The 465,611-nt window shown below is 42.9% G+C and overlaps 9 protein-coding genes and 2 long non-coding RNA genes across 22 annotated transcripts; 3 read left to right on the forward strand and 8 right to left on the reverse strand.

The window, feature by feature from the left end:
• Nucleotides 1–2,307: 2,307 nt before the first annotated feature.
• Nucleotides 2,308–25,740, reverse strand: LOC308586155 (uncharacterized protein). Its single transcript, XM_081192431.1, has 10 exons — nucleotides 25,620–25,740; nucleotides 25,104–25,294; nucleotides 22,616–22,726; nucleotides 20,915–20,992; nucleotides 18,788–19,163; nucleotides 17,101–17,122; nucleotides 11,556–11,655; nucleotides 10,791–10,874; nucleotides 4,475–4,552; nucleotides 2,308–3,943 (listed from the first exon to the last, which is right to left on the reverse strand). The coding sequence occupies exons 2-10, from the start codon at nucleotides 25,282–25,284 to the stop codon at nucleotides 3,567–3,569; spliced, it is 1,407 nt and encodes a 468-aa protein (XP_081048557.1). The 5' UTR covers nucleotides 25,285–25,294; nucleotides 25,620–25,740; the 3' UTR covers nucleotides 2,308–3,566.
• LOC308585616 lies at nucleotides 15,008–18,787 on the forward strand. The gene is made up of 3 exons (XR_014007541.1): nucleotides 15,008–15,472; nucleotides 15,638–15,768; nucleotides 16,013–18,787. It is a non-coding gene; the product is annotated as an uncharacterized lncRNA (long non-coding RNA).
• A 9,670-nt stretch (nucleotides 25,741–35,410) lies between the features above and the next one.
• On the reverse strand, nucleotides 35,411–41,128 carry LOC308586173 (mannose-binding protein-like). The gene is made up of 4 exons (XM_081192465.1): nucleotides 40,559–41,128; nucleotides 39,119–39,226; nucleotides 37,315–37,398; nucleotides 35,411–36,436 (listed from the first exon to the last, which is right to left on the reverse strand). The coding sequence occupies exons 1-4, from the start codon at nucleotides 40,722–40,724 to the stop codon at nucleotides 36,063–36,065; spliced, it is 732 nt and encodes a 243-aa protein (XP_081048591.1). The 5' UTR covers nucleotides 40,725–41,128; the 3' UTR covers nucleotides 35,411–36,062.
• A 4,718-nt stretch (nucleotides 41,129–45,846) lies between these two features.
• On the reverse strand, nucleotides 45,847–53,979 carry LOC308584661 (pulmonary surfactant-associated protein D-like). 2 transcript variants are annotated; one of them, XM_081189526.1, is made up of 5 exons: nucleotides 53,756–53,979; nucleotides 51,363–51,493; nucleotides 49,742–49,858; nucleotides 47,570–47,653; nucleotides 45,847–47,030 (listed from the first exon to the last, which is right to left on the reverse strand). In XM_081189526.1, exons 1-5 carry the CDS (start codon nucleotides 53,779–53,781, stop codon nucleotides 46,657–46,659), a joined length of 732 nt encoding a protein of 243 aa, XP_081045652.1. In that variant the 5' UTR covers nucleotides 53,782–53,979; the 3' UTR covers nucleotides 45,847–46,656. The 2 variants fall into 2 exon arrangements, with proteins under 2 accessions (XP_081045652.1, XP_081045651.1); XM_081189525.1 differs by having other exon boundaries at nucleotides 51,363–51,544; nucleotides 53,756–53,977.
• Nucleotides 53,980–60,234: 6,255 nt separating this feature from the next.
• Nucleotides 60,235–69,002, reverse strand: LOC308585579 (pulmonary surfactant-associated protein D-like). 2 transcript variants are annotated; one of them, XM_081191347.1, is made up of 5 exons: nucleotides 68,862–69,001; nucleotides 63,164–63,381; nucleotides 62,145–62,234; nucleotides 60,878–60,961; nucleotides 60,235–60,665 (listed from the first exon to the last, which is right to left on the reverse strand). In XM_081191347.1, exons 2-5 carry the CDS (start codon nucleotides 63,363–63,365, stop codon nucleotides 60,286–60,288), a joined length of 756 nt encoding a protein of 251 aa, XP_081047473.1. In that variant the 5' UTR covers nucleotides 63,366–63,381; nucleotides 68,862–69,001; the 3' UTR covers nucleotides 60,235–60,285. The 2 variants fall into 2 exon arrangements, with proteins under 2 accessions (XP_081047473.1, XP_081047474.1); XM_081191348.1 differs by lacking the exon at nucleotides 62,145–62,234 and having other exon boundaries at nucleotides 68,862–69,002.
• On the forward strand, nucleotides 63,575–168,756 carry LOC308585621. Its single transcript, XR_014007546.1, has 3 exons — nucleotides 63,575–65,418; nucleotides 133,789–134,007; nucleotides 168,691–168,756. It is a non-coding gene; the product is annotated as an uncharacterized lncRNA (long non-coding RNA).
• On the reverse strand, nucleotides 69,251–77,806 carry LOC308585582 (pulmonary surfactant-associated protein D-like). Its single transcript, XM_081191351.1, has 5 exons — nucleotides 77,756–77,806; nucleotides 76,671–76,829; nucleotides 75,533–75,640; nucleotides 73,464–73,547; nucleotides 69,251–70,968 (listed from the first exon to the last, which is right to left on the reverse strand). The coding sequence occupies exons 2-5, from the start codon at nucleotides 76,825–76,827 to the stop codon at nucleotides 70,592–70,594; spliced, it is 726 nt and encodes a 241-aa protein (XP_081047477.1). The 5' UTR covers nucleotides 76,828–76,829; nucleotides 77,756–77,806; the 3' UTR covers nucleotides 69,251–70,591.
• On the reverse strand, nucleotides 82,177–98,360 carry LOC308586095 (uncharacterized protein). Of its 2 annotated transcripts, none has more exons than XM_081192370.1 (8): nucleotides 98,101–98,360; nucleotides 95,080–95,291; nucleotides 93,273–93,389; nucleotides 92,657–92,764; nucleotides 90,840–90,956; nucleotides 85,037–85,153; nucleotides 84,123–84,206; nucleotides 82,177–83,147 (listed from the first exon to the last, which is right to left on the reverse strand). In XM_081192370.1, the coding sequence occupies exons 2-8, from the start codon at nucleotides 95,273–95,275 to the stop codon at nucleotides 82,771–82,773; spliced, it is 1,116 nt and encodes a 371-aa protein (XP_081048496.1). In that variant the 5' UTR covers nucleotides 95,276–95,291; nucleotides 98,101–98,360; the 3' UTR covers nucleotides 82,177–82,770. The 2 variants fall into 2 exon arrangements, with proteins under 2 accessions (XP_081048496.1, XP_081048495.1); XM_081192369.1 differs by having other exon boundaries at nucleotides 98,097–98,155.
• LOC308586063 (phospholipase A2 inhibitor alpha-like protein) lies at nucleotides 107,100–112,026 on the reverse strand. The gene is made up of 4 exons (XM_081192319.1): nucleotides 111,890–112,026; nucleotides 109,608–109,707; nucleotides 108,778–108,861; nucleotides 107,100–107,656 (listed from the first exon to the last, which is right to left on the reverse strand). Exons 2-4 carry the CDS (start codon nucleotides 109,693–109,695, stop codon nucleotides 107,316–107,318), a joined length of 513 nt encoding a protein of 170 aa, XP_081048445.1. The 5' UTR covers nucleotides 109,696–109,707; nucleotides 111,890–112,026; the 3' UTR covers nucleotides 107,100–107,315.
• A 25,521-nt stretch (nucleotides 168,757–194,277) lies between the features above and the next one.
• On the reverse strand, nucleotides 194,278–303,561 carry LOC308585585 (uncharacterized protein). Of its 5 annotated transcripts, none has more exons than XM_081191357.1 (6): nucleotides 303,457–303,561; nucleotides 277,207–277,249; nucleotides 225,487–225,573; nucleotides 203,746–203,854; nucleotides 201,755–201,848; nucleotides 194,278–197,442 (listed from the first exon to the last, which is right to left on the reverse strand). In XM_081191357.1, the coding sequence occupies exons 1-5, from the start codon at nucleotides 303,523–303,525 to the stop codon at nucleotides 201,827–201,829; spliced, it is 330 nt and encodes a 109-aa protein (XP_081047483.1). In that variant the 5' UTR covers nucleotides 303,526–303,561; the 3' UTR covers nucleotides 194,278–197,442; nucleotides 201,755–201,826. The 5 variants fall into 5 exon arrangements, with proteins under 5 accessions (XP_081047483.1, XP_081047481.1, XP_081047484.1 ...); XM_081191355.1 differs by having other exon boundaries at nucleotides 194,278–197,475; XM_081191356.1 differs by lacking the exon at nucleotides 194,278–197,442 and adding an exon at nucleotides 198,452–198,561.
• RASGEF1A (RasGEF domain family member 1A) lies at nucleotides 239,178–463,313 on the forward strand. Of its 5 annotated transcripts, none has more exons than XM_081191332.1 (13): nucleotides 239,178–239,347; nucleotides 423,614–423,793; nucleotides 436,306–436,434; nucleotides 442,047–442,184; nucleotides 446,403–446,624; nucleotides 447,393–447,467; nucleotides 449,729–449,821; nucleotides 452,628–452,730; nucleotides 454,022–454,101; nucleotides 455,616–455,807; nucleotides 456,740–456,863; nucleotides 457,749–457,821; nucleotides 458,895–463,313. In XM_081191332.1, exons 2-13 carry the CDS (start codon nucleotides 423,620–423,622, stop codon nucleotides 458,917–458,919), a joined length of 1,428 nt encoding a protein of 475 aa, XP_081047458.1. In that variant the 5' UTR covers nucleotides 239,178–239,347; nucleotides 423,614–423,619; the 3' UTR covers nucleotides 458,920–463,313. The 5 variants fall into 5 exon arrangements, with proteins under 5 accessions (XP_081047458.1, XP_081047455.1, XP_081047457.1 ...); XM_081191329.1 differs by lacking the exon at nucleotides 239,178–239,347 and adding an exon at nucleotides 371,156–371,264; XM_081191331.1 differs by lacking the exon at nucleotides 239,178–239,347 and adding an exon at nucleotides 395,751–396,011.
• Nucleotides 463,314–465,611: the final 2,298 nt, after the last annotated feature.

A 465,611-nucleotide genomic window follows, 5' to 3' on the forward strand; every position in this document is an offset into this window, starting at 1 on the left:
GAGCCAATTACTTTTCAGGAGCTGTAAAGACAACTGCTGAATTTGCTGGACTTTGCCTGTGATTCGGTTTCAGATTTCTAACTGAAAATTGCACGCATCTTTAGCGTTGCCAACTTTCCAGCTGATTACTGTTTTATTGATTTCCAGTATTACAAAAGGAGGGAGATACAAAAACAAAATCCCAATTTACTCCCCTACTCCCTCTGGCACGGATCAGTCTATTTAAGCTTGCCAAAGTCCAGTCTATAACTGCATCTTGAAATGTAGACATTTAGCTGGTGATCATGTTTATTATTGTGTTGGGAAAAGCTTCGCCTGTACACCATACTGCTCCTAAGGGTATGAGAGCAAGCACTAGTCGTTCAGTTAATCTGTATATTAATTTGGCTGATGTAGAAATTCAATCTATTCGCTGCTTTGAGGGACATCTTTAGGAGAAAAAAAGGCTAAGGAGCAAACCCTACACAAATTTGGAGTCCCTAAGATGGTTGGATGGTGCTTTGCATGCCTCCTTCTGGCAACTCCTGCAGCCAAGCTGGTGCCAAACGTATTGCTCTGTTTTCCTTTGGACCACATCAGTGAGGCCAAGAGTGGGGTCTTCTTGTCTGCGCAGCCGAGGACCTCCATACATACTGCCCAGGCTTGTACCCCGGGGAAGTCACTTCAGTGCAGCTAACGCAGCAAAAACAATGCAGGGGGCAGCAGTTATAAGTTGCCAGTCTCTACAGCCACAGCAGGCGCTGTGATTCTCCAGGAGTTTGGCTTCACCCCCAGTGTGGCCATGTCTTTGGAGGAGCCCACATAAAAGCGCTCCCCACCCTGCTGCTGTCATACCTAATGGGCTCTTTGGTAATCCTAGGATTTGACGGGATACTTTTATATGTGTGAAAGTAGTTTTCCACATAGTTCTAAAGGACTTAACTGCCTGATAAGCCTGCTTCAGATGGAATTCCTAGAATGAGGCAGGGAGGGAAGGAAAACCTCCTTTGTAGGGTTGTTATCGTCTGACTCAGAGGAGGTGCCTATGTATTTAAGATTCTAGTTCTGTTACAAAGATGCACTGCACCAACCCCTGCCGTATTATAATAAACAATAATAGACGTTTTTGAATAGTATCATTAATAGTCAACCTGCCTAAATTATCCTCCCATCTGTCACCCTTACCGGATGGTTACGGTATTATGTCTATGAAGCAAAAAAACCCCCACCCTTCCACATTTCCTAATTTAGCAATGTAGTGGCTAACGCTGTGAGAAATAAGCTAGGAAGATGATGATGAACCGTTTATACCCCGCCTGACTAGGTTGCCCAAGCCCTCTGGGTCGCTTCCATCGTATATAAAAACTCAATAAAACTATACAGGGCTGCTTTCAGATGTCCTCTAAAAGGAATGGTTTTGATAACATATATGGACACGACATCCTATTTTTAACATTTGTAATGTGTTATTAAAATGCAGCATAGCAACCAGCAGCAGGGAAACAGTATTTTGACGGGGAAAAACCTAAAGTAAACAAGTTTTAATTAACGAGTATGTGACATTTTAGAACGACATATCTAATATTCTTCTAATAATGTTAAACAGGTCAGTGTAGATCTAGCCTTGGAAGGTCTGTAAGAGGCTGGTTGTCTTCTTGGCCTTTGCAGGAATCAATTTCCTTGGTGCCCATTCTTAGTTACATAGAATGTAAAACAATTTTGTAGAGGCAAGAAAAGGGGGGATATATGCACAGCGTTGCCAAAATTAATAATCTGAATATCTATGCAAATACCAACACAGGTGCCAGCGTGTCCAGCCGGGGAAGTGTGCTATTCAATAACACAGCAACTACCTTGAACAAACAGTTGTAAATCCCAGGCTGAGTAAACAATTCAGGCATCAACAAAATGGAAGGGGAAGGATGATTTATGTGCCACGAAATTAAAGCAGTATTGAATCACCCATAACAGAAATGCTTTGCCCTGGCACAGACTGAACCGGTGGAAAACACCTGCTATTTGGCTTGTAGAGAAACAAATGATATTAAGATAATGTTTTCCATCACGTCCTCTTTCCCCTCACCTTGACTCACCTGTAGCTCCGATGTATTACCTTTGAAGCGCGCTTCTACCCTGCAAAGCTGTTTCACTATTTTTAAAATGTTCATTTTGAAGTAGGTTTGCCAACTGAACAAAAATATATATAGTCAGGCTTGTGCTTTTAGCAGGCATGAACTTCATGGACCCTGCAAAGCATTGCGGGGACAGGCAGAGTCCCCCCAACCCAGGCAACCCCCGAGTGGAATAATGACTCAAGACAACATGCTATGGGATTAAAATTGCCCACAACTTTATTAAGTTTCAGATGTAGGGAGGCCTTGGCTCAGGCATTGGGCGTTTATCCTTCCCAGTCCCCAGCCGGGGATCTGGGAGACATCAGGGTTATCCAGAATGTGTGGGGATTGGGCTGGCTCTGGAGAACATATGTTCAAGCAGAGAGCCTGCCCCCTGTTTCGCCGTCGTCGCAGGGGAGAGCAATGACAACCTCTCGGTGTGTGGCCAATGCCTCCCCTCAAGACCCCTTTAATGGGGAACCCTAGGATCACTCCCTCAAGGGGGGCGTGGATCACTGCTTCACGCCTCCCCCCATTTAGGAAGTTAGACTAAAGGATTCCGCCCAAGGCCTGAAACTGCCAAAGTTGTGACATTTTGCTACAGGAAAGGCAAAACCTGCCAATGCAGGAAAATTCCTTTCCGGCCCTTCAACAGCGACCATGACACAGCAGTGCCTGCATACCTGTGGAGAAGAGGTTAACCTGAAAAAGAAGGCTTAACTGAGGGAGGGCAGGGTGGGAGAAGCTCTGGAGCCAAGTGATGCTTCACAGGTAAGATTCACCTTCCATTGTGTGGGCAGGGTGGTCCCTCCCCCTACCTGGCTGATCCCCTGGCAACGCCTCCCCAGGCGGGATTGGGCGATTGGCTGAGGTAGGCGGAGACCTCCAGGTATCCAGCCTGGGGAGGATGAAGCCAGTCCGAACTACCAGGAGCCGCACTGGGATCCGGGGGGCTGCAGGCGACCACGCAAAAGGCACCCCCCATTTGATGTGGGGAGTGGTCATTGCCACCATTTTTATAATGTTCATTTTGAAGTAGGTTTGCGAATTGAACAAAAAAGGAACCTCACCCCAGCATTAGCATCTGCTCAGCCCAGCTCAGATCTCCCCCTACATACTCTGTGGACACACATTTATGTCTTAGTCAGATTTCCCCCCTCAGTAACGACATTAGCAACAAATTCTAATTCTTAACTGATCATCCTATTTATTATCACGTTTTCAGTCATGTCTCAGACATTCCAATTCCTCATCTAAACAAAACTGACATTGACCCAGTTAGTTTAGCTCATCCTTTGCACTCAGAAAACATAAATGAAAGCAATGCATTGTGCTTTTATTGATTTCCCTTTCTGAACACAGAAAAATCACAACTTATCAAGTTACATATCTGATTAGTTGCTATAACCCACAATTACATAGAACCTAAAAAGAACACCCAACACCCTTTATTAAGATATCTGACAGTTCAGTTTAAAACTCACAGACGGTGAGGCGGTACACATCGCACCGTTTATCATTCCAGGTGCCATCACTGTACATTTCAACACATTTTTCTGCCCCTTTCCCTGTGGGCTCATTTTCATACCAGTTTGTATAATTCAGGGACTCCCCGTTCAGGTACTGAAATTCCCCAGGAACATGCCCCTCAGTAATGCCCAGGTAAACATATGTGTTAAAGGATTTAACAAAGCTCATAATAGCATCATTTTCCTTCTTGTTCGTCGGAGAAGCAATGGTGCCATGGGCTGCTTTGCAGATTCTTACTGAATTGTTAAAATCAGCCGTTTTTTCAGTGCTGGCAAACACTTTACTGCCAACTGTTACAATCTTTCCACTCAAAGCCAAGGCTGAAAAACAAAATGGAAGACCCGATTAGTCCTATTAGATGACAGGAGTGATCCAGTAGCAAATCACACTGTGCATGTTGAAGTTAACTCTTTATTACCAAGAACAGGATCTGCACTGGCTTGGTGGAGAGTCTGGTTTAACTGATTCTCAGTAGGTCTTGCCCCATGCATCAGTTCCTAAGACTAAAGATTCCTACCTCCCAAAGCTGTCTTTCTCTCCAGAGTCCACCCCACCCTCCCAGCAATCAGAGACTGCATCTGCGTGCTTGTCTTTGCTCCTCCTGCTTCATGTCTCTTCTGGTTCTGGGAGACCAGGGGGAGAGGAGTTGGTTGCAGCAAGAGGAGACGATGCCCATGACTGTTCACCAGCCTGACTCATCTTTGCCTCTTGGCCTCCCTCCTCCCATTCTCCTGCTTCAGTTTCTGCCTCTCATTCTGGACTCCCCTCTGCCACAGACTCTCCCAGTTCACTAAGCCCTGTCCCCCCTCACCTTATGGAAGGAAGCAATGATATAAATAAAAAAAAGGTACCTCTTTCTATTATGGTGATTCTGTATTTGATTTCCTTAAGGTCATCTTGCAGTTTAGGATCCTCCGATGCAGACAGACCTGTGAACAAAAGTGACAATTATTAATTTATTTTGTTTTATTGTATGGTACTTTGAAATTCACAAGACGAGATAACAGTTTTTCTTAACAGCTGCCTTGAATAGGAATGGATTATATAAAAGTGGTGTTAAAACATTAAAAAAAAGTGCACCAAGCATATTGGTTTTGTTTTTCATCTGAAATAAATGCATTTTGTTGCAGTAAATGGACTTGTGATATATTTGTTATCCAGATTATGAACTGGTGAGAAATGTTTCTTATACATTGGAAAGAAAATGCTGTTTTTGTCTGACTATTTATTCAGGCAGCATTCCTATGCATGTTTACCTAGGAGTAAGCCCTAATATACTGGAATTTACAGTTCTGAGTAAACATGCCTAGTTTGCACTTGCCAATAAAACCCAGGAGTTTTCAGACTACACACCTAGTACCTTTATCAGATCTTTTTAACACCAATGATGACAGAGGAGCTTCTTTAAAAGACAGATTGCCCAACATAACTGTGATGTGTATTGCAGAGGGTTCTAGTATGGACTGCTGCATTCATTCACTTAATGTGGGGCCACATAGAGACCTCAGAAGTCTGCTGCATGCCTTGCACACTCTGTGTAAGATGTCTGTCCTAGGATGTTCTCCAGAATCATTGTGTGAGCACATCTTTGTTGTTGTTGGCATCCGACTGTCTCAGGAGACAATGGAAGAGTGTGTCTTCAGGGGCAAAGTCTAATAATTGGAGAGTTACAGCGCCTGCTGTGGCTGTAGAGTCTGATAGGGGAGAGATATGTTTTATTGCTGGTGGGTCAAATGAAGGCGTCCATTTTTGCTGCTACTGGTACACTATGGCGTTTCTTAACTCTCTGTGCTCCACCCAGAATATATACTAATTTTGTATTCAAGGGCTGGGTTAGGGCAGCTATGGCAGCCAAAGCAGGGTTACAGAGAACCAAGAGGGAATAATCAGTATATCTGGGTGTATCCCAAAGTTTGCAGATGTAGAAAAAATATATTTGTGTGTGTGGGGGGATGCCTGAGAGGTAACCCAGCCCCATAGCCTGATGTGGACTGAGCATGCTCAGTGGGCACAGAATGCCTCATGGCTCATGGATGGGGGGAACTGGGGAGTGGGGGGTTGGTGGGAGGGAATATCCTGAAATAAGGCATGGCTGACATTGCATACTGAACATAGAATCATAGAATTGTCGAGGTGGAAGGGACCACAATGGTCATCTAGTCCAACCCTGCAATGTAGGAATCTTTTGTCCAACGTGGGGCTTGAACCCACAGCCCCGAGTTTTGGAGTCTCATTCTCTAGCGACTGAGGAGCATTCTACACTGCACCATCATCACTGATGATATTGATGATAATATCAGTATCAACTTGTTCTCTGCAAATCCTCAGGGGTTCCTGAGAAGACAAATCAATCTGGAAAAAGAGGATTCCTTGGTGGATAGTTTGAAAACTATTCTTCTTCTCTATCAGTTTACTGATAAAGAGGAAGCCTGGAGGGAATAGCAGCTGGCTGATGGACTGAGATTTTAAAACCAAAGAAGTGTTGTGTCTGGAGTGTTGACCTGATTCGGGCAGAAAAATTCATTTTGTTCAATTATTGTCAGCTTTGAACCCTGAATATTCTTGCGGAACAATTTTTGCAGAATGACTTTTGCAAGAGGATAGTTTTAAAGCTTATGCTTCCCTCTAGTGGCCTGGCTATATATTATCGAGTCCAGTGGGAATTTGATGCTGAGAATATGCATTTGCACAGAACTAACGAACAGAGCTGGAATTACTTTTCTAGTTCACCAGGATTCTTGCGGGGCAATGAAAAGAATAATTAATATTTGGTGCTTTTAGACTGATTGATGACCTTGTGTTTCACAGCAGGTTTATGGTTTCGCATTTTTTATGGCCTTATTCATTGGGATTATATGTGCTTTCCCCCTGTAACTTTCCCATAAACTCATTTAGCTTGGCTGTGATTCTCAAACTCTCTCTGGAAACATTCGTTACATTTTCAGAGCACTAAACAGCTGAGCTGGAGGAGGTGACGGTGCCCGTCAGCCCTGCTCGCTCCCTGCTGGTGAGGAACACCCCAAGTCAGCCCTGAAACAAGCATTTTGGGGCAGGGAATGTAGCAACAGACCCAATCTGGGCATCTTCCCTGCTCCTTCCGCCCTGGTTGATGGCTGTGGATGTGGCGGTGCCTATGCCACTCCCTTAAGCCCTGCCACTTCCAGCCAGAGGTTTGGACCATAGCCTAAGGAACATTGTGTAGCTTAAGTGCGCTGAAGCCAAGGGCAATTAAAAATTATAATTTTATAAACATCAACAGTACTGAAAGGAGATGAAAGATTAAGGAGTGCATCCACCAGAAGGTGAGAAAATGGGGAGCGGGTTTTGTGCGTGCATAAAATAACAAATGAATAAAAGTGAAGGGGGGGGGGGAACCACAAGTCAGTTCACACTAGGCCACAGTTTAGTGCTATGTTTGCAAGCTAGAAGAAGCACAAGTATTTATTTTATTTAATTTTATCAAATTTATATGCCACCCTACACTCACGGGTCTCATGTTCCTTGCTCTTTTATCTTTCCATGTGGCTGGGAGAAAGACTTCTGCAGCACTTAGGGCAGGGGTCAGCAAGGTTTATCTTGCCTGGGCCAGATTGGTCCCGCAGAGATCCCTCCATGGGCTGGATCGCACACGGGATTTTCGGCGTCTGCGTACACGCAATTTTTGACCCCACAGAAGCGAGTCCCTGTGCCGCACTGCGTCGTTTAGCGTAGCATGAGAGCAGGAGGCTCAGTTTGGGGGCAGCTTGTGGGCTGGTCAAACAACCTCCGCAGGCCGTTTTTGGCCCATGGGCCTTAGGTTGCTGACCCCTGACTTAGGCTGTATACAAAGCCACATATTTAAAGCACCCACCCACCCACCCACCCACCCAGGTACAGTGCTTTTTTTCTAAAAAAATGTTTAGGGGTACTCTCATTTTCCTACCTATATTGAAATACTGCCCCTCAATGAGGCCAAACTTAGATTCACGAAATGTTTTGGGGTGTTCGTACCCCTGCATCCCCCCAGAAAAATGCACTGCCCAGGTATCCTGGGAATGGTAGTTTGTTAAGAGTGCTTTGAGTTGTAGCTCTGTGAGGGCCAAACAACATTTCCCAGGGTCCTTTAGGGAGGGGAGATGTGCTTTGAATGTCCAGCAGCTGCCTCAGCAATTTGTAAAGTAAAGCACGTGATGTCTCCCCCTTGGAATTGATGATCTCATAATAATGTGCTGCTGGTCTGTGCCCACCTTATTATTGAGACTGATCACCTATCACTGGATTTAGTTAAGGGGCAAAGTGCTTAGTGAAAACCAGAGAAGGTGGCCATCCCCACTAGGCATGGGGTTTGATGTTCTGTCATTTCATCATTTTATTCTAACTCAGACTCAGTCGGCTGTGGTTTGCATTTTGTTAAATTTGTACGATCTTGGCCTGACCTGGTGTTTTGCGAAAATAACATTATTGTTTCCAGCTCTCCTGACAGTGTTGTGAGCGTTGCTTATGTAATGGGTATCGCTATTTACTGTACTGCTTCTGTTATTCATTGCCCATCAACAAGTAACCAGGTGGATGCCCCAGGAGTATTGTGATTTGTTTGTCTTGCAGTGTCCCATTGATTCTGACATACCTCTTTCTATATTTTTGGAATCTAATGGGGTTTGTGTTTGCAACTGAACAAAACACTTTGTTTTACTATTTGCCAGTTTTAAAGTTTGCTCAGTCTTCAATTGTGTTGTTGTGCCCTGTCTATGTAGTTTTACTTTAAGCCACGGGTCAGCAAACTTCTTAAGCAGGGGGCCAGTCCACTGTCCCTCAGACCTTGTGGGGGGCAGGACTATATTTTGAGGGGGGAAATGAATGAATTCCTTTGCCCCGCAAATAACCCAGAGACGCATTTTAAATACAGTGGTGCCTCGCAAGACAAAATTAATTCGTTCCGCGAGTCTCTTCGTCTTGCGGTTTTTTTGTCTTGCGAAGCATGGCTATTAGCGGCTTAGCGGCTATTAGCGGCTTAGTGGCTTAGCGGCTATTAACGGCTTAGCGGCTTAGCGGCTATTAACGGCTTAGCGGCTTAGCGGCTATTAATGGCTTAGCGGCTTTAAGAAAAAGGAAACAAACTTGCAAGAACTCGCAAGACGTTTCGTCTTGCGAAGCAAGCCCATAGGGAAATTCATCTTGCAGAACGACTCAAAAAACGGAAAACTCTTTCGTCTTGCGCGTTTTTCGTCTTGCGAGGCATTCGTCTTGCAAGGTACCACTGTAAAAGGACACATTCTACTCATGTAAAAACACCAGGCAGGCCCCACAAATAACCCAGAGACGCATTTTAAATAAAAGGTCACATTCTACTCATGTAAAAACACCAGGCAGGCCCCACAAATAACCCAGAGACGCATTTTAAATAAAAAGGACACATTCTACTCATGTAAAAACACGCTGATTCACAGACCGTCCACAGGCTGGATTTAGAAGGCGATTGGGCTGGATCCAGCCCCTGGGTCTTAGTTTGCCTACCCATGCTTTAAGCCTTGTAGTGCTGTGCTCTCTTCTCCCGTACTTATAATGCGTCCTTATCGTAACTTCATATTGTGACTGTGAACTATGCTGGATGCAACACCCAGTGTAGTAATTTACAGTATAGGCCATATTTGTGCTTCCATCCACTGCCATCTCTCCTCCAGGCTCCTCTGTCTGGTTATGATACTTTTGTTCCTCGGGGCATTAATGTCTAAGCAATTATGATTTTGCAGATTAGCGAGCCATTTCATTGGTGGGATTACCTCAGCTACTTCTGGGAGATGATCAGAGAACCATTATTTCTTTAAACACACACACACACACAAATTCCTTTATGTACTAGTGCCAGTGGTTTTTTAAGGAGGTACTCAGGGGTACTCAGTACCTGCACCTCTTTTGTTGTAGTAAAGTGTGTCACTTACTGTAACAACTTCATGGTTTTTCTAGGAAAAAAGCACAGACTAGTACTATTAAGCTTTACTACCTTACCCCCTCATCCCAATCATATAATATATGCAGAGAGACAGAATATTAATATGAATATTAATGGCTACCATCAAACCTCAATAACACAGAGTTCAATGGAATATACATTTCATCACATCCGCTCGGACAGTAACTCCAAACACCAAACAGAGCACCATTAGCATAATAGCCAGGGTTCAAAATCATTGTCGTTAAATTCATGATTATTATTATTTTTAAAAATCTAGTACCATAAAATATTGTTAGCACTTGCATGAAACCTGAGTGGCTTGGACAATTGGCAAAGAAGAGAAGAGTTTGGATTTGATATCACACTTAATCACTACCCTAAGGAGTCTCAAAGCGGCTAACATTCTCCTTTTCCTTCCTCCCCCACAACAAACACTCTGTGAGGTGAGTGGGGCTGAGAGACTTCAGAGAAGTGTGACTGGCCCAAGGTCACCCAGCAGCTGCATGTGGAGGAGCGGAGACGCGAACCCGGTTCCCCAGATTACGAGACTACCACTCTTAACCACTATACCACACTGGCAAAGAGTGAACATGGCAAAACTCGCATTCAAGTTCAATTACTGTGAAATTTTCCAACATCTCTAATCTCAACCTTAGACAAGCACAAAGATCCGAATCAGACTTTTGCCTCCATGCACATAGCAAATTAATTTTTATTTTCTTTCAGTTGTATCCTGCCTTTATTCCACCATCACTGAAACCATTGTGGCATCCATGAGGTTGCCAAGTGGTCACCCATCCAAGCAGTGAGCAGACCTTGGCCTGCTTAGCTTCAGCAAGGTGGCAGCTCCAAGTATCTCCAAGCCTTATCCTAGGACTGGAAGAAGCACATGCTAGGGAGAGTAGGACTATGTCTGTTGGCTCCACCCCGATTCCATACAGCTCGTCACTTCCACTCCAACATCCGAGCATTTAGTGTGACCTCTGAAAAAGGGAGCCTACAAACATAAATTTGTGTGACTAGGATTTCCAGTCATACGAGAGACCAGGTGCGTACAGTTTGTAGGTTTATCTTTTTAGACGTTGCACTAAATGTGCATATGTTGTGGAAGGAGCTGGTAGGACATATGATGCAAGAGGCACACAGTTCCTTGTTCAACCTCCACGCATGTAAAATCTACCTGAAGGCAAACACTTGGACTAAAATGCTATTTTAAAGATGATACCCATAGTCACCTGGTATCCCATGATCTCCCTTCTCGCCTTGTCTGCCCTTTAACCCTTGTGGTCCAGGGTGTCCAGGAGGACCTGGAGGACCTGCTGAAGTGAAAAATAGAAGGATGAAAACCTGGCACACACGTTAAAGACCGTCTGCATTCATTTCACATTCATCTTTAGAACTACTTAAACGTTCCCCACAAATTAGAACTGACCAAAATGCAACAAAGAAGGAATTCTCTTTTGAGGGGTTTCAAACATTTGCATTACAAGCACAGCACCTTATAGGTGGTCTGCAGAAACACACTAGAATCTTATCCCTCTGTATAATGTCAATTGCCTTTTAGTTAAAAAGAAAGTTTGTACATTTTGGAGAAATGCTGGGAAAGGATAAGCAGGTTACTTGTCTGTAGTATTTGGTTTGGCTCCACATCCATAACAGATGTGGATTAGTTTGTCCTGTAGGCAAACTCTAACTACAAGAATAGGATGTAGAAGCAATCTAGGGAAGCTGTTACCAGGGGAGCAGGGAGGGAATCCCAAAAAGCACAGGTCCAAATGGTACAGCTTTCCACATGGTCCAGATTCATGTGTCTTTTGATATGACCATGTAATCAATCAGTAACCTTCCAGTTTTACTCCATATAAAGCATGCATTTGGATTTTAAGAATGTGGAAATCATTTTCTCTTGAACATATTCCTGTTAAATTCAGTTGTGAAACGCAGACACTTCACATCCTCCTGCTCACATCTCCTAGGCCCTTGATTATATCCAAGCTTACCTATAAGTTGTGGACATGTTTCCTGAGCATCACTGGTTACAAGCAGAGCAGCCACTGCCACGAGGATATGAACCAACTGGGATGAAGGCATCCTTTTCAATCAGCTAAATGAAGTGGGGTGGGGGTGGGGAGAGAGATTTATCAGGTGTAGGTGCATCACAATAATTTTATTCTGTTATTTCCTTTTTCACCGTTTTGCTTCTGGATAGTGTGAATTGGGTAGGTTTGCCTTTAAACTGAATTGTATTTCCCCCCATCCCTAGTTACAACAATATAAAATGACAATATTAAAATCAATGGAAAAAAATTACAATCAAAAGAATAACATGGAACCATATCTATCTCTATCTATCTATCTATCTATCTATCTATCGATCTATCTATATCTATCATCTATCTATCTATCATCTATCATCTATCTATCTATCTATCTATCTATCTATCTATCATCTATCATCTATCATCTATCATCTATCTATCTATATCTATCTATCTATCTATCTATCTATCTATCTATCTATCTATCTATCTATATCTCTATCTCTATCTATCTATCATCTATCTATCTATCTATCTATCTATCTATCTATCTATCTATCTATCTATCTATATCATCTATCTATCTATCTATCTATCTTTCTATCTATCTATCTATCTATCTATCTATCTATCTATCTCTCTCTCTCTCTATCTATCTATCTATCTATCTATCATCTATCTATCTATCTATCTATCTATCTATCTATCTATCTATCATCTATCTATCTATCTATCTATCTATCTATCTATCTATCTCTATCATCTATCTATCTATCTATTATCTATCTATCTATCTATCTATCTATCTATCTATCTATCTATCTATCATCTATCTATTATCTATCTATCTATCTATCTATCTATCTATCTATCTATCTATCTATCTATCTATCTCTATCTATCTATCTATCTATCATCTATCTATCTATCTATCTATCTATCTATCTATCTATCTATCTTTTTATCTATCTATTTATCTATCTATGGCCAGGGAAGCTAAACAATGATGATGCTAGTCACAACTTTGTATTGTATTACTTTAGTGCCTTGAGAAGCCGGCCCAGCTTTGCTTGCTCCCACCCTTCATCTCCGACTCATTCTATTGAGTGTTATTGGCTGCTAGGTGGCATGGAGTTCGTAAAAGGCAAACCTAGCCACTGCCCCCAATGGAGTATGCACTTGTTATATGCTTTTGGTTCTGCTCATCTTTGTAAAATTTACATTAATAAACTAACTTCCTTGTGAGAATATGGTGGCACAACTCAGAAGTAAGTGCCCGTAAGGATCCATTTATTATGGTATTTTTCTTGAAGATGAACTGATGCCCTTCTCGCCTGCAGCTGTCTTCTTTATATAGGATTTCTCTACTGATGGTTGTTATGACGCTCTTAGAGCTTTTAAAAACATTATATATAAATGCTTTCAAAAATAAATAGATATTCTCAATAAAATTTGATTGGAATGAATTGAAAGAAGAGGGAAAATCTAAAAGAGCACTCTAATTTTATTCATCTTTACCCAGAAGTAAATTTAACTGAGTCCAATGACCTTACTCCAAAGTAAGCATGCAACCTGAGAAATGTTAATGCTACACTAACAACACAATCCACATATATAAGAAATTTCATGAAGTTAAATGGGGCTTATATAGGATTTCAGCCTAAAACAGAGCAGTATGACTTACCTTCTTCTTCCAACACCGAGTACTGCAGAAGCGCTAAAAGGGTCCATTTATAGTATGTGTTATTTGATATATATGTTCATGTTAGATAGCGGTTGGCTTAACTTGATTTATCCCCCTCCATTTTATTTGCATAGTTGCTTCATTACATAAAAGACGGAATGGTCAACAGCCCATATTGATTCCCTAACTTTTTGAAATAAGATCTAATATAATGAGCAGGACAATGAACCTTTGAAAAATATTTCTGCTGAGGATTGTTTGCAAAATATAGGGTTTCCATACAACTTAATATAATTAATAAATAATGATATATCCAGTGCTATTTTCGGAGAGGGGGGAGGACAAATCATGACATAGTGCACATAAGCTACAAGCTGTTCTCAGTAGATCTCTATAAAAACACACAACCTTTGTATATATTATTTCCCCACATGATGTAGAATCTACACCTATGAAAAGGTTTTTAGTAATCTGACACACCTGACCTAGAACATTCAACACAGGGAGACATACAGCTCCTCTAGGTCAAACACTCTGTTTTCCATCTTGACATTCAGACAATGTCAACCAATAACCCACCACCGTTATGTTCTTCTCTGGAATTAAGGGGTATTATACTATGTCCAACCGGGTTTTAGTTCAGACATGGAACAGACCTCGCCCCTAGACACACACACAAGCCATAACAAAAAAACTGACTTGGGAGATTTGCCACTCTTCCCAGTCAAAAACAAAAAAAGTGTGTGTATAGAATCATAGAATCATAGAATCATAGAATCATAGAGTTGGAAGAGACCACAAGGGCCATCGAGTCCAACCCCCTGCCAAGCAGGAAACACCATCAGAGCACTCCTGACATATGGATGTCAAGCCTATGCTTAAAGACCTCCAAAGTAGGAGACTCCACCACACTCCTTGGCAGCAAATTCCACTGTCGAACAGCTCTTACTGTCAGGAAGTTCTTCCTAATGTTTAGGTGGAATCTTCTTTCTTGTAGTTTGGATCCATTGCTCCGTGTCCGCTTCTCTGGAGCAGCAGAAAACAACCTTTCTCCCTCCTCTATGTGACATCCTTTTATATATTTGAACATGGCTATCATATCACCCCTTAACCTCCTCTTCTCCAGGCTAAACATGCCCAGCTCCCTTAGCCGTTCCTCATAAGGCATCGTTTCCAGGCCTTTGACCATTTTGGTTGCCCTCCTCTGGACACGTTCCAGTTTGTCAGTGTCCTTCTTGAATTGTGGTGCCCAGAACTGGACACAGTACTCCAGGTGAGGTCTGGATTACAGTAAGATTACAGAAACAGAAACATTTACAGTGGTACCTCGGGTTAAGTACTGAATTCGTTCCGGAGGTCCGTTCTTAACCTGAAACTGTTCTTAACCAGAAGCACCACTTTAGCTAATGGGGCCTCCTGCTGCCGCCACGCCACCGGAACCCAATTTCTGTTCTTATCCTGAAGCAAAGTTCTTAACCTGAAGCACTATTTCTGGGTTATCAGTGTGTGTAACCTGAAGCGTATGTAACCTGAAGCGTATGTAACCCGAGGTACCACTGTATATGAAGACCTTTTATCATATGTTACCATTATCTGAAGGGAAGGTTCTTCCCTGTTTTCTGACTATGGCTGGGTAAGACCGGATGCACGAGAGAAAGAGCCAGCTCTGTGGCTGCATGCAGAAACAACAGTGGTACCTTGGGTTACAGACGCTTCAGGTTACAGACACTTCAGGTTACAGACTCCGCTAACCCAGAAATAGTACCTCGGATTAAGAACTTTGCTTCAGGATGAGAACAGAAATCATGCGGCGGCAGCGCAGCAGCAGCGGGAGGCCCCATTAGCTAAAGTGGTACCTCAGGTTAAGAACAGTTTCAGGTTAAGAACGGACCTCCAGAACAAATTAAGTTCTTAACCCGAGGTACCACTGTATGGGATTTTCTTCCAATGGATGCCCAATTGACTCTCTCTCTGCCTGTCTTCTGCCATCTTTGCATTTAAAGCAAGCTTTGAGTTTACCTGCTTTGAAATGGTAGGTGTTGATCCTATAGATTTTAGTGGTTTTAAATGACTAAGACAATCTCTAGCCATCTTTTAAATTGCTTTGTTAAGACAATGTACCTATATTTCAAATATTGATGTGAGCTGCTGCTTATAGATAGTGCCACCACAGCCTCCCACCATATAAGGAACAGTGGGATACAAATGTTGTTCACACACACACACACACACACACACACACACACACACACACACTAACGCAAGCAAAAATATTTGTTATTTTAGGGCAGAGGGAAGGGGCTGCACCTCTCTTCTGAAATACTGCTTGATATAGTATTTTATGACCCCAGCATTTTAGATTATAAGAACTTACTATTGCTTTAAGAAACACTGGGAACCCCCAGAGAAAGCAAAACAGCAACTGCCCCAAAGGATCAAAGAGTCAAAGCACAATCTTTGCATGTTTACTCAGGGGTAAGTTACAGATAGGTAGCCGTGTTGGTCTGCCATAGTCAAAATAAAAAATAAAAATAAAATAAAATCCTTCCAGTAGCACCTTAAAGACCAACTAAGTTAGTTCTTGGTATGAGCTTTCGTGTGCATGCACACTTCTGTGTATCTGAAGAAGCGTGCATGCACACGAAAGCTCATACCAAGAACTAACTTAGTTGGTCTTTAAGGTGCTACTGGAAGGATTTTTTTTATTTTGTACTCAGGGGTAAGTTTCACTGAGTTCAGTGGCACTTGTGTCCAAAGACAGGATCCCACTGTGAGACTAAGACAGGACTCTGCTATGAGGTGGCTCAAAGCACAAGAGCCATCTTTGTGCGCCCTGGGGGCAGATGATTTGTATTAACAATTTTTCAGCCAAAATGGTAAAGATCGACAACAGAACCAAGTTCAATGTCCGCATTCAGGCTGCGGAATAAGCCAGCACTGGATGAGCAGTTCAGTGTGGTCATGGACCAAGCAACCATGACAAAGCCACAAAAGCAGACTGAGAAAAGCAATGAACCCCATCCCTACTCCCAGGTAAACCGTATATAGGATTGCAGCCTCCACTTCTCAGCCTGTATCTGTTGGGATCTAGTTTCAGAAACAATTTTAGATTACTCAATTGAGTCATATGTGGCTAGGCAGAAAGCCCTCATATATAAGTTCTCCAAGTACAGAGCTCTCTGTATTGAGGCACCTTGTAAACAAAGCTCTGCTCTCTCTGCAGTGTGGAATTAAGCCTTTTACAAATAATGTCTCATAATAGAATTCCTCTCATTAAAAGCAACACTACTTGGACAAGTTCCCAAGCACTCTTCAATGCAGCGAACATCCTGTTTCTCAAACATTCCACTGGAAATTATTCCTCTCGGCAAATACTGTTTACCGATTATACATGTAATATTTAATTAGCTTTTTCTAATGCGCAGACTTTGGAGGAGAGTTGGCTCAGTTTTGTGGGTGGAAACAGCAGGCGTGCTCTCTCTCCTCCATCATATGTTCACTATTCATGTGTTCACTGAGTAGGGTCATGGGAGTCATGCATGCAGGAATTGTGATGCCCTTTAAAACCTCTGGCTGCCCACCTATGTCTCTGTTGTTCCTGAAGAGCCAAAAGGTCACTAATGCCCTGTTTACACGTCACCTAGAGTGGTTATGGTTAACACATCTCCATAGCTGCTGCAACAGAACTCCAGGTAGGTGCACAGGGCTTTTTCTCAACCGGAACTCTCCAGAACACTCCATAACTCCGTTCCAGCATCTCTCAGGTGGTCACTATTGCCATTCTAAGAGAACAAGGGAGGCGTTCATCATGAGTTTGGGCACCTCTTCTTCTAGTAAAATAGCACTGCAGGTACAGCAATAACATATCTTCAGCACAACTATTTACAATTGCTGAGACAGATGTATAGAACACTTCATTTTTTTAATCCAAATTTTCCTGTCAATTTTTGTCTGTCTGTCTTCCTTCCGTCCTTCCTCTCTTTCTCCGAAAGATGAAATGGAAACTTTCTGGCCTGTAAAAGGCTCCTTAAAAAAGAAAGTAAAAAAGAAAGCAGCATATCTTCCCAAGGTAACGGGAAATCAAAATCTATTGCTGTTTTAGTTCGATACTAAAACAAGTGTCCCTGAAGAAATACTGAACTCAGATTGCTGGCTATGCAAGAAATATCCTGGTAGCATAAGCTGCTGCTTTGACTTTGCCAGGCAAGAATTCACATCAGCTCTTGGGGGTGTTCTTCCCTTGGTCTGTTTTTTTAATTTTAATTTTGAGTTGAAATAGTGTAAATAGAAAAAAAAGGAGACTCATAATCATCATCAAAAGCACAGCATTATTTGATATATCAGGATGCAACATTCAACATTCTGAAGGAGCGAGCCCTTCAACATTTGCAGGCTGTTTAAAGGTTGTGCAGTGTAGTATAGTAGTCTCATCCTTGCTACTTCAATACATTTTATTAATGATTGACAGGCAAGTCCTCCAAGTACACCCTTCCTTCAGGCTAAGCTGTCCATTAACTGGCCATTGTAAACATAATGAAATAACATATTGGGTCACACATCTGCTGTTATCAGCTGCTGCTCTAGACACTCATATGCGCAAGTGCTAAAGAAGTGTGTTTAAACCCCTGTTCCCAATAGGCTCAGGGCTGGTTTAATCCAAATAGCAGAATCACAGGAAAACAAGCTTTTCCTGGACTGCACCATTTCAGAATATTGGGGGTGGGGAGTCACATGACTGCTGCCCTTGTCCTTCCTCGCAATGGTGTAAGGTACTATTTCCTGATTGAGGGCTATTGTGACTGGAATTGGGAATCACTGTCATCACTCTCATAGTAGAATCAGAAAATTGTAGAGTTGGAAAGGACACTGAGCATCATCTAGTCCAACCCCCTGCAATGCAGGAAGCTCAACAAATGGTACCCCATTCAATTTGAAACCATACTGGACCCTGCTTAGCTTTGCAAATGTGATAGCAGTTTTATCCCTGCACCACTAGGATATTGACTAACTGAGAAGCATCAGAATCGCACATGAGGAGAATTGTGGTTCATGTTCCATTATTCATTTGTCTAGTTGGGATAAATATACCACATCTTATACTTACTAAATACCAATTAGATGTTTTATGAAATACTAGGAAATTATGCTGAGATCTATTTATTTGTGACTGATGGTGGAATATTGCCAGCTACACCTGTGCCTTGAAAGCCAAAAATCCATGCAAAAATCACGAAAGACAACACATAACTTCACACGCATTTTCAATATATTTGAATATGCATTTGAACATCAATGATTCTGCTTTGCTTTAGATCTAACAGATAAATCTTAAAAAAAGAAAATCTTTGTAAATGTTCCTAAGCATGGAAATCCTAATTTTCTTGATTCTATGTGGCAGATGTGGGTAAAAAAAATATAAAAATCTGATTTGTATCTGCAGAACCACAATTCCCAGAAGCCAAGGCTGTTTTGTTGGTTTAGGATTGTAATGTAGGTGGAGGAATCTGACTAGAATTCACAGACAGCGAGACGATACTGGTTGCATTTTTTGTCATTCCAGGATCCATCCGTTTGCATCTCAACACAGTTTTCAGCTCCCTTGCCATTTGGTTCATATCGACGCCAGTTTGTATAATTGACAGCCATTCCATCTAAATATTCAAATTCTCTCGGAATAGGGCTCTCCTTAATTCCCAGGTAGGCATATTGGTTTTTCTCTTTCACAATTTCCAAAATAGCATCATTCTCCTTTTCATTCATGGGTTTGGCAACAGAACCCCCAGAATTCTGGCATGTTTGAAGTATGGTTTCGAAATCAACTACCTTTGCATTGGTGGCAAATATTTTATCTCCTGCTTTGTTTATCATTCCTTTGAGAAGAAGCACTGCAACAGAGAAGAAAAATCATGGTGATCCATTTTGTACTATATGGCAACAAAAAATGATGCATGCAAGCCACTGCTACATTTTATAGCACCAAGTGAAGAACATGCAGGTATAAACTAGGAATGGGTGAATCAATCTTTCTCCAGGCCATATTACTTTTTTGTGTGTTGTCTCAATCTCACATCATCCACATTACTGTGCATTTCAATTTTTTCTAAAAAACATATAAATGCACAAAATGTGCATTTAAATACATTTTAAAATCTATATTTAAAAATGCTTTCTTTCTCTAAATGCAAATTGAGGGAGGATGTCCTGAAGCCCCGTAGAAACCACCAGATCTCCCTTTGTAAAGATGGACAGAGCTCCAACCTCAAAGAGCGAGGTTCGATGTCCGATTCCTCATTTCTGCTACTGCAGAAACTCCCATGGCCCTTACTCTATGAACATCAGAGCACCAATATCAATAGAGCCAGAAGGGGCCCAAAAGAAGACTTGGATCTGAGGAACCAAATGCTTTCTCAGTCGCCTGACTCGCCCCCAAACCAGAAAGAAAGCTACACCAACCCAGGCAATGGTGTTGCGACGGGGTGGGTGGGGGGCAGGGGGAGGGACTTGGAGAAGGGAGAAGAAGTGCAAGATCACTCCTGGCTCAGTGAGAGCCCAATTGGCATTGAATGATCAACCCCCTTCAGTGCTCCACCCCTCCCCAGTGACTTAAGTTTGCAGCCTAGATGTATTTTAACTCAAAATGGACATTAAAAACAAACAAACTGATTTTTGTATGATTATTTTTGAGCCAAATACTGTGTTGACATATTATGGAAGTGCAAAAGCAGATGGGCAGCTAGGTTTTAATCTGCATGTTAATCCGAAAAGTGTGGCTCAGGCCACTTCCTAAAACCAGCTCTCATATTATTGCAGGAGTTTTTTTGAGGGGGGGGTATAACAATCTTCAGCTTTAACAACAACAACAACAATTTGGCTGGGTTCCCCCATCTGGCTGGGTTTCCCCAGCCACTCTGGGCGACTTCCAACAAAAGATTAAAAGTACATTAAAACATCAGTCATTAAAAACTTCCCTAAACAGGGCTGCCTTCAGATGTCTTCTAAACGTCAGATAGTTGTTTATTTCTTTGACATCTGATGGGAAGGTGTTCCACAGAGTGGGCGCCACTACCGAGAAAGCCCTCTGCCTAGTTCCCTGTAACTTTGCTTCTCGCAGGGAGGGAACCACCAGAAGGCCCTCAGCGCTGGATCTCAGTGACCAGGCTGAACGAATGGAGTGGAGATGCTCCTTCAGGTATACTGGGCCGAGGCCATTTAGGGCTTTAAAGCTCAGCACCAACACTTTCAATTGTGCTCAGAAACGTACTGGGAGCCAATGTAGGTTTTTCAAGACTGGTGTTATGTTAAATTTTGATTGGTGATAGGCAATAGAATTTCTCTCTCCCTACCCCTTGCCAAGATAGTTTGAAAGAGGGATTGCTCCTTCTGGTGTGGACGCACACCTTATGTTCACATTTGGTAAACAGGGTAGGGGTTGTTTGTTTGTTTGTTCTTTTAGAGGCAGCAGAGAGAAAAAATAAATGTGTGAATGCAATAGGGAAGTGAGCTTCTCTCAAACCACTTTTAACTCTCTTGAAGCTGTCGCTTGAAGTTACACAAAAGAAAATAAGTCAGGATCTCCCGTGTGATTCTTAACATTGGTTTTCAGCAGTATTAGGAAGGGTAAAAACAAAGAGATTACCTCCTTCAAGCCTCAATATTTTTTGATTCAGACTTCTGAGGACTTCCTGTACTTCTGGATCAAGGGAAGCAGGACGGCCTGTCAATTAAAATAAGAGGAAAAAACTGAGCTGAGCTGTGCTTCATTGGCTACAGCAAATCCAGTGTTCTTGCTGTAAATCATTTTTGAAGGACATGTGTTTCCTTTTCAGCGAGGAATAATTCAGCCCATTTGTTGATCTTATCAATGACCACCGAAAAATCCCTTCTGGAGTAAGATTTATTCCTAGCATATCAAAGACAGAAATCTCCCTTTCACCATTTAGTTTTAAGCTAGAGAATAAAAACCTATAAAACGGTTAATGCATTTTATTTTGTCCAATGATAGGTGAGTCAATGAGTTGAACACAAATGGGAGTGTAATATCTGTAGCAGGTATCCTGCATGAATTCTAATCCACTTTCAAAGTCATTGATTCTGAACAAGCCTAATCTAATTGTGGTGCATCCTCATTTTTTCCCCTTTCTTTTAAGTCCTAAATTAGCTGCCTATTGATAATATATACATGAGGGTGGAGCTAACTCAATCAAAAGTAATTCCAAGCAAAGCATGAACCTTTCAAAAGGACGTTGGGGTAAATCTTATACAGTGGTACCTCAGGTTAATTCGTTCTGGAGGTCAGTTCTTAACCTGAAACTGTTCTTAACCTGAAGCACCACTTTAGCTAATGGGGCCTCCTGCTGCCACTGCTGCCAAATCGCTGGAGCACGATTTCTGTTCTCATCCTGAAGCAAAGTTCTTAACCCAAGGTACTATTTCTGGGTTAGCAGAGTCTGTAACCTGAAGCGTATGTAACCTGAGGTACCACCGTATGATCAATCAAACAGTTTGGTATCATTTTGAAAATCAGTCTCTGAAGCATGATGCATAAGGCATATGCTTAACTTCAAGAGACATTGTACCAAAGTGTAATTGACAAATTAATCTGTGTCTGTGCAGTGAGCCAGATATTTCACCAACAGATTGAAAGCCCTTGTCCGCACTGTGTTTACTTGATCTTGTAGCTGTCCTAGGCACAGACCAGTCTTTGTAGAAGGCCAAACAGGGATGAAGAGGCTTAGTCCCTTACCTTTATAATAGCATGGATTGTGTTTTATTATGCTTGGGGTATTCATTTATCTGAGTCGATTCAACATTAGCTTTGAGGCAATTAGGGATGGTTTCAATTTTGGTTCCTTTCAGTTTCTGATTTTTCCATACTCAATTTCAGTTCTGCACATTTTTTACATCAGTTTGTAATTTATTTATCGTTTTAAAAAAAATCCTCACGAAAATTCACCAGGATTTTGGTGCAAATTTAGCCTAAGATACGTATTTTGTCTGTATATGGATTGCCTAATATACACATCTTTGTGAAGCAATGTCGAATATAATGTATATTTGCAAGCATATTCATGAATATATACATCTTTATATACACTTTTCCCTAGTATATGCTTTTTGTACACAGTACATTACTTGGCTAGACTTATATTACAAAATTCGGGGAAGAGTGAATGTCAAAAGATGACTGTGTTTCAGTTCACAGCTGTAATGTGAAATGGATCAAATTTATTCCTTATCCCCAAAGGTAATTAATAATAGTATCGCCTAAGTGTACAGGGAAGCTTGTCACAACAGTTTTCCTGGCTATTATATTATAGGTTATGCAATTCCTTTTTACCTTCTGGGCCTCTCTCTCCCTTTTCTCCTTGTTCACCTCTTGGCCCTGGTGGACCAGGAAGTCCATCTCTTCCAGTAGCACCTGGCAGACCATTAGGAGGGCCCATTGGACCTAGAAGGAAACACAAGAACAAAGATATACAAGGCACTCCTCAATGGTACACTATAGAAGTGGAGACTAAAGAATAATTTCAAGGCTGCAGGTGCCCTTCAAGGAAGCAGATTGCATTACACTCTGCGTAACTCGATACCATAGTCCAATCTCCTTGGAATGATGACTCAGAAACCAAAATCTTACTATAGTATCTCTTGTCCCTGAAGACATAAAAACCTTATTTCATGGGCAATGAAATATGATGACACATCAGCTAACCTTTTTAGTGTGTGCACACAAATCACTGAATACCTCTTAGCTGCTCACTGAATATTTTGATCACATAAAAAAGGAACAATTTAGTTATTCTTTCTTTCCCAAAGTATTTTTTTTGAAAGATTCAGGAAATCATCCTTCCAGTACAAAAGTAGAACCAAACTAAGAAATCTCCTTTCTTGAATGCATTGCCTGATAATTCACATAGTTAACATTTTTTATTTGCTTGATAAATCGATTTACCCAATCCAATTTTATTTGTGACCAAGCATAAGGAGAGACATGAAGACAGTCTTCAAATATCGGAAGGGCTACCACACAGAAGATGGGGTAGGCTTATTCTCTGTCCTAAAGCATTAGGAGAAATGAAATACTAGGAGGCACTTCCAAATGGCAGTGCAACAATCTGCCTTGGGATGTAGTGGGTCTTCTTCACTGAATGTATTTGAGCAGAGAGTGCTGGACAGCCATTGGTCAGAGATGTTGTAGTTGTGTCCTGCAAACCTCTGGTGAGTCAGTTTTCAATTCTTTTTGGTGGGTCACAAGTTATGCAGACCTAATCTGAACATTACTAGAGACCAGTGGGACCATAGTTTCTTGAAAACACAATGACTTTAGTTTTCTTGTAATTCACAGCCAGCTGTTCTCTTTGGCAGTATCCTGAGAATGCCCTCATCAATCTTTTTAGGCCCACTTTATGTGGAAAGGAGCTCTCATGATCAAATTGATGAATGTGTGTGTGTGTTTAGAATCATAGAATCATAGAGTTGGAATAGACCACAAGGGCCATCGAGTCCAACCCCTTGCCAAGCAGGAAACACCATCAGAGCACTCCTGACATATGGTTGTCAAGCCTCTGCTTAAAGACCTCCGAAGAAGGAGACTCCACCACACTCCTTGGCAGCAAATTCCACTGTCGAACAGCTCTTACTGTCAGGAAGTTCTTCCTAATGTTTAGGTGGAATCTTCTTTCTTGTAGTTTGGATCCATTGCTCCGTGTCCACTTCTCTGGAGCAGCAGAAAACAACCTTTCTCCCTCCTCTATATGACATTCTTTTATATATTTGAACATGGCTATCATATCACCCCTTAACCTCCTCTTCTCCAGGCTAAACATGCCCAGCTCCCTTAGCCGTTCCTCATAAGGCATCGTTTCCAGGCCTTTGCCCATTTGGGTTGCCCTCCTCTGGACACATTCCAGTTTGTCAGTGTCCTTCTTGAACTGTGGTGCCCAGAACTGGACACAGTACTCCAGGTGAGGTCTGACCAGAGCAGAATGCAGTGGCACTATTACTTCCCTTGATCTAGATGCTATACTCCTATTGATGCAGCCCAGAATTGCATTGGCTTTTTTAGCTGCCGCGTCACACTGTTGGCTCATGTCAAGTTTGTGGTCAACCAAGACTCCTAGATCCTTTTCACATGTACTGCTCTCAAGCCAGGTGTCACCCATCTTGTATTTGTGCCTCTCATTTTTTTGCCGAAGTGCAATACTTTACATTTCTCCCTGTTAAAGTTCATCTTGTTTGTTTTGGCCCAGTTCTCTAATCTGTCAAGGTCGTTTTGAAGTGTGATCCTGTCCTCTGGGGTGTTAGCCACCCCCCCCCAGTTTCGTGTCATCTGCAAATTTGATCAGGATGCCCTTGAGTCCATCATCCAAGTCGTTGATAAAGATGTTGAATAAGACCGGGCCCAAGACAGAACCCTGTGGCACCCCACTAGTCACTCTTCTCCAGGATGAAGAGGAACCATTGATGAGCTCCCTTTGGGTTCGGTCAGTCAGCCAGTTACAAATCCACTGAGTGGTAGCATAGTCAAGACCACATTTTACCAGCTTCTTTACAAGAATATCATGGGGCACCTTGTTTGTGGGATCCTTAATGGTCCCTGATCCCCACCCCAGTTTTACCCAAATCATGTTCCCTCCCCATAGCTCTCTGAAAACTGTAATTAAGGGGGATATCACAAAAGATAAAGGAGCTGGGCCTTTTTTGACACTCCGTTATTTGAACACTGATATGAATTGGTCTACAATCAGGTGTCTGTAAGATGCAATACTAGTTCATTATCAGCAATTTTTAATACTAGGCTTTGTATTATAATAACAACAAGTTGATACCTGGTGGTCCCGGGTCGCCTTTCATCCCATCACGCCCATCTCTCCCAGGGACCCCACTTGACCCCGGAGTCCCCGGGATGCCTGGAACTCCTGCACATTTTTCTCCTGCCTGTCCAAGACACGGAATAGTAAAAACGGTGACTACTACTGCCGCATGAAGGAACTGGGACAAGACTTTCATTTCTGACCAGCTGTAAAAAAAGAGAGCATACATTTAAAATAGCACAGCATTTCTCTCAGAATGAGCTCAGTCATATTATTCATTAAAAAATAGTGAAAGCCATTAGTTCTAAACTGTGAAACTTCAAATGTTAAATAATTTTTGTTTCGGTCATTCGAGGTGTCCCCCCCCCCCCACTGCTCATCTCGAACAAAGACAGACGAAGGTCAATATTACAAAAGAAAATAATGATGATACAAGATGTTGCGATTAAATATTTCCAAATGATGATGATGATGATGAAGGTGTTTCAGCCGGTAATCTTGACCGCTAAATGTTAACTGAAGTCAACTTACCCTTGTGTTTCACCTGGATAGGAAAGAAGGTTTCAGACCATGCAATTTATACAGTGCAGCTGCACAGCTGGCTTCATACTCAAGTAGAAATTTGATATACACTTGTGGACGTAGATGGAAGTTTGGTAAGGGTGGGTTTGAAGGAGTCCTTGTTTTATTAATGCACTCCATTTGCTTGGTAAATACTTCAGATATTATGAAGGACAAAGTGATGACATTTCCCTTGAAAACAGGAGTGGGAAACATCTAAAGATTTGTTTAGCAAAACGTGGAGGAAAATCTGCAGGAATAAAGAGGATGATTCCAAAGAACCAAAACCTCAATAAAAAGATATAAAGATTTACGCATTGAGGGAGGGTGAATGCCATTCAAAAAATTGAAGGACTTACATGAAACTCAATCCCTTTACAGTTAACACATCATGCTTTTCATCCTTTGGAACTATTTTCCTGCAACACACTGCAGGAACATGGAGTGAAGGACCCTGTCCTGACATTCCACAGGGGAGGTAACCTTAACATAAGGGTTTGTCAAACATATAGAAGAGATTCCACAAAAGAGATTCCAAAGAACTATCTCCTTATTCAAAGGATACAAGCGGTTTAAAAGAGACAAGAGAAGAAAGTTAAAGTTTCATTGACAAATTAGAAATTAACAACTCACTGGGTCTAGGTGGAGTCCACCAAAAACATTTTATGGAACTCAAATGCGAAATTTCCAATCATCTAACAAAAATATGGAACATATCCCTCATGCTGGCCTTTGTACCTGAGGACTTGAAAGTGGCCAATGTACTGATTTAAAAAGGGAGGAAGGGGAGAGCCAGGAAATTTCAGGCCATTTAGCTTAATATCAGTTCTAGGTAAATTGGTGGAAAATATTATTAGAGATAAAATTATCAATCATATAGAAGAACAAGTCCCGCTGATAAGAAATCAGCATGGCTTCTGCAAAGGTTCCCCTTGCCTCGCTAAAGGTTGAGATTGTCAGCAAGTGTACAGATAACAATGATCCAGATGTTTTTCAGAACATGAATTTTCAGAAAGCTTTTAACATGGTTTCCCCCCAAAAGCTATTGAGTAAATGTGATAGCTATGGGATAAAAGAAAGGGTCCCCTTATGGCTGACAAATGGTTGAAAATAAATGGACGGATGTCACAGTGAGCTAGCTCCTTCAAGGATCTTTCCTGGGATTAATGCTTTTTTAATTGTTCATTAATGACCTAGAGTTGGGGTGAGCAATGAGGTGGCCAGTTTTGCCCCTCTCCCCACCTGCCATTTACCTTGTATGGAAAGCTTGGTAGTAAAATGCAACCAATTTTAACAGATATTTGGAGACTGTTGGCATTTACTGACTACCTTGGGAAGTAGGCTTTGGTGGTCACCTAATTCACTTTGGGTGACTTTGGAGAAATCTTGCACCACCTTGGGCAAAATCTGAATTGCCCCAGAGCAATACTCTTTGATTCTGACTTCCTCTTGCCTACTAGTTATTTATTTGAAATATTTAGTGTAAGCAATCTCAAGGTGGCCTTTGGTCTGATCTGGTAGGGCAGCGGTTCTCAACCTGTGGGTGGGTCCCCAGATGTTGTTGGACTACAACTCCCATCATCCCTGAGCTCTGGCCTTGCTAGCTAGGGGTGATGGGAGTTGTAGTTCAACAACATCTGGGGACCCACAGGTTGAGAAAGGCTGCGGTAGGGATCTTATGAAACACTTTAGCAGCTCCCATAATGCTCCATTCAGAAATAAATCGGGCCATTTGTGGTCCTCAGGAAAACTGGGTTAACATGATGGTTATGGGAATCCAAAGGGGTCAGTTTTGTACTGACTTCTGTATCTACACATCTTTTCCTGTGCTAATTAGTGTAACCATGTGCCACAAAGGGCAATTAACATTTAAAAATGTCTCACATAGGGAGGAGACATAAAGTTCAAGTGTGCCATCAGTTTTCTGGGAAACAATACTCTCAACTTGAGTGTGAACAAAAAGGACACAGTGTTCACTGTGTACTGCTCTTGATGATTCAAGCAGAAAGAGGACACTGCTGGCTGACCTTTAGCTATTGAGGCTGTCGAAGCTCACGTTCTCCTAGCAGAGAAGGTTGAATGGAACGCAGAAAATGCATTTATATCTCAGAATCCTCCCCTGCTGTGTTCTTCTGAAACCACTTTGTGAGTTGCAAAATGGGAATATATTTATAAAAGGGAAGAGAGCAGCAGAAGAAACTCAAGTGTCCTTGTTAGATGTACTCATGCGTCCCAAGACCATAGAAGAGCCAAACAGTTAGAAACAAATAAAAACCTGCTTTGTACACAACATGGGAAAGATCTTGAGATGCAGCTACATCTCATTCTTATTTCTCTCAACAAACAGTGAAAGCAGAATCACCTCTCTGGAGAGATGGAGCTGCTCTGGAAGCAGCCACACTGCTGTTCAGTTCAAGCTACATGTTCCTCTTCCACAATGCTGTTTCATGGATAGCGCTAACTGGCTGGGTCCTGTGATACTATGATATCTCCTTTTGCCTCTGAATCCCTGGAATGTGAACTGCTGATAAAATGCTGGGCATTCTCATCAGCTGTGGCAGAAGCAGATTTAGGGCAGTGAGAGTGATGCAGCCACACTGGGCATACAGCTGAGGAGGGCACTTTCTCAAAGCCCAGTAAGTGCTTGGCTTGCCCGAAGGAGGCATGAGAGCTCTGACAGGTTCCTAGAGTCCTCTTGTCTCCTTCCCCAAACTGGGAAAACACTTACCAGGTTTGGGGGAGGAGGGCTCTAGGACCCTGCCAGAGCCTGAATCTTCCTTCCCAAATCCCAGTTTGAGCCAGGCAGAGGGCTAGGGTGGGGTCTTTCTGAGAGAAGGGAAAGCATAGCCTTCACACTAGATAACTACCCAAGGTGAAGTCTGAACATTTTCTAGATGTCCTGTTGTTTGCTTCAGCAGGGGGTGAGGGCAAGCTCTGTGAACCCCTTTCTTTTCTGCAGCACAGCTGACCCACTCCATGGGTGAATAGGGAATACTCTGTAGATGAGATATCCATGTTAAAATAAATATCATTCTGCTCTACCTGTTCATGTAACAAAAAAATCTAAAAGATACATATAATACCAATATGTTAAATAAGATATCCTTTTCCATTTAACAATGGTGCTCAATTTCTTCACTATGCCTTTTCTTCCATCATCAGATCATTTTTGAATAATAATCCATCTTTTTGACTATTTGGCTATTATTAGTTGCCTTGTTCTAACGCCTGGGGGTCCCTATAATGGATATGTTCTTGCAGTCTGTGTAATTCATAATTCTGCCTTCCAGGCTTTAATATAATCTGCTAATTGAAAGAAAGTTTTTCACAGAAGAAGGATATTAGTCCATTGGTGCAAACCAGCTTTGTTTTTAGGCTTGTTTTTTATGGATGAGAATTTTTAGGAACTTTGATAAGGTGGATGGTTTTAGATAGAGTCATCCCCTCTATTTCCAAAGTTCAGAGGATGGTCCTGATGTACCCAGAGGGCACCATACACGCTGCCTGAGGGAGATATTAGCAGGCTCAGAGTACTCAATGGTCACTGAAGTGCAGAAAATATTTAGGGGGGAAACCCGTAAACGGCGGGGGGGGGGCAACTCTCAAAACAGCCCACTTAGAGACCTGAGCATGCCAATTGATTGCTGTTGGGGAAATGGAAGACTTTGGAGAGGAGAGATGTTGTACAGGCGTCTCCTCACTTATCTGGGTTACATTCCCAGGTACCATGTGGATATGTGAAATAGCGTAGTGAAGAACACCATCTAAAAAGCCTGTAAACACCCTCTAAACCTCTGGAAACCCTTGAAAAACCCTTTAAAAAACCCAATCAGCAGCACTTACCAGATTGGCATGAATGGTGGCAATGGTGGCTCTCAGTCTTCCTCATTGCTTGGGGACAGTGTGGAAACGACAAGGGGATGATGCAAAGGCTCATGGGATTGCAGTTGCAAAGGCTCCTGGGATTGCTAGCCATTTGGGTTTTGGTGCCATTTTTGCAGTTTTCCTGCTCTTTTGGGCTATTTTTGTGTGTGCACTTTATATTGATTTGTTTAATTATTTCATGGCACCATGTGTAGACAGTCGTGTGCGAGTCAAATGCATGTAAGTGGAGAGGTGCCTGTATTGTGAAAGAGGGTGTGGGCTGAATGACTCAAACACACAGACAGCGAAAAGGAGCATTCCACCCTGTAACATTATGTTTCAGGTCCTCCTTGTCCTGTCCAATAGCAGAGCAAACCGATCAGGTGCCTGGGGCGGCACGCGTGCCCTGCGCCCAGGGGTGGGGCCAGCTGCCTGCAGGGGCAGAGCCATCCGGGGCAGGATGCTCCACAGGGCCTCCGAGGAGTCTGACTGCCTCCTCCCACTCAGGCACCCTACAGTTGAGGGGGAGGCGGTGGGTGGACTGTTTGGGGCAGCATGGAGCCTGCTGGCATCCAAGCCACCTTGTCACTCCCAGGAAGGATGTGTGGCTCAGGCGCGCTGCAGGCCCTGCAGTGAGTGCTTCCCGGCATTTTGTCACTCCCCTCAGTGGTGACACCCAGGACGACCCGCCCCCACCGCCCCCCTTCCTCTGCCCCTGGTCCTGTCTCTGTGTCCCATATGCTTTTCAGGACTGATGCATTTGCTGTAAGACAGTGGTGGTTTTTGTTGTGCACTTTGTAAGTTTTAGATAGCATAAGCCTAGAAGAATGAATCTTTCCAATGGATATAGAGTGAGGGTACTATGGTGCTTGCCAAACATCAAATCTCATCTCATAAGCAGTGGGTTTTGCTGACTGGTGTTTAGGCAAGCAACTGTCTGTCAGCACATAAGAGGCCTATGACATACATCAAACAGGCGCCACCTCTCCAGGATCGCCGACTTGAGGAGCACTATGGCTCTAGCCCCACCTGGGTGTCTGGACAGAAGCACCTTTTCCTGGATTCTTTTAACAAAGAGCATAATACAGATTTGATGGATTGTTTGGGCAAATCCTTAAACCATACTGTGAGGATTATGGCAATTTCCCATTTCCTGGTTGTAACTAGCAATATAGAAAAAACGGCTTTTTGAATTTTCATAATCACTCAAGAAATGACAGCTCTTCAAGCTTGCCTATGGCTCTTTGCTCATCTTTATCTGAGTCACACACTGAAGCTCCTTACACACACACACACACACACACACACACACACACACACACAACCCTTTTGAAAAACTAACTAATCGGAACTCCTGCAAGAGTTCCATTAGCACCATATGAACAGGCTCAGATTAGTGCTAATACAACAAATGTATAATTAAATGCGAAATTAAATGACCAGCAGGGACTTTCCAGAAAGCCTAACAGCTTGGAAGAGTAAGCAACATCCAGCCTTTGTGTTATTTAAGTTGCATTTAAAGAAAAGAAAAGAACAAGAGCTGTTCGTTCAGGCAGCAAAGTGTTCAGTACACATCTGAGTCATGCTGATAGCATTTTCCGAGAAGTAGCACATCATGAAGCGAATCAGGTGCCCTCTATTATCCTCTCTCCGAGATGCTTTGGCACCTTCTGAAAAGAACAGCTTGCCAACAATGAGCAATTAGCAGTTTCGCCACTTTGATTATATTTCTCTTTATAAAGAAACCAGACAACTTACAGGAAGTTGCTGTAAGGCACCTGAAGTTTGATGTGCACCCCCCCCACCAGACACCTTTGCAGCACATGGTCCATGCTCATTATGTCGCTCGCCTTCTGGATTGCAAAATTCAGGAAGGTGATGTTTAGAAGGGAGGGGGCTGTGTGGGAGGCAGGCAAGAGTGGGTTTTTCTCAGGGTGTGAGGCAGAGGAAAGAGGGAAACTTCCAAGATGGGAGCTGGGGAGATTCACTTCTTTGTATGTGGACAGAAGATTACGGTATAATTAGAATAAAGGTGTGTGTGTGTGTGTGTGTGTGTGTGTGTGTTTTATTGTTTCTGTTGTCTTTCTCCTCTCTTTTCTTTATTCATTTGCCTTCCTCTCTTTTCTTTTGTTATTTCTCCTTCATTCTTTCTTTTTTATTTCATTTGTTCTAGATATAATTGTATTGTATTGTGAAAATTTTAATAAAAAAATTATGCGATGGATTGCAAAATTCACAAGAAAAGACAAAATTACGCTCACATGTTCCCCATGTGAGCTCTTCACTGGGGAAGCAACCTATGAAATGATATAATGCATTATAAAGTTTAATGACTGTGACGTTCTTTATATAAATGGAGCTTGCCATCAAAAACCATGAAAGCAAAAGCAAGCAAATAAAAACAAAACTGATTTAACAAGGAACAACAAAAGCAGGGTCACCGTGGGGGGGCGGCGGGAAGGCTAGTGAGGTTAATCACAACTACCCCAGGTCATCTGATCATATAGAGATCAGGCTTCTATCCCTTGCTAAATAGAGGAAATGAAGAGTGTGTGAACTTGAATGTGTGAACTTCGCCCTTCCCTGCCCAACGGGCAGGGATCAGCATGTACAGTATATCCATCTTAACAACGGTGAAATCCAGCCAATCAGTGCTTCTGGAAGTGACACAGGGTGCAGGATTAACCCCCCTCCCCAGCTTCCCCATCAAGCAACCTCTTTTTTCAGGGACTATGCTTACATAGCTATGGCTGCCTTGCAAACACTCTACTGCAGGGGTCAGCAAACTTTTTCAGCAGAGGGCCGGTCCACTGTCCCTTAGACCTTGTGGGGGGCCGGACTATATTTTGGAGAGAGAAAATGAATGAATTCCTATGCCCCACAAATAACCCAGAGATGCATTTTAAATAAAAGGACACATTCTACTCATGTAAAAACATGCTGATTCCTGGACCATCCGCGGGCTGGATTTAGAAGGCGGTTGGTCTGGATCTGGCCCCCAGGCCTTAGTTTGCCTACCCATGCTCTACTGGATCAGAGAATGTCCAGACTGTCCCCACAGAAAGAACATGGACATGGACACAAAGATGTTCTGCATAAGCATGCAATGTGTCCTTTAAAAATAAAGAAATAGTAGTTCACCATAATGTTGTTCAAATGTATTTATTTAGCACAGCTTGTCTTTAGACAGCTTTGTAGATGGCTGCCTGGAAGGATGCTGAAAACAACCCAGCCGCATGGACAATGCCTGAACGCATGAGTCTTTTCCTATACAATCAACTTCACTGCTCCCAGCACAGTGACAATTTTGTGAGAATCAATCAACCCTGGACCATTTGGTTGTGCCATTTATTTATTTTTTTAAAATAATTTTTTTTATTGCTTTTTTTCCAAGGTCAGAAAACATCGTCAACAACACAACCAAAGCGATTTTACAGAAAAAAGAAGAAATTATAAAAGAAAATTCACTTTTCCAGATCTATTTTCATAGTCAACTGGACTTCCCCAGATCTTCCATCCCCTGCTTTCTTTACAATAGGAATAAACAGCAAATTGATACCTTATTTTATGTGTTTTTGTGCTTTCATTTAGTTATATAATCTGTAATTTATACTTTTCAAAATCATAACTTAATTTCCATCATTTATAAATCTCAATGCTGAAGCATGTTTTTCCCAAGAACTTAGCAAATTCTCAACATTCATATAACTTATAATGTTTTTGTAGATAGTCCTTAAATTTTTTCCAATCCTCTTCCACTGCCTCTTCTCCCAGATCTCGGATTCTGCCGGTCATTTCGGCTAATTCCATATAGTCCATCAGCTGCGAATGCCACTCTTCCAGCGTGGGTAGCTCCTGTGCCTTCCAATGTTTAGCTATAAGAATTCTTGCTGCTGTAGTTGCATATAAAAAGAAAGTTCTATCTTTCTTTGACACTCTCTGGCCCACAATGCCCAGGAGGAAGGCCTCTGGTTTCTTATGAAAGGTGTACTTTGTAGATGGCTGCCTGGAAGGATGCTGAAAACAACCCAGCCGCATGGACAATGCCTGAACGCATGAGTCTTTTCCTATACAATCAACTTCACTGCTCCCAGCACAGTGACAATTTTGTGAGAATCAATCAACCCTGGACCATTTGGTTGTGCCATTTAAACATTCTCCCAAGCATGTAGGAGCTGCCCACATATAAAGATTTTCACACAGTGCTGGGAGTATGTTCAAGGGGCATTGAGTGTTAAGAGGAAATTGGCTTAATCTGAGCAGAAATATCTTCTCATGCTAATGTAGTAATAAAACAGGCTGATGAGGATTGGCCTACAGGGATTATGGGTAGATATGATTATGAGACAGAGGTATTGAAATAAATTGAAGATAGGACTTCCAATATTTCTAGAGCAGTCCACCAAAATGAATAGGGTTTGAATTCACACACTTACACATTTAAGTCAAACTGTGACAGGCTACAAATTACCCTACTTTGAATTTTCTCCTTGTTAACAATTCTTGAGTTAATCTGTTCTTTTAAGTTCTGTACAAGTTCCTTCATCACATTATTATGAATGCTGGACAAGTGGTGAGAGTTATGCAGGCCATACCTTTTGTCAGGCAAATTGTTTAGATGTTCAGTGAACATCTCTTTATGGGAACGAATTGTTGGAAGATTGTCCAAATTGTGAAACTCATTCACATTTGATCTAGGCAATTTCCATTCTAGACAATTCCAGAACTGAGATGGGGAAACGACTCATCTGCCCCTCCAGCTGAAGGAGGGACCAAATTAGATTTGCTTATGAAGAGAACTATAGGAATGATTTTTAAACAGAGAGTGAGAGATGCAGAGAGGAGCCAGGAGCTGCAAGCTGAAAGACCTCTTTGGTTTATAGGTATTCCACCCCCCTCAGTTTGATGTGAGGCAGTGGATTTGCTAAAGACTTACTTTACAATGTTTTTCTCGGCCTTTGCTCTACTTGTATATTTGTTAATAGCCTCTAAATGCCAAATGTGTCTAAGGTTCCCCATTCCTGTGAAAAACCAACCACTTTGGTGCCAAACCTGGGCAACATGCATACTAGAGAGATATAATCCTTCCCCCAAATTGAGAAAATGTGCCAATCTCAAAGGAATTCTGTAGAGAATGCCTGTAGGGATTTTCTACTCTAGGACCCACTAAATTAGTTTCAGACTTGGATTTGCTAAAATCAAATTGAACTATAGAGTCCTACATAGCTTGAGACCTCTTTCATATATACCTAAGCCCCTCGAACATATATGGAGGCCCACCTCTATGTGACCTTTCTGTCTGAACTACAGGAGATGGCCAAAAGGGAGTGAGAGGGTTGTTGCCTAGGGAGGCTTGCCTGCTAGGTATGCTGATTTCCTTGTGATCTGAGCCTTAAAAAACCATCACCTGAAATATGTCAGTCTCTGCTTTTATGGTGGTTGTGTTTTGCCCTATGAGATTTGTTCTGGTTCTCAGTATGATTAATGCAGGTGACAGTGGGCATAATTTCATTTACTCTTGGTTCTGATTTTGGGTTGCTTTGTTCTATTGACTTTAGTGTTGTGCTGGCATACACAGACCTCCCCTCCCTCATTTAATCCCAACAGCCTTGTGAGGTAGGCTAGGGCTGAGAAGGCAGTAACTGGCCCAGGGTCACCCGGTGAGCTTCATGCCCAAGTGGGGATTTGAACCCTGGTCTCCCAGGCCCTAGTCCAGTACTCTAACCACTGCACCACACTGGCTCATCTCTTTTAATACCTAACTCATGTTGCAAGAATCTAGAATCAACCAGAGTCCTCTGCAGCATGTACTCTCAGTGTACCTGTACTTAGAAATCAATTAATATACATTTCACACACTGCATGTAGCACTCTAGACACAAGTATACTCTTGCTACTCCTAAAACATATGGACTGTTTTACTTATTCATCACATGGCTGCAATTACACCAGAACAGAATCTAGTACATGAAAGAGATTCATGAAAAACACAGCTTTAAATTTGTGAAAACGACAACAATAAAACAGAAGGGCAGATCTCCAGCCTTTGCAGGTGCACATCTAGGCATAGATGAGGCATGTTGATGAGGTTAAATGGTTTTCCACAATTAATAACATATTTGAATATTCTGCAAATTAGACTAATAGGGTTCATGGGTGGTGGTTTTGCATATGGCACTCTTAAGCCTAAAATGGCACATCCGTCATTGAGATTGGCAGACTGACAGGAGTCCCCTTCCCCAGATCGAAAGTGGTGCAAAAGAAGCATTGTTGCCCTCTCTATCATTCGGCTAAATATGTTTTGCAGCTTTTTGTAACATTTCAAGAAGCTGAAAAAGCCTTTTGACCAAAGATTACTGTGGCACAAAAGCTGTGTGTGCAGAGCAGCAGAAAATAATCCTTCTGTCATGCTACTTTTAGCTATCTTAAAAACCACCTCTCTCTCCACCTCAAACTTAAAAACTGCAAATTTGCTGTGCCATTAAGTTAATAACTGTGAGCACAGGCACCCACAGGGTTAAGCCTCTTTTGGGGGTGGGGGTGGAGAAGTTACAGTTCACAAACAGTCAGTGTTTTCCGTTCACAATCCAAATCGTTCCACTGTCCATCCTCAACTATTGTAACACAGTCCTCTTTATTACCATAGTTATTGGGCTCTCCTTGTTTCCAATTTGTGTAACTTAGGGGTGCCCCATTCACATACACGAATCTCCCTTCAGTTTGGATATCGTTGATACCGAGAAAAACAATCTTCGAATTCCTCTTTACTATTTCCGCCAAGGCTGCATTTTCTGCTGCGTTCTTCGGGGTGGCAAGAGCTGCACCTCCATTTTCACACAGTCTTTTTCCATTGGAGTAAGTTACTTCTTGACCAGTTGAAACAAAAAATTTCTCTCCGACTTTCACCTGCTGCAACATCACAACTAGACAGAGAGAGAAAAGCACAGCATAGTGAGAAGCACATGAGAAATAATTGTGGGCAACCTGAATAGTAACTGTTCCACACTTACCCACTACTACCAATTTGAATGGTAGACAGTTGACTATATGCTTCCCAATGAAATAAATGGGATATAAAGGCAATTCATTCTGGATAAGCCGTGCCCTTTATAAACCTCCCCCAACTTGCTGCCCCCCAGATGTTTTGGACTGCAGCCACAACTCCCATCAGCCCCAGGTAGCATGGCCTGTTGCTAAGGATGATGGGAGTTGTAGTCCAACAACATTTGGAAAGTTCCAGGCTGAAGGAGGCTGCTCTTTAGGTTCATCAATATCCAACACACTGAGGAAAATCTGTCATTTTCCTCCACACCCCACCCACAATAATCAGGGCTTTGAGTCCCATTGTCCCACCTCAAAAGCAAAACAGATTAGCACCCGCTCAACCCAAATTTTGTTTTTTCACACATACAGAATGTTGAACAAGCTGATTAATAAAGGATCGATTTTGTTGGTTGTAAAATCTGCATGGGATGACATGATCACCTCACTTTTAGCGTGTAGAGCATAACCTGGCTCTAAGTAATATAAAGAGATGAGACGATAGTAGAAAGTTTGCAACATATGAGCTATTGACAACACAGACTGACTCCTTTATATGGGCAAATCTTAGTTAGGCCCATCTGTACTATACATTGAAAGTTGTATCATACCATTTAAACAGTTAGGGCTTCTCCCAAAGAGTCCATGCATACCTCACTATTAGCTTGTTGTTTTTGCACTCGCACTCACACTCACAACACAAGCAACCATTTAAAAACAAATATAAGAACAAGCATTGAGAATGCATATTCCATCTTACTCTTTTTATACTTGGTAAGGTCAGCTTGAAGAGTTTGGATTTTCTTTTCCAAAGCAGTTAATTGTTGTTGAGTAGAAGTAATGGCTAAGGTGAGAAAATGAAGATATGGTTCATATGGTTAAGCACAAATGATTTATATTGGAAAGTTGCCACCCAGACCCTTAACAATTCCTGACTCTGTACTACCTGCTGTCCTTTGTCACCCGTGTATCAGTTATTTTTATATGGCATTTATATCCTGCCTTTCTTCCATAATATAGCTGAAGGCATTGAGGGTCCCAGGTGCCCTAGTCAGGGACTGACTAGATCCAGTCCTACTTAGCTTCAGCCAATGTTCCTGCATTATGTGCCTTCAGCCCATTCCTTGGGGCATAAATGCTCACATTCACAAACACAGAAGCCCTCCTGCCTAAAAGAGAGATGCAAAATATAGTGAAGTAAGAAGAGAGATAGGGACCGCTTGTTCACTGGGGGCAGAAGCAAGAAGCATCAGGCATGCACTTGCCAAACTGGTGTTCTCATGATGTTTTGGACTACAACTATCAGCGCTGGTTGTGGCTGATAGGAATTGTAGTCCAGCACATCTGGATGGTGCTAGGCAGATGAAGGCTGAACTACAGGAAAGGAGGGTTTTTGTTTTTTTTTTTTTTAAACTAATGTTTAATCTAATTATAGGACCAGCTCAGTAGCAGATTAAGCTGCATAGAGAGGTCTGTGACTTTCTTGGAAGCATTTCTCTTGGGCTCCTGTTGTGGTCCCAAAACAGTGATGGCCAAACTTGGCCCTCCAGCTGTTTTGGGACTGCAACTCCCATCACCCCTAGCTAACAGGACCAGTGGACCAGGGATGATTGGAATTGTAGTCCCAAAACAGCTGGAGGGCCAAGTTTGGCCATCACAGTCCTAAAGGATCTACACTGGTTTCTGGTATGTTTCCAAGCACAATTCAAAGTGTTGGTGCTGACTTTTAAAGCCCGAAACGGCCTTGGCCCTGTATACCTGAAGGAGCGTCTCCACCCCCATAGTTCAGCCTGGACACTGAGGTCCTCCTCCAAGGGTCTTCTGCTGGTTCCCTCACTGCAAGAAGCGCAGTTACAGGGAACCAGGCAGAGGGCCTTCTTGGTAGTGTTGCCCTCCCTGTGGAATGCCCTCCCACCAGATATCAAGGAGATAACTATACAACTTTTAGAAGACATCTGAAGGCAGCCCTGTATCGGGAAGTTTTTAATGTTTCATGTTTTATTATGTTTCCATATGTGCTGGATGCTGGTTGGGCTAGGGTATAAATAATAACATTATTATTAATACTTATTATTCCTGATTTACAGTAGATTATCCATGAAGTACTTTCAGATTTCTGTGGTTCAGTTTATACATCCAGCAGGCTCAATGTGCTTGCTCTATGTGGGTCTGCTGCAGCCAGGTTTATGCTGTGATGGTATGAAGACATCATTGTATGAATTGCCCCTCCACATTAGTTTATCCACAAGCCACTCCTGTTTAAATGATGATGGCATCTTTAAAAGGTGCCACTTGAATAATAGGGAACAGGATGGCTCTGAATGCCCTAACCCCATTGTGACACTGGTTGACATAAATTATTATTATGCATCCTGTGCATAATAATGGCTTGGGGACCACAGGATGCATTTTGGCCCTGATATTCTAAGTAAAGCTTTCACAGAATAATAATTATCATGCAAACCATTCACTGGCATTCACAAAGAAGCAGTTATGTTGGTCTTGAAGTGTCCATTCATGTCTTCCTGAAAGCAAAATTAAGCACCAGAAAGTTGATTTCTTACCTGCCATTTCTCCCTTTTGTCCTTTCTGGCCTGGGGGCCCTGCAATTCCAGGCAATCCAGGAGGCCCTGCCTTCCCAGGAAAACCTTGTTGGCCCCTCACTTGGACTCCTTGTGTTTGAGAAAAAGAAACAGCTTTTGGATACTATTCCCCCGTAACTAACAGCCAACAAGGAAAAAAAGGTCACTTTAAATAATACACATTCACACTCCTGATGGCAGCCTTCATGAAAGATGTTTCTAGCGCTCACCTTGTACTCAGCTGATAATTGTGATTCTGTTCTGATGCCACTGCAAATCATCACAATTGTTTATTATCCTCCTGGTTCCTATATATTTACTCTGCTCACTCTGTTCCCTGACTCCCCACCAGCTCTGCCTAGATTTGCTTTGCTCCACAATCTCTCTTCCACTACACAGTGCATACATGCACTCAGCACATAAATACAGACCAGGCATATCTCCTTTTCCTGCCTCCTCTGTCTCTCTCGCACATTTCACATATACACAGCTTCACATACAATTATACCTTCTGCCTCTCTCCCTTCCCCAGACAATGCGCTCTCCCCCCCCAAGTGCATCACTCCCCCCATCACATAGATCCTTCTCTCTCTTCCCAAGAGGATCTCTGCACTACAAATCCGCCTTCAAGCTGTCTGAGAAGCTCAGTGTGTAAATAGGTTTAGAACTGGTTGCTCCAAGCTCAGACCGCATGGCTCTTACAAGCCTTTCTTATACTAATAATGTAGGAACTTTCACTAGTGTAGTTAATCCAAGTTTTATTGCCTGTGTGTTCCGACTGATGTATGGAAAGCACATGAACCCAACCTTTGGAGAGTTTGCAAGTAAGCCACTTTTAACTCACCAAGCATGTGGTCTTTTCTATGTTAAGGGAAGAGAGGAGTTTTGGAACTCACAAGGGGATATTTCAAAGGTCTAACAGCCTATATTTACATGCTTTACTTTCCTGCATATGTTGCGATTTAAAATATCTGCTAGGGTTTGCTCAACAAAGAGTATCAGCCCCAAACTGGGATCTTGGCATCCAGGAACCCTCCCTTTTTAGACCTATTTTTCCCTTGCCACCAACAGGGACAAGGAAAGCTATTTAGTCACTTCTCTCTTCCATCTCCAATGCTCAAAGAAAAGAGCTTGGAAAAGTGCTATGAAGTACCCAGCCACCACTCAAAGCAAAAACATCCAGGGCTTGCTTTTCAGAATCATGGAGACAGTCTGCACCCTGTCCCCATGCCTTTTGGGACCTTGGAAAACAGTATGACGTCAATGTAAGCAAATAGAGGAAGGGGGGGGGGAGAGAAGGGTTAAATGCATAGCAATGTGTAACCACCCTGCCAAGTCACACACATACATGAGAAACCCAGCTGAGATATAGATGAGCTATCATAAGGTGCCAAAGATTACCATGTAACTATATGGAGATACCTTGGTCTCCCTTCTCTCCTTTGGGACCATCTCTCCCATCTCTTCCCGGTAAACCGGGGATTCCTGGGTTGCCACATGCCATTACTGTGCAAGTGTTTGTTTCAGAATCAGCGGCCAACGCCAGCGATGTTCCCAGCATCAGGGCGATGAAAATTCGAAGATACATTGCTGATACCTTAGACAGATAACCAGTTAAGAGGAAATTATTTTGAGATCTTTTAGAGGTTGCCTATGGCCACTCTGCTGTTCTTTCTCTGCCAGTGAGAGAGGACTCTGTCTTGGCCTCTTAAGATGAGACTCTCAGAAAGCCATCAGCCCACCTGTCAGTGTGCTTTGCGCCATTGAAGGACATTGGTCAATTTGAATTCTGAACAATTGTTACTTTACCCAAATGATCTTGGTGTTATAGCTGTGTGAGACAAATGCTGTTGGTTGGAGAATTCTAGGTTCTGCACAGAACTACAGTTCTGGTAAATGAGCCACTGTGGCTGCTTGAGGACCATAAAAAATTGTGTCCTGGGCTTTTCAGACTCATCTACCCATGTATTATCTGAGACAAAAGGGGCACATTGGTTGCCAGATGTGATTCTCCCCCCCCAGCTCTCCTACCCCCACTACTATAAATAGTATTTCAGATGTCATACTAAAACAGATGTGTCAAATAAGACAAGTTTATCTGATTAATTGTCTGCCTTTGAACCAATCCATTGCTTAATCAAATAAATTTAAATAAATGCCCATATTACCAACTCTTCATCGCCAACAAAATAAAGCCTGTTGCATATTGTAAGGAAGACATTTAATATTTTATTTGCATTCCCTGTCACAGGCAAACATCCAAAAAACCATGCCTCTAATTCAGTCCTACAAATTAAAGCAATTTAAAGTGGAATGGTAAATCAACTAACAGCACACTTCTAGATTTGTCTATTCAAAGATGAGTTCTATTGAATTCAAACTTTCTCACTCCCAGGTAAATGGGTTTAGGATTACATTTAGGCTTATTTTGAGATTGGGGAAACAGCAGATGGATTAAAATATTTTGTAGAACTGGAGGAGTTTAACAAGCAAAGTTTTCATCCAGCATTAATCTAAAGCAGCATTACTTACCAGTTCCTCATATGTTTCCTTGATCAAATGAAGCAGCTCAGCTGATTTGAAGAGAGATGAAGGCTAGCCAAGAAAGGGGAGGATTTCTGTTTTGCTTAGAATGGTGGGGGGGGGGGGAAATCAGTAGAAAAATCCCATAGATAAGTATGTTTTATTTTATCTCTGTGGATTGCAAAATTGTACTTTATACATCAGCACTTACTGGCACAACTGCATGAGGTGTTTCAGCATAACCTTTCCCCCCCAGTCAATTTACTGGAAAACAGGGACAAATTCTAGAATTTGCCCTTTCATATAATCACTGGAAGTGCTTCTTCCAGCAAATAGATCTACAGACATCTTATAGAACTGTGATACAGAAATCTGTTATATTATGAATTATAGAGATACAGAAATCTGAAATGCTTTGTACTTTTTGCAGCATTATCAGAAAGGTTGGGCTGTCAATCTATAACCATTTTTGAACCTTCTGATGAGTTTGTTCAGAGTAACCTTCCTTGTAAGCTCTCAGATAAGTAAGATAGGTGAAACCAAAGGGAAGTAAACACGTTTTTGTTAAAACCATCCAAGTTTCCCAAAAGTAATGATGATTAAATCCACATATGACCTCTCCATGCAGTTAAGCAGAGTTCCAGAATATCTGGAGAGGCCATAAAGCTCTTTGCAAAAGATTAAGCTAGCAGTAGCTTTAAAGCCAGTTGAAACTGAGGAAAAGAGGGTGGGTGGTGAACAGATATCTATCCTCGTTTCAACACTAGGCCCTGTTTCCGGTCACAGAGGATATTCCCTGTTCAGAAAGGCTGGATGTAGCTGATGCCATCCCAGCAGTTACACCAGAATCTAAATTGGAACCTGGGAAATATTTTTTCTTTCTTTCCACCCTGAGAAGTGTTTTGGAACCTAAGGCGAAAACACAAGAACAAAAAGAGCAAGTTCAGGTAGAGTGGATGGCCACACCTGAGAAAGAAGAAGGGTGGATCTACACTCATGGTTTATAATGTTAAGGAAGGGTTAAGAAATGGTTTTCATAACATAGATGGACACATTGTGTTCCGCTTTTAATGTTCATAATGTGTTATTAAAATGAGACACCAGAGGGCTCTGCAGAGCAACCAGGAACCAGCAATAGGGAAATGACGTTTTGACAGACAAAACAAGGTAAGAAACGCTTTTAATCTACAAGTCTGCCCTGTAACCTTTTAGAATGATATATCTAATATACCATTCTAAATTAGATATTATTAGATATTAGATATATCATTCTAATAAAGTTAAACATGTCCCTTGTAGATCCAAGCAAAGTAAAACAAATCCCATTATTCTTCATTGAGCAGGAACATCTTAGGATCAGGTACTGCCTGGAAGTAGGGTGGCTGTGGGTTCTAATTTACAGAGAACCACCCTTTATTGGAAAGGGTCCCCTTTTGGAAGGGTAGCCTGATTCAAGTATAAATCACCATAAGGATGGAGAGCAGGGACCCATGAACAGGTAGCATCACCCTGAGCAGCAGACTGACACAGCTCACCTGATCAGTCTTCCCCACAAGCCCACCATGGTGAGGTGTGCTCTGTTTATATCCAAATTATTGCAAGTTTTTTTTTGCAAATGTGTGTCATCTTTTGTACTCTTTTTTGATGACATGTACATGGCTACCCCAGCTGAGGGACTTTCATGAATATGGAGTATATCACAAAGTATATCACAGGGTAACAGATTAATAGAATTGCAGAGTTGGAAGGGACCATGATGGTTATCTCCTCCTGCAGTGCAGGAATCTTTTGCCCAGCATGAGGCTCAGACCCATGACCCTGAGATTAAGAGTCGCATGCACTACCGACTGAGCTAACTCAGAGTTTTCAGGTATAACTGCACTAACTGGCAATAATACAAAGGCTTCCTTCCCACTGGTAATAAATATTTTGTCTCCAACTTTATTTACCACTCCTGTCAAAGCGAAGGCAGCATAAGAGAAGAAAAGTAATGGTTTATACAGTCAGATGTAAGGATTATTCACACGCATGCCCATTAGGCAACAGAGGCTTGGACGCTGTCCCACAAAGCTCAGAATGTTTAGCAACAACCTTTTCTCCTTCTGTTTCAATATTCATGTTACATGATGGGCTACCATAGTCTCAACAGGGGTTTGGGCCTTGAGCTTCTCAAACAGCAGCTCTTCATAGCAAACCACCTTTGAAACCAAGAAGGCTTTCTAAGGTAGCTTGTGATGTTTGCAGAGAATCTGCTCAAGCTCTTTGGACCTTGGCCCATGTTTGTTAGTGACAAATATAATCCATTGCCATTGCCATGACACACATCACGTGGAAAGAAGTGGGGGGGGGGATAAAATAAATGCATGATAACCATTCTTACACATGCATGCATCAACTAGTCCATCTTGAGGTTCCAACTTCCAGAAATCTATTATTTTAATGACTGTTCCTTAATTCAAAACATGTTAGTTGCTCAAGAACATAGGGCAAGTTCCTTCTTTCAGAGACCTACCACTCCATTGTGTAGTATCGAGAAAATATCAGGTTCTGAAATGCACTTTAGATTTGAAGTTTCAGGTGGATCTAAGGCATTAATTTGTTTAATTGTAGAATTTAATCCTAGATGGGCCGTTGACCGGATCCAGCAACTCTTCTTGTGTTTTTGTTTGATCTGTCAGATGCTGGACATTGGAGAGGTTTTGTTTTGCTTCTGTTGTATATTTGTTAAACCTTGCAACTCAGAGAGAGGAAAAGACTGGCACTCTCAATGGAGTGTTTTTCTGAGGATGTCATGAGATGACAGAGATAACAAAGATGACCTTGAGATAACCTAGGGTTGTCCTTACCTGAAGTTGGCCTTACAGGGAACATGTGTTTGCTGATGAAAGTGCAATGCTCCTCAGCAAGATAGGGTGAGTATTTAGGGCTTTAACTTATAGTATTGTTCAGTCAGAGGGAAGATCTGAAAGACTGATACAGCTGACTGACTCATAATGTGACTCTGAAGGTGGCATCATAAAGTACCAGGGCTTTTTTTCCAGCCAAAACTTGCTAAAACTCAGTTCTGGTACCTCTCAGGTGGGCATTGTTGCCATTGTAAGAGAACAAAGTGAGTTCCTGGTGAGTTCTGCGAGATCTCTTTCTAGAAAAATAGCACTGTATAGAACCATGTTTGATTCGTTCATTATGGCTGCACTTTAGCTCTTACTCATCACTGGAGTAATTGTAGGAGAAGATGGTTCAGGCAAGAGGGATGACATGGGCTGCACCAGGCTGTATAGATTAGACAGGTGTGGAATGACTAATCTGTACTATATCCACATTTTAGAGCTGGCAATGTAACCCAGTGAACTATGCCTCCATTGACAAGATTACTTGCGAGTCTCCATATCTTGGCAACAGGTTCTTTTCACAATCATAGTACCCTCAGGGATCCAATATCCTTTTCCTTGCAAGGTCTGTGGTTTATAAAGACATCTCCATTGACCTAATGTCTGGTAATAATACAAAACATTTGGGATTACAGCTAGAAGGCAGTTTAAAAGCATGGATTTTTTCCTCTCTGCCTTATGCAGCATACTTTGACAATGCAAGCTATCACAGGAATACAAAGAAGGATAGATATTCTGCTATGCAAAAGTGGCCCACTTTTCCTAGGTTTTTCTGTATCCCCAAACTGGTGAGCAAGAAGGTCCTGCCTCTGATGGTCAGAAGTTTAGCAGGGCTGTTGGCCTGGTTGAAAGGAGACAACAAGAATCAGAAAATATTCCTCTATGCCACAGGAGCAGAAAGGATCCTAATTGCTAAAAACTGGAAAAAAGAAACTGTGTCAGCAAAAAAAGAATGGCAAGACAAACTGTTAGGGTATATTGAACTGGCTAGATTAACAGAGGCAATTAGAGATCACACTAGATAAGAGTTTCAAAAAGGATGGGGGAAATGCAGAGAATACTTCACAAAACAGTGCCCCAAAATACATACCTGGACTTGTTTCGATTAATGTCTGCAGGAGACTTTGTGGATATTTAAGTTATAATTAGAAAAATCTTAATAATTATTCATAAAGGAAACAGTTTATAAGATGCAAATAAGGAGGCCAGATACAGGATAAAGGAAGTCTTTTATTTCGTTGTTTGTATTGTATGTTATGCTCACTGTATGTTATGTTCACGTTTAAAGAGGGTGGATTGTGTATTGGGGGGTGGGGGGTTTATGTTATGTTGTAAATAAAATTCCAATAAAAATTATTAGAAAGAAAGAAAGAAAGAAAGAAAGAAAGAAAGAAAGAAAGAAAGACAACAAGAGATAGCTAGTTCTGGAACAACCCAACCTATGTCCGAGAAACAAATAGCACAAACCTGGAAGAAATGTCAGAGTCAGTAGCCTTATGGGATCAACTGGAAGTCTTTTGGCCTCTTGTGTTGGTAGCTACAATTACCGCTGAAAACCTGAAATGATGGTGTGTGTTGTTGCTCTGCAATTTCTTTCTTCAGCAAGCTCCTGTGCTGGTACAGAGAGCAACGTTCCTGAATCTGAATACTAGAATCACTGGTATGATTCCTTGAGCGCCTTATGAAGTTGCGCCATGGTCTGAGCTGGAGTAGCCTTTGTTATATGTTCTTGTGCAGGTGAGGAACAATTCCTTGAATTGGGCTATAGAGAAGAAAATGGCAGTTTTGCATTTTTGGGACTGGTTGAAAGGGCATGTGGGCGTTCCAGTGTAGTTTCCTTATTGTTACCATGGGGATGGATGTTGCCTGAATGTCTGTGTACTCATAGCATGTATTTTTTAGTCTTGGACATGCTTTACTAGAAATCACAAGCCTCACATTAAATTTGCCGTATTCTTTCTGCACACAGTCAGGTAAAGGAAAGTAGCATCTTGAATATCACTTGCGCAACTTACTGTTCAAGCTAGAGGGGTACTGAATTTTGAAAGAATTAGAACAAACTATTCCTTCACCTCACAAACATGGCCACCCCTGCACCTCCTGATTTTAGAATTCACAAATGACTAACCACTCAAGCGTGCAGCCTCTGTCATGCCATTTGCCATCTTGATGCATTTCTACACAGTCCTCGTTGCCAAGATTATTTGGTTCTCCTGGGGCCCAGTTAGAGTACCCAATGACGTCGCCATTCAGGTACTCAAACCTGCCTTCTGTCGCCATGTCATTGATCCCAAGGACTGCTCTTCTGTTATACCAGGTCACTATTTTTTGCAGGGCGCTGTTCTCTGCTGCATTCCTTGGGGAGGCAAGTGCGCCACCCATGCGCAAGCAGGTCTCACGCGCAGCATCATAATCACCTCTGGATCCATCTGTTTTGAATACCTTCTCACCAACCATCACGCCGTTGGGGGCAAGGAGAACTAGAAAGAGACAGGATTGCAAGGCTTTCAATCTAATACTGTAAAATGCCAGGTGCATTGATGGTACGGGCAGCATTTTATATTTCAGTGGAAGGAGAAAGGTTCTCAGTGTGGTTTAAAGCAGAGGAGAGGATGGGAGTAGTGGTTGCACAACGTATGGATGGCCATCGGCCACGGGTTCCCCATCACTTTTGTGAACTCAAATTGCATCAATAGTAAACTTGAGATGGCAAGAGCTGAGAAGACTCACTTTGTAGGTGAAGATTAAGGTATAATTATGATAGATATATAATTTTATTTTTTATTATGATTATGATAATTGATATTATTAATGTTCTTATCTATCTGGTTCCTCTTTTTCCCTTTAACTTTTCTTGTTCTTTTCTCTTTTAATTTTGTCTTTCTGATCCTATTTGTTCTAGGTATTATTTTACTGTATCGTGAAAACTTTAATAAAATATTTTTTTGGGGGGAAATAGTCAACTTGAAGCTATATCAGCCTATTTGAACAAAAGCAAGCAATAATTTCCCTTTCTTACCTTTTTGAGTTTTGGTGATGGCAGATTTCAAACCCTCCAACTCTGTTTCCAAGCCCCTTATTTGTGTTTTAAGGCTTTCCAGCTCTGAATGAGAAAATAGTTGCATTAGATTTCCTGATCAACTGCAAATTCCGGAAGTGAACTTTTTCAAAATATGTATGGATAACAATCTATGGCCAAGCTTTCATGTAGCTACAGAGCTGGCACAGAGTCCCTCATTTGAGAACAGTGCACCTACTGTAAAACTATAATGTGCCAAGTGGTCCTCAGTTGCTCATTCTTTTAGGTTATTCAAATATTTTTTTGCTGTACACAAAAAGCAGAATAAACTTCCTCCTCTTTAAAGAAGTTGAAGGGCGTTTGCCAACAGAAACAATAGCTATTCTGTTTTCCAATGTTCAGTATTTCTCTCCTGTTCTGCCTTCTGTAGGAAGGAAATGTAATACAAATAGTTTTTGAGCTCACTTATCTTGGCTGGTTCACTTGGAAATTTTTCTTCAGGTGCAAATTTTGTTAACTTCCTGGATGGCGAGTTGAACTAAATGCCCTCTTGTTTGGAGATGGAATTAAAATAACCTCATGTTAATAATTGCAAGTGACAGATTTGTGCGGCCAACTTTGGGAAGAGAAAGAGGTTTTTGTGGAGAGGCTATGCAAGTTTTTGCCTTGCAACAGGACAATAGTAGGTCCAGCTGAAGCCCTCTGGGGAAAGGGGAAGGGAGAGGACTCAGAAAAACTGCCAAGAGGTTTTCCTCTTAGGATTGGGACAGTGTCTGCTGTGGAGTTTCTTTTCTCCCAGAGCTCAGAAAGTGCTCCTGTCTAAGGACCAGTAGCCCTGTGTGTTGGCTCTTAAGATTGCACTAATAATAATAATAATAATAATAATAATAATAATAATAATAATAATAATAATTTATTTATACCTCACCCATCTGGCTGGGTTTCCCCAGCCACTCTGGGCGGCTTCCAACAGAATATTAAAATACAATAGTCTATTAAACATTAAAAGCTTCTCTAAACAGATGGCATCTAAAAGTCTGGTAGTTGTTGTTCTCTTTGACATCTGGTGGGAGGTCGTTCCACAGGGAAGGCGCCACTACCGAGAAAACCCTCTGCCTGGTTCCCTGTAACTTGGCTTCTCGCAGCGAGGGAACCGCCAGAAGGCCCTCGGCACTGGACCTCAGTGTCCGGGTAAAACGATAGGGGTGGTCAGTATTTGGATGTGGCTTCTCTTTTTGCACACACTGACATCACCACATCGGGGGAAGAAAGCTGACAACTGCCCTCCAGAACTCCTAAGTGAGAAATGTCCACATGTGCACACCAGATTAGTAGTAATCAGCCCCCCCCCCAGCTGGAACTTGCAGGAACTTGCAGGAACTCAGTTCCAACACCTCTCAGGTGAGTGCCATTGCCAATATAAGAGAACAAGGGAGGTGTTCATGGTGAGTTCTGACACTTCTTTTTCAAGAAAAATAGCAATGGTAGAAACCATACAGAGGCATTTTATTTTTTAGAGGAAGAGAGTTGATTCAGAAGGAGAGAGCATCTTTGTCCCTCATGGAGTTATGATTGGCCCAGAAACCAAAGGGATATATTTCTTCCTCACTTCTTGACTTTGAGAAGTGTCTGCGGACTTTTGGCCTAAACTTCAAGTCTTTGTATCACTTTTTTGCTAATCTCAATATGAGGCGGTTTTGAAATTCGATCCGCAATATACTTGCACATTGTAGAAGAAAACACTTTCTTCCAATCTATTTGATTGGAGCAATTGTAATTATGTTAATACTTTTCTTGCTGATTATGTGCCAGTTATGTGTTATACAGTGACACATTTCACTTTGACCAAATAAAAACATAAGGAGGTCAAAAATGCAATTGCTATTGGATGGACTACTAGCTCTCACCCTTGATTACCTCACTGGGTTATTCTGATAATAAATGAGCAAAATGGTGTCAATTGCTTTGTAGACTGAAAAAGAGCAGAATGAATTGTTGTCATCATCTTTGTCCTCCTGGTACTTTGTACATCGCGGGAAAAAAAGTTTAGCCCCCCCCCCTTTAGATTATAAATCTCTGGTAGGGCTCATATTATTTCTTATTTTTGTACAGTGCCTAGCTGTGTTGTTGCTGATGACAATAATAATAATAACTGACAACAACAGCTTTTACCTGGAAGATTACTGTTTCCACTTGATCCCTTTCCACCTATAGAGCCTTTATCTCCTTCTGAACCAGGAATGCCAGTTGGTCCTGCTGGACCCTGTAGTCCTTGGGGTATTGGTAATCCTATAAAGAAGACCCAAATCAGTTAACTGATATGCGACTTAAAAACAACAACAACTCTGTTTTATAGTGCCTATCATTTGAGGTTACGTAGACAGTACTCCATACTCTTTTGTCAGAACAGTCACCTTGTCTCCAATGAGATTTTACTTGAGAATTGTGCCTCAGAGTTCTTTGGCTCCTATACTATTGTCCGTTAGTTAAGTGCTGATACCATAGTCCTCCATATTCAGGCATTTATTAGTTCTATCTGTGGAAGGGCCACAGAGATGTAGGGAGCTGTGAAGCGGACCAGCCTCTTCCTGCTTTGCCAGTCTGATTGGCTCCAGTACCAGCCACCAAGAAAGCAGATTGGTGCAGTGTTCATAGATCACAGAAGAGTTGGAAGGGACCCTGAGGACCAACCCCCTGCAATGCGGGAATATGCAGCTGTCTCATATTGGGGATCAAACTTGCAAAGCTGGCGTTATCAGCACCATGCTCTAACCAATGGAGCAATCCATCAGTTGGGATAGCTACCAACTATCCAGCTATCCCTTGGCTTCCCCAGTCCAATATCAGAAGCCTGGTACCCTTTGCTAGCCTGAGCAAAGGACACTCGAGTGCACAGAACAGGGTGAGCGGCAGGACATGGGTAGGGCCTGGCAAGATGGACTGAGAAGACTGGTGGGTTGCATTTAATCAGTGGGCTGCAAGTCCCTCAATCCTTCTGTAGCATGTTAAACACCAGCTTGAGCACTGTGGCAGGAGCTTTTTGCTTATTTGATGTGCTAAATGCGTCTTTGTCTGATTTTAGTGCATGTGATGAAGTAGCCTGTGGTTTACCTAAATTACAGTAGCGCTAAACCACAGAGTCTAGGGCTTGATAATCAGAAGGTCGGCGGTTCGAATCCCCGCGGCAGTGTGAGTTCCCATTGCTTGGTCCCAGCTCCTGCCAACCTAGCAGTTTGAAAGCACATCAAAGTGCAAGTAGATAAATAGGTACCACTCTGGCGGGAAGGTAAATGGTGTTTCCATGTGCTGCTCTGGTTTACCAGAAGCAGCTTAGTCTTGCTGGCCACATGGCCCGGAAGCTGTACGCCGGCTCCCTCGGCCAATAAAGTGAGATGAGCGCCGCAACCCCAGAGTTGTCCGCGACTGGACCTAATGGTCAAGGATCCCTTTACCTTTATGTGTCTTTGTTTTATTTTAGTGCATGTGATGAAGTAGCCTGTGGTTTACCTAAATTACAGTAGTTAGATATTCTAGCCTTATGAAATACTATATTACCATAAAATAGTTCTTCCGGACATTGCTGCTATAAGGAACAGGAAGCTGCCCTGTCCCCCATTTCCTGTCACAGGGGCTTTGATCTATTGTCTTTAGCTAAAAAAAGAGCCCACACATACTTGCTCCAAGCTTGTATATGAGAACAGAGTGGATCAAGCTTATCTAGAAGTTATTTACCCCATATTTACCCCAAAGTGCACAAAAAGAGAGTGCACCCTCCCCACAAATGTTCTGGTACCTTGATCTCCCTCTTCTCCTTTTGGTCTGGTCTCAGCAGATGCACATATAACTAATGTACAAGCATTAGGAACCCATCCTGGCAGAAAAAGCCTTGGAGCAGAGCTGGTGGTTCTCTGCAGAGAGGCTCCCCTTACCAATGGAGAAAGTATTAGAAGTATCAGCATTGTCTGGATGTATGGTCTAAAGTGGGGACAGAAACAAGCACAACGTCATTAGAAAAGAAGACAACTTAAACTCTGGTCACATGCATACCATACACTGAAAGCACATTTCCAGCACATGGTTTCCCCCAAAGAATCCTGGAAACAGTAGACTGTCACCCACAGAGCAACAGTTCCCAACACTGTTAAGAAACTACGGTTCCCACAATTCTTTTTTAGAGACGTGTGCTCTAAATGTGCTTTAAATTTATGGTGTGGGTGTGACCTTTATCCTAATTAGCAGCTTCTGATTTTAAGAAGGAGATGGACAATATTTGACAGAGAATCGGAACAGATATGGATTTTCAGGATTGTGATTTCAGGTTCTGATCTGGAAAGACAAGGTTCAGCAAGCATTGCTTAATGCCCTGTTGAAAGGGGAGAACTAGGGGAAACTGGGACCTTACAAAAGAGCAAGTTGGTGACCCAAAGATTAGAACAAGAGCCCAAAGGTCCTTACGTGTGGCACAAACAGGAAGTACCGCAAAGAATTAATTCATTGCTGAGTCAGGCGAGGTGTGCAGTTTCAGCACCATAGTACACCAGCCTGTTGTGCCAGTCATGTTATAACTTGTGCCACCTGTTTTCTACAGCCTTTACATGGTAAGGTTTGGATAAAGAAAATAACATTCTAAGTATCTGTAATATGCATCGCTGCTTTCGTCAGCGATGCCCAAGTTTTGGATCCTGAAATCTCCCAATTGCATCCTTTGAGTTCTGTGTGTCAAAGCAAACAGGCTGTGATTCCCACCCCCCCACCCCCAGAGAAATCATGCTGTCCTACAAGAAACTATTATCACTAGCAATAAGGGTTTACTTCCTACCCCATTCTTGTCCCTGAGTGCTAGCATGGTCAGCTGCAAAAGAGGGCTGGGCTCCTGTAGTTTTAATAGTCGTGCAAAAGTGGGGATTTCAGCAAGTGTAAATTGCATGCCCCTATCAGCTATCAACAACCTCAGGTATGCAGATGACACAACCTTGATGGCAGAAAGTGAGGAGGAATTAAAGAACCTTTTAATGACGGTGAATGAGGAGAGTGCAAAATATGGTTTGAAGCTCAACATCAAAAAAATGAAGATCATGGCCACTGGTCCCATCACCTCCTGGCAAATAGAAGGGGAAGAAATGGAGGCAGTGAGAGATTTTACTTTCTTGGGCTCCATGATCACTGCAGATGGTGACAGCAACCACGAAATTAAAAGACGCCTGCTTCTTGGGAGAAAAGCAATGACAAACCTAGACAGCATCTTAAAAAGCAGAGACATCCCCTTGCCAACAAAGGTCCGTATAGTTAAAGCTATGGTTTTCCCAGTAGTGATGTATGGAAGTGAGAGCTGGACCATAAAGAAGGCTGATCGCCGAAGAATTGATGCTTTTGAATTATGGTGCTGGAGGAGACTCTTGAGAGTCCCATGGACTGCAAGAAGATCAAACCTCTCCATTCTGAAGGAAATCAGCCCTGAGTGCTCACTGGAAAGACAGATCCTGAAGCTGAGTCTCCAATACTTTGGCCACCTCATGAGAAGAGAAGACTCCCTGGAAAAGACCCTGATGTTGGGAAAGATGGAGGGCACAAGGAGAAGGGGACGACAGAGGACGAGATGGTTGGATAGTGTTCTCGAAGCTACCAGCATGAGTTTGACCAAACTGCGGGAGGCAGTGGAAGACAGGAGTGCCTGGCGTACTCTGGTCCATGGGGTCATGAAGAGTCGGACACGACTAAACGACTAAACAACAACATCAGCAACACAAAGGTGAGGAAGCCCTGTCATATGTTGCATCTGGCCACCCTACAGAATACAGATGTATACTTTCTCCAATCGAAGTGATTGGTTGTGATTCCTTCCTATGCAAAAAAGCCTAACTTCTGCATCTCGGGGAATTGCTGAAGTGATGGTGAAATGCTGCCCTATCTCAGGCCTGGCTGCAACTCCTATGCATGCTTGCATGGGACTAAGTTCCACTGAGCACAGTAGGACCCTCCTTGTACAGAAAGAGTACCAAGAAATATAGCACAGCCTCCTGGGGGCCCTGCAATATATGGTACCTGTTTCCACCTTCCCTTCACTCCCGTTATAATCACAAGCATTTTGCTAATCTATACAGTAATCAAATGCATTTAGAGTATTTCGGTCCAATAAGTCCCTGTTGATTTTAGCACACTGAAAGAATAATATACAATCATTTATACCTGTTAGGATTCTTTGTTTGGTCCATGTTTGGAGTTCATATCAATAGTCCAGTCCCTTTGTAATTTCCGTTTTGTTCCACAAAAGTCTTAGCAAGACTAATTTAGGAGGCATTCAGGATTCCATTTATAGACCAAGGGTTATGTAACAAGAGCTCATGTTTCTTATGCAAAGCATTTTAACCATAAATATTTTGCTTCACGATCGTCAAACTATCAAAGTAGGTCTGTTGCTTTCAAGTGGGACTTCTCAAGAGCATGGTTTCCGGGTTCCTGCTATAGACGCTGTTAATCCAAGAAAGCGAAACACAAAGGAAGTATTGTCCAGTGGTGGTAAAATACATGCAGAGAACAATGGAGCTTGCCACTTCAAAGTAAACAATTCAAAACAAATTGTTAACTCATTACTGAACAATTTACAGTACTTGTTAAGGAGCAATTACTTAAATCAATCCACTGGTGGTAGCAAGCACATAATATTTGTGGCTTGGTTTTCTGTCTTGGGGGTGCTCCACTAATGGGACTTATAGTCACTTATAGTGGGAGTGTCAGGCAGTAAGCAAGTATTGAGATGATGTATTCCGTGTGATTTCTAAAATTCTGAATTTTACAGTGGTTAAAGACCCAGGCTTGACCTTGTTATCATTATTTTGAGGAGCAAATAAATATATTTTATTTAAGTGATTAATTAAAATCCATTTCCTGGGAGCGGCCCAGATACTGATCACATTCTTATGGAGAAGAGATTGTTAACTGTGTAAAACTGGTATGATAGCATTTGCACTTGTAGGCAAACTAACACAACAGTGCTATAGTAGTCAGAGGTGACATTACCAAATATGGTTTTTATGATAACTGGTCTCCATTTCTTTCATTAATTCCTCGTCCAAAGAACCTAGACTACCTTCTGTTTACTGTACGTTTTGGACAGGTATGTTAGACCAAACATCTTGATATTCCAGATTTTCTTTGTTTAGACTGACTCTTTCTAAAGTTTAAAGGTTGTGCTAATTTTATAAGTATGTTGTCATAATCAATACTATATGCTTGGCTTTTGTAGATAACATTCTTTCAAAAGTTTGTCATGAGGATGCACAGTTCACATGTATTTCCTCTCTCCCAATGTGATCTTTGGAATGTTTTGATTATTTTATGCCATGCTTACTGTTTCCTAACATTTTGCACTTTTTGAAACAAAAAATTCAAGATCTCTAAGAGCTTTACTGTATAAAGTGAACAACTGTACCCCCTCCCCTTTCTAATATCATCTAAAATATGTGAATATGCACAATATGTACACTGTTAATCTATTCTCTTGTTTAAACTTACTCAAGTCTTTGGCTCCTTTTCATACAACTCATGCTTGTAGCTCTCTCTAATATTTCTCAATACCTACCATGGAACACAGAACTCCAATGAGGGACAATGCCAGGATGTTCAAGACTTGAAATCTGAAAATCCTTCAAAATGCTTTCTGAGGGTTGGAATTCCAAAAAGTGTGTGGGGGGGGGGGAGGGGGAATTGTTCCAAGGTTCAGAGTTCCAAAAATTCCTGAACACTTGTTCCAGGGATAAAAATTCCAAAAAAGGTATGACAGCTGGAATTCTGAAAAATGCTGAAAACATGTTTCAATTAATCTGAAAATGCTAAAAAAAAAAATAAAATGATCTGAGGGTTGGAATTCTGAAAATACCACAAAATGCCTTCTGAGAGTCAAAATTCCAAAAATTCATGGGAAAGTATTCTGCATGTAGCAATTCTGAAAATTTACTAAAGGTTTAAATTCATTGTGATCCGATAAAAGCTGGAAAATCTCTTTTCCCAATGCTGGCTAAGGGCATATATGTTCTCTTAAAAATCATTCATAAGCTGTTAAGCTGAAAAGTTGAAAGAGCAGAAAGAGGGTTGAGCGCCCAGAATATTATTATTATTTTGCGATCAATAAGAAATGCTGTTCTCTTCGTGTCTGTGTTGGGAAGTTCCCTGCTGTAACCATTGTTTGCTGTACAGTGGTACCTTGGGTTAAGAACTTAATTCATTCTGGAGGTCTATTCTCAACCTGAAGCTGCTCTTAACCTGAGGTACTATTTTAGCTAATGGGGCCTCCTGCTGTTGCTGCTGCACGATTTCTGTTCTCATCCTGAAGCAAAGCTCTTAACCCGAGGTGCTATTTCTGAGTTAGTGGAGTCTGTAACCTAAAGCATCTGTAACCTGAAGGGTCTGTAACCCAAGGTATCACTGTATTAGTTTATTATTGAACACCCACCTCCGAAAGTGAACTCCATGGGACTTTAGTGGATATTCTTTTCCTTATTTTCCCCCTTCACCCTGATTTGTATATGAATAGCTCTTGTAAAAGTAACAAACAAGGTGCCTTTATACAGGTGTGTTTCCTTCCAGAACCAACTGCCATGTCTTATTCCTTTCTTTAACCATTATTTGATTTTGTAAATTGATAATCTTATCCATGGCTACATTCTGGCTGGAGAATTGTTTATCATTATTTATACCCTGTGATATTGTACCGTTCTATGTGCCAAACTATTGGGGGGGGGGTAATTTATTTCTGCGGATTTTTCTATGCTTATTGGTTCCTCATTAATGCCCCTTTCCCATATCTTAAAAGGAAAACTGTTTCTATCATTTTGTTTTTAGGAAATAGAAGAGCCGAACATGTCCTACTCATGGTCCTCTGACTCTTTTCCTGGGAGTTACATGAATTTTCTTTTACACCTGCTAACTGAAAAGACTGATGTTCTTCAGTGGTTGCAACTTTCTGCTCCAAAGGGAAACAAGAAAGAAAAAGTTGCTTGTTGCTTCTTCCTAGTTGCCTCTTCTTCAACGTAAATGATATTCCTATCAATGGTTCATAATCATGCTCAGGTGTCTTCCAGGCCACATGAGGATGAAAAGGGAAAATATTGATATTGCTATGCATTATGCTTAAGTTGGATCATTGTGTTTGTCATAAAGTAACAACCCCTCTCAGATTAAGTGCATGTATATGATCTGATGGTTTGGTTGATATTTGCAGATTAATTTCCTTGAGTTGTGGGTTTAAATGTGTTCCCTACAAACACCAGAATCCCAGTCAGGGCTGTAGCCTGGGGGACATGGGGGGAGCGTAGCCCTGGGTGCATGATTCTGAGGCATGTGAAGCAGATGCCCAATGCAGAGACCCCCATTCTGCCTTGCCTGCCACCAGGGGTCTCTGGGCCCTGGAGCCCAGCCTGGCCTTGCCACCACAACCTTGGCCTCCTCGCTGAATGGCTGCCCGCCCAGTGTTAGGGTGATGCATCCACCAAGGGTTGTCTTGGCCGGCCAGGCTCCAGCTGTGTGGGCAGGCAAGCAGCGCAGTGCAGCCCTGTGAACACTCCATGTCCCGTGCCTAGCAGACAGCATCAGTGGCGAGGGCTGGGCTGGTGCCTAATATAATGCACATTTGTATGTTATTTTCCACTGACAAGCATTTCTATGGCCGCTTTACCTTAGTATATCCATTTTTGCACACATTACATGGCCAGAGAACGGCATTGTGAAAGTGCAGGCTTCAATGGGTGGCTTTCTTTTGGATCCTCTCACAGAAGGTAAAGGTAAAGGGACCCCTGATCATTAGGTCCAGTCGTGGCCGACTCTGTGGTTGCGGTGCTCATCTCGCTTTATTGGCCGAGGGAGATGGCATACAGCTTCCGGGTCATGTGGCCAGCATGACTAAGCCGCTTCTGGAGAACTAGAGCAGTGCACGGAAACGCTGTTTACCTTCCTGCCGGAGTGGTACCTATTTATCTACTTGCACTTTGATGCACTGCTAGGTTGGCAGGAGCAGGGACCGAGCAACGGGAGCTCACCCCGTCGGGGGGATTCAAACCGCCGACCTTCTGATCGGCAAGTGCTAGGCTCTGTGGTTTAACCCACAGCACCACCCGTGTCTCTCACAGAAGGTAGGTCCTGCTCAAACCTCAGTTAGAGGATTATTGCTGCTGAAGCAACATTTGAAACTCTGTCTTTGTGCACCCTTTAACCTGATCCCTGGGTAAAGCAGTGCCATATAATCTTGCAACTGTTGCCTTACCTCAGCCTAGTCCAGGGGTCTGCAACCTTTAAGACAAAAAGAGCCACTTGGACCCGTTTCCGAAAAAACAACAACTGGGAGCCGCAAAAACATTGCAACATTTAAAACAAATATAACCCTGCATATATTGTTTCTGGCCTTAATGCTATATATACAGGATCGTGCAGTCAGCTGTCAATCTCAAGAAAAAAGGACAAATTAATAGCTAATTAAAATATTTAATTTACAACCAGGTAACCAGGTTAATGGGACTTTTGCTCCTGAACCTCAGTGCTCAGTGTCTGCACATCAGGGCTGTAAGACGTCACCTTCATTTTCACACAGGCTTGCATGTGATCGGCGTTTGTTTTTAATATAGTTCATGTTGGAGAAGACCTGCTCACATACATATGTGGAAGAGACCACAAGGGCCATCGAGTCCAACCCCCTGCCAAGCAGGAAACACCATCAGAGCACTCCTGAGATATGGTTGTCAAGCCTCTGCTTAAAGACCTCCAAAGAAGGAGACTCCACCACACTCCTTGGCAGCAATTCACCAAACTTTCCCCTGCTTAAGTTTAAAAAGGGGCTTCAAGCAACTAAAAAGGGGCTTCAGGCAACTAACTCCACGTGGAATTCCACGCGACCGCGACTGCATAATCAATGGCACAAAATGCCAAAGAAAATTAACCAGGGCCCCAGTGAACCATAAATCATAATCAGTGCCTGATGTAAATAATAATTAATAATGAGGCATTCGTCATTATAAAAATACCGGGCGGCAGGCTGCTATCCGCAGCGTGGGGAGCCTTGCCGGGAAGTCCGGCAAGGCTCCCCACGCTGCGGATGTCCGCCGGGCGGCAGGCTGCTATCCGCAGCGTGGGGAGCCTTGCCGGGAAGTCCGGCAAGGCTCCCCACACTGCGGATGTCTGCCTGGTGAGGGGGGCGCTCTGCTTCAGGGCGCCCCGCCCGCCGAGCGGCAGGCTGCTATCCGCAGCGTGGGGAGCCTTGCCGGGAAGTCCGGCAAGGCTCCCCACGCTGCGGATGTCTGCCTGGCGAGGGGGGCGCTCTGCTTCAGGGCGCCCCGCCCGCCGGGCGGCAGGCTGCTCACCTCCGCCCCTTGCCTCCGCCCCTTGCCTCCTCCCCTCGCCACCACCCCGGAGCCGCAGCAAAGGCTTTAAAGAGCCGCATGCGGCTCTGGAGCCGCAGGTTGCCGACCCCCGGCCTAGTCCTTGCCCCAGCTCCCCAAGTTTTGCTGATTGCTGAAGCCTAGACCTCTACCAAGAACCACCCAATGAAATTGCTCAAAATGGAACAGTTTGCTTCTTTTGAGTGAAAAAGGATGGTCCCAAATCATATCAAGAGAGTGGCTGCTCAAGATTGTTTTAAAAGCAACGGAGCTGGGATAGCTCAGTCAGTAGGACACAAGACTCTTATTCTCAGGGTCTTGAGCTTGAGCCCCCCTTTGGGGGCTGCATTGCAAGGGGCTGGGCTAGATGACCTTTGTGGCCCCTTCCATTCTGCAATTCTATGAATAGATAAGGAGCAAGATGTGTGTCAGGTGGTGGAGAGGCATGTAATGATAATGAACTGGGACAGTAAAAACTGGTCAAATATGCCCGCATTTCATTAGCTAAACACATAGGTAAATGTTGTATCATTATCACTCTAAAACAGTAACTTCAAGATAAAATATAGTATGGAAAGTATAGAAACAGTAATGGAACAGCGTATTATTCCAAATGTAGCGAACCTACAAATTCAATGGAACAGTCCAATATACCGTCGTACCTTGGTTGTCAAATAGAATCCATTCTGGAAGTCTGTTCGACTTCCAAAAATGTTTGACAACCAAGGTGCGGCTTCTGATTGGCTGCAGGAAGCTCCTGCAGCCAATCGTAAGCTGCGTCAGATGTTTGGGTTCCAAAGAACGTTCGCAAACTGGAACAATTGCAGCGTTCGGGAGCAAAAATGTTTGAGTCACAAGGCGTTTGGGATCCAAGGTACGATTGTATTATTAGCTTCTTGGCTTCTATACTATCAGCAATCCTATTACTCATTGGAATTTGGTACACAATGTGCCTGAAGTTCTCTAGGTGATTCGGTCAATTAAACAGATTTTTGAATGATTTCTGTATATATGAATGAAAAGGTTCTAAAAATTAGTAAGAAATTATAAGATAGTATAATTAGTTTAATGTCAAGTTTTGTACAACAGGAAAATAGAAAAGGTAAAGGCATTGGGGGGTGGGGTGGGAAATCTTAGGTGTATAAATGTAGGAGTGTATGGTGAATTGTATTATATTTTGAACTGACATTGTTTTGTAATTTTTGTCTTTTCAAAAGACCATATATAATAATGTTATGTTACCAAGTAAATTCAATAAAAAATTAAAAGCAAAAATAAAAATAAAAATAAAAAATAAACAGATTTTTGAATTCTGCTTTAATATATCTATAAACACCCATAAAGACAGTCAGATCAAAATTCGCACATTATTAACCGAGCCACATTGCATGAGATGTCATTCCATTTGCCATCTGGATACAATTCTATGCAGTCCTCTTCCACCCCATTGGGTTCTTTTGGTGCCCAGTTTGAATATTCCATTGTTTCACCATTAAGATGCTTAAAGATGCCTTCTGTCTCCTGGTCATTCATTCCAAAAAATACTTTTCTTCCCGTTTTTGCAGAGAGTTTCAGTGCAGCGTTGTTTTCATTTTCATTCCTTGGAGAAGCAACCTGGCCACCAAAATGGTTACACGTCGCTTTTGAAGTCTCATAATCACCGTCATTGCCATTAGTCACAAATAGTTTCCCTCCTACTCTTGTGCTGTTTGAGAAAATGTAACCTAGAATGGCTAACAGACAATACAATCAAAATTAATTTTTTCAAATGTGCTTTTGTCATTAATAGCCCAAATTTAGGACCTGGGCCTGATCAATAAAGCAATTGCTGTACATTTAGTTGCTCAAATGAGTGGTTTGTTTGCATTAAGGACTGTGTAATGTCAGGATGATATTAATAGCAATCCGTACATCTTTCATCAAGGTACACAAACAACTAGCTTACCTTTCTGGGTTTTGCTTGCAGTCAGCTGCAAAGCCTTCAGCTCTCCTTGTAAATCACTAATTTGAGTTTTGAGCAGTTCAAGTTCTAAAAGGCAAAAGGACAGTATTATTCTTGTTCTGCTTGTGTTAAAGTATAAAAGATTACAAAAGAAGAACAAAGGAAGAATCTGCTTCAGAAGTGACAAATCTCAAATCCACCATTGACCGTCTCCCTGCCCCATTCAGTTTCTCATTGTCTTAATTCCTGAAAAGTGTTAAGTCTTTGCAGCAAAATCAGCAGTGTCTTGGCAGAACTCAAAGACTACCAAATATAATGTCGCATGCATTTTTGTGGTTCAGAAGAGCTCACCTCATCAGATGCATAAAGTTGATAGTGTACACAATGAACCATCCATCAAGGAACAAGGAAACTATTTTCCAGTTAAAACAAATCAGGTCAGGTCTGGTTCAGAGACTCCATCCACCTCCCTTACCTAACCATAGTGACATTGAGGCCAGAATAGAGATTCCATATCAGACGCTTGTTGGGATCTCCTTTTGCGTAGGATTGGTGGACTGGTTCACACTTTCAACAGCCCCAGATAAGTGACTCAGGAGTGCAGGGAATCACAACCAGACTCACATGGAAGCATAACTTGTGTAAAGTATTGGCCGCCCTGGAAGGCCACGTATGTGGTCATTATGGTGTATACAGTCATAGCAGGCTGAAAAAATGGCACCATACTTTCTTGCTCATGGAATCATAGAACTGTAAAGTTGGAAGAGACCACAAGAGTCATCTAGTCCAAACCCCTGCAATGCAGGAATCTTTTGTCCAAGGTGGGACTCAGCCCCACAACCCTCAGATTTAAGAGTCTCATGTTCTACAGACTGAGCTATCCCAGCTCATGTGTATGTGTATGAATTGGTAGTGTCACATGGGACTTTATATGAGACTGTTTGCTTCCATCAACTAGAATCTGCTTGAATCAATAAATGAAACATTTCTGTTGTTGATTGAAGTAGCAGTTCTAAAGAATCATGGGAGTACAAAGCCTCAGTTTAACCAGACTGATTTTGCAGCTGTAATCAATTTGCCATTTTAATTAAGACAGATATCTAAAGCAACTCTAGACTTTAATACACATTCTCTCCCATCGTTTGGAATGTTTTACTTTTTGTATGGAACCACAAAGTTTAGATTCTTATTAGCCTTGTGTATAAAACCCAGACAAATTTCAGTAAAATCTCTTGGCTTGTGTGTGTCTGCAGTTGTCCACATCCCTTACCTTTTCCTCCACAGTCACCTTTCTGACCACTTTCCCCTTTAAGGCCAGGAGGCCCTGCTTTTCCTGGGGGTCCCTGCATTCCTCGTAAACCTGCCATTTAATCCAATGGATAAACAGAAAAAGATGAACAAATGAGCAACATAATGCATGGGCGTTCTTGGGTTATAGTTAAACATATGACTACACCAACAAATGGTTATTTGAAAGGACATTCTGCGGGAAACTGGGGGTCTTCACTGTTGCCCAAGTGTGCTCTATGTTCCACCTCTTTGGAGGAGAGGGACCAGCAGTCTTTTCTAGTCGTGTTATTTGAGATCCCCTTTTTGTGGAGAACCACAGATGGAACATGGGGCCTCCTCCATGCCAGGTATGTGCTTTGATTTCCTCCTAATACTGAGAGAGCAACCAAGATGATCAAGGGTCTGGAAACCAAGCCTTATAAGGAACAATTGAGGGGATTGGGTCTGTTAGCCAGGGAAAGAGGAGCCACCTTCAAATATCTAAATATCTAATATCTAAAGGGCTGTCACATGGAAGATGGAGCAAGCTTGTTTTCTCCTGCTCTGGAGGGTAGAACTCAAACCAATGGCTTCAAGTTACAAGAAAGGAGATTCCGGCTAAACATCAGGAAGAGCTTTCTGACAGTAAGAGTTGTTCAACAGTAGAATGGAATCCCGAGGGAGGATGTGGTCTCTCCTTCATTGGATGGTAATCTGTCATTAAGATTACCACCTTAAGAGCGGCAAGCCACACCCCCTGAGCCAGCCGGTAGGCTGGCCAGGGTATGACACGGCAGAGGATTCCCCCTGTATGCGTGAGGCTGAGAGCCAGCCTCAGTGCGGGAGTTGGGGGCGGGAAGCCCGCAACCCCACCTCCTCCCTAGGGTCAGAAATGGCTTTAGTTGAGATCTTTGCATTGCAGGGAGTTGAATATACAGCCCTCAAGGTCCTTTCCAACTTTACAGTTCTATGATTTTATGACTACCATTGGATAACTCTTGGAAATTCCTTATGCTATACCTTGCTCTCCCTTTTCACCTTGAGGACCTTCCTTCCCATCTCTTCCTGGCAGTCCATTGCTCCCAGGGATGCCTGGCAATCCATTGCTTCCAGGAATAACCATGCAGGCTGGCACTTTCTCTTCACAGTTGCATTGCTCCGGATCTGACATTCTCACCGATGACGCTCCCAGCACAAGAATGCAGAGGACATGGCGTTGCATTTCTCGATGATGAGATCTAAGGCAAAGCACAGCAGCATTTGTATAGTTAGTTGAAGGCGACATCTCTGCCTGGGGCCATGCCAGATAGTACATCTGAGCTTACATAAAGCGAGATGAGCGCCACAACCCCAGAGTCGTTCACGACTGGACCTAATGGTCAGGGGCCCTTTTACCTTTACATGACTGAATCCTCTTCGCTACAGAGTTTTCTCTCACACACCAGGAATTTGTGTATAGGAATCTTTTTTCCCCAGGGGCAAATTCTATCACACACTTGCAGTCTAGTTTGGTTTGGTCTGACTCAGGTTTTGCCACCTCATAACTGGGCCATTGTTATCCTAAGCTAAAGTGGAAACAAGATCTTACAGCGGGGGGTCACAGGTTTCAAGTTCTGCAAGGCAAATACTTAAAACATAGATTAGGATCTTCAGATTTCTCAGGCTTATTTGCCACAGTTAGGGTCAAACTAGATGGCATGTTATCCAGTGCTTCATTGCTTGTATGAATGGTTTTTTAAAATAATAAATAGCAAGAGAAGGGTAAACCTGACTTCACCTGTGGTATAGGTTTCAATTCGTGCAAAGAACACATTGCTATTTACTCCCACTGCCCCACCCCAAATCAGAGTGAACATGAGGGGTTTTTTTGCGGGGGGGGGGGGAGTAGCAGAAATGTGGCAGCAGGTCCTAGCATGACCTACAATGCTCAGGGGACATTACTCCTCTTCAGGCAATTAGTGTCAAATGTGTGCAGGAGAAAGTGAGCCACTGGTCTTTCTCCATTGCCCTCCATTATTGGAAGACTGCAGTGGTCGAGCCTGCTCTCACACAGTATTGACATACTAGCAAGCCATTCAATGGCCGGGTACACACCATGTATCTAAAGCACATAACTTGCCCCAAAGACTCATGGGAACTGTAGTTTATTAAGGGGTGCTGGGAACTGTAGCTCTTTGAAGGTGAACTAAAGTTTCCAGGATTCTTTGGGTGAAATCATGTGCTTGAAAAGTCCACTGTGTATGCAGCCAATGCCTGTTAGCAGGAAGCACTCTCTGAACCCTGCTAGCAAGAAGTAAAACCTGCTTGCTCTTTCCATTGCAACAGCTTCATTACAGAGGTGGAGATGTATGTGCATAACAAACTAGGTCAGCGGTTGCAAAACCAGTTAATCATCAGTTTCATTCCTGGAAATGGTTTGGAGTGGTTTCCCCCACAAAATCGAAAGTTTGCTAGATGTTCACCATAGGCGAGGGCAATTGACCTGTGACCCTCCAGGAGTTGCTGGACTTCAGTTCCCATGCTCCCTGATCATTGGCTATGCTGTTTGGGGATGATGAGAGCTGGAGTCCAACTACCTGTGGACAGATGCCATGAACTGGCAGGACAACAGGGAGGAGGAAGGGGCTCCTGCTGAGGGGTGTAGCTGGGACTGGGACACATTGGGCAAGCAGGGGATGGAGAGGTTGGTGTAAGAAGGCCTTACAGGGTAATGGAGGATGACAAGGGGGTGAGGGTCAGTGCACAGGAACCAAACAGGAGGACCCATCACCAGAGCCAGAAGGGCCCCTGTTTTCATGAACTCAGCGAGCTCTGAGACGTTGGGAACAGTGGGAGATGTGCTCTAGGAGGCTGAGGCAGGCAAGGGCCCACAGCCCAGTTCCCAAGCTGGCCAGGTGGGCCTCGCTAGCTCTGGGAGAATGTGTGTGATTCCTCTGCTGGAGTAGGTTTAGAACAGGTGAGGGTCATATTGCTCATCAAGCCCAGGTGCTGCAATCAGTATGCAAGGCACCAAAGGTAAGCAGAACTGAGGTGCTTTGTCTGTTCAACTGCCCATGTTGAGGGACCTTGACTTGGATGCTCCTGGATTTCTACAGGACTGTGATTTGGGTTTGACTCTGGACTGTACCATGATTGCTGGACTTTAGACTTGGCTACTTGGATGGACCCTGAACCTCATTTCCTGACCCTCAGACTTTGGACTTCACTTCACTTCAGACTTTGGACTTCACCCTTGGACTTTGAGCTTTGGACGTGGCACAGTGACTTGCCGCCAGGTAGGCCAGGGGTTCAGGACACCCTACAGATGGCTGACTGCCCCTTTAGTATATGGTGGGGGGGCGGGATTTGAGAAGCACTGGTTTTAATTATTTTATCCCTGCACAAGAGTAAAAGAAATGGATACCTATGAGGACAACTCTAGCTATGTTACAATCATGGTGAGAGAGTCAAGCAGAAATCTTGATAGGTTTGAACCGATGGGATTATTAGGCAGATCACTCTAGTCTCTTTATTGCCCAATGTTTGACGTGACATTTATCCATGTGGGAAAGGTCGGCTAATCTGATGATACATGTGTGTTAAACTGCTCACCCTGTTCCTGTAAATAAGGAAATGGGTTTTTTTTAAGGCCACTGTGAAGTGGGTTGGAGTATGTGCTGGGAAATCAAGAGTTCTGACATCTGGCAATGCCAGCAGCTTAGTTGATTCAGATAAAATCAACATGAGAACAGAAGGTGTGTGACCCTTATGGGAAATCCATCTAGGGTGGCAAGCCAGATTTTGCCGAGTGTTTACCAATGGGGGCTTGTATAATAGCAATGCACTGTTAGTCCTCAGGATATAGCAACCAGATTATATGGCTTCAATTATGGCATGACATGGCTAATACCAACTGCTGGGCCTATTTATGTGTGAATTTAGCTACCTCAGGCTTCCTCAAACTCGGCCCTTCAGATGTTTTTGGCCTACAACTCCCATGATCCTTAACTAGCAGGACCAGGGGGAAGGGATGATGGGAATTGTAGTTTCAAAACATCTGTAGGACCGAGTTTGAGGAAGCCTGAGCTATCTCCAGGCTTTCATTTGAACAGGTGAAGTTTCAAACTGCATAGGGGAGAACAGGCACACAGCCTCTCCCTGCTACATCCCAGTTTATATCAGCATTCCCCCCTGAAATTTGGATCTCCAGCTGTTTTTGGGCTACAATTCCCATCATCCCTGACCACTAGTCTTGCTAGCTAGGGATGATGGGAGTTGTAGTCTAAAAAACAGCTGGAGACCCAAGTTTGGGAAACACTGGTTTATACTATTAGTAGCAAAATGGCTCCCATCATGCTAGTTGAGGTGGGGGCGAAGGGAGGGGTTCACACACTGTGGCATCCCCAGGGACCTTGCCTGTCCCTGTACAAAGTCACAATGCACCCTGCTGTGGGGTCTGTCAGGCCTGGACCATTCAGACTCAGGTGTGTCAGGCATCTACTTTCCATATTGTATGCCACATTTCCACAGTTCAAACCATGCTCAATGCGGCTTACAACATAAAAAAATCATAAATCTGCAACATAACAACAGTAGTCCTAGACAATGAATAAAGTTAAAAAGCACACAGCCAAACTAAACCATTTCCACATAAATCACAAGATCTAAAATAAAGATACAAACAAATTAACAGCAACAACCCACACCCCAACAAAAACAGTACCCAGCCCAAGAATCGGTTCAGCAGCCTCAGCTTCTGCAGCTGGAGTCAGTCCGAACTCCACCTTCCCAGGCCAGGTGGAAAAGGCCTACAAGGCAGGGAACAGATCTTCCAGGACTCACAGCCAAGTTGGTCTCTTCAGGACTTATTCTCATAACAGCCGTGCCCCCCCCCCATGCGGCAATTTCTTCTTCGCTATGGCAGGGATGGGAGACCTGAGGCCATCCAGATGTTGTTGGACTTCAACTCCCAGCCAGCATGGCCAATACTCAGGGATGATGAGAGTTGGGAGTTCAACAACGTTTGGATGGCAACCGGTTCCCCATCAAATGCATCCATAGACTCCATTGGGGTTGGGGTTAAAGATGCTCACTGTCCTTGTTGACCCCAGATGTTCAGTGCCAGGTTTGTTCCTATCTACATAGTGTAGTGCAGGCATAGGCAAACTGCCCTCCAGATGTTTTGGGACTACAACTCCCATCATTCCTAGCTAACAGGACTAGTGGTCAGGGATGATGGGAATTGTAGTCCCAAAACATCTGGAGGGCCGAGTTTGCCTATGCCTGGTGTAGTGCCACCCTTTCATATGAATGGCTTCATGCGGATCACTGGCCCAAGTCATACCATTGCCTAAAGTGGAGCCCATCCCAAGGGCCAGCACGTTTACAGATCTTGTTGCACCATTCAGACGCCAGTCCCATTTTCCCACTGCTCTCCCCCCACCCTCACCGACCCACCCCAAATTAAGGCTGCTTCCTTCATCCTGCTGAATGCCACTCCTGACACTGATTTTGGCTGCTTGGTCGTGCTGGGTTGTAAGGAAGCGGCTTTTCTAAGAACCGATTGCCAATTGACCCAAATCAGTCAGTGTTAATCCTGACTTGTTTGCTCTCTATATGTATAATGCGTTTGCAGAGCTGAAGCCAAGATGCTCAACTTCATTTTCCCACCCTCACTCTCATCCATCCAGCAGAGTTATTTATTTCTTGAAACATGATTGCTTTGTTCCTTGTTATTCCTTTATACCCATGCCAGGTATTGATGCAGACTTCCAGTGTCAAGTTTCAAAATCCTGCTGTAGCTTATTTTGTTGCCTGTTTGGGTGCATAACTCAGGAGTAGGGGTAATAAGCTTGGTCAAGCTGGATTTTGTAGGAGAGAAATAAAATGAAAACATGTCAGATTTAATCCTTGGGGGTACTGGTAGTTTTGGCAAGTTCAAACTTAGATACATGATATATTAGTCTGTATAAATAGGAGTGTATCTATACGAAAAGAAGTGTCCCGTATGTATTTAACTGTTTAAGAAAATTAGTAAGTGACCACTCACACCACCAGATAGCAAAATAAATAACTATTAGCCAATAGTTGGCAAATACTGCCCCCCCCATATTACAATCTATCTTGGACCTGGTCCTCACCAACTGATTGACAAAGTGGAAGTACTGGGAGCCATGGGAGGAAGTTTATAATGTCCTCTTGGGTTTTAGAATACAGAGACAAGGGAAGGTTGAGTGTAGTTGGACATGCAATCACAAATGACTTGAGGGAGGACATCCCAGTGGTGGGTACTACCACTGAGAAGACTCTTTTGTCACCATGCGATAACTGTCTGCTGGTCATGAAATGACCACTAGGGTCTCTTTGGAAGATCTTAAAGATTGGATTGTTCTGCACCAGGGTAGGTAAACTGTTGTAATACATGGGGTTCGTAGGTAGTCTCCCAACCTGGTGTTGATCAAACTCAGACCTGCTTAGCTGCATCATGTTCCCCCAGGCCATGCCCTGGGCTCAAAGTCTATGGCATGGCTCAAGGCCCCACTGTCCTTTCACCAGGGAATACGGCCAACCTTGAAATACGAACCTCTACTTTCCCTGCGATCCCTCTTTTAACTCTGCCAAAAGTGATTAAGATTTTGGCACAGCAGCAACACAGCAGATTAACAGGGTATTAACATTGCAGGTTAGTTTGTGAAAAGTCATGATTTATACAACAGTGAAGGAAAAATTACTAGCTTACCTTCTGCAGATCCACTCCGAGTACAACCTAGCAAAATCTGATTACCTCCTAGCTCCATATCACTTAAAAGTGGTTTACGGCCTGTTGGACCCACCCACTCTCTACCTTCTTGTGGGAATTGCATCTCCTGACCCTACCCCCATGTACAAAATATGTAGCAATGGCTCTCAGGTGAAGAAAAGTCCAGATGAAGCAAGAACTATCTGGGGAAACTGCCAATATATCATTGAAGTTGCTATTTGTCAAAGCAAATATTCCCCCCCCCCCCGTTTTTAAAGCACAGCATTACACAACAGTGTTGCAACATAATATGGCTTTGGCTGCTACTAAAAAGACAAGTTTCCCTTGAGGGAACGTTTGATTCAGAACTAAATCAAGCAAACCGAAGGTATTTCTGTATATCTTTTATTTTAATCTTGCACACTCTTTTGTTAACTTATACAGGGAAACCCGGTTGGAAAAGATGGGACTCGACAGCGCCATCTGGTGCCATAGTGTTATATCGCATATACAACGCATATAAAACACTTTTTTACCAATCTAGCTGAGTCCTTAGTTTGCAAGTTTTATTCTGCACCCACTACTTCAATTTTGGTAGAATTTGAGCACGAAGTTGGCAAAAGTCAACTTTCCCTGCATCTGAAGTAGTAAAATAGTTACCACTTCATGGGGTCATTTAAAAAAAAATTCATCCATCCTTTCTTTTTAAAAATCCATACAAGTAGAAAACGAGAACATTAGGGAGAAGGCAAAGTGGGTGGTACCTGCTTAGCACAGTTTTTGCAATATTGTGAGTCGCATTAGTGCAAATGTATAGATACATTTTTGCCAACTGGTAGTCTCAAGTGCCCCTATTTTCCAGGGACAGTCCCAGATTACAGAAGCTGTCCTGGTTTCTGATTTGATCCCAGAATATCCTACTTCTCTTTAGGAGTTCCCTATTTTCATTGGAGTAATGTTGAAAGGTATGTAGTCTTTGATGGTGTTGGGGAAGGATTTCTGTAACAGTGAACACAGTGACACCAGCTCTCCCAGTGCCAGGTTTTCTGCTACTGCCTGTGTGGCTATTTGTGCCACATATTTAAAGTAACAAAAATTAAATGAGAAGAAGCAGAGGTGCGCGGCTCTGCGCGTGTAGGACACTGTATTGTACACACCTGCATAAGTACACATTTGAAATATCCCTGGGGGAAATGCAAAAGAAAAATGTTGTTCCATAACAACTGGAACAATAATGAGGGGAAGTTGGTGAAGTACCTGAGATTTCAGAAAGTGAAAGACCAGGAAATGGTGGAAATCAATGCCTAAAATGGAGGAGGGACAGAAAGATTTCCCAACTGATTCTGCAGGTTAAGTCACTCCCAGTGTTCAGATGTCATAAATCAGGTTAGGAAAAACAATACTGGAATAAACAAGTGGAAATCACAGATGGAATGAGCAAGTGGAAATGCACGGGTTTGCTATTGCGTTGTGTGGCTTCAGAGTGAGCAAGATGGTACCGTAATGAGCAAACAGGCTAGTGTGGGTTGTGTCTCTTGAAATGCCTGAGTTGCGTAAAAAGAGGACTATTTCAAAATACAGACAGAGTGGAGGAGATGGTTTCTTGCTTTGTACAGGAACTGGGGGCCAGTGGATAGTCCCCATTCCCTAACAGGTTTCACACTGGATATTCCCAAATACGATCAGAGATCTTGCATATCTTCTGACTGGGCAGAAGTTGGCAGCCAAGATTAAAACTCGCACACTATTAACCGTCTTTCTGTGCAGGACTTGTCATTCCACTTGCCATCCTGAAATATTTCAATGCAGTCCTCCTTCCCGCCAGCATTGTTTGGCTCTTCGCTTGCCCAGTTGGTGTAATTGACTTCATTGCCGTCCAGGTGGGCAAACGTGCCTTCTGACTGCAAGTCGTTCATTCCCAGATAAGCTGCCTTGTTGTGACGAGCAACTATTTGCTGGATGGCTGCGTTCTCCGCAGAATACCTTGGAGAGGCAAGCAGACCACCGGCCTGGAAGCAGGTCGCTTTGGCTGCCTCAAAGCTGCCTTGGGAGCCGTCGGTTTTGAATAGCTTCTCACCAACACTTCGGCCGTTTGGGAATAAATGAGCTAGAGGAATAGAGACTCAGTTACAGCTGCATTAAGTTTTGGCTTTGTTGAATGGTACTTGATTTGTTATTCCTCCTCCTTGTAGTGCAAGGCAGTCTGGGAAGGTTGTACAAACGGAAGCTCTAGGTTGGGCTCTAGATTAAGCAAAAGATGCTATGATCCCTGATCCTTTTAAGAGGATATAGCAGGGATTGCACTTCGGGTCTTCTGTAATGAGAAGCAATGAGAAGGTATGGTCTGATCCCTTTACTGGAAAAGGATTAAAGACATCCTTCTTCCACACCAACTTGCATCTTGCAAGTTGAAAGAATCACAGAACTTGAAAATGTATTTTGAGCTTACATTTTAGCTAGCTAATGGGTGGCACTCTCTACCATGTTTGTTGATTCATGCTGATGCTTAGTTTATTAAGATGAAGTTTGGGTAGTGTCTTTTACTTTGAACCTTACGAGTTCACATTGATATTTAAGTAATCTTTAGTGTGGGGACTTATCAGAGTGCACTGTCTCTCTGCTGGTTTGAAATGCCCTTAGGAAATGTAAACCACTGTTGTTAGAACAGCTGCTAAACCTGCTGTGACTTTAAATATATAATTATGTACAAATATGAATGGGAATCAGGTTTGTCATAAATCATACAATTAATGCTTTGGTCATATAAAGCTTAGCAGTCTTCCCGTGTCTAATCCCCACGTCCAAAGTCAGAATCAGGTTTAACTCAAAGCTAGCAAATCAGAACTAACAACCTTATTAGCAATGTAAAGCCAACATAGTTACCATTTTACACAGTAGGGGCCCTCCCTCAGTTGGCAGTTCAACTTTCAAATAAAGTAAAGTAACACCACAGTGAAGAATTTGTTAGCAGCTGTGTGTTTGTTGTGGCATGACAGACAGTGCATTCAACTGTCCAAACCCACCTTCAGGGCTGTTTTAGATACAGTCAGTAGCAGGGCCGGCTTTACCGTAGGTTTGATGAGGCCCTAAGCTACTGAAGGTAATGGGACCTTTTATATGTTCAGCTCTCCTTTGTCAACAACAAATTGTCACTTTTTTGTGTTGAATATATGCTATATGGTAATTTATGGACCTAATAGATATCTAAAGCCATTTGTACATAACAAAATACCGTATTTTTCGCCCTATAGGATGCACCGGCCCATAGGACGCACCTAGTTTTCAGGGGGGGGGGGAATCAAGGGAAAAAAATGATTCCCCCCCCCCGCAGCTCTGGGAGCAGCGGACAGGCTGCACGCAGCCTGTGCGCTACTCCAAGACCTTCTCCCTGCTTTTGCGGGAGGTGGCAGAATTCCCCCACCTCCCGCAAAAGCCCACAGGAGCCCCACGTGACTCCTGCAGGCTTTTCGACCAGGAGGGAGAAGGGACTGAAACGGCCAGCCAGTCCTTTCTCCCTCCTCGGAGAAAAGCCCCCAAGAGCGGCGCGCTCTTTAAAGGGTGTGCGGCTCCTGCAGGCTTTTCTAGGAGGTGGGGGAATCCCCCCCCTCGTAGAAAAGCCAGCAGAAGCCACGGAGCCCCTTTAAAGAGCGCGCGGCTTTTGCCTGCTTTTGCGGGAGGTGGGGGAATTCCCCCATCTCCCGCAAAAGCCCAAAGGAGGGTTGGAGAGTAGCGGGAAGGCGTCGCGTGCCTTCCCGCTGCCCCCCATCCTCTGGGGCTGGCGATGGGGGAAGCGCTGCTTTCCCCACTGCCAGCCTCGAAGCCGGGTTGGAGAGTAGCGGCAAGGCGTCGCGCGCCTTCCTGCTACCCCCCATCCTCTGGTGCTGGCGATGGGGGAAGCACTGCTTTCCCCCACCGCCAGCCTCAAAGAGCAGACTCTCCTGGCTTCAGCGGAAGCAACGCGAAGCCTCCGGAGCACAGGCTTCGGAGGCTTCCCGTTGCTATCGCTGAAGCCAAGGAGTCTGCATTCGCCCCATAAGACGCACACACATTTCCCCTTCATTTTTGGAGGGGGAAAAGTGCGTCTTATAGGGCGAAAAATACGGTATGTATTTTATCAAAGTACTGTAATTGTTGAACTGAAACACAATTAAGAAGTTTATCTTACATTTTCGAAATGTACATCCAGTTTTTTTCTTTTAATTTTTGGGGGGACCCCCAAGAGAGTGTGGCCCTAAGCTAGAGCTTGTTTAGCTTATAGTTAAATCCGGCACTGAGTAGGATCAGCTGAGCTTCCTTCCTAACAAACTAATCTATACAGAAGGAGATTGTTTTGCCCTTTTGGTTGGGGAACCTTCAGACAGGCAACCCTGCCCTTGCCACTTGAAGTGGTATAGTCCTGAGAAAGCTTACAATCTGTTGATTTTATAAATTATCTCTCAGAGCTTTAACTCCAAGAGCCAGAGCAGCTGGATTTAGGCTGCATCATCATATTAAAATCAACATGTAGGTCCCTCTGCAGGACACTTGATAGATAACTTCATGCATTTCGCAGAAAATGATATCTGATATCCACATTCTCGCTAGTCCACTCCATTTTCTCACCATTTTGGTTCCTGAGCATAGCGTTTCTCAGAGCCTCCACTTGTTCTTTCAAACGGGCCACTTCAGATTCCAATTGCCGAAGTTCTAAATGATGTAACAATAAAGACAAAATTCTTAATATTGAGATGTAAAGCATATACTGAGAAAAGCATGACAATGAGAGGAACCACCTCTGTGATAAGCCACAAGTGCAACGTCAAAAACCTTTGGATTCTCCGCCTCTGCTTCTCAGTTTTTGAAAAAGTACTTTAATAAACACAGCAAGTAATGCAGTTCAGAAGTCAAAGCTGCTGATTTAAAAACAAGTCAGTGACCCCCAGTTGTCTAACGAAACTATTTTTGCCTAGAGTCAGCTGGGCAGGAGAAGAAATTGTTTGGTTCACATTTTCATGCAAGCCTACCTGATTAACATCTCCAAAAACCACACACTAACCAAAACTGGAATCCTATCAATCAGCTGTCCCAGAGCTGCTGATTGAGGCCACCTCCACTAAATAACTTGTTCTCAGTAGGATTCTGGTTTCTCTTTATTCTATTTATTTAGTAAACTTTTCCAAAAACAGTAATTGGAGTCAAAATTGAAGCAAAATGGGTACAATGGGTGAGTATGATCAGGCTTAAGTCAGCTCAATAAATAGATTCCAGTTTGTTTTTGTTTTTTTGTTTGTTTTTAAAAAGGACTATGGGAATGCAGTCCTGGCTGCTTTGTGCAAATGCTGCAAATCACCACCACCACCTATTAGGAACTTGGACCCACATATCTTGTTTGAGATGTGATTGTTCTCACCCTGATTGGGGGGCAGGTAAAGGATTTTGCCAATGTGGTTTCTCTAATAGCACTCTTATGGAAACATGATACTATATCAGGCATAGGCAAACTCGACCTTCCAGGTGTTTTGGGACTACAACTTCCATCACCCTTAGCAAACAGGACCAGTGGTCAAGGATGATGGGAATTGTAGTCCCAAAACATCTGGAGGGCCGAGTTTGCCTATGCCTGTACTATATCCACCAAGTATGCTGTTATAGGAATGACATAGATGGAGGCATTTAGGAAGACTTCCTAATAGGTGTAGGACGAACTGCATCAGCAACTGAGTACCTATAGAGAGGGGAGTCTTAAACTACTGACATTATTGTTGTATAATGAGCAAAAAAGCCAACCATTATTCCAAACTGACTGGCATAAAGCCTATTGTGAGCATTTCTTGGTGACACTTGGGGAAATACAGTGTGGTCAAGTCTTGGAGCCCCTGACCATGGGAATGCTCCTTTTATAGGTTTACAAAATGTGTACACTTAGAATTTTTTGAAACTGAAACAACTAGGTGACCCTGGTCTACCTAGGTCTTTGTACTGACAACCATCTTCTTTCAGTGACGGATGCTCTCTGTGGCGCAATGGGTCGGTGCGTCTGGCTGTTTACTGGGAAGGTTGGTGGTTTGAGTCCACTCAGGGATTGCTGTGGGCAGGATCCCTGTATTGCAGGGGGTTGGACTAGATGACCCTTGGGGTCCCTTCCATCTCTACAATTCTATTATGAGTTTATCAGATCAGGCTTTCCAGAGTCAGGTTTTTTGAAGAGTCATCAGGAAGTGGCATTTCCCCTTTTGGGTTGTTTTTGTTCTTTGGTCATTTGTTACTAGTTGGTTTAAATGTGCCCTCTTGTGGTATAATAGAGACATAACCAAAATAAATGTGCAGTTAGTTTAGAAGTGATGGATTTTCTCATCAGTTGTCACAGGGAAACGTCGCCACGAAGTGAGATCGTTCTCTGTAATTATTTGTCAGAATAAATGTGCTCCCTCACGGTGCAGATACAGCCACAGAAAAGGCAATGTTTGTTTGCTTTAGGTGAAATTATATCTTGATTTCAGGTGGCTGTAACTTTACTACTAACCTGGTGAAGGAAAGTGAAACCATTGAGATGATGCCTTGTACTTTGCAAATACTCTTACGTGAAAGCAGGTTGCATTCAGTGGTTGCCTCTTCAGTGCCCAGAATGATTTGTCCACCAGAGAAGAAAGATGGCAGATTAGTAGGTAGCTAATCTATGAATAGGCTCCTACCTCTTGCTCCATGGTCTCCCTTTGGTCCTCTTTCACCTACTAGACCCCGATCTCCTTTATCGCCTTGAGGCCCAGCTTTTCCTGGAGGTCCCTGAATTCCTTGAGGTCCTAGAAATCAAGGGATTAAATGAACAGCAAGAAACACGAGGAATAACAGGAAGGAAGGAAGAAATACGAATCCATGGTCAAGTTCTACAAGAACATCCGTTGCATGGACAAACATTTAGATTCCGATCAAACCTTGAGCGGCCGGCCCAATTCTGGTGGTGATGCGCTCATACTTCAGCATCAAATACAGAAATACTTGTTTTGAAAAGTTCTGACTAATGGCTAATGGCTTATTTTACACTGAGCCACGAAGCTCACCTCAGATTGCCTTATTGTAAGATTCGGCAGCCGTATCCCATCCCATCAGGGCTACCATTGATTCCCTAGATACCAAACCAAAACCAAGAGGGGTATCCCCAAAAAGTGACAATTAGGATAGCGTCACGGGTGGCAGAAATGACAGGGTCCGGTTTGGAGACACACACGCAGTGGTAGCATCCCAATGCTGGTCACTTCGCTCCCTCCTCAGAATGTTTCCCAGTCGCGGTCCCTCCCCTCTTGCTCCAATTCTAAGGTGACGTGGGAGAGTACAAACGCAGGCAGGCAATGATCTGGAATTTAAAATGGCCGACTGCGCTGCAGAGCTCCACCAGGCAATGGGCCTTTTAAAGCAGTGCTGCCTAGTTGGGCAGGGCAGGGGCCAATGTCCAGATGGCCAGCAAGTTTCTGCCCTGGCGAAGCAGCCGCTGGCTGGGCTGCCACGGTCTTCAACTTTGATGGGTATCTGCCCCCATTCCCAGGGCATAGGGGCTGGTCAGTGTGTGAGGTGGGGTAAAGAGGCTGGAGTGCAAGGGGCCACAAACATCACCCCCGGGAAGGCGATGAGCAGCCATTGCTGACCAAGGTCCTTACTACAAAACAGTCCTCTTTTTAGGATTGAAGTTGTTGAGCATTTTTTAGGATTTTACCCCAGGAAATAAATTGCCACAGGGGCCAGATTAAACTGACCGGCGGGCCAGATTAGGCCCCCAAAACAGACTTTGGACATGCCTGCACTAAGCCCACCCCTGACAAGTCTTTGTAACTTTACCTTGATCACCCTTCTCTCCTGGTGGACCCGGCAATCCATTGCTCCCAGGCATTCCAAGAATGAAAGGGCACGTGTTGTCCTTGCCTGCAGTGGGGATTGTGCTTTGTGAGAATGCCGCCGGCAAGATAAGGAAGCCAAAAGTCCAAAGGAATCCCATGCCTAGAAAGTTGATTTTAGAAGAATGCATGTATAGCCTTTTCAGCATGATCTATTGCCGTTTTTACAAAGAACAGTTCTAAAGTGATCCCAGTAAAACAGTTGTGTGAAATGATGATTCTGTTAGTCTTGAATGGAAAAAAATGTTATATGTAAGATATAATTTCAGGTACATTTGAGTCAATTGGCAAATGCACATAAAGAGTAGTAACTGAGCATATTTGAATAAAGGCTCAGGAAACGTGTATCAATAGCACCAACAGGAGGTTTTGTACACTGGATGCTCAACACGGCATAGCCTCCCTGTAAATTTTGCACACATGTTGCACAACATGGAGAGTTTCAACTAGGGATGGCCAATTCTGCATGTGTTCATTCATAAATCTGTTCCATCCCATTTCTACTTTAAGATGTGACTTTCTAAAAATGAGATCACACACACACACACAAACCATTTTTAAAATACTTCCTTCATCTCAACATATGTATTTGTAGTTGCACTTTATGCTAAAATACATGTTTTATAATCCATTGTGGTGAAAAAAATTAGCAAAACATATTATAAGAAATAAGTAATATTCCAAAATAACAATTACATAACAAATGCACCTGAACTATATAACCATGCACGATAACAGCAAATCTCAAGGGGGGGGGGGGCTAACTGGGGCTTTAACCCTTTGCCCCCAAATACGTTACCAGTTTGGATCCTCTCACAGCTGTCATTTGTACTGAAAGGAAAACCTATATTGGTGTGAACAGGAGCTTTTCTAGTGCAAACAGCAAGCACAAACCTCTGATTTGGATGGGGACCATAGCGGGCCCCTCTAAAAGGCTGAAGCCCCCCTAACCAGTTTGTGATCTGAAACCTTCCCTGAAATTATTTGGTTTAGGAAGCCATTCACATTTGTGAATAGTGTTTCACCTACCTACGTTCTGATTTGCAGCAGTCTGAAACAGTTTAAGATAGAAACCCCCTTGCTCTGCTTGCTGAGATTCTAAAGCAGCCCTTCTCAAACCTGGGTTGCCAGGTGTTCTGAAAGTGTAACTCCCATCCTCTCTGACCACTGGCCATGCCAACTAGGAATGATGGGAGTTGTAGTCCAGCAACATCTAGGGACCGACCCAAAGTTGAGAAGGGCTGTCCTAGAGGTTGCCCCAATACCTATAACTGAAGGTGCTGTGAACTGAACCTGTACTTATAACCTAATGTGCTTATATACAAAATTGGCTTTAAAATGTCGTAGGGAAAATGACAGTTGGGGGATCTTGAGGTAGGATTATGAAACTAATTGTGGTCAGAAAAACCTCAACCTTCTCTGAAAATGAAATTAGAAAATGAAAATAACAAGATATATAAATGGTGAGGGAGTGCATTGGTTCAAAACCATATTAAAAAGATGTTATAGGTTTTGTTAGCAGAGGGAAGATGGAGCAACAGCTGCCAGGAAGAACACTGCAAGATTTCTTCTCAGGCAAGTCATAGAAAACCCATCTTCAAATGAATTTATTATTATTTTTTGAAGAGGCACCCCTCCTGTGTGAGAGTTTTCTCAGGATAGGTTTAGTGGCCACAATTTTTATAAGTGCTTGTATTAATCATCCTTGAAGTTTAAAAGGTCTTGAAAAATATTTTAATCTAACCAATTAACCAACTAAGGCTGTACTCCTATACCAGTTACTTGGGAACAAACCCAATTGAATTGAATGAGGCTGAATTCTGAGTAGACCCGCATAGGGCTGCAGTGTAAATGTTGCAGCCCCAGTACACATGCAAATAATCTTTTCTGTAAAGTATTTAAAATCCTGCCTTTCATCCATATGAAGACAACGACGTGGAACAACAAGGAAAACAAATATATACCGTATTTTTCGCCCTATAGGACGCACCGGCCCATAGGATGCACCTAGATTTTTTTGGGGGGGGAATAAAGGGGGAAAAATTACCCCCCCCCCGTGCGGGGCTGGGGAAGCTCGGGCTTTGGCAGCTTTGGCATCGCTCTGGAAGCTTGCGGGGCTGGAGGAGGGGAAAGCCCTCCGCCAGCCTTCTAACCAAGTCGGGGGACAGCGGGAAAGGCGTGCTTCGCCTCCCGCTGTCCCCCGAGTTTGCGGGGCTGGCAACGGGGAGGAGCAGGCTTCTCCCCCCCGCCAGCCTTCTAGCCAAGTCGGGGGACAGCGGGAAAGACGCGCTGCGCATCTCCTGCTGTCCCCCGAGTTTGCGGGGCTGGCGACGGGGAGGAGCAGGCTTCTCCCCCCGCCAGCCTTCTAGCCAAGTCGGGGGACAGCAGGAAAGGCGCGCTGCGCCTCTCCCGCTGTCCCCCGAGTTTGCGGGGCTGGCGACGGGGCTCTCCTGAAGCCTGGAGAGCAAGAGGGGTCGGTGCGCACCGACCCCTCTCGCTCTCCAGGCTTCATCGAAAGCCTGCATTCGCCCCATAAGACGCACACACATTTCCCCTTCATTTTTGGAGGGGAAAAAGTGCGTCCTATAGGGCGAAAAATACGGTAGTAGCACTAGAATTTTCAAGCAGATTAAGGCTGCTAAAAACAATTCACGGTAGAGCAGGTTAAACAATCAAGACTAAAACCCTTGCAAATATATCTTATTTATCTATTTATCTATGCACACACACAGAGAGATTGTACTTTCATGTGGCATAGATATCTACTTCCTCCATGTGCTTTGTTTATTGGCAATCTTTTTGTGGCTGGAATCTGGCCGAAGCAAAATTACATGGGAGTTCTTTTAAAATGAAGAATGCTCTCTCTCTCTCTCTCTCTCTCTCTCTCTCTCTCTCTCTCTCGTGTACAGGTACAGAAAAGGTTCCTGTTTTCAGGATCACACTTACCTTCTTCAAGTGCAAATTTTGTTTCAATATTGGTGGCACCCCAGCGTCCTCTGTGTTTATCTCTCAAGTGAGAAGATTCTCTCTCTCTTTTCTTCTCCCACCCACTGTGTTTATCAGTTGAAATTCCATGGAGCAAAGTTCAAGTCCCCACCCACTCCAGACAACAGACAGTCTGGAGCTTCTACAATGTTAAGATAGGGTGGGTTTTGGGTCATCCCTCCCAAGTTGTTGACCTTTGAGAATACATTTTGCAGCGGCGTTTTGTTAAAAAAAATAACGTACGATTCACATGTCATTCCATAAATCAATAAGATGATTGCAGTAGTGTAGTGTAGCCTAGTGTAGACTTTGCAGTAGTGTAGTGTAGCCTAGTGTAGACCTCAACATTGAAAAAGAGACAAGTTCATAGATGAGCTGAACAGAGGCAGCAAGTGTGGAGGTGGGCTGGATCACATACAGTGGTACCTCAGGTTAAGTACTTAATTCATTCCGGAGGTCTGTTCTTAACGTGAAACTGTTCTTAACCTGAAGCACCACTTTAGCTAATGGGGCGTCCTGCTGCTGCCACCGCGCCACTGGAGCACGATTTCTGTTCTCATCCTGAAGCAAAGTTCTTAACCCGAGGTACTATTTCTGGGTTAGCGGAGTCTGTAACCTGAAGCGTATGTAACCTGAAGCGTATGTAACCTGAGGTACCACTGTATTGGTAGCCAGCATGATTCATGACCTGCTGTTCCTCAACCATTGTTTCATGTAGTTCTTTTGTTCCATTCACAGGAAAAACTAGTGTAGTAGTGTGCCAGTAAATATTGCCTCTGAGAGTGATGAGTGCCTTTCTCACATCAATGAACCCCCAAGCACCTTTTTAAAATGCAGTGTAAGAATGGGGCTTCAGAGGACTCATCTGAAGCTTGGCCATGTATTTTCATCCCCACCCACAGCACCATCCATGTTGTTCCCTGCCACGGGTCTTCATTTTGCTCTGAGTGCTTATGCTGGAGTGCCTCAGGAAGTGAGGCCCCCCGCTCTTGCCTTGAGGTGGACAAGTGACCTAATGGTCATCCCAGGGATTTGATCTAGAACCTTCTCTGGTGGCTTCCATCTGACACGGCAGGTTTTCCACTGCTTGGCACATCCCCGTGCTGCCAGATGATGGCTGTTGTCTCTCGCACTTCTGCCAAGCAATCTTCCACCCACCTCTCCTGTATGGAGGCTAGGCTTCGGGTGGGGGAAAATTCATTGGCTTTGTTGAAATTACTTGATTCATATTTGCTCCACTTCAGACAGCAGAATCTGACACAACTGGTCACCAAGCAGCTCCATGTTTTGATGGCATCCCTAGTGAAGGAGGTTTAAGAATTGAAAGCAAATTTCCAGAAAATCACTTGATGCACCTTTTGCTTGACTCTACCATTTCAGTCCATGTGAAGGGGGATAGCACATGATGCTCCCCAACTAAAAATGCTCTTTTGCAAAGACAACAGTAGAAGTTGCTGCAAAGCACACAGGTAGTGTAATTTATTTTGTTAAGAAGGAACCACCACCACCACTTTAGGAAAGGTGAATAAATCGTAAAAAAAAAAAAAGATGTCAGATTGGCCAGACTGCTAAACTAGAATAAATTTTGTTCAGTATTTGAACTACATTTCCAGTCAATATTTGTTTTGGAGAAGGGCAAGTTAGCTTATCTTAAAACACCATCTAGAAACACAGTGAGAGATGTTTGATTTACTGTGGTCAAGGCTGTACAGCTTTTGCCTTGCAATCATACATGTATACTAACGATGCCCTAATATCAGAAGATTGTTCATGTGTTCAGAAGAAGACCCAAGCGTGTATAGTATGTCTCATGTTACAGCCTATAGTTGCAAAATATTTTCTCAACTGAGGTCATTTCCAAGTTACCTACATATTGAGCATTCACCCTGATTTGTTTGCAGGGAGGTAAGATGATATCCTCTATTAACTAAGCAAAACCTGGTACACTACTACCCAAAATTTCCAACCCCAGCCATTGTCGTTTGGCTGAGTATGAACCATTAGCATAAATCCTTGTTATGTCCAATTCCACCCAGTTTATTTTTCATCAGCAGAAATATAACCAGCATGAATTATAGTGCAAGCGAGTCAGAAAGTGAAATCTATCTGGATGCAGAGAATCTTGTGCAAGTTTTGGGGGAAATGATGAACCATTGTGGAATTTAATATGTGTATGTCTTTCCAACGTTTGCCCAAATGTGCATCACACAATGGAATAGAAAGGCAGCATTGTTTACCACATTCTGGTGTACATCCTATTGGAAGCAATGGCGTAGCTGGTCAGTTTACATGTTTGGGTGTGAATACCAATGAGGATCTGATTTGCACAAGTGGTAGACCATGAGGCAGAACAGTGGAAAGCAGGTTCTGGCCAGCCCTCGTTAGTTAAATGATTCAGTACTTTCTAACCCATCTCTACCTCAGATAAATGCTCCTAGGAATGCTTACTCATATGATGAAAATACTTCTGTTTGCTCCAAGAAAATCTCTTTTAATAAACAGTTTTGAAAATATAAATATAAAAATATCCTGTGCATGTAAAAATCCCCCCACCCGCATCAAAAGCAATGCACCCCACTTAGAAAAAAACAAAACACCCACAAACCATTTTCAACTTCAGATTTACAAGAAAGACCTTACATTTCATTCTGAATGTGCGTCTTAAGCGGAAAACGGATCATGATTTATTAATATAAGCCCATCAATCTACATAGTACACAAGCAAGAAGAAAGGTCCTGCCCGAAGGGGCTTCCTTTCCCGCTCCTCTCCTCCCAGGCAAATCCCACAAAATGCCAAAAAGGATATTTTTTAAAAAAAAAATTAAAAGCAATTTGAAAGAAGCCCTCTCTGCAGAGCAGCAGCAGCAGTAGCAGTCCTTATAAAACCTGTCAGGTCCGCCCTGGCCCAATGGCTATGTTATGTGTGCACATATGTCAATAGACTAAAACAAAAAAGGATTAACAAAATAATGATTAATGTCTACAGATAAAAAGCAAACACAGTATTGAAGCTTGTGGCTGGGTCGAGCTTTTTTTTTTTTTTTTTTGGAGCAGATGGCCTAAAATTCACAGAGTATTAGCCTCTTTTCCCCGCAGGCCCGGTCGTTCCACTTTCCATTCACATAAACCTCTACACAGTTCTCCCTGCCCTTTTCGTTATTGGGTTCTCCCTGTAGCCAGTTGGAGTAAACAATGGCATCGCCATTCAGGTACCTAAATTTCCCCTCCGTCTGGATATCAGTTACCCCAAGAAAGACCGACTTGTTATGCTGGACAACTATCTGTTGGACGGCTGTGTTCTCCGCAGCATTTTTGGGGGCGGCCAGCTGGCCCCCGGCTTGCAGACACTTTTGCTTCAGGTCATCAAAGGTGCCTTCGTAGCCGCTGGTTACGAATACTTTGTTGCCGACAATTCGCCCTCCCGGGAATGCTGCAACTAAAACAAACAAAGGGAGTGGGCATCAGGTTGATAGTCAGCCACTGTGTTTTGCGAAGCCAATAAATGGATGGCAACCTCTGCTATTTGTAACCCATAGGAATCTTGGATTTGGATAATGCTTTTAGCAACAAGACGATTAATGGCATCCTATGTAGAAACCACAGAACTACGGCTTGCTGATCAGAAGGTCGGCGGTTCGAATCCCTGCGATGGGGTGAGCTCCCGTTGCTCGGTCCCTGCTCCTGCCCACCTAGCAGTTTGAAAGCACCTCCAATAGTGCAAGTAGATAAATAGGTACCGCTCCGACAGGAAGGTAAACGGCGTTTCCGTTCGCTGCTCTGGTTCACCAGAAGCGGCTTAGTCATGCTAGCCACATGACCCGGAAGCTATATGCCGGCTCCCTCGGCCAATAAAGCGAGATGAGCACCGCAACCCCAGAGTCGGCCACAACTGGACCTAATGGTCAGGGGACCCTTTACCTTTACCTTTATGTAGAATCAAGAGAACCCTCATAGCACCTTAGCTGTGGCCACAAAGGTGACAATTGAAAATTGATGGGGCACCTGGCTCTGGCCAGGCGACAGCACATTCAAAAGAACATTTTCTTCACCGAATTTTCAAAATGTTGCAATTATTTTGCAGGAAAGGAAAACGGATCTTTAAAAAGCGGGTTTGGATAACGCTGCAAAAGACTAGGGATAACCTACACAATTTATCCCAGTGCTTATTGAGCTTGTGCTGCAGTCATAATCTTGCAAAGACAATGTTGTTGCTGGTTCTCTAATGCTACAACAGGGGGATGATGCATGCATGTGCTGGAATCTAAGGGTTACGATGAACATCCCTGTGCTATCACATATAATGTGCCCATAGGACCTGTGTGTTGGTACTGGTTCTCTGTTAAGGGGCCAAACGGACCGAGAAAGATTGCAAAAGACTGTTCACAGTGTTTCTGTTACATGCAACATTTACCTTTTTGATATTTGGAGAAACTGGCTTGCAAGGCTCTTAGCTGCCCCTCTAGGTCACTGACTTGTTTTTTCATAAGGTTGACCTCTGAGAAATAATAAAATGATCATGATCTGCAAGATTTAGTACTGTAGTAATATGCGCTAAACAATATATTGCACACAGTATGGATGTGCAACATTTTGTTAAACCAAATGCCACCCCCGTCTCTCCAACTTCCACCCACCCAGGAACAGTATAAATTGCCAGGCAATCCAAATGGCACAACACAATAAACATGTTGTTGTCACAGTCAATCAATTGCTGCCATAATTAATACATTCATCATTCATTCATTAATTCTATGGGAATTTAAATAATATTATGCTATATTTGGTACATAATCTCAGTGTAGAATCAAATGGAAATGAATTTGTATATTAGTGAATATGGGTGGTGATCTCTTACTAGGTCTGTTTTGCTTGTGTGTTGGTGTATGCATGTGTGTCTTAATGGTATGAATTAATTATACGATTAATGGTTCAGTGCTATTAACGTCCATCAACGGTAAACGTTTGCCCTTTTTTGAAAGAAGCCTTTGTTTATACAGATACATGTATCCATCGCTTGATCCCTCTATCAGACCTTCCTGTTAAGGCCCAAACTAGAATACATATTCCCACCCCAACCCCCAGAATGATCTGGAATTAAATACACTCTCATTCGAGTTGTGTGATTTTTTAAAAAAAAGTTAGATCCACTCTGATTGTTCACTTAAACTTTCCCTCAATAATCAGAGTTACAAAATTCACTTGGATTGCACCAACTCTTCAACGCTAAAAAGGGCACAGCAAGTTAAAAGACCAGCATTAAAATTTCGCTCTGACACTTTTAATGCATCCCTTTTAACATCAACAACAAAAGGCTGCCCTCCTTACCTGAGAGACCGCTGTCACCCTTGGTCCCTTTGTCACCTACAGATCCTTTATCTCCTTTGGATCCAGGAGATCCTGGTTTCCCCACTGGCCCTTGGGGACCGGCCGCTCCTTGTAATCCTATGGAGATAATAATAATAATAATAATAATAATAATAATAATAATAATAATAATAATAATAAATAATAATAATAGTCACTCTGGGCAGCCTCCAGCACATATGAAAACATAATAAGATGTCTAACATCTTATTATTGATACAGGATTTTAAAAATAACCCCCCCCCCGTAGCAAGTTAGTTGGTAGGTGGCTTCTGTTTTCCTATGCATGTTAATATCTGATAAACAGCCATAGCCAATTAGTTTAAAAGGTTGTATGCAGGAGCAGTGTGAACAAATCACCCATCTTTTTTTTTCGTTAGCTGGAAAGGAGTGTCAGAGGTTGACATGGAGCAGAAGATGAGCAAGGGCTTGGCATTACACCTGGCACCCCTGGGGCAGTGCCCTTGGGCACTGGTAAGGTGAGTTACCATTTTAAATTTCCTACAGTGACACTGAAAGCTCTGGAGCCTTGTGGAGTATTAAAACAGCAGTCCCGGGGGGGGGGGAGTGAGTACAGACATTTTCAATGCTCAGTATGCCCTGGAGTGATGCCATATTCGGAGTATTGTGGGGAATTTAAAATGATAGTCTTTTCATTGCAGGTGGAGTTCCACTCACTTGGGAGGGCATTCAATCCCAGGGCAATTTGCTCCTCAAATTCAGAGCTGAATCTGGGGAGTGCCAGTTTCCTTTTTTTTTTTTTTAAAAAAAAGTCATCTAAGTTAGTGGTCAGCTAAAAATCCCTCAAACTAACTATGCACTACATCAAGAAGTTATTTCTGTTTTTGTTTTTTTTATAATGCATTTTTATTGAAGTTATACACAAAAAACAGATATATATGAAAATACAGAGAAAAAATTACAAAGAAAAAAAAAAGAGAAAAAAACACCACACATCCGAAAAAAGAAAGACACACAATCTGAACTTCCCTCCATCCTTTTGATAAGTATCAAATATCTCCTTCCATTATGTATTTGATTTTCAATCTATAGTCTTAAATTCACTCGCTGGTCGTATTGTTCTAACCCCGTCAATTCACTTTAAGCATTTATTCCAATATATTTCCAAAATTTACTCCAATTTTTCAGAAATTTCTGTTCATCCTGATCTCTTATTTTACCTGTTAGTTTGTCAAGCTCAGCATAGTTTACCATTCTAATCTGCCAGTCCTTTATGTTGGGGATGGTTTCCACTTTCCAATATTGTGCCAACATAATTCTCGCTGCTGTGGTGGCGTAGAGGAATATCGTCCTATCTTCCTTTTTAATTTCTTTATCCATCATTCCCAACAGGAAGGCTTCAGGCCTCTTGGGAAAGGTATACTTAAATATTTTTTTAAGTTCATTATAAATTAATTCCCAAAAGCCTTTCACCTTTTTACATGTCCACCATAAATGATATAGGTCACCCTCCACCTCGCCACATTTCCAGCATCTCTTATCCTTTAATCTATACATTTTGGCCAATTTCACAGGGGTGTGGTACCATCTATATAGCATCTTCCAGATATTTTCTCTCAATGCCATACATGCTGTGAACTTTATGTTACAATTCCAAACTTCTATCCACCTTTCAAAATCAATGTTATAACCAAAGTCAATTGCCCATTTAATCATTGCCTCCTTCACCTCCTCATCTTTTGTGTACCACTCTAGTAATATATCATAAATTCTGGACAGGGTTTTATTTTTGCCTTCTATTACTTCTATACTAAATTTTGATTTTTTATCATCAAAACCCGCCTTCCTCTTATCCTCTTTTAACAAATCATTCACCTGGTGGTATTGCAGCCAACCAGTGAATAAATTTTTTATTTCTTCATAAGGTCTGAGTTTGGGCCCTTGGTCAGTTTTTCTTAACATTTCTTCATAGGTGGCGTTTATCTCCTCCATATTTATTTTCTTAATCGTTAAGGCCTCTATTGGTGAAATCCACCATGGGGTCTTTCTTTCGAGGAGGTTTTTGTTCCTTTCCCATGCTTGATATAATGGTCCCCTAAAAATATGATCTAAGAAACTCTTGTGAACTTTCACTTTCCCATACCAAAGGTACGAATGCCATCCGTACCAATTATTAAAGCCTTCCAGGTCCAGTAGCTCTCTATTCTCCAGTTTTATCCAATCTTTTACCCAATATATACAAGCCGCTTCATAGTATAAACTTAGGTCCGGGAGAGAAAAACCCCCTCTTTCTTTTTTGTCTATCAAAATTTTCATTTTTATCCGTGGCCTTTTCCCCTGCCAAATATATTTTGCCAAGGCTCTCTGCCACTCTTTACATTGTTTTAGGCCTTTAAGTATGGGGATGGTTTGGAATAAAAATAACATTCTAGGCAGAATGTTCATTTTAACAACAGCTATCCTCCCCAAAAAGGAGAGTTTCATCCTCCCCCAAATTTCCATGTCTTTCTTTATACTCCTCCAGGTGGCATCGTAATTATCCTTGTATAAATTTATGTTCTTAGCTGTAACCCAGATCCCAAGATATTTCACTTTCTTAGCTACCGCAATTTTGGTCTTTCTTTCTAGATCTATCACTTCTTCCTTTGTTAAATTTTTAACTAACATTTTGGTTTTGTTTTTATTTACCTTAAGTCCTGCCACGGCTCCAAATTCGTCAATTTTTTGTAAAGCTTCTTTTACGCTGTTTTTTGGGTCTTCTAAGGTTAGTACAATGTCATCTGCGAAGGCCTTGATTTTGTATTCCCTCTTTCCTACCCTGACTCCTGTGACTTCTGTTGCCCCCCTCAGTCTCTCGTTTAGTATTTCTAATACTGTTATAAACAATAGAGGGGACAGGGGGCAGCCTTGTCTAGTTCCTTTATATATACTAAAATATTCTGTTGTGGTGTTGTTTATTACCAATTTTGCCTTCTGTTCCTTATATATAGCTTCTATGCCTTTTCTAAATTTCTCTCCCATTCCCATCATTTCCAAACTTTTCTTCAAGAAATCCCACGAGATGTTATCAAACGCTTTCTCAGCATCTATGAATACCAAGGCCGCTTGTCTATCTATACTCATATCCAAATATTCAATAATGTCTATCAAGTTCCTTACATTGTCCCTTAGTTGTCTCCCTGGGAGGAAGCCCGTTTGATCTTTATGTATTCTGTTGTTCAAAACCTTTTTTAGTCTTTCTGCCATTATATCTGCAAATAGCTTGTAATCATTATTTAGTAGTGAAATTGGCCTATAATTTTTCACTTCCAAAGTATCTGCCTCTTTTTTGGGAATCAAAGTAATATATGCTTCCTTCCAGGTATTCGGGATCCTTCCTTCCTTTAATATATTATTCATCACTTCGCCTAACACTGGGGATATTTGGTTACTTAGTGTTTTATAATATTTGGCTGAGAGCCCATCTGGGCCTGGCACTTTCCCGTTTTTCATCTTTTTAATCGCCTTCTTTATCTCTTCTTGGGTAATTTCCTGGTCTAATATCTCTTTTTCTTCTTTTGGGATTTGTTTTAGATGATGTTCTTGCAAAAACTGCTCTATTTCTTGTTTTGTTTCCTTTCCTCTTTTATATAAGTCCTTATAGTATTTTTGAAATATCTTCCTTATTTCTTTTGGCTCTTCCACAATCCTTTCTCCTTCCCTTATCTTACTAATCGTATTTTGTTTTCTTCTTTCTCTTATTTGCCACGCCAAATATTTGCCTATCTTGTTTGCGGATTCAAATGTCCTCTGGTTCATCATTTTAATTTTCCATTCTACCTCTTGATCAATTATTGTAGAAAGTTTAGCTTGTAATATCTTTATATTCTGTTTTGCGATCTCCTCACTGGGGTTGATGGTTAATTTTTTTTCATTTTCCATAATCTGTGTTAGGATCTGTTCCTTCTTTAACTCTTTTTCTTTTCTTACTTGGCTGTTTTTCTGTATTAAAAAGCCCCTCATAACTGCCTTTCCTGCGTCCCACACCGTCTCTATAGCAGTTTCCCCGTTTAGATTCCATTTAAAGTAATCTTCTATTGTCTCTATTGCCTTATTTACAATCTTCTGATCATTAAATAGAAATTCATTCATTCTCCATCTAGTTGTTTTAATATCCTTGCCTTTCAGCTCACTGTAAACCGCATTATGATCGGATATAATTCTTGGGAGAATTTCTGATTTAATTAAATTCTGGGTTAATTCCTTCGAGATCCAAATGCTATCTATTCGCCCCCAGCTCTGATTTGGGTTTGAGAAAAAAGTGTATTGTTTTGTAGTGGGGTTTTTGAGTCTCCATGCATCAATTAATCCCAGATTATTTACCATGTCAAAAAAAGATCGCGGTAATTTACCTTCCTTCTTTTCTTGTTTTTTTGTTAGCTTATCTAAATTTGGAGACACCACCCCATTAAAGTCACCCATTAAAATCATTTTTTGATCCATCCATTCCATCAATTTATCTCTTAATTCAGAATAGAAAGCAGATTTTTTATCGTTTGGAGCATATATTCCAACAACAATTATTTTTTCTCCCTGAAACACCATCTGAACAATGATTACTCTCCCTTGATCATCTTTATATAATAGTTGTGGCTCATATTTTTCCTTAATATATAGTACCACCCCTCTTTTCTTCACTCTATCTGATGTCACAAAGTCTGCTCCCAGTCTCTTATTACATAATAGTCTCTTATGCTTATTTATTATATGCGTCTCTTGGAGGCATATTAAGTCATAATTCTTTTTCAATAATACATGTGTAATCTGGTTCCTTTTGTTTTTATTGTTCAGTCCGTTCACATTCCAGTTTAGTATTTTTAACGTCATCTGTTCTGTAGTATAAGTTAACTTATCAAACCTATGCGCAATCTACTATTCTTTGTCTCCTTTCTCTAGTTCTTCTCCTTCTCCTTTTGAGCTCTCCTCTCTTTCTTCTTCTTCACTCCCCCCATTTTCTTCCCCCTGCTGGTTCCCCACCTCCTCCTCTCCCATCATTTTCCCCAGATCCTTCTCATATCTCCTTGCGAATTTTTGTAGTTCTGAGATGGTAGACAGTTTGAACTTTTTTTCTTTGAAATAGAATGAAATGCCTTCCGGAAACTCCCATCTGTACAGGATCCCATTTTTCTTCAATTGATTTGTTAATTTTTTATATGGGTCCCTCCTTCGAAGGAATCTCGAAGGAATCTCTTTATAAATAATAATTGGGTTTCCTCCAATATATAACCTTTTAACATAATTCTGTTTCAAAATTTCATTTCTTATCTCCAATGAATTATCAAGAAGTTATTTCTGTTGTCTCTTCGGAACCTTTCTCTCTCTCTCTTTTGATTTATTTATTTTTTACTAAATTTTACTAAATTTTCCATTTTAACAATTCAATCAAATCACATTAAATATTCCAAATTATAAAAATACATATCATATAGTCCAAATATTCTGCCAAATTATAAATTTTTATTGGGGCCTCCCATGCTTCAAGTTCGGTGGGGCTCTGATCATCTTATATCTCTACTGCCTTGAGTTTCCAACAGTTCCTTTAATTCTTCCTGTTGTTACCTTTCCTTCGTTCATGGCCTCTGAGTTGTTTCCACAGGCAAGTTGAAGTAAGCAATGATATGCTTCTGTGTGAAATTTGTCTGCCTATTGTTTGCTGTATATCCTCACACGCTGGTGTTTATGCCGAATTAATCCAACTCTTCGGAACCTTTCTCATGCCATCAGAATGTTTGTTCAGATGCACCTTTTCGTCCACATCACTTACCTCTTTCTCCTACATCTCCTTTCGCTCCCTTTTCGCCCACTGGGCCTCTATCGCCTTTGGGCCCAGCGACACCTGTGTCGCCTTTGGGACCTTGGGCTCCAGTAGCTCCTTTTGAACCTACAGCAATATTGAATGGGGAGGGGAGAATCAACAAAAATGGAAGGTACTTTGTAACGATCACAAATGCAAAAGTAGGTAAATAGTTTCAGCTCAGCCCTAGTTTGTCTGTCTGTCTGTTGTTGTTGTTGTTCCTATGCTGCCCTTCATCCAAAGATCACAGGGAAGTTTACAATATAAAAACACAAAAATACACACAATAGTAACAAAATACCGGCCCACCTATGCGGTTTAAAAGGTCATAGATCAGGCATAGGCAAACTCGGCCCTCCAGATGTTTTGGGACTACAACTCCCATCATCCCAAGCTAACAGGACCAGTGGGCAGGGATGATGGGAGTTGTAGTCCAAAACATCTGGAGAGCCGAGTTTGCCTATGCCTGTCATAGATGGTTTAATTAGCCAAAGGCTGGGAGAAGAGGAATGCTTTTGCCTAAACATATGTAACAAAGGTGCCAGGCGAGCCTCTCCACAAACAGGGAGCCTGGTCTCATGTTGTTGTCCTCTGGGCTTCTTGTAGAGGAGGCACATGAAGAAGGCCTCAGATGATGATTGTTCATATGGGAAGAGGCGGCCTACATCTTAGGTTGGACATTCTCACAGAAATGATAGCTCCAGTGTTTATATACTAACTTTGGTTTGTACTGAGGATATGATAGTCACAATTTTATTTCTAGGGGGTAGTCCTGTTAGTCTGATATACCAAAAAAAACAATGATGAGGCTATGGTACTGCAGAGCAGGGTTCCCTTCCAAAGTGAGCTACAACTTACACCATCCTTGCCATTGGTTTTGCTGAATGGGGCTGATGGGTTCCAACAACCTCCCATGTTGACTACCCCTGCCTTAGAAACTAGCAAATATATCATAGCACAAGCTTTTCTGGACTAGTGTCAGATGCATTTGATGAAGTGGCCTTTATCACCACATTTTATAACTTGCATGTTGCCAGAGCATGACTTCAGAAGCTGGCTGTCACAGATCATGATCTTTTTGTGACCTCAGCCTAACAATGGGAGTCAAGCTTGAGAGCTGTCAGCCTATGATGTATTTGCTTGTTCTTTCATTGGCATCCACGATGGATGTACAGTGGTACCTCGGGTTAAGAACTTAATTCGTTCTGGAGGTCTGTTCTGAAACTGTTCTTAACCTGAAGCACCACTTTAGCTAATGGGGTCTCCTGCTGCCGCTGTGCCGCCACTGCACGATTTCTGTTCTCATCCTGAAGCAAAGTTCTTAACCCGAGGTACTATTTCTGGGTCTGTAACCTGAAGCATATGTAACCTGAATCGTATGTAACCTGAGGTACCACTGTATATATAGAGGGAAACATCAGAGGTATGGGCATTTTATGGTTGCTTTCTCCACTCACATAGCATTTATAACTTGGAAACTGTACCATACTAAGTATCTGGACAACAGGGTGGATGTGAACATTTTCAGTGTATTCTTTTAAAATCTGTGACTCGGATAAAAAAAAAAGCTACTTAGGCATGCCTAAGGACTTGGACTGACATTTAGGTCTTTTTACTTCTTTTGTTGGATGGTAGGTCTCCAGGGATATCACAAATGGCTGTTTGAGAAGCAGAAGCCCCCAACCCCACTGGGTGTGCAGAAGTAGTTGTATGCTCCTTTGGATCCTGGCCACTGTGCTATATTGAACCCTCTAGCAGAAATCCAACTATTTAGCACTTAGGATTACCTGTTTCTCCCTTGACGCCTTTTTCACCTTGTGGGCCATTGTTGCCTTGTGCTCCAGAGGGGCCGATGCTTCCTGGAGGACCCTGCAAACCTCGGATTCCACGCGGTCCTACTCAAAAGAAAGAGGTTTTTTGAGCAGGCAGAGATATACACCAAAGGGGGAAGGTCTCTTGTGATGAGTTGCAGTGCATCAGGGGCTCCTGGGCCTTAGAACTGGGAACATAGAAATGTGCATGCCATTGTCCCAATCTGGTATGCCTTCAGAGTGGTGGAGGACGCTGTCCTAACACTAGTGTTGAAATAAGTTTCAACTGGAAGTCTGGTGAGGTTCTATACATGGACTGGGGTATGGGCACCATCTTGTCTTTCATCTCAGACAGCAAAATGTCTTGGGCCAGTCCTGTACTGGGAGCAAGGGAAGAGCACCTTGGTGGGTTTGTACTCTCGTCCAGGGAAAATGTTTGATGCCACCAATCGGCAGGATGGCCCTCTAACAAGACTTAGAGACGTGGATGTGGATAAAAATATTAAAAAAGAAGTTTGATTTCTTCTAATAATATCTAGCTTTTGTTGAATTCGATGCAATACCATTCCATTTAGTCAACAACACTCCTTACCCATTGATCCAGCATCTCCTTTGGGTCCTTGCTCTCCTTGGGTCCCCTTTTCTCCTTGTGGTCCAGCTGGTCCCATTTTTCCAGGAGGACCAAGAATTCCTCTTGGTCCTGCCAACCCTGGCATTAAGTGGAAAAAATGAAAAGTGGGGTTATCTTAATGATAAAGCTTACATATGTGAGGAATGCAATACATAATAACCCAAGGGAGAAGTTTATTGAGAGGTGGGCCTTGTTTTTATTTTTCTGGAATGACAGTGGAAATGTTGATATTTCCCCTTTTAACTTATGCACGATACTGTAGGGTCTTTGTTATGTTGTCCCTTTCTCCCTTCATATATCTTTCTTTCTTTCTTTCTTTCTTTCTTTCTTTCTTTCTTTCTTTCTTTCTTTCTTTCTCTGCATGGGAAGCAAACATGTTTGATGTACAGCTTAATGGTTTTGGCTATATATTGTTATAATATCATATTAAAATCTTTAAAAAGAGGCGGAAAGTGGTTTACTAAGTGGGTGAACAAGAGGCACTTGTGATGAACACAAGGCAGATAAATTACTGGCAAATCAGTTAAATGAAACAATCTCATGCCAGTTTCAGTTTAAAGATGCTAACACAAGAAGCAATGCATTGATTCCAGTCCTTGGTCATCATCATTGCTAAGTTAGCTAGGGTTGCCAAATTTCAAAAAGTGAAAATCCGGATGGAAAAGTTGTTGGCCATAGTTGCAAAACGACACTGCCGACATTGGTTGCCATATGTCTGCCTTGACATTTAGCTCATTTCCACCCAGACACTGCTTCTGACTGCAGTATTCCAGGTATGTCTGGGAGATTCTGGATGTATGGCAATCCTAAAGTTAGCCAAGGCAGCTACATTCAAGGTGGCTGTGGCTGTTGCCATACATCCACCAGATGACGTTCCCATCGCCTCCCTATATTTGCTTTCTCCTCTTCTGCCTTTTCCTTCTCTGTTTGACATCATGTCCCTCTTAATCCAGTGAGAGGAGGAGAAATGCAGAACATCATGCGGTCTTGCACTTCTATCCCTCACTGTTGATGGACGTACACCATAGTCTTTACAGTATCAATTTGAAAACTTAAGATTCATTTTTATATTGATGTCATGCAACTTTGCTTTTATGTTGTCTTGGTAGAATTTTTATGCTGTTTGCATGTCCAGGTGCCGTGACCCTGCCGCCCCTACCCAGTGGAGAAAAACCAGTCAAGACACATTCTTTTGAGTTGAATAAGAGCACTGCTTTATTGGTTGCAGATGTAAGAGGTTTGTCATAGGTTCTGGGTATATCCTATAACAACCAACCTGCCTGCTGGAAGTATCTTCTCCATGGGGTCTACCTTGAGGCAAGGAGGTCCTATGACTTACATCAAATAGGTACATCTCCACCAGAATCTCCACCTTGAAGGGTACTATGGCTCTAGCCCCCACCTGGGAATCTGGATAGAAGCATCTCCTCCAGGATCCTTTTAACAGGATACCCCTTTCCCTCAGAAGGGCAGCAAGAGGCTTACAACCTCCCCTCCAACCAAGACTAAGCCTTTTACCCTCAGGTGGTGGTTTAGGCATTGGCTAAGCCTAAGTCATGGTCAGAGAAGAGGTTGTCTTAGCATTGAAAACTAACTGATATTTATCACAAGGCAATGTAATTGGGGGTCATCATGAAGTTGCATCATAAGCCGCTTTTGCTTAAATTATGTGGGACTGCATGATTTCCTGTCTTTTTTTCCTCCAGTGTGTGAATCAAAAGCTGATCCTCAAAGAATGGGAGCTCTTAGGAAGTCACCTTTGCCATACCTTGTTCTCCCTTGTCTCCTTTTGGTCCTTGGACTCCATCTCTCCCCTTTATCCCTGGTAACCCTTTCTCAGCTGGTCCACATACAACCAGTGAGCAGGCATTCCGATCCAAGTTCTGTATAACTTGTGGTGAGCCCTGGAATGATGCTGGTGAAAATTGCGAAACCAACACAGAGAGCGTTAGAAGCACCAGCATTGTTCAGTGGTTTGACCTGGGGGGGGGGGGAATAAAAATTAAAGGAGAAAAGAATTAACCCAAACCCAACCGTACCAATTATAATGCCCTGCAATGAAATGAAGGCCGGCTATATGAACAAGGATTTAAAATATTGTGGGTAAAGTGTTGTTTAATAGATTGAAGTAGGGGATTATGCACCATTTCCAACACTCTTTTAATTTTATTTTGTTTCCTCATCTTTTGAACAGCTACACACAAGAAGAAAGTTTTTATGCAAGGTAGGAGAACCCATTGGCCATGCTGCCTTGGGCTGATGCAACTTGGAGCCCAAGAGCACCCAGAAGAGGCCTCATGCCTATCATAATAGCTAGCACCTATATTATTACTATTATTATTGTCACTAATAATAATAATATAACCAACCCTTTGCCAGCAGGTCCCAGGGTGCGCTTTAAATTCAGTATTATAAACAGGTTTTTTATAAAAAAATAAACAAATAAATATTTTGTGATACAAAACAAACAAACAAACAAGGAAAAGTACATATAGCGTCTCTGCTTTCAATTCATAGAGTTTTTTCATAGTTTGTTTACATTCAGTATGAGACTTTGGGGGGAAATAGAGGGAAGAGAGAGGGCTGTGGGGTGAGGAGCTTTTCATTCTTTTGCATAGTGTTTCTGCAGGGTTTTTGTGTCAGCGTCTCATGAGTAGGTCCTTTATTTATATAGTTATTTGTTTTTATTGGCATTGTGAGAGACTGGAGGGTCCAAGGTTTGGTTGGCTGCGTTTGGTTGGTTGCAGTGTGGTTTATTTGCGTGTTAGTGTGTGGGGTTTTTTGTTGTTGTGTCAGGTTAGTCATATTGGTTTGTAAGTTGTTGGGGAGGGGTTAGGTCAGTTAAAGCAAGTTACAATCTCAAGTATGGGGTGTGGGTGTCCTGAAACCACATATCTCAGGTGTCAGAGGGCAGGGTATAGAGACGTGTATTTAGCATTCAACAAAAACTGTATAGTGAAAGTTCGAGACACACCTCTTCACATAAGGCACATTTCAAGAGTGCCATACTAGATCCCATTTAGGAAAGAATAAGATTCTGCACTCTACTAGGGATGGGATTTTCTGCAAATTGCAGTGTCAAGCTTATCTGCATGGTTCCCCCCCCCCAAAAAAAAATATTCCACCCCTCCTACATCACTCCTTGATCTTGATGAGAAGTGGGCTATTTATTTATTTTTACTGGTTCTGCTAAAAATACAAATAAGACTCACACATATTAAATGCATTCTTATGCATATCATATTACACATGTATTATGTGCTATTCAGCCAAGTTTTACTTGAAGACTAAGTAGTGGAACTAAATTAGTCATGTTCCCTAATTTCAGCAGGTGTGCTCTGAGTAAAACTTGGTTAAATACCAATTGTTATTTGCATATACATTCCGTGTTTCCTAAAGTAGCTAGCACATAAAGAGATCCATAAAGGAATGCATGTAACTGTATTAAAAATATGCATGTAGTAATCTTTGTAATACATGCAGAAAGATAGCACAGTCGTACCTTGGATCCCAAACACCTTACGAGTCGAACGTTTTGGCTCCCAAACGCCGCAAACCTGGAACTGAGTGTTCCAATTTGTGAACGTTCTTTGGAACCTGAACGTCTGACGCGACTTCCATGGCTTCCGATTGGCTGCAGAAGCTTCCTGCAGCCAATCGGAAGCCGCAACTTGGTTGCCGAATGCTTTTGGAAGTCGAACGGACTTTGGGAACAGATTCTGTTCGACAACCAAGGTACGACTGTATATTGTACTATTCCATTGAATTTGTTTTACTTCTGAGGTACCTCTGTACTGCATAGGGTTAGCAGGCACTAACTAGGCTTTGGGAAGGAGGAGGGAGGACTCTAGGACCCTGTCAGGACCCTCACACCTCCTTCCTGAAGCAAGCGTTTACTAGGCTTTGGGAAGGAGGTAGGAAGGTGCCTTCCTGGCCCTGCACACTGTGTGGGGGAGTCGCCTCCAGTTCCAGGTTCCATCTCCAGCATCTTAAATCCTGGAAAGTTGTTGCAAGTCAGTGCAAACAATACTGAGCTAGATGGACTGATCTGATTCAATAGATGTTGCCCTCTGTAGCTGGAGATGCCCACAACTGAAGCTGGGATTTTCCCATACAAAGCATGGGCTATACCACTGATCTATGGCCCTTCCCCTATTATGCTTCAGCAGCATCTCTGGGCTAAATTGAGTTGATCGAAAACTTGAAACCAGAAGGTTATGAAGGGGATGCTGACACCAGGTGACTATATGCAAAGCAGTCAGTTCCCAGCTCTAACTAAGAGGGTATCTCAGCCAGTGGAACTTTTATCACCTGGGTAGGGCAAGCTGTACTTGGCCAAAATATCATTTTCCCTGCATAATTATAAAAGGAATAGAAATGCCTTCTTCCTTTGCAACGGAATGCCTCCTTCCGAACAATACATTCAAAAGGACAATTTGCCAACTGCATCTAAATCAGGGTGTTAAGCAAAATGGATCAAGATACTAACAAATTACATTGCTGTTGGACACAAAATCAACTCGTTGTTAAATCTGGAGCTAATTATTAGATAAGCGCAGGCAGATGTGAAAGGCTGATACGGAAAGCACTTAATAATCAAAGGATGGATTATCAATGAAGAGAGAGTTAAGGCAGCAGATCTAGCTCTGGTTGAAATTAATCAAATCCATGGAGCACAATGCAATCTGACCCGTTTGAACAAGGAACTGGCGGCAGTCTTCAATATCGCATGTATTTCAGTCGCATAGCCATCATTAAGGAAGGACAAATTTAAAATCTACTCACTCACTTTGACGTTTCTGGTGCTCTACAAAGGCCCGGACAGAAATCATCCGTTAGGAGTTCAGCTTTCCTTTTATAGGCTACGAGTTAAGTAACACAGGCTTTGGTTTCTCAATCATGTGACCTCACAGGAAACTTATAGCCAATTTATAACACTTCAGGAACTGTTGGCCTTTTTCAACATTGTGTAGCTGATAAGACATGCACAGAACAAAGGATGGGATTTCCCATGGCTTGCAAAATGTAAGGAATTTGTCTTTTGGAGCAAAAGGGCTGGGGGCTCAAATATGCATGAATGATATGCTAGAACATTTTTACTATGCAGATCATTGAGCAGCACGTCTTGCCAGTAACAGGACTCAATGGTCAGGGTTTCCCCAGATGTGGCTAATGACCCCACTGGAACCAAAGAACCATAAAATTGTAGAGTTGGAAGGGACTACGAGGGTCATCTGGTCCAACCCTCTGCAGTGCAGGAATCTTTTGCCCAAAGAATGATAGGGTAAGTGAAGGTTGAGTGGTTGACTCGTAGCTGAGTGTGTGAACAGACTCCATGGAAAAGCATTGCATTTGAGGCATTGCCCAGTGATATGAAAACTTGGAACTGGTTCAAGCATGTTCAAGCTTTGATGACTGCAGCATCAGAAAAGAACAAGTGTCATGTCCTGCTCCTAGAGTCTGGTTGGCTGGCTCCTTTGGGACGCAGGATGCTAGGCTAGAGAGGACGTTGGTCTGATCCAGCAAGTTTTATATATCCTCATGCTCTCAGAGCATAGGTAGCCTGTTGTGGACTGCAGCTCCCATCAGCCTCAGTCAGCATGGCCAATAGCCAGGTATGATGGGTGTAGCAGTGTAAAGCATCTAGAGGGCACCACGTTGACTACCCATCTTAGACCATGTGGCTATCTAGTTTGGCAACCCCAGATGCTCATGGGAGGCCCAGAAATGAGGCTTGAATGCAATAGTGCTCTCCTCATGTGAATGGACCATCATAGATGGTCTCATACACAACGTTGCTCATTGGAGTCAGGCCACATGTTAACCTGCCCATTAATAAGTGCTCTAAGATGTAAAGTGGCCTTATTCTAAACCTGACCATCCATCTGTTTTATGCTGTACTGTCTACCCTCAATGGCAATAGCTGATCCAGGTCTCAAGCAGAGTTTACTCCAGCTCTACTACAGTGGTACCTCTGGTAAGAACTTAATTTGTTCTGGAGGTCCGTTCTTAACCTGAAACTGTTCTTAACCTGAGGTCTCACTTTAGCTAATGGGGCCTCCCACTGCCGCCGTGCCGCTGCTGCACGATTTCTGTTCTCATCCTGAAGCAAAGTTCTTAACCTGAGGTACTATTTCTGGGTTAGTGGAGTCTGTAACCTGAATTGTCTGTAACCTGAGGTACCACCGTACTAGAAATTGTCTAACTCACCTTCCCCAATCTTGGGTCCCCAAATGTTCTCAGATTACAATTCCCATCATACCCAGCCAACTCAGCTAATAGTCAAGGATGGTGGAATGTGTGATCCAACAACTTTTGGGGACATCTTGGGGAAAGCATTTCTAACTATGTATGGTACCAGGGGTAGCTACCGTACTTATCTGTGAATAGCATCTACATCACCCTTGTGCTATGACTCCTCCTTGCCATTATGCACATGAAAGAGTGACCTTTTCTGTGGTGTTTGATCTATGATACCTCATTCAGACATGCAAATTGGCACTTTATGTAACATGCGATTGCCATGAACGACTTTTTAAAAAGCTGTTTCTCTTGCATCCAGTTGTGCAAGATTTTGGCTCACTCCCAACTCCTCCCCGTAAAAAGCATGGCATAGCTGAATAACCAGCTCCACCTTACCAAATTGTTGTGCAACATCATGTACTTTGGGGAGTGCTTAAGGAACTCCAAATATGTTATAATCACCCATGGGTAATCCTGCCAACGCCCCTTTGAAAGAGAGAAACACACGCGGTTTTTTCACACAAAGATTTTCTTCAACAACAGTATTTCACCAGGCATTCTAAAGCTGATCCATTTCCATAAGCTTTCTGACCCCTCCTCTCCCTGAGCTCTGAGTCTCCAGCTTTAAAAATCAGTGGTTAAAATGGTGCTTTCTGAAACAGCAGTATATTAAGTACCTGGCATGTGCTTATGCATTGTTTGCAAAATCCATAGCTTAGTACTCTGTATAGTACTTTTTCAGCACATTTCTGTCTCTTGCGAAAACGTTTCAGCAAAGTAAATAGAACCTCCTTAATCGCTCATTTCAACAGTCACAATAGTGCTTCGCCGAGCCCCAGGACCACCCTGTAATTTCCTGCCTGTGATTCCATACTTAAATCATGGCATTTGCTACCACGAGATGTGGTGACGGCCCCTAGCATGGATAGCTTTAAAAGGGGATTAGAAATAGTCCTGAAGGGTAAGGTTATCAATGGCTACTAGTATGCCTCTGCATAGCAGTTGCTGAGAATCATGAATGGGATGGGGATGAGTGGTTGAGCTTGGATAGCTCAGTTGGTTAGAGCACAGTGCTGATAAGGCCATGGTCGCAGGTTCAGTCCCCATATGGGACAGTTGCATATTTCTACATTGCAGGGGGCTGGACAAGATGACCCTCAGTGTCCCTTCCAACTCTACAGTTCTATGAATACATGAAATAAAAGTGAATTCATGTCCTGATTGAGCGCTTCCTGGAGCTATCGGATTGGCCACTGTGGGAACAGACTGCTAGATGGGGCCTTTGGTTTGATTCAGCAGCACCAAAGTGCCCCAGCTACTCTGCACAGCTTCCAACAAAATATTGCAAACACTTTAGAAAGTAATGCCAGCATTTTGAATGAGAATTTGTGTGTGTGTGTGAGAGAGAGAATGGACATTGCATTGCCAATGGTCCATCTAGTCCAGTATCCTGTTCCCACAGTGGCCACCCAGATGCCTGTGGGAAACCAGGGTGCAGAAGATGAACACAACAGCAATCTCCCCTCCCCTGGTTTCCAGCAACGATGGAGGCAGAGCCACAACCATTATAGCTACTCTCTATTGATAACCATCCTCTCCATAAATTTGTCTTTTGAAGCCATCCAAGTTTGTGGCCATCACTGCTGCTTGGGGGAGCATGTTCCATAGTTTGACTATGCACTGTAGGGAAAAGTACTTTCTTTTTTCTATCCTAAATCTCCCAACAGGAACAGCACCAGTCTAATACATCCTGGGAGGGAATTCCAAAGGGGAGATGCCACTGTCCGTACACTAAAGGCCTCTTGTCCAATTCTTTCCTCTTCTCCATGTTGAGCTGTTGAGGCATAAATTTCAATTGCATGTTATGTCTAGGCAAGCAGGCTAGTCAGAACTTTTGTGGGCGAGTAAGGTTTGGTTCGTTTGAGCCCTAGTCAGGGAAAATCTCAGGTAAGGTTTGAGTAGGGCCAGCATCTAAAAGGGATGAATGACATTCCATTATTGGGTGCACTATGAGCTCACATAACTATTAAACCTACCAGTAATCCAGGAAATGGTTTTACCACTAATACCACTTTTGCCAATAAGGTACTCTTTGTCTTCCACATGTCTTATATCTCTGGCTGACAATGACCTGCTGTGATGATGTTTTAATTTAAAAGTCGTTCTTGGCATATGGAACAAGTTCAAAGGAAAACAGTCTGAAACTGGAGGAACTCTCCAAGATAAAGGAATCGTTTGTGCAAATAAATCCATGTGGGCAAAGCCAGGGAGGGCGTTGTTATATAGGCACAAGCATTCCGCCCCTCCTGATCCAGTTGCAGAATTAGACAGCTATTATAGATATAATATGATGAAGAATGGCAACTGGTGTGTGCATCTGAGCAGGGGGGCAGGCAATGGAAGTAAGGAAATAAGGAGATAAGTATTTTATAATTACATGGTTTCATGCCTTCCTTGTTTACTTGAGTCTTTCCCCAACACTGTGTCAACAGAGTTTAATGGGCTTCACCAGTTCAAAACAACTGCTGTGCAGTAAGGATTATCCTTGTTATTTGTCTAGAAATTTTCAATCTCCTCTTCCCCCACTGATATTAATAGCTTTGCAGGGTGGGGGAAGTCCGGTCGTAGTATGAGGAAGGGCCTTGCCAGCACTGGCGCCAGCTGTCGGCATCCACAGGCAGCTGCTAAGACCTCCATACAAAAGCAGAACTCACTGTCACTGAGAGTATGGCATGTTGGGAGGCCAGGCATGTGAGCCACCATTTTAAGTTTCCCATAGTTCCCTGGACTGTTATGGTGGGTACTTTCAGGCAAGCACAAATGAGTGGGGGAGGATGCAGCTAACATTTCTTCCTCCCTCCCTCCCTCCCTTCTTACCTTGCACTTCTGGTACAAATTCTGACTCAATAACATTTCCCACTTGTACATTATTATTATTATTATTATTATTATTATTATTATTATTATTATTATTATTATTATTATTATTATTTTATTTATACCCCACCCTCCACAGCCAAGACCATGCTCAGGGCAGCTAACACCAGGTATAAAAACAATTGATTAAGATACAACTTAAAAACAAGATTAAAGTACAACATTAAAATGCAGCCTCATTTCAGTAGAAACTCAAATCAAAAACTTTTTGGGGATGAAAACGTCAAATCTTCACCAAGGCCAACTATCCAGACTGGTCCTACGTGGGCCAGAAAAAAGCCAGGGAAGTCCCCAAATAGGAGTTCCATCACAGAAGGAGAAAGGAGAAAGGAAAGAGGGGGAGGGGATCAAGTTGATTCCAAGCCAAAAGCTTGTGAACCCATAATGTGTCTTGAACCCGTGACAGGATGTCAGGTGGATCCAGCCAATGTGCCTTCAGCAGGGCCAGCCTAAGATGTTGTGCTACCCGAGGCAAAGAACAAAATAGCCTCTCCCAGAAACCAACTGGAATTTCAGTTGGGTTTTTTCTTCTTTTTCCAACGCTGGCAATGGGGGAATTCTTCATGGCACTTGAGGGCAGCAGTCTAGTTTAGGGGGTATAGGACTGGCAACGTTGGACACAGAACTCTGCCCTATATAATAGGGGGGCATGACTGGGAGGCTGTGGGTCATTGCCCACACCCCGCTGGCAATATCTGCCCCCTAAGGCAGTTTCTGCACTCTTCATAGTAATAGGCTGGCCCTGGTTATCACCTGGGTCTACCTAAAGGAGGAACTGTAGGGAGACCAGCCAAGGAAGCCTCCTTGTATTTAAAAAAACCCACTGGGATCCACCTTGCTTGCTATTCGGAGACGACCCTGCCATGCAGCAGATTGGCTTTGCCTTCCTGACAATCTTCATTCATCTCAGCCTGCCCTCAACTACATAGGATCTGCACAAAGTGCCTTAAACGCATGCAATGTCTTATATAAAGCATGTTATGATTGTCTCAATGCGTAGGCAGGAGAAATGATAAATTAAAAATAAATAAATCCTAACACAGACCTTCGTAGGGGGAGCATTCCCCCCCCCACATACCAACCTTTGCTATTGGTGGAGGCACAGTCTGCCTCTCTACAGCTGGCAGTGACACAATGTTCCTGAGAGAACAGAGCAGTTCTTCTCTGAGGAAATTAATACCTTTGCGAGATTTAGTGTTTGGAGAAAAGCACGGCTCAATTTACCTGCATGTGAATTAAATCAGAGAACCCCAACCAAACTGGAGATCCCATTGTACCATTATGGGGGAGCTTCCCAAATGCAAAAAGTGTGTGTGAGAGAAAGGAGGGTCTATTCTGTTTCTTTGACCTCAGGTTCAATTGACAGCACCTTCACAACATGAGTGGCATAAGGGTAACATAGTCAGGCCACCCAGCAGCAGGAACAGAGCAGTGTGTGTCTGTAGATGTGTAACGGTAAAGGGACCCCTGACTATTAGGTCCAGTCGTGGGCGACTCTGAGGTTGCGGCGCTCATCTTGCTTTATTGGCCAAGGGAGCCGGTGTACAGCTTCCGGGTCATGTGGCCAGCATGACTAAGCTGCTTCTGGTGAACCAGAGCAGCGCACGGAAACGCCGTTTACCTTCCTGCCGGAGTGGTACCTATTTATCTACTTGCACTTTTTGGTGTGCTTTTGAACTGCTAGGTTGGCAGGAGCTGGGACCGAGCAATGGGAGCTCACCCCGTCATGGGGTTTCGAACCGCTGACCTTCTGATCAGCAAGCCGTGGGCTCTGTGGTTTAGACTACAGCGCCACCCGCGTCCCCTGTAGATGTGTACAATTAGGTAACGCGGGTGGCGCTCAGGTAGCCCTCCCTCCCTCTGCCAATGAACACTTTCTGTAACACTGAAGGGGACCTTCCTACATGGATATATACTTCATGAAGATTTTCCTCTTCCAACTAGCCTTTCTGCGTTGCAGCTATTTTCCACTGTTTTTATTTTATTTTTTTACACTTTCCTGGTTTTATGGTTGTGACCTTTACATTTGTTTTATAATTGTATATTTGATTGTTGTAACCCACCCTGAGTCATTACAGTAAGCAGAGGTGACAGCTGCTTAGGGTCATTGAGGGCGCCCAGCTCAACATCCTGATATCGCATGTGCAATGTCACATGATGTTCCGGTGTTGCGCATGCAACATTGCGAAGAGCCGGGGCGGAACTGAATGGCCTCTGAACATTGAGGGGGCCCAGACTCGTAAAGAACAAAGCAAAAACAAAAGGGGGGGGGGAGAGAAAATGCTATGATGATAAGGATGGGTAAGAAATCCAGTAAGTAAGCAAATAGCAAATTACAGTGGTACCTCGGGTTAAGAACTTAATTCGTTCTGGAGCTCCGTTCTTATCCTGAAACTGTTCTTAACCTGAAACTGTTCTTAACCTGAGGTACCACTTTAGCTAATGGGGCCTCCCACTGCCACACAATTTCTGTTCTTAACCTGAAGCAAAGTTCTTAACCCAAGGTACTATTTCTGGGTTAGCGGAGTCTGTAACCTGAAGCGTCTGTAACCTGAAGTGTCTGTAACCCAAGGTACCACTGTAATAGTGTGTGCATGTACAGCTCTCTCTGTAGGATGTCAAGATGGGTGGGGTATAAATAAATAAGTTTTAATTTATTATTATTATTGCCCAGTCTTCCAATCGCCATGGAAGGAAGGGGCTGTACATGCACAGGTCCCCGTCAACCTGATGCTGCTTGCACATCATACGGAGGTGTGACTGGTACGTGCAGCAGCATTTAGCAAGTGGGGTTAGCCGCATGCCTTCTCAGAAACCTCTTCCCAATGCCAGAATGAACCACAAGACACTTCAATCCACCCCAGACCTGATTTTTGTTTTGGTTGAAACCAGTGCTATTTTTCACGGAACTCACCATGAACACCTCTCTCATTCTCTTAGAATGGCAATGGCGCCCACCTGGGAAGTGCCAGCTGAAGAAAAACAAAGCCCTGGTTGAAACCCTAACAATTGCTAAATCACATTCCTAAACCCCTTCACTTCTGCTCCTTCAAATCATTACCCCAAAGAAATGATGGTCTTTAAAATATTTTTCATTGTCCCATGGAGTTTTGAGCTGTGCTTCCCAGCTATTTGCTGAACATTGCAATTTGACAGTAAAACGGAGTGTTTTGTAAATCTTTATTTTTGCTATGAATAAATCAAGACTCGTTCAATACTTGCTTGAGCTGACAAGCAAACAAAGAGCCTCCTGGCAGTCACAGAGGCAATGGATTGAAAACTTTAATAATGTATATGGGAGAGTGTAAGAAAACAAACTTACACATTCCCTGGGGATGACTTTTTTCCCCTTTTCCTTTTACTGGATTCTGTCACTATCTCTTATTCAAAGATCTTAATTGGAAATAGGATGTGTTTCTTGCTATGTTGTACTCTGATTCAGAAAATGGTTGTAGGTGATTTTTCACACGCCGTAAGGTTTTCTCCATGGGAGATACCACTTCAAATAAGGTTAATAAAATAGCAAACAGCGTATTGCTTATATCTCCTTCAAACATGTCACAAAACTGAAAGGAGAGCAGTGCTTTGGGGTTTTCTTTTGGTTTGTTGGAAGTCTTTGTACTGAAATAAATATACATTCGTATCTTGGTTCTCGAACAGAATGCGTTCGGGAAGTCCGTTCGACTTCCGGAACTGTTCGAAACCAAGACACGGCTTCTGATTGGCTGCAGGAACAACCTGCAGCCAATCAGAAGCTGCGCCAGATGTTCGGCTTTCGAAAACACTCGCTTCCGGTTTTCGATTGTTCAGGATTCGAAACGTACGAGTTCCAAGGCGTTTTGCAACCAAGGTACGGCTGTAATTGGTAAGTAAGAAGCTGAAGCAAATGTTTTCCAAAGCTGATATGCAGTTCAAAAAATGGCATCATAGGAGCCAACTCCTAGGGGCTGAAGTCCCTTCACTCCCCCATAAAATATTTGAGTGGGCCAGACCCCCCCCAAAAAAAGTTGATATGCATTGCTACTCAAATGGAATGTGTGTGTTGTGTCATGTAATCAGTTATGTGGGGTGGGCCTTACCTGCCCCCCCCCATATTTTATCCAAGTTGGCACCCCTGAATGGCATGCTTGACACTCTTTAAGAAATTATTGTATACAACACACACAGCCTTTGGAGACAATGTTCAGAATAAGATGCAAATGTGCCTACTGATTAGTATGAGTTAGTTGCCTTTATATATTTTAATTGTACCTGCTTTGATTGTGTTTTCTTGGAGGAGTGGTTGGTAAATATAAAATGAACAAATGGGTGGTTGATGACACTTTGAAGCATGATGACTCTGGGAAAAATGACTAACTGATGCAATATGAATGCTGTTAAGTATATACGCTAAGGAAGTCTGGTTTTGCCCGGGAAAAGAAAGTGTGAGTTTCAAAAGATGTTTGCATTTTAGTTCATGTATTGTTTCAGAATGTGTGACTTAGGTAGGTAGGTTCACCTTGCTGGCCTGGCTTAACAGAAACTGGGGTGGGTAATATGGAGTAGGTTTATCTTTCCTAGGCATAAGCTTCATACATGACCGACAAAACACATATCAAGCGTACCAGAGAAGCTCAAGCAGTGCTTTTTATTTATTTATCACAATCATTTACTTCCCATCCTTCCTCCAAGAAGCTCAAGGAAGTATACATGGGGGCTTCCCAATGTTATCCTCATAAACACAGCAAGGTAGGTTAGGCTGAGAGTCACCCAGAGGGTGAGACTTTGAACCTAGGTCCTCCTTGTCCACCACTCTTTCCAATTAACACCACACTGATTCTGAATTTAGGGGATAAAGGAAAATTCACAAACAGTGAGGAGCTTCTCTTTGCATGATGTAGAGTGCCACTTTCCATCTTTGGCAGCTTTTGTACAGTTCTTACTTCCATCAGAGTTGCTTGGTTCCCCAAATGCCCAGTTTGTGTATGCGTCAAAATTGTGGCCCGTAACATAAGCTGATTTCTCATGCCTCTTCAACACACTCTGCAAAGCGTTGGTCTCAGCCTCCTTCTTCGGAGAAGGGACATGACCGCCAGCGGCGAGACAGGTGGCTCTGAGCGTTTCGAAGTCCCCTTCACCAAGATTTGTGGTGTATAACCTTTCACTGCCAGTTCCAAAACTGCGAGCTGGAAATACAGGAGACAATCATTCCAATAATTTCAAATGCTCTGCTGCTACAAGTTGGTTGATATAGACCCCAATATTCACGATGCACTATGGAGCAACTTAAGTGAAAGACCCAAGGAGCTTACGATCTGAGATCAGATGTGGAGGATGGCAATGCACCTTATTTAAAGAGTAGGAGGTTAAAAATTAAAACTTGTTGTTGTTTAGTCGTTTAGTCATGTCCGACTCTTCGTGACCCCATGGACCAGAGCACGCCAGGCACTTCTGTCTTCCACTGCCTCCCACCGTTTGGTCAAACTCAAAAATTAAAACTAGCAATGTTCTAATATGCTATGAGTCTATTTTCAGCAATTTGTAAACACGGAATCCTGTGTTACGTTGGAAATGAACAGGAACTCAGTAATGGCAGGCAAGATTGCTGAGGAAGCATTGGTTAAGCACTCAATCTGTAGTTGCAGGAGAGCTTTAGGGAGGACATTCTCACTTTGTGAAGAGCTATGCATTGAGCCACAGTCTAGGGATTGCCATTGGTGTCTCCTTCAGATGCAGTTTATTTTTAGTTATTAAATTTCTCCCATAATTCCTGACCATTGGCTACGCTGGCTGGGGCTGATGGGAGCCCTAGTCTATCAACACCTGGAGGGCACTATGTTGACAGTCTCTGGCCCATTCAAACCCGAGAGCATAACCCAGAATCTCTGGCAAGACACATACTTCCCAACATTTTCCCAATGAAATAGGGACATTCTAAGGAAAAGCGGAACATTCTGGAATCTAATCAGAAAGCTGAACGGCTTCTGTAAATCTGGGACTGTCCTGGAAAATAGGGACGTCTGGACACAATGTTTCTGCAGCATAGACATTGTACCTTGGGACACTTGTTTCCTCATCAAAGTGTGAAAATCACTAGCCAAGACCAGGAATTATTTTATCAACATTTCAATATTGTGATAACTCCCAAATCCTAAATACTTAAAAAAAAATATCTTAAAAAGCTGGCAGCAAACATAACATACTGAGTGTAATTCTAAAGTGGACCACTTAATGGAAATCCACATTGAAAAGAATCTAGGATTCTGGGAATGGTTTGAGGGAAATAACATACTTCCAGCTGTCTTACCTTTATGGACTGTATAGAAAGCATTGTCTAGTGCGTCCAATTTTATTTTCAAATGGTTCACAGTTTCTTCCAAACTGTGTACTCCTGAAAGGAAAAACAGTATCACTTTCACTGGGACTTAACTCTCCAAGACAAATATCCAGGAACATTTAATATTCCTTGGGCTTGCTATCTTTTCTTTCAAAGGATTTCTATCCATCTGAAGAAATCCCATTAGCTATTATGAATGCATTATACCTATTCTCTTTGGGTATGGCATTTACTTTTAAAACTCTGAATATACACTTTTCATTCTTCAATTGGATCCCCTAAGTTCAACATATGTCTAAAGAATATATGGATCTGGCTTATGCAAAACCAGACAATTGCCCCATTTCATGTGTTAGCTATGTTAACTGGCAATGGCTCTGGTCTAACTCTTATGAACAGTAAGTGCTAGTTAACCTTATTTCTGGATTGTCCCACTTTAGGTAAGGTCCCACACATCTGAGTGCTTATCCAAAAAGAAACATTCCTTGCACACAGAAAGCTATAAGGCAAGGCCCAGCCTTGATTTGCTGGCTTCTGTGTGCTGTGATTTGTTCATTTTTTTAATAGTAGATCAACACCTGAGTCCCATTCTACTGTTTCTGAGATGGTACAGTCCAAACACAGGTTAACCACCCCACCAGCAGCTTTTGAGAACTAGATCTCAGGCAGACGTCATTGCCATCTCTACTGCCTAAGATCCCTTTTTGATTGGAGATGTCAAGAACCAAAGTTTTTGCATCGAAAGCCTGTGTTGTACCCCTGAGCTATGTCTGATCCACGTGCTTATTATACGAACGTACTTTTGTTCAAGTCTTCGTCTGGGGTTGGATGTGAGCTGGTCAAAGATGTTCCCAGAAGAAGAACACTGAATGCTAGAAACAGACGCATCTTTCAGACTATCTGAAATATATAAAAAGAGAGAGAGAGAGAATGACAGACAGACAGTGAGAGTGTGAGCTGGTGTCCCTGATGACGTAAGGTGGCAGTAGCAGCCTACCAAGTTTCCATTTGATTATTGTCCTGTGTTCTTGACCTTGAATTTGGTCTGCAGCTACAGCTAGAGAGTATTATGCTGCTCCACAAATAGTATTTTTTGTTTTGTTTTAAAGGGTTTCTAAACGTCCATTCGTTCTCCAAACCTGTTGCAAAACACTTGCTGCTTCACTATAGTGTAGACCTGAAGGAACATCTCCACCTCCAACATCCAGCCTGGACACTGAGGTCCACTTCTGAGGCCCTTCTGGCGATTCCCTTACTGCAAGAAGTGAGGTTACAGGGAACCAGGCAGAGGGGCTTCTCGGTAGTGGTGCTCGCCCTGTGGAACGCCCTTCCCATCAGATAAACAACTATTTGACTTTTAGAAGACATCTGAAGGGAAATTTTTAATGGTTGATATATTATTGTGCTTTTAATATTTTGTTGCGAGCTGCCCAGAGTGGCTGGGGCAACCCAGTTACACAGGCAGTGTATAAATAACACAACAGTGATTAATAGAGATGAGTACAAATGCTTTTAGCCAGGCCTGGATGCTTAGCTGTGCTGACTAGGGCTAATAGTCAACTTTAGAGTCTAACTTTTAGTGTTCACATAATTTAAGCACAATCAATCCAAAGCTAAGCACTATTAAATCCTCACTGATCGCAACAGAAGCAAGCGAAGCACAAACTTACCCCTCCTTTGAAACCAATGGGATTAAATAGTGCTTGAATTTTGTGTAGTTGTGCTCTATGTGCTCCAAGGCCTTTTCTGCTTTTTAGTATCTCAGTGTTCAAAACATTGCTGTTTTGTCATATTTTTATATCTCTGTATGCTCTTTTTAAAAGTATGGGATGTTGCTGCTGCAGTTGGTAATAATAAAATGATGATTGTGATTTAAAAACACCACCACCACAAGTGTATCAAATCCATCTTTACCACTTTTGCAATCCAGACCTTCCATCAGAATGATGTGCCTGGGATTTGTTTTATGACATTTTATCTTCACAACAATCCAGAGATATGTAAATTGGCCTGAGAATTAGCAACTGGACTTAATATCATGCATTTCATGAGTGAGTGGAGACTTGAACCTAGGTCTTTCAAGTTTGTTCACTACAGTACTACCTTGTTGCTGTAGAACATACCACTGGTGTATAGTATTTGCCAATGTTCCCTTTGTAGCAGACACTATTTTTAAGAACGTTCAACAGCATTAAATAGTATCTTACTGCATTCAATAGATCACATCCAAGGGTAATTAATATTTGACAGCTGACAGCTTGCAAGGTTAAATATTGGAAGACTGCCCAACATCAAAACAATCAAGAGATGTCAACAACACTAAAAATGCAATCCTCTGCACACTTACTTGGAGGAAACCCCACTGAACACAATGGACTTACTTCCAGGCAGTGTACAAAAAGGATGAGTCTGCAAAGCATGCAAATTTCTAATTCAAAATGTACAAGCCAAACCTGGAAAACTATTCACATTGTGATTATTTGTATTAATCTGTCCAACATGGCAGAAACAATGACAGTGCAGACATAATACTTAATGATGGTTAGCAATAATTATCGTTTGCTGCCTTAAACTTGGTTTAACCAGATACATTATGAAAATAGGGGGTTAACTTATCAGGCTGAGCCCCCCCCCCCACTCTCTAAGGTTGTGTATAAGGATACATCAGGAAGACCAGCTTGGCTCCTTAGAAGGAGAGTTTGGAGAGGTAAGAAAAGTTACATAACCACGGTTTGCTCAGTGCATCTATAACACTTGAACATATAATAGTTTGCAACCTGTCTTCAAACCATAGTTGCACAGCCTGGTTTGAATGCATAGTACGTACCCAAACCATGGTTTGCAAGGCGTCTTCAATCTATTAGTGTATGTAGGACCAGTCAAACTAAAAATAATAGGTGCCGTTTCACAGGGCACTAAATAAAATAGATACTACATAAATCATGCACTCTACCTCATTCATAAAACTGAGCAATTCCTTACTGAAAGGAAATTTCAGCTAGGATGCTTATTAGAAACCTACAATTCCTGATCAAAACAGCAGAAAAACGAAAATACCATAAGATTACAATTCCCAACTTACTCTGAGATATCTGATGCTCTGGATGGAGGTTCACTGAGAATAATGTTTCCATCACACAGCGGTCATTTTATATTTAAAATAACCTGCTGATTGAGCAATGTGGGGGCTGAGCAAACTGATTGCTCAAAGGAGGTCCTTCTGGTAAATTACAGTTTTTTGTTTAAGAACAGTTTGGTCTTTCAAAATCAACGAGCATTGCAAAAATCTCCTGAAAGCCAAAGACACAAAAGCACGAGGAAACAAATGTGAATTTACCTGAAGATTTCTCAATGCAGTGCAATGCAGTGCAATGTAGGCTTTTTTTTATTGGCACAGAAGCAGAACCCATCTCAGAGACAATAAATCCAGAGTTACACAATCTGGGTGGCAGACTAATGCCATTGGGACAGACAGACAGGAGTTGCTCTGAAAATGTGTCTAGGGCAGACTTCTCCAATCTGCGGTCTTCCAGGTGTTTTGGAATATTTCTCCCACCATCCCCAACTATTGGCTATCCAAGCTGAGGCTGATGGGAGCTGCCCCCCAAAACATTTGTAGGGTGCCTGGTTGAGGAAGGCTAATCTACAGCATCTGGTAGTTTCAGAGCAGTGCTTATTCTGAATGGTCTGGTTCCAACGTAACACTAAACCATGGTTGAAGTTAATCACAGTTAATAAACCATAGTTAAAGCTGAGGTGCCTGACAAATGATCACTTGAAGCTTGGGTTTATCATGTCACAAAACAGTTAAAAGCACCAGTGAAATAGCTGATTATTCAGAGCACTTTGATTCCCCCCACCCACCTATTTTCATTTGAAGTGATAAAATCCGGATTTCTACAAAATGCTAAACCAAGGTTTAGAAAACAAGTCCAAATCTTGGTTAATGAGTGAGCTGAAACCACAGTCAAACTGTTGGGGTGGGTTCATGCATAATGTTAAACCTTTGTTTCCTAAACTATGGCTTAGTGTTATGTGTGAAATGGGCCAGTGAGGTGTTTAACCAATCAGAGCCTTAAAGCAGACACAGCACTGCAGAGGGAAGAGAAATGCAAAGCTGTTCATTCAGTCCCATGTCTTTGAGGATGTGAATTGTTCCTTCTCCATCAGAATAGATTATCTGATGAGTGGGAAAGGGTATATAACTCCCCTCTTCAGTTGATCTTCATGGGTCAGCTGGTGGTGGGGGGAGGCTCTGTGCCTGTGTATGTTTGTATGTGTGGTGGTTCACTGGTTTGTGACCCTAAGTGAATTCAATCCTCAAGAAGCGCCTGAAGGTGCTTCTTGTGACGTGTGCCCTGTTCTTTTATCCCAAGAGAGACTGAAGCTCAGTGTTCTAGTAAACTGACCACAATAGTTTAACCCCCACTCACAATACATGGAAATCAAAATCAAATGTTTGGGGCCAGAATTAATCTGATTTTTAATTTAGAAGCTACAAGTTAAGCAGAAGGGCTTATTACAGAAGGGACTCCGGGCACCAGCATACTTTTCTTTTTTAAGGAACAGAATTGTGCAGTTGGAAGGGACCACAGGGGTCATCTAGTCCAACCCCTGCAATGTTCCATTCATTTTCCCAAGGCCTCAAGGTGAAATCTACCAAAATCAGCTGGACGTCCTTAGGATTTCCCTTCACACATTTGTGTAGTGGGCAGAGAGTGACAGGGGCATTGGTGTGTCCGTGTGCATGGAGATATTGTGGAGGGGACAACTGCACCCCATACAAACTTTGCACCCTCATGCGTTCTTTGGAGCACATAAACACAGTTAAGGCAAGGGTAACTTGCTCGTTATAAATCTAATCTGATTTATTCATTACCGTAGGCCAGCCTTGGGTCCCCAAATATTGTTGGACTACAACTCTCATTATCCCTGATCACTTGCTGGCTAGGGATGATGAGAGTTGTAGTCCAGCAACATCTGAGTACCCAAGAGTGAAAAAGGCTGCTTGAAGGAGCGTCTCCACCCCCATCATTCTGCCCGGACACTGAGGTCCAGCGCCGAGGGCCTTCTGGCGGTTCCCTCATTGCGAGAAGCAAAGCTACAGGGAACCAGGCAGAGGGCCTTCTCGGTAGTGGCGCCCGCCCTGTGGAACGCCCTCCCATCAGATGTCAAAGCGATAAATAACTACCTGACATTTAGAAGGCAGCCCTGTTCAGGGAAGTTTTTAATCTGTGATATTTTACTGTATTTTGGTTTCTATGGAAGCCGCCCAGAGTGGCTGGGGAAACCCAGCCAGATGGGCGGGGTACAAATAAATTATTAATTATTATTATTATTATTATTTAGGCTTTGAACTGAGCCAAGGAAGAGACATTACATAACATGGCTTACTTAAACATTTGTTTTAGTTAAAAGCTGAACGGCATGAACCAGGAAACTATTCACTAAGGATTAATGATTCTTCTTTTCTGGGAAAGGTAAAGGTCCCCCTTCCCGTACGGGCCAGTCTTGACAGACTCTAGGGTTGTGCGCTCATCTCACTCTATAGGCCAGGAGCCGGCGCTGTCCGCAGACACTTCCGGGTCACGTGGCCAGCGTGACATCGCTGCTCTGGCGAGCCAGCGCAGCACACGGAGCGCCGTTTACCTTCCCGCTATAAAGCGGTACCTATTTATCTACTTGCACTTTAAGGGTGCTTTCGAACTGCTAGGTGGGCAGGAGCTGGGACCGAAAGATGGGAGCTCACCCCGTCAAATACTTTACCAGACATTTGAGTTGTGTTTTTGGCTAGCAACATGGATAGTGTCATTATATAATTTAATCACTAGGTAGCACTTTACTTAGTGGTATCTGATATCCTATTGCTGTTCTGTGATGGAGAGATACAAACAAGTTCTCGTCTAGACTCCTGACTGGTGTGGCCTCTAAGTCTTCCATGAAAGTTGCTAAGAGATGACCGGCAAAGAGAGCCAATTTTGGTATCTAAAATTTATGTTCTACTTGATATTTATAGCAAGACCCGTCTCAACACACTATTCCCCGTCCTTTCTATAGAATTAATCTTCATAAAGAGCTGTTGTCCCACTGATTCTCACTATTCCATCAGGTTCCTAACATCCCCGTTACACCAGTGCTGTCTTTTAGTACTAAGCACCCCATTATCACATTCCCCCCCCCCAATTTCCTTTTACGTGCTTTTTTTTCTTTGATTCTTTGGTTTCATTAATCATGTCTTTTTCTATGCTCATTATAAAGTTCTACCTTGTTCCTTTTCAGATGACCTGAACTTTTGCTCTCTCTTCTTAAAAACGGTTTCCCCTCCCACTGTTCTCATGCTGGTAAGCAGTCCCTCCACATTAATATTCCTAGATGATGCAAGATGCTGAACAAAGTGGTGACTGTGTGTCCCCATAATGTCAACACAAATTGTGAAACACAGGGATTTTTTAAGTGTGTGTGTGTGTGTGTGCATGTGTTCTCACTTGGACTAGTCATGTACTTTCTGGCCCTACAAAGAATTTCAGCGAAAGAAGAAATGTCAGCAAAGCAACAAGAGACCTGCTTGTTCCACATCCAGGGTCAGTCTCTGCATGTGGATTACTGAAAGTGGAATAGAGTTTCTCCCAAAGGAACCTGATGTATGGGAAGATCACACCCATGGCTGAACCTTTTCAGAATTTGAACTGCAGTTATGCTCTGTGGGTAACAAACAGAGAATTAAAGCTTTTTATTTGAGAGCTATATACATACAGACCAGCACAAGACTGCAGCTTTCAATACTTGCTGCGGACCTGAGCTTCTGGGTTTTCAACTATTATTATACAGAGCATTGTGCATATGAATACCACGCAAGATTCTGGTCACCCCATCTCAAAAAGGTATCGCAGTGCTGAAAAAGGTGCCCAAAAAGACAGCAAAAATGATCCCTAAGAGGAAATGCCAAAGCAACTGGGGATTTTAAGTTTTGATTAGCAGGACAGGAGGGAAAGATTGCTGGAGGAATGATAAAAAGTTAATAAAATTATGCACTGGGGTGGGTGAAGAACTGTAAACCTCTCAGTCCAGCAACCACCCTGCTGCAAATCACCCCTTTCCCAGTCACCAGATCAATCATTTCATGAGCAGGGTGGGGCATAGCCCTCTCTTTAGCTAAACAACATATATCAGATGAGGGAGGGCTATGTGTCTGTGGGTGTACAGTTATATCTCGGGTTACAGATGCTTCAGGTTGCGCGTTTTTGGGTTGTGCACTGCGCCAAACCCGGAAGTACCGGAATGGGTTACTTTCGGGTTTCAGTGCTCGCGCATGCGCAGAAGCACCGAATCGCAACCCGCGCAGACATGGCACTGCGGGTTGCAAACGTGCCTCCCGCACGGATCACATTCGCAACCCGAGCGTCCACTGTATAAGTTTGGGGTAGCCACACCCACTGCTGTTATGCAGCCCCTGGAGGATTGAGCAAGGGTGAAAGGTCTGCAACTCTTGAGCTAAAACAGTAGCTCAGTCGGTAGGGCAAAAGACTCTTAATCTCAGGGTTGTGGGTTCAAGCCCCACATTTGGCAAAAAAATTATTGCATTGCAGGGGGTTGGATTGAATGAACCTCATGGTCCCTTCAAGCTTTAAAATTCTATGATTCAATAATGGCTAAGTAACATTGGAATGAAAATAAAATTCTAAATACAATCTCTCCTTGCAAGGGTAAGTGGTAGCTTTTGCCCACTCTCGTATAAATGAACTAAGATAGTTAGCAACAGACATATTTACGTGGATGCCATCCATTCATTTAATGCATCTATTTGATTAATCAATTACTAGGTTGCCAGACTTAATGTATAAGCACCAAAGAAGCCTTTTCAAAATGCACCTTATATTCAAAGCATACGTAATCCATGTGAACATTTAATACAATTAATTCCTTTGAATGCAGACAGCTGTTCAGTTTGCCTCTAATGCATAAAGCATTTCTCCGGTTAAATCAAATGTTGCTCTGTATCCTGGGTGGTGTTTGTGCCTATCAACTACTTACATTGCTTGTTGTCATTTGAGCGTCAAGCAATTATATTGAGACTGCCAGGAGTATTTGGTTACAGGTCTGTACCCCAAGATTGCAAAGAATGTTGAAGGTAGACCTCACCTGTGATTTTATTATAGGTGTACATCTAAGTTTTAAGTCTATCTAAAGTATGAATGCAACAAGCACATGCGCGCACACACACCCAGACCACATAGGTATGCTCATTGAGAAGTCAGAATTGGCTCTGACTTCTTTTCAAGTGAACATCTGACACTCAGCCAACCCGAGCTTGCTATTTTATATTGTGCAAAATGGCCGTTAAAGGAGAACATCTATAGACAAGGCAATTGACAGGAGTGCTTAATGTAGTTCCACCAGGCTAACTTGGCAAGATCACAGAAATTTCTTAGGACTGTCAGTTACAGGAAGGTTTTAACTCCACAACAAAGTAAATGAACCCTCTGTGCCGAGAACAATACTGTTCCTGGGAGATTTGAAAGCTATTCAAAATGTTTAAAGTTAATGTTCTTTTTGAAATGAAAAACCCCGTGAGAAGCCCCAGTCCACTGACAATCAAATTACTAATCTGAAGTCAGCACAAAAATATATGACAAATAGAACTAAAGCGAAGGGATTGAAATGAAAATAATCACTCTGCAAGGAACTAGGACCAGTACATACATTTACCCTGCCAGTTATTCACTTCATGGGTCAGAGGCATGTGTATCCACCCTTCTCCTGCACCACCACAATGTTTTCATTGATATAGCTCACCTGTGTGGGGCAATTAATAAAAGAATGAGCTGGATGTCTACATCCAGAAACAAAGGGCATGTTGTCTGAACCTGGGTTCGTGCTTCAGCTCTCTTCAAACAAACCAGGAGCTGTAACCAAGGTTTGCTCCATTTTAACACGTGCATGTTAACAGTTAGGTTAAACTGCGTTGGTTATCTCTTAGGGTGCTTGAGGCCTCCTTGTCCTTCAAAGTTGCTGAGCTTATCTCGAAATGGAGGAGTCAAAAGATGGCCTAAAGGTAAAGCTAAAGGGACCCCTGACCATTAGGTCCAGTCATGACCGACTCTGGGGTTGCAGTGCTCATCTCGCTTTATTGGCCGAGGGAGCCGGCGTACAGCTTCCAGGTCATGTGGCCAGCATGACTAAGCCGCTTCTGGCGAACCAGAGCAGCGCACGGAAATGCCGTTTACCTTACCGCCGGAGTGGTACCTATTTATCTACTTGCACTTTGACGTGCTTTCAAACTGCTAGGTTGGCAGGAGCTGGGATCGAGCAACGGGAGCTCACCCCGTTCGGGGATTCGAACCGCTGACGGGCATACAAGGATCTGCCCGCCACTGAACTTCAAAATGGCTAGAATACATCAATATTTTAGTCAGAATAAATATTTTTTTATGTGTGGACTGAGGTAGTAAAAAAGGAGTGGGGAGAAGAAAGCTCCTTTTCAGAAGCAGAATGATGGCCCACAATGATTCATGCAGATGTTGCAGATTGTATGTACGTACACTGCCTTTGTAGGAACAGAGGAACTGACATATCAAAAGCCCCCAAATAACGGGTGTTTCCTTTCAAATATTATCCTCTTTTAAAAGGAGCTTTATTTTTGTATCTCCCTAAGCTAGCATTTCCTCCTAGAATGGCACTGTGTATAAGTCAGAGTTTCTGCTGAAGTTTCTATAGTGATTATGTTCTTACTTAAGGATCCAAATGTTCTTGCCTAGAAAAAGACAGCATGCTGCCCTGGACAATACAGGCAGTGTTTAAGCACTTCAGTCCTGTTGATCTAACTGGTCTCAAATTTCAGCAGAGCCCCTGTGCAATGCCAAAATTCACTGCCCCTCTGCCTCCTGCACTCCATTCTACATCATACTTGCAATGTCCCCTGTGCTGAGTGCGATCAAACCAGTCACACTCCCCTAAATTTGCCTCTGTCTAAATGGATCAAAGGCTGCAGTCTCATGTTAACTTGCTTGGGAGTAAGTCATGAAGAATTCTGCAACACTTACTTAAGAGTCTTAGTAAGCAGGAAGGGTTTCTGGCTTAAATGAAATACTTTTTAAAGGATGTGGTCCTTTGAAAAAGATGCCGCCTCTTCTGCAATGGAAACACTGAACACTGATTTGATGTGTAAACTCCGTGGGGCAGAGACTTATCTTTTTCATATAACTCTGTTAAGTATCAAATAACTCCCTTCAGAGAACTGGATGAACAACTGTAGTCTTAGGATACTTCATGTGAAATGTCTGCCTAGATCGTGTTATCCGCTTAAAATTGACCCAAAGGCGATGCCCCTTTTTAAAATGGCCTACTTTGAAGGAAATGACTTATATAAAATACATTCATCAGAGAAGACAAGCAGAGATTATCACAAGGACTTGACATGGTCAGACACACAGATACCATGAAAACAGATTAAAAACAACCCACATAAATGTGCCTATGGCACAAGAACCATTTTACAGTAAAGCATAGGAAGGAGGAAAAGGCAACTCAAAATAACAATTTATTAAGCAAGGAGAAGAGAATCCTTTTGCAAGCATGGCTGAGTAATTCAGCTACTTATAGAACAGAACCTTTACTGAGACAGCATTTAAATAACTGTGTTTTCTGTATACTTCTCACTGCCACTGATGAAGAAAATGGGCAAAGGGGGAGGGAGTTACCTGAAAAGCTCATAATGTAGAACAGCTGCAATCCTTTGCTTCTGAAATAAATTTGACATTTTGTGCTGAGCAAGAGAGAGCAGAGCAAAAATTGCCATTCCAGTAATGTTGCAATTAGACAACAGGAAATTAATGGAACCACTAGGGGGCACTTTAAACCAAATATTTCATGGGATTTCATCTGTGGAGCACTTGTCTATTATCCATTTCTGTCACCTGGCTGAATCCGAATCCAGCTTCTATTGACAAGCTGATTGCACTTTCTTTGTTATCCCAACAGTGCTTTTTTAAGGCCTTGCTCTGCTATCAGTCCACATCTCTCAGCTAAATGCCTTCACCAAAAGCAATCTTTTCGAAACACAGGAAAATGGTTCCCTTAGCTAGCTAGTTAGCTTTATTAATTAATTTATTTTTGCTTGCTTGTGGGGGAAGTTAACTTAAAAGGAAAGGGAAGGTAGGGAAGGATTTTTGAAGGAGCAAAAAGAACCCTCCATGTCACCTTTGCTAAGTGAACAATGGAGTCTGAAGATTATATTCTAGAGAAGTGGTGGCTAAGAAAGATTATTTTTTTTTGAAAAAAAGGCAGGGGGAGCCCTCATCTTATTCCCTCTCTCTCTCCCTCTCTCTCTCTCTCTCTCTCTCTCTCTCTCTCTCTCTCTCTCACACACACACACACACACACACACACTTGAATAGATAGTCTCAGCCAAACAACCTCAGACTGCCCATGGACAGCCTGGTTTTACAGAAGCCATCTTGGTTTCTGATCTGATCCCAGAACGTCCCACTTTTCCTTAGGATGTTCCTATTTTCATCAGAGAAATGTTGGAGGGTATGGAACTATGCAACCCCCGAGCCAAGGACATAAGTAACTATACAACCTTTAGAAGACATCCAAAGGAAGCCCTGTACAGGAAAGTTTTTTAAATGTTTAATGTTTTATTATCTTTTTCTATATGTTGGGTGACACCCAGAGCCACCCAACTCATAAGCCATGCATTGTCTGGGGTAGTATAGTGTCCAAAGCTTCCATCCTAGATGGGAGTGAGAGCAAAGCTCTCAACCATTTTCCAGTGGCAAATCCATGTTACAATGGCGCATTGATGGTAGGGTGATGTTTTCAGCATCCGTTTTACCATGGGGACTGAGCCACTTTCCCAGTCATTGCAGTTTCCCAGCTAACCATCTTCCACCTCATTCCAGGCAGGGTGAACTTCTTGCACCACTCAAGAGGTCACCTCCTTGGGAAATCACAATAGTTAAACCTTTAATAATCCCACTTGCCAATCTGCCAGAGGTGGGTGGGTGAGTTTGACAAACCAGAAGGAAATGAAATGGAGTGTGGAATTATCCACCCATCCATCAAATTAACCAATGCTGGTCCATGCTTTGGCTCCGTTCTCAAAAAGAATGAAAAATGCAGACCTCAGAGCAGCCCACTTAATTACTTTCTTTAGAGCTCAGTCTTCCCTAACCATATTATTTACTTATTTGTCTATTTGAAAAATTTGTGCTGCCTTTTGGCCAAGGAGACCCTCCTCTCTACGACCGTGGCTGGCTGCGGCCTGGTCTCAAAGGGCTCTACTTATTCCCGCGCAGCCGTGGGTGGGTGGGATATCAGGTGCCACCCCTTCCCAGCTGTGCCAGACCTACAGGGATGGCCCAATCATCAGGTCCATCAGGCACGGGGGGTGGGTGGGTCAGAACCAGGCCTGCCCCTGCCATTTTTAACAGGGCAACATAATGTAAGCCACTTTCTTCATGGGATTTCCCACCCACCCAGTCTGTTAGGGCTCGCACAGTGAGGGAGCGGAAGAGTTTGTGTATGTGCCTTGTTATGATTCACTCAGTCGCCATATTTGGGGCCAGGGAGGAATTTTCTCCTGCAAGCAAACTGGCCAGTTTGCAAGTTTTCGTGATTTAACTTAACAAAATATATATAATAATAATAATAATAAATCAATTTTCATCATGGTAACTGTAGCTTTCAAAAGTGTTTCATTTTCATTTTATCAGGATGAGCCAAACGTAGCAGTATTTTAGTTGGACTTTGTCCCCAGTGAATTATTATTTCAAGAGGAACTAAGGAGTAATAAGACGCTACCTAAAATTCATGAGTGGCGAAGTGCTTTAAAATATAGATGAAGAAATATTAGAATGAAGTCAGCTGAAGAAACGCCAGCTGTTACCTACAGTCCCGTCAGCCTCAGTGCAAGGAGGACATGGCTTATTTCTCGCTGGCGCTGGGCAAGAAACAGGCAAGTTGCACATCTTCTTTCCTCAGCGTTAGTGATATATATTCTAGGTTATACCCTACTCATCATTCCAAACTTCTTGCTTCACACAACATCCACCCATTTCTTCCACTTGCCCTCCATCTTGCATATGATTTTTTCCCCCTGAGTCTTGAAGGTGGTATGAAAGATAGTTGTTGTCCATGGTGAGTATTCTCACTCCATTATTACCTCTGGGGAAATAGGTGTTGCAGGTTTGGGGGATATTTCAAAGCCTGTTTGACCAGAGACAGCAGTGTGACAAAAGCATATATGTACGTTTCCGAGCACAATTCAAAGTGTTGGTGCTGACCTTTAAAGCCCTAAACGGCCTCGGTCCAGTATATCTGAAGGAGCGTCTCCACCCCCATCGTTCTGCCCGGACACTGAGGTCCAGCGCTGAGGGCCTTCTGGCTGTTCCCTCACTGCGAGAGGCCAAGTTACAGGGAACCAGGCAGAGGGCCTTCTTGGTAGTGGCGCCCGCCCTGTGGAACGCCCTCCCAGCAGATGTCAAAGCGATAAACAACTACCTGACATGCAGAAGACATCTGAAGGCAGCCCTGTTCAGGGAAGTTTTTAATATGTGACATTTTAGTGTATTTTTCATCTTTGTTGGAAGCCGCCCAGAGTGGCTGGGGAAACCCAGCCAGATGGGCGGGGTACAAATAAATTATTATTATTATTATTATTATTATTATTATTATTATTATTATTATGTATGCAAAAAGGTAAAGGTACCCCTGACCGTCAGGTCCAGTCCATAGCTGTCAACTTACAGATTTGAAAATAAGGGACCAGCAGCCTCGAAAATAAGGGATCAGCAGCCAAAATAAGGGATTTTCCAAACACAGGTATGTTCAACTTCTGAGCCCCTCTGAGCCAAAGGCAGATAGCCCAGCCAGCAGCCAAATGAAGCCTCAAATGGTGGTTCCCACAGCGCAGCAACCCGGCAAAGGGGATGCATCAAGGAAAACCACTGTCACCTCTCCGCTGGGAAGCGCTGAGCAAAGGCGAGTCCCCAGGCAACACAGCCGATTTGATCAGCACAAGGCATGCAAGCTCCACCCCCCAGTCATTCTTAGACTCCTTATTGGGTGAGCAACGCTGCCAAGCAATACAGTTGGAGCCTCCCTCCTCCCTGGCTGGCAGGCAGGGAGGGAGAGGAGCTGTTTTCTTTGAAACCCGGGAAATTTAAGGGACATCATCAATAAGGGACAACAGCGGGACACAGCACTGGGATAAGGGACTTTCCCGCCAAATAAGGGACGGTTGACAGCTATGGTCCAGTCACAGATGACTCTGGGGTTGTGCGCTCATCTCGCTCTATAGGCCGAGGAAGCCGGCGTTTGTCCGTATACAGCTTCCGGGTCATGTGGCCAGCATGACTAAGCCGCTTCTGGCGAACCAGAGCAGTGCACGGAAACGCCGTTTATCTTCCTGCCGGTGGACATGCCCGAAGATTAAGGCTTTCTGGGAAATGATATATAATGAAATGAAAAAGGTACTTAAATGTACTTAAATGTACTTTCCTTAAAAAACCAGAGGCCTTCCTCTTGGGCATTGTCGGCCAATTGGTGTCAAAGAGGGATAGAACTTTTTTTTATGTATGCTACAACAGCAGCAAGAATACTTATCGCAAAGTATTGGAAGACACAAGATCTACCCACTCTGGAAGAATGGCAGATGAAAGTGATGGACTATATGACATTGGCTGAGATGACTGGCAAAATCCGTGATCAGGGAAAAGAGACGGCGGAAGAAGAATGGAAGAAATTTACCGTATTTTGCGCCCCATAAGACGCTCCGGCCCATAAGACGCACCTAGTTTTTTTGGGGGGAAATAAAGGGAAAAAATTATTTCCCCCCCAGGCGCGGGGCTGGGGCACCCCGAGCTTCCCCCGACCCCAGCCCCCAAACAGGCAGCTCTCTGCAAGCCGTGGGAGCCCAGCGGTGGTTCCCGCTGCTTGAGGAGAGATCCGCGAAGCCTGCACGTGCTGGGATCAGCGCTTGCAGGCTTCGGGATGCCTGCAACTCTCCCCAAGCAGTGGGAACGTTCCCGCTGCTTGGGGAGAGATCCGCGAAGCCTGCGCGTGCTGGGATCAGCGCGCGCAGGCTTCGGGATGCCTGCAACTCTCCCCAAGCAGTGGGAACGTTCCCGCTGCTTGGGGAGAGATCCGCGAAGCCTGCGCGTGCTGGGATCAGCGCGCGCAGGCTTCGGGATGCCTGCAACTCTCCCCAAGCAGTGGGAACGTCCCCGCTGCTTGGGGAGAGATCCGCGAAGCCTGCGCGTGCTGGGATCAGCGCTTGCAGGCTTCGGGATGCCTGCAACTCTCCCCAAGCAGTGGGAACGTTCCCGCTGCTTGGGGAGAGATCCGCGAAGCCTGCACGTGCTGGGATCAGCGCTTGCAGGCTTCGGGATGCCGGCAACTCTCCCCAAGCAGTGGGAACGTTCCCGCTGCTTGGGGAGAGATCCGCGAAGCCTGCACGTGCTGGGATCAGCGCTTGCAGGCTTCGGGATGCCTGCAACTCTCCCCAAGCAGTGGGAACGTTCCCGCTGCTTGGGGAGAGATCCGCGAAGCCTGCACGTGCTGGGATCAGCGCTTGCAGGCTTCGGGATGCCTGCAACTCTCCCCAAGCAGTGGGAACGTTCCCGCTGCTTGGGGAGAGATCCGCGAAGCCTGCACGTGCTGGGATCAGCGCTTGCAGGCTTCGGGATGCCGGCAACTCTCCCCAAGCAGTGGGAACGTTCCCGCTGCTTGGGGAGAGGTCCGCGAAGCCTGCACGTGCTGGGATCAGCGCTTGCAGGCTTCGGGATGCCGGCAACTCTCCCCAAGCAGTGGGAACGTTCCCGCTGCTTGAGGAGAGGTCCGCGAAGCCTGGAGAGCGAGAGGGGTCGGTGCGCACCTACCGCTCTCGCTCTCCAGGCTTCAGCGAAAGCCTGCATTCGCCCCATAAGACGCACCCACATTTCCCCTTCATTTTTGGAGGGGAAAAAGTGCGTCTTATAGGGCGAAAAATACGGTAAAACTTATCTTAAGGACTACTACAAACTTCAGGAATGCTAGAATGTTGAGGTTCTCAGAAAAAAAAAGGGTTACAGTGATATAAGATTAGATTAAAGAAAAGACTAAGACGATAGAGGTTGGAAAGAAAGATTTAGAAGTTGCTAAAAAAGTATGGACAATGGGATGCAGAAAGGGGGGGTATGGGGAAGTCCTGGAAAAGAGGTTTATGAAAAAATGTTATGAAATTATATGTGTTTGTATGTCTTTTTATGTGTTTGTTTGTCTTTAAAAAAATTTGTAAAACCAATAAAAAATTTTATAAAAAAAAAAAATCTTCCTGCCGGAGTGGTACCTATTTATCTACTTGCACTTTGACATGCTTTTGAACTGCTAGGTTGGCAGGAGCAGGGACCAAGCAACGGGACATCACCCCATCATGGGGATTTGGACCACCAACCTTCTGATCGGCAAGCCCTAGGCTCTGTGGTTTAGATTACAGCGCTACCTGCGCAACAGCGCCTTTATCACATAACTTTCAATGATGCTTTATACCACTCTCTTACACATTATTGTTTGTGAATTGTGTCAGTCAGAACAATTGCATGATAATGGCCCAGGAATGGAAGCTTCCTGGCTGTGTTCTGTGCTGTTTATAGAGGAATTTCTAATAGAAATTGTTACAGGAGGGGAGGGGAGCATGCTGGGTAAATGGCCTCCTAAAAAAACACAACACTCTTACAACACTTCCCTAAAGCCAACGGGCAATTTCCACAGTTAATCCATAATTACATTCATAGGTAATTATGATATGCTTAGGTAAACCTGCACAGTCAGTGCGCTGAAGTGGATAGATGCCGGACTGCAATAGGCGAAGTCTGGATTCAAACCCTCATTCAGCCATGAAGCTCCTGGGCTAGTCACTTCCTCCCACCTTAATCCTCCTTACTGGAGGGGGCATTGCCAGATGCTTAAAGGACACAGGGGGGATGCCCTTGCTTTCCAAGGAGTTGTGAGCAAAAAGACTTGGGTGAGGGAGGGGATCTGTCAAACGTGCTTGCAAGTGCTCGGTCTGAGAGGGAAATTGGCTTCTAACTCCTACTAAGAAGGCTGTAAGCATGGATGTGGAAAGGCTAGCTAGTGCTTAGAGCTTCCAGGTTTTAACAGGATGTGCTTCAGAACCTAATGAAAACGTAATGAAAATTCTAAATTCTATTTTTAAATGAAAAATAAAGAAATGGAGATACATATATGATAAACAAATTGTGTAACTTCTCAAAACGTTTCTCAAGAATACAACTGTATTCTCTAATCATTTGTTAATGAGCTATCTTAAAAGGATAAAAATACCCTCCCCCCCTCCCTGGAAAGGCAACCATTAAGCTATCAAAAACAGGAGAATCATACTCATATGGCTGTGCTTAGTGGTGCCAAACATGGACTGACAAGGCAAACCAGCTTTCCTTCCTGCCTTCCTTCCTTCTTTCCTTTACCCAATGTGGTACTTAAGTGGTAGAAAAACGCAACTGGCCAGACACAGCTGTATATCTCCTTCCGCAGGCAACTCCTTTAGTTAGATGAGCTTCCTCTTTGAAAGGACAGGCAAAAAAATAGAAACCAAGAAGCCAGGTGTTATGTGCCTTCTTTGCACAAGGGTTTCTATGCAGGAACCACTGGCATGATTGTTTAAACATGTGCTTTGTGTATATTGCTCACTGAGACAGCACTACCTGCATGTTCATTCGGAGAGGAGAGTATTCATGCTGAATCTGAACAGTTTAACTTGACAGGCTGCTATAAAATCAGCCACTGACAAAGGGTACAGACACTGCGGTTTGCTGACCCAAGTACGATGCCTTACATGGCATCAAGAGAAGATCTTTAGAACAGCATAAAACCCCAAGGACTGTTGACTTTTTAGCATAGCAATGTAAGTGTGGTGGGGGAACAATGTCCTTTCATAAAACTCTGAATTCTAAACAACAAATGTTTGGCCTGTGAGGCCGCAATGTTCCCTAGGAAGCAGCAGCCCCATGAATAAATATGGACAGGTATTAAAAATAAGACCATTAAAATAGCTCCCACTATTTATGATTTAGCATAACTTCTTTTCTGAGGCTATTGGCTCTTGCTTTGGTGTGTGTCCATGACAGCAGTCTGTATCTAATACGGGACTCAGACAAACTCAGAATATCTGTTCCCTCAGGGGAGTCAGTGCTGCAGCTTCACATTTCTAATATTGCAAAGAAAGCTCTGTGATTTTGAGGAGTGCAGCCCCATCACAGTCCCTAAATATCCATCATCAAGTTGAACTTGGAAATATGCAGGCTAGTATAGAACTCGGGCAGCTGCTATGCATATTTAGCTAAATCGTTGTTCTTAAATAGAGGCTGACATATATGACTAGGGGCCAGTTTATAAACTCAGTGGAATTCTTTATGGTTTTAATTGTTTATATTGTTGTGCACCATGGGGGGGGTTGAGAATCTTTGGATCTGAAAGGGGGAATATAAATTAAATCCACCAAACCGGTTTTTAACTTTTTCCAGGACTGGACCATCTCAAACTCCAAGGGGAGGAGAGCTACATATAGGGATGCTCCCATAGGAGTAAAACACTGCCAGATATTCTCCAACTTCAGTTTGGAGGGGGGGGAGTCATGATTTCTGTGAAACATTTTCTAAAAATAACTTTCTGCTGCTGCTACTTCTCAGCACTGTTTTATCCTGCCTGCTGTTTCTTCCTCCTTCTTGGATTAGTCACATGGATAATCCTAAACAATCAAGGAGAATATAGTAAATGGGAAGATAACACAACAGTACGGTTTCAAGTTTGGTTATGTAAGAACACCATCAAAGCCAGTGCTTCCTGAGATAGTCACATGACTGATCCCACTCAATCAAGGATCAAACAGTGAATTGATAACATCACAACAACACAAAGCCTATCAGGATTTGGCTACTACATGATGATATCACTAGAATACATTAAGACAATTGAATAGAAATAGAGCTCAATGGAAATGAATAGGCAGACAGTCTCTCAAAAGTGTCAAAAACAATAGAAAAATGTTCATTAAAATTGAGAAGACTTTAGCCTTAGATTTACTTGCATACATAACAGTACCACATCTGGGAGAAGGCTAAACTCTTTCTCTGACTTGCTATTGTTCCTTTGTAAAGGGAAACCCCCTTCCCCCAATTGGGAAGCACTGTTCAGGTTGAGCCTCTATCAAATATACACTTTTTACATAAACATACACATATCCATCTATAAAGCAAAGTACAGTGGTACCTCAGGTTACATACGCTTCAGGTTACATACGCTTCAGGTTACAGACTCCACTAACCCAGAAATAGTGCTTCAGGTTAAGAACTTTGCTTCAGGAGGTGAACAGAAATCTTGCTCCGGCAGCACGGCGGCAGCGGGAGGCCCCATTAGCTAAAGTGGTGCTTCAGGTTAAGAACAGTTTCAGGTTAAGAACAGACCTCTGGAACGAATTAACTTCTTAACCCGAGGTACCACTGTATAGGATCAGGCCTCCTTGGGCTATGTTTAGTAGCCGCTGTTATTAATATTTTGCATTTATAAAGCACAAATTATTTTTCAAAGCAATGCCAATGCACCCAGATTCAAATTTGGGAGTTTCAGTTTCACAGTTCCATCTCTGAGCCATTACGCCGCACCAACTCGCACTAGCTAAAATAGAGAAAAAGGTTCTAACTGTCCATATTTCAAACACTTTGCTGTCAGGCTCTACCCAGACATTTTGGTAAGGGAGAGTAAAGACTTCAATAGAGATGGCAAAATCCACAGCAAGATTCACCCTTGGATGTATTCATAATTAACCTTCCCCAAGCTTTGGGAGAAATGTCAAACATGGTGTCAGATGTTTGCTATTGGTCTAATTAGACCCATGCTTTCCCTCCAAGAAAGATGTAGTAAAAGATAAAGAAATGCCTGGAAGTGAAATTATGGAAGAGAATGGCTACAGTGAAGATTGAACGTGGTTGATGTAGAATTAGAATATCTAGGAAAGTAGGGGATTTTGATCTTCATGGCTCCTTTCAGAAATAAGCAACATGGACACAGCAATGCCTTTCTTTAGATATGTAATAAGCATCAAAAGTGGTGCTTTTGTGTGAGTGCCATTCCCATGTATGGTGATTATGGAACTTCCATCTCCATGGGGCAGAAAATGTGTGTGATTGAACAAAGGATTCCCTTGACAGCAATGCAGTTAAATGCTTCACTGGCCCAACACGCACATCTCTCCAATCATCTGTCACTCCAACAGTTTCAGTGGCATCAAGGGAATGCATCTCACAACCAGAGAGAAAAGGAAAAAAGCAATTCCACAGCATGTTACAACAATTGAAGGCTTGTTCACACAATCGGGGCCCTTCAGGCAGAAGGAGAGATTGTCCAGAGCTTTGTGGCTGGACGTCTCTGGCATGCTGATACCACCTAGCTCTATACAGTATTACCTTAACTAAGCAACCAGGACCAGTTGTCATGGTTCTGAATGGATGTCTGGAAGCTGCAGCCAATGTGGATGAGGGTGGATGAGAAATTGAAATGGAACCGAGAACGGAGAACAGAAGCAATATTGGTTGGAGCACAGATCTGGATGGATCAGATTACTATTTTGATCCATTTCAGTTTTGCATGTTATGTCCCATTTCCATATCGATTTGATGTTTTTAAAAATGGGGTTTTGCACACATTTTAACCAAAACCAAAATTTGCTTTTATATGCAAGCATTTACATGTGTATTTTGGTAAATTAAACACACACACACATACACGAAATATATCGACAAAATTCAGAGAAGAGTGAAAAATCAAGGGTAATTGGATTGTGATCCATGTAGTAGCCTGGGAAGCATGAATCTGGTCAGTTTTCTTAAAATTTTCTGACCAAATAGGTCCCCTGGCATCTCTACTGGATTGCATATATGTTACTGCATCTGGGGCACTTCTTGGGCATCCTTCTGGCATCCTGTTTTGTTGGATAACCAAGTGGCAGCATTAGCCAGGAATGCTTTTTATCAGCTTCATGTGATATGCTGGCTACCTCCCTCTGTTTCAGAGACATGGCCTTGCCACAAGGGGAGTGTGTTCCTGTTGGTTATCCTGGACTTCTCAATGGCTTCCGATAAAACTAACAACCAATATCCTTCTAAGCCACATATCACTCTTTTATAGCGATTCTGATTCTTCCTGATCGGTAGGTTTGAAGAAGTGCCATTGACAGACAGTGGCTCGTCCTTGTGACATTTGACTTACAGGGTTCTGCAGGGTTCCATGTTGTCCCCCCATGCTGTTTAAGCATCGACACCGGGGTGGGAAACCTCTGGCTTGGGTGAGGGGTGTGAAATGTCTCCACCTGACCCTTGGGAATATCCCCATTGCCACACTCTTCTTTGGCTCTGTTCCGCACCCTCCCCAAGTGCTTTGCCTTGACTGGAATGTGTCACTAAACCATGATAATGCCTTCCGTTAGCCTGGATGGAGCATGGGTATGTAGAAAACTCTGGCCTTTCCATAGCTGAAATGTAGCCTGCTGTGGAAAGGTAAGAGTCAAACCTATTGCTCCGCCTGCTTTTTGCTCTGGTCAAACCTATTGCTCCGCCTACTTTTTGCTCTGGTCTCATCCAGCATCAGCATCAGGCATCTGGCCCCTGGAAAGCTGCCCTCAGGCTGAAAAGGGACCCCAATCCCTGATCTGCATGAAACCGTTGGGATATGATGTCCAAAGCTTCAGGGGTACATCTATCAATGTAATCGCTGTATGTGCACACTCATGATAACTGATCTCTGTGACCGAGTCACACTGAAACCAACAGAAGAAATTAGGTGCAACTCAAATATCCCAAGGCTTTGGATTGGGCTTAGTCATGGCTGCTTTTAGCTGGATTGGGGTTGCTATGCAGTACCAGTCAGAAATATGGAAGGAAGTTCAGCGAAGGATAAGCAAAACAAATAAGCAAAACTTCTAGTGCTAGCCAACGCCAACATACAAATTTGTTTTAAAAGCTGAAGGTCAGATCTGTGATGGTTTAAAATAATAATTTCAGCAACCCAGGAAACTGGCTGACAATGGTCATCTACTGCGATTCAGCAAATGATAGTACAGAACCACGTTTTATATCCCCTAAAAGGTACTGGCTCCTTCAAAGATTATTGGATTCTGGCAACATCCCACCAGTGTGGAAATGGAATAATTGCTACTGGTTCCTTTTTGTTCTTTAAGAGCTTCATATTTGACACCTGCAGAGCCTCATATAAGATAGGAATTCTGTTGGGGGTGGCATTTTATGCCTTTTTACTTTCGCTACAAATTATATCATGGCCAGATGCAATTAAATGAGATCTTGCACCCTGGAACCACTTTTGGAGAGAAGAGGTTATTTATTCAGAAAGAAAATTAAACTTGGGCAATCACTTTTTAAGATCTCCCCCTGTTAGATTTTTTGTATCTGCATGAAAATGCAGAGATCCCTGGGGTCCAGTTTCTTCTCCTGCTTGAGCCAGGTGCAAGGTCATAATTCTGTGTTTGCCATCTCACAGTATGCCGGCATGGAAATGAATGAACGTGTCGGCACCTTCTCCCCAGGATCAATTATGATAACAAGCTTAATTTTCCCAGAGCTGCTGAGCATCTCAGAAAAGAAAGCTGGCCGCCATCGGCACCTACTGGTTTTCCCTACCAAGATAACGAGACTTAGGTTTGAGAGATTGCTTGGAAGTCCCTTGAACAAGCCAACATCTCCCCAACACTCTTTGAAAGTGCTGATGACTACAACTCCCAAAGAAAAAATATGTTAGGATCAAACTAGGCATGACGGCAACAGCCACACTTGTTTACATAGGTGTCTGTCTCATTCACGTGTAAAACAGAATAGTTGGATGTCACCCTAGAGCAAATGTTTTGAATAATTTATTTTATGTAACTGATGGACAGAAAATTGGAAGTCCTTTTTATTTTTTTGTCTTTCTCTCCCCTTTCCTTTCCTTTTTTCTTCTTTGGTGTCCTCTGCTCTGGGCTGTTACTGTGGCCCACAGGAAGGTGGTGGATAGTTGGTGGAAGAGCCCTGAAGTAAGGAAGTGAAGATCTCCCAGGGCGAAAGTCTGGGAGAAGGTGAGAACTGGGAGGGTCCACCACTTTCTGTAAATGAAGAGCTACCTTTGAGAGAGGAGCCTACATTTTCTTTTCTCTTCCTTTCTCTGTTTTTGTTTTTATTTAGTTTCTTTTCTTGTATTATGAAAAAGCTTTAATAAAATCTTATGGGGGAAAAGACATTTATCTGTGCCATTAAGCCCACAGAATATGCTGCCCAGAGCCTGTCTCTTCACTTCACACTTGTTTAATACCTGATTTCTTCAGTCTCCAAAACATTACAATAATGGATAGGACATTTGAAAACAAATTAATGGTGCCGTGTGCTCAGCTTCTCATACTTAGCGATGGAAAGATCTGTCAATTTTGGTTTCTCTCAGTTTCCCATTCTTCCTCTCTGAAGTTCAATTCACCACATTTTTGAAGTCCTCATGAAAGATTTCCCACATTTAAGTGCTCATTTCTCCCAACACACACATCTTTTGTATGTAACTTTGTCTAACATTAACACATATTTGTATGTTACGTTCACAATTATGTGCATTTCTGGGCACACTTCCCCCTAAATATTTTTGCACACAATTTTTCGCTAGAGAAGTGCACCACAAAATTCAGAGAAATGCAGAGAGAGCGCAGTTTCAGTTCACATATTGTTTGGGGAAGTGTGGATTACGTAGGTTGGCCTAAAAATACAACCTAACAAGTTTCTCCTCCATCCCAATACACCCTCCAAGGCAGGAGTGCCAACAAATAAAATATGGTGGAGGCCCAGGTAAGCCCCACCCCTCATAATCGATCGCATGATGCAGGGCACATACACCATTTGAATGGGAATACTCATCAACTTTGTGGGGGCCCAGCCCCCTCAAATGTTTTATTGTGGGGGTCTCAGCCCCCACAGCCCCTAGCAGTTTCCTCCTATGCTCCAAGGTGTTTTCCTCTAGCTAAATTCTTTACTACCACTTGGTTGCTTCATTGACTACCTCTGAGAAGTTGGTTGCTGCAAAGATAAGTTAGAACATCCTTTAATACCAATTTTCAAAGACCTGTCTGACTTCAGACTTAAGAGCCATTCCTTGGGTGGCTCTTTTCGGAAGGAACGTTCTAGGGTCTTTGGTGACTAACTCATAGGCAGCCTCTCCCTCTGTGGCACCCACACAAAGTGAGAAAAAGTCAGCTCAGCTCCGTCTATGGATCAGGATGCAGTGAGGTGTAAGAAAGGCCAGGCAAGGGTCAGGAGCAACCATTGTCTTACTGTCAGAACACTAATCACTCTCCCCCAACATCAATCTCCCATCCCTGGCAGCAGAGCAAATTCCAGCCAGTGAATAGAAAGTTAATTTTTCACATATCAGTAAATACCGACCAAACCCATCAGTTTCCAGGCAGTACTTGGGAGAGAATGAGAAAATGAAACATGGCTCTGTTTCCAGCAGATAAAAAAACTATATCTATACTATTCATTTATATTACACCGAATTTTTCCTGGGAAGTAATTGCTAGCAATAGGCACTTCAAGAGTGAAGCCAGTGGTAATATTTACGGCACAGAGCAAATATGCACAAGGTCTGGGTAAGCTGCAAAAACACATTAAAACATCCCATCTTTAAAAGAACAGATTATGGATTTGGAGCTCTCTTGTGAAATGATTCGTTATTTAAAAACAAGAGACAAAATTGAAAGAATGCGCTTCGTTCTCCAAGACAAAAATGAGGATGCAGGAAAGGGATCTCCTATTCCCAGATTTGTACATTGTCTGCTGTAGATTTTCTCTCTGCATAGAGCAGGAATGGGCAGTTGTCCCTCCTTACCATCTAGGAGAAAGTAATGTAAGACTCCAGCAGATATACCCTAATTTATTCTATTTTCACTCTTCTTCTTTTTAGGTGATGAATCATGTGGCAGTGCATTGAAAGCTCTGCGCAGAGGCCCTGCTTCAGATGTGCTTTAGGGTCTTTCAGAAGCCCATCCCTTTCCATCCCATGAAGAATTTTTCTCTGGTGGGAAACATATGAATTGAGGTCAACAACTGTGCTCACCAGCACACTCACAATGAGAATATATTATGACCTGGCAAGCGCACTGTGGTGAGGACAAAGTGACTGGTAAGGGCACATTTTTAACTTTGTTCTGAGTTTCTCACTGCTTCTGAGCACTTCCCAAACCCAGTATGACTGGCAAGAAGAGCTTTCGCCTCCCCCCCCCCAAAACAACATCAAAATATCTGCAAATCTGTAGGCAAAATCTGTATGAGAACTTTCAAGTCTAGGATGCAATTATTCACTTTGAAAGGCAACTGGTTCCATTGCCATTTGGAATGCGAATGCTTCAGACTTGTTTGTGTCTCTTGTCTTGACAGTAATGCTTTTGGTTGGTGTGGGATCTCAAAAGCTGTCGATTGTCAAACTCTACCACTGCATTGTTCGTGAGTCTTGGTGAACTCCCTTGGGAGGGGCTAGGGGTGCGGTTAAAGGGACGAAAAATTAGAGAGAGGTTTTCTGGTGTTCTCTGATGCTCTCTGAGATGAAGAAGAGGAGGAGTTTGGATTTGATATCCTGCTTTATCACTACCTGAAGGAGTCTTAAAGCAGCTAATATTCTCCTTTCCCTTCCTCCTCCACAACAAACACTCTTTGAGGTGAGTGGGGCTGAGAGACTTCAGAGAAGTGTGACTAGCCCAAGGTCACCCAGCAGCTGCATGTGGAGGAGAGGGGAAGCGAACCCGGTTCCCCAGATTACGAATCTACCGCTCCTAACCACTACACCACACTGGCTCTCATGTACTTTCCACTGCCTTATCATAATTCCACCTATTTGACAGATTTTGAAGCACATACCTTGTGTTAATCATAGTACAATTTGATCTTCACATTTTTTTTCTGCTGATATTTTATTGGTATAGATTAGTTTGAGAAATACAGCGGTACCTCAGGTTACATATGCTTCAGGTTACAGACTCCACTAACTCAGAAATAGTACCTCAGGTTAAGAACTTTGCTTCAGGATGAGAACAGAAATTGTGCTTCGGCGGCGCAGTGGGAGGCCCCATTAGCTAAAGTGGTGCTTCAGGTTAAGAACAGTTTCAGGTTAAGAACGGACCTCTGAAACGAATTAAGTGTTTAACCCGAGGTACCATTGTATTTGTTGGCTAGCTAAACATGGTTGCTTTTGTGATAATCATTCTCATTTATCAAAGCATGTTTTGAGTGTGATATGCTTAGGGAAATTTAGGATTTCCCTGGGAGTGACTCCCATTGAACTTAATGAGATTTACTTCTGTGTAGATCTGAGACATAGGAGGAGCATTCAGCCCTTTACTTGGTTGAATGTTGTCATTTTGTTAGCTACCAATTATAAGTGCAGTTCTAATCAGGTCTATCCAGAAGTTAGTCTTACTGAATTCAGTGTGCCTTACTCCCAAGCAAATGGGGCTAGAATTGTAGCCTTAGGCAATGTTTTGATTTATTTGGTGTATTTACATATTTGGCATATTCACATTTACAATTGTTGCAGAACTGACATTTTGATGTTTGGGTTTACAGACTCTGAACTGCTTTGAGCATAATTTATATAAAAAGAAAAAATAAATCGTTATGGACCCTCTAACAATTATTTTTGGAATATGTAAATACGTTATACCCCCTGGTGATAGGGGAAATAATTATTGATCTATTGACAGGGGCCTAATTATTTATCATGGGAACAAATATTCTGCGATATCTAAAGAATATTCCCCTCTAAATTTGCAAATAATAAACTAGAAGGTTTTTTTGCTGATGGGGTGTGGGGGCCTTGAATCAGTCTAGATGCATGTAAAAAAACAAAGTTTCACCATTTCCCCACCCCCAAAAAGAATAACTGTGATTGGAGTGCTCTGGATAAATGATTTACTTTGATTAAAACCTAGACCTGTTCATCAAAATGAAAGATTTTCCCTCACCTCTTCTGCCCTTTCTCACTCATGCTCAGAGCATTCTCTGGGACAGCTTAATCTGTTTTGCTTTTTAAAAGTGCAGTGTTTTGGGGGCACCCAAGTCCACAGAGTGACTCAGGACTTTTGAGACGCCTTTTAAATGATGCCATTTGACTTAGGAATGTGATAAACTTGCCTGAATTGTTCCCGCCTGACTCATAATTCGGAAAGCAACAGAGGTGATGCACAACCCCTAATAAATACATTCAGAATACATAAAGTGAAAAGGACTTGTCTATGGAACTGCCTACAGAGCATCAAAGTGCTGACAGAACAGATTGAACATTTCTGCTATAGATGATCCCGGGAGGGTAAAACTAATAAGAACCAAAGATAATCAAATTTAATTTTTAAAAGGAACAATAAAACAATACTTAATGTAATCGCCAAACCATAAAATCTGGATGCACTCACAAAATTAGCAACAATTTAGCAATTTTTTCCCCTTGCTAAATTGCAATGAGAGCATAAACTAGACTACGAGGAGGAGTTGCGGAATGGTTAGCTCCCCTATCAAAACCGATTCTTGTTTCAGTTTTTAAACTTGCATGCAAAATGTAGCTTGAGTTTAGACGACATGGTACAAATTTGATGCAATGAATTATGAATGGAACATCTATATAAAATGAACCAATTCCTTTGTGCTGTGCACAGAAGTGAAGGCCTGGTCCTTTCTCCATCATGACCTCTGTACGCCCTTTCCCACAGAACAACTTTGTGAGGTGCCTCTCTTCCCTCCTTTGTGAGGTCCCTCTCTTCCCTCAGACTGCAGGGAGATAGTGATCAGGGGCGTAGGAAAGGGGAGCAGTGGGGGCAGACCGCCCCGGGTGCCCTCACTGAGGGGGGTAACATTCGGCACGCCACCCGCCTGCGACTCCCAAGCTTACCCCAAGCTGTCGGGGTAAAGTGGAGAGGTGGGCCGCTTTGCCACCGTTCTGTACTCAAAATTATCAAAATACATTTAGAAGTGCGTATTGTGAGGAGAAAACAAAGTTCAGAAGTGCGTCAACTGAGAGAAAATTGTATTTAAATGTGAGTTTTCATGAAGATCAAAAACATGGCAGATCAATGCAGAATTTGGCGCAAGCAAAAGTGACCCAGACCTGAAATAGACAGATTCCCCCACTCGCAACACAATGTTTGCTTCTTCCACAAAGCCTTCAGATTTACCCCTCTGTTCTCAACCATAAGGACCCTGACCATTAGGTCCAGTCGTGACTGACTCTGGGGTTGCGGCAGTGGCGTAGCGTGGGGGGTGCAGGGGGGGCCGGCCGCACCGGGTGCAACATCTGGGGGTTAGGGTGCGCAAATCCACGGGTTAGGGGGCGCAAATCCACGGGTTAGGGGGCGCAAATCCATGGGTTAGGGGGCGCAAATTACTTGCCTTGCCCCGGGTGCTGACAACCCACGCTACGCCACTGGGTTGCAGCACTCATCTCGCTTTATTGGCCGAGGGAGCCAGCATACAGCTTCCAGGTCAAGTGACCAGCATGACTAAGCTGCTTCTGGCGAACCAGAGCAGCACACGGAAACACTGTTTACCTTCCCGCCGGAGTGGTACCTATTTATCTACTTGCACTTTGACGTGCTTTCGAACTGCTAGGTTGGCAGGAGTAGGGACCGAGCAACGGGAGCTCACCCCGTTGCAGGGATTCGAACCACGACCTTCTGATTGGCAAGTCCTAGGCTCTGTGGTTTAACCCACAGCACCACCCGCGTCCCTGTTCTCAACCATAATTAAGGTTAAATACATATAACTGCATTTGTTCACATTCAGACCCCATATTATCCAGTTCCCCCCTCCCCATTGCTCTCTTCGGATCTGTTACCCTTGCTTATCCTCGCCCATAGTCCCAGCTTAGACTGAAAGCACTGCACAACAGGGGCTTGTTCTTTGCTCATGTAACATTGCAAAGTGATAGATGGCCTATATAAATAAAAGAATAAGAATCATCATACACATTTGTATAATGCAGAGAAACTCTGCTCTTTAAATGCATGCACACTGTTTACAATTGATAATGCCACATGTTTATTGTGCCATTCAAATTCCAATAATTTTCATGCCTGAGCTTAAAAGTGAAATATGACAGCTCTGAAAGTCGCATGCCTCAGAAACTTCATGCTCAGATACTTCAGCATGATGCTTAAATGGTTAGATGTCTTGATGCAATAATTTTACGTTCCAAACCACAACGGGAGGAAACCAAGTCAGGCTTCATGTTTTTAGTCTCTTTAGCCAATATTGTTAACTGGGAATGACTCCACACTAGTAAACTACGCCGCAGTTGTATTCAGAAAGCGAATCGCTTTAAAATAAATAGATTTTAGAATGGAGACACATTGACTTGATGGATTCTAAAATAGAGAGAAGTTGAAGCAAAAGGTAAGCGAGAGGCAGATGTGAGAAATCACCAACCAGCCAGCATGCAAAAACTTGAAAGTCTCCTTTCTCTGTGTGATAGAGCCTCATAAATAAAAGCTACCAAGAAGTCTGCAAATTTAATTTTAATACCAAAATATGCTGGACAGCCTGCACCTGCCATTGCTTCACTTTCCCAGTGAAATATTAAATCAGATGCTTGATAAAATGCCAGAAGACCAGTGCTGTAATGAAAAGGAACACTTGTTAATATTACATCTGCCACTATACATTATATCACCTCGGCTAAACTATGGTGTTTTAGGATGACATTAGTAGCAGACTGATTTAATTTCAGTTTTAAAGGGGGAATATGCAATTTTAATTCCATTTACTTAGGCCAGTGCCAATTTCAACTTAGAAATGCCAGACAGAAAAGGAATGGACAAATGAGGTGGCATGATTGAATATTGATAAGTCAATTTTTAATTTATCAAGGTTATAGAGAGGTGCTGTGCTTGCACCGCATACCAATGAGGAGCCTCAAGAGCTGAGAATTGGCAATGTGTGTCACAAACTGTACTCCAGGGCTGACGGAATGACACCGTGCTGGTCGTAATATTAGTGCTGGAAACCTAGAATGGAACTGTTGAGTGCAGAATGTGAGGTAACTGCAACAGGCTCCATCCTCCAAAAATGGCACCCGTGCTGCATTCTACACCTCCATAACATGCAGAAAGACTTCTCTCATTGGCTCCTGACAATTGCTGGAAGTGTAAACAGGTAGCTGAATCTTTCTTTCATACATGGAGGACTTCTAAAAAAGCGAGGGCATTTTGGGAAATTATACCCGACAAGATAAAAAAAAAAAAGTTTAAAATGAGTATAACAAACGAACAAGCAAAACCCTGAAGTGTTTTTGTTAGGGATTACAGGGGCAGAAATCTCCCACTCCAAAACTGTTGAAGTTGTTCATGTATACAACAGCAGCAGCTAGAATTCTTTATGTGCAGAAATGGAAGGAAGACGTTCCCACCAAAGAAGAATGGATAAGTAAGATAATAAACTACCGTATGCAGAACTGGCAAAAATAACAGCAAAAGTAAAATAATCTAATGATGAGTGTTTTATGGAAGAATGAATGCCTTTTTCAGACTACTTAAAGAAATACTATAGTATGATGAACTCGTGAGCAGGATTTGAGCTATGAGCCATAGAAGTAATTAGATTATTATACTCTGGTTGTGATTTGATAGATAGAAGAAGGGGAGAAACAACAACTCCACGGAAAACGGGTTGGGAAGTTGACAAAAATAAGAAAAAAGACGTAACCGTGTTTTGATTATATATGCTAAAAATGTTGAAATTTAATAAAATATAATTGAAGAAAAAAGACTTCTCTCGATGGCTGATATGGAGCAGGGACACAGAGCAACACATATTTTGAAAGAGGAGGGGGAGAATGTAGCTCAGGGATGCTGTTTTCATCAGCAGCCCCATATCATACCAAACGGACATCCCTAAAAAATGGCACTGCTGCAGCCCAAGTTAAGCATTTGTAGATTACCACTGAGTTCAATGGAAAATACTGTGGAAGCTTGAACCTAACGAGTTAAGCTTTTCCCATGATGCTACACCATTCTGACGTCATTTTTAGAAGCTCGGGCGGAGCTTGGGCAAAGTTTGCCAGTCCCACTTCGAACTTTGTGGGGAAAAGACGTGGGCTTGGAATGGCTGCTAATAGCCCTGGAAAATCCTGAGAAATGTTGGAATAAATGCTGTATATAGACAAACCTGGACTCAGTGTGAGTTTGTCTGAATTCAAGCAACGTGACAGTTTTCACCGCTGTGCAAAACTCTGCTTAGCCGTGACGGAGAGCTCGGAGCAGAGCATGCGGCAGAAGAAGCGTGCCGGGCAAGGAAGAGCTAATTGAGGGCCATAAATCAATTAGCGGGGGTCACGGCTGATAAAATACGTCACAGGTTATGGGTCATCACCGCTTGTAAAACTGTCGAGCAGAGGCTTTGATCTGCGGTGTCGAGCAGAGGTGGAAGGCAAGCTGCAAGACGCAGAGAAGTGCCTATGTTGCTGAGAACAGCCAAGAGCTGAGGGCAGCTGAGGAATCGTTTCTCCGGACGGGTGCTGGATGAGCTGGTGATCTTGTGAGTACAGCTTGGGGGCCCCTTGGGAGAACGGAAGAGGATGGCAGGCTGCCAGGTCTTGGAGGACTGTGGGAGGCTCACTTTAAGAAGTTGGGCAACCTGGCTGCTGATCTAAAGTCTACTGTTCTGGGTGTCAGGAAGCCAGAGGCCGTTCAGCGCTCCAGGGTGTTTGTGAGGCTGGAGGCGGAAAGCAAGGGCCGGGAGATGGCTGCTACAGAACAGAAAGACAAAATGGCGCTGATCACCTACGTGAGAGCCGGTGCACAGCTGGGAAAGGCTGTGGGCCCCAGAGGGGGGGCAAAGGGACTATTGGCACTTGGAAATGTCCTGCTGTGTTTGCTGTGAAGCTTCAGCAGGAGGCCAGAGCCCTGGAGAAGGAATACAAAAGCCTAAAGATGGCTGGAGCCCCTGTCCCTGATGCTTTAGCCACAAGGAGTGCTGCTGAGCAGGTCGGGGGGGGGGGGGCGGAAAGTTCCAAAGGCAAGTTTGAAAAGTTTTCCACTGAACCTGCTGGGATGAAGCGGCAGTTCAGGGGGGGCGAGGCTGGTGGGAGGCGCCGTTCCGGAAGAAGGAAGGCCAAGCCAGCTGGGAGAAGCCCCAGGCAGTGTTTTTCCACTGGAGTTCAACGTCTGCGTGGCAGTTGCCCCCACCGGAGCAGAGAGACAAGACAGGATGTTTGTCAAGGTCAAACTGCTGAATTCTCATGGGAACCAGTCGGGTTTCCATGGCAACTGGTCTGGAAAAACAACCAGGCGTGAGACTAAGGCTGGTGAACGTGCCAGGTGCCAGCAAGAGACTCGTGGGACAAGGCCAGAGCAGAGTGTTGTTATTGGCTCTGCTGCTAATTGCAACTTGATTCCAGAGACATCTGCTGGGAAGCTGCGGAAATGCAGGGCTGTTTTGACAGGGATGACTGTTAGGTTCACAGACGGAACACAAAAATCAGTCTGTGGTATGGCTAACGTGTTTTTTCTCTCCTTCACAGGAGGAGCTAGAGATCTGCGTTGTGCCGGGACTGAATAGTTGTCAGTTATCTGTATCTGCTCTAACGAAGCAGGGGTTCAAAATGTGCTTTGAAAATGACACCAGTTCCATTTTCAGAGGGGGGCGACAACGGGTCAACATGCAGAGGGGGAACAACGTCTTTGTTCTGGAGTCACCTCTGGAGGGTTGTGGGAATGCTGGTAAAGCACAGGTGCAGTGTGCTAAGGCACAGGTGCAGTGTGCTAAGGTTCCCAGTCATGTGCAAAAGTTGCGCAGGTGCACAAAAGGGTGTAAAATCACACAATGTGGTGGGAGGTCCCAAGGGTGCAGGGCATGCAAAGGTGCAAAGGTGCTTGGTTTTCCCGGGTTTGGGAGGGTAACCAAAGAGCCCTTTGAGCTGGTTCTCACAGATCTGTCAGGACCCAAGAGGTCTGAGAGTCTGGGTGAGGCCAGGTATGTGCTGTCGCTGACAGGTGACCACAGCCAGGTTGGCTGGAGTTTCTCTCTCAAATCAGAGGGGGAGGTGACGCAACTGATCCAGGAATGGGTTGCGGGGGTGGAACGAAGGTTCTCCACCAGGGTGCAAGGGTTCAAGAGCGACCAAGGGTCACAGTTTACTGGGTCTGCTCTGGAGGAGTTTTTCAAGAAAAAGGGAATACGTCACCAGGTGACGGGTGCAAAGTCTCCTCAAGGGGAGGAGAGGGAGGCAGAGACTGATCCCGGTGACGGGGACAAGGTCCAGGGTCAGGGGTCAGGGCAGGTTTGGGCATCTCCAAGGGTTGTGAAAGGAGTGTCCAGGTGTGAGGCTTCATCTCCGGTAATGGAGAAAGCTCACGGAAGGATTGTCAAGTCAGAGGGGGAAACGTCTGACGGAGAAGACACAACTGCTGGCCCTAATGGGTCAGTAGGGTATCAGGTCACAGGTGCGTGGAAAAGTGTCGCACAGTGTGATTCTGGGAGTGTTGAAGGGGTTCAACGGGTTGTGAAAGGAGTGTCCAGGTGTGAGGCTTCATCTCCGGTAATGGAGAAAGCTCACGGAAGGATTGTCAAGTCAGAGGGGGAAACGTCTGACGGAGAAGACACAACTGCTGGCCCTAATGGGTCAGTAGGGTATCAGGTCACAGGTGCGTGGAAAAGTGTCGCACAGTGTGATTCTGGGAGTGTTGAAGGGGTTCAACGGGTGCCTGGGAAAGATGCTGGAAAAGAGCACAAGGCAAAGGGGAAGGTGTTGAACTCAAAAGGGTCTTGTCAGAAGGTGCAGCAAGGGGGGGTGTGGAAGCTTGAACCTAACGAGTTAAGCTTTTCCCATGATGCTACACCATTCTGACGTCATTTTTAGAAGCTCGGGCGGAGCTTGGGCAAAGTTTGCCAGTCCCACTTCGAACTTTGTGGGGAAAAGACGTGGGCTTGGAATGGCTGCTAATAGCCCTGGAAAATCCTGAGAAATGTTGGAATAAATGCTGTATATAGACAAACCTGGACTCAGTGTGAGTTTGTCTGAATTCAAGCAACGTGACAGTTTTCACCGCTGTGCAAAACTCTGCTTAGCCGTGACGGAGAGCTCGGAGCAGAGCATGCGGCAGAAGAAGCGTGCCGGGCAAGGAAGAGCTAATTGAGGGCCATAAATCAATTAGCGGGGGTCACGGCTGATAAAATACGTCACAAATACTACTATACATGCTTGAGTCTCCCATTGTTATCAATGGGGCAAAATGTGCTTAGCTGGCTGGCTGATTTCAGGAGAGCTTGCACAGGCAGCACTTCCCAGATAATTTATGCTAAAGTTTGCAATCTTTTATTATATTCCTTTAATCTCTCCAGTTTTGGAAGTCAGGCAATGTTTTGCCAAGTGGCAAATCTGGAGCACACAATTTTAAAAAGGGTTAATGTAGAAAGAAAAGTGCCAAAAGGTTTGTGGTTTTTGAAACGTCGTTGCTTCAAACCCCTTCATTAGAAGGCAGCTAAAAATATCTTTTGTATTTACCAAAAGGTGTTAATTGATTTGAATTGCCTGTTGCTGTTTTCATACCTCGTATTTATGCCTGCTTTTATGTTGTATTGTTTTCACTGTAATTGATTATTATTTTCCGCACGTATGCTGTCTTGAGCAATTTCCCATGGGAAAGGTGGCCTATAAATACTATGCAAATGCACAGAATCAAGTGCTATTGTTAACCAAACATTTAGTCATCGCACACACACATACACAAACCCCAACAGATTGTGCATCAACACTTTGCAGCTCATGATGCTGGATCTGTTTCAATTATTGTCACCTAGGGATGTGGACCAATTACTTGGGGAAGTGTGGCTGATCACCTGCCTTTTGACGCTGACCCATCTTAGCTTCTTAGAGCTTGCCAAATAGAATTGCTTGCATGGTTCCAGTGAGTGATTAATGCTTCCTTTGGAGGAGGAGCGTTGAAGTACAGTGGTGCCCCGCAAGACGAATGCCTCGCAAGACGGAAAACTCGCTAGAGTTTTCCGTTTTGGAGGTGCTTCGCAAAACGAATTTCCTATGGGCTTGCTTCGCAAGACGACAATGTCTTGTGAGTTCCTGTGGGTTTTTCCCCCTCCCCCTTTTTTCTAAGACGCTAAGCCGTTTATCAGCTGATCCGATCAGCCGATAAGCCGCTAAAAGCCGCTAATAGCGCTAATCCGCTAATCCGTCAATGGGCTTGCTTCGCAAGACGAAAAAACCGCTAGACGAAGAGAATCACAGAACGGATTCTTTTCGTCTTGCGAGGCACCACTGTAAGGGTAGGAAAATCTCAGCTAAGAAGCTCAAATCAATACTGTTGACTGCAGTGTCCTTCTGGAACGGCTCAGTGAGCTAGGGGTTGGAGCACTGTACTACAGTGGTTTGGGGTTTCTAAAGCAGATGGGGGGCTCCATAAGGAGAGAAGTCTCCCCACTTTGGGCAGTTGCCTTCCATTCATGGAGTGGGGTAGAGCTAGTGCACAGTGATACCTCGGGTTACAGACGCTTCAGGTTACAGACTCCGCTAACCCAGAAATAGTACCTCGGGTTAAGAACTTTGCTTCAGGATGAGAACAGAAATCGTGCTCCGGCGGCATGGAGGCAGCAGGAGGCCCCATTAGCTAAAGTGGTACCTCAGGTTAAGAACAGTTTCAAGTTAAGAACGGACCTCCAGAACAAATTAAGTTCTTAACCCGAGGTACCACTGAATTCATTCGCACAGGCCCATCTTGTCTGTTTTCAGACCCTGACATTAGAACACCTGACAAGGGCTATGAACTTTCTTCAGGGAAAAATCTCTCATAGTTTTAAAGCCAGCATCAAGGCAGTTGATCTGGGTTTTATTCAGCAATTTCCTCAAAAAGCTTGTTTGCCTTCCTCTGTTCTCATAGAAGCAGCGGGAGATCCTGCTAACACAGACTTTAAAAGTTTATTTTGGATGGATTATGGCTTTCCTTTTGAATATCCTATGAGGTGGGCTGATCAAGTTCCCTTCTCTAACAAAGCCTATCATTCTTTGTGATGGTCTCAAGGCTTTCACCTTAAAACCAGACAGATGGATGTTTGAGGAGCTGGCTTACAGAAAACAAACCCTCATGTAGTTGAAATTTCCATTTTTTCCATCTCTTGTCTATCCCATCACTATGACAGGAGACTGAGAGGAGATATGATAGGCATCTTCAAATATCTCAAAGGCTGTCACATGGAAGATGGAGCAAGTTTGTTTTCTCCTGCTCTGGAGGGTAGGACTGAAACCAATGGCTTCAAGTTACAAGAAAGGAGATTCCGACTAAACATCAGGAAAAACTTTCTGACAGTAAGAGCTGTTCAACAGTGGAACAGTCCCCCTTGGGAGGTTGTGAACTCTCACTCCTTGGAGGTTTTTTAAGCTCAACTGCTCCCTTTGACACACTGCCCCAGTAGGGTTTTTCGGATGTTCAATTAGGGTAGATGGAACATGCACAATGTGTGTTATGAACAGCCTCATTTGTTCCACAGATAGAAGAGAGACCTCTCTGCATGATCAGAAACCCTGCTTTATCATCTGTATCTGTAAGAGACACTCTTTGATCTTCAAACCACCAATTATAATTGGGAGGCAGAACCTGCCATTGCAATTCGACTTCCTTTGAATACTTTCTACCCTAGCTGAATATCTGAAAAGTCCCCAAATCTCTCTAATGATGGTCTCAGGCAGATCTGTGCTCAGCCACTTCAATCTATGGAACCTGAACATTTACAAGCACTTCATAATGTTGATTCTGCATGTGTCTTTCAGCCTTTCAGTGTGGCAGCACCTATACTTTGGAGCTCCCCACGTATTAACATTAGACAGATTTAATACACCTGCTAAAAAGCTTTCTTTTTATTTCAGCAAGCCATAATTTTGTTATGTATACTTAGTTTTTAAATCCCGCCGATTTTATCTGCATATTAGTGATAATCATCTTACTGTTTTATGTACGCTGCTTAGATGTCTTTTGAGTAAGCAGTTTATGAACCTTCTTAAATGAATAAAATAGACAGGCAGACACAATGTCATCTGCATATAGGCCATTTGTCTCAATGAGAAATAAGCTTTAAATCAGAGGTACAAGGAGATGTTCTTGGGAATAATCCAACTCAAAGTTAAGCACCTGTCCACAGGATACATTTAGGAGCATGCTTAACTCTTCTATTTAAACAAATAGAATGTAAACATGCTTATCTTGGACTTGATCAGGTTTCCTATATGTTGGATATGCACACTTAGGACTCAGGTCTACGGGGAAAAATGTATCATATTGATGCAGAAGCCAATGGTGGACGAAGAGGGGCCAAAGGATGCTCAGACGGATGCAACCCTATTGTCCAATTGCATGTTGACATTGTTTAGTTTGCTAAATATGCACATCAGGGCCCTGATAGGATAGACTATTGTGCCAAGAGTTTGGGAGGGCTATCTTAACTCAGCATAAATTCAGTGCATTAGATGAGCAGAAGGCTTGAATCTCTTAATGAGTTCAGTAACTAGGGAATGATACCAACTTAAAAGAAGTTATGAACCCAGTCCTTCTTCACTTCTTATTAATTGAAAACAAGACTTTTGAATCCTGAATTTATAATGAACAGCTTTTAATTTCCCCCAGACTTCATGCTTCTGAGAGCAAGGGCTTCACTTTGTACAGCTCCATGAAAATGGTCGGTGGGACTTAATGATGCATCCCCCTCTCTTGATAATAAAGATTGAGTCATGTGACCAGGATTACGTCTGATGCTATTAGGGCCTTTTTTGTGACAATTATTAATAATGCCATTAATGAGAAATTTGCCCCAGAGCATTTTATGGATGATAGGCAATGTATTCTGAACTATGCTCATCAGAATGGGTACTGAGAAAGAAATGAGAGCTTTGAACTACACAAAGGTTAGCAGCTAAAAACAATTATTTTGAGGGAATGTAATTGCCCGAAGAAATGCCCTCTTATATCCTGCAACTTACACCAGGATACATTAACATGTACATAGCAACTTCAGTGTTGGCGCTAACTAGAAATTCCTAGTCTATTCCACAAGCCACTTTAAACAACATAATGGAATTAAATTGGACTACACACTCACTAGTTTGAACACAGTGGGACTTACTTCCAGTGATATTTTTCTAGAAAAAGAGGTGCCAGAACTCACAACGAGCACCTCCCTCGTCCTCATATAATGGCAATGGAGCCCACATGAGAGGTACTGGAGCTGAGGTCTGGCAAGTTCAGCTGAAAAATGCCCTGCTTACTTCCAAACCATCATATGGGGTGAGCTGCACATTCTACTCCCTTTCCTGCTTTTCTCCATCTCACACACGCTCACGCATTCATTTATTTACACCATTATAGCCAAGGACTGTCTCAGTCACTACAAAATGTCTGATGGTGTAAAAAGGGCAACCAAAAGGCTGGCAATTGTTAGGGTTGGCAACTCCTGAAAAACAAAATTCTGCCATGTGGTCAGAACCCAGATCAGTCAAGGGGTGTTGCCCAGGAAGGTCAAGAGTGGGATATGAACATCAGGAGCCACAACTGAGCAGTAAAAAAGAATGCAACATGTGAACACACAGTTCAGTATTACATAGATTCTGTTCATGCATGGGATACAATTCTTGCTAACAAGACCCTTACCAATAACCAATACCATCTTCCACATATCAACCTAACACCATCCAGATTCCAGCTACAACAGAAGTACAAAACATTCACTCAAGCATGTGAGCCCACCCACAGACTGTCTGGAATAATAGGGAGCACAAATTAAGCATTAATTCTAAATTAAACATTCTGTAAATGCTTTACCCAAGACTGAGCGTCCTCAGCATGAAACAACACCAGTGAATCTATGGAGGCAACCTGAAAACTCAGGCCAAACTGATCAAGAAAAGGAGCAAACTTAGCTAAAGGTTAAGTCACAATGGACACAGGATCAATAAATTAAGCATCTAGAAAACATTTACCAGTAGTACACATACCACACCCTCATCTCCACCCCAAATATATACTCCACCTGGCTGCTACTGGTGGCTCCCTGCTATTGGTCACCCAGTACTGGGATCCCTAGCACATTGGGTTCAGGTTATCTGCTAAGCTATTGCTGCTATAGCAACCTCATTGTTGGCCCCGCCACTTTTAAATACTAACAGCTGCAGATGAATGTAACCACTCCTGCTTCCACCTCCACTCTCATCAACCCTGCAATCCAGCTGAAATGGTGTGTGTGCATTTACAAACAGAGCTGGGGGACACTTTCCCAGCTGCCCAGGGTGCAAAACACTTGCATGCACACAAAAAACCAAATGGTCTGGATCCAAACTAAGCAGCTCACGCTTCAGTCCTATTCTCCTGCTGCAGTAGCCAAGTAAATGTAAATGGCAAGTGCTTTTCAGACATGTTTTATAATCTGAGTTGGAGTATGATGAGTGGAAAAGAAATGACCCTGGCTTGCAATACAGGTGTGTATTAAAAGTGTGCCAGATTCATATTCTGAACCAGGCAACTGCAACACTTGGCAACATCACTGCTGCCTTTCCAAACTAGATCTGACTTCTCCCTTTCAGATGTCTCTCAGTTTGATAAGCGTGGTAGCTGAAATGTTCTTGAGCCTGATTGCTAAAAGTATGGGAAAGCAGAATACCCACCACACACGCACTGCATATAGGATATTTACTCTTGTATCAATGCTAAAGAAAGGAGTAACAAGTCTGGAGTTCAATTGCTAGGTTAAAAAAACAGACGGAAGCTGTCCATTTATTTCCTCCAAGATTTCCAGCTAGTATTTCTCCGTCAAAATCCCAGCCGTTGGGAAATGCTGGTATAAAATATCCCATTGCTCTGCCAGAAAATTAAATGACCCAACAAGACATGGTAGGTCTGAGGACAAGCTATTAAGAATGTGTACAGAAAAATCTAAAGTCTGCTCAAAACCAGCTTCTCTCTCCCTCACCCACCTGTTCCCCGCACGCCTCCAAACTCACATTTCATAGGGAGTAGTAGGGGGTTGTTCTTCTTTTCATCTTAATTCAGCCGATGCACTTTCTGGCTCCAAACGGGGGCCTTAAATGGATGTGTTGAATAGAACAGCAAGGCCATTTTGGCTGCATTCCCAGCCTGAGTAGAAACAGGTGATTCCACATCTCTCATGGGTCTCTCTAACTACCGCTCCAACTGACATGTCTCAAGCTTCTTGAAGGCCAATTGAGAATTTTCAGCCTCATTTCCCAAGAGCCAATGGGAGCACCACAGTAATTTACTAGATGACCCTCAAATGTGAATTCGTTCCAAATAAAACTTAAATGTGCCATAATTGGTATCCATGGGATGGCAGGAAAGTGCTGCACATTATACAGGATTTCTTATCTCTTTAAGTCAACCTGGCTGGTTTGCCTGGGGTCAGAAATGAAAGACACTTGCAAAAACGGGATTTTGAAATATCCCAAATATACCTAAGGCAACACCTTCCATTTTAGATAGCAAAACAATACACCACCTTATCTTGCCCAATTGCTTGCTTTTATACTTATTAGAAATTTCAGTGAGAAAATCAGCTAGAAGAAGATGGAAATTGTGGAAACTATGCATCAGGTCTAGAAGAGGTTTCAAAAGGCACCTAGGATGTTTGCTGATCCTAGGAGTTACAGGACGAAATTTTACTTTGTTGCAACAGGCAATCTGTCTTCTGTGAACTGCCCCTTTGAGAGAGAGAGAGAGAGAGAGAGAGAGAGAGAGAGAGAGAGAGAGAGAGAGAGATTTCTTTGGTGGAGGCAAACACATTGTCCGCTGCTTGTTCCTGCATCCCTTCACAGATAGACCCAACACACCTCACCTGTGTATGAACCGTGCCAAGGGAAAAAAAGCATGAGAAGATGTGACAGAAATGCATTGAAACAATTGTCTACCTGCTTAATTAGGGCTACAAAATATCAGCTCTACCAAAAAGGTTTAAAGGGCACTCACCTGAACATGCAAACGCTCAACCTACGGGTGCAGGCACACAAGCAAGCCCCACCCTGACTGTGCTCCTTGTGGCACACGCACACCCACCCACCAGACCGTCACATCCCTTTATTTCTGTGCCACCTTGGCACAAAAAAAATTATGTGCAAAGTACGTCACACAGGAAAGATGTGCAGGGGGCTTCCATGTGTTGACTTGAACGTGAAGAAAACAGTTCATGAGATGAGGGACTCTGTTTTATTCAGGGTCCTCAATCATATGGAGGGTTTTCCTCAAAATTCAAGCCAACATGAGTAGAAGACCCTCCCCCCTGCAGATCTTCCACACTCAACATGGAGATGTTTGAGCACCAAGCATGCAGCAGGCACAACAATGTTGGAGTGAGGCTTGAGTGTGCACCCTAGCCCATACCCCACAATTCAGGAATACCAAGTTTTTGTGTTCAGAAACACCTACTAATCTGGAAGATGTAAAGGCAGCCCCCCATTTATGCACGTTCAATATGCGTGCAACTGTGTACATGCGTATCACGCCGAACCTGAAAGTGACCCAGAAAGGTCATAAAGATGTCACTGAAATGTCACTAAAAGAATGGAATAGGGGAGGAGTGGGGTGTTTGCAGGCATTTTCAATGGGTTTCAATTATATGCAAATTCACCAACGCACACAGTGCCTCAGAACGTAACCCCCATGTAAACACAGGACTGCCTAAACTGCTGTAGAAAATAGTTCAAAAGTATTATTATTGTTGTTGTTGTTGTTGTTGTAGTAGTAGTAGTAGTAGTAGTAGTAGTAGTAGTTGTTGTTGTTGTTATTGTTATTATTATTATCATCATTATTATTTCACTCTACACCAGCAGGCCCCAACATGGGTTATAATGATTTAAAATTACGTATTAAAAATAGGTAAGACAAATCACAGTCAGGGGAAGAGGGTGAATCCTAAAAATACTCCTCTCAGGTGTCAAAGATCAGGAAAAAGAGGCAAGTCTTCAGCACTTGCCAAAAGCTATGTAGTGAAGGTTCCAGATGCACCTCTGTGCTGAGGGAATTCCACAATGTGGTGGAGCATGACTAGTGCTGGAGCTGTATGGTTAAAATGACATTCTTGGTCCTTGTTAGGGTAGGCATCCCTTAGGACTTTGCATGCCTTAATAAGCATCTTCAGTTGTGCTAGGATGACACAATGAGAAAATGCAGGATCTGTGCACTACAAGCTGTTCCTATTGGTGAAAAGCTGCCTTGTGGACTTGCAGGAGCTTCCAGGTTGTCTTCAAGGGTGCACAGGTAATGTATTATGTTATTCACATCTCAAATAAAAGTTTGGAATCTTCTCAATGTAAGGGTTAACAATGTGTCATTAGGAAACTGTCATATTACACTATTACTTATCGCAGCACATAAACCACTGACCTGTCACTACTGCTTAACCAGGCCGGCTCTCATGTCACATAGTATTACAGTATTTGAGCCAATTAAACCACTTGAGGGCTCCAGTGGCATTACCACTGCTGGTCTTTCCTTTTTATGTCCCTCGTCACTACAGATGTGGGAGCTCACCATGGTTTCCCGAAATTGCTCAGTAAAATGCACAAAAACTGTAAACAACGCTGACACCCTGCTGAGATGCATTTCAAATCAGACACTCAAACACACAACTATTTTACCACTATTTTCCCAGACAGGTTTTGCCACACACCTGCATCTGACATGAGACAATCTCCTTTCAACCTGCAAGAGTGATACACACAAACAAGTATCCCACCAGGGGTTGGATTTGGTGGCTTTCTGCACACACTTTCTGCCAATAAAGTACAAAAACAAAACAGCACAGCACAAATTTTGAGCCTCCTGAAACGTTTCCCTGAATTCACAAACAAAATGACAGCAATTATATTTTCATGCTGAAAGCAAAGAGATGCTGAAATAATAATGGGTGGAGAGAGAGAGAAAAATCTTTGCTTATGAGTCATCCTAGCACAATTCAGGCATTTGAGGAGCAGCAACAAGCAACTCAATTTCCTCAGTAATCTATATTTTTCTACTTGTAGAACATTAAGTTAATCATTTCCATATTAATGAATCCCACAGTGGAACATATCAAATAGAGGTAGCAGGTATTGTGGGTGGGTGGGCAGGAAGAGTGAGTGTGTTTGTGTGCATGACTGGAAAATATAAGAAATTGAAAATGGAGTTGAAGAGTGCTGTTTTGATTTACAGCTCCTCCTCATCCTGCCTGCTTGGTTGTTTGTTTACAGGTATTTAAACTGCAACCCAGCCAAACACTTGCACAAGCTCAGAATATGTATATTTTTAACCAGTAGCATTGGCTAAAAATGGTTGCTCTTTATAAAGATGAAGATCTAGGGAGAATTAATAACACACACACAAGAAATTGTGTTCTCACACTAGGCTACTCTGTGGCATTTTCTCTGCAGCAACCCCCTAAGTCAAATCACAAGGCCCTCCCCAAAAATTGCTGGGCTGGTGGAAAGTTAATATGGAAGGTTGCTGAAGAGTAAACTGATGGGAAACCCTAGATCAGGCATAGGCAAACTCGGCCCCCCCCCCCCAGATGTTTTGGGACTACAATCCCCATCATCCCTGACCACTGGTCCTGTTAGCTAGGGATGGTGGGAGTTGTAGTCCCAAAACAACTGGAGGGCCGAGTATGTTTATGCCTGCCCTAGATGCATGTAAACATCCATAGGGCCCAGCTTTAAAAGCTCAACTCACACAAAAAGCTCCATTGATTTGTTTTATCTAACAGCATTTGCATACAGCTTAACTGTAAATAAAACTTCTAAGCGGTTTACAAAGAATAGGTTGTATTCACTAAATATGTGAAGGGACACCCCAGTGCAATCAATTACATTGATATTAGGTGCCCATTAAATATATCCAGCAGCATTATGGAGGTTGCTTTGCTGTGGGTTTATTCCATGGAGGTATTTTAACATTTAAAGGTCCACCAGTATCTTCCCCCATGAAACACATACCCTACCAAGGAAATGACCCTTAAACACTGCATGGCTATGCATGTCTACGCAGAAGTAAGTCCCATTGAGTTCAGTGGGGTTTACTTCTAGGAAACAATGCACAGGATTGTAGCCAAAAGATTTACAAATGGTGCCATGGGATGAACTTTTGGGAAAGCAGCCCACACTGCACTGCTGTGCTACGTAAAAAGGCACTTAAAAACCCATATAGCTCACTCTAACATTAAAATCTCAAGCAGCAAAAGATTTCTTTGGAAAAGATAGTGTCACAGAGTTCATAATCTTGATGGGGAAAGTAGCAGAGATGTAATTTTAAAAATGTATCCAGAAAGAAAGCACAACGTGGCCAAGATATCTATTTCCCTTCCACGGCCTCGTGATTCATTCTACTCTATTATCCCATCATTTCCCTCTAGGGAAGGGCTGATATTGGAGTGGTAGAACACACAGTTTGCATGCAAATGGTCCCAGGTTCACTGCTAGGCATCCCCAAATAGGACTGGGAATGGTTTCGTTTTGAAATCCTGAAGAATCACTGTCAGGCAGGGACCCTTGAGTGTTGTTGGACAGAAACTCCCACCAGCCCTGGTCACTGGCTGTTCTGGAAGGGACTGTTGGGAACTGGACTCCAACAACACCTGGCAGGCAAAACATCCCCCATCACTGGCACAGAAAATACTAATTACAGATAGGTAGCCGTGTTGGTCTGCCATAGTCAAAATAAAAAATTCCTTCCAGTAGCACCTTAAAGACCAACTAAGTTAGTTCTTGGTATGAGCTTTCGTGTGCATGGTATCTGAAGAAGTGTGCATGCACACGAAAGCTCATACCAAGAACTAACTCAGTTGGTCTTTAAGGTGCTACTGGAAGGAAAATACTAAGTTTCTTTGGTCTGTCACAGTATGAGGCAGCTTTCTATGTTCTGCCAAAACAATACCCACAAACTCCACTGCAGGTTATCAGATAGCAGGAGCTTCTGAGTTCCAATGGTCCACAAGTCAGGACAGCAGAAGCAGCTCTTGAATGTAGAAAGAACCTACACCATAGGTGGTGAACCACAGGCCTGGGGGCCAAAGGCAGCCCTCTAGGTCTCTCTAGACCACATCCCTTCTCAAGCACCTTTGCCTGGCAGGAATGTGACACTGAACTGTCACAATGCCCCTGGCTTCCCCGGATGGAGAATGGAATGACAGTTGCGTGTAGAAACTTCAGTTCCACCAACTGGGTCTGGCCAGGCTGGCTATGCCCCGACTGACCTTGGATGAGGAGAACTCAAGAACCACTGAATCCAAACTCTCTTGTCCTGGTGGATTTGGGGTTTGCATTGCGCTGTTAGAATATAATGTACAATTAGTTGTTGTGCTAAATAAGAACTGAAAGGGGTTGGAAGCTTGGCTGAAAGCTAACTGCAAGGTTAGAAGCAGCTGAAGAGATCCAGCATATCAGTTCCCACATGCCTGGAACACCAAAAGGTTCCCCCATTTGCCAGATACTTAACATGCCTTAGGTAAGAGAGATATCTGTGGGACACAAAAGTTTTAGGTATTGGAATTCAAAACGAAAGAGAAGGTTTAGCATATGCTAAACATATTTCACACTAAAATGGCATTAAAAGGTGTGCATGGTGATTTTATATTATGTTGCACATTCTTTTATTTTTTTGAAATGGTGAAAAAGCCTCATTCTTTGAACTAATAAATAATTACGACAGCATTTATAATTTTACATGCATGTAGAACATTGATGGGATCATGCCTTAAAGCCTCCTCTCATTTCCTGTTAAATTTCTTAATCTGAATTTCTCTGAGATGAGAGGAATTTTTCCACCCAACAATTTCTACTTGTTCTACATGACTTTATTACCATTATTCTTGATAGCGGTTTCTTCCATTAAAAGAAGAGGGCATTTTAAGGCTTTTTAGAGAGACCTACAAAAAACCCTCATGCACACTACCTTTCTTAAAAGCACATTGATTTCTGAAGCCATGCACACTTACTTCACTGTGTCAGGGAGCCCACACTACTATGCACTTGTACAGGGAAGGTGTAAAACTCCCAATAGCCCCAGGCAGCATGACCAATGGTCAAGTGTGGTGAGAGTTATAGTCCAGAAACATATGGATGACCACAGGTTTTCCGTTCCTGCCTTAATAGCATCCTGATGAGATGCTATGCTATAGCTATGGTATACTATCTACAAAATTCCATAGGAGTTTCATAAAATAAAGATCACATCTCAAGCCTTCTGGGACATGATCTGTCCCCTAAGTTATCTGGCTATACATTCAGGATGTAAGTGTGAACCTTCTCATTTTGCCTTCATAACTGTGAAGAAATGAGAGGGAGCTCCTTCCCACATTCCCCTAAAGCCTTCACTATAAGGGGTGGGGTTGAAATGGACATCACGGTTACCCAGACTATTTGGTACAGCCCTTTCTCCAAAAGTGAAGGTTAAAGGTCTTCATTCTGCAGCAAGGGGTGTTGGTGTTGATCTTTAAAGCCCTAAACGGCCTTGGTCCAGTATACCTGAAGGAGCGTCTCCACCCCCATCGTTCTGCTCGGATGCTGAGGTCCAGCTCTGAGGGCCTTCTGGTGGTTCCATCACTATGAAAAGCAAAGCTATAGGGAACCAGGCAGAGGGCCTTCTCGGTAGTGGCGCCCGCCCTGTGGAACGCCCTTCCATCAGATGTCAAAGAGATAAACAACTACCTGACATTTAGAAGACATCTGAAGGCAGCCCTGTTCAGGGAAGTTTTTAATGTGTGACATTTTGATGTATTTTTTTTCTTTGTTGGAAGCCACCCAGAGTGGCTGGGATACAAATAATAAATTATTATTATTATTATTAGGGAAAGACGAGCTGAGGTTGTTAGGTATATGCAAGAGTTCAGTTAGCATCCAGCATTTGTCAGAACGTGCTGTCTCTTCTTGGGGAGCTGTCCAAGGTACTGAAGGTCCTTTCTCTCTCCCTCCTCCCCCTCCACTCTTGCTTCACTATCTGCAATCTTAAAGTGCATTCAAACTCCTTCGCTGCCCCAGCTATGTGCTTTATCCCTCTCCCTGACCTGCTTCCTTTATATTTCACCTGGGCTTACCTTAGCTAGGACTGGGCACTTTAAAGGTTTGCATGTTTGGATACTGTGACTAGCTGCCAGATGCTTTAGAATATTTATTTATTACATATGTAATGTGCTATACTCCCTAGATCCTCAGGGGAACATCATTCCTGATATTCAGGCATGAGTGCAGTTGTTTATATAGTCAAAACAGCATTACCCATGCACAAGCAGGTTTTTCCGAAGTACACAAAATATTTACAGAACAAAGGCAAGGGAACATCATATACAGCCCAATGAGCACTGAGCATGCTAAGTGACCACAAAATGCTGAGTGTATGTTGTGGGTGAGTGGAAAACCAGGTGAGAGGATTTGCTGTATTGGGGAGGAAGGGATGGTTGGCTGACTGAAACTTGGAAAAAGAGCGTTCCACGCTACAATAAATTTGTTGCTTGTTCCAGTTGTACAGTACCTGGGACTATTTGCTTTTCTCTTTCACAACAACCTGATGAAGATGATTAGGTTAGAAGAAAGTGACTGCCTCAAAGTCACTCAGTGGGCTCCATTTTTCTGAGTGGAGACAGTATCAAAAGTCTTCCAAATTCATTTTTTTGCTCTGTGCCACAGTGCCCTAGCCTGTTCAGATGTTCATCTGATAAGTATAGCTTATCTTCAGAGCTAGAAATACCAGGACCTTTCAAAGGATTTGCACTCAAGTTTTCAACCACCCAAAGTGGCAATTCAATTTTTCTGTAGTTGGGATTACTGTCATCTATTTCTAATAGTAATTAGAGTATGTTATCAGTTGAAAATACTCTCCTCTTAAACCTTGGTTTTACTACATCAAATAGCAATTAATTTGTATTACAATGGTTATCTGCTGATACCTACTCTTTTATTGTACTGTTGTTTTTTGCTGACAAGCTCTTCAAATAAATTCTTTCCATACTTCCTGACATTATTGGTGCCATGTGCCAAGTTACAATCTGTACTTACACTTTATCATTTGAATTTATGTGATGACTGCTTCATCTGTCATTAACAAGTGGCAACACAGAGACTCTCAAAATGTTCTTCATGGTTATGAATGGCAGCTGTGATTAACATTATTCTGCATTACTAATTTGGGCTCAAGTTCTTCTGCTTTGCCCAGAATGTCTTTGCAGTTCATATCTGTCTACTTCTTCATTTCTTAAACAAACATCTTATTAAATCTTCAGGAGAGTAAGGCAAATGCATATGTTAACAAACATTAAGGAATATTTGAAAACCAACACAGTTTGTATGTTTACTGATTAGCCTATTGGATTTTTAAAAACAAAACCTTAATCATATACAGCAAGCAGCTGTTGTTTAATAAGCACATTTAAGGAGCCATTCTGTACATGCACTCTTTTATTAAAAGCAAAATCTAAACCCTGTGTGAGAAATATTCAGTTCAAACACTGCCAGTGTTAGCTTTCATGGTACATTACTTCATTAACCACTGTGACAATATTCGTACTCTGTTTTAATGTCTCATGAGAACACAGCACAAAGTCTATAGAACACAGCAAGTGATGTGCTTCTGTGAGTCTATATTTGTAAATATGCACATAACATTCACTGGCTATATAAGGGATGGATCAGTATATTTCCATTCAGTGTCAATTTCACATGTTCATATTTCATTGCATCACATTTGTACATTAATCTGATTTTTTAAGAAATACATGTTCCATATGTGAGCAGAGTGCAAACAATGAGCTGCTACTGTGCAGCTCCACAATGAGAAAAAATGTATCTATTTAGCTATGGGGGGAACCCCTCCTTATTTAGTTTAAATGCTTTAGCATGAAGGTATGGGAAAAGTGTATTTTGAAATTGCCGTCACATAATTCTCATCAGGAACTATGACGTTTGGACATTAAAATATGGTTCCCTCTTCTGATTTCCACCACTCGAAACCAAGTCATCCAGGGCTCAAAGCCATTTGAACAAATGAGAGTTGAACAAATGAGATGTGACATATCTGAAAAATGAATTACAGTGGTACCTCAGGTTACATACGCTTCAGGTTACATACGCTTCAGGTTACACACTCCGCTAACCCAGAAATAGTGCTTCAGGTTAAGAACTTTGCTTCAGGATAAAAACAGAAATCGGGCTCTGGCGGTGCGGCAGCAGCAGGAGGCCCCATTAGCTAAAGTGGTGCTTCAGGTTAAGAACAGTTTCAGGTTAAGTACAGACCTCCGGAACGAATTAAGTACTTAACCTGAGGTACCACTGTAGTTAAAATTTGGGTGTATTTGAAGGTGTAACACTTTTTTTTTTGTTTCACTTACCAATCTGGAGATTTCACATAAGCTGCACATAACACCAAACATCACTGCAACTACTATTCAGATTCTATCATCTTGTGTTTGATATATGGCCACAACGCATCACATGATCCCACCTCTGAAGCCCTATTTTGAATGCATCTAGGACAAATTCAAGATGTGTAGGAAATAATCTGAAGAAGGATGAGTGCACACACACTCAACTCAAGTTCCAGTTACAAAATAGCTGTATCAGGCATGTTAGGACATAACCTACTCACTCTCCAAAGTAAATCAATTTATTTTCAAACACTCAGAACGTATCTATCTGTCTGTCTCTCTCTCTCCCCCGGCAATCTTCACCTTATGGGAAAGGTCACATAGAAAATCCAAGATTGCCTTAGCAGCAGAAGCGACTGAACAGCAATATATGGCCCAACTTTCTCATGTCATTTTATGCAAAAGAAGAACCGTGGAAGCTGTGCAGTTAAACAAAAACTCATGGATTTAAAAGTATTTTCCATATTGGCTCCACAAATCACTTCCAGCAGATCACTTGGATTTACTGGATTCAGGATTCAATAGCTTAAATCTATGTACACTGGCTTTATCAAATTGTGGTTTGTGGCCAGTGCAGACAAAAAAACAAAAACAAAACAACAGATCACAAACCAAACCTTTTGCTAAGGGAGTATAACTTTGAATTCTTCTCCACAAAATTCCCACACAAAGAAAACAAGTATGGCTAGGGAGAATACTATGGTTGAACCCTTTTCTGTGACATATGCATAATTGGATGAGTTTGATCACATGATTCCCCCACATACCTGCAGTAGTATAAAGACTCTCCTCCTGCAAGAGAGGGGAGTGGTTGTGGTCGGGAGCCGGACTCCGCCTCAAGCAGGGGGCGTTAGCCCCCTGCCTCCCACTCACCTGGCTGGCCTACGCCCATGGGCAGGCACCCAACCAGGTGCCTGCGAGGGGGCGTGTTTAGCAGCCCAAATTGCTGCGGCACCAGCCTTGTCGCCATGTTTGGCCCTCCCGACATCCTTATCCTTCAATTAGGGGGAAATGACCTTGTTAACAGAAGAAGTGCAGACTTGTCTTGGAACATAAAAAGAGATTTGGATGAGATTGCTGTCTTGTGTCCCAGAACAACGGTGTTCTGGTCCTCCTTCCTGAAGAGAATTGCTTGGCGCGGTGCGCAGAACTGTATGGCCATTGAAAAATCCAGGAAACTCTTAAATTGTGCAATCGCCTGTTGGGTGCGCTTTATGAATGGCCGAGTCATTTTTCACAACCATATCCGGATTGGCGATCAGGCCTTGTACCGGAATGATGGAGTTCATCTTTCAGACCAAGGGAATGACATTTGGTTAAATAGCATCAGCAGAAGCATCAGGGATTGGTTACAGCTGTGAGGGTATTGGCGGCGAGCCTTTTTGGGCTCGGGTGGCGGTTAGGCATTGGAATAATGTGTTGTGGTGTGTCGAAGGGCTAGGTGTGGCCATCGCCTATGCCTTCCATTTTTGGGTATTCCGTTAAAGGAATCTGGCGGTTGTGTATTCTGTCCGATGCCTGCTTGGCGGGAGGCCATAGCACAACCCTCGGTGACATCAGGGGAGAGCTTATAGTTGGATTAGCATCAACAGGCTCCACCTACTGGTGAATAAACCCCCCTGTTTTAGACTCACCCCTCTCTGAGGGGGTGGAGTCAGCTGACGTAATCCAATGCCTAAGCCAATACCTTTTCACTTGCTGTAATCAATAAAGTTGTGGCCTTTTCTTGCCCATTAACCTTATATCACGTGTCCTCGTGTTTTCATTCCACTACGCGGGGATCGGGTCCTCGAACCACAACCTAAGAACTATTTCCCCATATAAACTGATGCTTGAGTAGGCAACTGAAATCACAAGAGAACTCTCCCTTCTTAAGTTAAATCCTATTTGTCTCTGGATTTTAACTAAGGTCCATCACTACATACATGATGAACTGCCAGAATAGTAATAGCTTTTATCTGTTCATCTACTAAGTTTGAAGCAGCTCCTTTGAACTCTCCCCTTCTTTGGCTGGCTCAGCTACTGCTATCTATAAATATTTCAGCTCTCATCAAAAATACATCACTTCAACATTGCTCTTACACCTTTGCAGTGCTGCTCAAGACAAGCCAGATTCTGGTCCCAATCCCATTTAAGAGGCATAAATCCCCTGTATATTTCCAAGACCAATTGAAGTCAACATTAGATTATCCTGCTTTATTTTTCCATGGAACTTGTGCATCTAACTTTTTTGTGTTAAAGGTAAGAATGAGATACAATTCTTTTGAAATTGGAGAATTGCGTCTCCCCTCCCCCCCAATGGTCTGTGTGACAGTTAGATTTGAAATATGCAGAGCTCAGACTTCCCTTAGATACTGGTTGCCACCACCTACTGACTTGCAGAGAAGTCTCCCTTTGCCAACTAACACAAACCAGTCTGATTTCACGTGTTGGGTGAGATAAATATGCCTGCTAAACTACCCAAAACAGAAAATAGATTGTTAAACCTGAATTTAAGTAAGGGCCATAACATTCAGAACAGCCAGTGGTCCAATATACAAAGTCCTTAATCTAAAACAGGGATGTCCAACTCCCAAGAGACTGCGATCTACTCACAGTACAAAAAAACGGGCAGTGATAGTTGTTGAGCTTTTTTTGGGAGCCAGAGTTGATTGAAAAGGAATGAACTTCCTTTTCTTTCTTCTCTGATTCCTCTCAGTCTCTCTCTCTCCCCTCCCCTCCTCCAACTACTCATTCCTAACTGACGTTCTTCTCCCTGTCACTCACTCCCACTTCCATTCCAAGTCCTCTGCTGTCAATCACTCTTCCATTTACCCTTCTGTTACAAAAGGCTTCCATGGGGGGGGGATAATGTTGTTAGATGTTGGACCAATCACTCTATTTGAGTTTAACCCAGTTTTTCTCAATCTGCGGGTCCCCAGATGTTGTTGGACTACAACTCCCATCATTCCTAGCCAGTATGACCAGTGGTCAGGGATGATGGGAGTTGTAGTCCAACAACATCTAGGGACCCACAGGTTGAGAACTGCTGACACATAGGGGTGTTGTGAGGGGAGAAAACACACCTGACTAGTAGGATAGTTAAAATCTGAGCCCATGGAGGAAGGGTGGAATGGAAACAATTGTAAGCTGATTCTGTCCACCCGCCGCATGGCTTTTGTAAGTATTTTTATTGAAAATTTTAAACATAGAACACAATAAAAGCCAAACTTTCTATAAATCTGTTTTTAACAAACAACAACAAGAACTCACTCTTAAACCTATTCGTACATTATTTTTTGCCTTCACCCTTGTCGATTCCTTTTCTTAACTACTGTCTGTCAAGGTAAAGGAATTGCATCAATATTCCCATAGGATTTGATCCTCCATTAGCTGCAGTTCATGACCTTGAGCTCCTGGATTTGACAATAAGTTCAACTTGTCTGGTAGCATCTGTTCTTCTCTGCTGAATTGATTTTCCATCATTGAGGTCACTCTCTTCAGCACCCTTTCCCCTTAATATTATGTTTAATAAATGTCACCGCATGAAAACTTAGGGCTTGGCATTGCTGTGGGTTTACTGCTTCATATGCCTATTTGAGGTACATAACAGGATTGTTTGGGGAGGGGGGGAATTAGATAGGATAATTCAGCACACTAGATTTCTTCAAGACTTGTAGCACCCGGAGCCCAGCCCCAGTAGACTCCTATCTTCTCTGGCCAGCAGACTAATAGGAGAGAAAGGTCAGCAGGAGATGCACTATTTGCATTAATAGAGGTACTGCACCAGCTCAAGATTCTCATACACCCTACTGTAATTTCCTCGTTATTCACATGCCAAAATGGATGCAGAAGTATGGCAGCAAGTTTGAATCCCTAAATTAACCAAACCTTCAGCTCATTGGTTGTTGGGGGACAATTTTAATGTGGGCTTTTTTGAAGTGGTGTATTTCTGCAACAGGGAATGAAAACTAAAATATCATCAGGCCCCCTTTCCTGATGACATACTTAAACTGCCTCATACTGCCTTTGAGATATCAAAATGGCACCGGTATTGAAATCTTGGTAATATGCACATTTGTTTAAACTTTAACCCATTGATTGATTAGAAAAGAACTACTTGAGCAACTAAAAAACAAACAAACTTTGAATCAGTTGACAGGCCTATCAGTAACAGAGAACATTAACTTATTCCTTATGTCTTTATTATGTCTACAAAGGATTGTGCCAAAAATCACAGCCTCACTTTCTGTTCCTCGACATTTCTTATAAAAACTGCTTGTAAATTTACTTTGCCCTTGGTGATACCATCACATACCCATTTTGCAAGGCCACTAGTGCAGGAGGGATAAAAAAAAAAGCAGAAGGGTAGGAAATGGTGCCTAAGAATCAAGCCGAGGAAGCCATGATATCAAGCAGAATATTTACACACACACACAATTTAGGTTGGATGCAGAAAGATAAAGTGACACCTGGCTTGAGAGCAGTAGATGTGAAAAGTATCTAGGAGTCTTGGTTGACCACAAACCTGACATGACCCAACAGTGTGACGCGGCAGCTAAAAAAGCCAATGCAATTCTGGGCTGCATCAATAGGAGTATAGCATCTAGATCAAGGGAAGTAATAGTGCCACTGTATTCTGCTCTGGTCAGACCACACCTGGAGTACTGTGTCCAGTTCTGGGCACCACAGTTCAAGAAGGACACTGACAAACTGGAACGTGTCCAGAGGAGGGCAACCAAAATGGTCAAAGGCCTGGAAACGATGCCTTATGAGGAACGGCTAAGGGAGCTGGGCATGTTTAGCCTGGAGAAGAGGAGGTTAAGGGGTGATATGGTAGCCATGTTCAAATATATAAAAAGATGTCATATAGAGGAGGGAGAAAGGTTGTTTTCTGCTGCTCCAGAGAAGCGGACACAGAGCAATGGATCCAAACTACAAGAAAGAAGATTCCACCTAAACATTAGGAAGAACTTCCTGACAGTAAGAGCTGTTCGACAGTGGAATTTGCTGCCAAGGAGTGTGGTGGAGTCTCCTACTTTGGAGGTCTTTAAGCAGAGGCTTGACAACCATATGTCAGGAGTGCTCTGGTGGTGTTTCCTGCTTGGCAGGGGGTTGGACTCGATGGCCCTTGTGGTCTATTCCAACTCTATGATTCTATGAATGGAAGAAGTTCTCACAGTGACACTATTCTGCACCCAGTTGTAGAAGAGCTATCATAAGACTTTGTACACCACTGACTTACTACATGCATACATCCTGAGGTATCTCCTTTATCACACAAGGATCTTGTGCTAACTCAGGAAAAGCCCTTCCATGCATGGAAGGGGTCATCTAGATCCAAACCACTATTTGTAAAATCTACGTTCTCCCCTCCACCCCAGCCCAGGGTCAGGCCAAACAGTTTTTTACTTACAACTTTTGCAACAGTTCAAACAGCTCAAAGAAAACTTTCAGGAAAATGTTTACTCTGCTAAATTGTTAGGCCCTAGTCTCCAAAACCCAAACAAAACTGGAGAGTTTTTGTCTGAACTTGGATTAAAAAATAAATTAATTAGAGTGGCATTTCAAATCAATATGAATGACTGTGACAACAAACTCAGAGGGTGGAGGTAACCCTGCATGGCATTTATGCCACAGTAATGACTCTGAAGTAAAATAATGTGAATATTTCCATTGAATATTTGCATGAAATGGTGTGAATATTAAAAAAAACTAATAAAATACAGTACTAATTTACTGTGGAAGTCAGGTTCTAAGTGGATTAGCTAAGGCCACTAGCCTGTCTTCAAGCGCAGCAAGCAAATACAAATATAATGTTATTTTTTGTTCACTTTCAAAACCGAGTATAGATTAACTTCTAGAACACTCTACAGTGTTAAAAAAAGTTCTGTTAAATTATAACAGGCTGTTATAGAGTTCCAATGTACCTACTAAAAGTAGTTAAACATTATACAATACAATGGTAATTATTATTATTTTTTTAAAAAAATATTTATTATAAAATTATTTCCATTACATCCTTTGCTCTAGAATCTGCCTAGGCAGTCTCAAACCATGCCACACATTATTTTTTTGGAGAGTAATATTGCAAACAACAACACCTGAATGTGTGTAAACTACATAATTTCAGTTTATATGCCATCCTTCATCACACGTGACCTGGATCTGACACAAGTAATCCTAGTTCATGTAATCAGTCTGTTCACTTATCATGCAACTGAAAATATATGTAAAGGCAATGATTTAGCTAGATGGGGAAGAGCTAACATGACACCATCTAGATGTTATTCAACTCTGACCCCCAGCACCCCACTGCAACTAAACCAAGCACCCCCAACCTTCGGCTCTCCAGATGTTTTGGACTACAATTCCCATCATCCCTGACCATACTGGTCCAGTTAGGTAGGGATCATGGGAGTTGTAGGCCAAAACATCTGGAGGGCTGTAGGTTGGGGATGCCTGAACTAGATACTGAGTGACATGCCATGCGTGCATTTCCTAGTAGAAGGAGCTTCCCAGCCACACAGATGAGAAAGGAAAGTTTCCTTGTTCTAAAGGGGATGGTGAATGTAGCCTGACCCCAAAGGTGAAGCTATCATGGAGAAGGCAGCAGAGAAGGTGCTCAGCTAGGCCAGTGCTGGAACAAATGGGCTTGTAACCATGCCTACAGGATACTTGCAGAAACTCCTACACCTTTACATCTTCTTTGGAAAAGGTAGTATAGAGAGAGATACAAGAATATGCAGGAATTACGGGTAAAGTAAAAGAACCTTGGAAGGGGAAGGAGGGAAGTCATTGAATGTATGGGTATAATTAAAGATGTTAATGTGGAAACGTAAAACCTGAAAACTATTATGACAGATAACTCCTAGTCACAGACCCTCCAAGTGTCCCTGTTTACAGAAGCTATCCTGGTTTCTGATTTGATCCTGGAATGTCCTGCTTTCCCTTAGGATGTCTCTATTTTTATCGGAGAAATGTTGGAGGGTGTGAAGTTATCCAACCCACAAGTCATCTGAAGGCAGCCCTGTATACAGAACTTTTAAAATGCTTAATATTTTATTCTGTTTTATTGATGTTGGAAGCCGTCCAGAGTGGTTGGGGCAACCCAGTCAGATGGGAAGGGTATGAATAGTAAAATTGTTTTTAATGGAATATGAGGTCCCTATTTTTATTGGAGAAATGTTGGAGGGTATTCTAGTCACCCGTAACAGCCTCAGTTCACTTGCAAAGATTTCTGTGCACCAGAGCTTCCCATACTATCTCATACCTCTCAACTGCCCTGATACTGCTGGGACAGTCCCAGAATTGGTAAAGCCATGTAAGGTGTGAAACTGCCCTAAGCTATCGCCTGTAGTATTTTCAATGCCTGGATGAAATGATAATGTAGCATTCTGTTAAAAAAAGAGAAAATAAATCTAAAGTCTATAAACTGACTAAGTGATTATGAAAACCGAACCAGAGGGCTATATTTATTCTACGAATTAATTCATAATATTGGACACACCATAATTTTCAAGATTGCTACTAAGTCTGTAGCTGTTGCAGCCTCCGGGTCTGATGATTTTGCATTTTTATAAAGCACTGCATTCCCAGATGTACCAGGGGAAAAGTAGGAGGACTCAGAGGAGCACAGAACCACTGCAATACATCGGAGCATTTTTCAATGATTCATAATTTTCATTAATCGTAATTATGCTTTCCCTAGACTCAAAACTCTAGAGAGTTTGTCAGGCTTTGCTTCTAAGCCAGCTTCCTTTCTGTGGAGGAATGTTTAAGCCCTTCCTGGGGAACAAACAGATGGAAAAATTGTCATATAAAGAAAGCCCAGCAGGTGTTTGAGTAAAGCCTGTCATGTTAGCTCAGCGACAATAACTGGCGGGATACTGAGGGGAGCAGGACAATGCAAACCTGGAAAGAGACAGTAGTTTTCAGAGAGCTAAAAATTGACTACAAATCAGAACATAGCTTTCCTTCAGATTTAAAACTTCTATGAATATTGCAATGCAGTTCTTAGCTTTAAAATGTATTTTGAGATATAATACATTTAGAAATATTTTATTTTGCGGGAAAATGCTTTAGAGCACCCATATTTTCACGCACAATTTTTAAAAATTGCAGATAAATGCAACATGGTGTGGGACTGTTATGAACACATGTGAAATTATGAGAGATCTTCACTCAAAAGCATGCCTATTGAACAACTATGATTGGCAGAACAGTCACGCAATTATGTTTCCACAAAGATGGGCTGTTGAGCTCACCACCCCAGTATGCCCACTTTCTTCTTGTTCCCTTGCTTCCACGCCTTTTAACTATGACAGTCTTCACTATTTTCCTCAGTCTGAGAAGCGTTGTCTGAAATAGGACGGAGGTGAGGGGGGCAATTGGAGAAATAGCCAACGATGCTACAAATGGACTGTTTTCACCCCAGAGGAAAGCAGTACTAAGTGGGGAAAGGATGTTGGCAGGGCTATCTCAAGAGAAAGCCATTGCCTTCCCCTCTTTCTCAGCTTTCAGCCAGTACCTGTCCTATCTCCACTAGCAAAAGAATTGAGAAGGTGAAGGCAGACAAACAGATTCACAAAGATGTGGCACATTATTTAATATATTAACACACTTGGATGAAATGTGTTCAATGCAGATAAAAACAGCACTTCGTCTCTGGTTGTTATTCATTTCACTGAGATGCTGAACCTACTCTGCTCATTGTACCATCAAACCTAATCTCTGCACTGCCCTGCCTCCTTCCTTGTCTGCAGTATATTTACATAAACAACAAACTGTCATAAAATTTGATGGCTGCAAACAGGAGTAAAGATAAAGCACAAGAATTGCTTCACACCTTTGTCAGATGAGCCCAGAAAGGTCCCTCAAGGGGAGAGAGACTATTCCAAGACTCCACATAGCAGGTATATTGTAAAACAGGAAAAATATAAAAATATGCCCATGAACTACCCTTCACACAACACAAATCCGTGGAGGATGATGCCAACAGGGAGGCAAAACTAGAACATTCATTAGAACACCCGAACATGGCTATAATGGCAGCTATTTGACTACATGACAGAGAGAACTGGTGAAATTCCGGGGGAAACAACTTCTGTAGCTTTGTACATTTCTTCTGATCATGAATTAAGTCAGGAAGTGCCCCATACCATAAAATCTTTTGGGAAACTCTACTACATAGGAGGAAGAAACAAAATGCAACCAACTAAATTTAATTCCACAACTATGAAATCAGCACAGTGTTTTGAAAGCTGTTACCTACAGTTGCCACTTTCCATCCACAGGAGAGATGATGGAATAGGAAACTGTTTAGGTCCTGATACATATCCGCCGGCTGGCAAAATTAAGCCCATCCCTGCCTTCCATTCAATAACCCACTAGAAAATAATAGTAAACAGTAAAATTAATTGCGTGGCGAGTTGCGTAGCGAGTTCCTGCCCCCCACCAGGGAGAAATAAAGACGCAGGACACCAAGAATTAAGGTTAATTAGGCCACAACTTTATTGATTTCAGGAATGAGAGGTATTGGCTTAGGCATTGGTCCTATCGACTAGCCGGCTCCAGCCCGATTGCTGAAGACCGGCAAGGGTTAACACCATAAGGGGGAGTCCTGCTGAGGCACGTCAACTAGGAGCTCCCCCGGGTCACCGCTCGGGGGTGTGCCTTAGGCCCACACCTCCATAGGCTTCGGACAGGGCCACGCCTCCCCCGGAATTCTTTATTGGACTACCCATTGCTTTTGGGGGGAGGTGATGGTGTTTCCTCCCCCCCCCACATCCTCTTAACCCCTCCTTACCAATGCCTAACTGCCACTCGAGCAACCGCTCGCCGCCAATACCCTCATACCTGTAACCAATCCTTGTTCCCCCTTGCTATATCAGTCTGCCATATGTCATTTCCCGCATCCGAAAGATGCACGCCATCAAACCGGTAGAGGGCCTCATAGCTGAAACGTATCCCCGAGTGGTCCACCCAGGGCTGCCACTCTACACACCACAGCCCGATCCAAAGCTTTCCTCGCCCTATTTATGGCTATCGGGCACCGGCTATCTCTCCAAACCTGCCTCTCCATCAATGAGGCCCAAAGAATTGTGATGTCTGGGTAAGAGGCCACGCCCCCCCAGCCACCCGATTGGCTGGCTGGGCGGACGATGCGGCCGGGATTCCCTCGGTCTCACGGGGGCTAGTTCCAGCCCCTGCGCACGTGGGGTGGGCATGAAGCCCGCAACCCCACCTCCTTGACAGGTCTGGAAGTGGCTATATCAGCAAATAATAATTAAACAGTTTACACTCAACAAATTACAATAAATAATTACTAAACTAGAATAAAAAAATGGCAGATCACAAAACATTAAAAATATGTAAAAGGATCAAATTGAGAAACAAGGAAATACAATCTATAAAATTATTATTATTTTAATATCCCTGAACTCTTCTCTCTTCCCAGCTGCTTCTGTTGTTCTTGAAGTCATGGTCTGGGAAAAGCTCCTGGAGCTGGAGAGAGGCACAAGGTAGGTGGAAAAAGCCATTGCGAAGTCTCTCTCCCCTCACCTGTTGTTGTGCCTCATCTGAAAACTCCTGCTCTCAGCTCATCTTGGACCACTGCCTATGGGGAACCAGTGGCCCTCCAGATGCTTTTTGGACTGTAACTCCCATCATCCCTGACCACTAACCATGCTGTCTACAGCTGACAGCGGCTGGGGTTGATGGGAGTTGGTGTCCAATAACATCAACAGGGCCACACATTCTTCATCCCTAGCCTATGGCTTAATCTTGGCACTGTAATAAAATCCCACGGCCCATCAACACCTTATTGCCCAGAGCAAAACGCCAAATCAATGCATGCTTTCCCTTACATGACTGGCTATCACCTTTGATTTCTTTGGCACTTTCCCTGTTATCCAATTTTATAATGCTCGATCCATTCCCTCCCAATCAGCACGGCAAAATGTCATCAACGTTTAGGCATGCAAAACAAGCAAAACAAGTCTAACACACTTCCCTCCCTCTTTTTTGAACGAGAGGCGGGAGATGTTAAATTAATCTAAAATGGGAAACCAGTTCCCAAGAGGCCCACTGAACATCGTAGCCATAATGAGATCACTCACTGGGTGTTGTCTTTGGTTTAAAAATAAATACTGAGAAATAAAAACAAAGAAACAGCCCCAAGCTGCTATGCATATCCAACCGGTAAGAGAATTGTATGGTTAACATACAAATACATATTCAAAATTATCCAAATAAAGCAGTAATTGGTTCTAAAAATAGTCAGGTTCACTGGCTCTCATCAGACTTTTATTTTTATTTTTTTCAAAAAAATCAATACAATGTTTACTTTCTGAGTATGAGCCTGAAAATTATGATTGAGTTAACTGCAAGTTAATTTGGATTCCAAAGTTAGTAAAGCTAAAAACCACCAATTTAGTTTTACTTAGGCAAGAAAATACTTCCAATTATTGTTGTTGTGTGTGTCTTTTTCACGATTCTGCCCTCATTCTTTTAAAACAAAATTATCTACCTGAGCAAGCCCACAAGGGTAACACGTAGGGAAGATGTCTGAGCAAACTGAATAGCCCCTGCAACACAAGAGTAGGGAGGTTGGAGAATTTCACCAGAAATGCTAACACAAGCAGAAAGTGCAGCAATTCATACATTCATCAGAGATCAGGGACAGAAACCACACAGACAAATACAAGTGGTCCTAATCTGGTTGGGTTAGCCCCTGAGCTTGGCTGGGGACAAGAATGCATCACTACATCCGTTGAAAGCTGAGCTCCAAAATATAGCAGCCCCAAAACAGTAGTGAGTGGGGTTCAAAAGCAAAGCCAATGTGAAGCACGGGCAAAGCACAAGAAAGCAGTCCTGCCTGAGTCAAGTGGGATGCAAAGGCAGAAGCTGGCAGCTAGACAGACCTGTCAGAAGGCATTACAAAGGCAGGGAAATCAAATTGCAGGGGAAAGAGCTGAAAGTAATCTGTTGCTCCTGCAACCAGCAAATCTCAAAAGAAGGCTTATACAGCCTGGCAACTTGAGAACCACCCAAAATCATCTATAGGTGCTGAAGCCTGCTCACCAGGAACACTTTACTACTGAGAAGTGTGGGTACTGTCAAGGAGCCTTTTACTCACAAGTAGCACAAATATATAGAGCTTCCAGGGGAGTCATTCTTGGCCAACCAGCTGCCTGAGCTTGAGTCTTCCAAGAGTCTCCTGCTCCAGCTCAGACATGGGGCTCCTCTACCACACATCCTTCCTGGTGAGATCTCTCTCTCTGGACCTAGAGAACTTTTCAATCCATTGTGTAACTGGGGTACTCTATCTGTTCCCCCACATCTCGGGAGTCCAGGAAGTCTAGTTCCTCATCAGAGGATGAGCTGTCTAGGGTTGAATCAGGGCTCAGTATGACAGAGAGTACCCCTCAGTTAGTTCATGGTTCTTTCTCTGATGGACTTTCACAGACAGAGGACAATTATAGGCCAATCTTCTCACCTTCCCTTGCCATGTTTCCACACAATAAGGGATGTCCATTAATAGGGAGAGACCGATTCCGTACCATGCTGGTTTCAGTCAGCATTCTTTACTGACAGTGCAAGAAAAAGAAAGGGAAGCTTTGATCAGAGTAGGTGGTCTCTCAAGGCTTAAGTGCTTCTTGTGTATTCATGCCACAAACCTCTGCCGGTCAAAGGGGGCAAGGTTACAGGGTCACCAGGATGATTTTAGCCTCATTTGATTAAAGTGAGACCAGCTATAAATCCTGATTGAGTATATGGTATCATCATTATCCCCAACAAAACCACCAAGATGAGGTTGATATTCTCAAAGGAAAAACAACATATTACAGCCTCAGACCATCTCTCCCCCCCCCCATCCCTTCCTCTTTGTACTGATCTATGCAGCACAAACCTTTTATATGTAGCACAGCCCAATATAGAAGCTCAAGGCGCTAATGAGGAATTTGCTTTAATGCATTAGCCTTTGCTCTCTGGGGCTGCAATTTGAAATCCCAGCTGGATATTCAAATTCATGATGAGGATGCAGTTATTTCTGGAACTCTGACACAAGGACCTTGTTTTTAGCCGATAAGGAGAGAGGTTGCAAATCACACACGCATTGGAGATGGTAAAAATCCAATAGAGCTGCAATTATTATTTTCAGTGCTAAAGTCCACAGCAATCCTGTTTCCATTTTAATTTGTTTGTCAGTGTAGAAATAAATGTAGATATATCCCTCCTTTTATTAATGCCACAATATATTCGTAGCAACTGAAATGTGGCCCATTGTTCATACAGCACCAGAACCTGTGTGCAGAGGAAATCTGATATCCATTTAAGTGTAGGTTATGAATGCTGCTGCTCTCTGCTTTTAATTCCTTTCTTGGTTCCATATATATATAGTGAACAGCTCATCCTCCCATAAGAATTCCTGAGGTGCTTTGCTCGACAAATACGTTATGAAGCACCCTTCCCCGACCTGGTGCCCTTCATATGTTTTGGACTACAACTCCCATAAGTCTTAGCCAGCCAGGTCAATGGTCAGGGATGATAGGAATTATAATCCAAAACCTCTGGAAAACATCCTGTTAGGAAAGGCTGATATAAAGAGCCACTTTTGAGAGCCTGTGTGGCAAGTGGATGATACAGAACTTGGATTAACAAAGCCTTGTTTCAGGCTCCAGTCAGCCATGAAGCTCACTCAGTAATCTTGGGCCAACCTCAGCCTAGCTCACAGGTTTGTTGCGAGGATAAAATGAAATAATACCTATGAACACCACTATGAGCGCTAGATAAAGGAGGGAAAGGAAACAAGCAGTGCTTTTTTCTAAAAAAATATGTTTAGGGGTACTCTCATTTTCCTACTCATATTGAAATACTGCCCCTCAAGGAGTCCAAACTTAGATTCACAAAATGTTTAAGGGAAAAAAGCACTGGATACAAGCATAATACAGTCAGACCTCAGTTAGAATCATAGAATAGAATCATAGAATCATAGAGTTGGAAGAGACCACAAGGGCCATCGAGTCCAACCCCCTGCCAAGCAGGAAACACCATCAGAGCACTCCTGACATATGGTTGTCAAGCCTCTGCTTAAAGACCTCTGCTTAAAGTTGTTGAGGCGTGGCTTCCGATTGGCTACAGGAGCATCCTGCACTCAAGTGGAAGCCACGTTGGACATTCGGCTTCTGAAAAATGTTCAAAAAGCAGAACAGCTACTTCTGGGTTTTCAGCGTTTGGGAGCCGAAACGTTCCGAAACGGAGGCGTATAGGAACTAAAGTTTGACTGTATTTAAATACAGTATTTAAACCAATAACTTTTTTGTAAAGCACTTTGAGGGTTATTGTTTGTTTGTTTACAATCAAGCAGCGTACAAATGTTATGAAATAAATAATGAAAACAAAAACTCCAAAGTAAGGACACTGAGCACCACCAGTTGCAAACAGCAACAATATAAATGGAGGAAGCTACCTTATACTATCAGATTACTGATCCATCTATATACTATATACTGTATACTGTATACTGTATACTATATACTAGTGCATATACTAGTGCATGGGTAGGCAAACTAAGGCTCAAGGCTGGCCCAATCGCCTTCTAAATGTGGCCCACGGACGGTTGGAGAATCAGCATGTTTTTACATGAGTAGAATGTGTCCTTTTAGGTAAAATGCATCTCTGGGTTATTTGTGGGGCATAGAAATTCGTTCATTTTTTCTCTCCAAAATATAGTCCGGCCCCCCACAAGGTCTGAGGGACAGTGGACTGGCCCCCTGCTGAAAAAATTTGCTGACCCCTGCACTAGACCTGTGGTCTAGATTATCCCTGTTCATTGGTCATGCTGGCCAGGGCTGATGGGAGTTGGGTGTCCAGCAATATCTGGAGGGCTAGTGGTTCTCCATCCCAAGTCTCTACTGGCTGGCGATAGCTCTCCATATTTTCAGGGAGCGATACCTGGAGATGCTGGGGATTGAACCTGCCAAGCATGTGCTCTATCACTGCCACAGTCCTTCCCTTGGTCCAAATAGTTATGGCAGCATTCAAAGCAACCAGATGAAATCCACAGCAGCACTCCTTACACATGCATATATATATATATATATATATTAAAAAAAGTTTCTCCTATTCCAATGAGTCTCCTTATGGAAGCACATGGCAGTGAATGGGCCTTCTTAGTGAATGGGCCTGCTTAGGAGAAGCTCCCTGAACCTAATATAAACTGAGGTGTTGTGCTGAAAACACTTAGGTTTTGTGACAATTTCAGTTGGCTGTCTGTCCAGATGATGTTATTGGACGCTGTCACAATATGGACCCTGAGAACTAGACGAGAATTCATTAGGGAATGAAGAGATCCTTTCTATGCGCTGAGCAAGAGAGACCGAAGAGGCTCTGCGTTAATTAAGTTTCTTGGGGTTACTAGAAGGTTGGTCTTGTTAATCAGAGAATTGATTACCAACATGGTGCTCTCGCACCATCCCTTTTGTTCCACCTAATCCCTAATGGAATTGAGACATTGCTCTTGCCCTTTGCCGAGACATTAATTGAGTGACGTTCGGCAGCTAAGAGGTCAGATTTGCTATTTCCTCCTTGAGAAGATAAAACAACTGGACAGCAGCCCTTGCCCCTTTCCCCTCTTCACTACACTTAGCACCAAGTGTACATCTTGCCTGTTACAGGGCAGGATGAGAAATTAACTAACCCTTTGGCTTTGTTACAGCAGCACCAAGCAGGGGGAAGGAACTAGGCGCTCAAAGAAGTTACACCAATACTTTTGCTGCACAGAGATAGCAGAGTGCAAACTTTGGAGGTTCAGAAAAGGGCAGCTGTTATTATGCATAATCACAAGGCAAGTGTCTTGTCAGAGCCTTGTACAGAGGTGATAAATGATGTTAGCACAGAACTGAAAAATTGCCTTCTTAAAATACAGCGGTAACTAAGAAAATGAACTGATCCTAAACAGATTAGATCTGGAGGATAAAAACAACGCTAGTCTTCCAACGCATCACTCCAGTTTTAAATTAGCAGCTATGACACTACATAATGATCGGCCTCCAGTACGTGCCTGACTCTGAATATAGATTTAAAAACTATGTATCCCCAGATTGCCTATGAGTGGACAATTGCCGATATATTTACCATGTGATGAGCTGCTTGTCTATATCCATACTCTGTTATAGGAATGAAAAAGAATTTCCATTATTTTTATTTTTGGGCACAAAAATTGATTCTTCACTGCAGGAAAGTTCAGTGGGTTTTTTGGAAAATTTGTACATACAAATTGTGTATACAAATTGCCATTAATTGTGACCTGCTTCACAATTATCCAACTGTACAGAGTTGGGAAAGAAATGAAACTGTCCGGCATTGTATACGGTAGCCTTCATCTGAATGAGATACAGAGATTAGGATACCCTCCAACATTTCTCCAATGAAAATAGGGAGGTCCTACCCAGTGCTATTTTTCTAGAAAAAGAGGTTCTGGAAATCATCACAAATGCCTCCCTTGATCTCTTATAATGGCAATGGCGCCCACCTGAGAGGTTCCAGTATGGACTTCCATTGAGTTTCCGCTGAAAAAAATCCCTGGTCCTTCCATATCCTCCAACATTTCTATGATGAAAATAGAGACATCCTAAGGAAAAGTGGGGCATTCCAGGATCAAATCAGAAACTGGGATGGCTTCTGTAAATCCAGGACTGTCCCTGGAAGATAGGAACACTTGGAAGGTCTGGATTAGCAATAGCTGGTCACTATTCACAGAACTAAACTGGTCAGCCCTTGGAATGGGGAACTGAGCAAGAGACTAGCACCTTGAAGAACAGGAAGCTCATCAAGTGGGGATAAGGAATAGGACTGAATTGGATCTTAGGTTGATCCATCAAGACAGTACTTCTGCACTTATGATTAAATGATGTTCAGTATTTTCTCCTTCTCTCTCTCTCTCAAGAGGCATCTGTGGTGTTAAAAACAGGGGGGATTTTCTACTCTATACAAGAGCTTGACTATGAATAGCTTCCGATGTTCCATAAAAAGAATGCCGACTCTCAGCCCTGTGACTCACTCCTCCATTCGCAGGTGCAAATGGTTACCACGGTGACGAAGACTCTCTGCGTCCAGAGCTCCACATCACGTGTGATTCCTTGCCGACAAGTTGCTGTTCCACAAGTTAGGATTCCTTGTCACATGCCTCAAGGCAATTAACCCACCATGCACTCCCAAAGAGCTTGCGTCGAGAATCGTGAGCTTGCCACACTTAAACTTCCCTGACAGTTCTCCTAATGGGGGATGAGGAAGGCAGTCAGCAAGTGCCAATCCTGGCCTATTAAGGAAGCAATCTGAGGTCAGGCCTCCCATTTCCAAGCCAGAATAAGGAGCAGTGCAAGCTACTTTGTCCGGCGCTCATTAAAGAACACTCTAGGATTCTGGTGTCTTTAAAAAATAAAAGAAATTTATAGACGCATGCATTAGAACAGGGTGAACAAGAAGGCAGCCCAGAGGGCACGTCCAAACTTCTACAGCCCTCTTAAAGTATGTGGTGGGAAAGAGGCATTGCAGAGTCCCCATCCCTGGTCTTACAAGGACACTTTTGTGTATTGATGGCTACTAGCCAAGATGGCTATGATCTGTCTCCACAGTCAAAGGCAGCAATGCTTCTACCAGGGGCTGGAAGCCACAGGAGGGGAGAGGGCTCTTGTGGCTTAGGTCCTGCTTGCAGGATTCCTACAGTCACTTGGTTGGCCTCTGTGGGACCAGGTGGGCCATTGGACTGATCCAGCAGGCTGTTATGTTCTTGCCAGAAGCGCTGCAGCCACAGCCTAGCACTGTCACATGCAGTGTTCTGACCCAACTCAGGAAAAGCTGAGGGAGATTCCTTTTATATGAACCTCTACTTGCAGATAAATTACCTCATGCACCAGAGGGTATCCAGAAAAGACTCATTCAGATGTCCTACATGCCAGGAAACGAAATTCTTACAGATCTGTTGTCTAAGGTTGTTAACAGAGAACAGCTTAAGGTTTATGTACAGCGGTTGCAGTTGGATTGAAATACTGCGACACAGGTTACACGGAAAGGGGAAGGATGTTGGGATATTCCATTCCACCTTAAGGAACAGGCATGATTGTTGTGTGTCACATGTCTGTTTACACTCCAGCACAGTATGCTGGGAACTTCCGTTTGTGTATAGATTTTGTTTTTGCTGCTTTGCTTTGGACACGAAGGAGATCAGACATGTTTTCTTTTGTCCTGATGTATGCTGAATAAACTGCTTGTAAATATGCTCACACAGCCTTCTCCTGCCACTTCTGTTTGCGCAGCGTTTACTCTGCTGAGTAGCGTGCCCTAGCTTCTGAAGCTCGGGTCGCAGATTCATGCTGCACCAAGGACTGGAGTTCGCCTGGCACACCAGCCGGTGGGCTGGAGCCACTGGGGGCCTGCCAATTGCCCCCGTTTCCTTGGTTGCATACCAACACACAGTCCCTGCGATCGTTATCTAAGAGCCTTCTTTATGTGCCTCCTCCAGGAGAGGTCTGGAGGAAGGCAACACAGGGATGCACCTTTTTCTGTGGAATGGTCTCTCCACTTGTGGAATGTTTCCCCCAGGGAGGGTCGCCTGGTGCCTTCATTGCATATCTTTAGGTGCCAGGTGAAAAGGTCTCTCTTTAACCAGCCCTTTGACTGATTAACAGTCTACGCCCTTTAAAATGTGTTTGTGGGAGTGAGGCTATTGGTCTGTTCTCATTCTTGTCTTTATTATGTATTTTGTGTTCTCATTTTGTATTTTCATGTTGTGCGCCACCCTGTGATGTTCAGATGAGGGGCAGTATACTTTGGCCACCTCATGAGAAGAGATGACTCCCTGGAAAAGACCCTGATGCTGGGAAAGATGGAGGGCACAAGGAGAAGGGGACAACAGAGGACGAGATAGTTGGATAGTGTTCGCGAAGCTACAAACATGAGTTTCACCAAACTGCGGGAGGCAGTGGAAGACAGAAGTGCCTGGCTTGCTCTGGTCCATGGGGTCACGAAGAGTCAGACACGACTAAACGACTAAACAACAACAACATACAATTTAATAAGTAAAAAACCCAAAAAGTTATATATACCCTCTGTGAGTTTTTCTTTCCTCATCACTCACATGAAGGCCTGATGTCAGAGCTAGAGTGGGGTTATGTACAATCACATGGCCTTAGCGGAGGGCTTACAAAAGAATTTAGTTGGTCAACCACTTACGTGAGGGTTCGGTTCTTAGGGTCTGCATGCAAAAGCAAAAGCAAAGTCAGGAAACCCCAGAATTGCTTCCCCCCCGCTCCACGCTGTAAGGTTGCTTACCAGGTTTGGGGATGGTCACTTTGAGAGCCCTCCCATCACCATCCCAGAGCCTAGCAAGTATGGCGGCACTTTCCTTACTGACCTCTGGGATGCTCCCAGACCTCTCACCCCTCATTTCCTAAGGTTGGTAAACATGGTTGAGGGCTTCTTTCCAGCCTCTTGGAATGATACTCTGGGAAGTTTTGGGGAGACTATCCTGCAACCTTAGCAGAGCCTGGTAAGCAAAAAGGGAATAAATGAAATGTGAGGAATGGTGGGTTCCCTCTGATTTCCATTTATTTACTTATTTATCCCCACACTACCCATGTAAGGTTGTTATCACGTATGTAAAGTGAGCATGAGATGTGTGACCACCGTACATAAAAGGACTCCATGTAAACCAGAAGTCGGGAACCTGTGGCTCTACAGATGTTGTTGGACTTCTGTTTCTATCATCTGTAACCATTAGCCATGCTGGCTGTGGCTGATGGGAGTTGGAGTCCAACAACAGGTTCCTTTCCCCTGGCTCAGTTGGGTTAGGGGACTTCTCTGGGCTTGGTAGAAAAGGCTAGGCCAGTTGCCTTGAGCCTTCTAAAGCAGCCTTTGGAGCATCTGCAGATATCCTTCAAAGGACCAGGGTCAAAATTACATGGAGGGTGTTTGTCAGCACACAGAAAAACAGTGCTTTCCTGGTAATGGAAAACAGGACGGTTTCAGCTCAGCTCTCCTGCACACTTTGCAAACTACTTCAGGTGCATGGGGAAGAGAGTGGCACATGCCTAGTCTTCCATCACATGAATGAACTGGCGCACCAGGCCAGTCAGTAACTGAACCAGGCTACAGGATCCAATGAAGACCTCACATCTTCAGTTAAACACCTCTGAGAAGACAGTACAATGCACAGAGCACACTCATTAAAGCAGAATTCTCAAGTTCAAAGCATTTCAAATATAATTAAGATGCATTGTTATAATGAAAGTGCTTATAATAAGATGTGATGTTGCTGGGAGCTACGGAATTAAATCCTTCTATCGCAGAGAGAAAAGAAAAGATGTATAGCAAAAGCTGGAGAACCAAGGCAATTAATTAATTAAAAACAGAAGTCGACTTACAAGACAATTATGCCTGGGGGAACTCTCCCGTTTGCTGAAGCAATCTTTACCAACTTGTGTTTCTCAGAGGAGGGAGACAGAAAAGATTCATCTTGAAAAGTGTGTGTGTGTGTGTGTGTGTGTGTGTGTGTGTGTGTGAGAGAGAGAGAGAGAGAGAGAGAGAGAGAGAGAGAGAGAGAGAGAGAGAATATGGAAAGGTAATGAACAGAGCCTGAGCTTGCCTTTAAAAGTGACCTTTTTGCTATTCTGGTTTTTAAAAATCAAATAATTGTAATCAATATGAACATATACTTAAAATCCCAAAGCTGAGAAGACAGGTTCTGAAGGGCTGAATCAAATTGTAATATGAATGTTAACAACTAAAGATTTCAGGTTACAAAGAAACAGTCAATAAATGTATGGAATGCAGGTGAACAAGCTATCACTGCATCTGAACTGAGCTTCTGGAAAATTGTAGACTGCAGAACTTGGGAATTATAAAGCAAAGGTAGCAGTTGTCAAGGGTTTGCTAAGCTGCAAAATTTGCCCTTGGAGCTCATCAGAACTCGGCACTCTCTCACCAGCGTTACAGCAGAGGGGGACCCTGGGGTTTGATCTCAGTTCAGGGAGTGGCTGGTCAAGTCACAGCCAGCATGGACCTCTTCCAACCTGCAAAAAGTGAACCTCTAAGGGCTTTTTGTTTTCCTGCCACAACCCGTGTCCCTTTCCAGATGTACTTCACCACACATCTCCCAACCTTTTTGGGTACACAGGTGCATAGATTGCGCACTCACTGAATGTAACATGTAAACACCCCAATGACTCCATTAATTCAAAAGGTAATTGAGCAAAAAATTCCTTAATCAGGAAACATAGGAAATATTCACCATGAAGCTTCCAGTGCAGTAGTGCAACCAACTCTAGAGGAGCCCCAAGCAGAGTTCGCATATCATTGAAAGACATATACCTATAGAAATTATCAGAAGGATTCACTTTTTGACAACAGCTCCATGTTAGGGCCAGTCATGATTCATGCTGTTTTCTCTGTGCAGTCAGAGAAACAGGGAGTAAGTCAAAACAAACTCAGCAAGAATTACTTCTGAGAAAATATGCATAAGACGGTGCTATTAAAAAGTATGCATTCCCCAGTAGCACATAATAATATAGATAACAAAGAGAGAAACACACAATTTAAAGTCAGTGGCTTATGCAGTGCTGCTGTAAAGCCAGGATCACTGTCTTCATTCTGTATAAACAACATACTTCACAGAACATTTCGCTTCATCAAGATGTATATCCAAATTTAATCTCCCACACCCTGTTATTTCCAGTTTAGAATCTTCCCCCTTCAGAGTGGCTTCCTAGCTGACATTTTTTTTCTCCTGGATTATCCTTACATACCAATTTATTCTTTCCCAAAGGAACCATTTCCACATTTATCCTGATTAAACCTCATTCTATTGATTTTTTTCTTCACCCGTCTCTAGCTTCCCTAGAATCTGCTGAGTTTTATCTCTGCTTTTCTCAGAGTTAGATGTTTCACCTAAGCTGTGTGTCATCAGAAAATGTGAGCTGTGCAATCCCCATTTGTACAACTAGGTTAACAACAGTGAGCTCTGAAGCAGCCCATAGTTAGTCAGAGCCACAAATTTGTTAAGTCAAAATGGTTGCATTTTTGTCCCTCTAGGGCTGGTTCACACAAAGTGTTGCTCACCCAAGAGAGCAGGACCAGCTTTCCCCAGACACACATTCACACTGACCTCACCCCAAAGATCCCACAGGTCTGAGTGTCAAGTCTTCGGAGTCCCCAGTGACTTTAAAAGTCACCTCTGGTTCTTCACAAGATTCTTGTCTGTTCTTGTTCTTTTGGCACTCTCCTTCCCAGTGTGACCAACTCTCAACCTAGTTAATAGATATGGAGCCAACAGCACCAACAGCCACCTAAATGACTTGCTCTTTCCAAGCAGGAGCAGGTGAAAATCCCTGAAAGCAAGGCAAATCAGATTGACAAGCAAAATAATAATAATTATAATAATCCCGTTGGAAAGCAGAAAGCAGCCAGCATAGCCCACACTTTAACACAAGGGAAGAGAGAGCATTGGGTGCCTCAAAAGCCCCAAAGGGCCTGGTCAGGGTACCTGCTGGGGAGTTCTCCAAGTATGTAAACTCAGCAACTCAAGTTTGGCATGACAATGGTATTTCCGCCCAATGGAAAAAAACTTAACCCCCCCCCCCCCGAAGAATATGCTAGTGTTAAACATACGGGATTACTTTAGACAGCAAAATCCTTCCCCCAAATTTTACGATACCCATTCTGCAATTACTCAAGCCAAAGGACTGAAGTTTTGGTTTCATTTTTAATAGTTCAGGTTCACAAAGGTGTTGGACTTTATTCTGTGAAGAGTGAACTTTTCCCTTCTCTCTTAATACCCTTCAGCTATCCGAGACAAGCCTTTCACAATCTGGCACTGTCTCTTATGCCTTTCAACAGCAAAGCTACAAGAATTTTCAATTAAAATTGATCCCTTCTCCCTTCCGTCCCTCCTATCGCCTGCTATCTGTATGGGGTTTTTGCTTACAGGCAGAAAAGAGATATCGTAGCAGTTAATTGTAGCATCCGACTCTATTAAGACAGATTATAGACAATGGTAATTTACCCTGTTTTATTACTCCCAGCTGGGTTACCTGGCTTTGTTTTCCTTATCTATTCAGACATGTGCTTTGGAAGGTGAGGAAGAGCTTGACGTTCCAGAATTAACTAATATGACAACAGATCGATGTTGAGCAGAATAATTTCCCCTCTCTTCCCCATGAATCGCACATCCTTTTAGAAGAGCATAGAAAAGGTGCGGTTTCAGATCTTTTGTAAAGTAAATCACATATGAAAGTGATACTTGATTGCCCCAACTAGTAATTCAACATGTTGGTGCCAAGAGACAAGAATGGGCCAACTTTGGCAGGTGGGCAGAACCAACCACCTGCCAATCAACTGGCATAAAAGCATCACATTATTGACACCTGTCAAAGCTAAAAGATGGTTGCTGAAACCACCGATCAGCTGATTAGAAGTTACAGAAACCTCATTGGAAGATGAGCTTTCGGTGCTAAGCAGCTGATTGGCTGGGCTTGCACCTTCAAAGGGAGCAACTTTGTCAGCCAAACTGGAACCCACCTGGAAACTGCCATGATTAAGTTATTCACAGATACGAGTGCAAAGCAAAATTAAACGGCTGTATTTTCTTACATCCCAGGCATGGTGGTTCATTATCTGGTTGTCCCTGGCGGAATGAGATGTGTAGACAAGCTATGATAAATCAGTTACAGTTTGCTTGGCTGTGCCCAAAGAGATAGCCGAGGACTGAAAGATTGAGCCTTTCACAAAGGGAAGCAAAAGAAATACACCAGAGAGTGACAGCTGCAAAGAAAACACTGGAATCATCATAATGTGGATCCGCTTGGATTTTTGCCCCCAAGACAAGATGAGGAATTTGAAAATCACTCTGATATTTAATCCATCAAGCAGCAGCAGCAGCAACGACAGAAAGTGAAACAAACCAATTCCCTTCTTTCTGCTTCTCCCCAGCATCCAAGCAAAGACCTGACTTCCTCATCAGACCTTAATGGTGCAGAAATATCCCTGACGACAGCAGTCTGAGCAGCCCACTCTAATTTATTGTATTTAGGGCTATAAAACCATGTTTTACTGCCAAAGATAATTGTATCTGACACTTCCATCACATTAGCACACATTAGGCACCATGACCTTCGGATGATCATGAAAGCCCTAATTTAATAATTTAGGGATCATGCGGGGTCTTGGCAGGTCCAAAGGGGAAGGAAATGTGGCATGAAAAAGGATTCCATTTCACTTTGGGAAAGATTTGCCGATTGAATCTTTCAAGTGAACTGCTATCTAGCATGCATCAATTTGGTTCCGAGCACCAGGAGCAGCTAGTTTTGCACAGGGACTTCCCATGTCTCTGAATCGGACACCCCACATTCTTTCATGCACAGCTGCAACTAGGGACATTGCTATCACCAGAGAGCAGAGGGATTTACTCTTCTCCACACAGCCTGCCTCGGGCCCAACACCCGTGCAGTTAATTAAAATGCATCTTTGGAGATATTTTAACACACGGCAGAACAGATGAAAGCAATGCTGACTTGCTGACTTTCTTTTCTTTTTAAGATAGCACCAACACACTCATTAAACACTAGGCACAAGGCACTCCTGTAACAGAAATAACGTGTAAGTCACGTGCAATGAATGTGATTATTCGCTTACTCCTTTAGCACTGGTGAAGTTTAGGATTTGGGGACTCAATCAGTGCTCAGATGAGAGAAAATCATGATCCTCCCCTAAGTGACCACAAGCTTTCTATTGGAAGAATAGACTATAAGATAAAAATAATAATACACAAGTAAATATGTAGCAATCCACATGCAGGATGCATGCCATTTCCTACTTGTAATAATAATAATAATAATAATAATAATAATAATAATAATAATAATAATAATAATTTATTTATACCCTGCCCATCTGGCTGGATTTCCCCAGCCACTCTGTGCAGCTTCCAACAAAGTATTAAAATATAGTAGTCTGTTAAACATTAAAAGCTTCTCTAAAGAGGGCTGCCTTCAGATGTCTTTCCATGTCCAAACTTTCCAATATTTTTATTTAATTATATTTGTTAAATTTATATCCCACCATTCCTCCCAAATGAACTCAGGGCAGCAAACGCATTGGCATTAAAAGAATGTAGCAAAAAATAATAACAATTACATCTAAAACAGCTTAATATGGACTAAAGGACTCAAGTATTTTCATTGGGCAGATCTAAACAATGTGCTTTGGAATCTTTACCTGCCTTTATGTTAATGTCAAACCCTACAACATATTTATTTTCTTCCAGAGGTTTTCTAAATTCCTAATTGTCCACAAAAGGTGCCATGGTGACTTTTTGGAACGCAGTAAAGGAAAATTCCCATGCATGTAGTGGTGATGTAGCTTTGTGAGATGAGGGGCACATAGCAATAGAACATGCGGCTTTGCATTTATAAAACGACTTAGATTATGCCACTGGCATCTCCAGTCTAAATGATCTCAGGCAGAAAGACCCCTGTTTAAAGCCCCAGAGAGGCACTGTCAGCTAGCAGACAGCAGTGAGCTGGACCAATGATCTGACTCCGCACAGGAAGCTTCTTACGTCCCATTTCATTCCAAAGATACTATATCAACTGGCTCCGCAATATGTGATCTAATGAAGCACTAGGGAGTTTGTATCTCAAGAACCTATAAACGCTAACTGACTATAATATTATATGAAATCATAGCCCATTCAGTTAAAAGAAGGAAAAGGCTTCAGAAAGCATGGCATCCACCTATATTGCCAGAGTTTTCAAGAATAAGAATATTTCACTGAAGCTAACCAAGTGCACAAAAAGAATTTTGATGCTTCCCATGCAGTAACAATTCATTTGCTAAAATATGTATTTTAATATACACGCAAGAAAAAACCAATTATGTAAAGCCAAGCAACCTTAAACAAAATGATTCCTTTGTTATTTTACCTATAAAAAGCTATTTCATTTGTGTGTGCGCGGGCACAGACATGCAGGTATGAACACATGCAGACAGGTAACTACAGGGCAACACTAACACGTGAACTAGACACCGTAGAATTGAGACCAAAGCATCTTGTTGTGCGGCACAACATGGAAAGGTGAATTACTGACACCAAAACAAATTTTCCTACACGAACAATGAAGCAGCTCTAACCTCCAGGATGCAACAGGTAGGTGTCTCCCTGATGCTGGAAAAACAAATCTGGGTGGGAGAGGGAATGGAACAGAGAAGCTGTCAAAGGAGAGCAGGAAGTGGAGGATGGGGGGAGAAAGAGAGAGAGGGGGGGGGGACAATGGAGCATCTCATTGTCTTGATAGGTCATTTCCTGGATCAAAATAAAAAGCTATTTTTCAGTGTCTTCAGTGATGGAAATAAGAACTCTCCATAGAAACCAGTGGGGAAACTCAGGGTTTTCATGTAGCTAGGATTGAATACTAGTGTTTCTCACTCTGTGCACAAAACAGCCCATGAAGACTGAACATGTTCAATAGGAATTATCATCATCATCATATCATCATCACCACCATCATCATCCCAGTGTCCAGGCTGAATGATGGAGGTGGAGACGCTCCTTCAGGTATACAAGGCTGAACAGGATACTGACCAACTTTTACAGAGAGGATGGAATGGAAAGCCTGGTACCCTGAAGTGAAGCACTTCACACTGCAACATTTTGTTGCATGGCCCCATTTACAAACAGAAATGGTCATATAACATTGTGCCCAAGTAATAAATTGTAATATTCATGTGTAAACTGATACCAAATTCCTTTGTTTCAGTGTAATGTATATACTGATAAGTAAGACTGAAAATGATCAAGAGATAATAGGTTTCTTTTGTGATTCGAGGACCTGCCACCTGCTTGAGGATAAGAAAGACACATGGACAAGGTATATAAGGTTAATGGGCTAAAAAAGGCCACAACTTTTTTAGCATGTGAGAGGTATTAGCTTAGGCATTGGATAAACCACAGCAAGTGACTCCACCCCCTCAGGGAGGGGTGAGTCTATCAAGGGTTAGCCACCAGTGGGAGGAGCCTGTTGATGCAAATACAACTGAAAGCTCCCCCTGATATCACCGGGGGTCGTGCCATGGCCCTAGCCACCAGCAAGGGCATCGGACAGGATCCACGACTGCTGGATTCCTTTACCGGAATACCCATAAAGTGGAGGGGTAGGCGATGGCCACACCCTCCCCTCCAATACACAAACATATTCCAATGCCTAACTGCCAATACCCACAAAGTTGTGATGATTTGCTACGAGGTAGGCGAAAAACCAAGTGGCCGATACCAATTTGCCAGTTGGATAAAAATTCCTACCAGGCCCCTTGGACAACCAAGGCGACCAACCGGAGGTCCATAGCAATGTCAAGAACCAGGCAATGAACTAAAGGGAGGGTGGGTGGGTGATCAGAGGAAAACCAGGAGCACAATGAAAGGGAAGCACTGCCACGGCCGCATTTGAGTGGCTAAACCCCGCCCCCAAGCCTCCACCTGACTGGTTGGCTACCTGGGGGTGTGGCGTGGCAGCCAGGCCAGCTGGGCAGGGGCCTAAACGCCCCCTGCCAACACGGGAAACGGCTCCTGCTCACAACTCCTCCCCTCTGTAAGGATGAGAAGCTTTCTCCAATGACCATTCTGTTCTTCCCATGCAATAAAAGCTTTCTGTTGTGAGAACAGCAAAACAAACCTGACATGCTCCTGTGCTTAACTAGTAATAATTGCACTGCTAAATCCAAGTGATTTATGTTTAACTTCAAACATGAAATTGAAAAAGGTGCATGAAACAGGGAGGACAGAACCCAGTCTGGTTTCTGGTACTCCAAACCGCTGTTTGGCCTTGGAGCAAAATTTGAATTGAGTCGCTCTGTGTAAAAAGGATTGCTGCCACAAAAAAGCAGGAGGGGAAAAAACAGCTCTTCTACTCTGAGTCATTTATACGGTTGATATAAACTTTGATTTGTTTTCCCTCCTGCAATGGTCTAAGACAAGGTCCATTTTCTGAGTATTCTCAAATCAAGTAGCCTGGGCTTTCTCCCTCCCAGAATACATCAGCTGCTGGAAGGGGGAAAGTGAGAAGGAAAATTATAGCCTACTCCCCACCCCACCCCACCCTTGCAACAGAACTCTTTACTTTTAAAGGGGAAATTTCATCTATAATTTACACAACCCACCAAATAGAATAGCACCCTTCCTTGAAATGATTTTCATACGGTTCAGTGCCTTCTCTCCTTCTGCTGGGATAACTAGTCTTTAAAGTGCTGCCTGCTTGCCAAAGAATAAGAAACACAAACATGTGAGAAGCAGCTGTGTTTTCTGGAAACATCTGGAGGAACATCAAGCTGGTGACTTTGGGGCTTTCTTTGAAGGGGTAGCTATCCACACAAGCACTCGTTCTGCCATGTCATGAGACCAGTGTCATATGAGTACCACCATAGATGTTTCAGATGATATGATTGTCCCTCTGGGGCACTTTTTTCTCTAGCTGTCTCTCTGGTTCTACACACCGAGACACCACACTTATGAAGAATGCTCCTATATCAGCCTTCCCCAACCTGATCCCACCCACCCCTCAAGATTGTGAAGAGATGTATATGAATCTGAACTTATGACATGGTGTATCTCTGTAACTCATGGCATGTATAAGATTGACATAACTCTAATATGATAGGAGACCCTTTGTGATGATCCTAGAACTATTGAGAGCTATTGCCAAAGGAAAAACCCATGCTAAAAATACACAGCAATTCCACATAAGCAAACATTCCCATTTCAGGAAATTGAAGTTATCCTTAACACAAGTTTAGTTAATCCACTCACTAGCACAAGTCTTTCACCATTTTGTTCCTTGTGCTGTGCTGTAAGGGACCGACGCAAGGGCTGCACAGCTTCCCAGAGCCATTAGATTAGTTTTTTGAGAGCTTTGCATACTTCCCCAACAGTCCAAGAATTGGAAAACAATAGACAAAATTTCAAGGAGCCCATCTGAAGGTGATGTTCCCAAATATGAGAATCAAAACTGAAGGGACTGTTTCAGATCAGATCTACTTTACACCAGTGCACGCAGCACAAGAAGGCGGAACCAACTTCTCATCATTACCATATAAAGCACTTACAACCTGTCATTTTGGCCTGGCTAATAAGCTATTTTTCATTCCTGAGCATAATTGCTTTGGCAGAATTTCTTAGAAATCAGGCAATGACATTATTGTCAGCACTAACAGTTCTTCACAATGAAGCCTGTGAGCAAAGTATCCCCATTTAACCTGAAAGCTGGGACGTGATCCAAATCAATAAACTATGCTGCCGCCTTCATTTCTCTGCAAAGAAAAAAAAAAAGCCAAGGAAATTCAGCAGCATGTCCTGGATTATGCAAAAGATGTATATTAAAAAGAAACAAAAGAAAATAAAGTTGGAAAGAAGGGAACATCCATGCTGCACATTGAAATTTTGTGCTATGAAGATTTCTCCCCCCCCCCCGACCATCCACTATCAATTAATTATCCACCAAAAATTATCAAATGGGAGAGAAAAAAATCAGTGAAGCCCCCACAGGTTGGGGTGGATCTTTGTTACGGTTCTAGGAGTTATCTTGCTTTTAAGATGCTTGAGAAATGAATGTCTTTTCATTCTACATTGTATCTTTTTAAAGTATGGTTGTAATTTTTCCTGGATTTGATTGTTTTAGCTTTTTGTAAACTGCTTTGAGGGTTTCTTTTACAATCAAGTGGGGTATAAATTTTATGAATTAAAATAAAACAATACAAGCTATATCTTTGGTGGTATGCATTTTTCAAACTTCCTAGATGCCCATGCTCCCTGCAAACTGCAATATGTCCATGGCTGGTCTTTCCAAGAAAAGTGAGCTTCTTTTTAAGGTGAAAGGAAGACATTCCCTTAAAAACAAAATCAGCAAGCTCACCAATCTTGGTGCTTGCTAGCCAGTCCCCCTGGCTTCCCATGTTTCAATTAAAGGCCATTGTGAGCCTATCTTCCTATGGGGCCTTTTTAGATCAGGGAGTGAGGACAACCAGGAAGGCTGCAGAGTGCTGGGAAAATATTTAATGGTAATGAAATATTGACTACCTCACAACAAAAACCTGAACTATGCACCATAAAAAATGATAAAGGAAGTGTAATGTACCCAGGGCCGTCTTACCTATAGGCACTAGGGGTGCAGGGCACCCGGGCACTGGGCTCTCAGGGGCAGCAGGCCAAGAGTCTGGGGCCCGAGAGTTGAGTCGGGGAAGAGCCTGCCCATTGGTCGGAGCACCACAGCAGGCTCTTCTGCTGCGGGCGGCTCTGTGCCGTGAGTTTGGGGGTGATCGAGCCAGCGAGACACTGAGGTGGCTGGCCGGCTCCGCCCTCCTGCGTGCCTGGGACTGGGCAACCTGGGGGGGGGGCACTGGACGGATCTTTGCACCCTGGCACTGCATATGCTTAATACAGCCCTGAATGCACCCTTTGAATAAGACAGAATGGAAGCCCACTTTGTGGGAGAAGAAAGCATGAAATAACTTGGGGAACAGTTCTCAGTAGAGTACTACTGAAGTCATCAGTGTGCAGGCAGATCTGGGGTGAATAAAGATGATGATTTACCAAGAAATTACCATACTTACAATATAACACTGACAATAACAATGGTCTGTAATGATCTACATTGTCCTGTCCAGTTATGAACTGAATTGTACCACTGCCTATATTTCTGATTATGTGCAGAAGTGTGGTCAAATTTTCTTGTGTAAACATAATGTCTGTGTCTAGCAGATAACAAACTGCCTTTTCCAGTTCTTTTAATCTAAATGTTATTTAAAAATGCTAATTAAAATACAGGGTTCTTAGACTCCCATAATCACTGGGCATACACTATGCTGCCTGGAGCTGATGGAGGCTGGAATCTAGCAACTTCTCAAAGACATCACATTGGCTACCTCTATGCTCTGTTGTTAATATTATTAAATCCTATCTCCTGCAATGTAATTTATTTTTAAAATGTACCTCACCATATTTAAATAAGAACTCAATGCAGGTTGCATTAAATTATGAAAGGATGCATAAAAACAAATCCCTAAAGTGACTGGTTAAAATTGCAAAAAGAAAGAAAGGAAGAGGGGAAAAACCCAACCACCTGATCCCAGTAATATAAGTTGTAAGTTAAACTAACAGGTGCCCTCCCTGTCAGGAAAAAGCAGCAATGCAAAAGCCAGCTGCAGGTGGCTGGAATGCAAAACAGGATGTTGTTGTCTGGAACTGTACTGTTGGGAAAAAGGGGCAGTCTAATCTCTGTACTGAGCACCGGATGTTAGCTCAGAGTGTCATCTGACCTGTACTGGAAGTACAGGGGTGGAGTTGTGACTCTACTGCTGGAGTCTGGAGAGTGCAGTAACGTTTCTCTGTACTGCTGAAATGACAGGAATAAAAGACATGTAAATAGACTCCTGTCTGTCTCTTTCCCCTCCCTGGGGAATGCAGGGAGGAGGGAGGATGGTGTGTTCTTCTCATGTCTGAGGAGGATCGCCGATTTATGACCTTGCCTGGATCCTGCCGGGAGACGCAGATCGGAAGGTCAACAAGTATCTCAGTCGGTTGCCCGGGGAGGCCAGTTACCTCTGACTGCGAGCTGAGATACTGACACTCCCTTGGTGTGATTGTTGGGTTTGTGGTTGGCACAGGGTGAGAAGCCATCATAATGCGTTCAGTCCTCAATCCCAGTTGTATCTCCATAGCCACAAAGACACCAGGAGCTTCCAGCCATTTCTATCTGTCAAATATCAGATGGCTTGTGATACAATTCTATTATGCCCAAAATATTCAGTGCTCATCATTCTTTATTGCCTGGCTGCCCTATAAATCTAACAAGCACAACATGTAAAACCAATTTACAATACACATTGCAAGCCAAGTAATTGAATGTATACTTTGACAAGGTTGGCTTCTCTCTATTATAGCCAGATAATGGGACAAAACAGAGTCAAATATGGGCCACCATGAACCAAATGCCTCTTTTTAATGCAACAATAGCGTAACTTGCTATTAACATGCACAGTTCATGAGACCTCCTGAGATGCACTGTGAGGTATTATTGCTGTAGTATGCAAAGCTGGCCCAAATACCTACTATGTGAAGTTTCCTGGAAAATAGCCTCCATTTCCAAGTTATCCATTACTGACCTCAGAGTAATCGCCTTAATAAATGGATTTAATAGTTGCAATGTCCTGAGAATACTCAGTGGTAATGGAGCGGGATGAACAGGGAGGGTTCAACTATTGAGAGTGTATGATCACTTTTATCTTTTCATTGCAGTTTATTTTATGTCACTTTGAAAATATTTTACTTTGTGTTCCTCGTAAGTCACCTTGAGACCACAATGATACATGGCAACAAATTAATAATAATCAACCATCATAATTGACATGACATAAAGGTTTTGGTTTAAAACTATTGTCTCAATACTCCGAACTTCACAAATAGCTTACGGAATTGCCCGCAACTGACACTATATATATAATGAAGGAGCTTTTTATCTGTTGTCCTAAAAATGTTTTTAGTGTAGTTATATATTTCTGTAGATTTTTGTTCAGCACTTGGGTAGCAATTCATTGGTTTATCCATTTTCTTATAAATGCATAAATGTACCAAAGGAACACTCTTAATTATCCATCTGAGTACCACTTTGAGAACTTTTTGCTTTAACCCCTTCTCCGCATTCCAACTCCAATATGCTTCCATTTCTTACCATGTATTTTTATATTGTAAACATGCAAACAGGCCATGTTTTGGTTTTGATGACATATACTGCAAGCTATAGATCGTTGGTGGTATAGTGGTTAGCATAGCTGCCTTCCAAGCAGTTGACCCGGGAATCCGCGTTCTCCGAGGACAAGGACGAAGGTCCGAAGCATCACTGCAAAGCGAACAGCTCGGTCGGCGTCGGTGGCTCCAAGCGTGCACCCTACCATTTCTAGGGGGAGCCCCCACCCTGTGCCTGAGTGGAGACGCTGCAGAGACGGAAGAAAGAGACAGCAGCTGCATGGGGAAAAGGGTGCCCACCAAGGGAAAAGTAAGCTCCACTAATGAAAACAGCAGCAAACATTCTGCATGTACCTGAAATGCATTTTTATTGCTTTGTAAAGTCACTGCAAACTATTCTGCCTTTTATATGAGTTCTTGCTTGTGACAAAGTCACCTGCCTCAATTTAATGAGGCTAGAGAGAGAATTAGGGAGTCAATACCTTTAAGCTGAAAGAGATTTTGGCCTCATTTTTTTCAAGCTCTCTCACATCCTTGTTTGAATAACCAGGAGCTGAGGGCTTTTGGAAAAACTGCTATTGCATTTTCATCAACACAATATATGTATCTGCAAGAAATTAATCTGAACCATAGGGCCTTAAGTTGTTAGCTCAGTTCATAGTGGATGTCCACCATTCAACCAGACTCATTTCCTTCAGACATGTCTTTTGACAAAGCTTGCTGCATTCTCTTCACCGCACACACCAATTCTGTTCACAATGAGATACCTCCCCCCAAAGCAATATGCATATTTGAAGAGGAAAGTACAATATTTAATTATTCGGAATGTGAATAAGAGAATGATAATTAAATTATGACCTTCTATAGGACAAGGAATTTTCATATCACAAAGGAATTTGTGTTGCAACATGGTAATAAATCACATCTTTTGAGCTTTTTTGAATTACAATTGATAGAGTCTTTATGAACTCCCATACATCTTAGAGCTCGGTGATAAAACACTGCCAGTTGGCCAGGGTGGATATTTTATTAAGGGTTAGAGAATCCAAATGTTATAAAGCTGATTTGGATTTCTCATAAATATAATTAACTGGCTTTCCCCCTAAAGCATTTACTTGCAGAGCACTGTTGAGGGCAGCTTGTAACCCTGATAAAAAGCCCATTTACACCTTGACAGCAAACAAGGAGCTCTGGTTTTTAAACATGTAACTCTCTTAAGCCAAACAATCCTGTTTAACTTTCCTATTCCAAGAGATAACAAGTTATTATGAATGCAAACAGAAATGCAGGCGCAGCTTCCATTATGCAACGCTTGAGTTCTTTAGGACAATTTTGCCCAGTGTTGCATGCTCTGTAGCAACTAAAGCTACAAACCAGAAGAATGCATCCGCCTATAATGGTTTGCTCCACTCTACCTCCTACCCTTGCCATCTCCTTAACACAAGTAAAGAATTATAATGGCTTTTCTTAGGCAGCTGGTGTATCCATTATATTAACAGAAAAGTTTGTGGCATAAAGTTGTTTCCCCCCACTTAGATAAAGAGAGCTGAAAGGACCAAACACTCACTACGATACGATAATCTTTATAGTCATTGTTCTATACAGAACAACGAAATTGAAAATCTACATCAGACATTCAGAAAGCAACAAGCCTGCTATCCCAGCTATCCCAGCCTGGTTAGCCCCCTAAAAACTTTGATACCCCATAATTAAATACAATATACTTCCATAGAGACTACCTTACACTGCTTTTAAAACCAAAATCACATTTGAATAGAAACTGTTTCTCAGGTGGCTAGTCCTGGTCTTTATAATCCTGTACCTTCTTCCAGAAGGCAGAAGCTGAAAGAGATCATTTCCGGGGTGCGCACTATCCTGCACTATCTCTGCAGTTTTCTTATGGCACCTGGAAGCATAGATTTGATCCAAGGTGGGAAGAGTGCACCCAATTATTCTCTCTGCAATCTTTATTACCCTGGACAGCATTGTTTTTCCCCTGACTGTGCAGCTCCCAAACCACACACACAGAGTTAATACACTCTCAACAGTACAATGGTAAAATGCCATCAACAGGTCCTTTGAGAGATTATTTTTCTGGAGGATTCTCAGAAAAATATAACCTCTGCTGTGCTCTCTTCATCAGGTCTTTGCTGTTTTCTCCCTTGCAAAGTGATCAAAGAGAAATCCAAGGCTGTAGCAAGACACATATGGCAAAGATGGCAGAACTGTTAGGAAGAGTTTTCCAGAGATTGATCCAAATTCTCTTTTCCCTGCCCTGCCCTGCCTGTTAATGAAAACAGGATTCATTGCTCAAAAATATAGCATAAACTCAGGCATAAACACCACAAATTCTGGTAGACGGTGAATGTGTTAACCAATTCCTCACAGGCACCAAATATTGCTGCTGGGACATGGGTTCTGGTGTTCATGGGAGCACGCCACATGCAGGATGTTAGAGCTTCTCAATCGGGACATTAGCAAGTGCAAAACTGAATTGCAGTGACAATCCTCAATGTTCAGATGCATTCAATGTTTGGAAATAAAATGAGTCTTGCAACCAATATTCAGGACATTCATGAAATAAAACAGGCTCTGCCTTTTGGAAACCCTTCCCTAATCTTTGCTCAATAGGTCACTTCACTTTCATCTCGGTACTCTTGACATTTAAAGGTATATGATACAGAAAAGCCATGTCAGCATTAACTAATAATACTAGTATGTACTAGCCGATCAAAAGGTCAAAGTGCCACTTCTTGTTGCATTGCACAATTTAATATGGTGGAGTTATGAAGCTCCTTAAGATCAGATTATTACCTTCAGTTTCCTACAGCTTTTAAGGTTCACAGTAAACACAGGGCTCACCTTGATTGTGGCTTATGCTAAGAGCTTCCATACTTTCTTTCTTCATCATGAAAGGACATTCTGTTCACATTTAAAGGCAAATGTATCAAATTCCCACTTTCCAAAACAATATGAGAACCAAAACACAGCCATCCTTTGAAATTCGCAGTTATTCACATTTTGTGATGCAATCCTCCAACCAAACAATGTTTGCAAAAATGCATTTATTAGGGGAAAGGCTGCAATAAAAAATAACATACTAGTGAAAATAACATGCAGAAACACATCTTATTCTGAAAGATTGCTTTCACAAATGTGCACGAAGCAAAAACTACATCTGCATAAAAAATGTGTTTATTGGGATAAATTCATCTTGAAATGCTGATGAATTTTCATGAGGATTTTAAAAAAAAAGTAGATTGCAGTAGAAATGCAGAGAACTGAATTTGAGATTGGAAAGGTGAGAAACTGAGGCAACCAGAACTGGCAGGTTCTTCCCTCCCTTCATTTTCCAAATGGGGAGATATATGGGAGACCTTATCTACATTGCCCAGAGTTCACTGAAGGAAGGGTGGGATACAAATGTGACAAATTAAAAGGGACTATCAAATCACTGAGGGAGAATAAATTTCTTCCTTTGCCCCTCCTCTCCCCACACCCCTTCCCTCTCTTTGTCATGTTTCTAAGCAGCAGGTAATTGAGAAACTGCTTTCTCCATGATCTATGCTTTGCACTTCTCAGTTCAGTTGATCTCCACTATGGAGCCTAATGGGGTACATCACTTGGGCTGAGATAAGAAATGCAGGAAACCATTAGTGCAGTCTAAACCTACCGAGCTGAGCAAATATGTTTGCACACCATAGGATTTCTTCAAAGGCAGGATTCTCTGAGGAATCCTGATGTGGGGCAGTGCCAATGGTTGCCTCAATCTCACTCCCCTATTGGGTGGCATGGGGCCATTAAGGTCCCTGTTACATGAAATTATGACAAAGTACTGCAAGAGTTTGTGATAAAGCTGCTGGGATTTATAACTAAACTGGACTTGCACCTTTATGAGTTTGGATAGTGGAACTATTACTGTATTTATTTTAATTTTTTTGTACAATTTGGCAACATACTTCTGTTGCATACTTTAACTGCTGCATAAAAATTAAAAAAAAGAGTTTGAAAGTTACCCCTGAAGAACATTATATTTACCTGCAATAAATAAACACATTAATATATATATATTTTTTAGAAAAGTCAAGGTGACCAAACTAAATAGCAACCATTTTGTCAAACAGCTCTGAAACATCTAGCCAGACAGCTATTCCTACTCTTCCTTGTCGCTGGTGAGAACAGAGAAAGAGATTAAAGTGGGTCAGAAATTGTCAAATTCTCCTTCAGTGGCTCAATACTCATTCTGGAGTGAGGATGACCTCATGCTGTTGCTGGCTGTGACCCTAACCTCAGCTGGTAGAGAAAGAGGACACAGAAACATGGTACTTCAAAAGTTGAAAACAAAAAAGCATATATGAAGGGAGAGAAAGCTTTGTGCCATCAAAAGGTTTGACAGTGTTTCTTTGCTTCCTCCACAATTTCCCTTTGCCCGGTATATGAATGGTTGGACTTTTTCTCCCCTTGGGGCAAATCTAGCATTACAGATCTTGGTCAAAATTCCAAATATCATTCCATACTTAAAACTACAGTGTTTTCCTGTTCCCCATTTTTGTGTGAATTGTAAGACATTCAAGAGACAGCCTTTTACAGAACAGAGCACACCAGGGACTTAATACTGCCTTCTGTCATAAGATTCTTATACATTTCAAATGTAAAGGATGCTCAGACAGAAACAATGAACAAACACAACAGACATTCCAAAGCAACATCAATTCAGTGCCTGGAATATCCTAAGAGCCATTTATGTCAACAAGAAACCTCTTCACTAAATGTTATTTATTCTTCTCATCCTTCCTCCATGAGCTAAGGGGAAGTTAGCCCATTTTACCACCACAACAACCATTTTAGGTAACGGGCTAAAAACAGAGTGGAATGTGGCCCCCACATGCTTTTAAACCAGGCCCTCAGGACCCTCCCCAGGCTAAACCCCTCACTGGCCTTGCTCCACGCCCCACCCAAATGCTTCTTCCTGCCTGGAATGCATCCAGGGAAAGCCAGAACGGTGTAGTGGCTGGAATGCTGAACTAGGAGTGCTGGACTAAGTTCTCTAGAGGTGGATGGGAATGGCACTTTGCAGAGTTTTCTCTGATTTACATCCAGAACATTGTGATGGTTGCTGTTGTTACGTGCAGCAGCAAAAATAAAAAAGCCGTAGGGGAAACTTAAGAACTTGGGCTACTGAACCTGTGCAAATGGTGAGCTCCACCCCGAGAAATTGCTGCTGGAGAATTTACTCTCACTGGAGAAATTTGGCAAGATGGTCTCCTCAAATTCATCTGCTCACAATTACAGTGGAGAATTTTGAAAGGCCATTTGAAAGCTCAAAACACACCGCTCTGATGCAAAGCAACGAAGTAAAATAAGCGTTATAGTAAATGTATTTTGACAGTTCTGATTTCCCCCCTCTTTTTGGTGCAGCACCTTTTCTGAATATTGGGGGGAGGGGAAATCCCATCATCACCCTGCCACCCACTCAGAAGCTATTCAGGTTCTTTGCCTCCAGTGGTGCAGCATGGGTTGCCAGTGCCCAGGGCTGTGTGGAGGGCTGGATGGGAGGGAAACAGATGGAGTACGCATGCACATTCAACTGCCTAACAGCATCTGCGTCACCCAGGAGATCACAGCCACAGACAAAAGAGTCGTTCTGTTGTCTGGAGAGGTCACCTCCTGGTTTGCATGGAGAAGCTGTTTTCAATGGAGCCCAGCAAAGGAAGCACACAGCTTTATTGAGGCAGATCTGGGTATTGAAATTTTGTGCCCCTAATCATTTTGCGCATAGGGCAACCACCTCTGTGGGTCCCCCCATCTTTGCCACTCTTTACCTCTTCCTTATGTATATTGTCAAAATCTACCAACCTATTTGCAACCAGTTTTCTGGCGTGGCAAGAAGGCTGAACAGCTGCCACTCGGTTGACACCATCTGCTTATCTAAGTACTGCAACCACCTCTCCTTTGTCTAGGGCTGGGTCCTGCATTTTGGGGGATGGCACGTTAAAAGTTATTTAGGTTTGCTCTCAAGATAAGCCCCAATGCGTTCTATTATAAACAACCCCTTATGGCTCCGAGTGTCAGTGCCTCCTTTCCTACATTCTGCCAAAGAGAGTCATTTCCTGTTGGAGCATTTCTAAAAGCAATTAAGCTCTCCGTGTTTGCTGTTCCAGAGAGATTTCCTCTAAAAGCCTGCTCCATCTTGCTGAAGTCGGTTTGCATCTTGGGCCACTTGCTGGCACTTTCTCACAGCTGCCTTTGCTCCACCACCTGGATCATTTCCATCACCCGCTTCTTCAACCCAAGGCTGCAACAAACTATGGTGCTGTGCCAGCTTCATCACTACTGCAGCATGCCATCTGGAGCAGGGGCAGCCTTTTCGTAGCCCCTGTGGTCTTCCCCTGCCTTTGCCTCTTTCAGTATGGGACTGTGGCCATGCTGCTTGTGAGAGAGAAGGAAGAATGCCTAGAGCTAGGAGAATCGGAGGTCATCAGCTGAGCGTCCCTGCACAACATTTTGAATTAGCAAGACTGCAATTACTGTATTTTTTGCACTATAAGACTCACTTTTTCTCTCCCAAAAAGTAAGGGGAAATGTGTGTGTGTCTTATGGAGCGAATACAGGCTGCGCAGCTATCCCAGAAGCCAGAACAGCAAGAGGGATCGCTGCGCAGAGATCCCTCTTGCTGTTCTGGCTTCTGAGATTCAGAATATTATTTTTTCTTGTTTTCCTCCTCCAAAAACTAGGTGTGTCTTATGGTCTGGTGCGCCTTATAGATAGAGCAAAAAAATACAGTACATCCCCATGGCAATTATTAGAATATGCTACCTTATTCAAAATTGCACATACAATTGGCACTTCCTCTTTATTTCAAACTAGGAAGTCTCTTCACTCTTCCAACATATACCCCACATACAGGAGAACAGGAAAACTGAAGTATTCCTACACTCAATCCTAATATATCTGTGCTTACATGTGGCTCACCTTATAATGCATTCTTGCTATTAACACAGCGACCTCATGCAGGTATAACTCAAAACTGAGGCATAGCATTAGGAGCTTGGGCAAACCCAACTCAATGGTGTAACGTTGGAAAGTGTCAATCATTTCTCCTACTTGGGCAGTTATCTTTCCACAAGGGCCAACACTGATGCCGAAATCCAGCATCGCCTGAGCTCTGCAAGTGCAGCTTTCTTCCAACTGAAGTGCAGAGTGTTTGAGGACCAGGACATTCACAGGGAAACCAAAATGCTTGTTTACAAAGCTACTGTACTACCAACCTTACTACTGCTTGTGAAACATGGACCACTTATAAACGCCATCCCAAACTCCTCAAAAGATTCCATCAACGGTGTTTCAAAAAAAAAAAAAAAATTACATTGGGAAAACAGGCAAACTAATTCCAGTGTACTGGAAGAATCTGTAATTGTATAGTAGTTAGTACTCTGCGTTGTGGAAGAAGCAAATATTACCAGTGTTGAATCAATGATTTTTCAACGTCAACTTCAATGAACTGGTCATGTTGTTCAGATGCCTGATTATTTTCTTCCAAAGGAACTTAAAATGGAAAGCATAATGCTGATGGTCAACAAAAGAGGTTTAAAGACTCTCTCAAGACAAATCTTTAAAAATGTAGTATAAACACTGACAACTGGGAAACACTGGCCTGTGAGTGCTCCAATTGGAGAACAGCTTTTAGCAAAGGTGTCCTGGACTTTGAAGATGCTCAAACTCAGGACAAAAGGGAGAAATGTGCTAAGAGGAAGGCACGTTTGGCAAACCCTCACCGTGATCAGCTCCCACCTGGAAACCTACTGTGGAAGGACATGTGGATCCAGAATTGACCTCCACAGTCACTTATGGACTCACAGTTAAGACCGTGTTTATGGAAGACCATCTTACTCGGCTATGAGTGATCACCAAAGAAAAAGAAAATATGGTTTTTAAACAAGTGGTTGATACATTTTTTCTTTTTCTAAAAGAATAAATAAAGGCTGTAATTCAGACTTCAGTCTGTAGATTTCCTTGAAAAAAACCACACCAAGCAAAGGAGGAAGCAGGGGGATGGAAGCAAACATTTTATATGCTCTATCACATCTGAGATAAAAAATTTAAAACCCTGAAGTCAACCATGAAATTAGTGACAAACAGCAATCTATGTTTGCTCAAAAACAAAAACACCTGAGCTTCTTTAAAATCTCTGCTTAAAATCTCCGTCTCACAAAAATCAATATCCCTACATGAAGATTCCTCCAGCTCCTCCAAGGATAGGCTCTTTTTATTTTAACTCTACAGATGATATTCTCATTAAAAAATAATATAAATAGAATGCAGTCAACAGAAAAGGCTTAAAGGCTCATCCAATTTCTTTTGGCTACTGGGATCTGGCTCTTTGCACATAAGTAAACAGATCAACCCCCCAGCCCAGCTTAGCGGTTTTATTTCAGCAGTGTTGCCATACGCTTGCATTGTGATTGTTTCTCAGCAAAATCGGGATGCTTGCTGCAAATGTATCCCGTATACCCAGGGCCGGCCCAAGACCTTTTGGTGTCAGAGATGAGACCAATGCGTCCCCTTTCCTGAACCAGACCCATGACCTGGTGGAGTGGGAGATTCATGCCACCCAAGGCTAATCGTCTCAGGTTGCCTCACTGGCATGCCAGCCATCCCGGGGCAGGATGCTAGCTTAGGGGCTACAGGGCAAACCACATGCCACACCTTTCTGGCCACTTTCCACCCCTCAGAATTTGCCACCCGAGGCAGCTACCACACTCTGCCTCAAGGTAGGACTGGCCCAGCATAAACCTTCCTGACTGAAGACCAGAACCAACTGGTAAAGCTTTTCTGAGGCTGTACAGGTTCAGGTATTCCTGAGGGGATGCTCTTTCATGAAAATTTAGATAGATGGAAAGATGGCAGGGAGAAGGTGAGATTGAATCCACCTCCTAGGTCACACTAGCCTTCTACATTCAGATATATTTTCCCCCCATGGAGGACTGTTCAACCACTAGATCAGTCCAGTAAAAGCTTTACCAGTGTACTGAACTTTTGTTCTTCAATTACCAGAAAAAGAACATGCACTAAAATCCAAAGAACATCCTTCAGCTTCATCTCATTTTTAGGTGACAGATTTAACTGATCCATATAAATACAGCACAGGAGGCTTAACCCAGACTCAGGGCGCCAGAATCTCGGTCCAAAATTCTGGTTAAAGAAAGTTGATCAAAGATGTAGACCACACTGACCAACTAATGGCCAAGAGGGCACACCCAACCCCCCAGAGGGTTTATTGTGTCCCCCCACAAGCCCTCCCCATGTATATTTTTGCTTGTTTGCTGTAAAATAACTTTTTAATCATTATCTTTTCCCCACTGTCATATCTAATTGCTCCGCTTGTGGTGCCCAAATGCCCTACAATCCTTTAAACCATTTATAAGTGGAATCAGCACTGGCACGTCCTTATTTCCAAGCACTCCTGCTGCCCTTGAGAGCTGTTGTTAGTTGTGCTTACAGAAGCTTTCTGCTTTGTTTTCTTTCAGGAACCATCATGTCTCTTCATCAGGGATGGGAGCCAGACCGCCAGCCCCAGCCAAGGGCAAAACTGCCAGCAATAGGGGGCAAGTGTATTAGAGGTTTGAACTGAGCCAAGGAAAAGAAGGGAGGGCTGGAAAAGAAAGTGGACCGGAGGAGGAGGAGCAGAAAACACTCCCCTAGCAGAGTTGCCAGCAGAGAGAAGCAACTCCAATACGGAGGACAGAATCATAACCCTAAATCTAGGCAGGGCATGTTGCAGGCATGTGAACACATGTGGGGAGAGGGGTGTGGAATAAAACAGAATGATGCAACGTGGGAGGTTGGTAAAAAGCTCTCAGCTTCTCGTGGATGGCAAGAGCAGGGAGACCACCTTGCCAAATATTCTCCAGGGAAATAGTTGAAGGGGGGGGGGACCACATTCAAAAATTGTCAAAAAAATTCTCTTCTGATAAATACTGGATGAGATTTTCCCTCTCAACTCTGTAACCTTGAGCACTTCACCAGAAAGGGATCCAGCACAAAGGAAAAAGAGATTAAAAAGAGGGAGATAAAAATAGCTCTAATGCACCACACAAGCACATACGCAAAAGTCAGCTGCAAGAAGTGGAAAGTTCCTAACGCATTCAACTCTGTCTTTATTAAGAGGGGAAATATTCAGTTCAGTCTATCATGGAACCTGCACAATGAAAAGCTACAGACTGAGGAAATCTCAAAAATATATGTTTGAAATTACTGTAGTATGTATCTCCTCCCCCCTTTATTTTTATTTTTAAAAAGGAAGGAATAACAACTACCCTTGTCAAAGATGCTGTCAAAACACACTGGGAAAATTTTCCCTCAGTTTCTGAATGGAACTGACAATCCATAACCTAAGATGCCATTGCTGCATTATTACACTGCTTCAGCACATGGGATTATACTATGCAAATTAGCTGCCACAATTAGGCTGATAACAACACATTCCAAACATAGCTTCCTTGTGACAACTTCTTCAGGACAATTGTTGATCCTAAAGAGGACCCAAATTTGACAGCCATGCAGCAATATTACTGCCACACCACTAAAAATTATGTTGTTATTAATTAATTCCATGTACGATTATTTTTGTTTCTAAACCATGTTAGTTATGACAAAGCAAGTCATAGAGAAGTCACAAAAGAGAGGCTTTAGCATGCAATATCTCCAGGCAACAGAAGAAGCAGAGATGACAACTTACCATGTGATAACTTCCTAGAGACGAGGGCTTTTTTTCCAGCCAGAACTTGTTGGAACTCAGTTCCGTCACCTCTCAGGTGGGCACCACTGCCATTCTAAGGGAATGAAGGAGGTGTTCATGGTGAGTTCCAGCACCTCTTTTTCAAGAAAAATCGCACTGCTGGAAGTCATTGCATATGGAACACACAAGCAATATGTCTGTGGACAGCTGGTAGGGTGTGCTCAAAGTGGGATACAAATGCAGCAAATAATGCAATAATAATAATCCACATGCATGGCATTGATACGTTGATGCCTTCAGTGAGCTGATCATCAGTAATGATCCTGTTTAGTGATGAAAAAAATCTTACTGCACCTCTGCTTCCTAGGATTGGGACCAGATGCAGAACCATATTGCCTCACTTAGCAGGGCAATAATGGTGACTGACTAGATAGTCTGGTAAATTATGTCTTGGTACATGGCCATACAACCATCAACCTATCTCTGTGCAATGCCATTGGTTTCCATGGAGAAGCTACTCAAAGGCCTTTCATCTTGTTTGACTGAACTATCTGTGTACCTCTCACTTCCCCTCACATTGCCAGTGAAAGTCTACTTAGTATTGATCCAGAGCAGATTCCAGTGTATAGTTAGCAGAGTAAAAACTTAAACACGTTGCAAGATTCCCAAAAAATAGATTAGAGGCAATTATATTTCATCTAGCAGAGCTTTACTGCTACTGAAGGCAAGTGAGCATAATGGTCACAATTCTAATACATTCAGGACTGGCACTGTCCATAAGAAATCCAGTTGCAGCAGACTTAACTTAAAACTTACAATAACTTATAATAAGTCAAAAACTTAACACTATAGCATACAGAACAGCACACCAGACGGAAAAGAGATAGAAAGAGAAAGTGAGGAACTCATGCTCCTTCTGGCCCTACTATTATACTCAGCATGACCTTGACAGAAAGAGATTAACAGAACCAGTTTAAACCAGCTGTACTCCGCTTCTCTGAAGGAATAACCCAAACATCATAAACCTTCTGCTTGCTTCTTTCACACAGAGAAGTTTCCAGGAGCTTCTTGGACCCTCTTGAATTAAGTAGAATAGGAAAGATCTCTACACATCAGATCAATACTATCTGCACTAAGAAATGCATCAATGGTTCACCTTATATCATCAAGACCATTGGTCCATCCTAGTCTAATACTGTTCTCTGACTAGCAGCCGCTAAAGAAGATAGAGGTCTTTCCAAGACTTGCTACCCAAGATGTGCTATCTGGAGATGAACTAGGGACCTTTGGCATATTAAGTTCGACCATTAAGCTTTGGTGGTTCTTCTGACAAGAAATTACAAATCCAACATTACTGGTAATCAGAGTGAATGGAAAATATATATGATACTAGAGATACAATATTAGAGATACAGTTCATAGGTAGGTGATAGAAAGATATGGATACAGTGTACCCTCCAGTACCAAATCTCCACTGGATAATTTCACTGCTGTGAAAGAAGGAAAGCAAAATATGGGGAATTCACTTTGTGCTCTGCTTGTTTTAAACTGCAGGTCTGTTATTGTACCCTGGTGGCAAAAAATTCAATAACACAGGTTGAGGTAGTTACCAGGATACTGTAATGAGGTCTGTTTTTTTATTTAATATCTTCCTAATAATTTACTACATTAATGAAATTTGTAGAGGATAATAAATTAGGAGGAGTTGTGACCATCCATTCAGTAGGCAGAAACACAAAGAGAACCAAAAAAGATTAATAGGCAGAAGACAGCAACATGAGATTCAATTTAAAGAGAGAGGGTGGAAGACACAAAAAGCCATCTAGGGAAATATAATCCAGAACACAAATAATGCAATGGGGGACAGTAGGGCAGAAACAGGAGAAAGAGACCTAAATGGGCAATAGTAGCACAACATCGAGCAGACTTAACAAGCATTATGCTTAAAAGAGATCCACCCACAACAAATAGATCAGTAAATGTTTATTTACCTGAATGTCTTTTTCTTTTCGTTATCTGGTTTGTGGTGCTGACACAGTAACTTTCTGGGCCCCAGCTGCATCATATCGTGGCTCTGGCCAGTGAGGAGACTAGACCCTGCTGCAATAGAACAAATAAAACATACCTCAAGAAAACCTCTAACGCATATCTTGATGAATCTTTAATGTCTGTATTTTACATCCTCTGCATGATGGGTTGCATGTGACAATATTTTGTATCTGAGAGCATTTGTTAGGTAACATGCTACCGTTTTTGACAGATTATCCCTTATGTTGTTTGGGATTTGATGCATCCCAAAATCAAAAGCAGCAAGAGAAGAAGAGTTTGGATTTGATATCCTGCTTTATCACTACCTGAAGGAGTCTCAAAGCGGCTAACATTCTCCTTTCCCTTCCTCCCCCACAACAAACACTCTGTGAGGTGAGTGAGGCTGAGACACTTCAGAGAAGTGTGACTGGCCCAAGGTCACCCAGCAGCTGCATGTGGAGGAGCGGAGACGCGAACCCGGTTCACCAGATTACAAGTCTACTGCTCTTAACCACTACACCACACTGGCTCTCAGAGAAGTCAAAAGCACTCACTTTGAACTCAGGAAAAAATCTTTTTCTTTTTTTGTGAGCTTTCAATATTTGCTTCACCTTATTTGGTACTTAAAACGTACTGAAGGATCTGTAGGGCCAACATAGTTATGCTTTGGAAGCATGTCAGAATTAGGGATGTCCTGAAACACAACAAGATATTCCTCAAGGCCTCACTGAGATAGCATAATGTAATCTTAACATCTGTATTTATAATAGTGTTTATTAAGGCACACTCCTTCATTGTCTTCCAAGACAGAAAGATGCCGACAATTCTGGATAGACCTTATATGATCAGTCAGCAATAATTTCCAATAAATGGCAGCCCTATTCTACCAAATGTTTCTTCTGCTCCAGGCACTTACTACCTCCTAAGCTGTAGAAGGCTGGACCTTACAAGTACAGTCATGCCTCGGGCTAAAGTTGCTTCAGGTTGAGCGTTTTCAGGTGCTCCACAGCGACCCGGAAGTAATGGAATGTGTTACTTCCAGGTTTTGCCACTCACGTATGCGCAAACGCTCAAAATGACGTCACGTGCATGAGCAGAAGCAGCGAATAGCGACCCACGCACACACAGACGCAGGTTGCATTCTCTTCAGGATGTGAACGGGGCTCCGGAACGGATCCCGTTCACATCCAGAGGTACCACGGTATTTAGAGCTGAGCATCTGAGCGACCAAGAATCAATGCAATGCAAATGTTCCACCAATAATGGTTAAAGTCAATGTGAAGAGAGAAGAGAGAGCACATTCCTAAGCCTTGATGCTGCTTTTCAGCCTGTGCTTTGCAGGGAGACAGCAGTAAGCATTGTTATAAGAAAAAACTGCTCCTTTTCCCTTATGGGGTACCCAAGAGCCTGTACGTAGGTTCTCTATTGGTAGGAGAAAATAATAGAGGCCAACCAGAGAATATTGAGAAGCAAAACAGCTAGTAAGCATGATCTTTATTAAACTGTTGCAACAGGGTGCTCTCTCTCTCTCTCTCTCTCTCTCTCTCTCTCACACACACACACACACACACACACACACACCCCACACAGAAGGGAGGAGGAACCCAGAACAGTGGTGTGCAAGCCCTTATATAGACTTTTGAAATTGCCACCCTGTAGCTCAAGACCACCCCTCAATAGATCATACATACATCACAGAAGGGGCGGTCTACAGCAGAGGAGGCAGTCTGGCAGAAAACCTGTTGATAGGTTTACCTGGCTGTTAATGGGTTTACCTGGAGAGCCTAGCCATTCTTTTGGGATTATAAATACGTAATTCCAGGTCACAGGCTCACCCTATTCATATACAAATGTGCCCTTAAGGCAGGATTTGTGAGCACAGAGACATTGGGGAGGCTTTTCCCATTTCCATCCAAACTGCAGAGGAATATTTGAGGTCACTGAAAGAGCTTAAGGACTGTTTTCCTGTACTGTTTTCAGACATGTGGTTTATATATTTATGTATGAGTTTGCCTGAACATTTATTTTATATCTTAGACCTTATAATTCTCAAAACAGCATGAATTAGGCCCCAGTAATAAAAAGCACAAACTAAGTATTACAACCAACTTCCCAGCAACTCTGTTGTAAAGTTCAGCTGGATCAATTTTCAGTTTTTCAGGCCAAATGGTCACTCTGAACAAATGTACATCACACACACAGAGAGAGAGACACACATGCAAAACAGTCAAGAATTCCAAGGCTAAACACAATGCAAGACAGTCAAGCTATTATTGGCGCTAATTAGCGCTACTGCAAACCATATCATTCTTAAAATGTGCCGGCAGAGCTCTGAAAAAGGCATGGAATTATTTCCCAGCCCTGAAAACATGAAAGAAAGAAAGAAAATCAAAGCAGCCGCTTTCAATCTGCTCCACACAACTAAATGAAATCCTTCATCAGTGCAAAAGGGCAAAAATGCATCAGCTGCAATTGAAAAGCGAGCTGTAATTCACAGATCCAAACACTCATTACAAAACTGATGAATGAAAAGCGTGTGTTTGAACAATACTAAGCAAGGAAAGAGAGAGACATTAAAGGGGGAGGGGTCAAAATCATGACACATGAGACCGCACATTCTCACAGTGTGGTTATCCAAGAGAACATTTGAAGTTCCTTCAGCTAATGAGGGATGGTCCGCACATGGCCAGAACATGGAAGACATACATGAAATAAATTTCATGCCTTCGTTCACATACACTTTGGGCCATGTATACATTTCCTTGTTAAGAACAAACCCTGTGAATAAATGCCTATGTGCACAAATTTCATTTATTCGAACCATACATATCTTTTCACAGAAGTGTCACACAAGAGAGGCCTGTTCACACTGGAATCTTTTTACCGTATTTGTGGCATTTTCATCCTGCCTTCACAATACAGTGGTACCTCAGGTTACAGACGCTTCAGGTTACATACGCTTCAGGTTACAGACTCCGCTAACCCAGAAATAGTACCTTGGGTTAAGAACTTTGCTTCAGGATGAGAGCAGAAATCACACAGCAGCGGCACGGCAGCAGCGAGAGGCCCCATTAGCTAAAGTGGTGCTTCAGGTCAATAACAGTTTCAGGTTAAGAACACACCTCCAGAACAAATTAAGTTCTTAACCCGAGGTACCACTGTACTAAATTAAATAAATGATACCACATGTTGAGTGACAAAGTCCTCTTAAGGCAGGTGGGAGCTGATGGCACAAGCTTCCTGGCCTGGGTCCCCTCACTTCTGTCTTTGCTCAGGTCACAAAGGTCAGAAGCAGCCCCAGGCAAGATGGTGGAGGGGCTGCCACAGAAGTTCTCTCAGGCTGTTAATGGTTCTGTCAGGAGCCAATGGCTTGGGCTCCCTATCCTTACAGGTCATGAGTGTAGAGCCAGTTTCTATGTGCCATGAGGGAGGGTGTACAGGTTCACTTCCTTGTCGCATCATGCATAGTGCAAACTCTTCCAGATGCTACAAAAGTTGCTCTGTTCCAACAGGTCCATTTTTGTCATGCCAAAGTTTGCCCGGAATAGCAAGGAGTCATGTCATTCATTGGACACATGTGGTTTATTTCTGCTGACGTTACCAAAATAGCACAAGATGTTACATTTCTGAAGTGATTCCCACACCACTAGGAGTGGACAATTTTTGGTTTCTCTCCATTTCTTCTTTTTTAAAATCTTAAATTCAATTCTGCACATTTCCATATCAGCGCTCTCTCTCTCTCTCTCTCTCTCTCTCTCTCTGTGTGTGTGTCTGTCTGTTTGTCTGTCTCTCTCCTCCTTGTTAGGACTTTATTGTGCATTTCTCTTAATATACACATTTTTCTATGCAATTTTACCTAATATATATACAGTATTCTTGCAAGCCATTTTCCCTAATATTATTCACTTTTGTATGCTGTTTTCACTTATCTATGTATTTTTTTTATGTATGCTTTCCCCTAATATGTGCATCCTTGGGTTGGAGAACTGCACCACAAAATTCAGACACCATGCAAATTTCAAAAGACAGCTGCATTTCAGTTTGTATATTGTTTCGGGAAGTGCGAATTACATGGGTTCACATTAAAAGGTGAACTGAACTGAATTTCTTCCCTGGCAATCTATGAATCATATGAGCAATATATGAAATTGCACAGATGTGTTCACAAGTCACTTGCATTACATCCCCTCTAAGTTTTGGATTACAGTAAGCTAACATGAAACTGCTGCTTTAGAATTATGGTGCTGGAGGAGACTCTTGAGAGTCCCATGGACTGCAAGAAGATCAAACCTATCTATTCTTAAGGAAATCAGCCTAGAGTGCTCACTGGAAGGACAGATTGTGAAGCTGAGGCTCCAATACTTTGGCCACCTCATGAGAAGAAAAGACTCCCTGGAAAAGACCCTGATGTTGGGAAAGATTGAGGGCACAAGGAGAAGGGGACGACAGAGGACGAGATGGTTGGACAGTGTTCTTGAAGCTATCAGCATGAGTTTGACCAAACTGCGTGAGGCAGTGGAAGACAGGAATGCCTGGCGTGCTCTGGTCCATGGGGTCACGAAGAGTCAGACACAACCAAACGACTAAACAGCAACAAACATGAAACAGTCACCCTACGCATTTCTCCATTAAATTACCCCTCGTAATTACATAGTGTTTTTTCACCAGTCATATCTCCCCAGTTGATATATTTCTTGAAATGATTAGTGCAAAGTCATGTTTTGGTTTATGGTTACGTTCTACTGGATGTTGATTTGAAAATTCAATATTTTTTTTTTAAAAAAAACTACAGAATGCCAAATACATGGAGGTTATCTTTAGGGCTTCTTGCATTTCTATTCTTCTGTACCTGAGCTGCAATGTAAGGCAACGCTATCAGTGTGAGAGGAGATTGGAATTCTGAGCAGATATTCATAAGGAATGAATCAGGTAATCTGAAAGAAAATGTCACACTAAGATTTTGAAGTAAGTTGTTAATATTTGAAAAAGATTTCCTAAAGCTCCAGGGAGACTTAAAACCAATATCAAGGAAAAAAATCAACGTGTGCTGAAAATATCATCATAGAATCTCAATTTTTGCCTGTCCTAGCTGAGTCTATTTTTAAAGCCTTCATTATTCAAGGTTATTTTAACATATTTTTCACTTGAGAACTCTAACACATACTAATGGCATTAATTAGAAAAAACACACACCAAATCCTTATGCAAGCTGCAGCTGCAATACAACATTGCAGTCTGCATATTTTTGTGTGTGTTGGATTTGGATGACTCAACAAACAGGGCTGGCAAAACACAGCTTGTTGTCCAAAGCAGCTGTGTTGTAGAATTCAAGAGCTCATTCCAGGAGTCCCTGCAATTGTTACAACTTTGTACCCGAATTCATGTGGGAGTACTGTTTTTTATAATGACCCCAGGCCAGAGCCAGTAGTGAGTAATTTCAAAATGGCGGTGTGGAGAAACAAGAAACAGCAGAGCGGTGGCAGCGCAAGAGGCAGTGCTGAAAGCACTTGCCTTTTCCCTTTCAATTAAAACTAAATGAAAAGGCAAAAAGGTTTCTCCCTCTATTTTCTCCATATTGTATCTTATGGCAATTGCTATCACCAGAGATAAACGAGCTTAAATCTTGGTACAAGTAAGACTTGAAATGAAGGTAATTAAAAGAGTTTTAGTAATGACAGTCCTGTCGGCTTCCTGCTTCATTTGTAATCTTCATCCCCAACATTGTTCCCTGATAAAAGGAAAGATTCAGTGTGTGAATTTTCTCCCTGACACTCTGGACCCAACTCTATTAACAGATAAACACAGCCTTCAACACAGCTACTAAACCATTCCTCAGAATCCTCACTTTTGCAGATTAGAATCTCTTGCTTCTTTCAAAACAACTCATTAGCCATAAACTGGTTAAGAGATAAAAACCTTTCTCCTCAAAGCAGAAACCAAACGTTTTATCAGTACTATCCAAGGCCCTGTTAACTGCTACCAATAATTATAAAAGAAGTCAATATTGAGTAGAAGTTTCCAACATGGTGCCCTCCAAATGTTGTAGACCACAGGTTCCATCAGCCCTGGTCAGCAGGGACAATGGTCAGGGATTATGGGAGTTGCAGTCTAGCAACGTCTGGTTGGCACCACCTTGGTTACTGCTGATATGCACCTTTGTGTGTATCTTACTCTAACAAGTTTCATTGTTCTGTTAGTTGCACAATAGCATTAACCACAGACTCTAAATATGGGTTCCAGTAGCACCTTAAAGACCAACTAAGTTAGTTCTTGGTATGAGCTTTCGTGTGCATGCACACTTCTTCCAACTTAGTTGGTCTTTAAGGTGCTACTGGAAGGATTTTTTTTATTTTGACTATGGCAGACCAACACGGCTACCTATCTGTATCTAAATATGGGGTTAGTTATATAAGAGAGCAAAGCTATGAAGATCAGACTCTATGGGGCAAAATAAACAGGCTGCAACTTGAGATACAACTGTGAAGGGGCTAAACCTGCCCAGTCTTTTTCCTTCTACGGTGCCCAGCCCAGAATGCACCTCTGTAAGAAGTAAATAGTGAGCATTCACATAACAGAGAAAGCAAAATTTTACACTTGGTGATACTCTCACAGAAAAGGTAAAATCTACCCTTTGCATCAGATCCTATATATATAATTTTATTTGCCTTTCTGTTACATATTTCATGTTTACACAATAACCATCCAAACAACTCAATAGTCTCGACTTCCCTTCCCCTCCTTCCATGGTTTCTTCAGTTTCCCCTCTACTCCACATATTCTAAATACAGTATTCCATATCTTCCCCCCTCTTCTTCTTTTTACCTCAGTTTACTGTATACTGCTGAATCTACTCTAAACTTGCTAACGTATTTACCTGTTTACACTGGCTTTTAAAATAATCTACAAATATTTTCCAATCTTCCTTATAAGCCTTCACCCCAGATCCTAATGATCACTACAGTGTACTCATAAGATCAACCATCTCTCCATCCAACAGTGGGAGCTGCAGCAAAGATCTTACCTGACCTGTTTGTACTCAAAGAGGTCATATGTCAGACAACTGAAGGAGTCAAAGCAGTAGCCCACTACCCAGAAAACATTTTCTGTTGCATATTCAATACAGATGTGAATCAGTGTAACAAAGTCTCTGTGTTCTCTTGAATAATGAAGGCACTATTTAAACATGGTGCCAGAAAGAAAGTGTCATTTTGAAGACAAAGGATCAAAGCAGCATCAATGGCAAGAGAAGCAAATAGTTTGCAATGGGAACCAGACAGATTCCATTTCTTAGGTCTCTGGCATACAATAAAGGGGACAATGGGAAATTTTTAAAATTGCCACAGAATTGAATGAAAAAGAACAAAAATAAGTAAGTACTGCAACAGTGCTTCTGCCTGAGATACAAGAAATGGAAGATCCCTCCTAATTATTAGAAATAAAACAAAATGCATTTTGAACCAACAAAGAATGTGATGTATGAGCAAGCATGATAGAAGCAAGAATCTACAGAGACACCAAAAATTTTGTTGCCAAATGATCCAAAATGGCTGGTACTTTTGAACATGGCATTTTGAAAGAAGAACTGAACAGAGACAGGCGGTAAAAATAATAGATTCAAGGACATAACACATCAAAATCCTGTATTAAATGCTACAAGGAGCCATAGATATGCACAAAGTTCTTCAATAAGTTCAATGACAAATACAAATGAAAACCCATCAGAATGTAATATGCATTGCATCCACAAAAATAAATGTAAGAAATAAGACAAATACCATTGCATAAGAACAGCAAGGAGACCAGCAGATTGTGAAAGAAAAGCTGAGATAACGACACTGGCAATGTGCAGCTTTGGCACTGTATGAAGAAGTTATGAAAGAAAAATCATTACAGTGGTACCTTGGGTTAAGAACTTAATTTGTTCTGGAGGTCCATTCTTAACCTGAAACTGTTCTTAACCTGAAGCACCACTTTAGCTAATGGGACCTCCCGCTGCCGCTGTGCGATTTCTGTTCTCATCTTGAAGCAAAGTTCTTAACCTGAGGTACTATTTCTGGGTTAGCGGAGTCTGTAACCTGAAGCGTCTATAACCTGAAGTGTCTGCAACCCGAGGTACCACTGTATGCTGAATTTCACAAATAATCTATAGCAAAGGAAATCCATATCAGAGTGAGATAAACATCAGTGGCTTATGCAGAAGTCCAGACATATTCTTTGTAGCAAGGATGAGAAACCTGTGACTCTTCAACTTTTGTTGGAGGATGATGAAGAAGAGGATTAGAATTTATATACCACTTTTTGTATATAGTTTTTTATTAAAATCATCAAACATTCCCATAATAAACTTCAAATCACACAATTACATTGTTTCATAAGCTGACTGCCCACCCTCACCTTCAAAATGTTTTTACTCAAACCTTTCCTACTACGTTATACCTTTATCCAGCGCTATTTTTCTAGAAGAAGAAGTGCCAGAACTCACCATGAACTCACTGGAACTCACTCATTCTCTTAGAATGGCAGTGGCGCTCACTTGTGAGGTGCCAGAACTGAGTTCCTGTGAGTTCCTGCTGAAAAAAAGGCCTTTCTTTATCTATTGCAAAAGGTTTCTCTGTTACAATTATTTTATTATTTTTCTTCTGCTGCTTTTATCTCGAATCCTACCTGGGATTTCATTTGACTGTAATATTTTATTTTATTTTTTAATAGTCCATGAGAGACAACCACTTTTCATTTAAAGAAGACAGAATACAACCCCCATCAAAACTACTCAGGATAACTGTGGTCAGAAGAAGAAGAAGAAGAAGAAGAAGAAGAAGAAGAAGAAGAAGAAGGAGGAGGAGGAGGGACTTCCGGGTTAGTGCCTCCGGCAATGGCGGATTTCCTCTGATCGGGAGGAATCCACTCCGTGGAAATCAGGGTCTGGACCGCCACGGCGAGGCGGAGACCCACTAAAAACCACAGGCGGGAGAAGCCTGTGGACGTGGGATTCGGCTGGCACCTTTTGTGCCTCCCCTACTCGCGGGGAAACCCGGTTTCGGGGATCCGGAGCGATGTGGGGTGAGTGGCGCGGTGCTTCGAATTGACTGCTTCTTTCACGGAGTGAAGCCGCATTGGGGGGGGGGAATTTTAGATTGCCTAAGCCTGCAGGAGAGAGAGTGAAGAAAGATAAATTACCACCGTTTTGAACCTGGGAACGGGCTGCCAGTAAGATCGACGTTTTGGGAAAGTTCATTGACTGTGAATAAAACGTATGTTGACAGACAGTTAAATAAGAGAAATATATTGTTTCCATTGTTTCCTTTTGCACTTAAAAAGGAGCAAAAGTAGCTGAAAATTGAAACTAATTTTGTTGCTGGATCTGCGTTTAAAAGAACAGATACAAATAGAAATTGTTTCCTCTAGAGGGAGCTTTTGAAACTGTTGCAGGAGTGGAGCTGGGGAATTTTCCAGCTGCAGAGATTAAAGACCATGAGAATCAGAGATTGACCTTGGACAAGAATGTCGACAGAAGAAGCCTTAGTGATTGCATTTTGCAAGATAAGTGCTTTATTGGAACAGCTTCATGAGAAGACGGATGTGATGACTACTAAAATTGATAATTTGGGACAAAAAATGACTGATTTGGGACAAAAAGTGAATACCTATACAGAAACTACTCAGGAATCAATTCAGGAATCCACTTTGACATGGCAAGTTGTGGAGAAGACGAGGGAGAAAGCTGTTGTTGAACCTCAAGTAATACAAGTGGAGAGAGCCCCAGCTGTTCAGAGGCAATTTGATGAATATAAGCTGTTGCCTTCTACGATTGAATTTAGAGAAAGCCAGATTTGGAGGGATGGAGTCCCGCTTGGATTGGAGAAGGAAAGTTGGATAGATCCCCTTATGCAGGGATGCTTTGGCTTTTGGGATCTGGATTTGGGTCAGGGGGAGATTGGAGTTGTGGGGGCCTTTAGCTTCGGAGGGATTTTGAAACACGCTCTGAAATATCTTATGGACTTTAGTTTTGACTATGGAGAATGGGCTGACCTGTCGAGAAGGAATAAAGACATTGTTAGGTTGGAGTTTCCCCGAGATCTACTCCTCAGCGCCAAAGGAAGGAAATTAAGAACAAGATCATCAAAAGATAAAGTTAAGTGCATGTATAAATATGAAGAAGATCTGCAGAAGGGACATGGAAAAGAGTTAAGAGCCTCGCACAGAAGATCACCAGGTTGATGGACCATATGGAATTGATAGAAAGGACTGACAGAATCCGAGACCAGGGAGAAGAGACAGTGAAAGAAGATTGGAAAAAAAGTTTAAAATTTATTTAGAGAAATATTGTAAAATTAATGAGTGTTAGAAAAATGTTGGAATGAAATTACATGGCTTTAGTAGAAACGTTATAAGGAGTTAAGTTTAAATAAGTTTTAGGGTTTTAATGGTAAGATAAGGTTAAAATAAATCAAGACAATTAAATGATAGAAAAAAGTGAAAGATGGAAAGGATTTGCTGAAATAATTAATAACTAGAGTACAAAAAAGGGAGGTGTGAGGAGGTCGATGAAACAAGTTAATGAAAGACAAAGATATGGAAATATTGGATGTGTTTTTAATTGGTTTTGTTTTTGTTTTGTTGTATTGTGTCTTTTGGTTTTTTTATGTATTGTAATGTATTGATTTATATTGTTTACTTTTTCTCTTTTTTTACTTCTTTCTGTAATCTTTAAACTTTTAATAAATATTATTTTAAAAAAAACAGAAGAAGAAGAAGAGGAGGAGGAGGAGGAGGAGTTTGGATTTGATATCCCGCTTTATCACTACCCGAAGGAGTCTCAAAGCAGCTGACATTCTCCTTTCCCTTCCTCTCCCACAACAAACACTCTGTGAGGTGAGTGGGGCTATGAGACTTCAAAGAAGTGTGACTAGCCCATGGTCACCCAGCAGCTGCATGTGGAGGAGTGGAGATGCGAACCCAGTTCCCCAGATTACAAGACTACCCCTCTTAACCACTACACCACACTGGCTCCCACAGTCGGATGTTTTGTGCAACATGACCCAGACTGAAGTGCCAAAGCAAATGTGTGAGAGGAGGGTGAGGAGGGAGCATATGGGGCTGACATTCATTCCAGGCTTAAGGCTTTAATAAGCCAGGAACGCCAGGCTGGAACTGTCTCATTGTAACAAAACACATTTTCTTGAACAGGGTACTATTATAACCAGACATAAATCACACAGAGATGCACTACACATGCATGCGTGCATAAATGAAACACACCCAGGCACGTTTGCAATCTCCTGCCACAGACACACTCACTTGTTAGCGCTGCATTTTGTTAGTAAGGAAAAAAAGAAAAGAAAAAAAGACCACAGATACAGATGGTTGTAGAAAGCGGAATGACAAATCAGAAACAATAGAACATGTAATCACCAGCTTCTCTGTCCTATCCAATACAGGACATTTTGCCAAAGGCAATCAGTCTGCAAAAATGTTTCGCTAAGAGCTGGGAAGGCTGCATCAACTAATCATTTGAGAACTGCTGCCTTTCTACAAATCAAGTCAGTCCCTACCCAGTTCTTGGGAAGAGCAATTACACCTTATGCTTGCGATAATTCTGCTGTAAACTGATAAAAACAATATGATACAATAGACCAGATGCAATACTATGGAATTAAGAGAACAAAACTGTTGTTAAAGATACTGAAATCTCTCGCAAATCTCTCTGAAGCAACTAATAATTTAATTTTTTTAAAAAATGAATGTAGCATGGGAGTAGAACGATCATAGAAAGATAAGAAAATGATCATATTCCCTTTCAGTAATCAGCTATGGGAGTTAACCTGAAATGAAGAATGGAACCTGAGAAAGTTACCATGGAAAAAAGTCACACCAGAAACACTTGAGGAATTTGTTCTTTGCATATTCTGGTGAAGGCTGATCTGACCTGCAACTCCTGGAGCAAAGTGCAGATTGGAAGGCAGAAGTTCATTAGATGTTCTGCTTCTCTAATTTTTTATTTTTTCCCCCAAGTGAATTTTTATTGTTTTTCTTACTTCTCTAATTTTTGGGTTGCAGTTCTTGGCTAAAAAACCATACCAAACTTTGTATAAAAATATGTACTTTAGGACACATACATGAGGGGAACAGTAGAAATGCACATTTAAGGGAACATAATTTTAGAAATGAATGTTTTGTGAAAAAATACATGTTTAATATGATTTTTAAAAAAAAATTGGGGGGGAGGGAATGGCGAATTAATGTGGAAGCAGGATGAGACATGGGCTCATGTGAAACAAATATGGGTCAGAAAAACAACGCAAAACAGCTGCCTTTCTTCCAACTTGTTATATCAGAAAATCCCTAAGTTACAGGAGATTTCATACAGAAAGACCCTTGGGGTGCAAATTCTCTACCTGAATGAGCACTCGCAGAACTATGACAAATTCCTTTAAGCAGTGCTTTTTTTCTAAAAAAGAAATGTTTTGGGGTGCTCTCATTTTCCTACTCATATTGAAATACTGCCCCTCAATGAGGCCAAACTTAAGATTCACAAACTGTTTAGGGGTATGTGTACCCCTGTGCCCCCCAGAAAAAAGCACTGCCTTTGATAATTAGCAACAGGTTAATCTTAGAACATGGTAAATCATAAGCCCCTCCAGGAAAGATTATGCCCTATCAAATGTAAGCAACATGGCTGATGGTTTTTTTCAAAAAGGATACTAAAAGCAGCACCTTCACAGTCACACATTTGTTATCAGGGGTTAATCAGAGGTGTTGCAGCAAGCTGATCAGTCAAGCATCTCATGCCCCAGTCTCCACCATCTCAAAATAGCCCTGCCATCACTAGTGCCAAAGGTAGGAGTCAGTTAAGTCTCCTGGCTTCTAGAATACTGCTGGTCCTGTTGCTATTGGTGATGCTGTCAACAGAGAGCTAAGCAGAAAGGTAACAGAACTTAATGCAGAGTCTGTTGGAAAGAAGAACAGGGTGTCCAGAGGGAATGATGTTGTGGCTTGGTAGAGAAATATTGATGGAGATGGCAGTTGAAACAGGCTTTGGAAAATGGTACCATTTATCTTGCGATGCAGGTGGCGCTGTGGTCTAAACCACAGAGCCTAGGGCTTGCCAATCAGAAGGTCAGCAGTTCGAATCCCCATGACAGGGTGAGCTCCCGTTGCTCGGTCCCAGCTCCTGCCAACCTAGCAGTTCAAAAGCATGTAAAAATGCAAGTAGATAAATAGGAACCGCTCTGGCAGGAAGGTAAATGGCGTTTCCGTGCACTGCTCTGGTTTCCCAGAAATGGCTTGGTCAAGCTGGCCACATGACCCGGAAGCTGTACGCTGGCTCCCTCGGCCAGTAAAGCGAGATGAGCGCCGCAACCCCAGAGTCTTCCACGACTGGACCTAACGGTCAGGGGTCCCTTTACCTTTACCCGTTTATCTAGTAGCCTATAGTGGGATATGGTGCGTAGGATAGCCTGAAGGACCCAGTATTCTCCTAGTCTTCCATCGTATGAGATTACCATACCTTCCAACATTTCTCCTATGAAAATAGGGATGTCCTATTCCACAACAACAACAACAACTTCTTTATTATTACTACCAGACCTTTAGAAGACATCTGAAGGCAGCCCCGTTTAGGGAAGCATTTAATGTTTGACAGACTATTGTATTTTAATATTTTGTTGGAAGCCGCCCAGAGTGTCTGGGGAAACCCAGCCAGGTGGACAGGGTATAAATAATAAATTATTATTATTATATTATAATTAAATTGACTGGAATTACCAGTGTGAGTTTGTAGGGCAGTTTCAAAGTACGGTAGTTTGGTCATTTCCTCAAGAAAAGAAAAAAGAGTTTTACAGCTTGTCTGAGTGAGGGGTGGGGGACAGACAATGCAATTCCCGAATTGCAAACCTTCAAACCAGCCTTGCCTTTCAAATTCAGTGACAGCCATTCTAATGTGTCATATTTTATTGACAGAGCTATGTCACATTGCTGAAGGGGAATTACGATAATTCAGCATTTTGAGTAAGCTGCTTGAAATGTTATTGCTTTAATATTTAGTTTTCATACCAATGTACATAATAAAATGACCAGAGGGGGTAGCTGTGCTTGCTGCAACAGGTGATTACTAAAACACATTATATAAGAAACAGCAAAAAAACAAGTGTTATAGCACCTTAAAATATCAACAAATTTATTATGGCACAAGCTTTCCTGAACTACAGTCCACTTCATAACCTTTCCATGCATTTGATGAAATAGATTGTAATTCATGAGAGCTTAAGTCATAATCAATTTCTTAGTCTTTCAGGTGCAACAAGACTTTTTGTGGTTTGTGGTCTGTTATTTTGTTTTTTAGGGGGAGGGTTCAGGGCTGCCGGGGAGTGGGCCCCAGCCCACAAAATGGCTGGGGCATGTTCCACAGGGGGGGGGATGCACTGGGACAACTGATCTCAGTGATCACGGGTAGGAGGAGGAGTTACGCTAAGACCAGACCATGTCATTACAGAGGAGGCAGGTTTAGTCGTTGTCTGAGGACTATCCCTGCCTCCGGGTCTGGTCCTGTCCGGATGGATACTAGAATCAGCAAGGGATACCCACGTGACCTGAAGGTGCTGCTGTGCAATGCCAGGTCAATGATTCGTAAGACCACTGCCATCCATGACTTGATCATGGATGGAGGATTTGACCTGGCATGTGTAACAGAGACTTGGTTGGATGAAGCAGATGGGCCTGTCCTTGCCGCTGCTTGTCCACCAGGTTTCTCTTACGCACAGCAACCCAGGTCACGTGGACGGGGAGGGGGGGTTGCAGTGATTTTTAGGAAGTCATTAGTTTGCACCAGGCGTCCTATTGGGAAGACCCAGTTTTCTGAGTGCATGTTCTGGAAGTTGGGCAATAGGGGCAGTACAGGATTCCTTTTGGTGTACCGACCTCCCCGCTGCACCAAGGATTCCCTGCCCGAGCTGCTTCAGGTCGTGGCGGATGTTCTCCTGGAGACACCTAGCCTGGTCGTCCTAGGGGATTTTAACATCCATGCCGACACGACCTTACAAGGGGCCGCTCGGGACTTCGTGGAAAGCATGGCCTCCATGGGGCTGTCCCTGAATAAGTCTGGCCCAATCCATAGCCGTGGACATGCCTTGGACCTGGTGTTTACCTCTATGGATGTTGGTGATCTGACACTAAGTAAAAGCGAAATGAAAGAAGTGCCATGGTCAGATCACTTCCTGGTGCAACTGGACTTCTCTGCGACCCATCCCCTCTGCAGGGAGGTGGGACCAATTCGGATGGTCCGCCCCCACCACTTAATGGATCCAAATGGTTTCCAGAGAGTGGTAGGGGATGCTTTATCCCATGTTGATGGCCTTTCAGCCGATTCCCTGGTGGCCCGCTGGAATGTGGAGTTAACCAGGGCTATTGACTGTTTGGCTCCGAAGCGCCCTCTCCGATTGCATGGAGCCCGGACAGCCCCGTGGTTTTCCACGGATCTGAGGGCAATGAAACAATCATTGAGACGGCTAGAGCGCCGGTGGCGGATAACTCATTCCGAATCTGACCGGACACAAGTTAGAGCTCAACGTCGAGCCTACCAAGTGGCGATAGCGACGGCGAAGAAGAATTTCTTCACCGCCTCTATTGCATCTGCAGAAAACAGCAGCAGGAGACTTTTTCAGGTGGTTCACAATTTAGCGGAACCACCTGCAACATCGGGGCCCAGTACGGGCCACATGTTCTCCTGCAATGATTTTGCAAAGTTTTTTGCAGATAAAATCGCCCAGATTCGGGAAGAAGTAGACTCCACCGTGGGAGCAGGGCCGGGGCGGGAGAGTGCTAGAGTTCTGTCTAGTCAAGTTGAGTGGGATCAATTTCAATCTGTTACCTCCGAGGATGTGGACAGGCTGCTTGGACGAGTGAAACCAACCACCTGTCTCCTGGATCCTTGCCCATCCTGGCTTATAAAAGCTAGCCGGGAAGGACTGGGCGATGGGCTTCGTGGGGTGGTGAATGCTTCCCTCCGTGAGGGAGCCTTCCCAGACCCGCTGAAAGAGGCGGTTATTAAACCGCTTCTTAAAAAACCATCTTTAGATGCGGCCACGATGGCCAACTATCGCCCAGTCTCAAATCTTCCATTCCTGGGCAAGGTGATTGAGCGAGTGGTTGCTGAACAACTCCAGGCACGCCTGGAAGAAGCGGACCATTTGGATCCCTTCCAGTCGGGATTCAGGCCTCATCATGGGACTGAAACTGCCTTGGTCGCACTGGTTGATGATCTCCGGCGGGCTAGGGACAAAGGTGAGAGCTGTTTCCTAGTTCTGCTGGATCTCTCAGCGGCGTTTGATACCATCGACCATAGCATCCTTCTGGACCGTCTTGAGGGGCTGGGAGCTGGGGGCACTGTTATACAGTGGTTCCGCTCCTTCCTCCTGGGCCGTGTTCAGAAAGTGGTGGTGGGGGATGAGTGTTCAGACCCTTGGGCCCTCACTTGTGGGGTGCCTCAGGGTTCTGTCCTCTCCCCCATGCTTTTTAACATCTATATGAAGCCACTGGGAGAGATCATCAGGAGGTTTGGGCTGGGTGTTCATCAGTATGCGGATGACACCCAGCTCTACCTCTCTTTTAAATCAGAACCAGTGAAGGCGGTGAAGGTCCTGTGTGAGTGTCTGGAGGCGGTTGGAGGATGGATGGCGGCTAACAGATTGAGGTCGAATCCTGACAAGACAGAAGTACTGTTTTTGGGGGACAGGAGGCGGGCAGGTGTGGGGGATTCCCTGGTCCTGAATGGGGTAACTGTGCCCCTGAAGGACCAGGTGCGTAGCCTGGGAGTCATTTTGGACTCACAGCTGTCCATGGAGGCACAGGTCAAATCTGTGTCCAGGGCAGCTGTTTACCAGCTCCATCTGGTACGTAGGCTGAGACCCTATCTGCCTGCGGACTGTCTCGCCAGAGTGGTGCATGCTCTGGTTATCTCCCGCTTGGACTACTGCAATGCGCTCTACGTGGGGCTACCTTTGAAGGTGACGCGGAAACTACAACTAATCCAGAATGCGGCAGCTAGACTGGTGACTGGGAGCGGCCGCCGAGACCATATAACACCGGTCTTGAAAGACCTGCATTGGCTCCCAGTACGTTTCCGAGCACAATTCAAAGTGTTGGTACTGACCTTTAAAGCCCTAAACGGCCTCGGTCCAGTATACCTGAAGGAGCGTCTCCACCCCCATCAGTCTGCCCGGACGCTGAGGTCCAGCGCCGAGGGCCTTCTGGCGGTTCCCTCATTGCGAGAAGCAAAGCTACAGGGAACCAGGCAGAGGGCCTTCTCGGTAGTGGCGCCCGCCCTGTGGAACGCCCTTCCAGCAGATGTCAAAGCAATAAACAACTACCTGACATTCAGGAGACATCTTAAGGCAGCCCTGTTCAGGGAAGTTTTTAACGTGTGATATTTTACTGTATTTTTGGTTTTTATGGAAGCCGCCCAGAGTGGCTGGGGAGGCCCAGCCAGATGGGCGGGGTATAAATAATAAATTATTATTATTATTATTATTATTATTATTATTATTATTATTATTATTATTATTATTATTGTAATACAGTAAATTTCAGCCATCACCTTGTCATTAAAAACTCTAACTGCCCTGATTTTTCAGGCCTGCCGTGGAAAAAGTACAATCAAGCACTGAATACAATTACACAAATATCCCCAGAACAGGTAAACCTGAGGGGGCAATAGCAAACCTGTGACTCACCAGACTCCCACAATATCATGGCTATTCCTTGGCATTGACAGCTACAATGAAAGGATACTTCTTCACTACCATTGCATCTTTAGAAGGTCCAGCCAGCAGAGCAGGGCCTATTCCAGCTGGGGCTGGCCAAAGGGGTGGTGGTGGTATGAGAGTTCTCAGAAGTATGCGGTGACGTGTTCTCAAGACATTCAGAGAATAAAACCAGTTTCGTCCACCTTGCCTTGGATGCCGCCAATTTTCAGTCAATGAGTGTATCTGGAGCACCATCTGGTCCTGTCTTGCAGGACAGGTTTTGGGTATCACAGCTTGAATGTGTGGACAAAGCGCCTGGAGGGGAATGACCGATCGAATGTTTGCTCAGCCCTTCATGGCTGATAGCATCTAGCTCAGTGGGCTGGACCTTCTGGGAGCAAGGGTGATTGATGCCTCTTTGCCAGCTGCCTGGAAAGAGGTAGAAATGATGAGCCTGTATCTGGAAGTCAGCAATAGGCTGGATGAAGCCCAATCAATAGCCTGCTCCTGATTTTCTCTTTGCCCAGGCAGGCACATTATGTGACTCATGAGAGCAGCAAAATAACCAGACTGTACAATGGCGATGGGATAAAATCAGGCCAAATCTTTATTGACAGCAGTGGGCAGGGCAAGGGTTGGCATGGCACTGGGTCCCAGGATCGGCTCATCATTCTACAAGCCCCATGTTGATGGAATGGAGCTGCTGGGTTTGGATCGCTCCAAACCTGTATGATGGGAGTCAGCTAGTGTTGAACCTTGCAGTGATGCAAGCCAGGCAAGCAAGGTGTCACTGGGGGACCAGGGGGCAGATTCCAACGAGGAAGATACCAAACCCATGCTTAGGTGTTGCTGTGGTCAATGCTCCCCTCAGGCCCCTTATGCCCCCCCAATACTATGTTGATCCTGACCAGTGCCATTTCCACCCTCATACAAACAATGTTCTTCCACCTAACAAAGGAAAACCATAATTTCACTGAGGGAAAGGCTGGAGGGGGGGGGGGCAACCCAACCAAGTGCTAGTCAGGGAGAGAGAGAGAGAGGGAGAGAGAGAGAATCCTTTCCTACCCTGTCAACCAGTGACCCAAAATTGCTCAGTGAAGGCTCTAACCCAAGGGTGGGCAGGTGGGAAGCTCTCAAAGCAAAATGGCTGTGAGCTCCAGGGGAAGTAGCCTTATGCAGTGGTACCTTGAGTTACAAATGCCTTAGGTTACAAACGCTTTGGGTTACAAACTCCGCTAACCTGGAAGAGTTACCTCGAGTTGAGAATTGTGCGCCAGGATGAGAACGGAAATCGTCTGCCGGCGGCGCAGCGGCAGCAAGAGGCCCCATTAGCGAAAGCACGCCTCTAGTTAAGAACAGTTTCAGGTTAAGAACGGAGCTCCGGAACGAATTAAGTTTGTAACTAGAGGTACCACTGTATAGGCTTTCCTTTCCCCTCTTCAGCAAGGGCTCATGAGAAAGTTTTTTACCATGAGCCCATCACACAGAGAAGATACTAGGCAAAACCATGCCTAGCATTTTGCTACAATCTATGGGCACAGTGCCACCGGGCAAAGGTGTCCCATGCTTATTGGGCACAGAACGGGGCTTCCCTCACCAACCCTCTTTAGTGGCAGAATGTGCTTTAACATGTTAGGCTACAAGAAGAATCTCAAATGATGCTGCCTTGTGACATTACGGTGCTTGTGAAAAAGCTTATATTATGCTAAAGTTTTTGCTGCTGTTTTATGGAGTCTGCTTTATAAGTTTTAAATGGCTTTAAGTGTAAGGTATTGTTCTTTTGGCTGGTTTTGTTATGTGTCATACTCAAAGAATTTTGTATGTCACCTGGAGACTCCTTCTGTGGCAAGCGACTAAAAATTGGAAAAATAACAACACTTTCCACCTACCACCTTGAAAGCCTTTCCAATTAATACAAAGCAGAGCAAAAACCTATGTAAAAATATTTTTACATAGTGTGTGCTTGCGCTCGCACGCACACACACACACTTCAAAAATTATGAAACTGATATCACAATATGGACTTGAAACCGGTTGTGGACAATTTATTGCCCATCCCCAGCACACATCATTTGCAAAATATAGCCAGGTAAAAAATTATGAAACTGATAGCACAATATGGACTTGAAACTGGTCCCAAATTAAAGACTTAAATGAAAAATTGCTGTTTATGGATACGGCAAGATTTTCATGAATACACTCATGACTGATAATCTTAATCAACCTCTCTCTACATTTATGCTTTACAGAAAACACTGCATTAAAAATGGAGTCCCACCCCTCTCTCTTTTTTTGCTAACAATTCTAGTATTTCATCCTATTTAATTTCTCGTCTCCTACATATATGTGCTGAATGTTTACATCTTCCACAACAGTGCACAAAACAGACATCTTAGGAAATTAGGTACAAGTGCATTTGCATCTCAAAACAGGTCAAGCTAAATCAATTCCACATAAATTATGTTTGTTAGACACAGGGATGCTACGGGCCTAGGGGCACAATCTGTGAAATTAGGCACGCTTCAACACCCTTCCAAAATGGCAAGGTAACTCTGCATGATTGCAGAGAGAGAAGAAAGTGCTGGTATGCAAACTTAAATCGTGCTCCATTCTTCTTAATGAAAAAAGCGCCAAATGTACTAATGCCCCAAAATACTATGTATAATACATTAACTCCTCATGTCTGAATATGTAAGGAATTGAAAGGGATGCTTTTTTAGATGGTCAGCCCCTCAAGACCAGGACTTTACAAATACTAATAGCTGTATCCTATGAAGTCATTGAACAAGAAGAGAAACATCCACTTACACAATGGAATTTAACCCCTCTTGTTCCCCACATAGCCCCCCCCAGCTGTCTGGAGGTTCCTCCAACCCCCAGGGATCTGATGTGAGGTGGAGGGGGCGCACAGAGGGAGAAGAGGCATGGGACATTCTATCTCATGAGCAGAAGTTGTTCCACTTGTACAATGGCTGTCAGATTCAACCCTATGTGCCTACATGGTGATGTGACAGAAAGGAAGGAGGGCAGAAAGTCTCTCTTCTATTTCCCTCACACACTTTTGCTGCTGTTCATATCACCAATTTAAGGGAAGGAATGGGAATGGATAGTGTATGGGAGGGGCTGAGACTGGGAGGGGTTGGCTGTTATCATGGGAATTGGGGTTGCTTGTGTGTAAACCTCCAGCTGTTCCAACTGCTTATGGGTGGTTGCGTCTTTCCCTGGCTGAGCAGCCCTTTTGCGTGGCTGCCTCAGTCGCTGGTAGAATCCGTCACTGGGTGTCTCCTAAATTTCCTCCAGCATAAGAATTCCTTAACGGACAACCTCCTCCTCGCCTCTCTGCGCGGAAGCCTTCTGCACAGAGTGGGCGTGCCAAGCGGTGATCCTCCACTCTCCTCACTGACTTCACTGGAAGAGTCTCGGAGCCTCCCCTCCGAAGTGCTTTCTGCCTCTCCCTTCTTCCTGGTGTCACCTGGACTTCTTTCCCCAGAGGACGTTCTCTCTCTTCCCTTACTGGTTCCCTCTCCGGCAGAATCTGGGAGCCTAGCCTCTCCACTCTGCTCCGATGTCAGTTCCCTGACAGCTGTCTTTTGAGAACTGGAGGCGGCAGAAGCAGGCTACCCTGTTGATTTAAATCTGCACATTTGGGAGAGCTGCTCTTCAACCATCCTTGTGTTTCTTGAGAAGCCGCCCATGCTACATGACAAACAGCTTTTTAAAACTAATTTAAAAAGAAGTTTCTGACATAATAAACAGGTCTGCTGGTTTAAAGAATCAAAAGAGAAAAGCACTGGGCATGCCTAGAGCGGCTCGTTGAATAACCACCACAGTGGTTGTCATTTGACTTTAGCATCTGTAATTCTGTGGCAATGGTTGGACTGGCATTACTTAAGCAGCTGCACATGGGAGACCAAATGCCTACTTTGCAACACACATCTGCTCTTGGAGAAGGGAAGTGAGGCTTACCTGGCAAGGCCGTTTTTCTTGGCAGGTTGGAAGACAGGACTCCTAACATCCCCTTGCTATCTCTGGGTTGGGGGAAGGTTGATACACCTGAAAGGAACCACACAAGTGAAACATGCTGAATTGGCATGCTTAATCTACATGTTTATGGTCTAAAATCTAGACTGTTGGATCTTGTGGGATGCTCTGCAAGGGGCTTCACAGGACCCAACCGTCAGCTATTGGGCAGATGTTGCAAAGCCCACTGGAAAGCACTTTACACAGTCAGTTGGCTGGTGGTGCCTGCAAACTCCATTTGAGCTGAGCCAGGATTTCGAGCAGGTGGGCATGGCTTAGCTTGAAATGGCCTTGCAAGCCAAATTGCGATGCCTGGCCAGGCCCAGTATACCCGAAGGAGCGTCTCCACCCCCATCGTTCTACCCAAATACTGAGGTCCAGCGCCGAGGGCCTTCTGGCGGTTCCCTCACTGCGAGGAGTCAAGTTACAGGGAACCAGGCAGAGGGCCTTCTCGGTAGTGGCACCCGCCCTGTGGAATGCCCTCCCACCAGATGTCAAAGAGAACAATAACTACCAGACTTTTAGAAGACATCTGAAGGCAGTCCTATTTAGGGAAGCTTTTAATGTTTGATGCATTACTGTATTTTAATATTTTGTTGGAAGCCACCCAGAGTGGCTGGGGAAGCCCAGCCAATAAATAATAAATAATAAATATTATTATTATTATTATTATTATTATTATTATTATTGTTGTTATTATTATTATGGCCAACAGCCAGAAGTTCCCAACTCCAGACCTAAAAATTCATGGAATGAATATTTTCCAAATATCTCTCTCTTGTGGCCTGATATATAGCAAACACCCCCCTCCCAAGATTCATATAAGTGACAATTAAATTAAGTCATATTACAGACATCAGGTCAGAAGACAGCAGAAAACAGCAACACTATTTTTAAAGAATCAGTCTGTTCAAATATATACATATAAACAGCTTGATGAAAAACAGTTACCATCGAGTTGCTGAATAAAAATTGATCAATAATTTTGGAATGACTGACAAATCATATTAGAAAACTTGTCTTCAGAAATGACAAAAATATTTGCAGTGCAGAAGGGTAGGAGTCTCAATTTGTTGATGAAAAACTGAAGGATCCTCCAGGAGAGGCACGATAACGACACAAGCTGATAATGAAAGGGTCACCCATGCAAGTTGCTTAATTAACTCTTTTTATGAAATGAAATGCTTGCAGTCAACTGTGAATTCTATTCCCACAGCTGCGAAAAAGCTGTCAGAGCACATGATGTTTCTATCACCAAGGCAAAAAAAATATTTTTTTAAAAGTGGGTGGCGTAGAACTGCTAAGTGTAAACAGATACCATGATTTCTTACAGAGAAGAGAGTTTCACTTCTGGTGGATTGTCCACTGAAAACCAATGGAGCAAATTGTACAAAATGGTTGCCAGATAAACAACAATGATCATGCCACAAGATCCCAGATTCTGGACATGTAATGTCCCTTCAGTACTACAATAGCTAGATGGCCACATCCTTGCACTATATCCTCATCTATTTGTTACCTCCCTGGAAAAGACCCTGATGTTGGGAAAGATTGAAGCCACAAGGAGAAGGGGATCACAGAGGATGAGATGGTTGAACAGTGTTCTCAAAGCTACAAACATGAGTCTGACCAAACTGCGGGAGGCAGTGGAAGACAGGAGTGCCTGGCATGCTCTGGTCCATGGGGTCATGAAGAGTCGGACACGACTAAACGACTAAACAACAACAGCTATTAGTTCACTTGTCCCTGCCATAAAGAGGAGAGAACGAACTTCTGACTCCCCTTGTCTCCCTGTTTCTGTCTCTGTTTGTTTGTTTGTTTGTTTGTTTGTTTGTTCCATCCCTTCTCCTGATATCTCACTCTTGTGTATGGCTGGTGCCATTTTGGGCTGACACACAACAGCACTCACAACCTCAACACTCAAAATAGAAGGAATAATGATGGGAATTCTGAAATAGGCGACTGTGTGTCAACCATATGAATTATCAACCAGGTATGAATTATCAACTACTTACATTTATATTCCCAGTCAAATATATTTGCAGTTATAAAAACAAAACAAAAAAAGCTTTTGAAGTGGCTTGCAAAACAAGAGGGGGAAAAAACCCCAAGAAATTACAATCAAACGCAAGCTGAAACAAGAACATCAACACAAAAGCCACATGGACAAGGACGAGTCACGTAGATCTTTTCTGTACAATGGGCGCCCTGCAAATTAAGCTATAAGCTGATTGGGGGAAGCCCCACATGATTAGTCCCATCCATGTGGGTACCATGTTCACACATAACTACAGGGCAGCCAAGTGAGACACCAACAGAAAGCAATTCTAATGCAGCACTCATTCGTGTGTGTGTGTGTGTGTGTGTGTGTGTGTGTGTGAGAGAGAGAGAGAGAGAGAGAGAGAGAGAGAGAGAGAGAGAGACAGACAGACAGACAGACAGACAGACCAAATGAATGAATGAACAAACAAATGATACACACAGCGGTATAGTAGAGCAGAAAGGGGGAGACAGAAACAAGATCACATCATCTGCTGGTGCATCACCAGCAATTACATCATCTGACATACCTCTGTGGTCCAACAAGTGAATGAGGTGAAAACAAGGCTTTCAAGTTTTACAATCATTTGTGACATATTAAAATGTAGGGAGTTGCAGACAATGAAATCAAGCAGCAGTTGGATAGTTATTTCCTTTGATGGGGTTCGGCTTCATGCTTGCAGCTTGAATAGCGACACGTGTGTGCAAGATGGTTTGCATTTCTAATTAAAACCTAAACTTTGCATTTCAACAGAGTGCTAAAGCCCAATGTGATTTTAAAGTTGAACCCTTGCAGTCAGAAGCAAGCATTCCATGCAGTTTACTACCAGCCAGCTATCCATAAGATTGTCGTCTAGACTGCTCTGCCTGCTTTCTTTTAGCAAATGTTTTGTGCCACTGGGGAAGTGGCAATTCTGTATTGATTTGTTCTGGATGTTTGTATGTGATGCCAATAAAAGGTTTGATGGTGGTGGTGGTGATTGTGGACATGCCACACAGCTCATTAGAGACATGAACCTAGGTCCCTATAGCTAAATGCCAACACGTTAACCCCTACAGAATCCTTTACCTGCATACCCTAATCAGCTGGGTATGACAGCTTCATTTTTTAGCTTTCCTTGGGGCAAGGGTGGCTGTCATTGTGAACTTCTGTGCTTCAAAATTTACCACCACTCCATTATGAGAGAGAAAGAGAAAGAGGCCTTAGGAGCACAAGACACTGAACTTGTTCTAACAACCCAGTTTGCAACACAATTTAAGTTATTCTGTAATGCAGCAGTACTACTGTCAAACTGAGCCCCCTCCCTCAAGCAAAGACATAACAAATCACTGAAGCTTTCAGAAATCCTGTAGAGTCTCATCAGCTGGTTTTCTGATTAAATACTTCTTTCTTGATATTGTCAGACTGTTGCAGAACCGTTTGACAATTCTCTCGTGAGCCACAAGAAACAAGATGTTTTGAACAAACCTGTGGATGTTTTCTTCCTGTGGTGCTTTTGAAAGCTCGTCTTTGACAGATTTTGCTCCCAAAAGATTGATGTCATAATGGAAGTTACACAAAAAGAGATGAGGAGAAAGAATACAATGGATATGCTATCCTTTTAAAAAAACAACAGAAATTATTGTTATTTTACCCTGGAACCTCCCTCCTCCAAACACCATCTCTAATAGATAAATGAAGTTCAGCACACACAGGATAGTCTCTTAATTTGACTGGTTTTCAGAGGAGATAATGCTATATCAATACACCCACTGAAGCAGTTTTGAAACCTGACTTCAATATTTAAAGCTATAGTGGTACCTCGCATTACGAACTTAATTCGTTCTGGAGGCCCGTTCTTAACCTGAAACCAGTCTTAACCTGAGGTGCACTTTTGCTAATGGAGTCTCCCACTGCCACCGTACTGCCAGCACGCGATTTCCGTTCTCATCCTGGGGCAAAGTTTGCAACCTGAGGTAACTACTTCTGGGTTAGCAGAGTTTGTAACCTGAAGCATTTGTAACTCGAGGTACCACTGTACAATTATACACCCATACAGCTTTGTAACCCATGGGAAGACTGATACTGCTACCCAACTTGCTATTTTTTATTTCAAGGCAACTCATGAAAATGCATTATAAACATCTATGCATTCCTAGACCTTTGTTGAAAACCAGGTGAACTCTTCTTACCTGGTCATAAATCTATATTGAGAACCTTAATGCACCTGCATTTTTCTAATAATTGTTGAATTATGTTCACGATGCAACTCTCACGCTCTGCCTCGAGTGGGAATATTTATCCTAAGGATTATTTATTTATTTAAAATAATCATCCTTCCCTCCTTCTCCTTAGCCCCAAGAGTTAATAAACTCTGGTTTATTTTTTGTAAGAGGAAAGGGAAGCTTGTACAGTGGTACCTTGTTTCTCACACTTAATCTGTTCTGGAAGTCTGTTCCAAAACCAAAGCGTTGCAAAATGGATTAATACGTTCCAGACCTTTAAAAACAACCCCTAAAACAGCAATTTAACATGAATTTTACTATCTAATGAGACCATCGATCCATAAAATGAAAGCAATAAACTGCAGTCACACAATCAAACAATCAGTAGCTCAACTGGGTTCCACACAGACACAAAAACAAAAAAAGGGAGCCACAAAAATGCAAAATAAATAGCAAAAACAGACAGACTTCAGCGTAACACTCCAAATGGAAGCATGGAAAACCAGAGTGTGGCACTCAAATCGGAAGCGTAACACTCAAAATGGAGCTTGTTCGGCTTCTGAAAAAAAGTTTGCAAACCGGAACACTTACTTCCAGGTTTTCAGTGTTTGGGTTCCAAGCTGTTTGAGTACCAAGGTGTTTGAGAACCAAGGTACCACTATATTCAAAGTAAGGGCTTGTCCCATGCCTAGAAAGCATGAGTCTGATAGCTTTACTGTTTGACCCATATTTTCTAGGCACAGGGTCCGAGAGGTTTTCCATTTCCCCTGCCACTTTCCTCGGGAATATTTGCTCTTTGCCGCCAAATCAGAGCAAACATCAATCCACAAAGAAAACTCCATTGACATTTGTTCTGATTGAGTGGTAAACAGTGAGTTTCCCCGAGGAGAAGCAACAGGACAAACAGACATGTGGAAGAGAGGGGAAGGGGAGCATGTGTGTCTGATTCTTAGCATGCATAGCTAACATGTCCTGTTCTTGTTGGACTCCCAACAGGCAGAATAGTGAGGAGGGAGGATGTAACCCAACAACATCCACAGATGCTAGGGAGTTTTTGGACCATCTCTTCCCAACAGATTCCGCAACATTACCGAACAGAGACTCTGTTTTTTTTTCTTCTACACCATTATCACAGTCTATGTAATTCTAATTCTCATTCTAACAAAAACAATCAGAGCTTTTTTCCCCCCAGCCAGAACTCTCTGGAACTCAGTTCTGTCACCTCTCAGGTAGGAGCTTTTTGCCATTCTGAGAGAACAATGCAGGTGTTCATGGTGAGTTCTGGCACCTCTTTTAAAATAATAATAATAATAATAATAATAATAATAATAATAATAATAATAATAATAATGATGATGATGCAGTAATACAGTTCCATATTTAAGCATTGAGTTGATTAAATTCCTTAATGCTGACACGCATATGACAAACTGGAAAGAGTGAGTGCCATAGGCTAATTGGGACCATCTTCTAATCACAGGCCATTTCACAGAGTTAATAATACAAAAAGCATTCATTAATTGGTAATTAAATATCCAGGATGCACAGGCTGTCAAAACTGGAAAGCCAAAATCACCCTTCATACACTCTAGCCCTCACTTTCAGGGCACACAACATCACTGCTGTGCCAAGCGAGACGGCGGCTTTTTCCAAGCTGAAGGAAGCTGGCAAAAAGCCAGCAACCGATTTAGCTACTAGTGTTAGCTTAGTGGCACAACGATTAGATAGATAGATAGATGATAGATAGCTAGATAGCTAGCTAGCTAGCTAGCTAGATAGATAGATAGATAGATAGATAGATAGATAGATAATCTTCTTTCAGAAGGTGTAGAAGACCAAAAGCAACTTTTCCATTTATGATTCATCAAATATTTCCAGGGAACACAAATTCATTTGGGTTGGCAATCTCCCATGAAAAACCAGTCTGGAAATCAATTCAGAAATCCACATCAGGGCAATGCCTTTATTTGACCGACCAAAATGTCACAAAAGGGGCAGAGCTGTGCAGGTTTGCTTACCAAAGAAATTGAATGTAGGATCTTTCATTTAGTCCCAACATTTTAATAAAGCCCCATGCTTGGTCAGAGCAGCACTGGGTTCTTTTCTGACCAGATTCCAGGCAGGCAGGGCTTCCTGAAGAAACCATGTGGATCCTGAAACACTGCTGAAACCTTGTCAACTGTGAATGAGCACAGGCCTTTTCTAACATTTTAAGAACTAAAAAAAGATGCTCTTAAAGCAAGGGATGGGCAAATATGTAATCTTATGTTCTCTCGGTTTCTCACTTCTTTCACTCTTAATAATAGTAATAATAATTTTATTATTTATACCCCACTCACATTTCCACTTTAGTTTGCTTTAAAAAAAAAAAGGTGCGCATGAAAATTCATCTGCATTTTAGTGTGACTTTCTCCTAATATACACATTTGTAAATTTGCAAATTTGCAAAACTCCATACACATTTCTGCAAAGCAATTTTTCCTAACCTAACGATTTTTGTGGATTTCTAAATTTCTAAAGAAGGTGGTGATACAGTGGATTGTGTCAGAGTGCGCAAATTAAGCAGGTTCAGCTTTAAATGTTGTCAGATTTCTGCCCCATTCCTACTTCAAACTTTAGAAACAGCCCTCACTCCCTCACAGAGTCAGAGGGCTCTTTGCCTGACAGTGCTCTCTTGACTTGTAATGCCACCACACAATGTTTCTGTGGGTCTACTTGTGTAGAGAGATATGACCCTTGATAAATACTCAGAGAATATCAGAAACCATGGCCCACAAATATGGCTTCACCTCTATGGCTTGGGTCCAAAGATTGGCTTGTATAAATGGAAGGCATATCCCTTTGTGCATAATGGAGTCACTAATTTCCAACAATTCCTTCACCATCTCAAGCTGCACCTCCCTCCACATTGTATCACCCTACGTTTCTGGGCAAGGGGTCAGGGAGCATGAGGGGCTGCAGAGGAAACGGATCAGGAATTGTGCCTGGCAAACACTATCTGTTATTTTGGATCCAAGCCTGTATTTGGCAGCTGCAAGAATTAATGTTAACAATGGTTGCTAATCATTAGGTGACTCACGGGTCAAGCTGAATGCAATATACCAAAAGCAAGTTTACCTGCTTTCAACCGAGCTATTCCTATTTGTATTCTGGAACTGAAGCGCAAAGCCTTAATGCACACACCGTGCTTTTGCTGGCTTCCACAAGCGAAGAAAGATTAAGAGCTGCACATAATGCGTTTAGTGTTTCATTTACTAAAGTACATTTTATAATCCCATAAGAAAAGGATAATGCGTTTAGTGTTTCATTTACTAAAGTACATTTTATAATCCCATAAGAAAAGGATTTGATGGCACCCCTGACCTGCCAGGGAAACAGTGGAGGTGCGCACATTGTCCAAAGAACTTCTGCACGCAGCCCCTGTCACACAGCCCCTCAAATGCTGCTGACCTACATTCCTCAAAGGGAGTCGAGCCTGCCAATCACTCCAAATCAGGCAACATTAGTTGTCATGCAGAAGACTTCACACAACGTGTCAGGTTGACACTAACTCCCCGTCATTTGTCTCCAAACACAAGATAAATGTCAACACAATTTTCCAGAACTACAAGCATAAAACCATTTTCCACTACATAAACACACACACACACACACACACACACACACACTTTCCTTTCTTCCCTCCCTTTGTGCATCTTGAGACATCTGTCAAGCTGCATAGGTGCGTTGCTTTCCTAGCATGTTGTTTGAACATAAATAAAGTGCCAGAAAAGTGCAGCCAGTTCCTTCCTTCGTTCTTGAGCCTGATTAATTCTGAAAAGAAAAGAAAAAGGAGTTGGCATCTATTATGGGTAGTGAAACCCCAGTTTGAGGGGCCTCATCTGGGGCCCCCAAGCAAATGTTTCTCTCCTCTACCCCTCCAGCCAGACCCCACTATTTTTGTCAGTGGCAGCAAAATGGCGGGTGGAATAATAACGCTGGGGTGGGCAGAGGCTAATTGGAGAGCCAATAATGGCTCTCCCATTTCACGAGCAGTTTCACTTTATAAGGATCATTTCAAAAGAATAACAATGTCAGATAAACTATTTATTTATTAGATTTCTTACCTGCCCTTCACCACAAGGTCCCAGGGCAAGATACAATGAAAAAATACACAAATAGATAATAGATAAAAGTCATAAGTATAAAGCAAATGTAAAAAAACAAACTGCAAACAGTTCAAAATATAAAACAATTCCATATATAAAAACAATACCATTAGTGAAAAACAATTCCACATATGAAAACAGTTAAAAGTTGTTCCACTACAGATGCAGACTGGGATACATATCTCTGCTTAAAGGCTTCTTGAAAGGGGAAGGTCTTCAGAAGGCACCAAAATGACAACAGAGATGACACCTATGCAATATGTAATGGAAGCGCTTCCAAAGGTAAGTGCCACCACACTAGAGGCCTGATTGCTGTATCGTGTGGAACAGACAATAGGACTGTTGTTGTTTAGTCGTTTAGTCATGTCCAACTCTTCATGACCCCATGGACCAGAACACGCCAGGCACTCCTGTCTTCCACTGCCTCCCACAGTTTGGTCAAACTCATGCTGGTAGCTTTGAGAACACTGTCCAACCATCTCGTCCTCTGTCATCCCCTTCTCCTTGTGCCCTCCATCTTTCCCAACATCAGGGTCTTCCAGGGAGTCTTCTCTTCTCATGAAGTGGCCAAAGTATTGGAGCCTCAGCTTCACGATCTGTCCTTCCAGTGAGCACTCAGGGCTGATTTCCTTCAGAATGGATACATTTGATCTTCTTGCAGTCCATGGGACTCTCAAGAGTCTCCTCCAGCACCATAATTCAAAAGCATCAATTCTTTGGCAACCAGCCTTCTTTATGGTCCAGCTCTCACTTCTATACATCACTAGACAATAGGATAGCATGCCCAAACTCCATTTTGGCAAAGTCCATTTTAATCTGGCCCACTGATCAATTTAATCCGGCCTCCGTGGCAGTATATGTTCTGGGGTAAAACCCTTAAAAAAGCTCAACAACTTCAATCCTAAAAAAAGCTCAGCTCAGCAACTTGTGGTTGGCCCTCACACATGTTCACTTCACGTAATCAAATCTGGCCCTCTTTGAAAGAAGTTTGGGAACCCCTGGGGCCCTACGCCAAACCTATGCATCTGCAATCAATGAAGTTGTGGCCTAATTATATATAGTCCAACATCTGTCTCCTTGTCTTCATTTGCCTCATGCACCCCTTCCCTCAGCTTCACCGCACCTGGGTCTGCAAATAATATTATTTGGCTTTACTTGGTTTTAATCTGTTTTACAGGCAAAATACTGCAGTAGGGAACGTTGGTGATAAAGATTGCCATTAAGACGGCCACTCCTAATAAAAATGAGTGCTTGCTTCAGGCTGCAATCGTCTACCTACTTTGCTGACAGTAAGCTCCACTGAACACAGAAAAAAAAAATCTTATGAATAGATACGGGTAGAATTTCACGAGAAGTTTGTAAATTTTAATTTAATGGAATCTTTAGAAACATTTTTCTCCAAAGAGAAACTGGTTCCATTTAATTAATATAAAGTGATGTAAACATGATCAATCAATTAACAGCTAGTTGGTTATTTGGATGACAGGCCTTGCAGAAATAGGCTTGTAGCATTTTGATGCTGAATGGATAATTGGCCCAATGATAGATACCACTTTATCAGTGCTGCATCTCAGGATCAACACAGGAACAATAATCTACACTAAGGTATCTGTCAATTAAAGGCAAATCATTCTCCATTAATTATTGTTGATGTGTGGGTTATTTTTTGCATTGGAGTCAGACTTCACTAGAGGCTGGTATTTTGCAAAATACCAATAAATTACCTTGATAGATTTCAGAATCAGGCCACAGTGAAGTTTTTAAGCTGCCCCTTCTTCTTGATTATAAAGACATTTTTCATTTTCAAGTTGATATATTAATGTATCATTGATGCCAACATGAGTCGGCAATGCGGTGACAGCTCTTTCAACATGAGCAGCATTGTACTACAAAATAATCTACTGAATCTGTGGTTTTCCATGCAACATGAATCTCAATTACAGTCCCCTTAATTGCTGGAAAATGAAAGCAATTGATTATGTCCCACAAGCTTCATTTTCTTCACCACCAGAAAGGATCTACTGTACTAGGTATTCAGCTTTTTTTATTATCCTGTAAAATAGCCAGCAGTTTGCATAAATAAAGAATATGCATTGTTTAGAATACTAGGCAGAAAACTGAACAAAAGCTGCTCCACACACCCAGACCCAAATTTGTGTGACACATTACTAGCCACAAAAGGCATTTGGTAACATCAGATATTTTTCTCATGTGCCAGTTCTAGGTTAAAAACAAAAGTTGGACTCCAAAGACTTATTTTGAGGTACAGCCAAGAACTAAGGCATGGCCGGTGGGGTTTCTGGTTATTTTCCTTTGAATGGCAGACACACACACAAATATTCCAAGGCATTTTACAGCTGCTTCTGCAAAACTCCAAAAGGGATTAGCCACATGGCGTTGAGCAAGGGAGTGCTGTTTATGCAGTGAAAGACCAGAGCTCCCTTGGGCACAGGGAGGTGGTTGTGCAGTTCTTTGGTTCCAGGCCAAGTTGAGAGACACAGACAAAAAAACCACAACAGTTTATTTAAAACACATATTCACCTCCTTTCATCAACATTTTCAAGGCACTTTGCAAACATTTAAGTAAAACAACAATGGATACATCTAAGAAATAGGAGCTAAAATGCAGCTGGAAGTCAAGAATTAGAACACTTAAGTTGGCAGATGTATTTTAAAATGCCTCCTTCATGCCCTCCAAATGTCCCTATTTTCCAAAGGCAGTCCTGGAATTGCAAAAGCCATCCCAGCTTTTGATTTGATCCCGGAATGTCCCTATTTCCTCTGCAAGTGCCACCACTGCTGAGCTCCGTGAAGAGGAGCTGGCGCCTGTGCTGAGCAATGGCAATGGCCATTGTCACAACTGTAAGCATCCCACGGCCTCTCTTTGCCATTGCTGTCAGCCTCCTCCTCTGGCAGCTCATAGTTGCTGCTGGAGAGTGGCTGAGGAAGAGGAGGAGCGGCCACCTCCGCCAAGGCACAGGTTCTTAGAGGCAGGCAGAGGGCAGGGCCATTCTGGGTGGGAGGAAAGGGGGAGAGGAGATGAGCATAAGGAGTTTTGATTTTTTTGAATGCTTAAATAATTATGAATTATTATTATAAATAATAATTAATTATAATTATTTCTACCCTACCCATCTGGCTGGGTTTCCCCAGCCACTCTGGGCAGCTTTCAACAGAAGATTAAAAACAGAATAAAACTTCAAACATTAAAAACTCCCCTAAACAACCATGTGTATCCATGTCTGATCTTGCCCCTTTCTATGATTTATTGATTGGTGCGTGTTTTTCTTTTTGTGAAATAAATAAAATAAAAATCAGGATTAAGGGGTTTCATCAGGACTGCTCAGGATTTTTGTGTTGTGTTCCGTTGGTGTAGTGGCGGCAGAAATGTTCTGCGGGGGGGGGGGGGACACCAAAAATGGTGGGTCGAGGAGGGTCAGTGAAGAGGAGTAGGAAATGTCCCCATTTCCATCTGAGGAATGTTGGAGGGTAGTATGCTACTTATATTTTTTAAAAGTGTTTTTTGTCTGGTGCCTAAAAGTAAGCAAAGGTGGCACCAGGTATACCTTGCTGAAGAGGACATTCTGTAGCTAAGGTACCACTACGGGGGGGGGGGGGGATAGTGTTACAACTAATCTCAGCTCTGAGCAATAAATCATCGGCTTACTACCGTAGTGTACAGATAAATTGGCATGGGAAATGGCACTCTTTCAAGTTTCCAAACCTTTTATGGCCTTAGAGGTGAACACCAGCCATTTGAATTAGGTCCAGAAGCAAAAAATGGAGCCCATAAAGTTTTTCTAAGACTGATGAGATATCACTGCCAGTCAGCACTCTGGTGGATACATTTTACAGCAGCCAAAGCTTCCAAACCATTTTCAGAGGTAACCCTATGTACAGCACATTGCAGAAATCCAGACAGGTTGTTAGTAGAGTATAGATAACCACGGACAGGTTACCTCTGTTCAGGAGAGGCTCCAGCTTGGGCAAAGAAGCCCTGTACTGGTTTAGCCTGTTAAGCCATGGTTAGAGTAAAGAGCATAGCTACATTTTGAACCTGTTTCATCAGGCGGAGTGCAACTCCACCCAGAATTTGTTCAATACTCTCTATTCACAGGCTCTCCATCTTGTCAGGATGAACCTTCCATTTATTATTACTATTATATCTGATATTTTGGAACCGAACAGAAGTGCTTTGGGGCCTACCCAAAGAATAGCTAGAAAACCCAACAGTTTTTTTTTGGTCCCCTCTGCAGGGGGCCCTACATTTATCAAGCAGTGTTGAATCCTACTCAGGGCACCATACATGGAATTTCCTTATTTTTATCCTCAAACCACCCTCTGAGGTAGATGATGCTAAGCAACACCGACTTGTCTGAGGCAACCCAGCCAGTTTCCTTGGAGCTCGGGAGATTTGAATTGAAGTGGTTTGTTCTTGTGAATGCCTGAAAGCCCCTCCCATCTGTGGCAATTTCAGATACTTGTTGCAAACCTCTCCCTGTTGCTTTGATGCAGCCTGGCACCTTTTTGTCCTCCTGGCTGCTTGTGGTTTGGCAGCCTACTTTGTTCCTCTGCTCCTTTGCCCTTGCTGCCATTTAATCTGATTGCCTATGGCAACCCGGAGGAGTCTGCCAGCCACATCACAATGGCGCGTACGACGTGATGTCACACAGGCACTCATAAACAAAGCCAGCAAGGTTACTTTCACTCCTTCCCCACTCAGGAATTAATTCAGCTGCAAAATATGACCATTTCAAAGAAGATATCAAAACCAGTGAATATCCGGCACACAGCTCACTTGACTCCTGGTCTCTTTGACCCAAGACTCTTTCTACAATGCCACAGTGGCGCCATGGATTCGTCAAATGAACACCCAAGCCAGTCACAACCCAGGGAAACATCCTGTATTGCACCAGCAGCAGCTAAAACATATCTCAACAAGCAAACTGTTCAGAGAAGCTGTGATCTCAAAATAGTTCTTTGGGATGGCAATGCAAGATACAGGCAATTCTGTCCCTAAAGTTCTTTAAAAGCATCCATGCCTCATTATTGAAAAGAAACTTTTAAAACCATCCAACACAAGGCGGCAGGGAGACAGAGGCAATGCCGACTCAGATGGTATATTCCTATTTCAGTCTCTTTGCTCTCGCTTTCTCCCACACCCTCCTGCTTTCCTGCTTTCTCTTGCTGCCTGCGCGTATCCACCTAACACTCCCCCTGCAGTAAGCTGCAGAATGGGACACTCTTGTTCCAAAGCCAGCCGGCAGCTGTCACATAGCGGAGGCAGCAAGCAGCCTGAGCAAAGAGTGAACCTACTCTGTCATTTAGGATGACTCACAGGGAATTGGCATTAATCCCTCTCTTTCTTGTAGTGGACGGAGCACAGCCAAAAAGCTACACTGGACCAGATCAAGGTAAGGCTGAAAGATTGCTTCTCTCTTTCTAGATATATTAAAGCAATACACCTCTGAGGCTTTGATGGATGGCTGACACTGGTACTCTACACCTGGCATGGCATGTCACTAGTAATTCCTTCCTGGTCTTAGCCTCTGGGGTGCTGTTCTAGAGCTGTAGTCCTTGATCACAACAGACAGATTGAAGCCAGCCACACAGATTGCTTTTCTTTCTCAAGTGCAACTTTTCTTAATGAGGGCATTGCTCCCAAGCTCCGGCAAGATATAAAAAGATGCTCAACATTCCTAAACTCTCCTCTCGGGAGGTACCACAGGGATCAATTTTAGGGAAGACCAGGGGTCTATTAGAAACGCAGCCTTGCAGCTTTCCTCACTTGCAAAAATTGAGCTCAGGTTTCGTAGTTCAAAGAAGCACTTTGCTCTATCCACTGCCCACCCCACCCCCCAAGATATCCCTAGCAATTCAGAGCCTCCCAGGCACAAATACATCTCCTTAATTTATGCTGAGTGTTTTGAAAGCCACAGCACTCACTCAAGCCATCTGAAAAAAGCCCACCCAGGGACTATCAACTGTTCTGTTCTGTTCTGTGCTGATACTGATAAAAAGCCTGGCACTACGTTTTGATAAACGAAACCCACAAACGTGCATGTGGGAGCACCCTGACATTTGTGTGGATAGCTAGCAACTCATTGCTTTGAGCCATAGGGAACCATTTTATGTTCCTGGGTACAGTTTTCTTCTATTAGTTGTCTGAATCTGGTGTCTAGTCCTAATGCTACTGCTTGAATTTTATCTCTGATTTCTAATTGAAATATCCATCTTGCTTGTGTGCGCTCTCTGTCGAGCTAATGTTCTAGGAACCAGCCAGTTTATCTCGGAAGTGGTTCCATTAAATAAACCTTTCCTGAAGTGCATTTAATACATGGAAGAGAAGCTGAGCATGGACCTCAAACAAGCTTTATGAGCTGTGCTCCTTGGTGTCTGTTTTGGACCAAAAGCACCAAATAACTTTCTCTAACTGTAATAATAATGCATGCAGCGCTCTTTTCTCCGCTGGGTTTAATTTTGTGTGCTGTAAATGGGAGTGTTTTATTGTTTGTCCTTTACATCGCGCTTGGTTCACCTGGATCCACTATGGATGGGAAATACTTTGTAATGAGTTGATGGCTTTTATGCAATTAAAGGGTCAAACAAGAGGCTGCTCATGCAATAACTAATGCTGTGGGGTTGTGTATAGAGATTGGCCACAGTTTATTATGCTGATTGTTTCCACTATTTCTGCATGAACTGGTACATGAAAAGCTGTGGTGCCTAAATGTGGTTATTGGTGTAGCAAGTAAACCTGCTGATTGCTGCTGTATTGAGTGCATTTCTGATCTAAACAGTTGCATCCTTCGCTAGGGGTAAAGATGGCAGTAATACATCCCTTGTGCCCGCAGGCATAGCAACACACCCACACTTCTGAGTCCTAGAGAAGACTCATAAACACTGCGACTGAAACTCATCTGTAACGCATTATATTTAATTGCTTAAACTGTGCTTATTTTTTTAATGATCCAATGCTTTGTGTGTTCTTAGAAAATGATATTGCTATTCAAGAAGTTTAATTACATCTACCTCAAAATCTTTTAAAAGTGAAGCCCACCTTATTTCATAGTCTCATAGTGGCTAATAGTAGTTAAACCATCTGCACTGAAGCATGTATTGAAAATGTGCTATAATAGATCTCATGCTCGACTCTAACTTGCCTTGCTCCATCCACCCAAGGCAGCTTTGTTTTTCTTTGTTTTTAAGCTTTCTAAAACTTTCAAGAAAGTATTCCATGCTGGGATGACACCCCAAGGGAAGAAAATTCTACAATTTACAGAACAATAAAAAAGAAAGCTTGCATGCTAGCATGTCGTGCAGACTCTATTCCCAACAGTACATTCTCTATTGACCACTGGCATTATAATGGGTTATCGGGGATGAGACAGTCTCTTCATGATATTATACCCAATATTCTTAGAGCTCTAGAAACGAATACTAGGCATTGAATTGTGCCTGCTAGGCTGCAGGAAGCCAGAGGAGAAGTTTGTGGTATTTTATTTAAAAAACAATCCAACCTTGTTAAAAGAGACACCGTAGAACTTCAAAGGATCTCCTGAAGTCCTTAAGAAGAAAAAACACATGGAGTATATTACAGTAGTCTATAGTTTCAAGGTTATAATAAATTCTTATAAAAAGAGGCATAATCTCCATAACTAGATTACTTGTCCCCTGCAGAAACCTGGGGTTCTAGGCACAGTAATGCGTCCAGGAGAGCCCCAAGGCTGGAGACCCGAGTGAGCAGGAACAGCTGAAACCAAACCAGCAGCATGTGGCCTTCCCTCTCCATCTTCTCCCAAGCACATTGCTTCAGTCTTGTCTAGTAGATTCAGCTCTAAGACAGAAGTACATGTTGCACTCCCACCCTATGGACTGCCCAAATGCCATGAATAATTAGACATGACATCTAGTGTTTGTGTCAAGGTCCAATGACAAGACTGACAATCCAACAAAGAGATCCCAGGAGTAGCAGATCCAGCAAAGGAGTGGCTGCCAAGGCAAACCATGGGTCCTCCTTAAATGCCTGGGGAGTGGCCCACAACCACCCCCTTTGTTCCCTTGCGATTTGCCAATTGAGTGAGTGTGCTGGATCCTCTTCCCAGGCAGCAAGCTTGGCCCAGGGACCTCCTTTGCTGCTTGGAAAGCAGCTCAAGGGGCCTCCCCCATCTGATCACAGAGGGAACAGTGGCTCACAACAGCACCCACCAAGAAGGGTGAATGGTCTTATGAGAAACATGGGCTGCAACAGAAAGCAGCATGCCTGCATCAAGTTCTCTCTACTGCCTTTGCTATGCAGGAAGCTTCATTCCATGTTGTGTTCTCATTACATTGTGTGTTCCCTTGCTGATACCCACAGCAGCCAGTGATGTGAAGTGGATTGCCAAGAAAAAACACAAAGAAAATATGCATCCTAATTACATAGGGTAAGCGATCCTACATAAGGATCCTTCATCCTTCCAGATGAGACCAGACCTTAGGCCTTAAATGAACATGCAGACCCCGAGTCACAGAGGTTTAAAAATGGGCTTGCCAAGGTTTCAATTAATCCAGCATCTTGCTGCCCACAGTATCCAACAGGATATCTCAGAGAAGTCCAGAAATAGGATTTATAGGCAATACACGCTACAGAAGAAGGACTTATGTAGTAACTGTAGATGTTTTAGAGAAAAGCAACTGTTTATTTCATATGTATATATCTCCTGCAGTCAGTTTAGGAAGCTCCCAACAGTTTTGACATGGCTCCCTGCAAGTCTCCTATTCAGGCACTGACCAGAAAGAGCCCCACACAGCTGTAACAGCATTGCACTCAGATCATTCTCCAAATTTGAGTTTCCTGTTCTGTATTTTCCCCTCCCACAGTGAAAGTATTGGTTCATAACTGTGTTTTGTCATTTGGAGCATTCATCTGATAAATGTCACACCTCCAATTGCCATCACTATTTTCCATATTCAACAGGATCAATAAGAAATGTGTATGCAGAGGTTTGGTTTGACAAGGAAGATTACAGTTTGATGGTGCGTTGCTCTGAAGCACCTATTAATATCTAGCTGGTTGGTTTTGTTTTATTTTTGTCCTTATAAAAAAAGTGGAGAGCAAATTATAGCTTGCAAGAGTTCCATCAATTGCTTCAGTTCCATTTTGATGGTTTGAACAAGTCTTCAGTGTAAATGGCAGTGTCTGATCCTGTTTGCCAGTGAATACAATGTGAAACCCATTCATAAATGAGTTTGATACTTATCGGTGTGCTATCAGCTGTCCTCCCCGTGCTTCTCTTTAGCTGGAAAAACAGGGTCTATTGAAATGTATGCGATTCAATGAGATAACAGTTCATTTGTAACTTGGCAACCAAGGGAAGAAATCATGTTCCAATAAGACATCACTCGTGCAATCCTATGTTTGTGGTGCCCTGTTCCCAAGGAGATGAACCCTAGAAAAAAAAAGCTACCATGCTAAGGCACCAATCCTATTCAATTAACCTGCAAGCAAGTCCCATTGAACTCAATGGGAGTTAGTTCTGAGTAGACATGCATAGGGTTGTACTGTTACACTCTGCGAGTGATAGATCTATAACAGAAAGAGACAATGCCAGCTATTACTTCTAACTAGAGATAACACAGCATCTAGCCTTAAGTGCTACCGAACTGGAGGATTTGTTTTCTCTTTGTCAAGATGGATAAACTGTTGTTGTCAAACCTTATTTGATATTATGCATCGAGAAACATTTTGAGAAGGGTATGTAAAAGAAGAAATTCTCTTTGCAAGAGGCTTGTGAAGGGCTCCATTCTCCCATACAACGGTCTGGGCCACTTCCCCATTTTTCTCCTCATTCACCTTGGTAAATAATGTAAAAGTAGTGGCTGGAAAGAGAGGTACTGTAGAACTAGAAAAACAGTGCAAGAAAGTTTGAGAGATAGAACCAGAAGCAACCTGTCTCTACAATACTCATTACTCCTGACGACAGAGGGGGGCTGTCCCATTCCAGCCAATCTGAGTGCTGCATGAGGTCTGAGCAATTAGCCTCTCCCAGGCCATGACTTTAAGAACAGCAGAAGCAGGGATTTTTTTAAAAAAATAATAATCTTATAAGTTGTGTGTCTTTGTTTCTCAAATTTATCCTTTTACATGGCTTTGCATATATTGCAGTATTTTATGCATTGAGACTTGCAGCTATTTTTATTGATCAGTTTGGTAATTCTTTATTGCAATTGTTAAGAGAGAATTTCTGTTTATTATTTGCTGATGTTTCGAGAGTTAACTTTTATTGTGTACTATTATATCCTAATAGATTCTTGAATATTACTTTATCCGATATAAGACATTCCATTTTAAAGTTACGTTTTATTATGACTTTTTGTATTGGATCAGATTATTGTAAGGTGCATGTCCTTTCTTGCATATTTTGTTGCTGTCAACCACCTTGTGTATAGTAGTATAGAAAGGCAGTATACAAATTAAAAGTGAAATGAAATGGGGAACACCACCCCCAGAGCAGTAGCAGACAGCAGCAGATAGCAGAGAAGGTCACAGGCAGCTGGACACCACAAGATCTGGCCCAGCCCTTAGGAGTATATAAGAACATAGGAAGTTGCCTTAAACAGTCAGACCACGGGTCCATCTAGCTCAATATTGTCTACACTGACTAGCAGCACCACTCTAGTCTCTCCCAACCCTACCTGGAGATACCGGGGATTGAACCCAGGACCTCCTGCTTGCAAGGCAGATGCTCTACCACTGAGCTAAAGCCCTTCCCCAAGTAGCAAGAAGCTGATTTGGCAAAGTATGAAGTTTAGCCAGGTACTTAAATGCAGTAGTGGCTGGCAGGGCAGTACAGGTGGGGATGCATTTTTGACTTGGCTTCCCAGCTGGTGGCCGGGGGGGGGGGGAGCAAGGCAGCAGAGAGGCAGTTGAATGTGCATGCGTACTGTGTCCATTTCCCTTCCTCCCTCCCACCCCTCCGCGCAGCCCCGGCCACTGGCAACTCGCGCTACACCACTGCTCTGCCTACCAGAAAAAGAGATCATAGAATCATAGAATCATAGAATCATAGAATCATAGAGTTGGAAGAGACCACAAGGGCCATCGAGTCCAACCCCCTGCCAAGCAGGAAACACCATCAGAGCACTCCTGACATATGGTTGTCAAGCCTCTGCTTAAAGACCTCCAAAGTAGGAGACTCCACCACACTCCTTGGCAGCAAATTCCACTGTCGAACAGCTCTTACTGTCAGGAAGTTCTTCCTAATGTTTAGGTGGAATCTTCTTTCTTGTAGTTTGGATCCATTGCTCCGTGTCCGCTTCTCTGGAGCAGCAGAAAACAACCTTTCTCCCTCCTCTATGTGACATCCTTTTATATATTTGAACATGGCTATCAGATCTTTGGGTCATGATGGAAAACTCAGTACAGTGGTACCTCTGTTTACAAACTTAATTCATTCTGGAGGTCCGTTCTTAACCTGAAACCATTCTTAACCTACGGTACCACTTTAGCTAATGGGGCCTCCAGCTGCCGCCGTGCGATTTCTGTACTCATCCTGAGGTAAAGTTCTTAACCTGAGGTACTACTTCCAGGTTAGCGGAGTCTGTAACCTGAAGTGTTTGTAACCCGAGGTGTTTGTAACCCGAGGTACCACTGTAATAATGTCAGATATGTGTCCTAAAGTAAAAGGGGGGAGTGGGGCTCATTTGTAGGATATAGTAGGAGAAAGGTTGGAAATAAAGACAGAAAGTGGCTTAATCTCACCAAAGAAATCCGTGACGTGGCTACATTAGGAATGCAACTGAGTTTTCGTTGGTGCAGCTTAGAAACATCTTATAGAACTACAAATACAGAAACTGCCAACTAAAATAATTTAGGACTTGGTTTTTGGAGCATACTCGCTACTAGAAAAGCCTCAAGAAACTCAAGCTACAATTTAGGTAAAGGTAAAGCGACCCCTGACCATTAGGTCCAGTTGCTGCCGACTCTGGGGTTGCGGTGCTCATCTCGCTTTATTGGCCGAGGGAGCCACTGTACAGCTTCCGGATCATGTGGCCAGCAGGACTAAGCCACTTCTGGTGAACCAGAGCAGCACATGGAAACACCGTTTACCTTCCCGCCGGAGCGGTACCTATTTAGCTACTTGCACTTTGACGTCCTTTTAACTGCTAGGTTGGCAGGAGCAGGGACCAAGCAATGGGAGCTCACCCCGTCACAGGGATTTGAACCGCCGACCTTCTGATCAGCAAGCCCTAGGCTCTGTGGTTTAACCCACAGCACCACCCGCGTCCCTACAGTTTACTTGGGGTTAAACCCATTGAACCTGAATGGGGCTTTCTTCTGAGTAGGCATGTATAGGATTGTATATATATATGGTATAATCCCCATCCCTGCCAAGTCATAATTTTAGAAGTATACATAAAATGTTTGTGTGTTCCGGTAAATAGCTGTGCAATTACTAATTATGTGATGTTAATGTAGTAATTAAACAGCAAACAGTAAATCCACACATTTGTGGTAGCCACTGCCTTCCCCTTGCTAAGGGGAAGGCAAAACCTGCAGAGCAGGGGGAAATCCTTCCCAGCCCCGAATATGGCAACCGTCACTAGACCAAAGCAAAGCCCTTCTAGCTGAAAAGAAAAAAATGGTTAAAGCAGCAAGAAGTTAAGAAATTAAAGTAGGGAGGGAAAGGGTGGTTGACACTCCTGGCTGACTGGATGAGGAGCACAGTGTTGGCCAGGATATATAGCAGGCGGGCAGACCTGAGTGAAGCCTGCCTGACTCAGGTCTGCATGCCCAGCCACACCCCCCCCCAGGCTGCCACAGATTGGCCCAATTTGAAAACAGGTTTGGCAGGAACCCATGAGCCTCCATGGTGTGGAGCCAGTGTGGTGTAGTGGTTAAGAGCGGTAGTCACGTAATCTGGGTAACCGGGTTCGCGTCTCCGCTCCTCCACATGCAGCTGCTGGGTGACCTTGGGCCAGTCACACTTCTCTGAAGTCTCTCAGCCCCACTCACCTCACAGAGTGTTTGTTGTGGGGGAGGAAGGGAAAGGAGATTGTTAGCCGCTTTGAGACTCCTGAAGGGGAGTGAAAGGCGGGATATCAAATCCAAACTCTTCTTCTTCTTCATGGCAGCTGAGGGGGATGCGTACAGACAAAGTGGGGTGTCGCGTTTGGGCTGGTGGAGGAGGAGCTGTGTTGGGCAGCAACCACTGCTCACCCCATGGGAAGTAAGCAGCCATTTCAGACCCTTCCTTCCAATTTGTTAATATCCAGAACTATCAGTTCTGTATTCCGTATGCCTCCATTCCTTCCCCAAATTGGCCCATACTATTTAATTCAGTGAAAAAGGACTGTGTACTATTGGTTGTATATCCATTCCAGTTTCTCTAGTATTTGGTGCATAACCGTGAACTGAGAAAATGAAGCAAACAGGAATAATCCAAAATTCAGAACAGTTGAAGCACCCCTTCTTTGTGCTCCCTTGTGACAAATCTCAGAAACATCACTGCCTTCTAAAACATTGCATTTGTTCCCTTCTTAGAAGTTAAGCTAAATATGTTCAGAATTCTAAACCCCAGTTCTCTACATTCAGCTATTATCCAAGAAGGCACAGCTTAAAATTTTGAATAATTTACATAGGAAGATGAATAAATTCCAAAGTGTTTATAAGCTTCCCCATCAATTTGTCCTCCACTCTGACTGAAGATGCACCAAACAGTACAATTGTAATTGAATTAAATCTGATCTTGGACAAGTACAGAGATTATGTTCATCAAGCAAATATGCAAATAGTATCTAGCATCCATCACACATTCCTTTTAATTATTAGCAAGGGTCTTTCTCAAGGGTGCTTTATTAATCAAGCATCTGTTGGGTAGCAAATATAGCATCCATCATCCAAGAAGTATCTAGGTGAAACAGAGGACAATTTTATGATCCAGAAAGAGAAATCCAACAGTATATAGAAATCATGTGGAAACCACCAGTTATGCAGTGAAAGAAAATGATGTCACAACTCTGTGTAAATCAGCTTTGGCTATGTGATGATATTGCTAAGGACGGCTGAAGGCAATTCAGAGTAAGGGAAGTGCTTCCTGAATTGGCAAATACTGCTCAGCCTTTCGTGTCAATCACTAAAGTCATCTTTTCAATGCTACCAGAAATGTTCTTCCCCACTTTGGCTCTGAATTCTAAAGTTAACTTTGACACCTCTGTATCTCCATTTCATGCCACTCTTCAGCTCCATTTGTCTCAGAAGAGCAGAGGACAATAAGTCAGCAATACGGCCTTGCCAGTCATATATATAAAGTGAGCCTAATTCACTCTGAGATTGTTTAACAAATATGGCATCATCCATGTGCCATTCAAAAGCCCACAGGATCCTGGCACAGATAAGAGGGTTTGACAGCTGCATATTCCCACATTGTAAGGGGTTGGACTAGGTCAGAGTTTCCCAAGCTTGGGTCTCCAGCTGTTGCTGGACTACAACTCCCATCATCCCTAGCTACAAGACCAGTGGTCAGGGATGGTGGGAATTGTAGTTCAAAAACTGTTGGAAACTCAAGTTTGGGAAACCCTGGACTACATGATCCTCGGGACTACATGATTCCAACTCTACAATTCTATGATTGGTTGCCCACAGACCTTAGACATCTCAACATTTCAAAGTCCTTTCCAGGTAAGCCAATGTCAAACAGAAGGACGGTGACATAGTTAAGGGGCCAATGTGACATCAGAGGAGATACTCCATCATGAAAACACAACAGACCATAGCCTGATAGGTACATAACGCAGATGACAGAGCACATGGCATGGATCTCGCTCCCTCTCTGGCCTCATGTCAAATTCAATCAGAGTTCACAGGGGCTGATGGGAAACTATGGAGAAAAGTCATTTTGCACACAAAGAAAGAACTTTGCACAAACAGCCTGTCTTGGGAAGACACAGGGGAACTTGAGCACATTGCTAAAACTTTTCTGCTTAGAACTCTGACAGGTATCTTGCCTCAGGACCCAGGGCACAACAACCCGAAACCCACTCCACCAACAGGCAACACCAGGACAGAGCACCATACAGAGGTAAACAATGGACAAAGGGGCATATTCTGTAATGTAGTTTACTGCTGCAGTTGGTTTATTTCCCACCTCCTTTGTTACATGTGAAAATCATGTTTTGTCTGAACTAGGGATGGAGGAGAAATTTGATTCAGTTTGTATTCAAAGGCAAACCTATCAATTTTGCGCTTTCTGGGGGGAAAATATGAGAACTGAAACAGGCATCTTTCCAAATTTGTCCATATCTGAATTTTGCAAAGGAGTTCTCCAACCAGTGTTTACAAAAATGCATACAGTACATGAAGTATGCATGGAAATAAATACATATTGGTGGAAGTTACATGAAAAGGGAAAAAAGCATGATAGGAGGAGAAGCTGCTTGCAAAAATGTGTGCCTGAGTCATAACTGAATACAAAGCTTGTTTAGGAGAAATCCACACTAAATTTGTTGGTGGTTTGTTTGTTTTGCTATTGTTGTTTAAAGCACAACTTGCTGCAGAAATGTGGATAAGTGAATTGATGATTGGAAAAATGAGAACCTGAGGGAACCAAAACTTACAGATCCTTCAATCCCTAGTCTGCACTATATTGTGAAAGCACACTTTACCACCACTCCCAACAGTGTGCAGTAGTGTATGCCATACACAGGTGACATCTCTGTGGTTCTTTGTCGATAGTTGCTAGATACCTCATTCCAACCAGTGGTGGACCTTGGGGTCTCAAATTTCAGCAGTGCCCTGTGTGACACCAAAAATCAGTACCCTCCACCTCTCGTCTTCCATTCTATATCATAGTTGTGGCACCCTCTAGGCTCCGTGCCCAGTGCGACCGAACTGAACTGGTCGCCTCTGTTCCAACCTCTGCCACTGCTGGTCAAATAGTTATGAGCATGCAGAATCACAGTCTGGATGCATGCAGCAAAACAAGCTATTACCTAATGCACAGTATTTTGCTACATTCCCCAAATGGGGAGAACGTTCACAGTCAGTTCCCCTTCCCTCCAAGGGAGGCTGAGGTCTGAGAACTGACTAAAGCACTCATATGTCACAATTTCTTCTTCTAATATTTACTACCACTCGGGGTTTAATTTATATGGAAATGCTGCGTAAACTTAAAAAAAGCAAAAACTATTCAGGGACTATGTGCTCCAGGCTGCTGCTTATTTCATACACTCTGTCTGTCCTTGCTCTTCATAGGTCAATTTCTCATAGGTACAGGATCCACCTCATGGCCTGTTCTATTCTAGTCAGGAGAGAGACCTCCCCTACTACCAGCAGGAGTGACCAGGATGACCCCAGCTGTTCCTCCATGTGGTTGATAACCTACTTGGCTCCAGGCCAGCTCCACCATCCTTGCAAACTTCATGACCGCTGTGCAAAGGTTGAAGAGGTTCCCACCATGGAGATGGACCCATGAGCAACACTGCAACTGTTGCCTTCCAAGACATGGGAGGCCTGCCAGGATGATTGGCTGGCAATCCCACCCATGTGCTTCCTGTCAGGGAACTGACATCAGAGCAGAGGGGAGAGGTGAGGCTCCCAGATTCTGCAGGAGAGGGAACGAGTAAGGGAAGAGAGAGAACGTCATCTGGGGAAGGAAGTCCAGGTGACACCAGGAAGAAGGGAGAGGCAGAGAGCATCTCGGAGTGAGGCTCCGAGACTCTTCCAGTGAAGTCTGTGAGGAGGGTGGAGGACCACCACTCGGCACGCCCACTCTGCGCAGAAGGCTTCCGCGCAGAGAGGCGAGGCGAAGGTTGTCCGTTAAGGAATTCTTATGCTGGAGGAAATTTAGGAGACGCCCACTCACGGATTCTGCTAGCGACTGAGCAGCAGCGCCAAGGGCTGCTCAGCCGGGGAAAGACACAACCACCCCTAAGCAGTTTGGAACAGCTGGAGGTTTACACACAAGCAACCCCAATTCCCTTGACACTTCCTTTTCAGGAGACACTCAAATCCTGGATGTTGATCATTAAAGCACCGGTGTTGTCATGTGTTGTTGTTCCTTTGTTGACCAGAAACGCTAGAACAAAACGGGTCTCTAACGCCCAAGTATCATCTGACCTCAAGACAGAACTCTGAGAAGGGCAGGCAAGGAACTTGATGGGCTCAGAGGTCATCACTCCCTCCTTTCTCTGCTCACTCAGGTACTCCAGACTGTGAGGAGGCATGTGTCTCAGGATGTTCAAGTGGGACACTTGCTTCCGCCAGGGTGTACGAGGAATTCAGTTAGGGTTGAACTAATGAAAGAAGGTAACTGCACAGCTGTATAATGCGACAAATGAAATCCCAGAGTCAGGATTTGTCAAAAGCATGGCAAACTTCAAGATGCCCACCTTTTATTTACAAATTTTTGACCCCACATTTCCTCCCAGCAGAGGCAGATTGAGGGGAGCACAACCCAGTTTGGTCGCACTGGTTGCAGAGTCTCGGGGGCGCCACAGGGAACACAGCTACTATGATTTAGAATGGAGTGCAAGAGGTTGGAGGGGTGTCAAATTTTGGCGTTGCACAGGGTGCCATTGAAATGTGAGACCCCAAGGTTCTCCACTGCTCCCAGTGAAGCCTAGGGCAAACAGCAAAGAAATACACTAGAGAAGAAGTGGCTTTCCCGTAACATTAGTCCTCTGGCAGCAGTGCATGCATGGGCAGAGTCGATCCAACACTCCTGCCAATGTATCTGCATAACTTCAACTTCTCCAATTGATGCCTTGCCCCTCCCACTTTTGGTAAGTGGCAGTCACGCTGCTACTGCTGGGAGGTTAGAATTGTGGCTCTGCCACAGCGGGCAGGCTGTTTCTGCATCAGAACTTTTCGAGCAGAATTTGATGCAGAACTGCCGTCTCAGTTCCAGCTTCCATTTTTTAATAATTCTGCTAGCCAGTCAAGTGATGATCCTCATTTGTACAACACTTTCCAGGGGTGCTCAAATTGTTTCGCACCTTTGTGAAAATGCGTTCGTGACCACAGGGAGGTGTGTATCAGGCACTTCCCAGCTCTCAGTCAGCGTAGCCACTATGCTTCTCCAACACTCGGCACCCCCCCCCCTTTCATTTTAGCCTGGCAGCATCCAGGTTTGCGGAATTTGCCTATTTGGATTCTGTAGAAACAATGACACGGCACACATTAAACAGTATCTTTAAAAATGGAAATAAAAATGCTCCCCCACTAGAACGACTGCAAATGTAAAACTAGCAAATTAACCAGAAAGAAGGGAAATCAATTCATTTAAAGAAAGTTAATTAAAAGGATTCATTCTACTTTGAAACTTCATCATAAGAGCATCACTTACCTTTCTCTGAACCATCTCCCACCCACTAACGTTATCCATGCCTTTGTGGGTTTTGTTCAGGTTTTCTACATTGTCTCACATTATCTTCTCCTACTATTACAATCACACTTTGCTTTTCATTACTTAATTGTCAATTATTTGTCTTCACTACTGTTCTATTCTTTTGAAATCTTGTGAAGTGTAGAATAAATGGATTTTTAAAGCTGATTAAGTTTGATATTCAAATGAACAAAAAATACTGATTTTTTTAAGCACGATGCATTATATATATATATATATATATATATATATATATATATATATATATATATATATATATATATATATATGCTTTCGTAGATTTTCACAGGTACAGGAATGCAGGTTTTGGTGTTTTCGGGTATCTTCCCGTGTAAGAGTTGGGGTGTCTAGGCGACGTTTCGACGAGGTCTCACTCGTCATCTTCAGGCTGGTGCTTTCGGCTTCTTGTTACTAGAACAGAGCAGGATCTCAGTGTTTGAGTTCCTATAAATACTGTTGAGGGGGTGTGGTGTATAGCCTCCAACGTTCTGGGCAGAGAGGAAGTTCCCAGGTTATTGTGCCTTTTCTTCTTTTGTTCATTAATTACTTGAGGGATATCTTGAGTGATTTCTTGAGTGATATTCTGAGTACCACTTAGGAGGGTCATTAGGTGTGGATTAGTTGCTAAAGCTTTCGTGTCTTGACCTCTTGAGCTTGTGAAGAGTTTTTCTGAGTTTTTCTGAGAAGAGTTTTTCTGAGAAGATGGCTGTACTGCACTTAGTTGTGCTCTGGCTTGGCTTCGTGTATAGGGGCGAGCTGTGGTTTTGTGCCCTGTGCCAGCCAGATCTGTGTAGGGATTGCAGGGGGGTGCAGCATCCGGAGGTGCCACTATGGTTTGGCTACTGGATGGTATCTGTAATTTATCTGTGGAGAGGGTCTGGGTTTGGGTCTGGTGTGGTTGATTGGAGATGGCGTTCTGTGTGCCTCTGGTTCTGGTGTCGGTTTTTGTGGGGAGGGCTAATTTCCAGATGTCTGGCAGGCGGGACGTGTCGTCACGCTTGTTCATGTTGTGAGGGTGTTTCTCTATCTCGATGGCTTCCATGATTATTCTCTTGTGGTGATGTTCCATGTTAAAGAGCAATTTGGAATCTGCAAAATTAATTTCGTGTCCTGTTTCTTTCATGTGTTGGTAAAGAGAGGAAGTTTTTTCTTCTTTTTTGACGGCATTCTTGTGTTCTGCGATACGTGCATTTATTCGTCTGTTTGTTTGTCCAATGTACGTGGCTGGGCAGACTTTGCAGGGTATTTCATAGACCCCTTGGTTTTCTAACTGGATTTTATCTTTTGGGTTTCTGAGGATATTGGCTATTTTTTGGTTGGTGCAAAAGGCTGTTTTGATATTGTGTTTATGGAGGATTTTGCTAATTTTATCTGTAGTGCCCTTGATATAAGGAAGGAGGGCCATGCCATTGTTTTCTTCTGTGTCTTGGTTTTTGGGGGGTGTTTCTTTTTGGATTAGCTTCGTAACCCTGTTTTGTTGGTATCCGTTGGCGATTAACACATTTGAGAGATTCTGTAACTCAGTTGTCAAGTGGTCCTTGTCAGCCAGGCGTTTGGTTCTGGAGATGAGAGTCTTGGCTACGGAGTTTATTTGTGCAGGGTGGTGGTGTGATTGTGCATGTAAGTAGCGGTTGGTGTGTGTTTTTTTCCGGTAGATAGTGTGTCCTAGGGAGCCATCAGGTTTTTTGTAGATTAGGACGTCAAGGAAGGGAAGTTGGTTGTTGGCTTCTATTTCCATAGTGAATTGTATTTTGGGGTGTAGGCTGTTGAGATGTGTGAGGAATCTATCTAGTTTTTCCTTCCCGTGTGGCCAAATTACAAAGGTGTCGTCAACATATCTGAGCCAAAGTTTGGGTTTGTGTTCTGACTTGTCTAAAGCATTGGTTTCAAAGTGTTCCATGTACAGATTTGCGATGACCGGTGAGAGGGGTGATCCCATAGGTGCTCCTTCTATCTGTTTATATCTTTGTCCATTGTGGATGAAGTACGTGTTGGTTAGGCAGTGGTTGGTCAGGTCCAGGATGTATTCGGGGGGATTGTATTTGTTTTGAATGGCTGTCAAGGCTTCATTAATGGGCACTTGTGTGAAGAGAGATACAACATCGAAGCTCACAAGTAGGTCGTCGGGATGTAGGTTTTGCTTCTTTATTGTTTCTATGAACTGGAAGGAGTTTGTAACGTGTGAAGCGATAGATTCTGCATAGGGCTGAAGTTGCTTAGCGAGAAATTTAGCGAGATTTTGTAGAGGTGAGCCTATGGAGCTGACTATTGGTCTGAGTGGTGTTCCTTCTTTGTGTATCTTGGGGAGACCGTAGAGTTTGGGGCATCTGGATGATTTTTCTCTGGGGATGATTCTTAGCTGGATTTCTTCACTGATAGGAGAGGCTTTTATTTTGGATTTGGTGGTTTTTTCCAGATAGGTGGTGGGATCTGTTTTTATAGGTTGGTAGGTAGGGTCTTGGAGTAGATTTGATAGTTTTGCTTGGTAGTCCGATGTGTTCATCACAACAGTGGCATTACCTTTGTCTGCTGGGAGAATGATTATGTTGTTGTCTTTCCTCAGGTTGGTGAGTGCTTTCTGTTCTTCTTTGTGTAAATTGCTTCTGGGTGGTTTGCTGGAGCAGAGGATGTTGGTGACTTCAAGTCTGATTTTATTGGCTTCATCTGGGTTGATTTTGGTTAGGCTAGCTTCGACTCCGCATATGATGTTTTCCGTGGGGATGCGTCTCGGGGCGACTGCAAAGTTGAAACCTAGGAACTCAAACACTGAGATCCTGCTCTGAGTTATAGGAACTCAAACACTGAGATCCTGCTCTGTTCTAGTAACAAGAAGCCGAAAGCACCAGCCTGAAGATGACGAGTGAGACCTCGTCGAAACGTCGCCTAGACACCCCAACTCTTACACGGGAAGACACCCGAAGACACCAAAACCTGCATTCCTGTACCCGTGAAAATCTACGAAAGCAAATATCTCACCTCTACGGGGAGGAAACCTTCCAGCTGACAAGAACCTACGAGAAACTAGAAATCCGAAGAGCCACCATCTTATGTGATCTCTTGTTCCTACGCAACTGCCGAGACAACAACTTAATTCCCACATGCTTCCAACTTAAATTCCACTCTAAAACCCCAGCTACCAAAAGGATCCTGAAACGAACTGAACTATCCCTAATCAGAAACGAACTTCATAAGAAAAGATACCTACTAAACCAAACCAACAAAGATCTGCTCACTCTTCACCTCAAACTCTGTAACAAAATCCACCCTGCACTCTGGGACAAATGCAAACAACTAGCCGTTTGGAGAGCTGAAACAGAGTCCTCACATAAGACAGACACACACACCAACAAACTCCACAAACTAGAGAAACGCCAGAAGCCCAGCCACCCTCCACAACAACCCATGAAACAAACAGTACATAACATATCAGACAGGATCCTCACCTCAACTGAAACCAAAGTACTCTCCAAAGGCTTCAACTTTGCAGTCGCCCCGAGACGCATCCCCACGGAAAACATCATATGCGGAGTCGAAGCTAGCCTAACCAAAATCAACCCAGATGAAGCCAATAAAATCAGACTCGAAGTCACCAACATCCTCTGCTCCAGCAAACCACCCAGAAGCAATTTACACAAAGAAGAACAGAAAGCACTCACCAACCTGAAGAAAGACAACAACATAATCATTCTCCCAGCAGACAAAGGTAATGCCACTGTTGTGATGAACACATCGGACTACCAAGCAAAACTATCAAATCTACTCCAAGACCCTACCTACCAACCTATAAAAACAGATCCCACCACCTATCTGGAAAAAACCACCAAATCCAAAATAAAAGCCTCTCCTATCAGTGAAGAAATCCAGCTAAGAATCATCCCCAGAGAAAAATCATCCAGATGCCCCAAACTCTACGGTCTCCCCAAGATACACAAAGAAGGAACACCACTCAGACCAATAGTCAGCTCCATAGGCTCACCTCTACAAAATCTCGCTAAATTTCTCGCTAAGCAACTTCAGCCCTATGCAGAATCTATCGCTTCACACGTTACAAACTCCTTCCAGTTCATAGAAACAATAAAGAAGCAAAACCTACATCCCGACGACCTACTTGTGAGCTTCGATGTTGTATCTCTCTTCACACAAGTGCCCATTAATGAAGCCTTGACAGCCATTCAAAACAAATACAATCCCCCCGAATACATCCTGGACCTGACCAACCACTGCCTAACCAACACGTACTTCATCCACAATGGACAAAGATATAAACAGATAGAAGGAGCACCTATGGGATCACCCCTCTCACCGGTCATCGCAAATCTGTACATGGAACACTTTGAAACCAATGCTTTAGACAAGTCAGAACACAAACCCAAACTTTGGCTCAGATATGTTGACGACACCTTTGTAATTTGGCCACACGGGAAGGAAAAACTAGATAGATTCCTCACACATCTCAACAGCCTACACCCCAAAATACAATTCACTATGGAAATAGAAGCCAACAACCAACTTCCCTTCCTTGACGTCCTAATCTACAAAAAACCTGATGGCTCCCTAGGACACACTATCTACCGGAAAAAAACACACACCAACCGCTACTTACATGCACAATCACACCACCACCCTGCACAAATAAACTCCGTAGCCAAGACTCTCATCTCCAGAACCAAACGCCTGGCTGACAAGGACCACTTGACAACTGAGTTACAGAATCTCTCAAATGTGTTAATCGCCAACGGATACCAACAAAACAGGGTTACGAAGCTAATCCAAAAAGAAACACCCCCCAAAAACCAAGACACAGAAGAAAACAATGGCATGGCCCTCCTTCCTTATATCAAGGGCACTACAGATAAAATTAGCAAAATCCTCCATAAACACAATATCAAAACAGCCTTTTGCACCAACCAAAAAATAGCCAATATCCTCAGAAACCCAAAAGATAAAATCCAGTTAGAAAACCAAGGGGTCTATGAAATACCCTGCAAAGTCTGCCCAGCCACGTACATTGGACAAACAAACAGACGAATAAATGCACGTATCGCAGAACACAAGAATGCCGTCAAAAAAGAAGAAAAAACTTCCTCTCTTTACCAACACATGAAAGAAACAGGACACGAAATTAATTTTGCAGATTCCAAATTGCTCTTTAACATGGAACATCACCACAAGAGAATAATCATGGAAGCCATCGAGATAGAGAAACACCCTCACAACATGAACAAGCGTGACGACACGTCCCGCCTGCCAGACATCTGGAAATTAGCCCTCCCCACAAAAACCGACACCAGAACCAGAGACACACAGAACGCCATCTCCAATCAACCACACCAGACCCAAACCCAGACCCTCTCCACAGATAAAGTACAGACACCATCCAGTAGCCAAACCATAGTGGCACCTCCGGATGCTGCACCCCCCTGCAATCCCTACACAGATCTGGCTGGCACAGGGCACAAAACCACAGCTCGCCCCTATACACGAAGCCAAGCCAGAGCACAACTAAGTGCAGTACAGCCATCTTCTCAGAAAAACTTTTCACAAGCTCAAGAGGTCAAGACACGAAAGCTTTAGCAACTAATCCACACCTAATGACCCTCCTAAGTGGTACTCAGAATATCACTCAAGAAATCACTCAAGATATCCCTCAAGTAATTAAGGAACAAAAGAAGAAAAGGCACACTAACCTGGGAACTCCCTCTCTGCCCAGAACGTTGGAGGCTATACACCACACCCCCTCAACAGTATTTATAGGAACTCAAACACTGAGATCCTGCTCTGTTCTAGTAACAAGAAGCCGAAAGCACCAGCCTGAAGATGACGAGTGAGACCTCGTCGAAACGTCGCCTAGACACCCCAACTCTTACACGGGAAGACACCCGAAGACACCAAAACCTGCATATATATATATATATATATATATATATATATATATATATATACAGAACTTAGACTTATGAATTACAGTTTCTGATCAGAACACACACAGGATCTCTCTCTCTCTCTCTCTCTCTCTCGCTCTCTCTCTCTCTCTGTGTGTGTGTGTGTGTGTGTGTGTGAAGAGCACTTTATGCTTCGGACCTTAACACAGTGAAATTGATTTTGCTCAGGCTTTCCAATTCATTCGCCCTAGCCAAGCATGGAAAATCGCAACCCAAAATGTATTTGTTGAGAAAGTTATGAGTTACTTTAAATCAGTGACTTACAGAGGCACTGAGACTCAATGTTCGATGCTACCATCGCCTTCTGTAATAAAATAAACCAGGAATTCCTGCCTGCATCATTAACGGGCAATTATTTGACTGACTTACCATTTATTCTTCTTTATAAAAAGGTGCACCAACACAGTAACTTGGGGGTGTATATATACCTTTAAGCTTTCACATTAAGCAAAAGCTTCGGCATGCTACTCCTCCAAATGTAAATTTAAAAATCTGCTTTCAGAACCATCTTCCCAGGAAGAGTGTGTGAGGTTCCCTGGGGCCTCATACGACGCCTGCACACTGTACAGGCCTCTGCAAATGAAAAGCTGTCTTATGAAACAGAGGGACCCAGAGAGGATAATACCCAAGTGAAACCCTGTTGAAGGATTTACAGTTCATGGCTGAGGAGGGGGAGGGGGCAAGACCTGTTTCTTTCTCTGTCTTCCTCGCCACTGTATTCCACAATCTGCAGCATTTTGTGGCAGAACGAAGTATTCTACAGCTGAAACTGCACTGTATGGGCCTGTCTTGTCCCATAATGGTTCCTAGCATCTCACAAATACAGACATCTCTCCCCAAGACTGAGATCTTATCTGTGCATTGAGACCCCTTAGCCCCGACTGTCTAGCTGTCCCTGGACTTAGAACAGGTAGCAATTCTGAGAAAACTACCTTAAACGTCCTGGATTTCACTTTTCTAACCAGCAACCTACATTATGCTTCCAAAACTGTGCAACTACATTTCCTACATTCATCTAGACAGCTGACTCTCCTGACAGCACAATCTAGCAGTCAATCTAGAGGAAGGGTGACATCCACAGCCTTCACACCAAGATAACAATTTATCAAGTGGTTCAGATTCCCGCCAGGAGCCCAGGTCTCTGTGTTTATTGAATCGTCCATGACTGCAAGCCCCTATCCTTTGGAGGCATATCCTTAATGCAACAGGGTATCAGTTTGACCCCCTAGGGATGTGCGTCTTTTAAGGGTTCATTTCCCTCTTTTGCAAACTGGCACCTTCCTTCCCTGACACCTGCATCCTTCATGACAGCAGAGGAACTCTTAATGCTGGGAGCAGGATGCTGCAATTGCATTCCTGAAGGCCTCATCCACAAGCTACTCTGTCTCTCCAGATTAGCTCCTGTGGCCTCAAGGGAAGGAACTTGCTCTCCAGGAAGCAAGAGCTCATTCCACTTCATTCACACCCATATTTTCTGCCCAGTGGTAAATAGTATTTCGTGTGGCACTCTGTGCAATACACTGTACACACACCTTTCTGTTTTTTTTACCTTCATAACTGTTTTTGTTTATTGCACTTGCTTACTTGGAAAGTTATGGGTGTGGGAGTTTAACTGCCCTCCCTGTGGCTAAACTTGGAGAGCTGCTTAACTTGCCTATCTCCTTAGTTATTTATCTTACTGCTTCATCTGCTGGGGGTCCCCTCATTCTTGCACAGCTGGGATCCCTCACAAGCCTGTTTTAGAGCCGCTGGCTTCTCCAGGTTTCTGCTAGGTCAGCTGGAAGTAACAACTATTGTAACAGGACGACCTTTTTGTTGTTGTTGGCAGACTGAGAAGAGAAAGCAACTTGCTGGGTAGAACAGAGCTTCTATACTAGTTTTCCGTGAGATAGATTTGCTGTTGCTTACCAGGAAAGAGAGCTGAGCCAGCAGGGAGGTCAGTGCAGTGCAGAAGCACTGGCGGAGCCATTCCAATGCTCCTTTGCCACTGCGCTTGCACTGCATCAACCTTCCTGCTGCCTTGCCCCTCCCTTTCTCCCTTCTGAAAGCAAAAGAGACCCACCTGCTAGAAGGATAAGAGCAGTGGCTCTGTACCACCCAATAAACTTGCTTGGAAGTATCCCAAGTTAACCACATGCCCCAAGTCTTTATCTTGAGCAAGCTAATATCATGGAAATAAATCTCCAATAGCTATCCTTAGCATTTATATAGGTCTAAATACTCAAACCACTTTACCTAATTCAGTAGCAGTCCTTACAATGGCTCTTTAAGGTGGGCCAGCCATATCTCCATATTACAATGAAGAGGTAAACCTGAAGTGCCTGTATCTTCCAGATGTGAAATGGATTTCCCAGCTCACACTCTAAAGAATTACACAACATCCACGTGGTTGAAAAGCCTTAAGCTACAAATGAGATTCAAGCTTCCTTGCATTCCACAAGCCAATTCCAAGCAAATTCTTCCTGGATTTCCAGTGAAACTGAGTTAGAAGTCTTGTTTTACCAAATATTTGTACCACTAATTGTTCATACTCCCCTGGGAGCCAACAGTCCAGGTGGTAAGCCAGTTATTTTAAATATAACAAGTAGACTCTATTTTGCTTTTCTTGGTAGCTGTGCGAAAACTAGTTGAAAATCATCACAGCTGCTCTTCTAAAACCAACTGTATGTAACACATTAATGTTAAATGTTGGATGTGTGTGATGCTGAATGAAGACTTCGGCCCAGTGTGTGTGTGAGAGAGAGAGGGGGGGATAATATGAGCTTTCACCAAAAATAATAGAAGTTATTGGTTATGTGACAGGATGACTTTTTCTTGGAGAGTCCAAGTGGTCAGATGACTTTACTAAACTCAAGGTGGTATGTTTAAGTTATTTGCATGACCTATTAATGGTTACATTGTGGAAACTGCTATGAAACAGAAAAATGGCACCAAAAGCAGATATTATTTGAAAATCTGGAATGTCACATAATTGATTAAACTGGTCAGGCTACATGAGGGTACAGCATCTGACAGTCCTTCCCCCCTTAAAATTTGACTTCTTTTCAAACTACTGAACCACTTAAACTGTCAATCAAGATTTTTGAGATGTTCTTTTTCTACATTATATTTGAGGTGATTTTTTTCTGTATTATTTTTTTTGCTGTATTTATCTATCTTCTATAGTGTAGTACTTTTTAAACAGTTATTTTAAAAAAATAATAATCACAAGCAGCTTTAGAATAGCAAGCTCCTTTCTCAGCTCTGAGTCGTAAGTTTCAAAGAGAGGCAAAATATCAGTTACTACATTTTCAAGACACAACACAAAGTTACTCACAACAACTATACTAGGGGCAGAGAATAGTTTAGACACTGGAGGCATTAAGCTTGCCAGAATTAGGTCAACAGAGATGCAAGACTGATACAAAGTTCTGCTGATCAAGCCGAAAGAGGGAGGGAGAGAAGGGGAGGGCAGGTTCTACTAATCTAGAATTCTGCACTGTACTGATGTCCTTTGCTAAAATTGCTCATATGTAGGTCAGGCATCTTGCCACATGAAACAAATGTTCTCAGTTGTCCACCTTAATCGCAGCTGGACAAATTAGTCACAGACAGCAACCAGGCGATTTCTGCGAGAAGGAAACATGTGGAATACTTAGGCTCGTTTTTTACGATTAAAATTGGAATATTTGTTGCATATGTGAATCATGTTCTCAAAAGGGCACTCTCATTCTAAGAAAGCTCCGATCAGGGGCAGACTGTCCCATTTCACCACCTGAGGCAAAACAAGAAGTTGCCACCTCCCCCCACTACCGCCAAAGCCAGGGTCTTGCCACTTCCAGGGGCGGAGGAAGGGGGTGGGATGGGGGGGTTGGTCCACCCAAGGTGTCATCACTGAGGGGGGGTGACATTCAGCACCCGTCCGCAACTCCCAAGCCTACCCCAAGCCGTTGGGGGAATGGGCGGAGCTGCGCCGCCTTGCTGGGGGCTTTTCCCCTTCCCCCTTCGTTTTGACAGCTATGAGGAGGCTTGGGAGTAGCAGGTGGTGTGCTATTGCCCCCCCCCCGCTCCCAGGCTGCTCTCTGGGGGTGAGGGAAAGCCTTCCCCAAGCTGTCAAAACGAAGAGGGAAGGGAGGAAGACTGCTGGCAAAGTGGCGCAGCTCTCCCCCCCCCCAGGAAGAGGGGCCCCATGGGTGGCTCACCCCCTGAGATGCTCGCCCCGCCCCCTGGACGCTTGCCCTGCCCCATGGCCCCGCCCCCGGGTGCTGGAGCAGCTAGCTCCGCCTCTGGCCGCCTCAATCTCTCCTCTGGTGGTGGGGGTGGGGGCAGGAGGTGCCCACTGAATTCTGGTGTCACTGCAGGCACCCCCCCCCCACACACATCACCTGAGAAGTGAGTAGCAACGAGAGCTCTGCAGAGATGGCAGTGGGTGGGCTTGGCAGCAGCAATAACAGGTGGGATCTGCCACTTCTGGATGTCGGTGAGAGCCCGCCGCCTGAGGCAATCGCCTCGGTGTACCTCACAGTAGTGCCAGCTCTGGGTCTGATTCAGTGCTGTTCATCATGTTGTACATCCTTTTGTAAAAATCCAATACTTGCCTTTTTCAGAGTACTTAGAAGTATCAGCAAAAAGGCAGATTCAAACAACTGCATGTTCACACCCATATATATTTATTTAAGAGCCCCCAAAAATATACTTAATGCCACTATCTATGTAGGAAACTTATACCTTAACAGCAAGTCCGCACTTTTACAATACAATTAAAAAAGTATGTATATGCATGGCATCCCTATTAAGGAGTACTCTCATATTTTACATGATTTGCAATGCTAATAAGCAAGACCTTTTGCAGGACAGTTTAGACCAACTAGTCGTCACCTCTGGGCACTCAATATGATAGAAAGCCATTTGTTATATTCAGTTGCATTAAGCAGTGCCTAATTCAATTACTTTCAATAAACGTCCAAGGCAGCTGCCAAGTGGAAAAAGCTAAATCTTACAGACATCTACTTCACAGCGTTAGAAATTAGCATTTGTAGAGATCATCTCAAAATTAGGAAGGAGAGAAGGAAGCCTTGCTTAAGTAGGAATTAATCTGTAAAGCATAACCAGAAAGACTAACGTACTCCATAACAAATCATAGAGAAAAATCAAGACACTTGTTTTATCATAATGTATGAAGAGTTAATAGCATTTGGAGAAGCCAAATGCTGTTTGCTTGGAGTTTGGCAGCAGGCCTTGACACAGACATTTGAAAATACTCAGGACCTAACATCGCTTGAACCCCTGGTTCAAATATCCCCCAGTAGAGGCTCTCGTATTGGGGCACAAACCTGCCAACGAGAATGTCAAACATGGGGAAAGCAGCAGAAACAGCTCCAGAAAAGCTTAAAACCACTATTTTTTTTGGGGGGGAGGTTTCCCCAGTAAAGCTCAACAACGTTGCAGGTGTCAGAAATTTAAATATTCGCAAAACACCAACAACAAACCTATGGTTATGTGGAACATACTCAATAAACACACAAAACGTAACCGGCTGTACTTTTGAATAAATAAGGTATAGTATTCATTGTATCAATTTGTAGATGTCAACAGAAGTCTCATAAAGTTCAACGAAAAAAGCAGAAGACCCAGTGGATCAGTTCATTCTCTAGTCAGCTCATGCATAAGGTCCATACATGTATAAGTATCTATTCCACCTGTCTTGTTCAAAGAGTCCAATAATCCACATGAAGGGTTGTTACAGACTGCAACTATTACTATGCTATGAGATCCACTATCCTGTAATATTACATATGAGACCGTTCTACTGATGAAGCCTAGGATGGCGAAACAAGACTAATAATCCAGAAAGCCTTGTCTTCGACTCTGTGAAAGGATTCTGTGGAACTGTAACAACCCTTCATGTGGATTATTGGACTCTTTGAACAAGACAGGTGGAATAGATACTTATACATGTATGGACCTTATGCATGAACTGACTAGATGATCCACTGGGTCTTCTGCTTTTTCCGTTGAACTTTATGAGACTTCTGTTGAAATCTACAAATTGATACAATGAATAGTATACCTTATTTATTCAAAAGTACAGCCAGTTACGTTTTGTGTGTTTATCAAGGAATTTAAATATGGCAACTCTCTCTTAGAGACATTTCTGTCAATCTCCTGTTCTCTGGCCAACCAGCTCTCTGTACCACTCAGACAGTTCCATTCTAAAAGTGTTACTAGGACTGTTTGCTAATTGTGCAGGTTCTCGCTCCCTCCTGTAGTCATGAGGTCAATCCAGATATAACAGTAGGTGGTCTGCTGATGTGGCAGATTCACTAGCATCTGTTCTGAACATGCTCTGAGCTGTTTCCTTGAAGGCCACATCTCCTTACAACTCTTAGGATATTTTAGTAGTCAGGAAATGTTTCAGCAGCATTGGACTTTTCGCTTAGAGTTTTCTGGCTTTGCTAGAGAGAGTGGGAGTGGGAAGCAAGCAAGCGACATTGTGACTCTTTTTCTACAATGTATGTATATTTTTTACTTAATTATTTCACATTTGTTTGTTTGTTTGTTTGTTTGTTTGGATTAGGGAAGGAATTGTGGGTGGCTTGAATTAACTATTTTCCTGCATTCACTCACTAAAAACTGTAGCAGCTGTTGGGTGGGACAAGGCAGACTGATCTGAATCACATGCAGTTCCAGAGTATTTTCCAGAAAAGGTGAACTGATCTGCTTCCAACAAGCTCCTCCCCAAGCTTAAATTCAAAATATGATGACTGCAGATGAATGGTGGGAATTGCTGCTGCTGCTGTTTTGGGAGTTTGTCAGTGAATTAAAAAAATTTCAGAAATGAAAAGTTTATGTTCCATGCATGTCTGGATGTGCATCATCCCCCAGACCTGACAAATATTCTCTTAGTCTCAGGCATAAGAGGATGATTATGATTACTCACATGTACTCTGCACATGAACAGAGACTATTACTTCACATTTTCAGGACTGAACCATGCACTGCAAATATTATCTGCTATGCTCTGATCTACTTTTATAGTTGTTGGAAGCCACGCAGAGTAGCTGGGGAACCCAGTCAGTTGGGTAGGGTATAAATAAAATAATACATTATAATAATAGTGACAACAATTATTACTACTACTACTAGTAGTAGTACTAATACTATTACCAGCAGGTGGGAGGCAGGGGAGTAGAGTGAGAGACCTATTGCTACATGCATCCCTACTGGAGATAGAACTATCTCACAATACCATACAATAAACAGCTCTTGCTCAGGCAAAACATGTACAGGAATTTTGAGAGGTGGTACAATATATGAACTTCCCTAAGACTGATGTAACTTCTCATGGGCTTTCACACCATGTTAGTTGCCTGGGTTGGAGGTCAAAATTCGAAGTTACAAGAGTTTCGGCTGCTGTCAAGAACAGCAGCTCCAACTCTCCTCTCCCCGCCTATATTTGTTGGTGAAAGTGATGTTACATCACTCCTACTGAAAGCAATTTCAGGTTGGGCTGTGCTGATAAGATGGGAGCCAAAACAGCACCACTGAGAAGCACAGAGGAGGCTAGCAGTGTGCTCAGAGGAACCCTGAGGTTCACAGAAGCATATTAAAAACTTACGGAAGCAAAAGCACCCCAAACAGACCAATGGGGACTGAGCATGCTCAGTGCAACAGACGATTGTATGTCAGTTGGAGAAGAAAAATTGGCAAGCAGGAAGGAAATGGGATATCCTGGATGAGGGCCTGGCTGGCTGGCTGGAACGCTAATCAAGAACATTCATATTGCTGCACAAGTCCTACTAGGACTTTGTATGAATCCAAAACAGTATTTAACAAGCTTTCTCTCCCCAAACACTCTCTCTTTCATTGGCTGCTGCTTGGATGTGCCAACTTACTGTGAGGTAACATCCCACCAGCCATTAGAATCTACATATAAAACCTCATTATATGCCAAATAAATAAATTAACCTCAGTCATTTTTTATTTCCTGGTGTTACCAAGGAAGACAGGAAAAGGAGAGGCAGAGCTGCAGTTGTCAGTAGCAACAAGACGCAGCATCTCCCAAGATGGCTGGTTTCAGCTAGGGATGAAGGAGAATTTTGGTTCGGTTCACATCCGAATGCGAATCTCCCCATTTTGCACTCCCCAAAGCAACAAGGAAACCAAAATACAGCTACCCTTCCAAATTCAAACTTTACTGAATCGTGCGATGCAGTTCACCAAACAAAAAATGTGTACAAAAATGTATACATTAGGGGAAAGTGTTCATAAATATGCAAACATACAAATATGCATTATATTAGGGGAAGCTGCGTACTAATTATCTGCACTGGGAGAAGAATATATATAGGGAGAAATGCACACCACAATGCTATCAGTATTTTTGTGATGATTTAAACAAAACACACAAACCGCAGCAGAAACGTGGTGAACTGCACTGGAACAATGAGGAACAGAGAAGCCGAAATAGACAGATTTGTTCATGTCTAGTTCCAGCCTTACATGGTATTTATAATTCACAGTAGCTGAAGGCTGGACTTCTTTTACAATATACCTCTCTTCAAAGCAGAATGGGAAGACTTTGTTCAAGTGTTTTCACATAAAAGCTGTGCAGTCTTGCCTGTTTAATTAAGCATCTCAGCAGGCGAGATCAAGTTATCAGCATAACGCGAAGTTCCCAGTTTTCTCTTGAATCCCCCAAACACATGCATGGGCATGATAAGCCAAGTAGATGTTTCCAAGAGGTTTATATGTATATATATTTGTGTGGTCAGTAAACATGTGGGGAGAAGAATCACATCAGTTCCCCATATGCTCAACTTGCATGCTTTCAAAGAACTGTACAGGTATAGGCTCTGACCGTGACTGCTTGAGCCCAGCTGGTGGCTTGGAATGTTTGGTTGCTCAGGAAGCAAAGACATTTGCAGTCCATTTTCTGTGAGGGAAGGGAGGGTTTTCAGTTTGGCTGGGATTAAAAGCTCACATTGATGCTTTTGAATTCTGGTGCTGGAGGAGACTCTTGAGAGTCCCATGGACTGCAAGAAGATCAAACCTCTCCATTCTTAAGGAAATCAGCCCTGAGTGCTCACTGGAAGGACAGATCCTAAAGCTGAGGCTCCAGTACTTTGGCCACCTCATGAGAAGAGAAGACTCCCTGGAAATGACCCTGATGTTGGGAAAGATGGAGGGCACAAGGAGAAGGGGACGACAGAGGATGAGATGGTTGGATAGTGTTGTTGAAGCTACCAGCTTGAGTTTGACCAAACTGCGGGAGGCAGTGGAAGACAGGAGTGCCTGGCGTGCTCTGGTCCATGGGGTCACAAAGAGTCGGACATGACTAAACGACTAAACAACAACAACAAAAGCTCACATAGAGACAGGTGAGAAACAAAGAGATCCCAAGAGATAAGACAGCTCAAGCATCAAAGATGCACAGAGACAGGATGGCTGATGGAGGGGTGGAACAGGCAATGAGCTGGAAAAGTGAAATCTGAAGTAGAGGTATGCGGAGAATGAGGTTTAAGGAAAAGATTGCTTTAGTGCACTGCTATCATTGTGCCTGGTTTGGAAGCTGTGGCACTGCAAAACACAGCTGCTAGGTTGCTCAGTGAGACACCCAGCTTTGCACACATTACAGTGGTACCTCAGGTTAAGTACTTAATTCGTTCCGGAGGTCCATTCTTAACCTGAAACTGTTCTTAACCTGAAGCACAACTTTAGCTAATGGGGCCTCCCGCTGCCGCTGCGCAGTCGGAGCACGATTTTTGTTCTCATCCTGAAGCAAAGTTCTTAACCCGAGGTACTATTTCTGGGTTAGCGGAGTCTGTAACCTGAAGCGTATGTAACCCGAGGTACCACTGTACACTGGTGTTGAAAGATCTGAACTGGTATCAGTTACCGTACCAAATTCAAGGTTCTCTTGACACTGAAAGCCCTCAACAACTTGGGACCAGGATACCAAACAGACTACCTCTTCCAGTGCAGACCAAGCCCAGTCTTAAAATCTTCTGAGGAAAACCCAGTGTATTTCACTGAGGAAAACAAGGAATCAGGCTCTGTTGGTGGGAGCATCCACCATTTAGAACGGTTTCCCCACCCCAGGTAGTTTAAGAGGCAGAGGGCAATAACCATCATTAAACACCTCTTAAAAACACTACATGTTTACCCAAGCTTTCCTGAACTCAGATTCCTAGTACATTAACTTTCTTAAACTGTGCAATGCCCATTTATACCTATGGTGTAGAGTTTTATACTGTTTTTATTTAGCCTTTAAAAAATTTTATGAGAGTGTTGTTGCTGTATTCTTATATGAAGTTATATCAATTTTATTTTTTATGAAAACCACTTAAGAGATTTCTTTGTATTTTTGAATGGTATATAAAATTGAATAAATAAGGGACAGCAGGGCTGATTTTGAGGATGAAAGTTGCCATTTCAGGGAGGGTGAAGCTTCCACTGAAATGCAAGATACCCCTCGTGAAATATTGCAGAGGAGACGGGGAATTGTACAGATCAGTGACAGGGTAGGGCCTTGTGGGGATTTCAAAGCACTTATGATAGGCGAGTTTATATGTGTGGGGTACAGTGGGAGTGGAAAGCAGAGCAACACAACAGTGGTAAATATATATTATTTTATACTTTTACATTTGTCTTTCTTTCTGAAGCCAAAGCTGGTGTATATGGTCTCCCCACATTTATTCCAAAAACAGCCCTGTAGTGTAGGTCAGGCTGACAGGTAGTGGCTGGCTCCATGTCACCAAGTACGGAATAGCAGAAGGTGGTGCAGATTTGCTGGTCTGCCTCAGGCAGCAAAATGGCATGGGATAGCAATGGGTGAAGTTGACACTTGTGGTTCTCATGATTTAGTTGCCATAGCAACTCTATTAACAAACTGCAGCTCACGTCACTGGAGATAACACTGCTTGGGTTGCTGAAATATTCTAAGAGACCTTTTATTAGCAAAGTTCAGGGTTTCTGCTGCATTAGTTTAATGCATTTGTATACAGATGCTTCCACATAGAAATATAGAAATGCATCAATTTATTTAAATTTTACTTTTAAATTTCATAGTTAATTTTAATTATTGGCAAGTCTTCCTAGAAGATGGTTTGTTTAGGGATTACTCTCCTTCCAATGTAGTGATCAGAGTTTGCATTTCAACCTGCACAAGAGAAGATACCATTGACCTGCTTTCATTTTTAAAAATCCTTTTTGTTTGATTTTAACAATACGGAGTTATAAAAAACCAAATCTATATCCATATACAGAGATTTCTCTGAATCTCAGGACTTCACCCTACCCGCTCTGTGGGGTCCCATTTTAAACATTTAAAACTGCATCTTCTTCCGACCTCTAACTTTTATATCAGTTCATATTGTCCATGATAATTGTTACGCTGTAAGTGAAATCAAAATCCTGCCAGTGCTTCCATCTGCTTACAGTGGTCTCTCAGATTACAAAAGAATGGGGAAAATTTATAAGTTAAGTTTTGGTACATGAGTTTTCCAGTCAGCTTTGCCATTTTGGCATAGTCCATCAGCTTGGTTTGCCATTCCTCTCTTGTAGGGACCTTGTCTTCTTTCCTTCTCTGGGCTAGTAGCATCCGGGCAGCAGTTGTTCCGTACATAAAAAGTCTTTTCTGGTCCTTTGGGACATTGACTTGCTTTCAAATGGGTCCCATTTAAAAGAGTTGCTCTGATTTGGACTGTGACCAAATTAATTCATCTAATTGTGTCATCAGAGCACAGTAAGGTCCTAGAGGCCTCTTACCACAAAACTATTTTATTCCCATGCCCCTTTCTGCTTCTTGGTCGCAGCAGCCCCCAAATGGACCTTGTTTTGGCTTTAGGGGCTGCTTTAGCCATGGCACACCATTGTCCAGTTTATCTGAAACCACAAGAACTGTTCCTTTGATCCTGGACACAACTGCACATTGCATATCTTCCAAGCACCCTGGGGGAAAATGGGACATCTCATTTTTTCGTGCGAGATCTCGGCGGCCATTTTGGGTGGGCTGTGTCAGGAGTTTGGTGGTGTGGCACCATTGCACTATCTGAGCTGCTCCTGTTTTTATGGCAAACAGCAATGAAGTCATTAGATATCGCGATATAATTTTCATGCAATTGAGGAACAGGCTGGTCCTAAAGGGTATCTTGGTCAAACAGAGCATGTTCATATGGAATGGCATCCAAGTCGAGAGGAGAAGGTAACAGTAGCCAGGGTGATTCTTGTTTTCTTCTTCACATGATCACATACATTCTCACATTTTAGCTACAGTACTAGCAATCTTAATAATGTGCTGAGGAAACCTGAACTTTCATTCATCTGCCTCCCTGCCCCACAAAATGTGCATGTGGTACCTTACACTGCCTTCAGTCTAAACAATCACACCAAGGTGAGAAACTAAATTAAACAAACAAGTTTTCTGATGTTCAGTCCCACCACGCATTCAAAAGAGAGACTCCTCATTCTTTCCTTAGGAGCCCTTCTCTCTCTTCCTAGATATTTAGACAGTGCTCACACAGTGAGAAAGTACAAGATCATCCCCTGGGGGGGTGGTTTAGCTGCAGGCAGCTCCCGCCACACTGATTATACAGAGTCAGTCTCAATGTCACTATCACACTGAGTGTCTAAAACATTTGACAAGGCAATTGTGACAAGCTATTGTATCAGTCTTCCACAGGAAAGGGGTGTACAGCTGGGTGCCCCCTACAGAAAAGGGCTGTTGGGAGTTTAGGGAAGGCCATCGCTGCCACACAGCTGCAACAAACAGCAGCAACTGTGGCATACTAATACTGTACACATGCGCTCCAAAAGCAACTACAGTGTTTGCCATAAGAATTTCCTTCCTGGGATACAGTCTGGACTCAGCTAGATTGGTAAAGAAAAAGTGTTTCATATGTGTTGTATATGTGATATAACACTGACATCAGATGGCATTGTGGAGTCCCGTCTTTCCCTTCTGGATTTCCCTGTATGAGTCTGCAACGTGTTTAACTGAATTGCATCTTTGACGCGTCCAGATCCAACCCAAGGTCTATTTGGAGATGAGGAACCTTTTGGGTAAGGCTTTTTTTCCCAGCCGGAACTTACAGGCGGGCACCATTGCCATTCTAAGAGAATTCCGGCACTTCTTTCTAGAAAAATAGTGCTGCTTTGGGGGCTGAGGATCACATAAACCCAGTGGAAACTTCTTGGGGGCTGGATTCCCATAGCAGGTGGAGCCTGATCAGCACACAATCACATGCCCTAGTCTTTGCACACATAAAGTCTCTTTTGAACACACAGTAATAGGTATTTCCTATGGAAATAGAAGGGTGTATTTAATTCTCCACAAGTCAAGATTCACTTTCCATTTCTCCATAGACTTTTAAATTTTTTTACAAAGTTTGTTTTTTAAAATCCCTCTAAAACCCCTTTTCTGTCTTGACTAAATATGTGGTTCTATATACTATATCTGTTCATTCATTGTTTGTTGACACTTCATTGGAACCTTGTCCGTAACAGTTTGAAGTTCTTTTCTTTGTGAATTGCTTCATTCTGGTTCACTATCATTCTGAATACTCATATATAGTTTAAAGCAGTGTTTCCCAAACTAGGGCCTCCAGCTGTTTTTGGACTACAACTCCCACCATCCCTACCTAGCAGGACCAGTGGTCAGAGATGATAGGAACTGTAGTCCAAAAACAGCTGGAGACCCAAGCTTGGGAAACACTGGTTTTAAGTATTCATGACATTTTAACTTGGCTTGTTCTAGGTATGCTGAACACATGTTCTTATGCCAGCATGTGGTTTTACAGTATACAACAGTTGTTCCAAAATGTTGTGTGGCCTCAAGCTCAGTGGAGGGACCAATTACCCAAATGAAATGAGAAATAACACACAGATTGTTTGTTCTTCCCATAAAGTCACAGCTTGCAGTACCTTGCAGCCTAATCCAAAAACCATTTACTGAAAAACAAATGCCAGCAAGTGCAGAGGCATGTACAGCTCAGTTTTGTGCATGTTTATGAAGAACTAGGTCCCACATTTCTAGAAAACCTACGTCCATTTTGTTTATTATATAGGACTGTTGTGCAGAGAACTAATAAACTGACTACAGACAAGAGTTCCTGCTGAATACATACCCTCCAACATTTCTCCAATGAAAATAGGGATGTCCTATTCCACAATAATAATAATTTTATTCTTTATATCCCACCCATCTGACAGGGTTGCCCCAGCCACTCTGGGTGGCTTCCAACATATATTAAAAACACAATGAAACATTAAACATTTAAAAACTTCCCTATACAAGGCTGCCTTCAGATGTCCTCTGAAGGTTGTCTAAATCCTTATCTTCTTGGCTCCATAACTCCATACCCTCCAACATTTCTCAGATGAAAATAGGGACGTCCAGTGCTATTTTTCTAAAATAAAATATGTTTAGGGGTACTCTCAGTTTCCTACTCATATTGAAATACTGCCCCTCAGTGAGGACAAACTTAGATTCACAAAATGTTTAGGGGTATGCACCTCCGTGCTTCCCTCCAGAAAAAAGCACTGGGGACGTCCTAAGGAAAAACGGGACATTCCAAGATCGAATCAGAAACCAGGACTGTCCCTGAAAAAATATGGACAACTGGAGAGTCTGTGAATAATCACCTGTCTTGAAACATGAGCTAATTCTTTCCAACACACATGGCACCACCTATGCAAGCATACAAAGTTGCCTCCTAAAGGCTCAAACCACTGGTCCATCTAGTCAAGTATTGCCTATGTACGCCTCCCAGGGGTTCAGGAAAGTTCTTTGCTAGCCCTGATCTCTTAAATTGTATTAATAACTCCAGGCTGCTCAGGTTTGAGTCATGAATCATGATGTTGATGATTGTCACTAGGATCCTTCTTTAAAGCGGAAATGTAAAGAATGGAACCTCAGTCACTAAGCATGCAAATAATGTGATCTCCCACTGAGCTCCCGTCTTCTACCTGACCTACTAAACCAGTGTGCCAGCAACAAGCCCTATTCAAATTAGTCTAGATGCTTAAAGGAACCATCATCTTCCATCCCTCTGTTTCAGCTGCACACACACACAAAAGCCATTCCCCTTTCTTGCTGTGGCTTTCCAAAAAAATCCTGTGCAAATTGCAGCCCATCTGTTTGTGCGCCTTTTCTCTAGCTTAGCCTTGTTCTAACATCTATACTGCAGTGGTACGGAAGCATTTTTTAAAATAAGATAACAGCAACACCTGGTGTGAGCCGCACAGTGAGAGTTGCCATCTAAAAACTAGGCTTTGAAAAGGAGCATTAAAATTTGGGTTTCCCCACCTGCTGGTGGCCCATTGCTCAATTAAATAGGGTATTATCTTTGAATATTGTGAGCAGGTTTTGCTTTGTTCCTAGTTCATAATTCTTCCAAACTATGCCTAAAGGGTCAAACATTTGGTTCCTGGTGATTCTTTCTCCTTGGCAGGCCAAATACCAATTGTTGATGGTTCTTTTGCTGGGTCATGCTGTGCAGCTGAACAGAATGGTGCTGTCTCAGCAAGTAGTATTCTTGTTTTAATGGTTTAGCTTTTAAAAATGGTCCTTTGCTTCCGCAGGCGGGCATTCACTGTAGACATGTCAGATTCATAATGGACTGTTTCTGTTTGTTTAGAATATTTTACATACCACTTTGAACTGTTCCAAAAAATGGCTTACATATTAAAACGAATAGCCTAACAATTGAAAAAGCAATGAGATTTGTTAGACTTGCCTGTATTCTGAATGGTGATTACCCTCAAATATTGGTGGGATGAAGAAAAGGGTAGCTAAATTCCTATCTTACCTGTATAAGGATTGGGTTATTTAGTTAAGGATGGAGAAGAAATTCATATGGTCCATATTCTAAACCTACCTAATTTGCTGGTTCTGGATTTATATGCAGATCAGAATACACCTGTCAATTGGATGACAGACATACAAATTCTGTGGTACAAGTACAGTTTTAAAATGCACAAAAATGTGCTGTTTTAGGGGGAAGCACACTGGGAAAAATGGGAACTATTTATATATGAAAGTTTCATGTGCTTTGAAAAATTCACAAAAACCAGGATAGATTGAGCATATGCAAAACTGATACAGAACAGGAACAAGCTGGTCCATCCATCCCTACATTTTGCACAGGGATCTGCAATAACTAGATTCCTCAAGTATCCCAAGGTGGGAAGAGAATGGGCTGAGACATTTGGCGATGCCACTTTCAAACTTTCCAGATCGCAGTTGCACATCACGTGTAGTGTTAGATTGTGCGTTGTGTTCCCTACTTAAAATCACATAGTTTCTAAGCAGCATAAAATAGGTCTCATTGTTGCCTGTGACATGTGCAATTGACTTAATTATCTTTATTCCCAACAGACAACGTATTATGTTGGTTTGTTTTGGTCTTAGGTAGATACAACAAAAATAAATAAGGACATACTTTGTTAGAGAGAAAAGGGAATATATCTAGGTTTGCGTTAACCACTACCTCGCCGACCTGCTTCTCTTGCTATCTTGCTGTAAGTGAAAGCCTGATAAAGGACTTCTGCTTACATAATGGGGCTTTCTCCCCCTCTCCACCCCTATGTGCCCCCCAAAATCAGCTTGGAGGGGGATGTCAGGAGAACCCTCAGAACAGCACATGGAGGTGATCATTCCATCTGGCAAGCAGGAATGCTTCCACAAATGGAGTGACTGGAAGGGTGCCATGTTGAATTCCACCCTGTACTTTTAAAGCTCATTTCCCACCTCAAAGAGTTCTGGTTTACCCCTCAATAAGTTATAATTCCCAGCAAGTGCTGGATTTGCAAATAAGCTAAACAAGCTATAGCTCCAAAAAATTTAAAGGGAAAAAACCCTGGATGTGCATTTCCAAAATATAAGATAAAAAAATCAAGTAAAATAAAGCCTACATACAGCAACAGTGTTTTGTGTTGTGTAGGTTCCTATGATGTAAGTAATGGGCCCCGCCTGCTAGCCTGCTCCCTAAAATATCACTGGTTTGCTCATTTCTATATATAGGCTGCCTATAGTCTGCATGGACTGGTTGCATGGCAACATGTGCAAATGGCTTTAGATACCTATTAGGTCCATAAATTACCATATAGCATACAGTGGTACCTCTGGTTAAGAACTTAATTCGTTCCAGGGGTCCATTCTTAACCTGAAACTTTTCTTAACCTGAGGTACCACTTTAGGTAATGGGGCCTCCCGCTGCCGCCACGCCGCCGCCACCGCATGATTTCTGTTCTCATCCTGAGGTAAAGTTCTTAAGCCAAGGTACTGTTTCTGGGTTAGCGGAGTCTGTAACCTGAAGCGTTTGTAATCCGAAGCGTTTGTAACCCGAGGTACCACTGTATATGCAACACAAAAAACAGCGACAATTTGTTGTTGGCAAAGGACAGCTGGACATATAAAGGGCCCCATCACCTTCAGTAGCTTAGGGCCTCGTCAAACCTAAATCCAACCCTGTTCCCAGCAATCCTTAACAAAGTATGGTGTCCAGGACCTTTGAAGAGGGAAAGTGTGCTTTGAATGTGCTTTAAAGATATAGTGCAGCCAAAGGATGAGGGAATCCTTTGTTAAAATTCTTGTTTGGCAGCAAGACTCACTGGGTCAGTCACTATCCTCAGGATAATAACCATGAAGTGGGGAGGCATTGGGAGGGGGGAGGTAGTAAAACCTTGTGCACCATCCTGAGACTCTTAATTTCAGGATCATGGGTTCATGCCCGACATTGGGCAAAAGATTCCAGCAATGCTGGACCAAATGATCCTCACAGTCCCTTCCAACTCTGGGATTCTATGATTTCTAATCCTGAGCTCCATGGAGAAAAGGTAGCATAAATAAATAAAAGCGCTGGTACGATTAGGCAAATAGCTTCTACGGGAAAGTTGTTTTGCGAGAGAATGCCGTATTATATCTCAGATATAAATAAATAAATATTCAAGGCAATATTATTGTGCAAAGGAAGATGCTTGAATTGATATAGCTCTGGAGACTGACTTCTTTCACTGCAACTAGATTTATGTACAACATGGACAGAAGGAACACAATCCGCCTCCTATGCTCTGACTGCCAAATTCAATCTACATGGTAACACTGGGGTAAAGGGAAGAGCTGTTCAGTCCCCACACCCAATTCATTCCTTTCACAATGGGAGCTAGATTGTCAACACGAGCACCAACTGTGTGGCATGGACAGCTGCCCACTAGAAACCTGCCAAAAACCATCAAACCATTGAACACACAACATGCTAAACAGCTGTCAGGTGAAAACAAATTGCTTTTTCCAAGTAGAGGTAAAACAAAATTTTAAAAAATCCCTAAGTAATTGCTAACCTCATGAGCTATTCTGCCCCTTTTCATTATTTAAACAGAGAGCCGTGATCTAGCGGGGGGGGGGGGGATGCCACTGGGATCCTGTGTGTTTTTGTGTGTGTGTGTGTTAAATCACACCTTCACTTTAAATCATAAATATTGCAAGATTCAAAGATGTAGGCAAACAGAAATGCAAATCCTTTCCAGCAACTTTCATGAAAATATCTGCTTTCTATACAGTGGTACCTCGGGTTAAGAACTTAATTCGTTCTGGAGGTCCGTTCTTAACCTGAAACTGTTCTTAACCTGAGGTACCACTTTAGCTAATGGGGCCTCCTGCTGCCGCTGCGCCGCTGGAGCACGATTTCTGTTCTCATCCTGAAGCAAAGTTCTTAACCCAAGGTACTATTTCTGGGTTAGCGGAGTCTGTAACCCGAAGTGTCTGTAACCCGAAGTGTCTGTAACCCGAGGTACCACTGCACTGGCATCACATCTAGCACTTTTCATTGAAAGACAATGTAAAAATCATTACACATTATGCACACAGTTGGACAAATTGCCTATGGCTTGCAATCCTAGTGAGTAATACCCACAGTGAGACTTACTTCCAAGTCAAGGTGGGTGATTTATTAATCTATTTCTTACCTGTGTTTCTTTTCCATCCATTCTGTCCCGTTTCTGTATTTATCTGCCAAAAAACCCCCCAGAAAACAATCATATTAAAATGTGCATTTTGTAAATATATTAACACTCAAAACAGTATTTCTAAACATATTTTTATATGTTTAAGCTGCTGAGGAAGTGTGAAAACTGTTGGATAATTAAGTTCTGATTTGTACATTAGTCCAAGAGGGGAAGATCAGGCCGGTTCGCACCAGAAATCGCCAGTATTGAATTCCTCACACATCCCTGAGTAAACATGCATACTGTAAATCATATAATGCAATACTCAATCATTGTGTGGATCGCATGTTGAACCAGTTGCATCTTTTCCCCCACAGATCTAATAAGAGGCCTTATTCAATCACTTGTTGAGGTGCACATGGAGAATAAAATTAATGGTGGCATCACCAAAGCTTAATTATACCCAGTGCACATTTATGGAGCTAACCTTGGAAATTCACTATTATGCTGTTATGCAGCCAATGAGATTTTACCATGCAAAGGACAATTCCTTTGCTTTGCGTTGACAGTATCACACCTCATCCCTAAAACGGTGAGGACTTCTTTGAAGAGGAGGGGGATTGTATAGTTATAATCCAGTATAGTTACAATCTAGGATGCAAACATAAGTGCATAGTGACAAAAGTAGCAAGCACTCAGAGGCTCATGGGACATTTTGCCTCCCTAAGTACCCTATGGCATGGAACTTGTTCTCTACTGAATGGCCAGCAGCTAAGCCTCTCTTGTGTAAAAAACACTATGTGAACATTTGTTGTAGTTATTTTTAAATCTCATAATAAAATCAGACACACAAGGCCACCTGAGGAATAATCTCATGTAGACTCTCATCCTTCTGAAGCTGTATGCCTGCTTCTTGCAAAAAAATAAATTAAATAAAAAATCCCCTGTATCACCAAAAAGAAAAAAGTCAAGAACTAGAACTGGGGTGAGGGCAGTCATGGGGCAATCATTTTCCCTTTATCTAGAGACCATTAGCTATTTTCTGTTCTGTTTCATTTCTCTTGGTCTTGTGCAGACTGTTGGCTCAATGTGAACCATGGATGGCAGTCTTGTGACTCACCCCCAGTTTAAAAATATCTCCATTTGGCAAGTAATATTAATCACTTTCACCCTCGTGCTTTCTGATAGGAAAGCGCATCCTCTCTCCTCGCCACATCTCATTTTCAAGTTTGTGTTGCTGGATTCTAAGTTTCCAGCCTTCTTCTCCAGTTCAGTATAGTTTATATATGCCTTTTCCACAGTACAGTGGTACCTCGGGTTACATACGCTTCAGGTTACATACTGTCAGAGCTGCTTCCAGATCCTAGCTCACAGAGGATCACGCTAGCCAGCGATCATTAAGTAAAAGTCTTTATTGAGTTACAGTTTCCATTCTCAAGCTGCTGCGTGCAACTCTACGTCTAATGGCTAGATCGGCGAAGCTCCGTCTGAGTCTCCGCCCCTTGTGCACCAACTTAATATCCTAGCCCTGCTCCACCTTTTCCGCCTGACTGTTCTCCTCTGGGTCCCTCTGCCCCCCGGGGTCTCTTCCTTCCTGGATTCTTCTGACGCCGACCCCCCGGACCCTCCTGTCTCCTTGCGCCGGGCTTTAGGACCTGGCTCTCTTTCAGGGCTGCCTACTGCGTCACTTTCCTGTGCATTTGAACTTGGCGCGCGCGCCCAACCTTCCACTTTCCGTCTGACCGTTTCTTCGCTCCCCGATGGAGGTGTGGCCACTCCTGATTCATGCCCTCCCCCCTGTTGTGAGCTGCCAGTGCTTGATCCCTGGCTCCCTTCCTCTTCCCTGCTCTCTGGCGGTGACGCTGGTCCCGATTTCCAACTGCTCTCCTCTGAGTCCCCTCTGGCTTTATCTTCCTGGGGTGCCCCCCTAGACTCCCCCCTTGCCCTGGCCACTGGTGCTCCTTTCTGTGAATCTTCTGATTCACTGGAAAGACTCGGAGATCTCGGGTCGTCGTCATCACTCATCTTTTCTTCTGCCTCCTCCCCCTCGCTCTCTGTTTCCTCCCTTGCTCTTGCCTCTGCTCCTGAACCCCTGACACATACGCTTCAGGTTACAGACTCCGCTAACCCAGAAATATTACCTCAAGTTAAGAACTTTGCTTCAGGATGAGAACAGAAATCGTGCTCCAGCAGCGCAGCAGCAGCAGGAGGCCCCATTAGCTAAAGTGGTGCTTCAGGTTAAGAACAGTTTCAGGTTAAGTACGGACCTCCGGAACGAATTAAGTACTTAACCCGAGGTACCACTGTAATGCTGTCCCCAAAGTGGTCCACAGGAAATGTTCAAAACATTGCATTTGAAAAGACAACTTGCTACAATTCAAATAAGCATAGTATAAATTCAGTAGTTCCAAGAAAATAATCTGAACTAACAAGTACAGAGTTACATCAAAACCAACAGACCAAAAATAAACACATAAAAATGCCAGGAAGCTGCATTCCTAGCTCTAGCCTTGCTGCACCCTAAGAGGCCATAGTCATCTAAATACAATTCAGTGGGGGAAGAGAGTCTTTTTCACTCTTATCTCTCCCATAGCAGAGTCTGGCACCAGCAAAAGGAAAGTGCTGGATTTAGGGTGGTGTGAGCAGTTCCCCCGAGCCAAAAGGCCACAAAATTGAGAAGATCCGTAATTGAGAAGATCTATTTGGGGACACAAAGGTTTGGGCTCACAGAGGGTGCCATATTATGAAAGATTACCAAAGTCTGCCTCTGGTGGAGGGCATCAGCAGCACGTCCTCTTTCCCTTACTTTCTGGCAGGGGATTTTTTCTTTTTTTTCTTTTTTTGCTTGGATTGAGAGGTTTGCCTGCTTTGCTTCTTTCCCGCTCCCCAACTACCGCTGCTCATCTGCATCCTAGCACAAGATGTCACACACAAGTCTCTGCCCTACCCTCCTAGAGAGCATCACCTTTCAACTTTATGCCTCACTTCCAGGCCCTTGGTCTGGCCGCAATAGTCAACTTCTGTGTACACAATTTCAGGTTTTCTTCAATAAAGCAAAGACCATGTAGGAACTGCAAAAGACCTATTCTCATTCTTTTAAATGTTAAAATATAAAACAGGCATCCCCAGCCTGCGGCCCTCCAGATGTTTTGGCCTACAACTCCCATGATCCCTAGCTAACAGGACCAGTGGTCAGGGATGATGGGAATTGTAGTCCAAAACATCTGGAGGGCTGAAGGCTGGGGGTGCATGATATAAAACATCAGTTCAGAATTTAGTAATCATAAGAGAGCGCATGAGAGTTCAAGAATAGGAAACCCGTGCCTTCCTGATGAGCAAATATATTGAGGAATAAATTTACACAATTCCTGTCAAACCTTCACCATTCTTACTTGAAAGGCATGTTAGTATCAGAAGGCATCAGGAATACTTTCATCTTTCAAAAGTAATATCTATAACTTCTCTGTTTACACCCAGCCTGGTCTCTCCTGCTGCTTTGAACTACAACTTCCATAATTTCCTGGTCACCAGCTGTACTGGCTGAGGTGCATGGGAACTGTAGTCCAAAATATATTTGTGGGTGTGCCCCCCCCCAAGTTGATGGGCATTGCCATTCAAACAGTGTGAATGTGTTGCATCATGTGACTAATTATGCAGGGTGGGGCTTACCTGCCCTTCCCCTAATATTTTATTCAGGTTGGCACCCCTGGACCAGAACATCTGGAGGGCAGCAACCTTGAGAAACTTGGAGTCAAAGAAGTGTATTTACCTTTTCTTCTCCATGCACTAATCTAATTATTCTTTTTCTCATGAAAACATCTCCCTATAAATCACAGGCTGTGGAAACTGAATGGCATTACTTTCTTGGCCAAGATGATAAATTACAGTCAGCTGCCACTATTAAAAAACAAGCCACCCATAACTGTTTTAAAATTTGCTTTCAAAAGTTCCCTCCACATTTTATTCTTCATCTAAGCCTTTTCTCGGCTCTGTAAAAGCCCTCAAATATGGATTTGAGCCTCAACAGCAAAAAAAATGTGAAAATTATGGGTTGGACCCAAACTGAGAAAAACCTTTGACAAATTCAACTAATCATAGTACTGTCCTCACCTAGAGATGGAAATAAGTTTTCCATCTCAGTTTTGAATGTATTCATTTATGAGTCTGTTCTATCCTCTATCTGCAATCTACAACTTTTTAAAAACTGTACAAAATTCACTTCTTGTTTAAAATAGCCTAAAATGTGCATTTTTATGTGGGTGTTAGTATGTTTTTGAGCCAAGAACTGTATTGCAAAATGTGAAGATGATGCACAGTATCACAACTGAGAGGTCTGCCCAGTCTCTTTAGAACGTATCTAATTAAATGAAAGATCTGTATTGTTATGAATTAGTCCCATTTCCTATCCAAGTAGGTCAAGAACTAGCAGATTAGGCAGCCTTTGGATCCTTTGATCAACATCACCATTGATGGGACATCTCACATGTACGCTCATGTAATGATTCAGTTCATGTGCAGAGGCCCCATGTGCACAGCTTCTGGTGGACACAGACGTGAATATAATTGATGCTTGCACATTAATCCTGCCTTCTGGGGGAACACCAGATGCATTAACTGGGCAAATGACTCAGCACTTGACTTGTAGCCAAATGGGAGCCAAGTCCGTTGAAAAGCATTTTGTTTGCAGAGTTGTGAAGCCATATGAAAGTTCCATCTGTGGCATTAATTCAGTGATGGCTCCTTCACACATGCCCAATGAACAAGTATGCAAGTGTGTGCGAGAACCAGCCTTGCATCGCAATATCGACAACATTACAAAAATGTACAAAAAAACTAGCAGCAGCTCCCACATTAGTGAAAAATGTAGAGCACAAGCTAAGTAAGTAATAGCTTGATTGCTTCCCAAAACAGCTTGGAAAGGAAGAAAGACGCTCAGGGTCAAGGTTTTCAATGCCCAGTGGCGTAGCGTGGGTTGTCAGCACCCGGGGCAAGGCAAGTAATTTGCGCCCCCTAACCCGTGGATTTGCGCCCCCTAACCCCCAGATGTTGCGCCCGGTGCGGCCGGCCCCCCCTGCACCCCCCACGCTACGCCACTGTCCATGCCTTAAAATGTTACTTATAAGTTATTTTAAGGCTGATTCTCTTACTCTCCATTACAGCTCTGCCTCTCATGTGTGCAACTACAGGACATATTAATCTCTGCATGATAAATATATATATATATATTTCTTTATAAGGTATTTAAATATAGGCAAAACTGGCTATTTCTGTGAGGGATGTGTGTGTGTCAGGGGGAGCAGGGGATAATTAAAAAAAATAGTATATTGGAATGGAAAACAAGGTTTTGAGAACACTGGTTTGGCAACGTATGTGACCTGATAGTAGTAGCAAACAATACCCATTTAGCACATTCCAAGTATTTAAGGCACCTTACATACATTATCCCAGTAATCCAACAGAATACAGGACTTCAATACATTCGTTTCAAATATGCATTTGGTGATATTTTGCTCAGCAGGAGATCAGAAGAAAAAGTTCTGTTTTAATTTGCTCCTTTTAAATAGGAGTTTATTAAAGTTTTTTTCATAATGCAATAAGATAAAAGAAGCTAGTCTAAATAAAAACAAAGACAAAAGAAAACACACAATCGTCTCTTAAAGGCACGTCTGAGACAAACAGCGGCTCATCTTCTGTCACGAGCTCAGCACTGGCAGCACTGGCAAGGGAAATAGGGACATTCCAGGATCAAATCAAAAGCCAGGATGGCTTTCATAATTCCAGAACTGTCCCTTGAAAATCAGGACACTTGAAGGGTATGTAATCAATTCTTGTGGTTATTTCAATCCCAATAAACTGTCCTGAATTCATTTTTACCTACAACACATCTGCACCTGGTGAAGTTAGGGTACTGCCCCTGGGCCTGCAATTAGCACTAGTATCAGTTTATCAGTATGGGGGAATTTTGAACCACCCCTACTAAAACAAGGGTCCTATTTGCTTTCATTAATTTTTCTGTTTATTCAGTTTTTGATGGCAGACCGGGAATAGGATATTCAGGGAAATACACTGTAAACATGTTAGATCCTTCTCCAGACACAAATACATTAAAAGACTACAAAAACACACAAGTTGAACACATAATAATAATAATAACAGCAATAATAATATAAAAAGACCAGGCCCACTCTATAAATCAGTTCCTCAGCAGCCATCTCAGATATATAAAGCAATAATGCTACAAAGTGAGGGGGTTAGGGACAGTGGAGGCTGTACTCTAACATAGTTTTTAAAAAGTCAGGACACTTACTGCTATTAGCTATTTTAGGTGGCTGAACAAAAAGTCTATGCTTTAGATTCATTAAGGATGCAACCCTGTGCTATTGCAAATTATCATTAAACACATTTATTGGCATTTTGCAAGACTGGCTAATTAAGAAGATGTTGGCGCATTACATGGTTAGTAAATTTAATAAATTGGTGGCTAATTATCTTTAGATGCTGGGTATATTTCTTGAAAGACTATTAAAAAGGTTATTCGATTCGAAAACTAAGCTACAATTATTTACAGAGTGTGTGTGTATGGAATCATTGCAGGAGCTGTTAAAACTCAAGGAGAATAGTTTTTAATCACTAGCAGATACTCATTAAATAGTACACAGTTCCTTCCATCCTTAGCAATTGCCAGCAATTATCAGCAAGAATGTTGGAACTATCCCATATCATAAGTGTAGCACCTAGTTCATCTAGTAGTTCCCAAAATAGTATTTAGCTCTTTCTGCAGATTTCCCCATCAATTGGAGACAGAAGTAACAAATGGCTGGGAATTTTTTTATTTTCCTTTCAGGTGAGCCAACAGGCAATCTTTTTAACCCACCCTGATTAAAGATTAAGAGCCCAGTACAATTTTGTTCAGCTCCACCCAGCTCACAAGCCACCAGTTGTCCATCGCAGATCTAGACAGCTACCCCATGTCTAGCTCAAACATTATGAACCAAAAGACTGCTAGATGTAACTGAACCATGATTTGTCATTCATTGCCTGTATCTGACAAATCAATCATTTAAACATGCACTTAATTTGGAATGGATCTTTTTTCTGGGTCTTCACCCATCAAGGAAACTTATGCACAGAATGGTGCTCTCCTACAGAATCTCCCAAAAGAGTCCTCACTCCATCTAAGCCAGCCCCCAAGTCTTCATCAGATTACTAAAATGGTTCAGATTCTCTATGAAATACATTTAAGCTGGCGTTCTTGCTACTGCGTTGGACGAGACAGAAGTGGGGACACAAGGAGTATTTCTGCCCCCTAGCAGTCACATTAAGAGCCTGACTATTGTGATGGAGGCGTCATGTTTATGTATACATGAAGGCTCCATCACTATAGATGGTGGTACTTTGTGTGAAGGCTATGGGCGGAGCTACTCAGTGCAGCCCTGCTTCTATGCTGACCAGCACAGAAGTCCGCTTACCTCCTATGTGGGAAGCAGTGGTGGCCGTGGCATGGCACGGCCCATGACTAAGCCGGGCTATCGCCAGATGGCCGGCAGGGGGTGTCATGGCTGTCTCTGCTGGTCAATGAGACTGATGGGAACCTGCCCATGGCTCCAGCCAATCATGGGTGGGCCAGCGGATGGGTCTCAAGCAGAGGACTGGAGTGAGGACTTCCCCCTCCTGCCTTCACTTAGGTCCACTCCTTGGACATTTAAGAGGACTGTGCCCAGACCTGGCAGCTAAGTCTGAGCCAGATTCCCCACTCTTCCTCCCTGTGCAGAATGTGGAGCCCTGCCCAAAGGTGAGCGGGCAGGTCAGGGGTATAAGGTTGCTATGGAAATCCCAGCTGCCATTTTCGGGGCCAGGCAGGAATTTCCCCTCCAGACAAATTGGGCCTGTCTGGGGTTTTTTCACCTAACACATAGCAACTGCCACAACTTGGTGAATAAGGCATTGAGTTGGATCCTTAGTCAAGGTGGAGAGGGGCAGGCTTAAGTTACCCCCAGGAAAGTGGGTGCAGGGGGAGGTGCTCCAGTCCCCATAGTGCCAATACCTCTCTGATATACATCATAAGGTGATCCTTAACCCTGTGACCCTAACGTACAATCGATCAGCAGGCGGTTTAGATTATTCTGGATACATAGCCAATGCCTTTGTCAAAGCCTACTGACATTTGTAATCAACAAAAGTTGTGGCCTATTTCAATCCCAAGAGGTTGTCTTGTGTTATATCACTCTCTCCACCTTGGCCTCCACTCCTCCGACAAGCTCGCTGTGCCTATGAACGCAAGGCAGAATGTCCAAAAGGGCTTTACTAATATAGCTGTTAGGCACATGTTGCCTTTTCTGTGAGCAGATATTTGTCCAAAGTTTTCTAAACACTATTTATAAACAAATACCACATTATTGAACTTCTTTTTCTTAACTTCTTTATTTAAATATTCTCCAAACCAGCTTTTTAAAAATAAATAATAATGTTTCTTGCAACTGACACCCCCATAGCTCATTTCTGTTCAAGCTTTTACACCTCTATTTAGCGACAACTGGGCCAGGTTTTTTACACTTCAGATTTATGAAGAATGCATGACTCAGGAATTGCACACTTCACACTAAATACAGGATCTGGTTCGCCAATAGGGGACAAAGTTAACCTCAAAAGAGCCGCAGCTCAAAAATCACTTCTGTTCTAGCTGATCTTCTAAACCAAGTTTATTGCAAAAGTAGAGAAATACAGTGGTACCTCGGGTTAAGAACTTAATTCGTTCCGGAAGTCTGTTCTTAACCTGAAACTGTTTTTAACCTGAAGTACCACTTTAGCTAATGGGACCTCCCACTGCCGCTGCACCGCTGGCATGCAATTTCTGTTCTCATCCTGAAGTAAAGTTCTTAACCCGAGGTACTAGTTCTGGGTTAGCAGAGTCTGTAACCCGAAGTGTCTGTAACCTGAAGCGTCTGTAACCTGAGGTACCACTGTACCTGGTGTGTTCTCTCCCTATACTAATCAACCGTGAAAAAAGTATTTATTATTGGAAATGCTTCTGTTTCTTTTTAATAGTTTCAAAGATGAGATTATTTATAGTACAGTGGTACCTCAGGTTACATACACTTCAGGTTACAGACTCCGCTAACCCAGAAATAGTACCTCAGGTTAAGAACTTTGCTTCAGGCTGAGAACAGAAATTGCGCTGCGGTGGCAGCTGGAGGCCCCATTAGCTAAAGTGGTACCTCAGGTTAAGAACAGTTTCATTTTAAGAACAGACCTCTAGAACGAATTAAGTTAACCCGAGGTACCACTGTATATAGCCAGCAATTCTTCTGCTATACCTCACTGAATGCACTAGACAACACATATTATAAGTTGATCTTAGGTGCTCCATACTCATAGGACTGGCTCACATGAGGTAAGGAAGTGTGCCTCAGATTCACAAATCCTCTCCCACCCTGCACATAAATGAGCTACCATTCTTATTGCAGACTATTTTCACAGCCCCCTTATTCCAAAGTCTCAGGATGTTCCCTACAGCTTGAGGGGGGCAGTTTGGAAACTTTTCTCAGCTGTTGTAGTCCAATTTCTGAAGGCAACACACTAGAGTCCCCTGGAAAAAGTTTTGTCAGTATTATGAGGCCCAGGGAAATACCGGGGGGTGGGGAATGTGTGTCTTATTTTGTTTTGAGAGACAGACAGAGTGAGTTTTCTAAGAACATTTTGAGGTAATTCCAAATTGAGCAGAGAAGCACTTGTCCATCATTCCACTGAGCTCTTGGGATGGAAAATGGTCTTATTTCTAGCATCAGGGCAATGCAGACCTTTGTTTCCTTCACTCATACTGACAGATGCTGAATAGTTAACAAGGTTACCCTAAGCATTTTTGCTTTCTGGTCACTACTGTGGCAGTCAAAAGAAGCTGAAATGGAAGGCAGGAGCCACACAGCCTTGAATGTGGCACAACTAAGCTGGTGGCAGGCTGCCGACCAACCCGCGAGCCTAGTTCTGGAATGTTCCAAAGCAAGGCTCTGTGCAAGCCCAGTATCCATGTTTGTAACTCCACAGAGAAAAAGAATATCAGTGGAAAGTGAGAGCTCTGCTCTTCACATAGAAAATTTCACTTGATCCCCTCTTTCATGAAAGACTGGCAGGCACTCAAACGCATCTTTAACCATTCCCATCTGTGATCTGATCCATAATACCAAAGTGACTGATATCATTATTCCATGTAATTTGCTATCAAGACCTTTGCTTAGAGACTTTGAAATCAAACCCATCAAAGCATATGGCTTCTCACAGCACTGGCCTACGAATAGATGACACTGCCATGTCTCTGTGTGGGGTAAAAATGTCTCAAAAAGCAAAACTGGATGCAAAGAAATAGATTCCCATCTCACATGTGGTTTTGCAAACTGAGGGTGGTTAAACTAATAATCATAAAGTGATATTTACAAGTAGTTTGGAAATAAAACTTGCTTAAATACAAAACATAGAAGAAGAAGAAACATTTAGAGCTTGTTCACATATGGTCCAGGAAGGTTTAATTGGTATCAAGGATGCTCTTAGGGTAAATGTAATATGTGCAAAAGGGAATAAACAACCCAGAGACTATATTATATGATTTAGTTGCTTTAAAGTAAAAAGGAAAGTGTAGACTGAGGTGCCACCAAAAGAGAAGGATACAGAAACAGAAATTTTTGGCAAACCTGTATCTAGAGATATTAAGGGGGGAAAGAAAGATTTCAATTTTTTGACAATATGTTTGAGAGAAAGTGAGATCAAATATAACTGGGAGACTCCATTTTGTCTTAATGTTCCATTGGGAAAACAATGGAATACGGTGCAAACTCTTGAAGATCAACATGGAAATGATGATATGATGCCTTGGAAGCATGACCTTTAGAACAGCAGTTAGAGTTAACTCTTCCAACAGCCATATTCCTAGAAACAGCACATGCACACAAAACATGGAGAAGAATCTCAGTGGCACTAAACAATCAGCAGGACAGGAGCTGACAAAGAGATCTGATTTTGCCTGAGCCTGAGTACAAAATGTGTTTGCCGAGTGCTGTAAAAACCAAGCCCGGAAAGCAACATTCCATGCAGAATTGGCACAGAAGATGGTGCTGTGGCTTCCGGGTTTGAAATTTAAGCCAGAACAACCCAAACCATACCAAGCTAAATCACAACAAGAACAGTACCAGAACACACCACCATTTGGCTCAGAAAAGTCTTCCTTGAAAGAAAGAAAAAGTTCTTTAAAATCCACTGCTGTGCAAGAACCAACAGATCAATGTTCATCTTCAGTGTGGGCTTGATCAAAATGGAACAAATTGCATTCTCTACCTTCATAAGATGTTGGGAGATTTTGTTCATGCAGACTTCCTCCATAGATTATACCAACACACCTGGCTGAGCCCAGGATCAGGGGGAACATAAGATATGGCAAATGGATCTGAATTGGAATTGCAGTCTAAACAAGCTGACTACATAGTTATATTCATTAGAAGTGTGTAGAAGAGGTATAAATAAGAGAAAAACTAGCAAAAAAGGAAAACCCAGCAATTAAACACTTTATAGTGGTGACAGGAGAAGCTCTGCATGGTCCTCTGCTGCTAGTTTTATTCAAGTTATATGGCAATATAAAAGGAGTTGGAATACATTCAGGATCTCTCTGTTATCTGATCAGAAAGTTTAACAGGCTTCAAAAGGAAGACAGAATTATTCCCTTTCAGCAGAGGCAGATAGTTTCATGTGTGTACTCAAGAATCAAGACTGCAAATCTTAATAAAAGAAAAACAAATCGTCTTGCTATTCCAAGCCATCCTTACTTCATAGCTCAACCTCAAAACACAGGCCTACTAAATGGTGATTCAAGAGAGATTTGCTCTCTTTTGTATAGTTAACTGCCTCCATATCTCACCATCATTCCATTACTTTTCTATCTTGAGGAATATTTATACTGAACAACAAACTAAGCAGACACATCAAGTTTGTAGCCAGTCACAACCAATTTTTAAATGACAACTTAACACTTTTAAACAGGGCATGATCCCATCCCAAGCCCCAGTGAAGCATAAGCCTTTTTTTGCAAAGAGTATCACATATCTCAAATGTAAATGAGGCAAGTGAAGTGCTTAAAAGCTCTCTGTAGAAATTAAAGAAATCCGCCACAAATATGTTATGAAACATTGGTTATCACAAAGCCCAAGGCCAGTCTTCAAGAGGGTTTCCCCAGCAACAGAAGCATTCGGTATTCTAATGTGGCTTAAAGTACATTATGACTGGGAGTATTTAGGTGGGTTTCCATTTTTTTCATTGGAAATTGGCTCTTTTAAAAGGGGGGGGGGAGTCTACTGGGGGCAAAATTTATTTCAGGGTAAAAATTGAATTCCTCTCGTCCAGCAGTTCTGCAGTCTCTCAGAAAGCCCCAGAAACCAATCCCCAGGGAAATGCCCCAAGCCTGACCAGTTCAAAGACTATATACCTCCTTCATGGTGGAAAAGGGGGGACTGCCAGGAATGTGTAGCCTCAAACTTGAAGCAGATGTGGAGTTCCTTCCTTCTTCAGGTGATACAACAAATGACAGAATGGATTTGATAAAGCTAGAAAAATTTGGAGGGGGCAGGGATTCTTCTCTTCTGAGGATCATCCTCAGGCTTGGAACTTTTAGATTAGCCAAAGGACTACATGAGTCCCTCAGGTCAAGACTGAGGAAGAAGCATCCCATCTGAAGGAGCATCTCCACGCCCATTGTTCAGGCTGGAATCTGAGGTCCAGCGCCAAGGGCCTTCTGGTGGTTCCCTCACTGAGAGAAGCCAAGTTACAGGGAACCAGGAAGAGGGCCTTCTCAATAGTGGCACCCGCCCTGTGGAACACCCTCCCCCCAGATATCAAAGAGAACAACAACAACTACCAGACTTTTAGAAGACATCAGAAGGCAGCCCTGTTTAGGAAAGCTTTTAATGTTTGAAGCATTACTGTATTTTAATATTTTGTTGGAAGCCGCCCAGAGTGGCTGGGGAAGCCAGATAGGTGGGGTATAAATTATTATTATTATTATTATTATTATTATTATTATTATTATTATTATTATTATTATATCTCTTTAGGGCTGGTTCACAGAGATTCCTGTGAGAGATGCCAATGAAAATATACAAAGGTGAGGGTATCAAGTAAGGTGCTGGGGAAAGCTTTTAAATATACAGTATCTGAAAGCAATGTGTTAGTCATTGCTCTTCAACTCTGGCAAAAGCTCAGTAGGTTCTCCCAGGGGGAAATAGTGACTGCCTTTATTCAAGACGCTTCCCATACTGGCCAGCCAGGAACTTGAGGAACAACACATTTAATATATTGTAATATCCATCATAAAACACATCAGCTTGGTTTAAAAGCTAATGGGGAATGCAGTCTCAAGGATTGTTTGCTTTTTTTAAAATGGACCACATGCACACACAAAAATTTCATTTATTTTCTGACCAGCTATGTTGGATACATTTGGCAAGGAATTATTTATTTTTAGTCTGCAGGCTTTTGACTCTTAGCACTTCATTAAACTCATTTGCATATCTGGCAACAGCACACAGAACCAAACTATGCAGAAAAATTCAAGATGTTAAATGTTGGGCAGTGGAGTCTGAGGCTGTCAAACGAGAGATTCAAAGGCTCAGAGCTGCCTAGGGCTCTGCACCTGCAAATCTTATGTGTGAAGATTTTTCAACAGATGTTATTTGTCTTGCCAAATCCAGGATCTCTCGCTGAGATCAGGGCTTACAGGGCATTTGGTGGACACATATTCAAATAGACAAAAAGCACCTTGGAAACAGTCTTCCAAAATGAGCTGGAGCTCAATAGTACATATTCTCTGATTTCCTAAACTACAATAAAGGCCAGGAGTTGGTGTGTACATGTTCTGAATGCCCTCCCCAAAAGCCAAGGAAATAGCAATGAATGTGGAATTCAACATCACCAGCTTTTATCTTTCTAGCTTTGATGACTGTGAAAACAGTCACTAAAGTACATGGGCAGTAATGACAAGGGAACGCTATTCAGAACTGTGTCGGCAATTACCACCATCATCAGAAAACATCACAAGAGGAGCTTAGTTTCCTCCCTTCAACGTCTGAGCTGGCTTATTATCATAGCATCACAGAATGAGCTGGAAGGGACAACAAGGGTCATCTAGTCCAATGTCCTGCCACGCAGGAATCTTTTACCCAACATGGGGCTCAAATCCACAACCCTGAGTTTAAGAGTCTTATGTTCTATTGACTGAGCTATCTAGTGTACCCACCTAAACATTTACAGGAAACAACTTGAGAAGGTTTACTCATATATTATTCCCCAGACAAAAAAGTCTGCTTGAGACTGCATTTCACACCTATCAGCCAGAATTTCACCAAGTATTAAGGAAGTCTAAAATTCATGAACTTAGGTTTGTGTGCTTATACCTGGTTTGGATGTATCTGGTCAGCTGAATGTGTTTGTTTAGAATCTGTTTTGATATGCCAAGCTAGAGAAGAACTCTTGGTGGAAGTGCCACTTGATTCATTATAGAGAAGAAGAACATTGCAGGGTAGACACACCAAGCAATTACAAACTTTGGTAACATCTTTAGTGGGTGAGGTCCAGTAAAGTCTCTGAAATCAGGAGGAACTCCGTAGGGTTTGTGGTGGACAGGAGGCTTGGCCTTTTTGCTTCTGTTCAGGACTAGCAGAAAAATTAGGCTGCAATACTACGCACACTTACTTGTGTGCAAGTCCTATTGAACTCAATGAGATCTGAATACTTCATGCATAGCATAATACTGATTGTTACATAAACCAAGGGTTGTATGATGTTGTATCCAAATGTAGTGCTAAATAGTTTATTCCATCACCACAAGGATTTCTCCTTCCACAATGGAACTTTCCCCTCTCTCCTTCTGCTGAGTACCCCTTAAATTGGTCCTGGTGCTTGACCCAACCCCCCAGAGCAAATCTGGGTGCACTCAGGTAGAGGAGGAGGGGATACTGTGCAAAGAATTATGGACTGCCCTTCTTTATGCCCCACATGGGTTTTGTTGGATGTGGAAATCCACCGGAAAACTGAACCTTCTTAGGAAATAGTGTCCCAGAGAATCCTTTACAAACTCAGATGCAGACAAAAATCCCTTCTCAGATTTCTTATCAAATGTCTTCCAGATAAAGCAAATTAAACTCTTGGGGCAATGGGGTAGGAAGACAGATATTTAACTGCATGGCAACCTGCCATAATTAAAAAAAGGTCTTCACCGAAGAATTTCCCCTCCTGTCCTTACAATAAAACAGGTAGAAAATCCCCAGTGCTTAAGAAAATGTCATTCCTATCGACTGCTGTATTTTCCCTGTTCTGATCATAAAATGGAAGCATCTCTTAAAAATTACTGAATTGATTTAATCACTGTGGTCTTGATGACAGGTTACCAGCAGCTGCAATCTATAACACCTTCAAAGGGTTTTTGCATTATTAAGAAAAACCAAGAGTGCCCTTTAAAAGGTAATAGCATGCTCCTTTTCAAGACATGGACATGTACCACATTTCTCACATATGATGGTTCTCAACATTTATAGATTATCACTCCCCCTCTAGTCGACGCACAGTAATGTCTGAATGGGGCTACTGTGAAGCTCCTTCAGAGGCCTCACTCCTTTTTTGTGGCTCCTCTCCTCTGCCCCCTTCCACTAACTGCCTCCTCCAACACTCTTCCTGCAGATCCCACTATTTCCATTTGTTGCCAAGCAGCCCAGCCTCCCTGCCTATGAGTTCCCTGTGACTAGAGCTCCACTCCCCGAATGCTCAGCTGACCTCTCTAAGAGTCCCATCAGGGGGAAAGGCACAAATAAATACAACAATAGGTTTTAATCACAGCCAAGTGGACACTTCTTCCTTCCCTTGCAGAAGCTAATCTGCAAACTGCTTCCTCCACCCCACCCCCAGCAGATATACATTCCAAGCCACCATGCCAGCAGTTCAGCCAAAATGAGCACAACAACACTGTACAGTCCCTGTACAGTCTTTTCCACTCAACCTGAAGAGACAGGCTGAACAAAATAGTTTTACATATTACGTACATGCACACACACACACACACACAGCTTTTAATGTGTTGCACTGAGATTAATTCTTGAGTGAAGGCGGCAAACTGAGATCAATAGCAGATTACTATTGGTTAAGCAGGTGTTATAAAGATATATTTTTTAAAAAACTGCCTGTATGAATTCTGAGACATGCACGACTAAAACAACACTGGAATGAAAAACATTTTCTCCTCCCTGGCAGCAGTCTGATTCTCTCTCCACTCTGGTTTTCTCCCAGGCAGGAAAGACATGTCAAGTGCTTTGAACACAGTCATAACCACAGTTCAAACAGATGGGCACCCAACATCACCAAACACACAGGTGTCTAATGGCTATGATCTATGCTAGCAGATGGCCGTGATAAACAACAGAAATGTTTAACAGCAAGTTACTTATTGTGTAATCTTATTTTACTACAGACCTGGGTATAGTAACAAATTCATGGAGCTGCCTGCTGCCGTTAAGAGCTCATAGGTGTCTGTCACTTGGCATAAGCTCATTTCTCCCTCCCACGTACCAGCTACCCATTTTTATTTTTTTTATGTCATTACATTTAAATAGGACAGGTCTTGGCGATTCCATTTTTCTGGAACTTTTCCAATCTGGGTTCAGTTCTGAATCAGCAGTGATTGCCCTGATGAATTTTCTTTATCAGGGGAAGGAGGGAGGGAGTAGGACTGTCCTGTTGCTTTTGCTTGATCTCCCAGTGGCTTCTAGTACTACTGACATGGTATCTTGCTGAACAAGCCACACTGCAGTGGGGGCTCTGGGAGCTGTTACGGTTACGGAATTTATGGTTGCATTTTAATTTGTATTTACCGGTATCATAATGTGCATTTATTGGAATTAAATTTCATCTGTTGTGTTGTTTTAAGGCTACAAACTTCTCTGGGATTCGTTTGAAAGGTGGTATATAAATGTTTTAAATTTTATAAACATTCAACATCCTCTCCCCTCCCCCATTCACACACACACACACACACACACACACACACACCAGGCACTTATTTTTTTTAATGATATTTATTAAAAGTTTAAGAATTACAGAAAAAAAGAAAACAACAAAAAAACTGACAAAACATACATTACAATACCTAAAAGGAAAAGCATAAAAAACAATACAGCAAAAAAACACACCATAACATTAAAACACACATCCAATGTTCCATATCTTTATCTTTCATTTACTTGTTTCATCGACCTCCTCACACCTCCCTTTTTGTATTTTAATTTAATTAATTGTTTCAGCAAATTCTTTCCATCTTTCTCAATTTTTGTTATATAATTTATCTTCACGATCTAACCTTTTAATTAACTCAACAAATCCTTTCCATCTTTCACTATATTCTGTCATTCAATTTACCTTAATTTCTTTAACCTTATCTTACCATAAAAAAACCTTAAAACTTAAAACTTAATACTTATTTGTACATAACTCCTTATATCATTTCTACTAAAGCCAAATAGTTTCATTCCAACATTTTTCCTAATACTCGTTAACTTTACACTAATTCTCAAAATAATTTTTTTTAAAAAAAACTTTCTTCCAATCTTCATCCAACGTCTCTTCTTCCTGGTCTCGGGTTTTGTCAGTCCTTCTTGTCCATTCCATCTAGTCCATCAACCTGGTGATCTTATGTCCGAGGCTCTTAAGTCTTTTCCATGTCCCTTCTGCAGATCTTCTTCTTGTTTATACCTGCACTTTACTTTGTCTTTTGTTGATCTTTTTCTTAATTTCTTTCCTTTCTCATTGGGGGGTAGGTCTCAGGAGGACTCCAATCCAAAAATATCTCCATCTCCCCTCAGCAGATCAGCCCATTCCCCACAGTCAACACTGTAATCCAGGAAGTATTTAAAAGCATGTTTCAAAGTCCTTCCAAAATTAAGAGCCCTCACAACTCCAGACCCCCTCCCCCCGGTCCACTCCAGATTCAAACTTCAAGAACAGCGGCTTATGTTCCTGCAAGGCCTCAGGTCTCTCCATTTGTGTTACTTGAGGTTCAGCAGCAACCTCCTCCATTATCTTCTGCACTTGGGCTTGCCCTGTCAAAGCAGGTTCCTGGGCTGGTTCCTGAATGGTTTCTATATGGGTATTCACCGCTTGTCCAAAGTTTTTAACTGCAACAGTCATCAAATCCATCTTCTCATGCATCTGCTCCAGCAAAGCGCTTGTCTTGCAAAAAGCAAGCACCAAAACTTCTTCTAAACACATTTTTATTCAAGGTCAGAGTCTGGTCTCACGATCCTAATCTTACAGCTGTGAAATCCCCAGAACGACTCCAGCAACAAATTAACAAGCTCCCTCTAGAGGAGACAATTTCTATTTGTATCCATCTTTTGAAAGCAGGACCAACAAAAGAAAATTACTTTCATTTTTCAAATATTTTGTTTCTTTTGAATGCAAGAGGCAACATTGGATTCAATTTCACACATACCAGGCACTTACCCAGGGATTATGTCTCCTTCAGAATGAGGCACAGCAGAGACATTTTTATGAAATATGGCTTATTTACACATATGTACAGCCATAGCCAATGATGGAGGGGCTCACAGCATTAACACGTCAAGAAGGTCTTGCTTCTCCCATAGGCACAACCTTGGATCCCAGGAGAAATCAGGCATGGCTCTGGCTGTCAACTGCCCTAGCCTGTGGCCTGCTTCTAACTTCTAGCTCACACACCTCAACTCTGGCTTTTGTTCTTCTAACTACCAGTTAGTTAGTTAGTTAGTTAAGGGAGGGGACCCGCCCATTTGTCCTCTGGCACAGAGCCACTTCCTCATCAGGAAGCTATCCTGGCTATTAAAACCAGTTGCAATGGTTACATAAATAGAGGCTAAACAATTCACCTGCAAGTGTGTTCACAAATAGGCAATCAGGTTTGTCACAACAAAAGTTTGGCTGTCTTTCTGAATTAACAGCCATGGGCAAAGCATGAAGCATAAGAAGACAAATTGCAAATGGGCAACATAGCATTAAAAATAAATTTTAAAAAAGGAGAGGAAAGAAATGGGGAAAGAAGCAAACTGGAAAGGAAAAAAAAGAAAAGAAAGAAAAGAAAAGCTGGAAAATAATGAGACAATCTGTTGTCAGTAGGCAGAGGCAAAAATAATCAATTTTACTGATATTCTAAGGCTGAAAGTAGTAGGCTTTTGCACGTGCTTGAATCAAATAATCAAATAAAACTTAGGGAGAGGAAAGACTGGAAACATTACCCAGAGTGAGTAAAAATGAAGAATGCAGGTACAAAAAGAGAAATAACTACATTTCAAACAAGACATCCATATTTCCCCACAATTGTCATTTTCCTAAGACAAAAAAACCCTAACAGCTTAAATATTTATTTATGAAACAAACCTGTGAATGGTTCTAATTGTCCTTTTCTTTCCATTTTCATCTAGTGTTTTCTTTTTAAAGATAACTTCACATATTTTAAGTGTATACGTAAATATTCTTAGTTTCCCACACAAGTATGCTCTCTTGCTCTCTCTGGCTGTATGCATACTATACCTAGGGTTGCCTCATTCATAAGGCAAGGTGAGGTGACTGCCTCAGGCGGTAAGATCCGCAGGGACAGCAGATCCCAGTGAAAATCTTTATTCTTCCCCCTTGTTGTTGATACAGATCTTCACTCACCACTTCTACCCTGGTGGAGAGGGGGCGCCATTTTGTGGTTCGCCTCATGTGACAAAATATCATGGGTCAACCCTGACTGTAACTTTAAAGAACATTTCCCCCCCTCAAAGAATTCTGGCCACTGTAGCTTACCCCCACAAAGAGCTAAGCTGGATTCACACAGTAGTTTATCTCTCTTTCCAAACACTTCCAAAATGGTCAATTTCCACAATACATTTGAGCTTTCGCATGATGTAAAATAATGGAAAATAGTGCATGTTTAGTGCTTTTTCCATTAGAAATCTCTTAACCTGGAAAATTGTGGCAGTACAGTGATGAAATTTGGGGCAGCTTACTGGCATCCTTTCTTTCCTGGCATTTTCATGGAAGAATCATGAGGAAACATAAGGGTCGGGGCAGTAGTGACATTGCCAAATGACATTAGTTGTTGTGTCACACCACACCCACTGGTAGAATGAAATTTAGTATGACATACCGGTATGTCAGTCAAAAAGCCACAAGTTCCATAACAACCGGTATTGCAGTGAGAAAGGAACAGTGTTATTTTTCTAGAAAAAAATGTGCCAGAACTCAACATGAGTTCTCTTAGAATGCCAATGGTGCCCACCTGAGAGGTGCCGAAACTGAGTTCCGGAAAGTTCTGGTTTAAAAAACACACACCCAGAAAGGAACATTAGAAAATGGGACAGAAGTGCTTACATTATAATCAGGAAAACTAACAAAATATTCCTCATGTCTGAAAGCACCCTTACAATTCCCAGCACCACTTAAACTATAGTGCCCATAATTCTTTGAGGAGGAAAATGTGCTTTGAGTGTTCTCTCTCTCTCTCTCTCTCTCTCTCTCTCTCTGTGTGTGTGTGTGTGTCTGTCTGTCTCTCTCACACAGCAACTACCTGGTTCAGCATACTCCTTCTTTTGTTCAGACATTGTTTCCAATTGGCTGCAGTAATTCTTACAAGCTTCATCCCTTAGCTTACAGAGAAATAAATTTGCCCAAACGTCCCCAACTATGACAGACAATTTAGCCCCAGTTTTCTTCCTTCCTGGTAATGGGCTTGCAAGAAGTGCAACAAGACTCTTCACTAAAATTGTTTTGTATGGATTTGTTTTTATAAATGATACTGGAAGCACTGTGACACAGGTGGCACTGCAAAAGTGTGAGACTGTTTCATTGACTAGATTATACTGTTCTATTTTGTTTTTATTGGCTTGTTCCTTCATAATCCATTGATCACCCATTGTGGGGGTTTTACATATTAGAAACCAATTTGCCCGTAAGGCAAATTTATTTATTTTTTTAAAAAATTGTTGGATCTGAATTCAATTACTGGATCCTGGAAGAAATGCTAAATTTCCATCAAGCTACCATTACCAATTATACCTTCTCTAGTTGTAGTTAAGGCAGCTGGGCTGTTTCATATATTTACAGGATAAAGTGTCTAGGTGACAGTTGCTTCCTGCGCATAACCAGGTAACATGATGTAGGTACACACACAAGCATTTTTTATTCATTACATTTTTCTATTCATTATATTTATATTCTGCATCATACAAACTTGAATCATAGCCATGTGAACAGTACATGAATAGTCATAGGTTCCAAGTCTTCCAATTTTGTTCTCTCTCATGCCCTGCCCCAGACACGCAAACACCCCACTCACCACTTGCAAATGAAATGTAGAGATCCCAGTTGCATCTTGAAATGGAAATTGAACCCATTAATGCTTCCTCCTCCCCTGCCACTTTCTGTCCTCAAGATATGCTCAATATCACTGCATATCCTTTGATCTATGAATTGCTAATCATTCCGGCGGGGGGGGGGGGGCAGAATAGAATTTAAAAGATCTAATAACAAAATCTAGACCTCAACAGGACATGCAATTTTAAAGAGTAGGCAGTTCAGAGATGGATGAGCTGAATATAAGCCCATAGCGATGACACCATCAGCATTGTTAGCATTGCACGAAGTGTCCGTCTGTTAGCTTTTCCGCACTGTAGTATCTACAGCCAAGGAATGGCATAACAATAGTGACAGTCCCAGAAAGGTCACTGTAATAAGCCAAGTACAGGATATCAAAGAAGCGGCAAGCTGCCAGCATGTAATTTCAAGTCTCATATGAATTCAGCTCCTGTCCTCTTTGCAGTGGCTACTTTTAAAAGCTCTCAGTAAAAATAGTCGTACAACTGAAACACTATCTATGTGTTTCCCTAGTCCGTATTATTTCCAGAGCAGTTCTTCAGGATCTCAGGCAGTGAAGCCTCTCCTTGCTCTGGTAAAGGGGAATCTTTTAATGGGAAATGCAAGGGGTTCAAGTGGAATCTTTTGCCTACAAAGCCAGGCGTTCCTTAGCCTTAGCTATGTGAGCCTGTAGAAATAGCTCCCTTCCTCAAAACATCTGCACAACCACTGCTGAGCTATGGCTCAAGCAGTTTCACTAATTTCTCTGAGCTGATATATTCCCTCTACACATTAAGCCTTTAATCGCAACAACAGGGATGGGGAAACTGTGGCCTGCCAGGGATTGAATGACAACTCCCATCAGCCTTAGCCAGCGTAGCTAATGCCAGTTCTCCATTGCAACTTTGTTTTCTGCACTATAACACTTTTAAAACAAAAAACCTTGGGGAAACAGCTCTCTCACTGTGCAAACCACAAATTCACAGCATATCCGTCACACAATTAATATAGGTATTTGTAAGGCAAATAAAGCAGATATTTGCCTTTTTGTCCCTTCACGAGGAACTCCTAAGTCAATGGAGTTCAGTGCAGGGGTGCTTAATCACAAGGGTTTCTTCTGCTTTGCAGATGTGAATTGCTAAGATGTGACCACAAAGAGCTGTGGTCAAACATTCTAGGAGGAAGATGGAGAATTTGTTCCTTCATCCTCTGGACAGCACAAAGACATCCCATTGGGGAAACCACTAAAATTACCTAGGATTTAGGGAAAGCTAACACAAGCAGTTGGCCTTCTTCAAACATATTTACACTAATCTAGAAATTGTGTAGAAAAGCTTCAGAAAGATACATCGTTGAACAAATCCACCAAGAAACAAATAAGCCTGGTCACTGCTAAAGATCACTGTACAAAATCTGGCTATTTCCATGTTGTCACACAGGCACCAATCTCAGTTCCCATGATAATGCAAAAACTACTATAAATTAAAGCATCAAGTCATTATCATTAGCAGAGGCCTCCTATTGATCCTCACATATTTTCACCTCATCCTTTAGCTGTCTTCATATATATGTAGGTAGGTGATATAATTGCTTGCCCACTTAATTAGTTTCACTAACAATTAATCTCTAAAACCAAAACATACAAAGGAGACAAGAGAGATTAATTAGATACCAAACAGTTGTGCATCAAATTTTAAGAACTTACTTAGTCCCTGCTGACTTATAAGACAAAGTTGCTAACAAAAGAAATTCATTGCTTAGTTTTATTCCTTCCCCTATTCCTAATGCAACATGACAATAGTGTAGCAATAGGAGCATCTAAACTGGGTGCACCCTGGACTGAAATGCAAGGTCATCTCCAGACTGTAAGTATTTTGCAGGAGGAATCCAACATATACCAGAAATTTATGTTTGCACAGTTAAAGTGCATTAAAACTGTCATGCTAGCATAACAAATCCATGTTGTTGTTTTTTAAAAAAAGATTATATTTTTTTTTAGTTTAGGAAAGTGGCAAGGAAATGCACTGGAAAACTGTGGTGCACGATTAATGGAACGACATATAAAAACCCCACAAGCAAACAGAATAAATGCTCATTGTTATATAACCTCCCCACAAACAAACCAGATGGATCAATAAAGACCAGGCATAATCTTAACCTCCACATGAGATATGTGCAAGCAAATCAGGTTGAATTCTCAATGAACAGGTCATCTGGAGGAAAGAGGGCGGTCCCCGGGCGTGCCTGGCCTTAAGTAGGCTAGGCCACGCCTCCCCAGCCCGCCGATTGGTGGGCCGGGTCGCAGGCACGCCTGGGGATTCCCTGGATCTCGCGGGGGCAAAAGGCCAGCCCCTGCGTGTGTGGGAGGGGGTAACCCGCAACCCCCTCTCCTCCCAAGCTCGGAAATTGCTTTCTCTCATCATATCCTTGAAACTGTAGGAATAATGCTTGATTTCAGGGTACAAGAAACTGTCCTACACAGAGTAAGTCCATTTCTTCATTTAAGTTAACAGCAGATCCTCAAGGAGAAGTTCTCAGCATCCCTATCTGAGATGTTTTAACTAGAGATGGCATCGATTCGAAATTATGTGTACAAAGAATGTGGTCTTCTACTGAGCTATATAGAGCTTCCTTTCCCATGCCAGCAAGCAAAGGAATTTCTTCTTGACCAAAACATGCTGGGATCTTGCCTGAACAAACCAACTGTCTAAGCAACAAGTTACCAAACTAATTGGTTGCACCCAACTATGCAAATGGTAAGCACCACAAGGCAAGATGTGTAAAAAAGTTCAGGGGGTTCGGCGGGAGCCATGTGGATGTGTTATTTATTTATGGATGAAAGGCAGAAGAGAGACTCATGCAATTCATATGAATTCCATGCATATGTAAAGTTAAGTAACAAGGAATAAAAAAGGTGTGTCAGCCAATATAAGATCAGTCCCAATCCTTTAATTAAGGGCAGAACTCGGTGCAAATTCAATACCTAAATCAGTCTAGAATTTATGTTCTACTGTTCAAACCTCCTCAATGTATACAACCTGGGTTATTACCACTATGCATACCTAATGTGGCTTTTGGTAAGCGGTGACTGTGATAGATTTCATACTGTAGTATTTTTACTACTATCATAGCTGAGGTTTTATGCCAGCTTTCGATTCTCATCTTGACAGTGCATTTTGCAGCGTACATTCATATTGTGACTTTATTTCTAGGTGATCTATTGCATGTAGCACAGAGTAAATTTTATAAAAGCAACTAGAGGTCAATCAGCCCCAATCAACTTTAAGGAAATCAGAAAGCTAATACAACATAAAAGCTAGGATAAACAGGGTGTGGGTGTGCGTGCACACACACACATACACTATCTTTCTGCACTGCAAGTCTGTATTTACCTCAACAATTAGCCCTGTTGGTATGTAGATTTACTTTGAATAAAGTAAATCTCCCTTGCCAGTACCTTGTGAGATAAACTTAGTATTCTTTTAAGCTTGACAAGTTAAGCCTTGCACTTCATAGATGTACTTTGAATATTGATTATTTATTTATTTAACTTGTTCATCACTTGTTACACAAAAACAGCATCCAACACATAATAAAAACACATGAAATTCATAGAAAATCCACAAAACAACTCCCAATAACAATATTGATATGCTTGGTGGCAACATTTTTCATAAATCTACTTTCAACATAGATAGATAAAACTTTATTTGCATTAGCCAATGGCCATAGCAACAATAAAACATATCAACATATGTTCTCCAGTACTTCAAAATGATTCCTACGCAAACTGATGGTTAGCATATTCATAGATTTACCAAAGTTGAGAAGAATGGATTGAACAAAGGAAAGAGAAAGGTAACTTGAGGGCTTGATGTTGTGATGTCAATCTTCAATCCAAGCTTCCTATTATTTCTCAAATTTGTGTTCTGCCCTTCCTCCCAAAGGAGCCCAGGACAGAAAACAAATCATCAAGTTTCCTACTTTGTCCATAAAAAATATGCTGTTCAGATAATCCTATAGCAAATGAGCTCACCACCTTGAAAACCACAATCTTGGGGTTTGTTCTTTCATCAGTGGATATCTAAATTAAGGTCCGGTGGACAGATTCTCTCCCCAAATAAAACCAAGACTCCCAATGGCAACTGTAACAAATCTATTCCTTGGAAAACAAAAGTGATATTGGGCTGGGTTCTTTCCAAAGCATTAAAGCAAAGAGCACGAGAGAAATAAAAGAGCTTTGATTTCCCTTTCCACAACCATGGCTGTTATTTGCACAATAATCCAGAAATAAAACACGAAATAATGGGGCAGGGAGAGAATCAAGCAAGGCCATCTTCAATTCCAGGCAAGTGTGACGGCCATCACCTTGAACCCCCTTTAAAACTAGCAGGGATTCTGTGCTGCTAACAGCTGGTTAGCAGCCTATTTCCTGGCATGTTTACAGAAAGGTGGAGCTTTTCCCATCACTTCCATCACCTGCTCCATTCAGACAGTGGCTAAAGTCAGACGAGTCCCACACAGAATAAAAGAAAACAAACACAATACCAGCTGAGCCATCTTTTATACGTTCTCTTTGCCTTCCAAAATGGAAAAGTTTAAGGATTCCCTCCTCCAAATCTGTATTAGGAGGGAAAAGAAACAAGTTTCCACCCACTTACATAACTAGGGGTTTTTTTTTTAGTTCACTTGCTTCTGCTTTTGCTGCTTGAAATGAGACACGTGGGCTTAATATTGTGCTCTTACTGACATTAAGCCATGTATCTGTGTCAGTTACTCCAACCACTATTGATTTGTAACTAACATCTGAAGTTAAATTAGCTGCAAAGGCAAGTTGTGCTTAATCGGTATCTGGGAAACAAACCACCCTTCTCATTTATTTACTGAAAAGCCATCTTTCCGCTCCTTCTGAAAACTGGCGAGGTGATCCAAAGGTTGGCCTTTGCTTCCCATTTATCCCTCCTAATAAGACCCAGAGAAAGCTGTCAGACCTTTATCTTCCTGCTCTTTTCTCCCTATGGATCAGCTCATTCTGTTGATAGCAACAAAACCTTCAGTGTTCCAGAAGTCTTCCTCAGAAGATCCGTCCTTTAGCCTAGGTCTCTGGGTTGAACCACTCTAGCTGCATGTGGGGGACTCACTTAATCGAAGACTCCCCCATACAAAAGCCATCCTGTCATATTTGAAACTAACATGCCAGATTTCTCTGGGCAAGGAAGCTTTCTTCTTCTTCTTCAAATGGAGGAGCATTCGGTTGTGTCAATCAACCTGCAGTCTGGTGAATCCAAGTGGTGCAATCCAGATGTACAGGTTTACCACTTCTGTGAAAACCAGACCTTTGGTAGAAGTAGGGGCAGGACCATTACTCTACAGCAGCGTTTCCCAAACCTGGGTCTCCAGCTGTTTTTGGACTACAATTCCCATCATCCCTAACCACTGGGTTCCTGCTAGCTAGGGATGATGGGAGTTGTAGTCCCAAAACAGCTGGCCACCCTACAGTAAACTGGGCACAAATGTACCTCAAATACATATCTTAACAGCCATTTGGGGAGTTAGGGAAGTTTTTAATGTCTGATGCTGTATTGTTTTTAATATTCAGTTGGAAGCCGCCCAGAGTGGCTGGGGAAACCCAGCCAGATGGGCGGGGTATAAATAAATTATTATTATTATTATTATTATTATTATTATTATTATTATTAGGCACCATCATTAATGATGGTTGCGCCCATTTTCTTTATGACTTCACTGATGATGCAAGCTAGAATTATCCAGTGGAATTAATGTTCTCTTGCATTGCTTGAGATCAACTGCTGTGAGCAAATTAAATCAACATTATGAAATAACAGTCTACAGTGGTACCTCGGGTTAATTCGTTCCGGAGGTCCGTACTTAACCTGAAACTGTTCTTAACCTGAAGCACCACTTTAGCTAATGATGCCTCCTGCTGTCGCTGCGCCGCCGGAGCACGATTTCTGTTCTCATCCTGAAGCAAAGTTCTTAACCTGAAGCACTATTTCTGGGTTAGCAGAGTCTGTAACCTGAAGCGTATGTAACCTGAAGCATATGTAATCCGATGTACCACTGTATTGTGTTTCTTTTTGGAGATACAAGCAAATGTCTTTGCACATGTGCCTAGTAGTTCTATGAACTACCTTGTAACCATTGACTTCAGAGCTACACTTTTAAAAAGGGAACTTGACATTAGCCGAAACAAGATAAATTTAGTACAGTGTGCACTGCAAATTATAGCCTACATCAGAACATAACAAAAGAAGAGCGCCACTGGATCAGACAAAAGGTCAGTCTAGTCCAGCATTCTGTTCACAGCAGACTACCAGATGCTTGTGGGAAGGTCACAAGCAGGACATAAGAACCACAGTACTACTTAGTTATGATCCCCAGCAACGGGTATTCAAATACATACTGCCTCAGATACTGTAGGTAGTAAAACCAGTATTAGGAGATGAGGCATGCAGCATCTGGTATTTAAAAATGAAATGGAAATTTATTAAAGGACTGTTTGCAACCTGTGCATTGCCGTTCTATGCAGTGGGAAGAAAATTCCATTGAAATCAGTTGGACTTAAATTCAAGTAGACATCCCTCAGTTCTTTTTAAGACTGCTCAAGATCACTTATTTTGTGGGTAGAGAATGGCTCAATTATTAAGGATCGTGGTGGCAGTGAGAAGCCTATAGCTTTATCTCAAAACAGTAAAATATTTATGCGACGTTTAAGGTAATAAATCATATTTAGGCACTAAAACCAAAAATTGAATTTGGAAGCTATATGTTTTTGACAGCCTAAGCGAAAATGTATGTACAAAGAGGGTAGCTAAGTCTTCACATCTTCCACTTTTATTCCCTCATTTAATTAAGTAATTAATTTTATAGATTGTTGATTATGAGTTTCACCAAACTGAGAATCCAGCCTTTGCTTTCCAGGCAGAATCAAAACTAACTATAAGTTAACTAGAAGAATGTTGCTGTGAATGTGGTAACTGAGGCCTGTGGGAACTGGAGTCTAACAAAGTCCAGATGGCACCAAATTGCAATATATGTGTCACATAACATTATGTTTTAAAGTGTGCCCTCGGTCTGTGTGAATAAGACAAACTCACAGGATGCTATCCAGCTAACCAGTTTACTAAAGCAAGGACTTTTAGCTGCACAATGCAGCCTTGCCACCCTTTTGCAGCATCCCCCATAAATCTGCTCCAGAAGGTTGGCAGAACCTCCAGAACATATTTTGGGATCGTGCAGGGAGAGGGTGGGGGAAATTCCATTATGCAGCTTAGCAGAATTGTGCTTACCAGAATTGTTTGGCTTGATAGCATCCATGGTTGGAAAAATGTATTATATAAGTACAGTCAGAGAGACAGAAGTGACTGCAACTCAAACCCAAACCTAGCTTTGTTGCCATGTTGTGTGTGGTTTGTGTGTCTTAATCGGCTTTTCCAAATTGGCATATTTAAGCAAATTTAGCATTCAAGGCTCTAGTTGCCTTGCTCCATGATCCTGGTGGCATTGGTCCATAAGAATTAACTGTGCTGCTATCCACAAAGCTGAATCCTGTGCTATTTCTAGGTTACCATAATATGTTAGGAGCTGGCTTTTATATAAACAGAAGATAGGAGAAAGAGTTCCCACACTGTTTGGATGAGGGAGTGAATCAGCAAAATAGGTCTGTGCGTAGGATCAGCAATAATAGCCACATCCATTCCAAAGCACTTTAGAGTCCAAGTTATGTGGCCATTGGTAGGAAGCTATCAGCCATATTTTTGTATGTGCTCCAAAAGATAAAGCTTTTCAATATGAAAAGCATGTTTTATTTACATGGCAACATTAAAGAGGACTGCCTTTAACCATTTATTTTTAATAGCCATGTTATTATGAGACAGAAAGCTTTTTATTTTAAAGGATAGGCTTTTATTACATGCTAAATTTGAGCAATGGTTCACTGAACATGAGATCCAAATGAATTCTACCGTTTTTATCTAGAGAAGTTGGGAACTGTGTGCCAAATTCAAAATCTGGTCAAAGAAACCTCTACAGACTTGCTTGGAAAAGCATGCAAAGTTCCTGGCATTTTCCCATCAGGCAGGCGATGAAAAGCAAAGCCAAGGGCTGCCAATATTTATCTCTCAACATTAAGAAGTTGTGGTTTTTATCTGGGGAGGAGAGCAGCTGCAGAGGGAAAGTAAGAGAGACTTCAGAGCAGAGCAATCATTTGTAAAGTTGGGGCACATTTTTTCTAATTCCACACCAAATTCTACACAGCTGATTATCAAGATTTCTACAAGGTTACGCAGCTGTTAGAGATACCGTGTTCACTTTTATTCTTTGAAAGTGTGACCTCGAGATACAAGTTACGGCCCTTGCACCACAGATTAGCTAAACTGCTTCAGACCAGCAAAAATGGAAAGCTGGGCAGAAACAAAGCAGGCTTTCAATCTGAGATCAAGAGTGTGAAAGATCCCATATTAATTTATCTATTAGTCTTTTACAGGCCCCTGTGGCAATTTTCCTGCCTATCAATTCAGGTTAACACATGGATCATATCAGAATTCTGGGAGTCCTTTCAATTTAAATAAAATTTCTAGTCCTCACGTCTCAAAACAACTTGGAAGTGTAATTGAAAAAACTTAATAGCTAAAATTCCATATTCATTTGATGTTCGTATCTCTTGGTTTCCCAGCCCATTTCATGCTTTGAGGAGGCTGATTCTTGACCTTAAACACCTAAAATTAATGCCAAGAGCTTTGGTAATTGCACTTGAGTGCAATTCTTTCCTGGGCCTGGTGTGGTTCAACATCTTCATAAGTGACTTAGATGGAGGAATTGAGAGGACGTTCATCAAATTTGCAGATGCCATGAAACTGGGAGTGGTAGCAGGATTCAAATGACCTTAACAGATTGGAGAACTGGACCAAACTGAATGAATTTCAACAGGGACAAATGTAAGGTTCTGCACTTAGGCAGCAATAATCAGGTGAACAGATACAGGATGGGGGACACCTGGCTTGACAGCAGTACATATGAAATAATCCTGGAGTCTTACTAGACCACAAGCTTAATGTGAGGCAACAGATTGATGCAGTAGCTGATACAATCCTAGGCTACATCAACAGAAGCATAGTATCTAGACCAAAGGAAATAATAGTACCACTCTAATCTGCCTTGGCCAGACCTCCACCGTGTGACAAAAAAAGTTGATTTTGCTGGACAGGTTGGTTTAACACGTGTTTCTTTTCTTTCTTTCTTTCCCTGCCAGCAAATGGTTAACGAACAGCAGCCTCTGACTGGCAGTGGTTCCAGGAAGGAGAGTTTAAAAGGAGAGGATATGAAGATAGACAGGTAGTTGAGGAGAGGGTTGGTTGAGGAGGGATTGGAATAGAGGTTGGGAGATAGGTAGGGAGACAGGTTGGGCTATAAAGAGTGAATGGGAGAAAGAGTTGGTTCTGGAAAAACAACTTCCACTCTGAGCATGTTGTGAAGGACAGAGTGTGGTGTCCTGTAGGAGGAAGAGACTGGAATTTTACTGGGAGGCAGAGGTTGAGCCAGGAGGAGTCCCAAGCCTACTTGGGACTCAAATCTAGTCTGGAGGGGAAATATTCTTCTAAGGAAAAGAAGAAACTCCCAGACCCAGTGAAGGGAGGGGGTGTGGAGAGCACTGTGGTCAATTACTTAAAGTACCTCAGGAGCAGGATTGTTAAAGGGGGTGGATAACTGAAAGAAAGTATACCAGAAAAAGGAACCAAACCAATAATGCAAAAACAACTGAGGACAAATTTAAAGTGAAATCGCACTGTATTCCTGAAGTAACCTACGTAAGTTGAATCCATCTGTGTTCTACACTATCTTGCCTTAAATAAATCGTTATTGTTTATTTAAAGAAAACCTGTCTGAGACTACAACTTACTAAATATCACCTCATAAAGGTCCCCCGCAGGATAATCTGGGTTAGAATTTTAAGAGGAAAGGAAAAGAAACCTTTGGGTAAAGGGTTGTTCAGTGAGGTGGGGAGCAATTTATCTAAGTGAGAGCGGGCCCAACGGCATGAGAGGAAAAAGTGCCATTGTGCCCGTCACACACTGCAATTATTGTGTCCAGTTCTGGGCACCACAATTATGCAAGAATATTGACCAGCTGGAACATGTACAGCAGAAGGTAACCAAAGTGATAACAGTTCTGGAAACCAAGCATTATGAGGACTGGTTGAAAGAGTGGGGTGTGTTTAGCCTGGAAAAGAGAAGACTGGGAGGTGAAGAGCTGTCACATGGAAGATGGAGGAAACTTGTTTTCTGCTGCTCCAGAGGGTAGAAGCCAAACCAATTGCAAGAAAAGAGATTCCAACTAAGCACTGTGAAGAACTTTCTGATAGTAAGTTGCTTGACAGTGGAATGGACAGCCTCAAAAAGGGGTCGACTCTTTCATTTTAAACAGAGGTTGAATGGCCATCTGTCAGGGATTATTTAGCTGTGGGTCTTGCATTGCAGGATTAAATGCCCATTGGGATCCCTTCAACTCTACAATCTTATGATTCTATAGCAGTATTTGGCAACCTGAAATCTAGTAGCACCATGTGCACCAGCTCAGACCCATGAAATGCTGTTTCTGAGATTCTGAAACTCCATTTTAAATATTAATTTTCAGCCCCACTGGCTTTATGTGGGTTTTTTTAAAAAAAATAAAATCTGGCATGGAATAAGCAGAGAAAGCTTATGTGCTTTGACACAAAAACCTCCACAGGATAATATCAAAAAGGTTGTGAATTCTAGATTGACTCAATAAGTTGTTGGTTTTGGGGTTTTTAAAAAGGTCTCATTTTTCATTTATGTCTGCAATTTTGGCAGGAAATCGCATGAGAATTTTTCTTTTTTATCTTGCCCTTATACTGAATGTTTTCTGTTTCCCTCTCATGCCAAATTCACCGAACATAGCCTCAAGTAATGCTGCACATATAGGGCTCTTACAGCCTACATAATAAAGATAGATAACAAGTGTGAGAAATGTCAGCAACACATTTCGAAGCCATCCAAAGATGATCAGAGGGTTATTTTCTTTTCTGAACTCACTTGTCCCTTCCTGTCTTGAAATTGAAAGATTGCTCCTATATATAAGAAGTGTGGCATCCTTGGTCTCAGGAGCACAAGACTAGACTTGTGTTTTATGCTCCAAGGCATAAAGGTGAGGGGAAGAAGAGAGAAAGGGAAAAGTGCAGTGACTTCTAAAGAAAACCAGTACAAAGGCCAGAATGTATGCTGATCAGCAACAGCAGGTAAAAAAACCCATTCAGCCAGAACCTTCTTATACCTGGACTTCAAATCCTAGCCCAGGCTAGGAGTTTGGTAAGGAAATGAAAGAAGGCTGAGAGTTGGGATTAACATTCAGTTGCACCTGAATCCATCCCCTTTTCTTTTAGTTATCAATGAAATATTTTGTCGCTAAATAGAGTAAAGATTTCTATGAGTTATTCCTGGCATTTCAGTGAGTTCTTTCTGCTGGCATGTTTGTGGGCAGGGATATGGAACGAGTTCTGTGATGTTGTCATGAGATGCCCACCCTCACCACATGATGACCAGTGTCTTCCATGCATGACTGGCATGGTGGTGGCAGTGAGCAACAGTTTGATTGGCGGGTGTTGATTAAGGCCAGCTTGGGTTTATTAAACATATACTGCATCTCACTTTAAAATTTCAGAAGTATTTACTGTACAACTAAGTAACAAAAAAACCATAACAATCACATATATTTGGAAAATAGATTTAACAATACAATGCTTTAATGGATGTCATTGCTATTGGCTTCATGTATTCCCTATAGCTGCTTCGGGGCTGCTAGGGGAGTGCAGGATCCCAGTTCTCCTGACGTGGACAACACCCAGCCCAGATTCCACCCTGAATCAATTGGGGGCGGGGGTTGCTAATGTTTGATTGGGTTTTTCAAAACACCTACATGCAGCCAGGGGAAAAGAAAGAGACCTGTGTTTCCTTTCCCTCCCTGACCAAGAGCAGGAGGGTTCAGTTCTGCTGGATGCTGCACTTGTGAAGGAGAACACTGCAGACCGCAGGATTGAATCTTCCACTAACCAGCTGGTGAAGAGAGGATTTCATCCTGCAGGGCCCTGCTTTGCCATCACCTTTCCTTTGGGGGCCATGGAAAGGAGCGCCCTGTGGCCTGTAGAACTGACTCCCCCATTCACCAGCTGGTAAGGCTCTGTTTCCCCAGTCCTTGCCCTGACTCAGCCAAAGCCCAGGCCTCCTAAAACCAGCCTAGAATTCAGGCTTTTGGCCAAATCCAGTGCATAGTTCTACTACTATAGCTCAGTTGGTAAAGCATGAGATTCTTAATCTCTGAGTCATGGGTTCAAAGCCCATGTCGGTCAAAAAGATTCTTGCATGGCAGGGAGTTGGACTCTATGATTCTAATTACATCTCAGCTGCCCCATGGCATTGTACTACCCAAGTATTAAAAGGCATGTCCATATTGAATACTCAAGGCTGCAGTCCTATACCAAATTTCCTAGACAGCCTCATTGAATTCAATGATACTATTTTTGAATAGTGTAGAATTGTAGTGTAAACCACTTTCAAACCTGTCACTGCCATGACGCTGAGAATAGCAGTTGTAGAAATTTCCAGCCCCCACAGGTTGTTTGTCTGTTTTTAGGGAACCAGTGGCCACTTGATGAATTTCAAACAGTTTAAAATCTGTGTTATCACAATGGAGCCCTCAGTTATCACAGCAGATACCAACCTTCTGGAATTATACATAAAACAGTCATTATTCATATATTTTCTTAGGCAAATAAAGCATATCAGGAGTAAAAAACAACATCTCTATGACAGTGTGAGGAAAATGTATTAAAAGAAAGAAAGAAAATGGCTTTATCATTGTTTTGCCTCACACTGGAAGAAATTGTGGAAACCAAGCTTTATATATTCTATTCAGAGCATAAAGATTCTCTGAACAGTTTTCCTTTCTCCATGAGAGTCATGTGATCACCCAGTAATGTCCAAAAACTGCTTCATTCCCAGCGGGTTGTTGTCTTATCAGATCGTCACTCCCCAGCTAAAATTTGAAACTGTCAGCTCCTCAGCATAACAACAGTGTTACCTGCTTATAATTCATTTTCTCGCTACTGCCATTTTGACAAATACCTCAAAGCTGAAGGACGCAATGTATATATTATCTCCTCAGCAGGCATGCAAAGTTCCATTAGCTTCAGCAGAAGGGGAAATAAACACACTTATGGAAGGAAAATGTACACTGAATAAATATGGCTAGACTGGCCAGTAAATTCCACAAAAAGCAGAGTTTTGAGGTGGAGGTTCCTCCTCAGGCAAATTTTTGAGAGAATAAAAATTACCTTCAATAAGACTGACAAAATTTCTAAGATAACCTGTACTTGGAGAACCCACAAGAAATAAATAATATAGAAGCTTTACCATCGACTTCTCACCAGAACTTTCTATGTTTATTGGCAGCTGGTAAAGAAAATGCCAGCAAAAGGCCGAAGGTAGTTGGTCCTAGGCTCGAATTGCCACTGGGCTTTGTCTAACTCAAAATGTTTGCAGATTCCTCTTTGGCAAAACCACCTGAGCAGTTTCAAGGGGTGAGAGAAGCATTTTGATGAAACTAACAACATTTCTCAGGAGGGCTCTGCAAATCTGCACAGTCTTTTTTACTAGAGGGGAGAAAGAGAGAGAGAGAGACCTAAATGATGAGGTTTAAATTACTTCATCAGCCTCCTTCTGTCCTGGGGTTGGGAAAGATAACATATGCTATTATATTTTGTCATTCATTAGTCTGCCTTAATGACTGCACAACCAGAAATCCCATTTTTTCCAACCGCTGGATACCTACTAACTTCTGACAAATGTTCTTAGCATGGATCATAAATTCTGGGGGTGTGGAAGGGGTTGTGCTCCCCCACCCTTCTTTCATATACTGAATTCTAAACATATTGTGTTTATTATGCATTAAGTCCATCCAGCTGGAGCATTAAATATCATATCATACGCAGTTTTACTTCGCGTGGTGGTATTATTTCTTCCAGAAGATTTGAACTGTTGTCATTTCAGACAATAATCTGATACTGACTGTGGACAATTATTTCTACGGAACAACAACAACAACAACTTCCCCCTTTCACTGGCATTAGCCTTGAGGCAGCATGGATCACTAGACACCTGTTCTAATATATTGAAGGAAGCAGGGAGAAGCCTCACTGCAGAGAGCAGAAGCGGAATTTGGTAATATGGCACCTTGAGTGAAGACAACCCCACCCTCTTATTTTCACATCAATTCATTTTGGTACAGTTGCCCTATTGTCAGCAGAGACTCTTGCCCAGTTACTGGGACCGCGCTGCATCTCAAAGTGATTTATAAAAGTACACATTTTGGTATGCTTGCTTGGTAATCCTTAACCAGGTTTCTTGCCAGCATTTTTGTAGGAAATCAGCCGTGCGTTTGAGTCACTTTGTCTGCTAGGAACAGAAATAAGGCGAAGCAATGCAAATCTGCACAGTCTTCAGTCACCAAATTTACAGCAAATTGCTTGTTGATAACTCATCACTATTCTGGAGGCAACAAATTGCAGAGCTTTAGAAGTCAAGGTTGCTGAAGAAAATGGTCTTAATAATAATCACAAATGGAAGCACGATCTGGGAGAGCAAGAGATAATCAGCATTGTACTGGGTGATGCAGACAACTTGCATATATTTAATAGACATGCTTCAGTAGATTGGAAACAAGGAAATAAAACAAGCTGCTATAATCACTCCCAAGTCAGACTGAAAACCTAAATGTGATAGACCAAAACTGCATATATGAGAAAAGATAAGAGCTCCTGCCCAAAAGCTAATGATGCCTATTTATTTTGTAACTCAAACCATGGTGCAGATCACAGAATCTAGTTCCAGGATTTAATTTGGCCAATCAGACTTCAGAAATCTTCATCTTTCATTGTAAAATGAGCAAATTTCTAGCCATAATGAATTCTAGCAGCTTCCAAAGCTCTGAAATGTCAGGAAACAGAATAGAGCTTCAAATCACTGGGAGGGGGGATATATATATATTCACTCTACAAACCATAGTCTCAGTTCCTTCTTACCAACTGCAGGCCCTAATTCCATACCCTATTCTTCCATCCACGATTCCAAAAATAAAACAATGAGATGCCTTGTAGATTGCAGGAATGCAGCAGAGAACTATGCAGTACTGAAGGAACTGAACAGTTGACACACATGGAAGCATCAGAACGCCTCACAGATTATCTTGAACAGGTCAATGGAGGGGTGTCAGGCAGGATTTCATCAAGTGACATCACACCACCACCAGAGAACTGGATAAATAAAGGGATCCACAGGGACACCTGCCTAGAACATGACTGGATCTAGACACATCTAAGAAGTGATTCAGCTAAACGCGTTCTAAACTTCATAATGGGAAATCCCATTGGTGAAAGATGAGACTTCACAGTGCCATCTGGTGTCAGTGTTATAACTCATATAAAGCACTTTTTCTTTACTAATGTAACTGAGTCCCATGTCGCCTTCCTTGCACCAACAGGCAAGAGCCGATTATGTGATACTCTTGACCAGGCATAGGCAAACTCGGCCCTCCAGATGTTTTGAGACTACAGTTCCCATCATCCCTGACCACTGGTCCTGTTAGCTAGAGATGATGGGAGTTGTAGTCCCAAAACATCTGGAGGGCTAAGTTTGCCTATGTCTGCTCTTGACCCTTGACCTTTCAGATCAGGTTGGCTTGCTGAACTATACAATGCAGGGACACAATTTTACTACGTATGGATGGTCTCTGCCACACCTGTACTGAAAACAGATCCAACAATAAGGGAGGGCTTTGCCAAAGCTTCTGCCAATGTTCATTCTTTTACATCCCCCCCCAATATTACATTTACCTTTCTGCCAACGCACTTAAGGCACTAGTAGACCTGATACAAAAGGGGAAAATGGAAGAAAAAAGGAATATAATACAGAAGCAACTCCGCTACCAATTCACACATAAAGCGAGACTAGCATAATATGAGAGTAAGGAAGACCTTAGTAACAGGAGTTTTGCTGAGAGATAAACAGAAAGACACAGCAGGGCCTACCAAACATCACTTGCCTACCCCTACGGCAGTAACTAGCAGATTACCAGAGTACCCCAAAACAGCATCTGATGGGACTTCTTCATCTTCCTAAACAAAAGGATTAGCATTAGTAAAAACCGAAAAGAGGTAACCAGCCCAATTTAAGCCAGCAGCACCCTTGATTCACTTGCCAATCAGATTAAAGTGAAAAGCGCCTTGGAACGAGAAAGGCCAGCCTGCCACTAATAAGATAGAAAGTGCTAAGCCAATAATCCTCCCACTAGAAAGGCTAATCTCAAAAGTAGAAAAAGAAAAGAAAAGGAACAGCATGCCCCACTGTTCCTTGCATCACAGCCATCACTCCCTCCTGCTAATGATTCTCCATTAGTCCAAATGCAAACCTCAAAGGGACCGCCGTTAAACAACATTGAAAAGAGACTGTCCTAAATAGTTGTGCAGAAGGAAGAATTTTGGTGATGGTAAGAAAATCTATACCTGCTGAAATTCCCTCTTGCTACACAAGCTATTAATGATCTTGGAGACCTCAACTCCTTTACAGCTAGTCACTATAAACATACACAGAGATTGACCTGACATTTAACAAAGACTGGTTTTATTTATACAGCACCTGTCAATAAGTATGAGTGTCTGAGTGGGTGCACTGCTACTCTTCAGAGATTTCATTTTTACTGTTTTTCAATAAATCAGGCCCGCACAACTTCTGACCCATCAGGCTTATTGCAGACCCTCCCCCAGCTATGCTTTGTGGCCTGCCAGGGTCTTGATCAAGCAGATTTTAATTAGAGATACTGAGGGTTGTATTTGGAACCTAACACATGAAAGGCACACCATCACGTCCCTGCGATGGGGGGCGGGGAGAGAGGGTGGGTGTCAAACACTTAGGAGTCCACAGGGAACAGGAAGTGGCCTACATTCAACTTACTGAGTCACAAATTCAGCAAGCCTGCAAAGAATTGAGATGTCTGTAAAATTCTTTAGGTCTGTATCCAGTGGTACAGCTCCATGGGTGAAAGGACTTCTAGACGTGCAATGAAACTTCCTCTACATCTTCTGGCCCTTCCTGCACCCCCTGAGCCTCAGAATCAGCTCTGAAGTGTTGGGGGCCATACAAAAATTTGGTCCTGCACGGATGGGGATAGGCAGAAAATGGAAGCCCTGTTGCTCCAGTGGAACCCTGCTGGCACTGCATCAATTCAACCCACGGACCAGAGATTGCCAAACTGGTACTCATGGGCACCAGGCTATTGGCACCTTGTGTGCTTGGGGTTGTTTTTTGGGTGTGTGTGGATTTTTAGAAACAGCAGACTCTTCGTTCACCCATGGAGGGCGTTTTCTGAATGTATGGGTGTGTGTGTGTGAGAGAGAGAGAGAGAGAGAGAGAGGGGGGGGTGCACTTGACCAATGAGAGGGGGCAGTGTTTGTTTGGTCTGTGTGGTGTATGTGTAGTAAGTGAGATGGAGGGAAAGATGCATTTGGACAGAGAGAAGGGGAGCAAAGCGTGGTGTGGTGTGGTGTGGTGTGTGTGTGTGTGTGTGTGTGTGTGTGAGAGAGAGAGAGAGAGAGAGAGAGAGAGAGAGAGAGAGAGAGAGAGGGAGACTTATGTTTTTTTCCTGGCACTGGGGATTGTTCCTTGTTATTAGACAGCAGCACCCTTGTTGCTGGAGGTATAATTTGTGAACACTATTAGGACCATCTGTGCATAGGTAACTTCTCAGAAGAAGCCTGCGTTTTTTGGCATGGGGGGGGAGCAGGAATAACTACACTCTCTATTTTTATGTTATGCCATGCCCCCTGCCATGTCAACCCTCTTGTGCATGGTGCTGAGAGAACTTTCTCAAAATCTGAAATGTGCCCATTGGTCCAAACTGGTTGGTGACCACTGCTGTAGACTGTGTATTTTAATCTTTTCCAAAAGACATAACCAAATAATGGTTGTTGTCAAGCATAAGCAGATGTCGGCAACAGACAGAGCTGTGCACGCTTTGTGAAAAAACAAAATAGGTATTCTGTGTCAAGATTATTCAAATTCTGCACCAAGAAAAGCTCGATTCTGTAACACATATTGTGCAAATTTGCATGTTTTCTCTTTGAAAAAATAATTTATGATGGCATTGCTAGTGAATGGAGCAAAGAAATGTGCAGCTGCTCTGATATTTTGTAAAACATTACCCTTACACTTCAGATCATATCTTAGAAGAAGCTGGATTCTGTGCTCAGCGCTGCATTCTGTGGATTGCTGTGCTCCTACAGAACTGTGGCAATACATTCACCTTGGCAATAGGCATATAAGTCAATGGATGTGATCACAGACATACAAACACTCTGAGGCTGATAAAGGTCAAGGAACATATCTCCATTGGGGGCCCCAATGTCACACCTCCAGATTCGTGTCTCTGTTACAAGAGTTATAGCTTGTCTATAGACTTAGCTGTTATGTGCTACCTAAGCATCTTTTGCGTGGCAGGGGAAAAGGACAATTATTCATTTTCCTAGAAAAGGAAGGCTATAGAGACTTCACTGATAACTACTAGTTTAAAAGTTCCATTCTTTGCTCTACATAAAGTTTTAGCACTGTGTTATATTGGCTCTTTTTATAAGCTGATAACAAGATTTGCACGGCCTCCATTTGCTAGAAGGTGGAAATATGATCAGTGCCCAAAGATCTGCTCCTTCCACTTTGTACCACCTCTAAAAATCTATGTGATCATTATGTGCTAAAAGACTAAAGCCAAGAAATGTGAATTAATCGTCGATATTTCATACCTCTGAGTCATTCATTTCGCCAGCCTCTCAAGCAGCAGCAGACTTTCTCACTATTAGCTGTCAGCTGTGATCTGGAAACCCTTTTATTTACAGGTTATTGCAAAATGAATTTGTTTGCTCTTTATGTTCCCTGAGCAGATTTGAAAGTTAATTATAAAGGGGGAGAAGAAGAACTAAAGCAAGTGAAACAATAATTCAATGTATGTTGAACAAGGGAAGACCGTTTGACAAATGCCGGTTTCCCTGCAAACTGTGGTGTATTAGCATAACAAGCACAGCAAAACCCAGGCAGCATCTGCCAGGGCTTATAAATCATGTTTATAATGGGAGATAATGCAGAAGAAGTTCCTTGGTTCACTTCAGAAAATGTACAATACTGAGTCTAAATCCTGCTTCCTAATCTGGCTGTGTTTCTCCTAGTGCTTTCGCACACATATATGCTGTCAGCTATAATGAGCCCATCATATGCAATGTATTTAGTTACTTGTAAAACTTAAACCCCTCCCTTCCAATGCATAAGCATTGCTCAGGGCAGGTTACAGCCATTACAAACTAAACAATCCCCTTAAAGAAATCAAACAGCAACATGAGAGCAGACACAAGCTCCAATGGAAACCTTCCAAAATGAATCAGCAATGATTTTGCCACAACAGGAAAGCTTTGGCCATTATTCAGAAACTTGCTATGAAGTGAACGCTCAACAGGGAGCAGTATCTAATCACAGCTCCCTGTGTGATACACATGTTTACCAGGTTTGAGTTTTTAGATCCCCAGGTTTGGTACTAGAATTGCACTTTAAGAATGCAATTCGCCGTTTGGGAGACTCAGGTCAAATAAGTGGGATAAAGATAATCTTACAGAGCTATCCTGAGAGGAGCCGGGGAGATGTGGCATGGCAGATTTCAGCTCCTTTTTGGCCATGGCAGAAGGTGGGGGCAATGGTCACAGCAGCAAGGCAAAAACGCCTGGGGTACAATGCAGAGGCAGTCAGAGGTGTGGCCTGTGGAAAGCAAGTGTGGCTTGAAGAGAATTTTGAAGGCCTGATACAGAAGCTCGGAGGACCACTTTTGGCCCACAGGTCTCAGGTTCCCCATCCCTACTCTTAAAAAAATTAAATGGTTGTCACAATCACACTTCACATTTTTAAGCAAACAGTAAAACCGCAGCAGGTATTTCACACACGTCATCTCTGCTCAGCTCTAGTCACAAGTGACTAGTCTCTTAATAATCAGAAGACCATTACAGTAGTACCTCGGGTTACATATGCTTCAGGTTACATACGCTTCAGGTTACACACTCCGCTAACCCAGAAATAATGCTTCAGGTTAAGAACTTTGCTTCAGGATAAGAATAGAAATCGGGCTCCGACGACATAGCGGCAGCGGGAGGCCCCATTAGCTAAAGTGGTGCTTCAGGTTAAGAACAGTTTCAGGTTAAGAATGGACCTCCGGAACGAATTAAGTACTTAACCCGAGGTACCACTGTATTACTTGTCCCCCTTTGACATGTGCACCAATGGGAGGATGCTCACCGAGAGATCTACCAGTCATTAGCACATTCAGCAAGCTCAGCACAGTCAAGCAAGTTGTAAGCAAGAAGAGCAGATGAATGGACACAGTCTCACCTGAGCACTGTGAGATATTTCTAGAAGTGAGCACTTCTAGAAGTGCAGATCAGAGTGGAAAAGAGGGTGGCAGGCAGAAGTGGCTGCCAAGACCTGCCCCAAACTTCCCCCAGTACTGTCTTAAACTCTCCAAAACAGCTGCTGCCATCACCACTACCCCACAGATCCCCTGGCATGCCTGCTTACACATGGTTCTGATTTGGGTATCATTTTTGCCGTTCCTGCAGATGCTGCTATCCTGTCACATGTAAAATTGGTAGGTGGTCTTGGGGGTAAAAAAAAAAAAATATTAAAAAATGCTTGGAGGACCAGAACTGGCCTATGGACCAATGCTTTGGCATCCCTATTTAAGCAGAAGTGCCTTCCTACCTCAGGTGTTGATGCCAAGAATTGAATTTGGGTTGTCTTAAATGCAGAGTGTGTGCTGTACTACTGAGCTATGGCCGCTTGCCTGTGTGTAGTTGATCTTCCAAGTTCAACCCTAGAGCTAGCTGGGAAGATGCAGAATTGAAACCCTGAAAGGCAGAATTCTGTCTGTGGTATGCCACATTTTTCAGGCCTGGGGTGAAATTTCCATACGTTTATTAGCTGAAAAGTGGTTGCAAATGGAATTCATTACTGGAGATCAAAGCTAGGAGGTATGTAAAGGCCGGAGAGTATCAGTTGCCAATATTTTTCTAATGGAATGATGTTTGATTTTATTACTACTGTTCTGATTCATTTCAGGTCATTTTAGTAAAGACCACAGAAATAGTGTGCATTTATATATGGGTTAAATGGAATTTCCTACACATAGGTTACGTGCTCATGATCTTCAGCTTTCTAAGACGAGTGCCAAATTGAAACAACTTACTTTTTTTCTAAATATTTTCAGTGATGCTGAAAAATGCAATTGTTGGTCATAATTTCAGTACTCCTTGCAAAGATGTTTGCTTCTTCATTTGCACTGCCATCATTTTTTAACCTAAATGGCATCAACACATAGCTAAATCTGATTGGCTCTGCAGTTTAATAAGTGTTATAAATGTATTTTATGCACTACAACCCCAAAAAACTTTTGAACTCCACACCTCCTGGGAAAATGGGTTAGCATCTTTATTCTGAGTCTTAGCAGCGCAGAGCAAAACACTCAGGGACAAAAAAAAGCCTCATATTGTGAAGGAGTAAGTAACTGTCATGCCTTGCCAGATGTGATCTTGCTCACTGTACCACAATTCCCAAATCAGCACTTGCTATTAATCAAATGTTATAACAAGCTGCCTGCAACAGCACTCTGCAACCATGATTAATTAGCCAAAAGCTTCTAAAGGGAGCAAAGTCACTTATTCACAAAGTGAAGTGAAGTCTCAAGGCTAGGAAATTACAGATTCCAAGTGTAGGGATGCAACATGGCTGTTGCTCACTTGCTTGCGCCTGGCCCCAGTTGAGGAGACGTGTCAGGCAAATTAAGCATAGCTCTTGTTCTGCACAGCAAGAAGGACTGTAGGGAGACAACATAGCATCAGATAAGCAATGAACCGTGTTATCACTAGGTTCCCTGAGGCAATTCTTCTTGCTGGCAGTGTTTAGGAGCAAGACTTAATGGCGTCATACTCCACTGTATTGGGCCAAATCTTTTGCTGACCCCAAACAGATTTCCTTATACCAACTAACTAGGGGGGAATGGGTGAAAATCGGTACAGTAATGGGCAAATGGATTATGGCCAAAGTTGCTCTTAAGAACCACAAACAAAAGGGTCAAAGATTTGCAAGGCATTCTGATAGAGTTTGCCACTCAAACTCATTTGAAGCAAAACATTGTGATGCATTTGCAGCTTCCTGCTGGGGCAAGAAGGGATCTGAGGAATTCTGAGGGAAGCCAGAATTGATTTCAACAAGGCTAAGGAAACTTCCTCCAGGGCATTTTGCACATCTTTAGTTTGTCACTGAATGCTGCCTAAAACAAAGTTTGAGGTGAACTTGATGGCTCTTGCTCAGCAAAACAAGAGAGATTTTGAGTAACTTCTGGGTCGCTGTGGGACGTAACCTGAAAGAACGTAACATGAAGCAAACGTAACATGAGGTATGACTGTATGGGGAAAGCAGCTGCTTTCAAGCTTTTGTGAGCACTCAAACTGAATGCTTGCAAAACCCTTGTGCATTTGCACAAACATGCAGTTGAACTGCACACAAAGGCTCAACTGCCTTCAGGCCAAGCAGCAGTGGGATGTTCCGGGCTGCTAGATCCTGCAAACCCTCTTGTCTTTTCAGTCCGAAGCAGTTCATAGAAACGTATTATCTACCGAGTCCCTGAAAGGCTGCACTCTCCATATTGTTACAAAAGTCGGATGCCACCCCCACTCTCTGCAAGACTCCAGGGGGTTCCAGGCACACCCCAGGGTCTGTGTTCCTTTGGAGAATTGAGATACAGTCATACTGGGTTACAGATGCTTTGGGTTGTGTTTTTTGGGTTACGAACCCGCCGAAACCTGGAAGTACCAGAACGGATTACTTCCGGGTTTCGGTGGTCGCGCATGCACAGAAGCGCTAAATTGTGCTTTGCGCATGCGCAGAAGCGCCGAATCTCAACCTGTGCGTGCACAGACGCGCTGCTGAGGGTTGTGAATGCTGCGGGCTGCAAACGTGGATCACGTTCGCAACCTGAGCATCCACTGTACTGTCGTAGCTTTAAGAAATATGGTTTATTCACCTATTTACACCTTCAGTCTCCATGGAGAGAGTCCAGATCTTACAGCAGGATCATTTCAAGAGGGGCTTGTCCCCCACAGCAGTGCAGTCATGGAGTCCAAGGCATTTGTCCCAGCCAGCCTTCAGCCATCCTGCCCAAGATGGATCTTAGTTTTCTCTTCTTCTACCCAGCACACTTTACAAACAGACTCTCTTTTGCCGTCACGTCACACCCTGGCAACCTTCCAAATCTCCAGTTTCTGTTCACACCTCGGGGCAAGGGGGAAGGACAATTCTCTTGTGTTGCCAATGGCTTTGTATTGTTTCATAATAGTCCTAAGCTTGAGCAGGTCATTTTGCGTATGCCAGCTCAGGAATTCCTCTGCAGTTTGTATTTCTCCCTTCACATCCCAGATAATCAAAATCCTTCCAATTATTAATTACTAGGGTTTAGGGAAACCCCACCCCCAAAATAACACCATTTTGCAGCCTATCAGGACCTCAGTAAATACTGTTTTGGGAGGTTGCATTTGTTTGGTGGGTCACAATTTATTCAGATGTGCCATAACCCGAGAGGGTGGTTCTACACTGGTGCTTTCAGAAATGTGCTTGGCAGTTTTCTCCTACCACCCAGCTCAAGATGATAAGGAGACTGCTTAGGAAGACTGAGAAACAGAACAGCAGGGGAGTTGAAAATAAGGAATTTCACTGGCAGAGTCCGTCTGTGTATGCATGTGGGACGCTCTCTCCTAGCCAGCCAGCCAGCCTTCACAATTTGCTGTCATCTCCTCATCTGAATAGTTACCCAGAGGTAACATCCTCACTCCCCATGATAATCCAGTTGGCAATACACTAGCCCATTTTACATAGAGAGGGACTAATTAGCCAGGGATTCAGAATTCACTGCTCTGCTTACTACTTGAAAGGGAAACCAAAAAGACTATAATATGTTCAAATTCCAATTTCAATCCCTCTTGCCTTCAGTTAGTTGCCAAGCAACTTGGGGCGGGCGGGGGGGGGGAGAACCACGCTTTTCAATCAGGAATGAAATAATTCACATATAATAATAATAAATCTCTGCAAATTGTGAAAATGGGCCTCTTCCAAAATAAGTGTGTGGGGTTTTTTTTCCCCCCTCCACAGCTTTCCCGGGGTTTGTGAAAGCTGCATAACAAGCTTGTTGCTAGGTGAGTCATGGCTTTAGGTAACAGGCACAAATACTTTTGATGAGGTATACAGTATGCCAGAGTAGTCGGCTTCTTGTCAAGTGGTCTCCCCGTTGCCTTGGTAAATGCTAATGTTAAAATAATATGGAGAAAGGCAACAATGAAGAGGGCTAAACCATGAAAATTCTCAAAGGCAATTTTCAGGGTTACACTCCAATCTCTGAAAAAAATAAAGAAACTTCCTGGAGGATTGATTACTCAGAGCTTTGCCCAGCCATGTGCAAATAGAACATAGGTTACCGCTATAATCTGGACACGGGCTGGACCATTCACAAGACCTTAGTATGCCTGAAAATGTTAACTTAGGCTGAACAACTGGGTTGCATAACTCCATCCTCAGTCAAAAGCATTTTTTAAAAAAACAACAACAACAACGACTGAACACAATGATAACTGGCTTCCACATTTTTATTTAAAAGATACTGCCTCCCCAGTCCCACCCATGGAAGAATCTAGAGAGTGGAATGGAATCAGCCACAACCAGAGAACAGGCCATGGATGCCAGGCAATATCTACCATTATTGGTGTTTTGGACTCTACTACTGGTTCATCTACAGACCAGTACAATACTGGCTTACTGGCAACTCCGCAGGAGGAAGAGCTTGTATCTTAGGATTTGCACCCTGGACAGTCAGAAATGAGTGAGCTTCTGTTACCAGTGTAGAATATCAAACAAGGGGGCTTCTACGTCAAATGTGGTCTGCTAAGCCTGGCGTCACATCACAGTCCACTCTTGTTCCATCTCCTGTGTCACTGACAGCACATTCATTACTGGTATAACATGCGAATCATTCTGCTCTCCATTTTGAAAAGGCTACCAATAACTCGAGGGTGGGCACAGGTAGAACCAAATCAGGCAGAGCCAGGGCAGAGGCAGGTTCCATGGAGAGCCTGAAGGAGCCTGGAAGATTAATGGCAGGGGGAGAACCCAACAAATTATTGATGGGCCTGGATGAAACCTGACAAAATCTGGATTTTATTGGTTCTAGTGTTGCTTACCTGACAGAACAAGCTAAACCAAAAGATAGAAGAAGGTCAGTCTAATAAAATAAACAGCTGGCTGGAAAACTGAATTGATGGTGGTAAACAATGTCAAGATTAAGAAAAGTCTGGGGTGAGGGTGGGAGACCAGATTTTTGTGCCTTATATTGCATTCACTGGCCATACTTGCTGATCTCTCTCTCTCTCTCTCTCTCTTGCAAATAAACCTAAAAATAAGGAGGCTCTGTACATAAATCCTAAGTAAAGAAGAAGAAAATATAAGAGACAATAAGCCATGGATGAAGGGTGGTATAGAAATTTAATTAATTAATTGATTGATTAATAATGACGCTACCCTTCAAACCATTCAGCTGCCTACTACATTACAAGTTCAAATCCCTCGCCACACCCTGGGGCATAACGAAAGCTAAGAAAGAGCTGCCTAATGTAAAGAAGGCCGCTATTTTACGAGAGGCGAACCACTCCAATAAGTCCTGTAGAAACGGCTGAAGTTCTTGGTAAGAGAAAAATCAGAAGGAAAAAAAGAGTGGCCCCTTTGCTGGTGTTGAGTCAAACAAAACACAAACAGAGCCATACCACCTGTGACCGAAATTACTTGTTAAGCATATTGCAAATCTCAAATGCAGAGAAAGCTTGTCACCCTGTTTTGCTCACCTTCATATATTTTGATCTATTTTATTCTTTTCATCATTCAGTACAGAAACAATAAGCAACTCAAATAGACCATAAAAATATTCTTTCATTGCCCCCACCAGCATTCTACTCCACCCCACCCCTTCTCAGCATGCTCCCCTCAGAGTGCTGTGGTTTTGATGTACTTTTGCCTTGTTCAATTCATCATCCCGGAAACTTAGTGCCTTTTACAGATCTCTAGGGATGCTGTTCTATCAAAGCTGTAATAGAAGAGAAGGTGGCAGTGAAAGAAACCTCTTGATGAATTCAAGATATTTACTTTTCAAAGTCACTCCGGAGCAGCAGTCAGTGCAACGGCTGATAGATGGGAGAGCTGCCACAATAGATTGCAGTCTATCTGGGATTCCTAGAATTCCCATGCAGTAAATTCCAAGGAAAACGTTAGGCATATTTTATGATGTGATATGATGCAGTTATTTATAAATGTTCCTATAATGTGCGGACACATGTCTAGGTATCTTTAGAAAAGCCCCATGATAGGGGCAGATCTAGTATGATACTAATGAAGCCTAGATTTCAGGGCTCCTAATCCCAGAAGGGCTCCAGAATCTCATTTAGTCCACATTGATTAAAAGCTTTGGGTCTAGTAGACCCACAATGCAAATTGATTACATTACTGTTGTATATATTTCAACAATCCCAAAATTTGAGAGTCAGTAGCACAGATGTTGTAAAGTTAGAATGTTGCACTAATGTGAAAACTGTAAGGCATAGGAAATTTTTATTCACATTGATGACTTTGACACGTGCGATAATCTAGTGCAGCACTTTTAATCAAAATCTGAGATGTAGTAGTTATTGTTTTTTTAACAAGTGATCTGTCCTGGAACAACCCCCATTGAGAAAGATAACAGTGGTTACCCAGACCTTGTTGCTGGTTGCTGAGGAGCCCCATTACAGTTAAAGTTTCAGGGCCCAGAAATGTAGGTCCACCACTGGGGTAAGGCAAGAAACAGCTTGACAGATGGGTCCAGGGTTTGCCCATGACATTTAGCTGTTGGGGTGAAGGACATGATGGTGCATAGATACATTCAACATACAGAAGCCAACTGGACTGACAGCTGAATCTTACTTCTATAGGGGCACATGGGGGAAAAAAAGACTAGTTACAGGGTGCATTACAGGTCGCATGGCACACACAGCCCTGTCCTCCAATTGAAAAGTACTGCAAGGGGGCTCGGGGAAAATATCCTACTGCCACTCAGCATTACTGCCTGAGGCAGTCGCCTCACTTTGCTTAATGATAGGGCCAGTCCTGAAAAGTCAGCTTGAACAACAAATCAATTCAAGCAACTCTGCGCAGCAAAGCAACAATCAATAAGTGAGTTATCATCTGTTGATTTATGCTCTATGTTGTCTCAGTGTGGCCCTTTACTATCGGTGATTTCAGCCTATAGGACAAATAAATAAATTCTATTAAAAGAAAAAAAGCTTCACAAAATATAAGGCAATTCATCCCAAGGCACCACAGCTCAGGGACAGAGCAGATACTTTGTAAGCAGAATCTCACATGTTCTATCCCTGCCAGCTCCAACAAAAAGGTCTCAGCAGAGCTATTAAGACCCCTTCTTGAGATCCTGAACAGGTATTTCCAGTTAGATGAGACTAGTCTGGAGCCATCCACATTTTTGGACTACAGCTCTGATCATCCCTGATCATTGGTCATGCTGGCTGGTGCTGAGGGAACTCTACAATAAGGTAGCTCCATTTCATAGAATCATAGAGCTGGAAGGGACCAGAAGGGTCATCTAAGTCCAACGCCCTGCAATGCAGGAATCATTTGCCCCATATGGGGCTCAAACCCACAGCCCTGAGATTAAGAGTCTCATGCTCTTAGCAACTGAACTATCACAACATAGCTCTCTATGTGCATACCCAGTTTTCTTCCAAGCACACCTAGAGGGGACAGTTCAAGCCCTGATCTTCTCACGAACTAGAAGCAGTTTATTCAGAGTCTACAAAATACACTTTCAAGCAGATCTGGAAAGCCACCACAAGAAGGGCAGGGAAAAATCATGCCATGGATGGCATGGTATGCTACCTACAACAGGAACAAGTGTTCCCAATGCCCTGAGGAGACACTGCAACTAAAAAAGCACAAACACTCATCCAAAACATGAGTGCCAAGAACTGTAGTTCAAACAGCCCCCACAGAGCACCAACAGACATCAAAGTGATAGTGCTATGTTTCACAGCAATTAGGACCTGGCAGCTGTCATTCATACTTCTGCCACCTCATTATTGAACTACAGCAATGTATTTGGGGTGAGGGGGCTGCCCTTGAAAGAGTTTTGGAAAGTTGATCTGGGGCAGAACATAGCAGATGGACTTCTTTTTTGTTTTGTGTCTTGTTTTTAATTTTCTGTTATTATACATATGATCTTTCTCCTTCTAAATTGATTTGGATAAAATTATTTTGAGAGAGAGAAATATATACCACATTGCTGGGACCGCAGCAGCTTACTGGAGATAGAGCTCAGCAAGCAAACAACGGGATAATATGAACCACAGAATATGACGGTAGACTGGAATGCTGAGTAGCATGCCCTCATATAACCAGGCTGCCAGAGAGCAACCCTTAAATGAATTAAGTTGAGTGCAAAACCTCTGGCTTAAGTGATTTGTGGCACCCATCTTTCATCTACTCTCCCAATTGTAACAGGGTTTGGTTTTTTTACAGGTTTTTTTGTTTTGTTTTTTGTAAAGCAGAAGTAATTCAAACCTGATTAGTTTCTTCATCGTTTTTGTAGGAAACTGTGATGTTGGAATATATTAGCAATCAAAGTTCAGGCTAATCACAGTTCTTCCCATTTAGAGGTTATTTGTATTCAATCAAATTTGCACCTGGAAGCCTTTGCACAGAGTGCTCTTATGTGCTGGGTCTTACATGCTATCAAGGCAATAAATAGTAATATGGGGAGATGCATTGTTATATTGCATTTAGCCAGTAAAGAGACAGTGACTAACATACAGTATGTATAAAATGGGTTGGCTCACGGAATGTTGGAGATTTAACTTTTCTACTAATTTTGTTATAACTGGGGATATATCTATAAATGCTCAGCTAAGCCATAGCAAACTCAGCCCAATAAAACATGCTTTACTGGGCCAAGGATGAGATTTCACTAGCACACTTCCTTCTGCTCAGTCCTTACCCCAGGTGCTGTAATGCAGAACTTCCAGGGTTTGTTGATTGGGAAACTATGGTTAAATCTCCACCCCAAACCATGATTTGATCCATTCAAATGGGGTGGAAGGAGCAGAGAGGGATGGGAAAGGACAATGGAATTTTACTTGTAATGTGTATCCTTTGAAGTTTTTTTTCCTGTTGTTGCATGTTCAGACCCAGAGACCTCCCCGCTAAATAAAGACACATTTCACTCAAATTTTAGTTTTGGTTTTTGGCAGAATTTAGGCCACAACTTTATTGATTACAGAAAAGTGAGTGGTTGCATAGGCTCTGGTGTAACTAGCTCCCTGAACCCTTGCAGGCAGCGCTGACCCAGGGCACCAGCATAGGTCAGCCAAGGGTGAACACCTGGGTAGGAGAAAAGCTGGGAACAGACTATGTTCACCACCCAGATGCCCCCCTGGGCACAACCCCCTCTCAGGGGTTGACCAAACCTGGATTCCTTTAACGGAATATCCTTCACATAGGGATGGCAAGACCATTCTCCCATCCCTATCACCTGAACCAGTGCCTATCCGCAACCTTACAAGTTGTGACGATTTGCTACGTGGCAGGTGAAACCCAAATGGCAACAGCCAATCAGCCAAGCGGGGAAATTCCTGTCGTGCCCCTGTCCCAACAACAGGCGACACATGACGGCATATCAAGGTCAATCACAAAAAATGCCCTAAAAGTAAGAGGTGGGTGGGTGTTCTGAATGCATGAGCCAAAGGAGGAAGCTCTGAGTCATGTGCATGGGTTTATATAGGTCCCTCAATCCGTTTGGACTGTGCCCTATTGGCCAGATTAAACCCAGCATCGAGGGACCTACCAATCGGGTGTTGTGGCTATCCAATCTTACCTACCCACAACACAGGAGGTTGGTCTCCAGGTCTCACTGTAACACATGCCCTCTTTTAGGGAGGACATGATGAAAAGAAAAGCAAGGCACATATACAGAATAGATGAGGCAAAGCCTAAGAGAGTGTGTTTGTGCGTCAGCTAGTTAATTATTATGTTAAAATGTGTATAGCAAAGAGCCAGATTTTTAAAAGACCATATGTTTAGACTGTTAAAAAAAAATAGAATATCCACAGGAGTTGGTTTTTAAGTTATTAAAAAGATGACATATAGCAATTGAGTTAAATAACTCAATTAGCACTGAAGAACACCCAAGCGATAATCAGCCTTAGCATTCTCCCTTTGTCTTAAGTTTAGGGTAATAAATAATGCCCGACTAAGAAACATTTAAAAGAATTGTGCTTATAATGCATACTCCAAGGGGAATATGAGAACTTTTGCTATCATTCACCAAGTGTTTTTATATCCATATGCATATTAATGCCTTTTTAATTAATACACAGAAATAAACAACTCCTTAATGAAGATAAGAGTTGTCTAACGATAAAACCAAGAATACAAACAGAATACAAAAAACTAATTTACATTTAGAGAGACTATTTTTCATTTAAAAGTGAAGAACTCCCATCTACAAGAAATGTCCAGAAACTAGTGATAGAGGTTCCAATTTGTATTTAAGTCTCAAAGCCAACCAAGGGCAATGAACCCCTTTTTTTTGGTCTTAAGATTTTATTTATTTATTTTTTCATGATACATTATGGGAAAAAATATGTAAATAAACAAAAACAGCTACAAAATGCAAAACTAGAATATGGAGTCCTCTTTTAAAGGTTGTTCTTAGCCCTTACAACCCACAGAGGATAACAGTCCCTCCCCGCTCTTATCTGGGATCTTTCCTTTCTCCTCCCAGCCCCCCACCCTGGGAGACCAATGTTTCTCTGCCTTCTACCCCAAGCCCTCCATCAACCATCTACCACCCCCATGAATGTAAAATCCCTGGACCTTAATAAAGGCCCCAAGTAGAGGACATCAATGAAGAAAGAAAGGGGGGAGGAGAAAAGAAAAGGAACAGAGAAAGAGAAGCAAGAAGAAGAAAGAGAAAGGAAAAAAGGAAAGGAAAATAAACAAGAAACAATAAAGAACAAGGTCTTCCGATTTTCCATCTGCCAGTTACACAAAACCAAGGTCAGTGAACAGCCTGGCCCTGGAAATACCACTGGCATCAGTGATAAAGAAGCTAGAACTGTCCCTGGTCCTGAAGTAAGGGTTACAACAAAAGAATAAAAACTTATCAAAACAGATAGGAGCAACCTTGGGGCAGGCTGAGCCAAGCAGAGGTCTCAGAGGTCAAACACATCCAAGGGACAATTCTGAGTTACTTCTTAGTCTTGTTCTCTCAACATTAAAGTGGGGGATAATGACAAGGGAGTTTTCTAGCCTCTGACCACTTTCTGGAACTGATGAGTGCTGTTCCATACAAAATGAGTGGCCTGATCCACAAGAAAAAGCTTAACTCCCTGCCACTGCAGTGTATCTGGGGCTATAAAGAATGGCCATATGAAAAGCTAGTGCAATGGCCCATCAAGCCAAGTACTGTCAATCCAGAATGAACGAAGCACCATTGAATTTGCAGAGGCCTTTCTCCGCCTCTCTAACAGAAATCCTTCAACACATATCAGCATCTAGCTAGGGACCTCTTAAGTACAAGATGTTTCAACTCACCCAATGAGATACAGCTCAGCAGTGTAAATGCCTCTTTGGAATGGAAAGCATGGCTCCATCTGGCTTCCAACAACCTGGAAATTAGTTCAGGTGTTTCAGGTCTTGGAAGTTGGATGGAGCATTACAATGAACCTCCTGTACTGGCAGAACGGCAAAAAGAGCCTCTGTAGTTGATCACAGTGAGCAGGCTAGTATATATTGGATAAGGAGAGGTCTCAGATGATCTGGCCCTGAGTTATTTAATTATATAATAGTAAGACCTTAAATAGGGACGCGGGTGGCGCTGTGGGTTAAACCACAGAGCCTAGGACTTGCTGATCAGAAGGTCGGCGGTTCAAATCCCCGCAACAGGGTGAGCTCCCGTTGCTTGTTCCCTGCTCCTGCCAACCTAGCAGTTCAAAAACACGTCAAAGTGCAAGTAGATAAATAGGTACCACTCCGGTGTTGAAGGTAAATGGCGTTTCTGTGCACTGCTCTGGTTCACCAGGAGCGGCTTAGTCATGCTGGCCACATGACCCGGAAGCTGTCTGCGGACAAATGCCGGCTCCCTCGGCCAATAAAGCGAGATGAGCGCCGCAACCCCAGAGTCGGTCATGACTGGACCTAATGGTCAGGGGTACCTTTACCTTTAAGACCTTAAATTTGGCTCAGTAGCATATTGGCAGCTGGCGCATTTCCCTCAGCGCTAGTGTTACATGCTGACGGATGGCAACCTTGGCCACAAGCTGTAAATAACCAAATAGATTCTCATAAATATATTAAAGAATAGACAGTATGCTGCAACACATTTTGACCAGGGATGTGCAAAACCCCTCTCAGAAATTGCATTGATTTTATCAAAACTCTAAAATTCCTCTGATGCTGCTCCTGAGGAGCAGCCAATAGGCTTACTTCTAATTTCACCTAAAGCACAACTGTGATGGTAATAATTATATGAATGATATCAGCTCTTCATTACGGAAAGCCTTTGTTCAACAGTTTCCACTTAATTTCTCTGAGACATCTATATTCTGCAACATAATTGTCTCTGCAAGCATCACATCTGCCCATTGATTCCTTTCTGCTTTTGAAGAACCTGTAAGAAACATCACGAAAGCCTCTTAAATAGAACAAATGTAAGAAAACATTTTCTTATTCAAACAATGTAGGTTATCTTACTTCAACCTGTTTAGAAGTCTAGTCACACAAAATGGCGGGTGGATTAGCAGAAGACAAAACATATTTATGAAGCATTGAAATCATACAGTACCAGTGAGAAGTTGCAAAGCGACCACACTAATTCTATGGAGATAAGCAAAGAATGTGAACAATTTGTCCTGAATACTTGTTAAGATATTTTTTAGAATTCCTCCTCACTTTTCACAAGCCTAGGATTTTCCTTTCTGTGAATATTTTATTGGAAATCAGTTATTAACAGATCTCTGGGAGGACAAGTTCAAGCAAACAGTGAACCCAGTCAGTCTACTGGGAACTGACTACATGCAAATTGGACCCAGGCCCAATTCTGGCTGCTGAAAACCAGCCAGGAGAAGCTTGGTCTTTTGACACCTGGCGTTATCAACACCTTTACTCCAAAGGAAAGGGTGCTAGACAGCAGCTGCTCACACTCAAAACACGCACTAATCTTTCTTTTATGGAAAGATGATTGCATATCTGAAAACTGCAGGGGCCTGGATGAGGGCAACTAAATTAAAGCCAAATCCAGGTGAATTAATGAATTAATTAATTTTAGGAGAATTGAAATAACCACCATTGGCAAAGAGGTAGGATCAGAAAGCTTTTCCTCTTACCTCAACGTTGCATTTAGAATTGCAGGTTACAATGGTGGCCAGGAATGAGAAACTGGCAAACATAACCACTTTGAAGTTTTTTGTGTGTTTTTTACAATCCAGCAGTATATAAATTTTATGAAATAAATAAATGATGACTAAATAAATAATCCATAATCTCATGGATAAGTTTCCTGTGATACTATATTCATGACTAACTTCGAAGGCGGTTTGGAGGCTACTGCACCTTTTGCAACACTAACTCCCTGAATTCCGACTTCCTAAGTGAATACACCTTGCTTGGGGTTTCGGGCACAATGCAAAGTTCTGGATTCAATAGACAAGGTCCTAAATGCTATTATAAGCCACTCCTTCCATGGAAACATATTAAACTGCCTTACGCTGAGTCAGACCAATGGGCCATCTAGTTTGGTCATGTCTACACTGACTGGCAGTGGCTCTCCAACATTTCAGACACAAGTGCCAGCCCTCTCCTTTAAAATATTACCACCACTTGTAACTTCCTAGATGGATCGAGTTAATACCCTAAATAACGAAATGAACAACACTAATAACTATGATAAGGTCACTCATGGGAGCATGTAAATAAACTGGCACAGGGACACTTCAAATGGTTTGTGAGAGCCAGTGTGGTGTAGTGGTTAAGAGCGGTAGTCTCGTAATCTGGGGAACCGGGTTCGCGTCTCCGCTCCTCCACATGCAGCTGCTGGGTGACCTTGGGCCAGTCACACTTCTCTGAAGTCTCTCAGCCCCACTCACCTCACAGAGTGTTTGTTGTGGGGGAGGAAGGGAAAGGAGAATGTTAGCCGCTTTGAGACTCCTTAAAGGGAGTGAAAGGCGGGGTATCAAATCCAAACTCTTCTTCTTCTTCTTCTTCTTCTTCTTCTTCTTCTTCTTCTTCTTCTTCTTCTTCTTCTTCTTTGTAGCTTCCCTGGAATTGCATGGGGTTTTTGGCAACCTGGTTTTCCCAGTAGTGATGTATGGAAGTGAGAGCTGGACCATAAAGAAGGCTGATCGCTGAAGAATTGATGCTTTTGAATTATGGTGCTGGAGGAGACTCTGGAGAGTCCCATGGACTGCAAAAAGATAAAACCTCTCCATTCTTAAGGAAATCAGCCCTGAGTGCTCACTGGAAGGACAGATCCTGAAGCTGAGGCTCCAATACTTTGGCCACATGAGAAGAGAAGACTCCCTGGAAAAGACCCTGATGTTGGGAAAGTTGGAGGGCACAAGGAGAAGGGGACGACAGAGGACGAGATGGCTGGACAGTGTTCTCGTAGCTACCCTCATGAGTTTTACCAAACTGCAGGAGGCAGTGCCTGGCGTGCTCTGGTCCATGGGGTCACGAAGAGTCAGACATGACTAAACGACTAAACAACAACAACATTGGCAACCTTAAGACCAGGCTGAAATTGCATGGAAGCATCAGATGTGTGAGCTAGCACCTCCATGTCAAAGCCACATGCATGGCCAGCAAACAATAATAGCAGCCACACTTATACCTGACACCAGGTGGAGGAATCATTTGATATATCCAGTGTATCTCCAGCAGGGACAGCCCAGGCATTAGGCAAGGTGAAGCCATCGCTTCGGGCAACAGAGCTGACTTTGTACTGAATTGCACCACAGGAGAAATTTGGTGGGAGGGTCAAGCTGCAGAAATCTTTGGGGACAGGGCTTTTTTCCAGCTGCAACTTGCTAGAACTCAGCTCTGGCACCTATCAGGTGGGCGCCATTGCCATTATAAGAGAACAAGGAAAGTGTTCGTGGTGAGTTCCGGCATCTCTTTTTCTGGAAAAATAGCACTGCTCAGGAACAATTTCAATTATCTCAAAGTTTCAGCTTCAAATGAAAATGACAGGTGCTTTGCCAAAACAGAACCTCCCAAATTCCCTGTGAATTTTGCTTTCGCTGAAATTAGGTAGCAACCTGAGAGGAGACTATTATTTCCCTATTGAACATACACCGGGGGTGGTGAGGGAGACGTGTGCCAACCCAGTAACAGCAGCACCAATTTGACCAGCTCTAGTTTGTCAGTTGATTCCGAAAAGCATTCTCTTGACAAAGTGCTGTGCATAAATGAATGTTGATGTTAACAATAATAGCAGAAAAGCAATCATTATGCATTGTTCTCGTGCAGTGAACCGACTGACTTCTGCAGAGACATCTTTTGTGATGTATTTTACAGAGTTCAGAGGGGGGCAAGAACTTAATCACATTCACCAGAATGCACCTTTCCCCATCTTCCTTTTCCCAGAAACAAATGAAACCCACATCTTCATACTTTTATTTTATTTTATTTTGCCTGCCACTGCTTTGCCATTCCCCCCCCCCAACCAAAAAAAACACAAGTAGCAATCTTCTATTAATGTTTACTAAGCAGTTTACAATGGATTGGTTCGGTCTTTGCCTACAAAAGCATACCACAAACTTATTTTAGAGGCCAAAAGCACCCAAATACCACTTTAGATGAATCTGAATTTGGTTTAAGCAAAACATCTTCATGAACCATGGTTTGAAGTTGTCTTGTTTCAAACTACCCTTAGTTTCAGTAAAACTCAATTTGTTACAGCAGAAAATACAAAGATACATAGGTTTCGCACAACGTTCTAAAAAGGGCATTTCAGCAAACTACTTCCTTATGTTCTTCTCAACAACACATGAAGACTTTTTGTTCTTAAGATCTTTCCCCAGCTATTGCTGTCAAGTTCCTTAGTTATTGGTTGTAATGGTGGTTTAACTTAAATATTTATGGTATGCACATTTCATTGTTGTTCTTAGCTTTTAATTTTTAATTTTCATTGCCAATTGCTTTGAGTATTTTTATAAACACAATGTGTTTTTCTAAATATGCATCAGTTTTCAAGAGGGAGAGCAACTACAAAACACAATGCATACATTTGAGACAGAAACATGTGGCTCAGTGTTGAACTGTACGCATGGCTGGGAAATAATGAGGGGATATTCAAGGTAACTGCAGGATGCAAACATTTGACAGCCAGATGAAAAGAGCAGCAATCATAGTTCCTGTTGGGGATGTATGGAAAATACGGCCATGCAAACAAAAGATACCCTAAGGTAGTTCTAGCTAGGCCACTAACCAGCATTGGCACAGCAGGGCAGACAGAAACCTTGGCAAGGCTTTTGAAAAAAAAAGTCCCCTAGTAGCGTTCCAATTCAAAAACTATGGCTTGTTGAATCACAGCTGTGTGTCTGTCTATGTGATTCAGAGGAGCTGCAGATTGCCTGCAAATGCCTATAACCCGCTGCCAAAAAAATCAACTGCAAAAGTCATAATGGGAAGAAGTGAAACCAAAGTAGAGCCACAGAGATGTTTTTCTGAGATGATCAGCAGAATAAACATGCTGCTTTCCCATGTTCAGGAATCTTGGTTTGTGTGAGGGCGAATCATGTGAACCCATACCTGTTCTCTGAAGTGGTTACTATCAAGACATAGCTTTACCACCTCCGCAAGAACTAGCTTTCTCGTTTTAAAGGCTTATCCACATTTGAGCAGAATTTAGCTGTCGATTCACCTCCCCTCCCCATTTGAATTAAACCAGAGAAGTTTACATCCACACATATTTGGATTTACGATTAACAACGTTTGTCTTTTCCATTCATACCAGCAGGCATTCCCTTTTGCATTTCCCCCTCCCTTCTAATTTGGTGGTTTTATTATGTCCACAGGTGCTGAGTTGCACCTTAACATTGGGGGGAGGGGCTGGCGTCATGCACGCAGTGTGTGCATTGCGTGTGTGATGACTGTTGCATCGTCGTCCTCCCAATGCAACACTTGACCACCAGGCTGTGTTGGTCCGGGCAGCCTATCCTGATGGGAGACACAGCGTGGCCAGGAGCAACATCCCACCAAACTGTGAAGCATCTTCCAATTAGTGAAATCCAGCTTCCCACCTCCCCACACCCTGGTGTTGTCATTAATAACACTTTGGAGACATCTGACTGACCTTTTCAGAGATTGTTTTGAGGTCTAGATATCGGCACCGAGCCTAATATGTATCTGGTGGGTCCACTAAGTCTGGTATGTAGCTATTGTATCTGCTTTGATGTGATTCAGATTTGGTACAAATCTGCCCAATTTGATTCAGGATTTAGACATGGCTCTACTCTGGAGAAAGCCTGTTGTAATTAATATACTTTTATGAATTGTAATTGGTCTGATCCATTGCACAATGGTTACTCACTTATTTAAGGGCTTTACCACTCTTTGAAATGGTTTTATATGTTGCTCTTATAGTTTGCAGTTACAACTGCAAAAGTTTTGAATGGGGTTTTTATTCATTTAAAATTATTCAGTTATTGGTGTTATTTCATTTTATTAAATGGAAGCTGCTATGGATGTAAATTGTTTACAAAAGGGGGGGTATATTAACTGATTAAACACACCAAATTAGGCTGGGCTGGTTAAATAACCAAAGCTGCAACGTGCAGTTTGATGCTGGTCGCTAATGTCAAATTCAGCCTATAGTAAGACATTGAATAATTGGTAGGTTTCTGTTATTCCTCACCCTCCTCTCCTCCTCAAAAATAAATAAATGACCACATGTCTAACCTTCTCTGTCTTGGCATCTTACGTTGACAGACCTAAACTGACAGCTGGAGTCTTCTAAAGAATTGTTTCTAGAAATGTGCAGAGGGATTAGAAGGTTATCCCAGTGCTATTATTGGTGCTTTTGCCATAATGCTGGCTTTCTGAAGTCTGAGCTGTCAGTTAACAAGGGTACAAGCAGTTACTTACGGGGGTTTCCTGTACGGCAATGCACTTTAGTACATTACTTGCTAAGCTTATCATAGGTTCAAAGCTGCCACCTCAGACGTGAACTGAGCAAACTCCTAATTAACAAACTGATGGTGAGGTTTCTTGCCTCCTCCTCATTTTCTCAACGCAAGCACAACTCTCATGAAATTAGTGCATCATAATCGGTGCGCAAGCACAGAAAGAGGGAATTACTGAAAGCACTTGGCTGGCTCCTTCAACCTGATCCCAGGGCAGAGGTACTGAATTGCACCCCAGATTGAGTGGACCTGGTGACTGATGCCATGCACCCAGCACACGCATCATCAGGAGGAGACCAAGCACAGAGCCCAGCATGGTGTGCCTTCAGTGGCTAGTGGTGGCTCCTCTCATGCTCAGGAGGAGCATGTGCTGCACTCGGCTCCATGCTCAGCCTCCTCCACCCCTTCAACCCCGAGGGTCCGCAGCCCCTGCCAACAAATATTGAGGGGGTCAAACAAAGACACCTCAGCCCTATAGAGTTGGCGTGCCTGTCCCAGGGTCATCTCAAGACATTTTGCTGCCTAACACTAAGGACAACACAATGACCCTCCCACCCTGATACAGTGGTACCTCAGGTTACAGACGCTTCAGGTTACAGACTCCGCTAACCCAGAAATAGTACCTCGGGTTAAGAACTTTGCTTCAGGATGAGAACAGAAATTGCGCGGCAGCGGGAGGCCCCATTAGCTAAAGTGGTGCTTCAGGTGTTCATCCCAAGGGGACAGCCCTGAGCACCAGTTAGAGTTTTGGAGGGCGGATCAGCAGTATAGCTTCTTCCACCACAGCTAAAGGCTAACCTAGGGGTGGGCAGCATCCAGACACACATGCTGCCACCTGCATTCTGACATGGCATGGCTCAGCATAAGAAAAGCACATCCAGCAAGACTGTCGATCATGTGTTTCAGCTCTGTCTTAAGCGCACAGTTCTCCTCTAAACGGAACGTAAGGAAACATCAAGCCGCAACAATTTCTGCGAGAAAACTCATCAAGCAAAATGTTTAGGCTAAGCTGTGACAAATTTCTCTCTGACGAGCATTTTCCAGACCAATAAATTTAGCCTTCCAGGTTGAACCGTGCTCACGGAGAGCAACAAGACAAATGGGAAAGAAAAGCCGCGATGGCTATAAACATTTTAAAAAGAAGAAAAGAAAATAGACAAATGATGAAAACCGTCTTGAAGATTTCACGTCCTCTTATGATTTACTAAGAGCAGCTGTCGAAAAACATTTGCATAGATGACAGTAATGGGGACTTGTAATTTGAAGCTAGAAACCATTTGTAGCGTGTCACTTCTGATTTCACTGAATAGAGGCTATAGCCATGTATTTCTAGTGGCAAAGCCTTTGCAGTCCATTCTACAATGCAAATTGGAAAGGGAATTCCTTATTATAAATCTGACATCAGACTGAAGCAGTTTACTGCAATACAAGAACTAATGTGTGTTTCCTCAACATGCATTAGCAGCTATCAATACCCACCAGGGCCAGCTTGACCATTACAGCACAGAATCATAGACTTGCAGAGTAGGAAGGGACCACAGGGGTCATCTAGTCCAACCCCCTGCAATGCAGGAATCTTTTGCCCAATGTGGGTCTCAAACGCACATCCTTGACTCAGAGTCTCATGCTCTACCAGCTGAGCTATCCACATCTTGGGCAATATGTTGCAGGGTGGCAAACATTGTGTTGGCAAACATGGGCTTCCAAACAGAGGTTTGCTGAGATAATGCGAATACTGGGGTCAGCTGGTGCTTGTAGAGAAGAAAGATGTGAAGGGGTTTTCCACCCTTCCTTGCAAGTGCCTTCCACCACAATTTTCCTTCAGCATGGCTTATTTCCTACTTCAGAGCTTGGCTCAGAACTCATGGGTTCTGAGGGGAAACCCAGTAAGATGGGTGGGGCATAAATAATGAAATTTTTATTTATTTATTTATTTATTTATTTATTTATTTATTTATTATTATTATTATTAGGTGCAAGCAAAATTAAAAGTGTGTGTGTGTGTATATATATATGTGTGTGTGTGTGTGTGTGTGTGCCCCAAGGAGCTTACAATATTCTATGGACTGACAATCAGGCAAAAAAGGAGGTGAGAAGCAGGGTAAGGAGGAGGAATGCACAAGAGCAATTGCAGTAACACATACTTAGACTATCTTGAGGTTGGTGGCAATTACTGGCATTAAAGTAGCTTAAGAAGATTTTAGTTTTGTTATGTTCACAGGAAGGCAGGAAAGTACGGTTCTGTAATATATGCCGCAGGTGAAGAACAACCCAATCTGTAAGACCGCACTTGCTTTTTGCTCAAGTTTCCAGAGGCATCCCAGCCACCCTCGCTTTGGAGTGATACCTTCTAAATATTTATACTTTCAGGCCAACTCCAGGCAAGAGGGATTTGTCTTAAGTGGCTCAAACCTTTAGGGAGAAGGAAGCGCCAATCCCTCCCTCCCCAGCACCACCAAGTTTATGTTTTCAGCACCTTCCCTCCTGTATTTGTGAGCCGCTTGTAAAAGCTATATGGCACCAACATATTACTCTGTCTAGCTGTCAATGTTGCCATTTTAAAAAATATGGGGCTTGCTGCTTTTCCATTTAAGAAGCTTTAATACTAAAATGCTTCTGCAGTGGGAGTTGTAAACTATAGACTCTGAACTACGAGGCCGTAATTTGTTAGTCCATGTTGTGTAGTATCCAACATAAAACCTTTCAAATTGCATGCTATTAATGCAGGTTGCCTCCATACTCAGGGAGAGAGGGAGAAGAGAATCAGAATTCAACAGTGGATGTTGAGGTTCAGGGTTGGATTTACGGAAGCCCACAGCAGATTACAATCTGGATCCTTTCCGTCCTTTGCATCCCCAGTTGCATTCATCAGCATATGAAGTCTTTTGTATCACCTCTGCAGAGTCATTTCCCAAGATTCATCAAGGATTGCACAATGTATGACAGCATCCAGGTGTCTAGAGGCCTTTTGGTTGTCCTGGTGTAGCCAAGAACCTTTTCCCACTAGAATCAATCCACAAAGTTCCATGAAACAATTGGCTACAAAAATCCAGTGGGAAATTTTATTCTGTGGTAGTAGGTTTTCTGAACTCTGCTATTAATTAAGATGACCCTTACTAAAGAAGGAAAGGGCTCCTGTGCCATTAGTGTCTATGTAGAAGGAGGAATTTTTTTCTGCCCTTGCAGAAATTCTAGGCTGCCCTCTCAGATCATGCAGAGGAATAGCAAAGCCCCATAGGCCTAAGGGCAACATACCATGTTGACAGTACACCCTATGATGTATTCCAAAACCTTTTGCAATGCCCAGGGGATCTGCAACAGATACACAAGTGTTCCACAGCATGTTGACATAAATATAGTTCCAAGTTAGGAAAATCATTGATTGGGGTAATGGCACTGAAGCGGCCATGTACAAACTGTCATTCTTTATTTGGGTAAAAGAAGGTAGGCAAAAGATAATACATTTATTGAAATGGGGATACTATTATAGTGGTACCTCGGGTTTCAGACACTTCAGGTTACAGACGCTTCAGGTTACAGATGTTTCAGGTTACAGACTCCGCTAACCCAGAAATAGTACCTCGGCTTAAGAACTTTGCTTCAGGATGAGAACAGAAATCACACTGTGGCAGCGCGCAGCAGCGGGAGGCCCCATTAGCTAAAGTGGTACCTCAGGTTAAGAACGGACCTCCAGAATGAATTAAGTTCTTAACCAGAGGTACCACTGTATTGGGATCCCACAGGAAGAATCCTTGCCAGCAGTATCAGGGATATTCCTCCTACATGGGGAAGGAGTATATAAACTGAATATGAATTGGGGTATACCCTCCAACATATCTCCATTGAAAATAAGGTTGTCCTATCCTATCATCATCCTGCCCATTTGACTGGCTTGCCCCAGCTACTCTGAGCAGCTTCCACCATATAAAAAAAACAATGAAACATTTTAAAACTTCCCTATACATGGCTGCCTTCAGATATCTTTTTAAGGTTGCAGTGTTATTTATCTCCTTGGCTTGGGGCTTAACTCCATACCATCCATACCATCCAACATTTCTCTGTTGAAAATAGGGACCTCCTAATGAAAAGTGGGACATTCAGAGATGGTTTTGTAGATCCAGGACTGTCCCTAGAAAATAGGGGCATTTGGAGAATCTGATGGTACCTAATGTTCACTTTGTTATAACAAAGTGTTTTTCTAAGATGGCATGCAAAACCATTATGCTATTTGGGGGGGCCAGAGTGGTGCCCCTTAAGCAAAAGATGATCCTAAGTATGTTTACTCAAAAGTAAGTCTCTAGTGGAAAGTCTGTAGCTTTGTGGTAAAGTTCCAGGTTCAATCTGGAGATTCCTCATAGACATTGCTGCTCCTCATAGGCATTGCTGCTCTAGACCTGAGGCAGCTTTCTACCCCCCCCCCACACACACACCGTGTTCAGTGGTGCTTATTCCCTAGTAAGCCTAAACTCAATTGATTTTATTGAACAAATGTAAATACATACTTAACCATTGAAACCAAATGAACTTTTGCTTCATTTTGTATGGATTTTGCCCACATATTATGCTTCGGTGCATAACATGCATAATTGGGAAAGCAAAAGTGTGATTGTATCAGCAAAATGAAACTGATGAAACAGAGCATAGAGAAGAGGAAATATTTAAGGGGCTCTGACTGGGTGCTTCAGAAAGGATAAAACTCTCCCTATAGAGAGCCTACATAAAGCGTATATTTAAAAGTCTGCCCATTTTTAATTACTTACTGAGGAAACTCTCTTAATTTCCCTAAGCTACTGTTTAATGATAGCCAGCAATATGAATGTCTGTTAATAAGCCATGATCAGAGAATGAAATTAACCCTGACAAATACTCCAGTTGTATAAAAGTATTCCATATGGTCTAAAAGGCGCATCTCCGCTACAGACATATCAGTTTTATTATGCCAAATCCCGATGAACACATTTACTTTCACAAACATGTGTTTTGAACCCTGCAGGGGGAAAGCCAGGGGGGCAATTTGGAGCAGGGAAACCACGGTCAGGGGTAGCTTTAAACATGGCTTCTAATTCCACTCTAAATTCCCTTCTCCCAATGCAGCTTTGCTTTACAGTGAGGAGGGGAAGCATTTGTGGTGGAATCTTACACATGTTATTGCGTAGCACAGAGGTACTCCCCAGGTCTCATTATGTATCACAGCATTTACTTAGTCACGCACTTCTTGTCTCTCCTCCTCTCCCCTTCATCATTTCCCCACTGTCAAGATTTAGGCTGGAAGCTCCTTAGTGTGCAGGACCTGGTTTGGGGGGGGGGTGCCTGCAAAAATACGTAATGCGCCCTGTGTTCTGTTGACTGTGCTTGAGAAACACAGTTGATTCACAACTTGTGCAGGGGTTGGGTCTGGCTTCCTCAACCTCGGCCCTCCAGGTGTTTTGTTATCTGGTTATCTCTCACTTGGACTACTGCAATGCGCTCTATTTGGGGCTACTTTTGAAGGTGACCCGGAAACTGTAATTATTCCAGAATGCGGCAGCTAGACTGGTGACTGGGAGTGCACGCTGGGACCACATAACACCAGTCCTGAGAAATCCGCATTGGCTCCCAGTACGTTTCTGAGCACAATTCAAAGTGTTGGTGCTGACCTTTAAAGCCCTAAATGGCCTCGGTCCTGTATACCTGAAGGAGCGTCTCCACCCCCACCGTTCTGCCCGGACACTGAGGTCCAGCACTGAGGGCCTTCTGGCGGTTCCCTCATTGCAAGAAGTAAGGTTACAGGGAACCAGACAGAGGGCCTTCTCGGTAGTGGCGCCCGCCCTGTGGAACACCCTCCCTTCAGATGTGAAGGAACTCAGCAGCTATCTTCTCTTTAAAAGACATCTGAAGGCAGCCCTGTTTAGTGAAGTTTTTAATGCTTAATAGACTATTGTATTTTAGTGTTCTATTGGAAGCTGCCCAGAGTGGCTGGGGAAACGCAGCCAGATGGGTGGGGTATAAATAATAAATTATTATTATTAGAGACTACAATTCCCATCACCCCTGACCACTGGTCCTGCTAGCTAGGGATCATGGGAGTTGTAGGCCAAAAACATCTGGAGGTTGAGGAAGCCTGGGTTAGGTTCTGAGGACTGCGCATAAAGCCAAAATTGTGTATAGTCAGAACCAGCATTTTTTTTTCTAGGAAAAATGGTGCCGGTACTCACCATGAAGGCAAACCTTTCCTGCTGTGTGGAATGCAGTAGGGGAAGCCATAGACGAGTGTGTGGGCTTGGTGGGGAGGGGGTAGGGTGGGTGGGCTTGGTGGGGAGGGGGTAGGGTGGGTGGGGAGAGGCCTCCACCTTCCACCAACTTCCTCCATGCCCTCCAGCCAATCAGGAGGCTGCAGTGTCATTTCTCACCCAATCCGGAGGGGCAGCTTGGCATTCACGGGGTGAAACACCTGGTTTCTGTGATGTAGCAGCTCAGGGGGCACAGCATCATTAAGTGAGAGGTGGCAGCTTGCCTTCAGTTCTGCAGTCACAGCACAACAGGCACAGAGATGCACCAATTGACCCCACAGCCTGTCTTCCTTTGGCTACTCAGTGGGATCAGAATGTGCTTCCCTCTGTGGTTCTGCTGTCCCACTGGCAGTTGGAGCAGAGAGTTCTTTCTGGCAGGGAGGGGGGAAAGAAGCGAGTTCTCTGCAACTGTTCTTTCTTTGGCCAGGCTGAAGTTCGTACATGGCCTTGTTTACATGGAACTAACTGGATACACTGTATTACACCTTTTTTTAAAAAAAAAAATTACAAATATCTACTGAGTGCTGTACAGAACTGCACACAGTTTGCAACTGTTTAATGCAATGATAACGATGAAAAAACTATGGTTTTCCCAGTAGTGATGTGTGGAAGTGAGAGTTGGACCATAAAGAAGGCTGATTGCCGAAGAATTGATGCTTTTGAATTATGGTGCTGGAGGAGACTCCCATGGACTGCAAAAAGATCGAACGCATCCATTCTTAAGGAAATTAGCTCTAAGTGCTCACTGGAAGGACAGATCGTGAAGCTGAGGCTCCAATACTTTGGCCACCTCATGAGAAGAGAAGACTCCCTGGAAATTACCCTGATGTTGGGAAAGATTGAGGGCACAAGGAGAAAGGGACGACAGAGGACGAGATGGTTGGACAGTGTTCTCAAAGCTACAAACATGAGTCTGACCAAACTGCGGGAGGCAGTGGAAGACAGGAGTGCCTGGCGTGCTCTGGTCCATGGGGTCACGAAGAGTCGGACACGACTAAACGACTAAACAACAACAACAACAAAGATGAAAAGCTCAAACTTGATGTGATTGAACATATGAATGTCTTAAGATTGTTTCTTATCAGATTTTACCAATGTGCAGCTGTGCATCAGTAAAATACCACAGAAAAGCACCTTGATGCTCTCAGTCGCATTACCATTTATCGTTTTTACAGTGATTTAACCAAGTTACACATGTGCATCTGTAGTGGAGCAGAGGGAAAGGTACAAATGAACTCAGGGAACCAAAAAGAAGTGTGGATACTTAGTTAAAATGGAATTCAGGATGCAGGGCAGAACAAATTGATGTCACATAAACCAGTAAGATGGAAAACCCTCACATTTCTACATGCCTGGAACCTTGCCCCATCCCAAGTACAGTCACACCTTGGTTCTCAAATGCCTTGCTACTTACATATTTTGGCTCTCAAATGCCGCAAACCTGGAAGTAAGCATTCTGATTTGCTAACGTTTTTCGGAAGCCAAAGCTCCTGCAGCCAATTGGAAAGCCACACTTTGGTTTTCAAATGGTTTCAGGAGTCAAATAGACTCCCAAAACTGATTAAGTTTGAGAACCAAGGTACCAATGTACCATCATATTAGGAAGCAGCTAGGCAGAGGCTGTTCAGTCTGTAGGATTAGGGGGAGAGAGTTCTGCCAAGTTCTGCCTGCTAAGAAAAATTCCTTTCTAAATTTATCAAATTGCAGCAGATGGTGTTCACAAGATGGTGCTGCATCAAAGTGTCATGACTGCAGGCACTGGTGCCTATCAATGGAGATCTAGAAGTTATCACCCTCTTAGCTCTAACACCCTATAAAGGAAAGCATGATGCTTAGATAAACCATCCAAGATAACAGAATCCCTCTCTCTCATTCTCAAATGCTTTCACCAAATCATCTGAATAAGCAAACACACTTGAGCTCTGCATGTGCTCCAGTCGTCCTGATTTACCAGAAGCAGTCCTGATTTTCTGACAACAGTCCTTGGAATATCATGTCTCCATTTCACCTTCTAAGGAAACTTTGGAGCTGTTTCCATAAAAACCAATTTTAAAAGTAGTGTGCAAGTCCGCCCAGGGGCCCATAAATTGTGGCTAGGCTGAGCATCCTCTTTTCTTTTTTCATAATCAGTGTGACAAGGTTTCACGGAGACCAGTGAAGAACATTTCTTTTGTACTGACTAACAGGCAAGCAGGGCAAAAATCTAGCAGAACTCTTAGCATTTGGTAACATGCTTGGGAAGAGATTTTTGATGTGAGAATTAGTGTAACACAAGGACACAAAACAATGCACAAATCAATCTTAATTCAGTTTGTGGTGATGTTTAAAGCGACCAACAGAAAGTGTGTTCCATTCTATTTTCACATATGTGGCATGGTGTTTTTTAAAAAACGCACAAAATTTTATGTACACAAAAGTACGTACAAGTTTACAAAGTGTTCAGCGGCTTCCTTCATCCATTTCTTTTAAGGGAAATAGTTCCAAAGTCAAATATCAGCTACAGACATTGAAAATGTATCAAAAAATGTCCCTGAAGGAAATAGTGCAGGATGACATGCCAACTTAGCTACTGAGCAAGGTTCAAGGTACTGGCTTTGGTGTCTAAAATCCTATACAGTGGACACTTGGGTTGCGAACGTGATCCGTGCGGGAAGCACGTTCGCAACCCGCAGGGTTTGCAATCCGCAGTGCTGTGTCTGCGCAGGCGCTGGTTGCGATTTGGCACTTTTGCACATACGCAGCCACAGAAACCCAAAGTAACCCATTCCGGTACTTACGGGATTCGGCGTGTCCATAACCCAAAAAAAACGCAACCTGGAGTGTCTGTAACCCGAGGTATGACTGTACAGCCTGGGACCAGGAAATGTGAAATATCATTTCACCCCCTTATATAACTCAATCAACCAGTACATGCTGTAGGTGAGGACCTCCTGCAGATACCATCTCATCAGGATATCCATTCCTTACAATGCAGGAATTGGCCTTTAGTGTTGTGGCACCTACGCTTTGGGATTCCTTCCTCTTACCCATGAGAGGCACCATCTCTGCTAATTCTGTTGCCTACTGAAGACCTTCCTCCTAACATAAGACCATAAGAATAGCCTGACCCATCTAGTCCAGGCCAACCAGATGCCTGTGGGAAACCAGCACACAGAACAAAAGCCCAAGAGCACTCTTCCTTCCCTGTGGTTTCCAGCAACTCAGAGCATTGCTTTCTCCAACTGTGGAGGTAGAACATAGTCATCATAGCCAGTAGCCATTGATGGCCCCCTCCTCTATGCATTTGTCTCATCCTCTTTTTAAAGCCATTCAAGTCGATGGCCATCATGGTCTCCCAGGGGGAGTGGATTCCATAGCTGGACTACGTGCAGCTCTTCCAACAAGACTTTTAAGTTGAGATCTCCCCTGGACTACATCTGCACTGGAATTGTTCTAAATATGTTTTTCATTGTTTTATCACTTGTCATTTGCTGCTCTGGGTTCCTTTGGGAGGGATGTTGGGATATACATTCAATAATAAATAAGAATAAATAATAAATAAATCAATTCAGGGAAATGACATGGCAAAAAAAAGAAGATTTATGTCCCCATGGGTCCACTTGCTGTGCTTTCCAGCTGCTCCAAGGAGCTAGAATTGCAAATGAAATTGCAAACCGTTTACCTTGTAGAATTCCAGAGCTTTACTTCAGAGAAGACTGTACATTAATCTGGAAGCCAAGTTCACACCAGAATGCAGACCGCCCCCACCCCATAAATTCTTCAAGAATCTCCACACAAAGATGTCTTTGTTTTTACCTCAGAAATCACAGAATCACAGACTTGTAGAGTTGGGATGGTTAAGTCCAGTCAAAGGTGATTGTGGGGTTGCGGCGCTTATCTTGCTTTCAGGCCGAGTGACCTAGTGTTTGTCCACAGACAGCTTTCTGGGTCATGTGGCCAACATGACTAAACCGCTTCTGGCACAACGGAACACCGTGACAGAAGCCAGAGCACACAGAAACACCGTTTACCTTCCCGCCACAGTGGTACCTATTTATCTACTTGCACTGGCATGCTTTCAAACTGCTAGGTTGGCAGGAGCTGGAACAGAGCAATGGCAGCTCACTCCATCATGGGGATTCGAACCGTTGACCTTCTGATCGGCAAGCCCAAAAGGCTTGGTGCTTTAGACCACAGCACCACCTGTGTTGTAGAGTTGGAAGGGACCCCATGGGTCATCTAGTCCAGCCCCTGCCCACAGCCATCCCTGGGTGGGCCCAAACCACCAACCTACTGGTTAACAGCCAGAGATACTGACCCATTGTGCTAAAAGTTGCAGGATATAGGAGCCCAAAATTTAGTGTGGAATTTTGTGCAACCTGGAACATCCCATTGTTTCTTCAATAACTATGTAGCCACAAACATGGTTTCCTATTGCAGGTCAGACTTTGGGGCTGCCCATAATGGTGTGTCCTACACTAGCTGGCTGACAGCGAGTCTTCCAAGATCTCAGGCAAAGATTCTCGTGAGGCCTGCTCCCTATAGTCCTTTCAGTGCTGTGGGTTGAATAGGGGACTTTCGGTATGCAAAACATGCGCTCAGTCACTGAACGATGGCCCCTCCCCCCCATGAGGATCCAATCTTACCAAGGTCCAGTGCCCTCACCCACATTCACACAGAGAGGGAGGAAATCAAATTACAGCTTCTGCTTTTCAGCTGTGCAACCAGTTCAATGGAATAAGACAAACCATTGTGAAAACATCACCCCAGCCTTTGAGAATGCCCACAAATGTTTTCATGAGTTATTAAGCACAGGGGCCTATTGAATGATGATTTTCACTTTATAAAAAAGGTGTTCTCCACAGGAATTTGTTTGAGCCATGTTTCTCTCTCACCATGGCAACTCGGAAGATACCCGAGCCTTTCAGACTAAGACAATGCCTTGCAGTTTATAAAATAATGTTTAGCGCACACTTCACTTCTTTCTGTGTTTTTCTCCCCCTGCTGTAAACTGAATGAAGCATTTTTAAAAGCTCTTTAGCAAAGCAGGATTGGGGAGGGGTGTTGAAATCTATGCAGCAACACAATCTGCTTTAACAGAAGGTGGGGGGAGGGAACACCACACAACCGACTCTTATAAGCAGACAGGACCAAAACCCTAAACAAATTTATTTTTAAAAACAGACAGAAACCTACAGGAAACAAACAAAAATTATTCCACTGCTGCATACACTCCAGTTGCCCCTATTTTCAGTCTCCCTACAGTGGTGCCTCGCAAGACGAAAATAATCCGTTCCGCGAGTCTCTTCGTCTAGCGGTTTTTTCGTCTTGCGAAGCAACCCTATTAGCGGCTTAGCGGATTAGCGCTATTAGCGGTTTAGCGGCTATTAAAGGCTTAGCGGCTAAAAGGCTATTAGCGGCTTAGCAGCTTAGAAAAAGGGGGGGAAAGCGAAAAAAATCGCAAGACTCGCAAGACGTTTTCGTCTTGCGAAGCAAGCCCATAGGGAAATTTGTCTTGTGAAGCACATCGAAAAACGGAAAACCCTTTCGTCTAGCGGGTTTTTCGTCTTGCGAGGCATTCATCTTGCGGGGCACCACTGTATTTTGCTTTTGGGGGGAGATATCAGGGGTGTCTTAAAATGGTTCATTCCTTATAATTAAAACTCTGTTTGGGGGTAGTGACTGCTCTCCCCTTCCCCCTGTACACCACATTCATATAAATGCATGGATATAAATGATGAGAATGTCAAGTCCACAGATCTCCCTTCTGCTTTGACTGTTAGACAGTAGCTCTGACTGCATGGAGTCAGGAACATTATCTGCAAACTCCAGTTACACACTGAGCTAGATATTATCATGCCCTCGTCACCAAATGTAGATTTCTAAGGCTGAACACTTTCAGGAGGGTGCGTGGTAACCATAGTTATGTATGAATGTGTCAGAATTACATAGGTGTGTGCAGGCTGAAAAACTCAGCTTCCTGAGAATTGCATTTTTAAAAAATCTAACCCATAGAGTTACCCATAGAATATGGAGTTGCCTTTATGCCATAAATAATTTTCTAATGTTCTGTTTTCTGATGTTTTAATCTACATTTGATTTTTTCCATAGGCTGCATTGAGATATATAGTACAGTGGTGCCTCGCAAGATGAAATTAATCCGTTCCGCGAGTCTCTTGGTCTAGCGGTTTTTTCGTCTTGCGAAGCAACCCTATTAGCGGCTTAGCGGATTAGCGCTATTAGCGGTTTAGCGGCTATTAAAGGCTTAGCGGCTATTAAAGGATTAGCGGATTAGCGGCTAAAAGGCTATTAGCGGCTTAGCGGCTTAGAAAAAGGGGGGGAGCGGAAAAAAATCGGAACACTTGCAAGACGTTTTCGTCTTGCAAAGCAAGCTCATAGGGAAAATCGTCTTGCGAAGCAGCTCAAAAACGGAAAACCCTTTCATCTAGTGGGTTTTCTGTCTTGCGAGGCATTCGTCTTGCGGGGCACCATTGTATACATTTCTTAAACAAATAAATGAAGGGATTCCCAGTTGTCAAGGCCCAGGCCTTCAGCTTTTTGAATGATTAGCAGAAGCAAACAACTTCTGCAAAGTGATAGAAATGGTATCAATCTCCTTCATTTGTATAAATGGTACTGGCTGCCCAGAAGTTAGCTTTCCTTCTGACTGGATTGTAGCATGTCACACCCATCATCCACACCCATCTCTCTCACACACTGTGTGGCTAAATTGAGAAGGCCTCCAAATTTTAAGGACTATGTCATGGAACAACCACACCATACCATCCAACTTTTTCAGACCTAAAACATCTTCCAGGAAGTGCTCCCAGGCAAGTCATGTGACCAACACTTCACTCTCGCCACAAAAAGCTCTTTTTCAGGGCAACATCTTGTGTGCCACCTAAAAAGTACCTTGGTGTGTGTGTGTGTGTGTGTGTGAAGAGTGCAGTGCGAGAGATCACAGCACCCAAAATGGCCACCACAATCTACCACCCAAAAACCCAGGATGTGCTGTTTCTTTCAAGGCACTTGTCAGGTTTGTCACACACCCATATTAACCACACCTAAGGGTCATTACATGTCCTGCACCCCTGGCCTACCTGGTGGCAAGTCAGTATGTCAAGTCCACAGTCCATGGTCAAAGTCCAAAAACAAATCACAGTTGTGTGGAGGTCCAGGAGCCTCCTGGTCAAGGGCCATCAACATGGGCAGTTGAGCAAACACAGCACCTCAGCTCTGCTGCTTTTTTATACTGCAGAATCTGGGCTTGATGAGGCATATGACCCTCACCTGTTCCAAGCCCACTCCACCTGAGGAATCACATACCTTCTCCCAGAGCTAGCAAGCCCCACCTGGCCAGCTAGGGAGCTGGGCTGTGGGCTCTTGCCTGCCTCAGCCACCTAGAGCACCCTGTTCCCTACATCTCTGAGCTCACTGTGTTTGTGGAGACCTGGGCCCTTCAGGCTCTGGTGATGGGTCCTGCTGCTCTGGTGATTGGTCTTCCTCCTCTCCATTGTCCTGTCAGTTCATGACATCACAGTGGCCAACATCTACAGGCAACCACTTCTTCCCTTTAGTTAGTTAGTTATTATACACATGAGATACTTCATAAAACAAATCATCTATGTGTCATCCAAAAATACTGAGTGGGCCATTTTAAGCAGCTATCGTACTGTAAGTGGTTTCAGATTTCCACTTTAATTTACATTCTCAGAGGCGGTGGAGCATTACCCTGTGACTGAGGAACCACCTGCAAGCCTTGAGCTGTTCAGGCGCTAGAACAGGCTTCCTCAACCTCAGCCCTCCAGGTGTTTTTGGCCCACAACTCCCATGATCCCTAGCTAGCAGGACCAGTGGTCAGGAATGATGGGAATTGTAGTCTCAAAACATCTGGAGGGCCGAGGTTGAGGAAGCCTGCGCTAGAAGAAGAAAAGGTAGAGGTAGTTCTGTGCCCAACACTTCTCCTGGGTTTTTACAAGTCCCCATCAATTAATGAGCAAAGAAAATACATTCAAAAATTATCAAATAGGAGAGAAATTTTTGCTGCAATTCTCAGGGCTGGGGTGCAGGGGGGCATTGTTGCATTTACCTTTGGAGATGGGCAGGGAGTTTGTCCTTTTATTCAACAAATCATCTATCCAGCTGTCGGCATTTTGCAGCCTTCCAGGGTGTCCATACTTTCTGAAAACACCATGACTGTCTTGGCTGCGCTTCCTTGTAAGTGTGGAAAACCAAGGAGACTTTCTACCACAATCCTGATAGCCGTTCACAGTTACAAAACATATAGATATAGATCATAGGAGCCCACTCCAAGGGGCCAAGGACACTTCACCCCCCCAAAAATAGTTGAGGGGCCAGGGCCCCCCAAGTTGATAGGCATTGCCATTCAAATGTTGTGTGTACATCATGTCTTGTGATCAATTATGTGGGGTGGGGCTTACCTGGGGCCCCCAATATTTTATTCAAGTTGGCACACATAATATAGCTAGATATATAGATATGAAGAATGCCTGAATCTAGTGGAGTTGGTAGGGAAATAAGAACTGTTGACTGTTCTATGAGGCAGCAAGAAGGATTTGACCTTCTCACGGTATGAAGAAATCAGGCTGTGATGAAACTCTTTTGCAAACTCTTTCTTAATCACACTAGACAGTGACGGAATGTTGAGAACTGAATTTATTCTGTAAAGCAGAAAGTACATCAATGTTAGCTTTGTGGCTATTTTTAAAAGCAAGGTGTTCATAATATGCCTGCAGAGCTTCCATCTTCTGAAGACTGCAAGGCAAGCAGGGTGTGATCCAGCCTTGCTATATTCAGGCAACACACACACACTCAGAGAGAAGATGGATTATGCTGTACGAATTTTTGTGACATCGAAAACCTATTCATCTTTGTGGAGATTATTCTCTTTCAGTTTCAGAATGCTGGGATTGCACTTCCGAGCTTTGCTGAAATCAACCTTCCAAAAGTGAAACTAACTTGTGGAATTCTGTAGCAGCACAGACTGCCACACGAAGGAAAATGCATAGGAATTTATAGACCTATGTTTTCTGACTTTAGAAAGGCCACAGCCTCGTGTTCTACCAGAATGTGACCTTAACAGGAGAAGATGATCACAAGGGGAGAGCGGGTTACGCATGTTGCCTATACGTTGAAGTGAGTGTCACAAAAACACAATAAAGGCAAGGCTCTGTGAAATCTGCCGGTGAACACAGGAGGGAGTTAAAGAGCCCTTTGACTGTGCCTTGCAAGAGAAAGTTGCTGATGTGTAGGTAAAGGGGGTCTTTCGCATCAAAACCTTCATTTGAAGGGGGGTCGTATGGGAAGCATCTAGGGCTAGTTTGACACACACACACACACACACACACACACACACACACACCCTACCTGTTGTCTGTTTCTGTGCTAGACTCATTAACACAGAACAGGTCAAAACAATTGCTTCAATGTAGATACATTTTGTATGCATTAATCCTACACCCCCACTGAATTCTTCTGTGTCAGCTTTTGTTACATCCCACAGAATGTAAAATGTTCTGCATATTATTACTGCTAACTTAGCATACGGCAACTTTTTTAAATGATTCCTCTTGGCACAGCAAATCAGTTTCCAAGAACATCTGCTTTTACTCGGATTGTACATGTTTCCCTGCACAACTATAATATGTTTAACATATATAAAATGCATTCCCATTTCCCCCATACCCTGAATAGAATAAATTGGTTATATATATATATATATATATATATATATATATATATATATATATATATATATATATATATATGCTTTCGTAGATTTTCACGGGTACAGGAATGTAGGTTTTGGTGTCTTCGGGTGTCTTCCCGTGTAAGAGTTGGGGTGTCTAGGCGACGTTTCGACGAGGTCTCACTCGTCATCTTCAGGCTGGTGCTTTCGGCTTCTTGTTACTAGAACAGAGCAGGATCTCAGTGTTTGAGTTCCTATAAATACTGTTGAGGGGGTGTGGTGTATAGCCTCCAACGTTCTGGGCAGATAGGAAGTTCCTAGGTTAATGTGCCTTTTCTTCTTTTGTTCATTAATTACTTGAGGGATATCTTGAGTGATTACTTGAGTGATATTCTGAGTACCACTTAGGAGGGTCATTAGGTGTGGATTAGTTGCTAAAGCTTTCGTGTCTTGACCTCTTGACCTTGTGAAGAGTTTTTCTGAGAAGATGGTTGTACTGCACTTAGTTGTGCTCTGGCTTGGCTTCGTGTATAGGGGCGAGCTGTGGTTTTGTGCCCTGTGCCAGCCAGATCTGTGTAGGGATTGCAGGGGGGTGCAGCATCCGGAGGTGCCACTATGGTTTGGCTACTGGATGGTGTCTGTAATTTATCTGTGGAGAGGGTCTGGGTTTGGGTCTGGTGTGGTTGATTGGAGATGGCGTTCTGTGTGCCTCTGGTTCTGGTGTCGGTTTTTGTGGGGAGGGCTAATTTCCAGATGTCTGGCAGGCGGGACGTGTCGTCACGCTTGTTCATGTTGTGAGGGTGTTTCTCTATCTCGATGGCTTCCATGATTATTCTCTTGTGGTGATGTTCCATGTTAAAGAGCAATTTGGAATCTGCAAAATTAATTTCGTGTCCTGTTTCTTTCATGTGTTGGTAAAGAGAGGAAGTTTTTTCTTCTTTTTTGACGGCATTCTTGTGTTCTGCGATACGTGCATTTATTCGTCTGTTTGTTTGTCCAATGTACGTGGCTGGGCAGACTTTGCAGGGTATTTCATAGACCCCTTGGTTTTCTAACTGGATTTTATCTTTTGGGTTTCTGAGGATATTGGCTATTTTTTGGTTGGTGCAAAAGGCTGTTTTGATATTGTGTTTATGGAGGATTTTGCTAATTTTATCTGTAGTGCCCTTGATATAAGGAAGGAGGGCCATGCCATTGTTTTCTTCTGTGTCTTGGTTTTTGGGGGGTGTTTCTTTTTGGATTAGCTTCGTAACCCTGTTTTGCTGGTATCCGTTGGCGATTAACACATTTGAGAGATGCACGTATCGCAGAACACAAGAATGCCGTCAAAAAAGAAGAAAAAACTTCCTCTCTTTACCAACACATGAAAGAAACAGGACACGAAATTAATTTTGCAGATTCCAAATTGCTCTTTAACATGGAACATCACCACAAGAGAATAATCATGGAAGCCATCGAGATAGAGAAACACCCTCACAACATGAACAAGCGTGACGACACGTCCCGCCTGCCAGACATCTGGAAATTAGCCCTCCCCACAAAAACCGACACCAGAACCAGAGGCACACAGAACGCCATCTCCAATCAACCACACCAGACCCAAACCCAGACCCTCTCCACAGATAAATTACAGACACCATCCAGTAGCCAAACCATAGTGGCACCTCCGGATGCTGCACCCCCCTGCAATCCCTACACAGATCTGGCTGGCACAGGGCACAAAACCACAGCTCGCCCCTATACACGAAGCCAAGCCAGAGCACAACTAAGTGCAGTACAACCATCTTCTCAGAAAAACTCTTCACAAGGTCAAGAGGTCAAGACACGAAAGCTTTAGCAACTAATCCACACCTAATGACCCTCCTAAGTGGTACTCAGAATATCACTCAAGTAATCACTCAAGATATCCCTCAAGTAATTAATGAACAAAAGAAGAAAAGGCACATTAACCTAGGAACTTCCTATCTGCCCAGAACGTTGGAGGCTATACACCACACCCCCTCAACAGTATTTATAGGAACTCAAACACTGAGATCCTGCTCTGTTCTAGTAACAAGAAGCCGAAAGCACCAGCCTGAAGATGACGAGTGAGACCTCGTCGAAACGTCGCCTAGACACCCCAACTCTTACACGGGAAGACACCCGAAGACACCAAAACCTACATATATATATATATATATATATATATATATATATATATATATAGGCATGTCAATAACATACTGAAAGGGAAACACAAGTCGGTAATTCACCATGGCAGCTTTGTTGATGTTTTCTGCTATTACAATTTATGACTTCAGCACTATCTCCTTATTTGAATTACTGCTTTTGTATGTGTTCATTTCTAGGCTATTTGTTATGCTTTATCATTGCCATATGGTTGTGAAATTTAATGAGTCAATGGGCAAGATTTCCAATCAAAGCATTTAAGAAGGGGGGGATTCAGTTATGGATGCTGTGGGTCTTTCTTTGCCCCTTCTATCTATATTGTATTGTGCTAAGATACTGCGGTATTGGTGGTCAAGCCACAGACAGTGATTGGTTGAACTGCCCTAAACATTATAGAAGGATGCAGCAGGGCAAAGGTCTTTCACCACGTTGATGAGCTAATTAGATCCCAGAGAGTATCAGAGCAGGCAGAAGGACCTTGGAAAGGAAGAAGAAAGCACCTCAAGAGGCAGCAGATCTGGAGAAGGAAAGCAGTCTAGAAAAGGTGGGTTGGTTGGAACAGGATGAGGTCCATGGGGTGAAGTGTGAGAGAGAAAACTGAAGGAAAGAGACCAAGATAAGAACTGAAGCAGAAAGGCGAAAGGTGAACAGAGAATAACCGCTCACACAAGCTTCCGGGTGGGTGACATTTGCCGCATAGCTCAGCCACAGTGGGTCCGGGGAGGCTGCTTTCTTCCAGCGCTGCAAGGAGATGAGATTGTCACCTGCCTCCACCCACCTCCAGCCGCAACAGCCTCTCAGGTGAGGGTAGGCAGGGCTGATCAGTGGCAGGGCTTGGGGGCTGTGCCCTGGCCTGGTGCAAACCATCTTCTTGGCGGTTCGTCATTGGATTTTTCACCCACCCACCCAGTCTGCTAGGGGCCCTTGGGGGGGGGGGCGGACAATTGGCACATGGACCTTCCTATGGTTTACTTGGCCACTGTATTCAAAGCCAGGGAGGAATTTTCTCCTGCAAGTAAATTGGCCAGCTTACGGGTTTTCACTTTCCTCATAGTAACCATCACAACTTTGGTGGATAAGGCATTGAGTTGGATCATGATGGGGGAAGTATATTAATTTAAGTAATTATGAGCAATAGGAAATATAGAGATGCAACAAATATCCATGATTTCCATTTCCCCAAAGGAAAAAGCAGAGATTTGCAGTTCCAGGGAAGCATCCCAAATAGGAGTGTTAAGTAGACACAGATTTCTGTTCCACCTTGTATTCGCTGCATGCAGTGATGTTCTGCTGCAGTTCGGCTTCTGACGAAAACAACATTATTCATCTTACATTATCACCACCCACACCAGACCCAATTATTTCTGCAAATATTTCTGCCTCAACAACTACTACCAAGAGTTTGGGACACGTATCTGCAAATGTGCAATTTTTGACAAGCTAACATATTTGGAGTTATCTTATAGCTTTGCTTGCCATGGTCTTCCCCCATTTTATATTCATAACAGCCCTGTGAGGTAGGTTAGGCTGAAGGAGAGTGGCTGGACAAAGCTTCATGGCTGAGTGGGGATTAGAACCTTATCTCCAGATCCTAAACCGATACTCTAACCACTATACCACACTGTGGCCTGCCACTCACACTGAAGAAGTAGACTAGGCATGGCAGAAATTTGAAATTCTCTAAGAGCCACAGATACACACGTGCTTCCGGGTTTCTCTCCCCACCCCCAGTTTACATGCCTATGGATTCTGCACACATACAGAATCATATATTAAAAACATAAGGTGCTTGGAAATGCTTGGGGAAAAGACCCTTTCATCAACATCGCTCAGTCATGGCAAAGCGGAACATAGTGCCTTGAACCTTCCAAGCTGGTAATTTTCCAGCTGGTTAGCTACCCTTCACACATCCCAATAATAAGGATAATGCTTGTAGTTTGGCCGCCTCTCCTTTCGGTCTGTAAGTGAATTCCAGGGATTTGCAAAGGATCATTATTGCTGTAGCAGATTCACAAACATCGCAAAATTATGCATGCTGTAAATCCCTGACAGAAACCATTTTGCATTAAGCTTGTATTATTCCAAAATTCTCATTAAAATGTAAGTACATAGAAAATGTGTCATATAATGATCTTGCTACATGCTTAAATAAGGGCAGGATATGTAAGGTTAATCTTGTGTTTTTGTGTGATGTCTGGATTTTTCAGAGATAATGAGAATATTTTTTTTTCTCCTGCTAAACTTTAAAGTGGATTTTTAATAGCTCCCTGAAATGCTAGAAATGACAGTGCTGGCTAATGAAGTCATCTGTTTATCTAAAAGACAGACAGCTAGACAGATCACTCTTCACACTTAACAGACTGGCATCTTCTACTCTTTGTTAAGAGAATTCACCTCTTTTGGATGGAAGAGCATCCATATCTTTGTTCATTCCAGCTCTCGTCACAGACACCACTCACTTGCATCTCATTTTATTTCTACAGCGGACATTTAATGCTAGCCAAAAAATGGAAAGCCACTTTCTAAACTACTCTTTGTTTAAAACATAGTGGACTGAGGTGGAAGAAAGAACAGCTTCCAAGTACAATTCCAAACCATGTTTTTTATACCCAAAGATTAAAGGCAGTGCGGCGATGGCCAAGTTTCTTGACTGAACTGATGCCTACTGGCAGTTTATCTAAGGCTGCAATTCTGTACACATTTACCTGGAAGTATCCCCATTGAACTTTGAATTGACATGCATAGGATTGCACTGTTAATCCTACTGATTTTTGCAAACGTCAATAGGTTTAACAGTCCAGCCCTTGCCTTCAGGGGAACATTGTGATAAAATAAGGGTTTGTACAGAACTTTGTACACAAAAAGTACTATAGGAAAATCAAGCGAAATGTAGTCCATTCCCTCCTCTCCTCCAAAGGTTTGTCCTGGACAGAGATGCCAAGTTACATCCAAAATTGAGGGTGTGTGGCCATTGCTACAGTTCTGCATGTTACACAGTTTTTAACACAGCTGGAATAGGACTAGGGGGGAAACAGTGGTAACTCTTTAACAAGTTAGGAAATCAATTAGCCTCTTCAGTGTAAAACATTAATAGTGTAAGTGATCAAGAGCAAGAATGCTTAAAGATGGCTCAGTAAACCAACTGGATTATCCCACATTTCCATTAAATGAATTGGTGCAAATGGGTGCACCCAGGAGGAAAAACATAAAGGATTAACAGCTGAACGGAGCATTAGGACAGAATTGGAGAGATCAGTATTCATTATCTAGGTTTCCATATAACATTCAGATTGCACCAGATGTTGAAACAACGTAATCAGAGACAAACAAGCCTGAAGACATTGTTAAATGCTAGTGAGATGGGTTTTTAAAATATAATAAATCCAAAAATTTACAGTTGCTCATTCAAACCGCACATTTAACAGGAAAATCCATTGCAACAGTTAGTTCTGGTACAAGCCCTTGAAATACAAGCAAACAGAATCCAGCAGGTTGGATCCAAATAGCATGGGAAGTTCAAGGTAAAAAGAATCATCTGAAGCCCAGGAAGGGGGTCAAATTTCTGTCCCAGTTTCAATTAATAATAATAATAATAAATTTTTATTTATACCCCGCCCTCCCCAGCCAAGGCTGGGCTCAGAGCGGCTTACAAGCAATAATAAAAACAAGATGAGTGATTACAACTTAAAAACAAAAATAAAATACAACATTAAAATAATGGAACATTAAAATATTAAAATGAAGCCTCATTGCAGGAGAAGGAAAAGAAAAAAGAAAAAGGGGGCGGATAGAGGATAATTTTGTTCAGTCTGCCCCACAGACCTAATGTGCAGCTCCTGGACTTATGTGCCAATCAGAACAGAATTAACTATCAGACTGTGTACTCCAAATTTTGTGATCCACTTTCAGTTTAATAAAAATAAAGGTACAAAAATGCACATTTGGGGGTTACAAAAGTTTTGTGTAGAAATGATTAGAAAAGCATGCATTGTTGCTGATGAATGCTAGCACCCACTGCCAATTAATAACTACAGACTTCAGCTACTTCAGCACTGAAATTGGTTTTGCAAGCACTGGTCAAAGGTACCCAGAGTTAAGCTGTGGTACAGATATAATGCTATATCAGGATAATGAATGAAAAAAGGGAGACTTAATTGCAAGGCAGAGGTGGAAGCCCCAAGGTGTAGGTCTCTAACCACAGCTAGAAGAGCAGAAAATATTATGTATCCACGAAACCCAAATCTTGCATTTAGTAGGGTATATAGTGAATTCTATAACAGAAATATGAGGTTGAGATCACAAAAGGATTCTGTGCTATGAAACACGTGTAACTTTGATCTCAACAAAAGGTATTGTAGACACAATCAGTTTCACAGTGGCCCAACATCATCCTTAAAAATGGGGCTTCTGTATTCAAGGTGATTGACCAATTGCAGGATGCTTCTTTTGGTTCATCTATGACTTGATTTTCAAAACTGATGTTATCAGTGCAAGCCCATGGTTTTAGCATCCCTCTGCCCAGCTATGCTCCTAAGCACATACTTAAACGCTACTGTTAAATTAATCAATATTAAATCAGCAAACTCACTTCGTTCTCAAGTAGACATTATTGTAGCAATCTTGTTTTGCTTCAGGTTTCTTGTTCATCACACCAAGTTATTGTCATCATAAAAGCAACAACATTTACTCTGTATGATTGAGAATGGCTATTTCAGTGGAACAGAACTAACATGCTCATGATGAGCTAAATAAAAAGAGTATAGAGCCTAATCAAAAGAAGCATTAAAATCCATTTATGTGGTAATCACTTTTACCTTCAGAGAACATCACTGCTACTCTGCACAGGGATTTTGATTTACATTTGATTTACCAAAAACGAATATGAATCCATAATCAGTATGAAAACAGACTAAAGTTCAGCTTTCTTTACTAGATACTTTCCATACAGCAAAGTGTGAGAAAGGGTCAGAACTGGGCAGTTATTTCTTGCTTTAAATATGTTTGTTATGAGCTATTGGTTTTCCATCAGTGCAGGAAATCAGGAAGCACAAGAACAGCCTAAGCTGGATTGGGCTACCTGTCTATTGAACCCAGCACTTAGTCTGTGGCTAAACAGATGCCCCTGGGAATCTCTCAAAATTGGACATGAAGGTGCATGTTGCTTCCTTCCTTCCCAGTAGCTGGTAACCAGAGGTGAGCATTTAGAGACAATCTCAAGGTGGAGGTTCCACTTAGCCACTATAGCTAATGGCCATTGTGAGGCCTATAGTACATGAATTTGTCTAGCCCTGTTTGGATTGTGTGTTTCGATAATAATAATACAAGAGATAACAGTACAGAGAGTAGCACAAACATGTATCTAAATCTAGAATGTCCCACCTCCTCCTGAGGTCCAGCTATAGCAAATGAAGTATGTGCCTTTAGGCCTTACAGTTGGTTCAGGATTGCAATCGATGAGCAGGAGGCAGAATTTTGAGAGCACTGCAGTAAGGAACTCCAAACAGCAGTTGGCAGCAGAAAAGCAGCAGCTGCAACTGGAGGCAATTCTAGCAGGTGGCAGCAGCGCCCAACCAATAGGAATTGCTAAGCCAGGCCTTACATAAACCTCAACCTTCGCTCCTAGGTGGCTTTCTGCAAGTAGTAATTCAACCCATAGGAATTCAGCCCATAAAGTTGAGCCATTCCCAATCTGAAGTATTCTACAGGATACTAATTCCGCTCTTCAGGGTTCGCAAAGAGATACTCATTTCCATGCCAAATCTGTGCACACCAGAGGGCTTTTAAGTTCAAGGTGAACCAGTTTCCAGCAGCACCCTTAATGAGGGTGATGAGAAGGCACAAGTGGCAATGCAATGAATGCTGAGCCTTTCTAATACCAAATCATTGCTTTTCCAGGAAGCTTCCACTTCCTTCTGTCTCAGAGCTGAATTGCATGATCAGCAGAGGTATGCGGTGAAGTTCCAGCACTACTATGCAACTGCACAGTGCAAAAATCATATGATTGAATACTCACCCTGCATACCCTCCAAGAGTACCCATATTTCACAAAAAGTAAGCATTATGAGGCCTCTGAATTCTTCTTCTTGCTGAAACAGGGCACTAATAATCAAAAGGAAAATAGGCAGTATAATGAACTTTCGGTGACCCTTTCTGTGACTCTATTTCCAATGCATTAACATGAATTATTAACAATTTGTTGGCCTTTCACTTTCTTCCAACAAATCAATGACCATTATGTGAACATTCTCCTTCAACTACAGCTCTCTGCTTCCTAAAAAAATGGAACTGATGTGCCTGCAATACTGATATTAATATACATCTATCACACAGACACACACACACACTTCAAAAACATACCGTACCATAGGCACACCAAGTAAGGGGGGGCAGACCCAAAAAATAATAATTCAGTGAAGCAGCTGGGCCCTCTCAAAGTTTTGTGGTGGCCATGCATGCTTGCCACAGGGTGTGTTCACATCACACACACAGGTTGGGGGGCATTCACACGACATGTCAGCATGCCCCATGGCAAATGTGAGTGATGTCAGCACTCCCCACTGTGTGCACGAGTGATGGTGCAAGCATGCTGCAGGGCATGCTGACATCATGTTCACAGGCTTTATTGCATGCTGACACCATGCGCACACACCACAGGGCATGTGTGCATGAAGTATTGACGTTGCACAGCCATGCCCCCCTCAACTGTGGGGGCAAGGCAGTGCGCATGCCTTAACAATAGCTTTCCGTTATACCATGTTACCATAGCTACTTCACCAGAAGTTGGTTGAGAGGGCTTTTCCACCCCAGCATAACCTTCCACCTTATGCCTCATGAACCTAGACTGGCCATGGCCATGGCAATCTCTGGTGAGTACCAAGGTGGGATTGATAACAGGGCTCTGAGCCAACTAAACACCCACTGATGGAGCCTTCAAAAAAACAGTTCACTGCAAGGTATTGGTTTTTGCGTGTCAAGACTCTGAGGCCTCCCCCTGTGATGAATAAAGACACTAGTAAAGGTAAAGGGACCCCTGACCATTAGGTCCAGTCATGACCAACTCTGGGGTTGAGACGCTCATCTCGCTTTATTGGCCGAGGGAGCCAGCGTACAGCTTCCGGGTCATGTGGCCAGCATGACTAAGCCGCTTCTGGTGAACCAGAGCAGCGCACGGAAATGCCATTTACCTTCCTGCCGGAGAGTTGCCTATTTATCTACTTGCACTTTGACATGCTTTTGAACTGCTAGGTTGGCAGGAGCTGGGACCGAGCAACAGGAGCTCACCCCGTCGCGGGGATTCGAACCACCGACCTTCTGATCGGCAAGCCCTAGGCTCTGTGGTTTAACCCACAGCGCCACCCGCATCCCATAAAGACACTAGGACACAGCATATTAGGTTAATGGTTAATGGGCAAAATTGTTGAGCTTTTTTAGGGGGGGCAGCTCAGTGGAGGGAGGAGAGCAATTCCCACAGAGGCTTGGGAGGGAAGCTGCATGCCTCATGTGAGGAGCATGCATGCGCTGGGCGGGCCTCTCGACAGCCCGCCAATCCCAGGTGCACAGGAGGGCAGAGCTGGCTGGCTGCCTCAGCGCCCGCAGAAAAGCCTGCAGCGCTCCAATGGGCTCTGCTCTGCTCGGCAGTGGCTGTTGGCTGGCCTGGTTCTTCAATCCCCGGACTCTCGGCCTGGCGCCCCTAAGAGCCCGGCACCCGGGTGCCCCGCACCCCTAGCACCTATGGGTAAGTTGGCCCTGGATACACACCGAGTAAAATAGAAATGCATTCATTTAGACAATGACCCCGGAATGCTTCTCCTTCATAGAGTGCTACTAAATAATCTTCAGAAAGAAAGGTAGAAGTAGTAGTAATACAGAACAAACATGCAGCTGTTTCTTCTTTCTTTCTTTCTTTCTTTCTTGTTTTCTTTCTATGAAGCACTGGTAATATTAGCAATAAAATTGATAATTGTTGTCTACCCATTACGGTCTAAATTGGATTTGACACAAAGTGACTCATACTTAGTTACTACCATCAGCAAGTTCTAGCCAACAAAGGTTTACAGTCCTTTATCTTAATAATGTTACTGCAACCAATATAGCCAGAGGGGGCCTATTTATCATAATCTAAATCTCATAAGATAAAATGAAAGCCTATATGGGAATAGAAAAACTGTATCAGTGCGAAACAGGATGCTATTAATGAACACTGGTGAAGAATTGAGGGTTTCTGCCATCGCTCACACTGCAATCCATGGCAACAAATGCCCACTTGCACAGAGAAACTAATCTATAAAATCTCTTTGAAGCCATGAAATCTTAAAAACAGGCTTGCAGCACTGCTACACAGCTAGCACATTCCTAGCGATAAAATGCAGTGAGGTTTGGGAGCAGTATTCTACTAAGTTGTACTCGAAGTAGGCCCACTGAAATTAATGGACCTAACTTAGTCTACTCTGAGCAAAATTTGTTTGCATAATTCCCCTGTAGTGTAAAAAAACCACACACAAAAAACCCAGAGTAAGGAATAAGAAAACTGCTCATATTGCAATCACAATTCTCCTTTTTATTCATTTATCAGTTTCCCCACAAAATGCTTCCTCTTAGTATTAATGGCATCATCCCCTTAGGGCGGGGGTGGTGGGAGTAACCTAGTCTATTCTATAAGCTATCAGTAGGGCATCCAGTTTGACAGCCAGCCAGTTTGTGACTCCATAAACCACTAAAGGGAAGTCTGAGCACTCAAAAATAACAGCAAGAGAATTTCCCTAATTTCTTTTAAGCTTCTTGTTTTATAATGAGTGGGGCAGAGTTTAAGAAACCAGAAATCGTTGGTGCACGATCATTTAACTTCCTTTTCATCATATCCGAGTTGTTACTTCATCAAAGAGTAGTTACCGTGCCTCACATTCCTCCAATGACCACATAGGTATTGGTACACTTCTTGACATTGAGTCGAGTCAGAACATTGAACAGAGTGACTTCACAATGTATGTGAACCCATTAACCCAACATTGAGCAAGAACCGGCACTAAAGCATTTTCATGTTGCGTGACTGAAGACAAGACACTCCGCTTAATAATTTCAGAAACAACCTAAGTATCTTGGGATAGATCAACAAAACACTTACTGAGACCAAAGCTCATAATAAGTAAATTAGAACTCAAGCCTGGAAAATGTATCTTGCTACAAGGCAGTCATGTGCTAAGTTCAGTTGAAAACATACAGTACACACGACAAGAGTGGTTTGTAAGCTAAAGTAGGTTATTATTAAACCAGCCACTTGGCTCAGATAGTGGACTTGGAAATCATCAGCCCATTCACAGAATTGCCATGTCAAGATAATTTATACTTTATTGGGTCAAATCACACCAGTTCTCTCATTTGATTACATCAGTTCTTCTGATGCTTAAACTATAAAGATACCATTCCATTATGTGATCTATTTATTCATTTCCAGATTTCAACCCTGTTCATGTTTCCACCCAATGGGCTCACAAAATGGCTTTCAGCAAAAAAGAAAGACCTTGGCAACATCCCCTTTCCTGTAGGCCTGACAAAATCAACCTGTTTCCTTCAAGCAAGGAATTAGCATAATCCTAACTTGGTCTTGTGACCCAAACATTGTTCATTTCTATCTCCTAAACATCCTTTGTTCCAATCACATAGGTAAGAAGGAACCCACATAGCACAGAAACTGTGAGTGCGTGGAAATGATGCTCTTTACACACACAAACACATTGGTATCTCTGTTAGGGTGCCACACAGAGAGACATGCACGCACAAAGTAGGGTGTCAGGAAGCACCCTATCGACCAAACTAAAGAGCACATTTTGTCCTGACATCAGTTGTGCCCAGTGGCATAGCGTGGGGGGTGCGGGGGGGAGCCGGCCACACCGGGCACAACATCTGGGGGTAGGGTTAGGGGGCGCAAATCCACGGGTTAGGGGGCGCAAATTACTTGCCTTGCCCCGGGGGGTGACAACCCACGCTACGCCACTGGTTGTGCCCTTTTCCTCCATGAGTGAATGGTAGATGTTTACATACATGGGAGAAAAGAAGGGCTTTACTCTGAAACACAATTGACGTGGGGGTTCGCCCTACCTCTGTTGACCCTCAGAGTCTTGGGGGGAAATGGGATTTGCCCTGTTCACACCTACTTTGCAACAACCACAGTGAATTCATTTTATCAGTCAGAACCTATTCTTTTTAAAATCAATAGAATATCCAATAAAGACTATAATAATGTGACCATTAATGGAAGATATTGAGAATTCAGACCACTTCTACATGCATTCCCTAACCCTTTTGACCTGCAAAGCCCCTTCTTGGGACCCAGCTCATGGGCAATAATACTAGGCTAAGAAGAAGAAATGGGTTTATTTATTTTTGTTGGGTGATTTCCTGAAAACATATGAGCATGTTCTTTTGTGTGCAGTGAAGAAAAAGCAGGGGCTTTGGGACTGTCAGATGATTTTTGGATCAATCCTTCTTCTGTGTTGTTTTGATTCCTGTTCCATGTCCCTGGAAAGTTGTCTCTACGGCTATATGTTGGTGTTTTGGAATCTGTTATCTATGCTCAATTTAGACATAAACCATCAGTGCACTGAAACCACCAGCTTTAGCTAAAATCTAAAAATATGCATCTGAAGGCAAGCCTTAGTTAAGAAAACCCCCAGCTGCTCTCCTATGCTACCCATAGGTGTCACTAATCTTCATTGTTGAAAACAACAGCAAAGGAGCAGGCAATTCCAGACCAATGGCTTGCCTGTTTGCTTTCCCCAGTTTCCTTTGGCATCGTAGCCATAGGTCATCAGTTCAACAGCAATGTTAAGCTGCATCTGCCTTGTTAAAACAGAGGATCAGCAAGGTTCCCACAATAGCTCATGTCTCTGTGTTAACCGCTGGCAAAGAAGCTTCCCTTCCAAACAGCTTTGATTAATTAGGAGCAGGCTTTGCAAAGGCTCTTATTAGAAAGTTTCCTTTCAGCGCTGTGAAAAACTAAGAGGCACTCGAAGTGACTTGATAAACTTAGCACTGGGCTGTACAGAAGAATCTGCATTATAAAGAGGGCAATGGGACATACTTGCAAAGGATTGGTGAGAGGTCAGACAGACGATGCAGAGTGCAAGAGGGAATAATAGTTGTTCAACAACTCCTCATAAAATTGTCCTAGTAAATTAACTGTTCACGTGAGTAAAAGGCTAAAAGCCCATTTTCACACATGCAAAGCAGTCACTAATTCCCCCCCCCCTTGTGACCATTCCAAAGTTTGCAATTAAGAAATGCCAATGTAAATGGAGCTGTACCCCCACCAGACATCATTATTGGTCACTGTGGCCTGTAACTACATATATTTTATTTGTTTTTATTACATCTATATGCCACTTTTCCTCCAAGGAGCTCAAGGTGGTGTATATGGTTCTCCCACTATTCATTTTATTCTCACTGGGTCGGCTAGGCTGAGAGGCAGGAACTGGTCCAAGGTCACTCAGTGATTTTCATGGCTGAGTGGGGGTTTCAACCCTGGTCTCCCAGATCCTAGCCCAAGACTTTGGACACTACACCACACTGGCTTTCACAACCCAGTTCAGGTTAACTTTATCTATTTGATACCTTGCTCCAGAGACATTAACATGGAGAGAGAGAAAAGCAACTACAGTGGTACCTCGGGTTAAGAACTTAATTCGTTCTGGAGGTTCATTCTTAACCTCAAACTGTTCTTAACCTGAAGTACCACTTTAGCTAATGGGGCCTCCCGCTGCCGCTGCGCGATTTCTGTTCTTATCCTGAAGCAAAGTTCTTAACCCGAGGTACTATTTCTGGGTTAGCGGAGTCTGTAACCTGAAGCGTCTGTAACCTGAAGCATCTGTAACCCGAGGTACCACTGTAGTTAATATTTGTGGGACTAGATACAACATTCCTGGCTGCGTTACCTAAAATAACCTCAAAAGGAAGATGAGGAGTAGTTTTCCATACCCCTTCTGAGCTTCCCTTCCCATGAGCTCATCTGCATGTAAAAGGTCTCAGGTGTAATCTTCAGTATCTTCAGGTAAGGCTGAGAAAGATTTCTGCCAATTACAGCAGACCTTACTGAGAGCCAAATTCACCAAACAGAATTGTGCTAGATATCTGCCATCCCGGCTGTAGTAATGGTTTCTTAAATCTACTGACTATGGCAGTTGGTCAAGTGTCAGGACGTCCTGCCACCTGTGTGATCCACTTTCACCTCCTTCTCGGGCTCCTTGCCCCCCCTTCATTTTTTCCTTTTCCATTTGAGAATCTTCTGCTTCCTCCTAGCAGCACAAATGCTCCATTCGTCCAATGGAAAAGCCAGTCCTCTGGAAGCAGAGGAAGCTTGTCAGTCACTGAAAAGCAAGTCATTGGCGGGGAGGGGGTGGAAATAGAGAAACCAAATGTGAAAAGTCTTATTTAGAAGAATCCGTAACTTCGACAAACAAGCTCTCTGCAGCATTGCAGCAAATGTCACATGAGAAAGCCGGCATGAACACAGAGGGGAAGTTCTAAAGAGCACTTCACATTGTTACTGTTGCTAGGGAAACCACTCCCTTGGCATCCAAGTGTTCACTAGATCTGACTCACTTCTCTCTATCTGAGCACAAGTCTCAGGGAGTGGGGTTGAGCATACAACAACAACAACAAAAGAAATTGCCTGATATTGCGAATAAAATAGTCGACACATATTTGACTGTCAAACCATATATTCTTTGGCCTTCCCTTGTACATCTAGGTGTCGGAGTTTGAAGTGTCAGAGTGAGTATCACACAGTCATCATGGGAATGCCGCTGAAACGGTCTTCCCATAGTGGCATATCCTTCACAAATATAAAAAGCTATTGAGCATTGTATAGGGATTGGCCATCACAAATCGACTCCACATTTCTGGCTGCTGGCAAGTGCTTCTAAATGTTACAGACCAGGCAGGGATCGCTTGATATGGGAAGCTATTTTCAGCACCATTCCCATGGCAACTCTGAAGTGTACACCAGCATATTGCAAATATGAAGACAGATTTATATTAAAAAAAATACAAAAAAACACAACCATGTGAATTGAAATTGCTAGGCAATACTGAGTGAAAACTGGAGTGCGTAGCTACTGACATGTAAAAAAAGAGATACAGAGAGGAACGAAGCACACATGGAAGAGTGTGGACTCACTCTTCACATAGTTCAGACATTAAAGTTATTATATGGCAGGGCACAGGAACAAGCTAGGGATTGTACACCTGCCCACCCCCTGCAAGCATAACTTTTAATGCTAGCACATAAATACTTTGATTAGTAGCTCCTGCTCCCAACATCACATCAACCCCTTTTCACAATAGATGGGCTTTCTTGTGTAGGCACTTGCACATGCAAAGATCATGTGCGACATGGGACAGTGTGCAGATCTTCTCTCCTGTGTGCTGTTGCATGTGGAATCTTTGAGTTGATTGCATGTCCTAAAAAGTTCAGCTCTTTATCTTAAAGCAGGCAGAAGCAAACTTGGCCCTCCAGATGTTTGGGGACTACAACTCCCATCATCCCTAGCTAACAAGACCAGTGGTCAGGGATGGTGGGAATTGTAGTCTCCAAACATCTGGAGGGCCGAGTTTGCCTATGCCTGCCTTAAAGCTCTACCATATGTAGTTCCTCAGAATCAGAGAAGGGTTTTGGGATATGTGTTTATATATTTTCAAAACCATTAACTATCTACTCCCAACAGTACACGAGGCACATATAAGGCTGTATTGTGCATCATTCATTTTATGTTTGGACCAAGGCAGAGGCAACGCTGCTGTAATTACCTCTTTCAAGCTAATTATGCCTGTCAATGCACATCCCTACAAAAACCCAGAAATGTATTGTGAAATCTTTTGATAGGAAAATACATCTAAAGAGTCATTGTAAGGTTGCAGTTCATGCCTCCTGTGGTCATCACAGATTGCCATTAACACCACATTGTGGCAGAGGTTATTATCATATGCTCATAAATATCTACTTTTTGGAGGAATGTGCTTTAAAAGTTACACACTAGGCTCATGATCTGGGAAGTGGGCCCTAGGGGTGGGGTCACAAGCCATGGGACTCTTCAAGTACCTGAACCTATAAAACTGCCTTACTTTAGGCTCATCAACTGCAGTTAAGGATGGTGAGCAACCTGGTGCTCACCCAGGGAAATCAACCAGGCCCTTTGACGACTCCTGTTCGCAAAACCTTCAAGAGGTTTACAAGTGACCAAAAAGAACATTCAGAGGGTCCAGTGGAAGCCTAGAAAGCACAGAGGAAAATTAGTGTGAATCAAACATAATTCTCAGTGGTAAAGTGTCATTTGTAGTTCAGTCCCATGATAAGCGATAGCAAAGATGCTCAGTGTACCAAGGCGCCCTTGTTCCCTGAAGGAAGGGAACAGGGTGGCAGCTAGTGGAGAACTGGGTGTGCGAGCAAAATGGACACAGTGGTGTGTTGTGGCTGCTGCTGGAAGGCACACAGTAACTGGATATCTCCCCTCTGTCTCCCCAAGATCCAGAGTGTGAATTGCTCACAGCACCCGGAAGAAGGGTAAATAGATAAATCCAAAAAATTACTAGAGCAGCTACATACCCAGTTTCCAGGAAAGAAAATGAAACTTAAGTTTGGAGGGCTTTTTTATCTGTAAGCTGCATTTAGTCCCTATCAGGGAGCAGAGGATAGTGTGGGTGTTCAAAAGATCTGAAACCACAGACTAACTTGGAATCACAAAGTGAATGAAAGGTGTCAAAACCACCAGCAATTTATGCTCCTACTATAACTTCCCACTTATTCAAAATAAGCACCATTTCATTTTATTAGCTGCTATTTGTTCTGCTTCATAAAACACAAGGTTTCCCCCTCCCTGCTGAAAATGACAGTGGCCTGTTTTTGTCATTTGTACTATTGGAAAATAGTTCTCTTAAAGGGAGAAAATGGCTGCCTTTGAGTTTCCAGAGTTAGTCTTGTTGACATGTTTGTGTTGTCCTCCTAGTCTTGTTGATATGCTTGCTTTGAAGAACGGCATGCATTTTTGCAATATCACCATTCTTGCTACATTTTAGCACTCCTGCACCAAGTCTGCTACTCACCCATCTCAAGTAAAGGCATAATGGAACCAAACAACATCAGATAATACTTAGAGTAAATCACAGTTTAAGATGGCCAACCCATTATACAATGAGACCTAAAGCAAAATACAAAAACATTGAGCGACTAACTGAAGTAGCCACCTGAGATTATTGTAGGGATGGCAGAGCCAAAATAACCCAATAGAAATACAGTGGTACCTCGGGTTACATACGCTTCAGGTTACATGTGCTTCAGGTTACAGACTCCGCTAACCCAGAAATAGTACCTCGGGTTAAGAACTTTGCTTCAGAATAAGAACAGAAATCATGCTCTGGCAGCGTGGTGGTAGCGGGAGACCCCATTAGCTAAAGTGGTGCTTCAGGTTAAGAACAGTTTCAGGTTAAGAACGGACCTCTGGAACGAATTAAGTACTTAACCCGAGGTACCACTGTAGTCACTGGGGTTTTCTGTGGAAATTTGCTGCTTGGGGATAAAGAAGAAGAAGATAGAATTCTAGCTATAAACTTCCCACATCAATAGTCACCACCCCTAAGGATGCCAGTTGACCTGTTTGCAACTCATGTGCACCCTATGTAACTGATTTTTTTAAAAAAAATAAAAATAAAGCAAAACTGTCCAAGAGCTCTCTTACTTGGTTTGGGTTTGTGACATTCCATAATTTAAATATATAAATTTATTAAATCACCATGATCATGATCATCCACTGAGAGTTCTCAAAACTCATCCACCATGACAACAGTGTTTGAACAATGTAACATCCAACTTCAGCAACACAATAAAATGGCAGTTTCCAAAAACTGACTGGAAAATACTGCAAGCATCTCTCTTCAAAAAAAACTAGACAGAAGGCAGTATTTATCTAGGTTTGGCGAAACATGTCGGAAGAACCCAAACACTAATTTGGTACTCACCTTATTTTAAAGGAGAAGGTGGCAAGATCGATGACAAAAACTGCAGAGGGAAATAGCTCCAAGTCCACCTCCTAGAAAGGTCTGGATGGCAGAACCACCGTGCAATGCTGCTGTAAAGAAATGTAAAGTAAGTTCTGTTTTCTGTTATCCATCTTATATTTATAGGTTTTGTTTTCAAGCATTTGGTTTTATTTCAAAATGGGTGCGTGGCCGGCAACTGTGGCTGATGCTAAAAGCAAAAACCACTCAGATTTGAAACTTCCCAACATTCAAAGTTTTGCTCATCAACTGTGAATAGTTCGCAAATGTTTGAAGGGCCAGCTTTCCATTCAGTAAACACATAGGTAGCACTGATATGTTGCACAGGGATCCAGAGGAACAAAAATCACAGATGTGGGACATTCACAGTCTACCTTAGGAGTAACACCAACTCCAAAGTGACCCAGTGTCCAATCCAACAGTAGGCCACACAAAGAAGAGGACTAAGGCTGATTCGCCTCTCAAAACCAGGGGTACAGTCTCAAGGAGGGGAATTAGAATCCACAGCTGCACCACTTCACTTCCATAATCCAGCAAAGGACCTACCCCAATGCCACCTATATTTTGGTAATCTTACATTTCCTTATGCAATAAACAAAAAAGTAGCATTTGTTCTTAGAAAGGCCATTCTGGGTATTATTATTTTTAATTCCTTCCCCTAATACATTAAAACTATTATAGCCTCGAAGTGACAAAGAAATATTTAATTTGCTGTACAACTAATTTAAAGTCATCCCCACCAATTAAAATAACCCCCTATTGAATAACTCTCTGAAGTCTGAGTTGTGTCATCAAGCAATTAAACTGATTAAAACTTGTAGTCCTCCTTAGAAGCATTAAATATGTTTTCTGGAGGTGTCAATGCGGGACATATTGGTGGGGAGATGTCTGTTTAAAAAAAAGTTCAGTGATATTTAAAAGGTGGAAAAAACAGCAAAGGTTCTTGTGGAACCTTATAGACTAAGAGTGCACTTTATCGATTCATGGAGAGTTTCTAGACCTAGATCTGCTTTTCTGTAATAATGCCAGGGAATGAGCCCAAGAAACATTTGTTCAACCTCTTCTTCAAGGCAGCCTTTTAGACTCTTGAAAACTGCTATTATGGCTCCCCTTAAATTTCCTCTCTCTATATTAAACACACCCAGACACACCGAGCAATTTTTCTCATGAGTTCCAACCCTTTAATCATTGCTGTTGCATTGGTCAAATTTCTCTTCGATTTCTTGCTCTTCTTAAAACATAAATGGTCATGCAGCTTTATTTGCTCTAGCTTTGAAGCTTGTTTTTGTCTTTGTTTTTTAGACTGTTCCCCATGCACTTTTCTTTTCTTTTCTGCTTCTCCTGCTTCCTTTGTTCTCTCTTTAGCCCCTCTTACTTTTTATTATTATTACTGAGATATTTAATTGCCTATATTTGATTTGCCCCATCTAGTAAACTTTAGTAACATTTCAGCACGTCGCAGATAAAAATAGGGACCTTTTGGTTTACTGTACCGTCCTTATTCTCTGCCTGATCCTAGTAATAGGATATTTCTAGATAATACCGAAGCATTCCTGCATCATCACCACCATCATCATTATCACCATAATTTATTTATATGCCACCCATCTGACTGGATTGCCCCAGCCACTCTGGGAAACTTCCAATAAACTAAAACACAGTTAAGACATCAAACATTAAAAACTTCCTGAAACAAGGCTGCCTTCAGATGTCGTCTAAATATCAGATAATTGTTTATCTGTTTAACATCTGATGGGAGGGTGTTCCACAGGGCAGGCGCCACTACCAAGAAGGCCCTCTGCCTGGTTCCCTGTTACCTCACTTCACACAATGAGGGAACCACCAGAAGGCCCTCGGAGCAGGATTTCAGTGTCTGGACTGAATGATCAGGCTTGTGGCTGGAGAGCAAAGCATTACCTTCTCCCCACACCTTTTTATCAATGTGTTTAGTGTCACATCCTGCTAAGGCTATATTCCTGCACACTTACATAGAAATATGGAGGACAGCAAGACAGTAATCCAGGTGTACATACCAGGAAATAAAAATGTAAGTGGAGTAAGATGCGGGTCATTCAATTTTATTGAAGATGCATAAAAGAGATTTTTCCTGTATCAGGAAAAGGATATGATATTCATAAGGCTAGTCCTGTATCTGCTAAATCTTTATTGATAAACTAATCCTACCATATCATGTGGGCTGTGTTCTGAGAAGCTCTTGCTCAAAGTTTGATGTTAGTCTTTTCATAGATCCTAAGAAATCTGAAATTTATCTTTATTGAGATAAAACCAGGTATATATTGATATAAATAGAATAGGATGCTTAATGTGTAGGGGATGAACTGTAAAAGTGGGTGGGTATTAGTACATTTACTGCTAAAAGCACCGTATTAGTCCCTGGTTTAAACAACAGTCAACAAAAACTAATAATAAAAAGGAGAAGATGGAGATCACATCTGTTCTGATCTTGAGAAACGGTATATATTCTGAACTAGCCACAATCCATATCTATCCTGTATCCACTGTGTAATGTCTTATGAAGCACTGGATTTTGATGCATTTGCCCCTTACTAGCTTTAATCTGAATTGAGAAAAAGAGTTGTATTTCAAGCCAATTAGGTGTGCACAGCCTAGATCTGGTCATTCTAGTGGTGTCATACATCCTGCAAAGACTGTTGTTTTTACTGCCTGATTGTCTTTTGTGCCTGGAGAAGGCGCTAAGGTTTGGAGACACACACACACACACACAGAGAGAGAGAGAGAGAGAGAGAGAGAGAGAGAGAGAGAGAGATATTGTACGTTCCAACTAAGATGTTCCGGTTTCAAGTCCTAGAGTCCCCGACACGCCTACTTAGCCACAAAGGGAAAGGATTAGCACGCAAGTTTTGTTTCGCTTTGCAAGTCCAGAGCTCCTCCGGTTAACCACAAGTTGCAGCATGTGATCCCACGTAGTGGAAACCTGTGGGTGTCATGGTTTCCTCCCATGCATTGCCCATGCTGCAATACATTCTCAGCAGTATAAATAAACAAAACCATAACGATGGCACTTAAATGGTACTGTGGCCTAATAACAGCTAAAAGGAACAGACATGAAATTAAAAACACAAATGTCTCCTTTGAATTTATTAAGACACTTTCTGTGAGGTAGATACACATACTTATAAGTCCCAATTTAATTTGTACTTATACCCCTTTGAGGTATGTTGGTGAAGTTTAAACACAGAAAACATATTTGTGACTACAAATTTAAACTAGTTTCCAGCGTGGTTGGTGCCCAACCAAGGTAACCTGGGAAATGTGGTACTATGAAGGGGCACAAAAGAAAAGGACTTCACCCCCAGCGCCAAAACTAGCATTGCTAGTTGCTGGGGGCAAACCATGCCAATTAAACCCATTTTAAAGCAGTATCAAAGTGGTTCAAATTTATGGTGCAGAAGACGCTAAACAGAAAAAAATGCTGCTGCTATTGTAACGCTATCCTTTCAATTATGTGCTTGATTAGTACATGATTGTAAACATTTTGGTGTGGGGCTTACCAATAACTGGAGACAAAATGTGTATACAAATCCAAAACACAAACCTGATAAAAAAAAATGGGAAAGCGTTTCAGATCTGTTTTTCATTTGGCTCCACAGGCCTGTTTTCAATTGGGCTCTGTTTATCAGCTGCTAGAGGCCAGACAAGAAGTTGGAGATCCATAATCTGATAGAGGAATTGTTTTTTCCTTGGGTTTTCTGTATGTTTGTTTACTTTAAAACAGACACCGAGTATCCCAAATTTGATTCTAGCAATGGCACTGTGGAAGGGTGTTTAACTCATTCCATCTCAAGTCATTTCCTCAGTGAAGAAAGCACTCCAACCTATCCCTCAAAACTGATGTTAGTCAATGAGGGGAGTATATGCACTTTTAAGATATGCTGTGTAGTAGATTCTACTATACAGAATCATATAGAAACGTAAGCAAACATAGAAACGTATGCAAACCTGAAAATTACACACAACTTTTATTATCGAACAGAATGAGAAAAAACAACAACCCAAATCGCAAATATGTGTAGAGCAAAGTTGGTTGCCAAAGCAAATATTTTAGTCAGTAAAGATAGCTGTGGGAATAGACAACCACTGATATAAAAATAGAAAAATATACACTGATTAGCAGGGGATTAGAGAATTTGCATTGAGACTGAGCAAAGAAGCCAAGCTCTCAGTTTAACCCGTTGTCCTTTGCCGTGACAAGGATATGCATTTTAACTCTGTCACGCCTTTTAGGTGAACTGAATACAAAGCCACTCATGAGTTTCAAGTTATCTAGTCTTCACCAATATGTTTACACTCTTTCCTTTTATTAATGATAACAAAGGAAGTGACTTTACCCCCCAAATTAAGGCAAGCAGCAAGTCCCCAGGGGTTGGGCAGGATTAACATGAAGCATACAAAAGCTTTGCTCTAGGGGAATCTTTGTGGAGAAAACCCCACCAATTAAAAAAACGACATTTAGAAGAAGCATATGAAAACTTCAAATTTTGCCAGCATCTTTAACAGAAAACCAAGTGTTATATTCTCATAGGAGCTTCTTTGTGGGCAGTAAGGGATTCACCTGAACCAATCATTTTGCACAACAGTCCAAGAGTGTGTGAGGGAGTTTCTGTTTCTCCCACAGCCTTTTCTGTCATGAAGTGACAGTGGCAATTGCACCTCCCATTGGAAATTGCCCCTCTCATTTTTTACTCGTAGAGGTGTGGTGTGGTGGCACTCAAACAAGGTGCACAAAACCACTCTTATTCATCTGGCTGTAGATCAGGATTTCTATCATGACTCCTAGGGGCCAAGGCAGTTTTGGCTCCCTGAATATTTTTTGAGGGTGCTGGGCCACCCTCAATATTCAGAGGATGTCACATGATGTCACACCAGGGGCCCCAATCCTCTGAAGAAGTTGGTGCCTCCGAATGCATAGGTGGGGAAACTGTTTTTGCAATCCCAGTTGTACAACAAAACATACACTCAGCTCCTATGGGTCTATGTACATAAGAGTAGCCTGTTATAATGAAAAAGTAAATAATAGATATAATAAATTGGGGGGGGGGGTAAGCTGAATAAAAAGGGATAGGCCATGGAAACCAGAAAAGGGCAGAGAGGGAAGTCAAGGCATTCTGAGAATCCTAAATGAAAAGGTGATTGATATGTTTAAATGGAAATATGCTATGTAAAAATTCTATATATATATATATATATATATATATATATATATATATATATATATATATATAAAGTAACGTGTTGGTTCAGGCAAGTGTGCCATCTAGTCATGACTCCAGTTCCCAGAAAGGTTCTGGCTCCCACCGAACACACAGAGACAAAGGCTCTTACTCAGAAGGAAGGAAGAAAATTTTGTGCAGGCAAGGAGTGATACAGGCTCAGCAGCAGAGACATTGCTCAGGAGACACAATTCAGGAGTTCAAGGACTGGACAGAAGTGACAAAGGTGTCCCAACAAGTTCCCCCACCCTTCCCACTAAGCTTTTAAAAACAATGCATGGCGTCTTTCCACCTAGTGGGAATATCAGGGTGGCAAGTGCACACTCTGTCAGCGGTAATGGGTCTGCTCTGAATTTGCAGAGGTGGTGGCCTGCTTCTAGATGACAAGACTGTACCCTCCTGCTCAGACTCCTATTTGATCACTACCACCTTCTCTTCAACCTCCCTTCCCTCCAAGCCCTCCCCAGCCTCCACTGAGGATTGCCGCTCAGCCGGAAGGACAGAGGGGAGAGCTGACATCCCTTCTCCCCCTTACAAACTGACTCCAGCCAAGATTCACCCAATGCAGTCCTCCATTTCCTCCTCCTCCATCAGAGCCTGCCAACCCAATCCAAATCCTGACAGTGCTGCAGTGCTCATAATTCACAAAACATGGTACAATATAATGCAGAAATCAAATACAATTTCTATACACACTGGCTCTCAAGAAGGATTTTTTGTGGAAAGTGTTACGTCAGGATAGAAAAAAAACCAACACATTGATTTTGCGAAAGAAAATCACTAATCATTTCGTGCAGTAAGGATTTGTGATGTCAGTGAAGCTGCTGGCAATACTGACATCACAAAGGCTGAGTGACTGTGATGGCACAGTCGGGGTAGCTCGGGGAACAGAATAGGCAGGAGGATGGCAGGACCCTGAGGAAAGAGTGGAGTGGAAGGAAATCTGATAAGGAAAGGGAGAAAAGGAGGCGAGACTGAAGGAAGGATGGGACCTGGAAAAGGAAACAGTGGAATGTGGCTAAGAGAAGCTGGCAGATAGGAGAGGCTATGCAGAGGAGTTTGATAGTGGTGGTTGCGATTGATAAAGTACAGGGGCCACCTGAAACATCTGCTGTGGCTTATAGCACTCACATTTCACATACCGGTATTTCAGTTGTCAGTGTGACAACCCTCTATTACTATCTTAATATTGCAGAGGAAGAGGTGGCCTACAGCCATCTAGTGAGTTCTTAGCCAAGGTGGTAATTTGAAGCGGGGACTTCCCAAAACAGGCTTTGAGCAGCTGCATTACACCGGAACGCCTCAAGCTGCAGTTGGGAAGCACGTTGCTTAGAGATATTGACTGCAAAATCTACATGGTTGTTTTTTCCTCCCCCCACTTGAAACTTCCCATGTCTATTTCTCCATGGAACCCATGCAGCCCTTTGAAAGAAAGGGCTTGGAAATTTGCCCGCAAGAGGGTGGTGCTGCCAACTGATTGTAACATGGGAAGCTGCCTGCCTTATACGGTGTCATATCATTTGTCTGTCCAGTTCAGGACTGTCTGCGTGAGGTATGGGGAGCCTGCAGCCTTCCGGATATACCGTATTTTTCGCTCCATAGGGCGCACCTGACCATAGGGCGCACCTAGTTTTTGGGGGGGGGAATAAAGAAAAAAAATTCCGCTCGCTGTCTTGGCTTTGTTTTTATCCATGGGGCTGGGGAAGCCCGAGCTTCCCCCGACCCCAGCCCCCAAAACAGGTCCAGGAGCAGCGGCAAGATTGCGCACAACCTCGCCGCTGCTCCCGGAGCTTGCGGGGCTGGGGGCAGGGGAAGCCTGAGCTTCCCCCGACCCCAGCCCCCAGAAGAGGCTGCTATCCACAAGCCTTCGGAGCCCGGCGGGAACTTGCGGGAGGCTTGCGGATAGCTGCCCGAAGCCTGGGGAGCACAGCAGATAGCTGAAGGCTTCCCCTGCACTCCTTTGGGCTGCAGTCTGCTATCCACAAGCCTTCGGAGCCCAGCGGGAACTCCCGCCATGCTCTGAAGGCTTGTGGATAGCTTCCTGAAGCCTGGAGAGCGAGAGGTGTGCACCGACCCCTCTCGCTCTCCAGGCTTCAGAGAAAGCCTGCATTCGCTCCATAGGACGCACACACATTTCCCCTTCATTTTCGGAGGGAGAAAGGTGCGTCCCATAGAGCAAAAAATACGGTAATCAACAACAGTGACCATCCCCTGGCTGATGACCATGCTGAATTTGCAAATCAATAGCAAATTCTGACTGCCTGGTCCACCAGCATCCTCATTATACTGTGTTTGCACACAGAATATGCCCAGACCCACTTGCAGTCCAATGGAAATTCCGTGTCAGGTAATCAGCAGACAAACTGATGTGGAAAGGGTTTTCCAAGGTAGGAAAGCTTTAGAACAAGGGCACGTTTGACTGTTCATTTAACACGGTGGTTTTCACAGTTTAGAGAACTGAAATTCCCTCTACTTGTTTCCCCCGTCAAGCCAAAGTTCATTTCCCTCCCCCGTTTATCCCAGCCCCTACTTGGTAATGAGATGCAGTGAATAGGCACAAGCTGTAACACAGAAGGAAGCGCTGGCAAAGTCTTCACAAGTGTCGGCCTCCCCCTCCAGCTCCCACCTCACCCACCTCACCCACCCACACATCACAGCCACTCATCTGACATCACGAGAAGCTGGTGTGGGTTTTGTTCCTCTGTGTAATTTCCCCTTTCTTTTTTACTTGGCGGAGCACGGCAAAAAAAGAAAAAAGGAAAGAAATTGCTAAGCAGTTAGTATCTGCACAGAGCAAACTGCAATGCATTTGCTATGCTCCGCGGCGCTGTCTGTGACGAGATAGCGTTCTAAGTGGCAACGTGGGAACCACAAGGCTCCGGTCCCCAGGTTTCTCTGCTTCGCACATCAAAGGCTAAAGAAACATGAAATGGAACAGCAATTCCATGTGTTCCTTCGTAGTTGCACAAAGCTAAACACGGTGTGATGCAGGCCCCCCTTCCTGCCTCTAACTCTCGGAAGGATGAGAAGTATGCAGCTAATGGTAGCGGGAGAAAAAGCAAAGGGTTGTTTATTTTGCCCCAATACTTAATTTCTAACAAGAAAGGTACTGGAGCTCATCTGCCCTGGAAGAACCTGCCTTTAAGTCCTAAGCGAGTAGGGACAGGTGACAGTAAGTCAGTGGGGAAATGTATTCACTGTGCATTCAGGAATACCTACTTCACATTTTTCTCTAGACTTAGCCCTAGTTGTTGGCACCCTTGTGTCTTGTGATACGATGGAAGAGTGCAGCTTGCAAGGTGAATTCAAACTGTTGGGGAGTTACAGTGCCTGCTGTGGCTGTAGTGTTTGATACAGGAGAAACATGTTTTGTTGAAGCTGGGGCAGATGAAGGTATTTGGTTGTGCTGCTGCAGATGCACCATGGCATTTCTTCCCTCTGCATTTCTACCAGCGGTCGTTCCTCCTCTGCTCATTGCTATGGATGCACTACCTGTCTATCTGCCTGCAGGCACTGCGGTCATCTGCAAGGGATTCCCATGCAACAGGCTTGATGTTGCTAGCCTTTATGTCACATTTGCAGACATCTTTCTACTGCAGAGTTGGTCTGCTGATGGGCCTGGTGCCTGAAGCCAGCTCCCCATAGAAATCCTTGGGAATCCTGCCATCTTCCATTCTGTCAACATGACTAAGCCAGCCATAGACGTTTTGCTGAAACAGGAGTGTGAACGTGCTGGAAACGTTGAGAGAGCACATCTTTGTTTGAGACTCTGTCCTGCCATGTGATGCCCAATATCTTCTTGATGCAGCACATGTGACCAAAAGAACCCCCAATTCTTGTACTGGATCAATCCTGTGAGGTTCAACTGGCTGCATCCACACAGGATCCAATTTGATCCTACACTGTGTTGGTCGCAACTCTCCTTTTGTGCAGCCTTTTAGCTGAGTGGGAGGCTCTGATCCTGCACAATGTTGTGCACACACATTCACAGATCATTTGCAACGGCTTTTGAAAATTCTTAGCCCCATCCCTGAATTGTTTGGGGGATGAATCTGGGATGGGTGGGACAACACAGGGCAAATTGCCCTGATCTGGGAGCCATAGAGTGGTCTTCTTCTTCTTTGGTGATCATTCGTAGCTGAGTAAGATTGTCTTCCAAAAACATGGTTTTAACAGTGAGTCCATAAGTGACTGTGGAGGCCAATTCTGGACCCACACATCCTTCCACCGTGGGGACATAGGTTTCCAGGCGGGAGTTGATAATGGTGAGGGTTTGTCAAGCATGCCTTCCTCTTAGCACATTTCTCCCTTTCGTCTTGAGTTTGAGCATCTTCAAAGCCCGTTAGAGTGGTACCACAGCGTGAATCAGGGGTCTATGCACATCCCTTCTTCACAATATAATCATCCAATGATAAATGTCCAGTGAGGGCTTACGTTTGTGTATGACCCGTCACAGAAATAATATCAGAGAGAGGGAACTTTCAAATCACTGTGCAAAGCAGGCTTTTCGGTAGAGGCAAATCAAGCATTCAGATGCAATACTCAAATGCAGATGCATTACTGTATATGATATACGTATACATATATAATAACTAGTGCAAAGCCTTTACATCTTCCAGATGTAAATTTCCAGTATTTCTTATACATGCAGGTCCCACTTTATGCAGGTCCTCACTATGTGAAAATTCGTCCCTAAACCTCGCTATATACCGTAGGTATACATGGTTGGAAATGCATTAGAAAATTCCTCATAGGAATCAATAGAGATCATCAACTCATGAAACAAACACTTACCTGATAAAAGATTACCAGGAAATGCACTGTGTTCATAAAGTGGGACGGGACCTGTGTGTATTTGTAAAACTATATACATTTCTTGTGCCCCTCCCCCCAAATGGCTTAATTAACAATTTGGTAAGAAACATAGTTCAAATAGCTTTGTATTCATGTAAGTATCCCTTGAAAAGAGATTTTACGAAATGATTTTTAAAAGTTTAATAAGTCTGTTTCATCTTGCACCGATTAAACCATCTTCTGAATCAGAAATATACTTTATGTGAAAGCAAGTTTTGTGACTATCACGGGGACTGACTATCTTGTTTAGGCACAAGGTATAAATATCTTCGTGGCTGCCATCTATCTATCCATTCATCCAGCAGACAATAGCAGGCTATAGGATTGAAGCTTATAGGAATCTAAATCTTTAAGAGCCTTATCCAGGCCAGCGCTTGTATGTATCACTTGGACACAGAACTGGGAGACAGGACTGTCTTTCCCCGGAGGTGCAAGGGGTGCGGGGCACCCGGGCGCCAAATTCTGGGGAGCGCCAGGCACCCGCCGCTGAAGCCGCCTAAGCTCTTAACTATCTACCTGTTATGAAATAATAAATAATTTTGAGCAAGCTAGAAAAACAAAATACAAATATACCTAGGTATTACCGAAATGTATACCTACTGTTTCACTAAAGGACTTTCGACTTTGTGCGCTTATTTACGAAAGACGCGCGGCGCCAGCAGCTCACTTGTCATTCACAACGGCGGTGCTTGTCAGACTCAATGACTGCGCTTGTCATTCTCAACAGCGCCGTGCACGTGAAATTAACTCTTACATCAAAATATTATCTTACGCATTGTATTGAGCTGCTATGAGGCAGCTGGGTCCAGGGCACCTTTGAATACTTATAAGTTTACTTATAAGTGTGGGGGTGTTAATTTGGGGGCTAAACTAAATTTGGGGGCGCTGAGTGGATCTTTGTACCCCAGAGGCGCATATGCTAAAGACAGCACTGCTGGGAGACAGTCCAAGGACTTGTATATCATAGAATGACAGAACTGTGGAGTTGGGAGGGATCCCGAGGGTCATCTAGTCCAACCCCCTGCAATGTATGGATCTCCATTAAAACATCCATGGCGATGGCCATCCAAGCTCTGCTTCAAAACCTCCAAGGGAAAGACTTCCAGTCACAGCTGAGGCTTGTTATCTCAGGCTTGTAAGATCTGGCTCACTTGCGGGGAACGAAAATGGCCTCCAAGCAGGAAAATGGGAAGCATTACAGATACGAAGTTCGCAAGCTACAAGTGACTGGCATAGAATTGTGCCAGCTTATGGGTTCATAAAATAAAATAAAATGCTTTATCTTGCAAAAAGTTGATTCCCCTGGCCCAAACAAGAAATGTACTTATCTATCTATCTTATTTATAGTTCCCCCTTCATTGAGAGATCCCAGGGTAGAAATACACAGCAGGGATAAAACATTATATAATAAAACCCAATTTTACAATATTCCAACTTCAGCGAAACAGGCAATGGCAGCAGACTATGGAAACAGTCAATAAATCAGCAAGCCTGAGTGAATCAAAATCCAAAAGGCATTTATACGAACTTAGCATTTATATAGTGCATTTTCCCAACATCTTTTCTTTTTCTTAATTAAAAGCAAGTACAGGGAACCTCCAGCCCACTTGCCAAATGCAGCCTTGAGCTAGCCCATGGGACTTTCCTGGGGCCACACTCTCTCATCCTTCACCAGCCCAGCTCCCTCCTCTAGATATTTTGTCTGGCTTGAATGTCTCTGTGCTAATGCCTCTTGCTTGCCTTTGTAGAGGATGGAGAGATGTGGGGGAGGGTGCAGAAACCTTATGACTTTTATGTGGCTGCGTTGTCTCCTTCTGGTACACCCCCATAGTCCATCTGTCTTCCCCCCACCCACCCAACCAAGGCAGAAGGGAACAATTTAAGTCAGGGAAACAGAGAGAAGCAGGACAGGTTTAGCCTTTCGTGTCGTGACTCCAATCTCAACTAGGAGCCCTGTTGGCTGCTTTTAACCAATGCAAAGATGTCGAGAGATCCAATTGCAAATCTCTCCCATGCTGCCTTGCCTTGTCCTCAGAATGATTCTGTAGACTGATCAGCATTCTGAGAGAGAATGGCCTGCCCAAGGCCACTAAGCAAATTCACGTCAAAGGCAAGACTTGAGTGATCACAGTTCTGCCACAACGTTATACCAGCTCTCAGTAAGCAACGCAGAAGCATAGAGTGATGTCACATTTTTGCTTTTACTTGAATTTTGCACAACTACGGCTACAGCCTGCAAACCCCAAAGAACTCTTTGGGAATTACTTCTGACTAGATATGGGTTGGGAAGTCAACCAATTGAGAAGGATAAATGGAGCACAAGTTTTTTGGAAAGCAGAGGTCCTGTTTGTGGTGTTGTGCCCTGGTCTTTCCCCACTGCCCCCTTTCTTCCCGGTGACTGAGAGATTAAGAAGGTGAGAAAGGGAAAAGGCCAACTCCCATGCTTTTAGGGGAGGCAGAAGGGAGAGTCTCTGGAGTATTTTTGAAAGCATCAGTGGTGATTTGCAAGCCTGGTTTGGTTTCGGTTTGGTTTGGTTTGACTCCCAGCTGTGGGTTAAACCACAGAGCCTAGGACTTCCCAATCAGAAGGTTGGCGGTTTGAATCCCCGCGACGGGGTGAGCTCCCGTTGCTCGGTCCCTGCTCCTGCCAACCTAGCAGTTTGAAAGCACACCAAAGTGCAAGTAGATAAATAGGTACTGCTCTGGTGGGAAGGTAAAAGGCATTTCCATGTGCTGCTCTGGTTCACCAGAAGCGGCTTAGTCATGCTGGCCACATGACCCAGAAGCTGTACACCGGCTCCCTCGGCCAATAAAGCGAGATGAGTGCCGCAACCCCAGAGTTGGTCACAACTGGACCTAATGGTCAGGGGTCCCTTTACCTTTACATTTCCGATCAGGGATGCGGGTGCACTGTGATCTAAACCACAGACCCTAGGGCTTGCTGATCAGAAGGTCGGCGGTTTCAATCCCCACAACGGGGTGAGCTCCTGTTGTTCGGTCCTAGCTCCTGCCCACCTAGCAGTTCGAAAGCATGTCAAAGTGCAACAAGATAAATAGGTACCGCTCCAGCGGGAAGGTAAACGGCATTTCCATGCGCTGCTCTGGTTTGCCAGAAGCGGCTTAGTCATGCTGGCCACATGACCCAGAAGCTGTATGCAGACAAATGCCGGCTCCCTCGGTCTAAAGAGCGAGAGGAATGCACAACCCCAGAGTCGTCTGTGACTGGACCTAGTGGTCAGGGATACCTTTACCTTTACCTTTATATTTCCAATCACAATTCAAAGTGTTGGTGCTGACCTTTAAAGTCCTAAATGACCTCGGCCTAGTATACCTGATGGAGCATCTCCACCACCATCATTCAGCCCAGACACTGAGGTCCAGCTCCGAGGGCCCACTGGCAGGCTACCATTGACGGTGTTTCCTGGAGCTTGCAGAGCATGAATTAGACTTGGGAAGACCTTGGACAGTGTTTGTACCAGCTGGTAAAGAAAGCTGAGATGGCGGAGACCTGCAAATCCATCTACACATCTCTATCTGGCAGCCTGACTGACATTGAGGCCTCTGAATTTCCTCAGGAATGGAAAAGGAGAGAGAAACATCAGCTGTGGCTTATTGCCACCTCCCTCTTCCTGTGTGTGTGTGTGTGTGTGTGTGTGTGTGTGTGTGTGTGTTTCTTTCCCCTCTGTGCTGTGGGTGGTGGTTGTTTTTTTCCATGGATCCTTGTGGGCAACAATTCATACCACTCAGGGTGAGAGGCTGGATGGTGGGGCAAAAGGTGTTAAGTTACTCAGAAGCCACAGAGAGTCTGTAGGCACAGAGTAGGTCCTCTTCGTGTGAAAGGCAGAGGAGGAGGGAATGGGCTGCCCTAAGTAAAAAAACCAGTGTGGGAACCGATGCACTGGAACCATTGGTTTTTCTCATCTGTTTAAATCTCTTTGGATGTCTCGTGTTTGCTTTTACCTAGACATTTTGTTAAATTGAAATTTTAAATTCTTGCTATTGTGGTTTTGCTAGTTTACCATGTGACAGAACTGTTAAATTTGTGTTTATTGAACCTCTTTATGTGAGTTTATAATTTTTGTGTGTTGTTTTTCTCTGTTTATTTTAACACTTTGTTCCCCACTTTGGGATTGAAAATATTCAATGAAGAACTGCAAGTAAATAAATAAATAAATAAATAAATAGGTAAAATACCCTCACACCCTTTCCTCTGCATGTGGCAGGACTATGGATGAGGTAGAATCATAGAATTTTGAGTTGAAAGGGACCACAGGGGTCATCTAGTCCAACCCCCTGCAATGCAAGAATCTTTTGCCCACTGTGGAGCTCGAACCCACGACCCTGAGATTAAGGGCCTCAGGCTCTACCGATTGAGCATCTTCCGCTTCATCCAGCCCTGCTGCTCCACAGCCAGGGACTAGGATTGCTCCCTTAGCTTTATAATTTGAGAATAACAAAATGTTTATCATTGTAGTGTGTGAGGGTGTCTTGGCTACTACAAGGACTCCAAAGGAGACAGGTACGGGGCATCCCTGAATCTCAGGAGGCAATTTGCAGCCCGCTCCGCCTTTCAGGCCACAAGAAAGGCAAGTTTAACCACTACTTCAGCATCCTCAAGGGCAACTCTTTCCTCCCAGAAGTCTCAGTGGCAATTATACACTTCTATAGGGGAAAGAGGAGCAACTGAAGATATTGTAGGAGTGACAACTAAGCCTCCTTTGCACTCCAGGTCACTCTTGCGATCCAAGCCTGCTCCTATCTACATAACTCCATCTTGAGCTTTGCTTCTTGTTCACATGAGGTGGGGAGGGAGAAAAGGAGAAGCATATGGATGTGGCAAATAAGCTTTTATTTCTAGTAAAAGGAATATAAAGTGAATCATCATAAGATGCAGAAACCAAATTGTCTGTGTGCAGATAATGCTTTCAAGTGGTACATCCCAATCATGTCTTATTGCATATTTGTTAGGTTCTGTACTCAGGTTGTCAGCTTCTAGGGCTGGCCCTACCATTAGGCAGAGTGGAGAATATGCCTCCTGCAGCTGATTTGGGGTGTCATGAGAGGGAAGCAAATGGTGGGAGTAGGAGTACAGTGGTACCTTGGGTTAAGAATTTAATTCGTTCTGGAGGGCCATTCTTAACCTGAAACTGTTCTTAACCTGAGGTACCACTTTAGCTAATGGGGCCTCCCGCTGCTGCTGCTGTGCCGCCGGCACACGATTTCTGTTCTCATCCTGAAGCTAAGTTCTTAACCCAAGGTACTATTTCTGGGTTAGCGGAGTCTGTAACCTGAAGCATCTGTAACCTGAGGTACCACTGTAGTCACATTTGCAGGGAGTGAGAGGGGTACTTGTGTCCCAGATGCCAAAATAATTAGTCTTTGGTACTTTGTACCTTGGCTTGCAGGAAGATGGAGAGCGGGGTAATAACCATTTGTTGCTTCACCTCAGGCAGCAAGATGTATAAACTAATTGAAAGGATGGGCTCCCAATTCTTTTTAAAGCATCAACAATTATACACATACATGTGCGTGCACATCTTGAAAGGCACATTTGAGGTATGCTGTCTCATTTGTGAATGTTATCCTTGAAAAGGCTTCTCTTTCATGTGTTGTTCCCATGACAGCAGGCTCTCTTTTTTTAGACACACTTAGCATCTCTGTTCTGCATTGTGCTTGCTGATTAATGCCCCAACCCTTCACCTTTGACCTGCGGAATAACAAACCATAAGGCAAACGCTCACAGCAATCACACTTCAAATTGGCCTTTCCTGTGCAGGCATATTAAGAGAAATTGGAGGTTGTGTGGGGTGGGAGGGAGGGAGGGATGATAGATGCTTCCCTTCTAACCCTGCCAGCTCAGATATGACCAAAAAGGACATGCTATGGATTCTTTCAGATGTCTCACCTGAGCAGTTCACTGACAAGGGGTGAAAGATGACAGATTGCCATGTGTGAATGGAGGATGTCCCCGCAGAACACCAGATAACAAAGTCCAGGAGCAACACACACTCACATCTTCCCTTCTAGCTCAGTCAGTAGAGCATGAGACTCTTAATCTTGGGGTTGTAGGTTTGAGCCCCGCCTTGGACGAAAGATTCTTGCATTGCTTGAGGTTGAACTAGATGACCCTCATAGTCCCTTCCAACTCTGCAATTCTACGATTTTCCCAGAGTTCTTGAAGATTAGAGCTCAAAGGACCAGGTATTATTAAGGAAAGTAGATCTCATCACTTTGATTTGAGGTGCTGGTGGGAGCATTGTGGCAGTTCTCATGAGCTGCCACGACCCATGGGAAATGTAGGAGACAAAAAGGGGGAGCTGGGGGAGACTTGAGGGGGAGGGGTAGCCAACTGGATTAGATTCATTAGGCATCAAAACAGACTCCAGATTTGGTGGGGTAGACCCATGAAACCTGGTGACCAACCCTCACCACATCAGGGTGCACTGCGTTATTAATTAAAATGGTGGCCTTTGGGGGCTGAAAGGCAAGATATCAGAAAATTGAATCATAGAACTGTAGAGTTGGAAGGGACCTTGAGGGTCATCAAGTCCATATTTTTATTCTTTATAATAATATCATTGAGACTTCTTACTTCTGCTGGTTAGGGGATCAGGCTGTATTTCTCAGATCCAGCACAATTTTGAACCCCTGCTCACCTGCGAGACAGAAAAAAACCTCTCCTAAGGATTCATCCGTACTTCCGCTTGTTCCATGCCTAGAAAACATAAGTCTGAATGGTATTTTGCTTGTCCTGTGCTTTCTGAGCATGGGTCCAAGTTGTTTTCTGTTTGCCCCACCACTTTCCCAGGGGAAAACCACCCTTTAGTGGAAATATTAGTCCGCAAAAAATCCCACTGACATTTGCTCCAATTCAGTAGTAAAAATGGGGTTTTCCCAGGGGAATGAGTGGAAAACTGGATGAGCCCTTATAAACATGTAGGATCACATATGCTAAACAGAGATGCAAATAAAGGTGACTGCACTCCTGCAACCCACAGACTTGGCCAAAAAACCCAAACTTATCCTCCTGCTCTTGGAAAATGAAATCAGAAATGCGGGACTTAAATACATTTCCCCGCTGCATCCACCGCTGCACAGACCTGTTCAAGCATGCAGCTTGGCTTTGAAAGAGTACAGGGAGATTCTGTTTTGAATTCAGCACAAACTCACTCATCCTCAGGGGCTTTTGATATGCCTCTTAGAGTTGCTCTTCATAGTGGGCTTAGCTGAGAAAGCTAAGGAGAAATAAAGCAGAAGCTTGAAAGTCAAGTTTCCTCAAGGGGAAGGAGACAAAATGTGTATGAAAGCAAGCTGGATAGATACCTACAAGTGCCCTTACTGGGGCAGCCAGGTGAAAAAGAGGAGAGGACTATGGCTCCCCTCCAGGACCTGTGTATTTGCAGTGTGAACCTTATGTTCAGCGCAGGATTTGGTCAAGCAGGCTGCAAAGTGGAAGTCTGAGGTCAGAAAGCATAAAGCGTCCTTATGATCAGGATATCAGCCCCGTGGTTTTCAACTGAGATTACATAGGTAACTTTGTATCTAATTTTGTTACCTTAAGGTAACTTTTATATCTAATTTTGGGTTTCTCCAAAACATGTTGTGGAATACAAAGGGGAGAATTAGGTTACAGCATTGCGTGTTTGTGTGTGAGAGTGTGTGTGTGTAATTTAGAAAATGCAGGAGACTTTGGTCCTAGAAGCATTCCTCTTTCAATCTCAAACTAAACTAGATAAGCATGTAGGTAGGTACCCACAGGCTAAACTAACACACACAAGCACATCACTCCAGATAACAAATACCTAGTTGGCATGCAATTCCCAGACTCCATAGGAATCAACTATTCTCAGTCAGCAGCACTATTTCATGCTGTTAGTCACCAGGCAGTCTAATCAGTCACCATAGAAACCACAGAAAACATTTCGCATCAAGCACCCTCCTGGACTAGCATTTATTGCTTTCTTTAATATCGTTGCCTATGCCGTGTTTATTTTATATTTATCACATTTGTATTGCACCTTTCCTCAAAGGAGTGGCCTGTTTGAATGCAACACACTCTTGTGAGGTAAGTTAGCCTGACAGACAGTGGCTTGGGCAAAGCCACCCAATGAGCTTCATGCAGGCCAAGAGAATCAGAATCCAGCTCTCACCGGTTTCAGTAGCATACGGGCAAGGTAGTGTAGCACCTAAAGTTCATATTTCACACTCAACTATAAGCCACCTACTCTTAGCAGCCCACAGCATCATAGCTAGACACTGGAGGGAGCGCTCGCTCAGGAGTGAACATGGACCACTGGTACCAAACTGTATGGGAAACTGCCTTACTAGAAAAGCTAACCAACAAACCGAGACGAACACAGGGAGACATAGAAGAGGACGTCTTCACCCCTGTGTGGCTCCCCTTTGTTACACACACAGCCCAACAAGAAAACAACAATAAGCTGACAGCATATGAACTGATATGGCTAACTTCACCCAACGCCCATCTACCCACACACACACGCAAACAAAATTTAGTCAACTGAAGGCAACCAACCATGCTCTGTGCCCCCTAGCCTCTCTCACTGCCAATGACAACTAATAAATGAATAGAAAGAGAACCTACCCACGTGACGCTGACACAAGAACTTTGCACATACACTATGTAAAACAATGAAAGTTTACTACTCCCTCTCCCCCGGTTTCTCTCCCTGCCTCTCTTCTCCCCAACTTCCTACTGCATACAACATTAATGTCTCACATCGAATATAACTGATCTGTAGAAAGGTCGTTATGATCTGAAAATAGAGACAATGTATGTACTTTTGTAACCCAAGAAAATCGTTCATAAAAACTATATTTTTAAAAAAACCTATGAAAGTGCCATCTGCGTTATGGAGGCGATACTGTCTTGCCTAACAGGGTTCCCTCAATGTCAGGACCAGAGAATGTGATCTCCCAGGGCTCTCTGTGTGGCTGCCTTTGGGACTCTCCCTACACCATGGCCCCCTCAGGCCACCCCTTTCTTCTCCAGTCCCTCCTCGAGTGCTCTTGCCTAGCTGGAATGTCTGCTTGCTTGCTTAGATGGAGGACAGAGACATAAATGTGTGTGTCTGTAGAAACCTCTGGTTTGGGGTAGCTGAAAAGTGCGATTGCTTCAGCCGCTCTTGACCCTGGCCCCAGACACCAATGTCATGAAGTCCCTAGAAGGTTCCCCTCAAGGGCCTACAGGCCTCAGGCTGACAAACGTTCCCCACATCTGATGCACGCAGAGTGCTTTGATCAGTCCAAAAGCACAATGGAAATCAGTCTTCCACAGCTTGGTGCTCTGCAGATGTTTCGTATTACAATAGCCAGTGTCAGGAATAATGAGAGTTGTACTCCAAAACATCTGGGGAGCATCACATGGGGAAGCCTGAAGTAAACGCTAAGTATTGTCGTTATTAAGTCCAGCACTGGCTTTGGATTATAGACTTCCCACCAAAACGGTGTAGGTCTGAGCTGAGAATTGAAGTTCAGCCATAATAGCTTAATAGCAATTAAAATGTCACTTTCATTGGGTTTTTTTGGGGGGGGGGATTTCCACCCACCCCTGTTAAAACGGTTCTTTAGAAAATGGGAGACCATATTGACAATTTTATTTAGTCTAATAACGTGGTATCAAATTCATATCCCCCCCTTTAAAAAATTACTTGCTAGTCTTCTTGTCTATTATTTTAAATTTACAAAGAGACAGAGGAGGACGTTACCAACTATGGTCTTTAGGAAGTTAATAGAATAAGATACTTCCTTAGTCAAGTACTCCACGGTAGGAGAAAATCCCTACACCCTGACTTCCATGTAGCTAGAATATAAGAGCTGGTATGATTCAGAAGAAGCAGAACTCTAGACACCAACATTTTCAGATGTGTACAAGGAAGGATAGACAGATCAGACAAGGTCCATATCATAGAGACTTTAAAACACTAAGGGTGATTAATTACCTGAAAGCATCTTCAGCATATCTACAATCTTAGTTTGCGTTCATCTTGTCCTAGATGAGGTTTAGGAATTTGCCCAAATTTGTTAATGTAGGCATCATAATTGAGCTGTTAGACCTGCATTTTATATTTTGGATTTTGAACTGGCAAGTTTGGATGCAGGAACTGCTGCTAGCAGCTCAGCACACAAAACAACCACCCCCAGCTGATGGTCTTGGACAGAGGCCTTCAGTCCACCAGGGAGATGTTACACACCGTATAATTAAAGCCACAGAATGCTATTGCTTTTCTTGGTTTAAGCTTCCAAAATTTTGTTTATTGGAGCAAAGCCAATTTAGCTTGTCAATTTACATATCGTGGCTGCAGAGGGCTTGGCAGATGGTCTAATTGCATGGCTTCTCGCTAGATTATTTTACTGGCTTTAGGGCAGTTACCGCAAAACTTGAATTTAAAAGGAGGATAATGTACACGTCCAAAAAGATTTGGCCCCTCTGGCAAATTCCAAAGTAAACATAGTATGCTGTGTTTATGTACCAACATGGGAGTGAAAGCTGTCTCACATTGCTAGCAATCTATTGAGCAATGTCTTCACCTACCTTAGCAGACCCTCCAAGTGTCCCTATTTTCCAGGGACAGTCCTGGATTTACAGAAGCCATCCCGGTTTCTGATTGGGTCCTGAAATGTCCCACTTTTCCTTAGGACATCCCTATTTTCATCTGATAAATGTTGGAAGGTATGGTGTTATCTGACCCCTAAGCTGTCTGAAGGCAGCCCTGTATAGGGAAATTTTATTAATGTTTAATGTTTTATTGTGTCTTTAGATATGCTTAAAGCCACCCAGAGCAACCCAGTCAGATGGGCAGAGTATAAATAGGAAAAGTACTATAACAGCGGGAAGCCAACATGACACAATCTAGATGCTGCTGGACTCCAAATCAGTCCTAGTCAGCATGGCCAGTGGTGAGGGATGATGGGAGTCCAGCAACCTCTAGGGTATCACATTGGCTACCCATGCAGTTTCACTACCCTATCATTTGGAATGTCCATAAAATGTTTTAGCTATATTGTTGAAAGATCACAGATGTTTTAGACTATGACTCCCACCAGCTCCAGCCAAATGACTTCCCTTCCCTTGGCTCTGGTCAATACATAACAGAGTTTGATTTAAGGGCTTGTTGTATTAGAAATACGCTTAGTACTTTTATTAGCTCCTGTTATTACCTTGTTTTAATGGCATTTTTATTATGGGCTAAGACTAAAACAAAGAAATGGTTGCCTTCTGCTTTAGCCTTTTCACATTGTTTGTGTACATTCAACAAAAAAATAGTCCATGGTTCACTGAAGGATGTGATATTTCATTGAAAAGACATAGCTGTTGTCAGCTGTCTTTGGTTCCTAAAGAGCTACGACTGCACTCGAAAAAACCCCTGGAACAGGCATGATAACTGCTTATTTGATATACAAACCTGGCATACTTTATATGTCATTAAGTGTAGATATGAAATGGGGCCCCAATCAATTAACAGCATTTCCCCCCAAAAGTCGAAATAAAATTTTAGATGCCAGGGAGAGCTGTTTAATCTCTGGATAGTCTCCTACATTAAACAAACAAAGTGGCCACACTCCAGATTGAATTGATCTAGACTGTGGGCCCACTGCATTCAAATTTTCAAGGACATTCTTCCACTTATTAGAATGAGGGCCTTCACCAGAAACCATTGTTAATAAGCTGAAGATGTTGCTTAATTTTTACAGAAAGGGTGCAGAGACGCAAGGCAAAAGTGTCTGGCCGAAATTTCATCTCAGCATGTGTAAATGTGTTATTTTCTTAGCACTAAGTAAATGTTGTGGGAAGGACACAGTACTAGTTTTAGCAGTAAGAAAATGGCACATTATGCACAGTTAGAGATGACATTTTGAGCCTACTTGGAGCCATGGAAGAAAACAAACTCAGTTAATGCATGGTACCCCCACCAGAAAATGAAGCTGTTTCTTACATTCTTCCCATTGTGAAAACAAACTGACCACATAAACCTAGGGGGGGAAATGTTATGAATTGTTAAATTGCTGAGTTAAGCAAGATGTAACTCAGGATATGTCTATACCACAATTCTCCAGGGCTCTGGGGAACAAATGTGCAGTACTGGGCACAGAATTCTGCTTCCTGACAGCTCACCTTTCATTAAAAGGGGATTTCTACAAGTAGCAGGTATGCAATGACCTCAAGATTTGGTTCAGACTTGATGTGGCACTTCAGAAAACAACATGCCTTGATCTGAAGGCTGCCTGATTTGGCTTGGGGTTTGAGGCCAAAACCAAGTCAAAAAACAAAACTTCCCATAACACATTGTTATTGGGAAATAAACATGGGAAGGAAACCTGACAAATTAGAAATAGGTCCAGAGGTTTTTATGCTAGGCATCTTTAAAGTTGGTTTGCAGGGATGGGAAATAAGAACTAAAAAGGATCTCGTTTCCTCTCTTTGGTTTTGTTTGTTCTGAATTTTACATTGTAAATTGTTGTGCACCTCAGAGCACCCCCAGTCTGTAAGGGTTGTAACAATGAGTTTGCTTTATTGAGCTCCAATAAAGTAAGCAGGTCAAACATTATGAAACCAATATCACAATATGGACTTCAATCCAGTTTGGGACAATATATTGATTTATCACCCATCCCTAGTATACACCCACCATTTTATTCTAGAATCAAGAGAGACTGATTTTTGTCTGTCATCCACACACAATCTGTATATTTTTTGCTCCTGAAAATATATTGTTGAGAAACTGGTTTCATTCCAACAAATAAAAGTTCATTGCAAATTGATTTTGTATTACCCCACATTTGAAAACAGATGGGGGGTCGTCCCAACAATGTGGGGGAGGTCCACACCTGCCCAATGCTATTGTGTGTGGACCCACAGTAAAGTCACAATCACCTCTTCTTTCTTCATTCACCTGGGACACGTGCAGGGAGGGGAAGGTGTGGATAATCCAATAAAGGCGGGGGTTTCAAATGTGCATCAAGTAACCACATCCACCCTTGTTAATGCCACAATCTGGAATCACTCTAGAACAAAAGCAGCATGCTTCATGACGACAAGAATGAGTAAGCCCTAATTCAGAAAACAACAACACATTTTTGTGCTACAAATGGGTTGGTGTGTACACTAACTAGACAGTATTGTATATGAAACAGCCACACAAAATGACTCTTATAAAGTCATAATTGATAAGGCAGGCTATGGCTGATAAATGAAATAAGTAAAAATCCCTTGAGGCAAGCAAAACTCAAAACACAGACAACAAGAAGATTAAATCAAAAGAGAAATCAAAAGGTGTGGGGGAAGAAAAAAGTGGAATTTACTTCTGAATAAATGCGGTTAGGGGGCGTTATGTGCTTAAAGGGGGACGAGGATATTTCCCCTCGATGCTCATTACATGACTGGTTTCCCCACACCCAGTTCTAATTCACCGAAGCGTGTGGTATCATCCGCACGTGTGCAATGGCTGCCTGGACTGTACACACCTCAGCTTAACCACAGCTTCCATTTTCTAATCAGACACAAGCTGCTCTGAGAGAAAGCACATCAAACAAGAAGCTGCAAGAGACGGATTGATTGTGGCTAACATCGTGCGTATTTGGCTTCAAACACCACTGGTGGGAGCACGCCGGATTCGGAGTAAGCGAGACTGTGTAAGCCGAGGATTGCAGTGCCTGGGAACTAACCCACACTCCTGAACCTTACATCAAACAGATTTCCCTCTTGAAGGATCAATGAGAAATTCTGACAAGGGGATCAATTTTTTAAAACTATCTGCTTGTATATTTATTACAGAAGTATATAGCTCGCCACCCAAAGGATATAGCTTGCCTACCTTTAATAGGCAGGTCTTACAAATTAGGAAATGGGGAGAAATGCTTCCAAATGGGGGAACCCCTGTTTACTTAGCCCTGTTTACTTATTACCTACTCAACAGGTTAACCACCAAAATCCCAAAATCTGTTCCCATGACGCTGTCTTCGCTCGCTATATTTGCATCATAAAAGCTGTTGCAGTAGCTTAACTTTGAGGGAATATCAGAAGCCCAAAGCAGGAAGAAAATCTTAGAATGTGCCCTTTTCCCCCACGTAACCATGTTATACAAATACTCTTGCTCATGGTTTTAGGCTGCAACCTCATACTCTAGAGAGTAAATCCTATGGAAATCCGTGGAAACTTACATCTGAGTAAACGTGCATAGGGTGGCACTGTAGAGCGTTATTTTCAGCCCTTTTTTTCCCTTTCCTAAGCTTCTCCCACAGTGCAAGACATTTTTCCTTCTTTGAGGGAGAAAAAAGTGGCAACAAAAGACAACATTCCTGAATCAACAAGTGTAGTAAGCAAGAAAAATTGCCATTTCGTCGCGTTTGATTTGGCAGGGGCGGAGGAAAACTGTGCAAAATTACAGCGAGGAGGGCGGGGGGGGTGGGGAGAGAACCAGAGAGATTTGCAGATAGTGCGCTTGGGCAAGAAGCCTCAGGAGATTTCAGAAGGTGGACAGATTCCTCTCTCGTTAATGACTTCAGATCCACTGAACACATGCCAGCAGGAAAAGCCGTTCAGCTCCCTGGCTTGGCTTAGAGCCCGCTGCTTGCCTGCTCCTTTTTGCAAAACAAGAACCTGAAGTTGCTAGCAGGTTGGCAGGAAGGATGGGCTGCAGAAAAACTTCGCCGGGTGGTCCCAGATAATCTGTAGGACAGATATTTGGCTGGAGGAGGTAGCCAGAAAGGTAAGCAGTTATTTGTCTCTGTTTTGAATGGTTGTTCTGTACGTAGTTTTGCTTGAGGCTAAAGAATCGGATGCAAGCAGACTAAATAGGAGCCTGTCTAGCTGTGTGCTCGTGCCAGGTTTCTGGGGGGATTTCCAAGATTTAAACTCCCCCACCCTCTAGTTACTGCTCTAACTATGGCACACAGGGATTCCTCCGGACAAAAGACAGTAAGACTCTTCCTTCTAGATTTGTGAATGTTATTCTCCCCCCGTAGCAACTAAAACAGTATCACTGTTAAAAGTAACGAGCATATTAATGACAAGAGCTTTTATGATAGCTGGTGGCAGCAAAAGAAAGAAATTTTCGGGGGACACAGAAGTGAGGGAGTTGTGTCCTGCTACAACATGTTAAGGACTCTGGAAGAAAAATAGTAGTATATGTTAATGACAGGAGTCCAAAAATGGAGGAGGCAAGTGTGGGGAGCTCCTTTGGGGGGCGCTTGCCCTCCCACCCTCTGACATCACCCATGGCAATAGCTAAGAAGGAAGCCTTGGTAAACTGCACCTTGAAAATAATACTATTTAATGTTTTTGCGGCACATTTCAAGTGTTCAAAGTGTTTTAAGCTCATTACGCAATAATTTTTAAAACAGCCCACAAAAAATAGACTGGTGTTATTACAGTGGTACCTCGGGTTACATATGCTTCAGGTTACATACGCTTCAGGTTACAGACTCCACTAAGCCAGAAATATTACCTCGGATTAAGAACTTTGCTTCAGGATGAGAACAGAAATCGTGCAGCAGCAGGAGGCCCCATTAGCTTAAGTGGTGCTTCAGGTTAAGAACAGTTTCAGGTTAAGAACAGACCTCCAAAACGAATTAGGTTCTTAACCCAAGGTACCACTGTATTCTTGTATCAGTTGGGGCGGGTCTAAGGGCAACTTCAAACATAACTTTTTTTCCAATTAGTATTGGCACTGGCTCAGGGTACCATGCATCAAAGCATAGCATTTCATTTAAAACAAAAAACAGTAGATGTGGATTGTAGTTAACATTGTGTGTACACAATTTCCAAATCAGTGGTGGAGCACACTGGGTGCAAAATAAACCAGAGTGAGTACACAGATTAATGTGTATTAACTGGCAAACCTCTGTTTGTTGGTATGTAATGCATGGAAGTCTGAGGGTACACTATATATGTGATTGAAATGCTTGCTGTATTTTTATTGTAGAGAAAGCAGCTGCAGGGGCTCCAGATTTGGATTGGGGCTACTGTGGGCAGGGAGTAGGGGACTCTAACTCTAGGATTCCATTCCACTGCCCCAATCCAAATGGGACCTGCCATTAGCCAAAGGGGAAATACAGGGTTAAGTCAGGGAACTGGTGCCGATTCGAGAGTTTGCAACTTAACAGGGAGAGGTTAAGGCAGGGGCAGACTTTGGCAATCTTTAACGCCCTATGTGAAGCCAAAAGTGGATCTTCTCAATTATGGATCTTCTCAAGTTTGTGCCCCCTTGGCTCAGTGCCCTGAGCAGTGTCGGTGGGGGCACCTGCACTGCCTTAAAACTGATGCTAAATTAAGGAGCAATACCCTTAAAAGTGCTTTAAGATCCGAATTGAGAGAGTGCTTTAAACACCAAAAATGCTACTTTCTGAACCCAGAAAGCATAATGGGTTTACTTGCATTATTTTTAATGTTTGATATTTTATTATGTTTTTATGTGTGTTGGAAGCTGCCCAGAGTGGCTGGGGCAACCCAACCAGATGGGCAGCGTATAAATAATAAAATTATTGTTATTACTACTACTACTACTACTACTACTACTACTACTACTACTACATGAGCACAGTGCTCACATCTCTCAACCCTCAGTGCCAAAGCTTGCATGCAATCCTGAAGGGTGTACGTACTACACAGATGGCAAGAAGCCTCACTTGGTTTTCCAAAAACCTCACAGGAGAAAGGAGAAGAGTAAAGGACAAGCTGCATTTATCTATATATAGCTTGTTTATATAAAACCCACATTCTCTGAGTGTGCCAGTTTCAGATGGGCTGAGACATGAATAGTCCCTTGAGTAAGTGTTTATAGCCACTGCTCTGCATTTGCAAATCCATTGTAATACATCACATACCAGCCCCTTAAAGGGATGCAGAAGCACTGATGTCTACTATATTTTCTCTAATCTTGGCAATGAGCATTAATGCCTTCAAGAGAACAAACAATAGCCTAAATACTTATTTTAACAGGAGCATTGAAAAATGTTAGATTTTAGAGACATGCTGCAACTGGCGTCCCCCCCCCCATCTTCCTTTTTCTTTTTTCTGACATCTGATGGTGGCAGAACCAAGGGAGATTTGAGAGAAAAGTGGTGATACATATAGAAATAGTTTCCCTCCTCAGATAATTCCATCAGCAGAAATTACATAAACATTAGTTAAAAGTGGCTATATTTTCAGCAAAATTTAGTCATGCCTGAGTCCCACAGGGTGAGGGATTTGCTAGAATGGTGCTTCCCCAGAGGTTGATGAATGCAATAGGTCTTGAGTCTGTCCATGGAGACTGACTTTTCAGCAGACTTGGCAAGCTTTTCTGTTGAAGCTCTAGTCAATTTCTCAAACAGGAAGCTCACCACCTAGGCAGCTGACATTCTTAGATTAAGTCTAGTTAGCGAGAGAGGGGTTATCTAAGAATGTCAACAGCCTAGGTGGTCAGCATCCTGTTTGAGATTTTAATGTTTAATGTTTTTCCCCTAGATCTGCTGGAAATGAAGTGTGTGTGGGAGTATGCATAGAGGTCAGGTAATAAAAGAAGTGCTATACCTCTGTATTCCATATCGAGACAATCAACAGGGGAGGTACCAGACTGGCCGCTGTTGGAAACAACAAGATGAACCAGTTGGTACAGAAAACCAGGTCCTAGGTTCCACATCACTCCAGTAATGTAGGAATGGATGAACCACAAAGAGATGCAGGATCACATGAGAAGAACCACACCAGCAACAAAGGCTGAGTTAAGAAGGTGATGCTGATGAGCTTTTAGCTGCATAAACATGCCCTTCATCCAATACAGGAGCAGGGTGGAAAGCAGCTATGGGGAGCAGTAATCACACCACTTGCATAACTTAAGAACCAGACTACTGAGCAATAGTGCAGCTGCTTCTCTATTCAGAGGAAGTACTTAGTCCAATAGCAGAAACTGCCTAGTGTACCCCCATGAACTGTTGCATCCTATATTCTTCTTCTTTATTTTGATGAGACTTGTCAGCCTGGGAAAACAGCCCACTTAGGAGAAGGAAAACTGACCCTAAACCTCCACAGCCTTGAGGGACATCTTTGGGAGAAGAAAAGGCTAAGGAGCAAACCCTACCAAATCTGGAGTGGAGGCCCTAAGATGGATGGCACATTATACACCTCATTCCAGTGGCCATGCAGCCATGCTGGTGCCAAATGAATTGCTCTGCCAAGAGGGGGGTCTTGCCATCTGGGCAGCCCAGGACCTCCATGCACACTTCCCAGGCTTGCACCCTGGGGAGGTCACTTTGGTCCTGTTAACACAGCAGTTTTGACTTCTCCCCCAGAAATGTACTCCATTGTGTCTCAAGATAGACAGGTGCCAACAACTTTGCTGCAATCAAGGATGCTTGCACCAGTGTAAAAACAGAGAAATGGTGCAATGCCAGCTCCAAATACCACACAATCATACAATGTGCACATTTAACATTAGCAGAAGAAAATCCAATAGAAGCAAAGTATTTCTTTTAGAGGAAGAGACTGAGCCTGGAAAATAGGAGAATGAGTTTTCTGTCTTTGTGACTTGTTCTAAGAAGTTTTCTTTATTTCTTCTCCTTTAAAAGTTGTCTGAAAAGGACCATGCACAGAAAGGCTATGTGTACCCATACAGAAATAGTGAATCAATAAAATTCTAATGGCTATCCCCTTTTCAGTTGTCTAACCAGAGAAACTAGAGTGAACAAGAGGTGAGAGAGGTGATTCTCTTTTGTAATAGCAGGAATTGAAGTTTTGAGTGGGCGACAGAGGCATTTGCCTTGTCTCTTCAAATAATATGTTCTTGGAGAAAGGTAATAGCCTTTTATTGTCAAATCTTAAGATTCCTGGAATGGCACATATGTGTGTATGGAGTTGGAAGGGGGAAGGGTGCAGCTTTGCTGGTATAGCTTACGGGCATATGGTCTTGGTTGGTATGGATACCGTTGACTGAGCTGATTCTGAGTGGAGTGCTGTTGTGCAAGCCATCAACATACTTAGCTCGAGATGCAAATGATAGCCCACAACCAAAACAAAAAGGTCGTAGGGGAACAGCTTACAGGATCATGTGCTCAGGATCACTCCAGTTTTGTAACCCTTTAGCACACTGCTAATCAGAGTGGATTCTGCTCTCTGTAGTTCTCACCTTGCTAGTCATTCCACCCTTTTGTCTACAGTGTGTATGTGCAGGATACAGAGAGCCAGCTTTGTGGGGTGAAGTGGTTTCCAAGCTGTATTATAGGGGACCCTGAGTTTTCTCAGTAGCTGATCAAGATCAGTAACGGTGAACAAACTTTACTGAAAGGCAGTTTCTCAAATACTACTGGTCTTCTCCTACAGCAGGGATGGCGAAATGGTGGCCCTCCCAATGGTTTTGATTAAAACTTTCATCAGCATGGCCAGTGAGTAGGGTTGATGGGAAATGTGGTCCAACAAAATCTGGAGGACCACAGGTTCCCATCCCTTGTGTTGCTTGCATTTATTAGCTCATGTACTTATCATGTAGCTCCAGTGAGTCCCAACACATTTGGCCAGCAATTGGCATTGACAGAATGCACAAAACACATAACCTCTTCCCCAAGAATTCTCTGTACCTCACACAGGTTGTGTAGCAGATGTGCAGGGTTTCCTTGGCAGGGATGAAGTCTGAACATCTCTGGTATAATAGATAGACGTGAGAGATGGTCAGCCATGAACCAATGTGGGTGGCTTCCCTTACTTCACTGGGCATAAAAGTGGGATAACCCCTGGATATGTTGCTCTATGGTCCCTGGAGAGAAAGGATGCACATAATAAAATAAACATGCATAACAATCCCGATCCACTTTATACACTTGATCAAACAAGTAGTAGCCTACAAAAGCTTAGGCACTTGGGTGCCATAACATTCGTTGTCTTTTTATAGCCTCCTGCACTGATCCAGTCATGATGCTGATGCAAATCCCATTAACGCCAATGAGATTATTTCCACCATCTTCACCGATTCAAATTCTGAATTTTGTTTGGTGACAGATGCAAGCCTAAATGCAACAATTCCATTATGGAAACCGTTTTTCAAAAAATTAGATTAGCTTCAGTACATGAAGCATAACAGCACTGACTAGATGATCCTTGATGTGTGAACATAAACAATGGAAGAGATTCCAATTATCTCTAATTCAGATTTTAGGCCAAAATCAGAGGTGTTGATGAATAATGGATTAGCTTTTTTGCAGAAACATCAGTGCCGAGCAGAACAAATATGAAAGAAAGTTTGGAAGGGGGGCTTCTGTATACATGGGAGATGAGTAATTTGTTTAAACAGACATATGCCACATTTCTATCTCTTGATATCTCAACACTGCTTCAATTAACAAAACACATGTCAACAGGCAGCTTTGAAACAGGTAAAAAAATGGGTTCTAATTTATAGTTGGTGCATTCTGGGATAAGATTTGGTCTTGACATTTTCTAGGAATCAGGGCTGGACCATGGGAAGGTGTCTGAAGACAGGAAAGGAAGGGCAATCGGGATCAGAGAGTGAGCTACCAGGCAGTACTGAAGGCAAGAGCTCAGGTAGACCCTTCTGATGAAGCATAGCACCAGTGAGTTGACACAGGAAGCTTTCTTATACAACTTCCTGCCCAGAAGCAGCCAGCAGTCCAGTGAATAGGCCAGGTCCAGAACTTGGAATGTTCTTCACAGAAAGGATGCAATTGGGTCCTTTTTCACATGGGACAGTGGTCAGCAATTCCTGCTAGCGGGATAGTCTGCTACAAATATACATTACACCTTCAAAGGAGACCTTGCTTCCATTGCCTCTGGGTAGATAACAACAATAAATATGCCCACTTATTTGAGTCATGGGGCATCTCCATGGCGGAACTCAGGTTCCTTACAGGGTGGTGATGCTGGCATCATTGAGACCTTATGAGAGGGCATCGTATATATTTACAGGTGCTATTAATTACATAGAAGATGTGGGGGACATTAATACCTGTGATGAGTATACTATGGAGGCCTGCCCTTGAAAGTAGCTCTACATATATTTGATGACCATTGTTGAACGCTGTGCAGAGGTATAATTTCATGTCTCCATGGTGGCAGAGGAGCAGTGAGCATTCTGGTAATGAGTGGGATTTCTATAAAGGTTTGACGATACACTCTTGGGTATATTCAAGATTAAATTGCAAAAATGCAATGCGCTCCATGTGGGGGAGGGGGATTTTCTTGTGATTATGTGGTGTGAAAAGTTGCCATCAGCAGTATATGTACTCCTGACTCTGAGGAATCATAATATGTGGTGTCAAACAAAGGCGGCTGGGTGAGAAATCCCCACTCTCCTCTCCCTCTAAATGAGATGTTTGATGTTCAGCAGAATAATAATTTTGTCTGCAGGTGTCTGTATTTCAAGACACATTTGGATAACATGTCTGTAGCTGTAGCTACATGTGAAAAGAACATTAGTCTCATGTATTATTTGGGTTGGAGGAACCGTGTATATTTTGTGAAAAGGGCTGGGACCGAGACAGGAAGGTGGTTCAGATTGATTGTAACCGTGAAAGGATGCATCTGGATAAGATTTCCTTCAACTTTTTATCTGAGCCCTGGCTCAAGAGCTCTGCTCAGTCATTATCCATCCCTTATGTCCACGGGTCATTATCACAGTGCGCCATGCAAAGGAAGGTTTCCTGCATAAGCCATCAAAGGCTGTTGAGAAATGTATGATCATCACTGTCGCACAGATAATATCTATGGAAGTTTACTAGCAGCATCAGCCATTCAGATCTTGGAAAGGAAAAAAAACTTTGCATCCACACAGCTCTCTTTTGTGTTACAAGAGAAGCTATTGGTCACTGATCAATGTTAGCCATGTTATAGATTTGGAAGAGGGACCCGCCCCCCCAAACCCCAAGAAATTAATAAATGGCAGGATTTTGATTATTTGGGATGTGAAGGGAGAAATACAAACTGCAGAGTAATTCCTGGGCAAGCTAGGGCCATCAAGAAACAATATAGGGCCACTGAGGGCTATTGGCAAGGCAAGAAAAATGTCCTTCCCCCCTGCCCAGAGACAGGGGTTTGGAAGGTTGCCAGGGTTACTGGGTATGAGGTGATAGGAAGAGTCTTTAGCAAGGGTTGCTTGGAAGAAGGAAAAGGAAGAAGGACTGGGATCCATGTTGGGCAGGTTGGCTGCATGTAGGCTAGGAGAGATGCCATGGACTCCATGGTTGCACTGCTGTGGGATACAAGTCCCTCTTGAAATGATCCTGCTGTAAGATCTGGACTCCCTCTATGCAGACTGAAGGTGTAAATAGGTGAATCAACCATATTTCTTAAAACTATGACAGTCTCCGCCATGTCTCAATTCCCCAAAGGACCACAGACCCTGGGTGAGTGCCTGGAACTCCATGGCTCTTGCCACCATTGGGTAGAGAGAGGGGAAGGCACCCAACTTTTGTAGCGGCCATCAGCCACTATTTGCAAACTGGGTAGTCTTTGCTGTTTAATAGTCAAAATTAGTTGTACGAAGACTGTTTATGGCACTGTCATCCCATGGAAACATTGCAAGGTGCATCAAGCCACTGGTGGCAACTGTTGCTTGTACACTATTGCAAAGGGATGCTTGTATTGTATGCACTGGAATTGGACATGGGTAAGGAGTTCTGGAAATAGACAAGAATACAATAATCAGGATGCTATAATCTGTTTATTGGATTACATCTTGTTTGGAAAGTCAGAGGTAGCCTTGTGTTTATTAGTGTATATGCCAAACTGGCAGGCTGCTCTGAAAACTTTTTAAAATAAACTGTTTGTAAAGATCACAAGACATTGCATCTAACTAAATGGGCAGCATACAGTAGAAGCAGTTGGAAAGGATGGCTGATTTGCATGTCTTTCAGGCGGGATACCTTAGAAGACATGGTGTAAGTATTTAGCACTATTGCCAAGAGAGCAGAGAAGCAAAAAGTTGTTGCTATTTTAAAAGCATTATTGCTAGGATTTTAATACTGTATAGCACTGGAACACATATCCAGAAAAGGCAAAGCTGTTTCCAGAACTTTGTGAATATGGCCAATCAAGCCAGGGATCCATTGCAAAATAATAGTTTTATAAATGCATTTGATCCTTTCAGAGCAAGATAATCTCACCTCTATGGGGATTTTCTGCAAATGGAGTTAAGCAATGACTCAGATCAGTGTTTTGGAAACTTTCATTGCTGAGGTTTGCTCTGAAATTGTTGTATTAGTAAACGTAAGGCTCATGTGCCTAAGTTTTATCAGTTTGTGCCTGTCTCATGGTCACTTTCACACATGGGATCCTTCAAAATTATACAAGAAAGCAACAGCTTAAATCTAACCTGGGAAAATAAAGAAAGTTGCTTTGCTGTTGCCTGCCAGAACTATTAAACTGACTTGCTAGCCTTGTTGTTTTTAGTTTTCTTTAACACATTGCTGCTTCTGATGTCTTGTGGCTTGAAAAGCTTTCAAAGGGAATGTTGATGTTAAATAAGAGGAAGCTTATAAACATCCCAAAATACCAATTTAAAGACTGACATCAGCAGACTTTTGTGTTGTCTCTGCCGATTTGCTGAAACATTCATGTGCTTGCATCTTGACATAAGGGGTTTTGCACATTCAGCTACGCTGGTACAATTTTAGTAGGAAAGTTGCAAGCATTTGAGGAGAGGCAAACACACACACACACCCCTCCACAAATGTTCACAAGAAGGAACAAGGGGAACATAGGATGGCTTGCAGCCTGATGCAAGCAGAACTGTGTTCAGTCTGCGAGCCATTGCCTCCCAAGCTCCCTGCCCCACCATGGAAAAAATGTAGGAAGTGAAGAGAAAGGAGAGGTTGCATTTCTCCCTGAAAACCATCTCTTCCTTTCCTCCTCCTCCTGCCCCCAGAACTGGGACTAGAATCATATCCCAGCATCCTGGGTGGAGAAGCGATGTTTCAGATACTATTCACAAAGCCTCCTCCCAAGCAGGAATGGGATAGCATCACTTTCCAACTAAGGATGCAGGGACTAATAATTCATACTCCAGTCCAGTGGCGTAGCGTGGGTTGTCAGCACCCGGGGCAAGGCAAGTAATTTGCGCCCCCTAACCCGTGGATTTGCGCCCCCTAACCCTAACCCCCAGATGTTGCGCCCGGTGCGGCTGGCCCCCCCTGCACCCCCCACGCTACGCCACTGCTCCAGTCCCATGTGGGGGGAAATGTGCTGCTGGGAGCATCCACAGGCACCACTACCTGTACAGCATTTCCTGTCGCAAGAAGGGAGAGTGCCCCCCCCACTACAGCAATAGGACACAGCAGACTTTGTCCTGAGAAAACTCAATGATCCCGATTTTATTTTATTTTATTCTTTGGTAGATTTGCAAAAAAGAAAAACACACACCAATGAATAAATTTTGGAAAGGGGCAAGACTTGACATGGACGCACAAAGCATTTTCTTTTATAAAAAAAATAATAATCAAGACTCCTTCTGCTCCCCCTTTCTTCCTGCCCAGGGCAACCCTGCCCTCTACCCGCCTCTCAGAGCCAGCACGTCACGTCAGTCTGGGGGGGCCACGACCTCTCCTCCTCCTCGCCCACTCTCCAGCTGCCCAAGGAAGGAGGCCAATCACAAGACGCAGGCTAATAGTTGATCAGCAGCTACACTATCTAGTGAGCACGGATCCTTAGCATGAATCTTACTTACATATTCTGTTGAAAAATATCGGCTGATGAAGACTATTATGAAACAGTAGTACAGTGGAACCTCGGGTTAGATACGCTTCAGGTTACAGACACTTCAGGTTACAGACTCCACTAAACCAGAAATAGTGCTTGAGGTTAAGAACTTTGCTTCAGGATGAGAACAGAAATCATGCGGCAGCGGTGCAGCGGCAGACCCCATTAGCTAAAGTGGTACCTCAGGTTAAGAACAGTTTCAGGTTAAGAACGGACCTCCGGAATGAATTAACTACGTAACCAGAGGTACCACTGTATCATTCCGGAGACACTGTCCTTTTGAGGCTTTTGAGACATCTTCCATTGAAACTTTTGAAAGACTATTGAGAGACTGTCATTAGACATCTGTTTTGAACACACGGCTTGACGGTCCTCGCTACCACTCTGTTATATTGTACATATGAACTTTGATTGGCTTCTTCCTATAATTTGAATGATATCATTATTCTATTATATATTCTCTACTATTAGCCTATGTCTTGTGTTTGTATTGCTGTGATTGGTTCTTATTGCAACACAGGGGTTTGTTTTTGGTTCAAGGGAGTAGGCCAGCGGTGGCTGCCATGGAGATGCAACAGGGTGCTCCCTTGTGCTACTGTCGCCACTGCTACATCTAGGGACAAGCGCTGGCTCATCCTCCTCCCCTAGCTTGACAGCAGCACTGGCAGGGGAAATGGAGACATTCCAGGATCAAATCAGAAGCTGGGATGGTTTTTGTAATTTCAGGACTGTCCATTGAAAATCGGGACACTTGGAGGGTATGGTAGCGGTTATGTTGCTCTGTCAGAGCTCTGCTGCTGCCAGCCAGGGAGTTGGATTACAGTCTTACGTGGCTCACAGTCCTGTTTACACTGCCTTGAGTGCATGCTCCAGTGAATACAGAACATTCACATATGTATATTCACTTCTGACTAGCCATTGATTGGCTCACACTGTAAGGGGATATCATCCTATACTATAAAAAAGCCCCAGTCAGTTTAACGATCAATGGCTTCCCCCACAGAATCCTGGGAAATTGAGTTTAGTGAGGGTGTTGACAGTCTTTAAGAGATCCCCCTCACAGAACGTCTGGTGCCAAGATCCCAAAGGGAGGAAGGAATGACTGTTAAACTGACTAAACTCTGTTGATATGACCACAGAACCCACAAACCTGATTTTCACTGATAGCTTTTATATTCACAGCTGACTGAGAAGAGCTAAATAAAGTTACTGCCTCATTGAGACCATTACTGCATCTTATTATACAGTACTAAAGCTTAAAGTTCCACAATGAATTCTTTTCTAAAAAAAAAAAAAGATTTTTAAAAAAGCTACATATAATGTGCCTTTTACTAAATTAAAAACAGAACATTTAAAGTAACAGAAGGGGAAATTTATTAATTTTTTTAAAAGGAACTGAGAGGTTAAATTTTTAAAATGAAGGCTTTTCCTTTAAAATAAAAGCATCCTTTGCACTGAAAATGTAAACTAACTTGGAACTAGTTATTATTGGTAATTAGGAGTAACCCTGAGCTGTTTCACAGAACTACAGTTCTCAGGATTCCCTGCTTGAGTTTCATGGCAGCTTTGAAAACCATCTTTCCATTTGTCAAGCGGATGTGCCCTTAATTCCTATTGTTAAAAGACACGTCCTTTATTTGCACTGTTTGTTTTGCACCAGCGAATTAAATGTATTTTTTACTTAGGAGGAAGCTCAAATTCAGTGGGAGTTTCCCCCTCACTGTTAAATATACATAGGACTGCATTATCATTATGCATAATTCAGACTCAAATACTAATAATGTCATGAAACTTTATAATATACAGAGGTATCTCCCCTAGGTGCCCTCTGAGGCTGCATACTTAGCTACCTGCTGCTAATTGCTCCTGGAGGGCATTTCCTGCACGTTCCATGCTGCCACCTCACCCTGCGTGCCTCTCTTGTTTGTGTCAGGCTTTGTTTGCCAACTCTAAAGAGCCCCGCCCTGCCAAAGCAACCCAGTAGCGATAAACAAGAACACTAAGAACTGATACCCTAAACTTAATCCAGCCCAGTTTTGAATAAGCTTGTTTACCATTGCACTTGCACATGACAAGGTCACAAACCATGGTGCACAGAGCTTGCAGCATTTAAACTCGTAATAGACTCAATAAAATTCACTCGCATAAAAACATTCTTGTGAATTGCCACGTGCTCCGTATGAATGCATAAAAAATGAATTTTTAAAAGATGTGTTTGCTGCATTAAATGGCTTTGTTACTTCGCTGCGTAGAGATAACAGGCAAACTGAACAACCACCCCGTTTTGCAAATTCCAAAACTTCTGCATCACCTCCCCATATAGTATCCTTGTTTGATGTGGTGCAGTATCAAATAAGAGCTGTGGATCTCACAATAAACCAGTGCACAGTGTTTGAAGTGTAGCAGTACAACACTATGTTGTACATACAACACTACGTATGTGGAAGCACTCAATGAGTATGCACCCTGGCCAATGCCTAGATGGAAGATGACATATATCCCATGTAAACAACTCTGAGGTTTCTACAGAAAGGAAGCGTTTAGTATCATCAGTAAAATAGCAAGCATACGATTTACAGTTGAGAGGATAGTTTGTAGCATGGTGTTTCAGTTGCCTTACTCAAAATTTATAATCAATTTTTTGAGGGTGCAATACCAACGTGTCAGAGGGGAGGCGTAAATTTGAAGGCAGTTCTACCACCTAATGCAAACCCCTTCTGGACTCAAGCCAGCAGAGTGGAAGTGAGGATGGAAGAACAGTCTGCATACCTCAGTTGTTTCTGGGCCTTAAAGTATTAATTTTGGGTGAGAGTCAGGATTGTCTGTTTCCATCCTGTTATTTCCAGCAGGAGGGGAAAGGGGCGGGGGAGAGGTTTAGAGATGCTCAGAGGTGTCTAAACCTTTCTCCAGTTGTTGGATCCAGAATGTCCCTAGAATGTCCCTTTTCTGGCCCTACTGATGCCAGAAGCGTGATGTCAGTTGGGCCAGAACTTCAGTGGGATGCTGGTGATTTTGAAGAACTAGGCTCCAACACTGAAGTTTGGTCTTCAACATCCAAGGTGAAGATCCAGTCTGCCCTATGGCTACCAAGGATTGCACTCTTAAGTGATTATATGAACACCACAATATTAAAGAGCATTCTCTACCCAGATTAAAACATCAACAAAATTATTTTTCTCTCAGGAACAATGAAGTAAATTTGCTCCTTGCTTCTAGCATTCTGGTTAGTTATTGCAAAAGCACTGGGGAATAATGATCTATCCTTAGGAGGATTCAAAGTTGTATTTTATTGACTTAAACTGGACTACATGTATTTGGGCTTTGTTATTTCTTATTAAAAAAAACACAATCCCCACTCCAATCTCACTCTTTCCAGGAAGACTCTCAACAATTAGCACTACGCTATCCCTATTACAAAATCTCTGGCTGTGGGCCTGATTTCAAACTGTACAATAAAACAAACTAGAAATTATTATTATTATTATTTCCAGCTTAGTTTACAGCAAAATATGTAACATCATGAGAAAAATCTCAGTTTCCACATTAAATATATTTTAGTAAATTTATTGATGCTGGGCCCCTATTTTATACAGCTCCAATGATTTTCAAATTTTGTTGTAGAAACCCTTTGATCTTCGGGCACTTTTCAGGGGTTCCTCATGAGTAATGGCAAGCAAGCTTCCCTAAAAGTGAGATGGCATGCTCCTATTAGCCTTCCTTTGCAATTCCAGAGTAGCCTCTCAATTTGCACAGTGTAGAATCCAGTTTCATAACCAAGACTCTTTCAATGCCCCACATAAACTGAGGGTGACATTAGAACGCAGCCCACAATGTTCTGCAGGGTTTTGGGTTTTCATGACAAACGAAACCGATGTGAAAGGCTCTCTGCAAGGAGGGAAGCTTGAAAACTATTGCAACTAGATCCAAAGATGCCTCGGAAGGTATTGGCTGTAGCCTGACTGAAGATTCAGTAAACCGCTTTTAAGCACTTGTTGCAGAAGTTGCCTGCACCACAGTTGTGGCCAATCCGGTTTGCAATGGAGTATCTAATATGTTGAAATTAACTAAGGGTTTCTGCTTCACGCCTCTGTACCACACCTTCTAACTGGGAGGCCCGAGGTAATACTAAGCTCATAAAGCATGCTGAGTATGAACATTCCAAGAATACTTCCCTTTGTGTACAGGTTGTGCTGTTACATAAGAAAGAAAGGCAATCCAGCATGTCATCCCCTCCACTGGTTTACCACATCACTGCATTCCAATAAAGCACTTTCAGCAATGTTTCCAAGTGTTCCTCCTGCACAAATCTGAGGTGAAAGATCCTCTATGATAAGAAGACTGTTTTCTCCTTAGATGCTCCCCAGCCTTTTTGCTACTATACATGAGTGACTGAAATCACTATTAAGCTAGAAGTCTCATTATTTGCTATTTACAGAGTGAGAAAGATCATGTCTTTTCCGTGGCCCGCCCTCATTATTCCTCCCCCATTTCCTCACTCCTTCTGCACCAAACTTCTTTTTCAGAACAGCATTTCATTGCACATGTATTAGGGAAGGAAGAATCTCTATGTTTCTAGACCACATCACAAGCTTTCACCCATAATTTATTTCAATTTCCGTATTAATCTGCATTTCTTTTTAAAAAACACCAAACCCTTCTCAAAATCAGGAGTGGGGTCAAGGGTTGGCATGTGGTGTATTTTTCTCCAAGAATATGCATTAAAATGGGCATTTGCTCTCAAAATCCATATTACACTTGGAGAAATGTGAAATATGGTGGATAACTTCAGTTCCAATGCACGCATTGATCTGAGATGTGTGCATCAGGTCGTTTCATATAGGAATCCCAAAAAATGTGAATTCTTCAAATGGTTGTAGCATGCATGATGTTCTGCGAACTCTTCTTAAAGAGCAATGTATATGTAATGAACCTAAACATTACTGAAAGAACTTACTAAGAGGATGTAAATGGCATATGTCAAAACTACTTCCCTTGTAATTAACATGATTCAGAAGAATGTAAATTGGTGCCTTTGTAATTACTTGTTGCTGTCCTGTAGGAATCGGGTATGCAATTTATCCAAGTGTCTTTAAGTAAATCAGTTGCAGCGCACTGTAATCCAGTTCTTCGTTTGTTTTTGACTCTTTAAATTATCACGGTTCCCTTTGACCCCCGCCTTCACAATTTTATGTAAAAGTGCTTAGTCTAAAGAAAGAAGGAAGCCCCGCTCAGACTTGTTGAGTAGGTTAAAATACTTTTGAACAGTTTCTCTTCCCAAAAATTTTATGTGTCAAACTGAGTGCTATTTATAGAGCTATGTGTACATAACACATAGTGCAGTGCAATTGGAGTGCATTGGTCTTGTGTCTGAGCTGTAATTCTTATGCCTGTTTACTCAGAAATAAGTACCACATCGTTCAGTGGGTCTTACTTCTAAGTAAGTGCATATAGGATTGTGCTTAAGACACATTAAACATCACGAGACTTATTTTTTAATACAGTATGTCCACAATTTACATGCCTTTAACTTGTGCATGTTCATCTTTATGTGCTGGCTGGGGCGGGGAGAGAATTAAAAGGGGGTGGGCATCCAGGAAAAAAGGCTTTGGTAATCCCACCCACCATTGAACCCTCTATGTTTTGACTATATGTGATTTTAGCTTTGTGGATAAACATGGATAGGGTCACACTTTTTGGCCAGCTGTGATAAACTCTGTTGTTAGCGACTTTGAATGAATCAGTTTCAGTTTCACACCATAAAAATGACAAAACTGTCATTTCTGGAAGGGTTTGGAGTAGATAAAGGAAATAGGAACTGTAAAATATTCTCAGCAGTTGGAAGAATGCAACCTGAATGACAGCCTTTACCATAGTATAAACATCACCGTCTAACCTATAACTGAAATATTATTTGCATTTTACCAAGACAAAACAGAGAATGGCTTGCAAAGGAGAACAGCAGCAAAACCTTGGAAAGCCCCAAGGTGCACAGCTACAAACCAACTGGCCTGAGAGTAAAAACAACACAGATAACATCTGGCCAGGCCAGTTTCCTGCTGGTTGTTTGGCAAGCCTACCAGCCAGCCAGGTGCATAAAAACCTCCCTGCTTTGGCAGTTCAAGGCAAGCAGCAAAAGGAGAGATTTGTAATACTCCTCTCAAACCAAACTGAAGTCATGTTCTTTCCTGTAATTTCACTCAACTTTGAAATGTACCCCATCTTGGCTGGGGGGCAAACTGGTTTATGGTCAACTGACAACTATAGCTTTTATTGTGTGCTTCCTTAACACATTTCCAGACACGTCTAAGTAAAGCCATGTAAAATCTAGGTATCTAAGGGGAGCTTTACCAACCTTGCACCCAAACCATGCTTGGTTATTTGTTTCCAGTGCACTTTTCTTTAAAATACAGAGGTTTGGGTCAAATATTTTATCAATCCACAATCTAAGCCCAAGTCAGACTTGTACTTCTTCTTGCAGACAAGACACACATACTAAATGCACTAAAGTTATTGGACGACAATTCCCATCACCAGAGGTGTACGTAGGTGTTGGAGAAGCCGGCACTCTCCAGGGGCACAGGCCCTGGGGGAGCACAAAAACCACCCCAGAAATCTGCCTCCAGTTATCTGTGTCAGGTCATGAGTTTAGACCAGAGCTGGAAACTGAGCAGTAGGAGAAATGGTGAGGCGGTATGAAGGCAGACCACTGGAGACTATGGCATCTATGATGTATATGTGTTTAACAACATGCCACTGCTGTTGCAGTAAGTTCAAACGCAGGAGATTCTTCCTGTCTTTCGTGCCCTTCCTCCTCAGCTCACCCTCACTCCAGACACTTTCACTACTTGGGTCACATAAAACGTAGTGATTTCTCATGTGGCTACTATGGTATATTGATTTTTGGGGTGGGGGGAGCAATACAGATCCTTGCCAACTGCATAAGGGACCCTAGATACACCTCTGCCCATCACCCCTGACTTTGGCTGTGCTGACTGATGGGAGTTATAAGTCAACAACATCTGGAAGGTAACACTTTGACTACTTCTAGCCACACACAGAAAACACCAGGGATAAGATACTGGAAATGTGCTTGTGAGGGAAAAGCCCATTGTTTCCTCAACTACCTTGATAGTAACGTTCTTATCACCATGCAAGGAAAGCCTCAAATGTTGACAGAGGTTCTTGGGAGGGAGATGAACTGCCATGACCTTTGTAACAGAGTGTGGAAAGAGCAACACACAACCTTGTCCATAACCACCCATCAACATTCAAGATGAAAAGCTCGTAGAAATTAGTTATTTCCAAGGTTTGTTTAGAAAAGGGCCCAAGCAGCAGGTTAGTCATTCTTATTAGGCATGTTCGCCATTGTTATTATACACAGCTGCTTTCAAGAGGCACAAGGCAGGTACTAAGTGTATAGCAGTGGAGGCCAAAATGTAAGTGTTTCTAAATACACTGAAATATATACATTCTTACAAGCAAGGTGGGAAGTGATGGGTTGCTACAACCAGGTTACAAAATTGGAGTGATGTCCAGAGTAGCCCAGTTTTAGCAATGGGAATAACGACGAGAAAAAAATAAAAATGAAAAAAATTCTTAGTCATACTTGTCTTTAAACCAAATACAGTGGTACCTCGGGTTAAGTACCGGTACTTAATTTGTTCCGGAGGTCCGTTCTTAACCTGAAACTGTTCTTAACCTGAAGCACCACTTCAGCTAATGGGGCCTCCTGCTGCCACTGCGCCGCTGTTGCACGATTTCTGTTCTCATCCTGAAGCAAAGTTCTTAACCCAAGGTACTATTTCTGGGTTAGCGGAGTCTGGAACTTGAAGCATATGTAACCTGAAGCGTATGTAACCCAAGGTACCACTGTATAGCTAAATGATCGGTGTCTATTTCACAAATTTATATTCGTCCCCCGCAAAAAGAAATTCAAAGCTGCCAATAACAATAAAATATACACACATACCAAATTGACAAATAAACCACAAAAAACATAATAAAAACCTTAATTTTTAAAAAACAAAAAATCAACAAAAAACATCCATTCATAAAGCTCCCCAAACTGAGTGCATCTATAAAGGAAAACAGTCTTAAAATATTAATAGGAATGAGAGGATGGAGGCTTTCCATCCTAAACCAGGCTTTGGCCCACAAAGTGTTCGGACTTGGCAAATCTAAGCCAAGAGGACTTTTCACAAGGTGCACGCCACAAAAAGGACTCTGCTCCATTTTGCTGCCCCCTAGGATTCAGGTGATTCCTCAGGTGATGAATGGAGCATGTGAAGAGGAACTTATGGAAGAAGGTGCTCTTTGAGGTATATGGGTCCCAAGCAATTTAGGTAATACCGTATTCTTTTCTCTTCTTTCATAATGCAATATAAATAGTACAATCATAATACTTAAGGGGGGGGGGATTGCCAGAAATGCATACTTAATTCATTCTTGTTGATCCTCCAGAACAAGTAGATAAATCAATTATTGGAATTTCTCCAAAATTCATCAGTGAGGTTCTTCGTCGAAAGCTTTTTGAAAGTCCAAGTACATGGCTGTATGAATTGAGTATTGCTTAGTTGGGTCTCTGGACCGTAATAAAGATTGTTGTTGTTGTTGTTGTTGATATCAACTGGATCACCTCTATCTATATGCTTGTTGATACTCTCAAAGCACCCTAAGAGGTTAGTGAGACAGGGCTTACACTTGCAAAAGCCATGCTGGTTCTGCTTCAGCAAGACTTGTTCTTCCTATGCTTTCCACCTGCCTTCCTGGAAGACACATGAAACTAACTGGCTGTTATTTCTTGGATTCCCCCAGATCGCTTTTTAAAAACTGGCAGCCCGATGGCCACTTTCCTGTATAGAGGCCGATCTTAGAGACACATTAAATCTTTTTGTTAAGAGTATCAGCAATTTCACCTTTGAGTTACTTAAGAACACTTGGGCAAATGCTATCTGAACCTGGTGATTTTCCGTTTTTATTTTGCCAGGAAGGCCTAGAGCACTTTCTCTTATCACCACAATTCTTCAGACTCTCCTTCCTGTGAAAGTTAGTTCAGGCACAGGGATCTGAACTATATTGTCCATTGTCAAAGTATTCACCCAGTTTCTCTGCAATCTTCTTTTCTTCCTTCAATATACCTTTGACCTACTTGTCGTCTAAAGGCTAAAGCACCTCCCTAGCTTATCTCCTGCTACTAATGTATATAGTGATTTATTTATTTTTTTGGTCTTTATGTTTGCTTGTTCATAACTATGTGCTCCTCACATTTCGTTCCCCCCATCTCATACTGTCTACTTGCACTTCTTTTGCCAAAGTTTGTTTCCTCATTTGGACAAGACTTTCTGAAGGTAGCCTTTTTTGCTTCTAACAGTTCCTTCACTCTGCTTGCAAACCACATCCCCTTGGTCCTGATGGTACCTTTCTTGATCGGTGGTAACCCTTCTAACTGAACTTCTAATATTGTAGTTTTCAATAACCCTGAAGCATTCTGGAGACATCTGACCCTTCTTAACTTTCTCTTTCAACTTCATTTTGGGGAAATTTCCTCTTTTGAAGTCAGATGTGACTGTGTTGCATTTAACAATTAACCATGTGAGTAATCTTGTGCATATTTCAACACAGCAATGAAGGGTCGGGGAGGGGGAAGGATCATGGGGGTCATGGGGGCAGGGAGTGGTGCATCTAAGAATTGTTTTTGCAATCAGCTTTTAAATTGTCTTTTGCATTTCCTACACTCGAACACAAATAATGAAACCTAAATGAGCTAGAACATTCATTCGGTTTTTAAAATAAGCCTCTTCTATATTTGATATGTCTAAATACTGGAAAAAGAGGTAACAAATGAAGACCAAAAGGCATGGCTACTTGTGGAAAAAATCAGAGGGATACAGTACCTGCCCTTTAACCCATAAATTATTCCAGGACAGGACAGCAGTTAACCCTATTAGCTGGGCAAAACATGTCGGACAATAAAGGGCTATTGTAAGCACACTAACATGATATACAATAATCATTTTATTATTATTTTAGTATTATTTACTAATTACGACCATTGTAATAAGAGTAGGAGTAGCAGCATGTTAGCAAGTGGGGAAGGGTGAGTCTCCACCCCAAGAAGCTCACATTCTAAATATACACAATGCGGAAGACAACAAAGGGAAGGAAGGGAGGCAAAGGAAACAGGATGAATGTAAGCAAAAGTTTGTTAGGTTTTAGCTGGGGATGAGAACACTGTTTTAATTATTAGGATCTGGGGAATTTTTCCACAGCTGCTAGCGTCATATTGAAGTAATGTGAAGTTGATGGCAATGTAGAGTGTGCTGTGTGTCTGTTAATTCAATCTGTTTGGATTGTCGGATGATCATACTATTTGTTGCTTGTAAAACTTTGTAAGGAGCCATGTGCCCTGATAATGCTACATAAATGAATAATAATAATAATAATAATAGTCATCCAAATCACAAGTACACAATCCACGATTTGGCACTCATGCAAAGGGTCTGTTTGTCAGTGCTTACCGTTACTATCTGTCAGAATTCCCCTTCTGACAAGAAATAACTCAAAAAGCCGTTGTTCGAAACAACGAGGAACTATTTAGAGAAACAGAGTCGGTTCTGTGAAACTGGCTAGAAATACACTGACTGCTCCACACACGATCTTGGGTGTTTTATTTTTTCAAAATAAAAACTCCAAGCCATTCAGCAAGTTCCTCATCTGTGCTTCCCCACCCTTTCGCTCTCCGAGAAAGCAGAGCTGAAGGGTGAATGGGGAATAGTATTACCATGCGACCCAACCTGTTGGAAAGCTTTTCATAAAGGGAAGCAGAGGGTGGGCTTTTCCTTTCAAAGCTGGCACTCTCAGCGCACAAAAGGCAGCTGTAGTAGTAAACTCCGCTCCTTTTGAATCAGACAAGCTTCCTCTCAGCCAACGGCAAGCCAAGCCAGCTGCTGACGTCAGAGCTCGTCTGGGAAGCTTGCAGGCTTGCTGCTTTTGCTCAGATGAACTGGAGCTGTTTTTGAGATCTGAGCTGGCGGGAAGGGCAGCTGAAGCCAGAGAGCTTTCTCGTTTTCTCGTCTCAGGCTCGAACTGCGATGCTCGGCTAAGGGTTACCTCTTTTAGAAAGCCACCGGGATCAACATAGCACTACAAGCTTATGTACATACTACAGAAAACAATGAGGGTAAGGAAAAACAATTCCCCATTCTTCCTTTATTTCTCTTTTACGGAATTTCCTGGGAATGTTTTGTTTTGTTGTTCTAATACTTCTTCCTCCCTCCTCCCGAAAGAGCAGTAAACGACATTCGGGACTCAGTCCCCCCAGGTGAAGCTTTGGCTTCTCTGCTAAACTGGAGTCGTGTCGCATGCACTACAGCCAAGGTTTAAAAGTAGTGCGTATGTGGATATTGTTAAATGGCTTTGCTGTGTTGTGGGGAAAAGAACGGCTCCCACGTTAAAAGAGCTGGAGGGGTGTCTCTTTTTCTCTTTATGGGATCCTGTCAAAGTGCATTTTTGCTTACAGATCCAAAATGCACATTGCGGTTTGGTTTCGCGTTTGGCTGCTGTTGTATAAATATAATTGGGCCAGCTTCAGAGCACTTGTGCTCCAGAGACTGCTGGCGAAAGTACAGTATGCGTTTTACATTGTTTTATCTAGAAATAAGGAATTCTTTGAGCTCTATTCCAGTGTTTACTGACAGACATAACAAGAGTAGGTGACTTTTAGCCTCGGCATGGGCAAACATAAAGATCTTAAACATCCCAGCTCCGCATTCTTAACATGCCAAAGCAAATATATTATTTCCCTCTCCCCCCCTCCTTTCTCTCTCTCTCTCTCTCTCTCTCTCTCTCTCTCTCTCTCTCTCTCTCTCTCACACACACACACACACACACACACGCAGTTAGCTTTTAACTTGTTTGGTTATTGCTCTCTTTTCTTGGAGTGGAACTAGATGTTGCTAGACGCACTACTTTGTGTATATTTTGTACTCCTCATGGCAACCTATAGCATTCTACAATGCACAATGTGATGTCATCACCCGTTTCATTTTTCTGACACCACGATCAATGATAAGAGAGGGAACACACGGCAGAATGTTATGTTATTTTAGATTTTTGTGTTCCTTGGGGCAGGGAGAGGATTTGCTTTTTGCTTATATTATTCTATAATATACCACATAAGGGAAACATGTCACGCAACTACAAGTCTCAAAACCATTGAATCCATTGCCTTGGTAGTCAATGTGGTACAGGGGGGGTGGCATTTCCCTGGGCTGGGAAAATCCAGGTTCAAACATCTATTCAGTCATGTTTTTGGGGTAGCCTTCAGTAAGTCCCTGTTATGCCAACCTCAGAAGGTCATTGTGAAAAGAAAATGGGGTATTTTAAAGGAAATCCACAGGCAAGCAACTGATTTGAGATAAGCCAGTCCCCTCTAGAGATGTGAAGGCGCTGTCAAAAAGACAAGAAAAGAATCAGGGAAAAACCCCAATTTCATTCTTTCCCTCCCCTTAAGACTTCTTCCTGGTTTTTCCAGTGGGGGAAATGGAAGTAGGTTTTGTTGCCACAGAATATCTAAGGGTATAAAGAAATGGATCCTGGGTAGGTTTAGCTGAAATGCAATGTACAGTCACCATTTGTTTGCATTGACCTCCCCCCCCCCCCAGGTGTGCATATGTTCCCTCTAGCTGTACATTCTGGGGGTGGTGGGTGAGGAACAGGAGCAGAATGCCTGCTATTATTGCTTCTTAAACTCTGCATGTTCAGGGTGAATGTGAAAGTGGCCTCCTTGCCCAGAGCCAAATACACATGGGGCTCCTTCACAAAATTGGGAAACCCTGATTGCCCCACAAACCAAGCTGTACACATGTACAGCAGCTTGCACACATTCTGCTTTTACACTCATTCTAAACATGTGGGTGCCAGGGAACATGGGTAGTGTGTGCACCAATACTAGCAAAGTTGCCAGCAGGTGCAAGCCTCTACCCAAGTTTATTCATCATGTGAGGAGGGGGTTGTTAGTGTAGATGTGCTAACATGTCATTTCATGGATTTGGAATCTCGTCATGCGCGGCCAAGGATTCTACTCTTCATATTCAAATCTAGGTGCCTAAGAACACAAAAGTAGTCCTTCTGGATCAGGCCAAAGGTTCGTTTTGTCCAGCATTTTGTTTACATCAACAGCTGGCCAGATGATGAGAAAGGGCATGAAGGCAACAGCCCTCCCATGTTGTCTGCCCTCCACATCTGGTGTTCAGAGGTCTACTGCCTCTTAACATGGTAACTTTCAACTATCACAGCTGAGAGTTGTTGATACACCTGTCTTCCTCTACTGATAAGAAATAAGAACTACACAACTTTGTATATCTGAAGAAGTGTGCATGCACACGAAAGCTCATACCAAGAACTAACTTAGTTGGTCTTTAATGTGCTACTGGAAGGAATTTTTTTTATTTTGACTATGGCAGACCAACACGGCTACCTATCTACTACACAACTTTTATAAGACATCTGAAGGCAGCGCTGTATTGGGAAGTTTTTAATGTTTGACCTTTTATTATTATTTTTTATGTGTTGGAAGCTGTCCAGAGTGGCTGGTGTATAAATAATAACATTTTCATTATTATCAGGATTGTATCCTAAATGGGGCCACTGATGAACAAGAGGGAGGGAGCAGCAGGCTTGGAAGCAAACCCAAGGTTTGCAAAAGTACAAAAAGATTTCCCTAGGGGAAAATCTTAAAAGGAAAACCCCACCACTACCAAAACCATCTAGTTAGTACTGTCCATAGTCGGTGGCCTCAGGATGCTGACTGTCCATTGGTGGAATGGCAACTGGGAGCAATATGGAATGGTGTTCCTGGAAGAGGGCTTGGCTGGCAGACTCTAACCTTGAAAAGAAGTGCACTACATGACAACATTTTGTTGCAGGCCCCACTGGTCTAAGCAGATGGCCATCCCTGCATCTTGTTGCTGTGAATCTTATGTTAATTATTCACTTTGTGAAGGAATACCTCCTTTTGCCTGTGTTAACCCTGCCAATGAATCAATTTCATTGCCTGACCCTGCGTTTTAATACTAAGAAAGAAGCATGTTCCCTCCTATTCCATAATCTGCATTTTGGGCATGCATCTAGATGAAATAGCCTGACAGTGCACACTGTACATGAGTAGCTCATTAAAAACCACTGCCATATCCCTTAAAAGGAAGGAGTAAACTCACAGGCAACTCGCATAATAAACAGAGTCGAGCTGCCTTCCACGTCCCTCCCTCCCTCCCAAAGAAACATCCCATTTGTCAAGCTGTCATGTGAGCCTACAAGGATGCCTTGTGACTAAATTTGTGAAATACCACAGAACATTACCAAGAAAGCACTTGTGCATAGAATTGCCGTGTCTCATTTCTCAATTATATGTCAATTAGATGCTGTACATTTTGTCTCTCGTCCCCATTCACATGAGTCACTTCAAACATTTAAATGACAAACACTGGCCTGAACTGTGGGAGGGATATGCTGCTGTTTACTATTAGGGACATTCCGCCTTCTAAGTCGTAAACAGCTGTGCAGGATTCTGTCCTAGCATATGAGCTGGCAGGAGTTTTCTTCTTTCTTGGTGTCAGGGTGATGTTGGAATTAACTTAGACAAGTCCCCAACTGGCTTGCTAAATATTGCTTTGGGGGGGGGGGGGAAAGCTTCCTTAAAAGGGAACATAATGTTTGGCTGATGCTTTATATAGCAGAGCTGGCTCACACTGAATTAATGTCCCTTATGAAATTTAATGTTGCTCCCCCAGCTCACATCATGTTGTGGTATTGCCTCCTCAAGGTTGTCCCAAAAGTAGTTCCATCCCCCTCTTTTTTATATAAGTAAATTGTGTGAAGGGAAGGACCTGAAATGGGAGCAGTTATGAGAGTTGCAATACCCTTGTTCTAGCCCCTATTGTCCTAAGAGGTGTGAGGCATTTGTGTTACACCATTCAGGGTTTGTTTTGGGTTTCACAGTAGCCCCCTAGATTTGGATAAGCCAGGCAGCTGCATGTCCTTCATATTGTGTTGAGCTGCCAGGAATGCAGGGAGTGGAAGAGGGTGAACAGTAGAAAGCAACCATTATTTTAGTGTTAGTATTAATGATAAAGTGAGGTTGACTCACCACCTTGGACCTTGCAATGAACATCCATGAATTTTCATCAGGTAGTGGGAGGTTCATGAACTGTTTGCTTGCATATGCATCAAAGGGCAGTAAGGAGTCACACATGCCCATTACAAAGTTTGCTGAAGCTCCATGGCTGGTGGAATTTTTCATGTGCCATATAGACATTACATATGCATGGTAGAATTCTGAGTGATGACATACAGGAGCTCTAGCAGTACTTAACAGTGATGTGTTATAACTTAGTTAATGAACCCTCAAATATTGCAGGATATCTACATTTTAGTGCGATTAAGGGGGACTTTGTGGTTTATGATGTGCCTGGCAGTGACTGGCTTAGTTGCTCTAATGTCACAGAAAGCAGAAATGTCTCTGACTGCCATTGGCTCAGCAGCTTAGAGCCCAGAAACAAGCATGGCAGGCAGCAGGAAAGGCGATATGGAAGAAACGGGGGGTTTGGAAAGGAAAGGTCCTGAGAAAGCAGTGTCAATCTATCAAAGAAAGTAGGGTCCAGAGAATGGAGGGAAAGCAAAGGTTGGGGGGGGGGGAGAGACTGCAAAGAAAAGAAAACTGAGATGGCAAAATTGCTCATGACCAGGAAATGCAAAGGTGAAGAACTGCATATTAGCTAGCAATAAAGAGCCCTATCTTTGGCTATAGGCATCGAGTATTCACATATTTCAGGAAACTAATTTTCCACTAGATCCCTTGTTCGTGGCAATAATACAGTCTCATGGACGTGATACCATACATACCAGCCATGAAATGTTTACAAAGCCATCCCAATATCCATGGCACGAAGGAAGCAAAGCGATGTCACCTGAGCCACTATTGAGGATTTCTCTTAGCAGCTACTCCTGATATAGCTTAGCAACCTTGAAAATTCAGGCTAGTAAACACGAGATACTGAGAAAGCATATGGAGGGCTGATGCATAATCACTCTGACATTCACGTTTCATGATCTAAGCACACCATGGCAACTTGATTGTTTTCGCCTCCCATGTAAATTTGCTTTGCAGCCACACATATTTGTAGTTGTTGACTATCGCATACTTCAGTCTGATAGCTAGGAGAAGAGCTGGGGGGGGGGAGCTCTGATCTCTGCCAATTACCCAGGATAGCATGTATACTATTTTTCCCTGAAGCAAGACAGAAACACAAGATCCTGTAAGGTTGTGTTTGCACTCAACAGTAAGTTGTTAAGACAAGCAGACAGTCTGGCCCCATGTATTTCTGTCCCAGGATAAGACCTGGTTCCTGCCACCTCCCTCTGACCATGCTTAGAGAAAGCTGCCAGACTCAGAGACTCAGTTTAACCAACTGCTCGGTTTCCCAACTGTCCCTATAGCCCGCACACCTCTGAAAGCATCACCCCAGCAACGCGTTCTTCAGTGTTCCAGAAGCCAACTGCCTCCCCAGATAACCTGCTCTTTGGCAGATGTTGTGTCAGCAGACACATCTTCAGACACTTCTAAAAGTGTCCATGTATGAGAGGGCAGGGCAAATGAGATGAACTGCTGTCAAGATCTAAACCAGATCAAGGAGAACAGCCATGCTTGAATTGGTTTTCTGCTAAGTAGCCATCTAAACGGGTCAGGCAGAATTGCTTTGTTCCACCTTGGGAAGCTCCTCATGTCATGTGGATATTTCCTGCCCTGTCAAGATCCGGTGAAGAGACTTCACTACACATGCCCTGTCCTTGGGATGCTTAAACATTGATGGCCTTGGAAGAGCAGTGTCATTTCTCTTGAGAATTCTCCCCCCAAGTGAGGTCCACTGTTTGAAGTCTTTACTTACAAAGTTTAAACCCAGGAGTGAGGAGCTTCCAGATTTGCTGGACGAAGAGCCAACCAACCATGACCACTGATCACTTGGGCTGAGGCTATTGAGGATTAAGTTGAACAACCCTTGGAAGCGTACAGGTCCCCAACTCCTGTTGTAAGGCAACTCACTTCCACCATGTGTTCAGTTTGTGGGTTCTTCATTGGAATGTTTTAATTGTGAATCTTAAGCTTCTCTTTTAATAGTTACTTGTTTTCATAAGAATCCTTATGAACAATTTTTAAGACTGATTGTTTGGTTTACTCCTTTGTAAGAATGTGTCCTCGAGGTTGTCTTCAAACACTCTTATTGTGAGACACAAATGTCATCCTGCTAGCCAGTGCACAATGTAGACCTATCCATGCGTATTTAATTTAACAACAAAGCCAGACAAAAGGCTTCGTGCACACTTGGGCATGTTGGGACTGCAAATTCCTCTTCCAAAGTTCATGCTATGTTATATGCAGTACAAAAAAGCAGTCTGACCCTATGAAGAGTTGGCCAGAGGTCTAAGCCGAATAATTGTAGTGGACTTAAGCATGCCTAATGTTGCACAGGATCAGGCTAATATTTATTCAAAACATGGGAAAGCACCAATGAGACATATGAAAAAGCCGCTGTATATGGCTCACATCGCTTCCATTTTCTCCCTCCACTTTTGCAGGAAACTATGCCCCAGACACCAATATTTTCCAGCATGCTTGGTTCCGGATGTAGTGGGCAGGTGCAGCCAGATACAGGAGAGAGGAGTGGAGATCCTGTTTATCAAGATGGGAGTCTCATCTCTGGATCACTAGAGGCCCTGATTGAACGCCTAGTACCCACCACAGACTATTATCCAGATGTAAGTAAATGGTTGGATTTTTCCTTATTTTTTGCCACCGTTTTCATGGCCCTGGGGACTTGAGGGTATGCAGAGCTGCTGGAGGAGAACTCAATTCATCCTTGGTGTTTATAAGTTTATAACACTTTCCTAGGATTTTTAGTTAGCAATTGGTTGGTTGGCTGAAGCAGCTTTTCCCATGGAAACATGGTGAGCGTATTTGCACAATACAGTTAAATTTCTTAAAAAGTCATTTCTCTCCCTAAGGAGCTTTGTGATCTGTAGTTTGGGGGGAGGGGAGGGGGGATCTCCTCCCTCTGACCAGAGGCTGTTCTCAGCATTATCCAGCTAAGGATCCTGGTGGAGAAAGCCATGTAAAAAAAAGAAGAACTTCTTGTATAAAATCAGTAGAACTTTGCTGTGCAGATATGGCCTAGATACTTTTGTTTGGTTGTTGAACTGTCAGCTTTCTCACTTTGCTGGTCAGATCTTTGTTAGTATACACTGCATTTTGAATTTTCAAGCTTTTATTATTTGGATTTGGACTGGGGAGACCTCGGTTCAAAGCTCACTTGGTAGCCTTAGGCTAGTCACTCTCTCTTTGTTAACTGGCTTCGTAGGGTTATTTTGAGGAGAAACTATACCAACCTGAGTTACTTGGATTAGAGGAAATTCATGAAAATAAATATAAATAGCAAAACAAATGCAGATTGCTGCATCCAGTGTTTTAAAAATGCACTTTCTGAGTATACACCTTCGTAAATTCCTTAAGACAGCGTACCGATTTCCAGACCTCAGGGAAATAATTTGATCGTGCCATTTCAACAATGAGGGGCTTATCTCCCACAAAAATTAAATGAATAAATTTTCATCTGAGGTGTGTTAGAAAGTATCCACCCTTAAACTGGGATGACATTTGGCAGTGGCTTAAGCCTCTTGGTTTGCATACTGCTGTGATTGTTGAGTATTTAAGTACAGTCATAAATTGATTTCCAAATGCCTTGTGACTTGAACGTTTTGGCTCCCAAACACCGCAAACTCAGAAGTGAATGTTCCAGTATGTGAACTTTTTTCCGAAGCCGAATGTCTGCCGTGGCTTCCGTGGCTTTTGATTGAGTGCGAGAAGCTCCTGCAGCCAATCGGAAGCCGCACCTTGGGTTTTCAAATGTTTTCGGAAGTTGAACAAACTTCCAGAACTGATTCCATTCGAGAACCAAGGTGTGACTATACATGCTTGCTAAAAGTGGGACAAAATGAAATGGCAAGTAGCATGAGTATTGTTATATCTCAGAGGCCCCTGCATCATCACCTTTTAAAACAATCTCTTTATATTCCCCTCCTCCTGCTCCCACAGTCAAATCTGCCAATTCATGTACCTCTTGAAGGAGGAGAATGTCTGACATACTCAAATTTAGTCACACGATAAAAAGTTATTGAGTCCTGCCAGCCTATTAAACCAGTTATGCTGACCTGTAATTGCATTGCACCTAGTAGACAGGCAGTTCCCATGTACGTGTAAACCCTGGAAGGTTGCTTCTAAATAGCTTGCTCTATTCTTTCCTGGCCTTTTAAATGCATACAGCACAACATGCATGTTTGATCTTTCCTTTATGATGCTTGGGGGGCATATTTATCCTTCTATGTATCTATGAATTAGGGGCAAATTCTGAAGGTTGAAGGATTCCAAATACTAACACCAGCTTAAAAACAAACAAACCAAAAACTTGTCACATTTAAATTGGGACCAGCTTGAAACTGCATTTGTCTCCTGCTCCTGGCACTAACCAGCCCTCCCCTGCTGATTTCCCCTTTTTCCAAACAAAAAGTAATAGTTATTTTGGGGAAGAGAAGGGATAACCAGATGTGTGGTCTGTCCTTAGCTGGAAATTATGCCCTCCCACCCGAGTATATGTAGGAGTTTTCTATGCCTCCTGAATTGAATCAAGAGACAGAGAAAAGCATAATCACTGTGGTCTTTGGCTATCATTTTCTGCCAAGGACTGTGAGATTTGCAGTTTTGTCTTTCAAATCAATTCAAGAAGAAGAGGGAATTGCACAATCTGCAACAAGAAAATACAATATTCCAATAGTGGCCCATAAATTACATGATCCTTGCCTTTTGGTGCCATTATCCAGGTTATACCCAAGATTGGTGTGCCATTCTTGCCCCATTTCATAGAATCATGGAGTTAGAAATGACACTGAGGATCATCTAGCCCAGTCCCCTGCAATGCGAGAATAGGCAGCTGTCGCTTACGGGGATCGAACCTGCAACCTTGGCATTATTAGCACCACACTCTAACCAAGGGAACTATGCAGCTGTCTCCTTACACTACTGACATAATTAACAATGGAAAGAAAAGTTGTTTTTATGCAGTCTTTGCGCAGATTAAATTCTGGGGCCATGTTAGCACACTGTTATAATGACCAGCTACTTCCTCACCATTCCCAAGCAGAAATTGTCCCACACCCATGTCTCCAACTGGATACAAATTCCAGAAAGGCACAAAAAGATCACTTGGAGCATAACAAGTTTTTCCCCCATCTTCTTCTGGCCACGCTGGAGGGTAACAGGAAAACTACAAGGGTGGTTTGGGGGGGGGGGAGAGAGAAGAGGTACACACAGTTCCATAGAGGATTCTGTGCATACAGGACTTCATTTGCCTAGTACCCAGGAAAATATGCGTACTCGCAAGACTTCAGCTTTCTGGAGGTTAGGAATGGAATGTCCTTAGCTGCAACCCTTGATGCCCATTGCAAGCAAACATTTCAGAAAAATATTCAGACAAAACATTCTGGATAGAACAGAATGAGCTGAAGGGGAAAATATTTTTCTTCTTCTTCCTTAGAAGTTATCACTGCATTCTTGGTCCTTAAGTAACAGTTACTATTTTAGTCTTCCCTTTTACGTGTTCTCTTCCTGTTCTCCTCCACCCCTCCTTCAATTAAGCGTGTCTCTTAGCAACAAGTTTAGGAGCTATAGGAATCCACTTCGACCTTTTCAGTTTCAAGGCCCCAATCCTTCTTTTGTATCATCTTAAATTGGGCCAAGGGTTCATGGGGTTTTCCCCTTCTCCCAAATTCTCCCCAGCTGCTGGAAACTAAATGGGGTGTAATTTTCAACCCCAAAGATTCCACAGCCTCATTTTGTTTGCACAACCATGGTGGCACAGAAAAAATATCATGATAGTTGCATGTGGCCTCCATGCATGTTGGGGCTGCATCTGAATAGTCCCTTAGGGGAGTGGCTGGTGCTACCATCTAGCATTAACTGGGTCCTGTGTCTAAAAGTTGGAACATTTGTCCGGCATCTGCCCAGGATGATGTTTTGGTTGACACTGATAGTTGTCAGTGGTTGGTGAATGTTTGGAATGGTCTCATCTGTGTAAAACTCCACACACATAGAAAACAAGCCTTTTTGGTGGGGCAGGTTGGGGAAGTTGAGCTATCTCTCTGACTTTCAGCATTTCTGCATGCATGCATGGGTTTTTTGCTTTTCATACAAGACAACAATTCTGCCTTACAGCCTGGGACCTGCAACCTTTGTAAAGCCTCAACTAGCGTGCTTCAACACTGTTGCTATATTTGGGTGGGATTCAGGTTACACTATTAATGTTGACTTGGGGCTCCTATGCAACAAACCTCTGTCCCCACCCCACTCCAACGATTGGATTTTGATGATAAGGAAAGTGGCAAGAAGCACTGGAAAGTTGGAATAAGATTTGCTTTGCTTAACCTCTTCACAAACAAATCAGAATGAATGCTCCATAAACAGCCAACGTCTAACATGACTGCAAACCTTGTGCAAACAAATCAGGATGAATGCTCAATAATGAACAGGTCATCTGGATCCAACTTTCATTTCAGTCCTCCTCTTTCTAGAAGTCTATGAATCTATTTAAAAAGGAAACTGCTTCTTGAGGCAACATAAGCAGTTTTGAGCGGGGGCAGGGGGGACTTTCAGCTGCAAATTCACTTGCAAACTCGATCGCTTCCCTCATTTTTTCCCATCCTAAGAATCAAATCAGTGTAGGTTGTTTTTAGAAGAGAACCCAACTTGTTTTTCAGCTCTCACCCTTTCTAAGTTCATACATCATTACTCAAGAGCTGGTTCGAGTCTGTCCTTTTTAAGGAAAGCACACACAGAGGAATGCAGTACGTTAAGTGTTCTCTTGCTGTAATATGCATTTTGCAGTGTTTTAAAAAAATGACATTCAAATTACATTAATCACAGGCCACTAAAATAAGCTCATCAGCTGCTTCCCTCCAACTCACTGTGTGCAGACTTCCATCCAGAACAAATTGTTCACTCCTGAACCACTCTCACAAAAATGGAGTTGGCAGTAGGGCTGGGCACACACGCCTCCATTCTGAAATGGATCTGGTCCCCAAACCAATTGTGGGATGGGGGAGAAAGCCCTAATGTTTTGTTAAAGTTTTAAACCCTAACCAAAAGGGGGCAAGGGAGAAAGGAGGCACTTTGTCTGCCTCCTCTCCCTCCGACCTCACTGCAGGCTGTTGGGATGTTGTTTGCCAGCACATTCCCTGCAGGGAACATACTGGTGAAGGAGACCCCCGCAGCCAGCAGGACTGAGCCCTCTGCCCACTGGGATTTAACCAAATCTGGTCACATTCCTAGTTTGCAGTGTCCACTCTAGGCTTGGCTGATGTATCAATACATCACCCTGGACCAGTATGAGGGCCAGAGCACGATGGCTGCTTCACCCGGTGGTATTTCGTGGGTGAAGCATCTGCCACTCTTGAGTACCTCTTCTCCTATAAACACATTTTAACAAGGGTGTGGGGGGAGGTCTTTGGGATCAGGGCTTCTGTTGGGTGCAGACTGGGGGATTCAGATGCTGGTTTGGGCTCCCAGTTGCCTAACCCCCCTGTAAAGGAATACTGGATTATCTAAGGGCAAAGTACCCTCCCACACCCTTATTACCCACACTTCCAGCATGTCTGCGTGGAGCGTTGGCATAATGAGTGATAGTGTATTTGAGGCCACCTCACTGTAGACATTTAAAAGCCGTTACCGGGATTGCAAGTGGGCTGATTTTCTTATTTTACAGGGGTTTGGTACAGAACGTCTCAAATTACCTTCCCAGACACTGTTGCCTGCCTACACATGGCAGTATATGAGATTGGGGTCAGGTAGGCACAGGTTTGGACGCACTCCCACATGAATGCAATCAAAGATGTTGTGAAAGCTAGACCCACCCACCCCTCAGTGTCTTAAACGGTTTCCCTGGTTTCCTTTTAACATATGGAAACCTATTCAAAACGTTAGGGACGCTGCGTGTGCCAACCTTTTCAGAGAAGTGTCTCTCTCCAGACTGTGTGTGGGAGGGCTCAGCTGTAAAGTATTCCCCGCATAAAAGCCTCTCTGCACATTGGAAGTTAAGACATTAAGGAAAAGACATTGAATTTTGGGGTGCTTTCCAGGCATTGCTCCCTACCAAGCATTCTGAGCAGGCGCAACTCCAGGAACAGATTGCACCCAATTTATATTTGGTATAATTGACTTTCTTACAAAGGAGCTCAGTGCGGAATTTCTGCTTCACAACAACAGTGCCAGGAAGGTTTCGCTAAGAGATATTGGACTTGCCCCTTCATAGCCAAATGGGAATTTGAACCTGAGTTTCTTGTATCTAACCCAACATTCTAGCTCATAAACTTGTGACTATTTGCATGGAGGCTGCCCCCCCCCCCCCGCAGAAGTGTTTAGTCCTGGTTTTCCCCAGGTATTTCCCCATCTTCTGAACACTGGGGAAATGCCACATAGGCCTCTGTAGCTTCTTGTTTTGCAAACCTTTTGTCCACGAGAAACAAAACACGTTGGTCTCAAATGCAGAACCACTCCCAGAGACAGTGAAACCTCTGGCCTACACAAACAGTAATTGAGGCTGAAAAATTGTTACTAGACTAGACTTGTGCTATTTTAGACTGCATGTGATAATAAGGGACGGAGTATGTTTGAATGGTTTCTCCCACAACACACATACACAAACACTGCACGTTAGACACTAACCTGTAGAAGCAAAGGTTAGGTTAGAATCATTCTCCCAGACGTGCAAGATCTCTTGCGGCATTATGAAGAAAACAGTGCAAACATATGGCAGGAGAGCAGCAGGTGGAAGTATATTAGAACAGCGTAAACGCTTTGACCATTTTTCTCACCTACCAACTTGTGGAAGGTAACTCTCTGCAAGAAGGAGTCTTTTATATCAACGGAGGCCCCCTGCATTTCTGAAAATGGAATATTCCTTCCAAACCTAGTAATATGGGTTGTGTTTGTTTGGGATTTATGTCTTCTGAATGTACAGTGTAAAAAATAAATTAAAAACCCACACACAATTTGATCTTTCTCGGCAAGCAAGATAGCTAATAATATAAACAAATTTTTTAAATGTAAAGGTATTAAAATATTTTCATGATTCCCTAGTGAACCTCGGAGTCTGATGCCTTTAGACAACCTTCTTGATTGTGATAAATGGAGAAATTGGTGGCCCTGTCTGTATTGACAGCCTTTGTTATTCATGGCTCCCATCCCACAGCATTTGAAAAGCCAGCATTCGGACTGGAGTTATCTCAGCTTTAGACAGCAATTTCCTGCTTTATGCAGACTGTTCAGAATAGAGTCCCAAACTAGACTTAGTGCAGGGGACTGAATTATAACATGCTGTCCTCAGAAGAATGTGGCCTAGCTTGTTGGAAGAAGGGTCACTGACAGGGCAGAGCTGCTTACATGTCAGATTCTTTGCACTGACACATGTAGCAAAAACTTCTGCATGACATACGCCAATACCACTGTTACCGGTTTTCTCCAGTAGAGTGAGGGGGGAATTTATTCAGTTTTCCAAGATAAACCTCTTTCAGTTCTTCCTAACTTCAAGAGTTGGAATGGAGGCAGCACAAAGCAGCAGGCAAGTGGCACACTACCATGAAGGACTATACCACACCTGTCCATTTTCCCTTTCATTCCCTCCAACATTTGACAGATGGAAACGAGGAACAGTCTTGCAGCACCCTTATTTGCAGATCAAGGAAGAGCCTAAGGCTCTTTTCCCCCACTCAGATTTTGCCGAAGACTTTCCATCACAATGTTGCATCCATTAACTCCACAGCAGCCTGCCTGTTTTGCTCTGGCTTCAGACTCAGGGTATAATAATAATAATAATAATTTATTGTTTATACCCCGCCCATCTGGCTGAGTTTCCCAGCCACTCTGTAGCTGACCAACTACAACAATTTCCTCTTAAAAACAAACAAACGTGAGAATGTTTAATCGCTCAGCGAAACTGGTTGTGCTCATTGCATAATAGCAGCAAGAGGAAAGATGTTGATCTTTCAGTATCATAATATGTTGGTTTGGAGACAGGAGATGGGAGTGGAAATAACTGTGGCCCATGTATGTGTGGTTGCAAACATGTGCTCTAGAATCAAAATGCATCTGCCCAAGCTCTTCCCAGGGCCACCTCAGGGTTTCAAGGGCAAAACATGGCAGATATAAACAGCCTCGTGATCGTTTGTTGCTGTTTTTGGAGAAGCAGCCTTGGAAGCTGCAGTTGTGAGCTGAAGAGGGGGCAGCTTAACCTTTCCTGCTCAAAACCCACAGCAAGTTGTTGTCTTGCTCCCAGGGGAAAATATATGGAGTCCCCACATCTTTTCCTCTGCAGAAAGTTAAACAGTCCAGGGAGGTTATTTCTAAGCAACCAGCAGCAGGAGGGGAAAGGATTAAGTACTCCCGCCCCAGCCTTTCCTCTGCTCACACAGCTGCTCTTCAGTTTTGCGTTAAAAGTCAGCAAACTGCTCACAATATTCTTGTGAAATACTCAGTTTGGGTTTAAGTTGCAGGTGCCCAGGAGCAGGGTGGGAGACAGAGAGATGAAAGGCAAGGAACTCCAGTCAACATATATGTACGCGATAAGCACCCCCAGCAGCTCTCTCAAAGGCAATTGCGGACTGTGGGTTGGTTCCAGACTGTTAGTTGAACCTAGGCCTCACTGGGACAGATTAGACAAGATGCGAGTCCCATTGGTTTCAGTGGGAACTAAGTTTGACCAACTTAGCGTGCGTTCCAACCCAATGTTTTACCAATGACAACAATAACACAGATACCATCTCTGATAAATGCTCGTTGGAATTCTGTGCCATCACAGAGAAAGTAAATCTACTCCATACAAGAGAAACAGGGAACCTCTGGCCCTCTTGTTGCTGGACTTTTAACTGCCTCCATCTCTGGCCACTCTGGCTGGGGTGATGGAGTCCAGCAACTTTGTTGCAGAGAAGATGGAACATGAACTCAACATGGGCGTGCTATCTTCAAGTTCATGTTCTGTAATGTTTGCTTCAATTTGCATTGTGTCCTGACATCATTACAATGTGTGTGTTTTTGTCCCACCAAGCAGTTATATAAAGTGAGGTGGGGGGGAAGGCTCATTGTAATGTCAGGGTAGGTGTTCACTTGAACTGGAAGCTTGGGGGACACAATTCAAACTGCAGGGCCACCTTCTTTGTCTATTACATCCAGTTCTGCACTTAGTACAGCTTGCTGGCAAAGGAAGGAGAACAGGGGAACAGGAAAATATGTGTAGCGTTTATCACTTGCAAACACACAACTGTACCCTCTTGTCGTGTCACTGTCAGCTGAGTCAATAATTTGTCACAGCAAACTTGGCTATCTTTGTGTGAGCAGACAGATTGGAGAATGAGTCTTTTTTCCTGCTTTGGTCAAAGGTTTTTGACTTATCAGAACTTGAAACTGTGCATTAAATAACAAGAATGAATTGATAGCCTTCCACCAAAGAAACAGATGTCAGCTGCTACCCCCCCCCCAAGAAAAAGATACCAAACTTGCTTAGCAAACTTAGCTCCATTTTACAGGTGGTTCTCAAATATCAGCAAAGGAAATCAATGACATTTCTTTATTATTATTATTTATATCATAAGATCTCCGGACGATTCACAGAATAAAATACAGGATAAAAACAAGTAAATAAGTGAAAACAAAACAGCAAGACAATAACTCCCCCTTCCCACAGACACATTTAAATGGCTGTAGAATATTAATCAGCCAAAGGCCTAGTTGAAGGGGAACATTTTTGCCTGGCACCTAAAATATATATAATGAAGGAGCCAGGTGAACCTCCCTGGGGAGAGCATTCCACAAATGGGGAGCCATTACAGAGAAGGCCCATTCTCATGTTGCCACCCTCCAGACTACACGTGGAAGGGCCTCAGATGATGGAGGCAGAGTATTGCCGTCCTGAGCCATCACTTCAAACATAAAATTAAGATTTCCAAATAGTATAGAAACATCCCCCCCCCCACACACACACAAGAAGAAGAGAAGAAGAAGAGTTTGGATTTGATATCCCGCCTTTCACTCCCTTTAAGGAGTCTCAAAGCGGCTAACATTCTCCTTTCCCTTCCTCCCCCACAACAAACACTCTGTGAGGTGAGTGGGGCTGAGAGACTTCACAGAAGTGTGACTGGCCCAAGGTCACCCAGCAGCTGCATGTGGAGGAGCGGAGACTCGAACCTGGTTTTCCAGATTACGAGACTACCGCTCTTAACCACTACACCACACTGGCTCTCAGCAACAAGTCAGCAACAAGCATCAGAAAACAGCAATGACTGTAGCGAAGAACTTGAGATATAGATGTTCCTAAGGAGCAATCACGTGAGCTGAAATACACATGTGAGACAGGCAACAGCCCACACTTACCCTCTCTAAATGGCAGAATCCCACACAGAAGTGGGAACATCTGCAGAGAACATTTAGAGAAGCAAGATGGTGTGATTATATCCCATACCACTTCTGCTTCCACTTGGGAACAGTTGTGGGTTCCTGGCCACATAGAAGCTGCAAGGGCATATATAAACTAGGCCTAAATCAAGGGGGTGGGGAACTACACCAGTCAGTTGTTTTTTTAAGGTTAAAGTCATAACATAACTGGACATAGGTCGTTTGTCTCCCAAACTAAACAGGAATTCTGAACATCATGAAACCCAGTGCACATAGCCTTCTCCAACCTCATATTAATGTTCTATCAGTCATGCTTCCTTCATGCTCCACTCCCTTCTACTGTGATGAGTTCCAGACCTCTGAACATATGTTGCCCCAGCTATTGATAATTCATCTGTCCTCAAGCGAGTTTAAGATCTTAGTAATTCTTCCATAGATCATAAGTTCTGCATTAACATGATGGATTCACTCAACTAGGCATTAAAATGTAATGTATGATGGGGTTTTCTATAAAAATAAATGGTCATATATTTTGCAAATGTTAGCTGCTCATCTCTGGCAATAAGATGGAGAGAGGGGAAGAGAAGCATTATATTCTGTTCTGCAGATTTAAGGAGATTCATCTACTTCTGTTCTAGTACTCAGCTGCTGTTAAAAGAGGTGGGAGAAAATACACTATGTGACTGGTACACAGCATGTGGGCTGATACATAAAATATGTAGGATTTTCAAAGGGAACATTTCAACATTACCTTAACTATCTTCAAAGGCTGTGGCCTAATCACAAATGCAGCCACTACCCAAATAGTTGGCTTGACCACCGTAGCCTTGAAGGAAAAAAAACAAAAAACCCTACAGGATTTATTTGCGTATTATCAGACCCATGCACATTGTCTCTAGTGATTTAATTGACAGGTAGGGCACTTCCAAATGGCTGCTGTTTTTAGGTGGTATTCAGTAGCATACTGGCACATTCAGGTTGCACAGTTAAAGCTCGTATGGAGATTTTGTGTGACAAAACTGCTTTCCACAAGATTGGACTTTTTGCAATAAGGAGAATGATGGAGAAATAAATATTGGAAAGTGTGGGATAAAACTTGCTTGATGCGAAGTCATCTAACCTCTTCACAAACAAATCAGGATGAATTCTGAATAAGCAAGTCATCTGCAAGGGGTCTTAGATAAGGTTGCTATATTTAAAAAGGTGAAAATCCGGAGACAAAAGTTGTTGAGCTTTCAGCTACTTCACTGCCCGGATGTATGGCAACCCTACCTTAGATATTACCTCTCAAACAAGAAGATGAGGTGATGCTGAGGCAAGGCAGTTAGGCATGATCTACTGCCTGCCACACTATGTATTTTCATGCATATTTTTCTTGGACAGCTAGGATTTTCCCACTGCAGTCCAAAGGCAAAAATATGAAAACAGAAACTTCTTGCATACAATAATTATATTAAAGTCTTTGCACAATAAATTCAGTTATCTTCTGCTTTCTGGCATTACAACAACTTTGAGAGAATGAATCACAGGCAGTAAAAATAAAATTTCCCTTGGTGGTCTTGTGGCTTTGACCATAGGACAAGCAGGGAGAGAGAGAAATCCTCATTCACTGACAAATGGAGAGTCAAGGGAAGCATAGAGGATGAGGGGTCTGGAGAATGGAGAGTATTTGACCTTGTCAAGCAATGGTACTGGTACACAGTGCTAGGCAATTTGGTAGAGATTGTTCACGAATTATACATGTCTACTGTACTGTTGGCAAGCTGTGCTATGTACCGGTATGTTGTCTGTACGATAAAATGTTCAGATTAAACTCAGAGTTGAGGGTGTATGCCAGATCTTTCCAGCCTAAGTCTGCAATTCTAAACCCATTTATAAACCCCATTGAATTCAATTGGACTTCTGAGTAGACCAGGTTAAACTGCATTGGTATTAACTACATGGGAAGTTACTTGGGGGGGGGGAGGGATTACTCTGGGAATCCTATGCCTGCTTAGAATTAAGTTCCATTGATTCTTAACATTTTCACAAAGATTCCAGGAACAAAGATCCATATTCCTCTTAGAAGGAAGTCCATACTCCTTACTCTAACTCTGTGCAGACTAAGAGGGAACTGTAAACACATATTGTTACACAGAACAAAGACTGCAACTCTAAACTAGTTTTGTCTTACTTACATCAAGCTTGGTTCACACATGCATGGTTACTATGTGATGGCTGACACATGTAAGGGCTTGCATGTGGAAGTGGAGTGATCTAACACTACAGACAGAAGCAGAAAATTATTTACATTTGCAGGCCTCCTCAGGCGTTAAAAATGTGTACAATGAACACATACAGAAGGGGCCAATCATGCAAGAGGGTCTAATGAAACACACAGGTTATGGCAGTGCCACTACTATTGTGCAGTCATTGTACCTGCTTTGAACACCTTGTAGTTGTTATTATCATCATCATCATCATTTATTATATCGCCTTTTGCCCAGACCAGGACTCAAATCTTACATGGCCTGCAAACCAAGAAAAATCATACCATCTGTAGAAAAATGTAGTTATCTGCGTATGTAAATACGTGGTGCAGGCCTTACTTCCAAGTAAACTGTGGTTAAGATCTGCTGGTATGAATTTCTGAGAACATATGTTAGTATGAAACTCAAAAGCTTAGTCTATTTTGGCTGGTGGTTGTCAAAATGATACCAGTTATCTAATGATTAGATTCTAACCCTGAGAAGAAGACATTCACATTCCTTTTTTTATTCTTTTCCTTGCCTTCCCAACACAGAGGACATATATCTTTACCTTCCTACTGAGTTCCAGAGTCTTCATTCACCCCCATGAACTCCTAGCTAAAGTGGGGCAAATCTGCCTTAAACAGAAGCAGCAACTGGAGACTGGAGTCGACGCAGACAAGGTATGTGGGATACAAAGCTTCTCACTGGTTTAGATGCAATGTATTTTTTTTCTTCTTCTCTCCCTGAAATCTCTACATCCTCTTGTCAAACAGGTTCTTCCAACTAACAGATACAATCTCCTAGTCACCAGCTGTACCCTTTTGCTAAACTATTCATTTTTGCACGTGCTGTATATACTCAGTAATACGAACTTTACTGCCAGTTGTACTTACTGGAACTGGCACAGTGTTATTGCTGTGGGTAGGAAAACAGAATCTCATAGCTGTTTTCGTGCGCTGAGCAACCGCGTTGGCTGTTTTGCACAGCAATGCTGCCAGGGTAATTGCATTTACATCGTGATAAGCACGGCTGTGTAAGCCTTCCTTGAAACAAACACCTGTAAATTTCACCTTAGCAGCCATTACTGAACGTACCTAGGCATCATCTGAGTCAAATGTTAAAACAAACAAAACAATATCTGTGTGAGACTTTACAGAGACAGCCTCACGTGCAAGATGCCTACGATTGCAGCATTCTCAGGCAATAGATTCTGGGCGTGCTAATGCTACATGTGTAGGAAACACACTGCAATTTATACCTAGCAACAGCCATTAATTTATCTTATGTCAGACTGTTGCTAAAGATCAGGAGTGGGACCTGTTAGAAAAATGGACAGGGGGTTGGGAGAATTGGATAGCTCAGTCAGTAGAGCATGAGACTCTTAATCTCAGGCTCGTGGGTTCGAGCCCCACATTGGGCAGAATATTCCCGTATTGCAGTGGATTAGACTACACGAACCTTCGTGGTCCCTTCCAACTCTACAATTCTCTGATTCTATGAACTAGCATTGATTCTACCTATTATAACTCCCGGTTCCACTTACCATTCACTGTCCTGCCTCGCCCCTCACCAAGCCCATTGGGCACCACTGTCCCTAAACAAATAAGTTGCTTTAACAAGCCTAGCATACATATACATTGGGACTGATCCTCATTAAACCATGTATAATGAATCAGACCCTTGCTTTCTCCATGCTTCTGGGCATCCCCACCAGAGGGGAATGGCTAAGGATAGAAGAGTGATGCACTGGAGTCCTATCTCCTCTGTCCTTTCAAAAGCTTGCAAATATTTATTTTCAGGACAGTATTTGAAGTCTTTCTTGTGTCACACTGTCATATTCCAGAGACATTAACTCTTACATAGTAAGAGGAAATGGTTATGTATCAAGATTCTGGTTTCCTCTTCTCAAATGTTGGAGGAGACGGCATTGTTTATTGCGTCTGTTGAGCTTTCTTCAGCAGAACAGTTCTTGTTTTAATTTTGTCCGTGATCTGCTAAGGAATCGTGAGTTCTGAAAAGTCATAGTGCTGCCAGTCAAAGCTTACTACTGTGCAAAATAGATGAAACACACAGAGCTCTGATGCACTGTGATAAGGTACCTGTATAAACAAACTATTAAATCAAATACCAGTTGGGTGGCGTGTGAGCAGAAACCCTGGCAAGAAGCCAGGCTTTGTGGTTATGTGCTTATACTTATCATTCCTTTATTAATGACATCACCAGCCACTAGCAAAATCTCACAGAAAATGTTCCAAGACACAAGCTGACAGATTAAACACAAACTTTAGCCCTGCTCAGATCCACTTGGGAGGCTTTTGCTGCTTTATTTGACAAGGGAGAGGGTCTCGGTGTTTTAAAATACCACGTTTTCATAAATATGTCAGAGGGCTGTTAACCCTGCCAAAAAGTAGCAAGTTAACTTTATAAGGCTATATAATAGGGACAAGGGGGGGAAATCAGATATTGCCCTCCTTAGGGAACTGCCAGAATGTAATTTGTAGCTAGAATCCAGAAAATTGCTGAAAAGGTAGAACTATTTAGGACCTGCATGCATGATAGCTATCAACACTGCCCCCCACCAGTAAATCAAAGGAGTGCTGTTTCATTTCTTTAAGTTTTCCACTGCCAAAATTTTCCACTGGATATGTGTCAAAAATGGTATTATTATTATTATTATTATTATTATTATTATTACCCACTCTCTTCTCTTTGAACAGCTCAGTTTGATTTATTGCAGTGTTTCTCGAACTTGGGTCTCCAGCTGTTTATAAACTACAATTCCCATCATCACTGACCACTGTGGTCCTGCTGGCTAGGGATGACAGGAGTTCTAGTCCAAAAACTAACAAGCATCTCAACTGGAGGTGGGGTGGACTAATACTTTCCCAGAAGAACTAATTGCCTAAAATGGGGGGAGGGGAGCCTGTGACCTTTTAGATCCCATCTACAGCTGCCATCACCCCTGGCCATTATGGGCCCTGCTGGTTGGAGATGATGGGAGATGAGAGTCCAGCAATGTCTGGAAGTCCACATGTTCCCCTACCCTAAACGCTTTACTGTATCTTGAATTTCTCCACCCTGTTTGTGGAGAGAGGAATTGGGGGAACCATTTTGCCAGATTTCTTTCAGGAGGAGTTCTCCAACTGTTCTTGCGGGTGTGGCTCATCATTAGCACAGCTTCTTTGTCTCTTCCCCCTGAATATTTTTTGTTGCTGATGCTGCAGATGCTGCAACTGTGCTGGCAGCTTGGCCATCAATTTGCATCCCACCCAAAGCCCAGCGCAGCTCGAGGGTGGTTGGAGGGGGAAATGGTGGTCACCATGATAGATGGCAGAGAATTCTGCAAAATGGATTGGGGGTTCTTCTTAGAAAAAATGTGTATTCTGAGAAATTTTGGCTCAGTTCTAGTTTTTGTTCAATCCTCAAGTGCACAGTAATCAAGCACAGTGAAATTAAAGGATATATATTCACATGTGAACCTGGTCTTTGGAATCTTAGAAGTTAGGCAGGGAGGGTGATTGGCCATTATCCTGCTACCAACCCTTCAGAGACTGCTGCTTAAGTCCTCTGTTTCTCCTTCCACACATCACTCTTTCCTTGTTAACCTTGGACACAAATGTTAAAACACAGAGTCTAGCCCAGGAACTGCCAGTATCCATTTTCTGCCCTAGACGCTGCATCTGCTGGGTGGTAGAACCGTTGTTCTTTGCAGTTCTTAAACGACCCTTTTCTAGAATTCCTATGTAATCTGTTTAGACATTAATATCGCAAGCAAGTGGCTGAGTCTCCAGCAGATTGTCTTTGGTGAGTTGTTAAGAATCAATAAAGAGCTGCTGGGTTATTTTTCTTAAAACAAAGAACACAAAAAAACAAAGCCTGAAATACTGGAGCCTAAGGATCACTTTCTTTATGTTAAGCAATCGCAATGCATTTTCTTCTTTCTCCGAAAAGGGAACCTGTCTGCTTGACATCCCCTAGAGCTCTGTAAATTCCCAGGCAAGGGTGGAAATCATGGAAGGAATAACCCTTCCCTTGCTTGCTTGAAGTGGCTGTGGGTGGGGAGAAACTTGAAGCAACTGGCTGGAATGACAAACAAAGGAAATGGTTGCTCCCCCAAACTTTGCTGAGAGCATTACAGTATTTCTGCTCCTTCTCACAGCAAAACTTAAATCATTTTCTCTCGCTGAGAACTTTAATTAAATGTCATTAGCTAATAAACCCAAGCACAGTGAAGAAAAGGTACAACAACAGAGCTATTAGGAGAAATGAATAAGATGCCCTGTGACCAAGGAGTATTTAGGAAGTCCCCACCCTCCAAAGCCTGGATGAAGCTCAAATGACTCAGTAATGAAGGAAATCTAAATTTCCATCTCCCTCCAAAAAAGGCTGCATTGGAATTTGCTGATACTAGACTCCAACCAATATGTAATGAAACTAGAAGAATGATCTTGCCTCGTGACACCTGATTACAACGTAGAAAGATGTGCATGTTCCTTGTACAGTGGTACCTCAGGTTAAATACGCTTCAGGTTACATACGCTTCAGGTTACAGACTCCGCTAACCCAGAAATAGTGCTTCAGGTTAAGAACTTTGTTTCAGGATGAGAACAGAAATCGTGCTCCAGCAGCGTGGCGGCAGCAGGAGGCCCCATTAGCTAAAGTGGTGCTTCAGGTTAAGAACAGTTTCAGGTTAAGAACGGACCTCTGGAATGAATTAAGTACTTAATCCGAGGTACCACTGTATAGTAAATGCACTGGATTTTGGGAAGTGCTGGAAATGACACTTGGTCCAATTCAAGGTGCCCAATGGCCATTTGCTGCAGGAATCACCACCTATCTTAAATATTTACATTGGATTTAGGAACGAGTTAGACCATTGGTCTATGCGGCTCAGTAACTGGCAGCAGCACTCCAAGGTCTTAGGCAGAAGTCTTTCATAAGCCCTACCTGGAGATACCAGGTTGAACCCAAGATCTTTTACATGTCACAAATATGTTCTGCCACTGACCTAGGTCCCTTCCCACTTTGCAAGCTTGTTCAAAGGGCTGGTTTTGATTTTCAGAACCCCAAAAGCCCTGGGCCCTCAGTATCTGAAGGAGCACGTCAGCACTTTATTCCTTCATGTTCATTATGATTGAGAGCCAGTGTGGTGTAGTGGTTAAGAGTGGTAGTCTCGTAATCTGGGGAACCGGGTTCACGTCTCCGCTCCTCCACATGCAGCTGCTGGGTGGCCTTGGGCCAGTCACACTTCTTTGAAGTCTCTCAGCCCCACTCACCTCACAGAGTGTTTGTTGTGGGGGAGGAAGGGAAAGGAGAATGTTAGCCGCTTTGAGACTCCTTAAAGGGAGTGAAAGGCGGGATATCAAATCCAAACTCTTCTTCTCTTCTATGATATTCAGAAGCAGCTCTGCTTAGGGCAATCTTTGCAAACCTGGAGTCCTTTCTCGTTGTAACTCTCCCTGAGAAACCCACCTGGCAAAACCTTCTTTTGTTTTTTGTTTTTGTTTTTAAAAGCAAACAGCTTTTGAGCTGCCAGAGAAGACAGTGCCTTTCCTTCACCCTGCCTTCTTGTCTGTGTGTGTTTGTGGGGCGGTTTACTATGCATTTTAAATATCAGGCATCAAATTGGCATGAAACCACATTTATTTTTATGTTGATATTTTGTAAGCTGCTATGAGGACTTGCAGCGCTGCGGGACGCATAAATAAATGCCACAATCCAGTCACAGTTAAAAGCGCTTTCGCTTCCTGTTGTTTTTAACAAGGAAGCTAAGCGTACGCTTAAATCAACGTGCTTAACTTTGACTGGCTAATGTCTAAAACAAAATAAACCCAAGGGATGCATTGTCTGTATGGAAGAAGCTGGAGACAGAGCTTTCTGACAAAATGTGCTTTAAAGCCGTAGAGCAAGCTGCTAAAACTTTGCATCAAAGGTATCCCTTAATTTTTCCTTTCTTTTATGGCTGTTGTGTATGCACTTGAGACAGCTGAAAGAACCAAACTGCACCCCCCCAACACACACCACACTGATGCAAAGCCTCGAGGATGCTGAGCTAAGCATTAGACACACCTGCTCTCTCTTTTTAATGCTCTCTATTGGAAGAAAGACAGAAAGGGATTTGTAAGACCAGCTGAGACTTTAGCCTAACACAACTTATTTTTCCTTTTGTTTTCATATGCCACTGTTAATGATTCAAAGATCTGGCACTTGGGGTGCCATCTGGTTACCCAGAAGTCACCGTCAAGGAAAGTCTCCTTGGCTCATTGATTAACCACTCTGCATTCTTTCCTAGGCAAAGCTTAAGTCCTTTGCTGCCAAGATCATTCAGCTCCTGAAAGAATGGACTGAAACCTTCCCCTATGACTTCCAGGATGAAAAATCTATGAAAGAGCTGAAGGAAATTGCTCACAGGATCACACAGTGCGATGAGGTAAGGGGAGGAACACACACACATGCAGGTGGAACAGATACCACTACCACCCGTCCCAACCTATAATTTGTCTTGACAGGTTGCAAATATTTGCTACATGCGTTGAGGCACCACAACTGCTGACCATGACTTGCCTAAATGGTATTAACAAGAGCAGAGGAGTTGGCCCTTTCTGCCTTTTCAGGGACCTCTTACTCCTCAAATTTTATGTACAACTGACCACACCACCACTACTGAGTAACTCACGGTACTTGCTACCATTGCAACCCCCATATGGGACCGGTCTTAATGTAATCCTAGCAATGAGAGAGCCCAAACCACCATATATGTGTTTCACTTGCTCCCCCTAATCTCAAGTGGTGAAGACAAGAGCCCAGAAAGGCCACTGGGGTTGGGGGAGAGGGAGGTATCAATTGGTATGGGGCGGTGGGGGCGGCCCGCCCCACATGTCATTCCAGGGGGGTAACAAAAAAAACCCAGTAGATCGTTGCCGCACCAGTTGGCGCCCCGGGTGGATCACCGTCACGCCAATCAGCCCCTGGGTGGATTTCCGCCGTGCCATTGGGCCCCCCTGGGCGAATCAACCCACCCCCGGTTGCACGGCATATGCGCCTCTCCGGGTGCCTGAGCGACTAGCTCCGCCACTACTTAGGGAGGCCCTGAGGTTTGCAGAAGAGCAAAATGTTGTGTTTTTTTAAATTAAAACAAAAACAGGTCTAAGTGGGTAGCCCTCTGCTACATCAGAAAATACAGCTAAATGAAAACTGAGTGCCCTCAGTGGCCAGGGACAATAAGAATCAATTGGAATAGAAAAACAACAGTTGGAAGAGAGTGGAATGTCATGTCTAGAAGGAACGGCTGCCTAGAACCCTGAACAGAAGCACTCCTTCTAGGGAGGGAGGGTACACTGCAACATTTTCTTGCAGGCTCCACTTGTGTGGCATACTATTGGATAGTGCTTGGATGTTCACCATATTCCTGTAAGGCAACTGGCCTATTATTTTTTCTTACTGCTGGTGTGATGTCAACATATTCCTTTAGAATTTCCATATCTCACTGTAAAATTGGAAAGGGCTTCTCAGGTAGGTTGGCGGCCATCTGTCACGGATGCTTTAGCTGAGTTTCCTGCCTTGCAGAGGGTTGGACTAGATGACCCTTGGGGTCCCTTCCAACTCTACAGTTCTGATTCTATATGAATTGTCTGTGCATCAAGGCACAGCCTACCAAGTGGTGCCAAGGTACAAAATTCACACATGGCCTTGTGATTAAAAACTGCCCATTGTACCTTATTTTATGTTGATAAATCAAATACATTCTGAAAGCACACAGGTAGGAGGGGATAAAAGGCTCTAACTAGATCCTTACAGCATAATCCTAAAGTTGTTTACTCCAAAGTCTAGCTGAGTTCAGTGGTATTTGCTTCCTGAGTCTATGTCTGGTTAGGCATGTTGCCTAAGTACTATAAAGGGTAGAGCGAGAAGAATGCTGTCTTTTTGAAATGACTGTTCCAAATATATATTTGAGATTGGCCCCGGAGGTTTAAGAGTGACAGGCATGTGTCTGTTTAAAATGTTAATGGCCAAAAAGACTAGAGTGGTGCAACAGCTTTGGCAGCAATGCATGATGATTGGAGGTGATGCTTTGATATTAAAGGTGTTGTCAAGAGTAGCATGACAAGTTTCAGGATGTGAGCAATGTTGTTTACCTGCATTTTATTAAGCTGTCACAACCTGAAGGCAAGAGGAAATGATTAAGGCTATGTGCTGGGTTTTTAAACGGTGTGCGCAAAAACACTCGTACAATCTTACACTAAAGGAAAACAATTATATTTTGTTTTATGTTCAGTTTTCATTAACTGGGTCATTTTTAAAATTGGAGGAAACACTCCTGTCTCCTCCTTGTCTCCCATTCATCAGCGAGGCTATACCTGAATCAAGAATAATAAGTTGTAAAAATTATTCATCTTGGTTAAGGCCTCTGCTTCTCAGGCTGTAAAACATGCCTACAAACATCCAACAAGATCAACAATAGCATGCGAGCCAATAAAATGGGGACAGGGAGAGTTGTGTATATGTGTTTGCATACCTATGCAAAAGAACAATAAACTGCTATAAGGCCACCTGCTTATGATGTACAATTTCTGTACATGTCTACTCAAAAGTAAGCCCTACTGGCTTCAGTGTGATTTACACTCAGGTAAATGTACCTAAGGGACGCGGGTGGCGCTGTGGGTTAAACCACAGAGCCTAGGATTTGCCGGTTCAAATCCCCGCGATGGGGTGAGCTCCCTTTGCTCGGTCCCTGCTCCTGCCAACCTAGCAGTTCGAAAGCATGTCAAAGTGCAAGTAGATAAATAGGTACCACTCTGGCGGGAAGGTAAATGGCGTTTCCATGCACCGTTCTGGTTCGCCAGAAGCGGCTTAGTCATGCTGGCCACATGACCCGGAAGCTGTACGCCGGCTCCCTCGGCCAATAAAGCGAGATGAGCACCGCAACCCCAGAGTCGGCCACGACTGGGCCTAATGGTCAGGGGTCCCTTTACCTTTACCTTTAAGTGTACCTAGGCTATCAGCCTGATCTAGACATATGTCTTTTCAATTGAGAGCCATGTGCAATCCTTCACATTTAAGTGGTAATAATGTGGGAACATCAAATTACCATTTGAAAAATCAGATCTTGCTGATCTGAAGATTGCATACTCACTCTTGTCAATATGTCCCCAAAATGCAATATCTGAAGTATCTGTGGAAACAAAGGGGAGGTTGGTGCATGCCAGAGGTGCCAAGCTCTGCCCGACTTTGGGGAGGAGGCCCTTTGCGTGTGCATGACATCACACATGTGACACTCTGCGAGGAGGCCCAGTGAGATTAACCTCTGCTGTAGGTTTAGGCTAGCCAAGGTAACTCTCTCAGCCAATGTTTCTGATGTCTAGGGCATCCTAGGGACATGGTTCTACTTGCCAGACTTTTTTGCTTATATTCATATGCTGTGGTAACATAGCAGTCAGGTAACAGCCATAAAATAAACATGCTGACATTGGCAATGTCGCTTGCCGTGGAGACTCAAGGATGACACAGACAGGCTGCTTTTGCTGCCTGAGTAAGCAAAGATGCAAGACATACCAAGGATTTCAGACATGAGCAGGGCCCAAGTGTATTGCGTAGGCAGTTCTTTAAAGTCTCGGTGCAGTAAGGAATACTAAAGGAAGATCAAGCAGCCTACATGCCTATGCAAGCAGGAGGACAACATTTATCAAGGTTCATGGCCATGTGCTTGAGGTCACAATTGAGCAACAAGCCAAATTAACACAGACGTCAGCAAGGAGAGTTTATGCAGACTCAGTCAGTTGTGGCAACGTTGTCCCTGCTTATATATGTAACTAGAGCTTGTTTCTAAGGTGAGAGGTTATTGTTCCTCTTCCGAAGGACTTTAGCAAGGCTATACATTACACAGATAACATGGAAAGCAGCCTGAATATTCTTGACTAGATGCCTCTATCAAGGAAAGGTGGAGCATCTTAATATACTCACTTTCCCTCATATTCTCCTGCATTCCTGATGTTGCAGCTGATGTTGAACTGTGCTTTGGGCTAAGAGTCACTGAGCTGGCTCTTTCCTTGATTGTTAGCTCCCATGTGATTTGAAACAAAACCGTCCAACTGTTAACTGAACTAGAATCATAGAGTTGTATAGTTAGAATCCTGAGGCTCATGTAGTCCAACTCCTTGCAGTGCAGGAATATGCAGCTGTCCCATGTAGGGATCAAACCTGCAACCTTGGCATTATCAGCACCACACTCTACCCAACTGAGCTATCCTAGGCTAACTAATTGCTGGCTGGCTGGCTGGCGGCTGGCTGGCTGCCTAAGACTATAAACTGTAAGCTGTTCTAGTAGTTCTATATGACTAGAATGGATTGGCAGTTGTAGCTTCCATTCAGGGGCATTGTTGACTCAAGTCATTTAAGTACTTAGCATCCTCCCTGTTTTGGCTGGTATCTCAAATCACCTGGCAATCCTACACAAATCGGAATGATGATACAATTCATCTGCAAAAAGCTCTCCAATCCTCCTGAGGGCTTATTCAGCACATGAACTGACTTGATACTGAATTCTAGTATCCCAGTCAGAAATCTTTCCAGCGTAATTCTGATTAACAAAGAGGCAATCTAGAATTTCCTCAGCCAGGAATAATTAACAACAGTCTGTTTTATTGATTAGGAAAATGGAACTGTGAAGAAGATCATCAGCCAGATGACGCAGAATCTACTGATGACTCTTGCGGCACGCAATCAGTACCAGGAGATCAGAGAGAAGTTCCGCCAACCCGTGACTGACAAAGGCACAATCCTTAAAACAAAGCCTCAGTCGTCACAGAAGGACATACTGAGTGTTTGCTGTGACCCACTTGTCCTTGCGCAGCAACTCACACACATTGAGCTGGTGAGTTCCTTTATCTTCCATCTACTTGAAGGTTAGCAGGGCCAGGGCAAGCTGTTCTCCAGCCGAGCTCTGAGTTACAGCTTGAAGGTGTGAGAAAAGTGGCTTCTAGATATAAGAGAGACCGAAGGAAGAAGGGAGCCTGGCAGTTACAGAGACAATGAACTCACTTGAGCTGGAGAGAGAAAAGACCACTTGCGACTGATCACTTTCTCACTCCTGCAACCTTTTTTAGGAGATTCATTGCATTATCAAACTCTTGTTCCTGACTTGGAATATCTCAAGGGGGGAAAGGGAGGGGGAAGAGGAGTCACAGTCAACGTCAGAAGCTCACTGTCTTCTAAATCGTTCTAATGAGTACTTCAGCCACTCAACCCATCCATACATGCTACCAGGACTGATTTCAAATGTCATCTCAGAGCAAGGCTAACACACCCAGAGACTAGGAGAGACCAATGAAAGCAGAAATCTTTCCCAAGGACCACCTCTCTTAAAGATCCAACCACATATCTGCATTACTGTCCCCTGGTTCCCTGACCTGGAGTAAGGGATGCCAAATATTAACCTGGAAGCTCTGCTGCTGAATATGCAGCTGTGAAACCACCTGCCCCACTACATCAATGGTTATTTTGCCCACCCATCACTCCTCTCTGCTGTGCTGGGCAGCTAGTATCTGATCTGGCCCGATAGGGCTGGCTGGCTGTCACAGCTCTCTGTTCCTCATATGTGTGCTTGCAAAATTGACAGCCTTTGCTATCTTGCTGTATCTAGGAGAGGGTGAGCAACATTTACCCCGAGGACCTCATGCAAATAGTCAGCCACGTGGACTCCCTGGATAATCACAAGGTGTGTACAAAGTGTGAACGCAGTGGCAATTTGAAACAGGGCTACAGGTAACATTGTGTGCATGGCTTATACAGGTGTTTAAAATTAAAGGCAAACTTATCTTGTTTCTGTAACAGTTTATGTGCTATAATTCCCCCCAAAGAATCTTGAGCATTTTAGCTTGGTAAGGGCATGGTATGGGTTAGGATTAAGATCCTTGGCCAGAAATCACTAGGCTACTATCTTCCACCCAGAACTACAGTTTCCAGGATTTCCTCAAGAAAGAGGATGACTGTTACACCAGACTAAATCCATAGCGCAGGCCACCCCTTGCCAAGCAGGTGCCCTCTAGATACTTTGGACCGCAACTCCCATCAGTCACAGTCCTGTGGTGACTGGAGCTGATGGGAGTTTTGGTACACAACAACTGGTGTAGACATTGCATCAATAGCTGCCCAATCTGCCACATTTAAGCTGACACCCAGTTCCTATGGCACATACCAAGTTTTTGTAACCCGTGAATCGAATGTAAAGAAATAGGAAAATTATCACCCGCAGTATTTAGCTAGTTTCTTGAACTGTCAAACAACCAAGCTGCACTTGGATATGGAAGAATCAAGAAAGGATAGCCAATGTGGTGCCATTCAGATGTTGCTGAACTCTCTACTCCGAGCAAGGTTGGTAAATAGTCAGGGATTATGAGAGCTGAAGTCCAATATCATCTGTAAGGACCATATGGCTAGCTCTGCTCTAATAGGACAGCTCCTGTTAAATAAGCTGACTGCACTGATTTCTTCGCTAGCTGAGGCTTTCAGTACATTTTAATATATTGTGCATACATATAGCATGAGGCCTTCTTTTCTGTTCATGCTTTATGAGGCTTAAGCATTGAGGATAAACAAACAAAAAAATATTGCTGGATAAGACAATAGCCCTTCTCGCTGCCCCCATCCCCTTTGTCTCTTAGGTGCCCTGTGGATTTTATTCAAGTAGGAGGGAGAGAGATCCCTATTTGTGAGCTGCCACCTACACAGCTGGGAGAACATGTAAAGAGCACCTTATGTAGCAGTTCTTTTCTGCAAGTTAGCAATTATGGAATTCAGAGGTCAAGGAAGTCTGCAGGGATATTGCACAAGACTGGGATCTGTCTAGACACAACAACAAGAAAAGATTAAATATCATAATTCACACCAGTACTTATTATTTTGAGCCTCTTTCCTTAAAGTCCCTAGGTAGCAAAGTGTCATATGTTGTTTTGTTTTTTTCCAACCTTCCTTCAAGGTTAAAAGCAATTTGAAGTTTCTCAGTTACATACAGTGAGTTGAGTACGCCCACCTTAGCTATTGTTCCCTACTAGCATATAATGTTACTGAACATGCAGTCATCTCTTAAATATGACAAAATGGGTTTGGACAGTGTGTATTTTCCCCCTGCTTGTCATTCCTAAACACTTATTGAAGACAATATGCAAATCCTTACTATTTTCGCAAACACCTCAGGAGGAAAAGCATGAGAAATATACACCCCTTTCTCTCTGAATGCTCTAAGTGGTTTCCCAGACAGCTGTCCTGACCAAAAATTCAGAATGATATAAAAGAGAACCAAAATTCTTATTTCTAATGGTGCACTTTTAGCCAAAACAATTGGCCATATTTGGGGAGTTCCCCTCCCACAATTATAATTGTGCAAGGGAGGAAACAACAGGGCCTCACCCCTTCCTTAGGGGGTGTTGTCAGTGCCCAGACTGGGCATCTCACACTTGTACAGTTTGGCTGCCCACTTGTGGAAGGTTCTCCCCAGGGAGTCTTGCCTGGCACCCTCATTACATATCCAACACTTACAGCAGTCCCATCCCCTGAAGAAGTTACCCTTGCAATATGTGAGAGGTGCACAGATCAGGTGACAAGGAAGTGACATAGGAGGCAGAGCCAGAGACTTCAGCCCTGCTCCCCGACCTCACATAGGCTGTAATCCTGTGAGGTGATGGGGAATTGCCCGTGTGGGGCACTTGATTGCTGGAAATGTCTCAAACGGGGAATACTTTTGCATCTGACAGAACTCAGGACATAACATTTCCCCAATAATAGAGGGCACTGATCTAGTAAGGAGGATACCACATGGGATGGGGGAGTTCATTTGCCCCATGTCGCCATTGAATCGCAACCTGGAGAGTGTGACTGTCTTTGAAGCATGCAAGTGTGGAGATGCATGGGTGTCACTGGAAACAACCATTTTTTTGCAAGCGCTTTGTACAGGCATAATTTACAACCTTTCTTTTGCAGTGCCGAGGTGACGTTACTAAGACTTACACTCTGGAGGCGTACGACAACTGGTTTAATTGCCTCAGCATGTTGGTGGCGACGGAGATTTGTAAGGCAAGTACTGACAAGGAAAATGTGCCAGCTACTCTTCCTTCACTCTCGCAGTTTTTGGCCCAACTCATTCCAAACTGCCTTGGCTGAAACTCTGTATCTTAGCCACCTCCCACCAAGTAACATCTCCTCTGGCTCAGAATGCATATGAATGCACCCGCCCATGCAAAAATGCAATCCTTTACAGAATATTTGTTGGCACTTGAAGTCAGCTTCCCTTTGTATTTTTTGCACCCATTCCCATCCTATTCTGATTTGACTCACGCTGCGTAGCAAAAGCCCAATTCATACATTCCCCAAGCAGCATTACTGCTGCTTCACCTGGCTCCATCCCATGCGACGCTAATACTGTAGGGTGTAGTGATATCCCAGGAGGCTCCTTCAGCACTGTATTTCCTCTTGAGTTCTAGCAGATGTGGCACTGCAAAGTCCCCTTTGACTTTCGCCTCCAACACAATTCAGTGTGTCATATATTTCTGGAACTTTATGGGATGGGGGCTGTGGGAAACAGCAACCATGTTGCTCTGGAAATGTATGAACTGGACCACAGCGAGGGAACAGGAATGGGTTTGGTCATATGAACACACATCATGCCTTGTCTAAACCACTGAGCCTCTTGGGCTTGCCAGTCAGAAGGTTGGCGGTTCGAATCCCTGCGACGAAGTGAGCTCCCGTTGCTCTGTCCCATCTTCTGCCAACCTAGCAGTTTGAAAGCATGCCAGTGCAAGTAGATAAATAGGTACCACTGTGGGGGGGGGGAAGGTAAATGGTGTTTCCGTGCACTCAGGCTTCTGTCACAGTGTTCCATTGCGCCAGAAGTTGTTTAGTCATGCTGGCCACATGACCCAGAAAGCTGTCTGTGGAAAAACGCTGGCTTCCTCAGCCTGAAAGCGAGATGAGCGCTGCAACCCCATAGACACCTTTGACTGGACTTAACCGTACAGGGGTCCTTTACCTTTACCTTTTTACCTTTTACATCATGCCTTGTAACAAACAGTACATCTTCACTTTAGAATGAACAGTGTGTAGGTGTGGAGATGCAATAGTCTTTGTGGCTTCCAAGATGCAAGCTTCGCTTGATCTGCTTACAGTGCCAAACTAAAACATACAGCATGTGCCTCTTTCTCAAACTCCATATAATAAAAAGGAAGGGAGCATTGTGTGCCTGTGACATGAAAGTATCTAGAGGTACTTAGAACAACCATTAGTGGCTGAGAGCTGAACAGCTTTCTTAGAGTTTTTGAAATCCAATATAGAGAATATGTAGGTTTACCTCAACAGAAGTGTCTTCTCTGTATGCAAACAGGTGGACACCAACCGCACATAGGATTCGTAACATGTCAGAGTCTGACCGGAAGATGGAAATGTATCCCAAAACATCATCTTCCAGATGTACGAAATCAGTATGGTAGTGAAAAACTTACAGTGATAAATTTTGGAGTGCATTTTTCCAAAATTCTTAGAGTCATGTGGCAGAATCATGTGGTAGCATCCTTCCTGGGTTATATCACATTAGATTGCAGATAGACAATGACATTTTTGGATGCTCCACTATGTCAGTTAATTTTCTGCATGTAAAATCTTGCACGCTCGGAGAAAGGTTCTAGCATAGCCTCTCCCTACATGTGATTCTGCCTTTAAGAAAAAGAAAAACGTTTGTTAGCCCTCAGAAACAAAACTTGAAAAAATAATGCACAAAGCAAGCATTGATCCACTATCAACAAGGCTAGTGAACAGTGACTGATAATTGTACCAAACCCATTAATTCTCAGAAGCCAATTACAAACAGCATAGGCAAAAATGCAACTCAGCAACACGTCATGTGGGAAGCAAATGTGTTTTTTAAAAAACAACATGGGGCAGTCATTCAGACAAAGCTAAGAATTTTAAAACCCTTTGTTTTCAGTGGGAGAGATTTAAGTGCATGCCTAAGTCTCCCACTTTAAATGAAAAATGTAAAGATATTTTTCCCACTGTGGCAAACTGCAGTGGTGGCACCAGGACTCTCCTGGAAAAATGCCTCACTCTGGGGGGGGGGGACCTTGGACCTTCCTTGCAGTGAAGAAGAATAAGGTGCATGGGGTGGCAGACATGTTCACTTTGCTAGGTGGTAGCATCAGGACTAGCAGCCAATAATGAGGTGAGCGGGGGTGAGGGGTTGGCAATTTTTCGCTGCCTTGCCTGAGACTGTTTTCTTGCTCTGCCCTGCACAATTATTATTGTGCAAATGCTGTTGATTAGTCTCATTTCCCTGCAGATTTGAAGTGAGCTTGGTGCTTTACCTCAGGATAGCTTATCAACAGTAACGTTAAAAAAAGCTGGATTATAAATCCTTAGTGCTATAGTGAAGCAAACCCCCTGCTTCCACCCTACCGAAGCACACCTCCCCTGGATGGAATATTTCCTATTTTCTACATTTGAGGACAGAATGTTTTAAATGTATTTGGTATTCCAGTCACCAAAATCATTCTTTCTTTGCTTTACAAAATTTCCCCAACGCCTAGTTTCTTCCTTACATAAGGCTACAGGATTCCAGCATCCATAGGCATACAAAGTTTTCATGATTTTCCAAAGATAATGGCTCTTTAAACAAAACAGGGATCTTAGATCACTATCACAAAGGCCTACTCTAAAAAAAGGGGGGGTGACTCAAATCAGGATAGAAACATCAACACCTTTTCCACTGAAATACTCTTCCTCAAAGCCTTTAAAAAACAAACAAATGTTGTTTGCTTGCGGGATTGCCATGCCTCCATTGAGTAAATGCCACCCCACTTCTCCCATTCAAGGTTTGCATTTTAAATTTCAGGTTGTGAAGAAAAAGCAGCGGACAAGAATAGTGGAATTTTTCATTGATGTGGCAAGAGAGTGCTTCAACATTGGAAACTTTAATTCCATGATGGCCATTATCTGTGAGTACTCTTCCGCAAGGCACCTGTGGGCAATGTGTGTGACAGCATCAGTAGAATGATGGTGTTTGAGTAGATGCAGCGTCCCGCTGAGAGTGCTGCACTCTGGATGACAAATGGGCATCAAAGATATTACCAAGTGAGACTCTCCAAATAATTAACTGGTAAGCGGTGGGAGATCAAAAGAAGAGACAGGGGAAAGACAGGTAAAAGTAGTCTGCGCTTGCCAAAGAGACGAGCCACACAAGACCTTTTCATGCATTGCAGAATGGCAAATCAGAGTTTGATGCTCAAAGCATATTTGACGGAGAGGTACAACCAGTCCTGGCTCCCTGGTGAGAGTGAGTCAGTGCATGTTTGCAAAAGGCAAGTGTGCCTCTTCTTGTCTACATAATCTAGTGCACACTTAGAATATTTGAAGTGTATGCCTAATGTGTGAATTGTCCTGATTACATAAAAGGACTTTTTTTTTGGGGGGGGGGGTAATCAGAGATTATCCAAATCCTGGAAATGCAAACTTCTCCCAGCTTCAAACCTTTGGCACAGTTGTAACAAAAGTGACCAAAAGTGGACACAGAATTGTTTTCTCAATAGCAAAATTTCCCTCCATCCTGCGTTAAAACATGTTTAAGGTTCGCAACAGCCGTCTTCATTGGGATTAAGCTAAGAAGAATTCCTGTCCTAGACTCAAAACTGGCATTGTCACCTGAAGAGGAAACACACATAGATGAAGGCTGTGGGGACACATGGTCAGCCCCACCAGCTGGTGTCACATGACTGCTCTAGTCCCATCTTGCTTTAAAGTGCACTTTTGCAGCCAGCAGCCTTCTGTATTCATGGATGTTCCCTGTGTGAGTTAAGCTCTTGGAAGATCAGGGTTTTCACCCACTGCAGAAGTGCACTTTAAACATGCAAATGGGCTGAAAGACTTGCGCAGCCCCAGTTAAGAGAGCTGCAACCCCAACTTACAGGTGTTCCCTCTTCAGGGAAGGGGGTTTAAGAATCCTGGTTAAGTGGGATGCCAGGTCAGTGCTGGTGCCAGTGCAGTGCTTAACCATAGAAAGGGTGGCTAAGGAGGGATGCAGTCTGGAAAGGAGAGGAACAAGTGAGAAGGAGCACGCGATCCCATGGCCTGTTTCTGATCTTCGTTACATCTGCACTACACTCCTTTGACACAACTGCCTGCAGAAGTAGTGATTTGCAGAACAGTACTGCTGAAAGCATCCTGACAGACAGGGATGTTTTCAATAATTTGCTGAAAATTTTCCATTTGTTTTTTTCTTTCTCTTTTTAGCGGGTATGAACTTGAGTCCTGTTGCCCGGCTAAAGAAAACTTGGTCCAAAGTCAAAACAGCCAAATTTGATGTTTTAGAGGTAATTAAATCATCATCATCATCATCATCATCATCATTTATACGCTGCTTTTTCCACGTGTCCCAAGTGGTTCACAACACAACAGCAAAAATCTGCATCAATGCATTATTAGAATAGCCCAGAAAAATGGATTTTAAAGCATGATTGATATGAAAATCCAAACCATTCATTTTGATAATACTAACATTATAGCACCATAAATGGTTCATGCTTTGCCACATACTACCAGAAATGTGCCATGTATTTCTTCCTTTTAAAAAAAAGTCTTTAAAACTGTGTTTAGTAATTGTTCTCTGCCCATAGCCAGATAGTATGAATGAAGCTCAAAAGGTACACTATAAGATGCTGAGTAAGAAACAGCTAAGATAGCCTGATCTCTCAAAAGCCATTGAATTTCTTCACAAACTTTAATTCAGTTTCAGTAGAAAATAATATTTAAAAGTTCCACAGTGCTCATCAGACATCTGCAGCTTTGCCCACATCAGGCTGGAACATTGCAGAGAAGGAATACATTGGTTCATCTTACTGAGCAATTGGGCAGAATAGTGCCTGTGCATCTTTAGTCCATAAGTAAAACATCCTTCTTAAAAACGGGAGCTGAACTTTCAGAGAAAGGACCTGGAATATCTCTAATTGTGGCCGGTGCCCCTTCCCCCACCTCAGCCCCTGTGGTATCAGCCCTGTTTAAACACAAGTGATTCTCCTTTTGCCTTCAGGGTGTATATTCATCTCCAATTTAAGTCCGCCATCTGGTGGAGAGTGATGATCAACATTTAACCAGAGTAATTCCTGCCACAAACCTTTCGTTATTTTTTAAATCATTTGAAAACAAGCACAGCTGGGGAAGAGAGAAAGCAAGGAGGGCGAAATGGTTTGGAATATTTGAAAGATATTGTTGGGGGCTTGTCCTGAATCACTGGAAATTTCACTAATATTCTGCCACTCGGAACCTAAGTAGACCCTTGCAACAAAAACCAGTTGGTGAAAGAAGCATATCCCACTGTGAAACAATAAAATATCAAAGCAGGAACAAAAACTGAACAAGTGATGTTTCTCTCCAAAGGCAATATTTAGTAATGCATGATGACTTATAAGTGTGCACCTAACCAATCATAGGCAATATCTTTCCCATCACTCCAGCACAAGGCTATTAAGTGGACAGAGTTCACATGTGCAGCTGTAGGTCATCAGGTGTCAGGTAATCAAGTGATGTACATGGATGTGTGAACCAACCCTGAAAATCTCTGGATCACAACTCCCAGGTCAACTCCAAACCTGCCCATGCAGCGTATAGGCAAGCACCCATCTCATACAGAACTCTCCATACTCCTTTGGTTCCTCAGAATGCAACCTGTCTAAAGGAATGAAATAGCACTTCCTCCAGTCTCAAGAAGGTTCTGTGGGGAGGATGTTTGTAATCATCAGATTACCCCCATCCTGATCACTATAAAGCAAATTTTGTAAGCCTTTGTACTCAGAGGAATTCTAACAAATTCTCTGTTTGATCCGAACAGCATCACATGGACCCATCCAGCAACTTTTGCAATTACCGAACAGCCCTTCAAGGAGCAGCACAGAGATCGCAGACAGCACACAGCAGCAGGGAGAAAATAGTCATCCCCGTTTTCAACCTCTTCATTAAAGATATCTACTTTCTGCATAAAATACACACCAACCACTTGCCCAACGGACAGATAAACTTCAAGGTACAGCTTGTTTTGCAGGCAGTGAATGAAGCAGTTGCACAGTGAGCGCTGCAGGCAGACAAAACATCCAAGCAAAAGAACAGAATGCCATATGTAGTCAGTGAGGCTTGCCACTTGGCCATTTTTATACTGATCTGCTTGCATTCTGTTCCTTCAGAATAGGTTTGTCACAGCTTGCTCACAGCCTCACGTTCAAACTAGAGCAATTAACCAATCAGGGGCGGAATTGCATTTGTAGTGAGTGCATCTCAGCAACGACAAAAAATTGGGTTACTTGCTATCACAACATTGAACACAGAACCTCTGTCTCCTATGTCCCCATCTGTAGAAGATGGAAGTGCTGGCTGCATAATGGGCAGGGGATGAAACTATTTTACCTAGTGGTTAGAGTACCAGAACAGGACCTGGGAGACTTGGGTTCAAATCCCTGCTCGGCCCCAAAGCTGGTGTTGCCAGGATTGCACAGAGGAGCTGGTTGCATGATCTGGTGCTTCTACATGGGAGGAGGGAGGGAGATGGCTGCTGCCATGTGCACGATTGCAGCAGCTTTGAAAAGGCCCAATGCAGCTGTGCCAATGGAGGTGACTGCAAATCCGTAGGGATGTATCCAGTGCTGCCTAGTGCTTGTGCAACAAAACTCCTTGGCTCTTCCTGCACATACCTCAAACCAGCTCTGGAGGGTTTGGGGGAGACTGGAGCACTTTCTGGAAGGAAGGGTGCATGGGGAAAGGAAGAGAAAGTTATGGTTTGTGCAGCACTGGATGCAGCCCATACAGTTGACAAGTCTTTTGATGGCCCTGTTTCCTGGGGGGGGCGTGGGGGCTACACACTGTCATCTGTAACCGTTGAACTACAGGCTTAACCAAAGTTCAGAAGGTGGCATGAAATAAACAATCATGAAATGCTGATTTGAATAATTTTATCTCATACAGAAGTTCTGGGAAGTTTCAAGGCAAATCCACGACTTTATCACATGGAAGCAGGTGGAGTGTCCTTTTGAGAAGGACAAGAAAATCCAGAGCTACCTGCTCACAGCACCTATTTATAGTGAAGAAGGTAAGATTCTTTGGCAGCTCACGCAAAATTTGCTCGTTTCCACAAACAACATGTGCAAGAGGCTCAACGGTGAAAGTGAAAATGGGCAAATTTGCTGTGGATGTTGATGGTACTGAAGAGGAAGAGATATAAACTCTGCAACCGACAAGCATAAACCACATGGCAGTATTCTAAGAATCCAGAGGATTCCTTCGGTGGTTAGGGCTCCGTTTGAAAGGATACATACTTGCAAGGCTGCTGACAATAATGCAACCACAGTGTTTTATAGGCTTAGGGTCCAAGGCGGCAGGTGTAGTTGTAACTATCCATGCTTTACAGAATACCATGGAGATAAGAGGGGAAAAATGTATTCTATCTTTTATGTCTCCTAAAATGCTATCGTTTGACATCATTATGGCTATAAAAGGAGAAGGGCTGCAGCTCTGCTTGAGTTGCAGAAGGACCAGATAGGGGTGGGAATGTTCCCTGTCCCAAGTTGTGGAAAGACACTGCCAGTCAAAGCAGTACTGAGCTAGGTTGGGCAATGTTCTTACTACATATGAGAGCCAGTGTGGTGTAGAGGTTAAGAGCGGTAGACTCGTAATCTGGTGAACTGGGTTTGCTTCCCCGCTCCTCCACATGCAGCTGCTGGGTGACCTTGGGCCAGTCACACTTCGTTGAAGTCTCTCAGCCCCACTCACCTCACAGAGTGTTTGTTGTGGGGGAGGAAGGGAAAGGAGAATGTTAGCCGCTTTGAGACTCCTTCGGGTAGTGATAAAGCGGGATATCAAATCCAAACTCCTCCACTCCTCCTCCTCCACTTCCTTTGTTCCTATGTGATTAAAATCCTGTTACATGTTCTGACTGACTTCCCGTCTTTCTCTGCCCCACCCTCCCAACGCTCAGCTTTGTTTATTGCATCATTTGAAAGTGAAGGTCCAGAAAATCATATGGAGAAAGACAGCTGGAAGACACTCAGGTAATGAAACCAGTTCCTTGGTTCTTTCTCATACTGTGAAATGCAACCTACAATACTGGCCTTTTGAGCCTTCAGAAATTTGGCATGGGAGCTACACATTAGGTAAAGAAGAGGGGCCGCCAAAGTTTGCCATGCTCATGGACTCCATGATGCTTGCCTCAATTGAGAGGCAAGAATTAGGCCATTAATTCTTCTCTAGCTCAAATGAAAATCAAAGCCATACATAGAAGACTTCTTCGTCTATTTCTGCTTCAAAGGACTACACTAAAAGCCAAACACCCAGACCACCCAGGGGAACATAACCCCCCATGCAAGACACGATTGTACAGTATGGGGGGGGGATGACATTGTACAATGCTCACCTTTGTTGAAAAATAGAAAGCCAACACAACCAGCAAAGGACTTATCCCTGGTCTACTAGTTTCCTTTTTGCAGGATGTTTTGTGTGGGTTTTTAAAATTTAACATGGATAGTATTGAGAAGTGATATTTCCCACCTGTTGCCAGAGGCACTACAGCCCATCAACATTCTGCAATCTTATTTTCACTTCATTTTGCTGCAAATTTAAATCCAACACAGTAGAACAGCTCTGAATTGCACAGCAATTAAGGCCTTGCTTGACAGGCTGGATCCAAAATCACTTTTTGGCTGAGAGATACAGTGTAGGTGTAGTAGCTAAACTCAAGTATTAGTCTAGATTTTTTTAATATAAAAAACAAACAAACCAGGGAACACCACTTCCAATATCAAGGGCCAGAAACCTGATCTGTAGTCAGTTTTCAATACATGGTTGAGGACTGGGAAGTCATTATCAAATGATTGAGAATACTGGGGTAAACACAGGTAACAGAGAAAACTAGAAACCTAATCATCCAGCTAGGCAGTTGGAGATCTGAAGCCAAGCTTAATGGGGCAGCCAGGCACTAATACCTGGGAACTTATACCAGCCAGTAATCTGAGCTGATCTCAAGTATATTCGCAGTTGCATCTGTTTCTCTTAATGTAACTTAAGGTGACAACATTTAAGACAATTTGCTGATGTTATCTTTTCAATTTTATCTCTTCATTTTTAGGACAACTCTGCTCAACAGAGCCTGAGATTTTGGACTTCTGCTCTGGATTCTAAAGCACACACTAAAAAAAACATTGTTTTTAAATCCTCGAAGACGTGATTTGAAAAAGGAAGGCCTCACTGGTTGGGGTCTGTTTTGTAGATACAATGCCTTTTATGAATTACAGAAGAAAAAAATGTGCTAAATATTTCACATCAACCTTAAGGCACTTAAAAAAAAAATGAAGGATTTTGTTTTTTAACTATAAAAAGAAGAAGAAAAATCAAGGGCCGGGCCCTGTTCTCAGAGATGAAATGGATTGTGGGGAGTGGTATCTATGGTGGTGTCTTATTGTGATGACATCCAGATCTTTATTTTCATGTTTGGTTTCTTCCACCTAACACACGCACAGTCTTAGACGGGCTCAACATTTTGCAGGTTTGGTTTCCGCTATGCCTTGATCCACCCAACGCTTCCTGAAAATAAATGTTGTCATGTGGGGCTGATGCGTTTGAAATCAGCAAGGCTTCCACAGACCTAAAGAGGGACAAGCGCGTTTCCCAGAACAGGTGCAGATTGACTAAGGACGGTATAAGCACAGAGCCCTTGGTTGAACTATAACCCTCATTTTGGGCATCTGATATTTTTGAAGAGCTTGCTTCTCCTGCTGCATCACAGAAAACAGAAGGCAAAAAGCAGCTTCCAAGCCACACCTTGTTGCCCCCCCCTTTCCATCTAGTGAAGTAGGACTTTGCCTATGAAAGCTCACACCACAACAGATCTATGAGTTTCCAACGTGCCACACATTTCTTTGTTGCTTCTATTGCAATGGATTCTACACTGCTACACTTCTGGAATTTCTTCTCAATGTTCTGGGTTTCCCCTTTTGTTTTTGTCTTTATGCTGCTTTCCTGGCCTCATTTACTTTGTGGAGCACTAGAAAATTATGCTCTTGGGGCCAATTTATACAGTCAACAGAGCCAAGCAGTAAAGCTTTGCCTGGAGTGTGCCGCTATAGACAGGGGTGGTGTTGCTTGCATGTGTGAATGTTCAAATAAAAGAAACATACCTTGGAGAAGACTTTTCTATCCAATATGCTAGATTTCTACATACAGTGCCTTGGATCGTAAGATAAACTAATGTAAGGGAGTTCATGGAAGTCAAGTGTTCCTTCTCCTCCCCCTGCTTCTTTGAAGGATCAGGGCTCCCTCCTGAACAATGTGGGATGGGCTACTGCAGCCTCCCAAATTGGACTTGGAGTTTACTTAAGTTCATGGAATAAAAATTTCCTGTCTCATCTTCTCCCAACAGCTCCCTGAAACCCATCCCAAATAATTTAGGAGGGCTCCCAGTCATCCAGAGAAGTGTCTTTTGTTTTTAAGAGGCCAAGATTGCCGTGGGGCAGGGAACGGTGGGAAACTTTCTTTCCATGAACTTCCATAAGTAAACCTCTCTTAGGATCCAAGCCAATTCTTTTGTTTTTCTGGAGAGCACACAAAAGCCTATCCACCCCCACCTGTTGTGGTCCAGATCAGGTCCAGCTTCACCATTTAGTTCTGCCAGTTTTGTAAAGTTTGGTATGATTGGCAGACAGGCCGGTAGTTCCGCCCACCTGTCAGAGTTGGCCGATGGAGGCGGGGGCAGGGCGGAGAAAGATCTGGCCCACGAGGCTGAAAAGGTTCCCCCACCCCACCCCTGGTGTAAATAGACCCTCGACTGCAAGGAAACAGTGTGGGAGCCTCTGCGGTTCAGCACAAAAAACTGTCTCCTTTAGTCTGGCCTTAAAAACCACTGTAGCAGCATGGCTGCTCCCCTCTTACATCAGAGAATAGTGCCTTACAAGGTACTGAAAATGTTTAGCGTACCTTCTTCTCCAACTCGGGTTGGAAGCAAGCAAAATAAAAATATGGATGTCTTTAATAATTAAAAAAAAAAAAACCAGCTACAGCTTTGTAAATAAACTGGAAGATATGGCACATGAACTAGAGTATACCTACAGTAATGGTGCAGCAGAACTTATTTTTGTTACAAGGTTTGACAAGGTAAAATAGGATAATTGCTAGATCCTCCTTCATCTTTCCTCCTCCCCTACCCCTCCTTTACTAGACCCAAGAAGTCTTTAGTTTACATTTGTGTGTTTGTCAGGGATTTTAAGAGAGTGAGAGTACAGTTGTCACAGTCTCAGCAAAAGATTAACTGCCAATGATGTGTTGTCTTTTACAAACTAGCCTCTGACTAACAAATCCTTAAATTAGTCGGAGGAGGTCAACCAGAGTATTGCAACACAAGGTTCAAGGTGGACTTTATAAAAAGGCTTCACTAAGTTAAGGTGAGCTTAAAGATCAGGTAAAATATTAAAGCCATTGGTAGCCAGTGTGGTGTCCTCTAGAAGTTGATATATTGCACCTCCCAGCAGCCTCAGCTGACAAAGCCAATGATCAGGGATAATGGGAGCAACTTTTAGAGGACCACATTGGTTGTTCCTGGGTTAAAACATCCTGCAGTGAATTTGAGAACAGTTTGCTGCTGCCATGCATTGCTCCTATTGGTAGGCCAATTGACTATCGATATTAGTTCATGTCCCCTGACCTTATGATAACATGTAAGAGCAATTTACCCAATTAAGTAACTTTTGTAGTTATAGCTGTTTATAATATATACAGTCATGCTCAGAGTAGGCCCACTGAAATCAATGGATATGATTAATTTGGCTCCATCCATTTCAGTGGGTCTACTCAGACTGATGCTGGAGACAACCCAATATATGTAACGTGAAGTCACCTTTTGATACCTAACTCCTCCTGGGATGATGGAGCTTGTTGTATAATTATTGGTGACAGCAGAACTTGTAAGAGGTTGTCTAGACAATCCACCACATTCTGGTGCAATCACAGCTGTGCAAGGCACAATTTCAAATTTATAAGCATTGCAATGCCTCCCTTCTTAATTTATTATATTGCTTTGAGGAAATGCTTCCTACTCATTATAAATCTCCTATCATGCTATTTTGATATTTTCCTTTCTCAGAGCTACACTATTTTCCCAGCTCCTTTGAAAGACTTCAAGCTGTCCTCACACACAAGCCACATCACTTGGTTACTCAGGCGGCAGCTGAATGTGTGAACTGACTCCAACAGAAGAGTATTGCGTTTGAGGTGCTCACTCACATGCAAAATCATGATTTGATGTTTCACTTTTCAAGTGCCGAACATCCATATGCGAACCAGCCCATAAGAGCAAAACCACCCCATTTGGAACAAATCCCTACAGACAAAGTTTAGGAGCATATTCCAAAACCAATTAAGCTAGCCTAATTTAACTTAGTTTTAATTGTTCTTGAGTAGATGGCTAGTTCACTGATAAGAATCATTAGGCTTCAGATTTCTCAGTTGCTTAAAAATCTTGTTACCATCCAGCTTTTTTCTAATTAATTTTTCAATTAGGAGACAAAAAACAAACACCAAGTGCTGGATTAAAAATACTTGTTTTAATTAAGTGATAATTATATATTATCATGTACCTACTACTTTCTCGAGAACAATTAAACTAAGAACCATAGTGGGCCAATTAATATACCATATTTGCAACACCTAAAATCATAACTGTGTGAAAAGATCTTACTATTCCACTCTACCCCTGTTTTCAAGTTAATACATGTTTCTCTGGGAAAAAAACTCAGTTTTATTGAAAAAACAAATATGATTTGCCAAAGCATTTCACTGCCACCACAAAAATTGTTCAGCGAATAAGGCAAAACAAATTAACTAAACAGAAGCAATGGAACAGATTTATATACGTCAAAAGAGGAAGCAGAATATTATGTATTAACAGAAAGATGGCCCCATAAAGACAGAGACAGAATTAGTGGCTTTGATTATTTGTGACCTGCTGCTATCCCCCCCACCCCCCAATGCTGAAGTATTGATCTTCAGCCCTAGAGGTAAGAGAATATTTATACTGTATTATTACAGTGGGTTTTTTGCACTTTTGGAGATGTCCTAGCTAGCAACATTGTCAAACACTATGAAAGGGATTGTATATCAGCTTTGTTAATGTATTTGAAATTTACAAAAGGATGCTTTAAATTTCAGAGATATATATTTGAAATGCAGTTCTGGGACACTTTGTGTATACATATTTAAGAAGACAGAAAAAGCTTTTACATGAATGTGCACTCCAGTGGTCAATTGGTTCTAGTATATATACTTGAAAAAGTGCCATTTCTATATGGCTTTCTATTATTATTATTATTATTATTATTATTATTATTATTATTATTATTATTATTTTCTTTTCCTTTGGTTTGATACATTCCTTCGCCATCTGTGTTTTTGTTATTCTGAGCTGAATTGCTACATATAAAGCTGTACCATAAAGCAGGATATTCTGTGTTTGACTAGATGTGCTTGCATTAATAAAATCAGAATTGCTTCAGCCAGGCAGCATGGATGGTTGTCACTTTTTCTGCTCCCGAAAAGTAGGAATTCAGAGGTTCCCAGGCCATTTTTCAATGTGTAAAGCAGCAAGCTGATTGGATGAGGCGAATTAAGAGATTCTAGGGGAAACCCACAGGGTTGAACCAAAAGAGGACTGACATAGCATCACAGCATCGTGAACAAAAGTGTTAGCTGAAGTTTCCAGTTCAAACATCAATCTGGGAAAGAGACAAGCCTCTTACCCTCAGCGCACACCCATTCCCAGTCTCTGACAAAGATAATACTGGCAAACCTTATAAGATTGTTGTAACGATTACTAACATCCATTCAGCCTTTAAGCACTTAAGTGTCTCCTTTATTTATTTATTTATTTTAAAGCTAGCCTAACAAAACAGTACTCTTACCCTGCTAACTATGTCGACAAACATCCTAGCTAGTTTCTGTCCTGGTGTGATGGGGTCATGATATAATGTTAATGTTTTACCAATAGCCACTTCCATACACTCCACTGCCCCACATGAAAATCAGGACACAACCTGGATGGGGACCTGTGACCCTCCAGATATTGTTGGACTACAACTCCCATAATTCCTGACCGCTGGCCATGCTGATTAGGGCTGGTGGTTATAGTTGTCAGTTCAACAATATCTGGAGTGACACAGGTCCCTCAGCTCTGCCCTACACCATCCAAATCCCCTATATAATAACTGTACACTAGGTATCAAAAATAAGTCCCAAGAAGCATTAGGAAAGCAAACTTTCCTTCCAACACAGTCAAACAAAGTTGGTTATAACCCAACATAGAAATCTATGGCTGCACGCCAACAAAATTAAAGATTTAGAATTACAAGCTGGGGCCCCTCTATTTATTTATTTATTTATTTATTTATTTATTTATTTATTTATTTGGGCTTATTTCTAAACTGATTATTGTTGAAATAAGCAGGGGGATGGTATAAATAGAAAATAGACTCTAAAAATCATCAGTATAAAACCTACCAAAATAAAAGAGCACCAGAAGATGGTAATACAAGGCTGCGGAGGCCAGGATTTCTGACTCACGGTGTAGCCGGCTAAGACTTCTCCAGTCGAGTGAAGTATGAGGCTGGCTGACTGCTCGGCTGCGCAAGGGATCTGGCACGTCGGGGTCACCAGATGTAGAAATGAAAAATCACAGGAGACGAGAGAGGCAGGTGTAGCTAGGCGTCTGTCAGGGCGGACCCTGAGAGCCTATTTTATTGAATATTGCAAGCATTGCCACAGGTGGGCCTGTGGCTGATTGGTTGATACATACACACAGAAACTTGTAATTGGTTAACATAAGTACTAAGGCGGGAATTACATGTGAAAGGTGGGGATTACATGTGATCATTTATCATTGATGGAGAGAAGGCTGAGAATCGGAGCTAGAACTAGACAGGCATGAAGCCTCCTAATTGAATTGTAACTAGGGATTAATTGGCACAAACAATATAACAATCGGGTTCTATAGTTATGGTCAGCTAGGCATGGAGAGCAAGTACAGTTTGTTTTCCATGAGCTTAGGATGTCTGTTACTAATGATTGATCATATCATGTAACAATGTAATCAGGTTCTGTAGTTGTGGTCAGCTAGGCGTGAAGAGCAGGTTCGTACAGTGTGTGCAAAAGCAGGGAAAAACCTACGAGCAAGACTTCTCAGAAAGCAAGAGAAAAGAGGAGCAAGGCTTCCCCAAAATGGAGCAGTTTTGTGCAGAAAGAGACTAACAGTTATATGCAGAAAGAAGACTTCCCTTTACCCAAGTGAAGTGTGAAGAGGCATTTATAATGAGCCGCAAAATGTTGTCGCTTACACACAAATGGGCAACTCCTGTTGCCCCCAGCAACACAAATTAAAGGCAACAGAGTCCCCAAATGGACATTTTTTAATTTAGGCACCTCATTTGCCCTACGATGTGGCCCAATGCAGGAAGACACTCCGACAAAAAGGCAGGAATGACGGCAGGGCAGGTTGCAATTTAACAGTCCCTGGGAGTGTCCCCATTGGCTGGTTGGGCCTGCTCCCAGGGGAACACCCAAACAAGGGCTGCTGGCATTGGCCGATAGCCATGTGATTTGGTCTGCCATTGGTCAGATCACTTGCACGATTCGGGGCCTGGCCGCATCACCCACCCAGGAAGGTGAGCGGACTTACCTAGGCTCTTCACAAAGGAAACTACAAGCATCCCTTTACTTTGTGAGGAGAAGACTGCTGTTGAAAGGCACCTGCCCTCTTGTGTCTTTGGCAGTTGGTTGCCTAGCAACACTGCTTCTATTCAACCCC

This window comes from Podarcis bocagei (genome assembly GCF_964188305.1).
Source record: "Podarcis bocagei genome assembly, chromosome: 4".
NCBI classification, from domain to species: Eukaryota; Metazoa; Chordata; class Lepidosauria; order Squamata; family Lacertidae; genus Podarcis; species Podarcis bocagei.

Bases quoted from the DNA above. Each gene is read 5' to 3' on its own strand.
- LOC308586155 (XM_081192431.1), bottom strand. From the start codon at position 25,284: ATGAAAGTCTTGTCCCAGTTCCTTCATGCGGCAGTAGTAGTCACCGTT. The intron at 11,656-17,100 runs GTGCCCAAACTC...TCATTTAGCTGA, and splicing joins CTATTTTACTAGAAGAAGAG to TTGAAAAGGATGCCTTCATC. The intron at 4,553-10,790 runs GTGACTATGGGT...TTTTGTTCACAG, and splicing joins GGGAGATCATGGGATACCAG to GTCTGTCTGCATCGGAGGAT.
- LOC308586173 (XM_081192465.1), bottom strand. From the start codon at position 40,724: ATGTATCTTCGAATTTTCATCGCCCTGATGCTGGGAACATCGCTGGCG. The intron at 39,227-40,558 runs GTATCTCCATAT...CTCAAACACAAG, and splicing joins AGGAGAGAAGGGAGACCAAG to GAGTCCAAGTGAGGGGCCAA. The intron at 36,437-37,314 runs GTAAGATGGAAT...CTCTCTGTCTAG, and splicing joins CCTTACCAAGTATAAAAAGA to TTGTGATGTTGCAGCAGGTG.
- LOC308584661 (XM_081189525.1), bottom strand. From the start codon at position 53,781: ATGGACCAAACAAAGAATCCTAACAG. The intron at 49,859-51,362 runs GTACCAGAACAT...TCTTCTTTATAG, and splicing joins AGGAGAAGAGGGAGATCAAG to GATTACCAATACCCCAAGGA. The intron at 47,654-49,741 runs GTAAAAGCTGTT...TTTCTCATTCAG, and splicing joins TGGAAACAGTAATCTTCCAG to AGCTGGAAAGCCTTAAAACA.
- LOC308585579 (XM_081191347.1), bottom strand. From the start codon at position 63,365: ATGCAACGCCATGTCCTCTGCATTCTTGTGCTGGGAGCGTCATCGGTG. The intron at 62,235-63,163 runs GTATAGCATAAG...ATTAAATGGCAG, and splicing joins AGGTGAAAAGGGAGAGCAAG to GTTTACGAGGAATGCAGGGA. The intron at 60,962-62,144 runs GTAAGGGATGTG...TTTGCCTTTTAG, and splicing joins AGGTGACTGTGGAGGAAAAG to AACTTGAACTGCTCAAAACT.
- LOC308585582 (XM_081191351.1), bottom strand. From the start codon at position 76,827: ATGGGATTCCTTTGGACTTTTGGCTTCCTTATCTTGCCGGCGGCATTC. The intron at 75,641-76,670 runs GTAAAGTTACAA...CTTGATTTCTAG, and splicing joins AGGAGAGAAGGGTGATCAAG to GACCTCAAGGAATTCAGGGA. The intron at 70,969-73,463 runs GTGAGAAAATGG...CTATTCCTCTAG, and splicing joins TATGCTCAGGAACCAAAATG to CTCATTTATTCCCAAACGGC.
- LOC308586095 (XM_081192370.1), bottom strand. From the start codon at position 95,275: ATGCTGGTGCTTCTAACGCTCTCTGTGTTGGTTTCGCAATTTTCACCA. The intron at 93,390-95,079 runs GTATGGCAAAGG...ACTTAATGCCAG, and splicing joins AGGAGACAAGGGAGAACAAG to GGTTGGCAGGACCAAGAGGA. The intron at 83,148-84,122 runs GTAAATGTTGCA...TGTTTGTTTTAG, and splicing joins TTTCTCCAAATATCAAAAAG to TTGCAGCATTCCCGGGAGGG.
- LOC308586063 (XM_081192319.1), bottom strand. From the start codon at position 109,695: ATGCGTCTGTTTCTAGCATTCAGTGTTCTTCTTCTGGGAACATCTTTG. The intron at 108,862-109,607 runs GTACGTTCGTAT...TTTTCCTTTCAG, and splicing joins AGACGAAGACTTGAACAAAA to GAGTACACAGTTTGGAAGAA. The intron at 107,657-108,777 runs GTAAGACAGCTG...CTGTATTTCCAG, and splicing joins TTTCTATACAGTCCATAAAG to CTCGCAGTTTTGGAACTGGC.
- LOC308585585 (XM_081191357.1), bottom strand. From the start codon at position 303,525: ATGGGAAGCAAAGGCCAACCTTTGGATCACCTCGCCAGTTTTCAGAAG. The intron at 277,250-303,456 runs GTAAATAAATGA...GTTTTTTGGCAG, and splicing joins AGCGGAAAGATGGCTTTTCA to ATAAATACAGAAACGGGACA. The intron at 203,855-225,486 runs GTAAGCCTCACT...GTTCTATTGCAG, and splicing joins AAGAAAAACGGCCTTGCCAG to CAGGGTCTAGTCTCCTCACT.
- RASGEF1A (XM_081191329.1), top strand. From the start codon at position 371,223: ATGGCAGAACCACCGTGCAATGCTGCTGTAAAGAAATGTAAA. The intron at 446,625-447,392 runs GTGAGTTCCTTT...TGCTGTATCTAG, and splicing joins AACTCACACACATTGAGCTG to GAGAGGGTGAGCAACATTTA. The intron at 457,822-458,894 runs GTAATGAAACCA...CTTCATTTTTAG, and splicing joins GACAGCTGGAAGACACTCAG to GACAACTCTGCTCAACAGAG.